General features: G+C 44.8%; 1 protein-coding gene across 1 annotated transcript; it reads left to right on the plus strand.

Moving 5' to 3' along the window:
* The first annotated feature begins 69,169 nt into the window (after positions 1–69,169).
* On the plus strand, positions 69,170–323,793 carry ARID3C (AT-rich interaction domain 3C). Its single transcript, XM_073683233.1, has 7 exons — positions 69,170–69,865; positions 205,981–206,053; positions 301,175–301,358; positions 301,711–301,955; positions 303,483–303,749; positions 316,984–317,073; positions 319,864–323,793. The coding sequence occupies exons 1-7, from the start codon at positions 69,293–69,295 to the stop codon at positions 320,010–320,012; spliced, it is 1,581 nt and encodes a 526-aa protein (XP_073539334.1). The 5' UTR covers positions 69,170–69,292; the 3' UTR covers positions 320,013–323,793.
* Positions 323,794–576,716: the final 252,923 nt, after the last annotated feature.

The following is a 576,716-nucleotide window of genomic DNA, read 5'->3' on the forward strand; positions in this document are numbered from 1 at the left end:
GATCCCTCAGTGTGTTATGACTCTATATAATTGATCGCTCTGCGTGTAATGACTCTATATAATAGATCCCTCTGTGTGTAATGACTCTGTATAATAGATCCCTCTGTGTGTAATGACTCTATATAATAGATCTCTCTGTGTGTAATGACTCTATATAATAGATCCCTCTGTGTGTAATGACTCTATATAATAGATCCCTCTGTGTGTGATGGCTCTATATAATAGATCACTCTGTGTGTAATGACTCTATATAATAGATCCCTCTGTATGTAATGACTGTATATAATAGATCCCTCTGTGTGTGATGACTCTATATAATAGATCGCTCTGCGTGTAATGACTCTATATAATAGATCCCTCTGTGTGTAATGACTCTATATAATAGATCGCTCTGCGTGTAATGACTATATAATAGATCTCTCTGTGTGTAATGACTCTATATAATAGATCCCTCTGTGTGTAATGACTCTATATAATAGATCCCTCTGTGTGTGATGGCTCTATATAATAGATCACTTTGTGTGTAATGACTCTATATAATAGATCCCTCTGTATGTAATGACTGTATATAATGGATCCCTCTGTGTGTGATGACTCTATATAATAGATCCCTCTGTGTGTAATGACTCTATATAATAGATCGCTCTGTGTGTAATGACTCTATATAATAGATCCCTCTGTGTGTAATGACTCTATATAATAGATCCCTCTGTGTGTAGTGACTCTATATAATAGATCCCTCTGTGTGTAATGACTCTATATAATAGATCCCTCTGTGTGTAATGACTCTATATAATAGATCCCTCTGTGTGTAATGACTCTATATAATAGATCCCTCTGTATGTAATGACTGTATATAATAGATCCCTCTGTGTGTAATGGCTCTTTATAATAGATCACTCTGTGTGTAATGACTCTATATAATAGATCCCTCTGTGTGTAATGACTCTATATAATAGATCCCTCTGTGTGTAATGACTCTATATAATAGATCCCTCTGTGTGTAATGACTCTATATAATAGATCCCTCTGTGTGTGATGACTCTATATAATAGATCCCTCTGCGTGTAATGACTCTATATAATAGATCCCTCTGTGTGTAATGACTCTATATAATAGATCCCTCTGTGTGTAATGACTCTATATAATAGATCCCTCTGTGTGTGATGGCTCTATATAATAGATCACTCTGTGTGTAATGACTCTATATAATAGATCCCTCTGTATGTAATGACTGTATATAATTGATCCCTCTGTGTGTGATGACTCTATATAATAGATCCCTCTGTGTGTAATGACTCTATATAATAGATCGCTCTGCGTGTAATGACTCTATATAATAGATCCCTCTGTGTGTAATGACTCTATATAATAGATCCCTCTGTGTGTAATGACTCTATATAATAGATCCCTCTGTGTGTAATGACTCTATATAATAGATCCCTCTGTGTGTAATGACTCTATATAATAGATCTCTCTGTATGTAATGACTGTATATAATAGATCCCTCTGTGTGTAATGGCTCTATATAATAGATCACTCTGTGTGTAATGACTCTATATAATAGATCCCTCTGTGTGTAATGACTCTATATAATAGATCCCTCTGTGTGTGATGACTCTATATAATAGATCCCTCTGTGTGTAATGACTCTATATAATAGATCCCTCTGTGTGTAATGACTCTATATAATAGATCCCTCTGTGTGTAATGACTCTATATAATAGATCGCTCTGCGTGTAATGACTCTATATAATAGATCTCTCTGTGTGTAATGACTCTATATAATAGATCCCTCTGCGTGTAATGACTCTATATAATAGATCCCTCTGTGTGTAATGACTCTATATAATAGATCCCTCTGTGTGTAATGACTCTATATAATAGATCCCTCTGCGTGTAATGACTCTATATAATAGATCCCTCAGTGTGTTATGACTCTATATAATTGATCGCTCTGCGTGTAATGACTCTATATAATAGATCCCTCTGTGTGTAATGACTCTGTATAATAGATCCCTCTGTGTGTAATGACTCTATATAATAGATCTCTCTGTGTGTAATGACTCTATATAATAGATCCCTCTGTGTGTAATGACTCTATATAATAGATCCCTCTGTGTGTGATGGCTCTATATAATAGATCACTCTGTGTGTAATGACTCTATATAATAGATCCCTCTGTATGTAATGACTGTATATAATAGATCCCTCTGTGTGTGATGACTCTATATAATAGATCGCTCTGCGTGTAATGACTCTATATAATAGATCCCTCTGTGTGTAATGACTCTATATAATAGATCGCTCTGCGTGTAATGACTATATAATAGATCTCTCTGTGTGTAATGACTCTATATAATAGATCCCTCTGTGTGTAATGACTCTATATAATAGATCCCTCTGTGTGTGATGGCTCTATATAATAGATCACTTTGTGTGTAATGACTCTATATATTAGATCCCTCTGTATGTAATGACTGTATATAATGGATCCCTCTGTGTGTGATGACTCTATATAATAGATCCCTCTGTGTGTAATGACTCTATATAATAGATCGCTCTGTGTGTAATGACTCTATATAATAGATCCCTCTGTGTGTAATGACTCTATATAATAGATCCCTCTGTGTGTAGTGACTCTATATAATAGATCCCTCTGTGTGTAATGACTCTATATAATAGATCCCTCTGTGTGTAATGACTCTATATAATAGATCCCTCTGTGTGTAATGACTCTATATAATAGATCCCTCTGTATGTAATGACTGTATATAATAGATCCCTCTGTGTGTAATGGCTCTTTATAATAGATCACTCTGTGTGTAATGACTCTATATAATAGATCCCTCTGTGTGTAATGACTCTATATAATAGATCCCTCTGTGTGTAATGACTCTATATAATAGATCCCTCTGTGTGTAATGACTCTATATAATAGATCCCTCTGTGTGTGATGACTCTATATAATAGATCCCTCTGCGTGTAATGACTCTATATAATAGATCCCTCTGTGTGTAATGACTCTATATAATAGATCCCTCTGTGTGTAATGACTCTATATAATAGATCCCTCTGTGTGTGATGGCTCTATATAATAGATCACTCTGTGTGTAATGACTCTATATAATAGATCCCTCTGTATGTAATGACTGTATATAATTGATCCCTCTGTGTGTGATGACTCTATATAATAGATCCCTCTGTGTGTAATGACTCTATATAATAGATCGCTCTGCGTGTAATGACTCTATATAATAGATCCCTCTGTGTGTAATGACTCTATATAATAGATCCCTCTGTGTGTAATGACTCTATATAATAGATCCCTCTGTGTGTAATGACTCTATATAATAGATCCCTCTGTGTGTAATGACTCTATATAATAGATCTCTCTGTATGTAATGACTGTATATAATAGATCCCTCTGTGTGTAATGGCTCTATATAATAGATCACTCTGTGTGTAATGACTCTATATAATAGATCCCTCTGTGTGTAATGACTCTATATAATAGATCCCTCTGTGTGTGATGACTCTATATAATAGATCCCTCTGTGTGTAATGACTCTATATAATAGATCCCTCTGTGTGTAATGACTCTATATAATAGATCCCTCTGTGTGTAATGACTCTATATAATAGATCGCTCTGCGTGTAATGACTCTATATAATAGATCTCTCTGTGTGTAATGACTCTATATAATAGATCCCTCTGCGTGTAATGACTCTATATAATAGATCCCTCTGTGTGTAATGACTCTATATAATAGATCCCTCTGTGTGTAATGACTCTATATAATAGATCCCTCTGCGTGTAATGACTCTATATAATAGATCCCTCAGTGTGTTATGACTCTATATAATTGATCGCTCTGCGTGTAATGACTCTATATAATAGATCCCTCTGTGTGTAATGACTCTGTATAATAGATCCCTCTGTGTGTAATGACTCTATATAATAGATCTCTCTGTGTGTAATGACTCTATATAATAGATCCCTCTGTGTGTAATGACTCTATATAATAGATCCCTCTGTGTGTGATGGCTCTATATAATAGATCACTCTGTGTGTAATGACTCTATATAATAGATCCCTCTGTATGTAATGACTGTATATAATAGATCCCTCTGTGTGTGATGACTCTATATAATAGATCGCTCTGCGTGTAATGACTCTATATAATAGATCCCTCTGTGTGTAATGACTCTATATAATAGATCGCTCTGCGTGTAATGACTATATAATAGATCTCTCTGTGTGTAATGACTCTATATAATAGATCCCTCTGTGTGTAATGACTCTATATAATAGATCCCTCTGTGTGTGATGGCTCTATATAATAGATCACTTTGTGTGTAATGACTCTATATATTAGATCCCTCTGTATGTAATGACTGTATATAATGGATCCCTCTGTGTGTGATGACTCTATATAATAGATCCCTCTGTGTGTAATGACTCTATATAATAGATCGCTCTGTGTGTAATGACTCTATATAATAGATCCCTCTGTGTGTAATGACTCTATATAATAGATCCCTCTGTGTGTAGTGACTCTATATAATAGATCCCTCTGTGTGTAATGACTCTATATAATAGATCCCTCTGTGTGTAATGACTCTATATAATAGATCCCTCTGTGTGTAATGACTCTATATAATAGATCCCTCTGTATGTAATGACTGTATATAATAGATCCCTCTGTGTGTAATGGCTCTTTATAATAGATCACTCTGTGTGTAATGACTCTATATAATAGATCCCTCTGTGTGTAATGACTCTATATAATAGATCCCTCTGTGTGTAATGACTCTATATAATAGATCCCTCTGTGTGTAATGACTCTATATAATAGATCCCTCTGTGTGTGATGACTCTATATAATAGATCCCTCTGCGTGTAATGACTCTATATAATAGATCCCTCTGTGTGTAATGACTCTATATAATAGATCCCTCTGTGTGTAATGACTCTATATAATAGATCCCTCTGTGTGTGATGGCTCTATATAATAGATCACTCTGTGTGTAATGACTCTATATAATAGATCCCTCTGTATGTAATGACTGTATATAATTGATCCCTCTGTGTGTGATGACTCTATATAATAGATCCCTCTGTGTGTAATGACTCTATATAATAGATCGCTCTGCGTGTAATGACTCTATATAATAGATCCCTCTGTGTGTAATGACTCTATATAATAGATCCCTCTGTGTGTAATGACTCTATATAATAGATCCCTCTGTGTGTAATGACTCTATATAATAGATCCCTCTGTGTGTAATGACTCTATATAATAGATCTCTCTGTATGTAATGACTGTATATAATAGATCCCTCTGTGTGTAATGGCTCTATATAATAGATCACTCTGTGTGTAATGACTCTATATAATAGATCCCTCTGTGTGTAATGACTCTATATAATAGATCCCTCTGTGTGTGATGACTCTATATAATAGATCCCTCTGTGTGTAATGACTCTATATAATAGATCCCTCTGTGTGTAATGACTCTATATAATAGATCCCTCTGTGTGTAATGACTCTATATAATAGATCCCTCTGTGTGTAATGACTCTATATAATAGATCCCTCTGCGTGTAATGACTCTATATAATAGATCCCTCTGTGTGTAATGACTCTATATAATAGATCCCTCTGTGTGTAATGACTATATAATAGATCCCTCTGTGTGTAATGACTCTATATAATAGATCCCTCTGTGTGTATTGACTCTATATAATAGATCCCTCTGCGTGTAATGACTCTATATAATAGATCCCTCTGTGTGTAATGACTCTATATAATAGATCCCTCTGTGTGTAATGACTCTATATAATAGATCACTCTGTGTGTAATGACTCTATATAATAGATCCCTCTGTGTGTATTGACTCTATATAATAGATCCCTCTGCGTGTAATGACTCTATATAATAGATCCCTCTGTGTGTAATGACTCTATATAATAGATCCCTCTGTGTGTAATGACTCTATATAATAGATCCCTCTGTGTGTAATGACTCTATATAATAGATCCCTCTGCGTGTAATGACTCTATATAATAGATCCCTCTGTGTGTAATGACTCTATATAATAGATCCCTCTGCGTGTAATGACTCTATATAATAGATCCCTCTGTGTGTAATGACTCTATATAATAGATCCCTCTGTGTGTAATGACTCTATATAATAGACCCCTCTGTGTGTAATGACTCTATATAATAGATCCCTCTGTGTGTAATGACTCTATATAATAGATCCCTCTGTGTGTAATGACTCTATATAATAGATCCATCTGCGTGTAATGACTCTATATAATAGATCCATCTGCGTGTAATGACTCTATATAATAGATCACTCTGTGTGTAATGACTCTATATAATAGATCCCTCTGCGTGTAATGACTCTATATAATAGATCCCTATGTGTGTAATGACTCTATATAATAGATCCCTCTGTGTGTAATGACTCTATATAATAGATCCCTCTGTGTGTAATGACTCTATATAATAGATCCCTCTGTGTGTAATGACTCTATATAATAGATCCCTCTGCGTGTAATGACTCTATATAATAGATCCCTCCGTGTGTAATGACTCTATATAATAGATCCCTCTGTGTGTAATGACTATATAATAGATCCCTCTGTGTGTAATGACTCTATATAATAGATCCCTCTGTGTGTATTGACTCTATATAATAGATCCCTCTGCGTGTAATGACTCTATATAATAGATCCCTCTGTGTGTAATGACTCTATATAATAGATCCCTCTGTGTGTAATGACTCTATATAATAGATCCCTCTGCGTGTAATGACTCTATATAATAGATCCCTCTGTGTGTAATGACTCTATATAATAGATCCCTCTGCGTGTAATGACTCTATATAATAGATCCCTCTGTGTGTAATGACTCTATATAATAGATCCCTCTGTGTGTAATGACTCTATATAATAGACCCCTCTGTGTGTAATGACTCTATATAATAGATCCCTCTGTGTGTAATGACTCTATATAATAGATCCCTCTGTGTGTAATGACTCTATATAATAGATCCATCTGCGTGTAATGACTCTATATAATAGATCCATCTGCGTGTAATGACTCTATATAATAGATCACTCTGTGTGTAATGACTCTATATAATAGATCCCTCTGCGTGTAATGACTCTATATAATAGATCCCTATGTGTGTAATGACTCTATATAATAGATCCCTCTGTGTGTAATGACTCTATATAATATGAGTTTCACTTTTTGTATTGAAGAACTGAAATAAATTAACTTTTTGATGATATTCTAATTTAGTGAGATGCACCTGTATATACATATGGGGTAATTACTACTCGTAGGTAATGATGCTGAAAACAAATCCCCTCCAGATCACACAAGCCTCTGATACTTCGTCATTGTCCCTCAGTGGTCCCTCCAGTCCCAGTATTCGATTCGTGCTGCCCTCGCTCGGTGTCCAGTCCAGTCCTCCATGGCAGCCGGTCTTCACTCCTGCACCCAATATTCTGGGCCCCTCTTGTGCTGACGAGACCCCTCGATATCATGGCATGGGTCAGACGCGCCCAGGTTGTTGGGCACAGAAGCGACGACCAGCGACTATTGTAAACCGGACCGGACGCCAGTAACGGGCAGCGTGAGTGGAACTATTCATCTCTACTCTTCACCACCTTCAAGATCTGAACTTGCTGTCAGTGAATGGAAAATACAGGTCAGGTTCTGACCGCTGAGGCCGCTATTACCGCCATCAACTGCCATCTCTCCGCTGCCCTGACAGCTCGTTACATCAGCGCTGACACATGTCAGTCTGGGGTCCAAACATCTCAGATGATTGTCCATACTGCATGCAGCAGCTGTGGGACGTACCGGATGGTGAGAAAGTGAAACGACAAGGACATTAGAAAGTTGCAGAACTTTTTATTGCACACTGATTAATCATGATATGACGGTCATGAGATTTCTGAGTACGATCAGTAAATTATTGTAGAGGTGGCGGACCGAGTAATGACCGATCCTCATTCTCCGTATCCAGTACAGTGCAGCGGAAAGGGGTTGATGTTCTCTGTGTGACCACTAGATGTCAGTACAACCCATTGCATGCACTGCTAGAGCCGCACACAAGAGGCTACTATACAGTCTACTCGGGGTGCATGCGATGACTCTGGGGGGTATGGATGTCTCTGGGGGGTATGGATGTCTCTGGGGGTGCATGCTATGTCTCTGGGGGTGCATGCAATGTCTGGGGGTGCATGCTATGTCTCTGGGGGTGCATGCAATGTCTCTGGGGTGCATGCGATGTCTCTGGGGGTGCATGCGATGTCTCTGGGGTGCATGCTATGTCTCTGGGGGTGCATGCAATGTCTCTGGGGTGCATGCGATGTCTCTGGGGTGCATGCTATGTCTGGGGGTGTATGTGATGTCTCTGGGGGTGCATGCAATGTCTGGGGGTGCATGCGATGTCTCTGGGGGTGCATGCAATGTCTCTGGGGTGCATGCAATGTCTCTGGGGTGCATGCTATATCTCTGGGGTGCATGCTATGTCTGGGGGTGTATGTGATGTCTCTGGGGGTGCATGCAATGTCTGGGGGTGCATGCAATGTCTCTGGGGGTGCATGCAATGTCTCTGGGGTGCATGCTATGTCTGTGGGTGCATGCTATGTCTCTGGGGGTACATGCGATGTCTCTGGGGGTGCATGCTATGTCTGGGGGTGCATGCGATGTCTCTGGGGGTGCATGCGTTGTCTCTGGGGGTGCATGCTATGTCTGGGGGTGCATGCGATGTCTCTGGGGGTGCATGCAATGTCTCTGGGGGTGCATGCGATGTCTCTGGGGGTACATGCTATGTCTGGGGGTGCATGCGATGTCTCTGGGTGTGCATGCTATGTCTCTGGGGGTGCATGCTATGTCTCTGGGGTGCATGTGATGTCTCTAGGGGTGCATGCAATGTCTCTGGGGGTGCATGTTATGTCTCTGGGGTGCATGTGATGTCTCTAGGGGTGCATGCAATGTCTCTGGGTGTGCATGCTATGTCTCTGGGGGTGCATGCTATGTCTCTGGGGTGCATGTGATGTCTCTAGGGGTGCATGCAATGTCTCTGGGTGTGCATGCTATGTCTCTGGGGGTGCATGTTATGTCTCTGGGGTGCATGTTATGTCTCTGGGGGTGCATGCAATGTCTCTGGTGTGCATGCAATGTCTCTGGGGGTGCATGTTATGTCTCTCGGGGTGCATGCGATGTCTCTAGGGTACATGCTGTGTCTCTGGGGGTGCATGCAATGTCTCTGGGGTGCATGCGATGTCTCTGGGGTGCATGCTATGTCTCTGGGGTGCATGCGATGTCTCTGGGGGTGCATGTTATGTCTCTGGAGGTGCATGCGATGTCTCTGGGGGTGCATGCAATGTCTCTGGGGTGCATGCTATGTCAATGGGGGTGCATTCTATGTCTCTGGGGTGCATGCGATGTCTCTGGGGTGCATGCTATGTCTCTGGGGTGCATGCGATGTCTCTGGGGGCGCATGCGATGTCTCTGGGGTGCATGCTATGTCTCTGGGGTGCATGCGATGTCTCTGGGGTACATGCTATGTCTCTGGGGGTGCATGCAATGTCTCTGGGGGTGCATGCAATGTCTCTGGGGATGCATGCGATGTGTCTGGGGTACATGCTATGTCTCTGGGGGTGCATGCAATGTCTCTGGAGGTGCATGCTATGTCTCTGGGGGTGCATGCAATGTCTCTGGGGATGCATGCGATGTGTCTGGGGTACATGCTTTGTCTCTGGGGGTGCATGCAATGTCTCTGGAGGTGCATGCTATGTCTCTGGGGGTGCATGCAATGTCTCTGGAGGTGCATGCTATGTCTCTGGGGGTGCATGCAATGTCTCTGGGGGTGCATGCTATGTCTCTGGGGGTGCATGCGATGTCTCTAGGGTGCATACTGTGTCTCTGGAGGTGCATGCTATGTCTCGGGGTACATGCAATGTCTCTGGGGGTGCATGCGATGTCTCTGGGGGTGCATGCAATGTCTGTGGGGTGCATGCTATGTCTCTGGGGGTGCATTCTATGTCTCTGGGTTGCATGCTATGTCTCTGGGGGTGCATGCGATGTCTCTGGGGTGCATGCTATGTCTGGGGGTGTATGTGATGTCTCTGGGGGTGCATGCAATGTCTGGGGGTGCATGCGATGTCTCTGGGGGTGCATGCAATGTCTCTGGGGTGCATGCGATGTCTCTGGGGTGCATGCTATATCTCTGGGGGTGCATGCAATGTCTCTGGGGTGCATGCGATGTCTCTGGGGTGCATGCTATGTCTGGGGGTGTATGTGATGTCTCTGGGGGTGCATGCAATGTCTGGGGGTGCATGCAATGTCTCTGGGGGTGCATGCAATGTCTCTGGGGTGCATGCTATGTCTGTGGGTGCATGCTATGTCTCTGGGGGTACATGCGATGTCTCTGGGGGTGCATGCTATGTCTGGGGGTGCATGTGATGTCTCTGGGGGTGCATGCGTTGTCTCTGGGGGTGCATGCTATGTCTGGGGGTGCATGCGATGTCTCTGGGGGTGCATGCAATGTCTCTGGGGTGCATGCAATGTCTCTGGGGGTGCATGCGATGTCTCTGGGGGTGCATGCTATGTCTGGGGGTGCATGCGATGTCTCTGGGGGTGCATGCTGTGTCTCTGGGGGTGCATGCTATGTCTCTGGGGGTGCATGCAATGTCTCTGGTGTGCATGCAATGTCTCTGGGGGTGCATGTTATGTCTCTGGAGGTGCATGCGATGTCTCTAGGGTACATGCTGTGTCTCTGGGGGTGCATACGATGTCTCTAGGGTACATGCTGTGTCTCTGGGGGTGCATGCAATGGCTCTGGGGTGCATGCGATGTCTCTGGGGGTGCATGCAATGTCTCTGGGGGTGCATGCTATGCCTGAGGGTGCATGCAATGTCTCTGGGGGTGCATGCTATGCCTGAGGGTGCATGCGATGGCTCTGGGGGTGCATGCGATGTCTCTAGGGTGCATGCTGTGTTTCTGGGGGTGCATGCAATGTCTCTGGGGTGCATGCTATGTCTCTGGGGGTGCATTCTATGTCTCTGGGGTGCATCCGATGTCTCTGGGGTGCATGCAATGTCTCTGGGGGTGCATGCTATGTCTGAGGGTGCATGCGATGTCTCTGGGGGTGCATGCAATGTCTCTGGGGTGCATGCAATGTCTCTGGGGGTGCATGCGATGTCTCTGGGGGTGCATGCTATGTCTCTGGGGTGCATGTGATGTCTCTAGGGGTGCATGCAATGTCTCTGGGGGTGCATGTTATGTCTCTGGGGGTGCATGCGATGTCTCTAGGGTGCATGCTGTGTTTCTGGGGGTGCATGCAATGTCTCTGGGGTGCATGCTATGTCAATGGGGGTGCATTCTATGTCTCTGGGGTGCATGCGATGTCTCTGGGGTGCATGCTATGTCTCTGGGGTGCATGCTATGTCTCTGGGGTGCATGCGATGTCTCTGGGGGTGCATGTTATGTCTCTGGAGGTGCATGCGATGTCTCTAGGGTGCATGCAATGTCTCTGGGGTGCATGCTATGTCAATGGGGGTGCATCCTATGTCTCTGGGGTGCATGCGATGTCTCTGGGGTGCATGCTATGTCTCTGGGGTGCATGCGATGTCTCTGGGGTACATGCTATGTCTCTGGGGGTGCATGCGATGTCTCTGGGGGCGCATGCGATGTCTCTGGGGTGCATGCTATGTCTCTGGGGTGCATGCGATGTCTCTGGGGTACATGCTATGTCTCTGGGGGTGCATGCAATGTCTCTGGGGGTGCATGCAATGTCTCTGGGGATGCATGCGATGTGTCTGGGGTACATGCTATGTCTCTGGGGGTGCATGCATTGTCTCTGGAGGTGCATGCTATGTCTCTGGGGGTGCATGCAATGTCTCTGGAGGTGCATGCTATGTCTCTGGGGGTGCATGCAATGTCTCTGGGGATGCATGCGATGTGTCTGGGGTACATGCTTTGTCTCTGGGGGTGCATGCAATGTCTCTGGAGGTGCATGCTATGTCTCTGGGGGTGCATGCAATGTCTCTGGAGATGCATGCTATGTCTCTGGGGGTGCATGCAATGTCTCTGGGGGTGCATGCTATGTCTCTGGGGGTGCATGCGATGTCTCTAGGGTGCATGCTGTGTCTCTGGAGGTGCATGCTATGTCTCGGGGTACATGCAATGTCTCTGGGGGTGCATGCGATGTCTCTGGGGGTGCATGCAATGTCTGTGGGGTGCATGCTATGTCTCTGGGGGTGCATTCTATGTCTCTGGGGTGCATGCTATGTCTCTGGGGGTGCATGCAATGTCTCTGGGGTGCATGCTATGTCTGGGGGTGTATGTGATGTCTCTGGGGGTGCATGCAATGTCTGGGGGTGCATGCGATGTCTCTGGGGGTGCATGCAATGTCTCTGGGGTGCATGCGATGTCTCTGGGGTGCATGCTATATCTCTGGGGGTGCATGCAATGTCTCTGGGGTGCATGCGATGTCTCTGGGGTGCATGCTATGTCTGGGGGTGTATGTGATGTCTCTGGGGGTGCATGCAATGTCTGGGGGTGCATGCAATGTCTCTGGGGGTGCATGCAATGTCTCTGGGGTGCATGCTATGTCTGTGGGTGCATGCTATGTCTCTGGGGGTACATGCGATGTCTCTGGGGGTGCATGCTATGTCTGGGGGTGCATGCAATGTCTCTGGGGGTGCATGCGTTGTCTCTGGGGGTGCATGCTATGTCTGGGGGTGCATGCGATGTCTCTGGGGGTGCATGCAATGTCTCTGGGGTGCATGCAATGTCTCTGGGGGTGCATGCGATGTCTCTGGGGGTGCATGCTATGTCTGGGGGTGCATGCGATGTCTCTGGGGGTGCATGCTGTGTCTCTGGGGGTGCATGCTATGTCTCTGGGGTGCATGTGATGTCTCTAGGGGTGCATGCAATGTCTCTGGGGGTGCATGTTATGTCTCTGGGGGTGCATGCAATGTCTCTGGTGTGCATGCAATGTCTCTGGGGGTGCATGTTATGTCTCTGGAGGTGCATGCGATGTCTCTAGGGTACATGCTGTGTCTCTGGGGGTGCATGCGATGTCTCTAGGGTACATGCTGTGTCTCTGGGGGTGCATGCAATGGCTCTGGGGTGCATGCGATGTTTCTGGGGGTGCATGCAATGTCTCTGGGGGTGCATGCTATGCCTGAGGGTGCATGCGATGTCTCTGGGGGTGCATGCAATGTCTCTGGGGGTGCATGCTATGCCTGAGGGTGCATGCGATGGCTCTGGGGGTGCATGCGATGTCTCTAGGGTGCATGCTGTGTTTCTGGGGGTGCATGCAATGTCTCTGGGGTGCATGCTATGTCTCTGGGGGTGCATTCTATGTCTCTGGGGTGCATACGATGTCTCTGGGGTGCATGATATGTCTCTGGGGTGCATGCGATGTCTCTGGGGTACATGCTATGTCTCTGGGGGCGCATGCGATGTCTCTGGGGTGCATGCGATGTCTCTAGGGTGCATGCTGTGTTTCTGGGGGTGCATGCAATGTCTCTGCGGTGCATGCTATGTCTCTGGGGGTGCATTCTATGTCTCTGGGGTGCATGCGATGTCTCTGGGGTGCATGATATGTCTCTGGGGTGCATGCGATGTCTCTGGGGTACATGCTATGTCTCTGGGGGCGCATGCGATGTCTCTGGGGTGCATGCTATGTCTCTGGGGTGCATGCGATGTCTCTGGGGTGCATGCTATGTCTCTGGGGTGCATGCGATGTCTCTGGGGTACATGCTATGTCTCTGGGGGTGCATGCAATGTCTCTGGGGGTGCATGCAATGTCCCTGGGGATGCATGCGATGTGTCTGGGGTACATGCTATGTCTCTGGGGGTGCATGCAATGTCTCTGGAGGTGCATGCTATGTCTCTGGGGGTGCATGCAATATCTCTGGAGGTGCATGCTATGTCTCTGGGGGTGCATGCAATGTCTCTGGGGATGCATGCGATGTGTCTGGGGTACATGCTTTGTCTCTGGGGGTGCATGCAATGTCTCTGGAGGTGCATGCTATGTCTCTGGGGGTGCATGCAATGTCTCTGGAGGTGTATGCTATGTCTCTGGGGGTGCATGCAATGTCTCTGGGGGTGCATGCTATGTCTCTGGGGGTGCATGCGATGTCTCTAGGGTGCATGCTGTGTCTCTGGAGGTGCATGCTATGTCTCTGGGGGTACATGCAATGTCTCTGGGGTGCATGCGATGTCTCTGGGGGTGCATGCGATGTCTGTGGGGTGCATGCTATGTCTCTGGGGTGCATTCTATGTCTCTGGGGTGCATGCTATGTCTCTGGGGGTGCATGCGATGTCTCTGGGGGCGCATGCGATGTCTCGGGGGTGCATACTATGTCTCTGGGGTGCATGCGATGTCTCTGGGGTAGATGCTATGTTTCTGGGGGTGCATGCAATGTCTCTGGGGTGCATGCGATGTCTCTGGGGTACATGCTATGTCTCTGGGGGTACATGCTATGTCTCTGGGGTGCATGCGATGTCTCTGGGGGTGCATGCAATGTCTCTGGGGGTGCATGCTATGTATTTGGGGGTGCATGCTATGTCTCTGGGGGTGCATGCAATGTCTGGGGTGCATGCAATGTCTCTGGGGGTGCATGCAATGTCTCTGGGGGTGCTCAATTTAATTAAACTGGAAGTAATAGGTGCAACATAATGTCTGATCAGAGCTATACTAATAATTATTATAACTTGGAGTTACACTGACACTCGGGGTACAGGATAGTTACACTGACACTCGGGGTACAGGATAGTGACACTGACACTCGGGGTACAGGATAATTACGCTGACACTCGGGGTACAGGATAATGACACTGACACTGGGGGTGCAGGATAATGACGCTCACACTCGGGGTACAGGATAATGACACTGACACTCGGGGTACAGGATAATGACGCTGACACTCGGGGTACAGGATAATGACGCTGACACTCGGGGTACAGGATAATGGTGCTGACACTCGGGGTACAGGATAATGACACTGACACTCGGGGTACAGGATAATGACACTGACACTCGAGGTACAGGAGAATGACACTGACATTGGGGGTGCAGGATAATGACGCTGACACTCGGGGTACAGGATAATGGTGCTGACACTCGGGGTACAGGATAATGACACTGACACTCGGGGTACAGGATAATGACACTGACACTCGAGGTACAGGATAATGACGCTGACACTCGGGGTACAGGATAATGACACTGACACTCAGGGTACAGGATATTGACACTCGGGGTGTGTGGTAATGACACTCGTGATACAGGATAATGACACTCGGGGTGTGGGGTAATGACTCTCGGGGTACAGGATAATGACATTGACACTTGGGGTACAGGATATTGACACTCGGGGTGTGTGGTAATGACACTCGGGGTACAGGATAATGACACTGACACTCAGGGTACAGGATAATGACACTGACACTTGGGGTACAGGATATTGACACTCGGGGTGTGTGGTAATGACACTCGTGATACAGGATAATGACACTCGGGGTGTGGGGTAATGACACTCGGTGTACAGTATAATGACATTTGGGGTACAGGATAATGACACTCGGGGTGCAGGATAATGGTCGCCTGATATCACTATATAAATGATTGCCTATGACTTAACCCTTTTGCTCCCGCCCCGGTGTCTGACACTGAGTCATGCGGCGGCGCTGTGGTGATGATAATAGGGGGTCGGGTAATGATAAGTGGCTGCTCCTGGGCCTGCAGGGTCATGTCTGGCTGTGTCCACTTTGGCGGAGAAGATAAAGAGATGAAACAGAATCCATAAAATCCCAGATGTTACTGGTGGGGGGGACAGGACAGGAATCCCCCCACCCCCAGGACTCTTCACAGCCCCCAATGTCTGGCTGCTGTTGCTGCCTCTATAAAGTCTTCATGAGGGTTAACCCTTCCTGCCCTGGACACCCGAGTCTGTCAGGGCTGCTGGTTTTCAGGATTTGGGAATTTTTTTTTAATTATTAATTTTTTTTTGGTCTTTTTTTACTGTAATGTTTTTAAGATGTTTTTCAAGGACCCCCCCATCCCATTAACAAGACGACATCCATCCTGAAGGATTCTTCTCCCTTTGTTGGATGTGTTCTGTTAGTGCCGGCCGCATGCTGTCGCCGTCTGACTTCTTGTAATGGCTATCGGCCGCCTGTCTGTGCTCACATCTCTATCCATCTGTCACTCTCCCGCCTCCACTGTCCGTCTGTCGCTCTCCCGGCTCTATCGTCCGTCTGTCGCTCTCCCGCCTTGCCATCCGTCCGTCGCTCTCCCGTCTCCCCCATCCGTTGCTCTCCCGGCTCGGCCATCCGTCGCTCTCCCAGCTCCGCCATCCGTCGCTCTCCCGGTTCAGCCGCCCGTCCGTCACTCTCCCGGCTCCGCCGTCCGTCACTCTCCCGGCTCCTCCGTCCGTCACTCTCCCGACTCCTCTGTCCGTACGTCACTCTCCCGGCTCCTCCATCCATCACTCTCCCGGCTCCTCCATCCGTAACTCTCCTGGCTCCCCCGTCCGTCCTTCGCTCTCTCTGCTTCTCCGTCCATCATTCTACCGACTCTGCCGTCTGTCACCCTCGGCTCCTCCATCCTTCACTCTCCCGGCTCCGACGTCCGTCGCTCTCCTGGCTCCTCCGTCCGTCAGTCTCCCGGCTCCACCGTCCGTCACTCTCCTTGCTCCTCTGTCCGTCACTCTCCCGGCTCCTCCATCCGTCACTCTCCCAACTCCTCCTTCCGTCACTCTCCCAGCTTCTCCGTCCATCACTCTCCCGGCTCCACTGTCCGTCAGTCTCCCAGCTCTACCGTCCATCACTCTCCTTGCTCGTCCGTTACTCTCCTGGCTCCGCCGTCTGTCCATCGCTCTCCCGGCTCCGCCATCCATCCCTTGCTCTCCCGGCTCCGCTGTCCATCGCTCTCCCACCTCCACTGTCCATCACTCTCCCGGCTCCCCCGTCTGTCACTCTCCAAGCTCTGCCGTCAGTCCGTCACTCTCCCGGCTCCCCCGTCCATCACTCTCCCGGCTCCTCCGCCATCTGTCACTTTCCCGGCTCCTCCGCCGTCCATCACTCTCCCGGCTCCTCCGTTGTCCGTCACTCTCCCAGCTCCTCCTCCGTCCGTCAATCTCCCGCCTCCTCGTCCGTCCGTCACTCTCACGGCTCCTCCTCCGTCCGTCACTCTCCCGGCTCCTCCGTCCGTCTGTCACTCTCCTGGCTCTGCCGTCCGTCAGTCTCCTGGCTCCACCGTCCGTCAGTCTCCTGGCTCCACCGTCCGTCACTCTCCCCGCTCCTTCGTCCGTCACTCCCCCGGCTCTGCCTTCTGTCACCCTCCCGGCTTCTCCATCTGTCACTCTCCCGGCTCCGCCATCTGTCACTCTCCCGGTTCCTCCGTCCGTCACTCTCCTGGCTCATCTGTCCATCACTCTCCCGGCTCCACTGTCCGTCAGTCTCCCAGCTCCACCGTCCGTCACTCTCCTTGCTCGTCCGCTACTCTCCCGGCTCCGCCGTCTGTCCATCGCTCTCCTGGCTCCGCCATCCGTCCGTTGCTCTCCCGGCTCTGCTGTCCGTCGCTCTCCCACCTCCGCTGTCCATCACTCTCCCGGCTCCCCCGTCTGTCACTCTCCAAGCTCTGCCGTCAGTCCGTCACTCTCCCGGCTCCCCCGTCCGTCACTCTCCCGGCTCCTCCGCCGTCCGTCACTCTCCCGGCTCCTCCTCCGTCCGTCACTCTCCCGGCTCCTCCTCCGTCCGTCACTCTCCCGGCTCCTCCTCCGTCCGTCACTCTCCCGGCTCCTCTATCCGTCACTCTCCCGGCTCCACCATCCGTCATTCTCCCCGCTCCTCCGTCCGTCACTCTCCCAGCTCCTCCATCCGTCCGTCACTCTACCGGCTCCTCCATCTGTCACTCTCCCGGCTCCACCGTCCGTCACTCTACCAGCTCCTCCATCCGTCCGTCACTCTCCCGGCTCCTCCATCCGTCAGTCTCCCGGCTCCACCGTCCGTCACTCTCCCGACTCCTCCGTCCGTCACTCTCCCGGCTCTGCCGTCCGTCAGTCTCCTGGCTTCACCGTCCGTCACTCTCCTCGCTCCTCCGTCCGTCACTCTCCCGGCTCCGCCATCTGTCAATCTCCCGGCTTCTCCATCCGTCCGTCACTCTCCCGGCTCCTCCACCCGTCAGACTCCCGGCTCCTCCGTCCGTCACTCTCCTGGCTCTGCCGTCCGTCACTCTCCTGGCTCCACCGTCCGTCACTCTCCCCGCTCCTCCGTCCGTCACTCTCCCGGCTCTGCCATCCGTCAATCTCCCGGCTCCTCCATCCGTCACTCTCCCGGCTCCGCTGTCCATCACTCTCCCGGCTGCTCCGTGCATCTGTCACTCTCTGTTTTCTCTGCTGAAATCATTGCTTTGTGCCTGGCGAGATCGGTGGCAGAGAATTGATGGCAGGAGCCGCACTCCCTGATGGCTTCTTGTTAGCGGGAAGCGGCTGTGCTCTCCTCTGTGCAGCCCCTCGTTCACACTGTCAGGGATCAGCGTCCGCTGCGTCACCCCAGTGTCAAATAACGACATGAGGATTAACCACGTAAACACTGGAGCAGGCGCCGGGCACGTGGCGGTAACTGAGGAGAGCAGATACAAGGTTGATCTGATACCATACTTACCACGGATGAGCTCCCCAGTAACCAGCTGATAACATGGACAACAACCCGTGTTACCACAGGAGGGCGCCACTGGGCATTCCACCAACTGACATAACTAACGAGACCCTGTGTAATATCGCAGCGATCACTGCAGCTGCCACTCCCAGTTATTAAAAGGGGATCCCGATTAGGGAGAGGGGGGAGTGACCTCGTGATAGTGACAGTAAACACACGACCTCAAAATCACAATCAGGGCTCAAGCAAACGTCCGTGTAAATCGGTCCAAGCATGGACAGCAAAGCACGGGCCACAAAGTATGGACCACAATGTACGGACCACGATGTACAGGCCACAATGCACGGACCACGATGTATGGACCACGATGTATGGGCCGCGATGTACGGACCACGATGTATGGACTATGATGTACGGGCCACAATGCACGGGCCGCGATGTATGGGCCGCGATGTACGGACCACGATGTACGGGCCACAACGCACGGGCCGCGATGTACAGGCCACAATGCACGGACCACGATGTATGGACTACGATGTATGGGCCACAATGCATGGACCACGATTCACGGACCACGATGTACGGACCACAATGCACGGGCCGCGATGTACGGGCCACGATGTATGGGCCACAATGCACGGGCCGCGATGTACGGGCCACGATGTATGGGCCACAATGCACGGACCACGATTCACGGACCACAATGTACGGACCACGATGCACGGGCTGCGATGTACGGACCACGATGTATGGGCCACAATGCACGGGCCGCGATGTACGGACCACGATGTATGGGCCACAATGCACGGGCCGCGATGTACGGGCCACGATGTATGGGCCACAATGCACGGACCACAATGCACGGACCACGATGCACGGACCACAATGTACGGACCACGATGCACGGGCCGCGATGTACGGACCACGATGTATGGGCCACAATGCACGGGCCGCGATGTAAGGACCAGGATGTACAGGCCACAACGAACGGGCCGCAATGTACAGGCCACAATGCACGGACCACGATGTATGGACTATGATATACGGGCCACTATGCACGTACCACAATGCACGGGCCGCGATGTACGGACCACGATGTACGGGCTACAATGCACGGACCACAATGCATGGGCCGCAAAGCACGGACCACGATGCATGAGCCACGATGAACAGACTACGATGCACGGACCGTGATGCACAGACCACAATGCACGGGCCACAATGGACAGACCATGATGTACGGACCTCGATGTACAGACCATGATGCACGGGCCACGAAGCACGGTGTGGTGCACGGATAGCAGTGCACGGGCCACGATGCATGGACCATGATGTACGGACCACGATGTATGGGTCACAATGCACAGACCACGATGTATGGACTACGATGTACGGGCCACAATGCATGGACCACGGTGCATGGGCCGCAGAGCAAGGGCCGCGATGTACGGGCCACAATGCACTGACCGCAAAGCACGGACCACGATGCACGGGCCACGATAAACAGACCACGATGCACGGACCGTGATGCACAGACCACAATGTACGGGCCACTATGCACAGACCACAATGCACGGGCCACAATGCACAGATCTTGATGCACGGACCTCGATGTACAGACCATGATGCACGGGCCACGAAGCACGGTGCGGTGCACGGACCACAATGCATGGGCCTCAATGCACGGACCACGATGTACGGACCACGATGTATGGGCCACAATGCACGGGCCGCGATGTACGGGCCACGATGTATGGGCCACAATGCACGGCCCACAATGCACGGACCACGATGCACGGACCACAATGTACGGACCACGATGCACGGGCCGCGATGTACGGACAACGATGTATGGGCCACAATGCACGGGCCGCGATGTACGGACCAGGATGTACAGGCCACAACGAACGGACCACGATGTATGGACTACGATATACTGGCCACTATGCACGGACCGCAAAGCATGGACCACGATGCATGGGCCACGATGAACAGAACACGATGCACGGACCGTGATGCACAGACCACAATGTAAGGGCCACTATGCACAGAGCACAATGCACAGATCTTGATGCACGGACCTCGATGTACAGACCATGATGCACGGGCCACGAAGCACGGTGCGGTGCATGGACCGCAATGCATGGGCCTCAATGCACAGGCCACGATGCACGGACCACGATGTATGGGCCACAATGCACGGACCACGATGCATGGGCCGCAGAGCAGGGCCCGCGATGTATGGGCCACAATGCACGGACCACAATGCACGGGCCATGATGAACGGACCACGATGGACAGGCCACGATGAACAGACCACGATGCACGGACCGTGATGCACAGACCACAGTGTACGGGCCACAATGCACAGACCTTGATGCATGGACCTCGATATACAGACCACGGGCCACGAAGCACGGTGCGGTGCATGGACCGCAATGCATGGGCTACAATGCACGGGACAGATGCACGGGCCACGGTGCATGGACCACAGTGCACAGACTGGCCAGCAGCTCTCCTGACCTGAGCGTGGCAGCCTCATAGAAATACATGCAGCTGCCATGCACCAGTTGTGAGGCCCGCGGCCAGTCCGTGCACTGTGGTCCTGCTTTCATAGATTCGGATGGACGTCTTAATGAGTCCTTGGTGTTAAATGGGTCGTCGACTTGGAAGGTTCCTCCAATAGTAAAATTAGGACTGGCTGCTGTGCTGCAGGGATCCCTAGTGATTGCCACTAATGTACTGAAAGTGTTCAATTCTACAGCGCCTCCACAGGGGAATGTAGGTATTACACATTGTCATAGAAATCAACAATAGACATGTTGAGTCGTCTAAAAAGCAAATAGAGAAGGTAGACCCCACTAATAATGCTGTAATAGGGGGTTTAATCATGGGGACAACCACTCAAATACTAATCATAATCTTTATATGGCACTGACATTGTCCATTGCACTTTTTGGGAGGTAAACACAGGGGCGAACATATCATTGGTTCCACTGCACAGGGGTCCGCATCAGCAAGCAGCCGCTCAGACAGAACTATTGTGCTGCCGGGGGCCCATATGTTCTTGCACAGGGGCCCCTTTCTGGGTAAACACATCCAGATCGGTCTGGCTCCGTCCACATTGGCGCCTGATATCGGCACAGGCATGGCGGCACCATTTCCAAGATAACAATAACCCCCCAAAATCTAAGGAGACCCCCAAAGTTTACAGCCAGCAGAAATGTCTGCATTTTTCCCTGATGGTTATGAAGTTTCTCCATCGATCACCATGTATTGATTATGACTTATTGCTGGGGATGATCCGCCCACAGCAGTGCAGGGGTTAATGCTGAGCCCTGTGACTACTACTCCCCCTGTCCCTGGTGGGCAGAACCCTGTGACTACTACCCCCATGTCCCTGGTGGCCAGAGCCCTGTGACTGCTACCCCCCCCTGTCCCTGGCGGCCAAAGCCCTCTGACTACTGCCCCCTCTGTCCCTGGCTGGCAGAGCCTTGTGACTACTACCCTCCCTGTCCCTGGCGGCCAAAGCCCTCTGACTACTACCCCCTCTGTCCCTGGCTGGCAGAGCCTTGTGACTACTACCCTCCCTGTCCCTGGTGGGCAGAACCCTGTGACTACCCCCCCCCCCCCGGTCCCTGGTGGCCAGAGCCCTGTGACTACTACCCCCCCTGTCCCTGGTGGCCAGAGCCCTGTGACTACTACCCCCCCCGGTCCCTGGTGGCCAGAGCCCTCTGACTACTACCCTCCCTGTCCCTGGTGGGCAGAGCCCTGTGACTACTACCCCCCCCCCGGTCCCTGGTGGCCAGAGCCCTGTGACTACTACCCCCCCTGTCCCTGGTGGCCAGAGCCCTGTGACTACTACCTCCCCCGGTCCCTGGTGGCCAGAGCCCTCTGACTACTACCCTCCCTGTCCCTGGTGGGCAGAGCCATGTGACTACTACCCTCCCTGTCCCTGGTGGGCAGAGCCCTGTGACTACTACCCCCCCCACCCCGGTCCCTGGTGGCCAGAGCCCTGTGACTACTACCCCCCCCCCCCCGGTCCCTGGTGGCCAGAGCCCTGTGACTACTACCCCCCCTGTCCCTGGCGGCCACAGCCCTGTGACTACTACCCCCCCTGTCCCTGGCGGCCAGAGCCCTGTGACTACTACCCCCCCTGTCCCTGGCGGCCAGAGCCCTGTGACTGCTACCCCCCCTGTCCCTGGCGGCCACAGCCCTGTGACTACTACCCCCCCTGTCCCTGGCGGCCACAGCCCTGTGACTACTACCCCCCCTGTCCCTGGCGGCCAGAGCCCTGTGACTACTACCCCCCCTGTCCCTGGCGGCCACAGCCCTGTGACTACTACCCCCCCTGTCCCTGGCGGCCACAGCCCTGTGACTACTACCCCCCCTGTCCCTGGCGGCCGGGGATGCTGCTGCAGCTCCTTCCCTCCCATCTATCACTCCCTGACATGTCGGTAGCGAATGGCGGGCGGGGGGCAGATCCCGGCTCAGCCGCGGCCGCACTTGTTGCAACAACAAAAAAGGCAAAAGGTGGCAATAAAATAATGATCCCGTGAGGAGAAAAGGGGCTGACACCAGAGAGGAGCAGCGTGCGGACAAGATACGGGACAGCCGGGACCGTGCGGACAAGATACGGGACAGCCGGGAAGGGACCGGACTGATAAGATATAACACCACCGGGGAGTCGGGATCCTGCAGCGGAGCCAGTGCTAACGGGACCGGGACACTGACGAATGCAGGACCGTGCACACAGGAGAGTGCAGCCACAGCAGAGCTACCGGCACCGGGACACAGGACCGTGCATAGATAAAACTGCTGCCGGCTCCAGGACAGAGCTACCGGCACCGGGACAGCCAGCACCGTGCAGCTAAGGGACTACCACCGGCTCCAGCACCACCGAGCAGGCTGACAGCCAGGACCGTGCACACAGCACCGTGCAGCCACAGCAGAGCTACCGGGACAGCCAGGACCGTGCAGCCAGCTCCGGGGCCGGTGACTTCCCGGGGCTGGCCGGGTTATTGCACAGCAGGGAGCAGCAGCAGCAGCAGTATGGTGGATAACACCAGTGTGGCCAGCAAGTCTGCTCTGGTGAGTGCCCTCCAGTGTCATCATCTGCCAGACCCTGTGGCTGTGTACCCCATATACACAGTACAGAGGCTGTGTATATGGGGTACAGTGTCAGTACAGGGGCTGTGTATATGAGGTACAGTGTCAGTACAGAGGCTGTGTATATGGGGTACAGTGTCAGTACAGAGGCTGTGTATATGGGGTACAGTGTCAGTACAGGGGCTGTGTATATGGGGTACAGTGTCAGTACTGTGGCTGTGTATATGGGGTACAGTGTCAGTACTGTGGCTGTGTATATGGGGTACAGTGTCAGTACTGGGGCTGTGTATATGGGGTACAGTGTCAGTACTGGGGCTGTGTATATGGGGTACAGTGTCAGTACTGTGGCTGTGTATATGGGGTACAGTGTCAGTACTGTGGCTGTGTATATGGGGTACAGTGTCAGTACTGGGGCTGTATATTCTGTGTCTGACCAGAGCTGCATCTTCTATTACCGGGTGTGGTATTTTCTAGCTTTAGTTTCTGGGGTCGGGGGTTATATTATAGTTTTTTAGGGTCATTTATTTTAGTAATTTATCATGTCAGTGCAGAGATCATCATCACTGTCCCCATTGGGGCTCACAATCTATATTCCCTATCAGTATGTCTTTGGAGTGTAGGAGGAAACCAGAGAACCCAGAGGAAACCCACACAAACACGGAGAGACCATACAAACTCCTTGTAGTTGTCCTCGGTGGGATTTGAACCCAGGACCCCAGCGCTGCAAAGCAACAGTGCTAACCACTGAGCCACCATACAGTGCTAGCCACTGAGCCACCTTGCTTCCCTATATACAGTAGAGTGCTAACCACTGAGCCACCATACAGTGCTAGCCACTGAGCCACAGTGATGCCCTAGGTGTGTATACTGGTCAAGGATTGAGTGTGGGGGGGCTGCCACATATGTCTGGGTCATATACTGGCCTCCTGTGTGCCAATAGAGGTCAGTGTACTATCCTAGGTTACATGTATATCGTATCGGTGAGGGGTCTCAGCTGGGTCCCTGGGTCCTGTGTCTGTACAGGAGTTACTAGTTCTGGGCCTAGTTTCAGGGTGCCATCCCTTCTTATGTCTGTACATGGAGCCCTGGGTGTTTCTGGTCCGGGGGGCTGAGGTTGTACATGGAGTCCTGTCCTGGGGGGCTGAGGTTGTACATGGAGTCCTGTCCTGGGGGGCTGAGGTTGTACATGGAGTCCTGTCCTGGGGGGCTGAGGTTGTACATGGAGTCCTGTCCTGGGGTGCTGAGGTTGTACATGGAGTCCTGTCCTGGGGGGCTGAGGTTGTACATGGAGTCCTGTCCTGGGGGGCTGAGGTTGTACATGGAGTCCTGTCCTGGGGGGCTGAGGTTGTACATGGAGTCCTGTCCTGGGGGCTGAGGTTGTACATGGAGTCCTGTCCTGGGGGCTGAGGTTGTACATGGAGTCCTGTCCTGGGGGGCTGAGGTTGTACATGGAGTCCTGTCCTGGGGGGCTGAGGTTGTACATGGAGTCCTGTCCTGGGGGGCTGAAGTTGTACATGGAGTCCTGTCCTGGGGGGCTGAGGTTGTACATGGAGTCCTGTCCTGGGGGCTGAGGTTGTACATGGAGCCCTGTCCTGGGGGGCTGAGGTTGTACATGGAGTCCTGTCCTGGGGGGCTGAGGTTGTACATGGAGTCCTGTCCTGGGGGGCTGAGGTTGTACATGGAGTCCTGTCCTGGGGGGCTGAGATTGTACATGGAGTCCTGTGTGTTTCTGGGGTGCTTTGTGCTGTATACGTGGTACTATGTATACTATACATTGGTCCGGGGTTTGGACTGCAGTCTGTGTGCACTTTATACCCCTTCTCTTATCTATTAATTCTTTATTGTCCCATTAAATAAATACTAAGGTGGTCAAAGATCATTATTCCGCGTGGCAAGCGTTATATGTGTTATTAAACATGGCTGCGCTGAGCCCCCACTCTGCACCTCCTCCCCCTGCGCTGTGCCCCCTCCCCCTGCGTTGCACCCCCGCCACACTGTGCGCCCTCCCCCTGCGCCGTGCCCCCCTGCTCTGCGCCCCCTCCCTCTGCCCTGTGACCCCCTGCGCTGCGCCCCCTCCCTCTGCCCTGTGACCCCCTGCGCTGCGCCCCCTCGCTCTGCGCCATGCCCTCCCCGCGCCGTGCCCCCCACCCCCTGTGCTGCGCCCCCTCCCTCTGCGCCTCCCCCCTGCGCTGCGCACCCTGCGCCGCCCCCCTGTGCTGTGCCCCCTCCCTCTGCGCCATGCCCCCCGCGCCGTGCCCCCCACCCCCTGCGCTGCGCCCCCTCCCTCTGCGTCGTGCCCCCCCCTGCGCCATGCCCCCTCCACCTGCACTGCGCCCCCACCCCCTGCGCCTTGTCCCTCCCCCTGCGCCATGCCACTCCGCTGCGCTGCGCCCCCTCCCTCTGCGCCATGCCCCCCCTGCGCCGTGCCGCCCCGCTGCGCCCCCTCCCCTTGTGCTGCACACGCCTGACACATACGTGACTCATGTACCACCGCTGTCTGGGAACATTTGCCTGAAGTTTATAGATTTCTAAAAAATACAATTTTAGATTCAGCGAAACTGGAAAATAAATAAATAAAATAACTTTAATTCACATTGAAAAGTCAGATCCAAGTTTCAGAAAAAAAGGACAATAAATTATTACAATGATTGGAAGGTAAATCCCCCAGTATCAGTGACTCTGTATAATCGGGGTTCTCCTCCACCTTTTTCCAGCCGTTCCCTTTCCTCCGCGGCTCGCGCCCCATTAACCCGTCTCTTTTTATTATTATGATGATGTCGTTCCATCAACTCTTTAATTTCAGTAAATTGTTTTAATGATTTTTTTTTTTTTCCTCCGCGTCAAATAATGTAAAATAGTGGAATTGAGCGGATCTCAGCGGGGAGGTGACCGCATTGATTTATCTGGTTGGGGATCGTCAGTTCTGCAGCCCAGACATTGTTTTCTAATTAAAATAATGAATTACACAGGATTAAGTCGCCAGCGCTGCGCCTGCTCCTCCGCTCACCTGTGCCCCGAAAAACGGAGAATTCCAAGGATTGAAATAATAGTGGCGGGTAACGGACGTAGCAGATCATTAACTTCATCCTCACCGTCCTGCGAAATCCTCGGAAAACTGCGCTGGCGGCTGCGGCCGTGGTGGGAGCGCGGCTGCGGCCGTGGTGGGAGCGCAGCTGGCCGTGGTGGGAGCGCAGCTGGGGCCGTGGTGGGAGCGCGGCTGCGGCCGTGGTGGGAGCGCAGCTGGCCGTGGTGGGAGCGCAGCTGGGGCCGTGGTGGGAGCGCGGCTGTGGCCGTGGTGGGAGCGCAGCTGGCCGTGGTGGGAGCGCAGCTGGGGCCGTGGTGGGAGCGCGGCTGCGGCCGTGGTGGGAGCGCAGCTGGCCGTGGTGGGAGCGCAGCTGGGGCCGTGGTGGGAGCGCGGCTGCGGCCGTGGTGGGAGCGCGGCTGCGGCCGTGGTGGGAGCGCAGCTGTGGCTGTGGTGGGAGCGCGGCTGCGGCCGTGGTGGGAGCGCGGCTGCGGCCGTGGTGGGAGCGCAGCTGCGGCCGTGGTGGGAGCGCGGCTGTGGCCGTGGTGGGAGCGCGGCTGTGGCCGTGGTGGGAGCGCGGCTGTGGCCGTGGTGGGAGCGCGGCTGCGGCCGTGGTGGGAGCGCGGCTGTGGCCGTGGTGGGAGCGCGGCTGTGGCCGTGGTGGGAGCGCGGCTGTGGCCGTGGTGGGAGCGCAGCTCCGCCTGTGTTTGCTCTGATAACGGCTCCCGGTGCTTGGACTCCAGGAGCATTCCTCGTTTCTGGCCACTTTCTGCACTTTCGGCTCCTAACCGGAGGCCGCATACACGGCTCACAAAGATAATTGTAATTGTAAAATGATTCCTTACGTCTTAATCTTTACATGAAGTCGAAGAAAATCACATTTCTGATAATATTTAGTGGCAGACAATATCCCTTATTATAAACAATGATCAATACATCATTATTAAATCTAATATTGTGAGGATGTTACATTATCTTCATTATTATTCCATTACCTGCTTATTCTTCTATTTATTAAACATTATAATTGTATTATATTTTAATATTGTTTTTGTTTTATTTATGTAGTAGATTATTTTCCTTTTTTCCTTTTTGCTCTTCTATTACATTATTTTTTATTATTTGTATAATTTCATTTTGTTTACTCTTTCATTTTTATTTGTTTATTATTTTTTACTATTATTTTGTTTTTTTTTTATTTCTATATTTTATTACATTATATTTATGTTTTTATATTTCAGATTTTTTTTTTTACTATTTTGTTTTACTCTTTTGAATTGATCATATTGTTTTGTGTATAATTATATTATTACATCAGTTTATTATCTGATGGCACACAGGTAGCAGGATACATCCTATTCAGGTTTACTGTCATATTCTCTGACCTTTATCATTTCAGCTATATACATGTATATACGTGTTCCTGATGGGGACGTGATAACATATCTCTTAGGATCTAAATGAAAAGATAATATTTTTCCTCCTTTATTTTCTGTCTATTTTATAGTCAGAATGATACATTGTATCCCATACTATATACCGTGTCGCTCTCCTCTTCCTATATGTGATACATTGTATCCCATACTATATACCGTGTCGTTCTCCTCTTCCTATATGTGATACATTGTATCCCATACTATATACCGTGTCGCTCTCCTCTTCTTATATGTGATACATTGTATCCCATACTATATACCATGTCGCTCCCCTCTTCCTATATGTGATACATTGTATCCCATACTATATACCGTGTCGCTCTCCTCTTCTTATATGTGATACATTGTATCCCATACTATATACCGTGTCGCTCCCCTCTTCCTATATGTGATACATTGTATCCCATACTATATACCGTGTCGCTCCCCTCTTCTTATATGTGATACATTGTATCCCATACTATATACCGTGTCGCTCCCCTCTTCCTATATGTGATACATTGTATCCCATACTATATACCGTGTCGCTCTCCTCTTCTTATATGTGATACATTGTATCCCATACTATATACCGTGTCGCTCCCCTCTTCCTATATGTGATACATTGTATCCCATACTATATACCGTGTCGCTCCCCTCTTCTTATATGTGATACATTGTATCCCATACTATATACCGTGTCGTTCTCCTCTTCCTATATGTGATACATTGTATCCCATACTATATACCATGTCACTCTCCTCTTCCTATATGTGATACATTGTATCCCATACTATATACCGTGTCTCTCTCTTCTTATATGAGATACATTGTATCCCATACTATATACCGTGTCTCTCTCCTCTTCTTATATGTGATACATTGTATCCCATACTATATACCGTGTCTCTCTCTTCTTATATGAGATACATTGTATCCCATACTATATACCGTGTCTCTCTCCTCTTCTTATATGTGATACATTGTATCCCATACTATATACCGTGTCTCTCTCCTCTTCTTATATGTGATACATTGTATCCCATACTATATACCGTGTCTCTCTCTTCTTATATGAGATACATTGTATCCCATACTATATACCATGTCGCTCTCCTCTTCCTATATGTGATACATTTTATCCCATACTATATACCATGTCTCTCTCCTCTTCTTATATGTGATACATTGTATCCCATACTATATACCATGTCTCTCTCCTCTTCCTATATGTGATACATTGTATCCCATACTATATACCGTGTCTCTCTCCTCTTCTTATATGTGATACATTGTATCCCATACTATATACCGTGTCTCTCTCTTCTTATATGAGATACATTTTATCCCATACTATATACCATGTCTCTCTCCTCTTCTTATATGTGATACATTGTATCCCATACTATATACCGTGTCTCTCTCCTCTTCTTATATGTGATACATTGTATCCCATACTATATACCGTGTCTCTCTCTTCTTATATGAGATACATTGTATCCCATACTATATACCGTGTCGCTCTCCTCTTCCTATATGTGATACATTTTATCCCATACTATATACCGTGTCTCTCTCCTCTTCTTATATGTGATACATTGTATCCCATACTATATACCATGTCTCTCTCCTCTTCCTATATGTGATACATTGTATCCCATACTATATACCGTGTCTCTCTCCTCTTCTTATATGTGATACATTGTATCCCATACTATATACCGTGTCTCTCTCCTCTTCTTATATGTGATACATTGTATCCCATACTATATACCATGTCGCTCTCCTCTTCTTATATGTGATACATTGTATCCCATACTATATACCGTGTCGCTCCCCTCTTCCTATATGTGATACATTGTATCCCATACTATATACCGTGTCGCTCCCCTCTTCCTATATGTGATACATTGTATCCCATACTATATACCGTGTCGCTCTCCTCTTCCTATATGTGATACATTGTATCCCATACTATATACCGTGTCGTTCTCCTCTTCCTATATGTGATACATTGTATCCCATACTATATACCGTGTCGCTCTCCTCTTCCTATATGTGATACATTGTATCCCATACTATATACCGTGTCGTTCTCCTCTTCCTATATGTGATACATTGTAACCCATACTATATACCGTGTCGCTCCCCTCTTCCTATATGTGATACATTGTATCCCATACTATATACCGGGTCTCTCTCCTCTTCCTATATGTGATACATTTTATCCCATACTATATACCGTGTCTCTCTCCTCTTCTTATATGTGATACATTGTATCCCATACTATATACCATGTCGCTCCCCTCTTCAGATATGTGATACATTGTATCTCATACTATATACCGTGTCGTTCTCCTCTTCCTATATGTGATACATTGTATCCCATACTATATACCGTGTCGCTCTCCTCTTCTTATATGTGATACATTGTATCCCATACTATATACCGTGTCGCTCTCCTCTTCCTATATGTGATACATTGTATCCCATAGTATATACCGTGTCACTCCCCTCTTCCTATATGTGATACATTGTATCCCATACTATATACCATGTCGCTCCCCTCTTCCTATATGTGATACATTGTATCCCATACTATATACCATGTCGCTCTCCTCTTCTTATATGTGATACATTGTATCCCATACTATATACCGTGTCGCTCTCCTCTTCCTATATGTGATACATTTTATCCCATACTATATACCGTGTCGCTCCCCTCTTCCTATATGTGATACATTTTATCCCATACTATATACCGTGTCGCTCTCCTCTTCTTATATGTGACACATTGTATCCCATACTATATACTGTGTCGCTCCCCTCTTCCTATATGTGATACATTGTATCCCATACTATATACCGTGTCGCTCCCCTCTTCCTTTATGTGATACATTGTATCCCATACTATATACCATGTCGCTCCCCTCTTCCTATATGTGATACATTGTATCCCATACTATATACCATGTCGCTCCCCTCTTCCTATATGTGATACATTGTATCCCATACTATATACCGTGTCGCTCTCCTCTTCCTATATGTGATACATTGTATCCCATGCTATATACCGTGTCGTTCTCCTCTTCCTATATGTGATACATTGTAACCCATGCTATATACCGTGTCGTTCTCCTCTTCCTATATGTGATACATTGTATCCCATACTATATACCGTGTCGCTCCCCTCTTCCTATATGTGATACATTGTATCCCATACTATATACCGTGTCGCTCCCCTCTTCCTATATGTGATACATTGTATCCCATACTATATACCGTGTCGCTCTCCTCTTCTTATATGTGATACATTGTATCCCATACTATATACCGTGTCGCTCCCCTCTTCCTATATGTGATACATTGTATCCCATACTATATACCGTGTCGCTCCCCTCTTCCTATATGTGATACATTGTATCCCATACTATATACCGTGTCGCTCTCCTCTTCCTATATGTGATACATTGTATCCCATACTATATACCGTGTCGTTCTCTTCCTATATGTGATACATTGTAACCCATACTATATACCGTGTCGCTCTCCTCTTCCTATATGTGATACATTGTATCCCATACTATATACCGTGTCGTTCTCCTCTTCCTATATGTGACACATTGTATCCCATACTATATACCGTGTCGCTCTCCTCTTCCTATATGTGATACATTGTATCCCATACTATATACCGTGTCGTTCTCCTCTTCCTATATGTGATACATTGTAACCCATACTATATACCGTGTCGCTCCCCTCTTCCTATATGTGATACATTGTATCCCATACTATATACCGGGTCTCTCTCCTCTTCCTATATGTGATACATTTTATCCCATACTATATACCGTGTCTCTCTCCTCTTCTTATATGTGATACATTGTATCCCATACTATATACCATGTCGCTCCCCTCTTCCTATATGTGATACATTGTATCCCATACTATATACCGTGTCGTTCTCCTCTTCCTATATGTGATACATTGTATCCCATACTATATACCGTGTCGCTCTCCTCTTCTTATATGTGATACATTGTATCCCATACTATATACCGTGTCGCTCTCCTCTTCCTATATGTGATACATTGTATCCCATAGTATATACCGTGTCACTCCCCTCTTCCTATATGTGATACATTGTATCCCATACTATATACCATGTCGCTCCCCTCTTCCTATATGTGATACATTGTATCCCATACTATATACCATGTCGCTCTCCTCTTCTTATATGTGATACATTGTATCCCATACTATATACCGTGTCGCTCTCCTCTTCCTATATGTGATACATTGTATCCCATACTATATACTGTGTCGCTCCCCTCTTCCTATATGTGATACATTTTATCCCATACTATATACCATGTCGCTCTCCTCTTCTTATATGTGACACATTGTATCCCATACTATATACTGTGTCGCTCCCCTCTTCCTATATGTGATACATTGTATCCCATACTATATACCGTGTCGTTCTCCTCTTCCTATATGTGACACATTGTATCCCATACTATATACCGTGTCGCTCTCCTCTTCCTATATGTGATACATTGTATCCCATACTATATACCGTGTCGTTCTCCTCTTCCTATATGTGATACATTGTAACCCATACTATATACCGTGTCGCTCCCCTCTTCCTATATGTGATACATTGTATCCCATACTATATACCGGGTCTCTCTCCTCTTCCTATATGTGATACATTTTATCCCATACTATATACCGTGTCTCTCTCCTCTTCTTATATGTGATACATTGTATCCCATACTATATACCATGTCGCTCCCCTCTTCCTATATGTGATACATTGTATCCCATACTATATACCGTGTCGTTCTCCTCTTCCTATATGTGATACATTGTATCCCATACTATATACCGTGTCGCTCTCCTCTTCTTATATGTGATACATTGTATCCCATACTATATACCGTGTCGCTCTCCTCTTCCTATATGTGATACATTGTATCCCATAGTATATACCGTGTCACTCCCCTCTTCCTATATGTGATACATTGTATCCCATACTATATACCATGTCGCTCCCCTCTTCCTATATGTGATACATTGTATCCCATACTATATACCATGTCGCTCTCCTCTTCTTATATGTGATACATTGTATCCCATACTATATACCGTGTCGCTCTCCTCTTCCTATATGTGATACATTGTATCCCATACTATATACTGTGTCGCTCCCCTCTTCCTATATGTGATACATTTTATCCCATACTATATACCATGTCGCTCTCCTCTTCTTATATGTGACACATTGTATCCCATACTATATACTGTGTCGCTCCCCTCTTCCTATATGTGATACATTGTATCCCATACTATATACCGTGTCGCTCCCCTCTTCCTTTATGTGATACATTGTATCCCATACTATATACCATGTCGCTCCCCTCTTCCTATATGTGATACATTGTATCCCATACTATATACCATGTCGCTCCCCTCTTCCTATATGTGATACATTGTATCCCATACTATACAGTGGTGGCCAAAAGTATTGGCACCCCTGCAATTCTATCAGATAATACTCAGTTTCTTCCTGAAAATGATTGCAATCACAAATTCTTTGGTCGTATTATCTTCATTTAATTTGCTTGCAAGGAAAAAACACAAAAGAGAATGAAGCAAAAATCAAATCATTGATCATTTCACATAAAACTCCAAAAGTGGGCCAGACAAAAGTATTGGCACCCTCAGCCTAATACTTGGTTGCACAACCTTTAGCTAAAATAACTGTGAACAATCGCTTCCGGTAACCATCAATGAGTTTCTTACAATGCTCTGCTGGAATTGTAGACCATTCTTCTTTGGCAAACTGCTCCAGGTCCCTGATATTTGAAGGATGCCTTCTCCAAACTGCCATTTTGAGATCTCTCCACAGGTGTACTATGGGATTCAGGTCTGGACTCATTGCTGGAGACCTTAGAAGTCTCCAGTGCTTTCTCTCAAACCATTTTATAGTGCTTTTGGATGTGTGTTTTGGGTCATTGTCCTGCTGGAAGACCCATGACCTCTGAGGGAGACCCAGCTTTCTCACACTGGGCCCTACATTATTCTGCAAAATTTGTTGGTAGTCTTCAGACTTCATAATGCCATGCACACGGTCAAGCAGTCCAGTGCCAGAGGCAGCAAAGCAACCCCAAAACATCAGGGAACCTCCGCCATGTTTGACTGTAGGGACCGTGTTCTTTTCTTTGAATGCCTCTTTTTTTTTCCTGTACACTCTATGTTGATGCTTTTTCCCAAAAAGCTCTACTTTTGTCTCATCTGACCAGAGAACATTCTTCCAAAACGTTTTAGGCTTTCTCAGGTAAGTTTTGGCAAACTGCAGCCTGGCTTTTTTATGTCTCGGGGTAAGAAGTGGGGTCTTCCTGGGTATCCTACCATACAGTCCCTTTTCATTCAGACGCCGACGGATAGTACGGGTTGACACTGTTGTACCCTCGGACTGCAGGGCAGCTTGAACTTGTTTGGATGTTAGTCGAGGTTCTTTATCCACCATCCGCACAATCTTGCATTGAAATCTCTCGTCAATTTTTCTTTTCCGTCCACATCTAGGGAGGTTAGCCACAGTGCCATGGGCTTTACACTTCATGATGACACTGCGCACGGAAGACACAGGAACATTCAGGTCTTTGGAGATGGACTTGTAGCCTTGAGATTGCTCATGCTTCCTCACAATTTGGTTTCTCAAGTCCTCAGACAGTTCTTTGGTCTTCTTTCTTTTCTCCATGCTCAATGTGGTACACACAAGGACACAGGACAGAGGTTGAGTCAACTTTAATCCATGTTAACTGGCTGCAAGTGTGATTTAGTTATTGCCAACACCTGTTAGGTGCCACAGGTAAGTTACAGGTGCTGTTAATTACACCAATTAGAGAAGCATCACATGATTTTTCAAACAGTGCCAATACTTTTGTCCACCCCCTTTTTTAGGTTTGGTGTGGAATTGTATCCAATTTGGCTTTAGGACAAATCTTTTTGTGTTTTTTTTATTGAAGACAAATTAAATGAAGATAATAATACCAAAGAATTTGTGATTGCAATCATTTTCAGGAAGAAACTGAGTATTATCTGACAGAATTGCAGGGGTGCCAATACTTTTGGCCACCACTGTATACCGTGTCGCTCCCCTCTTCCTATATGTGATACATTTTATCCCATACTATATACCGTGTCGCTCTCCTCTTCTTATATGTGATACATTGTATCCCATACTATATACCGTGTCGCTCCCCTCTTCCTATATGTGATACATTGTATCCCATACTATATACCGTGTCGCTCCCCTCTTCCTATATGTGATACATTGTATCCCATACTATATACCATGTCGCTCTCCTCTTCCTATATGTGATACATTGTATCCCATACTATATACCATGTCGCTCCCCTCTTCCTATATGTGATACATTGTATCCCATACTATATACCGTGTCGCTCTCCTCTTCCTATATGTGATACATTGTATCCCATACTATATACCATGTCGCTCCCCTCTTCCTATATGTGATACATTGTATCCCATACTATATACCGTGTCGTTCTCCTCTTCCTATATGTGATACATTTTATCCCATACTATATACCGTGTCGTTCTCCTCTTCCTATATGTGATACATTGTATCCCGTACTATATACCGTGTCGCTCCCCTCTTCCTATATGTGATACATTTTATCCCATACTATATACCATGTCGCTCTCCTCTTCTTATATGTGATACATTTTATCCCATACTATATACCATGTCGCTCTCCTCTTCTTATATGTGATACATTTTATCCCATACTATATACCGTGTCGCTCCCCTCTTCCTATATGTGATACATTTTATCCCATACTATATACCGTGTCGCTCTCCTCTTCTTATATGTGATACATTGAATCCCATACTATATACCATGTCGCTCTCCTCTTCTTATATCTGATACATTGTATCCCATACTATATACCGTGTCGCTCTCCTCTTCTTATATGTGATACATTGTATCCCATACTATATACCGTGTCGCTCTCCTCTTCCTATATGTGATACATTGTATCCCATACTATATACCATGTCGCTCCCCTCTTCCTATATGTGATACATTGTATCCCATACTATATACCATGTCGCTCTCCTCTTCCTATATGTGATACATTGTATCCCATACTATATACCGTGTCGCTCTCCTCTTCCTATATGTGATACATTGTATCCCATACTATATACCATGTCTCTCTCCTCTTCTTATATGTGATACATTTTATCCCATACTATATACCATGTCGCTCCCCTCTTCCTATATGTGATACATTGTATCCCATACTATATACCGTGTCGCTCTCCTCTTCCTATATGTGATACATTGTATCCCATACTATATACCGTGTCGCTCTCCTCTTCTTATATGTGATACATTGTATCCCATACTATATACCGTGTCGCTCCCCTCTTCCTATATGTGATACATTTTATCCCATACTATATACCGTGTCGCTCTCCTCTTCTTATATGTGATACATTGTATCCCATACTATATACCGTGTCGCTCCCCTCTTCCTATATGTGATACATTGTATCCCATACTATATACCATGTCGCTCTCCTCTTCTTATATGTGATACATTGTATCCCATACTATATACCGTGTCGCTCTCCTCTTCCTATATGTGATACATTGTATCCCATACCATATACCGTGTCGCTCTCCTCTTCCTATATGTGATACATTGTATCCCATACTATATACCGTGTCGCTCTCCTCTTATATGTGATAGATTGTATCCCATACTATATACCGTGTCGCTCCCCTCTTCCTATATGTGATACATTGTATCCCATACTATATACCGTGTCGCTCTCCTCTTCTTATATGTGATACATTGTATCCCATACTATATACCGTGTCGCTCCCCTCTTCCTATATGTGATACATTTTATCCCATACTATATACCGTGTCGCACTCCTCTTCCTATATGTGATACATTGTATCCCATACTATATACCGTGTCGCTCTCCTCTTCCTATATGTGATACATTTTATCCCATACTATATACCGTGTCTCTCTCCTCTTCCTATATGTGATACATTGTATCCCATACTATATACCGTGTCGCTCTCCTCTTCCTATATGTGATACATTTTATCCCATACTATATACCGTGTCGCTCCCCTCTTCCTATATGTGATACATTGTATCCCATACTATATACCGTGTCGCACTCCTCTTCCTATATGTGATACATTGTATCCCATACTATATACCGTGTCGCTCTCCTCTTCCTATATGTGATACATTTTATCCCATACTATATACCGTGTCTCTCTCCTCTTCTTATATGTGATACATTGTATTCCATACTATATACCGTGTCGCTCTCCTCTTCCTATATGTGATACATTTTATCCCATACTATATACCATGTCGCTCTCCTCTTCCTATATGTGATACATTGTATCCCATACTATATACCATGTCTCTCTCCTCTTCTATGTGATACATTTTATCCCATACTATATACCGTGTCGCTCTCCTCTTCTTATATGTGATACATTTTATCCCATACTATATACCGTGTCGCTCTCCTCTTCTTATATGTGATACATTGTATCCCATATTATATACCATGTCTCTCTCCTCTTCCTATATGTGATACATTGTATCCCATACTATATACCATGTCTCTCTCCTCTTCTTATATGTGATACATTGTATCCCATACTATATACCATGTCTCTCTCCTCTTCCTATATGTGATACATTTTATCCCATACTATACACCGTGTCTCTCTCCTCTTCTTATATGTGATACATTTTATCCCATACTATATACCGTGTCGCTCCCCTCTTCCTATATGTGATACATTGTATCCCATACTATATACCATGTCGCTCTCCTCTTCTTATATGTGATACATTGTATCCCATACTATATACCGTGTCGCTCCCCTCTTCCTATATGTGATACATTGTATCCCATACTATATACCGTGTCGCTCTCCTCTTCCTATATGTGATACATTGTATCCCATACTATATACCGTGTCGCTCCCCTCTTCCTATATGTGATACATTGTATCCCATACTATATACCGTGTCGCTCTCCTCTTCCTATATGTGATACATTTTATCCCATACTATATACCGTGTCGCTCTCCTCTTCCTATATGTGATACATTGTATCCCATACTATATACCGTGTCGCTCCCCTCTTCCTATATGTGATACATTGTATCCCATACTATATACCGTGTCGCTCTCCTCTTCCTATATGTGATACATTGTATCCCATACTATATACCGTGTCGCTCTCCTCTTCCTATATGTGATACATTTTATCCCATACTATATACCGTGTCGCTCTCCTCTTCTTATATGTGATACATTGTATCCCATACTATATACCATGTCTCTCTCCTCTTCTTATATGTGATACATTTTATCCCATACTATATACCATGTCTCTCTCCTCTTCTTATATGTGATACATTTTATCCCATACTATATACCGTGTCGCTCCCCTCTTCCTATATGTGATACATTGTATCCCATACTATATACCATGTCTCTCTCCTCTTCTATGTGATACATTTTATCCCATACTATTTACCATGTCGCTCCCCTCTTCCTTTATGTGATACATTGTATCCCATACTATATACCGTGTCGCTCTCCTCTTCCTATATGTGATACATTGTATCCCATACTATATACCGTGTCGCTCTCCTCTTCCTATATGTGATACATTTTATCCCATACTATATACCGTGTCTCTCTCCTCTTCTTATATGTGATACATTGTATTCCATACTATATACCGTGTCGCTCTCCTCTTCCTATATGTGATACATTTTATCCCATACTATATACCATGTCGCTCTCCTCTTCCTATATGTGATACATTGTATCCCATACTATATACCATGTCTCTCTCCTCTTCTATGTGATACATTTTATCCCATACTATTTACCATGTCGCTCCCCTCTTCCTTTATGTGATACATTGTATCCCATACTATATACCGTGTCGCTCTCCTCTTCTTATATGTGATACATTGTATCCCATACTATATACCGTGTCGCTCTCCTCTTCCTATATGTGATACATTTTATCCCATACTATATACCATGTCTCTCTCCTCTTCTTATATGTGATACATTTTATCCCATACTATATACCGTGTCGCTCTCCTCTTCTTATATGTGATACATTGTATCCCATACTATATACCATGTCTCTCTCCTCTTCCTATATGTGATACATTGTATCCCATACTATATACCATGTCTCTCTCCTCTTCCTATATGTGATTCATTGTATCCCATACTATATACCGTGTCGCTCCCCTCTTCCTATATGTGATACATTGTATCCCATACTATATACCGTGTCGCTCTCCTCTTCCTATATGTGATACATTGTATCCCATACTATATACCGTGTCGCTCTCCTCTTCCTATATGTGATACATTGTATCCCATACTATATACCGTGTCGCTCCCCTCTTCCTATATGTGATACATTTTATCCCATACTATATACCATGTCGCTCTCCTCTTCTTATATGTGATACATTGTATCCCATACTATATACCATGTCTCTCTCCTCTTCTTATATGTGATACATTTTATCCCATACTATATACCATGTCTCTCTCCTCTTCTTATATGTGATACATTTTATCCCATACTATATACCGTGTCGCTCCCCTCTTCCTATATGTGATACATTGTATCCCATACTATATACCATGTCGCTCTCCTCTTCTTATATGTGATACATTTTATCCCATACTATATACCATGTCTCTCTCCTCTTCTTATATGTGATACATTTTATCCCATACTATATACCGTGTCGCTCTCCTCTTCCTATATGTGATACATTGTATCCCATACTATATACCGTGTCGCTCTCCTCTTCTTATATGTGATACATTTTATCCCATACTATATACCGTGTCGCTCTCCTCTTCCTATATGTGATACATTGTATCCCATACTATATACCGTGTCGCTCTCCTCTTCCTATATGTGATACATTTTATCCCATACTATATACCGTGTCGCTCTCCTCTTCTTATATGTGATACATTGTATCCCATACTATATACCATGTCTCTCTCCTCTTCTTATATGTGATACATTTTATCCCATACTATATACCATGTCTCTCTCCTCTTCTTATATGTGATACATTTTATCCCATACTATATACCGTGTCGCTCCCCTCTTCCTATATGTGATACATTGTATCCCATACTATATACCGTGTCGCTCTCCTCTTCCTATATGTGATACATTTTATCCCATACTATATACCATGTCGCTCTCCTCTTCTTATATGTGATACATTTTATCCCATACTATATACCGTGTCGCTCCCCTCTTCCTATATGTGATACATTGTATCCCATACTATATACCGTGTCGCTCTCCTCTTCCTATATGTGATACATTTTATCCCATACTATATACCGTGTCGCTCTCCTCTTCTTATATGTGATACATTGTATCCCATACTATATACCATGTCTCTCTCCTCTTCTTATATGTGATACATTTTATCCCATACTATATACCATGTCGCTCTCCTCTTCCTATATGTGATACATTTTATCCCATACTATATACCATGTCGCTCTCCTCTTCCTATATGTGATACATTTTATCCCATACTATATACCATTTCGCTCTCCTCTTCTTATATGTGATACATTTTATCCCATACTATATACCGTGTCGCTCCCCTCTTCCTATATGTGATACATTGTATCCCATACTATATACCATGTCGCTCTCCTCTTCTTATATGTGATACATTTTATCCCATACTATATACCATGTCGCTCTCCTCTTCTTATATGTGATACATTGTATCCCATACTATATACCATGTCGCTCTCCTCTTCTTATATGTGATACATTTTATCCCATACTATATACCGTGTCGCTCCCCTCTTCCTATATGTGATACATTGTATCCCATACTATATACCATGTCGCTCTCCTCTTCTTATATGTGATACATTTTATCCCATACTATATACCATGTCGCTCTCCTATATCAGCTCTCCAGTAATTTACAGACTTGTTTCACCTCTAAGTCTCGTTACTTCAGACGGATCTCCATAGATCCACTACCTCTGGGAGCATTTTTGATCCAGTACCCGATAGTTTCCTTTTTCAGATAATCTCGAGAATTTGAGATTTAATCGGGAAGTTTTGTTTCCCTGTAAGACAAGATGTCTGACATCTCATTGTTACTGAAGGGTTAAAAAGGCAGAAATGAATGTAAATAATATAAAGAGACCTTAGAAGGCTCCTCCGGGGGTCACGATCCATTATATCTGACCAGCAGAGAAGCCTACGATAGTATGTCTGATCTGTGGGTGATTGCTGCCATCTTTCCCACCTTCATGACTTCTGTGGGTTGAGGAAAGTGACAGGACGCTGGAGACCAGAAAACAACCCCTTCTTTTCCCAGTGGGAGACATTTAGGGACAGTCATGAAGACCAGGCCGTAGACGGCACCCATGACAGCCCATCCATACAATCATCTGTGGGTCGTGACGCGCTCTTTTTAGCTGTCACAATGTCAGCTATTGTAGAAACCGAGACTATTTTTTTAGTATCCAGCTGCTGCTCATTTCTCTCCATTCATAGAAGTAATGGAGCAGTCGGGGTAGGTTGCCGGCCTCTAGATGATCTCATGGCTGTTCCTCTTCAGAACCATCATCTATGGTTTGTCGCCCATTGATGATTCTATGACAGTTCATTTATGAGCCATAAATCATAGTCCATACAAGATAGATGAATCCATGACTGTTCATCTTTATGGACATAATGTCTATCTATAGGTCATGTCCATAGATGATCCCATCATGATAGTTCTTCGTGGACACCATCTCATATATCATGGCATATAGATGATCTCATGACAGTTCCTCTTCATTGCCATCATCTATGGTTTTTGGCCCATAGACAATTCCACGACAGTTGATCTTTATGAACATAATTTATAGATTGAGGCCATAGATGATCCCATGAGAGTTCATTTTCATGGCGATCATCTATGAGCGATACCTCTGACCTTGTCTTCTCCACATTGGCCTCAGACCTTGTCTTCTCCACATTGGCCTCAGACCTTGTCTTCTCCACATTGGCCTCAGACCTTGTCTTCTCCATATTGGCCTCAGACCTTGTCTTCTCCACATTGGCCTCAGACCTTGTCTTCTCCACATTGGCCTCAGACCTTGTCTTCTCCACATTGGCCTCAGACCTTGTCTTCTCCACATTGGCCTCAGACCTTGTCTTCTCCACATTGGCCTCAGACCTTGTCTTCTCCACATTGGCCTCAGACCTTGTCTTCTCCACATTGGCCTCAGACCTTGTCTTCTCCACATTGGCCTCAGACCTTGTCTTCTCCACATTGGCCTCAGACCTTGTCTTCTCCACATTGGCCTCAGACCTTGTCTTCTCCACATTGGCCTCAGACCTTGTCTTCTCCACATTGGCCTCTGACCTTGTCTTCACCACATTGGATGCATATACTGCAGTGTCCTAGGTCTGGTGATATACAGTTGTGCTCAAAAGTTTACATACCCCAGCAGAATTTTTCCTTTCTTGGCCTTGTTTCAGAGAATATGAATGATAGCAAAAAAACTTTTTCTCCACTCATGGTTACTGGTTGGGTGAAGACATTTATTGTCAAACTACTGTGGTTTCTCTTTTTAAATCTTAATGACAACCAAAAACATCCAAATGACGCTGATCAAAAGTTCACATCCCCCAGTTCTTAATACCGTGTATTGCCCCCTCTTAACATCAATGACAGCTTGAAGTCTTTTGTGGTAGTTGTGGATGAGGTTCTTTATTTTCTCAGATGGTAAAGCTGCCCATTCTTCTTGGCAAAAAGCCTCCAGTTCCTGTAAATTCCTGGACTGTCTAGCATGAACTGCGCGCTTGAGATCTCCCCAGAGTGGCTCAATGATATTGAGGTCAGGAGACTGAGATGGCCACTCCAGAACCTTCACTTTGTTCTGCTGTAGCCAATGACAGGTCGACTTGGCCTTGTGTTTTGGTTCGTTGTCATGTTGGAACGTCCAAGTACGTCCCATGCGCAGCTTCCAGGCTGATGAGTGCAAATTTGCTGATAACGTGTTGCATTCATCTTTCCTTCAACTCTTACCAAGTTTCCTGTGCCTTTGTAGATCACACATCCCCAAAACATCAGCGATCCACCTCCGTGCTTTACTGTTGGAATGGTGTTCCTTTCATCATAGGCCTTGTTGACCTCTCTCCAAATGTAACGTTTATGGTTTTGGCCAAAAAGTTCAATTTTGGTCTCATCCCTCCAAATTACCTTGTTCCAGATATTTTGAGGCTTATCTCTGTGCTGTTTGGCGTCTTGTAGGCGAGATGCTTTGTGGCATTTGCGCAGTAATGGCTTTCTTCTGGCGACTCGACCATGCAGCCCATTCTTCTTCAAGTGCCTCCTTATTGTGCATCTTGAAACAGCCACACCGCTAGTTTTCAGGGAGTCCTGAATTTCAGCTGATGTTATTTGTGGGTTTTTCTTTGCATCCCGAACAATTTTCCTGGCAGTTGTGGCCGAAATTTTTGTTGGTCTACCTGACCATGGTTTGATTTATACAGAGCCCCTGATTTTCCATTTGTTAATCACAGTTGAACGCAGTTTGATTGTCATTAAGATGACAATTGACAATAAATGGCTTCACCAAACCAATAACCATGAGTGGAGAAAAAGTTTTTTGGTTATCATTCATATTCTCTGAAACAAGGCCAAGAAAGGAAAAATTCTGCCGGGGTATGTAAACTTTTGAGCAGAACTGTTTTGCTGCTTGTCACTTGGCTCAGCCATGTCGTAAACTCCATGAGGAGGAATTGGTGAAGTTCTGGAAGGGTGTATGTGTTCTTCTGCACAATGCATTCCTTGTCATTACCACCCAATATGGCGACCTCTGCAGCTGACTTTTTAGGCCATTGTCAGTATTTGGTCAGTATTTTACATCAGTATTTATAAGCTAAAATCAGGTGAGGAACAATCAGAGGAAAAGTATAATAGAATCACGTCACCACTTCTGTATCACTCACTCCCGTTTTTGGCTTCTAAATACTGACGTAAAATACTGACTAAATACTGAACGTGTGAACATTGCCTTAGAAGGTATTTGTTGCATTGTGGTCCTGTTGATAGAGGAGCCTTGATTAGTCGGATCAGGATGTTCTCCAGGAGGACGGGTATTTGGAGGAGAGCAGAAGTCTTCACCCCTCGCTGTTATTTATGGCTCTTCCCCGGCTTCTGCTGCTTTCTGTCTCAATGTTGAGTCTGGTAAGTGAAGAGTCAGACGTTGGAGAAGACTTTCCTTCCCTTCACGCCTCCTCTGATAAGTGGCGGCCGGGCCCTTCTGTTCAGGCACTCGATCACCAAGAAGAGATCATTTTCTTCTCTTCCGGGGGATAGTGAAGTCTTCATGAGCCATTAATGATTTGGTCTTCTTCTTCCCCGGTGACTTTATCTCAGCGCGGTGATCACTGGGCGATTGTCTGTAATTGTTATTAACTATAAGCGCTTTGTGTGAATGGACCTTTAACAATCTGTGATAACTCATCGCCATATACCCTATACAGAGGTGACGGAGGGGGTGCATCAGTGAGGGCCCCCCATCTATTACTCAGACCGAGGACGACCCTTGTGTCTGATGACTGCTGGGCAGGAGAACTGAGCAGACCCCACTCACAAGGGAACCAACTTAATTAATAGTGAGCACCTCTTTTAACACGGGAACTGGACTCACGGGCTAATCTGGACTTCCAAAGTGGCTGATAACAGAGAATATTAGATAGCTGGACAGAAGACCAAAGCTGTGACTTAGCCTGCACCGCTATCAGTACAGATCTTCATGAGCGTCACACGACTGCATGGAGTTGCTGGGACCCCCGATTCTGCAGGGACCCCCCATTCCGGCAGGGTCCTGCCGGGACTCGCTGTATGGTGCAGATAATAGGACTAGTATTAGACCCCAGAGCAGTGCGGGGCGATAGCTCTGTCCTAACACTTACTGCACTGTATCCAGACATGTGCACACATACAGCTGGAGTGGATACATTGTCACATCACCGCCCTTATTACATGAGTGACGGCTTTATTTTTGGTGCTGACAGTGAATGCAGCAGGTGATGGTCAGCAGCGTCTCCGCACCGGATGGTGAATGGCGGCCGCCCCTCCTCCGCCTCCTCCTCATTAGATCATTCAATTTGTTGATTACATTGTACAGAGACGTTTCCTCCTATAAATCAGGACGATTATTACATCTGTCGCCGGCCCCTCATATTACATCTTAATTCTCCAATCAATGAACAAATTCTTATTGTGACGAATGATCCACACCCGAAGGCCGGAGGCCGGGACTATGGAGGCTCCCGGGTGTAATACAGAGGCCGAGGTGTAATAGAGAGAGGCCGGGACTGTGGAGGCTCCCGGGTGTAATACAGAGGCCGAGGTGTAATAGAGAGAGGCTGGGACTGTGGAGGCTCCCGGGTGTAATACAGAGGCCGAGGTGTAATAGAGAGAGGCTGAGACTACAGAGGTTCCCGGGTGTAATACTGAGGCCGAGGTGTAATAGAGAGAGGCCGGGACTATGGAGGCTCCCGGATGTAATACAGAGGCCGAGGTGTAATAGAGAGAGGCCGGGACTATGGAGGCTCCCGGGTGTAATACAGAGGCCGAGGTGTAATAGAGAGAGGCCGGGACTGTGGAGGCTCCCGGTGGTAATGCAGAGGCCGAGGTGTAATAGAGAGAGGCCGGGACTATGGAGGCTCCCGGGTGTAATACAGAGGCCGAGGTGTAATAGAGAGAGGCTGAGACTACAGAGGCTCCCGGGTGTAATACAGAGGCCGAGGTGTAATAGAGAGAGGCTGAGACTACAGAGGCTCCCGGGTGTAATACAGAGGCCGAGGTGTAATAGAGAGAGGCCGGGACTATGGAGGCTCCCGGGTGTAATACCGAGGCCGAGGTGTAATAGAGATAGGCTGAGACTACAGAGGCTCCCGAGTGTAATACAAAGGCCGAGGTGTAATAGAGAGAGGCCGGGACTATGGAGGCTCCCGGATGTAATACAGAGGCCGAGGTGTAATAGAGAGAGGCTGAGACTACAGAGGCTCCCGGGTGTAATACAGAGGCCGAGGTGTAATAGAGAGAGGCTGAGACTACAGAGGCTCCCGGGTGTAATACTGAGGCCGAGGTGTAATAGAGAGAGGCCGGGACTATGGAGGCTCCCGGATGTAATACAGAGGCCGAGGTGTAATAGAGAGAGGCCGGGACTGTGGAGGCTCCCGGTGGTAATGCAGAGGCCGAGGTGTAATAGAGAGAGGCTGAGACTACAGAAGCTCCCGGGTGTAATACAGAGGCCGAGGTGTAATAGAGAGAGGCTGAGACTACAGAAGCTCCCGGGTGTAATACTGAGGCCGAGGTGTAATAGAGAGAGGCCGGGACTATGGAGGCTCCCGGATGTAATACAGAGGCCGAGGTGTAATAGAGAGAGGCCGGGACTGTGGAGGCTCCCGGTGGTAATGCAGAGGCTGAGGTGTAATAGAGAGAGGCTGAGACTACAGAGGCTCCCGGGTGTAATACATAGGCCGAGGTGTAATAGAGTGAGGCCGGGACTATGGAGGCTCCCGGGTGTAATACAAAGGTCGAGGTGTAATAGAGAGAGGCAGGGACTATGGAGGCTCCCGGGTGTAATACAGAGGCCGAGGTGTAATAGAGAGAGGCCGGGACTATGGAGGCTCCTGGGTGTAATACCGAGGCCGAGGTGTAATAGAGAGAGGCTGAGACTACAGAGGCTCCTGGGTGTAATACAAAGGCCGAGGTGTAATAGAGAGAGGCCGGGACTATGGAGGCTCCCGGATGTAATACAGAGGCCGAGGTGTAATAGAGAGAGGCAGGGACTATGGAGGCTCCCGGGTGTAATACAGAGGCCGAGGTGTAATAGAGAGAGGCTGAGACTACAGAGGCTCCCGGTTGTAATACAAAGGCCGAGGTGTAATAGAGCGAGGCCGGGACTATTGAGGCTCCCGGGTGTAATACAGAGGCCGAGGTGTAATAGAGAGAGGCAGGGACTATGGAGGCTCCCGGGTGTAATACAGAGGCCGAGGTGTAATAGAGCGAGGCCGGGACTATGGAGGCTCCCGGGTGTAATATAGAGGCCGAGGTGTAATAGAGAGAGGCAGGGACTATGGAGGCTCCCGGGTGTAATACAGAGGCCGAGGTGTAATAGAGAGAGGCCGGGACTATGGAGGCTCCCGGGTGTAATACCGAGGCCGAGGTGTAATAGAGAGAGGCAGGCTGAGACTACAGAGGCTCCCGGGTGTAATACAGAGGCCGAGGTGTAATAGAGAGAGGCCGGGACTATGGAGGCTCCCGGATGTAATACAGAGGCCGAGGTGTAATAGAGAGAGGCTGAGACTACAGAGGCTCCCGGGTGTAATACAGAGGCCGAGGTGTAATAGAGAGAGGCCGGGACTATGGAGGCTCCCGGGTGTAATACAGAGGCCGAGGTGTAATAGAGAGAGGCCGGGACTGTGGAGGCTCCCGGGTGTAATACAGAGGCCGAGGTGTAATAGAGAGAGGCTGGGACTGTGGAGGCTCCCGGGTGTAATACAGAGGCCGAGGTGTAATAGAAAGAGGCTGAGACTACAGAGGCTCCCGGGTGTAATACTGAGGCCGAGGTGTAATAGAGAGAGGCCGGGACTATGGAGGCTCCTGGGTGTAATACAGAGGCCGAGGTGTAATAGAGAGAGGCCGGGACTATGGAGGCTCCCGGATGTAATACAGAGGCCGAGGTGTAATAGAGAGAGGCTGAGACTACAGAGGCTCCCGGGTGTAATACAGAGGCCGAGGTGTAATAGAGAGAGGCCGGGACTGTGGAGGCTCCCGGATGTAATACAGAGGCCGAGGTGTAATAGAGAGAGGCCGGGACTATGGAGGCTCCCGGATGTAATACAGAGGCCGAGGTGTAATAGAGAGAGGCTGAGACTACAGAGGCTCCCGGGTGTAATACTGAGGCCGAGGTGTAATAGAGTAAGGCCGGGACTATGGAGGCTCCCGGGTGTAATACAGAGGCCGAGGTGTAATAGAGAGAGGCTGAGACTACAGAGGCTCCTGGGTGTAATACAAAGGCCGAGGTGTAATAGAGTGAGGCCGAGACTATGGAGGCTCCCGGGTGTAATACAGAGGCCGAGGTGTAATAGAGAGAGGCTGAGACTACGGAGGCTCCCGGGTGTAATACAGAGGCCGAGGTGTAATAGAGAGAGGCCGGGACTATGGAGGCTTCCGGGTGTAATACAGAGGCCGAGGTGTAATAGAGTGAGGCCGCGACTATGGAGGCTCCCGGATGTAATACAGAGGCCGAGGTGTAATAGAGAGAGGCTGAGACTACAGAGGCTCCCGGGTGTAATACTGAGGCCGAGGTGTAATAGAGTAAGGCCGGGACTATGGAGGCTCCCGGGTGTAATACAGAGGCCGAGGTGTAATAGAGAGAGGCTGAGACTACAGAGGCTCCTGGGTGTAATACAAAGGCCGAGGTGTAATAGAGTGAGGCCGGGACTATGGAGGCTCCCGGGTGTAATACAGAGGCCGAGGTGTAATAGAGTAAGGCCGGGACTATGGAGGCTCCCGGGTGTAATACAGAGGCCGAGGTGTAATAGAGTAAGGCCGGGACTATGGAGGCTCCCGGGTGTAATACAAAGGCCGAGGTGTAATAGAGTGAGGCCGGGACTATGGAGATTCCCGGATGTAATACAGAGGCCGAGGTGTAATAGAGAGAGGCTGAGACTACAGAGGCTCCCGGGTGTAATACATAGGCCGAGGTGTAATAGAGTGAGGCCGGGACTATGGAGGCTCCCGGGTGTAATACAAAGGCCGAGGTGCAATAGAGAGAGGCCGGGACTATGGAGGCTCCCGGGTGTAATACCGAGGCCGAGGTGTAATAGAGAGAGGCTGAGACTACAGAGGCTCCCGGGTGTAATACAAAGGCCGAGGTGTAATAGAGAGAGGCCGGGACTATGGAGGCTCCCGGATGTAATACAGAGGCCGAGGTGTAATAGAGAGAGGCAGGGACTATGGAGGCTCCCGGGTGTAATACAGAGGCCGAGGTGTAATAGAGAGAGGCTGAGACTACAGAGGCTCCCGGGTGTAATACAAAGGCCGAGGTGTAATAGAGCGAGGCTGGGACTATGGAGGCTCCCGGGTGTAATACAGAGGCCGAGGTGTAATAGAGAGAGGCAGGGACTATGGAGGCTCCCCGGTGTAATACAGAGGCCGAGGTGTAATAGAGCGAGGCCGGGACTATGGAGGCTCCCGGGTGTAATACAGAGGCCGAGGTGTAATAGAGAGAGGCAGGGACTATGGAGGCTCCCGGGTGTAATACAGAGGCCGAGGTGTAATAGAGAGAGGCCGGGACTATGGAGGCTCCCGGGTGTAATACAGAGGCCGAGGTGTAATAGAGAGAGGCTGAGACTACAGAGGCTCCCGGGTGTAATACAAAGGCCGAGGTGTAATAGAGAGAGGCCGGGACTATGGAGGCTCCCGGATGTAATACAGAGGCCGAGGTGTAATAGAGAGAGGCTGAGACTACAGAGGCTCCTGGGTGTAATACAGAGGCCGAGGTGTAATAGAGAGAGGCCGGGACTATGGAGGCTCCCGGGTGTAATACAGAGGCCGAGGTGTAATAGAGAGAGGCCGGGACTGTGGAGGCTCCTGGGTGTAATACAGAGGCCGAGGTGTAATAGAGAGAGGCCAGGACTGTGGAGGCTCCCGGGTGTAATACAGAGGCCGAGGTGTAATAGAAAGAGGCTGAGACTACAGAGGCTCCCGGGTGTAATACTGAGGCCGAGGTGTAATAGAGAGAGGCCGGGACTATGGAGGCTCCCGGGTGTAATACAGAGGCCGAGGTGTAATAGAGAGAGGCCGGGACTATGGAGGCTCCCGGATGTAATACAGAGGCCGAGGTGTAATAGAGAGAGGCCGGGACTGTGGAGGCTCCCGGTGGTAATGCAGAGGCCGAGGTGTAATAGAGAGAGGCCGGGACTATGGAGGCTCCCGGGTGTAATACCGAGGCCGAGGTGTAATAGAGAGAGGCTGAGACTACAGAGGCTCCCGGGATTAATACAAAGGCCGAGGTGTAATAGAGAGAGGCCGGGACTATGGAGGCTCCCGGATGTAATACAGAGGCCGAGGTGTAATAGAGAGAGGCTGAGACAACAGAGGCTCCCGGGTGTAATACAGAGGCCGAGGTGTAATAGAGAGAGGCTGAGACTACAGAGGCTCCCGGGTGTAATACAGAGGCCGAGGTGTAATAGAGAGAGGCCGGGACTATGGAGGCTCCCGGGTGTAATACAGAGGCCGAGGTGTAATAGAGAGAGGCCGGGACTATGGAGGCTCCCGGGTGTAATACCGAGGCCGAGGTGTAATAGAGAGAGGCTGAGACTACAGAGGCTCCCGGGTGTAATACAAAGGCCGAGGTGTAATAGATTAAGGCCGGGACTATGGAGGCTCCCGGGTGTAATACAGAGGCCGAGGTGTAATAGAGAGAGGCTGAGACTTCAGAGGCTCCTGGGTGTAATACAAAGGCCGAGGTGTAATAGAGTGAGGCCGAGACTATGGAGGCTCCCGGGTGTAATACAGAGGCCGAGGTGTAATAGAGAGAGGCTGAGACTACGGAGGCTCCCGAGTGTAATACAGAGGCCGAGGTGTAATAGAGAGAGGCCGGGACTATGGAGGCTTCCGGGTGTAATACAGAGGCCGAGGTGTAATAGAGTGAGGCCGCGACTATGGAGGCTCCCGGATGTAATACAGAGGCCGAGGTGTAATAGAGAGAGGCTGAGACTACAGAGGCTCCCGGGTGTAATACTGAGGCAGAGGTGTAATAGAGTAAGGCCGGGACTATGGAGGCTCCCGGGTGTAATACAGAGGCCGAGGTGTAATAGAGAGAGGCTGAGACTACAGAGGCTCCTGGGTGTAATACAAAGGCCGAGGTGTAATAGAGTGAGGCCGGGACTATGGAGGCTCCCGGGTGTAATACAGAGGCCGAGGTGTAATAGAGAGAGGCTGAGACTACAGAGGCTCCCGGGTGTAATACAAAGGCCGAGGTGTAATAGAGCGAGGCTGGGACTATGGAGGCTCCCGGGTGTAATACAGAGGCCGAGGTGTAATAGAGAGAGGCAGGGACTATGGAGGCTCCCCGGTGTAATACAGAGGCCGAGGTGTAATAGAGCGAGGCCGGGACTATGGAGGCTCCCGGGTGTAATACAGAGGCCGAGGTGTAATAGAGAGAGGCAGGGACTATGGAGGCTCCCGGGTGTAATACAGAGGCCGAGGTGTAATAGAGAGAGGCCGGGACTATGGAGGCTCCCGGGTGTAATACAGAGGCCGAGGTGTAATAGAGAGAGGCTGAGACTACAGAGGCTCCCGGGTGTAATACAAAGGCCGAGGTGTAATAGAGAGAGGCCGGGACTATGGAGGCTCCCGGATGTAATACAGAGGCCGAGGTGTAATAGAGAGAGGCTGAGACTACAGAGGCTCCTGGGTGTAATACAGAGGCCGAGGTGTAATAGAGAGAGGCCGGGACTATGGAGGCTCCCGGGTGTAATACAGAGGCCGAGGTGTAATAGAGAGAGGCCGGGACTGTGGAGGCTCCTGGGTGTAATACAGAGGCCGAGGTGTAATAGAGAGAGGCCAGGACTGTGGAGGCTCCCGGGTGTAATACAGAGGCCGAGGTGTAATAGAAAGAGGCTGAGACTACAGAGGCTCCCGGGTGTAATACTGAGGCCGAGGTGTAATAGAGAGAGGCCGGGACTATGGAGGCTCCCGGGTGTAATACAGAGGCCGAGGTGTAATAGAGAGAGGCCGGGACTATGGAGGCTCCCGGATGTAATACAGAGGCCGAGGTGTAATAGAGAGAGGCCGGGACTGTGGAGGCTCCCGGTGGTAATGCAGAGGCCGAGGTGTAATAGAGAGAGGCCGGGACTATGGAGGCTCCCGGGTGTAATACCGAGGCCGAGGTGTAATAGAGAGAGGCTGAGACTACAGAGGCTCCCGGGATTAATACAAAGGCCGAGGTGTAATAGAGAGAGGCCGGGACTATGGAGGCTCCCGGATGTAATACAGAGGCCGAGGTGTAATAGAGAGAGGCTGAGACAACAGAGGCTCCCGGGTGTAATACAGAGGCCGAGGTGTAATAGAGAGAGGCTGAGACTACAGAGGCTCCCGGGTGTAATACAGAGGCCGAGGTGTAATAGAGAGAGGCCGGGACTATGGAGGCTCCCGGGTGTAATACAGAGGCCGAGGTGTAATAGAGAGAGGCCGGGACTATGGAGGCTCCCGGGTGTAATACCGAGGCCGAGGTGTAATAGAGAGAGGCTGAGACTACAGAGGCTCCCGGGTGTAATACAAAGGCCGAGGTGTAATAGATTAAGGCCGGGACTATGGAGGCTCCCGGGTGTAATACAGAGGCCGAGGTGTAATAGAGAGAGGCTGAGACTTCAGAGGCTCCTGGGTGTAATACAAAGGCCGAGGTGTAATAGAGTGAGGCCGAGACTATGGAGGCTCCCGGGTGTAATACAGAGGCCGAGGTGTAATAGAGAGAGGCTGAGACTACGGAGGCTCCCGAGTGTAATACAGAGGCCGAGGTGTAATAGAGAGAGGCCGGGACTATGGAGGCTTCCGGGTGTAATACAGAGGCCGAGGTGTAATAGAGTGAGGCCGCGACTATGGAGGCTCCCGGATGTAATACAGAGGCCGAGGTGTAATAGAGAGAGGCTGAGACTACAGAGGCTCCCAGGTGTAATACTGAGGCAGAGGTGTAATAGAGTAAGGCCGGGACTATGGAGGCTCCCGGGTGTAATACAGAGGCCGAGGTGTAATAGAGAGAGGCTGAGACTACAGAGGCTCCTGGGTGTAATACAAAGGCCGAGGTGTAATAGAGTGAGGCCGGGACTATGGAGGCTCCCGGGTGTAATACAGAGGCCGAGGTGTAATAGAGAGAGGCTGAGACTACGGAGGCTCCCGGGTGTAATACAGAGGCCGAGGTGTAATAGAGAGAGGCCGGGACTATGGAGGCTCCCGGGTGTAATACAGAGGCCGAGGTGTAATAGAGAGAGGCCGGGACTATGGAGGTTCCCAGGTGTAATACAAAGGCCGAGGTGTAATAGAGAGAGGCTGAGACTACAGAGGCTCCCGGGTGTAATACAGAGGCCGAGGTGTAATAGAGAGAGGCTGAGACTACAGAGCCTCCCGGGTGTAATACAGAGGCCGAGGTGTAATAGAGAGAGGCTGAGACTACAGAGGCTCCCGGGTGTAATACAAAGACCGAGGTGTAATAGAGAGAGGCCGGGACTGTGGAGGTTCCCGGATGTAATACAGAGGCCGAGGTGTAATAGAGAGAGGCTGAGACTACAGAGGCTCCCGGGTGTAATACAAAGACCGAGGTGTAATAGAGAGAGGCCGGGACTATGGAGGTTCCCGGATGTAATACAGAGGCCGAGGTGTAATAGAGAGAGGCTGAGACTACAGTGGCTCCCGGGTGTAATACAGAGGCCGAGGTGTAATAGAGAGAGGCCGGGACTATGGAGGCTCCCGGGTGTAATACAGAGGCCGAGGTGTAATAGAAAGAGGCTGAGACTACAGAGGCTCCCTGGTGTAATACTGAGGCCGAGGTGTAATAGAGAGAGGCCGGGACTATGGAGGCTCCCGGGTGTAATACAGAGGCCGAGGTGTAATAGAGAGAGGCTGGGACTATGGAGGCTCCCGGGTGTAATACAGAGGCCGAGGTGTAATAGAGATAGGCCGGGACTGTGGAGGCTCCCGGTGGTAATGCAGAGGCCGAGGTGTAATAGAGAGAGGCTGAGACTACAGAGGCTCCCTGGTGTAATACAGAGGCCGAGGTGTAATAGAGATAGGCCGGGACTGTGGAGGCTCCCGGTGGTAATGCAGAGGCCGAGGTGTAATAGAGAGAGGCTGAGACTACAGAGGCTCCCGGGTGTAATACAGAGGCCGAGGTGTAATAGAGAGAGGCTGAGACTACAGAGGCTCCCGGGTGTAATACAGAGGCCGAGGTGTAATAGAGAGAGGCCGGGACTATGGAGGCTCCCGGGTGTAATACAGAGGCCGAGGTGTAATAGAGAGAGGCCGGGACTATGGAGGCTCCCGGGTGTAATACCGAGGCCGAGGTGTAATAGAGAGAGGCTGAGACTACAGAGGCTCCCGGGTGTAATACAAAGGCCGAGGTGTAATAGAGAGAGGCCGGGACTATGGAGGCTCCCGGATGTAATACAGAGGCCGAGGTGTAATAGAGAGAGGCTGAGACTACAGAGGCTCCCGGGTGTAATACAGAGGCCGAGGTGTAATAGAGAGAGGCCGGGACTGTGGAGGCTCCCGGATGTAATACAGAGGCCGAGGTGTAATAGAGGGAGGCCGGGACTATGGAGGCTCCCGGATGTAATACAGCGGCCGAGGTGTAATAGAGAGAGGCTGAGACTACAGAGGCTCCCGGGTGTAATACTGAGGCCGAGGTGTAATAGAGTAAGGCCGGGACTATGGAGGCTCACGGGTGTAATACAGAGGCCGAGGTGTAATAGAGAGAGGCTGAGACTACGGAGGCTCCCGGGTGTAATACAGAGGCCGAGGTGTAATAGAGAGAGGCTGGGACTATGGAGGCTTCCGGGTGTAATACAGAGGCCGAGGTGTAATAGAGTGAGGCTGCGACTATGGAGGCTCCCGGATGTAATACAGAGGCCGAGGTGTAATAGAGAGAGGCTGAGACTACAGAGGCTCCCGGGTGTAATACTGAGGCCGAGGTGTAATAGAGTAAGGCCGGGACTATGGAGGCTCCCGGGTGTAATACAGAGGCCGAGGTGTAATAGAGAGAGGCTGAGACTACAGAGGCTCCTGGGTGTAATACAAAGGCCGAGGTGTAATAGAGTGAGGCCGGGACTATGGAGGCTCCCGGGTGTAATACAGAGGCCGAGGTGTAATAGAGAGAGGCCGGGACTATGGAGGCTCCCGGGTGTAATACAGAGGCCGAGGTGTAATAGAGAGAGGCCGGGACTATGGAGGTTCCCGGGTGTAATACAAAGGCCGAGGTGTAATAGACAGAGGCTGAGACTACAGAGCCTCCCGGGTGTAATACAGAGGCCGAGGTGTAATAGAGAGAGGCTGAGACTACAGAGCCTCCCGGGTGTAATGCAAAGGCCGAGGTGTAATAGAGAGAGGCCGGGACTACAGAGGCTCCCGGGTGTAATACAGAGGCCGAGGTGTAATAGAGAGAGGCTGAGACTACAGAGGCTCCTGAGTGTAATACAAAGGCCGAGGTGTAATAGAGTGAGGCCGGGACTATGGAGGCTCCCGGGTGTAATACAGAGGCCGAGGTGTAATAGAGTGAGGCCGGGACTATGGAGGCTCCCGGGTGTAATACAGAGGCCGAGGTGTAATAGAGAGAGGCCGGGACTATGGAGGCTCCCGGATGTAATACAGAGGCCTAGGTGTAATAGAGTGAGGCCGGGACTACTGAGGCTCCCGGATGTAATACAGAGGCCGAGGTGTAACAGAGTGAGGCCGGGACTATGGAGGCTCCCGGATGTAATACAGAGGCCGAGGTGTGATAGAGAGAGGCTGAGACTACAGAGGCTCCCGGGTGTAATACTGAGGCCGAGGTGTAATAGAGTAATTCCGGGACTATGGAGGCTCCCGGGTGTAATACAGAGGCCGAGGTGTAATAGAGAGAGGCTGAGACTACAGAGGCTCCCGGGTGTAATACAAAGGCCGAGGTGTAATAGAGTGAGGCCGGGACTATGGAGGCTCCCGGATGTAATACAGAGGCCGAGGTGTAATAGAGTGAGGCCGGGACTATGGAGGCTCCCGGATGTAATACAGAGGCCGAGGTGTAATAAAGTGAGGCCAGTATTATGGAGTCTCCCGGGTGTAATAGAGGCTGAGGTGTAATAGAGAGAGGCTGGGACTATGGAGGCTCCCGGTGGTAATACAGAGGCTGAGGTGTAATAGAGTGAGACCAGGACTGTGGAGGCTCCCTGTGATAATACAGAGGCCGAGGTGTAGTAGAGAGAGGCTGAGACTACAGAGGCTTCCAGGTGTAATACCGAGACCGAGGTGTAATAGAGAGAGGCCGGGACTATGGAAGCTTCCGAGTTTAATAGAGAGCCAACAATGTGTAACAGAGAAATACAGATGTGTAATAGAGAGGGGTAAGGGCTGTGATACTGATGTGTAATAGAGAGGGGTAAGGGCAGTGATACTGATGTGTAGAGAGGGGTAAGGGCAGTGATACTGATGTGTAATAGAGAGGGGTAAGGACAGTGATACTGATGTGTAGAGAGGGGTAAGGACAGTGATACTGATGTGTAATAGAGAGGGGTAAGGACAGTGATACTGATGTGTAATAGAGAGGGGTAAGGGCAGTGATACTGATATGTAATAGAGAGGGGTAAGGGCAGTGATACTGATATGTAGAGAGGGGTAAGGGCAGTGATACTGATGTGTAATAGAGAGGGGTAAGGGCAGTGATACTGATGTGTAATAGAGAGGGGTAAGGGCAGTGATACTGATGTGTAATAGAGAGGGGTAAGGGCAGTGATACTGATGTGTAATAGAGAGGAGTAAGGGTAGTGATACTGATGTGTAATAGAGAGGGGTAAGGGCAGTAATACTGATGTGTAATAGAGAGGGGTAAGGGCAGTGATACTGATGTGTAATAGAGAGGGGTAAGGGCAGTGATACTGATGTGTAGTAGAGAGGGGTAAGGATAGTGATACTGATGTGTAATAGAGAGGGGTAAGGGCAGTGATACTGATGTGTAATAGAGAGGGGTAAGGGCAGTGATACTGATGTGTAATAGAGAGGGGTAAGGGCAGTGATACTGATGTGTAGAGAGGGGTAAGGGCAGTGATACTGATGTGTAATAGAGAGGGGTAAGGACAGTGATACTGATGTGTAATAGAGAGGGGTAAGGGCAGTGATACTGATATGTAATAGAGAGGGGTAAGGGCAGTGATACTGATATGTAGAGAGCTGTAAGGGCAGTGATACTGATGTGTAATAGAGAGGGGTAAGGGCAGTGATACTTATGTGTAATAGAGAGGGGTAAGGGCAGTGATGCTGATGTGTAATAGAGAGGGGTAAGGGCAGTGATACTGATGTGTAATAGAGAGGAGTAAGGGCAGTGATACTGATGTGTAATAGAGAGGGGTAAGGGCAGTGATACTGATGTGTAATAGAGAGGGGTAAGGGCAGTGATACTGATGTGTAATAGAGAGGGGTAAGGGCAGTGATACTGATGTGTAGTAGAGAGGGGTAAGGACAGTGATACTGATGTGTAATAGAGAGGGGTAAGGGCAGTGATACTGATGTGTAATAGAGAGGGGTAAGGGCAGTAATACTGATGTGTAATAGAGAGGGGTAAGGGCAGTGATACTGATGTGTAATAGAGAGGGGTAAGGACATTGATACTGATGTGTAGAGAGGGGTAAGGGCAGTGATACTGATGTGTAATAGAGAGGGGTAAGGGCAGTGATACTGATGTGTAATAGAGAGGGGTAAGGGCAGTGGTACTGATGTGTAGAGAGGGGTAAGGGCAGTGATACTGATGTGTAATAGAGAGGGGTAAGGGCAGTGATACTGATGTGTAGAGAGGGGTAAGGGCAGTGATACTGATGTGTAGAGAGGGGTAAGGACAGTGATACTGATGTGTAGAGAGGGGTAAGGGCAGTGATACTGATGTGTAATAGAGAGGGGTAAGGACATTGATACTGATGTGTAATAGAGAGTGGTAAGGGCAGTAATACTGATGTGTAATAGAGAGGGGTAAGGGCAGTGATACTGATGTGTAATAGAGAGGGGTAAGGGCAGTGATACTGATGTGTAATAGAGAGGGGTAAGGGCAGTGATACTGATGTGTAATAGAGAGGGGTAAGGACATTGATACTGATGTGTAGAGAGGGGTAAGGGCAGTAATACTGATGTGTAATAGAGAGGGGTAAGGACAGTGATACTGATGTGTAATAGAGAGGGGTAAGGGCAGTGATACTGATGTGTAATAGAGAGGGGTAAGGGCAGTGATACTGATGTGTAATAGAAAGGGGTAAGGGCAGTGATACTGATGTGTAATATAGAATGGTAAGGACATTGATACTGATGTGTAGAGAGGGGTAAGGACAGTGATACTGATGTGTAATAGAGAGGGGTAGGGGCAGTAATACTGATGTGTAATAGAGAGGGGTAAGGGCAGTAATACTGATGTGTAGAGAGGGGTAAGGACATTGATACTGATGTGTAGAGAGGGGTAAGGACATTGATACTGATGTGTAGAGAGGGGTAAGGACATTGATACTGATGTGTAATAGAGAGGGGTAAGGCAGTGATACTGATGTGTAATAGAGAGGGGTAAGGACAGTGATACTGATGTGTAATAGAGAGGGGTAAGGGCAATGATAATGATGTGTAATAGAGAGGGGTAAGGACATTGATACTGATGTGTAATAGAGAGGGGTAAGGACAGTGATACTGATGTGTAATAGAGAGGGGTAAGGGCAGTGATACTGATGTGTAGAGAGGGGTAAGGGCAGTGATACTGATGTGTAATAGAGAGGGGTAAGGACAGTGATACTGATGTGTAGTAGAGAGGGGTAAGGACATTGATACTGATGTGTAGAGAGGGGTAAGGGCAGTGATACTGATGTGTAATAGAGAGGGGTAAGGGCAGTGATACTGATGTGTAGAGAGGGGTGAGGGCAGTGATACTGATGTGTAATAGAGAGGGGTAAGGGCAGTGATACTGATGTGTAATCGAGAGGGGTAAGGGCAGTAATACTGATGTGTAATAGAGAGGGGTAAGGGCAGTGATACTGATGTGTAGTAGAAAGGGGTAAGGACATTGATACTGATGTGTAGAGAGGGGTAAGGACAGTGATACTGATGTGTAATAGAGAGGGGTAAGGACAGTGATACTGATGTGTAGAGAGGGGTGAGGGCAGTGATACTGTGTGTAATAGAGAGGGGTAAGGACAGTGATACTGATGTGTAATAGAGAGGGGTAAGGGCAGTAATACTGATGTGTAATAGAGAGGGGTAAGGGCAGTGATACTGATGTGTAGTAGAGAGGGGTAAGGACATTGATACTGATGTGTAGAGAGGGGTAAGGGCAGTGATACTGATGTGTAATAGAGAGGGGTAAGGACAGCGATACTGATGTGTAGAGAGGGGTAAGGACAGTGATACTGATGTGTAGAGAGGGGTGAGGGCAGTGATACTGTGTGTAATAGAGAGGGGTAAGGACAGTGATACTGATGTGTAATAGAGAGGGGTAAGGGCAGTGATACTGATGTGTAATAGAGAGGGGTAAGGGCAATAATACTGATGTGTAATAGAGAGGGGTAAGGGCAGTGATACTGATGTGTAATAGAGAGGGGTAAGGGCAGTGATACTGATTTGTAATAGAGAGGGGTAAGGGCAGTAATATTGATGTGTAATAGAGAGGGGTAAGGGCAGTGATACTGATGTGTAATAGAGAGGGGTAAGGGCAGTGATACTGATGTGTAATAGAGAGGGGTAAGGGCAGTGATACTGATGTGTAATAGAGAGGGGTAAGGACATCGATACTGATGTGTAATAGAGAGGGGTAAGGGCAGTGATACTGATGTGTAATAGAGAGGGGTAAGGACAGTGATACTGATGTGTAATAGAGAGGGGTAAGGGCTGTAATACTGATGTGTAATAGAGAGGGGTAAGGCAGTGATACTGATGTGTAATAGAGAGGGGTAAGGACAGTGATACTGATGTGTAATAGAGAGGGGTAAGGGCAGTAATAATGATGTGTAATAGAGACGGGTAAGGGCATTGATGCTGATGTGTAATAGAGAGGGGTAAGGGCAGTGATACTGATGTGTAATAGAGAGGGGTAAGGGCAGTGATACTGATGTGTAATAGAGAGGGGTAAGGGCAGTGATGCTGATGTGTAATAGAGAGGGGTAAGGGCAGTGATACTGATGTGTAATAGAGAGGGGTAAGGACAGTGATGCTGATGTGTAATAGAGAGGGGTAAGGGCAGTGATACTGATGTGTAATAGAGAGGGGTAAGGGCAGTGATACTGATGTGTAATAGAGAGGGGTAAGGACAGTGATACTGATGTGTAGAGAGTGGTAAGGGCAGTGATACTGATGTGTAATAGAGAGGGGTAAGGACAGTGATACTGATGTGTAATAGAGAGGGGTAAGGGCAGTGATACTGATGTGTAATAGAGAGGGGTAAGGGCAGTGATACTGATGTGTAATAGAGAGGGGTAAGGGCAGTGATACTGATGTGTAGAGAGTGGTAAGGGCAGTGATACTGATGTGTAATAGAGAGGGGTAAGGACAGTGATACTGATGTGTAATAGAGAGGGGTAAGGGCAGTGATACTGATGTGTAATAGAGAGGGGTAAGGGCAGTGATACTGATGTGTAATAGAGAGGGGTAAGGGCAGTGATACTGATGTGTAGAGAGTGGTAAGGGCAGTGATACTGATGTGTAATAGAGAGGGGTAATGACAGTGATACTGATGTGTAATAGAGAGGGGTAAGGGCAGTGATACTGATGTGTAATAGAGAGGGGTAAGGGCAGTGATACTGATGTGTAATAGAGAGGGGTAAGGACAGTGATACTGAGGGGTAAGGACAGTGATACTGATGTGTAATAGAGAGGGGTAAGGACAGTGATACTGATGTGTAATAGAGAGGGGTAAGGACATTAATACTGATGTGTAATAGAGAGGGGTAAGGGCAGTAATACTGATGTGTAGAGAGGGGTAAGGGCAGTGATACTGATGTGTAGAGAGGGGTAAAGACAGTGATACTGATGTGTAGAGAGGGGTAAGGACAGTGATACTGATGTGTAGAGAGGGGTAAGGGCAGTGATACTGATGTGTAATAGAGAGTGGTAAGGGCAGTGATACTGATGTGTAATAGAGAGGGGTATGGACAGTGATAGTGATGTGTAATAGAGAGGGGTAAGGACAGTGATACTGATGTGTAATAGAGATGGGTAAGGGCAGTAATACTGATGTGTAATAGAGAGGGGTAAGGACAGTGATACTGATGTGTAGAGAGGGGTAAGGACAGTGATACTGATGTGTAATAGAGAGGGGTAAGGACAGTGATACTGATGTGTAGAGAGTGGTAAGGACAGTGATACTGATGTGTAATAGAGAGGGGTAAGGACAGTGATACTGATGTGTAGAGAGGGGTAAGGGCAGTGATACTGATGTGTAGAGAGGGGTAAGGACAGTGATACTGATGTGTAGAGAGGGGTAAGGACAGTGATACTGATGTGTAGAGAGGGGTAAGGACAGTAATACTGATGTGTAATAGAGAGGGGTAAGGACAGTGATACTGATGTGTAATAGAGGGGGGTAAGGGCAGTGATACTGATGTGTAGAGAGGGGTAAGGGCAGTGATACTGATGTGTAGAGAGGGATAAGGACAGTGATACTGATGTGTAGAGAGGGGTAAGGACAGTGATACTGATGTGTAGAGAGGGGTAAGGACAGTGATACTGATGTGTAGAGAGGTGTAAGGACAGTGATACTGATGTGTAGAGAGGGGTAAGGACAGTAATACTGATGTGTAATAGAGAGGGGTAAGGACAGTGATACTGATGTGTAATAGAGGGGGGTAAGGGCAGTGATACTGATGTGTAGAGAGGGGTAAGGGCAGTGATACTGATGTGTAGAGAGGGGTAAGGACAGTGATACTGATGTGTAGAGAGGGGTAAGGACAGTGATACTGATGTGTAGAGAGGGGTAAGGACAGTAATACTGATGTGTAATAGAGAGGGGTAAGGACAGTGATACTGATGTGTAATAGAGGGGTAAGGACAGTAATACTGATGTGTAATAGAGGGGGGTAAGGGCAGTGATACTGATGTGTAGAGAGGGGTAAGGGCAGTGATACTGATGTGTAGAGAGGGGTAAGGACAGTGATACTGATGTGTAGAGAGGGGTAAGGACAGTAATACTGATGTGTAATAGAGAGGGGTAAGGACAGTGATACTGATGTGTAATAGAGGGGGGTAAGGGCAGTGATACTGATGTGTAGAGAGGGGTAAGGGCAGTGATACTGATGTGTAGAGAGGGGTAAGGACAGTGATACTGATGTGTAGCGAGGGGTAAGGGCAGTGATACTGATGTGTAATAGAGAGGGGTAAGGGCAGTGATACTGATGTGTAATAGAGAGGGGTAAGGACAGTGATACTGATGTGTAATAGAGAGGGGTAAGGACATTGATACTGATGTGTAATAGAGAGGGGTAAGGACATTGATACTGATGTGTAATAGAGAGGGGTAAGGGCAGTGATACTGATGTGTAATAGAGAGGGGTAAGGGCAGTGATACTGATGTGTAATAGAGAGGGGTAAGGGCAGTGATACTGATGTGTAATAGAGAGGGGTAAGGACAGTGATACTGATGTGTAGAGAGGGGTAAGGGCAGTGATACTGATGTGTAATAGAGAGGGGTAAGGACAGTGATACTGATGTGTAGAGAGGGGTAAGGGCGGGGATACTGATGTGTAATAGAGAGGGGTAAGGGCAGTGATACTGATGTGTAATAGAGAGGGGTAAGGACAGTGATACTGATGTGTAATAGAGAGAGGTAAGGACAGTGATACTGATGTGTAGAGAGGGGTAAGGGCAGTGATACTGATGTGTAATAGAGAGGGGTAAGGGCAGTGATACTGATGTGTAATAGAGAGGGGTAAGTGCAGTAATACTGATGTGTAATAGAGAGGGGTAAGGACTGTGATACTGATGTGTAATAGAGAGGGGTAAGGGCAGTGATACTGATGTGTAATAGAGAGGGGTAAGGACATTGATACTGATGTGTAATAGAGAGGGGTAAGGGCAGTGATACTGATGTGTAATAGAGAGGGGTAAGGACAGTGATACTGATGTGTAATAGAGAGGGGTAAGGACATTGATACTGATGTGTAATAGAGAGGGGTAAGGGCAGTGATACTGATGTGTAATAGAGAGGGGTAAGGACAGTGATACTGATGTGTAATAGAGAGGGGTAAGGACAGTGATACTGATGTGTAATAGAGAGGGGTAAGGGCAGTGATACTGATGTGTAATAGAGAGGGGTAAGGGCTGTGATACTGATGTGTAATAGAGAGGGGTAAGGGCAGTGATACTGATGTGTAATAGAGAGGGGTAAGGGCAGTGATACTGATGTGTAGTAGAGAGGGGTAAGGACAGTGATACTGATGTGTAATAGAGAGGGGTAAGGGCAGTGATACTGATGTGTAATAGAGAGGGGTAAGGGCAGTAATACTGATGTGTAATAGAGAGGGGTAAGGGCAGTGATACTGATGTGTAATAGAGAGGGGTAAGGGCAGTGATACTGATGTGTAATAGAGAGGGGTAAGGGCAGTAATACTGATGTGTAATAGAGAGGTGTAAGGGCAGTAATACTGATGTGTAATAGAGAGGGGTAAGGGCAGTGATACTGATGTGTAATAGAGAGGGGTAAGGGCAGTAATACTGATGTGTAATAGAGAGGGGTAAGGACAGTGATACTGATGTGTAATAGAGAGGGGTAAGGGGAGTAATACTGATGTGTAATAGAGAGGGGTAAGGGCAGTGATACTGATGTGTAATAGAGAGGGTTAAGGCAGTGATACTGATGTGTAATAGAGAGGGGTATGGGCAGTGATACTGATGTGTAGAGAGGGGTAAGGGCAGTGATACTGATGTGTAGAGAGGGGTAAGGGCAGTGATACTGATATGTAGAGAGGGGTAAGGGCAGTGATACTGATGTGTAGAGAGGGGTAAGGGCAGTGATACTGATGTGTAGAGAGGGGTAAGGGCAGTGATACTGATGTGTAATAGAGAGGGGTAAGGGCAGTGATACTGATGTGTAATAGAGAGGGGTAAGGACAGTGATACTGATGTGTAATAGAGAGGGGTAAGGGCAGTGATACTGATGTGTAGAGAGGGGTAAGGACAGTGATACTGATGTGTAATAGAGAGGGGTAAGGGCAGTGTTACTGATGTGTAGAGAGGGGTAAGGACAGTGATACTGATGTGTAATAGAGAGGGGTAAGGGCAGTGATACTGATGTGTAATAGAGAGGGGTAAGGGCAGTGATACTGATGTGTAATAGAGGGGGGTATGGGCAGTGATACTGATGTGTAGAGAGGGGTAAGGGCAGTGATACTGATGTGTAGAGAGGGGTAAGGGCAGTGATACTGATGTGTAGAGAGGGGTAAGGGCAGTGATACTGATGTGTAATAGAGAGGGGTAAGGGCAGTGATACTGATGTGTAATAGAGAGGGGTAAGGACAGTGATACTGATGTGTAATAGAGAGGGGTAAGGGCAGTGATACTGATGTGTAGAGAGGGGTAAGGACAGTGATACTGATGTGTAATAGAGAGGGGTAAGGGCAGTGTTACTGATGTGTAGAGAGGGGTAAGGGCAGTGATACTGATGTGTAGTAGAGAGGGGTAAGGACAGTGATACTGATGTGTAATAGAGAGGGGTAAGGGCAGTGATACTGATGTGTAATAGAGAGGGGTAAGGGCAGTAATACTGATGTGTAATAGAGAGGGGTAAGGGCAGTGATACTGATGTGTAATAGAGAGGGGTAAGGGCAGTGATACTGATGTGTAATAGAGAGGGGTAAGGGCAGTAATACTGATGTGTAATAGAGAGGGGTAAGGGCAGTAATACTGATGTGTAATAGAGAGGGGTAAGGGCAGTGATACTGATGTGTAATAGAGAGGGGTAAGGGCAGTAATACTGATGTGTAATAGAGAGGGGTAAGGACAGTGATACTGATGTGTAATAGAGAGTGGTAAGGGGAGTAATACTGATGTGTAATAGAGAGGGGTAAGGGCAGTGATACTGATGTGTAATAGAGAGGGTTAAGGGCAGTGATACTGATGTGTAATAGAGAGGGGTATGGGCAGTGATACTGATGTGTAGAGAGGGGTAAGGGCAGTGATACTGATGTGTAGAGAGGGGTAAGGGCAGTGATACTGATATGTAGAGAGGGGTAAGGGCAGTGATACTGATGTGTAGAGAGGGGTAAGGGCAGTGATACTGATGTGTAGAGAGGGGTAAGGGCAGTGATACTGATGTGTAATAGAGAGGGGTAAGGGCAGTGATACTGATGTGTAATAGAGAGGGGTAAGGACAGTGATACTGATGTGTAATAGAGAGGGGTAAGGGCAGTGATACTGATGTGTAGAGAGGGGTAAGGACAGTGATACTGATGTGTAATAGAGAGGGGTAAGGGCAGTGTTACTGATGTGTAGAGAGGGGTAAGGACAGTGATACTGATGTGTAATAGAGAGGGGTAAGGGCAGTGATACTGATGTGTAATAGAGAGGGGTAAGGGCAGTGATACTGATGTGTAATAGAGGGGGGTATGGGCAGTGATACTGATGTGTATAGAGGGGTAAGGGCAGTGATACTGATGTGTAGAGAGGGGTAAGGGCAGTGATACTGATGTGTAGAGAGGGGTAAGGGCAGTGATACTGATGTGTAATAGAGAGGGGTAATGGCAGTGATACTGATGTGTAATAGAGAGGGGTAAGGACAGTGATACTGATGTGTAATAGAGAGGGGTAAGGGCAGTGATACTGATGTGTAGAGAGGGGTAAGGACAGTGATACTGATGTGTAATAGAGAGGGGTAAGGGCAGTGTTACTGATGTGTAGAGAGGGGTAAGGGCAGTGATACTGATGTGTAATAGAGAGGGGTAAGGGCAGTGATACTGATGTGTAATAGAGGGGGGTATGGGCAGTGATACTGATGTGTAGAGAGGGGTAAGGGCAGTGATACTGATGTGTAGAGAGGGGTAAGGGCAGTGATACTGATGTGTAGAGAGGGGTAAGGGCAGTGATACTGATGTGTAATAGAGAGGGGTAAGGGCAGTGATACTGATGTGTAATAGAGAGGGGTAAGGACAGTGATACTGATGTGTAATAGAGAGGGGTAAGGGCAGTGATACTGATGTGTAGAGAGGGGTAAGGACAGTGATACTGATGTGTAATAGAGAGGGGTAAGGGCAGTGTTACTGATGTGTAGAGAGGGGTAAGGGCAGTGATACTGATGTGTAATAGAGAGGGGTAAGGGCAGTGATACTGATGTGTAATAGAGAGGGGTAAGGGCAGTGATACTGATGTGTAATAGAGAAGGGTAAGGACAGTGATACTGATGTGTAATAGAGAGGGGTAAGGGCAGTGATACTGATGTGTAATAGAGAGGGGTAAGGGCAGTGATACTGATGTGTAATAGAGAAGGGTAAGGGCAGTGTTACTGATGTGTAGAGAGGGGTAAGGACAGTGATACTGATGTGTAATAGAGAGGGGTATGGGCAGTGATACTGATGTGTAATAGAGAGGGGTAAGGGCAGTGATACTGATGTGTAATAGTGAAGGGTAAGGACAGTGATACTGATGTGTAATAGAGAGGGGTATGGGCAGTGATACTGATGTGTAATAGAGAGGGGTAAGGGCAGTGATACTGATGTGTAATAGTGAAGGGTAAGGACAGTGATACTGATGTGTAATAGAGAGGGGTAAGGGCAGTGATACTGATGTGTAATAGAGAGGGGTAAGGGCAGTGATACTGATGTGTAATAGAGAAGGGTAAGGGCAGTGTTACTGATGTGTAGAGAGGGGTAAGGGCAATAATACTGATGTGTAATAGAGAGGGGTAAGGGCAGTGATACTGATGTGTAATAGAGAGGGGTAAGGGCAGTGATACTGATTTGTAATAGAGAGGGGTAAGGGCAGTGATACTGATGTGTAATAGAGAGGGGTAAGGGCAGTAATATTGATGTGTAATAGAGAGGGGTAAGGGCAGTGATACTGATGTGTAACAGAGAGGGGTAAGGGCAGTGATACTGATGTGTAATAGAGAGGGGTAAGGGCAGTGATACTGATGTGTTGTATTTCATGTGTTTCTTACAATTATTTTGTATTAAGAATATTTTTGTTTTTCTCCTCCCCTCCCCCACTCCTCCCTTTGCCCCGCTTCAAATACAATTTTTCATCCTCTTTGCTCTCCTCGTCCTTGCACTGCTTCCTGTTTTCTCTTCTTCCTTTTTTCTCTACTAATCAATACTATTGTTCCTTATACTTCTGTTCCTGTGAGCTCCATTTCTTGAATCCCTGTTTGCTTGATCCCCCTGTCTCTGTGTGCTTAATTTTTTGTATCATTGCGTCCTCATACACTTCTGTGCCTGCGTGTCCATGACTTGTATCCCTGTTTACTTGGTACTTCTGTCCCTGTGTGCTCGAATACCTATATCCATGTTTGCTCGATTACTTATATCCACAATTGCTTGATCAATTCTGTCTCTGTGTACTCAATCACTTCTGTCCTTGTATGCTTGATCCATTCTGGTCTTGTTTGCTCGATCTCTTCTGTCACTGTGTGCTGGATCCCTTTGGCCATTTGTGCTCCTTTTATCACTGTATCCTTGATCACTTCCTTCACTGTTCCTGTCTGCTTGATCCCTTCTTTTCCTGTGCGCTTTATCATTCTGTCCCTGTGTGCTGTATTATTTCCTTCTTTGTGTGCTCGATCTCTTCTTTATCTTTATTCTTGATCTCTTCTGTCCCTTCATTCTCCATCTCTTCTGTCTCTGTGCTTGACCACTTCTCTCCCTGTCTGCTGTATTATTTCTCTCTGTTTGCTCCATCTCTTCTGTACCTGTGTTCTTGATCACTTCTGTCACTTTATTCTCGATCTCTTCTGTAACTTTATTGTCGATCTCTTTTGTCCCTGCGTGCTCTATTATTTTGTTTCTCTGTGTGCTTGATCGTTTCTGTATCTTTATTCTCGATCTCTTGTCCCTTTTATCTTGATCTCCTCTGTCCCTGTGCTTGACTACTTCTGTCCCTGTGTGCTCTCCCCCTTCTTTCCCTGGGCATTTGATCCGTTATATCTTTGTGTGTTTGATCACTTCTGTTCCTGTTCATTTGATTTCTTCTGTCGCTGTGTGCTGTATTATTTCTTTCTGTGTGCTCAATCTCTTCTGTATCTGTGTGCTTGATCACTTCTATACCTTTATTCTCGATCTCTTCTGTCTCTGTGTACTCTATTATTTCATTTCTCTGTGTGCTTGATCGCTTCTGTATCTTTATTCTCTATCGCTTCTGTCCTTTTATTCTCAATCTCTTGTCCCTTTATTCTCGATCTCTTCTGTCCCTGTGTGCTGTATTCTGTCTTTCTGTGTGTGCTTGATCTCTTCTGTATCACTATCTGTGTGCTTGATCGCTTCTGTCCCTTTATTCTCGATCTTTTCTGTAACTTTATTCTCGATCTCTTCTGTCCCTGTGTGCTGTATTCTATCTTTCTCTGTGTGCTTGATCTCTTCTGTATCACTATCTGTGTGCTTGATCGCTTCTGTCCCTTTATTCTCGATCTTTTCTGTAACTTTATTCTCGATCTCTTCTGTCCCTGTGCTTGAGCACTTCTGTCCCTGTGTGCTCTATTATTTCGTTTCTCTGTGTGCTTGATCTTTTCTATCTTTATTCTCTATCACTTCTGTCCTTTTATTCTCAATCTCTTGTCCCTTTATTCTCGATCTCCTCTGTCCCTGTGCTTGACCACTTCTGTCCCTGTGTGCACATCCTCCTTTTTTCCTCGTTCTTCCATTCTTTTGTGTTCCTACATTGGCGCTATTATGTATCTTGTCTTCTCTTATCGCTCCTTGGTTGTTATCATCGTATTTTATGTATCCATCTATTTGTTCTCTCCACTTTTTTCATTGTTCTCATGGTTCTATTCCCTTCCTTTTCCTCCTGCCTCCAGCCGGCAACATTCTCAACCCCGACATCTCTGCCCTCACTCCTTGTATCTACTTCATCCCACCACAGCTCACCTTTTCCCATTTCACGTCCTTCCCAGTCCTCCCAGTCTATTTCCTCAGGTGGCGGTATGAGGCTAGAGGCAGTGATGGAAAACCTTCAGCGCCAGCAAGCTGCTCGCTTGGCCTTAGAAGAAAAATTAAGGCAAGAAAAGGACAGAGAGCTTCGATGTTTGGTGGAGTCCCGAATCCAGCAACAGGCATTGGCCATACGACAGTATCAGGCGGCCGTGAGAGCTGCTGCGGCAGCGGCAACAGTGGTCACTTCACCTTCAAACTCAAACACGATCAGTACAACCACCACCAGTACAACAGCTACAACCTCGTCAGCGTCGCTGAACCGGCCAACACTGATATTTTCACGGGCACCAGTCCATAAACCAGAAGAGGAGGAGTCCAAACACAAGAGCGACGGTGAGGAAGCCGACTTTGAAGATGAAGATCTGGACGATGAGGATGGAGAGGAAGAAGATGAGGAAGATTTAGAAATGTCCTCAAACATGCAACGACCCGATTCACCAAGTAAAGTTTTGCAAAGGGTCGGTCACTCTCAGATGCCAAACACCAGTTCACAGTCTCAGACGTTATCCCCTAATGGACAATCGGGCCATCATGAATGGACATATGAGGAGCAGTTCAAACAGGTAAGACCCATTGTCCATGTGCCTCTAACATTAGGGCTTATTCTGCTGCCCCTTGGATTACCTGTCATTGGCCTAAGACCCCCACAACATACGAGTCTAATGACAGCTCTGCTGATGGCTTCTTATAGGTGTCTCCAATGCAATTCAAAACTATTAGCTGTAGAAGTCTGTGGGGTGATGGATCCAGGGGTATGTTGACCAATGATGATCTTGTCCTCGCCTCTTAGGTTTGAAGAAATGCTCTGGTGGTGTGACAAAGCCAAGCATTAGTGTCTGTGGCCAGTGAAAAGTCTGTGATGTTGAGCAGTTGGCGAGGGTGGGCTCCATGGTGGTCTTTGGCTTTCCTGGTGGCCATTAATGGTGGAGATATACTTTAGGGTCAGGTTTAACCGTGAATTGGAGGCTTTGTCACCCTCCTGGGTGGACTAGTAATGTCATTATCAATGTGCAAGAGCAAATATTAATCTATTGGTCTATATAAATGATGTGAAAATACCGAGAATAGAAGGTGGAGCATTACGAGGTATCACAGATTCCTTGCTTCTCTTGGGTTGTGTGGTGGTTGTTCTCACCGGAGCGTCCGTGACCCATAGACCCAACATAATAATCAGTGACTCCTGAACTGGCTTGTCACATGTTAGTCAATGGAATATGTCCACCCATGACTGTTACATCAACTACTATGGGGACAATGAGACGTTTTCAGTAGTCTAAAGAGACAAGATGTAACTCAACACCTTCAGGCCCAAGAGCCACTTCTCCTCCTCCTCAGGTCATTATTCACTTTTACAAACAAACTAATGGAGGAATCATGTTTCTTATTGAAGTCTATGGAAAAGGAATGGAAAGGAGCAGAGAGATTAATGGCAGCTTTCCAGTAAGTGTTTTATCTCACCGGCAGGATTTACATCTAAACTGCTCAGTGCTTCTGTATAATGTCCTCCATGCTGCTGCTGCTTCTGTTTGTGTGTTCATTAGAGACAGGACAGGAGGATTCGCTCATTACTCTGAGCACTGTTTACGGGTTGGCTTCACCCACTACATCAGAGATGCTGGAAATGTCAGATACTTGTTAAGGTGCATGTTCATCTGTGAATACGATGGTTACTGGTTTAATATTAGTAAAAAATGGGGTCACTGAATTCCCACATTACATTACTGATCCTGTACTGATCCTGAGTTACCTCCTGTATTATACTCCAGAGCTGCACTCACTATTCTGTTGGTGCAGTCACTGTGTACATACATTACATTACTGATCCTGAGTTACATCCTGTATTATACTCCAGAGCTGCACTCACTATTCTGCTGGTGCAGTCACTGTGTACATACATTACATTACTGATCCTGAGTTACATCCTGTATTATACTCCAGAGCTGCACTCACTATTCTGCTGGTGCAGTCACTGTGTACATACATTACATTACTGATCCTGAGTTACATCCTGTATTATACTCCAGAGCTGCACTCACTATTCTGCTGGTGCAGTCACTGTGTATATACATTACATTACTGATCCTGAGTTACCTCCTGTAGATCTTTTATTATAAAAATGAAAAACATAACAATAATAATAACAGAAACATAACAAAATTAATAACCAGAAAATAAACAATGTAATGAACTGGTCCAGCCGCTCCCTCTCTCCTCACACACATATTATACATATATACACAATAATAACTACCTACACCATGACATCTGGTCCGGTTACCAAACAAATAATAACAATATAATAAACAATAACCGACAAATTATATACAAACTAATATATACATTCTTTTTTTTTTTAAATAAATAAAATAAATGCTAACTATACAAATATATACAAGACAAAACAAAACCCCCCACACTCGAGCCCACCAGTCCCTCCCCGGCACTGACCTGAATGCTGGTCCTTCGCCTCATGCCTCAGTCCATGTCCAACGTCCATAGGACAGATCAGGCAGTGCCAGTTTTTCACCCAAATAACCAGTGTCCCACAAGATGAACCCACCTCCCCCCTTTTCCCACCACCCAACCTAACACCTCCACCCAAACCCATATATACAATATATACAGAAACAAACAATACAATAACCACAACTGACAAAGCCCAAGTTCAGCGCCTGCAGCCTTACATCACTGTCTACTGATCAAAAACAAAACAAAAATCTATGGTGTCAGCAGCAGCAGCCCACCACCAGGAGAGGAGATGACCAGACTAGGGCACACTAAAAGAAAAGCCCCTCCAGAGAAGAGCGGCCCTCCGTGTACCCAGTCTCTCATACTCCAGAGAACGCACCTTCCCCAGGTCACCGAGTATGGTCCTAAACACATCGTCCACTGGGAGGATTTTCCGCTGCGTCGATACTAAGCACTGTGCGTTCCACGTGTGATACCTAACCACTGCGCTAACTAGAAATAAGGTGCAGCGGTCCCGACCACCCAGGTCCCCGAATGCTCCATAGGCCCATTCCGCATAAGAGAGACCGGCCAGCCGGGGCCAGCCAATGGAGGCGCCCACCCTGTTGTACACCTCTGTGTTAAAGGGACAAAGAAGCAAGAAGTGGTCCATGCTTTCAAGCATGGTACCACAATGCTCCCGAGGACAGTTCCTGTCCTCAGAGCTCCTACACTTCAGATTGTCCCTCACACACAGTTTCCCATGGAAGCAGCGCCAAGCCAAGTCCCAAACCTTCGAGGGGATCCTGATAGAATTCAAAAGATGCAGACCCACCCCAAGATCCCGACTTGGGCAATCCCTGAGCGCCAGAGGCCTCTGAAAATGGGTCAACAGAACCCTTTTGTCAAGGAGCTTCCTTGGCAGAGTCCTGACCTCCCACATTCCCAGACCCCACCGGCGAATTACCTTCAGAACCACGGTAGCGTAAGCCGGGAGATGTCCATGCGGTGTGCGGAGATCCTTCACTTGCCCTCCTGTCTCCCATTCCTGGAAGAAAGGCTGAAACCATCCCTTACAGGAGAATACCCACGGAGGAGCCCTCTCTTTCCAGAGGTTTGCAATATTGATCTTAATGAAGGTATTCACAAGGAATACCACAGGGTTGACCATACCCAACCCTCCTAGTCTCCTCGTACGGTAAGTAACCTCCCTCTTGACCAGGTTCAGTCTATTCCCCCATAACAGTTGAAAGAACAAACTGTAGACCCGAGTCCAGAGAGGCTCTGGCAAGATGCACACACTGCCCAGATAGATCAGCAAAGGGAGCAGGTAAGTTTTGATCAGGTTTACCCTTTCCCTTAGGGTCAAAGACCAACCCTTCCATTGGTTCACCTTCTGAGTGGCGATCTCTAGCCTGCTGTCCCAATTTTGTTTGGGGTAATCCCCCTGACCAAATTCGATGCCAAGAACTTTTGCAGAGACTTTGGGTTCTGGAAGGGTGTCCGGGAGATCAAAACCAGGATCTCCTCCCAGCCAGAGACTCTCACACTTATCCCGGTTGATCTTAGACCCGGATGCCTCCAAGTAGCGATTTACCTCTGACATCAGCCATTCTGCCTCCCCATCAGAGGAAACAAAAACGGTGACGTCATCGGCATACGCCACCACTCTCAGAGTGGCTTCCGGTGCTGCCCGGTCCATCCCGATCCCAGCTAACGGTCCACGCTCCACCCTCCTAAGAAGTGGGTCAATCGAAAACGCGTACAGTAGCGGGCTCAAGGGACAACCCTGGCGAACACCACACCCAACCTCAAAAGAGCTGCCAATCCAACCGTTCACAAGCGGGAAACTCTCTGCCCCAGCGTACAAGGTCTTAAGCCAATCATCGAACCCCCCCGGCAGGCCATACCTCAGAAGGACAGACCAGAGGTACTCATGATTAACCCGATCAAACGCTTTTGCCTGGTCCAATGACAGCATGTACCCCTTCCAGTGGCCAGCCCTACCCTGCTCCACCGCCTCTCGGACACAGAGTACAGCACTAATTGTACTGCGGCCCGGAACAGAGCAATGCTGGGCCCCCGAAAGGAGCTGGGGTGCAAATTTCACCAGCCGATTAAACAGCACCTTTGCCAAAACCTTCCTGTCTGCATTGAGAAGCGCTATGGGACGCCAATTCTCAATGCAAGATGGGTCCTTACCCTTTGACAAGATGATCAGGGCAGACCTCCTCATTGACTTTGGCAGAGTGCCCGAGGAAAGACACTCATTGAAAACTTCAGTCAAGAGGGGAACCAAGGCGTCCTTAAAGGTCTTATAGAATTCAGATGTTAAGCCATCCGAACCGGGAGATTTCTTCAGGGCAAGCCCTTCAATCGCCAACTTAACTTCCTCTTCCCTGATCATCTCTGTCAAAACGCCAAGAGAGGGGTCTACCCCTGGTTCGGAGACGACTTCAGCCAGAAAAGCCGACATCTCATCCCAATCCAGATCCCTCTTCCCCAAGAGGTGCGAGTAGAAGGATCTGACGACCTCCAGGATCCCCGATCTGGATCTTTTCAGGGATCCCGCAGTGTCAACCAGTCCTGTAACAACTTTACTATTCACTGACATCTTGCAGTTTCTGTAAGGGTCGGGCGAGCGGTACTTCCCGTAATCCCTCTCAAAAACCAAAGATGCGTGTCTATCATACTGACACCTCATTAGCAAAGATTTCACTCTGGAGATCTCCTCGCGGCTACCTCCAGTTGAGACAAGATGCTCGAGTTTCCTCCTCAGGCCCTGATACAGGCGATACCTGTCCAGGCTCCTGAGGCTCGAGAGCTGGCGGAAGAATCTCGCCACCCTTTTCTTAAACATCTCCCACCACTCTGACTCACTACTACAAAGATCCAGTAAGGGTACCTGGCTCTGAAGAAAATCCTCAAAGCACTGTCTTATCTCCGCTTCTTCCAAGAGAGACGAATTGAGCCTCCAAAAGCCTCTTCCCATCCGGGGGGTCTCTGTAACATTCAGGGAAAACAAAATCATACAGTGATCGGAGAACTCCACCGCAACAACAGATACTGCTGAAGAGACGGCTTCCTCCTTTAAATAAAACCTGTCTATCCTGGACCTACAGTTACCTCTATGATAGGTGAACCCCTCGTGGCCTGCGGTGTGCCGGATGTGGACATCCACCAGGCGAGCCTCACTAGCTATACTATTAAGGGCGACGCTATCATAAGTCAGCTTGTCTCTGGAACCTCCTCTATCCCGGGGCCTCGTGACAGTATTGAAGTCCCCTCCAAAGACGACCTGCCGACTCGTAAAAAGGTAGGGCTTGATCCTCGTAAAGAGACACTTCCGGTCCCACTTAGATTGGGGACCATAAATGTTAATGAGCCGAAGCTCCTGTCCCTTCATGAGGACATCTAATATCAGGCACCTCCCCATTTCTAACTCAATAACCGGTCGGCATTCTACTGGTGCGGTAAAAAGGACCGCCACTCCGCTATACGGCTCGGCCGTAAGAGACCAATAGGAGGGCCCGAGTCTCCACTCCCTCTTAGCTATAAACACCTCTGCCATATTTGGCAGCCTGGTCTCTTGCAAAAAGAAAATGTCAGCTTCAACCCGGCTGAGAAAATCAAAGGCCGCAAATCTAGCCATATTTGACTTAATGCTGGCGACATTAATGGAAGCCAGCGTCAACGGAGTGGGTACCGCCATCATTGGTGATTGAGTTAGATGGCTTTCTTCTTCCCACTCCCCTTACCCTCTGCCTCAGAGGAGGAATCCTTCCCCCTCTTTAATGACACAGAGGTGTCCATTCCCACATTTTTACTTCTTTTCTCGTCCTCGTCTCCGGACTCTGGGCCAGTCCCTCCCCCCAAGGACCCTGCATCCCCAGGAGAAGGAGACTCGGCGCCCCCTGTAAGCTCCGCTGAAGCCGGAACCTCACCCTCGGCCTCCTCCTCAGAGGAAGAGATGTTATCAAGGGCTTGGAAACAGTTAGAAAGACCAACCAGAGGGGAGTCGGTTTTACCTTCCTTAGGTACCTTGGTCAGAGCGGGAGAAGATGTTTTATCTCCCTTCTTTTTCTTCTTTTTGGTGCCGAGCTTACGCTTGTTCTCTAGCCACCGCTTATTATCCTCATCCATACTTTCATAATGGGAGGATTCTGAAGCAGAGGCAGTTTCCTACCTGTGGATCCTCCTGACCTCCTCATCCAACTCATCATCCCTCGGGGCCTCAGCAGCAACACTGGCATCCAGGACAGGGGCTGCCCCGGTAGTCTGGGGCTCGCCCCGCTCCCTCTCCTGTCTGCGCTTGTCTAGACGCCTCAGCTGGGCAGGCGTCTTTTTATTGCTTTTCTTCCCTGGCCCCTCAGCTCCCCCACCCCTGCTAGTCCCCTCCCCAGCAGAATCGGCCTCACGGCTTACTCCCACCGGGGTCTCGACTGCATTAGCGAAGGAGCGAGGACAACGGCTGAATGGGTGACCTAACTCACCACACAGGTGGCACCTAATCTCCACACAAGAGGCGGCAAGATGGCCGACACCCCCACACAACGCACATTTCTGCACGGTGCAGTTTGCACTGAAGTGTGTGGGGTCGCCGCACCTGTGACAGAGCTTCGGTTGCCCCTGGTAGAAGACCAGGATACGATCCCTACCCAGGAAGGCAGACGATGGAATGTGGGCAACCGTACCACCTGAACGCTTAAGTTTTACCATAAACGTCCAGGCCCCTGACCAGATACCAAACTCGTTGCGGTTTTTCTTTGGCATCTCCACCACCTCTCCATACCGACCAAGCCACGTCATGATGTCATAGCAAGAAAGCGACTCGTTACGAGTCATCACGGTCACTTTCTTGATCTGGTTTTGGCGAGACATTGCCTGAACGGCAAAGTCTCGCCAGCCGGGCTCATTTTTTGCCAGCTCATAATTCGCCCAGAAGAGCTCAAGCCCCTCCGGCCGAACAAAGCTGATATCAAACTCAGGCGTGGAATAGGGATGTATCAAGGCGTAAATGTCAATCGCCTTGAAGCCCATCCTCAGCAGGAGCTCCACAACTTTAGACCTTGGAGGACATGCATCACTACCCCTCCACCGAAGACGGACCACATTCCTACGCACACTGCCTGGCCCGGCTGTTGGGAGGGACCACACTGTATCCCCCCCTTTTTGCTCTCGGAAGGCCCCGAGGCCATGCCTCTCTATCCAGAAGGATAGATCAACCACTCGACCCTCTACCATTAGTGATCTCTCCCCCTTCTTTAGAGCCTCCAGAAGGCGCCGTTGCAACATGCCGTCCCCAAAGCCCGGAGACAAGGAGGATGCCCTATTTGCCCCGGAGGTGACACTGGCATAACTCTGGACAGGTGTTGCCACCCCCGGGGGGGCAACCGGACCAGTGACCACATCAGCCCGAACAGCAACACCATTACCCACCTCCATCTCACCCTCCACCAAACCAGCAACCACACCACTAGACAATGAATTAGCCTCATTCACCCCCACCACCACATTCATTCCTGCTGGACCAGTAACAATGGCGGATGACATTTTGACCTCTGCATCAGGCACAAGGGGCTCAGTCACCTCCATAGAACTGGAGGCGACCTCACCCCCGGTCTTATGTGTGCCCTCCACATCATTGGTCGGTAATTTCCGCTGTTTGGCATTCGGAATAATGTGCCGCTGATCTTTAGATGTTGTTAGGCGCCGCTGATCTTTAGCATCAGGATCTTCCGGACCAGCGACGCCAACACAGAATAGCACTTTGGTGGGAGGACCGGAACGCTCAGCCCCAACTGCCCCCTCACACTGCCGCCGCTTCTCAACTAAGTGATCAGCGGCAACAGCATTTAGAGGCGCCGAGGCTACCGGAGCTGCCCCCGACACCGGTCTGCTTCCCCTCCCACTGAGGAGCGCACCACAGCATCGTGGCCTGATGGAACGCCCGCCGCCGGGCCGCCCTCACTGTCCAGCCTCTCGGCTGATGCACCTCCTGCTACGTCCCCACTACTACAAGCAGAGACGGAGCTCTGCGCCTCACTACCGCACTCTGTAATCTCCCCACGCCTTTGCACCGGATCCACAGCAGAACCCGGGCTGGGCTGGGCAACGGGGCTCATACAGCGAGCTGAGCCTGCCGCCGACTCATGGGGTACAGGGAGGGGGGCATATACGTATCTTACCGCCTCCTGCAGCTTTGGCTTGGTCTTCTTTGCCTTTTTGTGGCCCCCAGGTGCCTCTTCTGGTAGATCGTCACCAAGATGGAAGTTTTGGAGGCACACTGGGGACTCCAGGAGCTTAATCTCCGCCATTAGCGCCCCTCCCTGGCCGCTGCTGTCACTGTCCTCCCCAGAGCCGGCAGAACTGCGACCGGATGTCACTGTCATCTGTCCTGCAGGGAGCTCGCTGCACGTGGCCTCCGGGTGACTTTGCAGGCTGCCAGGTGGGGCTTCCTGCTGGTCATCATAACTCTCATCATCCACCTGGCTCTCAGGCTGCAGCCCCATCTGCCTTTGCTCTCTGGTATCAGCCATTTCTCAAAAGCGGTCTTCATTTATTAGTTTTTCTTTGAAATGACCACTCTGCTCCCTGATGTCAGCTTTCCTCAGTTCAGACTCCCGGGGTCCCTGCTGCGTCTACCCCCCCTCAGGGAGGTCGGCCTCACCTCCGTGAGCACTCAGCTTTCCTCCGGAAGGAGCGCCATCTTGCACGCCGCTGTCAGGCTTTTCCTCCATGCTGGAAGCCTTGCGGCTTCTGGGGATCTCCACAATCCCGGGGGGAGTAGGAGCCACATTGCTGCGACTCCTGGTGCAGCGTCTCACCCCCGAGTCCTCTGATGTGCAGGCCGGTTGCTGGTTTCTTCTGCCCCCCGCCGGCCTGGTTCGGGAAGCAGAAGCCTGGGACTTGGCTCCTTCACTCATCCCAGAAACCAGCTCTCCCTCAGGGAAAGAGAGAGAGTAGGTCCCCAGATGGAGAGGTGTTGGTTCTCAGAGATCAGGAGCTCACAGCAGGATCTGCAGCCACCACACCCGTAATCACCACACTGACTAGCAGCTGATCAGAGCTGCACCCAGTATGCTGCTGGTGGAGTCACTGTGTGCATACATTACATTACTGATCCTGAGTTACATTCTGTATTATACTCCAGAGCTGCACTCACTATTCTGCTGGTGCGGTCACTGTGTACATACATTACATTACTGATCCTGAGTTACATCCTGTATCATACCCCAGAGCTGCACTCACTATTCTGCTGGTGCAGTCACTGTATACATACATTACATTACTGATCCTGAGTTACATCCTGTATTATACTCCAGAGCTGCACTCACTATTCTGCTGGTGCAGTCACTGTGTACATACATTACATTACTGATCCTGTACTGATCCTGAGTTACATCTTGTATTATACTCCAGAGCTGCACTCACTATTCTGCTGGTGCAGTCACTGTGTACATACATTACATTACTGATCCTGAGTTACATCCTGTATTATACTCCAGAGCTGCACTCACTATTCTGCTGGTGCAGTCACTGTGTACATACATTACATTACTGATCCTGAGTTACATCCTGTATTATACTCCAGAGCTGCACTCACTATTCTGCTGGTGCAGTCACTGTGTACATACATTACATTACTGATCCTGAGTTACATCCTGTATTATACTCCAGAGCTGCACTCACTATTCTGCTGGTGCAGTCACTGTGTACATACATTACATTACTGATCCTGAGTTACATCCTGTATTATACTCCAGAGCTGCACTCACTATTCTGCTGGTGTAGTCACTGTGTACATACATTACATTACTGATCCTCAGTTACATCCTGTATTATACTCCAGAGCTGCACTCGCTATTCTGCTGGTGTAGTCACTGTGTACATACATTACATTACTGATCTTGAGTTACATCCTGTATTATACTCCAGAGCTGCACTCACTATTCTGCTGGTGCAGTCACTGTGTACATACATTACTGATCCTGAGTTACCTCCTGTATTATACTCCAGAGCTGCACTCACTATTCTGCTGGTGCAGTCACTGTGTACATACATTACATTACTGATCCTGAGTTACCTCCTGTATTATACTCCAGAGCTGCACTCACTATTCTGCTGGTGCAGTCACTGTGTACATACATTACATTACTGATCCTGAGTTACATCCTGTATTATACTCCAGAGCTGCACTCACTATTCTGCTGGTGCAGTCACTGTGTACATACATTACATTACTGATCCTGAGTTACATCCTGTATTATACTCCAGAGCTGCACTCACTATTCTGCTGGTTCAGTCACTGTGTACACACATTACATTACTGATCCTGAATTACATCCTGTATTATACTCCAGAGCTGCACTCACTATTCTGCTGGTGCAGTCACTGTGTACATACATTACATTACTGATCCCGAGTTACCTCCTGTATTATACTCCAGAGCTGCACTCACTATTCTGCTGGTGCAGTCACTGTGTACATACATTACATTACTGATCCTGAGTTACATCCTGTATTATACTCCAGAGCTGCACTCACTATTCTGCTGGTGCAGTCACTGTGTACATACATTACATTACTGATACTGAGTTACATCCTGTATTATACTCCAGAGTTGCACTCACTATTCTGCTGGTGCAGTCACTGTGTACATACATTACATTACTGATCCTGAGTTACATCCTGTATTATACTCCAGAGCTGCACTCACTATTCTGCTGGTGCAGTCACTGTGTACATACATTACATTACTGATCCTGAGTTACCTCCTGTATTATACTCCAGAGCTGCACTCACTATTCTGCTGGTGCAGTCACTGTGTACATACATTACATTACTGATCCTGAGTTACATCCTGTATTATACTCCAGAGCTGCACTCGCTATTCTGCTGGTGTAGTCACTGTGTACATACATTATAATAATAATAATAATAATAGTTTATTTTTATAGCGCTATCATATTCCGCAGCACATTACAAATTTTAGGGGGGACATATACAGACAATACAAAATAAGCATATCTCATATCGAAAGGAGTGAGGACCTTGCTCGCGAGCTTACAGTCTATGAGGAAATGGGGGAGACACAAAAGGTAAAAAGTACATATATTGTATAATGCAGCCTTGATTTACTAAATAGGATAAATAATAATACATGGACTGGTCGCCAGCCAGTATGTGTGCAGTCCTGACTGAGGCTATTATGTGCATGGTTGGTATGAACCCGAAGTTGAATTAGATTTTAATATGGGGGAAAACTGTGACGGACAGATAGTGTGTGGAGGCGATACTCCAGTCTAAAGAAATGTGTTTTTAGGGTTCGCTTGAAACTGTGGGTATTGGGAATGAATCGAACTGTCCTGGGTAGTGCATTCCAAAGAATTGGCGCAGCACGCGAGAAATCTTGGAGACGGGAGTGGGAAGTTCGGATTATGGAGGATTTTAGTTTCAAGTCATTTGCAGAACGGAGGGCACGGGTAGGGTGGTAGACTGAGACAAGGGAGGAGATGTAGGGGGGTACTGAAGCATGGAGCGCTTTGTGGGTAAGCGTGATAAGTTTAAATTGAACTCTATATTGGATAGGTAACCAATGCAATGACTGGCACAGGGAAGAGGCATCGGTGTAGCGGTTGGCGAGAAATATGATCCTGGCTGCTGCGTTCAGGACGGATTGGAGGGGGGAGAGTTTAGTAAGAGGGAGACCGATTAGTAGAGCGTTGCAGTAGTCGAGACGAGAATGAATCAGTGCGACAGTAAGAGTTTTTGCCGAGTCAAAGGTGAGAAAAGTCCTGATTCTTGAGATGTTTTTGAGGTGTAGATGACATGAACGAGCGAGTGATCTGATGTGAGGAGTGAAAGAAAGATCTAAATCAAAAATGACCCCAAGACAGCGGGCTTGTTGCTGGGGAGTAATGGTGGAGCCACAAAGGGAAATGGCAATATCGGGCACAGGTAGGTTAGTGGAGGGAGGAAAGACGAGGAGTTCAGTTTTTGACAGATTCAGTTTTAGGTAGAGGGAGGACATAATGTTAGACACAGCGGAAAGACAATCACTGGTCTTTTGTAGTAATGCAGGGGTGATGTCCGGAGCAGAGGTGTATAATTGGGTGTCATCAGCATAGAGATGGTACTGAAAACCGAATCTGCTGATTGTTTGTCCAATAGGAGCGGTGTATAAGGAGAAAAGAAGGGGGCCTAGGACTGATCCTTGAGGAACCCCGACAGTAAGAGGAAGTAGGGAGGAGGAGGAGCCGGCAAAAGACACAGAGAAGGAGCGGTCAGAGAGATAAGAGAGATAAGAGGAGAACCAGGAGAGAACCGTGTCCTTGAGGCCAATAGTGCGGAGCATAGTGAGGAGGAGCTGGTGATCCACAGTGTCGAATGCTGCAGAGAGATCCAGGAGAATCAGCAGGGAGCAGTGACCATTAGATTTAGCTGCTAGTAGATCATTAGAGACTTTAGTGAGGACAGTTTCAGTGGAATGTAAAGAGCGGAAACCAGATTGTAAAGGGTCAAGAAGAGAGTTATCTGAGAGATAGCGGATTAGGCGGGAATGGACCAGGCGTTCCAGGAGTTTAGAGATAAAGGGAAGATTGGAAACAGGTCTGTAGTTGGCCGTGCAGTTCTGGTCGAGGGATGGTTTTTTAAGTAATGGATGTATGCTGGCGTGTTTAAAAGAAGAGGGAAAGGTTGAAAATTTTAGTTAGGTGAGTGGTGACAGCTGGAGCAAGGGACTGAAGGAGATGTGAGGGAATAGGGTCGCTGGTGCAGGTGGTAGGGCGAGAAGATGCAAGGAGCCTGATCACTTCATCTTCCGTGACTGGTTCGAAGTCAGAAAATGAGCAAGATACAATGTGGCGGGGGAGAGCATGCAAAACGTTTGGGGATTGGGAGAAAATTTCCTGTCGGATATGGTCAATTTTTTCTTTGAAATAATTGACCAGATCGTCAGCGCTGAGGTCGGTGGTCGGGGCCTGTGCTGTTTGATTGAGGAGAGAATGAAACGTGTCAAAGAGTCGTTTAGGATTATTGGAAAGTGAGATGATGAGGTTGTTAAAGTAGGTTTGTTTGGAGAGGTGAAGGGCAGAGTTATATGTTTTCAGCATAAATTTATAATGGAGGAAATCTTCGGGCAGAATTGATTTTCTCCACAGCCGTTCAGCGCACCTGGAAAAGACGTGTTTGAAGACATTACATTGCTGATCCTGAGTTACATCCTGTATTATACTCCAGAGCTGCACTCACTATTCTGCTGGTGCAGTCACTGTGTACATACATTACATTGCTGATCCTGAGTTACCTCCTATATTATACTCCAGAGCTGCACTCACTATTCTGCTGGTGCAGTCACTGTGTACATACATTACATTGCTGATCCTGAGTTACCTCCTGTATTATACTCCAGAGCTGCACTCACTATTCTGCTGGTGCAGTCACTGTGTACATACATTACATTGCTGATCCTGAGTTACATCCTGTATTATACTCCAGAGCTGCACTCACTATTCTGCTGGTGCAGTCACTGTGTACATACATTACACTACTGATCCTGAGTTACATCCTGCATTATACCCCAGAGCTGCACTCACTATTCTGCTGGTGCAGTCACTGTGTACATACATTACATTACTGATCCTGAGTTACATCCTGCATTATACCCCAGAGCTGCACTCACTATTCTGCTGGTGCAGTCACTGTGTACATACATTACATTACTGATCCTGAGTTACCTCCTGTATTATACTCCAGAGCTGCACTCACTATTCTGCTGGTGCAGTCACTGTGTACATACATTACATTGCTGATCCTGAGTTACCTCCTATATTATACTCCAGAGCTGCACTCACTATTCTGCTGGTGCAGTCACTGTGTACATACATTACATTGCTGATCCTGAGTTACCTCCTGTATTATACTCCAGAGCTGCACTCACTATTCTGCTGGTGCAGTCACTGTGTACATACATTACATTGCTGATCCTGAGTTACATCCTGTATTATACTCCAGAGCTGCACTCACTATTCTGCTGGTGCAGTCACTGTGTACATACATTACACTACTGATCCTGAGTTACATCCTGCATTATACCCCAGAGCTGCACTCACTATTCTGCTGGTGCAGTCACTGTGTACATACATTACATTACTGATCCTGAGTTACCTCCTGTATTATACTCCAGAGCTGCACTCACTATTCTGCTGGTGCAGTCACTGTGTACATACATTACATTACTGATCCTGAGTTACATCCTGCATTATACCCCAGAGCTGCACTCACTATTCTGCTGATGTGTAGAGTGTTGTCTGATGGTGGTTATACACCTTCTCTGTTCTTCCACTGAATCTGTGTTCTTGTAGTAAAGTAAGTGCCCCCCTGTAGATGCCTTGCTGGCAGGTAGATGCTCCGGACAGTCTGTTACCTGTAATCCTATAATCTCTGCAGCGCCTCATCAGCCCCAGACCATTAGGAGGAATCAGAGTCATTAGAGGATGGGACTGTCCTCCACATTCCTGACCCTGCAGGGAAAGTATCATGTCCAGACTGCTCAGCTCTCAGAGGATACAATGGTAACAAATCCTCAGCTCTGATAAGTATTAGGTCAGTAATGAGTCTGAATGAAAGCAGTAGATAGATTGATTCAATCTATCGGACAGTCTGTCGGGCATCGCTGAGGAGGAGCAGGGTGAGCGGAAGGAAGCGAAGATCTCCTCCAGCCATTACCATCTTACTGACACATTGTATCTTATTTATCCCAAAACAGTAATGTACAAACAGCATGGTGTCAGATCCACTGACTGATATGGGGGGATTATCCACAGGGTGGGGGATGGGGCTCATCTCCTCACCTGACACCAGGACCCTCACAGTATACAGCCTTATCATGTGACACCACCCCCCTTCCCTCCACTGTATTTACCTAAGACCTGTTCACATTGTATACACCAGACCTGGACATCTGCTGATCATACTGTGTGAGGGAGCTGAGGGGGCATCATACTGTGTTTGGGGGCATCATTCTGTGTGGTGGCTGTTGATCCAGGTCCATCTATACTTATTCCATATACCTAGAGTGACTGCAGACTTGTAGCCCTTATGTGACTGCAGACTTGTAGCCCTTATGTGACTGCAGACTTGTAATCATTATGTGACTGCAGAATTGTAATCATTATGTGACTGCAGAATTGTAATCATTATGTGACTGCAAACTTGTAGCCGTTATGTGACTGCAGACTTGTTGCCCTTATGTGACTGCAGACTTGTAGCCCTTATGTGACTGCAGACTTGTAGCCCTTATGTGACTGCAGACTTGTAGCCCTTATGTGACTGTAGACTTGTAGCCCTTATGTGACTGCAGACTTGTAGTCCTTATGTGACTGCAGACTTGTAGCCCTTGTGTGACTACAGACTTGTAATCATTATGTGACTGCAGACTTGTAATCATTATGTGACTGCAAACTTGTAGCCGTTATGTGACTGCAGACTTGTTGCCCTTATGTGACTGCAGACTTGTAGCCCTTATGTGACTGCAGACTTGTAGGCCTTATGTGACTGCAGACTTGTAGCCCTTGTGTGACTGCAGACTTGTAATCAATATGTGACTGCAGACTTGTAGCCCTTGTGTGACTGCAGACTTGTAGCCCTTATGTGACTGCAGACTTGTAGCCCTTATGTGACTGCAGACTTGTAATCATTATGTGACTGCAGAATTGTAATCATTATGTGACTGCAGAATTGTAATCATTATGTGACTGCAAACTTGTAGCCGTTATGTGACTGCAGACTTGTTGCCCTTATGTGACTGCAGACTTGTAGCCCTTATGTGACTGCAGACTTGTAGCCCTTATGTGACTGCAGACTTGTAGCCCTTATGTGACTGTAGACTTGTAGCCCTTATGTGACTGCAGACTTGTAGTCCTTATGTGACTGCAGACTTGTAGCCCTTGTGTGACTACAGACTTGTAATCATTATGTGACTGCAGACTTGTAATCATTATGTGACTGCAAACTTGTAGCCGTTATGTGACTGCAGACTTGTTGCCCTTATGTGACTGCAGACTTGTAGCCCTTATGTGACTGCAGACTTGTAGGCCTTATGTGACTGCAGACTTGTAGCCCTTGTGTGACTGCAGACTTGTAATCAATATGTGACTGCAGACTTGTAGCCCTTGTGTGACTGCAGACTTGTAGCCCTTATGTGACTGCAGACTTGTAGCCCTTATGTGACTGCAGACTTGTAGCCCTTATGTGACTGCAGACTTGTAGCCCTTATGTGACTGCAGACTTGTAGCCCTTGTGTGACTGCAGACTTGTAATCAATATGTGACTGCAGACTTGTAGCCCTTGTGTGACTGCAGACTTGTAATCAATATGTGACTGTAGACTTGTTGCCCTTATGTGACTGCTGACATGTAGTCCTTATGTGACTGCAGACTTGTAGCCCTTATATGACTGCAGACTTGTAATCATTATGTGACTGCAGACTTGTGGCCCTTGTGTGACTGCAGACTTGTAGCCCTTATGTGACTGCAGACTTGTAGCCCTTATGTGACTGCAGACTTGTAGCCCTTATGTGACTGCAGACTTGTAGCCCTTGTGTGACTGCAGACTTGTAATCAATATGTGACTGCAGACTTGTAGCCCTTGTGTGACTGCAGACTTGTAATCAATATGTGACTGTAGACTTCTAGCCCTTATGTGACTGCTGACATGTAGTCCTTATGTGACTGCAGACTTGTAGCCCTTATATGACTGCAGACTTGTAATCATTATGTGACTGCAGACTTGTGGCCCTTGTGTGACTGCAGACTTGTAGCCCTTATGTGACTGCAGACTTGTAGCCCTTATGTGACTGCAGACTTGTAGCCCTTATGTGACTGCAGACTTGTAGCCCTTGTGTGACTGCAGACTTGTAATCAATATGTGACTGCAGACTTGTAGCCCTTGTGTGACTGCAGACTTGTAATCAATATGTGACTGTAGACTTCTAGCCCTTATGTGACTGCTGACATGTAGTCCTTATGTGACTGCAGACTTGTAGCCCTTATATGACTGCAGACTTGTAATCATTATGTGACTGCAGACTTGTTGCCCTTGTGTGACTGCAGACTTGTAGCCCTTATGTGACTGCAGACTTGTAGCCCTTATGTGACTGCAGACTTGTAGCCCTTATGTGACTGTAGACTTGTAGCCCTTATGTGACTGCAGACTTGTAGTCCTTATGTGACTGCAGACTTGTAGCCCTTGTGTGACTACAGACTTGTAATCATTATGTGACTGCAGACTTGTAATCATTATGTGACTGCAAACTTGTAGCCGTTATGTGACTGCAGACTTGTTGCCCTTATGTGACTGCAGACTTGTAGCCCTTATGTGACTGCAGACTTGTAGGCCTTATGTAACTGCAGACTTGTAGCCCTTGTGTGACTGCAGACTTGTAATCAATATGTGACTGCAGACTTGTAGCCCTTGTGTGACTGCAGACTTGTAGCCCTTATGTGACTGCAGACTTGTAGCCCTTATGTGACTGCAGACTTGTAGCCCTTATGTGACTGCAGACTTGTAGCCCTTATGTGACTGCAGACTTGTAGCCCTTGTGTGACTGCAGACTTGTAATCAATATGTGACTGCAGACTTGTAGCCCTTGTGTGACTGCAGACTTGTAATCAATATGTGACTGTAGACTTGTTGCCCTTATGTGACTGCTGACATGTAGTCCTTATGTGACTGCAGACTTGTAGCCCTTATATGACTGCAGACTTGTAATCATTATGTGACTGCAGACTTGTGGCCCTTGTGTGACTGCAGACTTGTAGCCCTTATGTGACTGCAGACTTGTAGCCCTTATGTGACTGCAGACTTGTAGCCCTTATGTGACTGCAGACTTGTAGCCCTTGTGTGACTGCAGACTTGTAATCAATATGTGACTGCAGACTTGTAGCCCTTGTGTGACTGCAGACTTGTAATCAATATGTGACTGTAGACTTCTAGCCCTTATGTGACTGCTGACATGTAGTCCTTATGTGACTGCAGACTTGTAGCCCTTATATGACTGCAGACTTGTAATCATTATGTGACTGCAGACTTGTTGCCCTTGTGTGACTGCAGACTTGTAGCCCTTATGTGACTGCAGACTTGTAGCCCTTATGTGACTGCAGACTTGTAGCCCTTATGTGACTGTAGACTTGTAGCCCTTATGTGACTGCAGACTTGTAGTCCTTATGTGACTGCAGACTTGTAGCCCTTGTGTGACTACAGACTTGTAATCATTATGTGACTGCAGACTTGTAATCATTATGTGACTGCAAACTTGTAGCCGTTATGTGACTGCAGACTTGTTGCCCTTATGTGACTGCAGACTTGTAGCCCTTATGTGACTGCAGACTTGTAGGCCTTATGTAACTGCAGACTTGTAGCCCTTGTGTGACTGCAGACTTGTAATCAATATGTGACTGCAGACTTGTAGCCCTTGTGTGACTGCAGACTTGTAGCCCTTATGTGACTGCAGACTTGTAGCCCTTATGTGACTGCAGACTTGTAGCCCTTATGTGACTGCAGACTTGTAGCCCTTATGTGACTGCAGACTTGTAGCCCTTGTGTGACTGCAGACTTGTAATCAATATGTGACTGCAGACTTGTAGCCCTTGTGTGACTGCAGACTTGTAATCAATATGTGACTGTAGACTTGTTGCCCTTATGTGACTGCTGACATGTAGTCCTTATGTGACTGCAGACTTGTAGCCCTTATATGACTGCAGACTTGTAATCATTATGTGACTGCAGACTTGTGGCCCTTGTGTGACTGCAGACTTGTAGCCCTTATGTGACTGCAGACTTGTAGCCCTTATGTGACTGCAGACTTGTAGCCCTTATGTGACTGCAGACTTGTAGCCCTTGTGTGACTGCAGACTTGTAATCAATATGTGACTGCAGACTTGTAGCCCTTGTGTGACTGCAGACTTGTAATCAATATGTGACTGTAGACTTCTAGCCCTTATGTGACTGCTGACATGTAGTCCTTATGTGACTGCAGACTTGTAGCCCTTATATGACTGCAGACTTGTAATCATTATGTGACTACAGACTTGTGGCCCTTGTGTGACTGCAGACTTGTAGCCCTTATGTGACTGCAGACTTGTAGCCCTTATGTGACTGCAGACTTGTAGCCCTTGTGTGACTGCAGACTTGTAGCCCTTGTGTGACTGCAGACTTGTAATCAATATGTGACTGCAGACTTGTAGCCCTTATGTGACTGCAGACTTGTAGCCCTTATGTGACTGCAGACTTGTAGCCCTTGTGTGACTGCAGACTTGTAGCCCTTATGTGACTGCAGACTTGTGAATCCTCACTTTGCATGCATGGCTCACTCTGAGGATTCTCCGGTGCCGGCAGCGGGCGGTCATGTGATCCTACTCACAGACTCCCTTTAAGTGATAAAAATGAATATATAATAATAATATTGAGCAGCATTAAGTCCGGCCTCCTTGACAGTCATGGTCTCTCATGAATTCCCCACCCCTGGCGTTCAGTATGGGCGGCCATATTCGGACCCCCTATTAGTCAGAGCCCTGATTGCTGTCCATACTGCGCAGTGACCTGTTCACACTATATGAGCCCCTCGTTGCTTATACGTTGTGCTGCCAGTGATCGCAGCGTCAGATCGCCGCCCGCCCGTCACACGTCTCGCACCATTTTGTTACTATCGTATGAAAAGTATTTGTGTCTTCGGGTAAAGCGAGTTTTCATGGCGGGGGAAATCCGCAAGGTGACACTGAGTGGTCAGACTGGAAACGGCGTCACAAGGAATCTGCACTTCCGATGATAAGAGGCTGCGAGCAGTGGAAGAACCGGTCTCGGGGCGGGATGGGGCGTGTGGGTCTCAGTGTGTGCTCCTGAATGGGGTGACCACGCACCTCTATTATACTCTTGTTATTACAGGTGTCTGCGTTATACGGGGGAGGGGATGTTCCGCAGACCGCCGCTGTTTGCGCAGCATGGCTATGATTCCAATAAATACATTTGGGTTATTGACATGTGACCTATAAATAGGAGCAACGAGGGCGGGGGAGGGGGACGGCGGGCACTACTATCACTAATTGTAGAGGGGCGAATCCCCACAGCCCGGAGATCATAGAGCGGCTGATATCAGTCACCTATAGAGGGGTCTCAGCACTGCAGATCATCCGGGGCACTAATCCCTTTGATCAGCATTACTGTCATCTCTTCTCCCCAACCTGACATGGCTGATAACAGGGAGCAACTGACTGCGTTCACTTTGTGCAAGTTCTTTCCCGGACATGGATGGGTTAATGGCGGCATTCTGGGTGGTATGGAAGGTCAGCACAGGTCATTGTTAGGGGCGTAGAGTGTTTACAAAACCTGTTCACAGGGCGAGAAAAAAAGTATGTCAGGTATGTGCATCCAGAATGTCTTCCTCGCCTGCCCCCACCTCCACCAGACAGACAATGGTCCCCCAAGAGCAGTGCGCTGGCTGCATCCCAAAAAACACAGAACCAGGCGCATCACAAGAATGTGTCCCAAAAATACAGGACCAGGTGCATCACAGGAATGTATCCGAAAAATACAGAACCAGGTGCATCACAAGAATGTGTCCCAAAAATACAGGACCAGGTGCATCACAGGAATGTATCCGAAAAATACAGAACCAGACGCATCACAAGAATGTATCCCAAAAATACAGAACCAGGCGCATCACAAGAATGTATCCCAAAAATACAGAACCAGACGCATCACAAGAATGTGTCCCAAAAATACAGAACCAGGCGCATCACAAAAATGTATCCCAAAAATACAGAACCAGGCGCATCACAAGAATGTGTCCCAAAAACACAGAACCAGGTGCATCACAAGAATGTATCCCAAAAATACAGAACCAGGCGCATCACAAGAATGTGTCCCAAAAATACAGGACCAGGTGCATCACAGGAATGTATCCGAAAAATACAGAACCAGGCGCATCACAAGAATGTATCCCAAAAATACAGAACCAGGCGCATCACAAGAATGTATCCCAAAAATACAGAACCAGACGCATCACAAGAATGTGTCCCAAAAATACAGAACCAGGCGCATCACAAAAATGTATCCCAAAAATACAGAACCAGGCGCATCACAAGAATGTGTCCCAAAAACACAGAACCAGGTGCATCACAAGAATGTATCCCAAAAATACAGAACCAGGCGCATCACAAGAGTGTATCCCAAAAACACAGAACCAGGCGCATCACAAGAATGTATCCCAAAAATACAGAACCAGGCGCATCACAAGAATGTATCCCAAAAATACAGAACCAGACGCATCACAAGAATGTATCCGAAAAATACAGAACCAGGCGCATCACAAGAATGTGTCCCAAAAATACAGAACCAGGCGCATCACAAGAATGTATCCCAAAAATACAGAGCCAGGCGCATCACAAGAATGTATCCCAAAAATACAGGACCAGGCGCATCACAGGAATGTATCCGAAAAATACAGAACCAGGCGCATCACAAGAATGTATCCCAAAAATACAGAACCAGGCGCATCACAAGACTGTATCCCAAAAATACAGAACTAGACGCATCACAAGAATGTATCCCAAAAATACAGAACCAGGCGCATCACAAGAATGTATCCCAAAAATACAGAACCAGGCGCATCACAAGAGTGTATCCCAAAAACACAGAACCAGGCGCATCACAAGAATGTATCCCAAAAATACAGAACCAGGCGCATCACAAGAATGTATCCCAAAAATACAGAACCAGGCGCATCACAAGAATGTATCCGAAAAATACAGAACCAGGTGCATCGCAAGAATGTGTCCCAAAAATACTGAACCAGGCGCATCACAAGAATGTATCCCAAAAATACAGAACCAGGCGCATCACAAGAATGTATCCCAAAAATACAGAACCAGGTGCATCACAAGAATGTGTCCCAAAAATACAGAACCAGGCGCATCACAAGAATGTATCCCAAAAATACAGAACCAGGCGCATCACAAGAGTGTATCCCAAAAATACAGAACCAGGCGCATCACAAGAGTGTATCCCAAAAATACAGAACCAGGCGCATCACAAGAATGTATCCGAAAAATACAGAACCAGGCGCATCACAAGAATGTATCCCAAAAATACAGAACCAGGCGCATCACAAGAATGTATCCGAAAAATACAGAACCAGGTGCATCACAAGAATGTGTCCCAAAAATACAGAACCAGGCGCATCACAAGAATGTATCCCAAAAATACAGAACCAGGCGCATCACAAGAATGTTTCCCAAAAATACAGAACCAGGCGCATCGCAAGAATTTAGAAAATACAGAACTGGACACACTAAAAGATAAGCTCACAATGTACCCCTCAAACACAGGACCGGACAGACGCCTCGAGCTCCCTGCACAATGTACCCTGAGAATATCACAGGGTTCAGTTCGCACCGAAAATACAGGACCTGGCAGGACTTTCCTCTGATGATATTTGACTTTAATCATTATATGAAAAAAATACATTTGCATCTAAAAGCAGAGCTGAGGGTTTGTTACAGTTGTATCCAGTGTAGACTCTACTGACACTGATCAGGGCAGGATGGGCACTGGGGCACCTGACTACTGTTGACAGGTGTCGCTCCTCAGTGATCTCTGTGGCCCTTGTGTCTCTGCCTAGTGATGTCTGTATCCCCTGTGTCCCCCTCCTCAGTGATGTCTGTTGCCCCCTCCTCAGTGATGCCTGTGGCCCCCTCCTCAGTGATGACTGTGGCCCCCTCCTCGGTGATGTCTGTGGCCCCCTCCCCGGTGATGCCTGTGGCCCCCTCCTCAGTGATGTCTGTGGCCCCCTCCTCGGTGATGTCTGTGGCCCCCTCCTCGGTGATGTCTGTGGCCCCCTCCCCGGTGATGTCTGTGGCCCCCTCCCCGGTGATGTCTGTGGCCCCCTCCCCGGTGATGTCTGTGGCCCCCTCCCCGGTGATGTCTGTGGCCCCCTCCCCAGTGATGTCTGTGGCCCCCTCCCCGGTGATGTCTGTGGCCCCCTCCCCGGTGATGTCTGTGGCCCCCTCCCCGGTGATGTCTGTGGCCCCCTCCTCGGTGATGTCTGTGGCCCCCTCCCCGGTGATGTCTGTGGTCCCCTCCCCTGTGATGTCTGTGGCCCCCTCCCCGGTGATGTCTGTGGCCCCCTCCCCGGTGATGTCTGTGGCCCCCTCCCCAGTGATGTCTGTGGCCCCCTCCCCAGTGATGTCTGTGGCCCCCTCCCCAGTGATGTCTGTGGCCCCCTCCTCGGTGATGTCTGTGGCCCCCTCCCCGGTGATGTCTGTGGCCCCCTCCCCTGTGATGTCTGTGACCCCCTCCCCGGTGGTGTCTGTGGCCCCCTCCTCGGTGATGTCTGTGGCCCCCTCCCCGGTGATGTCTGTGGCCCCCTCCCCGGTGATGTCTGTGGCCCCCTCCCCGGTGATGTCTGTGGCCCCCTCCCCGGTGATGTCTGTGGCCCCCTCCCCGGTGATGTCTGTGGCCCCCTCCCCGGTGGTGTCTGTGGCCCCCTCCCCGGTGATGTCTGTGGCCCCCTCCCCGGTGGTGTCTGTGGCCCCCTCCTCGGTGATGTCTGTGGCCCCCTCCCCGGTGATGTCTGTGGCCCCCTCCCCGGTGATGTCTGTGGCCCCCTCCCCGGTGATGTCTGTGGCCCCCTCCCCAGTGATGTCTGTGGCCCCCTCCTCAGTGATGTCTGTGGCCCCCTCCCCGGTGATGTCTGTGGCCCCCTCCCCAGTGATGTCTGTGGCCCCCTCCCCGGTGATGTCTGTGGCCCCCTCCTCGGTGATGTCTGTGGCCCCCTCCCCGGTGATGTCTGTGGCCCCCTCCCCGGTGATGTCTGTGGCCCCCTCCCCGGTGGTGTCTGTGGTCCCCTCCCCAGTGATGTCTGTGGCCCCCTCCCCGGTGATGTCTGTGGCCCTCTCCCCGGTGGTGTCTGTGGTCCCCTCCCCGGTGATGTCTGTGGTCCCCTCCCCAGTGATGTCTGTGGCCCCCTCCCCGGTGATGTCTGTGGCCCCCTCCCCGGTGATGTCTGTGACCCCCTCCCCGGTGATGTCTGTGGCCCCCTCCCCGGTGATGTCTGTGGCCCCCTCCCCGGTGATGTCTGTGGCCCCCTCCCCGGTGATGTCTGTGGCCCCCTCCCCGGTGATGTCTGTGGCCCCCTCCCCGGTGATGTCTGTGGCCCCCTCCTCAGTGATGTCTGTGGCCCCCTCCCCGGTGATGTATGTGGCCCCCTCCCCGGTGATGTCTGTGGCCCCCTCCTCGGTGATGTCTGTGGCCCCCTCCCCGGTGATGTCTGTGGCCCCCTCCTCAGTGATGTCTGTGGCCCCCTCCCCAGTGATGTCTGTGGCCCCCTCCTCGCTGTGCTGTCGGTAGTCGGTATGATCCTGCCTCTGCTTGCTGCTGGTGAATCTAGCACCCGGCTGCCATGTTTGCTGAGCAGTTTGTGTTGATCTGACAAGTATTTAGTCGCATTGAAGTGATTACAGAACTGCGGATTCCAGCCGCTGCCAGGACATGCTGGGAGTAGTAGTTCTATGGCTCCTGGTTGTTGGTGCCTAGTTCTGGGTAAATACATTTTCAGGTTTTTACAACGTTACAAGGGACTTTTATTTTGAAGTTCTCTGTTTGCTGCCAGTGAATGAAAATGTGCAAAACCGGAAAGAGAAGACGAAGATGGAAATAATAAGAGAACGGCCGGACGTTCTGGGGCCGAGTGAGAAATAATCCCAAAATAACCGAGAAGGTGAAAGAGATATAATATACAGACACACGGGGGGGTGCCGAAATAGATGTGGAGGAAGCAAGAAGCACCGAGATCCAAAGAATCGCTGAGATCCAAAGAATCACCGAGATCCAAAGAATCACTGAGAACCAAAAAATCACCGAGATCCAAAGAATCACCAAGATCCAAAGAATCACCGAGATCCAAAGAATCACCGAGAACCAAAGAATCACCAAGATCCAAAGAATTGCCGAGATCCAAAGAATCACCAAGATCCAAAGAATCACCGAGAACCAAAGAATCACCGAGATCCAAAGAATCGCCGAGATCCAAAGAATTGCCGAGATCCAAAGAATCACCAAGATCCAAAGAATCACCGAGAACCAAAGAAGCACCGAGATCCAAAGAGTCGCCGAGATCCAAAGAATCACCGAGATCCAAAGAGTCGCCGAGATCCAAAGAATCACCGAGATCCATAGAAGTACCGAGATCCAAAGAATCACCGAGATCCAAAGAATCGCTGAGATCCATAGAAGTACCAAGATCCGAAGAATCACTGAGAACCAAAGAATCACCGAGATCCAAAGAATCACCGAGATCCATAGAAGTACCAAGATCCGAAGAATCACTGAGAACCAAAGAATCACCGAGATCCAAAGAATCGCCGAGATCCAAAGAATCGCCGAGATCCAAAGAATCACCGAGATCCAAAGAATCACCAAGAACCAAAGAATCACTGAGATCCAAAGAATCGCCGAGATCCAAAGAATCGCCGAGATCCAAAGAATCACCCTAATCCAAAGAATCACCGATAACTAAAGAATCACTGAGATCCATAGAATCAGCGAGATCCGTAGAGTCGCCGAGATCCGTAGAGTCGCCGAGATCCGTAGAGTCGCCGAGATCCAATGAGTCGCCGATATCCAAAGAGTTGCCGAGATCCAAAGAATCGCCGAGATTCAAAGAATCGCCGAGATCCAAAGAATCATTGATATCCGAGATCCAAAGACTCACCGAGATCCATAGAATCACCGGAATCCATAGAATCACCGAGATCCAAAGAATCATTGAGATCCGAGATCCAAAGAATCACCGAGATCCATAGAATCACCGAGATCCAAAGGATCATTGAGATCCAAAATCCCAAAAATCACCGAGATCCATAGAATCACCGAATCCAAAGAATCACCGAGATCCATAGAATCACAGAGATCCGTAGAGTCGCCGAGATCTGTAGAGTCGCCGAGATCCAAAGAATCATTGATATCCGAGATCCAAAGAATCACCGAAATCCAAAGACTCACTGAGATCCATAGAATCACCGGAATCCAAAGAATCATTGAGATCCGAGATCCAAAGAATCACCGAGATCCAGAGAATCACTGAGATCCGTAGAGTTGCCGAGATCCGTAGAGTTGCCGAGATCCGTAGAGTTGCCGAGATCCAAAGAGTCGCCGAGATCCAAAGAATCATTGATATCCGAGATCCAAAGAATCACCGAGATCCATAGAATCACCGGAATCCATAGAATCACCGAGATCCAAAGAATCATTGAGATCCTTGATCCAAAGAATCACGGAGATCCATAGAATCACCGAGATCCAAAGGATCATTGAGATCCAAAATCCCAAAAATCACCGAGATCCATAGAATCACCGAGATCCAAAGAATCACTGAGATCCATAGAATCACAGAGATCCGTAGAGTCGCCGAGATCTGTAGAGTCGCCGAGATCCAAAGAATCATTGATATCCGAGATCCAAAGAATCACCGAAATCCAAAGACTTACTGAGATCCATAGAATCACCGGAATCCATAGAATCACCGAGATCCAAAGAATCATTGAGATCCGAGATCCAAAGAATCACCGAGATCCATAGAATCACCGAGATCCAAAGAATCACCGATATCCATAGAATCACAGAGATCCGTAGAGTCCCCGAGATCCATAGAATCACAGAGATCCGTAGAGTCCCCGAGATCCATAGAATCACAGAGATCCGTAGAGTCGCCGAGATCTGTAGAGTCGCCGAGATCCAAAGAATCGCCGAGATCCAATTAATAAACGAATCGATACATCGAGTGTAAATAAAGGAACAATAGCTGAAGGAATCCTCGAAAATATGAGGAGCTGAATGAATATGAATGAAAATAGTCACATTCAGAGGCAGAAATCCATCCTGACCTGTTACTTCTCACAGCTGAGGTGTCGTTACAGTTGTATCCAGTCTAGATAATCCTCTGTGAGCTGCACAGCTCCAGACTGACACATTGTAACTTCACACTGAAAGTTTGTGTCAATCAAGTGTCCTGGAAGTTTCTGATTCTCCAAGGTGGGGGGATATAATCAGTGCCGCCACGTTATGCCCCCCACCCCCACTGTGCAGCTTTATTACAGCACAGAAGCTGAGCTCATAAATACTGGGAGCTATAATAGTAAATGTGCGGATTATTATTGGTGACATCGCTGATTGATCCTGACATATGCAGGCGGGGGCTCCTCACTTCCTGCTCACAGGGACCCCCAGCTGACACATTCTACCAAATGGCTTCTCTCAGGGAGGATTTACTGTGTCAGCGCCTCTGAGACCCTCATAAAACGCAACTTCCTGCAGAACTATCTGTGTGCACCAAGGAGACAGACACCCCTCAGCTGCCATAGCAAGTGTTACATGGGACTGCAAGTGACAGCTACTACATTATCTGTACTCAGAGAGTTATCACTGTGTTATCTGTGGTGTTACATAGGACTGCAGGTGACATCTACTACATTATCTGTACTCAGAGAGTTATCACTGTGTTATCTGTGGTGTTACATAGGACTGCAGGTGACAACTACTACATTATCTGTACTCAGAGAGATATCACTGTGTTATCTGTGGTGTTACATAGGACTGCAGGTGACATCTACTACATTATCTGCACTCAGAGAGTTATCACTGTGTTATCTGTGGTGTTACATAGGACTGCAGGTGACATCTACTACATTATCTGTACTCAGAGAGTTATCACTGTCGTATCTGTGGTGTTACATAGGACTGCAGGTGACATCTACTACATTATCTGTACTAAGAGAGTTATCACTGTGTTATCTGTGGTGTTACATAGGACTGCAGGTGACATCTACTACATTATCTGTACTCAGAGAGTTATCACTGTGTTATCTTTGGTGTTACATAGGACTGCAGGTGACATCTACTACATTATCTGTACTCAGAGAGTTATCACTGTGTTATCTTTGGTGTTACATAGGACTGCAGGTGACATCTACTACATTATCTGTACTCAGAGAGATATCACTGTGTTATCTGTGGTGTTACATAGGACTGCAGGTGACATCTACTACATTATCTGTACTCAGAGAGTTATCACTGTCGTATCTGTGGTGTTACATAGGACTGCAGGTGACATCTACTACATTATCTGTACTCAGAGAGTTATCACTGTGTTATCTGTGGTGTTACATAGGACTGCAGGTGACATCTACTACATTATCTGTACTCAGAGTTATCACTGTGTTATCTGTGGTGTTACATGGGACTGCAGGAGAAATCTACTACATTATCTGTACACAGAGAGTTATCACTGTGTTATCTGTGGTGTTACATGGGACTGCAGGTGACATCTACTACATTATCTGTACTCAGAGAGTTATCACTGTGTTATCTGTGGTGTTACATAGGACTGCAGGTGACATCTACTACATTATCTGTACTCAGAGAGTTATCACTGTGTTATCTGTGGTGTTACATAGGACTGCAGGTGACATCTACTACATTATCTGTACTCAGAGAGTTATCACTGTGTTATCTGTGGTGTTACATAGGACTGCAGGTGACATCTACTACATTATCTGTACTCAGAGAGTTATCACTGTGTTATCTGTGGTGTTACATAGGACTGCAGGTGACATCTACTACATTATCTGTACTCAGAGTTATCACTGTGTTATCTGTGGTGTTACATAGGACTGCAGGTGACATTTACTACATTATCTGTACTCAGTGAGTTATCACTGTGTTATCTGTGGTGTTACATGGGACTGCAGGTGACATCTACTACATTATCTGTACTCAGAGAGTTATCACTGTGTTATCTGTGGTGTTACATGGGACTGCAGGTGACATCTACTACATTATCTGTACTCAGAGAGTTATCACTGTGTTATCTGTGGTGTTACATAGGACTGCTGGTGACATCTACATTATCTGTACTCAGAGATTTATCACTGTGTTATCTGTGGTGTTACATGGGACTGCAGGAGAAATCTACTACATTATCTGTGCTCAGAGAGTTATCACTGTGTTATCGGTGGTGTTACATAGGACTGCAGGTGACATCTACTACATTATCTGTGCTCAGAGAGTTATCACTGTGTTATCCGTGGTGTTACATAGGACTGCAGATGACATCTACTACATTATCTGTACTCAGAGAGTTATCACTGTGTTATCTGTTGTGTTACATAGGACTGCAGGTGACATCTACATTATCTGTACTCAGAGTTATCCCTGTGTTATCTGTGGTGTTACATGGGACTGCAGGAGAAATCTACTACATTGTCTGTACTCAGAGTTATCACTGTGTTATCTGTGGTGTTACATAGGACTGCAGGTGACACCTATTACATTATCTGTACTCAGAGAGTTATCACTGTGTTATCTGTGGTGTTACATAGGACTGCAGGTGACATCTACTACATTATCTGTACTCAGAGAGTTATCACTGTGTTATCTGTGGTGTTACATAGGACTGCAGGTGACATCTACTACATTATCTGTACTCAGAGAGTTATCACTGTGTTATCTGTGGTGTTACATAGGACTGCAGGTGACATCTACTACATTATCTGTACTCAGAGAGTTATCACTGTGTTATCTGTGGTGCTACATAGGACTGCAGGTGACATCTACTACATTATCTGTACTCAGAGAGTTATCACTGTGTTATCTGTGGTGTTACATAGGACTGCAGGTGACATCTACTACATTATCTGTACTCAGAGAGTTATCGCTGTGTTATCTGTGATGTTACATAGGACTGCAGGTGACATCTACTACATTATCTGTACTCAGAGAGTTATCGCTGTGTTATCTGTGATGTTACATAGGACTGCAGGTGACATCTACTACATTATCTGTACTCAGAGAGTTATCACTGTGTTATCTGTGGTGTTACATAGGACTGCAGGTGACATCTACTACATTATCTGTACTCAGAGAGTTATCACTGTGTTATCTGTGGTGTTACATAGGACTGCAGGTGACATCTACTACATTATCTGTACTCAGAGAGTTATCACTGTGTTATCTGTGGTGTTACATAGGACTGCAGGTGACATCTACTACATTATCTGTACTCAGAGTTATCACTGTGTTATCTGTGGTGTTACATAGGACTGCAGGTGACATTTACTACATTATCTGTACTCAGTGAGTTATCACTGTGTTATCTGTGGTGTTACATGGGACTGCAGGTGACATCTACTACATTATCTGTACTCAGAGAGTTATCACTGTGTTATCTGTGGTGTTACATGGGACTGCAGGTGACATCTACTACATTATCTGTACTCAGTGAGTTATCACTGTGTTATCTGTGGTGTTACATGGGACTGCAGGTGACATCTACTACATTATCTGTACTCAGAGAGTTATCACTGTGTTATCTGTGGTGTTACATAGGACTGCTGGTGACATCTACATTATCTGTACTCAGAGATTTATCACTGTGTTATCTGTGGTGTTACATGGGACTGCAGGAGAAATCTACTACATTATCTGTGCTCAGAGAGTTATCACTGTGTTATCGGTGGTGTTACATAGGACTGCAGGTGACATCTACTACATTATCTGTGCTCAGAGAGTTATCACTGTGTTATCCGTGGTGTTACATAGGACTGCAGATGACATCTACTACATTATCAGTACTCAGAGAGTTATCACTGTGTTATCTGTGGTGTTACATAGGACTGCAGGTGACATCTACTACATTATCTGTACTCAGAGAGTTATCACTGTGTTATCTGTTGTGTTACATAGGACTGCAGGTGACATCTACATTATCTGTACTCAGAGTTATCCCTGTGTTATCTGTGGTGTTACATGGGACTGCAGGAGAAATCTACTACATTGTCTGTACTCAGAGTTATCACTGTGTTATCTGTGGTGTTACATAGGACTGCAGGTGACACCTATTACATTATCTGTACTCAGAGAGTTATCACTGTGTTATCTGTGGTGTTACATAGGACTGCAGGTGACATCTACTACATTATCTGTACTCAGAGAGTTATCACTGTGTTATCTGTGGTGTTACATAGGACTGCAGGTGACATCTACTACATTATCTGTACTCAGAGTTATCACTGTGTTATCTGTGGTGTTACATAGGACTGCAGGTGACATCTACTACATTAACTGTACTCAGAGAGTTATCACTGTGTTATCTGTGGTGTTACATAGGACTGCAGGTGACATTTACTACATTATCTGTACTCAGAGAGTTATCACTGTGTTATCTGTGGTGTTACATGGGACTGCAGGTGACATCTGCAACATTATCTGTACTCAGAGAGTTATCACTGTGTTATCTGTGGTGTTACATGGGACTGCAGATGACATCTGCAACATTATCTGTACTCAGAGAGTTATCACTGTGTTATCTGTGGTGTTACATAGGACTGCAGGTGACATCTACTACATTATCTGTACTCAGAGAGTTATCACTGTGTTATCTGTGGTGTTACATAGGACTGCAGGTGACATCTACTACATTATCTGTACTCAGAGAGTTAGCACTGTGTTATCTGTGGTGTTACATAGGACTGCAGGTGACATCTACTACATTATCTGTACTCAGAGAGTTATCACTGTGTTATCTGTGGTGTTACATAGGACTGCAGGTGACATCTACTACATTATCTGTACTCAGAGAGTTAGCACTGTGTTATCTGTGGTGTTACATAGGACTGCAGGTGACATCTACTACATTATCTGTACTCAGAGAGTTATTACTGTGTTATCTGTGGTGTTACATAGGACTGCAGGTGACATCTACTACATTATCTGTACGATCTGTGGATTTCTTTGGTGACCTCTTCCCTCTGCTCAGTTGTGGGGGTTTTATTGGTGGTCCGTAGATACCATGTTCGGAGCTCCTGTGACGTTTTCTCCTTTTCGTGTAATTTCTTTTCATTTTTGAAATGCACATAGCGTGACGCTTCTCTTTTTTTCTTTTTCTTAAGACATTTGCACAAAATCCACAATATCAGAGTTTACTCAGATTAGGGAACTGGCAGCGTTTCGTCACCCGCTTTGAGCCAACTCATCTGACCGCTGGCCTGACGCAATCTCAGCGGTGGCCACAGGGGGGGTGAGGGGTGACACGTGTCCCAGCTATGGAGGACAAGGCGCAGCCACTCGTAGAACAAGGTCTATAGAGGTCTGTGGTTTGGGGGCTATTGATGGGGGCCGTCATGGAGAGTAGGGTGGGCAGCAGATGACTAAGCAGCAGAGGACGGAGCAGCAGATGACAGAGCAGCAGATGACGGAGCAGCAGGAGCGGAGCAGCAGAGGACGGAGCAGCAGAGGACGGAGCAGCAGATGACAGAGCAGCAGATGACGGAGCAGCAGGAGCGGAGCAGCAGATGACGGAGCAGCAGGAGCGGAGCAGCAGATGACGGAGCAGCAGAAGCGGAGCAGCAGATGATGGATCAGCAGATGACGGAGCAGCAGGAGCGGAGCAGCACATGACGGAGCAGCAGACGACGGAGCAGCAGAGGACGGAGCAGCAGAGGACGGAGCAGCAGATGATGGAGCAGCAGATGACGGAGCAGCAGGAGCGGAGCAGCAGATGACGGAGCAGCAGATGACGGAGCAGCGGAGGACGGAGCAGCAGAGTACGGAGCAGCAGACGACGGAGCAGCAGATGACGAAGCAGCAGATGACGGTGCAGCAGAGGACGGAGCAGCAGATGACGGAGCAGCAGATGACGGAGCAGCAGAGGACGGAGCAGCAGATGACGGAGCAGCAGGAGCGGAGGAGTTTCATATGTAGATACTTGGGCGTCTTTTTGGGCAGTGATTGGCTGCCTTCCGTGTAGATCCACCTACTGGACTCCTAAGCATAAGACCAGCAAGGATATAAATAAGTAAAACTATTTTTTTTCCCCCCATTTAAACTCTTCGTCTTCTCAGCTCGTCCTTCTCTGATTGTTTCCTAAGAAAAAAAGGTGTTAGAAGTTTCCAGAAATCCCGCTCTTCCTTCCCCAGCGCGGCCACCATCCTCCCGGTTTGGATCATTACATCTCTAGGTGGATTTGTCTTTGAAACAATGGCAGCCATTGGTCGTCATCCAGAAATGGAAAGTAATAACTAAGTATCAAAGAGAAAAAAGTGATGAATGATGTCATCCCATCCTCCTGTCCCTATTCTCCACTACCCATTGTCCAGTCCCCATCCTCAAGTCTTCATCCTCCAGTCCCCATTCTCTGGTCCCCATCCTCCAGTCCCTATTCTGCAATCCTTATCGTCCAGAACCCATTGTTCAGTCTCCATCCCATCGTCTAGTCCTCATCCTCCGGTCCCCATCCTCCGGTCCCCATCCTCCGGTCGCCATCCTCCGGTCCTCATCCTTCGGTCGCCATCCTCCGGTCCTCATCCTTCGGTCGCCATCCTCCGGTCCTCATCCTTCGGTCGCCATCCTCCGGTCCTCATCCTTCGGTCGCCATCCTCCGGTCCTCATCCTTCGGTCGCCATCCTCCGGTCCTCATCCTTCGGTCGCCATCCTCCAGTCCTCATCCTTCGGTCGCCATCCTCCAGTCCTCATCCTTCGGTCGCCATCCTCCAGGCACTATCCTCTGGTCCCAATGCTCCAGTCCTCATCCTCCAGTCGCCATCCTCCGCTCGCCATCCTCCAGTCCTCAGCCTTCGGTCACCATCCTCCAGCCCTCATCCTTCGGTCGCCATCCTCCAGTCCTCATCCTTCGGTCACCATCCTCCAGGCACTATCCTCTGGTCCCAATGCTCCAGTCCTCATCCTCCGGTCGCCATCCTCCGGTCGCCATCCTCCAGTCCTCATCCTTCGGTCGCCATCCTCCAGTCCTCATCCTTCGGTCGCCATCCTCCAGTCCTCATCCTTCGGTCGCCATCCTCCAGTCCTCATCCTTCGGTCGCCATCCTCCAGTCCTCATCCTTCGGTCGCCATCCTCCAGTCCTCATCCTTCGATCGCCATCCTCCAGTCCTCATCCTTCGGTCACCATCCTCCAGGCACTATCCTCTGGTCCCAATGCTCCAGTCCTCATCCTCCGGTCGCCATCCTCCGGTCGCCATCCTCCATTCCTCATCCTTCGGTCACCATCCTCCAGCCCTCGTCCTTCGGTCGCCATCCTCCAGTCCTCATCCTTCGGTCGCCATCCTCCAGGCACTATCCTCTGGTCCCAATGCTCCAGTCCTCATCCTCCAGTCGCCATCCTCCAGTCGCCATCCTCCAGTCCTCATCCTTCGGTCGCCATCCTCCAGGCACTATCCTCTGGTCCCAATGCTCCAGTCCTCATCCTCCGGTCGCCATCCTTTGGTCGCCATCCTCCAGTCCTCATCCTTCGGTCGCCATCCTCCAGTCCTCATCCTTTGGTCGCCATCCTCCAGTCCTCATCCTTTGGTCGCCATCCTCCAGTTCTCATCCTTCGGTCACCATCCTCCAGGCACTATCCTCTGGTCCCAATGCCACAGTCCTCATCCTCCGGTCGCCATCCTCCAGTCCTCATCCTCCGGTCGCCATCCTCCAGTCCTCATCCTTTGGTCGCCATCCTCCAGTCCTCATCCTTCGGTCGCCATCCTCCAGTCCTCATCCTTCGTTCGCCATCCTCCAGTTCTCACCCTTCGGTCACCATCCTCCAGGCACTATCCTTTGGTCCCTATGCTCCAGTCCTCATCCTCCGGTTGCCATCCTCCGGTCCCTAAGCTCCAGTCCCCATCCTCCAGTTCTCATTGTCCCGATCATTTGATCCCTCTCATTCCTTTCTGTTGACAAATGTGCAGCATGAAGGAAAGAGCTGATGTCACGGGGTGAAAATAAAGCCGAATTAATAACTTCATAGGACCCCAGGCTGTACTGTATATAGAGACTTATCCGGGACGTATGATACCCCGGTACATCATATCTGGTGCCCGGATGGTGTCCTGTCAGGAGCCCCCTCATGTGGCAGCATGGTGTCCTGTCAGGAGCCCCCTCCTCATGTGCTGCATGGTGTCCTGTTAGGAGCCCCCTCCTCATGTGGCAGCATGGTGTCCTGTCAGGAGCCCCCTCATATGGCAGCATGGTGTCCTGTCAGGAGCCCCCTCATGTGGCAGCATGGTGTCCTGTCAGGAGCCCCCTCCTCATGTGCTGCATGGTGTCCTGTTAGGAGCCCCCTCCTCATGTGCAGCAGGGTGTCCTGTCAGGAGCGCCCTTCTCATGTGCAGCTGGGTGTCCTGTCAGGAGCCCCCTCCTCATGTGCAGCAGGATGTCCTGTCAGGAGCCCCCTCCTCATGTGCAGCAGGGTGTTCTGTCGGGAGCCCCCTCCTCATGTGCAGCAGGGTGTCCTGTCAGGAGCCCCCTCCTCATGTGCAGCAGGGTGTCCTGTCAGGAGCCCCCTCCTCATGTGCAGTATGGTGTCCTGTCGGGAGCCCCCTCCTCATGTGCAGTATGGTGTCCTGTCGGGAGCCCCCTCCTCATGTGCAGCAGGGTGTTCTGTCAGGAGCCCCCTCCTCATGTGCAGCAGGGTGTCCTGTCAGGAGCCCCCTCCTCATGTGCAGCAGGATGTCCTGTCAGGAGCCCCCTCCTCATGTGCAGCAGGGTGTTCTGTCGGGAGCCCCCTCCTCATGTGCAGCAGGGTGTCCTGTCAGGAGCCCCCTCCTCATGTGCAGCAGGGTGTCCTGTCAGGAGCCCCCTCCTCATGTGCAGTATGGTGTCCTGTCGGGAGCCCCCTCCTCATGTGCAGCAGGGTGTCCTGTCGGGAGCCCCCTCCTCATGTGCAGCAGGGTGTCCTGTCGGGAGCCCCCTCCTCATGTGCAGCAGGGTGTCCTGTCGGGAGCCCCCTCCTCATGTGCAGCAGGGTGTCCTGTCGGGAGCCCCCTCCTCATGTGCAGCAGGGTGTCCTGTCAGGAGCCCCCTCCTCATGTGCAGTATGGTGTCCTGTCGGGAGCCCCCTCCTCATGTGCAGCAGGGTGTCCTGTCGGGAGCCCCCTCCTCATGTGCAGCAGGGTGTCCTGTCAGGAGCCCCCTCCTCATGTGCAGCAGGGTGTCCTGTCAGGAGCCCCCTCCTCATGTGCAGCAGGGTGTCCTGTCGGGAGCCCCCTCCTCATGTGGCACAATGTGAGGAATGTAACTGGTAGGGGAGAAGCATCAGCTGAACCATAAATAATTCCCCTCTTAGCAGAAAGGACGAGGCCAATAAATAGAGAAACCAGATGAACCGCATTCTCCCCCCACTCCCTATTAAATTAGATGTCACGCCGCCCCCTCCCTGCTGCCATTCTCCCTGTTAACCCCTTCATTATGGACGCTGACATCTGACCAGGTCACCCCCACTGCCAGTAATGGAGCCGCCATATTGGGTATCGCAGCCAATGGCGAGTGAGCAAATAAATGTGCGTCCTGGTGAGGAGGAGGCCGGCCTCCATTACTCGGTGGTTGATGCTGTTGCTCTCTGGTGTCAGACGTTGTGGGTCCTGATGATGAGGCCGGCCTCCATTACTCGGTGGTTGATGCTATTGCTCTCTGGTGTCAGATGTTGTGTGTCCTGATGAGGAGGAGGCCGGCCTCCATTACTCGGTGGTTGATGCTATTGCTCTCTGGTGTCAGACGTTGTGTGTCCTGGTGAGGAGGAGGCCGGCCTCCATTACTCGATGGTTGATGCTGTTGCTCTCTGGTGTCAGACGTTGTGTGTCCTGATGATGAGGCCGGCCTCTATTACTCGGTAGTTGATGCTGTTGCTCTCTGGTGTCTGACGTTGTGTGTCCTGATGATGAGGCCGGCCTCCATTACTCGGTGGTTGATGCTGTTGCTCTCTGGTGTCAGACGTTATGTGTCCTGATGATGAGGCCGGCCTCCATTACTCGGTGGTTGATGCTGTTGCTCTCTGGTGTCAGACGTTGTGTGTCCTGGTGAGGAGGAGGCCGGCCTCCATTACTCGGTTGTTGATGCTATTGCTCTCTGGTGTCAGATGTGTGTCCTGATGAGGAGGAGGCCGGCCTCCATTACTCGGTGGTTGATGCTATTGCTCTCTGGTGTCAGACGTTGTGTGTCCTGGTGAGGAGGAGGCCGGCCTCCATTACTTGGTGGTTGATGCTGTTGCTCTCTGGTGTCAGACGTTGTGTGTCCTGATGATGAGGCCGGCCTCCATTACTCGGTGGTTGATGCTGTTGCTCTCTGGTGTCAGACGTTGTGTGTCCTCATGAGGAGGAGGCCGGCCTCCATTACTCGGTGGTTGATGCTGTTGCTCTCTGGTGTCTGACGTTGTGTGTCCTGATGATGAGGCCGGCCTCCATTACTCGGTGGTTGATGCTGTTGCTCTCTGGTGTCAGACGTTGTGTGTCCTCATGAGGAGGAGGCCGGCCTCCATTACTCGGTGGTTGATGCTGTTGCTCTCTGGTGTCAGAGGTTGTGTGTCCTGGTGAGGAGGAGGCCGGCCTCCATTACTCGGTGGTTGATGCTGTTGCTCTCTGGTGTCAGACGTTGTGTGTCCTGGTGAGGAGGAGGCCGGCCTCCATTACTCGGTGGTTGATGCTGGTGTCTGACGTTGTGTGTCCTGATGATGAGGCCGGCCTCCATTACTCGGTGGTTGATGCTGTTGCTCTCTGGTGTCAGACGTTGTGTGTCCTGATGATGAGGCCGGCCTCCATTACTCGGTGGTTGATGCTGTTGCTCTCTGGTGTCTGATGTTGTGTGTCCTGATGATGAGGCCGGCCTCCATTACTCGGTGGTTGATGCTGTTGCTCTCTGGTGTCAGAGGTTGTGTGTCCTGGTGAGGAGGAGGCCGGCCTCCATTACTCGGTGGTTGATGCTGTTGCTCTCTGGTGTCAGACGTTGTGTGTCCTGGTGAGGAAGAGGCCGGCCTCCATTACTCGGTGGTTGATGCTGTTGCTCTCTGGTGTCTGACGTTGTGTGTCCTGATGATGAGGCCGGCCTCCATTACTCGGTGGTTGATGCTATTGCTCTCTGGTGTCAGATGTGTGTCCTGATGAGGAGGAGGCCGGCCTCCATTACTCGATGGTTGATGCTGTTGCTCTCTGGTGTCAGACGTTGTGTGTCCTGATGATGAGGCCGGCCTCTATTACTCGGTAGTTGATGCTGTTGCTCTCTGGTGTCTGACGTTGTGTGTCCTGATGATGAGGCCGGCCTCCATTACTCGGTGGTTGATGCTGTTGCTCTCTGGTGTCAGACGTTATGTGTCCTGATGATGAGGCCGGCCTCCATTACTCGGTGGTTGATGCTGTTGCTCTCTGGTGTCAGAGGTTGTGTGTCCTGGTGAGGAGGAGGCCGGCCTCCATTACTCGGTGGTTGATGCTATTGCTCTCTGGTGTCAGACGTTATGTGTCCTGGTGAGGAGGAGGCCGGCCTCCATTACTTGGTGGTTGATGCTGTTGCTCTCTGGTGTCAGACGTTATGTGTCCTGATGATGAGGCCGGCCTCCATTACTCGGTGGTTGATGCTATTGCTCTCTGGTGTCAGATGTGTGTCCTGATGAGGAGGAGGCCGGCCTCCATTACTCGGTGGTTGATGCTATTGCTCTCTGGCTTCAGACGTTGTGTGTCCTGGTGAGGAGGAGGCCGGCCTCCATTACTTGGTGGTTGATGCTGTTGCTCTCTGGTGTCAGACGTTGTGTGTCCTGATGATGAGGCCGGCCTCCATTACTCGGTGGTTGATGCTGTTGCTCTCTGGTGTCAGACGTTGTGTGTCCTGATGATGAGGCCGGCCTCCATTACTCGGTGGTTGATGCTGTTGCTCTCTGGTGTCTGACGTTATGTGTCCTGATGATGAGGCCGGCCTCCATTACTCGGTGGTTGATGCTATTGCTCTCTGGTGTCAGATGTGTGTCCTGATGAGGAGGAGGCCGGCCTCCATTACTCGGTCGTTGATGCTATTGCTCTCTGGCTTCAGACGTTGTGTGTCCTGGTGAGGAGGAGGCCGGCCTCCATTACTTGGTGGTTGATGCTGTTGCTCTCTGGTGTCAGACGTTGTGTGTCCTGATGATGAGGCCGGCCTCCATTACTCGGTGGTTGATGCTGTTGCTCTCTGGTGTCTGACGTTGTGTGTCCTGATGATGAGGCCGGCCTCCATTACTCGGTGGTTGATGCTATTGCTCTCTGGTGTCAGATGTGTGTCCTGATGAGGAGGAGGACGGCCTCCATTACTCGGTGGTTGATGCTGTTGCTCTCTGGTGTCAGACGTTGTGTGTCCTGATGATGAGGCCGGCCTCCATTACTCGGTGGTTGATGCTGTTGCTCTCTGGTGTCAGACGTTGTGTGTCCTGATGATGAGGCCGGCCTCCATTACTCGGTGGTTGATGCTGTTGCTCTCTGGTGTCTGACGTTGTGTGTCCTGATGATGAGGCCGGCCTCCATTACTCGGTGGTTGATGCTGTTGCTCTCTGGTGTCAGGCATCTCTGTTCTCATCATGGGAGGGGCCCTGAGTCAGGGGCCACACAGGGGCCCATCCCCTCCCGCCGCTCCCGGTCGCTGCGTCCCACATGTCTGGCCGAAGCCAAACGCAGACCCCAAATAGAGGAATCGAGCGGGGATATCCCACCGGCAGCCAGCCCGAGCCGCGACCCCCTGCATCTCCGGGACCCCCACACCTCACCAGAGCCGTCACCGGAGCCGCAGATTAGGCAAATACTGGACGTGGCGCCGCGATTTGCATCTCTGCACAAACTGCTGCATTAACCCCTCACAGTGCACAGCCGCGGCAGCCGCGGGGTTAATGGGCAGCAGCAGAAACCGAAACAATGTATCACAGCGTATCACAATGTATCACAATGTATCACAGCGTATCACAATGTATCACAATGTATCACAGCGTATCACAATGTATCACAGCGTATCACAATGTATCACAGCGTATCACAATGTATCACAGCGTATCCAAGCGTATCACAATGTATCACAATGTATCACAGTGTATCACAATGTATCACAATGTATCACAGCGTATCAAAATGTATCACAATGTATCACAGCGTATCACAATGTATCACAGCGTATTACAGCGTATCACAATGTATCACAGCGTATCCAAGCGTATCACAATGTATCACAGCGTATCACAATGTATCACAGCGTATCCAAGCGTATCACAATGTATCACAGCGTATCACAGCGTATCCAAGCGTATCACAATGTATCACAATATATCACAATGTATCACAGCGTATCACAATGTATCACAGCGTATCACAGCGTATCACAGCGTATCACAATGTATCACAGCGTATCACAGCGTATCACAATGTATCACAGTGTATCACAGCGTATCACAATGTATCACAGCGTATCACAATGTATCACAGCGTATCACAACGTATCACAGCGTATCACAATGTATCACATGGTATCACAATGTATCACAGCGTATCACAATGTATCAGTGTATCACAATGTATCACAGTGTATCACAATGTATCACAATGTATCACAGCGTATCACAGCGTATCACAGTGTATCACAGTGTATCACAGCGTATCACAGCGTATCACAATGTATCACAGCGTATCACAATGTATCACAGCGTATCACAGCGTATCACAGCGTATCACAATGTATCACAGCGTATCACAATGTATCACAGCGTATCACAATGTATCACAGCGTATCACAGCGTATCACAGCGTATCACAATGTATCACAGCGTATCACAATGTATCACAGCGTATCACAATGTATCACAGTGTATCTGGGTGCAGCTTCTGAATGAGGCATTGCATCCAATCTCTGTATCCAAGCTTTGGAAAAAAAATCTATTTTAACTGTAAAATTGCAGAACTAAAGTGACGCCTCCTATATCTAAGCTGGATGTGTGTGATACCGCCTGCTGAGCTGTGTATCTAATCCCATCCTGTGTGATACTCTCTGCTGAGCCGTGTATCTAATCCTATCCTGTGTGATACTCTCTGCTGAGCCGTGTATCTAATCCTATCCTGTGTGATACTGTCTGCTAAGCCGTGTATCTAATCCTATCCTGTGTGATACTGTCTGCTGAGCCGTGTATCTAATCCTATCCTGTGTGATACTGTCTGCTGAGCCGTGTATCTAATCCTATCCTGTGTGATACTGTCTGCTGAGCCATGTATCTAATCCTATCCTGTGTGATACTGTCTGCTGAGCCGTGTATCTAATCCTATCCTGTGTGATACTGTCTGCTGAGCCGTGTATCTAATCCTATCCTGTGTGATACCGTCTGCTGAGCCGTGTATCTAATCCTATCCTGTGTGATACTGTCTGCTGAGCCGTGTATCTAATCCTATCCTGTGTGATACTGTCTGCTGAGCCGTGTATCTAATCCTGTGTGATACTGTCTGCTGAGTCGTGTATCTAATCCTCTCCTGTGTGATACTGTCTGCTGAGCCGTGTATCTAATCCTATCCTGTGTGATACTGTCTGCTGAGCCGTGTATCTAATCCTATCCTGTGTGATACTGTCTGCTGAGCCGTGTAACTAATCCTCTCCTGTGTGATGCTGTCTGCTGAGCTGTGTATCTAATCCTATCCTGTGTGATACTGTCTGCTGAGCCGTGTATCTAATCCTATCCTGTGTGATACTGTCTGCTGAGCCGTGTATCTAATCCTATCCTGTGTGATACTGTCTGCTGAGCCGTGTATCTAATCCTATCCTGTGTGATACTGTCTGCTGAGCCGTGTATCTAATCCTATCCTGTGTGATACTGTCTGCTGAGCCGTGTATCTAATCCTATCCTGTGTGATACTGTCTGCTGAGCTGTGTATCTAATCCTATCCTGTGTGATACTGTCTGCTGAGCTGTGTATCTAATCCTATCCTGTGTGATACTGTCTGCTGAGCCGTGTATCTAATCCTATCCTGTGTTAAACTGTCTGCTGAGCCGTGTATCTAATCCTCTCCTGTGTGATACTGTCTGCTGAGCCTTGTATCTAATCCTCTCCTGTGCGATACTGTCTGCTGAGCCGTGTATCTAATCCTCTCCTGTGTGATACTGTCTGCTGAGCCGTGTATCTAATCCTATCCTGTGTGATACTGTCTGCTGAGCCGTGTATCTAATCCTATCCTGTGTGATACTGTCTGCTGAGCCGTGTATCTAATCCTATCCTGTGTGATACTGTCTGCTGAGCTGTGTATCTAATCCTATCCTGTGTGATACTGTCTGCTGAGCTGTGTATCTAATCCTATCCTGTGTGATACTGTCTGCTGAGCCGTGTATCTAATCCTATCCCGTGTGATACTGTCTGCTGAGCCGTGTATCTGATCCTATACCGTGTGATACTGTCTGCTGAGCCGTGTATCTAATCCTATCCTGTGTGATACTGTCTGCTGAGCCGTGTATCTAATCCTATCCTGTGTGATACTGTCTGCTGAGCCGTGTATCTAATCCTATCCTGTGTGATACTGTCTGCTGAGCCGTGTATCTAATCCTCTCCTCTGTGATACTGTTTTCTGAGCCGTGCATCTAATCCTATCCTGTGTGATACTGTCTGCTGAGCCGTGTATCTAATCCTATCCTGTGTGATACTGTCTGCTGAGCCGTGTATCTAATCCTATCCTGTGTGATACTGTCTGCTGAGCCGTGTATCTGATCCTATCCCGTGTGATACTGTCTGCTGAGCCGTGTATCTAATTCTGTCCTGTGTGATACTGTCTGCTGAGCCGTGTATCTAATCCTATCCTGTGTGATACTGTCTGCTGAGCCGTGTATCTAATCCTCTCCTGTGTGATTCCGTCTGCTGAGCTGTGTATCTAATCCTATCCTGTGTGATACTGTCTGCTGAGCCGTGTATCTAATCCTATCCTGTGTGATACTGTCTGCTGAGCCGTGTATCTAATCCTATCCTGTGTGATAAAGTCTGCTGAGCCGTGTATCTAATCCTCTCCTGTGTGATACTGTCTGCTGAGCCGTGTATCTAATCCTATCCTGTGTGATAGTCTGCTGAGCCGTGTATCTAATCCTCTCCTGTGTGATTCCGTCTGCTGAGCTGTGTATCTAATCCTCTCCTGTGTGATACTGTCTGCTGAGCTGTGTATCTAATCCTATCCTGTGTGATAAAGTCTGCTGAGCCGTGTATCTAATCCTATCCTGTGTGATACTGTCTGCTGAGCCTTGTATCTAATCCTATCCTGTGTGATACTGTCTGCTGAGCCGTGTATCTAATCCTATCCTGTGTGATACTGTCTGCTGAGCCGTGTATCTAATCCTATCCTCTGTGATACTGTCTGCTGAGCCTTGTATCTAATCTAATCCTGTGTGATACTGTCTGCTGAGCCGTGTATCTAATCCTATCCTGTGTGATACTGTCTGCTGAGCCGTGTATCTAATCCTATCCTGTGATACTGTCTGCTGAGCCGTGTATCTAATCCTATCCTTTGTGATACTGTCTGCTGAGCTTTGTATCTAATCTAATCCCGTGTGATACTGTCTGCTGAGCCGTGTATCTAATCCTATCCTGTGTGATACTGTCTGCTGAGCCGTGTATCTAATCCTATCCTCTGTGATACTGTCTGCTGAGCCTTGTATCTAATCTAATCCTGTGTGATACTGTCTGCTGAGCCGTGTATCTAATCCTATCCTGTGTGATACTGTCTGCTGAGCTGTGTATCTAATCCTATCCTGTGATACTGTCTGCTGAGCCGTGTATCTAATCCTATCCTTTGTGATACTGTCTGCTGAGCTTTGTATCTAATCTAATCCCGTGTGATACTGTCTGCTGAGCCGTGTATCTAATCCTATCCTGTGTGATACTGTCTGCTGAGCCGTGTATCTAATCCTATCCTGTGTGATACTGTCTGCTGAGCCGTGTATCTAATCCTCTCCTGTGTGATACTGTCTGCTGAGCCGTGTATCTAATCCTCTCCTGTGTGATACTGTCTGCTGAGCCGTGTATCTAATCCTCTCCTGTGTGATACTGTCTGCTGAGCCGTGTATCTAATCCTATCCTGTGTGATACTGTCTGCTGAGCCGTGTATCTAATCCTCTCCTGTGTGATACTATCTGCTGAGCTGTGTATCTAATCCTATCCTGTGTGATACTGTCTGCTGAGCCGTGTATCTAATCCTATCCTGTGTGATACTGTCTGCTGAGCTGTGTATCTAATCCTATCCTGTGTGATACTGTCTGCTGAGCCGTGTATCTAATCCTATCCTGTGTGATACTGTCTGCTGAGCCGTGTATCTAATCCTATCCTGTGTGATACTGTCTGCTGAGCCGTGTATCTAATCCTATCCTGTGTGATACTGTCTGCTGAGCTGTGTATCTAATCCTATCCTGTGTGATACTGTCTGCTGAGCTGTGTATCTCATCCTATCCTGTGTGATAGTGTCTGCTGAGCCGTGTATCTAATCCTGTCCTCTGTGATACTGTCTGCTGAGCCGTGTATCTAATCCTATCCTGTGTGATACTGTCTGCTGAGCCGTGTATCTAATCCTATCCTGTGTGATACTGTCTGCTGAGCCGTGTATCTAATCCTATCCTGTGTGATACTGTCTACTGAGCCGTGTATCTAATCCTATCCTGTGTGATACTGTCTGCTGAGCTGTGTATCTAATCCTATCCTGTGTGATACTGTCTGCTGAGCTGTGTATCTAATCCTATCCTGTGTGATACTGTCTGCTGAGCCGTGTATCTAATCCTATCCTGTGTGATACTGTCTGCTGAGCCGTGTATCTAATCCTATCCTGTGTGATACTGTCTGCTGAGCCGTGTATCTAATCCTCTCCTGTGTGATACTGTCTACTGAGCCGTGTATCTAATCCTATCCTGTGTGATACTGTCTGCTGAGCTGTGTATCTAATCCTATCCTGTGTGATACTGTCTGCTGAGCCGTGTATCTAATCCTATCATCTGTGATACTGTCTGCTGAGCTGTGTATCTAATCCTCTCCTGTGTGATACTGTCTGCTGAGCCGTGTATCTAATCCTATCCTGTGTGATACTATCTGCTGAGCCGTGTATCTAATCCTCTCCTGTGTGATACTGTCTGCTGAGCCGTGTATCTAATCCTATCATCTGTGATACTGTCTGCTGAGCTGTGTATCTAATCCTCTCCTGTGTGATACTGTCTGCTGAGCCGTGTATCTAATCCTATCCTGTGTGATACTATCTGCTGAGCCGTGTATCTAATCCTCTCCTGTGTGATACTGTCTGCTGAGCCGTGTATCTAATCCTATCATCTGTGATACTGTCTGCTGAGCTGTGTATCTAATCCTATCCTGTGTGATACTGTCTACTGAGCCGTGTATCTAATCCTATCCTGTGTGATACTGTCTGCTGAGCCGTGTATCTAATCCTATCCTGTGTGATACTGTCTGCTGAGCCGTGTATCTAATCCTATCCTGTGTGATACTGTCTGCTGAGCCGTGTATCTAATCCTATCCTGTGTGATACTGTCTACTGAGCCGTGTATCTAATCCTATCCTGTGTGATACTGTCTGCTGAGCCGTGTATCTAATCCTATCCTGTGTGATACTGTCTGCTGAGCTGTGTATCTAATCCTATCCTGTGTGATACTGTCTGCTGAGCCGTGTATCTAATCCTATCCTGTGTGATACTGTCTGCTGAGCCGTGTATCTAATCCTATCCTGTGTGATGTTGTCTGCTGAGCTGTGTATCTAATCCTATCCTGTGTGATACTGTCTGCTGAGCCGTGTATCTAATCCTCTCCTGTGTGATACTGTCTGCTGAGCCGTGTATCTAATCCCTCCTGTGTGATACTGTCTGCTGAGCTGTGTATCTAATCCCCTCCTGTGTGATACTGTCTGCTGAGCCGTGTATCTAATCCTATCCTGTGTGATACTGTCTGCTGAGCTGTGTATCTAATCCTCTCCTGTGTTCGCGGTTTCCTGGGTATCTGGGGGTCCTGCAGCCCTTGCAGTTTCCTCATGTTTGCGGACAGGTCAGGTGACCTCAGACTCCATTGTTTGCTGTCAGTTGCTGGATTTTCCTGTTTTTCCCCTCTGTGTCCTGCACTGTGTGTGGGGGGATCTGTGGTCTCTGCAGAGTCGCCTGAGAATCAACACCGACTCCATGGGGGGGGGGGGCAGCATCGGGGACCCCGAGTGTCAGGGTCATTATCCTCTACCCCCAGTGTCATTATCCTTTACTCCCAGTGTCATTATCCTGTGCCCCCAGTGTCAGTGTCATTATCCTGTACCCCCAGTGTCAGTGTCATTATCCTGTACCCCTAGTGTCATTATCCTGTACCCCCAGTGTCAGTGTCATTATCCTGTACCCCCAGTGTCAGTGTCATTATCCTGTACCCCCAGTGTCATTATCCTGTACCCCCAGTGTCAGTGTCATTATCCTGTACCCCCAGTGTCATTATCCTGTACCCCCAGTGTCAGTGTCATTATCCTGTACCCCCAGTGTCATTACCCTGTACCCCCAGTGTTAGTGTCATTATTCTGTACCCCCAGTGTCATTATCCTGTACCCCCAGTGTTAGTGTCATTATCCTGTACCCCCAGTGTTAGTGTCATTATCCTGTACCCCCAGTGTCATTATCCTGTACCCCCAGTGTCAGTGTCATTATCCTGTACCCCCAGTGTCATTATCCTGTACCCCCAGTGTCAGTGTCATTATCCTGTACCCCCAGTGTCATTATCCTGTACCCCCAGTGTCAGTGTCATTATCCTGTACCCCCAGTGTCATTACCCTGTACCCCCAGTGTTAGTGTCATTATCCTGTACCCCCAGTGTCATTACCCTGTACCCCCAGTGTTAGTGTCATTATCCTGTACCCCTAGTGTCATTATCCTGTACCCCCAGTGTCAGTGTCATTATCCTGTACCCCCAGTGTCAGTGTCATTATCCTGTACCCCCAGTGTCATTTTCCTGTACCCCCAGTGTTAGTGTCATTATCCTGTACCCCCAGTGTCATTATCCTGTACCCCCAGTGTCAGTGTCATTATCCTGTACCCCCAGTGTCATTATCCTGTACCCCCAGTGTCAGTGTCATTATCCTGTACCCCCAGTGTCATTACCCTGTACCCCCAGTGTTAGTGTCATTATCCTGTACCCCCAGTGTTAGTGTCATTATCCTGTACCCCCAGTGTCATTATCCTGTACCCCCAGTGTCAGTGTCATTATCCTGTACCCCCAGTGTCATTACCCTGTACCCCCAGTGTTAGTGTCATTATCCTGTACCCCCAGTGTTAGTGTCATTATCCTGTACCCCCAGTGTCATTATCCTGTACCCCCAGTGTCAGTGTCATTATCCTGTACCCCCAGTGTCAGTGTCATTATCCTGTACCCCCAGTGTCATTACCCTGTACCCCCAGTGTTAGTGTCATTATCCTGTACCCCCAGTGTCATTATCCTGTACCCCCAGTGTTAGTGTCATTATCCTGTACCCCCAGTGTCATTATCCTGTACCCCCAGTGTTAGTGTCATTATCCTGTACCCCCAGTGTTAGTGTCATTATCCTGTACCCCCAGTGTTAGTGTCATTATCCTGTACCCCCAGTGTCATTATCCTGTACCCCCAGTGTCAGTGTCATTATCCTGTACCCCCAGTGTCATTATCCTGTACCCCCAGTGTCAGTGTCATTATCCTGTACCCCCAGTGTCATTATCCTGTACCCCCAGTGTTAGTGTCATTATCCTGTACCCCCAGTGTCAGTGTCATTATCCTGTACCCCCAGTGTCATTATCCTGTACCCCCAGTGTCAGTGTCATTATCCTGTACCCCCAGTGTCAGTGTCATTATCCTGTACCCCCAGTGTCATTATCCTGTACCCCCAGTGTCAGTGTCATTATCCTGTACCCCCAGTGTCATTATCCTGTACCCCCAGTGTTAGTGTCATTATCCTGTACCCCCAGTGTCAGTGTCATTATCCTGTACCCCCAGTGTCATTATCCTGTACCCCCAGTGTCAGTGTCATTATCCTGTACCCCCAGTGTCATTACCCTGTACCCCCAGTGTTAGTGTCATTATCCTGTACCCCCAGTGTCATTATCCTGTACCCCCAGTGTTAGTGTCATTATCCTGTACCCCCAGTGTCATTATCCTGTACCCCCAGTGTTAGTGTCATTATCCTGTACCCCCAGTGTTAGTGTCATTATCCTGTACCCCCTGTGTCAGTCATTATCCTGTACCCCCAGTGACAGTGTCATTATCCTGTACCCCCAGTGTCATTATCCTGTACCCCCAGTGTCATTATCCTGTACCCCCAGTGTCAGTATCCTCTATGATGGGATATGGCAGCAGAATTGTGAGTGCAGCTCTGGGTGTGTGTGGAGGATGGGCTATGATCAGTATAAGGGGGCACATTCTGTAGATGTGCGGCCGCCCCCCCGGGCAGTGACTGATCGCGCAGTGACTGATCGCGCAGTGACTGATCGCGCAGTGACTGATCGCGCAGCACATACACAGACGGTGATGTGGCCGCTGGAGCCGGCAGCAGCTTATTAATGTGATTGACAGCGGACGTTTCTATCTATAGAGAATCATCTGAATATTTGCCTGCGCCGTGTTGACGCGTCCACTGCGGGTTTAACCCTGTTCTGCCCACTGGGTGCAGGGGGAATGGAGGGGGCACCGCACGGGGCTGTGTGCGCCCCCATATACAGAACGAGTCACAGGGCATTTATCATTCTATCTAATGACAGAGCTGTGCGGATCCGCCCGGAGATCTTTGCTCTGTATCTGTCACCTTTTGGCTTTGACGCTTTTCCAAAATATAAACGGAGCTTCGTAATAAAAAGTTTCTGTTATTATAATCTGCTCCTCATAGCTGCGGTTATATCCTGTCTACAGACCGACGAAGGTGCGCCACACTCATCAGGAGGGGGGCGCTGATGAGCACCAGCGGATGATAGTCCACAACAGTGTGTACTTCGGGTGTGGGGGTTGGGCTCCTTTATAAACCATATTGTCCCTACAGTATCTGGTATCCACATAGATCTGTCTATGGTGCAGCCCAATCTGCGTCACTCCGGTCTACGGTGCAGCCGATTTTGCGTCACTCCGGTCTCTACGGTGCAGCCCAATCTGCGTCACTCTGGTCTACGGTGCAGCCCAATCTGCGTCACTCCGGTCTCTACGGTGCAGCCCACTCTGCGTCACTCCGATCTATACGGTGCAGCCCACTCTGCGTCACTCCGATCTATACGGTGCAGCCCACTCTGCGTCACTCCGGTCTACGGTGCAGCCGATTCTGCGTCACTCCGGTCTACGGTGCAGCCCAATCTGCGTCACTCTGATCTATACGGTGCAGCCCACTCTGCGTCTCTCCAGTCTACGGTGCAGCCAATTCTGCGTCACTCCGGTCTACAGTGCGGATCACTCTCCCGTCAGTCCGGTCTGCGGTGTGATTCACTCTGCATCAGTCCGGTCTGCGGTGTGGTTCACTCTGCATCAGTCCGGTCTGTGGTGCGGTTCACTCTCCCGTCAGTCCGGTCTGCGGTGCGGTTCACTCTCCCATCAGTCCGGTCTGCAGTACGGTTCACTCTGCGTCAGTCCTGTCTACGGTGCGGTTCACTCTGCATCAGTCCGGTCTGCGGTGCGGTTCACTCTCTCGTCAGTCCGGTCTGCGGTGCGGTTCACTCTCCCATCAGTGCGGTTCACTCTCCCGTCAGTCCGGTCTGCGGTGCGGTTCACTCTCCCGTCAGTCCGGTCTGCGGTGCGGTTCACTCTCCCGTCAGTCCGGTCTGCGGTGCGGTTCACTCTCCCGTCAGTCCGGTCTGCGGTGCGGTTCACTCTGCCGTCAGTGCGGTTCACTCTCCCGTCAGTCCGGTCTGCGGTGCGGTTCACTCTCCTGTCAGTCCGGTCTGCGGTGCGGTTCACTCTCCCGTCAGTCCGGTCTGCGGTGCGGTTCACTCTCCCGTCAGTCCGGTCTGCGGTGCGGTTTACTCTCCCGTCAGTCCGGTCTGCGGTGCGGTTCACTCTCCCGTCAGTCCGGTCTGCGGTGCGGTTCACTCTCCCGTCTGTACGGTCTGCGGTGCGGTTCACTCTCCCGTCAGTCCGGTCTGCGGTGCGGTTCACTCTCCCGTCAGTCCGGTCTGCGGTGCGGTTCGCTCTCCCGTCAGTCCGGTCTGCGGTGCGGTTCGCTCTCCCGTCAGTCCGGTCTGCGGTGCGGTTCGCTCTCCCGTCAGTCCGGTCTGCGGTGCGGTTCGCTCTCCCGTCAGTCCGGTCTGCGGTGCGGTTCGCTCTCCCGTCAGTCCGGTCTGCGGTGCGGTTCGCTCTCCCGTCAGTCCGGTTTGCGGTGCGGTTCGCTCTCCCGTCAGTCCGGTCTGCGGTGCGGTTCCCTCTCCCGTCAGTCCGGTCTGCGGTGCGGTTCGCTCTCCCGTCAGTCCGGTCTGCGGTGCGGTTCGCTCTCCCGTCAGTCCGGTCTGCGGTGCGGGTCGCTCTCCCGTCAGTCCGGTCTGCGGTGCGGTTCGCTTTCCCGTCAGTCCGCCCTGTGGTGCGGTTTGCTCTCCCGTCAGTCCTGTCTAATGTGCAGTTCACCCTCCTCCTGTATGACACATGCCGTCCGGGCCTGTAGTGATCATCCGGTGGCCTCCTGCCTGCCGTGTGTACATGTCGTGTTGCTGGCAGAGATCGCGCCTGCTGGCAGCGCCGTCATCACACGGGTCCTGGCACTCGCTTCTTGTTGGCAGACGGAGGGAATTCCCTAGAATGAGTTGATTCGGTGCCAGATTTGCAAATCAGTTCCTGCATCCGATGCCAAAACCTTCACATGTGAGCGGAGCGCGGCCTCCGGGGCTTCTGCTTTCTAGGATGTCGCTGCCGTCGTCCTCGCAGATCACATCAGCAGCTTAGAGGGTTTTATAGATATTTTTGGACGTTCTGAGGTCTACGGTGCGGTTCACTCTCCACAGTCCGGTCTATGGTGCGGTTCACTCTCCACAGTCCGGTCTACGGTGCGGTTCACTCTCCACAGTCCGGTCTACGGTGCGGTTCACTCTCCATCAGTCCGGTCTATGGTGCGGTTCACTCTCCACAGTCTGGTCTACAGTGCTGTTCACTCTCCATCAGTCCGGTCTATGGTGCGGTTCACTCTCCATCAGTCCGGTCTATGGTACGGTTCACTCTCCACAGTCCGGTCTACAGTGCGGTTCACTCTCCATCAGTCCGGTCTATGGTACGGTTCACTCTCCACAGTCCGGTCTACAGTGCTGTTCACTCTCCACAGTCCGGTCTACAGTGCGGTTCACTCTCCATCAGTCCTGTCTATGCTGCGGTTCTCTCTCCATCAGTCTGGTCTATGGTACGGTTCACTCTCCATCAGTCCGGTCTATGGTACAGTTCACTCTCCACAGTCCGGTCTACAGTGCGGTTCACTCTCCATCAGTCAGGTCTATGGTGCGGTTCACTCTCCATCAGTCCGGTCTACGGTGCGGTTCACTCTCCATCAGTCCGGTCTATGGTGCGGTTCACTCTCCATCAGTCCGGTCTATGGTGCGGTTCAATCTCCACAGTCCGGTCTATGGTGCGGTTCACTCTCCACAGTCCGGTCTATGGTGCGGTTCACTCTCCACAGTCCGGTCTATGGTGCGGTTCACTCTCCACAGTCCGGTCTATGGTGCGGTTCACTCTCCACAGTCCGGTCTACAGTGCGGTTCACTCTCCACAGTCCGGTCTATGGTGCGGTTCACTCTCCACAGTCCGGTCTATGGTGCTTTTCACTCTCCACAGTCCGGTCTACAGTACGGTTCACTCTCCATCAGTCCGGTCTACAGTGCGGTTCACTCTCCACAGTCCGGTCTACGGTGCAGTTCACTCTCCACAGTCCGGTCTACGGTGCGGTTCACTCTCCATCAGTCTGGTCTGCGGTGCGGTTCACTCTCCATCAGTCCGGTCTATGGTGCGGTTCACTCTCCATCAGTCTGGTCTGCGGTGCGGTTCACTCTCCACAGTCCGGTCTACGGTGCGGTTCACTCTCCACAGTCCGGTCTATGGTGCGGTTCACTCTCCACAGTCCGGTCTATGGTGCGGTTCACTCTCCACAGTCCGGTCTACAGTGCGGTTCACTCTCCACAGTCCGGTCTATGGTGCGGTTCACTCTCCACAGTCCGGTCTATGGTGCGGTTCACTCTCCACAGTCCGGTCTATGGTGCGGTTCACTCTCCACAGTCCGGTCTATGGTGCGGTTCACTCTCCACAGTCCGGTCTATGGTGCGGTTCACTCTCCACAGTCCGGTCTACAGTGCGGTTCACTCTCCACAGTCCGGTCTACGGTGCGGTTCACTCTCCACAGTCCGGTCTACGGTGCGGTTCACTCTCCACAGTCCGGTCTACGGTGCGGTTCACTCTCCACAGTCCGGTCTACGGTGCGGTTCACTCTCCACAGTCCGGTCTACGGTGCGGTTCACTCTCCGGTCAGTCCGGTCTACGGTGCGGTTCACTCTCCACAGTCCGGTCTACGGTGCGGTTCACTCTCCATCAGTCCGGTCTACGGTGCGGTTCACTCTCCATCAGTCCGGTCTACGGTGCGGTTCACTCTCCGGTCAGTCCGGTCTACGGTGCGGTTCACTCTCCACAGTCCGGTCTATGGTGCGGTTCACTCTCCACAGTCCGGTCTGCGGTGCGGTTCACTCTCCGGTCAGTCCGGTCTGCGGTGCGGTTCGCTCTCCCGTCAGTCCGGTCTAATGTGCGGTTCGCTCTCCCGTCAGTCCGGTCTAATGTGCGGTTCGCTCTCCCGTCAGTCCGGTCTAATGTGCGGTTCGCTCTCCCGTCAGTCCGGTCTGCGGTGCGGTTCTCTCTCCCGTCAGTCCGGTCTGCGATGCGGTTCTCTTTCCCGTCAGTCCGGTCTGCGGAGCGGTTCGCTTTCCCGTCAGTCCGGTCTGTGGTGCGGTTCGCTTTCCCGTCAGTCCGGTCTGCGGTGCGGTTCACCTTCCTCCTGTATGGCACATGCCGTCCGGGCCTGTAGTGATCATCCGGTGGCCTCCTGCCTGCCGTGTGTACACGTCGTGTTGCTGGCAGAGATCGCGCCTGCAGGCAGCGCCGTCATCACACGGGTCCTGGCACTCGCTTCTTGTTGGCAGACGGAGGGAATTCCCTAGAATGAGTTGATTCGGTGCCAGATTTGCAAATGAGTTCCTGCATCCGATGCCAAAACCTTCACATGTGAGCGGAGCGCGGCCTCCGGGGCTTCTGCTTTCTAGGATGTCGCTGCCGTCGTCCTCGCAGATCACATCAGCAGCTTAGAGGGTTTATGCTCAGATTTGGACTTTCTGAGGTCTTAAAGAGACGGTCCCATCATTGTGAAGTCCAGCAAGTCTGTAAAAGGCTTAGTGTTTCAATTCCGCACCATTTTCTGCTACCTGCAAACAGATAGAATTCAGCTGCTTGGATTTCTAGCACATGCATTATTGTACCATGGAAATCCCTTAATAAAACTTCTTATTTCTGGAACCACTTCCTATTTTAAAAAAAAAGTAGTATTAAGTTTTGAGTTACCGTATATACTTGAGTATAAGCCGACCTGAGTATAAGCCGAGGCACCTCATTTTACCACAAAAAAATGGAAAAACGTATTGACTCGAGTATAAGCTGAGGGTGGAAAATGCAGCAGCTGCTGATAAATTTCCACATCTTGGTATATATGGCCCCCTCATCCCCAATCCTAGTATGTATGGCCCTCTCATCCCCAATCCTGGTATTCATGGCCCCCTCACCCCCAATCCTGGTATGCATGGCCCCCTAACCCCCAATCCTTTTATGCATGGCCCCCTCATCCCCAATCCTGGTATGCATGGCCCCCTCATTCCCAATCCTGGTATGCATGTTCCCTATCCTGGTAAGAATGGCCCCCATCCTTGTATGCACGGCCCCCCTCATCCCCAATCCTGGTATGTATGGCCCCCTCATCCCCAATCCTAGTATGCATGGCCCCCTCATCCCCAATCCTTGTATGCATGGCCCCCTCATCCCCAATCCTGGTATGCATGGCCCCCTCATCCCCAATCCTGGTAAGAATGGACCCCATCCTTGTATGCATGGCTCCCCTCATCCCCAATTCTGGTATGCATGCCCCCCCCCCCCTCATCCACTATCCTGGTATGTATGGCCCTCTCATCCCCAATCCTGGTATGCATGGCCCCCTCATCCTCAATCCTGGTATGTATGGCACCCCTCATCCCCAATCCTGGTATGCATGGCCCCTTCATCCCCAATCCTGGTATGCATGCTCCCCATCCTGGTAAGAATGGCCCCCATTCTTGTATGCATGACCCTCTCATCCTCAGTCCTGGTATGTATGCCCCCCCCTATCCTGGTATAAATGTCCCCCCCATCACTGCACACATAAAAAAAAATAAACACTTCTACTCACCTTCCTTCCGAGTATATATGGTAATCAGTAGAAGCTGTGTTGGTAATGGCAGATCCAGAGTAAATGGGACTCACCTCAACATTAAGCTCTATGTAGTAAGAAGTTTGTATCTACATAGAAAACATTAAAAAACGACCGTGGATCGGTCACTGGTGTTTGTGCAGATCCACTCTGTCTATTAAATTACAGTCTATGGAGACGACTGATCTTGTCCTGTGTCCACATGAATCTAGTTCCTGTGTGGACGGGGGACGCTCGGATGCAGCGTGCCTGTGTGGACGGGGGACGCTCGGATGCAGCGTGCCTGTGTGGACGGGGGACGCTCGGATGCAGCGTGCCTGTGTGGACGGGGGACGCTCGGATGCAGCGTGCCTGTGTGGACGGGGGACGCTCGGATGCAGCGTGCCTGTGTGGACTGGGGACGCTCGGATGCAGCGTGCCTGTGTGGACGGGGGACGCTCGGATGCAGCGTGCCTGTGTGGACGGGGGACGCTCGGATGCAGCGTGCCTGTGTGGACTGGGGACGCTCGGATGCAGCGTGCCTGCGTGGACGGGGGACGCTCGGATGCAGCGTGCCTGCGTGGACGGGGGGCGCTCGGATGCAGCGTGCCTGCGTGGACGGGGGACGCTCGGATGCAGCGTGCCTGTGTGGACGGGGGGCGCTCAGATGCAGCGTGCCTATGTGGACGGGGGACGCTCGGATGCAGCGTGCCTGTGTGGACCGGGGGCGCTCGGATGCAGCGTGCCTGTGTGGACGGGGGGCGCTCGGATGCAGCGTGCCTGCGTGGACGGGGGGCGCTCGGATGCAGCGTGCCTGCGTGGACGGGGGACGCTCGGATGCAGCGTGCCTGTGTGGATGGGGGGCGCTCAGATGCAGCGTGCCTATGTGGACGGGGGGCGCTCGGATGCAGCGTGCCTGTGTGGACCGGGGGCGCTCGGATGCAGCGTGCCTGTGTGGACGGGGGACACTTCTGCTTTACTTTCGTCCGTTTGCGTTAGTTTCAGTGTATTATCGTACAGAATACAATACCGTGGTGATCAGCCCACAACGGGTTAATCCTCGACTGCCGCATCCTCCCCGTGACGCCGGTGCAGAGCGCGGCTCCTCGTGGTTTAATGATCTGCAGGAATGAAGCGGATTTGCAGCATTCGCATTATCAGCATTTATTAAGCGAGGGGCCTATAAAATGATGTTAAATATTAAACACGGCGAGGGGGGGGGGGTAGGGAGCGGCTCCGTCCTGACACCTCACAGCCGCCAAAATGATGGCAAACCTCCGATCCAATCAAAAGGGGGGATGGCCGTCATCTCACGTGGTCCCGTCACTGCTCCCCGCAAGATTATTACTGTCCTGTAATACTCTGTGCTGCTGGGGGCTCTGCTCCTCAGTCTGTGACCTCCTATAGGATTAATACCCTGCTGTCCTGTAATACTCTGTGCTGCTGGGGGCTCTGCTCCTCAGTCTGTGACCTCCTATAGGATTAATACCCTGCTGTCCTGTAATACTCTGTGCTGCTGGGGGCTCTGCTCCTCAGTCTGTGACCTCCCATAGGATTAGTACCCTGCTGTCCTGTAATACTCTGTGCTGCTGGGGGCTCTGCTCCTCAGTCTGTGATCTCCCATAGGATTAATACCCTGCTGTCCTGTAATACTCTGTGCTGCTGGGGGCTCTGCTCCTCAGTCTGTAACCTCCCATAGGATTAGTACCCTGCTGTCCTGTAATACTCTGTGCTGCTGGGGGCTCTGCTCCTCAGTCTGTGATCTCCCATAGGATTAGTACCCTGCTGTCCTGTAATACTCTGTGCTGCTGGGGGCTCTGCTCCTCAGTCTGTGATCTCCTATAGGATTAATACCCTGCTGTCCTGTAATACTCTGTGCTGCTGGGGGCTCTGCTCCTCAGTCTGTGACCTCCTATAGGATTAATACCCTGCTGTCCTGTAATACTCTGTGCTGCTGGGGGCTCTGCTCCTCAGTCTGTGACCTCCTATAGGATTAATACCCTGCTGTCCTGTAATACTCTGTGCTGCTGGGGGCTCTGCTCCTCAGTCTGTGATCTCCCATAGGATTAGTACCCTGCTGTCCTGTAATACTCTGTGCTGCTGGGGGCTCTGCTCCTCAGTCTGTGACCTCCTATAGGATTAATACCCTGCTGTCCTGTAATACTCTGTGCTGCTGGGGGCTCTGCTCCTCAGTCTGTGACCTCCTATAGGATTAATACCCTGCTGTCCTGTAATACTCTGTGCTGCTGGGGGCTCTGCTCCTCAGTCTGTGATCTCCCATAGGATTAGTACCCTGCTGTCCTGTAATACTCTGTGCTGCTGGGGGCTCTGCTCCTCAGTCTGTGACCTCCCATAGGATTAATACCCTGCTGTCCTGTAATACTCTGTGCTGCTGGGGGCTCTGCTCCTCAGTCTGTGACCTCCCATAGGATTAGTACCCTGCTGTCCTGTAATACTCTGTGCTGCTGGGGGCCCCGCTCCTCAGTCTGTGATCTCCCATAGGATTAATACCCTGCTGTCCTGTAATACTCTGTGCTGCTGGGGGCCCCGCTCCTCAGTCTGTGATCTCCCATAGGATTAATACCCTGCTGTCCTGTAATACTCTGTGCTGCTGGGGGCCCCGCTCCTCAGTCTGTGACCTCCCATAGGATTAGTACCCTGCTGTCCTGTAATACTCTGTGCTGCTGGGGGCTCTGCTCCTCAGTCTGTGACCTCCCATAGGATTAGTACCCTGCTGTCCTGTAATACTCTGTGCTGCTGGGGGCCCCGCTCCTCAGTCTGTGACCTCCCATAGGATTAGTACCCTGCTGTCCTGTAATACTCTGTGCTGCTGGGGGCCCCGCTCCTCAGTCTGTGATCTCCCATAGGATTAGTACCCTGCTGTCCTGTAATACTCTGTGCTGCTGGGGGCCCCGCTCCTCAGTCTGTGATCTCCCATAGGATTAGTACCCTGCTGTCCTGTAATACTCTGTGCTGCTGGGGGCCCCGCTCCTCAGTCTGTGATCTCCCATAGGATTAATACCCTGCTGTCCTGTAATACTCTGTGCTGCTGGGGGCTCTGCTCCTCAGTCTGTGACCTCCCATAGGATTAATACCCTGCTGTCCTGTAATACTCTGTGCTGCTGGGGGCTCTGCTCCTCAGTCTGTGATCTCCCATAGGATTAATACCCTGCTGTCCTGTAATACTCTGTGCTGCTGGGGGCTCTGCTCCTCAGTCTGTGATCTCCCATAGGATTAATACCCTGCTGTCCTGTAATACTCTGTGCTGCTGGGGGCTCTGCTCCTCAGTCTGTGATCTCCCATAGGATTAATACCCTGCTGTCCTGTAATACTCTGTGCTGCTGAGGACTTGCAGTCGGTTCCCTGTCCCCGTTGTCTTTAGTCGGCGTCCTTCCTCGGGCGGCGCGGTCCCTCGATGGGTTAATAGCCGCATAATGTAAACATTAACTTATTAACCAGATTGGGTTCTGCAGCGGGCGCTCGGGTTTATGGGTGACTCTTACGGGAAAGGACGGAGGCTGCAAGGTCAAGTGATCGAAGTGACCCCGAGATCGCCGGACAAGGGTGTTAACTCTTCAGGTCCCGCCGGGTGCGACCATGGACGATCAGTGTGTGACAAACCGTTAAACTGCTGTCAGTGAATGGAGATTCCTGCCTTTTGCACTCCCAGCTTCTCTATGGACCTAATACAGCTGAGGGTTTGTTACAACTGCACCCAGTGAAGGGAATCTCTCTTTCCAAGGCTGAACCCCTGTCTTGCTCTAGTCCTGCTCTCATGGCTGATAGGTTTGTCACAATGTATCAGTGCAGACAAGTCTCTGGCACTGATACACTGTAACAAAGCAGACAGGGCATGTAGCCGTCTGTCAGGGGGCCTGTTACCTGGGGGTGCAGGGCGAGCAGGCAGCTACATATGAGGCCGCGCGGACTTTGCCCCCTGTGTACATTGTGTTCTCTATAATTCTAGGTCATGAGATTGGTGCAGTAAAGCCGCGCGTCATCTCATCGACTTTGTCCTCCTGTCCCTGCGGGATTGATTTAATATAAGAGTCCTCACATTTTATTGCCTGGCTCAGCGCCACCTCCCTGGTATGTGGAGGAGCTTTAACCCTGGTGCCCCAACGAGGCGTCACCTGACAGCGACTCTGCAGAGCAGTAACCAGGGAAAGTGGCGCTGACCGGTGTCTGACATGTGGCCACACTGCTCCGATGATCCGTAACTGTAAAGCTGCAGTCCAGTACTGCGGAACCGGGCGAGCAGCATAGCCGGGTACGGCCCGGGGTCCTGCGTAACTAATGGCCGTGCCCTGGGCTGTTACCAAACCAGAGAGGGGGAACTGTGCCCACTGAGAGGGAGAACTGTGCCCACTGAGAGGGAGAACTGTGCCCACTGAGAGGGAGAACTGTGCCCACTGAGAGGGGGGACTGTGCCCACTGGGAGGGGGGACTGTGCCCACTGGGAGGGGGGACGGCGCCCACAGAGCGGGGGAACTGTGCCCACTGAGAGGGGGAACTGTGCCCACTGAGAGGGGGAACTGTGCCCACTGAGAGGGAGAACTGTGCCCACTGGGAGGGGGGACGGCGCCCACAGAGCGGGGGAACTGTGCCCACTGAGAGGGAGAACTGTGCCCACTGAGAGGGAGAACTGTGCCCACTGAGAGGGAGAACTGTGCCCACTGAGAAGGGGAACTGTGCCCACTGAGAGGGGGAACTGCGCCCACTGAGAAGGAGAACTGTGCCCACTGGGAGGGGGGACAGCGCCCACAGAGGAGGGGACTGCACTCACAGATCTCATCTCATCAGGAATCTGCAACTTTCTGTGACAGTTTGTATCAATCCTCTGTTTTTAGGTGATAATGGACATTCACCCATCCTGAGAACAGGACTCTGCTGACCCCCATCTGAATGGATATGTGGCCGGACATGAGCCTCTCCACTACATTCTCTGTGGGTCTGCAAAGGGTTGTCCCATACCGCATGTCCGGCCACTGCTCCATTCACGTGGGTTCCAGATTATCCTCTGTGAGCTCTGTTCTGTCCTGATGGTTTGTTACACTGTATACAGTCAAGATTATCCTCTGTGAGCTCTCTCCAGTCCTGATGGTTTGTTACACTGTATACAGTCCAGATTATCCTCTGTGAGCTCTTTCCTGTTCTGATGGTTTGTTACACTGTATACAGTCCAGATTATCCTCTGTGAGCTCTGCTGTCCTGATGGTTTGTTACACTGTATACAGTCCAGATTATCCTCTGTGAGCTCTCTCCAGTCCTGATGGTTTGTTACACTGTATACAGTCCAGATTATCCTCTGTGAGCGCTCTCCTGTCCTGATGGTTTGTTACACTGTATACAGTCCAGATTATCCTCTGTGAGCTCTTTCCTGTCCTGATGGTTTGTTACACTGTATACAGTCCAGATTATCCTCTGTGAGCTCTTTCCTGTCCTGATGGTTTGTTACACTGTATACAGTCCAGATTATCCTCTGAGCGCTCTCCTGTTCTGGTTTGTTACACTGTATACAGTCCAGATTATCCTCTGTGAGCTCTCTCCTGTTCTGATGGTTTGTTACACTGTATACAGTCCAGATTATCCTCTGTGAGCTCTCTCCTGTCCTGACGGTTTGTTACACTGTATACAGTCCAGATTATCCTCTGTGAGCTCTCTCCTGTTCTGATGGCTTGTTACACTGTATACAGTCCAGATTATCCTCTGTGAGCTCTGTCCTGTTTTGATGGTTTGTTACACTGTATACAGTCCAGATTATCCTCTGTGAGCTCTCTCCTGTCCTGATGGTTTGTTACACTGTATACAGTCCAGATTATCCTCTGTGAGCTCTCCTGTCCTGATGGTTTGTTACACTGTATACAGTCCAGATTATCCTCTGTGAGCTCTCTCCTGTCCTGATGGTTTGTTACACTGTATACAGTCCAGATTATCCTCTGTGAGCTCTCTCCTGTCCTGATGGTTTGTTACACTGTATACAGTCCAGATTATCCTCTGTGAGCTCTCTCCAGTCCTGATGGTTTGTTACACTGTATACAGTCCAGATTATCCTCTGTGAGCTCTCTCCTGTCCTGATGGTTTGTTACACTGTATACAGTCCAGATTATCCTCTGTGAGCTCTCCTGTCCTGATGGTTTGTTACACTGTATACAGTCCAGATTATCCTCTGTGAGCCTCTCCTGTCCTGATGGTTTGTTACACTGTATACAGTCCAGATTATCCTCTGTGAGCTCTTTCCTGTCCTGATGGTTTTTTACACTGTATACAGTCCAGATTATCCTCTGTGAGAGCTCTCCTGTCCTGATGGTTTGTTACACTGTATACAGTCCAGATTATCCTCTGTGAGCCTCTCCTGTCCTGATGGTTTGTTACACTGTATACAGTCCAGATTATCCTCTGTGAGAGCTCTCCTGTCCTGATGGTTTGTTACACTGTATACAGTCCAGATTATCCTCTGTGAGCGCTCTCCTGTCCTGATGGTTTGTTACACTGTATACAGTCCAGATTATCCTCTGTGAGCTCTCCTGTCCTGATGATTTGTTACACTGTATACAGTCCAGATTATCCTCTGTGAGCGCTCTCCTGTCCTGATGGTTTGTTACACTGTATACAGTCCAGATTATCCTCTGTGAGCTCTCTCCTGTCCTGATGGTTTGTTACACTGTATACAGTCCATATTATCCTCTGTGAGCTCTGCTGTCCTGATGGTTTGTTACACTGTATACAGTCCATATTATCCTCTGTGAGCTCTGCTGTCCTGATGGTTTGTTACACTGTATACAGTCCAGATTATCCTCTGTGAGAGCTCTCCTGTCCTGATGGTTTGTTACACTGTATACAGTCCAGATTATCCTCTGTGAGCTCTTTCCTGTCCTGATGGTTTGTTACACTGTATACAGTCCAGATTATCCTCTGTGAGCTCTCCTGTCCTGATGATTTGTTACACTGTATACAGTCCAGATTATCCTCTGTGAGCGCTCTCCTGTCCTGATGGTTTGTTACACTGTATACAGTCCAGATTATCCTCTGTGAGCTCTCTCCTGTCCTGATGGTTTGTTACACTGTATACAGTCCATATTATCCTCTGTGAGCTCTGCTGTCCTGATGGTTTGTTACACTGTATACAGTCCAGATTATCCTCTGTGAGCTCTGCTGTCCTGATGGTTTGTTACACTGTATACAGTCCAGATTATCCTCTGTGAGCTCTCTCCAGTCCTGATGGTTTGTTACACTGTATACAGTCCAGATTATCCAGTGTGAGCGCTCTCCTGTCCTGATGGTTTGTTACACTGTATACCGTCCAGATTATCCTCTGTGAGCTCTTTCCTACCCTGATGGTTTGTTACACTGTATACAGTCCAGATTATCCTCTGTGAGCTCTTTCCTCTCCTGATGGTTTGTTACACTGTATACAGTCCAGATTATCCTCTGAGCGCTCTCCTGTTCTGGTTTGTTACACTGTATACAGTCCACATTATCCTCTGTGAGCCTCTCCTGTCCTGATGGTTTGTTACACTGTATACAGTCCAGATTATCCTCTGTGAGCTCTTTCCTGTCCTGATGGTTTTTTACACTGTATACAGTCCAGATTATCCTCTGTGAGAGCTCTCCTGTCCTGATGGTTTGTTACACTGTATACAGTCCAGATTATCCTCTGTGAGCTCTTTCCTGTCCTGATGGTTTGTTACACTGTATACAGTCCAGATTATCCTCTGTGAGCCTCTCCTGTCCTGATGGTTTGTTACACTGTATACAGTCCAGATTATCCTCTGTGAGAGCTCTCCTGTCCTGATGGTTTGTTACACTGTATAAAGTCCAGATTATCCTCTGTGAGCGCTCTCCTGTCCTGATGGTTTGTTACACTGTATACAGTCCAGATTATCCTCTGTGAGCTCTCCTGTCCTGATGGTTTGTTACACTGTATACAGTCCAGATTATCCTCTGTGAGCTCTTTCCTGTCCTGATGGTTTTTTACACTGTATACAGTCCAGATTATCCTCTGTGAGAGCTCTCCTGTCCTGATGGTTTGTTACACTGTATACAGTCCAGATTATCCTCTGTGAGCCTCTCCTGTCCTGATGGTTTGTTACACTGTATACAGTCCAGATTATCCTCTGTGAGAGCTCTCCTGTCCTGATGGTTTGTTACACTGTATACAGTCCAGATTATCCTCTGTGAGCGCTCTCCTGTCCTGATGGTTTGTTACACTGTATACAGTCCAGATTATCCTCTGTGAGCTCTCCTGTCCTGATGATTTGTTACACTGTATACAGTCCAGATTATCCTCTGTGAGCGCTCTCCTGTCCTGATGGTTTGTTACACTGTATACAGTCCAGATTATCCTCTGTGAGCTCTCTCCTGTCCTGATGGTTTGTTACACTGTATACAGTCCATATTATCCTCTGTGAGCTCTGCTGTCCTGATGGTTTGTTACACTGTATACAGTCCATATTATCCTCTGTGAGCTCTGCTGTCCTGATGGTTTGTTACACTGTATACAGTCCAGATTATCCTCTGTGAGAGCTCTCCTGTCCTGATGGTTTGTTACACTGTATACAGTCCAGATTATCCTCTGTGAGCTCTTTCCTGTCCTGATGGTTTGTTACACTGTATACAGTCCAGATTATCCTCTGTGAGCTCTCCTGTCCTGATGATTTGTTACACTGTATACAGTCCAGATTATCCTCTGTGAGCGCTCTCCTGTCCTGATGGTTTGTTACACTGTATACAGTCCAGATTATCCTCTGTGAGCTCTCTCCTGTCCTGATGGTTTGTTACACTGTATACAGTCCATATTATCCTCTGTGAGCTCTGCTGTCCTGATGGTTTGTTACACTGTATACAGTCCATATTATCCTCTGTGAGCTCTGCTGTCCTGATGGTTTGTTACACTGTATACAGTCCAGATTATCCTCTGTGAGCTCTGCTGTCCTGATGGTTTGTTACACTGTATACAGTCCAGATTATCCTCTGTGAGCTCTCTCCAGTCCTGATGGTTTGTTACACTGTATACAGTCCAGATTATCCAGTGTGAGCGCTCTCCTGTCCTGATGGTTTGTTACACTGTATACCGTCCAGATTATCCTCTGTGAGCTCTTTCCTACCCTGATGGTTTGTTACACTGTATACAGTCCAGATTATCCTCTGTGAGCTCTTTCCTCTCCTGATGGTTTGTTACACTGTATACAGTCCAGATTATCCTCTGAGCGCTCTCCTGTTCTGGTTTGTTACACTGTATACAGTCCACATTATCCTCTGTGAGCCTCTCCTGTCCTGATGGTTTGTTACACTGTATACAGTCCAGATTATCCTCTGTGAGCTCTTTCCTGTCCTGATGGTTTTTTACACTGTATACAGTCCAGATTATCCTCTGTGAGAGCTCTCCTGTCCTGATGGTTTGTTACACTGTATACAGTCCAGATTATCCTCTGTGAGCTCTTTCCTGTCCTGATGGTTTGTTACACTGTATACAGTCCAGATTATCCTCTGTGAGCCTCTCCTGTCCTGATGGTTTGTTACACTGTATACAGTCCAGATTATCCTCTGTGAGAGCTCTCCTGTCCTGATGGTTTGTTACACTGTATAAAGTCCAGATTATCCTCTGTGAGCGCTCTCCTGTCCTGATGGTTTGTTACACTGTATACAGTCCAGATTATCCTCTGTGAGCTCTCCTGTCCTGATGGTTTGTTACACTGTATACAGTCCAGATTATCCTCTGTGAGCTCTCCTGTCCTGATGGTTTGTTACACTGTATAAAGTCCAGATTATCCTCTGTGAGCGCTCTCCTGTCCTGATGGTTTGTTACACTGTATACAGTCCAGATTATCCTCTGTGAGCTCTCTCCTGTCCTGATGGTTTGTTACACTGTATACAGTCCAGATTATCCTCTGTGGGCTCTCTCCAGTCCTGATGGTTTGTTACACTGTATACAGTCCATATTATCCTCTGTGAGCTCTGTCCTGTTCTGATGGTTTGTTACACTGTATACAGTCCAGATTATCCTCTGTGAGCTCTGCTGTCCTGATGGTTTGTTACACTGTATACAGTCCAGATTATCCTCTGTGAGCGCTCTCCAGTCCTGATGGTTTGTTACACTGTATACAGTCCAGATTATCCTCTGTGAGCTCTCTCCAGTCCTGATGGTTTGTTACACTGTATACAGTCCAGATTATCCAGTGTGAGCGCTCTCCTGTCCTGATGGTTTGTTACACTGTATACAGTCCAGATTATCCTCTGTGAGCTCTTTCCTGTCCTGATGGTTTGTTACACTGTATACAGTCCAGATTATCCTCTGTGAGCTCTTTCCTGTCCTGATGGTTTGTTACACTGTATACAGTCCAGATTATCCTCTGAGCGCTCTCCTGTTCTGGTTTGTTACACTGTATACAGTCCAGATTATCCTCTGTGAGCTCTGTCCTGTTTTGATGGTTTGTTACACTGTATACAGTCCATATTATCCTCTGTGAGCGCTCTCCTGTCCTGATGGTTTGTTACACTGTATACAGTCCAGATTATCCTCTGTGAGCTCTCTCCTGTCCTGATGGTTTGTTACACTGTATACAGTCCAGATTATCCTCTGTGAGCTCTCCTGTCCTGATGGTTTGTTTCACTGTATACAGTCCAGATTATCCTCTGTGAGCTCTGTCCTGTCCTGATGGTTTGTTACACTGTATACAGTCCAGATTATCCTCTGTGAGCTCTTTCCTGTCCTGATGGTTTTTTACACTGTATACAGTCCAGATTATCCTCTGTGAGAGCTCTCCTGTCCTGATGGTTTGTTACACTGTATACAGTCCAGATTATCCTCTGTGAGCCTCTCCTGTCCTGATGGTTTGTTACACTGTATACAGTCCAGATTATCCTCTGTGAGCCTCTCCTGTCCTGATGGTTTGTTACACTGTATACAGTCCAGATTATCCTCTGTGAGCTCTCTCCAGTCCTGATGGTTTGTGACACTGTATACAGTCCAGATTATCCTCTGTGAGCTCTTTCCTGCCCTGATGGTTTGTTGCACTGTATACAGTCCAGATTATCCTCTGTGAGCTCTCCTGTTCTGGTTTGTTACACTGTATACAGTCCAGATTATCCTCTGTGAGCCTCTCCTGTCCTGATGGTTTGTTACACTGTATACAGTCCAGATTATCCTCTGTGAGCTCTTTCCTGTCCTGATGGTTTTTTACACTGTATACAGTCCAGATTATCCTCTGTGAGAGCTCTCCTGTCCTGATGGTTTGTTACACTGTATACAGTCCAGATTATCCTCTGTGAGCCTCTCCTATCCTGATGGTTTGTTACACTGTATACAGTCCAGATTATCCTCTGTGAGCCTCTCCTGTCCTGATGGTTTGTTACACTGTATAAAGTCCAGATTATCCTCTGTGAGCGCTCTCCTGTCCTGATGGTTTGTTACACTGTATACAGTCCAGATTATCCTCTGAGCGCTCTCCTGTTCTGGTTTGTTACACTGTATACAGTCCAGATTATCCTCTGTGAGCTCTCTCCTGTCCTGATGGTTTGTTACACTGTATACAGTCCAGATTATCCTCTGTGAGCTCTCTCCAGTCCTGATAGTTTGTTACACTGTATACAGTCCATATTATCCTCTGTGAGCTCTGTCCTGTTCTGATGGTTTGTTACACTGTATACAGTCCAGATTATCCTCTGTGAGCTCTGCTGTCCTGATGGTTTGTTACACTGTATACAGTCCAGATTATCCTCTGTGAGCTCTCTCCAGTCCTGATGGTTTGTTACACTGTATACAGTCCAGATTATCCTCTGTGAGCGCTCTCCTGTCCTGATGGTTTGTTACACTGTATACAGTCCAGATTATCCTCTGTGAGCTCTGTCCTGTTTTGATGGTTTGTTACACTGTATACAGTCCAGATTATCCTCTGTGAGCTCTCTCCTGTCCTGATGGTTTGTTACACTGTATACAGTCCAGATTATCCTCTGTGAGCTCTCCTGTCCTGATGGTTTGTTACACTGTATACAGTCCAGATTATCTTCTGTGAGCTCTCTCCTGTCCTGATGGTTTGTTACACTGTATACAGTCCATATTATCCTCTGTGAGCTCTCTCCAGTCCTGATGGTTTGTTACACTGTATACAGTCCAGATTATCCTCTGTGAGCCTCTCCTGTCCTGATGGTTTGTTACAATGTATACAGTCCAGATTATCCTCTGTGAGCGCTCTCCTGTGCTGATGGTTTGTTACACTGTATACAGTCCAGATTATCCTCTGTGAGCTCTCTCCTGTCCTGATGGTTTGTTACACTGTATACAGTCCAGATTATCCTCTGTGAGCCTCTCCTGTCCTGATGGTTTGTTACACTGTATACAGTCCAGATTATCCTCTGTGAGCGCTCTCCTGTGCTGATGGTTTGTTACACTGTATACAGTCCAGATTATCCTCTGTGAGCGCTCTCCTGTCCTGATGGTTTGTTACACTGTATACAGTCCAGATTATCCTCTGTGAGCCTCTCCTGTCCTGATGGTTTGTTACACTGTATACAGTTCAGATTATCCTCTGTGAGCCTCTCCTGTCCTGATGGTTTGTTACACTGTATACAGTCCAGATTATCCTCTGTGAGCTCTCTCCTGTTCTGATGGTTTGTTACACTGTATACAGTCCAGATTATCCTTTGTGAGCTCTTTCCTGTCCTGATGGTTTGTTACACTGTATACAGTCCAGATTATCCTCTGTGAGCGCTCTCCTGTCCTGATGGTTTGTTACACTGTATACAGTCCAGATTATCCTCTGTGAGCTCTCTCCTGTTCTGATGGTTTGTTACACTGTATACAGTCCAGATTATCCTCTGTGAGCTCTTTCCTGTCCTGATGGTTTGTTACACTGTATACAGTCCAGATTATCCTCTGTGAGCTCTTTCCTGTCCTGATGGTTTGTTACACTGTATACAGTCCAGATTATCCTCTGTGAGCTCTCTCCTATCCTGATGGTTTGTTACACTGTATACAGTCCAGATTATCCTCTGTGAGCTCTCTCCAGTCCTGATGGTTTGTTACACTGTATACAGTCCATATTATCCTCTGTGAGCTCTGCTGTCCTGATGGTTTGTTACACTGTATACAGTCCAGATTATCCTCTGTGAGCTCTCTCCAGTCCTGATGGTTTGTTACACTGTATACAGTCCAGATTATCCAGTGTGAGCGCTCTCCTGTCCTGTTGGTTTGTTACACTGTATACAGTCCAGATTATCCTCTGTGAGCTCTTTCCTGTCTTGATGGTTTGTTACACTGTATACAGTCCAGATTATCCTCTGTGAGCTCTTTCCTGTCCTGATGGTTTGTTACACTGTATACAGTCCAGATTATCCTCTGAGCGCTCTCCTGTTCTGGTTTGTTACACTGTATACAGTCCAGATTATCCTCTGTGAGCCTCTCCTGTCCTGATGGTTTGTTACACTGTATACAGTCCAGATTATCCTCTGTGAGCTCTGTCCTGTCCTGATGGTTTGTTACACTGTATAAAGTCCAGATTATCCTCTGTGAGCGCTTTCCTGTCCTGATGGTTTGTTACACTGTATACAGTCCAGATTATCCTCTGTGAGCTCTCCTGTCCTGATGATTTGTTACACTGTATACAGTCAAGATTATCCTCTGTGAGCTCTCTCCTGCCCTGATGGTTTGTTACACTGTATACAGTCCAGATTATCCTCTGTGAGCGCTCTCCTGTCCTGATGGTTTGTTACACTGTATACAGTCCAGATTATCCTCTGTGAGCCTCTCCTGCCCTGATGGTTTGTTACACTGTATACAGTCCAGATTATCCTCTGTGAGCGCTCTCCTGTCCTGATGGTTTGTTACACTGTATACAGTCCAGATTATCCTCTGTGAGCTCTCTCCTGTCCTGATGGTTTGTTACACTGTATACAGTCCATATTATCCTCTGTGAGCTCTGTCCTGTTCTGATGGTTTGTTACACTGTATACAGTCCAGATTATCCTCTGTGAGCTCTGCTGTCCTGATGGTTTGTTACACTGTATACAGTCTAGATTATCCTCTGTGAGCTCTTTCCTGTCCTGATGGTTTGTTACACTGTATACAGTCCAGATTATCCAGTGTGAGCGCTCTCCTGTCCTGATGGTTTGTTACACTGTATACAGTCCAGATTATCCTCTGTGAGCTCTTTCCTGTCCTGATGGTTTGTTACACTGTATACAGTCCAGATTATCCTCTGTGAGCTCTTTCCTGTCCTGATGGTTTGTTACACTGTATACAGTCCAGATTATCCTCTGAGCGCTCTCCTGTTCTGGTTTGTTACACTGTATACAGTCCACATTATCCTCTGTGAGCTCTCTCCTGTTCTGATGGTTTGTTACACTGTATACAGTCCAGATTATCCTCTGTGAGCTCTGTCCTGTTTTGATGGTTTGTTACACTGTATACAGTCCATATTATCCTCTGTGAGCTCTCTCCTGTCCTGATGGTTTGTTACACTGTATACAGTCCAGATTATCCTCTGAGTGCTCTCCTGTCCTGATGGTTTGTTACACTGTATACAGTCCAGATTTTCCTCTGTGAGCTCTTTCCTGTCCTGATGGTTTGTTACACTGTATACAGTCCAGATTATCCTCTGTGAGCTCTCTCCAGTCCTGATGGTTTGTTACACTGTATACAGTCCAGATTATCCTCTGTGAGCTCTCTCCTGTCCTGATGGTTTGTTACACTGTATACAGTCCAGATTATCCTCTGTGAGCCTCTCCTGTCCTGATGGTTTGTTACACTGTATACAGTCCAGATTATCCTCTGTGAGCTCTCTCCTGTTCTGATGGTTTGTTACACTGTATACAGTCCAGATTATCCTTTGTGAGCTCTTTCCTGTCCTGATGGTTTGTTACACTGTATACAGTCCAGATTATCCTCTGTGAGCTCTCTCCTGTCCTGATGGTTTGTTACACTGTATACAGTCCAGATTATCCTCTGTGAGCACTCTCCTGTCCTGATGGTTTGTTACACTGTATACAGTCCAGATTATCCTCTGTGAGCTCTCTCCTGTCCTGATGGTTTGTTACACTGTATACAGTCCAGATTATCCTCTGTGAGCACTCTCCTGTCCTGATGGTTTGTTACACTGTATACAGTCCAGATTATCCTCTGTGAGCTCTCTCCTGTTCTGATGGTTTGTTACACTGTATACAGTCCAGATTATCCTTTGTGAGCTCTTTCCTGTCCTGATGGTTTGTTACACTGTATACAGTCCAGATTATCCTTTGTGAGCGCTCTCCTGTCCTGATGGTTTGTTACACTGTATACAGTCCACATTATCCTCTGTGAGCTCTCTCCTGTCCTGATGGTTTGTTACACTGTATACAGTCCAGATTATCCTCTGTGAGCACTCTCCTGTCCTGATGGTTTGTTACACTGTATACAGTCCAGATTATCCTCTGTGAGCTCTCCTTTCCTGATGATTTGTTACACTGTATACAGTCCAGATTATCCTCTGTGAGCTCTCTCCTGTTCTGATGGTTTGTTACACTGTATACAGTCCAGATTATCCTCTGTGAGCTCTGTCCTGTTCTGTTGGTTTGTTACACTGTATACAGTCCAGATTATCCTCTGTGAGCTCTCTCCTGTCCTGATGGTTTGTTACATTGTATACAGTCCAGATTATCCTCTGTGAGCTCTCTCCAGTCCTGATGGTTTGTTACACTGTATACAGTCCAGATTATCCTCTGTGAGCTCTCTCCTGTCCTGATGGTTTGTTACACTGTATACAGTCCAGATTATCCTCTGTGAGCTCTCCTGTCCTGATGGTTTGTTACACTGTATACAGTTCAGATTATCCTCTGTGAGCTCTCTCCAGTCCTGATGGTTTGTTACACTGTATACAGTCCAGATTATCCTCTGTAAACTCTATTCTGATGGTTTGTTACACTGTATACAGTCCAGATTTTCCTCTGTGAGCGCTCTCCTGTTCTGATGGTTTGTTACACTGTATACAGTCCAGATTATCCTCTGTGAGCGCTCTCCTGTTCTGATGGTTTGTTACACTGTATACAGTCCAGATTATCCTCTGTGAGCTCTGTCCTGTCCTGATGGTTTGTTACACTGTATACAGTCCAGATTATCCTCTGTGAGCGCTCTCCTGTCCTGATGGTTTGTTACTCTGTATACAGTCCAGATTATCCTCTGTAAACTCTATTCTGATGGTTTGTTACACTGTATACAGTCCAGATTATCCTCTGTGAGCTCTCTCCTGTCCTGATGGTTTGTTACACTGTATACAGTCCAGATTATCCTCTGTAAGCTCTATTCTGATGGTTTGTTACACTGTATACAGTCCAGATTATCCTCTGTGAGCTCTCTCCTGTCCTGATGGTTTGTTACACTGTATACAGTCCAGATTATCCTCTGTGAGCTCTCTCCTGTCCTGATGGTTTGTTACACTGTATACAGTCCAGATTATTCTCTGTGAGCGCTCTCCTGTTCTGATGGTTTGTTACTCTGTATACAGTCCAGATTATCCTCTGTGAGCTCTCTCCTGTCCTGATGGTTTGTTACACTGTATACAGTCCAGATTATCCTCTGTGAGCTCTCCTGTGCTGATGGTTTGTTACACTGTGTACAGTCCAGATTATCCTCTGTGAGCTCTCTCCTGTCCTGATGGTTTGTTACACTGTATACAGTCCAGATTATCCTCTGTGAGCTCTTTCCTGTCCTGATGGTTTGTTACACTGTATACAGTCCAGATTATCCTCTGTGAGCGCTCTCCTGTCCTGATGGTTTGTTACACTGTATACAGTCCAGATTATCCTCTGTGAGCTCTCTCCTGTCCTGATGGTTTGTTACACTGTATACAGTCCAGATTATCCTCTGTGAGCTCTTTCCTGTCCTGAGGGTTTGTTACACTGTATACAGTCCAGATTATCCTCTGTGAGCTCTCTCCTGTTCTGATGGTTTGTTACACTGTATATAGTCCAGATTATCCTCTGTGATCTCTCTCCTGTCCTGATGGTTTGTTACGCTGTATACAGTCCAGATTATCCTCTGTGAGCTCTTTCCTGTCCTGATGGTTTGTTACACTGTATACAGTCCAGATTATCCTCTGTGATCTCTCTCCTGTCCTGATGGTTTGTTACGCTGTATACAGTCCAAATTATCCTCTGTGAGCTCTTTCCTGTCCTGATGGTTTGTTACACTGTATACAGTCCAGATTATCCTCTGTGAGCGCTCTCCTGTCCTGATGGTTTGTTACACTGTATATAGTCCAGATTCTCCTCTGTGAGCGCTCTCCTGCTCTGATGGTTTGTTACACTGTATACAGTCCAGATTATCCTCTGTGAGCTCTCTCCTGTCCTGATGGTTTGTTACACTGTATACAGTCCAGATTATCCTCTGTGAGCTCTCTCCTGTCGTGATGGTTTGTTACATTGTATACAGTCCAGATTATCCTCTGTGAGCGCTCTCCTGTCCTGACGGTTTGTTACACTGTATACAGTCCAGATTATCCTCTGTGAGCTCTCTCCTGTCCTGATGGTTTGTTACACTGTATACAGTCCAGATTATCCTCTGTGAGCGCTCTCCTGTCCTGATGGTTTGTTACACTGTATACAGTCCAGATTATCCTCTGTGAGCTCTCTCCTGTCCTGATGGTTTGTTACACTGTATACAGTCCAGATTATCCTCTGTGAGCGCTCTCCTGTCCTGATGGTTTGTTACACTGTATATAGTCCAGATTATCCTCTGTGAGCGCTCTCCTGCTCTGATGGTTTGTTACACTGTATACAGTCCAGATTATCCTCTTTGAGCTCTCTCCTGTCCTGATGGTTTGTTACACTGTATACAGTCCAGATTATCCTCTGTGAGCGCTCTCCTGTCCTGATGGTTTGTTACACTGTATACAGTCCAGATTATCCTCTGTGAGCGCTCTCCTGTCCTGATGGTTTGCTACACTGTATATAGTCCAGATTATCCTCTGTGAGCGCTCTCCTGCTCTGATGGTTTGTTACACTGTATACAGTCCAGAGTATCCTCTGTGAGCTCTCTCCTGTGCTGATGGTTTGTTACACTGAATACAGTCCAGATTATCCTCTGTGAGCTCTCTCCTGTCCTGATGGTTTGTTACACTGTATACAGTCCAGATTATCCTCTGTGAGCTCTCTCCTGTCCTGATGGGTTGTTACACTGTGTACAGTCCAAATTATCCTCTGTGAGCTCTCTCCTATCCTGATGGTTTGTTACATTGTATACAGTCCAGATTATCCTCTGTGAGATCTCTCCTATCCTGATGGTTTGTTACTCTGTATACAGTCCAGATTATCCTCTGTGACCTCTCTCCTGTCCTGATGGTTTGTTACACTGTATACAGTCCAGATTATCCTCTGTGAGCTCTCTCCTATCCTGATGGTTTGTTACACTGTATACAGTCCAGATTATTCTCTGTGAGCGCTCTCCTGTCCTGATGGGTTGTTACATTGTATACAGTCGAGATTATCCTCTGAGCTCTCTCCTATCCTGATGGTTTGTTACACTGTATACAGTCCAGATTATCCTCTGTGAGCTCTCTCCTGTCCTGATGGTTTGTTACACTGTGTACTGTCCAGATTATCCTCTGTGAGCGCTCTCCTGTCCTGATGGTTTGTTACACTGTATACAGTCCAGATTATCCTCTGTGAGCGCTCTCCTGTTCTGATGGTTTGTTACACTGTATACAGTCCAGATTATCCTCTGTGAGCTCTCTCCTGTTCTGATGGTTTGTTACACTGCATACAGTCCAGATTATCCTCTGTGAGCTCTCTCCTGTCCTGATGGTTTGTTACACTGTATACAGTCCAGATTATCCTCTGTGAGCTCTCTCCTGTCCTGATGGTTTGTTACACTGTATACAGTCCAGATTATCCTCTGTGAGCGCTCTCCTGTGCTGATGGTTTGTTACACTGAATACAGTCCAGATTATCCTCTGTGAGCTCTCTCCTGTTCTGATGGTTTGTTACACTGTATACAGTCCAGATTATCCTCTGTGAGCCTCTCCTGTCCTGATGGTTTGTTACACTGTATACAGTCCAGATTATCCTCTGTGAGCGCTCTCCTGTTCTGATGGTTTGTTACACTGTATACAGTCCAGATTATCCTCTGTGAGCTCTCTCCTGTTCTGATGGTTTTGTTACACTGTATACAGTCCAGATTATCCTCTGTGAGCTCTCTCCTGTTCTGATGGTTTGTTACACTGTATACAGTCCAGATTATCCTCTGTGAGCGCTCTCCTGTGCTGATGGTTTGTTACACTGAATACAGTCCAGATTATCCTCTGTGAGCCTCTCCTGTCCTGATGGTTTGTTACACTGTATACAGTCCAGATTATCCTCTGTGAGCGCTCTCCTGTGCTGATGGTTTGTTACACTGAATACAGTCCAGATTATCCTCTGTGAGCCTCTCCTGTCCTGATGGTTTGTTACACTGAATACAGTCCAGATTATCCTCTGTGAGCCTCTCCTGTTCTGATGGTTTGTTACACTGTATACAGTCCAGATTATCCTCTGTGAGCTCTCTCCTGTCCTGATGGTTTGTTACACTGTATACAGTCCAGATTATCCTCTGTGAGCCCTCTCCTGTTCTGATGGTTTGTTACACTGTATACAGTCCAGATTATCCTCTGTGAGCTCTTTCCTGTTCTGATGGTTTTATTACACTGTATACAGTCCAGATTATCCTCTGTGAGCTCTCTCCTGTTCTGATGGTTTGTTACACTGTATACAGTCCAGATTATCCTCTGTGAGCGCTCTCCTGTCCTGATGGTTTGTTACACTGTATACAGTCCAGATTATCCTCTGTGAGCTCTCTCCTGTCCTAATGGTTTGTTACACTGTATACAGTCCAGATTATCCTCTGTGAACTCTCTCCTGTTCTGATGGTTTGTTACACTGTATACAGTCCAGATTATCCTCTGTGAGCTCTCTCCTGTCCTGATGGTTTGTTACACTGTATACAGTCCAGATTATCCTCTGTGAGCTCTCTACTATCCTGATGGTTTGTTACATTGTATACAGTCCAGATTATCCTCTGTGAGCTCTCTCCTATCCTGATGGTTTGTTACACTGTATACAGTCCAGATTATCCTCTGTGAGCTCTCTCCTATCCTGATGGTTTGTTACACTGTATACAGTCCAGATTATCCTCTGTGAGCTCTCTCCTGTCCTGATGGTTTGTTACACTGTGTACAGTCCAGATTATCCTCTGTGAGTGCTCTCCTGTCCTGATGGTTTGTTACAGTGTATACAGTGCAGATTATCCTTTGTGAGCGCTCTCCTGTCCTGATGGTTTGTTACACTGTATACAGTCCAGATTATCCTCTGTGAGCTCCCTCCTGTCCTGATGATTTGTTACACTGTATACAGTCCAGATTATCCTCTGTGAGCGCTCTCCTGTCCTGATGGTTTGTTACACTGTATACAGTCCAGATTATCCTCTGTGAGCGCTCTCATGTTCTGATGGTTTGTTACACTGTATACAGTCCAGATTATCCTCTGTGAGCTCTCTCCTGTCCTGATGGTTTGTTACACTGTATACAGTCCAGATTATCCTCTGTGAGCGCTCTCCTGTGCTGATGGTTTGTTACACTGTATACAGTCCAGATTATCCTCTGTGAGCGCTCTCCTGCCCTGATGGTTTGTTACACTGTATACAGTCCAGATTATCCTCTGTGAGCGCTCTCCTGTCCTGATGGTTTGTTACACTGTATACAGTCCAGATTATCCTCTGTGAGCTCTCTCCTGCCCTGATGGTTTGTTACACTGTATACAGTCCAGATTATCCTCTTCGAGCCTCTCCTGTCCTGATGGTTTGTTACACTGTATACAGTCCAGATTATCCTCTGTGAGCGCTCTCCTGTTCTGATGGTCTGTTACACTGTATACAGTCCAGATTATCCTCTGTGAGCTCTCTCCTGTCCTGACGGTTTGTTACACTGTATACAGTCCAGATTATCCTCTGTGAGCGCTCTCCTGTCCTGATGGTTTGTTACACTGTATACAGTCCAGATTATCCTCTGTGAGCTCTCTCCTGTCCTGATGGTTTGTTACACTGTATACAGTCCAGATTATCCTCTGTGAGCTCTCCTGTCCTGATGGTTTGTTACATTGTATACAGTCCAGATTATCCTCTGTGAGCTCTCTCCTGTCCTGATGGTTTGTTACACTGTATACAGTCCAGAGTATCCTCTGTGAGCTCTCTCCTGTGCTGATGGTTTGTTACACTGAATACAGTCCAGATTATCCTCTGTGAGCTCTCTCCTGTCCTGATGGTTTGTTACACTGTATACAGTCCAGATTATCCTCTGTGAGCTCTCTCCTGTCCTGATGGGTTGTTACACTGTATACAGTCCAGATTATCCTCTGTGAGCTCTCTCCTGTCCTGATGGGTTGTTACACTCTATACAGTCCAGATTATCCTCTGTGAGCTCTCTCCTATCCTGATGGTTTGTTACACTGTATACAGTGCAGATTATCCTCTGTGAGCGCTCTCCTGTCCTGATGGGTTGTTACATTGTATACAGTCCAGATTATCCTCTGAGCTCTCTCCTATCCTGATGGTTTGTTACACTGTATACAGTCCAGATTATCCTCTGTGAGCTCTCTCCTGTCCTGATGGTTTGTTACACTGTGTACTGTCCAGATTATCCTCTGTGAGCGCTCTCCTGTTCTGATGGTTTGTTACACTGTATACAGTCCAGATTATCCTCTGTGAGCTCTCTCCTGTTCTGATGGTTTGTTACACTGCATACAGTCCAGATTATCCTCTGTGAGCTCTCTCCTGTCCTGATGGTTTGTTACACTGTATACAGTCCAGATTATCCTCTGTGAGCGCTCTCCTGTGCTGATGGTTTGTTACACTGAATACAGTCCAGATTATCCTCTGTGAGCCTCTCCTGTCCTGATGGTTTGTTACACTGTATACAGTCCAGATTATCCTCTGTGATCGCTTTCCTGTTCTGATGGTTTGTTACACTGTATACAGTCCAGATTATCCTCTGTGAGCGCTCTCCTGTCCTGATGGTTTGTTACACTGTATACAGTCCAGATTATCCTCTGTGAGCGCTCTCCTGTTCTGATGGTTTGTTACACTGTATACAGTCCAGATTATCCTCTGTGAGTTCTCTCCTGTTCTGATGGTTTTGTTACACTGTATACAGTCCAGATTATCCTCTGTGAGCTCTCTCCTGTTCTGATGGTTTGTTACACTGTATACAGTCCAGATTATCCTCTGTGAGCTCTCTCCTGTCCTGATGGTTTGTTACACTGTATACAGTCCAGATTATCCTCTGTGAGCGCTCTCCTGTTCTGATGGTTTGTTACACTGTATACAGTCCAGATTATCCTCTGTGAGTTCTCTCCTGTTCTGATGGTTTTGTTACACTGTATACAGTCCAGATTATCCTCTGTGAGCTCTCTCCTGTTCTGATGGTTTGTTACACTGTATACAGTCCAGATTATCCTCTGAGCGCTCTCCTGTCCTGATGGTTTGTTACACTGTATACAGTCCATATTGTCCTCTGTGAGCTCTCTCCTGTTCTGATGGTTTGTTACACTGTATACAGTCCAGATTATCCTCTGTGAGCTCTCTCCTGTCCTGATGGTTTGTTACACTGTATACAGTCCAGATTATCCTCTGTGAGCTCTCTACTATCCTGATGGTTTGTTACATTGTATACAGTCCAGATTATCCTCTGTGAGCTCTCTCCTATCCTGATGGTTTGTTACACTGTATACAGTCCAGATTATCCTCTGTGAGCTCTCTCCTATCCTGATGGTTTGTTACACTGTATACAGTCCAGATTATCCTCTGTGAGCTCTCTCCTGTCCTGATGGTTTGTTACACTGTGTACAGTCCAGATTATCCTCTGTGAGTGCTCTCCTGTCCTGATGGTTTGTTACAGTGTATACAGTGCAGATTATCCTTTGTGAGCGCTCTCCTGTCCTGATGGTTTGTTACACTGTATACAGTCCAGATTATCCTCTGTGAGCTCCCTCCTGTCCTGATGATTTGTTACACTGTATACAGTCCAGATTATCCTCTGTGAGCGCTCTCCTGTCCTGATGGTTTGTTACACTGTATACAGTCCAGATTATCCTCTGTGAGCGCTCTCCTGTTCTGATGGTTTGTTACACTGTATACAGTCCAGATTATCCTCTGTGAGCTCTGTCCTGTCCTGATGGTTTGTTACACTGTATACAGTCCAGATTATCCTCTGTGAGCTCTCTCCTGCCCTGATGGTTTGTTACACTGTATACAGTCCAGATTATCCTCTGTGAGCTCTCTCCTGTCCTGATGGTTTTTTACACTGTATACAGTCCAGATTATCCTCTGTGAGCTCTGTCCTGTTCTGATGGTTTGTTACACTGTATACAGTCCAGATTATCCTCTGTGAGCTCTCTCCTGTCCTGTTGGTTTGTTACACTGTATACAGTCCAGATTATCCTCTGTGAGCGCTCTCCTGCCCTGATGGTTTGTTACACTGTATACAGTCCAGATTATCCTCTGTGAGCGCTCTCCTGTCCTGATGGTTTGTTACACTGTATACAGTCCAGATTATCCTCTGTGAGCTCTCTCCTGCCCTGATGGTTTGTTACACTGTATACAGTCCAGATTATCCTCTTCGAGCCTCTCCTGTCCTGATGGTTTGTTACACTGTATACAGTCCAGATTATCCTCTGTGAGCGCTCTCCTGTTCTGATGGTCTGTTACACTGTATACAGTCCAGATTACCTCTGTGAGCTCTCTCCTGTCCTGATGGTTTGTTACACTGTATACAGTCCAGATTATCCTCTGTGAGCGCTCTCCTGTCCTGACGGTTTGTTACACTGTATACAGTCCAGATTATCCTCTGTGAGCTCTCTCCTGTGCTGATGGTTTGTTACACTGTATACAGTCCAGATTATCCTCTGTTAGCGCTCTCCTGTTCTGATGGTTTGTTACACTGTATACAGTCCAGATTATCCTCTGTGAGCTCTTTCCTGTCCTGATGATTTGTTACACTGTATACAGTCCAGATTATCCTCTGTGAGCTCTCTCCTGTCCTGATGGTTTGTTACACTGTATACAGTCCATATTATCCTCTGTGAGCGCTCTCCTGTTCTGATGGTCTGTTACACTGTATACAGTCCAGATTATCCTCTGTGAGCGCTCTCCTGTCTTGATGGTTTGTTACACTGTATACAGTCCAGATTATCCTCTGTGAGCTCTCTCCTGCCCTGATGGTTTGTTACACTGTATACAGTCCAGATTATCCTCTGTGAGCGCTCTCCTGTTCTGTTGGTTTGTTACACTGTATACAGTCCAGATTATCCTCTGTGAGCTCTCTCCTGTCCTGTTGGTTTGTTACACTGTATACAGACCATATTATCCTCTGTGAGCTCTCTCCTGTCTTGATGGTTTGTTACACTGTATACAGTCCAGATTATCCTCTGTGAGCTCTCTCCTGTCCTGATGGTTTGTTACACTGTATACAGTCCAGATTATCCTCTGTGAGCTCTCTCCTGTCCTGATGGGTTGTTACACTGTATACAGTCCAGATTATCCTCTGTGAGCTCTCTCCTGTCCTGATGGGTTGTTACACTCTATACAGTCCAGATTATCCTCTGTGAGCGCTCTCCTGTGCTGATGGTTTGTTACACTGAATACAGTCCAGATTATCCTCTGTGAGCCTCTCCTGTCCTGATGGTTTGTTACACTGTATACAGTCCAGATTATCCTCTGTGATCGCTTTCCTGTTCTGATGGTTTGTTACACTGTATACAGTCCAGATTATCCTCTGTGAGCTCTCTCCTGTCCTGATGGTTTGTTACACTGTATACAGTCCAGATTATCCTCTGTGAGCGCTCTCCTGTTCTGATGGTTTGTTACACTGTATACAGTCCAGATTATCCTCTGTGAGCTCTCTCCTGTTCTGATGGTTTTGTTACACTGTATACAGTCCAGATTATCCTCTGTGAGCTCTCTCCTGTTCTGATGGTTTGTTACACTGTATACAGTCCAGATTATCCTCTGTGAGCGCTCTCCTGTCCTGATGGTTTGTTACACTGTATACAGTCCAGATTATCCTCTGTGAGCTCTCTCCTGTTCTGATGGTTTGTTACACTGTATACAGTCCAGATTATCCTCTGTGAGCTCTCTCCTGTCCTGATGGTTTGTTACACTGTATACAGTCCAGATTATCCTCTGTGAGCTCTCTCCTGTTCTGATGGTTTGTTACACTGTATACAGTCCAGATTATCCTCTGTGAGCTCTCTCCTGTCCTGATGGTTTGTTACACTGTATACAGTCCAGATTATCCTCTGTGAGCTCTCTACTATCCTGATGGTTTGTTACATTGTATACAGTCCAGATTATCCTCTGTGAGCTCTCTCCTATCCTGATGGTTTGTTACACTGTATACAGTCCAGATTATCCTCTGTGAGCTCTCTCCTATCCTGATGGTTTGTTACACTGTATACAGTCCAGATTATCCTCTGTGAGCTCTCTCCTGTCCTGATGGTTTGTTACACTGTGTACAGTCCAGATTATCCTCTGTGAGTGCTCTCCTGTCCTGATGGTTTGTTACAGTGTATACAGTGCAGATTATCCTTTGTGAGCGCTCTCCTGTCCTGATGGTTTGTTACACTGTATACAGTCCAGATTATCCTCTGTGAGCTCCCTCCTGTCCTGATGATTTGTTACACTGTATACAGTCCAGATTATCCTCTGTGAGCGCTCTCCTGTCCTGATGGTTTGTTACACTGTATACAGTCCAGATTATCCTCTGTGAGCGCTCTCCTGTTCTGATGGTTTGTTACACTGTATACAGTCCAGATTATCCTCTGTGAGCGCTCTCCTGTTCTGATGGTTTGTTACACTGTATACAGTCCAGATTATCCTCTGTGAGCGCTCTCCTGTCCTGATGATTTGTTACACTGTATACAGTCCAGATTATCCTCTGTGAGCGCTCTCCTGTCCTGATGGTTTGTTACACTGTATACAGTCCAGATTATCCTCTGTGAGCGCTCTCCTGTTCTGATGGTTTGTTACACTGTATACAGTCCAGATTATCCTCTGTGAGCTCTGTCCTGTCCTGATGGTTTGTTACACTGTATACAGTCCAGATTATCCTCTGTGAGCTCTCTCCTGCCCTGATGGTTTGTTACACTGTATACAGTCCAGATTATCCTCTGTGAGCTCTCTCCTGTCCTGATGGTTTTTTACACTGTATACAGTCCAGATTATCCTCTGTGAGCTCTGTCCTGTTCTGATGGTTTGTTACACTGTATACAGTCCAGATTATCCTCTGTGAGCTCTCTCCTGTCCTGTTGGTTTGTTACACTGTATACAGTCCAGATTATCCTCTGTGAGCGCTCTCCTGCCCTGATGGTTTGTTACACTGTATACAGTCCAGATTATCCTCTGTGAGCGCTCTCCTGTCCTGATGGTTTGTTACACTGTATACAGTCCAGATTATCCTCTGTGAGCTCTCTCCTGCCCTGATGGTTTGTTACACTGTATACAGTCCAGATTATCCTCTTCGAGCCTCTCCTGTCCTGATGGTTTGTTACACTGTATACAGTCCAGATTATCCTCTGTGAGCGCTCTCCTGTTCTGATGGTCTGTTACACTGTATACAGTCCAGATTATCCTCTGTGAGCTCTCTCCTGTCCTGATGGTTTGTTACACTGTATACAGTCCAGATTATCCTCTGTGAGCGCTCTCCTGTCCTGACGGTTTGTTACACTGTATACAGTCCAGATTATCCTCTGTGAGCTCTCTCCTGTGCTGATGGTTTGTTACACTGTATACAGTCCAGATTATCCTCTGTTAGCGCTCTCCTGTTCTGATGGTTTGTTACACTGTATACAGTCCAGATTATCCTCTGTGAGCGCTCTCCTGTTCTGATGGTTTGTTACACTGTATACAGTCCAGATTATCCTCTGTGAGCTCTTTCCTGTCCTGATGATTTGTTACACTGTATACAGTCCAGATTATCCTCTGTGAGCTCTCTCCTGTCCTGATGGTTTGTTACACTGTATACAGTCCATATTATCCTCTGTGAGCGCTCTCCTGTTCTGATGGTCTGTTACACTGTATACAGTCCAGATTATCCTCTGTGAGCGCTCTCCTGTCTTGATGGTTTGTTACACTGTATACAGTCCAGATTATCCTCTGTGAGCTCTCTCCTGCCCTGATGGTTTGTTACACTGTATACAGTCCAGATTATCCTCTGTGAGCTCTCTCCTGTCCTGATGGTTTGTTACACTGTATACAGTCCAGATTATCCTCTGTGAGCGCTCTCCTGTTCTGTTGGTTTGTTACACTGTATACAGTCCAGATTATCCTCTGTGAGCTCTCTCCTGTCTTGATGGTTTGTTACACTGTATACAGTCCAGATTATCCTCTGTGAGCTCTGTCCTGTCCTGTTGGTTTGTTACACTGTATACAGACCATATTATCCTCTGTGAGCTCTCTCCTGTCTTGATGGTTTGTTACACTGTATACAGTCCAGATTATCCTCTGTGAGCTCTCTCCGCTCTGATGGTTTGTTACACTGTATACAGTCCAGATTATCCTCTGTGAGCTCTCTCCTGTCCTGATGGTTCGTTACACTGTATACAGTCCAGATTATCCTCTGTGAGCTCTCTCCTGTCCTGATGGTTTGTTACACTGTATACAGTCCAGATTATCCTCTGTGAGCTCTCTCCTATCCTGATGGTTTGTTACACTGTATACAGTCCAGATTATCCTCTGTGAGCTCTCTCCTGTCTTGATGGTTTGTTACACTGTATACAGTCCAGATTATCCGCTGCGGGCTCTCTCCTGTCCTGATGGTTTGTTACACTGTATACAGTCCAGATTATCCTATGTGAGCGCTCTCCTGTCCTGACGGTTTGTTACACTGTATACAGTCCAGATTATCCTCTGTGAGCGCTCTCCTGTTCTGATGGTTTGTTACACTGTATACAGTCCAGATTATCCTCTGTGAGCGCTCTCCTCTTCTGATGGTTTGTTACACTGTATACAGTCCAGATTATCCTCTGTGAGCTCTTTCCTGTCCTGATGATTTGTTACACTGTATACAGTCCAGATTATCCTCTGTGAGCTCTCTCCTGTCCTGATGGTTTGTTACACTGTATACAGTCCATATTATCCTCTGTGAGCGCTCTCCTGTTCTGATGGTCTGTTACACTGTATACAGTCCAGATTATCCTCTGTGAGCGCTCTCCTGTCTTGATGGTTTGTTACACTGTATACAGTCCAGATTATCCTCTGTGAGCTCTCTCCGCTCTGATGGTTTGTTACACTGTATACAGTCCAGATTATCCTCTGTGAGCTCTCTCCTGTCCTGATGGTTCGTTACACTGTATACAGTCCAGATTATCCTCTGTGAGCTCTCTCCTGTCCTGATGGTTTGTTACACTGTATACAGTCCAGATTATCCTCTGTGAGCCCTCTCCTGCCCTGATGGTTTGTTACACTGTATACAGTCCAGATTATCCTTTGTGAGCGCTCTCCTGTCCTGATGGTTTGTTACACTGTATACAGTCCAGATTATCCTCTGTGAGCTCTCTCCTGTCCTGTTGGTTTGTTACACTGTATACAATCCAGATTATCCTCTGTGAGCGCTCTCCTGCCCTGATGGTTTGTTACACTGTATACAGTCCAGATTATCCTCTGTGAGCGCTCTCCTGTCCTGATGGTTTGTTACACTGTATACAGTCCAGATTATCCTCTGTGAGCTCTCTCCTGCCCTGATGGTTTGTTACACTGTATACAGTCCAGATTATCCTCTTCGAGCCTCTCCTGTCCTGATGGTTTGTTACACTGTATACAGTCCAGATTATCCTCTGTGAGCGGTCTCCTGTTCTGATGGTCTGTTACACTGTATACAGTCCAGATTATCCTCTGTGAGCTCTCTCCTGTCCTGATGGTTTGTTACACTGTATACAGTCCAGATTATCCTCTGTGAGCGCTCTCCTGTCCTGACGGTTTGTTACACTGTATACAGTCCAGATTATCCTCTGTGAGCTCTCTCCTGTGCTGATGGTTTGTTACACTGTATACAGTCCAGATTATCCTCTGTGAGCGCTCTCCTGTTCTGATGGTTTGTTACACTGTATACAGTCCAGATTATCCTCTGTGAGCGCTCTCCTGTTCTGATGGTTTGTTACACTGTATACAGTCCAGATTATCCTCTGTGAGCTCTTTCCTGTCCTGATGATTTGTTACACTGTATACAGTCCAGATTATCCTCTGTGAGCTCTCTCCTGTCCTGATGGTTTGTTACACTGTATGCAGTCCAGATTATCCTCTGTGAGCGCTCTCCTGTTCTGATGGTCTGTTACACTGTATACAGTCCAGATTATCCTCTGTGAGCGCTCTCCTGTCTTGATGGTTTGTTACACTGTATACAGTCCAGATTATCCTCTGTGAGCTCTCCTGCCCTGATGGTTTGTTACACTGTATACAGTCCAGATTATCCTCTGTGAGCTCTCTCCTGCCCTGATGGTTTGTTACACTGTATACAGTCCAGATTATCCTCTGTGAGCGCTCTCCTGTCCTGATGGTTTGTTACACTGTATACAGTCCAGATTATCCTCTGTGAGCGCTCTCCTGTTCTGTTTGTTTGTTACACTGTATACAGTCCAGATTATCCTCTGTGAGCTCTCTCCTGTCCTGTTGGTTTGTTACACTGTATAGAGTCCATATTATCCTCTGTGAGCTCTCTCCTGTCTTGATGGTTTGTTACACTGTATACAGTCCAGATTATCCTCTGTGAGCTCTCTCCGCCCTGATGGTTTGTTACACTGTATACAGTCCAGATTATCCTCTGTGAGCTCTCTCCTGTCCTGATGGTTCGTTACACTGTATACAGTCCAGATTATCCTCTGTGAGCTCTCTCCTGTCCTGATGGTTTGTTACACTGTATACAGTCCAGATTATCCTCTGTGAGCTCTCTCCTATCCTGATGGTTTGTTACACTGTATACAGTCCAGATTATCCTCTGTGAGCTCTCTCCTGTCTTGATGGTTTGTTACACTGTATACAGTCCAGATTATCCTCTGCTTGCTCTCTCCTGTCCTGATGGTTTGTTACACTGTATACAGTCCAGATTATCCTCTGTGAGCGCTCTCCTGTCCTGACGGTTTGTTACACTGTATACAGTCCAGATTATCCTCTGTGAGCTCTCTCCTGTCCTGATGGTTTGTTACACTGTATACAGTCCAGATTATCCTCTGTGAGCGCTCTCCTGTCCTGACGGTTTGTTACACTGTATACAGTCCAGATTATCCTCTGTGAGCTCTCTCCTGTCCTGACGGTTTGTTACACTGTATACAGTCCAGATTATCCTCTGCTTGCTCTCTCCTGTCCTGATGGTTTGTTACACTGTATACAGTCCAGATTATCCTCTGTGAGCGCTCTCCTGTCCTGACGGTTTGTTACACTGTATACAGTCCAGAGTATCCTCTGTGAGCTCTCTCCTGCCCTGATGGTTTGTTACACTGTATACAGTCCAGATTATCCTCTGTGAGCGCTCTCCTGTTCTGATGGTTTTTTACACTGTATACAGTCCAGATTATCCTCTGTGAGCTCTTTCCTGTCCTGATGATTTGTTACACTGTATACAGTCCAGATTATCCTCTGTGAGCTCTCTCCTGTCCTGATGATTTGTTACACCGTATACAATCCAGATTATCCTCTGTGAGCGCTCTCCTGTTCTGATGGTCTGTTACACTGTATACTGTCCAGATTATCCTCTGTGAGCTCTCTCCTGCCCTGATGGTTTGTTACACTGTATACAGTCCAGATTATCCTCTGTGAGCTCTCTCCTGTCCTGATGGTTTGTTACACTGTATACAGTCCAGATTATCCTCTGTGAGCTCTCTCCTGTCCTGATGGTTTGTTACACTGTATACAGTCCAGATTATCCTCTGTGAGCACTCTCCTGTTCTGGTTTGTTACACTGTATACAGTCCAGATTATCCTCTGTGAGCTCTCTCCTGTCCTGATGGTTTGTTACACTGTATACAGTCCAGATTATCCTCTGTGAGCTCTCCTGACCTGATGGTTTGTTACACTGTATATAGTCCAGATTATCCTCTGTGAGCGCTCTCCTGTCCTGATGGTTTGTTACACTGTATACAGTCCAGATTATCCTCTGTGAGCTCTCTCCTGACCTGATGGTTTGTTACACTGTATACAGTCCAGATTATCCTCTGTGAGCTCTCTCCTGACCTGATGGTTTGTTACACTGTATACAGTCCAGATTATCCTCTGTGAGCTCTCTCCTGTCCTCATGGTTTGTTACACTGTATACAGTCCAGATTATCCTCTGTGAGCACTCTCCTGTTCTGGTTTGTTACACTGTATACAGTCCTGATTATCCTCTGTGAGCTCTCTCCTGTCCTGATGGTTTGTTACAGTGTATACAGTCCAGATTATCCTCTGTGAGCTCTCCTGACCTGATGGTTTGTTACACTGTATACAGTCCAGATTATCCTCTGTGAGCTCTCTCCTGTCCTGATGGTTTGTTACACTGTATACAGTCCAGATTACCCTCTTTGAGCGCTCTCCTGTCCTGATGGTTTGTTACACTGTATACAGTCCAGATTATCCTCTGTGAGCTCTCTCCTGTCCTGATGGTTTGTTACACTGTATACAGTCCAGATTACCCTCTTTGAGCTCTCTCCTGTTCTGATGGTCTGTTACACTGTATACAGTCCAGATTATCCTCTGTGTGCTCTCTCCTGTCTTGATGGTTTGTTACACTGTATACAGTCCAGATTATCCTCTGTGAGCTCTCTCCTGCCCTGATGGTTTGTTACACTGTATACAGTCCAGATTATCCTCTGTGAGCTCTCTCCTGTCCTGATGGTTTGTTACACTGTATACAGTCCAGATTATCCTCTGTGAGCTCTCTCCTGTCCTGATGGTTTATTACACTGTATACAGTCCAGATTATCCTCTGTGAGCTCTGTCCTGTTCTGATGGTTTGTTACACTGTATACAGTCCAGATTATCCTCTGTGAGCTCTCTCCTGTCCTGTTGGTTTGTTACACTGTATACAGTCCAGATTATCCTCTGTGAGCGCTCTCCTGCCCTGATGGTTTGTTACACTGTATACAGTCCAGATTATCCTCTGGGAGCGCTCTCCTGTCCTGATGGTTTGTTACACTGTATACAGTCCAGATTATCCTCTGTGAGCACTCTCCTGTTCTGATGGTTTGTTACACTGTATACAGTCCAGATTATCCTCTGTGAGCTCTCTCCTGTCCTGTTGGTTTGTTACACTGTATACAGTCCAGATTATCCTCTGTGAGCGCTCTCCTGCCCTGATGGTTTGTTACACTGTATACAGTCCAGATTGTCCTCTGTGAGCGCTCTCCTGCCCTGATGGTTTGTTACACTGTATACAGTCCAGATTATCCTCTTCGAGCCTCTCCTGTCCTGATGGTTTGTTACACTGTATACAGTCCAGATTATCCTCTGTGAGCGCTCTCCTGTTCTGATGGTCTGTTACACTGTATACAGTCCAGATTATCCTCTGTGAGCTCTCTCCTGTGCTGATGGTTTGTTACACTGTATACAGTCCAGATTATCCTCTGTGAGCGCTCTCCTGTTCTGATGGTTTGTTACACTGTATACAGTCCAGATTATCCTCTTCGAGCCTCTCCTGTCCTGATGGTTTGTTACACTGTATACAGTCCAGATTATCCTCTGTGAGCTCTCTCCTGTTCTGATGGTTTGTTACACTGTATACAGTCCAGATTATCCTCTGTGAGCTCTTTCCTGTCCTGATGATTTGTTACACTGTATACAGTCCAGATTATCCTCTGTGAGCTCTCTCCTGTTCTGATGGTTTGTTACACTGTATACAGTCCAGATTATCCTCTGTGAGCTCTCTCCTGTTCTGATGGTCTGTTACACTGTATACAGTCCAGATTATCCTCTGTGAGCTCTCTCCTGTGCTGATGGTTTGTTACACTGTATACAGTCCAGATTATCCTCTGTGAGCTCTCTCCTGTCTTGATGGTTTGTTACACTGTATACAGTCCAGATTATCCTCTGTGAGCTCACTCCTGTCCTGTTGGTTTGTTACACTGTATACAGTCCATATTATCCTCTGTGAGCTCTCTCCTGTCTTGATGGTTTGTTACACTGTATACAGTCCAGATTATCCTCTGTGAGCTCTCTCCTGCCCTGATGGTTTGTTACACTGTATACAGTCCAGATTATCCTCTGTGAGCTCTCTCCTGTCCTGATGGTTCGTTACACTGTATACAGTCCAGATTATCATCTGTGAGCTCTCTCCTGTTCTGATGGTTTGTTACACTGTATACAGTCCAGATTATCCTCTGTGAGCTCTCTCCTATCCTGATGGTTTGTTACACTGTATACAGTGCAGATTATCCTCTGTGAGCTCTCTCCTGTCTTGATGGTTTGTTACACTGTATACAGTCCAGATTATCCTCTGCGGGCTCTCTCCTGTCCTGATGGTTTGTTACACTGTATACAGTCCAGATTATCCTCTGTGAGCGCTCTCCTGTCCTGACGGTTTGTTACACTGTATACAGTCCAGATTATCCTCTGTGAGCGCTCTCCTGTTCTGATGGTTTGTTACACTGTATACAGTCCAGATTATCCTCTGTGAGCTCTCTCCTGTCTTGATGGTTTGTTACACTGCATACAGTCCAGAGTATCCTCTGTGAGCTCTCTCCTGCCCTGATGGTTTGTTACACTGTATACAGTCCAGATTATCCTCTGTGAGCGCTCTCCTGTTCTGATGGTTTGTTACACTGTATACAGTCCAGATTATCCTCTGTGAGCCTCTCCTGTCCTGATGGTTTGTTACACTGTATTCAGTCCAGATTATCCTCTGTGAGCTCTCTCCTGTTCTGTTGGTTTGTTACACTGTATACAGTCCAGATTATCCTCTGTGAGCTCTTTCCTGTCCTGATGATTTGTTACACCGTATACAATCCAGATTATCCTCTGTGAGCGCTCTCCTGTTCTGATGGTCTGTTACACTGTATACAGTCCAGATTATCCTCTGTGAGCTCTCTCCTGCCCTGATGGTTTGTTACACTGTATACAGTCCAGATTATCCTCTGTGAGCTCTCTCCTGTCCTGATGGTTTGTTACACTGTATACAGTCCAGATTATCCTCTGTGAGCTCTCTCCTGTCCTGTTGGTTTGTTACACTGTATACAGTCCATATTATCCTCTGTGAGCTCTCTCCTGTCTTGATGGTTTGTTACACTGTATACAGTCCAGATTATCCTCTGTGAGTTCTCTCCTGTCCTGATGGTTTGTTACACTGTATACAGTCCAGATTATCCTCTGTGAGCACTCTCCTGTTCTGGTTTGTTACACTGTATACAGTCCAGATTATCCTCTGTGAGCTCTCTCCTGTCCTGATGGTTTGTTACACTGTATACAGTCCAGATTATCCTCTGTGAGCTCTCTCCTGTCTTGATGGTTTGTTACACTGCATACAGTCCAGAGTATCCTCTGTGAGCTCTCTCCTGCCCTGATGGTTTGTTACACTGTATACAGTCCAGATTATCCTCTGTGAGCGCTCTTCTGACCTGATGGTTTGTTACACTGTATATAGTCCAGATTATTCTCTGTGAGCTCTCTCCTGTCCTGATGGTTTGTTACACTGTATACAGTCCAGATTATCCTCTGTGAGCTCTCTCCTGACCTGATGGTTTGTTACACTGTATACAGTCCAGATTATACTCTGTGAGCTCTCTCCTGTCCTGATAGTTTGTTACACTGTATACAGTCCAGATTATCCTCTGTGAGCTCTCTCCTGTCCTGATGGTTTGTTACACTGTATACAGTCCAGATTATCCTCTGTGAGCGCTCTCCTGTTCTGGTTTGTTACACTGTATAAGGTCCTGATTATCCTCTGTGAGCTCTCTCCTGTCCTGATGGTTTGTTACAGTGTATACAGTCCAGATTATCCTCTGTGAGCTCTCTCCTGTCCTGATGGTTTGTTACAGTGTATACAGTCCAGATTATCCTCTGTGAGCTCTCTCCTGTCCTGATGGTTTGTTATACTGTATACAGTCCAGATTATCCTCTGTGAGCGCTCTCCTGTTCTGATGGTTTGTTACACTGTATACAGTCCAGATTATCCTCTGTGAGCTCTCTCCTGTCCTGATGGTTTGTTACACTGTATACAGTCCAGATTATCCTCTGTGAGCCTCTCCTGTCCTGATGGTTTGTTACACTGTATACAGTCCAGATTATCCTCTGTGAGCTCTCTCCTGTCCTGATGGTTTGTTATACTGTATACAGTCCAGATTATCCTCTGTGAGCGCTCTCCTGTTCTGATGGTTTGTTACACTGTATACAGTCCAGATTTTCCTCTGTGAGCTCTCTCCTGTCCTGATGGTTTGTTACACTGTATACAGTCCAGATTATCCTCTGTGAGCCTCTCCTGTCCTGATGGTTTGTTACACTGTATACAGTCCAGATTATCCTCTGTGAGCTCTCTCCTGTCTTGATGGTTTGTTACACTGTATACAGTCCAGATTATCCTCTGTGAGCGCTCTCCTGTCCTGATGGTTTGTTACACTGTATACAGTCCAGATTATCCTCTGTGAGCTCTCTCCTGTTCTGATGGTTTGTTACAATGTATCATTCTCTAGTCTAGACAGGTTCCCCAGTGCCTGTGTGTTTGGATTGCCAGCTCTGTGGCCCAGCTTGGTAGATTTACGAGCAGGTGGTGACTGCACACAGCATCCTGTTAGGTTGTGATGAAGCCGTCAGTCAGTAATTGTGACTCATTCGTCCTCTAATTAACATATTTTTCTGCTGAGATTAAAGCTGATCTTTTTTTCTGTTCTTTTTAGCGGCCCCGCCCCTCGCCCATACTTTAAAGGCGACCTCTGAACCCTGGCTGCATCTTCAGGGTGCCATACTGCTGGGGTCAGAGGTTAATAAAGGAGGGGAGGAAGATGACAGAGCGCTGTGGCTGCTGCGCACACCTGTTTGTTTTCTCCAATGATTCTTCTTCATATACTTAACCCCTCAGCTGCTAGAACGCCCTGTGCCACGGGAGCCTAGGGGTTAACTCCGCTGACATTCCTTATTTTATAGAAAGTTATTGAAAATGGCCCAGGAGGCAGAGAGCCGGGGTGAAGGAATGTCAAAACCAGATGTGTAGAAATCAGCACCCCCCAGTACTGCTGCACCCTGCAGGGCGTCTGCTACAGTGTGTCATGTCCTGTGCCAGTCCTGGACTCCGCTGCCACCTCCGGGGCGCCGTTGTCACCTCCTGGGCCCTGCTGCCATCACATCCCGGGTCCTGCTGTTACATCCCGGGCCCCACGCTGTCATATTCCGGGCCCTGCTGCCACCTCCCGGGCCCCGCTGCCACCTCCCGGGCCCTGCTGCCACCTCCCGGGCCCCGCTGCCACCTCCCGGACCCCGCTGCCACCTCCCGGGCCCCGCTGCCACCTCCCGGGCCCCGCTGCCACCTCCCGGGCCCCGCTGCCACCTCCCGGGCCCCGCTGCCACCTCCCGGACGCCGCTGCCACCTCCCGGGCCCCGCTGCCACCTCCCGGACCCCGCTGCCACCTCCCGGGCCCCGCTGCCACCTCCCGGACGCCGCTGCCACCTCCCGGGCCCCGCTGCCACCTCCCGGGCGCCGCTGCCACCTCCCGGGCCCCGCTGCCACCTCCCTTGCCACGCTGCCACCTCCCGGGCCCCGCTGTCTGCCAGGACTCGGGTTTCACCCTTTGAGCGCTGGTGTGACGGTGACATGACTGCAGCATGTAATAGACCCGGTCATACAAGTCTCGTCCCCGGGGGCCACAGCGAGGTGAGAGGTCACCAGGAGACACGAAACGCTCAGGATCTCTTGTTTGCTGTCAGTGAATGGACACCGTCCTATGTTCCCCATGAGACCCCGTCCTGCTCTCACAGCTCATGGGCTCGTTATATGTCTCCAATCAGGAGGCACAGGATGGAGGGAGGTGCTGCAGCAGCTCACATAGGATTCTCCCCACTGATACATTGTTACAAACCATCAGCTGTGAAAAGCATGAAGTTATTAAGTAATCATTAACGGGGTGGGGGGGGGGATAGCTGCTGACTTCCACCGACCAGGGTACAAGTACTCTGGCAGCGAGACCACCACTAACCCTCTCACCAGATACAGAGTAACCATGAGGCCTGAGGGAAACAAAGTAACGATATCTCAGCTGTCAATAGTTCTGTATCACATGTCCAGTAAAGGTACATTGTAACAGATCCCCCCCCTGTGTGCAGACAGTGATGGTACATTGTAACAGATCCCCCCCCTGTGTGCAGACAGTGATGGTACATTGCAAAAGAGCCCCCCTGTGTGCAGACAGTGATGGTACATTGTAACAGAGCCCGCCCTGTGTGCAGACAGTGATGGTACATTGTAACAGAGCCCCCCTGTGTGCAGACAGTGATGGTACATTGTAACAGAGCCCCCCCTGTGTGCAGACAGTGATGGTACATTGTAACAGAGCCCCCCCGTGTGCAGACCGTGATGGTACATTGTAACAGAGCCCCCCCTGTGTGCAGACAGTGACGGTACATTGTAACAGAGCCCACCTGTGTGCAGACAGTGATGGTACATTGTAACAGAGCCCCCCTGTGTGCAGACAGTGATGGTACATTGTAACAGAGCCCCCCTGTGTGCAGACAGTGATGGTACATTGTAACAGAGCCCCCATGTGTGCAAACAGTGATGGTACATTGTAACAGAGCCCCCTTGTGTGCAGACAGTGATGATACATTGTAACAGAGCCCCCCTGTGTGCAGACAGTGATGCTACATTGTAACAGAGCCCCTCTGTGCACAGACAGAGATGGTACATTGTAACAGAGTCCCTCTGTGTGCAGACACTGATGGTACATTGTAACAGAGCCCCCCTGTGTGCAGGCAGAGATGGTACATTGTAACAGAGCCCCCCTGTGTGCAGACAGAGATGGTACATTGTAACAGAGCCCCCATGTGTGCAGACAGAGATGGTACATTGTAACAGAGCCCCCATGTGTGCAGACAGAGATGGTACATTGTAACAGAGCCCCCCTGTGTGCAGACAGTGATGGTACATTGTAACAGAGCCCCCATGTGTGCAGACTGTGATGGTACATTGTAATAGAGCCCCCATGTGTGCAGACAGAGATGGTACATTGTAACAGAGCCCCCCTGTGTGCAGACAGTGATGGTACATTGTAATAGAGCCCCCCTGTGTGAAGACAGGGATGGTACATTGTGACAGCCCAACCCCCCCAACCCCGTGTGCAGACAGTGATGGTACATTGTAACAGATCCCCCCCCCCCCTGTTTGCAGTCAGTGATGGTACATTGTAACAGAGCCCCCCTGTGTGCAGACAGAGATGGTACATTGTAACAGAGCCCCTCTGTGTGCAGACATTAATGGTACATTGTAACAGAGCCGCCCTGTGTGCAGACAGTGATGGTACATTGTAACAGAGCCCCCATGTGTGCAGACAGAGATGGTACATTGTAATAGAGCCCCCCTGTGTGAAGACAGAGATGGTACATTGTAACAGAGCCCCTCTGTGTGCAGACACTGATGGTACATTGTAACAGAGCCCCCCCTGTGTGCAGACAGTGATGGTACATTGTAATACAGCATCCATGTGTGCAGACAGAGATGGTACATTGTAACATAGCCCCCCTGTGTGCAGACAGAGATGGTACATTGTAATATAGCCCCCCTGTGTGCAGACAGTGATGGTACATTGTAATAGAGCCGCCCTGTGTGCAGACAGTGATGGTACATTGTAACAGAGCCCCCCTGTGTGCAGACAGAGATGGTTCATTGTAACAGAGCCCCTCTGTGTGCAGACAGTGATGGTACATTGTAACAGAGCCCCCATGTGTGCAGACAGAGATGGTACATTGTAATAGAGCCCCCCTGTGTGAAGACAGAGATGGTACATTGTAACAGAGCCCCTCTGTGTGCAGACAGTGATGATACATTGTAACAGAGCCCCCCCTGTGTGCAGACAGAGATGGTACATTGTAATAGAGCACCCCCTGTGTGCAGACAGTGATGGTACGTTGTAACAGAGCCCCCCTGTGTGCAGACAGAGATGGTACATTGTAACAGAGCCCCCCTGTGTGCAGACAGAGATGGTACATTGTAACAGAGCTCCTCTGTGTGCAGACAGTGATGGTACATTGTAACAGAGCCCCCCTGTGTGCAGACAGAGATGGTACATTGTAACATAGCCCCCCCTGTGTGCAGACAGAGATGGTACATTGTAACAGAGCCCTCCTTGTGTGCAGACAGTGATGGTACATTGTAACAGAGCCCCCCTGTGTGCAGACAGTGATGGTACATTGTAACAGAGCCCCCCTGTGTGCAGACAGTAATGGTACATTGTAACAGAGCCCCCCTGTGTGCAGACAGTGATGGTACATTGTAACAGAGCCCCCCTCTGTGCAGACAGTAATGGTACATTGTAACAGAGCCCCCCTGTGTGCAGACAGTGATGGTACATTGTAACAGAGCCCCCATGTGTGCAGACAGTGATGATACATTGTAACGAGCCCATCAGCTGTGAGATCTCATGCAGACAGGAATGTTCCTTGTCACTGACTGCGAGCAGAGATCTAGAGGACGGCAAGCTGTCATCTGCAGTGAATGCTGGCCATTGGTGTCCCCTCACATGGAGGTCTGCTCGCCCTGGGGGGCCATGTGTATAGTGTCACCCTGATGACTTCAGGGGCTTCTGCTGGTCCGCGGTATAAAATATTTAAGGTGCTGGAGTCTATGGAGGATGATTCACACGGTGCGCAGCTCATCTGCCCCAGGGGCCACTATCACATGGCAGGAGGCTCCCAAAAATCTACTACCCACCCCCAGAAGTCTTAAATAGCGGGGGTCCTACTGGTAATCCCTGCAGGTTAGTAGGAGACCCCCAGCTCCAGGACTGGCAGGACCCGCTGTATATACTACATCCAGTGTATAGCAGACAGTGGGCCTGACATCTGTCTCACCTGCCGGAAACTGTTGCCTGCCAATCACAATGATTAAATCGAGACATCCCGAAGACGTTCCCTGTGGTAGGTTAGAGGAAGGTTTACTTTGGGGCGACGAGAATATCTGCTGGTGTGAATGGCGACCAACCCAGCCGCATGGACAGCCTGTGCCAGGTCTTCTCTGCGTCTGTGATGATTTCTGCGTCTGTGCCGGTCTCTGCTTCTGTGCTGGTCTCTGCATCTGTGATGATTTCTGCTTCTGTGCTAATCTCTGCGTCTGTGCTGGTCTCTGCATCTGTGCTTACCTTTGCGTCTGTGCTGACCTTTTGCGCCTGTGCAGGTCTCTGCGCCTGTGCTGGTCTCTGCGCCTGTACTGGTCTCTGCGCCTGTACTTGTCTCTGCGCCTGTGCTGGTCTCTGCGCCTGTGCTGGTCTCTGCGTCTGTGCTGGTCTCTGCGTCTGTGCTGGTCTCTGCGTCTGTGCTGACCTCTGCGTCTGTGCTGACCTCTGCGTCTGTGCTGACCTCTGCGTCTGTGCTGACCTCTGCGTCTGTGCTGGTCTCTGCGTCTGTGCTGGAATCTGCGTCTGTGCTGGTCTCTGCGTCTGTACTGACCTTTGCGTCTGTGCTGGTCTCTGTGTCTGTGCCGGTCTCTGTGTCTGTGCCGGTCTCTGCGTCTGTGCCGGTCTCTGCGTCTGTGCCGGTCTCTGCGTCTGTGCCGGTCTCTGCGTCTGTGCCGGTCTCTGCGTCTGGGCCGGTCTTTGCGTCTGTGCCGACCTTTGCGTATGTGCTGGTCTCTGCGCCTATGCCGACCTCCTGCGTCTGTGCTTGCCGACCTCCTGCGTCTGTGCTTTCAAACCTCCTGCATATGTGCTTGCCGACCTCCTGCGTCTGTGCTTTCAAACCTCCTGCGTCTGTGCTTGCCGACCTCCTGCGTCTGTGCCGACCTCCTGCGTCTCTGCTGACCTCTGCGTCTGTCTGTGCCGATCTCTGCGTCTGTCTGTGCCGATCTCTGCGTCTGTCTGTGCCGGACTCTGCGTCTGTCTGTGCCGGACTCTGCGTCTGTGCTGGTCTCTGCGTCTGTACTGACCTTTGCGTCTGTGCTGGTCTCTGTGTCTGTGCCGGTCTCTGCGTCTGTGCCGGTCTCTGCGTCTGTGCCGGTCTCTGCGTCTGTGCCGGTCTTTGCGTCTGTGCCGACCTTTGCGTATGTGCTGGTCTCTGCGCCTATGCCGACCTCCTGCGTCCGTGCTTGCCGACCTCCTGCGTCTGTGCTTGCTGACCTCCTGCGTCTGTGCTTTCAAACCTCCTGCATATGTGCTTGCCGACCTCCTGCGTCTGTGCTTTCAAACCTCCTGCGTCTGTGCTTGCCGACCTCCTGCGTCTGTGCCGACCTCCTGCGTCTCTGCTGACCTCTGCGTCTGTCTGTGCCGATCTCTGCGTCTGTCTGTGCCGATCTCTGCGTCTGTCTGTGCCGGACTCTGCGTCTGTCTGTGCCGGTCTCTGCGTCTGTGCTGGTCTCTGCGTCTGTACTGACCTTTGCGTCTGTGCTGGTCTCTGTGTCTGTGCCGGTCTCTGCGTCTGTGCCGGTCTCTGCGTCTGTGCCGGTCTCTGCGTCTGTGCCGGTCTTTGCGTCTGTGCCGACCTTTGCGTATGTGCTGGTCTCTGCGCCTATGCCGACCTCCTGCGTCCGTGCTTGCCGACCTCCTGCGTCTGTGCTTGCCGACCTCCTGCGTCTGTGCTTTCAAACCTCCTGCATATGTGCTTGCCGACCTCCTGCGTCTGTGCTTTCAAACCTCCTGCGTCTGTGCTTGCCGACCTCCTGCGTCTGTGCCGACCTCCTGCGTCTCTGCTGACCTCTGCGTCTGTCTGTGCCGATCTCTGCGTCTGTCTGTGCCGATCTCTGCGTCTGTCTGTGCCGGACTCTGCGTCTGTCTGTGCCGGACTCTGCGTCTGTCTGTGCCGGTCTCTGCGTCTGTCTGTGCCGGTCTCTGCGTCTGTCTGTGCCGGTCTCTGCGTCTGTCTGTGCCGGTCTCTGCGTCTGTCTGTGCCGGTCTCTGCGTCTGTCTGTGCCGGTCTCTGCGTCTGTCTGTGCCGGTCTCTGCGTCTTTCTGTGCCGGTCTCTGCGTCTGTCTGTGCCGGTCTCTGCGTCTGTCTGTGCCGGTCTCTGAGTCTGTCTGTGCCGGTCTCTGAGTCTGTCTATGCCGGTCTCTGAGTCTGTCTATGCCGGTCTCTGCGTCTGTCTATGCCGGTCTCTGAGTCTGTCTGTGCCGGTCTCTGAATCTTTGCTGTTCTCTGCGCCTGTGCCGGTCTCTGCGTCTGTCTGTGCCGGTCTCTGCGTCTGTCTGTGCCGGTCTCTGCCTCTGTCTGTGCCGATCTCTGCGTCTGTCTGTGCCGGTCTCTGCGTCTGTCTGTGCCGGTCTCTGCGTCTGTCTGTGCCGGTCTCTGCGTCTGTCTGTGCCGGTCTCTGAGTCTGTCTGTGCCGGTCTCTTCATCTTTGCCGTTCTCTGCGCCTGTGCTGGGCTCTGCGTCTGTCTGTGCCGGTCTCTGCATCTGTGCCAGTCTCTGCATCTGTGCCGGTCTCTGCGTCTGTGCTGATCTCTGCATCTGTGCAGATCTCTGAGTCTGTCTGTGCCGGTCTCTGCATCTGTGCCGGTCTCTGCGCCTGTGCCGGTCTCTGCGTCTGTCTGTGCCGGTCTCTGCGTCTGTCTGTGCCGGTCTCTGAGTCTGTCTGTGCCGGTCTCTGCATCTTTGCCGTTCTCTGCGCCGGGCTCTGCGTCTGTGCTGATCTCTGCGTCTGTCTGTTCCGGTCTCTGCATCTGTGCCAGTCTCTGCATCTGTGCCGGTCTCTGCGTCTGTGCTGATCTCTGCGTCTGTGCAGATCTCTGAGTCTGTCTGTGCCGGTCTCTGCATCTGTGCCGGTCTCTGCATCTGTGCCGTTCTCTGCGTCTGTGCCGGTCTCTGCGTCTGTCTGTGCCGGTCTCTGAGTCTGTCTGTGCCGGTCTCTGCGTCTGTCTGTGCCGGTCTCTGCGTCTGTCTGTGCCGGTCTCTGCGTCTGTCTGTGCCGGTCTCTGCGTCTGTGCCGGTCTCTGCATCTGTGCCGGTCTCTGCGTCTGTCTGTGCCGGTCTCTGCGTCTGTCTGTGCCGGTCTCTGCGTCTGTCTGTGCCGGTCTCTGCGTCTGTCTGTGCCGGTCTCTGCGTCTGTCTGTGCCGGTCTCTGCGTCTGTCTGTGCCGGTCTCTGCGTCTGTCTGTGCCGGTCTCTGCGTCTGTCTGTGCCGGTCTCTGCGTCTGTCTGTGCCGATCTCTGCGTCTGTCTGTGCCGGTCTCTGCGTCTGTCTGTGCCGGTCTCTGCGCCTGTCTGTGCCGGTCTCTGCGCCTGTCTGTGCCGGTCTCTGCGTCTGTCTGTGCCGATCTCTGCGTCTGTCTGTGCCGGTCTCTGCGTCTGTCTGTGCCGTTCTCTGCGTCTGTGCCGGTCTCTGCGTCTGTCTGTGCCGGTCTCTGCGTCTGTCTGTGCCGGTCTCTGCGCCTGTCTGTGCCGGTCTCTGCGCCGGTCTCTGCGCCTGTCTCTGTGTCTGCCTGTGCCGGTCTCTGCGTCTGCCTGTGCCGGTCTCTGCGTCTGCCTGTGCCGGTCTCTGCGTCTGTCTGTGCCGGTCTCTGCGACTGTACCGATCTCATTGTCTGTGATGACGGCTCCTCAGCCATGCCCACATGGAGCCGCTCACATGGTAAACACTGGGGTGGCAGGTGCCGCTCTGCCACATAAGGAGGGGGGAGATAACAGACACAATGCCCCCTCCAGACCCATGGGACTATTCATCCTGAGCCTCCTGGTTCATGACCAGAATGCAGGATTTCCGGTCATGACAGACAGAGAAGCTCGCTGACACTGTATACATCTGTGCCTGACCCTCGCTATATGCGGCTCGGAGGTTGTCAGACATATATTGCTGTAAGGTTGTCAGCGGTGATGATGGGTGTGGTTGATGGAGGTGGTGATCCCGGTATGTCTGGAGCTGTGTGTGGCACATGGGTTCCTCACTTTCCCTCAGACCCGGCTGACAACTTCTGCTATAAATCCTAAATATGAGACCCACCATGTCAGACGAGAGCCCCCCAGCCCCTATTACCTTAACCCTCGCCTGGCCATGCACATAGCAAGATGTCTGCAATAAACTGCTGCTGCCCCAGAGACAATAATCCCAGATCAAAGGAAAGGTCCTCAAAGGGATCGCAACTACCTGCTCCATATAATCTCCATCTCCTCTATATAATCTCCATCATCTATATAATCTCCATCATCCCCTCTCTATAATCTCCACCATCCCCTCTATATAATTTCCATCATCTATATAATCTCCATCATCTCGTCTATATAATCTCCATCATCCCCTCTATATAATCTCCATCATCGCCTCTCTATAATCTCCACCATCCCCTCTATATAATTTCCATCATCTATATAATCTCCATCATCTCCTCTATATAATCTCATCATCCCCGCTCTATAATCTTCATCATCCCCTCCATATAATCTCCGTCATCTCCATATAATCTCCATCATCCCCTCTATATTATCTCATCATCCCCTCTCTATAATCTCATCATCCCCTCTCTATAATCTCCATCATCCCCTCCATATAATCTCCATCATCCCCTCTATATAATCTCCATCATCCCCTCTATATAATCTCCATCATCTCCTCCATATAATCTCCATCATCCCCTCTATATAATCTCCATCATCCCCTCTATATAATCTCCATCATCCCCTCTATATAATCTCCATCATCCCCTCTATATAATCTCCATCATCCCCTCTATATAATCTCCATCATCTCCTCTCTATAATCTCCATCATCCCCTCCATAAAATCTCCATCGTCTCCTCCATATAATCTCCATCATCCCCTCTATATAATCTCCATCATCCCCTCTATATAATCTCCATCATCTCCTCTCTATAATCTCCATCATCCCCTCTATATAATTTCCATCATTCCCTCTCTATAATCTCCATCATCCCGTCTCTATAATCTCCATCATCCCGTCTCTATAATCTCCATCATCCCCTCTCTATAATCTCCATCCTCTCCTCTCTATAATCTCATCATCTCCTCTCTATAATCTCCATCATCCCCTCTATATAATCTCCATCATCCCCTCTATATAATCTCCATCATCCCCTCTATATAATCTCCATCATCCCCTCTCTATAATCTCCATCATCCCCTCTCTATAATCTCCATCATCCCCTCTTTATAATCTCCATCATCCCCTCTTTATAATCTCCATCATCCCCTCTATATAATCTCCATCATCCCCTCTCTATAATCTCCATCATCCCGTCTCTATAATCTCCATCCTCTCCTCTATATAATCTCCATCATCCCCTCTATAATCTCATCATCTCCTCTCTATAATCTCCATCATCCCCTCTCTATAATCTCCATCATCCCCTCTATATAATCTCCATCATCCCCTCTCTATAATCTCCATCATCCCCTCTCTATAATCTCCATCATCCCGTCTCTATAATCTCCATCATCCCGTCTCTATAATCTCCATTATCCCGTCTCTATAATCTCCATCATCCCCTCTCTATAATCTCCATCCTCTCCTCTATATAATCTCCATCATCCCCTCTATAATCTCATCATCTCGTCTCTATAATCTCCATCATCTCTTCTATATAATCTCCATCATCTCCTCTATATAATCTCCATCATCTCCTGTTAATAATCTCATCATCTCCTCTCTATAGTCTCCATCTCCTCTATATAATCTCCATAATCCCCTCTATATAATCTCCATAATCCCCTCTATAATCTCCATCATCCCCTGTCTATAATCTCCATCATCCCCTCCATATAATCTCCATCATCCTCTCCATATAATCTCCATCATCTCTATATAATCTCATCATCTCCTCTATATAATCTCCATAATCTCCTCTATATAATCTCCATCATCTCGTCTATATAATCTCCATCATCTCGTCTATATAATCTCCATCATCCCCTCTCTATAATCTCCATCATCTCTCTATAATCTCCATTATCCCCTCTATATAATCTCCATCATCCCCTCTATATAATCTCCATCATCCTCTCTATAATCTCCATCATCCCCTCTATATAATCTCCATCCTCTCCTCTATATAATCTCCATCCTCTCCTCTATATAATCTCCATCATCTCCTGTTAATAATCTCATCATCTCCTCTATATAGTCTCCATCTCCTCTATATAATCTCCATAATCCCCTCTATATAATCTCCATAATCCCCTCTATAATCTCCATCATCCCCTCTCTATAATCTCCATCATCCCCTCCATATAATCTCCATCATCCTCTCCATATAATCTCCATCATCTCCTCTATATAATCTCATCATCTCCTCTATATAATCTCATCATCTCCTCTATATAATCTCCATCATCTCCTCTATATAATCTCCATCATCTCGTCTATATAATCTCCATCATCTCGTCTATATAATCTCCATCATCCCCTCTCTATAATCTCCATCATCTCTCTATAATCTCCATTATCCCCTCTATATAATCTCCATCATCCCCTCTATATAATCTCCATCATCCTCTCTATAATCTCCATCATCCCCTCTATATAATCTCCATCCTCTCCTCTATATAATCTCCATCCTCTCCTCTATATAATCTCCATCATCTCGTCTATATAATCTCCATAATCTCCTCCATATAATCTCCATCATCCCCTCTCTATAATCTCCATCCTCTCCTCTATATAATCTCCATCATCTATATAATCTCCATCATCTCCTCTATGTAATCTCATCATCCCCATCTCATCATCCCCTCTCTATAATCTCCATCATCCCCTCTCTATAATCTCCATCATCCCCTCTCTATAATCTCCATCATCCCCTCTCTATAATCTCCATCATCCCCTCTTTATAATCTCCATCATCTCCTCTCTATAATCTCCATCATCTCCTCTCTATAATCTCCATCATGCCATCTCTATAATCTCCATCATCCTCTCTATATAATCTCCATCCTCTCCTCTATATAAACTCCATCCTCTCCTCTATATAATCTCCATCATCCCCTCTCTATAATCTCATCATCTCGTCTCTATAATCTCCACCATCTCTATATAATCTCAATCCTCTCCTCTATATAATCTCCATCCTCTCCTCTATATAATCTCCATCATCCCCTCGCTATAATCTCCATCATCCCCTCTCTATAATCTCATCATCTCCTCTATATAATCTCCATCCTCTCCTCTATATAATCTCCATCCTCTCCTCTCCTCTATATAATCCATAATCTGTATATAATCTCCACAATCTCTATATAATCTCCATCTTCTCAATATAATCTCCATCATCTCCTGTATATAATCTTTTCTTCCCTTTTTGGTAATCTCTGAATAATCTGCTGTATTCATCATGATTACTGGGGTCTTGTGTCCCCCTCCTCTTGGATTATTAATCTATCCTTGTTGCTGCCACCCCCATTAATGTCTGGTCAGTAATCTCGCCTGTCCTGTGCACTTTTGTATTTTTCATGCTTCGTCTGCTGAAATATTTAGGGATGAATTGATCGGTGATTTCAGAAATTAGCAGGACGCGCAGTAATTGCCGGGCCGTCTGCGTCCGCCATCATGTAATATTAATGCTGTCATTAGGGTCTCCGGACGCCTCCTCTGCAGGAGCGGTGGGGTCTACAGATCTCCGCTGTGCGGCATCACGTCGGCGGGATTCTCATATGCCACACATGTCAAGCTCTGGCCCTCAAGGTGATTATAAATGACCCGCATACCCTATGTGGGGCAATTACAGGGTATGGAGGACTATGTGGGGCCATTATACTGTATGGAGGACTATGTGGGGCCATTATACTGTATGGAGGACTATGTGGGGCCATTATACTGTATGGAGGACTTTGTGAGGACCATTATACAGTATGGAGGACTATGTGGGGCCATTGTACTGTATGGAGGACTATGTGGGACCCATTATACTGTATGGAGGACTATGTGGGATCCATTATACTGTATGGAGGACTGTGTGAGGCCATTATACTGTATGGAGGAGTATGTGGGGCCATTATACTGTATGGAGCACTATGTGGGGCCATTACACTGTATGGAGGACTATATGGGGTCCATTATACTGTATGGAGGACTATGTGGGGCCCATTATACTGTATGGAGGACTATGTGGGGCCCATTATACTGTATGGAGGACTGTGGGGCCCATTATACTGTATGGAGGACTATGTGGGGCCCATTATACTGTATGGTGGACGATGTGGGGCCCATTATACTGTATGGAGGACTATGTGGGGCCCATTATACTGTATGGAGGACTATGTGGGGCTCATTATACTCTATGGAGGACTATATGGGGCCCATTATACTGTATGGAGGACTATGTGGGACCATTATACTGTATGGAGGACTATGTGGAGCCATTATATTCTATGGAGCACTATGTGGGGCCATTATACTGTATGGAGGACTATGTTGGATCATTATACTATATGGAGCACTATGTGGGGCCATTATTCTGTTTGGAGAACTAAGTGGGGCCATTATACTGTATGGAGGACTATGTGGGGCCCATTATACTGTATGGAGCACTATGTGGGGCCATTATTCTGTATGGAGAACTATGTGGGGCCATTATTCTGAATTGAGGACTATGTGGGGCCATTATGCTTTATGGAGGACTATGTGGGGCCCATTAAACTGTTTGGAACACTATGTGGGGCCATTATTCTGTATGGAGAACTATGTGGGGCCATTATTCTATATTGAGGACTATGTGGGACCATTATACTGTACGGAGGACTATGTGGGGCCATTTTACTTTATGGAGGACTATGTGGGACCATTATACTGTATGGAGGACTATGTGGGGCCATTATACTGTATGGAGGACTATGTGGGGCCCATTATACTGTATGGAGGACTATATAGAGCCATTATACTGTATGGAGAATTATGTGAGGCCCATTATATTGTATGGAGCACTATGTGACGCCCATTATTCTGTATGGAGGACTATGTAGGGCCATTATTCTGTATGTGGGACCATTATACTGTATGGAGGACTATGTGGTGCCATTATACTGTATGGAGGACTATGTGGGGCCCATAATACTGTATGGAGGACTATGTGAAGCGATTATACTGTATGGAGCACTATGTGCTGCGATTATACTGTATGGAGCACTATGTCGGGCCCATTATACTGTATGGAGCACTATGTCGGGCCATTATTTTGTATGGAGAACTATGTGGGGCTATTATACTGTATGGAGGACCATGTGGGGCCATTATACTGTATGGAGGACCATGTGGGGCCCATTATACTGTATGGAGGACCATGTGGGGCCCATTATACTGTATGGAGCACTATGTGGGGCCATTATTCTGTATGGAGAACTTAGTGGGGCCATTATTCTGTATTGAAGACTATGTGCGGCCATTATACTGTATGGAGGACTATGTGGGGCCCATTATACTGTATGGAGCACTATGTGGGGCCATTATTCTGTATGGAGAACTATGTGGGGCCATTATTCTGTATTGAGGACTATGTGGGCCCATTATACTGTATGGAGGACTATGTGGGGCCCATTATACTGTATGGAGGACTATGTGCTGCCATTATTCTGTATTAAGGACTATGTGGGGCCATTATACTGTATGGAGGACTATGTGGGCCCATTATACTGTATGGAGGACTATGTGGGGCCCATTATACTGTATGGAGCACTATGTGGGGCCATTATTCTGTATGGAGAACTATATGGGGCCATTATTCTGTATTGAGGACTATGTGGGCCCATTATACTGTATGGAGGACTATGTGGGGCCCATTATACTGTATGGAGCACTATGTGGGGCCATTTTTCTATATGTAGCACTATGTGGGGCCATTATTCTTTATGGAGGACTATGTGGGACCATTATACTGTATGGAGGACTATGTGGGGCCATTATACTGTATGCAAAACTATGTGGGGACATTATTCTGTATGGAGGACTATGTTGGGTCATTATTCTGTATGGAGAACTAAGTGGGGCCATTATTCTGTATTGAGGACTTTGTGGGGCCATTATACTGTTTGGAGGACTATGTGGGGCCATTATTCTGCATGGAGGACCATGTTGGGCCCATTATCCTGTATGGAGCACTATCTGGGGCCATTATTCTGTTTTGAGGTCTATGTGGGGCCATTATTCTATTTTGAGGACTATGTAGGGCCATTATACTGTATGGAGGACTATGTGGGCCCATTATACTGTATGGAGGACTATGTGGGGCCATTATACTGTATGGAGAACTATGTGGGGCCATTATTCTGTATGGAGCACTATGTGGGGCCATTATGCTGTATGGCTTACTATGTGGGGCCATTATACTGTATGGCGCACTATGTGGGGCCATTATACTGTATGGAGGACTTAGTGGGGCCTATTATACTGTATGGAGGACTATGTGGGGCCCATCATTATTCTGTATGGAGGACTATGTGGGGCTATTATACTTTATGGAGCACTATGTGGTGCCCATTATACTGTATGGAGGACTATTTGGGGCCATTATACTGTATGGAGGACTATGTGGGGCCATTATTCTGTATTGAGAACTATGTGGGGCCCATTATACTGTATTGAGAACTATGTGGGGCCCATTATACTGTATGGAGGACTATGTGGGGCCATTATACTGTATGGAGGACTATGTGGGGCCCATTGTACTGTATGGAGCACTATATGGGGCCATTGTTCTGTATGGAGGACTATGTGGGGCCATTGTTCTGTATGGAGGACTATGTGGGGCCATTATTCTGTATGGAGAACTATGTGGGGCACATTATTCTGTATGGAGAACTATGTGGGGCCATTATACTGTATGGAGGACTATGTGGGGCCCATTATACTGTATGGAGCACTATGTGGGGCCATTTTTCTGTAAGGAGAACAATGTGGGGCCATTATTCTGTATTGAGGACTATGTGGGGCCATTATACTGTATGTAGGACTGTGTGGGGCCCATTATACTGTATAGAGCACTATGTAGGGCCATTATTCTGTATGCAGAACTATGTGGGGCCATTTTTCTGTATTGAGGACTATGTGGGCCCATTATACTGTATGGAGGACTATGTGGGGCCCATTATACTGTATGGAGCACTATGTGGGGCCATTATTCTGTATGGAGCACTATGTGGGGCCATTATTCTGTATGGGGGACTATGTGGGACCATTATACTGTATGGAGCACTATGTGGGGCCATTTTACTCTATGGAGCACTATGTGGGGCCATTTTACTCTATGGAGGACTATGTGGTGCCATTATACTGTATGGAGGAATTTGTTGGGCCCATTATACTGTATGGAGGACTATGTGAAGCCATTATACTGTATGGAGCCCTATTTGGGGCCATTATACTGTATGGAGCACTATGTGGGGCCATTATACTGTATGGAGGACTATGTGGGGCCATTATACTGTATGGAGGACTATGTGGGGCTCATTATACTGTATGGAGGACTATATGGGGCCCATTATACTGTATGGAGGACTATGTGGGACCATTATACTGTATGGAGGACTATGTGGAGCCATTATATTCTATGGAGCACTATGTGGGGCCTTTATACTGTATGGAGGACTATGTTGGACCATTATACTATATGGAGCACTATGTGGGGCCATTATTCTGTTTGGAGAACTAAGTGGGGCCATTATACTGTATGGAGGACTATGTGGGGCCCATTATACTGTATGGAGCACTATGTGGGGCCATTATTCTGTATGGAGAACTATGTGGGGCCATTATTCTGTATTGAGGACTATGTGGGGCCATTATGCTTTATGGAGGACTATGTGGGGCCCATTAAACTGTTTGGAACACTATGTGGGGCCATTATTCTGTATGGAGAACTATGTGGGGCCATTATTCTGTATTGAGGACTATGTGGGACCATTATACTGTACGGAGGACTATGTGGGGCCATTTTACTGTATGGAGGACTATGTGGAGCCATACCGTATGAAGGACTATGTGGGACCATTATACTGTATGGAGGACTATGAGGGGCCATTATACTGTATGGAGGACTATGTGGGGCCCATTATACTGTATGGAGGACTATATAGAGCCATTATACTGTATGGAGAATTATGTGAGGCCCATTATATTGTATGGAGCACTATGTGACGCCCATTATTCTGTATGGAGGACTATGTGGGGCCATTATTCTGTATGTGGGACCATTATACTGTATGGAGGACTATGTGGTGCCATTATACTGTATGGAGGACTATGTGGGGCCCATTATACTGTATGGAGGACTATGTGAAGCGATTATACTGTATGGAGCACTATGTGCTGCGATTATACTGTATGGAGCACTATGTCGGGCCCATTATACTGTATGGAGCACTATGTCGGGCCATTATTCTGTATGGAGAACTATGTGGGGCTATTATACTGTATGGAGGACCATGTGGGGCCATTATACTGTATGGAGGACCATGTGGGGCACATTATACTGTATGGAGGACCATGTGGGGCCCATTATACTGTATGGAGCACTATATGGGGCCATTATTCTGTATGGAGAACTATGTGGGGCCATTATTCTGTATTGAGGACTATGTGGGCCCATTATACTGTATGGAGGACTATGTGGGGCCCATTATACTGTATGGAGCACTATGTGGGGCCATTATTCTGTATGGAGAACTATATGGGGCCATTATTCTGTATTGAGGACTATGTGGGCCCATTATACTGTATGGAGGACTATGTGGGGCCCTTTATACTGTATGGAGCACTATGTGGGGCCATTATTCTATATGTAGCACTATGTGGGGCCATTATTCTTTATGGAGGACTATGTGGGACCATTATACTGTATGGAGGACTATGTGGGGCCATTATACTGTATGCAGAACTATGTGGGGACATTATTCTGTATGGAGGACTAAGTTGGGTCATTATTCTGTATGGAGAACTAAGTGGGGCCATTATTCTGTATTGAGGACTTTGTGGGGCCATTATACTGTTTGGAGGACTATGTGTGGCCATTATTCTGCATGGAGGACCATGTTGGGCCCATTATCCTGTATGGAGCACTATCTGGGGCCATTATTCTGTTTTGAGGTCTATGTGGGGCCATTATTCTATTTTGAGGACTATGTAGGGCCATTATACTGTATGGAGGGCTATGTGGGGCCCATTATACTGTATGGAGGACTATATACAGCCATTATACTGTATGGAGAACTATGTGAGGCCCATTATACTGCATGGAGCACTATGTGGGGCCCATTATTCTGTATGGAGGACTTTGTGGGGCCATTATTCTGTATGGAGAACTATGTGGGGCCATTATTCTGTATGGAGGACTATGTGGGGCCCATTATACTGTATGGAGGACTATATAGAGCCATTATACTGTATGGAGAACTATGTGATGCCCATTATACTGTATGGAGGACTATGTGGGGCCCATTATTCTGTATGAAGGACTTTGTGGGGCCATTATTCTGTATGGAGGACTATGTGGGGCCATTATTCTGTATGGATGACTTTGTGGGGCCATTAATCTGTATGGAGGACTATGTGGGGCCATTATTCTGTATTGAGAACTATGTGGGGCCCATTATACTGTATGGAGGACCATGTGGGGCCCATTATCCTGTATGGAGCACTATCTGGCGCCATTATTCTGTATGGAGGACTATGTGGGGCCATTATTCTGTATGGAGGACTATGTGGGACCATTATACTGTGTGGGGGACTTTGTGGGGCAATTATTCTGTATTGAGGACTATGTGGGACCATTATACTGTATAGAGGACTATGTGGGACCATTATACTGTATAGAGGACTATGTGGGGCCATTATACTGTATGGAGGACTTTGTGGGGCCCATTGTACTGTATGGAGCACTATGTGGGGCCATTATTCTGTATGTAGGACTATGTGGGGCCATTATTCTGTATGGAGGACTATGTGGGGCCATTATACTGTATGAAGGACTATGTGGGGCCATTTTACTCAATGGAGCACTATGTGGGGCCATTATACAGTATGGAGCACTATGTGGGGCCATTGTGCTGTATGGAAGACTATGTGGTGCCATTATACTGTATGGAGGACTTTGGTGGGCCCATTATACCGTATGGAGGACTATGTGAAACCATTATACTGTATGGAGCACTTTGTGGGGCCATTATACTGTATGGAGCACTATGTGAGGCCATTATACTGTATGGAGGACTATGTGGGGCCATTATACTGTATGGAGGACTATGTGGAGCCCACTATATAGTATGGAGGACTATATGGGGCCCATTATACTGTATTGAGGACTATGTGGGACCATTATACTGTATGGAGGACTATTTGGAGCCATTATATTGTATGGAGCACTATGTGGGGCCATTATACTGTATGGAGGACTATGTGGGACCATTATACTGTATAGAGGACTATGTGGGGCCCATTATACTGTATGGAGCACTATGTGGGGCCCATTATACTGTATGGAGGCCCATTATACTGTATGGAGGACTATGTGGGCCCATTATACTGTATGGAGGACTATGTGGGGCCATTATACTGTATGGAGGACTATGTGGGGCCCATTTTACTGTATGGAGGACTATATGGGGCCCATTATACTGTATTCAGGACTATGTGGGACCATTATACTGTATGGAGGACTATGTGGAGCCATTATACTGTATGGAGCACTGTGTGGGGCCATTATACTGTATGGAGGACTATGTGGGGCCATTATACTGTATGGAGCACTATGTGGGGCCATTATTCTGTATGGAGAACTATGTGGGGCCATTATACTGTATAGAGGATTATGTGGGGCCGTTATTCTGTATGGAGAACTATGTGGGGCCATTATTCTGTATGGAGAACTATGTTGGGCCATTATACTGTGTGGAGTATTATGTGGGGCCATTATACTGTATAGAGCACTATGTAGGCCCATTATACTGTATGGAGCACTATGTGGGGCCATTATTCTGTATGGAGGACTATGTGCAGCCATTATACTGTATGGAGCACTATGTGGGGCCATTATACTGTATGGAGCGCTATGTGTAGCCATTATACTGTATGGAGCACTATGTGGGGCCATTATACTGTATGGAGCACTATGTGGGGCCATTATACTGTATGGAGCACTATGTGGTGCCATTATTCTGTATGGAGGACTATGTGAGGCCCATTATACTGTATGGAGGACTATGTGAAGCCATTATACTGTATGGAGCACTATGTGCGGCGATTATACTGTATGGAGCACTATGTGGGGCCATTGTACTGTATGGCGGACTATGTGGGGCCCATTATACTGTATGGAGGACTATGTGGGGCCCATTATACTGTATGGAGGACTATGTGGGCCCATTTTACTGTATGGAGGACTATGTGGGGCCATTATACTGTATGGAGGACTATGCGGGGCCCATTGTACTGTATGGAGGACTATATGGGGCCCATTATACTGTATGGAGGACTATGTGGGACCATTATACTGTATGGAGGACTATGTGGAGCAATTATACTGTATGGAGCACTGTGTGGGGCCATTATACTGTATGGAGGACTATGTGGGACCATTATACTGTATGGAGCACTATGTGGGGCCATTATTCTGTATGGAGAACTATGTGGGGCCATTATACTGTATAGAGGATTATGTGGGGCCATTATACTGTATGGAGCACTATGTGGGGCCCATTATACTGTATGGAGCACTATGTGTGGCCAGTATTCTGTATGGAGAACTATGTGGGGCCATTATTCTGTATTGAGGACTATGTGCGGCCATTATACTGTATGGAGGACTATGTGGGGCCCATTATACTGTATGGAGCACTATGTGGGGCCATTATTCTGTATGGAGAACTATGTGGGGCCATTATTCTGTATTGAGGACTTTGTTGGCCCATTATACTGTATGGAGGACTATTTGGGGCCCATTATTCTGTATGGAGCCCTATGTGGGGCCATTATTCTGTATGGAGCACTATGTGGGGCCATTATTCTGTATGGAGAACTATGTGGGGCCGTTATTCTGTATTGAGGACTATGTGGGCCCATTATACTGTATGGAGGACTAAGTGGGGCCCATTATTCTGTATGGAGGACTTTGTGGGGCAATTATTCTGTATGGAGGACTATGTGGGGCCATTATTCTGTATGGATGATTATGTGGGGCCATTAATCTGTATGGAGGACTATGTGGGGCCATTATTCTGTATTGAGAACTATGTGGGGCCCATTATACTGTATGGAGGACCACGTGGGGCCCATTGTCCTGTATGGAGCACTATCTGTGGCCATTATTCTGTATGGAGGACTATGTGGGGCCATTATTCTGTATGGAGGACTATGTGGGACCATTATACTGTATGGAGGACTATGTGGGGCCCATATATTGAATGGAGGACTATTTGGGGGCATTATACTGTGTGGAGGACTATGTGGGGCAATTATTCTGTATTGAGGACTATGTGGGACCATTATACTGTATGGAGGACTATGTGGGGCCATTATACTGTATGGAGGACTTTGTGGGGCCCATTGTACTGTATGGAGCACTATGTGGGGCCATTATTCTGTATGGAGCACTATGTGGGGCCATTATTCTATATGGAGGACTATGTGGGACCATTATACTGTATGAAGGACTATGTGGGGCCATTTTACTCAATGGAGCACTATGTGGGGCCATTATACATTATGGAGCACTATGTGGGGCCATTATGCTGTATGGAAAACTATGTGGTGCCATTATACTGTATGGAGGACTTTGTTGGGCCCATTATATCGTATGGAGCACTATGTGGGGCCCATTATACTGTATGGAGGACTATGTGGGCCCATTATACTGTATGGAGGACTATGTGGGCCCATTATACTGTATGGAGCACTATGTGGGGCCATTATACTGTATGGAGCACTATGTGGGGCCATTGTACTGTATGGAGCACTATGTGAGGCCATTATACTGTATGGAGGACTATGTGGGACCATTATACTGTATAGAGGACTATGTGGGGCCCATTATACTGTATGGAGCACTATGTGGGGCCCATTATACTGTATGGAGGACTATGTGGGCCCATTATACTGTATGGAGGACTATGTGGGCCCATTATACTGTATGGAGGACTATGTGGGGCCATTATACTGTATGGAGGACTATGTGGGGCCCATTTTACTGTATGGAGGACTATATGGGGCCCATTATACTGTATTCAGGACTATGTTGGACCATTATACTGTATGGAGGACTATGTGGAGCCATTATACTGTATGGAGCACTGTGTGGGGCCATTATACTGTATGGAGGACTATGTGGGACCATTATACTGTATGGAGCACTATGTGGGGCCATTATTCTGTATGGAGAACTATGTGGGGCCATTATACTGTATAGAGGATTATGTCGGGCCGTTATTCTGTATGGAGAACTATGTGGGGCCATTATTCTGTATGGAGAACTATGTGGGGCCCATTATACTGTGTGGAGGATTATGTGAGGCCATTATACTGTATAGAGCTCTATGTAGACCCATTATACTGTATGGAGCACTATGTGGGGCCATTATTCTGTATGGAGGACTATGTGCGGCCATTATACTGTATGGAGCACTATGTGGGGCCATTATACTGTATGGAGCGCTATGTGTAGCCATTATACTGTATGGAGCACTATGTGGGGCCATTATACTGTATGGAGCACTATGTGGGGCCATTATACTGTATGGAGCACTATGTGGTGCCATTATTCTGTATGGAGGACTATGTGGGGCCCATTATACTGTATGGAGGACTATGTGAAGCCATTATACTGTATGGAGCACTATGTGCGGCGATTATACTGTATGGAGCACTATGTGGGGCCATTGTACTGTATGGAGGACTATGTGGGGCCCATTATACTGTATGGAGGACTATGTGGGGCCCATTATACTGTATGGAGGACTATGTGGGCCCATTATACTGTATGGAGGACTATGTGGGGCCATTATACTGTATGGAGGACTATGCGGGGCCCATTATACTGTATGGAGGACTATATGGGGCCCATTATACTGTATGGAGGACTATGTGGGACTATTATACTGTATGGAGGACTATGTGGAGCAATTATACTGTATGGAGCACTGTGTGGGGCCATTATACTGTATGGAGGACTATGTGGGACCATTATACTGTATGGAGCACTATGTGGGGCCATTATTCTGTATGGAGAACTATGTGGGGCCATTATACTGTATAGAGGATTATGTGGGGCCATTATTCTGTATGGAGAACTATGTGGGGCCCATTATACTGTGTGGAGGATTATGTGGGGCCATTATACTGTATGGAGCACTATGTAGGCCCATTATACTGTATGGAGCACTATGTGGGGCCATTATTCTGTATGGAGGACTATGTGGGGCCATTATTCTGTATGGAGAACTATGTGGGGCCATTATTCTGTATGGAGAACTATGTGGGGCCATTATACTGTATGGAGGACCATGTGGGGCCCATTATACTGTATGGAGCACTATGTGTGGCCATTATTCTGTATGGAGAACTATGTGGGGCCATTATTCTGTATTGAGGACTATGTGCGGCCATTATACTGTATGGAGGACTATGTGGGGCCCATTATACTGTATGGAGCACTATGTGGGGCCATTATTCTGTATGGAGAACTATGTGGGGCCATTATTCTGTATTGAGGACTTTGTTGGCCCATTATACTGTATGGAGGACTATTTGGGGCCCATTATACTGTATGGAGCCCTATGTAGGGCCATTATTCTGTATGGAGCACTATGTGGGGCCATTATTCTGTATAGAGAACTATGTGGGGCCGTTATTCTGTATTGAGGACTATGTGGTCCCATTATACTGTATGGAGGACTATGTGGGGCCCATTATACTGTATGGAGGACTATATAGAGCCATTATACTGTATGGAGAACTATGTGAGGCCCATTATACTGTATGGAAGACTAAGTGGGGCCCATTATTCTGTATGGAGGACTTTGTGGGGCAATTATTCTGTATGGAGGACTATGTGGGGCCATTATTCTGTATGGATGATTATGTGGGGCCATTATTCTGTATGGAGGACTATGTGGGGCCATTATTCTGTATTGAGAACTATGTGGGGCCCATTATACTGTATGGAGGACCATGTGGGGCCCATTATCCTGTATGGAGCACTATCTGGGGCCATTATTCTGTATGGAGGACTATGTGGGGCCATTATTCTGTATGGAGAACTATGTGGGGCACATTATTCTGTATGGAGAACTATGTGGGGCCATTATACTGTATGGAGGACTATGTGGGGCCCATTATACTGTATGGAGCACTATGTGGGGCCATTTTTCTGTAAGGAGAACAATGTGGGGCCATTATTCTGTATTGAGGACTATGTGGGGCCATTATACTGTATGGAGGACTGTGTGGGGCCCATTATACTGTATAGAGCACTATGTAGGGCCATTATTCTGTATGCAGAACTATGTGGGGCCATTTTTCTGTATTGAGGACTATGTGGGCCCATTATACTGTATGGAGGACTATGTGGGGCCCATTATACTGTATGGAGCACTATGTGGGACCATTATTCTGTATGGAGCACTATGTGGGGCCATTATTCTGTATGGGGGACTATGTGGGACCATTATACTGTATGGAGCACTATGTGGGGCCATTTTACTCTATGGAGCACTATGTGGGGCCATTTTACTCTATGGAGGAATATGTGGGACCATTATACTGTATGGAGGACTATGTGGGGCCATTATATTGAATGGAGGACTATGTGGGGCCATTATACTGCGTGGAGGACTATGTGGGGCAATTATTCTGTATTGAGGACTATGTGGGACCATTATACTGTATGGAGGACTATGTGGGGCCATTATACTGTATGGAGCACTATGTGGGGCCATTATACTGTATGGAGCACTATGTGGGGCCATTATACTGTTTGGAGGACTATGTGGTGCCATTATTCTGTATGGAGGACTATGTGGAGCCCATTATATAGTATGGAGGACTATATTGGGCCCATTATACTGTATTGAGGACTATGTGGGACCATTATACTGTATGGAGGAATATGTGGAGCCATTATATTGTAAGGAGCACTATGTGGGGCCATTATACTGTATGGAGGACTATGTGGGACCATTATACTGTATGGAGGACTATGTGGGGCCCATTATACTGTATGGAGCACTATGTGGGGCCCATTATACTGTATGGAGGACTATGTGGGCCCATTATACTGTATGGAGGACTATGTGGGGCCATTATACTGTATGGAGGACTATGTGGGGCCCATTTTACTGTATGGAGGACTATATGGGGCCCATTATACTGTATTCAGGACTATGTGGGACCATTATACTGTATGGAGGACTATGTGGAGCCATTATACTGTATGGAGCACTGTGTGGGGCCATTATACTGTATGGAGGACTATGTGGGACCATTATACTGTATGGAGCACTATGTGGGGCCATTATTCTGTATGGAGAACTATGTGGGGCCATTATACTGTATAGAGGATTATGTGGGGCCGTTATTCTGTATGGAGAACTATGTGGGGCCAATTATACTGTGTGGAGGATTATGTGGGGCCATTATACTGTATGGAGCACTATGTGGGGCCATTATACTGTATGGAGCGCTATGTGGGGCCATTATACTATATGGAGAACTATGTGAGGCCCATTATACTGTATGGAAGACTAAGTGGGGCCCATTATTCTGTATGGAGGACTTTGTGGGGCAATTATTCTGTATGGAGGACTATGTGGGGCCATTATTCTGTATGGATGATTATGTGGGGCCATTAATCTGTATGGAGGACTATGTGGGGCCATTATTCTGTATTGAGAACTATGTGGGGCCCATTATACTGTATGGAGGACCATGTGGGGCCCATTATCCTGTATGGAGCACTATCTGGGGCCATTATTCTGTATGGAGGACTATGTGGGGCCATTATTCTGTATGGAGAACTATGTGGGGCACATTATTCTGTAAGGAGAACAATGTGGGGCCATTATTCTGTATTGAGGACTATGTGGGGCCATTATACTGTATGGAGGACTGTGTGGGGCCCATTATACTGTATAGAGCACTATGTAGGGCCATTATTCTGTATGCAGAACTATGTGGGGCCATTTTTCTGTATTGAGGACTATGTGGGCCCATTATACTATATGGAGGACTATGTGGGGCCCATTATACTGTATGGAGCACTATGTGGGGCCATTATTCTGTATGGAGCACTATGTGGGGCCATTATTCTGTATGGGGGACTATGTGGGACCATTATACTGTATGGAGCACTATGTGGGGCCATTTTACTCTATGGAGTACTATGTGGGGCCATTTTACTCTATGGAGGACTATGTGGGACCATTATACTGTATGGAGGACTATGTGGGGCCATTATATTGAATGGAGGACTATGTGGGGCCATTATACTGTGTGGAGGACTATGTGGGGCAATTATTCTGTATTGAGGACTATGTGGGGCCATTATACTGTATGGAGCACTATGTGGGGCCATTATACTGTATGGAGCACTATGTGGGGCCATTATACTGTTTGGAGGACTATGTGGTGCCATTATTCTGTATGGAGGACTATGTGGAGCCCATTATATAGTATGGAGGACTATATTGGGCCCATTATACTGTATTGAGGACTATGTGGGACCATTATACTGTATGGAGGACTATGTGGAGCCATTATATTGTAAAGAGCACTATGTGGGGCCATTATACTGTATGGAGGACTATGTGGGACCATTTTACTGTCTAAAGGACTATGTGGGGCCCATTATACTGTATGGAGCACTATGTGGGGCCCATTATACTGTATGGAGGACTATGTGGGCCCATTATACTGTATGGAGGACTATGTGGGGCCATTATACTGTATGGAGGACTATGTGGGGCCCATTTTACTGTATGGAGGACTATATGGGGCCCATTATACTGTATTCAGGACTATGTGGGACCATTATACTGTATGGAGGACTATGTGGAGCCATTATACTGTATGGAGCACTGTGTGGGGCCATTATACTGTATGGAGGACTATGTGGGACCATTATACTGTATGGAGCACTATGTGGGGCCATTATTCTGTATGGAGAACTATGTGGGGCCATTATACTGTATAGAGGATTATGTGGGGCCGTTATTCTGTATGGAGAACTATGTGGGGCCAATTATACTGTGTGGAGGATTATGTGGGGCCATTATACTGTATGGAGCACTATGTGGGGCCATTATACTGTATGGAGCGCTATGTGGGGCCATTATACTGTATGGAGAACTATGTGGGGCCATTATTCTGTATGGAGAATTGTGTGGGGCCCATTATACTGTGTGGAGGATTATGTGGGGCCATTATACTGTATGGAGCACTATGTGGGGCCATTATACTGTATGGAGCGCTATGTGGGGCCATTATACTGTATGGAGGACTATGAGGGGCCCATTATACTGTATGGAGGACTATGTGAAGCCATTATACTGTATGGAGCACTATGTGCGGCGATTATACTGTATGGAGCACTATGTGGGGCCATTATACTGTATGGAGGGCTATGTGGGGTCATTATACTGTATGGAGCACTATATGGGGCCATTATACTGTATGGAGGGCTATGTGGGGTCATTATACTGTATGGAGCACTATGTGGGGCCATTATACTGTATGGAGGGCTATGTGGGGCCATTATACTGTATGGAGGACTATGTGGGGTCCATTATACTGTATGGAGGACTGTGTGGGGCCATTATACTGTATGGAGGACTATGTGGGGCCCATTATACTGTATGGAGGACTATTTGGGGCCATTATGCTGTATGGAGGACTATGTGGGGCCCATTATACTGTATGGAGGACTATGTGGGCCCATTATAATGTATGGAGGACTATGTGGGGCCATTATACTGTATGGATGACTATGTGGGGCCATTATACTGTATGGAGCGCTATGTGGGGCCATTATACTGTATGGCGCACTATCTGGGACCAGTATCATACAGGGATAGGATTAGATACACTGCTCAGCAGACAGTATCACACAGGATAGGATTAGATACACGGCTCAGCAGACAGTATCACACAGGATAGGATTACATACATGGCTCAGCTGACAGTATCACACAGGATAGGATTAGATACACGGCTCAGCAGACAGTATCACACAGGATAGGATGAGATACACGGCTCAGCAGACAGTATCACACAGTATAGGATTAGATACACGGCTCAGCAGACAGTATCACACAGGATAGGATTAGATACACGGCTCAGCAGACAGTATCACACAGGATAGGATTAGATACACGGCTCAGCAGACAGTATCACACAGGATAGGATTAGATACACGGCTCAGCAGACAGTATCACACAGGATAGGATTAGATACACGGCTCAGCAGACAGTATCACACAGGATAGGATTAGATACACTGCTCAGCAGACAGTATCACACAGGATAGGATTAGATACACGGCTCAGCAGACAGTATCACACAGGATAGGATTAGATACACGGCTCAGCAGACAGTATCACACAGGATAGGATTAGATACACGGCTCAGCAGACAGTATCACACAGGAGAGGATTAGATACACTGCTCAGCAGACAGTATCACACAGGATAGGATTAGATACACGGCTCAGCAGACAGTATCACACAGGATAGGATTAGATACACGGCTCAGCAGACAGTATCACACAGGATAGGATTAGATACACGGCTCAGCAGACAGTATCACACAGGACAGGATTAGATACACGGCTCAGCAGACAGTATCACACAGGAGAGGATTAGATACACTGCTCAGCAGACAGTATCACACAGGACAGGATTAGATACACGGCTCAGCAGACAGTATCACACAGGACAGGATTAGATACACGGCTCAGCAGACAGTATCACACAGGATAGGATTAGATACACGGCTCAGCAGACAGTATCACACAGGATAGGATTAGATACACTGCTCAGCAGACAGTATCACACAGGATAGGATTAGATACACGGCTCAGCAGATAGTATCACACAGGATAGGATTAGATACACGGCTCAGCAGACAGTATCACACAGGACAGGATTAGATACACGGCTCAGCAGACAGTATCACACAGGACAGGATTAGATACACGGCTCAGCAGACAGTATCACACAGGACAGGATTAGATACACGGCTCAGCAGACAGTATCACACAGGATAGGATTAGATACACGGCTCAGCAGACAGTATCACACAGGACAGGATTAGATACACGGCTCAGCAGACAGTATCACACAGGACAGGATTAGATACACAGCTCAGCAGACAGTATCACACAGGATAGGATTAGATACACGGCTCAGCAGACAGTATCACACAGGACAGGATTAGATACACAGCTCAGCAGACAGTATCACACAGGATAGGATTAGATACACGGCTCAGCAGACAGTATCACACAGGACAGGATTAGATACACAGCTCAGCAGACAGTATCACACAGGAGAGGATTAGATACACAGCTCAGCAGACAGTATCACACAGGAGAGGATTAGATACACGGCTCAGCAGACAGTATCACACAGGAGAGGATTAGATACACGGCTCAGCAGACAGTATCACACAGGAGAGGATTAGATACACGGCTCAGCAGACAGTATCACACAGGATAGGATTAGATACACGGCTCAGCAGACAGTATCACACAGGATAGGATTAGATACACGGCTCAGCAGACAGTATCACACAGGATAGGATTAGATACACGGCTCAGCAGACAGTATCACACAGGATAGGATTAGATACACGGCTCAGCAGACAGTATCACACAGGATAGGATTAGATACACGGCTCAGCAGACAGTATCACACAGGATAGGATTAGATACACGGCTCAGCAGACAGTATCACACAGGACAGGATTAGATACACGGCTCAGCAGACAGTATCACACAGGACAGGATTAGATACACGGCTCAGCAGACAGTATCACACAGGATAGGATTAGATACACGGCTCAGCAGACAGTATCACACAGGATAGGATTAGATACACTGCTCAGCAGACAGTATCACACAGGATAGGATTAGATACACGGCTCAGCAGATAGTATCACACAGGATAGGATTAGATACACGGCTCAGCAGACAGTATCACACAGGACAGGATTAGATACACGGCTCAGCAGACAGTATCACACAGGACAGGATTAGATACACGGCTCAGCAGACAGTATCACACAGGACAGGATTAGATACACGGCTCAGCAGACAGTATCACACAGGATAGGATTAGATACACGGCTCAGCAGACAGTATCACACAGGACAGGATTAGATACACGGCTCAGCAGACAGTATCACACAGGACAGGATTAGATACACAGCTCAGCAGACAGTATCACACAGGATAGGATTAGATACACGGCTCAGCAGACAGTATCACACAGGACAGGATTAGATACACAGCTCAGCAGACAGTATCACACAGGATAGGATTAGATACACGGCTCAGCAGACAGTATCACACAGGACAGGATTAGATACACAGCTCAGCAGACAGTATCACACAGGAGAGGATTAGATACACAGCTCAGCAGACAGTATCACACAGGAGAGGATTAGATACACGGCTCAGCAGACAGTATCACACAGGAGAGGATTAGATACACGGCTCAGCAGACAGTATCACACAGGAGAGGATTAGATACACGGCTCAGCAGACAGTATCACACAGGATAGGATTAGATACACGGCTCAGCAGACAGTATCACACAGGATAGGATTAGATACACGGCTCAGCAGACAGTATCACACAGGATAGGATTAGATACACGGCTCAGCAGACAGTATCACACAGGATAGGATTAGATACACGGCTCAGCAGACAGAGTCACACAGGATAGGATGAGCTACAAGACGCGGTACTCCCTGCAGTCTAGGCAGAGAGGTGATTGGCTGCAGTGGTCAGTTGTCGGTGCAGGGACATGTGATTGGGGATTAGTTGGGGGTAAATTACTTTTCCATTATTTTGCACCATTTTTCTGTCTGTCCTTAATAATTCCGCTCCGGTGTTGTGTGCGGAGCGCGCGGTGGCCGTGGGCGGCGGTGCAGCCGGCGGTGCTGACACACTTCCCCATCTGCTGGTGATGGAGACCTGCCAGCTCTGTGGTTGTTGGATCTCCTCCATACGTCAGTGATAACAAGAGGGGGAAGCCCTCGCACGAGCCGGGCCTGGAGCCCATCCAAGGTTCACACAGAGGACATGCGAGTCCCGAGGCGGCTTCTCTCTTCCCTGATTGTCAGCTCCGCGATTACATAAACCGGTGTAACCCGCGGCGCCGGCAGCACAGGGACGGAGCATAGATACCGTCCACGCCGGGCCCAATGGGAATCACTGACGGCTCACCGCATAATCCTAGACAAGGAACCAGAGGATGAGATGGAAAGAAAAGACGTGTAGGGTGGGGATCTGATGGGGAGACCCCCTGCGGGCAGCACTGTCACAGTGACCCTATACATGGGTGTTTCCATCAGACCCCAACTTCTCGTGAGACCTCACATGTGCTGTTCCTTACCTCTACATCACTCTGAATAATTAATAACATGACATTTCCCAACAAGATGTTGTCAGGCCGTCACTTCTTGTCTCTTTGGCTGCTAAATAATGGAGGGTTAACCGTCTCAGTGCCAGGGACTTGCAGCCGTATATTTACGGTGATGGTTCACCCCCACATTGGGGCTATCAATACCAGAGTCCTAGGTATCTAGTGTCCCCGGTGGCTAAAGCTGAAGGTCCCTCATCCACCCCACACTGACCACTAAGGCCTGAGCATTAACATAAGTCTCCGTTATTATTTCACCATACGGTTCACGCTGCCTCCTAGCTGTAGAAATATGTTTCTGCAGCGTCAGGTACAACTAATGTCATTTTGGTTTGAGTTGAGCGAAACTCTAGAAATAACTCCTGAATCTTGGGACTCGATCTGGATAACAAAATTTTGCAATCTCAGCAATTGAGAAAAAAACAAACATTTTATGATTCAGAAAGCAACATCTGAATCTCAGGACTGAAGAAGAAACCTCTTAATCTCAGGACTTGGAAGGAAACATCCAACTCTCCGGAATTGAGAAAAACATATTAATGTTTGGACTTGAAAAGAAAAATCTGAATCTTAGGACTCGGAAAGAAACATCTGAATCTCAGGACTTGAGAAAAAAACATCTGAATCTCCAGGACTCAGAAAGAAACATCTGAATCTCGGGACTCAAAAAAACCTTCTGAATCTCAGGACTTGAGAAACAACATCTGAATCTTGGGACTTGAGAAAAAACTTCTGAATCTCAGGACTCGGAAAGAAACATCTGAATCTCTGGACTCAAAAAAAATCTTCTGAATCTCAGGACTTGAGAAAAAAACATCTGAATCTTAGGACTTGAGAAAAAACTTCTGAATCTCTGGACTCGGAAAGAAACATCTGAATCTCGGGACTCAAAAAAAAAACTTCTGAATCTCAGGACTTGAGAAACAACATGTGAATCTGCGGTCTTGAGAAAAGCATCTGAATTTCAGGATTCAGAAAGAAAGATCTGAATCTCCGGACTTGAGAAAAAAACATATGAGTCTCAGGACTTGAGAAAAGCATCTGAATTTCAGGACTTGGGAAGAAACATCTGAATCTTAGGACTTGGGGAGAAACATTTGAACCTCAGGACTTGGGAAGAAACATCTCAATCTCAGTACTTGGGAAGAAACATTTGAATCTTAGGACTTGGGAAGAAACATCTAAATCCTAGGACTTGGGGAGAAACATCTGAACCTCAGGACTTGGGAAGAAACATCTCAATCTCAGGACTTGGGAAGAAACATCTAAATCTTAGGACTTGGGGAGAAACATCTGAACCTCAGGACTTGGGAAGAAACATCTCAACCTCAGGACTTGGGAACAAACATCTCAATCTCAGGACTTGGGAAGAAACATCTAAATTTTAGGATGCTGAAATAAACATCTGAATCTTAGGACTAGGGAATTAACATCTGAATCTCAGGACTTGGGAAAGAACATGTGAATCTCAGAATATGAGAAGGAAAATCTGAATGTGAGAAATCAGGAAAAACACCTGAATCTCAAAACTTGAGAAGATTAGTCTAAATCACTAGAATCAAGACAAAACATCTGAATCTGAAAACCCGAGAAAAATATCTGAATCTCAGCACTGAAGAATATACAGGTGAATCACAAGATTCTAGAAAACATCTGAATCTCAAGACCTGACTCTCAGGATTTGAGAAGAAGCATCTAAATCTCAGGACTCGTGAAGTAACATCTGAATCTCAGGACTCATAAAGAAAGACCTGACTCTCAGGACTCCAGAAGAAACATCTAAATCTCATAACTCAACAAAAAATATCTGAATTTCAAGACTCAGAAAAAAAACAGCTGAATCTCAGGACTTGAGAAGAAACATCTGAATGTCAGGATTCGAAAAGAAACATCTGCATCTCTGGACTTGAGAATCTAAATTTCAGGAAACATTTACATCTGATGACTCAAGGAGAAATATCTGTATCTAAGGACTACCAACAAAACTTTTGAATTTACATAGTACTCAGATTTGAGAAAAAAAAAATCATTAAAATCTAAGGAATCAAAAAGAAACATCTGAAGCTCAGGACTAAAGAACTGATGACTAAATCTCAGGACTTGAGATGTGACATCTGAATCTCAAGATTTGAGGAGTAACAGCTGACTCTGGAAACTAGAGAAGAAATAACTGAATTTCACAACTTTGAGAGAAACATTTGAATCTTAGAAGTTGAGAAGAACCATCTAAATCTTAGGATTAGAAAATAAATATCTGAATTTCACAACTGGAGAAGAGAAGAAAGATCCAAATCTTCCTACTTGAAACAGAAACATCTGAATACTAGAACTTAAGAGGTGCCATCTTAATCGGTGGATCCGAAATGTAATACTTGAATCCAACAACACAACAAATGAGATCTTAATTTTAATGCTGAAAATCAAACATCAGATCTCAGAACTTGAGAGAAAAAAAAAAATAATTAAATCTTAGAATTTGAGAGGAAACATTTATATTTCAGGACTAGAGAAGTACCGTAACATTGCAGTTCAGGATTTCTGAAAAAAAAAAATCTTCTAAAATCTTATTACTTGAGAAGAAACATCTGAATCTCAGGACACAAGAAAAATATAAATTTGAAAATGGGAGAAAAAAAACATGAATTTCAGGACTAAAAAGTAATCTCTGATTCTCAGGACTTGAAAAGAAATAACTGAATCTCAGGACTCAAGAAGAAACAACTGAATCTCAGGGCTCCAGCATTTTACAGATACTGCCATCAGCTACTGTGTTCAGTATAACTTATGGAGTGAAAGGAAACCCGTAGGAAACCTACACAAACACAGTGAGAATATACAAGCTTAAAAAGAAACCGTAGGACTCAAACAAACATCTAAATCTCAAGAATCAAGAACTAACATTAGAATCTTATAACTTAAGAAGAATCCTTGGACTCAGAGAAATATCTGATTTACTGATTCAAGAAGTAACAGCTGAAACTCAAGATTCTGAAAAATATCTGAATCTCAAGACTAAAGAACAGATATCTGAATCTCGGTACTAAAAAAAAAAACATCTGAAATATAAGACTAGAAAAAAAACATCTGAATCTTTGAACTCAAAAAGTAACATATGAACCTCAGGACTTGAGAAGAAACGTCTGAATCTTAGGACTGGAGAAAAAAACGTCTGAATCTTAGGACTGGAGAAAAAAATGTCTGAATCCTAGGACTCGAGAAGAAACATCTGAAACCTAGGACTCGAGAAGAAACGTCTGAATCCTAGGACTCGAGAAGAAACGTCTGAATCCTAGGACTCGAGAAGAAATGTCTGAATCCTAGGACTCGAGAAGAAACTTCTGAAACCTAGGACTCGAGAAGAAACTTCTGAATCCTAGGACTCGAGAAGAAACGTCTGAATCCTAGGACTCGAGAAGAAACGTCTGAATCCTAGGACTCGAGAAGAAACGTCTGAATCCTAGGACTCGAGAAGAAACGTCTGAATCCTAGGACTCGAGAAGAAACGTCTGAATCCTAGGACTCGAGAAGAAACGTCTGAATCCTAGGACTCGAGAAGAAACGTCTGAATCCTAGGACTCGAGAAGAAACGTCTGAATCCTGGGACTCGAGAAGAAACGTCTGAATCCTGGAACTCGAGAAGAAACGTCTGAATCCTAGGACTCGAGAAGAAACGTCTGAATCCTAGGACTCGAGAAGAAACGTCTGAATCCTAGGACTCGAGAAGAAACGTCTGAATCCTAGGACTCGAGAAGAAACGTCTGAATCCTAGGACTCGAGAAGAAACGTCTGAATCCTAGGACTCGAGAAGAAACGTCTGAATCCTAGGACTCGAGAAGAAACGTCTGAATCCTAGGACTCGAGAAGAAACGTCTGAATCCTGGGACTCGAGAAGAAACGTCTGAATCCTGGGACTCGAGAAGAAACGTCTGAATCCTGGGACTCGAGAAGAAACGTCTGAATCCTGGGACTCGAGAAGAAACGTCTGAATCCTAGGACTCGAGAAGAAACGTCTGAATCCTAGGACTCGAGAAGAAACGTCTGAATCCTAGGACTCGAGAAGAAACGTCTGAATCCTAGGACTCGAGAAGAAACGTCTGAATCCTAGGACTCGAGAAGAAACGTCTGAATCCTAGGACTCGAGAAGAAACGTCTGAATCCTAGGACTCGAGAAGAAACGTCTGAATCCTAGGACTCGAGAAGAAACGTCTGAATCCTAGGACTCGAGAAGAAACGTCTGAATCCTAGGACTCGAGAAGAAACGTCTGAATCCTAGGACTCGAGAAGAAACGTCTGAATCCTAGGACTCGAGAAGAAACGTCTGAATCCTGGGACTCGAGAAGAAACGTCTGAATCCTGGGACTCGAGAAGAAACGTCTGAATCCTGGGACTCGAGAAGAAACGTCTGAATCCTGGGACTCGAGAAGAAACGTCTGAATCCTGGGACTCGAGAAGAAACGTCTGAATCCTAGGACTCGAGAAGAAACGTCTGAATCCTAGGACTCGAGAAGAAACGTCTGAATCCTAGGACTCGAGAAGAAACGTCTGAATCCTAGGACTCGAGAAGAAACGTCTGAATCCTAGGACTCGAGAAGAAACGTCTGAATCCTAGGACTCGAGAAGAAACGTCTGAATCCTAGGACTCGAGAAGAAACGTCTGAATCCTAGGACTCGAGAAGAAACGTCTGAATCCTAGGACTCGAGAAGAAACGTCTGAATCCTAGGACTCGAGAAGAAACGTCTGAATCCTAGGACTCGAGAAGAAACGTCTGAATCCTAGGACTCGAGAAGAAACATGTTAATCCTAGTAAGTAAACATCTCAATCCTAAAATGCAAGAAGAAACCTCTGAATCTCAGGACTCGAGAAGAAACGCTTGAATCTCTGGGCTTGAGAGTGCTCCTGTGTATGGAAGAGTCGGGGGAGGAAGCAAAGATCTGCCGAATGCCCATATTATTTCAGTAGAAGAGGGGGAGATAAGCGGCTACCAGATACTTCTATCTTCACATCAGAGGGAAACAAATGACAGGGAAAATTGTTTAGCTAATTGTTAGATTCCTCAATAACAGGCCTCATCCAGTGGTTTGTTGGTTCTTATACTTTGGCATTTGGGTAATGATGGCTCAGAGCCTAAAGTTCATGTCCAGCTGGAGCCATTACCTCCCAAACAAACCAGAGCAGAATCCCAGGTAGCAGGTGCACATGTAGCCTGCAGACTCAACACCTTAAAGGACCAGTCTTCTCTGATCTCACGTCCTGCACCTCTTATACATATGTTGAATTGACGGGATAGTTGTCATTGAGCCACTGTATGCTATCACTTACCCAGAAAACCTATAAACATTGCGGAGAAATGTCTTAAGTGAGGAAGAGGAGGAGAAGCAAAGAGGAAGGGGGGAGGGAGACACCAGGAAGGAATTTTAACAGCTGTCCCAACAAGGCTGAAAGGAGCCGGTTGTAAATAAGCTATTTTATTCCTGAAATGAGAGCTGTAAAATTGCATGAGGAGGGGGAGGAGGCGGCTGGAGAAGGGAAGTATTCATCACCAAGCCGTATAAAAACCATCAGGACTTGAGAAGATATAGAGGCCAGATCAATAAGAGGCTGCCACCCAACAACCAAGCAAACGCCTAGACACCAGTTGGGTGTCCTTTGCACTGCACAGTACACTAATACCATGCCTGTCACTGCCCTTGGTGCCTCCAGTTGGGTACAGTATCTTGTTAGCCGATAGATAGAAAAATATTCAACATTGAGAGTCCTCAATGAAAATTGCAGGCCTTCACTATGCCTGAAGAAGAGACCGGAGCTTTCACTATGACTGAAGAAGAGACCGGAGCTTTCACTATGACTGAAGAAGAGACCGGAGCTTTCACTATGACTGAAGAAGAGACTGGAGCTTTCACTATGACTGAAGAAGAGACTGGAGCTTTCACTATGACTGAAGAAGAGACTGGAGCTTTCACTATGACTAAAGAAGAGACTGGAGCTTTCACTATGACTGAAGAAGAGACTGGAGCTTTCACTATGACTGAACAAGAGACTGGAGCTTTCACTATGACTGAAGAGACTGGAGCTTTCACTATGACTGAAGAAGAGACCGGAGCTTTCACTATGCCTGAAGAAGAGACCGGAGCTTTCACTATGACTGAAGAAGAGACCGGAGCTTTCACTATGACTGAAGAAGAGACTGGAGCTTTCACTATGACTGAAGAAGAGACTGGAGCTTTCACTATGACTGAAGAAGAGACTGGAGCTTTGACTATGACTGAAGAGACTGGAGCTTTCACTATGACTGAAGAAGAGACTGGAGCTTTCACTATGACTGAAGAAGAGACTGGAGCTTTCACTATGACTGAAGAAGAGACTGGAGCTTTCACAATGACTGAAGAGACCGGAGCTTTCACTATGACTGAAGAAGAGACCGGAGCTTTCACTATGACTGAAGAAGAGACCGAAGCTTTCACTATGACTGAAGAAGAGACCGGAGCTTTCACTCTGACTGAAGAAGAGACCGGAGCTTTCACTATGACTGAAGAAGAGACCGGAGCTTTCACTATGACTGAAGAAAAGACCGGAGCTTTCACTATGACTGAAGAAGAGATCGGAGCTTTCACTATGACTGAAGAAGAGACCGGAGCTTTCACTGTGCCTGAAAAAGAGACCGGAGCTTTCACTGTGCCTGAAGAATAGACTGGAGCTTTCACTGTGCCTGAAGAAGAGACTGGAGCTTTTATTATGCCTGAAGAAGATACCCGAATTGAAAGTTTGCAATTTATTACCATCTTTTCTGTTCGCCAATAAAACGTATCCACCACTGAGGACAATCAGTGTCGGATATGTTTATATTTGGTCATGGAGTAAAGTTGGTGGATTGGAGACACAGTGAGGTAGCAGCATTTTCTTTCTGCTTTCCTCTGGGAATAATGGAGACCCCCATTGTTCTGAAGCACTTCCGACCTTCTATATATCACTGAATGAATAACGTGTGACTGACTATGCCCGTGCCTCAAAATAGTCCGCTCCACCAGCAGACCCCATACAGCACTCCCATTGTATGTATAGGAGGAGTGAAGTTTTGCTGACCAGTTGCTCGTGGACATCTGTGAGCCAGGCCCTGGAGATTCTCCTATCTCATCCAGTGCTACACTTGTCTCGTGTCCCCCCACCCCCGGCAGTGAGAGGGTTAAGCTCTCCTGCCAGTGGTCAGTCTTACTAAGCCTCCTTGAATTTCCTGTTCAGTGTCCATATCAATTTCTAAAGGAAATTACCATGCAAAGGCGGCTGTAGACGTCATGCGGCCTCCGGACAGGGCCATGGTGGATGCCTGCTTTCCATAATGGGCCGCACGATGTCTGCTCGGACCTGCACGCATGCCGCTGCGGTGAACACTCTCTGTAAACAGACAGGCAAATCAGGATGACCGATCCAATGACCAGAACCTTAGAAGTGGCTCTCATCATCCGGGAGGGCCCCCCATGGGTCAATGCCAGTTCACTAGTCCCTGGCAAAAAACGTAGCACCTCGTATAGATTCTAAACTGTGCACCCTGGAGTCATAGCTGTGCTCCAGTGCGAGGCAAGATTGTCAGCTCTTAAGCCAAGCTTGTCCATCTAGTTGTCTCTAATCATCGTCTAGCTCTGAAGATCAACCTTTTTCTATGTGGGATTCCTGTGACTTTCCAACCATCTCGCCCATAAGAGGCCAAGGAAGAAGGCGGCCATGGTGCCATGTCTGCCCCATAGTGAGCCCCATGTTCACTTCTATGGGGCTTCCATTACACATGTTCCCTGGTCCCACATTGTGTTGACGATGGTTGGGGCTCATCAACATGTAGATTATGTAGACCTCATTGTGCCGCCATATTTAGACCAGTCCCACATGGTCTTCTCCATGGCTGACTGTAATCACTGACTCTCCCCATCGGGAGTCCTGATCACTTGGCCTGCAGGGGTGTCACCATGTACCCCATTACTGATGTATATATCGCTGCTCTCCTGTGGGCGGATATTCTGGAGGATACGGATTCCTTTTTAATGTTGTTGAACCAGCAGATATTTGATTTGCAAATCCTAATAATTACCCTCGGGATCCGGGCTTTTCCTGCTTCTCCAATTTGACTGCATTCAAATGAATTCCATCCTAATCCCGTGCACCATCTGCAGCTTCGATCAAGTCGAAGACATTGTGGCCTTTTCACCAAGTTCCTCTTCCTTCCTGTAGGGGGAGCAATGCCAGATACTCTGTACACAGAACACGAGATAGTGGTTACTATGTGACTATCCTTTATGCATCTCTTTCCTCCAACCAAGAGTTAGTGGGTTTCTGTGCGGATATCCTCTTCGTACATTTCTTGTATCAAACTGGAAGTTAGTAGTGAAATGTGGCTATCCTCTCTATAGATTTATTTCATTGGACTGATAGTTACTGGGTTCTTTTCAGTCTATCCTCTCTGTACTCTCTCAGACTGGGAGTTAGTAGTGAAATGTGGCTATCCTCTCGATATATTTATTTCATTGGACTGATAGTTAATGGGTTCTTTTCAGTCTATCCTCTCTGTACTATCTCAGACTGGGAGTTAGTAGTGAAATGTGGCTATCCTCTCGATATATTTATTTCATTGGACTGAGAGTTACTGGGTTCTTTTCAGTCTATCCTCTCTGTACTCTCTCAGACTGGGAGTTAGTAGTGAAATGTGGCTATCCTCTCTATAGATTTATTTAACCGGACTGAGAGTTACTGGGTTATTTTGAGTCTATCCTCTCTGTACTCTCTCAAACTGGGAGTTAGTAGTGAAATGTGGCTATCCTCTCGGTATATTTGTTTCATTGGACTGATAGTTACTGGGTTCTTTTCAATCTATCCTCTCTGTACTCTCTCAGACTGGGAGTTAGTAGTGAAATGTGGCTATCCTCTCTATAGATTTATTTAACCGGACTGAGAGTTACTGGGTTATTTTGAGTCTATCCTCTCTGTAATTTCCACTCTGGGAGTTAATGTGTTTGTATGTGGCTATCCTCTCTGTACATTTCTCTACTCAGAGTGGAGGTTAATGGGTTTCTGTGAGGATATCCTATCTGTACATTTCTTGCTTCAGACTAGAACCTGGTGGGTTTCTGTCTGGCTATCCTCTGTATACATTTCTTTACACAGATTGTGAGCTAGTGGTTCCCTGTATGGCTATACTATCTTGTGAGGTTATCCTCTCTGTACATTTGTGGGTCTTCGTGAGACTAACCTTGCTGTACTTAGGTCCTTCACGTGGACAATTTATGTGCTCTTGATATGCTATCCTCCTTGTACATTTCTTTCCTCCTACTAGGAGTTAGTGAGTTACTGTAAAACTGTCATATTTGCACTTTCTTTTTTTTCAGACCGGAAGTTCATGGCTATCCTCTGCACATTTCTTTCCTTGGTCACTAGGAGTTAGTGAGTTACTGTGAGATTGCCCCAGTGTACATTCCTTTCTCAGGCTGAAAGTTCATGGCTATCCTCTTCACATTTCTTTCCTCATACTACTAGTTGGTGAGTTACTGTGAGTTTATCCTATCTACCTTTTCGTCTGTCGGGCTCAGTGTTCTTTTAGGATATCCTCCCTGTCAGGCTTTGAGTTCTCTTTGGCTATCCTCTCTGAACATTTCTTTTCTCGGTCTAGTAGTAGTGAATTGCTGCGAGTCTGTCCTATCTGTTCTTTCCTCTTTCAAGTTGGGAGTTTATGGCTATCCTCTTCACATTTCTTTTCTCAGGCTAGGAGTTAGTGAGTTACTGTGAGGCTATCCTTATCTGTTCTTTCCTTTTTCATGCTGTTAGTTTATGGCTATCTTCCCTGCACATTTCTTAGAGTTACTGAGTTTCGGTGAGGCTATCCTATCTGTCCTTTCCTTTTTCATGCTGGTGGTCTATGGCTATCCTCCTCACATTTCTTTCCTCAGGCTAGGAGTTAGTGAGTTACTGTGAGGCTATCCTTATCTGTTCTTTCCTTTTTCATGCTGGTGGTCTATGGCTATCCTCCCTGCACATTTCTTTCCTCAGGCTAGGAGTTAGTGAGTTTCGGTGAGGATATCCTATCTGTTCTTTCCTTTTTCATGCTGATGGTCTATGGCTATCCTCCTCACATTTCTTTCCTCAGGCTAGGAGTTAGTGAGTTTCGGTGAGGCTATCCTATCTGTCTTTTGTTGGTGAGTTTCAGTGAGGCTATCCTATCTGTCTTTTGTTAGTGAGTTTCGGTGAGGCTATCCTATCTGCCCTTTCCTTTTCATGCTGGTGGTCTATGGCTATCCTCCCTGCACATTTCTTTCCTCAGACTAGAAGTTAGTCAGTTACTGTGAGTCTATCCTATCTGTCCTTTCCTTTTTCATGCTGGTGGTCTATGGCTATCCTCCCTCCACATTTCTTTCCTCAGGCTAGGGGTTAGTGAGTTTCGGTGAGGCTATCCTATCTGTCTTTTGTTAGTGAGTTTCGGTGAGGCTATCCTATCTGCCCTTTCCTTTTCATGCTGTTAGATTATGGCTATCCTCCCTGCACATTTCTTTCCTCAGGCTAGGAGTTCCTGAGTTTCGGTGAGGCTATCCTATCTGCCCTTTCCTTTTCATGCTGGTGGTCTATGGCTATCCTCCCTGCACATTTCTTTCCTCAGGCTAGGAGTTAGTGAGTTTTCGGTGAGGCTATCCTTTCTGTACTTTCCTTTTTCATGGTGGTGGTCTATGGCTATCCTCCCTGCACATTTCTTTCCTCAGGCTAGCAGTTAGTGAGTTTCGGTGAGGCTATCCTATCTGTACTTTCCTTTTTCATGCTGGTGGTCTATGGCTATCCTCCCTGCACATTTCTTTCCTCAGGCTAGGAGTTAGTGAGTTTCGGTGAGGCTATCCTATCTGTACTTTCCTTTTTCATGCTGGTGGTCTATGGCTATCCTCCCTCCACATTTCTTTCCTCAGGCTAGGGGTTAGTGGGTTTCGGTGAGGCTATCCTATCTGTCTTTTGTTAGTGAGTTTCGGTGAGGCTATCCTATCTGTCTTTTGTTAGTGAGTTTCGGTGAGGCTATCCTATCTGCCCTTTCCTTTTCATGCTGTTAGATTATGGCTATCCTCCCTGCATATTTCTTTCCTCAGGCTAGGATTTAGTGAGTTACTGTGAGTCTATCCTATCTATCCTTTCCTTTTTCATGCTGGTGGTCTATGGCTATCCTCCCTGCACATTTCTTTCCTCAGGCTAAGGGTTAGTGAGTTTCGGTGAGGCTATCCTATCTGACTTTTGTTGGTGAGTTTCGTTGAGGCTATCCTATCTGTCCTTTCCTTTTCATGCTGTTAGATTATGGCTATCCTCCCTGCACATTTCTTTCCTCAGACTAGAAGTTAGTCAGTTACTGTGAGTCTATCCTGTCTGTCCTTTCCTTTTTGATGCTGGTGGTCTATGGCTATCCTCCCTCCACATTTCTTTCCTCAGGCTAGGGGTTAGTGGGTTTCGGTGAGGCTATCCTATCTGTCTTTTGTTAGTGAGTTTCGGTTAGGCCATCCTATCTGCCCTTTCCTTTTTCATGCTGTTAGATTATGGCTATCCTCCCTGCACATTTCTTTCCTCAGGCTAGGGGTTAGTGAGTTTCGGTGAGGCTATCCTATCTGTCTTTTGTTAGTGAGTTTCGGTGAGGCTATCCTATCTGTCCTTTCCTTTTCATGCAGTTAGATTATGGCTATCCTCCTTGCACATTTCTTTCCTCAGACTAGGAGTTAGTGAGTTTCGGTGAGGCTATCCTATCTGCCCTTTCCTTTTTCATGCTGTTAGATTATGGCTATCCTCCTTGCACATTTCTTTCCTCAGACTAGGAGTTAGTGAGTTTCGGTGAGGCTATCCTATCTGTCTTTTGTTAGTGAGTTTCGGTGAGGCTATCCTATCTGCCCTTTCCTTTTCATGCTGTTAGATTATGGCTATCCTCCTTGCACATTTCTTTCCTCAGACTAGGAGTTAGTGAGTTTCGGTGAGGCTATCCTATCTGTCCTTTCCTTTTCATGCTGTTAGATTATGGCTATCCTCCTTGCACATTTCTTTCCTCAGACTAGGAGTTAGTGAGTTTCGGTGAGGCTATCCTATCTGTCTTTTGTTAGTGAGTTTCGGTGAGGCTATCCTATCTGCCCTTTCCTTTTCATGCTGTTAGATTATGGCTATCCTCCTTGCACATTTCTTTCCTCAGACTAGGAGTTAGTGAGTTTCGGTGAGGATATCCTATCTGTCCTTTCCTTTTCATGCTGTTAGATTATGGCTATCCTCCTTGCACATTTCTTTCCTCAGACTAGGAGTTAGTGAGTTTCGGTGAGGCTATCCTATCTGTCTTTTGTTAGTGAGTTTCGGTGAGGCTATCCTATCTGTCCTTTCCTTTTCATGCTGTTAGATTATGGCTATCCTCCTTGCACATTTCTTTCCTCAGACTAGGAGTTAGTGAGTTTCGGTGAGGCTATCCTATCTGTCCTTTCCTTTTCATGCTGTTAGATTATGGCTATCCTCCTTGCACATTTCTTTCCTCAGACTAGGAGTTAGTGAGTTTCGGTGAGGCTATCCTATCTGTCTTTTGTTAGTGAGTTTCGGTGAGGCTATCCTATCTGCCCTTTCCTTTTCATGCTGTTAGATTATGGCTATCCTCCTTGCACATTTCTTTCCTCAGACTAGGAGTTAGTGAGTTTCGGTGAGGCTATCCTATCTGTCCTTTCCTTTTCATGCTGTTAGATTATGGCTATCCTCCTTGCACATTTCTTTCCTCAGACTAGGAGTTAGTGAGTTTCGGTGAGGCTATCCTATCTGTCTTTTGTTAGTGAGTTTCGGTGAGGCTATCCTATCTGCCCTTTCCTTTTCATGCTGTTAGATTATGGCTATCCTCCTTGCACATTTCTTTCCTCAGACTAGGAGTTAGTGAGTTTCGGTGAGGATATCCTATCTGTCCTTTCCTTTTCATGCTGTTAGATTATGGCTATCCTCCTTGCACATTTCTTTCCTCAGACTAGGAGTTAGTGAGTTTCGGTGAGGCTATCCTATCTGTCTTTTGTTAGTGAGTTTCGGTGAGGCTATCCTATCTGCCCTTTCCTTTTCATGCTGTTAGATTATGGCTATCCTCCTTGCACATTTCTTTCCTCAGACTAGGAGTTAGTGAGTTTCGGTGAGGCTATCCTATCTGTCCTTTCCTTTTCATGCTGTTAGCTAATGGCTATCCTCCCTCCACATTTCTTTCCTCAGACTAGAAGTTAGTCAGTTACTGTGAGTCTATCCTATCTGTCCTTTCCTTTTTCATGCTGGTGGTCTATGGCTATCCTCCCTCCACATTTCTTTCCTCAGGCTAGGAGTTAGTGAGTTTCGGTGAGGCTATCCTATCTGTCTTTTGTTAGTGAGCTTCGGTGAGGCTATCCTCCTTCTCAATAGTAATGACGTGGGGCGCTATTAAAGGAGACACCAGTTGTTATCATTATTGGCAAACCTTCATCCACAAAGTTCAGGTACAAATCCCAGGAATCCAGCAATCTCCTGTCGGAGTCGGCGGCTGATTGTGCCACTTGCCAGCCGCGGCCTCCCGGTCCCGGATCAGTTGTCCTTATTGATCCGTAGGTCTCAGTTATTGGAGAAATCGAAGGGCCTCTTGACCCAGCAATTATTGTTCTGGCAGCGGCTGCTCACTTATATAACCTCATTATGTTTGGGAAGTCGTCTTACCGGGGGCGTCAGGCCGGCGGGCCGATAATTACCGCCAGTCAGAGCTGCTTTATATGATCTGATAACGTTCCAGCCTCATTATTTGTGTTTTATCGCGGTCAGCGACCTGACAAGTTGGACGGTTCACTACTCTGGCGGTGGAGATGCTGCACTCACACCGCCATCGTGGAGGTGCAGGAGCAGGTGCTGCGCCCGCAGCGCTCAGGCTAACTCGACAGTCACTTACAGGGGGTCCAAAACTGCTGCAAATGGGCTGGTGCACAGTGCGGCCGAGGGTAAAACGGTGATGACAGAGGGTGCAGATCTCCACTATTAACCCCATTCATACTAAGCCCTTGAAGGGGCTCATTCCCGCCTCCCGGTCATGTGACATGTCAATCACAACTTTAAACAACCCGGACACCTTTAAGGGGCGATTTTATTGTTTTTTAAAATTTCGTTCAAAGCACAGATAAGAGTTCCAGACTCTCTCGTCAGAAGGAGCTTACTGACAGACGGTTACTTAACTCATTCTGCAAATAGAAGAGCAAATTTTTTAACTCGACCCAATTGCAAAAATATTTTTTAGCCTAAAATAAATCCATTTAAGTAAAAAAAAAAAAAAGTGCCCTGTTGTCTATCCCCTTTAAATCTGGGCTTATTGTATATTTAATGCTCTGATAATGGAATCGCTTCCGCGGCCGAGGACAATAAATAGGGGAGACTTCACGAGCTGCAGAACACAATACATTAGCCGAGCTGTCGATAGCAGGCGGCCGCGCTCCTCGGGGCTCCCCGAGCTGTCATGTCACGTCTTAACCACTTAATGACCACAGGCGCCGCCGCTATGTGCGGGAATCCTGCTGATCAGATCCAGCCGGGGGGGGGGGGGTGGGGGCTGCAGATGAAACTTACCCCACTAATATCCCCTTCTGAAATCACGGAGACTCCACCAAGACAATGGGTTAAAGGGCAACTCCACCCGAGCGACAGTGAAAGCTCCAGGAATCAGGAGCCAGGAGGAAAATGGTTGATTGAAGTCAGTCCTGTGACATTCTCTTCACATGGGAGACATTATGATCCCACGGTGACTGTCAGTGGCGCCCCCAGCAGTTTGGGCTGGGGATATCGGAAGCAGCACCTGCTTTATGGTCTTTGTGGGATGGTTGGAAAGGCTGGAGAGATTTCTGCACTTCGGCCATAGAGAAGCGGCTGTGATGGTGCCGCCGTCGACAGGTAGACTGGACAGACACACAGGTGACGTGGGGGCAGACTGCGAGAGCGGTCATAGTGGGTCCCTGACGTCACACCTGGGACCTGTACGCCTTACCAATCACCGGCCCGTACCCAGCTGAGCACACACTAAATGGCCGGAGACCCTCATCCTGCAGACGGGGTGGGAGGCCGCACCATCCCATGGTCAATTCTTAATAAAGGGGAACTCCACCCAGAGCGGAGGTCTGTAATGCCCCCACCGCTCCTTGCACACCAGTGTTATCTCCTCCGCTGTGCACTCACTTATCAGACCCATAACTGATGGAAGGGTAAGAAAGGAGCCGACACGGGTAACTCCGACCGACACATCGTGTCATGTGAGGTTTTAATGCTGAATCTCTGCGTTATCTTACAGTTGTACGAACTGGATGACGACCCGAAGAGGAAGGAATTCCTGGATGATCTGTTCAGCTTCATGCAGAAGAGAGGTGAGTGACAGCACGAGAAGTCACAGGTCACTGTGCACACATCACATGGCTGACCCCGTACTGATCCTGGACTATACCCCAGAGCTGCACTCACTATTCTGCTGGTGCAGTCACTGTGTACATACATTACATTACTGATCCTGAGTTACATCCTGTATTATACCCCAGAGCTGCACTCACTATTCTGCTGGTGCAGTCACTGTGTACATACATTACATTACTGATCCTGAGTTACATCCTGTATTATACCCTAGAGCTGCACTCACTATTCTGCTGGTGCAGTCACTGTGTACATACATTACATTACTGATCCTGAGTTACATACTGTATTATACTCCAGAGCTGCACTCACTATTCTGCTGGTGGAGTCACTGTGTACATACATTACTGATCCTGAGTTACCTCCTGTATTATACTCCAGAGCTGCACTCACTATTATGCTGGTGCAGTCACTGTGTACATACATTACATTACTGATCCTGAGTTATATCCAGTGTTATACTCCAGAGCTGCACTCACTATTCTGCTGGTGGAGTCACTGTGTACATACATTACTGATCCTGAGTTACATCCTGTATTATACTCCAGAGCTGCACTCACTATTCTGCTGGTGCAGTCACTGTGTACATACATTACATTACTGATCCTGAGTTACATCCTGTATTATACTCCAGAGCTGCACTCACTATTCTGCTGGTGCAGTCACTGTGTACATACATTACATTACTGATCCTGAGTTACCTCCTGTATTATACTCCAGAGCTGCACTCACTTTTCTGCTGGTGCAGTCACTGAGTACATACATTACATTACTGATCCTGAGAAATCTTTATGAAGATATATAAGATGTTGAGAATAGTGGGAGATTCCAGCTCTTGCGGCTGCAGAATTTCTCTTCTCACCCTGTAGCACCGGAGGCAGTGGTCATTATTGGGGTATTTGGTGGGATCACTATCACTGCTTAGTAGACATGTCCTCCCTTGTGCTTGAGGAGAAGAGTTGTACCTGTGCACAATGGCCCTGACGTCTGTCATCACGGTGCGCAGCGCCCGTCCTCCTCCTCGGCTGTTTGCACAGAGCAGAATCTGAGCTATTGTGTCTCATCTCTGTTGTCAGCAGTGATCTGCACACCTGCTGCACGCGCTGCACACCTCAGCCACCTCCTGTGTACACTGTCCGGATAGGAGCCCCTGTACTGCTCTAAGAGCGGCCCCTGCACTGTTCTAAGAGCGGCCCCTGCACTGCCCGAATAGGAGCCCCTGTACTGGCCGGAGAGGGGCCCCTGCACTGCTCTAAGAGCGGCCCCTGCACTGCCCGAATAGGAGCCCCTGCACTGGCCGGAGAGGTGCCCCTGCACTGTCCGGATAGCAGCCCCTGCAATGGCCTGAGAGGGGCCCTGCACTGCTCTAAGAACGGCCCCTGCACTGGCCTGAGAGGGGGCCCTGCACTGTCCGGATAGCAGCCTCTGCACTGCCCGAATAGGAGCCCCTGCACTGGCCGGAGAGGTGGCCCCTGCACTGTCCGGATAGCAGCCCCTGCAATGGCCTGAGAGGGGCCCTGCACTGCTCTAAGAACGGCCCCTGCACTGCCTGGATAGCAGCCCCTGTACTGGCCTGAGAGGGGCCCCTGCACTGTTCGGATAGGAGCCCCTCCACTGCCCGGATAGGAGCCCCTGCACTGTCCGGATAAGAGCCCCTGCACTGGCCTGAGAGGGGCCCTGCACTGCTCTAAGAACGGCCCCTGCACTGGCCTGAAAGGGGCCCCTGCATGCAGCTCAGCAGAGTACGGCCCATGGCGAGCGTCCACAAGTCAGCAGCTAGCACCACCTAGTTGTGAGACATGTGACCTAACAGCTCAGCTCCCACAATGCACTACTCCAGGCAGTCATAGCTGGCACGTGGGCATGGACCTTGGTGTCCTGGCAGTGCCCGCTGCTCACATACATGGAGAAAATCTAATCATGGAAAAAGTAATGAGCTAATTCCTATTGGAAGAAAGTAAATATACAGAATGGGGAGGGGGTCGTCCATGTGAGTTCACCAGGACTTGTGCCCCGCAGAGCGGAAACAGACGGGGAAACGAAGGGGGTCAGGTTACCCCTGCGCTCCCCGCTCCTTGTGGGCTTCTGTTCCAGCCCTTTGGCATTTTTTATTTAAAATAGAGGTTCTTTCTGCAGCGAGAGTGACACCTCGACCTGAACCCGGGAGCCGCCGGAAGCAGATCAGCTTTCATGTACGATGTGCAGCTACAGATATGTATTACTGTATACAGGGAGAATATCAGTGACTGCAACATATCACACTGACCGCACAATCCTAGAGACCATATATATATATACACTACCGTTCAAAAGTTTGGGGTCGTTTAGAAATTTCATTAGTTTTGAAAGAAAAGCACTTTTTTTTTCAATGAAGCTAACATTAAATGAATCAGAAATACCCTCTATACATTGTTAATGTGGTAAATGACTATTCTAGCTGCAAACGTCTTGTTTTTATTGCAGTATCTACATAGGTGTATAGAGGCCCATTTCCACCAACCACCACTCCAGTGTTTTAATGGTACATTGTGTTTGCTAACTGTGTAAGAAGCTAATGGATGGTTAGAAAACCCTAGAAAACCCTTGCACAAGTATGGTAGCTCAGCGGAAAACGGTTTGGCTGATTTGAGAAGCTATAAAATTGACCTTCCTTTGAGCTAGTTGAGAATCTGGAGCATTACATTTGTTTGTTCTATGAAACTCTCAAAATGGCCAGAAAAAGAGAACTTTCATGTGAAACTCGACAGTCTATTCTTGTTCTTAGAAATGAAGGCTATTCCATGCGAGAAATTGCCAAGAAACTGAAGATTTCCTACAACGGTGTGTACTACTCCCTTCAGAGGAGAGCACAAACAGGCTCTAACCAGAGAAGAAAGAGAAGTGGGAGCCGCGCTGCACAACTGAGCAACAACACAAGGACATTAGAGTCTCTAGTGTGAGAAATCGACGCCTCACAGCTCCTCAACTGGCAGCTTCATTAAATAGTACAGGCAAAACGCCAGTGTCAACGTCTACAGTGAAGAGGCGACTCCGGGATGCTGGCCTTCAGGGCAAAGAAAAAGCCATATCTGAGACTGGCTAATAAAAGGAAAAGATTAATATGGGCAAAAGACCACAGACATTGGACAGAGGAAGTTTGGAAACAAGTTTTATGGACAGACGAATCAAAGTTTGAGGTGTTTGGATCACAAAGAAGAACATTTGTGAGACGCAGAACAACTGAAAAGATGCTGGAAGAGTGCCTGATGCCATCTGTCAAGCATGGTGGAGGTAATGTCATGGTCTGGGGTTGCTTTGGTGCTGGTAAAGTGGGAGATTTGTACAAGGTAAATGGGATTTTGAGTAAGGAAGGCTATCACTCCATTTTGCTACGCCATGCCGTACCCTGTGGACAGCGCTTGATTGGAGCCAATTTCATCCTACAACAGGACAATAACCCAAAGCACACCTCCAAATTATACATGAACTATATAGGGAAGAAGCAGGCGGCTGGTATTCTATCTGTAATGGAGCGGCCAGCGCCGTCACCAGATCTCAACCCCATTGAGCTGTTGTGGGAGCAGCTTGACCGTATGGTACGAAAAAAGTGCCCATCAAGCCAATCCAACCTGTGGAGGGTCTTCAGGAAGCACGGGGGGGAAATGTCTCAAGATTACTTCAGCAAATAACCAGCTAGAAAAAGGTCTGCAATGCTGGAATTGCTGCAAAGGAGCATTCTGTGACCAAAGCAAAGTCTGGAGGGGAAAATTATTCTTTCTAATAAAAATCATTATTTTTAACCTTGTCAATGTCTGGACGATATTTTATAATCATTTTGCAACTCATTTGATAAATAAAAGTATAAAATTACGAGCTTTCATGGAAAACACAAAATTGTCTGGGTGACCCTAAACTTTTGAACGGTAGTGTGTGTGTGTGTATATATATACAGAACCAAGGCAGGAGCCATACGTAATACGCAAATTATAGCTACTATAATACTGCCCCTGTATACAAGAATATAATTGCTATAATACTGCCCCTATGTACAAGAATATAACTACTATAATACTGCCCCTATGTACAAGAATATAACCACTATAATACTGCCCCCTATGTACAAGAATATAACTGCTATAATACTGCCCCTATGTACAAGAATATAACTACTATAATACTGCTCCTATGTACAAGAATATAACTACTATAATACTGCCCCTATGTACAAGAATAGAACTACTATAATACTGCCCCTATGTACAAGAATATAACTACTATAATACTGTCCCCTATGTACAAGAATATAACTACTATAATACTGCTCCTATGTACAAGAATATAGCTACTATAATACTGCTCCTATGTGCAAGAATATAACTACTATAATACTGTCCCTATGTACAATAATATAACTACTATAATACTGCCCCCTATGTACAAGAATATAACTACTATAATACTGCCCGCTATGTACAAGAATATAACTACTATAATACTGCCCCCTATGTACAAGAATATAACTACTATAATACTGCCACTATGTACAAGAATATAACTACTATAATACTGCTCCTATGTACAACAATATAACTACTATAATACTGCCCCCTATGTACAAGAATATAACTACTATAATACTGCTCCTATGTACAAGAATATAACTACTATAATACTGCCCCTATGTACAAGAATATAACTACTATAATACTGCTCCCTATGTACAAGAATATAACTACTATAATACTGCTCCTATGTACAAGAATATAACTACTATAATACTGCCCCCTATGTACAAGAATATAACTACTATAATACTGCCCCCTATGTACAAGACTATAACTACTATAATACTGCTCCTATGTACAAGACTATAACTACTATAATACTGCTCCTATGTACAAGACTATAACTACTATAATACTGCTCCTATGTACAAGAATATAACTACTATAATACTGCCCCCTATGTACAAAAATATAACTACTATAATACTGCTCCTATGTACAAGAATATAACTACTATAATACTGTCCCTATGTACAAGAATATAACTACTATAATACTGCTCCTATGTACAAGAATATAGCTACTATAATACTGCTCCTATGTACAAGAATATAGCTACTATAATACTGCTCCTATGTACAAGAATATAACTAGTATAATACTGCTCCTATGTACAAGAATATAACTACTATAATACTGCACCTATGTACCAGAATATAACTACTATAATACTGCTCCTATGTACCAGAATATAACTACTATAATACTGCCCCCTATGTACCAGAATATAACTACTACAATACTGCCCCCTATGTACAAGAATATAACTAGTATAATACTGCTCCTATGTACAAGAATATAACTAGTATAATACTGCTCCTATGTACAAGAATATAACTACTATAATACTGCACCTATATATAAGAATATAACTACTATAATACTGCACCTATATATAAGAATATAACTACTATAATACTGCTCCTATGAACAAGAATATAACTACTATAATACTGCCCCCTATGTACAGGAATATAACTACTATAATACTGCTCCTATGTACAAGAATATAACTACTGTAGTACTGCCCCTATATATAAGAATATAACTACTATAATACTGCTCCTATGTACCAGAATATAACTACTATAATACTGCCCCCTATGTACAAGAATATAACTAGTATAATACTGCTCCTATGTACAAGAATATAACTAGTATAATACTGCTCCTATGTACAAGAATATAACTACTATAATACTGCTCCTATGTACAAGAATATAACTACTATAATACTGCCCCCTATGTACAAGAATATAACTACTATAATACTGCTCCCTATATACAAGAATATAACTACTATAATACTGCTCCTATGTACAAGAATATAACTACTATAATACTGCCCCCTATGTACAAGAATATAACTACTATAATACTGCTCCCTATATACAAGAATATAACTACTATAATACTGCTCCTATGTACAAGAATATAACTACTATAATACTGCCTCCTATGTACAAGAATATAACTAGTATATTACTGCTCCTATGTACAAGAATATAACTAGTATAATACTGCTCCTATGTACAAGAATATAACTACTATAATACTGCTCCTATGAACAAGAATATAACTACTATAATACTGCCCCTATGTAATAGAATATAACTACGATAATACTGCCCCTATGTACAAGAATATAACTACGATAATACTGCCCCTATGTACAAGAATATAACTACGATAATACTGCCCCTATGTACAAGAATATAACTACTATAATACTGCACCTATGTACAAGAATATAACTAGTATAATACTGCTCCTATGTACCAGAATATAACTACTATAATACTGCCCCCTATGTACAAGAATATAACTAGTATAATACTGCTCCTATGTACCAGAATATAACTACTATAATACTGCAACTATGTACAAGAATATAACTACGATAATACTGCCCCTATGTACAAGAATATAACTACTATAATACTGCTCCTATGTACAAGAATATAACTAGTATAATACTGCTCCTATGTACAAGAATATAACTACTATAATACTGCCCCTATGTACAAGAATATAACTAGTATAATACTGCTCCTATGTACCAGAATATAACTACTATAATACTGCCCCTTATGTACAAGAATATAACTACTATAATACTGCTCCTATGTACAAGAATATAACTACTATAATACTGCCCCTATGTACAAGAATAAAACTACTATAATACTGCCCCTATGTACAAGAATAAAACTACTATAATACTGCCCTAGGTACAAGAATATAACTACTATAATACTGCCCCTATGTACAAGAATATAACTGCTATAATACTGCTCCTATGTACAAGAATATAACTACTATAATACTGCTCCTATGTACAAGAATATAACTACTATAATACTGCTCCTATGTACAAGAATATAACTACTATAATACTGCTCCCTATGTACAAGAATATAACTACTATAATACTGCTCCCTATGTGCAAGAATATAACTACTATAATACTGCTCCTATGTACAAGAATATAACTACTGTAATACTGCTCCTATGTACAAGAATAAAACTACTATAATACTGCCCCTATGTACAAGAATATAACTACTATAATACTGCCCCTATGTACAAGAATATATCTAGTATAATACTGCTCCTATGTACAAGAATATAACTAGTATAATACTGCTCCTATGTACAAGAATATAACTAGTATAATACTGCACCTATGTACAAGAATATAACTAGTATAATACTGCACCTATGTACAAGAATATAACTAGTATAATACTGCACCTATGTACAAGAATATAACTAGTATAATACTGCACCTATGTACAAGAATATAACTACTATAATACTGCTCCTATGTACCAGTATATAACTACTATAATACTGCTCCTATGTACAAGAATATAACTACTATAATACTGCCCCCTATGTACATGAATATAACTACTATAATACTGCCCCCTATGTACATGAATATAACTACTATAATACTGCCCCCTATGTACAAGAATATAACTAGTATAATACTGCTCCTATGTACAAGAATATAACTAGTATAATACTGCTCCTATGTACAAGAATATAACTAGTATAATACTGCTCCTATGTACAAGAATATAACTACTATAATACTGCTCCTATGAACAAGAATATAACTACTATAATACTGCCCCCTATGTACAAGAATATAACTACTATAATACTGCCCCCTATGTACATGAATATAACTACTGTAATACTGCTCCTATGTACAAGAATATAACTACTATAATACTGCTCCTATGAACAAGAATATAACTAGTATAATACTGCCCCTATGTACAAGAATATAACTACTATAATACTGCTCCTATGTACAAGAATATAACTACGATAATACTGCCCCTATGTACAAGAATATAACTACTATAATACTGCCCCTATGTACAGGAATATAACTATTATAATACTGCCCCCTATGTACAAGAATATAACTACTATAATACTGCCCCTATGTACAAGAATATAACTACTATAATACTGCTCCCTATGTACAAGAATATAACTACTATAATACTGCCCCTATGTACAAGAATATAACTACTATAATACTGCTCCTATGTACAAGAATATAACTATTATAATACTGCCCCCTATATACAAGAATATAACTACTATAATACTGCTCCTATGTACAAGAATATAACTACTATAATACTGCTCCTATGTACAAGAATATAACTACTATAATACTGCTCCCTATGTACAAGAATATAACTACTATAATACTGCCCCTATGTACAAGAATATAACTACTATAATACTGCCCCCTATGTACAAGAATATAACTACTATAATACTGCTCCCTATGTACAAGAATATAACTACTATAATACTGCTCCCTATGCACAAGAATATAACTACTATAATACTGCTCCTATATACAAGAATATAACTACTATAATACTGCTCCCTATGTACAAGAATATAACTACTATAATACTGCTCCCTATGCACAAGAATATAACTACTATAATACGGCTCCCTATGTACAAGAATATAACTACTATAATACTGCTCCCTATGTACAGGAATATAACTACTATAATACTGCCCCCTATATACAAGAATAACTACTATAATACTGCTCCCTATGTACAGGAATATAACTACTATAATACTGCCCCCTATATACAAGAATAACTACTATAATACTGCTCCCTATGTACAGGAATATAACTATTATAATACTGCCCTCTATAGAGGTGAGTGTATTGCGGGCCGTGTCTCGGGCTCACAGTGGATTGGTTGAGGATGAGGATGTGATTATGTACGTTCTGCATTAATCCATTCTGTGATTCCTTCTTCTTTGCTGTTGACTCTTTCTTGATATATTTGCTAAGCAAACTGCCATGCAAAGATTCCCACGTCACCGGCTCAGACTCGTATCTGGACTCCTCCTGGAGGTGCACACATTTATTCAGACACGTATCACATTCCTGCTCCGCTCCATATACAGCGAGGAGCGGTAGAAATAATGTGCATTGCCACCAACTGCAGCCCTTCATGATGAGTAATATAATGGCTATCAGAATTAGGTCATGTTCACACTTGGCGTCATGGCAGCAGGCTTTTCTGCAAGAAACACACTGTGAATAAGACGTGAGCTTTTGATAAGTTTTTACCTGCACTTATTTACATTCATTTGAATAGGTGAAAAAGAATGAAAGAAAAAGACGCTGCAGAGCGAAAAATACGGAAGGAGAAAATAAGCAGCGCGCGTCGGGGACCCCTCGGAGCCTCGCTCATTCTGCTGCTGCTGCTGTGAAATGCTGCAGTTACTCCACGTGTGAACAGAACCTTGTTGAATGAACAGTTTTACATGGAAGAGTTAGATACACAGCTAATTCAGAAAGTATCACCCATGATGAGCTTAGATACAGCAGCTCAGCAGATATTATCACACAAAATCTCTCTTATTTAATTGTACTTCCCAAGCCAGATATGGTTACGTAGCAGGTGTAGCTTTGTTCGGGGCAGCTTGCGGTGTGAGTGGTGCGGTACGTTACACGCAGGCTTGTTTTCCAGTCTCGCTGGTTTCCAGAGAACTTCGTTGACTTTCGCAGACAAATATTTACTTATTTATGTCAAATACGGAAACAAATCCTTCTTTTTGTTTAAAAATACCCTCTAGCCGTTCACTGTGGGGGAGGGGCTGCGAGGTGTCACCCGTCACTCACCCCGGCCGCCCCCACCCAGAGGTGTCACCCGTCACTGATGGCTGCCTCCCCATATACAGTATGTGACCTGTGTCATTAAGAGACAAGTCTCTAGCTAGAATAATATGGTCATCATACATCTCAGCGCCACAGACACCACTATCCACTGTGACTATCCTAGTAATGGGGTATTGTGTCTGCACTGATAGGGGGCACTGTGACTATCCTAGTAATGGGGTATTGTGTCTGGCACTGATAGGGGGGGCAGTGTGACTATCCTTGTTATGGGGTATTGTGTCTGGCACTGATAGGGGGCACTGTGACTATCCTAGTAATGGGGTATTGTGTCTGCACTGATAGGGGGCACTGTGACTATCCTAGTAATGGGGTATTGTGTCTGCACTGATAGGGGGCACTGTGACTATCCTTGTTATGGGGTATTGTGTCTGGCACTGATAGGGGGGGCAGTGTGACTATCCTTGTTATGGGGTATTGTGTCTGGCACTGATAGGGGGCACTGTGACTATCCTAGTAATGGGGTATTGTGTCTGGCACTGATAGGGGGGGCACTGTGACTATCCTAGTAATGGGGTATTGTGTCTGCACTGATAGGGGGCACTGTGACTATCCTAGTAATGGGGTATTGTGTCTGCACTGATAGGGGGCACTGTGACTATCCTTGTTATGGGGTATTGTGTCTGGCACTGATAGCGGGGAGCACTGTGACTATTCTTGTTATCGGGTATTGTGTCTGGCACTGATAAGGGGGCACTGTGACTATCCTTGTTATAGGGTATTGTGTCTGGCACTGATAGGGGGCACTGTGACTATCCTAGTTATGGGGTATTGTGTCTGGCACTGATAGCAGGGAGCACTGTGACTATCCTTGTTATGGGGTATTGTGTCTGGCACTGATAGGGGGGCACTGTGACTGTCCTTGTTATGGGGTATTATGCCTGCACTGATAGTGGGGCACTGTGACTATCCGTGTCTGGCACTGTTACTGGGGCCCCTTATCTGCACTGCAGCATTATTGACCCTGCGGCTGATGAAGCCTTTAGTCTCGGGGTCCCGGGTTGGTCCCTTGGATCCTTTGGTACCTGCAGTCCGCACAGTGGCGCCCCCTATGTCGCCTGTGTCTGGAGTGAGCTGATATGACTGAGTCTTGTATGGTGAGAACCTACCACATTGCTGCTCCCCCGGACCCCCACCCACGCGGACCCTCACCCCGCACAGGCTGTACGCTGCCGGGGCCACATTTCCAGCTTTTTATTTCCCATTCTTTCCTTACAGGAAGGAGCCGGGAACGAGACGTCTCAGGAGAAAGTGTTTAATGCTTCAGCTCTGAGGGGGCAGATCTGCTGACGTGGCGGACCCCCGATGATGGGGGGCTGTAAATACAGGGCTCCGGTAATCCAGAGTCACCTGGTGCGCGGTGGATTATCAGATACTGAAATAACAAACATTCTGGATTATCAGAAATTATCAGATATTCTGGATTATGTTTCCTAAAACGTAACCCTTCTCCCCTTGTAAACCTCCCCATTACAATGCAGTTCTGCCGGATTATCAGATGTCGGATTAAAGGATTTCCCCTTTACGTAATGGCGGCCGGTTAACCCCTTCACCCTCGATGATGATCCAATGATCCGGGCTCTTTACATGTATCGATCGGGATTCATTTGCACATTTTTGTAACAAGCTGCAGGTGAATAATGAGGAGGACACGGCAGTCGATAAATGTTTTAACCTGCGACCTCCGGCCCCCCCCTCCCCCGGTCCCCAGTGTCTCCCCTCCCCCGCCCAACATTGCCAAGAACAATTAGGCTCTTCCTGAGATGCATGCCCGCTGCGGAGAGCCCATTCATTACACATGCCGGTGGCGGGATTAATGAGCCAGCAGCTCAATATCTGTATAAATCCGGCCAGAGGTTAATGTTCTGCTAATTAACAGAAAAATGGGAGTTCTGCCCATTATCGGAAGCTGCGCTGTCCCTGCAGTGTGGTCCGGCGGCCAGGGGGGGCGCTACTTACTGCAAAGTGTATATACAAATGATCGGAGTAATGTAATGTCACCAGCCCAGGGTCCGCCTCACCTAAGGTGTGCAAACTTATACACAAACTTCTGCATTACTGGTATTAACTTCTACTCCAGTCACATCCAAAGCTGTGCTGACGTCTCTGCTGCTAGTACTTGTGCTCACCGGGCAGACACATTTGTGTGTAACAATTTTCTTCAAGGCGCTGCCCTCTAGAAATGGAGCCAGCAGAATAGTGAATGCAGCTTTGCATGTGACTTTAGTGTAAGATATCAAACAAGTCCCCCACTAGGGGGAGCTCCCTGTATACAGAGATACATGATAAGATCCTGTCTGCAGCCACCACTAGGGGGAGCTCCCTGTATACAGAGGTACATGATAACATCCTGTCTGCAGCCACCACTAGGGGGAGCTCCCTGTATACAGAGATACATGATAAGATCCTGTCTGCAGCCACCACTAGGGGGAGCTCCCTGTATACAGAGGTACATGATAAGATCCTGTCTGCAGCCACCACTAGGGGGAGCTCCCTGTATACAGAGATACATGATAAGATCCTGTCTGCAGCCACCACTAGGGGGAGCTCCCTGTATACAGAGATACATGATAAGATCCTGTCTGCCACCACCACTAGGGGGAGCTCCCTGTATACAGAGATACATGATAAGATCCTGTCTGCAGCCACCACTAGGGGGAGCTCCCTGTATACAGAGATACATGATAAGATCCTGTCTACAGCTACCACTAGGGGGAGCTCCCTGTATACAGAGATACATGATAAGATTCTGTCTGCAGCCACCACTAGGGGGAGCTCCCTGTATACAGAGATACATGATAAGATCCTGTCTGCAGTCACCACTATATGGAGCTCCCTGTATACAGAGATACATGATAAGATTCTGTCTACAGCCACCACTAGGGGGCGCTCCCTGTATACAGAGATACATGATAAGATTCTGTCTGCAGTCACCACTAGGGGGAGCTCCCTGTATACAGAGATACATGATAAGACCCTGTCTGCAGTCACCACTAGGCGGAGCTCCCTGTATACAGAAATACATGATAAGATCCTGTCTGCAGCCACCACTAGGGGGAGCTCCCTGTATACAGAGATACATGATAAGATACTGTCTGCAGCCACCACTAGGGGGAGCTCCCTGTATACAGAGATACATGATAAGATCCTGTCTACAGCCACCACTAGGGGGAGCTCCCTGTATACAGAGATACATGATAAGATTCTGTCTACAGCCACCACTAGGGGGAGCTCCCTATATACAGAGATACATGATAAGATCCTGTCTACAGCCACCACTAGGGGGAGCTCCCTGTATACAGAGATACATGATATGATCCTGTCTGCAGTCTCCACTAGGGGGAGCTCCCTGTATACAGAGATACATGATAAGATTCTGTCTACAGCCACCACTAGGGGGAGCTCCCTGTATACAGAGATACATGATAAGATCCTGTCTACAGCCACCACTAGGGGGAGCTCCCTGTATACAGAGATACATGATAAGATCCTGTCTGCAGCCACCACTAGGGGGAGCTCCCTGTATACAGAGATACATGATAAGATCCTGTCTGCAGTCACCACTGGGGGGGGGGGGGGCTCTCTGTATACAGAGATACATGATAAGATTCTGTCTGCAGCCACCACTAGGGGGAGCTCCTTGTATACAGAGATACATGATATGATCCTGTCTGCAGCCACCACTAGGGGGAGCTCCCTGTATAAAGACATACATGATATGATCCTGTCTGCAGTCACCACTAGGGGGAGCTCCCTGTATACAGAGATACATGATAAGATTCTGGCTACAGCCACCACTAGGGGGAGCTTCCCATATACAGAGATACATGATAAGATCCTGTCTGCAGCCACCTCTAGGGGGAGCTCCCTGTATAAAGAGATACATGATAAAATCCTGCCTGCAGCCACCACTAGGGGGAGCTCCCTGTATACAGAGATACATGATAAGATTCTGTCTGCAGCCACCACTAGGGGGAGCTCCCTGTATACAGAGATACATGATAAAATCCTGTCTGCAGCCACCACTAGGGGGAGCTCCCTGTATACAGAGATACATGATAAAATCCTGTCTGCAGCCACCACTAGGGGGAGCTCCCTGTATACAGAGATACCGGATAAGATCCTGTCTGCAGTCACCACTAGGGGGAGCTCCCTGTATACAGAGATACATGATAAAATCCTGTCTGCAGCCACCACTAGGGGGAGCTCCCTGTATACAGAGATACATGATAAAATCCTGTCTGCAGCCACCACTAGGGGGAGCTCCCTGTATACAGAGATACATGATAAAATCCTGTCTGCAGCCACCACTAGGGGGAGCTCCCTGTATACAGAGATACATGATAAAATCCTGTCTGCAGCCACCACTAGGGGGAGCTCCCTGTATACAGAGATACATGATAAGATCCTGTCTGCAGTCACCACTAGGTGGAGCTCCCTGTATACAGAGATACATGATAAAATCCTGTCTGCAGCCACCACTAGAGGGAGCTCCCTGTATACAGAGATATATGATAAGATTCTGTCTGCAGTCACCACTAGGGGGAGCTCACTGTATACAGAGATACCGGATAAGATCCTGTCTGCAGTCACCACTAGGGGGAGCTCCCTGTATACAGAGATACATGATAAGAGACTGTCTGCAGCCACCACTAGGGGGAGCTCCCTGTATACAGAGATACATGACAAGATTCTGTCTGCAGCCACCACAAGGGGGAGCTCCCTGTATACAGAGATACATGATAAGATTCTGTCTGCAGCCACCACTAGAGGGAGCTCCCTGTATACAGAGATTCATGATAAGATTCTGTCTGCAGCCACCACTAGGGGGAGCTCCCTGTATACAGAGATACACGATAAGATCCTGTCTGCAGCCACCACTAGGGGGAGCTTCCTGTATACAGAGATACATGATAACATCCTGTCTGCAGACACCACTAGGGGGATCTCCCTGTATACAGAGAAACATGATAAGATCCTGTCTGTAGCCACCACTAGAGGGAGCTCCCTGTGTATAGAGATACATGATAATATTCTGTCTGCAGCCACCTCTAGGGGGAGCTCCCTGTATACAGAGATACATGATAAGATTCTGTCTGTAGCCACCACTAGGGGGAGCTCCCTGTATACATACAGAGATACATGATAAGATCCTGTCTGCAGCCACCACTAGGGGGAGCTCCCTGTATACAGAGATACATGATAAGATCCTGTCTGCAGTCACCACTAGGGGGAGCTCCCTGTATACAGAGATACATGATAAGATCCTGTCTGCAGCCACCACTAGGGGGAGCTCCCTGTATACAGAGATACATGATAAGATCCTGTCTGCAGTCACCACTAGGGGGAGCTCCCTGTATACAGAGATACATGATAAGATCCTGTCTGCAGCCACCACTAGGGGGAGCTCCCTGTATACAGAGATACATGATAAGATCCTGTCTGCAGTCACCACTAGGGGGAGCTCCCTGTATACAGAGATACATGATAAGATTTTGTCTGCAGCCACCACTAGGGGGAGCTCCCTGTATACAGAGATACATGATAAGATTTTGTCTGCTGCCACCACTATGGGGAGCTCCCTGTATACAGAGATACATAATAAGATCCTGTCTGCAGCCACCACTAGGGGGAGCTCCCTGTATACAAAGTTACATAAGTGGTGTTTGACCACAGATATTCCCACATCCCAGCTCTTATACAGTCCGTCACCCAGCTTTCCTTGGCTCCTGATCAGCATACCCGCCTGCATCTGTCGTCACTTCGCCGCTTCCTTAGTGTGATTATTACCCGTCTCCCGCGCCACTAATGAAGTAACTGTCAGCACAGATTTCCCCGTCTCCAGCGACAATTCACGTTGCATCTCCAGTAAAATCAATCCTTCATTGATTTCCATTGTGTTTTCTTATTTGTTTTCTTCTCTGGCCCAAATCTGCGCTCAGCAGCCGCCGCCGCGTGCAGAGTATAAGCTAATGGCTGGAGAAGTAGGGCAGGCGGGATGCGGAGCGTGTACCTTGCGCCAGCCCCACCCAAGGGAACATTTATATAATAAGTCAGATTATTGAGTGCCGCTCTCCCAGCCGTCCCTTACATAGGACTGCGCCCCGCTGTTACTTCAGGTTCTATTACTTTTCAGAGTCGTTTTGCTGTCAGTGATTGGCCTCATTCATTGCTTGCACCCTGAAAACTCCTCCTGACCTTGTCCTGCTCTGTTACAGTGTATCAGTGTAGACAATCCTCTGCAAGGTGCACAGAGCAGCACAGAGTCATACCACACTGCAACAAAGTTTCAGCTGTGTCAGCGAAACTAGATCCCCAGAGGTTTTCAGCCTATAGCTATGAACAAGATATTTTTTTCCTGTTCACTGACGGCAAGCAGAGATGTAAGGTCCGGAGATGCCAGGTCCGGAGATGCCAGGTCCGGAGATGCCAGGTCCGGAGATGCCAGGTCCGGAGATGCCAGGTCCGGAGATGCCAGGTCCGTAGATGCCAGGTCCGGAGTTGCCAGGTCCGGAGATGCCAGGTCCGGAGATGCAAGTGATCGGCTGCAGGCGCTGACACCTTTTGGGCCGTTGTGAACAGAACAGTAAAATAATCCTGTGCAACCAGATCTCTCATTATTACATTGGTTGTCTCTCATACTGACACGTTTCAGACTCTCCCAGTCCTCTGTAGCATCCAGAGAATCTGCCTGGTGTGTGAGGAGGGCGTTATGTCATTGTACTGCTAGAAATTAGAGATTCAGGAGCCTAGGAAAGATGGGTGACGACTCTTAAGTGTAATAAGGGCGGCCACTAAGCTTTTACACGGCTGAATAGAAGGGACGACTTATCTGGTGACTTTCATATCTGTCAACCACGCGTTTCAGGAATGTATTGTGTGACCCATACTAAACTGCTTCGATCTGCAACTATGGCTCCTCTGCTTTCTTAAAACTATGACTCCCATCATACTCTGACGAATTGCAATGCAGCTTCTCTGCCGAACCCTTCATTTCAGTTTTAGTTTCGGGATCTAATGCGTTTCAGGAATGTGTTGTGCCGACTACAGTATTCAGTAATGTAGTTCTCCAGCTGTTGCACTGACAGACTGCAGTATGGCTTCATAGCTAAACCCTTCAGTTCAGCTCTAAGTTCATGACTAATGCGTTTCACTAACATGTTACGTCTCCCATATTAATCAGCTGTGGCCTGAAACTTGTGATTTTTAAGTTGTATGAAACCTACAACTCCCACCCTGCAGTTTAGTTTTTCAACAAAATGTCTCAGTTTAGCTTTCACATCAGCATCCAACACGTTTTAGGAATGCTTTGTCTTATATAATATGCAACAATGTATCTCTCCAGCTGCTGTGACACTAACTCTCATAATGCGCTGATGGACTGCGTTATAGTTTTTTAGCCAAACCCATGAATTAACATTCAATAATTTCAAACCATTGTGTTTCAAGAATGTGATTGGAGCCCTAAAGTATTTAACAATGCTTCATAAGCTATTATGAAACTATAACTCCTATTATGCCCTGACAGACAGAGGAACAGCTTCTCCGCTAAACTCATTGGTTCAACGCGTTTCAGGACTGTGTTCTGTTGCTCATAGTATAAAGCTGCTATCTACAACCTAACAAACTACAACTCCGGTTATACCCTGACATCTGCAGCATAGCTCCTCAGTAAAACCCCTCTGTTCAGCTTGCACACCAGCATCCAACGCGTTTCGGGAATATGTTGTCATTCATAGTAAATGCTGAGATCTACAGCCTCCGGCTCTCCAGCTTCTTAGAAACTACAACTCCCAGAATGTCCTCTCAGCCTCCATTTGATGGCACCCAGGTTCGGTACAACCCTCGGCGGGGCCGGAGGACGCGGCCGCAGTGACTGGGTTAATGTGTCGGGACTCCAAGATTCATGGAGCTGTTGTGATCACTTCATTATCTCTCTCTCCAGAGCTAATTAACTCAATCTCCATTCACGCACAGCAGATAAGGGCACTAATTAAACCGCGCAGCCTAATTTTCCTGCTTCTGTCTCAGCTCCACTTTCCTCACAGAAAATAAATCACATCTGGTCCCCCCTCGCCCGCGGGGCTGACAGTCAATGGATGGATGCAGCCGCAGGAGATAGCCGGCTCGGCTGCCTGATAGCATCGATCGGCTCCGCACTTTCTCCATGACTTCAAGTTCTCTTCTCCAAGTCTCCCAGAAGGAGGTGACGACGGCCGATGGCCCAGAGTTGTCATGGGCCGTAATAGAGCAATGCCCATCATAGTGGTGGTGCTATGGAGAAGACAACCCTGGGTGCAATGTGACAGCAGCAGGTCCAAGGGCAGCTACACAGAGGCTGAGGGCAAGTGACAGCAGCAGGTACAGGGGCAGCTACACGAAGGCTGAGGGCAAGTGACAGCAGCGGGTACAGGATCAGCTACACGGAGGCAGAGAGCAAGTGACAGCAGCAGGTACAGGGGCAGCAACACGAAGGCTGAGGGCAAGTGACAGCAGCAGGTACAGGGGCAGCTACACGGAGGCAGAGAGCAAGTGACAGCAGCAGGTACAGGGGCAGCTACACGAAGGCTGAGGGCAAGTGACAGCAGCAGGTACAAAGGCAGCTACACGGAGGCTGAGGGCAAGTGACAGCAGCAGGTACAGGGGCAGCTACACAGAGGCTGAGGGCAAGTGACAGCAGCAGGTACAGGGGCAGCTACACGGAGGCTGAGGGCAAGTGACAGCAGCGGGTACAGGGGCAGCTACACAGAGGCTGAGGGCAAGTGACAGGGGCAGGTACAGGGGCAGCTACACAGAGGCTGAGGGCAAGTGACAGCAGCCGGTACAGGGGCTGCTATACGAAGGCTGAGGGCAAGTGACAGTAGCAGGTACAGGGGCAGCTACACGTAGGCTGAGGGCAAGTGACAGCAGCAGGTACAGGGGCAGCTACACGGAGGCTGAGGGCAAGTGACAGCAGCGGGTACAGGGGCAGCTACACAGAGGCTGAGTGCAAGTGACAGCAGCAGGTACAGGGGCAGCTACATGAAGGCTGAGGGCAAGTGACAGCAGCAGGTACAGGGGCAGCTGCACGAAGGCTGAGGGCAAGTGACAGCAGCGGGTACAGGGGCAGCTACACAGAGGCTAAGGGCAAGTGACAGGGGCAGCTATACGAAGGCTGAGGGCAAGTGACAGCAGCAGGTACAGGGGCAGCACGGAGGCAGAGGGCAAGTGACAGCAGCAGGTACAGGGGCCGCTACACAGAGGCTGAGGGCAAGTGACAGGGGCAGCTATACGAAGGCTGAGGGCAAGTGACAGCAGCGGGTACAGGATCAGCTACATGGAGGCAGAGGGCAAGTGACAGCAGCCGGTACAGGGGCAGCTACACGGAGGCAGAGGGCAAGTGACAGCAGCAGGTACAGGGGCAGCTACACGGAGGCAGAGGGCAAGTGACAGCAGCAGGTACAGGGGCAGCTACACGGAGGCAGAGGGCAAGTGACAGCAGCAGGTACAGGGGCAGCTACACGGAGGCTGAGGGCAAGTGACAGCAGCAGGTACAGGGGCAGCTACACGGAGGCTGAAGGCAAGTGACAGGGGCAGCTATTCGAAGGCTGAGGGCAAGTGACAGCAGCAGGTACAGGGGCAGCTACACGAAGGCTGAGGGCAAGTGACAGCAGCGGGTACAGGATCAGCTACATGGAGGCAGAGGGCAAGTGACAGCGGCGGGTACAGGGGTAGCTGCACGAAGGCTGAGGGCAAGTGACAGCGGCAGGTACAGGGGCAGCTACACGTAGGCAGAGGGCAAGTGACAGCAGCAGGTACAGGGGCCGCTACACAGAGGCAGAGGGCAAGTGACAGGGGCAGCTACACGGAGGCAGAGGGCCCAGAGTTGTCATGGGCCGTAATAGAGCAATGCCCATCATAGTGGTGGTGCCATGGAGAAGACAACCCTGGGTGCAATGTGACAGCAGCAGGTACAGGGGCAGCTACATGGAGGCTGAGGGCAAGTGACAGCAGCAGGTACAGGGGCAGCTACATGAAGGCTGAGAGCAAGTGACAGCAGCTGGTACAGGGGCAGCTACACGGAGGCTGAGGGCAATTGACAGCAGCAGGTACAGGGGCAACTACACGGAGGCTGAAGGCAAGTGACAGGGGCAGCTATTCGAAGGCTGAGGGCAAGTGACAGCAGCAGGTACAGGGGCAGCTACACGAAGGCTGAGGGCAAGTGACAGCAGCGGGTACAGGATCAGCTACATGGAGGCAGAGGGCAAGTGACAGCGGCGGGTACAGGGGTAGCTGCACGAAGGCTGAGGGCAAGTGACAGCGGCAGGTACAGGGGCAGCTACACGTAGGCAGAGGGCAAGTGACAGCAGCAGGTACAGGGGCCGCTACACAGAGGCAGAGGGCAAGTGACAGGGGCAGCTACACGGAGGCAGAGGGCCCAGAGTTGTCATGGGCCGTAATAGAGCAATGCCCATCATAGTGTTGGTGCCATGGAGAAGACAACCCTGGGTGCAATGTGACAGCAGCAGGTACAGGGGCAGCTACATGGAGGCTGAGAGCAAGTGACAGCAGCTGGTACAGGGGCAGCTACACGGAGGCTGAGGGCAAGTGACAGCAGCAGGTACAGGGGCAGCTACACGGAGGCTGAAGGCAAGTGACAGGGGCAGCTATTCGAAGGCTGAGGGCAAGTGACTGCAGCAGGTACAGGGGCAGCTACACGAAGGCTGAGGGCAAGTGACAGCAGCGGGTACAGGGGCAGCTACACGAAGGCTGAGGGCAAGTGACAGCAGCGGGTACAGGGGCAGCTACACGGAGGCCGAGGGCAAGTGACAGCGGCGGGTACAAGGGCAGCTACATGGAGGCTGAGGGCAAGTGACTGCGGCGGGTACAGGGGCAGCTACACGGAGGCCGAGGGCAAGTGACAGCAGTAGGTACAGGGGCAGCTATACGGAGGCCGAGGGCAAGTGACAGCAGCAGGTACAGGGGCAGCTACATGGAGGCCGAGGACAAGTGACAGCGGCGGGTACAGGAGTCAGCTACACGAAGGCTGAGGGCAAGTGACAGCAGCAGGTACAGGGGCAGCTACACGAAGGCTGAGGGCAAGTGACAGCAGTGGGTACAGGAGCAGCTACATGGAGGCAGAGGGCAAGTGACAGCGGCGGGTACAGGGGCAGCTACACGTAGGCAGATGGCAAGTGACAGCAGCAGGTACAGGGGCCGCTACACAGAGCAGAGGGCAAGTGACAGGCAGCTACAAGGAGGCAGAGGGCAAGTGACAGGCTTCTACACGGAGGCAGAGGACAAGTGACGGCAGCAGGTACAGGGGCAGCTACACGGAGGGAGAGTGCAAGTGACAACGGCAGGTACAGGGGCAGCTACACGGAGGCAGAGAGCAAGTGACAGCGGCAGGTACAGGGGCAGCTACACGGAGGCAGAGAGCAAGTGACAGCGGCAGGTACAGGGGCAGCTACACAGAGGCTGAGGGCAAGTGACAGCAGCAGGTACAGGGGCAGCTACACGGAGGCTGAGGGCAAGTGACAGCAGCAGGTACAAAGGCAGCTACACGGAGGCTGAGGGCAAGTGACAGCAGCAGGTACAGGGGCAGCTACACAGAGGCTGAGGGCAAGTGACAGCAGCAGGTACAGGGGCAGCTACACGGAGGCTGAGGGCAAGTGACAGCAGCGGGTACAGGGGCAGCTACACAGAGGCTGAGGGCAAGTGACAGGGGCAGGTACAGGGGCAGCTACACAGAGGCTGAGGGCAAGTGACAGCAGCCGGTACAGGGGCTGCTATACGAAGGCTGAGGGCAAGTGACAGTAGCAGGTACAGGGGCAGCTACACGTAGGCTGAGGGCAAGTGACAGCAGCAGGTACAGGGGCAGCTACACGGAGGCTGAGGGCAAGTGACAGCAGCGGGTACAGGGGCAGCTACACAGAGGCTGAGTGCAAGTGACAGCAGCAGGTACAGGGGCAGCTACATGAAGGCTGAGGGCAAGTGACAGCAGCAGGTACAGGGGCAGCTGCACGAAGGCTGAGGGCAAGTGACAGCAGCGGGTACAGGGGCAGCTACACAGAGGCTAAGGGCAAGTGACAGGGGCAGCTATACGAAGGCTGAGGGCAAGTGACAGCAGCAGGTACAGGGGCAGCACGGAGGCAGAGGGCAAGTGACAGCAGCAGGTACAGGGGCCGCTACACAGAGGCTGAGGGCAAGTGACAGGGGCAGCTATACGAAGGCTGAGGGCAAGTGACAGCAGCGGGTACAGGATCAGCTACATGGAGGCAGAGGGCAAGTGACAGCAGCCGGTACAGGGGCAGCTACACGGAGGCAGAGGGCAAGTGACAGCAGCAGGTACAGGGGCAGCTACACGGAGGCAGAGGGCAAGTGACAGCAGCAGGTACAGGGGCAGCTACACGGAGGCAGAGGGCAAGTGACAGCAGCAGGTACAGGGGCAGCTACACGGAGGCTGAGGGCAAGTGACAGCAGCAGGTACAGGGGCAGCTACACGGAGGCTGAAGGCAAGTGACAGGGGCAGCTATTCGAAGGCTGAGGGCAAGTGACAGCAGCAGGTACAGGGGCAGCTACACGAAGGCTGAGGGCAAGTGACAGCAGCGGGTACAGGATCAGCTACATGGAGGCAGAGGGCAAGTGACAGCGGCAGGTACAGGGGTAGCTGCACGAAGGCTGAGGGCAAGTGACAGCGGCAGGTACAGGGGCAGCTACACGTAGGCAGAGGGCAAGTGACAGCAGCAGGTACAGGGGCCGCTACACAGAGGCAGAGGGCAAGTGACAGGGGCAGCTACACGGAGGCAGAGGGCCCAGAGTTGTCATGGGCCGTAATAGAGCAATGCCCATCATAGTGGTGGTGCCATGGAGAAGACAACCCTGAGTGCAATGTGACAGCAGCAGGTACAGGGGCAGCTACATGGAGGCTGAGGGCAAGTGACAGCAGCAGGTACAGGGGCAGCTACATGAAGGCTGAGAGCAAGTGACAGCAGCTGGTACAGGGGCAGCTACACGGAGGCTGAGGGCAAGTGACAGCAGCAGGTACAGGGGCAGCTACACGGAGGCTGAAGGCAAGTGACAGGGGCAGCTATTCGAAGGCTGAGGGCAAGTGACAGCAGCAGGTACAGGGGCACCTACACGAAGGCTGAGGGCAAGTGACAGCAGCGGGTACAGGATCAGCTACATGGAGGCAGAGGGCAAGTGACAGCGGCGGGTACAGGGGTAGCTGCACGAAGGCTGAGGGCAAGTGACAGCGGCAGGTACAGGGGCAGCTACACGTAGGCAGAGGGCAAGTGACAGCAGCAGGTACAGGGGCCGCTACACAGAGGCAGAGGGCAAGTGACAGGGGCAGCTACACGGAGGCAGAGGGCCCAGAGTTGTCATGGGCCGTAATAGAGCAATGCCCATCATAGTGTTGGTGCCATGGAGAAGACAACCCTGGGTGCAATGTGACAGCAGCAGGTACAGGGGCAGCTACATGGAGGCTGAGGGCAAGTGACAGCAGCAGGTACAGGGGCAGCTACATGAAGGCTGAGAGCAAGTGACAGCAGCTGGTACAGGGGCAGCTACACGGAGGCTGAGGGCAAGTGACAGCAGCAGGTACAGGGGCAGCTACACGGAGGCTGAAGGCAAGTGACAGGGGCAGCTATTCGAAGGCTGAGGGCAAGTGACAGCAGCAGGTACAGGGGCAGCTACACGAAGGCTGAGGGCAAGTGACAGCAGCGGGTACAGGGGCAGCTACACGAAGGCTGAGGGCAAGTGACAGCAGCGGGTACAGGGGCAGCTACACGGAGGCCGAGGGCAAGTGACAGCGGCGGGTACAAGGGCAGCTACATGGAGGCCGAGGGCAAGTGACTGCGGCGGGTACAGGGGCAGCTACACGGAGGCCGAGGGCAAGTGACAGCAGTAGGTACAGGGGCAGCTATACGGAGGCCGGGGACAAGTGACAGCAGCAGGTACAGGGGCAGCTACATGGAGGCCGAGGGCAAGTGACAGCGGCGGGTACAGGAGTCAGCTACACGAAGGCTGAGGGCAAGTGACAGCAGCAGGTACAGGGGCAGCTACACGAAGGCTGAGGGCAAGTGACAGCAGTGGGTACAGGAGCAGCTACATGGAGGCAGAGGGCAAGTGACAGCGGCGGGTACAGGGGCAGCTACACGTAGGCAGATGGCAAGTGACAGCAGCAGGTACAGGGGCCGCTACACAGAGCAGAGGGCAAGTGACAGGCAGCTACAAGGAGGCAGAGGGCAAGTGACAGGCTTCTACACGGAGGCAGAGGACAAGTGACGGCAGCAGGTACAGGGGCAGCTACACGGAGGGAGAGTGCAAGTGACAACGGCAGGTACAGGGGCAGCTACACGGAGGCAGAGAGCAAGTGACAGCGGCAGGTACAGGGGCAGCTACACGGAGGCAGAGAGCAAGTGACAGCGGCAGGTACAGGGGCAGCTACGCGGAAGCAGAGAGCAAGTGACAGCGACAGGTACAGGGGCAGCTACGCGGAAGCATTGCGCTGCAGCTGTCACACGGAGGATCAGTGAAACTGCTATAAAACACCCGAGGACATCCATAATCCTGTCATTACGAAGTACTAATCACTATATATATTCATACTGTATATATATTGATCACAAGACCTGCTGTATACCAGGAACACCCCACAAGACCTGCCGTATACCGGAGATACCCCAGAAGACCTGCCATATACCGGGAACACCCCATAAGACCCGCCGTATACCGGGAACACCCCATAAGACCTGCCGTATACCGGGCACACCCCACAACACCTGCCGTATACCGGGAACACCCCACAAGACCTTCCATATACCGGGAACACCCCATAAGACCCGCCGTATACCGGGAACACCCCACAAGACCTGCTGTATACAGGGAACACCCCACAAGACCTGCCGAATACCGGGAACACCCCACAAGACCTGCTGTATACAGGGAACACCCCACAAGACCTGCCGAATACCGGGAACACGTAACAGGACCCGCCGTATACCGGGAACACCCCACAAGACCTGCTGTATAACGGTAACACCCCACAAGACCTGTCGTATACCGAGAACACCCCACAAGACCTGCTGTATAACGGTAACAACCCAAAAGACCTGCCGTATACCGAGAACACCCCACAAGACCTGCCGTATACCGGGAACACCCCACAAGACCTGCCGTATACCGGGAACACCCCACAAGACCTGCCGTATACCGGGAACACCCCACAAGACCTGCCGTATACCGGGAACACCCCACAAGACCTGCGGTATACTGGGAACACCCCACAAGACTTGCTGTCTTTGAGATGCTTTGATGCAGGTAAACTTGCCTGTTGTGCTACTTTCGGCACCCCCACCACAAGCTGCTTGGGGTGGGTTTTGCCAGCACGTGGCACCGCAGCTTGTGAACATGGCCTTAGTAGAATGGCCGTGCAGTGTATATTGTGCAACGCTCTTACGTGTTGCTTGTTGCTCCCGCCATGAGACCAGGAAGACGGTAACTGGTGTGGAGGGGCTTTATTTGCTGATATTGATCCTGGCCTTGCGCCCCTGTATCACATCATTGCCGGTCAGACATTGACATTTTATAGTTGTCTGTGATCTGGATGAGTGTCCACGGCTCGGCCCAGCCTGAGGGGGCTTCCTGTGAGACCCGTCTAGTCAGCAGCTGTAACATGAAGAGCGAGTGATGGAAAATGCTGTAAATGAGATAAGTGAGGCCATCACTGCAGAATGTGGCACAGAGGAGAGCGGCCGGGGAACTGTCGGGTTTTATCCCCTTCCCGTATACGCGGCCGCCATATGACATGTTGGTGAACAGTATCTCTTTGTCCTAATGTACGAAACCTGATATTGGTCAGAAATTCATGTCCAGGCTTCATGCCCCATAAAACCAGGGGGAGGAGGAGGGTAAAATAGCAAGTCCCTGCAAACCCATAAAGGGGCCCATCATCGGCTGGAGAATCTGTGTTATCTGGCACAGCCAGGATCTCAGGCCCATGTGAAGTGATCATGCCATCTTACGTGTACGTGTGACCAGCGCATGAGGATGAGGAGCGTAGGAAGGCACGGCATGGTGGCGGGAGGATGGGATGTGTGAACGGCAACCTACAATACCGGATGACCAAATATCAGAGGACTATTCCCCCCATGAGGTAGAAAAGACTAAACCACGCAGGGAATACATGATGGCTCCATGAATGGTAGAGATCATTAACATGTTCCTTCTCTGATGAGAACATAGTAGAAATAGTGCAGAATGAGAATCTACCAACACTACTTACATCACTACCACCACTATTTATAAAAATCACCACCATCACTACAGCCAACACTACCATCACTACAGCCAACACTACCATCACTACAGCCAACACAACCATCACTACAGCCAACACTACCGACCCTACTGCCAACACTACCATCACTACTGCCAACACTACCATCACTACTGCCAACACTACCATCACTACAGCTAACACTACCATCACTACTGCCAACACTACCATCACTACAGCCAACACTACCATCACTACTGCCAACACTACCATCACTACAGCCAACACTGCCATCACTACAGGCAACACTGCCATCACTACAGGCAACACTGCCATCACAACAGGGACCACTACCATCACTACTGTCAACACTGCCATCACTATTGCCAACACTGCCATCCCTACTGCCAAAACTACCATCCCTACTGCAACACTACCATCACTACTGCCAATACTACCATCACTACAGCCAACACTGCCATCACTACAGCCAACACTGCCATCACTACAGCCAACACTGCCATCACTACAGCCAACACTACCATCTCTACAGCCAACACTACCTTCCCTACTGCCAACACTACCGTCCCTACTGCCAACACTACCATCACTACTGCCAACACTACCATCACTACTGGAAACACTGCCATCACTACTGCCAACACTGCCATCACTACACCCACCACTGCCATCACTACCGGCAACACTGCCATCACTACTGGCAACACTACCGACAACACTGCCATCGCTACTGCCAACACTACCATCGCTACTGGCAACACTGCCATCACTACAGCCAACACTACCATCACTACTGCCAACACTACCATCACTACTGGCAACACTGCCATCACTACAGCCAACACTGCCATCACTACTGCCAACACTACTACCAACACTACCATCACTACTACCAACACTACCATGACTACAGCCAATACTACCATCACTACAGCCAACATTGCCACCCCTACTATCACCACTTCCAACACTACAGCCAATACTACCATCACTACAGCCAACACTACCATCACCACTGCCAACACTAGTATCACCACTGGCAACACTGCCATCAAACAGCCAATACTACCATCACTGCAGCCAACACTACCATCACTACTACCAACACTACCATGACTACAGCCAAAACTGCCATCACTACTACCAACACTGCCATCACTACCATCACCACTGCCAACACTACCATGACTACAGCCAACATTACCATCACTACTGCCAACACTTCCACCACTACAGGCTACACTGCCATCACTACCATCACCACTGCCATCACTACTGCCCACACTACCATCACCACTGCCAACACTACCATCACCACTGGCAACACTGCCATCACTACAGCCAACACTACCATCACTACTACCAACACTACAGACAACACTACCATGACTACAGCCAACACTGCCATCACCACCATCACTACAGCCAACACTGCCATCACTACTGCCAACACCGTCATCACTACCATCACCACTGGTAACACTGCCACCACTAGAGCCAACACTGCCATCACTACCATCACCACTGCCAACACTACCATCACCACTGGCAACACTGCCATCACTACAGCCAACACTACCATGACTACAGCCAACACTGCCATCACTACTGCCAACACTGCCATCATTACCATCACCACTGGCAACACTGCCATCACTATTGGCAACACTGCCGTCACTATTGGCAACACTGCCGTCACTACTTCCAACACTGCCATCACCACTGCCAACATTACTGTCACTACAGCCAACACTACCATCACCACTGCCATCACTACCATCACCACTGCCATCACTACCATCACCACTGCCAACACTAGCATCACTACTACCAACACTACAGCCAACACTGCCATCACTACAGCCAACACTCCCATCACTACCATCACCACTGCCAACACTACCATCACCACTGCCAACACTACCATCACCACTGCCAACACTACCATCACTACAGCCACCACTGCCATCACTACCATCACTACAGCCACCACTGCCATCACTACAGCCAACACTACAATCACTACTGCCAACACTTCCGTCACTACTGCCAACACTGCCATCACTACTGCCAACACTGCCATCACTACCATCACCATTACCATCAATAGAGCCAACACTAACATCACTACAGCCAACACTACCATCACTACCATCACCACTGCCATCACTACAGGCAACACTGCTGTCACTACAGCCACCACTGCCGTCACTACTGCCAACACTACCGACCCTACTGCCAACACTACCATCACTGCTGCCAACACTACCATCACTACTGCCAACACTACCATCACTACAGCCAACACTACCATCACTACAGCCAACACTACCATCACTACCATCACTACTGCCAACACTACCATCACTACAGCCAACACTACCATTACTACTGCCAACACTACCATCACTACAGCCAACACTACCATCACTACTGCCACCCTCATCAGAGCTCATTGAACTCCCAGAGTTCTTAGTTGTGAAACACTGGAACAGACAGGAAATGAAAACTACAGAACTGTCTACAATGTATCAGGAGTGTATGAGATGGCGGCTGGTGCAGGGGAATGGCCGCTGGTCAGTGATCATCTTCATGTCACCATAAACCATTGGATCAGCGATAAAGAAGTGAGATGTGACTGATCGCACGATCGCTGGGAACATTTATCCGATACTGGAGGGGCCCGGTCTGTGTTCAGTAGTGAAAGTGTTAATTGTCGGGATGGATGAAGCCATCACTGGACCCGTCCTACGATCTGCAGTCGCTTCCTGTTTGCTCTCCATTTCTGGGAAGATGGCAGCTGTAAAATGAGTGTCCATTGCTGAGCTCATCCTCCATGATCCGGGATGGGCAGCCGCTCAGTGATACATTCCTGTAACCCCCGGGGTGCTGTACAACTGCAGACGGCTGCACTGCGAACAGATGGTGCACAGATCAGGGGCTGCCACGTAGAGCGGACTACCTGGAGGTCCAGTACTGAGGCCCAGAGCGTATGGCAGAACCGCCACACACAATACAGCACGGTACCGGGAGACAGAGCTGATCCAACAGACCCAATACAGTACCTACAGCCCGGTACCGGGAGACAGAGCAGAACCGCCACACCCAATACAGCACCTACAGCCCGGTACCGGGAGACAGAGCAGAGCCGACAGACCCAATACAGCACCTACAGCCCGGTACCAGGAGACAGAGCAGAACCCCCACACCCAATACAGTACCTACAGCCCGGTACCGGGAGACAGAGCAGAACCGCCACACCCAATACAACACCTACAGCCCGGTACCGGGAGACAGAGCAGAGCCGACAGACCCAATACAGCACCTACAGCCCGGTACCAGGAGACAGAGCAGAACCCCCACACACAATACAGCACCTACAGCCCGCTACCGGGAGACAGAGCAGAACTGCCACAACCAATACAGCACCTACAGCCCGGTAGCGGGAGACAGAGCAGAACTGCCACAACCAATACAGCACCTACAGCCCGGTACCGGGAGACAGAGCAGAACCGCCACACCCAATACAGCACCTACAGCCCGGTACCGGGAGACAGAGCAGAACCGCCACACCCAATACAGCACCTACAGCCCGGTACCGGGAGACAGAGCAGAACCGCCACACCCAATACAGCACCTACAGCCCGGTACCGGGAGACAGAGCAAAACTGCCACAACCAATACAGCACCTACAGCTCGGTACCGGGAGACAGAGCAGAACTGCCACAACCAATACAGCACCTACAACCCGGTACCGGGAGACAGAGCAGAACTGCCACAACCAATACAGCACCTACAGCCCGGTACCGGGAGACAGAGGTGAACCGCCACACCCAATACAGCACCTACAGCCCGGGACCGGGAGACAGAGCAGAACCGCCACACCCAATACAGCACCTACAGCCCGGTACCGGGAGACAGAGCAGAACCGCCACACCCAATACAGCACCTACAGCCCGGTACCGGGAGACAGAGCAGAACCGCCACACCCAATACAGCACCTACAGCCCGCTACCGGGAGACAGAGCAGAACCGCCACACCCAATACAGCACCTACAGCCCGGTACCGGGAGACAGAGCAGAACCGCCACACCCAATACAGCACCTACAGCCCGCTACCGGGAGACAGAGCAGAACCGCCACACCCAATACAGCACCTACAGCTCTGTACCGGGAGACAGAGCAGAACCGCCACACCCAATACAGCACCTACAGCCCGGTACCGGGAGACAGAGCAGAACCGCCACACCCAATACAGCACCTACAGCCCGGTACCGGGAGACAGAGCAGAACCCCCACACACAATGCAGCACCTACTGCCCGGTACCGGGAGACAGAGCAGAACCGCCACACCCAATACAGCACCTACAGCTCTGTACCGGGAGACAGAGCAGAACCGCCACACCCAATACAGCACCTACAGCCCGGTACCAGGAGACAGAGCAAAACCTCCACATCCAATACAGCACCTACAGCCCGGTACCGGGAGACAGAGCAGAACTGCCACAACCAATACAGCACCTACAGCTCGGTACCGGGAGACAGAGCAGAACCGCCACACCCAATACAGCACCTACAGCCCGGTACCGGGAGACAGAGCAGAACCGCCACACCCAATACAGCACCTACAGCCCGCTACCGGGAGACAGAGCAGAACCGCCACACCCAATACAGCACCTACAGCTCTGTACCGGGAGACAGAGCAGAACAGCCACACCCAATACAGCACCTACAGCCCGGTACCGGGAGACAGAGCAGATCCGCCACACCCAATACAGCACCTACAGCCCGGTACCGGGAGACAGAGCAGAGCCGACAGACCCAATACATCACCTACAGCCCGGTACCGGGAGACAGAGCACAACCGCCACACCCAATACAGCACCTACTGCCCGGTACCAGGAGACAGAGCAGAACCGCCACACCCAATACAGCACCTACAGCCCGGTACCGGGAGTCAGAGCAGAACCGCCACACCCAATACAGCACCTACAGCCTGATACCGGGAGACAGAGCAGAACCGCCACACACAATACAGCACCTACAGCCCGGTACCGGGAGACAGAGCAGAACCGCCACACCCAATACAGCACCTACAGCCCGGTACCGGGAGACAGAGCAGAACCGCCACACCCAATACAGCACCTACAGCCCGGTAACGAGAGACAGAGCAGAGCCAACAGACCCAATACAGCACCTACAGCCCGGTACCGGGAGACTGAGCAGAACCGCCACACCCAATACAGCACCTACAGCCCGGTACCTGGAGACAGAGCAGAGCCACCACACCCAATACAGCACCTAGAGCCCTATACCGGGAGACTGAGCAGAACCGCCACACCCAATACAGAACCTACAGCCCGGTACCGGGAGACAGAGCCGAGCCACCACACCCAATACAGCACCTGCAGCCCGGTACCGGGAGTCAGAGCAGAACCGCCACACCCAATACAGCACCTACAGCTCGGTACCGGGAGACAGAGCAGAACCGCCACACCCAATACAGCACCTACAGCTCGGTACCGGGAGACAGAGCAGAACCGCCACACCCAATACAGCACCTACAGCCCGGTACCAGGAGACAGAGCAGAACCGCCACACCCAATACAGCACCTACAGCCCGGTACCGGGAGACAGATCAGAACCGCCACACCCAATACAGCACCTACAGCCCGGTACCGGGAGACAGAGCAGAACCGCCACACCCAATACAGCACCTACAGCCCGGTACCGGGAGACAGAGCAGAACCGCCACACCCAATACAGCACCTACAGCCAGGTAACGGGAGACAGAGCAGAACCACCACACCCAATACAGAAGCTACAGCCCGGTACCGAGAGACAGAGGTGAACCGCCACACCCAATACAGCACCTACAGCCCGGGACCGGGAGACAGAGCAGAACCGCCACACCCAATACAGCACCTACAGCCCGGTACCGGGAGACAGAGCAGAACCGCCACACCCAATACAGCACCTACAGCCCGGTACCGGGAGACAGAGCAGAACCGCCACACCCAATACAGCACCTACAGCTCTGTACCGGGAGAAAGAGCAGAACCGCCACACCCAATACAGCACCTACAGCCCGGTACCAGGAGACAGAGCAGAACTGCCACACCCAATACAGCACCTACAGCCCGGTAACGGGAGACAGAGCAGAACCACCACACCCAATACAGCACCTACAGCCCGGTACCGGGAGACAGAGCAGAACCGCCACACCCAATACAACACCTACAGCCCTGTAACGGGAGACAGAGCAGAGCCAACAGACCCAATACAGCACCTACAGCCCGGTACCGGGAGACTGAGCAGAACCGCCACACCCAATACAGAACCTACAGCCCTATACCGGGAGACAGAGCAGAGCCAATAGACCCAATACAGCACCTACAGGCCGGTACCGGGAGACAGAACAGAACCGCCACACCCAATACAGAATCTACAGCCCGGTACCGGGAGACAGAGGTGAACCGCCACACCCAATACAGCACCTACAGCCCGGTACCGGGAGACAGAGCAGACCCGCCACACCCAATACAGCACCTACAGCCCGGTACTGGGAGACAGAACAGAACCGCCTCACCCAATATAGCACCTACAGCTCGGTACCGGGAGACAGAGCAGAACCGCCACACCCAATATAGCACATACAGCTCGGTACCGGGAGACAGAGCAGAACCGCCACACCCAATACAGCACCTACAGCTCGGTACCGGGAGACAGAGCAGAACCGCCACACCCAATACAGCACCTACAGCCCGGTACCGGGAGACAGAACAGAACCGCCACACCCAATATAGCACCTACAGCTCGGTACCGGGAGACAGAGCAGAACCGCCACACCCAATACAGCACCTACAGCCCGGGACCGGGAGACAGAGCAGAACTGCCACAACCAATACAGCACCTACAGCACGGTACCGGGAGACAGAGCAGAACCGACAGACCGTCCACAGCACCTACAGCCCGGTACCAGGAGACAGAGCAGAACCGCCACACCCAATACAGAACCTACAGCCCGGTACCTGGAGACAGAGCAGAACCGCCACACCCAATACAGCACCTACAGCCCGGGACCGGGAGACAGAGCAGAACCGACAGACCGTCCACAGCACCTACAGCCCGGTACCGGGAGACAGAGCAGAACCGCCACACCCAATACAGCACCTACAGCCCGCTACCGGGAGACAGAGCAGAACCGCCACACCCAATACAGCACCTACAGCTCGGTACCTGGAGACAGAGCAGAACCGCCACACCCAATACAGCACCTACAGCCCGGTACCGGGAGACAGAGCAGAGCCGACAGACCCAATACAGCACCTACAGCCCGGTACCAGGAGACAGAGCAGAACCCCCACACCCAATACAGTACCTACAGCCCGGTACCGGGAGACAGAGCAGAACCGCCACACCCAATACAGCACCTACAGCCCGGTACTGGGAGACAGAGCAGAACCGCCACACCCAATACAGCACCTACAGCCCGGTACCGGGAGACAGAGCAGAACCGACAGACCGTCCACAGCACCTACAGCCCGGTACCGGGAGACAGAGCAGAACCGACAGACTGTCCACAGCACCTACAGCCCGGTACCTGGAGACAGAGCAGAACCACCACACCCAATACAGCACCTACAGCCCGCTACCGGGAGACAGAGCAGAACCGCCACACCCAATACAGCACCTACAGCCCGGTACCGGGAGACAGAGCAGAACCGCCACACCCAATACAGCACCTACAGCCCGGTACCGGGAGACAGAGCAGAACCGCCACACCCAATACAGCACCTACAGCCCGGTACCGGGAGACAGAGCAGAGCCGACGGACCGTCCACAGCACCTACAGCCCGGTACCGGGAGACAGAGCAGAACCGCCACCCCCAATACAGCACCTACAGCCCGGTACCGGGAGACAGAGCAGAACCGCCACACCCAATACAGCACCTACAGCCCGGTACCGGGAGACAGAGCAGAGCCGACGGACCGTCCACAGCACCTACAGCCCGGTACCGGGAGACAGAGCAGAACCGCCACCCCCAATACAGCACCTACAGCCCGGTACCCGGAGACAGAGCAGAACCGCCACACACAATACAGCACCTACAGCCCGGTACCGGGAGACATTGCTCTGGTACTTTGTACATTTTCAGGTGTCCCGCAATTACATGGGTCAGAACCAGTACCGACCTTCACCTACTGTGGTCCCAATGTTACAGCAGTAAAGATAATAGCGCAGGGCTGGACCAGAACCATCACTGTCGTCTACACCCTGCATCACCTTCCTGGAACCTTCCCTTCCAGGATGATGGGAGTGCTGATCCCTCCTGGGATTTCTTCACTCGGATTCATTGATTCTTTTGCTTGTAAATTGACCACAAATCACAAACAGAAAGTGAAGATTAGAAGGTTATAATGTGCCGTGTATCTAATCCTTTGTGATACTGTCTGCTGAGCAGTGTATCTAATCCTGTGTGATACTGTCTGCTGAGCCGTGTATCTAATCCTGTGTGATACTGTCTGCTGAGCCGTGTATCTAATCCTGTGTGATACTGTCTGCTGAGCCGTGTATCTAATCCTATCATGTGTGATACTATCTGCTGAGCCGTGTATCTAATCCTATCCTGTGTGATACTGTCTGCTGAGCCGTGTATCTAATCCTATCCTGTGTGATACTGTCTGCTGAGCCATGTATCTAATCCTATCCTGTGTGATGTTGTCTGCTGAGCCGTGTATCTAATCCTATCCTGTGTGATACTGTCTGCTGAGCCGTGTATCTAATCCTATCCTGTGTGATACTGTCTGCTGAGCCGTGTATCTAATCCTATCCTGTGTGATGCTGTCTGCTGAGCTGTGTATCTAATCCTATCCTGTGTGATACTGTCTGCTGAGCCGTGTATCTAATCCTATCCTGTGTGATGCTGTCTTCTGAGCCGTGTATCTAATCCTATCCTGTGTGATACTGTCTGCTGAGCCGTGTATCTAATCCTATCCTGTGTGATACTGTCTGCTGAGCCGTGTATCTAATCCTATCCTGTGTGACACTGTCTGCTGAGCCGTGTATCTAATCCTATCCTGTGTGATACTGTCTGCTGAGCCGTGTATCTAATCCTCTCCTGTGTGATACTGTCTGCTGAGCCGTGTATCTAATACTATCCTGTGTGATACTGTCTGCTGAGCCGTGTATCTAATCCTCTCCTGTGTGATACTGTCTGCTGAGCCGTGTATCTAATCCTATCCTGTGTGATGCTGTCTGCTGAGCCGTGTATCTAATCCTATCCCGTGTGATACTGTCTGCTGAGCCGTGTATCTAATCCTATCCTGTGTGATACTGTCTGCTGAGCCGTGTATCTAATCCTATCCTGTGTGATACTGTCTGCTGAGCCCTGTATCTAATCCTATCCTGTGTGATACTGTCTGCTGAGCCGTGTATCTAATCCTATCCTGTGTGATACTGTCTGCTGAGCCGTGTATCTAATCCTATCCTGTGTGATACTGTCTGCTGAGCCATGTATCTAATCCTATCCTGTGTGATGTTGTCTGCTGAGCCGTGTATCTAATCCTATCCTGTGTGATACTGTCTGCTGAGCTGTGTATCTAATCATATCCTGTGTGATACTGTCTGCTGAGCCGTGTATCTAATCCTATCCTGTATGATACTGTCTGCTGAGCCGTGTATCTAATCCTATCCTGTGTGATGTTGTCTGCTGAGCCGTGTATCTAATCCTATCCTGTGTGATACTGTCTGCTGAGCCGTGTATCTAATCCTATCCTGTGTGATACTGTCTGCTGAGCCGTGTATCTAATCCTATCCTGTGTGATACTGTGTGCTGAGCTGTGTATCTAATCCTATCCTGTGTGATACTGTCTGCTGAGCTGTGTATCTAATCCTATCCTGTGTGATACTGTCTGCTGAGCTGTGTATCTAATCCTATCCTGTGTGATACTGTCTGCTGAGCCGTGTATCTAATCCTATCCTGTGTGATACTGTCTGCTGAGCCGTGTATCTAATCCTATCCTGTGTGATACTGTCTGCTGAGCTGTGTATCTAATCCTATCCTGTGTGATACTGTCTGCTGAGCTGTGTATCTAATCCTATCCTGTGTGATACTGTCTGCTGAGCCTTGTATCTAATCCTATCCTGTGTGATACTGTCTACTGAGCCGTGTATCTAATCCTATCCTGTGTGATACTGTCTGCTGAGCCGTGTATCTAATCCTATCCTGTGTGATACTGTCTGCTGAGCCGTGTATCTAATCCTATCCTGTGTGATACTGTCTGCTGAGCCGTGTATCTAATCCTATCCTGTGTGATGCTGTCTGCTGAGCCGTGTATCTAATCCTATCCTGTGTGATACTGTCTGCTGAGCCGTGTATCTAATCCTGTGTGATACTGTCTGCTGAGCCGTGTATCTAATCCTGTGTGATACTGTCTGCTGAGCCGTGTATCTAATCCTATCCTGTGTGATACTGTCTGCTGAGCCGTGTATCTAATCCTATCCTGTGTGATACTGTCTGCTGAGCCGTGTATCTAATCCTGTGTGATACTGTCTGCTGAGCCGTGTATCTAATCCTGTGTGATACTGTCTGCTGAGCCGTGTATCTAATCCTATCCTGTGTGATACTGTCTGCTGAGCCGTGTATCTAATCCTATCCTGTGTGATACTGTCTGCTGAGCCGTGTATCTAATCCTATCCTGTGTGATACTGTCTGCTGAGCCGTGTATCTAATCCTATCCTGTGTGATACTGTCTGCTGAGCCGTGTATCTAATCCTGTGTGATACTGTCTGCTGAGCCATGTATCTAATCCTGTGTGATACTGTCTGCTGAGCCGTGTATCTAATCCTATCCTGTGTGATACTGTCTGCTGAGCCGTGTATCTAATCCTATCCTGTGTGATACTGTCTGCTGAGCCGTGTATCTAATCCTATCCTGTGAGATACTGTCTGCTGAGCCGTGTATCTAATCCTATCCTGTGTGATACTGTCTGCTGAGCCGTGTATCTAATCCTATCCTGTGTGATACTGTCTGCTGAGCCGTGTATCTAATCCTATCCTGTGTGATACTGTCTGCTGAGCCGTGTATCTAATCCTATCCTGTGTGATACTGTCTGCTGAGCTGTGTATCTAATCCTATCCTGTGTGATACTGTCTGCTGAGCCGGGTATCTAATCCTATCCTGTGTGATACTGTCTGCTGAGCCGCGTATCTAATCCTATCCTGTGTGATACTGTCTGCTGAGCCGTGTATCTAATCCTATCCTGTGTGATACTGTCTGCTGAGCCGTGTATCTAATCCTATCCTGTGTGATACTGTCTGCTGAGCCGTGTATCTAATCCTATCCTGTGTGATACTGTCTGCTGAGCCGTGTATCTAATCCTATCCTGTGTGATACTGTCTGCTGAGCCGTGTATCTAATCCTATCCTGTGTGATACTGTCTGCTGAGCTGTGTATCTAATCCTATCATGTGTGATACTGTCTGCTGAGCCGTGTATCTAATCCTATCCTGTGTGATACTGTCTGCTGAGCCGTGTATCTAATCCTATCCTGTGTGATGCTGTCTGCTGAGCCGTGTATCTAATCCTATCCTGTGTGATACTGTCTGCTGAGCCGTGTATCTAATCCTGTGTGATACTGTCTGCTGAGCCGTGTATCTAATCCTGTGTGATACTGTCTGCTGAGCCGTGTATCTAATCCTATCCTGTGTGATACTGTCTGCTGAGCCGTGTATCTAATCCTATCCTGTGTGATACTGTCTGCTGAGCCGTGTATCTAATCCTGTGTGATACTGTCTGCTGAGCCGTGTATCTAATCCTGTGTGATACCGTCTGCTGAGCCGTGTATCTAATCCTATCCTGTGTGATACTGTCTGCTGAGCCGTGTATCTAATCCTATCCTGTGTGATACTGTCTGCTGAGCCGTGTATCTAATCCTATCCTGTGTGATACTGTCTGCTGAGCCGTGTATCTAATCCTATCCTGTGTGATACTGTCTGCTGAGCCGTGTATCTAATCCTGTGTGATACTGTCTGCTGAGCCGTGTATCTAATCCTGTGTGATACTGTCTGCTGAGCCGTGTATCTAATCCTATCCTGTGTGATACTGTCTGCTGAGCCGTGTATCTAATCCTATCCTGTGTGATACTGTCTGCTGAGCTGTGTATCTAATCCTATCCTGTGTGATACTGTCTGCTGAGCCGTGTATCTAATCCTATCCTGTGTGATACTGTCTGCTGAGCCGTGTATCTAATCCTATCCTGTGTGATACTGTCTGCTGAGCCGTGTATCTAATCCTATCCTGTGTGATACTGTCTGCTGAGCCGTGTATCTAATCCTATCCTGTGTGATACTGTCTGCTGAGCTGTGTATCTAATCCTATCCTGTGTGATACTGTCTGCTGAGCCGGGTATCTAATCCTATCCTGTGTGATACTGTCTGCTGAGCCGCGTATCTAATCCTATCCTGTGTGATACTGTCTGCTGAGCCGTGTATCTAATCCTATCCTGTGTGATACTGTCTGCTGAGCCGTGTATCTAATCCTATCCTGTGTGATACTGTCTGCTGAGCCGTGTATCTAATCCTATCCTGTGTGATACTGTCTGCTGAGCCGTGTATCTAATCCTATCCTGTGTGATACTGTCTGCTGAGCCGTGTATCTAATCCTATCCTGTGTGATACTGTCTGCTGAGCTGTGTATCTAATCCTATCATGTGTGATACTGTCTGCTGAGCCGTGTATCTAATCCTATCCTGTGTGATACTGTCTGCTGAGCCATGTATCTAATCCTCTCCTGTGTGATACTGCCTGCTGAGCTGTGTATCTAATCCTATCCTGTGTGATACTGTCTACTGAGCCGTGTATCTAATCCTATCCTGTGTGATACTGTCTGCTGAGCCGTGTATCTAATCCTATCCTGTGTGATACCGTCTGCTGAGCTGTGTATCTAATCCTATCCTGTGTGATACTGTCTGCTGAGCCGTGTATCTAATCCTTTCCTGTGTGATACTGTCTGCTGAGCTGTGTATCTAATCTTATCCTGTGTGATACTGTCTGCTGAGCCGTGTATCTAATCCTATCCTGTGTGATACTGTCTGCTGAGCTGTGTATCTAATCCTATCCTGTGTGATACTGTCTGCTGAGCCGTGTATCTAATCCTATCCTGTGTGATACTGTCTGCTGAGCCGTGTATCTAATCCTATCCTGTGTGATACTGTCTGCTGAGCCGTGTATCTAATCCTATCCTGTGTGATACTGTCTGCTGAGCCGTGTATCTAATCCTATCCTGTGTGATACTGTCTGCTGAGCTGTGTATCTAATCCTATGCTGTGTGATACTGTCTGCTGAGCCGTGTATCTAATCCTATCCTGTGTGATACTGTCTGCTGAGCTGTGTATCTAATCCTATCCTGTGTGATACTGTCTGCTGAGCCGTGTATCTAATCCTATCCTGTGTGATACTGTCAGCTGAGCTGTGTATCTAATCATATCCTGTACGATACTGTCTGCTGAGCCGTGTATCTAATCCTCTCCTGTGTGATACTGTCTGCTGAGCCGTGTATCTAATCTTATCCTGTGTGATACTGTCTGCTGAGCCCTGTATCTAATCCTATCCTGTGTGATACTGTCTGCTGAGCTGTGTATCTAATCCTCTCCTGTGTGATACTGTCTGCTGAGCCGTGTATCTAATCATATCCTGTATGATACTGTCTGCTGAGCCGTGTATCTAATCCTATCCTGTGTGATACTGTCTGCTGAGCCGTGTATCTAATCCTCTCCTGTGTGATACTGTCTGCTGAGCCGTGTATCTAATCCTATCCTGTGTGATACTGTCTGCTGAGCAGTGTATCTAATCCTATGCTGTGTGATACTGTCTGCTGAGCCGTGTATCTAATCCTATCCTGTGTGATACTGTCTGCTGAGCTGTGTATCTAATCCTATCCTGTGTGATACTGTCTGCTGAGCCGTGTATCTAATCCTATCCTGTGTGATACTGTCTGCTGAGCTGTGTATCTAATCTTATCCTGTGTGATACTGTCTGCTGAGCTGTGTATCTAATCCTATCCTGTGTGATACTGTCTTCTGTGCCCTGTATCTAATCCTCTCCTGTGTGATGCTGTCTGCTGAGCCGTGTATCTAATCCTATCCTGTGTGATACTGTCTGCTGAGCCGTGTATCTAATCCTATCCTGTGTGATACTGTCTGCTGAGCCGTGTATCTAATCCTATCCTGTGTGATACTGTCTGCTGAGCCGTGTATCTAATCCTATCCTGTGTGATACTGTCTACTGAGCCGTGTATCTAATCCTATCCTGTGTGATACTGTCTGCTGAGCCGTGTATCTAATCCTATCCTGTGTGATACTGTCTGCTGAGCCGTGTATCTAATCCTATCATCTGTGATACTGTCTGCTGAGCCGTGTATCTAATCCTATCCTGTGTGATACCGTCTGCTGAGCCGTGTATCTAATCTTATCCTGTGTGATACTGTCTGCTGAGCCCTGTATCTAATCCTATCCTGTGTGATGCTGTCTGCTGAGCCGTGTATCTAATCCTATCCTGTGTGATACTGTCTTCTGAGCCCTGTATCTAATCCTCTCCTGTGTGATGCTGTCTGCTGAGCCGTGTATCTAATCCTATCCTGTGTGATACTGTCTGCTGAGCCCTGTATCTAATCCTATCCTGTGTGATGCTGTCTGCTGAGCTGTGTATCTAATCCTATCCTGTGTGATACTGTCTGCTGAGCTGTGTATCTAATCCTCTCCTGTGTGATACTGTCTGCTGAGCCGTGTATCTAATCCTATCCTGTGTGATACTGTCTACTGAGCCGTGTATCTAATCCTATCCTGTGTGATACTGTCTGCTGAGCTGTGTATCTAATCCTCTCCTGTGTGATACTGTCTGCTGAGCCGTGTATCTAATCATATCCTGTATGATACTGTCTGCTGAGCCGTGTATCTAATCATATCCTGTATGATACTGTCTGCTGAGCCGTGTATCTAATCCTATCCTGTGTGATACTGTCTGCTGAGCCGTGTATCTAATCCTCTCCTGTGTGATACTGTCTGCTGAGCCGTGTATCTAATCCTGTCCTGTGTGATACTGTCTGCTGAGCGTGTATCTAATCCTATCCTGTGTGATACTGTCTGCTGAGCCGTGTATCTAATCCTCTCCTGTGTGATACTGTCTGCTGAGCTGTGTATCTAATCCTATCCTGTGTGATACTGTCTGCTGAGCCGTGTATCTAATCCTCTCCTGTGTGATGCTGTCTGCTGAGCCGTGTATCTAATCCTATCCTGTGTGATACTGTCTGCTGAGCCGTGTATCTAATCCTATCCTGTGTGATGCTGTCTGCTGAGCCGTGTATCTAATCCTATCCTGTGTGATGCTGTCTGCTGAGCCGTGTATCTAATCCTATCCTGTGTGATACTGTCTGCTGAGCCGTGTATCTAATCCTATCCTGTGTGATACTGTCTGCTGAGCCGTGTATCTAATCCTATCCTGTGTGATACTGTCTGCTGAGCCGTGTATCTAATCCTATCCTGTGTGATACTGTCTGCTGAGCCGTGTATCTAATCCTATCCTGTGTGATACTGTCTTCTGAGCCGTGTATCTAATCATATCCTGTATGATACTGTCTGCTGAGCTGTGTATCTAATCCTCTCCTGTGTGATACTGTCTGCTGAGCTGTGTATCTAATCCTCTCCTGTGTGATACTGTCTGCTGAGCTGTGTATCTAATCCTCTCCTGTGTGATACTGTCTGCTGAGCCGTGTATCTAATCCTCTCCTGTGTGATACTGTCTGCTGAGCTGTGTATCTAATCCTCTCCTGTGTGATACTGTCTTCTGAGCCCTGTATCTAATCCTCTCCTGTGTGATGCTGTCTGCTGAGCCGTGTATCTAATCCTATCCTGTGTGATACTGTCTGCTGAGCCGTGTATCTAATCCTATCCTGTGTGATACTGTCTGCTGAGCCGTGTATCTAATCCTATCCTGTGTGATACTGTCTACTGAGCCGTGTATCTAATCCTCTCCTGTGTGATACTGTCTGCTGAGCCGTGTATCTAATCCTATCCTGTGTGATACCGTCTGCTGAGCCGTGTATCTAATCTTATCCTGTGTGATACTGTCTGTTGAGCCCTGTATCTAATCCTATCCTGTGTGATACTGTCTGCTGAGCCGTGTATCTAATCCTATCCTGTGTGATACCGTCTGCTGAGCCGTGTATCTAATCCTCTCCTGTGTGATACTGTCTGCTGAGCTGTGTATCTAATCCTATCCTGTGTGATACTGTCTGCTGAGCTGTGTATCTAATCCTCTCCTGTGTGATACTGTCTGCTGAGCTGTGTATCTAATCCTCTCCTGTGTGATACTGTCTGCTGAGCTGTGTATCTAATCCTATCCTGTGTGATACTGTCTGCTGAGCCATGTATCTAATCCTATCCTGTGTGATACTGTCTTCTGAGCCCTGTATCTAATCCTCTCCTGTGTGATGCTGTCTGCTGAGCCGTGTATCTAATCCTATCCTGTGTGATACTGTCTGCTGAGCCGTGTATCTAATCCTATCCTGTGTGATACTGTCTGCTGAGCCGTGTATCTAATCCTATCCTGTGTGATACTGTCTACTGAGCCGTGTATCTAATCCTCTCCTGTGTGATACTGTCTGCTGAGCCGTGTATCTAATCCTATCCTGTGTGATACCGTCTGCTGAGCCGTGTATCTAATCTTATCCTGTGTGATGCTGTCTGCTGAGCCGTGTATCTAATCCTATCCTGTGTGATACTGTCTGCTGAGCCGTGTATCTAATCCTATCCTGTGTGATGCTGACTGCTGAGCCGTGTATCTCATCCTATCCTGTGTGATACTGTCTGCTGAGCCGTGTATCTAATCCTATCCTGTGTGATACTGTCTGCTGAGCCGTGTATCTAATCCTCTCCTGTGTGATGCTGTCTGCTGAGCCGTGTATCTAATCCTATCCTGTGTGATACTGTCTGCTGAGCCGTGTATCTAATCCTATCCTGTGTGATACTGTCTGCTGAGCCGTGTATCTAATCCTATCCTGTGTGATGCTGTCTGCTGAGCCGTGTATCTAATCCTATCCTGTGTGATACTGTCTGCTGAGCCGTGTATCTAATCCTGTGTGATACTGTCTGCTGAGCCGTGTATCTAATCCTGTGTGATACTGTCTGCTGAGCCGTGTATCTAATCCTATCTTGTGTGATACTGTCTGCTGAGCCCTGTATCTAATCCTATCCTGTGTGATGCTGACTGCTGAGCCGTGTATCTCATCCTATCCTGTGTGATACTGTCTGCTGAGCCGTGTATCTAATCCTATCCTGTGTGATACTGTCTGCTGAGCCGTGTATCTAATCCTCTCCTGTGTGATGCTGTCTGCTGAGCCGTGTATCTAATCCTATCCTGTGTGATACTGTCTGCTGAGCCGTGTATCTAATCCTATCCTGTGTGATACTGTCTGCTGAGCCGTGTATCTAATCCTATCCTGTGTGATGCTGTCTGCTGAGCCGTGTATCTAATCCTATCCTGTGTGATACTGTCTGCTGAGCCGTGTATCTAATCCTGTGTGATACTGTCTGCTGAGCCGTGTATCTAATCCTGTGTGATACTGTCTGCTGAGCCGTGTATCTAATCCTATCTTGTGTGATACTGTCTGCTGAGCCGTGTATCTAATCCTATCCCGTGTGATGCTGTCTGCTGAGCCGTGTATCTAATCCTATCCTGTGTGATACTGTCTGCTGAGCCGTGTATCTAATCCTATCCTGTGTGATACTGTCTGCTGAGCTGTGTATCTAATCCTATCCTGTGTGATACTCTCTGCTGAGCCGTGTATCTAATCCTATCCTGTGTGATACTGTCTGCTGAGCTGTGTATCTAATCCTGTCCTGTGTGATACTCTCTGCTGAGCCGTGTATCTAATCCTATCCTGTGTGATACTGTCTGCTGTGCCGTGTATCTAATCCTCTCCTGTGTGATACTGTCTGCTGAGCTGTGTATCTAATCCTATCCTGTGTGATACTGTCTGCTGAGCCGTGTATCTAATCCTATCCTGTGTGATGCTGTCTGCTGAGCCGTGTATCTAATCCTATCCTGTGTGATACTGTCTGCTGAGCCGTGTATCTAATCTTATCCTGTGTGATACTGTCTGCTGAGCTGTGTATCTAATCCTGTGTGATGCTGTCTGCTGAGCTGTGTATCTAATCCTGTGTGATACTGTCTGCTGTGCCGTGTATCTAATCCTATCCTGTGTGATGCTGTCTGCTGAGCCGTGTATCTAATCCTATCCTGTGTGATACTGTCTGCTGAGCCGTGTATCTAATCCTATCCTGTATGATACTGTCTGCTGAGCCGTGTATCTAATCCTATCCTGTGTGATACTGTCTGCTGAGCCGTGTATCTAATCCTCTCCTGTGTGATACTGTCTGCTGAGTCGTGTATCTAATCCTGTCCTGTGTGATACTGTCTGCTGAGCGTGTATCTAATCCTATCCTGTGTGATACTGTCTGCTGAGCCGTGTATCTAATCCTCTCCTGTGTGATACTGTCTGCTGAGCTGTGTATCTAATCCTATCCTGTGTGATACTGTCTGCTGAGCCGTGTATCTAATCCTCTCCTGTGTGATGCTGTCTGCTGAGCCGTGTATCTAATCCTCTCCTGTGTGATACTGTCTGCTGAGCTGTGTATCTAATCCTATCCTGTGTGATACTGTCTGCTGAGCCGTGTATCTAATCCTCTCCTGTGTGATGCTGTCTGCTGAGCCGTGTATCTAATCCTATCCTGTGTGATACTGTCTGCTGAGCCGTGTATCTAATCCTATCCTGTGTGATGCTGTCTGCTGAGCCGTGTATCTAATCCTATCCTGTGTGATGCTGTCTGCTGAGCCGTGTATCTAATCCTATCCTGTGTGATACTGTCTGCTGAGCCGTGTATCTAATCCTATCCTGTGTGATACTGTCTGCTGAGCCGTGTATCTAATCCTATCCTGTGTGATACTGTCTGCTGAGCCGTGTATCTAATCCTATCCTGTGTGATACTGTCTGCTGAGCCGTGTATCTAATCATATCCTGTATGATACTGTCTGCTGAGCTGTGTATCTAATCCTCTCCTGTGTGATACTGTCTGCTGAGCTGTGTATCTAATCCTCTCCTGTGTGATACTGTCTGCTGAGCTGTGTATCTAATCCTCTCCTGTGTGATACTGTCTGCTGAGCTGTGTATCTAATCCTCTCCTGTGTGATACTGTCTGCTGAGCCGTGTATCTAATCCTCTCCTGTGTGATACTGTCTGCTGAGCTGTGTATCTAATCCTATCCTGTGTGATACTGTCTGCTGAGCCATGTATCTAATCCTATCCTGTGTGATACTGTCTTCTGAGCCCTGTATCTAATCCTCTCCTGTGTGATGCTGTCTGCTGAGCCGTGTATCTAATCCTATCCTGTGTGATACTGTCTGCTGAGCCGTGTATCTAATCCTATCCTGTGTGATACTGTCTGCTGAGCCGTGTATCTAATCCTATCCTGTGTGATACTGTCTACTGAGCCGTGTATCTAATCCTCTCCTGTGTGATACTGTCTGCTGAGCCGTGTATCTAATCCTATCCTGTGTGATACCGTCTGCTGAGCCGTGTATCTAATCTTATCCTGTGTGATACTGTCTGCTGAGCCCTGTATCTAATCCTATCCTGTGTGATGCTGTCTGCTGAGCCGTGTATCTAATCCTATCCTGTGTGATACTGTCTTCTGAGCCCTGTATCTAATCCTCTCCTGTGTGATGCTGTCTGCTGAGCCTTGTATCTAATCCTATCCTGTGTGATGCTGACTGCTGAGCCGTGTATCTCATCCTATCCTGTGTGATACTGTCTGCTGAGCCCTGTATCTAATCCTATCCTGTGTGATGCTGACTGCTGAGCCGTGTATCTCATCCTATCCTGTGTGATACTGTCTGCTGAGCCGTGTATCTAATCCTATCCTGTGTGATACTGTCTGCTGAGCCGTGTATCTAATCCTCTCCTGTGTGATGCTGTCTGCTGAGCCGTGTATCTAATCCTATCCTGTGTGATACTGTCTGCTGAGCCGTGTATCTAATCCTATCCTGTGTGATACTGTCTGCTGAGCCGTGTATCTAATCCTATCCTGTGTGATGCTGTCTGCTGAGCCGTGTATCTAATCCTATCCTGTGTGATACTGTCTGCTGAGCCGTGTATCTAATCCTGTGTGATACTGTCTGCTGAGCCGTGTATCTAATCCTATCTTGTGTGATACTGTCTGCTGAGCCGTGTATCTAATCCTATCCCGTGTGATGCTGTCTGCTGAGCCGTGTATCTAATCCTATCCTGTGTGATACTGTCTGCTGAGCCGTGTATCTAATCCTATCCTGTGTGATACTGTCTGCTGAGCCGTGTATCTAATCCTATCCTGTATGATACTGTCTGCTGAGCCGTGTATCTAATCCTATCCTGTGTGATACTGTCTGCTGAGCCGTGTATCTAATCCTCTCCTGTGTGATACTGTCTGCTGAGCCGTGTATCTAATCCTGTCCTGTGTGATACTGTCTGCTGAGCGTGTATCTAATCCTATCCTGTGTGATACTGTCTGCTGAGCCGTGTATCTAATCCTCTCCTGTGTGATACTGTCTGCTGAGCTGTGTATCTAATCCTATCCTGTGTGATACTGTCTGCTGAGCCGTGTATCTAATCCTCTCCTGTGTGATGCTGTCTGCTGAGCCGTGTATCTAATCCTCTCCTGTGTGATACTGTCTGCTGAGCTGTGTATCTAATCCTATCCTGTGTGATACTGTCTGCTGAGCCGTGTATCTAATCCTCTCCTGTGTGATGCTGTCTGCTGAGCCGTGTATCTAATCCTATCCTGTGTGATACTGTCTGCTGAGCCGTGTATCTAATCCTATCCTGTGTGATGCTGTCTGCTGAGCCGTGTATCTAATCCTATCCTGTGTGATGCTGTCTGCTGAGCCGTGTATCTAATCCTATCCTGTGTGATACTGTCTGCTGAGCCGTGTATCTAATCCTATCCTGTGTGATACTGTCTGCTGAGCCGTGTATCTAATCCTATCCTGTGTGATACTGTCTGCTGAGCCGTGTATCTAATCCTATCCTGTGTGATACTGTCTGCTGAGCCGTGTATCTAATCCTATCCTGTGTGATACTGTCTTCTGAGCCGTGTATCTAATCATATCCTGTATGATACTGTCTGCTGAGCTGTGTATCTAATCCTCTCCTGTGTGATACTGTCTGCTGAGCTGTGTATCTAATCCTCTCCTGTGTGATACTGTCTGCTGAGCTGTGTATCTAATCCTCTCCTGTGTGATACTGTCTGCTGAGCTGTGTATCTAATCCTCTCCTGTGTGATACTGTCTGCTGAGCCGTGTATCTAATCCTCTCCTGTGTGATACTGTCTGCTGAGCTGTGTATCTAATCCTATCCTGTGTGATACTGTCTGCTGAGCCATGTATCTAATCCTATCCTGTGTGATACTGTCTTCTGAGCCCTGTATCTAATCCTCTCCTGTGTGATGCTGTCTGCTGAGCCGTGTATCTAATCCTATCCTGTGTGATACTGTCTGCTGAGCCGTGTATCTAATCCTATCCTGTGTGATACTGTCTGCTGAGCCGTGTATCTAATCCTATCCTGTGTGATACTGTCTACTGAGCCGTGTATCTAATCCTCTCCTGTGTGATACTGTCTGCTGAGCCGTGTATCTAATCCTATCCTGTGTGATACCGTCTGCTGAGCCGTGTATCTAATCTTATCCTGTGTGATACTGTCTGCTGAGCCCTGTATCTAATCCTATCCTGTGTGATGCTGTCTGCTGAGCCGTGTATCTAATCCTATCCTGTGTGATACTGTCTTCTGAGCCCTGTATCTAATCCTCTCCTGTGTGATGCTGTCTGCTGAGCCTTGTATCTAATCCTATCCTGTGTGATACTGTCTGCTGAGCCCTGTATCTAATCCTATCCTGTGTGATGCTGACTGCTGAGCCGTGTATCTCATCCTATCCTGTGTGATACTGTCTGCTGAGCCGTGTATCTAATCCTATCCTGTGTGATACTGTCTGCTGAGCCGTGTATCTAATCCTCTCCTGTGTGATGCTGTCTGCTGAGCCGTGTATCTAATCCTATCCTGTGTGATACTGTCTGCTGAGCCGTGTATCTAATCCTATCCTGTGTGATACTGTCTGCTGAGCCGTGTATCTAATCCTATCCTGTGTGATGCTGTCTGCTGAGCCGTGTATCTAATCCTATCCTGTGTGATACTGTCTGCTGAGCCGTGTATCTAATCCTGTGTGATACTGTCTGCTGAGCCGTGTATCTAATCCTATCTTGTGTGATACTGTCTGCTGAGCCGTGTATCTAATCCTATCCCGTGTGATGCTGTCTGCTGAGCCGTGTATCTAATCCTATCCTGTGTGATACTGTCTGCTGAGCCGTGTATCTAATCCTATCCTGTGTGATACTGTCTGCTGAGCTGTGTATCTAATCCTATCCTGTGTGATACTCTCTGCTGAGCCGTGTATCTAATCCTATCCTGTGTGATACTGTCTGCTGTGCCGTGTATCTAATCCTATCCTGTGTGATGCTGTCTGCTGAGCCGTGTATCTAATCCTATCCTGTGTGATACTGTCTGCTGAGCCGTGTATCTAATCCTATCCTGTATGATACTGTCTGCTGAGCCGTGTATCTAATCCTATCCTGTGTGATACTGTCTGCTGAGCCGTGTATCTAATCCTATCCTGTATGATACTGTCTGCTGAGCTGTGTATCTAATCCTGTGTGATACTGTCTGCTGTGCCGTGTATCTAATCCTATCCTGTGTGATGCTGTCTGCTGAGCCGTGTATCTAATCCTATCCTGTGTGATGCTGTCTGCTGAGCCGTGTATCTAATCCTATCCTGTGTGATACTGTCTGCTGAGCCGTGTATCTAATCCTATCCTGTGTGATACTGTCTGCTGAGCCGTGTATCTAATCCTATCCTGTGTGATACTGTCTGCTGAGCCGTGTATCTAATCCTATCCTGTGTGATACTGTCTGCTGAGCCGTGTATCTAATCCTATCCTGTGTGATACTGTCTGCTGAGCTGTGTATCTAATCCTATCCTATGTGATACTGTCTTCTGAGCCGTGTATCTAATCATATCCTGTATGATACTGTCTGCTGAGCTGTGTATCTAATCCTCTCCTGTGTGATACTGTCTGCTGAGCTGTGTATCTAATCCTCTCCTGTGTGATACTGTCTGCTGAGCTGTGTATCTAATCCTCTCCTGTGTGATACTGTCTGCTGAGCTGTGTATCTAATCCTCTCCTGTGTGATACTGTCTGCTGAGCCGTGTATCTAATCCTCTCCTGTGTGATACTGTCTGCTGAGCTGTGTATCTAATCCTATCCTGTGTGATACTGTCTGCTGAGCCGTGTATCTAATCCTCTCCTGTGTGATACTGTCTGCTGAGCTGTGTATCTAATCCTATCCTGTGTGATACTGTCTGCTGAGCCATGTATCTAATCCTATCCTGTGTGATAATGTCTGCTGAGCCTTGTATCTAATCCTATCCTGTGTGATGCTGTCTGCTGAGCCGTGTATCTAATCCTATCCTGTGTGATACTGTCTGCTGAGCCGTGTATCTAATCCTATCCTGTGTGATACTGTCTGCTGAGCCGTGTATCTAATCCTATCCTGTGTGATACTGTCTACTGAGCCGTGTATCTAATCCTCTCCTGTGTGATACTGTCTGCTGAGCCGTGTATCTAATCCTATCCTGTGTGATACTGTCTGCTGAGCCGTGTATCTAATCCTATCCTGTGTGATACTGTCTGCTGAGCCGTGTATCTAATCCTATCCTGTGTGATACTGTCTGCTGAGCCGTGTATCTAATCCTATCCTGTGTGATACTGTCTGCTGAGCCGTGTATCTAATCCTATGCTGTGTGATACTGTCTGCTGAGCCGTGTATCTAATCCTATCCTGTGTGATACCGTCTGCTGAGCCGTGTATCTAATCTTATCCTGTGTGATACTGTCTGCTGAGCCCTGTATCTAATCCTCTCCTGTGTGATACTGTCTGCTGAGCCGTGTATCTAATCCTATCCTGTGTGATACTGTCTACTGAGCCGTGTATCTAATCCTCTCCTGTGTGATACTGTCTGCTGAGCCGTGTATCTAATCCTATCCTGTGTGATACTGTCTGCTGAGCCGTGTATCTAATCCTATCCTGTGTGATACTGTCTGCTGAGCCGTGTATCTAATCCTATCCTGTGTGATACTGTCTGCTGAGCCGTGTATCTAATCCTATCCTGTGTGATACTGTCTACTGAGCCGTGTATCTAATCCTCTCCTGTGTGATACTGTCTGCTGAGCCGTGTATCTAATCCTATCCTGTGTGATACCGTCTGCTGAGCCGTGTATCTAATCTTATCCTGTGTGATACTGTCTGCTGAGCCCTGTATCTAATCCTATCCTGTGTGATGCTGTCTGCTGAGCCGTGTATCTAATCCTATCCTGTGTGATACTGTCTTCTGAGCCCTGTATCTAATCCTCTCCTGTGTGATGCTGTCTGCTGAGCCTTGTATCTAATCCTATCCTGTGTGATACTGTCTGCTGAGCCCTGTATCTAATCCTATCCTGTGTGATGCTGACTGCTGAGCCGTGTATCTCATCCTATCCTGTGTGATACTGTCTGCTGAGCCGTGTATCTAATCCTATCCTGTGTGATACTGTCTGCTGAGCCGTGTATCTAATCCTCTCCTGTGTGATGCTGTCTGCTGAGCCGTGTATCTAATCCTATCCTGTGTGATACTGTCTGCTGAGCCGTGTATCTAATCCTATCCTGTGTGATACTGTCTGCTGAGCCGTGTATCTAATCCTATCCTGTGTGATGCTGTCTGCTGAGCCGTGTATCTAATCCTATCCTGTGTGATACTGTCTGCTGAGACGTGTATCTAATCCTGTGTGATACTGTCTGCTGAGCCGTGTATCTAATCCTATCTTGTGTGATACTGTCTGCTGAGCCGTGTATCTAATCCTATCCCGTGTGATGCTGTCTGCTGAGCCGTGTATCTAATCCTATCCTGTGTGATACTGTCTGCTGAGCCGTGTATCTAATCCTATCCTGTGTGATACTGTCTGCTGAGCTGTGTATCTAATCCTATCCTGTGTGATACTCTCTGCTGAGCCGTGTATCTAATCCTATCCTGTGTGATACTGTCTGCTGTGCCGTGTATCTAATCCTATCCTGTGTGATGCTGTCTGCTGAGCCGTGTATCTAATCCTATCCTGTGTGATACTGTCTGCTGAGCCGTGTATCTAATCCTATCCTGTATGATACTGTCTGCTGAGCCGTGTATCTAATCCTATCCTGTGTGATACTGTCTGCTGAGCCGTGTATCTAATCCTATCCTGTATGATACTGTCTGCTGAGCTGTGTATCTAATCCTGTGTGATACTGTCTGCTGTGCCGTGTATCTAATCCTATCCTGTGTGATGCTGTCTGCTGAGCCGTGTATCTAATCCTATCCTGTGTGATGCTGTCTGCTGAGCCGTGTATCTAATCCTATCCTGTGTGATACTGTCTGCTGAGCCGTGTATCTAATCCTATCCTGTGTGATACTGTCTGCTGAGCCGTGTATCTAATCCTATCCTGTGTGATACTGTCTGCTGAGCCGTGTATCTAATCCTATCCTGTGTGATACTGTCTGCTGAGCCGTGTATCTAATCCTATCCTGTGTGATACTGTCTGCTGAGCTGTGTATCTAATCCTATCCTATGTGATACTGTCTTCTGAGCCGTGTATCTAATCATATCCTGTATGATACTGTCTGCTGAGCTGTGTATCTAATCCTCTCCTGTGTGATACTGTCTGCTGAGCTGTGTATCTAATCCTCTCCTGTGTGATACTGTCTGCTGAGCTGTGTATCTAATCCTCTCCTGTGTGATACTGTCTGCTGAGCTGTGTATCTAATCCTCTCCTGTGTGATACTGTCTGCTGAGCCGTGTATCTAATCCTCTCCTGTGTGATACTGTCTGCTGAGCTGTGTATCTAATCCTATCCTGTGTGATACTGTCTGCTGAGCCGTGTATCTAATCCTCTCCTGTGTGATACTGTCTGCTGAGCTGTGTATCTAATCCTATCCTGTGTGATACTGTCTGCTGAGCCATGTATCTAATCCTATCCTGTGTGATAATGTCTGCTGAGCCTTGTATCTAATCCTATCCTGTGTGATGCTGTCTGCTGAGCCGTGTATCTAATCCTATCCTGTGTGATACTGTCTGCTGAGCCGTGTATCTAATCCTATCCTGTGTGATACTGTCTGCTGAGCCGTGTATCTAATCCTATCCTGTGTGATACTGTCTACTGAGCCGTGTATCTAATCCTCTCCTGTGTGATACTGTCTGCTGAGCCGTGTATCTAATCCTATCCTGTGTGATACTGTCTGCTGAGCCGTGTATCTAATCCTATCCTGTGTGATACTGTCTGCTGAGCCGTGTATCTAATCCTATCCTGTGTGATACTGTCTGCTGAGCCGTGTATCTAATCCTATCCTGTGTGATACTGTCTGCTGAGCCGTGTATCTAATCCTATGCTGTGTGATACTGTCTGCTGAGCCGTGTATCTAATCCTATCCTGTGTGATACCGTCTGCTGAGCCGTGTATCTAATCTTATCCTGTGTGATACTGTCTGCTGAGCCCTGTATCTAATCCTCTCCTGTGTGATACTGTCTGCTGAGCCGTGTATCTAATCCTATCCTGTGTGATGCTGTCTGCTGAGCCGTGTATCTAATCCTATCCTGTGTGATACTGTCTTCTGAGCCCTGTATCTAATCCTCTCCTGTGTGATACTGTCTGCTGAGCCGTGTATCTAATCCTATCCTGTGTGATACTGTCTGCTGAGCCTTGTATCTAATCCTATCCTGTGTGATACTGTCTGCTGAGCCCTGTATCTAATCCTATCCTGTGTGATGCTGACTGCTGAGCCGTGTATCTCATCCTATCCTGTGTGATACTGTCTGCTGAGCCGTGTATCTAATCCTATCCTGTGTGATACTGTCTGCTGAGCCGTGTATCTAATCCTCTCCTGTGTGATGCTGTCTGCTGAGCCGTGTATCTAATCCTATCCTGTGTGATACTGTCTGCTGAGCCGTGTATCTAATCCTATCCTGTGTGATACTGTCTGCTGAGCCGTGTATCTAATCCTATCCTGTGTGATGCTGTCTGCTGAGCCGTGTATCTAATCCTATCCTGTGTGATACTGTCTGCTGAGCCGTGTATCTAATCCTATCCTGTATGATACTGTCTGCTGAGCTGTGTATCTAATCCTGTGTGATACTGTCTGCTGAGCTGTGTATCTAATCCTGTGTGATACCATCTGCTGAGCTGTGTACAATGGTGTGAAAAGTCTTTGCCCCCTTGGTGATTTCTTATTCTTTTGCATGTTTGTGACTTAAATGTTTCAGATCACAAAACAAATGTAAATATTAGAGAAAGACAAGAAACCACAGAATGCAGGTTATAAAGGAAGTTCTTTATTATTAAGAGAAAAAAGAAATCCAAACCTACAGGGCCCTGTGTGAGAAAGTGATTGCCCCCAAAACCTAATAACAGGTTGGGCCCTTAGCAGCAACAACTGCAATCAAGCGTTTGTGATAACTGGCAATGAGTCTTTACAACGCTCTGGAGGAATTTTGGCCGCTCATCTTTGCAAAATTGTTGTAAATCAGCCACATTGCAGGGTGTCAGACCATGAATCGCCTTTTTAAGGTCCGGCCATAACATCTCAATCAGATTAAGGTCAAGACTTTGACTAGGCCACTCCAAAGTCTTCATTTTGTTTTTCTTAAGCCATTCGGAGGTGGACTTGCTGGCGTGTTTTGGATCATTGTCCTGCTGCATAACCCAAGTGCTCTTCAGCTTGAAGTCACCAACAGATCGCCAGACATTCTCCTTCAGGATTTTTCATGGTTCCATTTACCACAGCAAGTTTTCCAGGTCCTGAAGCAGCAAAACAGCCCCAGACAATCACACTACCACCACTATATTTTACAGTTGGTATGATGTTTCTTTTCTGAAATGCTGTGTTACTTTTATGCCAGATGTAATGGGACATACACCTTCCAAAAAGTTAAACTTTTGTCTCGTCAGTCCACAGAATATTCTCCCTAAAGTCTTGGCTATCATCAAGATGTTTTCTGGCAAAACTGAGACGAGCCTTTATGGTCTTTTTGCTCAGCAGTGGTTTCTTTCTTATGGTGGAGTCATGAACACTGACCTTAACTGAGGCAAATGAGGCCTGCAGTTCTTTGGATGTTGTTGTGGGGTCATTCTTGGGGTAATTTTGGTCAGCTAGTTACTCCTGGGAAGGTTCACCACTGTTCCATGTTTTCGCCATTTGTGGATAATGGCTCTCAGTGTGGATCGCTGGAGTCCCAAAGCTTTTGAAATGGCTTTATTACCTTTCCTAGACTGATAGTTCTCAATTACTTTGTTTTTCATTTGTTCCTGAATTTCTTTGGATCTCAGCATGATGTCTAGCTTTTGAGGATCTTTTGGTCTACTTCACTTTGTCAGACAGGTCCTATTTAAGTGATTTCTTGATTGAGAACAGGTGTGGCAGTAATCAGGCCTGTGTGTGGCTAGGGAAATTGTACTCAGCTTCCCAAAGATCTGATAAACCAAAGTTAATTTATGTTTTAAGGGGGGGGGGGGCAATCACTATTACACAGGGCCCTGTAGGTTTGGATTTATTTTTCCCTTAACGACCGCCGATGAGCATTAAAACGGTGGCCGCTAAGGGGCTTGATTCCCTCACGGTGATCAGGAATAAGGCTGTAGCGCCTCCCAGAGCTTGAAAATCTCTGGGGTTTCAGCTACCAGGGCTGAGACCCTGGAAAACATGATCAGGGCTGGATTTTCCAATTCCTGATTACATGATCGCTGTTATTGAATGAATAATGGCGATCAGGTAAAATAAAAAAGTGTGCCCGCTGTTATAATCATTTCTCTCTTTTCTGACATGATATAGATGTCAGAGGAGAAATAATCCCTCGAGCCCCCCGGTACCTCTGCCATCCTCGGGCCTTCCTGATATGTCTACCGGCCCTCCGCGTCATCTTCTGAAAAATAAATGGCGGGTGCATGCGCAGTGCGCCCACTGAGATCTGCCAGCCGATACCCAGCAACAGCAGATCATTTTTTCTATTGGTTCCTTTTGATCACTGTGATAAACCATATCACAGTGATCAGAAGCCAATAATTAGTTAATCAAATCCCCCTTTGTCATCCCCTTAGGCATATAAAAATTATAAAATAATATAATAGTAATTTTTTTCATTCTTTGCAGTTAGGGTTGGGGTTAGGATTGTGTTAGGGTTAAGGTTGTGTTTGGGTTGTGTTACGGTTGGAGTTAGGGTTGGGGTTGTGTTAGGGTTAAGGTTGTGTTACGGTTGGGGTTGGGGTTAGGGTTGTGGTAGGGTTAAGGTTGTGTTACGGTTGGGGTTAGGGTTGGGGTAGGGTTGTGTTATGGTTAGGGTTGGGGTTGGAGTTGGGGTTGGAGTTGGGGTTGGAGTTAGGGTTGGGGTTAGTGTTGGGGTTCGGTTTGTGTTAGGGTTACGGTTGGGATTAAGGTTGTGTTAGGGTTAGGGTTGTGTTACGGTTGGGGTTGGGGTTAGGGTTGTGGTAGGGTTAAGGATGTGTTACGGTTGGGGTTAGGGTTGGGGTAGGGTTGTGTTAGGGATAGTGTGTGGCTTAGGGTTGGAGTTAGGCTTTGGCTTGTGCTAGGGTTGGGGTTAGGGTTGTGTTATGGTTAGGGTTGGGGTTGGAGTTGGGGTTGGAGTTGGGGTTGGAGATAGGGTTGGGGTTAGGGTTGGGGTTAGTGTTGGGGTTCGGTTTGTGTTAGGGTTACGGTTGGGGTTAAGGTTGTGTTAGTGTTGGGCTTAGGGTTGGAGTTAGGGTTACGGTTGGGCTTAGGGTTGAGGTTAGGATTAGGGTTTTTTCAAAAGTAAAAAAAAAAAATTGATGACAATATGACGACCAGTGTTGAGTGCAAGTGGTCGATAATCGAGTTTGCATTGGGTGCTCGGGTATGCACTGAGTATCGCGGGTGCTCGAGTGAGATGCTTGATTCTCCACCCTACATGTTTCGCAGCTGTTAGACACCCCCAAAAAAATGTGAGGATTGCCCGTGTATGGCAGGCAATCCCTGCATGTTTTTTTTGCTATCTAACAGCTGCGAAACATATGGGGCGGAGACTCGAGTATCTGACTCGAGCACCCGCGATACTCAGTGCATACCCGAGCACCCTAGGCAAACTCGAGTAGCGAGCACTTGCACTCAACACTAATGACGATCTAATGTTATCAAATGTGTTGTACCATTGGGTTAAAAAAATGCTCACTATACCCCTGGATAAAATCCTTGAGAGCGGTGTAATTTCCAAAAAGTGGGTCCCTTGTGGGGGATTTCCACTGTTTACTCACAACAGGGGCTCTCCAAACCCAACATGGCGTCCGCTCTTGATTCCTCCTTCCCTTCCGAGCCCTGCCGCGCGCACAAACGATGGTTTTCCCCAACAAATGGGGTATCGGCGTACTCAGGAGAAATTGCACAACAAATTTTGGGGTCCATTGTACATTTACCCCTGTGAAAATAGAAAAATGTGGGTCTAAAATAAAAATTTTTGTGAAAAAAAAGTAAAATGTTAATTTTTTTTCTTCCACATTCCAAAAATTCCTGTGAAGCACCTGAAGGGTTAATAAACTTCTTGAATGTGGTTTTGAGCACCTTGAGGGGTGCAGTTTTTAGAATGGTGTCACTTTTGGGGTATTTTCTGTCATAAAGGCCCCTCAAAGTGACTTCAAATGTGATGTGGTCCCTAAAAAAAAATTTTTTGTAAATATTGTTGGAAAAATGAGAAATCGCTGGTCAACTTTAACCCCTTCTAACTTCCTAATAAAAAAAAATTATGTTCCAAAAATTGAAGCGTTCCAGAGTTATTACCTCATAATGTGACAGTGGTCAGAATTGTAAAAAAATTGGCCCGGTCATTAACGTGCAAAATTGGCTCCGTCACTAAGGGGTTAATAATAAAGGAAGGGGGCAAAGACTTTTCACACCATTGTATGCAATCCTGTGTGACACTGACTGCTGTATCTCAGCCTATGATGTGTGGTACCTCCTTCTGTATCTCAGCCTATGATGTGTGGTACCTCCTTCTGTATCTCAGCCTATGATGTGTGGTACCTCCTGCTGTATCTCATCCTGTGATGTGTGGTACCTCCTGCTGTATCTCAGCCTATGATGTGTGGTACCTCCTGCTGTATCTCATCCTGTGATGTGTGGTACCTCCTGCTGTATCTCATCCTGTGATGTGTGGTACCTCCTGCTGTACCTCATCCTGTGATGTGTGGTACCTCCTGCTGTATCTCATCCTGTGATGTGTGGTACCTCCTGCTGTATCTCATCCTGTGATGTGTGGTACCTCCTGCTGTATCTCATCCTGTGATGTGTGGTACCTCCTGCTGTATCTCATCCTGTGATGTGTGGTACCTCCTGCTGTATCTCATCCTGTGATGTGTGGTACCTCCTGCTGTATCTCAGCCTGTGATGTGTGGTTCCTCCTGCTGTATCTCATCCTGTGATGTGTGGTACCTCCTGCTGTATCTCATCCTGTGATGTGTGGTACCTCCTGCTGTATCTCATCCTGTGATGTGTGGTACCTCCTGCTGTACCTCATCCTGTGATGTGTGGTACCTCCTGCTGTATCTCATCCTGTGATGTGTGGTACCTCCTGCTGTATCTCATCCTGTGATGTGTGGTACCTCCTGCTGTATCTCATCCTGTGATGTGTGGTACCTCCTGCTGTATCTCATCCTGTGATGTGTGGTACCTCCTGCTGTATCTCATCCTGTGATGTGTGGTACCTCCTGCTATATCTCATCCTGTGATGTGTGGTACCTCCTGCTGTATCTCATCCTGTGATGTGTGGTACCTCCTGCTGTATCTCATCCTGTGATGTGTGGTACCTCCTGCTGTATCTCATCCTGTGATGTGTAGTACCTCCTGCTGTATCTCATCCTGTGATGTGTGGTACCTCCTGCTGTATCTCATCCTGTGATGTGTGGTACCTCCTGCTGTACCTTATCCTGTGATGTGTGGTACCTCCTGCTGTATCTCATCCTGTGATGTGTGGTACCTCCTGCTATATCTCATCCTGTGATGTGTGGTACCTCCTGCTGTACCTCATCCTGTGATGTGTGGTACCTCCTGCTGTATCTCATCCTGTGATGTATGGTACCTCCTGCTGTATCTCATCCTGTGATGTGTGGTACCTCCTGCTGTATCTCATCCTTTGATGTGTGGTACCTCCTGCTGTACCTCATCCTGTGATGTGTGGTACCTCCTGCTGTATCTCATCCTGTGATGTGTGGTACCTCCTGCTGTATCTCATCCTGTGATGTGTGGTACCTCCTGCTGTATCTCAGCCTATAGTGTGTGGTACCTCCTGCTGTATCTCATCCTGTGATGTGTGGTACCTCCTGCTGTATCTCATCCTGTGATGTATGGTACCTCCTGCTGTATCTCATCCTGTGATGTGTGGTACCTCCTGCTGTATCTCATCCTGTGATGTGTGGTACCTCCTGCTGTATCTCATCCTGTGATGTGTGGTACCTCCTGCTGTATCTCATCCTGTGATGTGTGGTACCTCCTGCTGTATCTCATCCTGTGATGTATGGTACCTCCTGCTGTATCTCATCCTGTGATGTGTGGTACCTCCTGCTGTATCTCATCCTGTGATGTGTGGTACCTCCTGCTGTATCTCATCCTGTGATGTGTGGTACCTCCTGCTGTATCTCATCCTGTGATGTGTGGTACCTCCTGCTGTATCTCATCCTGTGATGTGTGGTACCTCCTGCTGTACCTCATCCTGTGATGTGTGGTACCTCCTGCTGTACCTTATCCTGTGATGTGTGGTACCTCCTGCTGTATCTCATCCTGTGATGTGTGGTACCTCCTGCTGTATCTCATCCTGTGATGTGTGGTACCTCCTGCTATATCTCATCCTGTGATGTGTGGTACCTCCTGCTGTATCTCATCCTGTGATGTGTGGTACCTCCTGCTGTATCTCATCCTGTGATGTGTGGTACCTCCTGCTATATCTCATCCTGTGATGTGTGGTACCTCCTGCTGTATCTCATCCTGTGATGTGTGGTACCTCCTGCTGTATCTCATCCTGTGATGTGTTGTACCTCCTGCTGTATCTCATCCTGTGATGTGTGGTACCTCCTGCTGTATCTCAGCCTATAGTGTGTGGTACCTCCTGCTGTATCTCATCCTGTGATGTGTGGTACCTCCTGCTGTATCTCATCCTGTGATGTATGGTACCTCCAGCTGTATCTCATCCTGTGATGTGTGGTACCTCCTGCTGTACCTTATCCTGTGATGTGTGGTACCTCCTGCTGTATCTCATCCTGTGATGTGTGGTACCTCCTGCTGTATCTCATCCTGTGATGTGTGGTAACTCCTGCTGTATCTCATCCTGTGATGTGTGGTACCTCCTGCTGTATCTCATCCTGTGATGTGTTGTACCTCCTGCTGTATCTCATCCTGTGATGTGTGGTACCTCCTGCTGTATCTCAGCCTATGGTGTGTGGTACCTCCTGCTGTATCTCATCCTGTGATGTGTGGTACCTCCTGCTGTATCTCATCCTGTGATGTATGGTACCTCCTGCTGTATCTCATCCTGTGATGTGTGGTACCTCCTGCTGTACCTCATCCTGTGATGTGTGGTACCTCCTGCTGTACCTTATCCTGTGATGTGTGGTACCTCCTGCTGTATCTCATCCTGTGATGTGTGGTACCTCCTGCTGTATCTCATCCTGTGATGTGTGGTACCTCCTGCTGTACCTCATCCTGTGATGTGTGGTACCTCCTGCTATATCTCATCCTGTGATGTGTGGTACCTCCTGCTGTACCTTATCCTGTGATGTGTGGTACCTCCTGCTGTATCTCAACCTATGATGTGTCGTACCTCCTGCTGTATCTCATCTTGTGATGCGTGGTACCTCCTGCTGTATCTCAGCCTATGATGTGTGGTTCCTCCTGCTGTACCTCATCCTGTGATGTGTGGTGCCTCCTGCTGTATCTCATCCTGTGATGTGTGGTACCTCCTGCTGTACCTCATCCTGTGATATGTGGTACCTCCTGCTGTATCTCATCCTGTGATGTGTGGAACCTCCTGCTGTATCTCAGCCTGTGATGTGTGGTACCTCCTGCTGAACCTCATCCTGTGATGTGTGGTACATCCTGCTGTATCTCATCCTGTGATGTGTGGTACCTCCTGCTGTACCTTATCCTGTGATGTGTGGTACCTCCTGCTGTACCTCATCCTGTGATATGTGGTACCTCCTGCTGTATCTCATCCTGTGATGTGTGGTACCTCCTGCTGTATCTCAGCCTATGGTGTGTGGTACCTCCTGCTGAACCTCATCCTGTGATGTGTGGTACCTCCTGCTGTATCTCATCCTCTGATGTGTGGTACCTCCTGCTGTATCTCAGCCTATGATGTGTGGTACCTCCTGCTGTATCTCATCCTGTGATGTGTGGTACCTCCTGCTGTATCTCATCCTGTGATGTGTGGTACCTCCTGCTGTATCTCATCCTGTGATGTGTGGTACCTCCTGCTGTACCTCATCCTGTGATGTGTTGTACTTCCTGCTGTATCTCATCCTGTGATGTGTGGTACCTCCTGCTATATCTCATCCTGTGATGTGTGGTATCTCCTGCTGTATCTCATCCTGTGATGTGTGGTACCTCCTGCTGTATCTCATCCTGTGATGTGTGGTACCTCCTGCTGTACCTCATCCTGTGATGTGTTGTACCTCCTGCTGTATCTCATCCTGTGATGTGTTGTACTTCCTGCTGTATCTCATCCTGTGATGTGTGGTACCTCCTGCTGTATCTCAGCCTATGATGTGTGGTACCTCCTGCTGTATCTCATCCTGTGATGTGTGGTACCTCCTGCTGTATCTCATCCTGTGATGTGTGGTACCTCCTGCTGTATCTCAGCCTATGATGTGTGGTACCTCCTGCTGTATCTCATCCTGTGATGTGTGGTACCTCCTGCTGTATCTCATCCTGTGATGTGTGGTACCTCCTGCTGTATCTCATCCTGTGATGTGTGGTACCTCCTGCTGTACCTCATCCTGTGATGTGTGGTACCTCCTGCTGTATCTCATCCTGTGATGTGTGGTACCTCCTGCTGTATCTCATCCTGTGATGTGTGGTACCTCCTGCTGTATCTCATCCTGTGATGTGTGGTACCTCCTGCTGTATCTCATCCTGTGATGTGTGGTACCTCCTGCTGTACCTTATCCTGTGATGTGTGGTACCTCCTGCTGTATCTCATTCTGTGATGTGTGGTACCTCCTGCTGTATCTCAGCCTATGGTGTGTGGTACCTCCTGCTGTATCTCATCCTGTGATGTGTGGTACCTCCTGCTGTATCTCATCCTGTGATGTGTGGTACCTCCTGCTGTATCTCATCCTGTGATGTGTGGTACCTCCTGCTGTATCTCAGCCTATGGTGTGTGGTACCTCCTGCTGTATCTCATCCTGTGATGTGTGGTACCTCCTGCTGTATCTCATCCTGTGATGTATGGTACCTCCTGCTGTACCTTATCCTGTGATGTGTGGTACCTCCTGCTGTATCTCATCCTGTGATGTGTGGTACCTCCTGCTGTATCTCATCCTGTGATGTGTGGTACCTCCTGCTGTATCTCATCCTGTGATGTGTTGTACCTCCTGCTGTATCTCATCCTGTGATGTGTGGTACCTCCTGCTATATCTCGTCCTGTGATGTGTGGTACCTCCTGCTGTATCTCAGCCTATGGTGTGTGGTACCTCCTACTGTATCTCATCCTGTGATGTGTGGTACCTTCTGCTGTATCTCATCCTGTGATGTGTGGTACCTCCTGCTGTACCTCATCCTGTGATGTGTGGTACCTCCTGCTGTATCTCATCTTGTGATGTATGGTACCTCCTGCTGTATCTCATCCTGTGATGTGTGGTACCTCCTGCTGTACCTCATCCTGTGATGTGTGGTACCTCCTGCTGTACCTTATCCTGTGATGTGTGGTACCTCCTGCTGTATCTCAGCCTATGATGTGTGGTACCTCCTGCTGTACCTCATCCTGTGATGTGTGGTACCTCCTGCTGTATCTCATCCTGTGATGTGTGGTACCTCCTGCTGTACCTCATCCTGTGATGTGTGGTACCTCCTGCTGTATCTCATCCTGTGATGTGTGGTACCTCCTGCTGTACCTCATCCTGTGATGTGTGGTACCTCCTGCTGTATCTCATCCTGTGATGTGTGGTACCTCCTGCTGTACCTTATCCTGTGATGTGTGGTACCTCCTGCTGTATCTCAGCCTATGATGTGTGGTACCTCCTGCTGTACCTTATCCTGTGATGTGTGGTACCTCCTGCTGTATCTCAACCTATGATGTGTCGTACCTCCTGCTGTATCTCATCTTGTGATGTGTGGTACCTCCTGCTGTATCTCAGGCTATGATGTGTGGTTCCTCCTGCTGTACCTCATCCTGTGATGTGTGGTACCTCCTGCTGTATCTCATCCTGTGATGTGTGGTACCTCCTGCTGTACCTCATCCTGTGATATGTGGTACCTCCTGCTGTATCTCATCCTGTGATGTGTGGTACCTCCTGCTGTATCTCAGCCTGTGATGTGTGGTACCTCCTGCTGAACCTCATCCTGTGATGTGTGGTACCTCCTGCTGTATCTCATCCTGTGATGTGTGGTACCTCCTGCTGTACCTTATCCTGTGATGTGCGGTACCTCCTGCTGTATCTCAGCCTATGGTGTGTGGTACCTCCTGCTGTATCTCATCCTGTGATGTGTGGTACCTCCTGATGTATCTCATCTTGTGATGTGTGGGACCTCCTGCTGTTTCTCAGCCTATGATGTGTGGTTCCTCCTGCTGTACCTCATCCTGTGATGTGTGGTACCTCCTGCTGTATCTCATCCTGTGATGTGTGGTACCTCCTGCTGTGCCTCATCCTGTGATATGTGGTACCTCCTGCTGTATCTCATCCTGTGATGTGTGGTACCTCCTGCTGTATCTCAGCCTGTGATGTATGGTATCTCCTGCTGAACCTCATCCTGTGATGTGTGGTACCTCCTGCTGTATCTCATCCTGTGATGTGTGGTACCTCCTGCTGTATCTCATCCTGTGATGTGTGGTACCTCCTGCTGTACCTTATCCTGTGATGTGTGGTACCTCCTGCTGTATCTCAGCCTATGGTGTGTGGTACCTCCTGCTGTACCTCATCCTGTGATGTATGGTACCTCCTGCTGTATCTCAGCCTATGGTGTGTGGTACCTCCTGCTGTATCTCATCCTGTGATGTGTGGTACCTCCTGCTGTATCTCATCCTGTGATGTGTGGTACCTCCTGCTGTATCTCAGCCTATGGTGTGTGGTACCTCCTGCTGTATCTCATCCTGTGATATGTGGTACCTCCTGCTGTATCTCATCCTGTGATGTGTGGTACCTCCTGCTGTATCTCAGCCTATGGTGTGTGGTACCTCCTGCTGAACCTCATCCTGTGATGTGTGGTACCTCCTGCTGTATCTCATCCTGTGATGTGTGGTACCTCCTGCTGTACCTCATCCTGTGATGTGTGGTACCTCCTGCTGTATCTCATCCTGTGATGTGTGGTACCTCCTGCTGTATCTCAGCCTATGGTGTGTGGTACCTCCTGCTGTACCTCATCCTGTGATGTGTGGTACCTCCTGCTGTATCTCATCCTGTGATGTGTGGTACCTCCTGCTGTATCTCAGCCTATGGTGTGTGGTACCTCCTGCTGTACCTCATCCTGTGATGTGTGGTACCTCCTGCTGTATCTCATCCTGTGATGTGTGGTACCTCCTGCTGTACCTTATCCTGTGATGAGTGGTACCTCCTGCTGTATCTCATCCTGTGATGTGTGGTACCTCCTGCTGAACCTCATCCTGTGATGTGTGGTACCTCCTGCTGTATCTCATCCTGTGATGTGTGGTACCTCCTGCTGTATCTCAGCCTATGGTGTGTGGTACCTCCTGCTGTACCTCATCCTGTGATGTGTGGTACCTCCTGCTGTATCTCATCCTGTGATGTGTGGTACCTCGTGCTGTACCTTATCCTGTGATGTGTGGTACCTCCTGCTGTATCTCATCCTGTGATGTGTGGTACCTCCTGCTGTACCTCATCCTGTGATGTGTGGTACCTCCTGCTGTATCTCAGCCTATTGTGTGTGGTACCTCCTGCTGTACCTTATCCTGTGATGTGTGGTACCTCCTGCTGTATCTCATCCTGTGATGTGTGGTACCTCCTGCTGTACCTCATCCTGTGATGTGTGGTACCTCCTGCTGTACCTTATCCTGTGATGTGTGGTACCTCCTGCTGTATCTCATCCTGTGATGTGTGGTACCTCCTGCTGTACCTTATCCTGTGATGTGTGGTACCTCCTGCTGTATCTCATCCTGTGATGTGTGGTACCTCCTGCTGTATCTCAGCCTATGGTGTGTGGTACCTCCTGCTGTATCTCATCCTGTGATGTGTGGTACCTCCTGCTGTACCTCATCCTGTGATGTGTGGTACCTCCTGCTGTACCTTATCCTGTGATGTGTGGTACCTCCTGCTGTATCTCAGCCTATGGTGTGTGGTACCTCCTGCTGTATCTCATCCTGTGATGTGTGGTACCTCCTGCTGTATCTCATCCTGTGATGTGTGGTACCTCTTGCTGTATCTCATCCTGTGATGTGTGGTACCTCCTGCTGTATCTCATCCTGTGATGTGTGGTACCTCCTGCTGTACCTCTTCCTGTGATGTGTGGTACCTCCTGCTGTACCTCATCCTGTGATGTGTGGTACCTCCTGCTGTATCTCAGCCTATGGTGTGTGGTACCTCCTGCTGTATCTCATCCTGTGATGTGTGGTACCTCCTGCTGTATCTCAGCCTATGGTATGTGGTACCTCCTGCTGTATCTCATCCTGTGATGTGTGGTACCTCCTGCTGTATCTCATCCTGTGATGTGTGGTACCTCCTGCTGTACCTCATCCTGTGATGTGTGGTACCTCCTGCTGTACCTTATCCTGTGATGTGTGGTACCTCCTGCTGTATCTCATCCTGTGATGTGTGGTACCTCCTGCTGTACCTTATCCTGTGATGTGTGGTACCTCCTGCTGTATCTCATCCTGTGATGTGTGGTACCTCCTGCTGTACCTTATCCTGTGATGTGTGGTACCTCCTGCTGTATCTCATCCTGTGATGTGTGGTACCTCCTGCTGTATCTCATCCTGTGATGTGTGGTACCTCCTGCTGTACCTCATCCTGTGATGTGTGGTACCTCCTGCTGTATCTCAGCCTATGGTGTGTGGTACCTCCTGCTGTATCTCATCCTGTGATGTGTGGTACCTCCTGCTGTATCTCAGCCTATGGTGTGTGGTACCTCCTGCTGTATCTCATCCTGTGATGTGTGGTACCTCCTACTGTATCTCATCCTGTGATGTGTGGTACCTCCTGCTGTATCTCATCCTGTGATGTGTGGTACCTCCTGCTGTATCTCATCCTGTGATGTGTGGTACCTCCTGCTGTATCTCATCCTGTGATGTGTGGTACCTCATGCTGTACCTTATCCTGTGATGTGTGGTACCTCCTGCTGTATCTCATCCTGTGATGTGTGGTACCTCCTGCTGTATCTCATCCTGTGATGTGTGGTACCTCCTGCTGTATCTCATCCTGTGATGTGTGGTACCTCCTGCTGTACCTTATCCTGTGATGTGTGGTACCTCCTGCTGTATCTCATCCTGTGATGTGTGGTACCTCCTGCTGTATCTCAGCCTATGGTGTGTGGTACCTCCTGCTGTATCTCATCCTGTGATGTGTGGTACCTCCTGCTGTATCTCATCCTGTGATGTGTGGTACCTCCTGCTGTATCTCATCCTGTGATGTGTGGTACCTCCTGCTGTACCTCATCCTGTGATGTGTGGTACCTCCTGCTGTACCTCATCCTGTGATGTGTGGTACCTCTTGCTGTATCTCAGCCTATGATGTGTGGTACCTCCTGCTGTATCTCATCCTGTGATGTGTGGTACCTCCTGCTGTACCTCATCCTGTGATGTGTGGTACCTCCTGCTGTACCTCATCCTGTGATGTGTGGTACCTCTTGCTGTATCTCAGCCTATGATGTGTGGTACCTCCTGCTGTATCTCATCCTGTGATGTGTGGTACCTCCTGCTGTACCTCATCCTGTGATGTGTGGTACCTCCTGCTGTATCTCATCCTGTGATGTGTGGTACCTCCTGCTGTATCTCAGCCTATGGTGTGTGGTACCTCCTGCTGTATCTCATCCTGTGATGTGTGGTACCTCCTGCTGTATCTCATCCTGTGATGTGTGGTACCTCCTGCTGTATCTCATCCTGTGATGTGTGGTACCTCCTGCTGTATCTCATCCTGTGATGTGTGGTACCTCCTGCTGTACCTTATCCTGTGATGTGTGGTACCTCCTGCTGTATCTCATCCTGTGATGTGTGGTACCTCCTGCTGTATCTCATCCTGTGATGTGTGGTACCTCCTGCTGTATCTCATCCTGTGATGTGTGGTACCTCCTGCTGTACCTTATCCTGTGATGTGTGGTACCTCCTGCTGTATCTCATCCTGTGATGTGTGGTACCTCCTGCTGTATCTCATCCTGTGAAGTGTGGTACCTCCTGCTGTATCTCATCCTGTGATGTGTGGTACCTCCTGCTGTATCTCATCCTGTGATGTGTGGTACCTCCTGCTGTACCTCATGCTGTGATGTGTGGTACCTCCTGCTGTATCTCAGCCTATGGTGTGTGGTACCTCCTGCTGTATCTCATCCTGTGATGTGTGGTACCTCCTGCTGTATCTCATCCTGTGATGTGTGGTACCTCCTGCTGTACCTCATCCTGTGATGTGTGGTACCTCCTGCTGTACCTCATCCTGTGATGTGTGGTACCTCTTGCTGTATCTCAGCCTATGATGTGTGGTACCTCCTGCTGTATCTCATCCTGTGATGTGTGGTACCTCCTGCTGTACCTCATCCTGTGATGTGTGGTACCTCCTGCTGTATCTCATCCTGTGATGTGTGGTACCTCCTGCTGTATCTCAGCCTATGGTGTGTGGTACCTCCTGCTGTATCTCATCCTGTGATGTGTGGTACCTCCTGCTGTATCTCAGCCTATGGTGTGTGGTACCTCCTGCTGTATCTCATCCTGTGATGTGTGGTACCTCCTGCTGTACCTTATCCTGTGATGTGTGGTACCTCCTGCTGTATCTCATCCTGTGATGTGTGGTACCTCCTGCTGTATCTCATCCTGTGATGTGTGGTACCTCCTGCTGTACCTTATCCTGTGATGTGTGGTACCTCCTGCTGTATCTCATCCTGTGATGTGTGGTACCTCCTGCTGTATCTCATCCTGTGAAGTGTGGTACCTCCTGCTGTATCTCATCCTGTGATGTGTGGTACCTCCTGCTGTATCTCATCCTGTGATGTGTGGTACCTCCTGCTGTATCTCATCCTGTGATGTGTGGTACCTCCTGCTGTACCTCATCCTGTGATGTGTGGTACCTCCTGCTGTATCTCAGCCTATGGTGTGTGGTACCTCCTGCTGTATCTCATCCTGTGATGTGTGGTACCTCCTGCTGTATCTCATCCTGGTCTGGAGTACCACCAGTAGCCGCACAGGGATGCTTTGGTGGTCGCACATCTATAAATCTCACATTACCAGGTTGAGGCCGGTAATAGTAATAGGATCCGAGCTCCGTGTCCCCCAGAAGCCGCACAGCCCCCAATACAGACTGACAGGTGTCAGAGGTTACCAGTCCGGGCCACAACCCCCGACCCACCATCATCAATCTCCACTGACACTGGTCCCAGCTCTTCTCGGCTCCTGGACGGGGGTGGGGTGGGAGGTGCGCTCTCGCCCCATACTGGGCATCATGTCATATATGGGGCAAGGGCCGCTGTGTCCTCATCCCTCACCAGGGGCAGCCGTCAGCGCCAGGAAATACCCATTATATGTAGGGGGATACATGAGCCACCCAAAAAATACATAGTGACCCCCTGAAAGACATAGGAGCCCCCCAAAAAGATAGCAACGTCCTGAAAGACATAGTTGCCCCCACCCAAAAAAAGACAGTGACTCCCCGAAAGACATAGCTACCCCCTCAAAAGACCTGGCAACCCCCCGAAATACATAGTTACTGCCTGAAAGACATAGCGAACCCCCCCCCCGAAAAATATAGCGACCTTCCGAAAGACATAGCAACCCCCCCAAAGGACATACCTACCTCTGAAACACATTGCTTCCCCCCAAAAGATATAGCGACCCCCAAAAAAACATAGTGACCCCCAAAAGACATAGCGACCCCCAAAACACATAGTGAATCCCCTAAAGACATAGCGACCTCCTAAAGACATAGCGACCCCCCCAAAGACATAGCTACCCCTGAAAGACGTGATGACCCCTGAAAGACATATCTACCCCCCAAAAAAGACATAACGACCCCTCCTAAAACATAGCTACCCCTGAAAGACATAGCGACCCTCCTACCCTCATAAAGGCATAGCTGCCCCCGAAAGACATAGCGACCCCCCCAAAAGGAATAGTGACCCCCCCCAAAAGACATAGCAACCTCCTGAAAGGCATAGCTGTGCCCAAAAAAGACATAGTGACTCCTGAAAGACATACCTGACCCCCCAAAAGACATAGTGGCCCGTCAAAAGACATGGAAACCCCCCCAAATACATAGCGACCCCCCCAAAAGGTATAGCAATCCCCCAAAAGGCATAGCTATCCCCCCAAAAGATATAGCTACTCCCCGAAAGGCATAGCGACCCTCAAAAGGCATAGTGACCCCCCCAAAATGCATAGTGACTCCCCCCAAAAGACATAGCGACTCCCTTGAAATACATAATGACCCCCCGAAAAATATAGCAACCCTTCGAAGGACATTGCTTCCACACTAAAGACATAGCTACCCCCCGAAAGACATAGCCGTGTTATAATGATGGGGGGAGTCGTGCTATAATGATGGGGGGGAGTCGCGTTATAATGATGGGGGAGTCGCGTTATAATGATGGGGGAGTCGCATTATAATGATGGGGGAGTCGCGTTATAATGATGGGGGGAGTCGTGCTATAATGATGGGGGGAGTCGCGTTATAATGATGGGGGAGTCGCGTTATAATGATGGGGGGGAGTCGCGTTATAATGATGGGGGGAGTCGCGTTATAATGATGGGGGGAGTCGCGTTATAATGATGGGGGAGAGTCGCGTTATGATGGGGGAGTCGCGTTATAATGATGGGGGGAGGCGCGTTATAATGATGGGGGAGACGCGTTCTAATGATGGGGGAGTCGCGTTATAATGATGGGGGGAGTCGCGTCATAATGATGGGGGGGTCGCATTATAATGATGGGGGAGTCGCGTTATAATGATGGGGGAGTCGCGTTATAATGATGGGGGGAGTCGCGTTATAATGATGGGGGGAGTCGCGTTATAATGATGGGGGAGTCGCGTTATAATGATGGGGGGAGTCGCGTTATAATGATGGGGGAGTCGCGTTATAATGATTGGGGGAGTCGCGTTATAATGATGGGGGAGTCGCGTTATAATGATGGGGGGAGTCGCGTCATAATGATGGGGGGGGAGTCGCGTTATAATGATGGGAGTCGCGTTATAATGATGGGGGAGTCGTGTTATAATGATGGGGGGGAGTCGCGTTATAATGATGGGGGGAGTCGCGTCATAATGATGGGGGGGAGTCGCGTTATAATGATGGGGGAGTCGCGTTATAATGATGGGGGGAGTCGTGTCATAATGATGGGGGGAGTCGCGTTATAATGATGGGGGGAGTCGCGTTATAATGATGGGGGGAGTCGCGTTATAATGATGGGGGGGAGTCGCGTTATAATGATGGGGGGAGTCGCGTTATAATGATGGGGGAGTCGCATTATAATGATGGGGGAGTGTCATTATAATGATGGGGGAGTCGCGTTATAATGATGGGGGAGTCGCATTATAATGATGGGGGAGTCACGTTATAATGATGGGGGAGTCGCATTATAATGATGGGGGAGTCGCGTTATAATGATGGGGGAGTCGCGTTATAATGATGGGGGGAGTCGCGTTATAATGATGGGGGAGTCGCGTTATAATGATGGGGGAGTCGCGTTATAATGATGGGGGGGAGTCGCGTTATAATGATGCGGGGGGAGTCGCGTTATAATGATGGGGGAGTCGTGTTATAATGTTGGGTGAGTCGCGTTATAATGATGGGGAAGTCGCGTTATAATGATGGGTGAGTCGCGTTATAATGATGGGGAGTCGCGTTATAATGATGGGGGAGTCGCGTTATAATGATGGGGGAGAGTCGCGTTATAATGATGGGGGGAGTCGCGTTATAATGATGGGGGAGTCGTGTTATAATGATGTGGGGGGAGTCGCGTTATAATGATGCGGGGGGAGTCGCGTTATAATGATGGGGGAGTCGCGTTATAATGATGGGGGGAGTCGCGTTATAATGATGGGGGAGTGGTGTTATAATGATGCGGGGGGAGTCGCGTTATAATGATGCGGGGGGAGTCGCGTTATAATGATGGGGGGAGTCGCATTATAATGATGGGGGAGTCGCATTATAATGATGGGGGAGTCGCGTTATAATGATGGGGGAGTCGCGTTATAATGATGGGGGAGTCGCATTATAATGATGGGGGAGTCGCGTTATAATGATGGGGGAGAGTCGCGTTATAATGCTGGGGGAGTCGCATTATAATGATGGGGGGAGGAGCGTTATAATGATGGGGGGAGACGCGTTCTAATGATGGGGGAGTCGCGTTATAATGATGGGGGAGTCGCGTCATAATGATGGGGGGGTCGCATTATAATGATGGGGGGAGTCGCGTTATAATGATGGGGGAGTCGCGTTATAATGATGGGGGGAGTCGCGTTATAATGATGGGGGGAGTCGCGTTATAATGATGGGGGAGTCGCGTTATAATGATGGGGGGAGTCGCGTTATAATGATGGGGGGAGTCGCGTTATAATGATGGGGGAGTCGCGTTATAATGATGGGGGGAGTCGCGTTATAATGATGGGGGAGTCGTGTTATAATGATGGGGGGAGTCGCGTTATAATGATGGGGGAGTCGTGTTATAATGATGGGGGGGAGTCGCGTTATAATGATGGGGGGAGTCGCGTCATAATGATGGGGGGGAGTCGCGTTATAATGATGGGGGGAGTCGCGTTATAATGATGGGGGGAGTCGTGTCATAATGATGGGGGGAGTCGCGTTATAATGATGGGGGGAGTCGTGTCATAATGATGGGGGGAGTCGCGTTATAATGATGGGGGGAGTCGCGTTATAATGATGGGGGGAGTCGCGTTATAATGATGGGGGGGAGTCGCGTTATAATGATGGGGGGAGTCGCGTTATAATGATGGGGGGAGTCGCATTATAATGATGGGGGAGTGTCATTATAATGATGGGGGAGTCGCGTTATAATGATGGGGGAGTCGCATTATAATGATGGGGGAGTCGCGTTATAATGATGGGGGAGTCGCATTATAATGATGGGGGAGTCGCATTATAATGATGGGGGAGTCGCGTTATAATGATGGGGGAGTCGCGTTATAATGATGGGGGGAGTCGCGTTATAATGATGGGGGAGTCGCGTTATAATGATGGGGGAGTCGCGTTATAATGATGGGGGGGAGTCGCGTTATAATGATGCGGGGGGAGTCGCGTTATAATGATGGGGGAGTCGTGTTATAATGTTGGGTGAGTCGCGTTATAATGATGGGGAAGTCGCGTTATAATGATGGGTGAGTCGCGTTATAATGATGGGGAGTCGCGTTATAATGATGGGGGAGTCGCGTTATAATGATGGGGGAGAGTCGCGTTATAATGATGGGGGGAGTCGCGTTATAATGATGGGGGAGTCGTGTTATAATGATGTGGGGGGAGTCGCGTTATAATGATGCGGGGGGAGTCGCGTTATAATGATGGGGGGAGTCGCGTTATAATGATGGGGGGAGTCGCGTTATAATGATGGGGGAGTGGTGTTATAATGATGCGGGGGGAGTCGCGTTATAATGATGCGGGGGGAGTCGCGTTATAATGATGGGGGGAGTCGCATTATAATGATGGGGGAGTCGCATTATAATGATGGGGGAGTCGCGTTATAATGATGGGGGAGTCGCGTTATAATGATGGGGGAGTCGCATTATAATGATGGGGGAGTCGCGTTATAATGATGGGGGAGAGTCGCGTTATAATGCTGGGGGAGTCGCATTATAATGATGGGGGGAGGAGCGTTATAATGATGGGGGGAGACGCGTTCTAATGATGGGGGAGTCGCGTTATAATGATGGGGGGAGTCGCGTCATAATGATGGGGGGGTCGCATTATAATGATGGGGGGAGTCGCGTTATAATGATGGGGGAGTCGCGTTATAATGATGGGGGGAGTCGCGTTATAATGATGGGGGGAGTCGCGTTATAATGATGGGGGAGTCGCGTTATAATGATGGGGGGAGTCGCGTTATAATGATGGGGGGAGTCGCGTTATAATGATGGGGGAGTCGCGTTATAATGATGGGGGGAGTCGCGTTATAATGATGGGGGGGAGTCGCGTTATAATGATGGGGGAGTCGCGTTATAATGATGGGGGGAGTCGCGTTATAATGATGGGGGGGAGTCGCGTTATAATGATGGGCGAGTCGCATTATAATGATGGGGGAGTCGCGTTATAATGATGGGGGAGTCGCGTTATAATGATGGGGGGAGTCGCGTTATAATGATGGGGGAGTCGCGTTATAATGATGGGGGAGTCGTGTTATAATGATGGGGGGGAGTCGCGTTATAATGATGCGGGGGGAGTCGCGTTATAATGATGGGGGAGTCGTGTTATAATGATGGGGGGGTCGCGTTATAATGATGGGGGATTCGCGTTATAATGATGGGTGAGTCGCGTTATAATGATGGGGGAGTCGCGTTATAATGATGGGGGAGTCGCGTTATAATGATGGGGGAGTCGCGTTATAATGATGGGGGGAGTCGCGTTATAATGATAGGGGAGTCGCGTTATAATGATTGGGGGAGTCGTGTTATAATGATGGGGGAGTCGCGTTATAATGATGGGGGAGTCGCATTATAATGATGGGGGGGAGTCGCGTTATAATGATGGGGGGAGTCGCGTTATAATGATGGGGGAGTCGCGTTATAATGATGGGGAGAGTCGCGTTATAATGATGGGGGGGAGTCGCGTTATAATGATGGGGGAGAGTCGCGTTATAATGATGGGGGGAGTCGTGTTATAATGATGGGGGAGTCGCGTTATAATGATGGGGGGGAGTCGCGTTATAATGATGGGGGAGAGTTGCGTTATAATGATGGGGGGAGTCGTGTTATAATGATGGGGGAGTCGCATTATAATGATGGGGGAGTCGCATTATAATGATGGGGGAGTCGCGTTATAATGATGGGGGAGTCGCATTATAATGATGGGGGGAGTCGTGTTATAATGATGGGGGAGTCGCGTTATAATGATGGGGGAGTCGCATTATAATGATGGGGGGAGTCGTGTTATAATGATGGGGGAGTCGCGTTATAATGATGGGGGAGTCGCATTATAATGATGGGGGAGTCGCGTTATAATGATGGGGAGTAGCATTATAATGATGGGGGAGTCGCGTTATAATGATGGGGGGAGTCGTGTTATAATGATGGGGGAGTCGCATTATAATGATGGGGGAGTCGTGTTATAATGATGGGGGAGTCGCGTTATAATGATGGGGGAGTTGCGTTATAATGATGGGGGAGTGTCATAATGATGGGGGAGTCGCGTTATAATGATGGGGGAGTCGCGTTATAATGATGGGGGAGTCGTGTTATAATGATGGGGGAGTCGCATTATAATGATGGGGGAGTCGTGTTATAATGATGGGGGAGTCGCGTTATAATGATGGGGGAGTGTCATTATAATGATGGGGGAGTCGCGTTATAATGATGGGGGAGTCGCGTTATAATGATGGGGGAGTCGCGTTATAATGATGGGGGAGTCGCGTTATAATGATGGGGGAGTCGTGTTATAATGATGGGGGGAGTCGCGTTATAATGATGGGGAGAGTCGTGTTATAATGATGGGGGAGTCGCATTATAATGATGGGGGAGTCGTGTTATAATGATGGGGGAGTCGCGTTATAATGATGGGGGAGTCGCGTTATAATGATGGGGGAGTGTCATTATAATGATGGGGGAGTCGCGTTATAATGATGGGGGAGTCGCGTTATAATGATGGGGGAGTCGCGTTATAATGATGGGGGAGTGTCATTATAATGATGGGGGAGTCGCGTTATAATGATGGGGGAGTCGCGTTATAATGATGGGGGAGTCGCGTTATAATGATGGGGGAGTGTCATTATAATGATGGGGGAGTCGCGTTATAATGATGGGGGAGTCGCGTTATAATGATGGGGGAGTCGCGTTATAATGATGGGGGAGTGTCATTATAATGATGGGGGAGTCGCGTTATAATGATGGGGGAGTCGCGTTATAATGATGGGGGAGTCGCGTTATAATGATGGGGGAGTCGCGTTATGATGGGGGAGTCGCGTTATAATGATGGGGGAGTCACGTTATTAATCATTATGGTCTCGGTGATTTCGGGGGCTGATTTCTGGCTGATAACGTCCGTGCCGCCCGATGTCCGGACCACTTGCTGTCAGTGAATGGGAACGTTTCTCCTGTTTCGTTGCGATCTGGACGGAGCAGCAGTGCCAGTCTCCCCTGTCCCAATAGTTCGTTACAATGTATCAGCGCAGAGTCCGGGATCGGTGCAGCTGTCACCCTGTAATGGATGGCAGCGCTAGTTCCGGCTGTTGCGCGTCCAACCAATTACCGTCTTCTCCATTCGTCAGCAGGACAGGAATATTAGGCGCGGTGAGCAATGGCCTCCTGCAGCAAAAGTGGTTTCTTCAGCGCTCACCTAATTGTTATAAATGAGCGGCTGCGGAGCACGGAGCCGAAAGCATCACTGCGGAGGAGAGCGGAGCCCAGAGCGGGTACTGACACCGGCCAAATGGCAGTCAGCAGGGCGTACACCCTCCCTGTCCCAAGAGCTTACACTCCATCACCCCAGGGGATCTGAAATATGTATTGGCGAGAAAAGTTTAAAACGTATCTCCTCTTTCTACCATCGTTTCACCTTTATCCTACTGATTGTATCGACTTTCATTATGTCAGAACTCCTAGTACCCTGCCGAGAATAACATGATGGAATGTCTCCCACCACTAGGGGGAGCTCCCTGTATACAGAGATACATGATAACATTCTGTCTGCAGTCACCACTAGGGGGAGCTCCCTGTATACAGAGATACATGATAAGATTCTGTCTGCAGCCACCACTAGGGGGGGCTCCCTGTATACAGAGATACATGATAAGATTCTGTCTGCAGCCCCCACTAGGGGGAGCTCCCTGTATACAGAGATACATGATAACATTCTGTCTGCAGTCACCACTAGGGGGAGCTCCCTGTATACAGAGATACATGATAAGATTCTGTCTGCAGTCACCACTAGGGGGGGCTCCCTGTATACAGAGATACATGATAAGATTCTGTCTGCAGACACCACTAGGGGGAGCTCCCTGTATACAGAGATACATGATAAAATCCTGTCTGCAGCCACCACTGGGGGAGCTCCCTGTATACAGAGATACATGATAAGAACCTGTCTGCAGTCACCACTAGGGGGAGCTCCCTGTATACAGAGATACATGATAAGATTCTATCTGCAGCCACCACTAGGGGGAGCTCCCTGTATACAGAGATACATGATAAGAACCTGTCTGCAGTCACCACTAGGGGGAGCTCCCTGTATACAGAGAAACATGACAAGATTCTGTCTGCAGTCACCACTAGGGGGAGCTGCCTGTATACAGAAATACATTATAAGATTCTGTCTGCAGTCACCACTAGGGGGAGCTCCCTGTATACAGAGATACATGATAAGATCCTGTGTGCAGCCACCACTAGGGGGAGCTTTGATACTGAGGCCTCACGGAAGCCCCTCACCTAGGTAACCGGCCACTCTGGGGACTGCTGAGGTGGCTGGCAGACCTGCACTATAGAAGTAACAATCCTTTGGTTCTTGAGAACATAAATTGCTTCTTTTTATCTTTGATTTAATTTTGCACTTTGCAATTTTAACTGTTTACATACTTGATACGTTCCCTTTAAATCAAGGTATAGAGAAAACTTCTGTAACTTTCTGAGAGTTTGTGTCTCGGTGTGGAGTTCTACGTTTCCTGCCCATGAATGGAAACATCTTTGTTGCTTCGTCCTTCTCACACAGCTGAGGGTTTGTTACAGTTGTATAACCAGCCCTCCCTGCACAGATGTGGCTCCTGTTCTGACAGTTTGTTACAATGTATCAGTGCAGGGAGCCTGTACCAGTTGGCAGTTGGGGGTGTCCGGGATGTAACTGTAGCCGGTGTGGGGGCTGTGAGAGATCCCGATCCCGGCTGATAAATCCCCTCATTAATCAGTTTACAGCCCATTGTGAGCAGACAATGGCCGCCCGCTATAATAGGAGCTTTGTGGAGATTTGTGGCCCGGGTGCAGCGCCTCATCACTCACCTCTATGAGACAGCAGCCATTGTCTGCCGCTAGGACTGCCACTTCCTCCTGCACCCCGGATTCACAGTCTGCAGTGCCCCGGGTCACCCAGGTCGAGGCGGCACAATGGCCGGGCCGGGGGTCAGCGCATGTCATCGTGTTGGCTACAAAGAGGCTGCATTGTAAAGTGGGACCCCGAGACCCCAAATCACTCCGTCATCCCTGATTGACAGAGCGTAGACTGCGACCGATCATTGCAGGACCCTCGTAGCATCACTGAGCGGAGGAGTCATTTCTAGGGGCCCGACAACCTCTGAGGGAGACGGCGTGTTAGGGGGGCTTACCGGATGGATGCTATCAGGACTGTCTGACAACCTGCGTGTACATGGAATGGCGGTGTGTAGGTTGTCACCCAGCTTTCCCATAATCCAGAAATATCTCCGTTCTTAATTACTTTTTGGTATTATTTTTGCAGTTAGTGCCGCGGTGTCAGGAGAGAAACTTCATGCGGAGGGAAGTGTGGGCGCATCCATCATGTGCGGGCGCAGGACGGGGCGCAGGACGGGGATGGATGCCTCATCAATACTCAGATACCTTCATTCTCCTCCCGCCGCTCCCAATCTTTATCGTATCACAGTCTGCGCCTCGTCCTCTTCTTCTCACCGCGTCGCCATCTATAAATCACATCCACAATGGAAATCAATATATGGACGAGCGGGGGAGGGGCGGGAGGTACAAGGTAATCTTTACCGGATAACAGGCGAGAATCACTGACGAGGAGGAGGACGCGGGTTCTGCCCCGACTGTCGCTGGAGTTACTTAGTTGTGGACTTTGTCGTTACTTGGTGCCGCAGTTTGCAGATCTGCTGTTCGTGGCGCTGGTAAAGTCGGAGTCCTTCCTATATCGCCGTACGGGGGGTCCCCCAGCCCCCCAGATCAGATATAACGAAGATGTCGCAGATGTCGTCAGCCGCGGCCGATGATCTGGGTGTGGGGCAGGATGTGCCCCCAGGAAACGGACCCACCAAAGGCCGACTCTTCTGGGAAGTGTCAGCGGATTGTGGTGGGAGCATTGTCACTGCGACGGACCCTCTGCGACGTCTGCGGCCCCCGGGCAAAACTGCAGATTACTGTCCTGAGGCTGACTGTATCACACGTCTTAGACCACACATAATGTGATTGGATACACGGCTCAGCCGTTAGTATCACACAGGAGAGGATTAGATACACGGCTCAGCAGACAGTATCACACAGGATAGGATTAGATACACGGCTCAGCAGACAGTATCACACAGGATAGGATTAGATACACGGCTCAGCAGACAGTATCACACAGGATAGGATTAGATACACAGCTCAGCAGACAGTATCACACAGGATAGGATTAGATACACGGCTCAGCAGACAGTATCACACAGGATAGGATTAGATACACGGCTCAGCAGACAGTATCACACAGGATAGGATTAGATACACAGCTCAGCAGACAGTATCACACAGGATAGGATTAGATACACAGCTCAGCAGACAGTATCACACAGGATAGGATTAGATACACGGCTCAGCAGACAGTATGACACAGGATAGGATTAGATACACGGCTCAGCAGACAGTATCACACAGGAGAGGATTAGATACACGGCTCAGCAGACAGTATCACACAGGATAGGATTAGATACACAGCTCAGCAGACAGTATCACACAGGATAGGATTAGATACACGGCTCAGCAGACAGTATCACACAGGATAGGATTAGATGCACGGCTCAGCAGACAGTATCACACAGGATAGGATTAGATACACGGCTCAGCAGAGGGTATCAAACAGGATAGGATTAGATACACTGCTCAGCAGACAGTATCACACAGGATAGGATTAGATACACTGCTCAGCAGACAGTATCACACAGGAGAGGATTAGATACACGGCTCAGCAGAGGGTATCAAACAGGATAGGATTAGATACACTGCTCAGCAGACAGTATCACACAGGATAGGATTAGATACACGGCTCAGCAGACAGTATCACACAGGATAGGATTAGATACACTGCTCAGCAGACAGTATTACACAGGATAGGATTAGATACACGGCTCAGCAGACAGTATCACACAGGAGAGGATTAGATACACGGCTCAGCAGACAGTATCACACAGGATAGGATTAGATACACGGCTCAGCAGACAGTATCACACAGGAGAGGATTAGATACACGGCTCAGCAGACAGTATCACAGATGATAGGATTAGATACACGGCTCAGCAGACAGTATCACACAGGATAGGATTAGATACACGGCTCAGCAGACAGTATCACACAGGATAGGATTAGATACACGGCTCAGCAGACAGTATCACACAGGATAGGATTAGATACACGGCTCAGCAGACAGTATCACACAGGATAGGATTAGATACATGGCTCAGAAGACAGTATCACACAGGAGAGGATTAGATACACAGCTCAGCAGACAGTATCACACAGGATAGGATTAGATACACGGCTCAGCAGACGGTATCACACAAGAGAGGATTAGATACACGGCTCAGCAGACAGTATCACACAGGATAGGATTAGATACACGGCTCAGCAAACAGTATCACACAGGATAGGATTAGATACACGGCTCAGCACACAGTATCACACAGGATAGGATTAGATACACGGCTCAGCAGACAGTATCACACAGGATAGGATTAGATACACGGCTCAGCAGACAGTATCACACAGGATTAGATACACGGCTCAGCAGACAGTATCACACAGGATAGGATTAGATACACAGCTCAGCAGACAGTATCACACAGGATAGGATTAGATACACGGCTCAGCAGGCAGTATCACACAGGAGAGGATTAGATACACAGCTCAGCAGACAGTATCACACAGGATAGGATTAGATACACGGCTCAGCAGACAGTATCACACCGGAGAGGATTAGATACACGGCTCAGCAGACAGTATCACACAGGAGAGGATTAGATACACGGCTCAGCAGACAGTATCACACAGGAGAGGATTAGATACACAGCTCAGCAGACAGTATCACACAGGATAGGATTAGATACACGGCTCAGCAGACAGTATCACACCGGAGAGGATTAGATACACGGCTCAGCAGACAGTATCACACAGGAGAGGATTAGATACACGGCTCAGCAGACAGTATCACACAGGATAGGATTAGATACACGGCTCAGCAGACAGTATCACACAGGAGAGGATTAGATACACGGCTCAGCAGACAGTATCACACAGGATAGGATTAGATACACGGCTCAGCAGACAGTATCACACAGGAGAGGATTAGATACACAGCTCAGCAGACAGTATCACACAGGATAGGATTAGATACACGGCTCAGCAGACAGTATCACACAGGAGAGGATTAGATACACGGCTCAGCAGACAGTATCACACAGGATAGGATTAGATACACGGCTCAGCAGACAGTATCACACAGGAGAGGATTAGATACACGGCTCAGCAGACAGTATCACACAGGATAGGATTAGATACACGGCTCAGCAGACAGTATCACACAGGAGAGGATTAGATACACGGCTCAGCAGACAGTATCACAGATGATAGGATTAGATACACGGCTCAGCAGACAGTATCACACAGGAGAGGATTAGATACACGGCTCAGCAGATAGTATCACACAGGATAGGATTAGATACACGGCTCAGCAGACAGTATCACACAGAATAGGATTAGATACACAGCTCAGCAGACAGTATCACACAGGACAGGATTAGATACATAGCTCAGCAGACAGCATCACACAGGATAGGATTAGATACACGGCTCAGCAGACAGTATCACACAGGATAGGATTAGATACACGGCTCAGCAGACAGTATCACACAGGATAGGATTAGATACACAGCTCAGCAGACAGTATCACACAGGATAGGATTAGATACACGACTCAGCAGACAGTATCACACAGGATAGGATTAGATACACGGCTCAGCAGACAGTATCACACAGGATAGGATTAGATACACGGCTCAGCAGACAGTATCACACAGGAGAGTATTAGATACACAGCTCAGCAGACAGTATCACACAGGATAGGATTAGATACACGACTCAGCAGACAGTATCACACAGGATAGGATTAGATACACGGCTCAGCAGACAGTATCACACAGGATAGGATTAGATACACGGCTCAGCAGACAGTATCACACAGGAGAGGATTAGATACACGGCTCAGCAGACAGTATCACACAGGAGAGGATTAGATACACAACTCAGCAGACAGTATCACACAGGAGAGGATTAGATACACGACTCAGCAGACAGTATCACACAGGATAGGATTAGATACACGGCTCAGCAGACAGTATCACACAGGAGAGGATTAGATACACGGCTCAGCAGACAGTATCACACAGGAGAGGATTAGATACACAGCTCAGCAGACAGTATCACACAGGAGAGGATTAGATACACGGCTCAGCAGACAGTATCACACAGGAGAGGATTAGATACACGGCTCAGCAGACAGTATCACACAGGATAGGATTAGATACACGGCTCAGCAGACAGTATCACACAGGAGAGGATTAGATACACGGCTCAGCAGACGGTATCACACAGGATAGGATTAGATACACGGCTCAGCAGACAGTATCACACAGGATAGGATTAGATACACGGCTCAGCAGACAGTATCACACAGGATAGGATTAGATACACGGCTCAGCAGACAGTATCACACAGGAGAGGATTAGATACACGGCTCAGCAGACAGTATCACACAGGATAGGATTAGATACACGGCTCAGCAGACAGTATCACACAGGAGAGGATTAGATACACGGCTCAGCAGACAGTATCACACAGGATAGGATTAGATACACAGCTCAGCAGACAGTATCACACAGGATAGGATTAGATACACAGCTCAGCAGACAGTATCACACAGGATAGGATTAGATACACGGCTCAGCAGACAGTATCACACAGGAGAGGATTAGATACACGGCTCAGCAGACAGTATCACACAGGATAGGATTAGATACACAGCTCAGCAGACAGTATCACACAGGATAGGATTAGATACACAGCTCAGCAGACAGTATCACACAGGATAGGATTAGATACACGGCTCAGCAGACAGTATCACACAGGAGAGGATTAGATACATGGCTCAGCAGACAGTATCACAGATGATAGGATTAGATACACGGCTCAGCAGACAGTATCACACAGGAGAGGATTAGATACACGGCTCAGCAGATAGTATCACACAGGAGAGGATTAGATACATGGCTCAGCAGACAGTATCACACAGGATAGGATTAGATACACGGCTCAGCAGACAGTATCACACAGGATAGGATTAGATACACGGCTCAGCAGACAGTATCACACAGGATAGGATTAGATACACGGCTCAGCAGACAGTATCACACAGGAGAGGATTAGATACATGGCTCAGCAGACAGTATCACAGATGATAGGATTAGATACACGGCTCAGCAGACAGTATCACACAGGAGAGGATTAGATACACGGCTCAGCAGATAGTATCACACAGGATAGGATTAGATACACGACTCAGCAGACAGTATCACACAGGAGAGGATTAGATACACAGCTCAGCAGACAGTATCACAGATGATAGGATTAGATACACGGCTCAGCAGACAGTATCAAACAGGAGAGGATTAGATACACGGCTCAGCAGATAGTATCACACAAGATAGGATTAGATACACGGCTCAGCAGACAGTATGACACAGGATAGGATTAGATACACGGCTCAGCAGACAGTATCACACAGGAGAGGATTAGATACACGGCTCAGCAGATAGTATCACACAGGATAGGATTAGATACACGGCTCAGCAGACAGTATCACACAGGAGAGGATTAGATACACAGCTCAGCAGACAGTATCACACAGGATAGGATTAGATACACAGCTCAGCAGACAGTATCACACAGGAGAGGATTAGATACATGGCTCAACAGACAGTATCACACAGGATAGGATTAGATACACAGCTCAGCAGACAGTATCACACAGGATAGGATTAGATACACGGCTCAGCAGACAGTATCACACAGGATAGGATTAGATACACAGCTCAGCAGACAGTTTCGCACAGGATAGGATTAGATACACGGCTCAGCAGACAGTATCACACAGGAGAGGATTAGATAAACGGCTCAGCAGACAGTATCACACAGGAGAGGATTAGATACACAGCTCAGCAGACAGTATCACACAGGATAGGATTAGATACACGGCTCAGCAGACAGTATCACACAGGAGAGGATTAGATACATGGCTCAGCAGACAGTATCACAGATGATAGGATTAGATACACGGCTCAGCAGACAGTATCACACAGGAGAGGATTAGATACACGGCTCAGCAGATAGTATCACACAGGATAGGATTAGATACACGGCTCAGCAGACAGTATCACACAGGAGAGGATTAGATACACAGCTCAGCAGACAGTATCACAGATGATAGGATTAGATACACGGCTCAGCAGACAGTATCACACAGGAGAGGATTAGATACACGGCTCAGCAGATAGAATCACACAAGATAGGATCAGATACACGGCTCAGCAGACAGTATCACACAGGATAGGATTAGATACACGGCTCAGCAGACAGTATCACACAGGAGAGGATTAGATACACGGCTCAGCAGACAGTATCACAGATGATAGGATTAGATACACGGCTCAGCAGACAGTATCACACAGGAGAGGATTAGATACACGGCTCAGCAGACAGTATCACACAGGATAGGATTAGATACACGGCTCAGCAGACAGTATCACACAGGATAGGATTAGATACACGGCTCAGCAGACAGTATCACACAGGAGAGGATTAGATACACGGCTCAGCAGACAGTATCACACAGGATAGGATTAGATACACGGCTCAGCAGACAGTATCATACAGGATAGGATTAGATACACGGCTCAGCAGACAGTATCACACAGGAGAGGATTAGATACACGGCTCAGCAGACAGTATCACACAGGATAGGATTAGATACACGGCTCAGCAGACAGTATCACACAGGAGAGGATTAGATACACGGCTCAGCAGACAGTATCACACAGGAGAGGATTAGATACACGGCTCAGCAGACAGTATCACACAGGATAGGATTAGATACACGGCTCAGCAGACAGTATCACACAGGAGAGGATTAGATACACAGCTCAGCAGACAGTATCATACAGGATAGGATTAGATACACGGCTCAGCAGACAGTATCACACAGGATAGGATTAGATACACGGCTCAGCAGACAGTATCACACAGGAGAGGATTAGATACACAGCTCAGCAGACAGTATCACACAGGATAGGATTAGATACACAGCTCAGCAGACAGTATCACACAGGAGAGGATTAGATACACAGCTCAGCAGACAGTATCACACAGGAGAGGATTAGATACACAGCTCAGCAGACAGTATCACACAGGAGAGGATTAGATACACGGCTCAGCAGACAGTATCACACAGGAGAGGATTAGATACACGGCTCAGCAGACAGTATCACACAGGATAGGATTAGATACACGGCTCAGCAGACAGTATCACACAGGAGAGGATTAGATACACGGCTCAGCAGACAGTATCACACAGGATAGGATTAGATACACGGCTCAGCAGACAGTATCACACAGGATAGGATTAGATAGAGGGCTCAGCAGACAGTATCACACAGGATAGGATTAGATACACAGCTCAGCAGACAGTATCACACAGGATAGGATTAGATACACGGCTCAGCAGACAGTATCACACAGGAGAGGATTAGATACACGGCTCAGCAGACAGTATCACACAGGAGAGAATTAGATACACAGCTCAGCAGACAGTATCACACAGGATAGGATTAGATACACGGCTCAGCAGATAGTATCACACAGGATAGGATTAGATACACGGCTCAGCAGACAGTATCACACAGGAGAGGATTAGATACACAGCTCAGCAGACAGTATCACACAGGAGAGGATTAGATACACGGCTCAGCAGACAGTATCACACAGGATAGGATTAGTTACACGGCTCAGCAGACAGTATCACACAGGAGTGGATTAGATACACGGCTCAGCAGACAGTATCACACAGGATAGGATTAGATACACGGCTCAGCAGACAGTATCACACAGGAGAGGATTAGATACACGGCTCAGCAGACAGTATCACACAGGATAGGATTAGATACACGGCTCAGCAGACAGTATCACACAGGAGAGGATTAGATACACGGCTCAGCAGACAGTATCACACAGGATAGGATTAGATACATGGCTCAGCAGACAGTATCACACAGGAGAGGATTAGATACACGGCTCAGCAGACAGTATCACACAGGATAGGATTAGATACACAGCTCAGCAGACAGTATCACACAGGATAGGATTAGATACACAGCTCAGCAGACAGTATCACACAGGATAGGATTAGATACACGGCTCAGCAGACAGTATCACACAGGAGAGGATTAGATACATGGCTCAGCAGACAGTATCACACAGGATAGGATTAGATACACGGCTCAGCAGACAGTATCACACAGGAGAGGATTAGATACACGGCTCAGCAGACAGTATCACACAGGATAGGATTAGATATACGGCTCAGCAGACAGTATCACACAGGAGAAGATTAGATACATGGCTCAGCTGACAGTATCACACAGGAGAGGATTAGATACACGGCTCAGCAGACAGTATCACACAAGAGAGGATTAGATACACGGCTCAGCAGACAGTATCACACAGGATAGGATTAGATACACAGCTCAGCAGACAGTATCACACAGGATAGGATTAGATACACGGCTCAGCAGACAGTATCACACAGGAGAGGATTAGATACACGCTCAGCAGACAGTATCACCCAGGAGAGGATTAGATACACGGCTCAGTAGACAGTATCACACAGGATAGGATTAGATACACAGCTCAGCAGACAGTATCACACAGGAGAGGATTAGATACACGGCTCAGCAGACAGTATCACACAGGATAGGATTAGATACACGGCTCAGCAGACAGTATCACACAGGAGAGGATTAGATACACGGCTCAGCAGACAGTATCACACAGGATAGGATTAGATACACAGCTCAGCAGACAGTATCACACAGGATAGGATTAGATACACGGCTCAGCAGACAGTATCACACGGGATAGGATTAGATACACGGCTCAGCAGACAGTATCACACAGGATAGGATTAGATACACGGCTCAGCAGACAGTATCACACAGGATAGGATTAGATACACGGCTCAGCAGACAGTTTCACACAGGAGAGGATTAGATACACGGCTCAGCAGACAGTATCACACAGGAGAGGATTAGATACACGGCTCAGCAGACAGTATCACACAGGAGAGGATTAGATACACGGCTCAGCAGACAGTATCACACAGGATAGGATTAGATACACAGCTTAGCAGACAGTTTCACACAGGAGAGGATTAGATACACGGCTCAGCAGACAGTATCACACAGGATAGGATTAGATACACGGCTCAGCAGACAGTATCGCACAGGAGAAGATTAGATACATGGCTCAGCTGACAGTATCACACAGGAGAGGATTAGATACACGGCTCAGCAGACAGTATCACACAAGAGAGGATTAGATACACGGCTCAGCAGACAGTATCACACAGGAGAAGATTAGATACACGGCTCAGCAGACAGTATCACACAGGAGAGGATTAGATACACAGCTCAGCAGACAGTATCACACAGGATAGGATTAGATACACGGCTCAGCAGACAGTATCACACCGGAGAGGATTAGATACACGGCTCAGCAGACAGTATCACACAGGAGAGGATTAGATACACGGCTCAGCAGACAGTATCACACAGGAGAGGATTAGATACACGGCTCAGCAGACAGTATCACACAGGATAGGATTAGATACACTGCTCAGCAGACAGTATCACACAGGAGAGGATTAGATACACAGCTCAGCAGACAGTATCACACAGGATAGGATTAGATACACGGCTCAGCAGACAGTATCACACAGGATAGGATTAGATACACGGCTCAGCAGACAGTATCACACAGGAGAGGATTAGATACACGGCTCAGCAGACAGTATCACACAGGATAGGATTAGATACACGGCTCAGCAGACAGTATCACACAGGAGAGGATTAGATACACGGCTCAGCAGACAGTATCACAGATGATAGGATTAGATACACGGCTCAGCAGACAGTATCACACAGGAGAGGATTAGATACACGGCTCAGCAGATAGTATCACACAGGATAGGATTAGATACACGGCTCAGCAGACAGTATCACACAGAATAGGATTAGATACACAGCTCAGCAGACAGTATCACACAGGACAGGATTAGATACATAGCTCAGCAGACAGCATCACACAGGATAGGATTAGATACACGGCTCAGCAGACAGTATCACACAGGAGAGGATTAGATACACGGCTCAGCAGACAGTATCACACAGGATAGGATTAGATACACGGCTCAGCAGACAGTATCACACAGGATAGGATTAGATACACGACTCAGCAGACAGTATCACACAGGATAGGATTAGATACACGGCTCAGCAGACAGTATCACACAGGATAGGATTAGATACACGGCTCAGCAGACAGTATCACACAGGAGAGTATTAGATACACAGCTCAGCAGACAGTATCACACAGGATAGGATTAGATACACGACTCAGCAGACAGTATCACACAGGATAGGATTAGATACACGGCTCAGCAGACAGTATCACACAGGAGAGGATTAGATACACGGCTCAGCAGACAGTATCACACAGGAGAGGATTAGATACACAACTCAGCAGACAGTATCACACAGGAGAGGATTAGATACACGACTCAGCAGACAGTATCACACAGGATAGGATTAGATACACGGCTCAGCAGACAGTATCACACAGGAGAGGATTAGATACACGGCTCAGCAGACAGTATCACACAGGAGAGGATTAGATACACAGCTCAGCAGACAGTATCACACAGGAGAGGATTAGATACACGGCTCAGCAGACAGTATCACACAGGAGAGGATTAGATACACGGCTCAGCAGACAGTATCACACAGGATAGGATTAGATACACGGCTCAGTAGACAGTATCACACAGGAGAGGATTAGATACACGGCTCAGCAGACGGTATCACACAGGATAGGATTAGATACACGGCTCAGCAGACAGTATCACACAGGATAGGATTAGATACACGGCTCAGCAGACAGTATCACACAGGATAGGATTAGATACACGGCTCAGCAGACAGTATCACACAGGATAGGATTAGATACACGGCTCAGCAGACAGTATCACACAGGAGAGGATCAGATACACGGCTCAGCAGACAGTATCACACAGGATAGGATTAGATACACGGCTCAGCAGACAGTATCATACAGGATAGGATTAGATACACGGCTCAGCAGACAGTATCACACAGGAGAGGATTAGATACACGGCTCAGCAGACAGTATCACACAGGATAGGATTAGATACACGGCTCAGCAGACAGTATCACACAGGAGAGGATTAGATACACGGCTCAGCAGACAGTATCACACAGGAGAGGATTAGATACACGGCTCAGCAGACAGTATCACACAGGATAGGATTAGATACACGGCTCAGCAGACAGTATCACACAGGAGAGGATTAGATACACAGCTCAGCAGACAGTATCACACAGGAGAGGATTAGATACACGGCTCAGCAGACAGTATCACACAGGAGAGGATTAGATACACGGCTCAGCAGACAGTATCACACAGGATAGGATTAGATACACGGCTCAGCAGACAGTATCACACAGGAGAGGATTAGATACACGGCTCAGCAGACAGTATCACACAGGATAGGATTAGATACACGGCTCAGCAGACAGTATCACACAGGATAGGATTAGATACAGGGCTCAGCAGACAGTATCACACAGGATAGGATTAGATACACAGCTCAGCAGACAGTATCACACAGGATAGGATTAGATACACGGCTCAGCAGACAGTATCACACAGGAGAGGATTAGATACACGGCTCAGCAGACAGTATCACACAGGAGAGAATTAGATACACAGCTCAGCAGACAGTATCATACAGGATAGGATTAGATACACGGCTCAGCAGACAGTATCACACAGGAGAGGATTAGATACACAGCTCAGCAGACAGTATCACACAGGAGAGGATTAGATACACGGCTCAGCAGACAGTATCACACAGGATAGGATTAGATACACGGCTCAGCAGACAGTATCACACAGGAGTGGATTAGATACACGGCTCAGCAGACAGTATCACACAGGATAGGATTAGATACACGGCTCAGCAGACAGTATCACACAGGAGAGGATTAGATACACGGCTCAGCAGACAGTATCACACAGGATAGGATTAGATACACGGCTCAGCAGACAGTATCACACAGGAGAGGATTAGATACACGGCTCAGCAGACAGTATCACACAGGATAGGATTAGATACACAGCTCAGCAGACAGTATCACACAGGATAGGATTAGATACACAGCTCAGCAGACAGTATCACACAGGATAGGATTAGATACACGGCTCAGCAGACAGTATCACACAGGAGAGGATTAGATACATGGCTCAGCAGACAGTATCACACAGGATAGGATTAGATACACGGCTCAGCAGACAGTATCACACAGGAGAGGATTAGATACACAGCTCAGCAGACAGTATCACACAGGATAGGATTAGATACACGGCTCAGCAGACAGTATCACACAGGAGAGGATTAGATACACGGCTCAGCAGACAGTATTACACAGGATAGGATTAGATATACGGCTCAGCAGACAGTATCACACAGGAGAGGATTAGATACACAGCTCAGCAGACAGTATCACACAGGATAGGATTAGATACACGGCTCAGCAGACAGTATCACACAGGAGAAGATTAGATACATGGCTCAGCTGACAGTATCACACAGGAGAGGATTAGATACACAGCTCAGCAGACAGTATCACACAAGAGAGGATTAGATACACGGCTCAGCAGACAGTATCACACAGGAGAGGATTAGATACACGGCTCAGCAGACAGTATCACACAGGATAGGATTACATATATGGCTCAGCAGACAGTATCACACAGGAGAAGATTAGATACATGGCTCAGCAGACAGTATCACACAGGAGAGGATTAGATACACGGCTCAGCAGACAGTATCACACAAGAGAGGATTAGATACACGGCTCAGCAGACAGTATCACACAGGATAGGATTAGATACACAGCTCAGCAGACAGTATCACACAGGATAGGATTAGATACACGGCTCAGCAGACAGTATCACACAGGAGAGGATTAGATACACGCTCAGCAGACAGTATCACCCAGGAGAGGATTAGATACACGGCTCAGCAGACAGTATCACACAGGATAGGATTAGATACACAGCTCAGCAGACAGTATCACACAGGAGAGGATTAGATACACGGCTCAGCAGACAGTATCACACAGGATAGGATTAGATACACGGCTCAGCAGACAGTATCACACAGGAGAGGATTAGATACACGGCTCAGCAGACAGTATCACACAGGATAGGATTAGATACACAGCTCAGCAGACAGTATCACACAGGAGAGGATTAGATACACGGCTCAGCAGACAGTATCACACAGGATAGGATTAGATACACAGCTCAGCAGACAGTTTCACACAGGAGAGGATTAGATACACGGCTCAGCAGACAGTATCACACAGGATAGGATTAGATACACGGCTCAGCAGACAGTATCACACAGGAGAGGATTAGATACACGGCTCAGCAGACAGTATCACACAGGAGAGGATTAGATACACGGCTCAGCAGACAGTATCACACAGGTTAGGATTAGATACACAGCTCAGCAGACAGTTTCACACAGGAGAGGATTAGATACACGGCTCAGCAGACAGTATCACACAGGAAAGGATTAGATACACGGCTCAGCAGACAGTATCACACAGGAGAAGATTAGATACATGGCTCAGCTGACAGTATCACACAGGAGAGGATTAGATACACGGCTCAGCAGACAGTATCACACAGGAGAGGATTAGATACACGGCTCAGCAGACAGTATCACACAGGAGAAGATTAGATACATGGCTCAGCAGACAGTATCACAGATGATAGGATTAGATACACGGCTCAGCAGACATTATCACACAGGATAGGATTAGATACACGGCTCAGCAGACAGTATCACACAGGATTAGATTAGATACACGGCTCAGCAGACAGTATTACACAGGAGAGGATTAGATACACGGCTCAGCAGATAGTATCACACAGGATAGGATTAGATACACGGCTCAGCAGACAGTATCACACAGGAGAGGATTAGATACACAGCTCAGCAGACAGTATCACAGATGATAGGATTAGATACACGGCTCAGCAGACAGTATCACACAAGAGAGGATTAGATACACGGCTCAGCAGACGGTATCACACAGGAGAAGATTAGATACATGGCTCAGCAGACAGTATCACAGATGATAGGATTAGATACACGGCTCAGCAGACAGTATCACACAGGATAGGATTAGATACACGGCTCAGCAGACAGTATCACACAGGAGAAGATTAGATACATGGCTCAGCAGACAGTATCACAGATGATAGGATTAGATACACGGCTCAGCAGACAGTATCACACAGGAGAGGATTAGATACACGGCTCAGCAGACAGTATCACACAGGATAGGATTAGATACACGTCTCAGCAGACAATATCACACAGGATTAGATTAGATACACGGCTCAGCAGACAGTATTACACAGGAGAGGATTAGATACACGGCTCAGCAGATAGTATCACACAGGATAGGATTAGATACACGGCTCAGCAGACAGTATCACACAGGAGAGGATTAGATACACAGCTCAGCAGACAGTATCACAGATGATAGGATTAGATACACGGCTCAGCAGACAGTATCACACATGAGAGGATTAGATACACGGCTCAGCAGATAGTATCACACAAGATAGGATTAGATACACGGCTCAGCAGACAGTATCACACAGGATAGGATTAGATACACGGCTCAGCAGACAGTACCACACAGGAGAGGATTAGATACACGGCTCAGCAGACAGTATCACAGATGATAGGATTAGATACACGGCTCAGCAGACAGTATCACACAGGATAGGATTAGATACTTGGCTCAGCAGACAGTATCACACAGGATAGGATTAGATACACGGCTCAGCAGACAGTATCACACAGGATAGGATTAGATACACGGCTCAGCAGACAGTATCACACAGGATAGGATTAGATACACGGCTCGGCAGACAGTATCACACATGATGAGATTATATACAGTGCCTTGGAAAAAGTTTTCATACCCCGTGACTTTTTCCACATTTTTTTTACGTTACACCCACAGACACAAATGTATTTTATTGGGATTTTATGTGACACCAACACAAAGCAACAAGTATTTGTGACGTGTAAAGGAAATGATATGAGGTTTTCTAATTATCATAAAAATATAAATCTGAACATTGTGTGGAGCATTAGTATTCAGCCCCCTGTAGTCTGATCCCCCAAAATATAATCTCTAGTAACCAGTCACCTCCAAAAGTCACATCATTAGTATATTGTGTCCCCCTGGGTGTGATCTCTTCTCAGTATAACTACAGCTGGTCTGTGAAGACCTCAGAGGTTTGTGTGAGAACATTAGAGATCAAATAGCATCATGAGAATCAAGGAGCCCACCAGACAGGTCAGGGATAAAGTTGAAAACCACGGAGCACACCAGACAAGTCAGGGATAAAGCTGAAAACCAAGAAGCCCATCAGACATGTCAGGGATAAAGCTGAAAACCAAGGAGTCCACCAAACAGGTCAACGATAAAGCTGAACACCTAGGAGCGCACCAGACAGTCAGGGTTAAAGCTATGGAGAAGAGGAAAGCGTAACAAGTGAAGAATGAATGTATAATTTCCTTTACACGTCACACATACTTGCTAGTTTGTGTTGGTATCACAGAAAATCCCAATAATATACATTTAAATTTGTGGATGTAACAGAAAAAATGTGGGAAAGGTCACTGGGTATGAAGACTTTTTCACATATGATGGGATTAAATACATGATGAGGTTAGATACACAATGGGATTAGATAGATACATGATGGGATTAGATACATGATAGGTCACTTTCTCTTATCTGATCTTGTAGGGGCAGTGTAGTATCCTGTGGTTCTGAGCCGTCGACCGGACCGTCCTCAGTGCCCATGGACAATGCCGTCCACAGTGCCCATGGACAGCGCCGTCCCCAGTGCCCATGGACAACGCCGTCCCCAGTGCCCATGGACAGCCCCGTCCCCAGTGCCCATGGACAGCGCCGTCCCCAGTGCCCATGGACAGCGCCGTGCCCATGGACAGCGCCGTCCACAGTGCCCATGGACAGCGCCGTCCCCAGTGCCCATGGACAATGCCGTCCACAGTGCCCATGGACAGCGCCGTCCCCAGTGCCCATGAACAACGCCGTCCCCAGTGCCCATGGACAGCGCCGTCCCCAGTGCCCATGGACAGCGCCGTCCCCAGTGCCCATGGACAGCGCCGTCCTCAGTGCCCATGGACAACGCCGTCCTCAGTGCCCATGGACAACGCCGTCCTCAGTGCCCATGGACAACGCCGTCCTCAGTGCCCATGGACAACGCCGTGCCCATGGACAGCGCCGTCCCCAGTGCCCATGGACAACGCTGTCCCCAGTGCCCATGGACAGCGCCGTCCCCAGTGCCCATTGACAGCGCCGTCCCCAGTGCCCATGGACAGCGCCGTCCTCAGTGCCCATGGACAGCGCCGTCCTCAGTGCCTATGGACAGCGCCATCCCCAGTCCCTATGGACAGGGGTATCCTCAGTGCCCATGGACAGCGCCATCCTCAGTGCCCATGGACAGCGCCGTCCTCAGTGCCCATGGACAGCGCCGTCCCCAGTGCCCATGGACAGCGCCGTCCCCAGTGCCCATGGACAGCGTTGTCCTCAGTGCCCATGGACAACGCCGTCCCCAGTGCCCATGGACAGCGCCGTCCCCAGTGCCCATGGACAACGCCGTCCCCAGTGCCCATGGACAGCGCCGTCCCCAGTGCCCATGGACAGCGCCGTCCTCAGTGCCCATGGACAGCGCCGTCCTCAGTGCCCATGGACAGCGCTGTCCTCAGTGCCCATGGACAACGCCGTCCTCAGTGCCCATGAACAGCGCCGTCCCCAGTGCCCATGGACAGCGCCGTCCTCAGTGCCCATGGACAACGCCGTCCTCAGTGCCCATGGACAGCGCTGTCCCCAGTCCCCATGGACAGGGCTGTCCTCAGTGCCCATGGACAGCGCCGTCCCCATGAACAGCGCCGTCCTCAGTGCCCATGGACAGCGCCGTCCTCAGTGCCCATGTACAGCGCCGTCCTCAGTGCCCATGGACAGCGCCGTCCTCCGTGCCCATCACGCTCCTCCTTTTACATCGCTGCCTCCTGTTTGTCTGTTCCCCACCCGGCAGCAGAGATCAGATCAGCGGTTACAGGAGCGATTGTGCCCCGTTATTGTCCTCTGGTATCGGCCCGGAGGGGTTCACCCTGTAGATCTGCCCTCGGCATTGATCGCCCTCCTCATAGATCCACTCAGGAGAGGCGCAGGTTATACCGCAGGTCAGACACTTCATTAACACCCTACAGAGATGAGAATCTGTGCGGAGATGATCAGCACAAGCCGCCGCCAGGAGAGCGGAGAGCAGCGGCCATCACTGCGGGCGCCGCTCGTCTCCTATCACCCGCCGACTGAATGACTGACATTCATTCTATTAGAAGGGTTTCTTGAAAATCCGTCATTCTGCCAAAATGGTCACAAATGGCGCTGTCTGCAGGTCACTGACTGCTGCATGGACCGACGTGATGGTAAAATATTCCCTTTCACTCAGGAGATAAAAGAAGCCCCCGAGGCTGTATAATGGGGGTCCGCGTCTGGTTACTGACTCCTGGGTGACAACCAGGGCTCCTGATGGGTTCATGTGGTTGTCACCTGGAGTCAGGGGTGGAGAGCGGACAGACTACAAGAATCCGATTACTAAACCTGAAGACGAGGAGTCGTGTGATCCAGGCTGGTGGCGAGGGTCTCAGATATTGGGGGCTTCCCGTCTGCTGTAGTAATCAGATGGAGGTCCCCTGTAATGTAACGCTGTCGGTTTTCTCCTGCCCTCATTAATCTCTCCCTTTCTGGTTTCGCTCGCAGGGACGCCGGTGAATCGCATCCCCATCATGGCGAAACAAGTCCTGGACCTGTACACGCTGTACAGACTGGTGACGGAGAAGGGCGGCCTGGTGGAAGTCATCAACAAGAAGATCTGGCGGGAGATCACCAAGGGCCTGAGCCTCCCCACGTCCATCACCAGCGCGGCCTTCACGCTGAGAACACAGTGAGTCGCCCCAAGAGCTGACAATCCACCTCTCACGACATGATTGTAGTCAGGCCCGCGCTCCCCCTGGAGCTGCGCTCCCCCAGGAGCTGCGCTCACAGACCCGCACACATTCCACCTGCACTGATACATTGTCACGACCAGAGCTGCGCCTCCGCAGTGTCTCCACTGATCCATTATTGACAGCAAGAGGTTGTGAAATGGAGAAGGATTAGAAAACATAAAAAGAATTTAGCCTTTTCGTTGGCCGGTGATGGAGGTAGTTTGTCGGGGTCTTCTCTGGTGGATGATGGTGGGTGTAGTCCTGGATGTCCCCGTACAGATACTGATACTCTCCCCTCCTTCTGCTTAGATACATGAAGTACCTGTATCCCTACGAATGTGAGAAGCGGGGTCTCAGCTCCCCCGGAGAACTGCAGGCCGCCATCGACAGCAACCGGAGAGAGGGACGGAGACAAAGCTTCGGCTCAGGGCTCTTCACCTACTCACCAGTGGGCACCCCGAATGTCCTGAGCTCCCCAAAAATGAACATGGCCGCACTGGCAGTGCCGTCCCACAACGGACCACAAATCAGCCAGATGCCAATCATAAAGAAAGGTGGGTGACAGCCGCCATCCCAGCCTTGTCCCCAGCACTATCCTATTGGCCATATGTCCCCTTCGCAGTTGTCCTATTGCCCATGTGTCCTCCTGGCAGTCGTCCTGTTGCCCATGTGTTCTCCTGGCAGTCGTCCTGTTGCCCATGTGTCCTCCTGGCAGTCGTCCTGTTGCCCATGTGTTCTCCTGGCAGTCGTCCTGTTGCCCATGTGTCCTCCTGGCAGTCGTCCTGTTGCCCATGTGTCCCCCTGATAGTCGTCCTGTTCCCCATGTGTTCCCCTGTTAATTGTCTTGTTGCCCATGTGTCCTCCTGGCAGTCTTCCTGTTGCCCATGTGTCCTCCTGGCAGTCGTCATGTTGCACATGTGTCCTCCTGGCAGTCGTCCTGTTGCCCACTTTTCCTCCTGGCAGTCGTCCTGTTGTTCACGTGTCCCCCTGGCAGTCGTCCTGTTGCCCACTTGTCCTCCTGGCAGTCGTCCTGTTGTTCACCTGTCCCCATGGCAGTCGTCCTGTTGTTCACGTGTCTCCATGGCAGTCGTCCTGTTGCCCCTGTGTCTTCCTGGCAGTCGTTCTGTTGCCCCTGTGGTGTCCTGGCAGTCGTCCTGTTGCCCCTGTGTCTTCCTGGCAGTCGTCCTGTTGCCCCTGTGTCCTCCTGGCAGTCGTCCTGTTGCCCATGTGTCCCCCTGGCAGTCGTCCTGTTGCCCCAGTGTCCTCCTGGTAGTCATCCTGTTGCCCATGTATCCTCCTGGCAGTCGTCCTGTTGCCCCTGTGTCTTCCTGGCAGTCGTCCTGTTGCCCCTGTGTCCTCCTGGTAGTCATCCTGTTGCACATGTGTCCTCCTGGCAGTCGTCCTGTTGCACACGTGTCATCCTGGCAGTCGTCTTGTTGCCCATGTGTCCTCCTGGCAGTCGTCCTGTTGCCCATGTGTCCCCCTGGCAGTCGTCCTGTTGCCCCTGTGTCCTCCTGGTAGTCATCCTGTTGCCCATGTATCCTCCTGGCAGTCGTCCTGTTGCCCATGTGTCCCCCTAGCAGTTGTCCTGTTGCCCATGTGTCCTCCTGGCAGTCGTCCTGTTGCCCCTGTGTCTTCCTGGCAGTCGTCCTGTTGCCCCTGTGTCCTCCTGGCAGTCGTCCTGTTGCCCATGTGTCCCCCTGGCAGTCGTCCTGTTGCCCCTGTGTCCTCCTGGCAGTCGTCCTGTTGCCCATGTGTCCCCCTGGCAGTCGTCCTGTTGCCCCTGTGTCCTCCTGGTAGTCATCCTGTTGCACATGTGTCCTCCTGGCAGTCGTCCTGTTGCACACGTGTCATCCTGGCAGTCGTCTTGTTGCCCATGTGTCCTCCTGGCAGTCTTGTTGCCCATGTGTTCCCCTGGCAGTCGTCTTGTTGCCCATGTGTCTTCCTGGCAGTTGTCTTGTTGCCCATGTGCCCCCCTGGCAATCGTCAGTTGTCCATATCCCGGCTGCTCTGCAGGTTGTTGTAGTCCCCATGTCACTTGCTCTGCCTGATCTTACTGGTGGATGTCCCCCTGATTGCAGAGGACGGGCTGCACCCAGCGGCCCCCCCGCACCGGATCAGCATCCCCGTCACTCTGCCCGGTCACCATGCAGCGGCGCAGGCTGTACACGTCATGCAGGCCGCAGCTCTGGAGCAACTCCGGGAGAAGCTGGAATCTGGGGAACCACCCGAGAAGAAGATGGCGATGATGGCAGAGGAGCAGCAGAGGCTAATGCAGCACGCGCTACAGCACAACCTGCTGGCGATGGCGGCACAGATGCCCATGAAGATCAAGATCAACAACCGAGGTACGGACACCATATGTGTGTGGGAGCATCCTGTAGTGCGGTGTCCCATAGAAAAGAAACTAAAGGCTTCCTAACTAATCTGTTGGGGTGTACTCAATTTTTCTGAGCACTGTATGTCTACTATGCCACAATCACACACATCACACATAAGTCTACCATTCCAGGCTCAGGACATACATACACCCCATAATCACACATATCACAGGTACCATAATCACACATATCACAGACGCACACACCCCGGCACCATAATCACAGACGCACACCCCCCAGCACCATAATCACACATATCACAGGTACCATAATCACACATATCACAGACGCACACACCCCGGCACCATAATCACTGGCGCACACAACCCGGCACCATAATCAATGGCGCACACAACCCGGCACCATAATCACACATATCACCGGTACCATAATCACACATATCACAGGTACCATAATCACACATATCACAGACGCACACACCCCGGCACCATAATCACAGACGCACACACCCCGGCACCATAATCACAGACGCACACCCCCCAGCACCATAATCACACATATCACAGGTACCATAATCACACATATCACAGACGCACACACCCCAGCACCATAATCACAGATGCACACCCCCCAGCACCATAATCACACATATCACAGGTACCATAATCACACATATCACAGACGCACACACCCCGGCACCATAATCACTGGCGCACACAACCCGGCACCATAATCACTGGCGCACACAACCCGGCACCATAATCACACATATCACCGGTACCATAATCACACATATCAGAGGTACCATAATCACACATATCACAGACGCACACACCCCGGCACCATAATCACAGACGCACACCCCCCAGCACCATAATCACACATATCACAGGTACCATAATCACACATATCACAGACGCACACACCCCGGCACCATAATCACTGGCGCACACAACCCGGCACCATAATCACAGGCGCACACCCCCCAGCACCATAATCACACATATCACAGACGCACACACCCCGGCACCATAATCACTGGCGCACACCCCCCAGCACCATAATCACTGGCGCACACAACCCGGCACCATAATCACTGGCGCACACAACCCGGCACCATAATCACACATATCACCGGTACCATAATCACACATATCACAGGTACCATAATCACACATATCACAGACGCACACACCCCGGCACCATAATCACAGACGCACACAACCCGGCACCATAATCACACATATCACAAGAGCGCACCCCCAGCACTATAATCACACATCACAGGTGAACACCCCAGCACTATACTCACACATCACAGGCACACACCCCCGTCACCATAATCACACATATCACAAGAGCGCACCCCCAGCACTATAATCACACATCACAGGAGAACACTTCGGCAGCATAATCACACATCACAGGCGCAGACCCTATGACCATAATCACACATATCACAGGTACACCCCCCGGCACTATAATCACACATATCACAGGTGCACACCCCGGCACTATAATCACACATATCACAGGCGCACACCCCAGCACTATAATCACACATATCACAGGCGCACACCCCAGCACTATAATCACACATCACAGGAGAACACTTCGGCAGCATAATCACACATCACAGGCGCAGACCCTATGACCATAATCACACATATCACAGGTACACCCCCCGGCACTATAATCACACATATCACAGGTGCACACCCCGGCACTATAATCACACATATCACAGGTGCACACCCCGGCACTATAATCACACATATCACAGGTGCACACCCCGGCACTATAATCACACATATCACAGGCGCACACCCCAGCACTATAATCACACATATCACAGGCGCACACCCCAGCACTATAATCACACATCACAGGCGCACACCCCGGCACTATAATCACACATATCACAGGTGCACACCCCAGGCACCATAATCACACATATCACAGGCGCACACCCCAGCACTATAATCACACATATCACAGGCGCACACCCCAGCACTATAATCACACATATCACAGGTGCACACCCCAGCACTATAATCACACATATCACAGGCGCACACCCCGGCACCATAATCACACATATCACAGGTGCACACCTCGGCACTATAATCACACATATCACAGGCGCACACCCCGGCACTATAATCACACATATCACAGGCGCACACCCCAGGCACCATAATCACACATATCACAGGCGCACACCCCAGCACTATAATCACACATATCACAGGCGCACAACCCAGCACTATAATCACACATATCACAGGTGCACACCCCAGCACTATAATCACACATATCACAGGCGCACACCCCGGCACCATAATCACACATATCACAGGCGCACACCCCAGCACTATAATCACACATATCACAGGCGCACACCCCGGCACTATAATCACACATATCACAGGCGCACACCCCAGGCACCATAATCACACATATCACAGGTGCACACCCCAGCACTATAATCACACATATCACAGGCGCACACCCCAGCACTATAATCACACATATCACAGGTGCACACCCCGGCACTATAATCACACATATCACAGGCGCACACCCCGGCACCATAATCACACATATCACAGGCGCACACCCCAGGCACCATAATCACACATATCACAGGCGCACACCCCGGCACTATAATCACACATATCACAGGCGCACACCCCAGCACCATAATCACACATATCACAGGCGCACACCCCGGCACTATAATCACACATATCACAGGCGCACACCCCAGGCACCATAATCACACATATCACAGGCGCACACCCCGGCACTATAATCACACATATCACAGGCGCACACCCCAGCACCATAATCACACATATCACAGGCGCACACCCCAGCACCATAATCACACATATCACAGGCGCACACCCCGGCACCATAATCACACATATCACAGGCGCACACCCCAGCACTATAATCACACATATCACAGGCGCACACCCCAGGCACCATAATCACACATATCACAGGCGCACACCCCAGCACTATAATCACACATATCACAGGCGCACACCCCAGCACCATAATCACACATATCACAGGCGCACACCCCGGCACCATAATCACACATATCACAGGCGCACACCCCAGGCACCATAATCACACATATCACAGGTGCACACCCCGGCACTATAATCACACATATCACAGGCGCACACCCCAGCACTATAATCACACATATCACAGGCGCACACCCTGGCACCATAATCACACATATCACAGGCGCACACCCCGGCACCATAATCACACATATCACAGGCGCACACTCCGGCACTATAATCACACATATCACAGGCGCACACTCCGGCACTATAATCACACATATCACAGGCGCACACCCCGGCACTATAATCACACATATCACAGGCGCACACCCCAGCACTATAATCACACATATCACAGGCGCACACCCCGGCACTATAATCACACATATCACAGGCGCACACCCCAGCACTATAATCACACATATCACAGGTGCACACCCCAGCACTATAATCACACATATCACAGGTGCACACCCCAGCACTATAATCACACATATCACAGGCGCACACCCCGGCACCATAATCACACATATCACAGGCGCACACCCCGGCACCATAATCACACATATCACAGGCGCACACCCCAGGCACCATAATCACACATATCACAGGTGCACACCCCGGCACTATAATCACACATCACAGGCGCACACCCCAGCACTATAATCACACATATCACAGGCGCACACCCCAGCACTATAATCACACATATCACAGGCGCACACCCCAGCACTATAATCACACATATCACAGGCGCACACCCCAGCACTATAATCACACATATCACAGGTGCACACCCCAGCACTATAATCACACATATCACAGGTGCACACCCCGGCACTATAATCACACATATCACAGGTGCACACTCCGGCACCATAATCACACATATCACAGGTGCACACCCCGGCACCATAATCACACATATCACAGGCGCACACCCCGGCACTATAATCACACATATCACAGGCGCACACCCCAGCACTATAATCACACATATCACAGGTGCACACCCCAGCACTATAATCACACATATCACAGGTGCACACCCCGGCACTATAATCACACATATCACAGGTGCACACCCCGGCACCATAATCACACATATCACAGGCGCACACCCCAGCACTATAATCACACATATCACAGGTGCACACCCCAGCACTATAATCACACATATCACAGGTGCACACCCCGGCACTATAATCACACATATCACAGGTGCACACTCCGGCACCATAATCACACATATCACAGGTGCACACCCCGGCACCATAATCACACATATCACAGGCGCACACCCCGGCACCATAATCACACATATCACAGGCGCACACCCCAGCACTATAATCACACATATCACAGGCGCACACCCCGGCACCATAATCACACATATCACAGGCGCACACCCCGGCACCATAATCACACATATCACAGGCGCACACCCCAGCACTATAATCACACATATCACAGGCGCACACCCCGGCACCATAATCACACATATCACAGGCGCACACCCCGGCACCATAATCACAGATATCACAGGCGCACACCCCGGCACCATAATCACACATATCACAGGCGCACACCCCGGCACTATAATCACACATATCACAGGCGCACACTCCGGCACCATAATCACACATATCACAGGCGCACACTCCGGCACCATAATCACACATATCACAGGCGCACACCCCGGCACCATAATCACACATATCACAGGCGCACACCCCGGCACCATAATCACACATATCACAGGCGCACACTCCGGCACCATAATCACACATATCACAGGCGCACACCCCAGCACTATAATCACACATATCACAGGCGCACACCCCGGCACCATAATCACAGGCGCACACCCCAGGCACCATAATCACACATATCACAGGCGCACACCCCAGCACTATAATCACACATATCACAGGCGCACACCCCAGCACTATAATCACACATATCACAGGCGCACACCCCAGCACTATAATCACACATATCACAGGCGCACACCCCAGCACCATAATCACACATATCACAGGCGCACACCCCAGGCACCATAATCACACATATCACAGGCGCACACCCCAGCACCATAATCACACATATCACAGGCGCACACCCCAGCACTATAATCACACATATCACAGGCGCACACCCCAGCACCATAATCACACATATCACAGGCGCACACCCCAGGCACCATAATCACACATATCACAGGCGCACACCCCAGCACCATAATCACACATATCACAGGCGCACACCCCAGCACCATAATCACACATATCACAGGCGCACACCCCAGCACTATAATCACACATATCACAGGCGCACACCCCAGGCACTATAATCACACATATCACAGGCGCACACCCCAGGCACCATAATCACACATATCACAGGCGCACACCCCAGCACTATAATCACACATATCACAGGCGCACACCCCAGCACTATAATCACACATATCACAGGCGCACACCCCAGCACTATAATCACACATATCACAGGCGCACACCCCAGCACTATAATCACACATATCACAGGTGCACACCCCAGCACTATAATCACACATATCACAGGCGCACACCCCAGCACTATAATCACACATATCACAGGCGCCCAGCACCATAATCACACATATCACAGGTGCACACCCCGGCACTATAATCACACATATCACAGGCGCACACCCCAGGCACCATAATCACACATATCACAGGCGCACACCCCGGCACCATAATCACACATATCACAGGCGCACACCCCAGGCACCATAATCACACATATCACAGGCGCACACCCCGGCACCATAATCACACATATCACAGGCGCACACCCCAGGCACCATAATCACACATATCACAGGCGCACACCCCAGCACTATAATCACACATATCACAGGCGCCCAGCACCATAATCACACATATCACAGGTGCACACCCCGGCACTATAATCACACATATCACAGGCGCACACCCCAGGCACCATAATCACACATATCACAGGCGCACACCCCAGGCACTATAATCACACATATCACAGGCGCACACCCCAGCACTATAATCACACATATCACAGGCGCACACCCCAGCACTATAATCACACATATCACAGGCGCACACCCCAGGCACCATAATCACACATATCACAGGCGCACCCCCCGGCACCATAATCGCACATATCACAGGCGCACACCCCGGCACCATAATCACACATATCACAGGCGCACACCCCAGGCACCATAATCGCACATATCACAGGCGCACACCCCAGGCACCATAATCACACATATCACAGGTGCACACCCCAGCACTATAATCACACATATCACAGGCGTACACCCCAGGCACCATAATCACACATATCACAGGCGCACACCCCAGGCACCATAATCGCACATATCACAGGCGCACACCCCAGGCACCATAATCACACATATCACAGGTGCACACCCCAGCACTATAATCACACATATCACAGGCGTACACCCCAGGCACCATAATCACACATATCACAGGCGCACACCCCAGGCACCATAATCGCACATATCACAGGCGCACACCCCAGGCACCATAATCACACATATCACAGGCGCACACCCCAGGCACCATAATCACACATATCACAGGTGCACACCCCAGCACTATAATCACACATATCACAGGCGTACACCCCAGGCACCATAATCACACATATCACAGGCGCACACCCTAGGCACCATAATCACACATATCACAGGCGCACACCCCGGCACCATAATCACACATATCACAGGCGCACACCCCAGGCACCATAATCACACATATCACAGGCGCACACCCCAGCACTATAATCACACATATCACAGGCGCACACCCCAGCACTATAATCACACATATCACAGGCGCACACCCCAGCACTATAATCACACATATCACAGGCGCACACCCCAGCACCATAATCACACATATCACAGGCGCACACCCCAGGCACCATAATCACACATATCACAGGCACACACCCCAGCACCATAATCACACATATCACAGGCGCACACCCCAGCACTATAATCACACATATCACAGGCACACACCCCAGGCACCATAATCACACATATCACAGGCGCACACCCCAGCACTATAATCACACATATCACAGGCGCACACCCCGGCACTATAATCACACATATCACAGGCGCACACCCCAGCACTATAATCACACATATCACAGGCGCACACCCCGGCACTCTAATCACACATATCACAGGCGCACACCCCAGCACTATAATCACACATATCACAGGCGCACACCCCGGCACCATAATCACACATATCACAGGTGCACACCCCGGCACTATAATCACACATATCACAGGCGCACACCCCGGCACTATAATCACACATATCACAGGCGCACACCCCAGCACTATAATCACACATATCACAGGTGCACACCCCAGCACTATAATCACACATATCACAGGCGCACACCCCGGCACTATAATCACACATATCACAGGCGCACACCCCGGCACTATAATCACACATATCACAGGCGCACACCCCAGGCACCATAATCACACATATCACAGGTGCACACCCCAGGCACTATAATCACACATATCACAGGCGCACACCCCGGCACTATAATCACACATATCACAGGCGCACACCCCAGCACTATAATCACACATATCACAGGTGCACACCCCGGCACTATAATCACACATATCACAGGCGCACACCCCGGCACTATAATCACACATATCACAGGCGCACACCCCGGCACTATAATCACACATATCACAGGCGCACACCCCAGGCACCATAATCACACATATCACAGGTGCACACCCCGGCACTATAATCACACATATCACAGGCGCACACCCCGGCACTATAATCACACATATCACAGGCGCACACCCCGGCACTATAATCACACATATCACAGGCGCACACCCCAGGCACCATAATCACACATATCACAGGTGCACACCCCGGCACTATAATCACACATATCACAGGCGCACACCCCGGCACTATAATCACACATATCACAGGCGCACACCCCAGCACTATAATCACACAAATCACAGGCGCACACCCCGGCACCATAATCACACATATCACAGGCGCACACCCCAGCACTATAATCACACAAATCACAGGCGCACACCCCAGCACTATAATCACACATATCACAGGCGCACACCCCGGCACCATAATCACACATATCACAGGTGCACACCCCGGCACTATAATCACACATATCACAGGCGCACACCCCAGGCACCATAATCACACATATCACAGGCGCACACCCCAGCACTATAATCACACATATCACAGGCGCACACCCCAGCACCATAATCACACATATCACAGGCGCACACCCCAGCACCATAATCACACATATCACAGGCGCACACCCCAGCACTATAATCACACATATCACAGGTGCACACCCCGGCACCATAATCACACATATCACAGGCGCACACCCCGGCACCATAATCACACATATCACAGGCGCACACCCCAGGCACCATAATCACACATATCACAGGCGCACACCCCGGCACTATAATCACACATATCACAGGCGCACACCCCGGCACTATAATCACACATATCACAGGTGCACACCCCGGCACTATAATCACACATATCACAGGTGCTCACCCCAGCACTATAATCACACATATCACAGGCGCACACCCCGGCACTATAATCACACATATCACAGGTGCACACCCCAGCACTATAATCACACATATCACAGGCGCACACCCCGGCACCATAGTCACACATATCACAGGCGCACACCCCAGCACTATAATCACACATATCACAGGCGCACACCCCAGGCACCATAATCACACATATCACAGGCGCACACCCCGGCACCATAATCACACATATCACAGGCGCACACCCCAGCACTATAATCACACATATCACAGGCGCACACCCCAGGCACTATAATCACACATATCACAGGCGCACACCCCGGCACTATAATCACACATATCACAGGCGCACACCCCAGGCACCATAATCACACATATCACAGGCGCACACCCCGGCACCATAATCACACATATCACAGGCGCACACCCCGGCACTATAATCACACATATCACAGGCGCACACCCCAGCACTATAATCACACAAATCACAGGCGCACACCCCAGCACTATAATCACACAAATCACAGGCGCACACCCCAGGCACCATAATCACACATATCACAGGCGCACACCCCAGCACTATAATCACACATATCACAGGCGCACACCCCGGCACTATAATCACACATATCACAGGCGCACACCCCGGCACTATAATCACACATATCACAGGCGCACACCCCGGCACTATAATCACACATATCACAGGTGCACACCCCGGCACTATAATCACACATATCACAGGTGCTCACCCCAGCACTATAATCACACATATCACAGGCGCACACCCCGGCACTATAATCACACATATCACAGGTGCACACCCCAGCACTATAATCACACATATCACAGGCGCACACCCCGGCACCATAGTCACACATATCACAGGCGCACACCCCAGCACTATAATCACACATATCACAGGCGCACACCCCAGGCACCATAATCACACATATCACAGGCGCACACCCCGGCACCATAATCACACATATCACAGGCGCACACCCCAGCACTATAATCACACATATCACAGGCGCACACCCCAGGCACTATAATCACACATATCACAGGCGCACACCCCGGCACTATAATCACACATATCACAGGCGCACACCCCAGGCACCATAATCACACATATCACAGGCGCACACCCCGGCACCATAATCACACATATCACAGGCGCACACCCCAGCACTATAATCACACATATCACAGGCGCACACCCCAGCACTATAATCACACATATCACAGGCGCACACCCCAGGCACCATAATCACACATATCACAGGCACACACCCCGGCACCATAATCACACATATCACAGGCGCACACCCCAGGCACCATAATCACACATATCACAGGCGCACACCCCAGGCACCATAATCACACATATCACAGGCGCACACCCCGGCACTATAATCACACATATCACAGGCGCACACCCCAGGCACCATAATCACACATATCACAGGCGCACACCCCGGCACCATAATCACACATATCACAGGCGCACACCCCGGCACTATAATCACACATATCACAGGCGCACACCCCAGGCACCATAATCACACATATCACAGGCGCACACCCCAGGCACCATAATCACACATATCACAGGCGCACACCCCGGCACTATAATCACACATATCACAGGCGCACACCCCAGGCACTATAATCACACATATCACAGGCGCACACTCCAGGCACCATAATCACACATATCACAGGTGCACACCCCAGCACTATAATCACACATATCACAGGCGCACACCCCAGGCACCATAATCACACATATCACAGGTGCACACCCCAGCACTATAATCACACATATCACAGGCGCACACCCCAGGCACCATAATCACACATATCACAGGCGCACACCCCGGCACCATAATCACACATATCACAGGCGCACACCCCAGCACTATAATCACACATATCAGAGGCGCACACCCCAGGCACCATAATCACACATATCACAGGCGCACACCCCGGCACCATAATCACACATATCACAGGCGCACACCCCAGCACTATAATCACACATATCACAGGCGCACACCCCAGGCACTATAATCACACATATCACAGGCGCACACCCCGGCACTATAATCACACATATCACAGGCGCACACCCCAGGCACCATAATCACACATATCACAGGCGCACACCCCGGCACCATAATCACACATATCACAGGCGCACACCCCGGCACTATAATCACACATATCACAGGCGCACACCCCAGCACTATAATCACACATATCACAGGCGCACACCCCAGGCACCATAATCACACATATCACAGGCGCACACCCCGGCACCATAATCACACATATCACAGGCGCACACCCCAGCACTATAATCACACATATCACAGGCGCACACCCCAGGCACCATAATCACACATATCACAGGCGCACACCCCGGCACCATAATCACACATATCACAGGCGCACACCCCAGGCACCATAATCACACATATCACAGGCGCACACCCCAGGCACCATAATCACACATATCACAGGCGCACACCCCGGCACTATAATCACACATATCACAGGCGCACACCCCAGGCACCATAATCACACATATCACAGGCGCACACCCCGGCACCATAATCACACATATCACAGGCGCACACCCCGGCACTATAATCACACATATCACAGGCGCACACCCCAGGCACCATAATCACACATATCACAGGCGCACACCCCAGGCACCATAATCACACATATCACAGGCGCACACCCCGGCACTATAATCACACATATCACAGGCGCACACCCCAGGCACTATAATCACACATATCACAGGCGCACACCCCAGGCACCATAATCACACATATCACAGGTGCACACCCCAGCACTATAATCACACATATCACAGGCGCACACCCCAGGCACCATAATCACACATATCACAGGCGCACACCCCGGCACCATAATCACACATATCACAGGCGCACACCCCAGGCACCATAATCACACATATCACAGGCGCACACCCCAGGCACCATAATCACACATATCACAGGCGCACACCCCAGCACTATAATCACACATATCACAGGCGCACACCCCGGCACTATAATCACACATATCACAGGCGCACACCCCAGCACTATAATCACACATATCACAGGCGCACACCCCGGCACTATAATCACACATATCACAGGCGCACACCCCAGGCACCATAATCACACATATCACAGGCGCACACCCCGGCACCATAATCACACATATCACAGGCGCACACCCCAGGCACCATAATCACACATATCACAGGCGCACACCCCAGGCACCATAATCACACATATCACAGGCGCACACCCCAGCACTATAATCACACATATCACAGGCGCACACCCCAGGCACCATAATCACACATATCACAGGCGCACACCCCAGGCACCATAATCACACATATCACAGGCGCACACCCCGGCACTATAATCACACATATCACAGGCGCACACCCCAGGCACTATAATCACACATATCACAGGCGCACACCCCGGCACCATAATCACACATATCACAGGCGCACACCCCGGCACTATAATCACACATATCACAGGCGCACACCCCAGCACTATAATCACACATATCACAGGCGCACACCCCGGCACTATAATCACACATATCACAGGCGCACACCCCAGCAGTATAATCACACATATCACAGGCGCACACCCCGGCACTATAATCACACATATCACAGGCGCACACCCCGGCACCATAATCACACATATCACAGGCGCACACCCCAGGCACTATAATCACACATATCACAGGCGCACACCCCGGCACTATAATCACACATATCACAGGCGCACACCCCGGCACTATAATCACACATATCACAGGCGCACACCCCGGCACTATAATCACACATATCACAGGCGCACACCCCGGCACTATAATCACACATATCACAGGCGCACACCCCAGCACTATAATCACACATATCACAGGTGCACACCCCGGCACTATAATCACACATATCACAGGTGCACACCCCAGCACTATAATCACACATATCACAGGCGCACACCCCGGCACTATAATCACACATATCACAGGCGCACACCCCAGCACTATAATCACACATATCACAGGCGCACACCCCAGCACTATAATCACACATATCACAGGCGCACACCCCGGCACCATAATCACACATATCACAGGCGCACAGCCCAGCACTATAATCACACATATCACAGGCGCACACCCCGGCACCATAATCACACATATCACAGGCGCACACCCCGGCACCATAATCACACATATCACAGGCGCACACCCCAGCACTATAATCACACATATCACAGGCGCACACCCCAGCACTATAATCACACATATCACAGGCGCACACCCCGGCACTATAATCACACATATCACAGGCGCACACCCCGGCATCCTTCCTTGCTGAGTTCTGTCTCACTTCTCTTGTGTTTTCCGCCAGACGACAGACAAGAGACAGCGATGAACCTGTCTGCCTCCACCATTAGCAGCATCAACATGTCGATGGAAATAAATGGAGTTGTATACGCAGGTAAGCAGCCGCCTCACCGGTCGCTTTCAGGAAATCCAATAAGTTCCAGCGAGTGCCGGAGCGAGCGATAAAATCCATTGTAATGAACACAAGGAGCGGGTGTCTGGATAGCCAGTTCCTTAACCCATGGGAAGTCGCGACAGACCACCGAGACTAACACGTTGGTCTCCAAACTACAACTCCCAGCATGCAGAGAGCCATAAGCTGGAAACCACCGCACTAACACATCCAGCAGCTGTAGAGCCGCCTCTGGACACTGAGCCGTCCCATTGCCGTTCATAGACCTCGACATTAATTCTGCACTGGCTGCAAATAAGTCAATGCAATGACTGGCTGATAAAGAGTTAATGCTCTGTGCATAGATCCTCTCCAGCCTCCTATATACAGTACAGACCAAAAGTTTGGACACACCTTCTCATTTAAAGATTTTTCTGTATTTTCATGACTATGAACATTGTACATTCACACTGAAGGCATCAAAACTATGAATTACCACATGTGGAATTATATACTTAACAAAAAAGTGTGAAACAACTGAAAATATGTCTTATATTCTAGGTTCTTCAAAGTAGCCACCTTTTGCTTTGATGACTGCTTTGCACACTCTTGGCATTCTCTTGATGAGCTTCAAGAGGTAGTCACCGGAAATGGTTTTCACTTCACAGGTGTGCCCTGTCAGGTTTAATAAGTGGGATTTCTTGCCTTATAAATGGGGTTGGGACCATCAGTTGTGTTGTGCAGAAGTCTGGTGGATACACAGCTGATAGTCCTACTGAATAGACTGTTAGAATTTGTATTATGGCAAGAAAAAAGCAGCTAAGTAAAGAAAAACGAGTGGCCATCATTACTTTAAGAAATGAAGGTCAGTCAGTCTGAAAAATTGGGCAAACTTTGAAAGTGTCCCCAAGTGCAGTTGCAAAAACCATCAAGCGCTACAAAGAAACTGGCTCACATGAGGACCGCCCCAGGAAAGGAAGACCAAGAGTCACCTCTGCTTCTGAGGATAAGTTTATCCGAGTCACCAGCCTCAGAAATCGCAGGTTAACAGCAGCTCAGATTAGAGACCAGGTCAATGCCACACAGAGTTCTAGTAGCAGACACATCTCTACAACAACTGTTAAGAGGAGACTTTGTGCAGCCGGCCTTCATGGTAAAATAGCTGCTAGGAAACCACTGCTAAGGACAGGCAACAAGCAGAAGAGACTTGTTTGGGCTAAAGAACACAAGGAATGGACATTAGACCAGTGGAAATCTGTGCTTTGGTCTGATGAGTCCAAATTTGAGATCTTTGGTTCCAACCACCGTGTCTTTGTGCGACGCAGAAAAGGTGAACGGATGGACTCTACATGCCTGGTTCCCACCGTGAAGCATGGAGGAGGAGGTGTGATGGTGTGGGGGTGCTTTGCTGGTGACACTGTTGAGGATTTATTCAAAATTGAAGGCATACTGAACCAGCATGGCTACCACAGCATCTTGCAGCGGCATGCTATTCCATCCGGTTTGCGTTTAGTTGGACCATCATTTATTTTTCAACAGGACAATGACCCCAAACACACCTCCAGGCTGTGTAAGGGCTATTTGACCAAGAAGGAGAGTGATGGGGGGCTACGCCAGATGACCTGGCCTCCACAGTCACCAGACCTGAACCCAATCGAGATGGTTTGGGGTGAGCTGGACCGCAGAGTGAAGGCAAAAGGGCCAACAAGTGCTAAGCATCTCTGGGAACTCCTTCAAGATTGTTGGAAGACCATTTCCGGTGACTACCTCTTGGAGCTCATCAAGAGAATGCCAAGAGTGTGCAAAGCAGTCATCAAAGCAAAAGGTGGCTACTTTGAAGAACCTAGAATATAAGACATATTTTCAGTTGTTTCACACTTTTTTGTTAAGTATATAATTCCACATGTGTTAATTCATAGTTTTGATGCCTTCAGTGTGAATGTACAATTTTCATAGTCATGAAAATACAGAAAAATCTTTAAATGAGAAGGTGTGGTGTGTCCAAACTTTTGGCCTGTACTGTATATGGGATCGGATCACAGCTTTGATTGATGCAGTCCCATGTAACCAGTGCATAAATCTACAGTCCTGGGCATACATCCTCCTCGCGTTCGCTCCCGTCCTGTAATATCGGATCGGAGATCCTTCGGCCTTTGTAAAGTTTCATGAGGAGTGATGGATCCGATACCAATCTCCAATTATTATTCATTTTGATGCAATATTTCTTTTATTTCTAATTTTTTAATTAAATTAGCACATTTTTTTCCTCCGGTTAGGTTTTGTTTATATCCTTTCCATTTGAAGCTACAATTTTGCATTTTTTTTGCCACAAATGTTATGCCTTTTTTTGTAACGGGAGTTGGGTGGGGTATTTTTAATTAGTAAATGTGGGAGAAATTAGACTGATCCATTTTATTTTTTTGTTCATTTTTTATTTGTACTTTATAAATCACTTTATAATCGTGTTCTTGCCTGTTGGGTAGTGTTTGTGGTGCCGTGCTCACGTTACGAGCTGATCCGTACATACACAGCGGGTACACGGCTCCACCGCAGATGAGGCCATGAGTGATCCTCAATATTCCTTTTGGGTCATCCTGCCCCGCGGACCCCTCGCCTAACGTGGCAGAGATACGTCCCCTCTCACGTGTGACCCATCCAGAACACAGCAATGTAACAGTAGCCTTATTGTCCTCCCCCAACATAAGCAGTATGGGCTGGAGTGCATGCCTTATGTTATGGGGGCAGTTCTGTCCTTTGCCCACGTTACAGGTGTTTCTTTACTTCTGCCCTCAGGTGTGTTATTTGCCCACAGGGCAACGTCGACTCCAGGGTCAAGTACGAGCTCCTTCAAAAACAATGAGCTCTCCAGTCCATCGACGGCACAGCTCCCTCCACAGTCATCTTCATCACAAGGACACACTCCACCCAGTTCTTCCCCGTGAGTTCACGGAGACCCTCAGCCAGAGCCCCTCAGACACACATCTCACATCCTCATCCAAGGAGGGTGGGCTTCTCCGGAGGTGAGGAGGACTCTTTGTGCAGGTGAATGACGCAGAGCAACCAGTTGTGAAGCAGAACGATGCTGCTTGACTTCTGCTTCTACCCTACAATCTGGAGGTCTCCAGTCATCAGCAGATCTTGGTTCAGTCCATCACTTGCTTCAACCACCCTACCTCTAACCGATCCTCCCGGAGTACGTCATACCAAAGATTGAGCCAGGTGCACTTACCTCTGTACAGTAACCCAGATACCCGTCGTGTCCCTCCTGCCACCAGAGAGCGCCTCCTTCTTCTGGGCATGGGGCATTGGCGTCGTTGCTTTACAACAGGTCACATCCAGCAATCAGACAATGGAAGCGATGAACTCGTAACGTCTATAGCTTTTACCAAAGATATCAAAGAGTTAATTTATTCAGTGCTAACACTTGGCGTAGAGTAGACACGAGTGTTTTTTTTTTTTTTTATTGTTATTTTTAATCTGTGTTTGTGGAATTATCGTCCTCCGAGCCGCCGCCTCTGATTTACTATGAAACCTTCCAGTGGAGAACTCGCGTGACAGCCATGAAGATGAAGTCACACCGAGAAAACATTGGAGACAACCAAAGATCCAGCGCAGCCTTCTCAGAGACTAAAAGAGGGTTTGTGCAGAGACCCTCAACTCAACGGGATGGGAGGTCCACTGCAGTTATTATCAATGTGACCTCTAAAGTACCACGGAGGTATACTGTGGAGAACTGTAATGCCCCACCTCAAGTCACCCTCCCGCAGAGCCTTCATGTATTAGGGGGTTGGTGCCAGTATAAAGTGGAGGACGGGGGATAGGAGAGGAAATTTGTTTTCACTGTATGCTTTAGTTCTATACTCTGGATCCAGGTGCTGTGGCAATGGCGACAAACCTGCAATTTATACGTTTTGGAATTCTTGCGTTCTACAAGGATAGGATGTAATGTATTTCACAGAATGACAAGGTCCGAACACATGGGGAAGGTCTGAATCCAAAATGTCTGATCCGTGTTCCATTGACTGCAGATATTGGTGAACATACATCACATGGTCAGTGCAATCCACCAAAAATTATCTAGACTGGTACACAATAGAAAGCTGTAAAAGTGACCAGTCCTTGGAGACTACAAAGCTGAAACTGTTAAAAAGACGAGCCCTTAGACTCTGTGAGGCCCCATGTAAAGACAAGTTCTTAGACTGAGACCCATCTGTCGAAAAGACCAATCCATAGACTCTACGAGATCCGTCTGTAGAAAAAAAGCAATCAATATACTCTACGAGACCCATGTGCAAGGAAGGCCAGTCCTTACACTGTATGAGACCCAACTGTAGTAAACACCAATCTATAGATTATGAAAAACAGTCCTACCACTGTAAGAAGCCCAGATAGAAAAGACCAATCCATAGACTCTATGAGATCCATCAGTAGAAAAGACCAATCAATAGACTCTACGAGACCAAACTGTAGAAAAGACCAATCAATAGACTCTACGAGACCAAACTGTAGGACAGAACAATCCATAGACTCCTAGACCCATGTGCAATGAAGGCCAGTCCTTACACTGTATTAGACCCAACTGTAGTAAACACCAATCTATAGATTATGAAAAACAGTCCTACCACTGTAAGAAACCCAGATAGAAAAGACCAATCCATAGACTCTACAAGATCCATCTGTAGAAAAGACCAATCAATAGACTCTACGAGACCAAACTGTAGAACAGACCAATCCATAAACTCTGAGACCCATGTGCAATGAAGGCCAGTCCTTACACTGTATGAGACCCAACTGTATTAAACACCAGTCAATAGATTATGAAAAACAGTCCTATCACTAAGAAACCCAATGGTAGAAAAAAAATAGTACTTAGACTCCACGAGACCGAACTGTAGAAAAGATCAATCCACAGACTCTATGACACCAAACTGTAGAAAAGACCAATCCATAGATTCTATGACACACATCTGTAGAAAAGACCAATCCATAGACTCCACGAGACCGAACTGTAGAAAAGACAAATCCATAGACTCTATGAGACCCATCTGTAGAATGAGACCAATCCATAGATGTTACGAGAACAAACTGTAGAAAAGACCAATCTATAGAATCTACGAGACCCATGTGCAAGGAAGGCCAGTCCTTACACTGTATGAGACCCAACTGTAGTAAACACCAATCTATAGATTATGAAAAACAGTCCTACCACTGTAAGAAGCCCAGATAGAAAAGACCAATCCATAGACTCTATGAGATCCATCAGTAGAAAAGACCAATCAATAGACTCTACGAGACCAAACTGTAGAAAAGACCAATCAATAGACTCTACGAGACCAAACTGTAGGACAGAACAATCCATAGACTCCTAGACCCATGTGCAATGAAGGCCAGTCCTTACACTGTATTAGACCCAACTGTAGTAAACACCAATCTATAGATTATGAAAAACAGTCCTACCACTGTAAGAAACCCAGATAGAAAAGACCAATCCATAGACTCTACAAGATCCATCTGTAGAAAAGACCAATCAATAGACTCTACGAGACCAAACTGTAGAACAGACCAATCCATAAACTCTGAGACCCATGTGCAATGAAGGCCAGTCCTTACACTGTATGAGACCCAACTGTATTAAACACCAGTCAATAGATTATGAAAAACAGTCCTATCACTAAGAAACCCAATGGTAGAAAAAAAATAGTACTTAGACTCCACGAGACCGAACTGTAGAAAAGATCAATCCACAGACTCTATGACACCAAACTGTAGAAAAGACCAATCCATAGATTCTATGACACACATCTGTAGAAAAGACCAATCCATAGACTCCACGAGACCGAACTGTAGAAAAGACAAATCCATAGACTCTATGAGACCCATCTGTAGAATGAGACCAATCCATAGATGTTACGAGAACAAACTGTAGAAAAGACCAATCTATAGAATCTACGAGACCCATGTGCAAGGAAGGCCAGTCCTTACACTGTATGAGACCCAACTGTAGTAAACACCAATCTATAGATTATGAAAAACAGTCCTACCACTGTAAGAAGCCCAGATAGAAAAGACCAATCCATAGACTCTATGAGATCCATCAGTAGAAAAGACCAATCAATAGACTCTACGAGACCAAACTGTAGAAAAGACCAATCAATAGACTCTACGAGACCAAACTGTAGGACAGAACAATCCATAGACTCCTAGACCCATGTGCAATGAAGGCCAGTCCTTACACTGTATTAGACCCAACTGTAGTAAACACCAATCTATAGATTATGAAAAACAGTCCTACCACTGTAAGAAACCCAGATAGAAAAGACCAATCCATAGACTCTACAAGATCCATCTGTAGAAAAGACCAATCAATAGACTCTACGAGACCAAACTGTAGAACAGACCAATCCATAAACTCTGAGACCCATGTGCAATGAAGGCCAGTCCTTACACTGTATGAGACCCAACTGTATTAAACACCAGTCAATAGATTATGAAAAACAGTCCTATCACTAAGAAACCCAATGGTAGAAAAAAAATAGTACTTAGACTCCACGAGACCGAACTGTAGAAAAGATCAATCCACAGACTCTATGACACCAAACTGTAGAAAAGACCAATCCATAGATTCTATGACACACATCTGTAGAAAAGACCAATCCATAGACTCCACGAGACCGAACTGTAGAAAAGACAAATCCATAGACTCTATGAGACCCATCTGTAGAATGAGACCAATCCATAGATGTTACGAGAACAAACTGTAGAAAAGACCAATCTATAGAATCTACGAGACCCATGTGCGAGGAAGGTCAGTCCTTACACTGTATGCGACCCAACTGTATTAAACACCAGTCAACAGATTATGAAAAACAGTCGTATCACTCTAAGAAACCCAATGGTAGAAAAAAACAGTGCTTAGACTCTACGAGACTGAACTGTAGAAAAGACCAATCCACAGACTCTACGAGACCGAACTGTAGAAGAGACTAATCCATAGACTCTACGAGACCGAACTGTAGAAGAGACTAATCCATAGACTCTATGAGACCCATCTGTAGAAAAGACCAATCCATAGACTCTACGAGACCGAACTGTAGAAGAGACTAATCCATGGACTCTACGAGACCCATCTGTAGAAAAGACCAATCCATAGACTCTACGAGACCGAACTGTAGAAGAGACTAATCCATAGACTCTACGAGACCCATCTGTAGAAAAGACCAATCCATAGACTCTACGAGACCGAACTGTAGAAAAGACCAATCCATGGACTCTACAAGACCGAACTGTAGAAAAGACCAATCCATGGACTCTATGAGACTGAACTGTAGAAAAGTCCAATCCATAGTCTGTTCGAGACCCATCTGTAGAAAAGACAAGCTCATAAACTCAGTGAGGCCCCATGTAAAGACAAGTTCTTTGACTCTATGAGACTCATCTGTAAAAAAGACCAATCCATAGACTTTACGAGACCCATGTGCAAGGAAGACCAGTTCTTACACTGTATGAGACCCAACTGTATTAAACACCACTCTATAGACTGAGACACAATGAAGGAAAAACAGTCCTATCACTCCAAGAAACCCAATGGTAGAAAAGACCAGTTTTAGACTCTACAAGGCCCATGTTCAATGAAGACCAGTCTCTAGACTCTAGAAGACCCAACTGTAGTAAAGGCCAGTCTGTAGACTCTGAGATATAAGTGTAAGGAAGATTACGTCTAGGGAAGAGCAGACTGTGAGCTGACCACCTTGATGTCACTACAATCTGCGACTGATCTAATGATGACAGTGATAAAATATATCTATGAGCCATGTGGGATATTTTGCCCCTACCCTCATTCCTTCTCCTCGGAGATGAGACAGTAGAGTATTCTGTCAGCCGCTCCTTGTTCTTGCTGTCATAGATATGAAACGCACGTTCGACCACTTGGGGTTTATGGAGAGGACAACTGACGCCCAAACTACTTTTTAAAGTGGAAAAGTAAATTTACTTTCCAAGATCTGGCCGTACATGATAGATACCAATGTGCAAATTGTGGAAAAATTGTGTAGCCTTTGTCTACAGCCGCCCGTCAGATTCCGGGTCTCGTACTGGAACTGCATAGGGGACACAAACTGGTTCTCCATTTCCAGAAGCCCCATATGAATGACACAATGGTGACGGACTGCCGCAGCCTCGGAGGTGAGCGGAGGCAACAGGCGGGAGCCCTTCCGGCCGTCTTGTTGCATCTTGACCTTTCTCCTGCTCAAGTCCTAATCAAAGAGGTCGCCTCATACCATCAGATTAAGGGATTCTGCGTTTGCATTGAGCGCCCTATTTTTAATGTCATCTAAATCATCCCTTTAGTACAATTGCTCCATGTAGACCCCCCGAGCCCTGAGCCCCCGACCTGCCTCGTGGCCACTGACCTTTTCACGGCTCTGTAAAGAGAAAATCAATGCATGTGTCAGCCTGTGCTCTCTTAATCACTGGTGATACAGAGCGGTCTGTGATAATGCTGCTTCTCGCCAGCACTTTATCCGGCACGGCCTCCCGCTGCGCCTCGCGCCTCTGTGCAGTGCAGTAATTGTCATGTATCTGATGGGAGTGATAGTACCAGCCGTGCAGCTCATCTCCCTCCTATTCATTTACTTAACAAAATAGTCACAATTTTTGCAATTTGTTAAAAGGTTTGTCCAAAGCAGCCACTAGGTAGATCTCTGAGCTGGATCTGATCGTAAGGGGTCTTGATTGAGTTGTCATTTGGGTGGGGGATTGAGTGAAGCATGACCATTAAATGATCCGAAATAAGAGAAGCTGTGTACCTGGGGCTGATTGGGGGTCTCCCTCTCTAGGGGCCAGTTTCATGCTTGCTTCATACTTCCTATCATTGCCATCGACTAATCGGGCCGTGGATCGTTCTCTGGACAGACGGGGCTCTGCTTCTCCTTTGACATATTTACCTCCTGGCTGTATCGGTGTCCTAACATCGTGACCATCATCCGACATGCAGACCCCCGTCCCCCACACCCTTTTATTGCATTCTCATTTTATTCGGAGCATATCTGAGAATCTTATCTTCATGCCACCAGTCCACAACCACCATTCATCCCCATCAACCCGGGAGGGCTTTGTCGGAGGCGTTGTGCCCGCTGGGGTAGTGACGTCATCTGCCTGTCCTGCCTCCTTATCATTTTACATTCGCCGTGGACTGAGTCACTGGATTTCTGTAACTTTTATCTAAATACCAAAGAAGGGAATATTGGAGACGACGTCTACCTCATTCTTATATATTTATATGATGTTCTATCGGGATAGGAAGGTGTCAATGTGACGTTACGGCAGAGGCCGAGGCACAGCGATGACTCCTATCCTGCCCTTCCGATCCCTGTTCTCTCCATATCGATCAGAGGACTTGTAGGCCATCCATTGTCATCGAGGAAGACACAAGAGTTTACAACCATGGAGCCAGCCTGCCGCCGGGATGCACTGTCTTCTCATGGTCTTGTTGGACCTGTTGATGGACGACGTTCCAGATACTGGTTACGTCGGTGGCGGCTTGCATTGGTTGGAGTTGGCACAGGCTTTGTGACTGGGACTTACTGGCTTCTCTATCATCTCACCAAAGCCACGGTACCCCGACCTCTCATGGACTCATACGTTCTGGACACTCATGAATGAGCCGTGTCTCTCGTATCCGGGCGGTGGTGGCACCCGCGTTTTACAATGAAGTATATGGGCTTTATTTCTAGCCTCTCTATCAAAGATCCGCCATGTGCACATTTCATGTCCCAGACAAGGTAGCGGGCAGAGACTTCAGGACTGCTGTGTAATTATTGTTTTTTATGCTTTTTTTTTCTACTTCAGCCGTTTTACTCCTTTTCCTTTTTTGCTGTTTGGCTTGTAGCATTTAGTCTCTATCTAGAAGGCTCCTCTCAGCAGCTTTGCAGGTTCTGACCACGTTTCATTTACCTCGATTTACAGACATATTCTTGGTGGAGGAGCCATTAATTGTCACCAATTTATAGACTCTTCCAAGCAAGCGATCTGGTCACTATCCTCATTGATTGACCCTCATAACAGTGATGGTTCTGCACTACGGCACAAAACTTATTTTAGGCTTTGGTCACACCCAGAGCAGCATTCATAATTCTGGAACAAATTGCACACCCTGCTGCATCAGTGTCTATGTAGTGAGCGTGCTCTGCAGTAGTGCATGGTGGAAGATGTAGTGTTCACACCAGGCACCAGACTGCAGTGCATTATGGGAGCCTCGCTGAGTTGTCAGCCCGGTGCAATATTCCTGCATTGGTCAGGACCTGCAATGTGGATCTGAGCTTCAGTTTTCCTTCGTCTGCCTACATCTTTTTCTTTGATCCAGTATATTAGGTGAATGCTGGATTGTGGTGCTCAGGGGAATAGAGAAACCAAAAAAAAAAAATATGACAATAAATGATGAAATATTCCTTGTGTCGCGGTGTCGTCTTTATCTGGAAATCCTCCAGATCTGTAAGATTCAGAAATTCTGACCCTGAGGATCCCATAGATGTAACACTGTGGGCAGACATTGAGGCAGCGAGACACCAACATCACAAGGATATGTAGGGTGGACGGTAGGGAAAGAAAAGCGACGACCACAAAAGAAATGTGCTCCGGGCAGGTGTCGGATCTCATCCCCCACTTCACGCACAAATACTCAACGACAGTCACGAGAACCAAGCCACAAACCAGCCGGAAGGATCAAATACACAATAAAAAGCCAGAGAAGATTCCTGGAGCAAAGAAGAAATCTGCAAAACTAAATGATGGTAAATCTGCACCAACGTCACATCACAAAGCAGCGGATATAGCGAGGAGTATAGAGAGGAGTATAGCGAGGACTGCGGACTATAGTGATGAGTGCGGAGTATAGCGAGAAGTATAGTGAGGACTGCGGAGTATAGTGATGAGTGCGGAGTATAGCGAGGAGTATAGTGAGGACTGCAGACTATAACGATGAGTGCGGAGTATAGCGAGGAGTATAGTGAGGACTGCAGACTATAACGATGAGTGCAGAGTATAGTGAGGACTGCGGAGTATAGTGATGAGTGCGGAGTATAGCGAGAAGTATAGTGAGGACTGCGGAGTATAGTGATGAGTGCGGAGTATAGCGAAGAGTATAGCGAGGAGTATAGAGAGGAGTATAGCGAGGACTGCGGACTATAGCGATGAGTGCGGAGTATAGCGAGGAGTATAGTGAGGACTGCGGACTATAGCGATGAGTGCGGAGTATAGCGAGGAGTATAGTGAGGACTGCGGACTATAGCGATGAGTGCGGAGTATAGCGAGGAGTATAGTGAGGACTGCAGACTATAGTGATGAGTGCGGAGTATAGCGAGGAATATAGTGAGGACTGTGGACTATAGCGATGAGTGCGGAGTATAGCGAGGAGTATAGTGAGGACTGCGGACTATAGCGATGAGTGCGGAGTATAGCGAGGAGTATAGTGAGGACTGCGGACTATAGTGATGAGTGCGGAGTATAGCGAGGAGTATAGCGAGGACTGCAGACTATAGTGATGAGTGCGGAGTATAGCGAGGAGTATAGTGAGGACTGCGGACTATAGTGATGAGTGCGGAGTATAGGGAGGAGTATAGTGAGGACTGCGGACTATAGCGATGAGTGCGGAGTACAGCGAGGAGTATAGTGAGGACTGCGGACTATAGCGATGAGTGCGGAGTATAGCGAGGAGTATAGTGAGGACTGCGGACTATAGTGATGAGTGCGGAGTATAGCGAGGAGTATAGTGAGGACTGCGGACTATAGCGATGAGTGCGGAGTACAGCGAGGAGTATAGTGAGGACTGCGGACTATAGCGATGAGTGCGGAGTATAGCGAGGAGTATAGTGAGGACTGCGGACTATAGCGATGAGTGCGGAGTATAGCGAGGAGTATAGTGAGGACTGCGGACTATAGCGATGAGTGCGGAGTATAGCGAGGAGTATAGCGAGGACTGCGGACTATAGTGATGAGTGCGGAGTATAGCGAGGAGTATAGTGAGGACTGTGGACTATAGCGATGAGTGCGGAGTATAGCGAGGAGTATAGTGAGGACTGCGGACTATAGCGATGAGTGCGGAGTATAGCGAGGAGTATAGTGAGGACTGCGGACTATAGCGATGAGTGCGGAGTATAGCGAGGAGTATAGCGAGGACTGCGGACTATAGTGATGAGTGCGGAGTATAGCGAGGAGTATAGTGAGGACTGCGGACTATAGCGATGAGTGCGGAGTATAGCGAGGAGTATAGTGAGGACTGCGGACTATAGCGATGAGTGCAGAGTATAGCGAGAAGTATAGTGAGGACTGCGGACTATAGTGATGAGTGCGGAGTATAGCGAGGAGTGAAGTGAGGACTGCAGACTATAGTGATGAGTGCGGAGTATAGCGAGGAGTATAGTGAGGACTGCAGACTATAGTGATGAGTGCGGAGTATAGCGAGGAGTATAGTGAGGAGTATAGCGATGAGTGCGGAGTATAGCGAGGAGTATAGTGAGGACTGCGGACTGTAGCGATGAGTGCGGAGTATAGCGAGGAGTATAGTGAGGACTGCGGACTATAGCGATGAGTGCGGAGTATAGCGAGGAGTATAGTGAGGACTGCGGACTATAGTGATGAGTGCGGAGTATAGCGAGGAGTATAGTGAGGACTGCGGACTATAGTGATGAGTGCGGAGTATAGCGAGGAGTATAGTGAGGACTGCGGACTATAGCGATGAGTGCGGAGTACAGCGAGGAGTATAGTGAGGACTGCGGACTATAGCGATGAGTGCGGAGTATAGCGAGGAGTATAGTGAGGACTGCGGACTATAGCGATGAGTGCGGAGTATAGCGAGGAGTATAGTGAGGACTGCGGACTATAGCGATGAGTGCGGAGTATAGCGAGGAGTATAGCGAGGACTGCGGACTATAGTGATGAGTGCGGAGTATAGCGAGGAGTATAGTGAGGACTGTGGACTATAGCGATGAGTGCGGAGTATAGCGAGGAGTATAGTGAGGACTGCGGACTATAGCGATGAGTGCGGAGTATAGCGAGGAGTATAGTGAGGACTGCGGACTATAGCGATGAGTGCGGAGTATAGCGAGGAGTATAGCGAGGACTGCGGACTATAGTGATGAGTGCGGAGTATAGCGAGGAGTATAGTGAGGACTGCGGACTATAGCGATGAGTGCGGAGTATAGCGAGGAGTATAGTGAGGACTGCGGACTATAGCGATGAGTGCAGAGTATAGCGAGAAGTATAGTGAGGACTGCGGACTATAGTGATGAGTGCGGAGTATAGCGAGGAGTGAAGTGAGGACTGCAGACTATAGTGATGAGTGCGGAGTATAGCGAGGAGTATAGTGAGGACTGCAGACTATAGTGATGAGTGCGGAGTATAGCGAGGAGTATAGTGAGGAGTATAGCGATGAGTGCGGAGTATAGCGAGGAGTATAGTGAGGACTGCGGACTGTAGCGATGAGTGCGGAGTATAGCGAGGAGTATAGTGAGGACTGCGGACTATAGTTATGAGTGCGGAGTATAGCGAGGAGTATAGGGAGGACTGCGGACTATAGTGATGAGTGCGGAGTATAGCGAGGAGTATAGTGAGGACTGCAGACTATAGCGATGAGTGCGGAGTATAGCGAGGAGTATAGTGAGGACTGCGGACTATGGCGATGAGTGCAGAGTATAGCGAGGAGTATAGTGAGGACTGCAGACTATGGCGATGAGTGCAGAGTATAGCGAGGAGTATAGTGAGGACTGCAGACTGTAGGGATGAGTGCGGAGTATAGCGAGGAGTATAGTGAGGATTGCGGAGTATAGCGAGGAGTATAGTGAGGACTGCGCACTATAGCGATGAGTGCGGAGTATAGCGAGGAGTATAGTGAGGACTGCGGACTATAGTGATGAGTGCGGAGTATAGCGAGGAGTATATTGAGGACTGCGGACTATGGCGATGAGTGCGGAATATAGCGAGGAGTATAGTGAGGACTGCGGACTGTAGCGATGAGTGCGGAGTATAGCGAGGAGTATAGTGAGGATTGCGGAGTATAGCGAAGAGTATAGTGAGGACTGCGGACTATGGCGATGAGTACGGAGTATAGCGAGGAGTATAGTGAGGACTGCAGACTATGGCGATGAGTACTGAGTATAGCGAGGAGTATAGTGAGGACTGCGGACTATAGCGATGAGTGCGGAGTATAGCGAGGAGTATAGTGAGGACTGCGGACTGTAGCGATGAGTGCGGAGTATAGTTAGGAGTATAGTGAGGACTGCAGACTATGGCGATGAGTACGGAGTATAGCGAGGAGTATAGTGAGGATTGCGGAGTATAGCGATGAGTGCGGAGTATAGGGAGGACTGCGGACTATGGCGATGAGTGCGGAGTATAGCGAGGAGTATAGTGAGGACTGCTTACTATAGCGATGAGTGCGGAGTATAGAGAGGAGTATAGTGAGGAGTGCGGAGTATGGCGATGAGTGCGGAGTATAGCGAGGACTGCGGAGTATAGTGAGGACTGCGGACTATGGCGATGAGTGCGGAGTATAGCGAGGAGTATAGCGAGGACTGTGGACTATAGTGATGAGTGCGGAGTATAGTGAGGACTGCGGACTATGGCGATGAGTGCGGAATATAGCGAGGAGTATAGTGAGGACTGCGGACTATAGCGATGAGTGCGGAGTATAGCGAGGAGTATAGTGAGGACTGCGGACTATAGCGATGAGTGCGGAGTATAGCGAGGAGTATAGTGAGGACTGCGGACTATAGCGATGAGTGCGGAGTATAGCGAGGAGTAAAGTGAGGACTGCGGACTATAGCGATGAGTGCGGAGTATAGCGAGGAGTATAGTGAGGACTGCGGACTATAGCGATGAGTGCGGAGTATAGCGAGGAGTATAGTGAGGACTGCGGACTATAGCGATGAGTGCGGAGTATAGCGAGGAGTATAGTGAGGACTGCGGACTATAGCGATGAGTGCGGAGTAGAGCGAGGAGTATAGTGAGGACTGCGGACTATAGCGATGAGTGCGAAGTATAGCGAGGAGTATAGTGAGGACTGCTTACTATATCGATGAGTGCAGAGTATAGCGAGGAGTATAGTGAGGACTGCAGACTATAGTGATGAGTGTGGAGTATAGCGACGAGTATAGTGAGGACTGCAGACTATAGCGATGAGTGCAGAGTATAGCGAGAAGTATAGTGAGGACTGCAGACTATGGCGATGAGTGCAGAGTATAGTGAGGAGTTTAGTGAGGACTGCGGACTATAGCGATGAGTGCGGAGTATAACGAGGAGTATAGTGAGGACTGCGGACTATAGCGATGAGTGCGGAGTATAGCGAGGAGTATAGTGAGGACTGCGGACTATGGCGATGAGTGCGGAGTATAGCGAGGAGTATAGTGAGGACTGCTTACTATAGCGATGAGTGCGGAGTATAGCGAGCAGTATAGTGAGGACTGCGGACTATGGCGATGAGTGCGGAGTATAGCGAGCAGTATAGGGAGGACTGCGAACTATAGCGAGGAGTATAGTGAGGACTGTGGACTATAGCGATGAGTGCGGAGTAGAGCGAGGAGTATAGTGAGGACTGCGGACTGTAGCGATGAGTGCGGAGTATAGCGAGGAGTATAGTGAGGACTGCGGACTATAGCGATGAGTGCGGAGTATAGCGAGGAGTATAGTGAGAACTGCGGACTGTAGCGATGAGTGCGGAGTATAGCGAGGAGTATAGTGAGGACTGCGGACTATAGCGATGAGTGCGGAGTATAGCGAGGAGTATAGTGAGGACTGCGGACTATAGCGAGATGAGTGCGGAGTATAGATAGGAGTATAGGGAGGACTGCGGACTATGGCGATGAGTGCGGAGTATAGCGAGGAGTATAGTGAGGACTGTGGACTATAGCGATGAGTGCAGAGTATAGTGAGGAATATAGTGAAGACTGCGGACTATAGCGATGAGTGCGAAGTATAGCGAGGAGTATAGTGAGGACTGCTTACTATATCGATGAGTGCAGAGTATAGTGAGGACTGCAGACTATGGCGATGAGTGCAGAGTATAGTGAGGAGTATAGTGAGGACTGCAGACTATAGTGATGAGTGCGGAGTATAGCGAGGAGTATAGTGAGGACTGCAGACTATAGCGATGAGTGCAGAGTATAGTGAGGAGTATAGTGAGGACTGCGGACTATAGCGATGAGTGCGGAGTATAACGAGGAGTATAGTGAGGACTGCTTACTATAGCGATGAGTGCGGAGTATAGCGAGGAGTATAGTGAGGACTGCTTACTATAGCGATGAGTGCGGAGTATAGCGAGGAGTATAGTGAGGACTGCGGACTATGGCGATGAGTGCGGAGTATAGCGAGGAGTATAGTGAGGACTGCGGACTATAGCGATGAGTGCAGAGTATAGCGAGGAGTATAGTGAGGACTGTGGACTATAGCGATGAGTGCGGAGTAGAGCGAGGAGTATAGTGAGGACTGCGGACTGTAGCGATGAGTGCGGAGTATAGCGAGGAGTATAGTGAGGACTGCGGAGTATAGCGAGGAGTATAGTGAGAACTGCGGACTGTAGCGATGAGTGCGGAGTATAGCGAGGAGTATAGTGAGGACTGCGGACTATAGCGATGAGTGCGGAGTATAGCGAGGAGTATAGTGAGGACTGGGGACTATGGCGATGAGTGCGGAGTATAGCGAGGAGTATAGTGAGCACTGCGGACTATAGCGATGAGTGCGGAGTATAGATAGGAGTATAGGGAGGACTGCGGACTATGGCGATGAGTGCGGAGTATAGCGAGGAGTATAGTGAGGACTGCGGACTATAGCGATGAATGCGGAGTATAGCGAGGAGTATAGTGAGGACTGCGGACTATAGCGATGAGTGCGGAGTATAGCGAGGAGTATAGTGAGGACTGGGGACTATGGCGATGAGTGCGGAGTATAGCGAGGAGTATAGTGAGGACTGCGGACTATGGCGATGAGTGCGGAGTATAGCGAGGAGTATAGTGAGGACTGCGGACTATGGCGATGAGTGCGGAGTATAGCGAGGAGTATAGTGAGGACTGCGGACTATAGTGATGAGTGCGGAGTATAGGGAGGACTGCGGACTATAGCGATGAGTGCGGAGTATAGCGAGGAGTATAGTGAGGACTGCGGACTATAGTGATGAGTGCGGAGTATAGTGAGGACTGCGGACTATGGCGATGAGTGCGGAGTAAAGCGAGGAGTATAGTGAGGACTGCGGACTATAGCGATGAGTGCGGAGTATAGCGAGGAGTATAGTGAGGACTACAGACTATAGTGATGAGTGCAGAGTATAGCGAGGAGTATAGTGAGGACTGGGGACTATGGCGATGAGTGCGGAGTATAGCGAGGAGTATAGTGAGGACTGGGGACTATAGCGATGAGTGCGGATTATGGCGATGAGTGCGGAGTATAGCGAGGAGTATAGTGAGGACTGCGGACTATAGTGATGAGTGCGGAGTATAGGGAGGACTGCGGACTATAGCTATGAGTGCGGAGTATAGCGAGGAGTATAGTGAGGACTGCGGACTATAGCGATGAGTGCGGAGTATAGCGAGGAGTATAGTGAGGACTGCGGACTATAGCGATGAGTGCGGAGTATAGCGAGGAGTATAGTGAGGACTGCGGACTATAGCGATGAGTGCGGAGTATAACGAGGAGTATAGTGAGGACTGCGGACTATAGCGATGAGTGCGGAGTATAGCGAGGAGTATAGTGAGGACTGCAGACTATAGCGATGAGTGCAGAGTATAGTGAGGAGTATAGTGAGGACTGCGGACTATGGCGATGAGTGCAGAGTATAGTGAGGAGTTTAGTGAGGACTGCAGACTATAGCGATGAGTGCGGAGTATAACGAGGAGTATAGTGAGGACTGCGGACTATAGCGATGAGTGCGGAGTATAGCGAGGAGTATAGTGAGGACTGCGGACTATGGCGATGAGTGCGGAGTATAACGAGGAGTATAGTGAGGACTGCTTACTATAGCGATGAGTGCGGAGTATAGCGAGGAGTATAGTGAGGACTGCGGACTATGGCGATGAGTGCGGAGTATAGCGAGGAGTATAGGGAGGACTGCGGACTATAGCGATGAGTGCAGAGTTTAGCGAGGAGTATAGTGAGGACTGTGGACTATAGCGATGAGTGCGGAGTAGAGCGAGGAGTATAGTGAGGACTGCGGACTGTAGCGATGAGTGCGGAGTATAGCAAGGAGTATAGTGAGGACTGCGGACTATAGCGATGAGTGCGGAGTATAGCGAGGAGTATAGTGAGAACTGCGGACTGTAGCGATGAGTGCGGAGTATAGCGAGGAGTATAGTGAGGACTGCGGACTATAGCGATGAGTGCGGAGTATAGCGAGGAGTCTAGTGAGGACTGGGGACTATGGCGATGAGTGCGGAGTATAGCGAGGAGTATAGTGAGCACTGCGGACTATAGCGATGAGTGCGGAATATAGATAGGAGTATAGGGAGGACTGCGGACTATGGCGATGAGTGCGGAGTATAGCGAGGAGTATAGTGAGGACTGCGGACTATAGCGATGAATGCGGAGTATAGCGAGGAGTATAGTGAGGACTGCGGACTATAGCGATGAGTGCGGAGTATAGCGAGGAGTATAGTGAGGACTGGGGACTATGGCGATGAGTGCGGAGTATAGCGAGGAGTATAGTGAGGACTGTGGACTATAGCGATGAGTGCGGAGTATAGCGAGGAGTGTAGTGAGGACTGCTTACTATAGTGATGAGTGCGGAGTATAGCGAGGAGTATAGTGAGGACTGCGGACTATGGCGATGAGTGCGGAGTATAGCGAGGAGTATAGTGAGGACTGCGGACTATGGCGATGAGTGCGGAGTATAGCGAGGAGTATAGTGAGGACTGCGGACTATAGCGATGAGTGCGGAGTATAGCGAGGAGTATAGTGAGGACTACAGACTATAGTGATGAGTGCAGAGTATAGCGAGGAGTATAGTGAGGACTGGGGACTATGGCGATGAGTGCGGAGTATAGCGAGGAGTATAGTGAGGACTGGGGACTATAGCGATGAGTGCGGATTATGGCGATGAGTGCGGAGTATAGCGAGGAGTATAGTGAGGACTGGGAACTATAGTGATGAGTGCGGAGTATAGGGAGGAGTATAGTGAGGAGTATAGTGAGGACTGCGGACTATAGCGATGAATGCGGAGTATAGCGAGGAGTATAGTGAGGACTGCGGACTATAGCGATGAATGCGGAGTATAGCGAGGAGTATAGTGAGGACTGCGGACTATAGCGATGAGTGCGGAGTATAGCGAGGAGTATAGTGAGGACTGGGGACTATGGCGATGAGTGCGGAGTATAGCGAGGAGTATAGTGAGGACTGTGGACTATAGCGATGAGTGCGGAGTATAGCGAGGAGTGTAGTGAGGACTGCTTACTATAGTGATGAGTGCGGAGTATAGCGAGGAGTATAGTGAGGACTGCGGACTATGGCGATGAGTGCGGAGTATAGCGAGGAGTATAGTGAGGACTGCGGACTATGGCGATGAGTGCGGAGTATAGCGAGGAGTATAGTGAGGACTGCGGACTATAGCGATGAGTGCGGAGTATAGCGAGGAGTATAGTGAGGACTACAGACTATAGTGATGAGTGCGGAGTATAGCGAGGAGTATAGTGAGGACTGGGGACTATAGCGATGAGTGCGGATTATGGCGATGAGTGCGGAGTATAGCGAGGAGTATAGTGAGGACTGGGGACTATAGCGATGAGTGCGGATTATGGCGATGAGTGCGGAGTATAGCGAGGAGTATAGTGAGGACTGCGGACTATAGTGATGAGTGCGGAGTATAGGGAGGACTGCGGACTATAGCGATGAGTGCGGAGTATAGCGAGGAGTATAGTGAGGACTGCAGACTATGGCGATGAGTGCGGAGTATAGCGAGGAGTATAGTGAGGACTACAGACTATAGTGATGAGTGCAGAGTATAGCGAGGAGTATAGTGAGGGCTGGGGACTATGGCGATGAGTGCGGAGTATAGCGAGGAGTATAGTGAGGATTGCGGAGTATAGCGAGGAGTATAGTGAGGACTGCGGACTCTAGCGATGAGTGCGGAGTATAGCGAGGAGTATAGTGAGGACTGCAGATTATGGCGATGAGTGCGGAGTATAGCGAGGAGTATAGTGAGGACTGCTTACTATAGCGATGAGTGCGGAGTATAGCGAGGAGTATAGTGAGGACTGCGGACTATAGCGATGAGTGCGGAGTATAGCGAGGAGTATAGTGAGGATTGCGGACTATAGCGATGAGTGCGGAGTATAGCGAGGAGTACAGGGAGGACTGCGGACTATAGCGATGAGCGCGGATTATAGCGAGGAGAATAGGGAGGACTGCGGACTATAGCGATGAGCGCGGAGTATAGCGAGGAGTATAGGGAGGTCTGCGGACTATAGCGATGAGTGCAGAGTATAGCAAGGAGTATAGTGAGGACTGCGTAGTATAGCGATGAGTGCGGAGTATAGTGAGGACTGCGGACTATAGCGATGAGTGCGGAGTATAGCTAGGAGTATAGGGAGGACTGCGGACTATGACGATGAGTGCGGAGTATAGCGAGGAGTATAGTGAGGACTGCGGACTATAGCGATTAGTGCAGAGTATAGCGAGGAGTATAGTGAGGACTGCGGACTATGGCGATGAGTGCGGAGTATAGCGAGGAGTATAGTGAGGACTGCTTACTATAGCGATGAGTGCGGAGTATAGCGAGGAGTATAGTGAGGACTGCGGACTATGGCGATGAGTGCGGAGTATAGCGAGGAGTATAGGGAGGACTGCGGACTATAGCGATGAGTGCAGAGTATAGCGAGGCGTATAGTGAGGACTGTGGACTATAGCAATGAGTGCGGAGTAGAGCGAGGAGTATAGTGAGGACTGCGGACTGTTGCGATGAGTGCGGAGTATAGCGAGGAGTATAGTGAGGACTGCGGACTATAGCGATGAGTGCGGAGTATAGCGAGGAGTATAGTGAGGACTGCAGACTGTAGCGATGAGTGCGGAGTATAGCGAGGAGTATAGTGAGGACTGCGGACTATAGCGATGAGTGCTGAGTATAGCGAGGAGTATAGTGAGGACTGGGGACTATGGCGATGAGTGCGGAGTATAGCGAGGAGTATAGTGAGCACTGCGGACTATAGCGATGAGTGCGGAGTATAGATAGGAGTATAGGGAGGACTGCGGACTATGGCGATGAGTGCGGAGTATAGCGAGGAGTATAGTGAGGACTGCGGACTATAGCGATGAATGCGGAGTATAGCGAGGGGTATAGTGAGGACTGCGGACTATAGCGATGAGTGTGGAGTATAGCGAGGAGTATAGTGAGGACTGGGGACTATGGCGATGAGTGCGGAGTATAGCGAGGAGTATAGTGAGGACTGTGGACTATAGCGATGAGTGCGGAGTATAGCGAGGAGTGTAGTGAGGACTGCTTACTATAGTGATGAGTGCGGAGTATAGCGAGGAGTATAGTGAGGACTGCGGACTATGGCGATGAGTGCGGAGTATAGCGAGGAGTATAGTGAGGACTGCGGACTATGGCGATGAGTGCGGAGTATAGCGAGGAGTATAGTGAGGACTGCGGACTATAGCGATGAGTGCGGAGTATAGCGAGGAGTATAGTGAGGACTACAGACTATAGTGATGAGTGCAGAGTATAGCGAGGAGTATAGTGAGGACTGGGGACTATGGCGATGAGTGCGGAGTATAGCGAGGAGTATAGTGAGGACTGGGGACTATAGCAATGAGTGCGGATTATGGCGATGAGTGCGGAGTATAGCGAGGAGTATAGGGAGGTCTGCGGACTATAGCGATGAGTGCAGAGTATAGCAAGGAGTATAGTGAGGACTGCGGAGTATAACGATGAGTGCGGAGTATAGGGAGGACTGCGGACTATGGCGATGAGTGCGGAGTATAGCGAGGAGTATAGTGAGGACTGCGGACTATAGCGATTAGTGCAGAGTATAGCGAGGAGTATAGTGAGGACTGCGGACTTTGACGATGAGTGCGGAGTATAGCGAGGAGTATAGTGAGGACTCCTTACTATAGCGATGAGTGCGGAGTATAGCGAGGAGTATAGTGAGGACTGCGGACTATGGCGATGAGTGCGGAGTATAGCGAGGAGTATAGGGAGGACTGCGGACTATAGCGATGAGTGCGGAGTATAGCGAGGAGTATAGTGAGGACTGCAGACTATGGCGATGAGTGCGGAGTATAGCGAGGAGTACAGTGAGGACTACAGACTATAGTGATGAGTGCAGAGTATAGCGAGGAGTATAATGAGGACTGGGGACTATGGCGATGAGTGCGGAGTATAGCGAGGAGTATAGTGAGGATTGCGGAGTATAGCGAGGAGTATAGTGAGGACTGCGGACTCTAGCGATGAGTGCGGAGTATAGCGAGGAGTATAGTGAGGACTGCAGACTATGTCGATGAGTGCGGAGTATAGCGAGAAGTATAGTGAGGACTGCTTACTATAGCGATGAGTGCGGAGTATAGCGAGGAGTATAGTGAGGACTGCGGACTATAGCGATGAGTGCGGAGTATAGCGAGGAGTATAGTGAGGATTGCGGACTATAGCGATGAGTGCGGAGTATAGCGAGGAGTATAGGGAGGACTGCGGACTATAGCGATGAGCGCGGAGTATAGCGAGGAGTATAGGGAGGACTGCGGACTATAGCGATGAGCGCGGAGTATAGCGAGGAGTATAGGGAGGTCTGCGGACTATAGCGATGAATGCAGAGTATAGCAAGGAGTATAGTGAGGACTGCGGAGTATAACGATGAGTGCGGAGTATAGGGAGGACTGCGGACTATGGCGATGAGTGCGGAGTATAGCGAGGAGTATAGTGAGGACTGCGGACTATAGCGATTAGTGCAGAGTATAGCGAGGAGTATAGTGAGGACTGCGGACTATGGCGATGAGTGCGGAGTATAGCGAGGAGTATAGTGAGGACTCCTTACTATAGCGATGAGTGCGGAGTATAGCGAGGAGTATAGTGAGGACTGCGGACTATGGCGATGAGTGCGGAGTATAGCGAGGAGTATAGGGAGGACTGCGGACTATAGCGATGAGTGCAGAGTATAGCGAGGAGTATAGTGAGGACTGTGGACTATAGCGATGAGTGCGGAGTAGAGCGAGGAATATAGTGAGGACTGCGGACTGTAGCGATGAGTGCGGAGTATAGCGAGGAGTATAGTGAGGACTGCGGACTATAGCGATGAGTGCGGAGTATAGCGAGGAGTATAGTGAGGACTGCAGACTGTAGCGATGAGTGCGGAGTATAGCGAGGAGTATAGTGAGGACTGCGGACTATAGCGATGAGTGCGGAGTATAGCGAGGAGTATAGTGAGCACTGCGGACTATAGCGATGAGTGCGGAGTATAGATAGGAGTATAGGGAGGACTGCGGACTATGGCGATGAGTGCGGAGTATAGCGAGGAGTATAGTGAGGACTGCGGACTATAGCGATGAATGCGGAGTATAGCGAGGAGTATAGTGAGGACTGCGGACTATAGCGATGAGTGCGGAGTATAGTGAGGAGTATAGTGAGGACTGCGGACTATGGTGATGAGTGCGGAGTATAGCGAGGAGTATAGTGAGGACTGTGGACTATAGCGATGAGTGCGGAGTATAGCGAGGAGTGTAGTGAGGACTGCTTACTATAGTGATGAGTGCGGAGTATAGCGAGGAGTATAGTGAGGACTGCGGACTATGGCGATGAGTGCGGAGTATAGCGAGGAGTTTAGTGAGGACTGCGGACTATGGCAATGAGTGTGGAGTATAGCGAGGAGTATAGTGAGGACTGCGGACTATGGCAATGAGTGCAGAGTATAGCGAGGAGTATAGTGAGGACTGGGGACTATGGCGATGAGTGCGGAGTATAGCGAGGAGTATAGTGAGGACTGGGGACTATAGCGATGAGTGCGGATTATGGCGATGAGTGCGGAGTATAGCGAGGAGTATAGTGAGGACTGCGGACTATAGTGATGAGTGCGGAGTATAGGGAGGACTGCGGACTATAGCGATGAGTGCGCAGTATAGCGAGGAGTATAGTGAGGACTGCAGACTATGGCGATGAGTGCGGAGTATAGCGAGGAGTATAGTGAGGACTACAGACTATAGTGATGAGTGCAGAGTATAGCGAGGAGTATAGTGAGGACTGGGGACTATGGCGATGAGTGCGGAGTATAGCGAGGAGTATAGTGAGGATTGCGGAGTATAGCGAGGAGTATAGTGAGGACTGCGGACTCTAGCGATGAGTGCGGAGTATAGCGAGGAGTATAGTGAGGACTGCAGACTATGGCGATGAGTGCGGAGTATAGCGAGGAGTATAGTGAGGACTGCTTACTATAGCGATGAGCGCGGAGTATAGCGAGGAGTATAGTGAGGACTGCGGACTATAGCGATGAGTGAGGAGTATAGCGAGGAGTATAGGGAGGACTGCGGACTATAGCGATGAGCGCGGAGTATAGCGAGGAGTATAGGGAGGTCTGCGGACTATAGCGATGAGTGCAGAGTATAGCAAGGAGTATAGTGAGGACTGCGGAGTATAGCGATGAGTGCGGAGTATAGTGAGGACTGCGGACTATAGCGATGAGTGCGGAGTATAGCTAGGAGTATAGGGAGGACTGCGGACTATGGCGATGAGTGCGGAGTATAGCGAGGAGTATAGTGAGGACTGCGGACTATAGCGATTAGTGCAGAGTATAGCGAGGAGTATAGTGAGGACTGCGGACTATAGCGATGAGTGCGGAGTATAGCGAGGAGTATATTGAGGACTGCGAACTATAGCGATGAGTGCGGAGTATAGCGAGGAGTATAGTGAGGACTGGGGACTATGGCGATGAGTGCGGAGTATAGCGAGGAGTATAGTGAGGACTGCAGACTATAGCGATGAGTGCGGAGTATAGCGAGGAGTATAGTGAGGACTGCTTACTATAGCGATGAGTGCGGAGTATAGCGAGGAGTATAGTGAGGACTGGGGACTATGGCGATGAGTGCGGAGTATAGCGAGGAGTATAGTGAGGACTGCTTACTATAGCGATGAGTGCGGAGTACAGCGAGGAGTATAGTGAGGACTGCGGACTATAGCGATGAGTGCGGAGTATAGCGAGGAGTATAGGGAGGACTGCGGACTATAGCGATGAGCGCGGAGTATAGCGAGGAGTATAGGGAGGACTGCGGACTATAGCGATGAGCGCGGAGTATAGCGAGGAGTATAGGGAGGTCTGCGGACTATAGCGATGAGTGCAGAGTATAGCAAGGAGTATAGTGAGGACTGCGGAGTATAGCGATGAGTGCGGAGTATAGTGAGGACTGCGGACTATAGCGATGAGTGCGGAGTATAGCTAGGAGTATAGGGAGGACTGCGGACTATGGCGATGAGTGCGGAGTATAGCGAGGAGTATAGTGAGGACTGCGGACTATAGCGATTAGTGCAGAGTATAGCGAGGAGTATAGTGAGGACTGCGGACTATAGCGATGAGTGCGGAGTATAGTGAGGAGTATATTGAGGACTGCGAACTATAGCGATGAGTGCGGAGTATAGCGAGGAGTATAGTGAGGACTGGGGACTATGGCGATGAGTGCGGAGTATAGCGAGGAGTATAGTGAGGACTGCAGAATATAGCGATGAGTGCGGAGTATAGCGAGGAGTATAGTGAGGACTGCTTACTATAGCGATGAGTGCGGAGTATAGCGAGGAGTATAGTGAGGACTGGGGACTATGGTGATGAGTGCAGAGTATAGCGAGGAGTATAGTGAGGACTGCTTACTATAGCGATGAGTGCGGAGTACAGCGAGGAGTATAATGAGGACTGCGGACTATAGCGATGAGTGCGGACTATAGCGAGGAGTATAGTGAGGACTACTTACTATAGCGATGAGTGCGGAGTATAGCGAGGAGTATAGTGAGGACTGGGGACTATGGCGATGAGTGCGGAGTATAGCGAGGAGTATAGTGAGGACTGCGGACTATAGCGATGAGTGCGGAGTATAGCGAGGAGTATAGTGAGGACTGCTTACTATAGCGATGAGTGCGGAGTACAGCGAGGAGTATAGTGAGGACTGCGGACTATAGCGATGAGTGCGGAGTATAGCGAGGAGTATAGTGAGGACTACTTACTATAGCGATGAGTTCGGAGTATAGCGAGGAGTATAGTGAGGACTGCGGACTATAGCGATGAGTGCGGAGTATAGCGAGGAGTATAGTGAGGACTGCTTACTATAGCGATGAGTGCGGAGTATAACGAGGAGTATAGGGAGGACTGCGGACTATAGCGATGAGTGCGGAGTATAGCGAGGAGTATAGTGAGGACTGCGGACTATGGCGATGAGTGCGGAGTATAGCGAGGAGTATAGTGAGGACTGCGGACTATAGCGATGAGTGCGGAGTATAGCGAGGAGTATAGTGAGGACTGCGGGCTATGGCGATGAGTGCAGAGTATAGCGATTAGTATAGTGAGGACTGCGGACTATGGCGATGAGTGCGGAGTATAGCGAGGAGTATAGGGAGGACTGCGGACTATAGCGATGAGTGCGGAGTATAGCGAGGAGTATAGTGAGGACTGCGGACTATAGCGATGAGTGCGGAGTATAGCGAGGAGTATAGTGAGGACTGCGGGCTATGGCGATGAGTGCAGAGTATAGCGATTAGTATAGTGAGGACTGCGGACTATGGCGATGAGTGCGGAGTATAGCGAGGAGTATAGTGAGGACTGCGGACTATAGCGATGAGTGCGGAGTATAGCGAGGAGTATAGTGAGGACTGCGGACTATAGCGATGAGTGCGGAGTATAGCGAGGAGTATAGTGAGGACTGCGGACTATGGCGATGAGTGCGGAGTATAGCGATTAGTATAGTGAGGACTGCGGACTATGGCGATGAGTGCGGAGTATAGCGAGGAGTATAGGGAGGACTGCGGACTATAGCGATGAGTGCGGAGTATAGCGATTAGTATAGTGAGGACTGCGGACTATGGCAATGAGTGCGGAGTATAGCGATGAGTGCGGAGTATAGCGATTAGTATAGTGAGGACTGCGGACTATGGCGATGAGTGCGGAGTATAGCGAGGAGTATAGTGAGGACTGCGGACTATAGCGATGAGTGCGGAGTATAGCGAGGAGTATAGTGAGGACTGCGGACTATGGCGATGAGTGCGGAGTATAGCGAGGAGTATAGTGAGGACTGCTTACTATAGCGATGAGTGCGGAGTACAGCGAGGAGTATAATGAGGACTGCGGACTATAGCGATGAGTGCGGACTATAGCGAGGAGTATAGTGAGGACTACTTACTATAGCGATGAGTGCGGAGTATAGCGAGGAGTATAGTGAGGACTGGGGACTATGGCGATGAGTGCGGAGTATAGCGAGGAGTATAGTGAGGACTGCGGACTATAGCGATGAGTGCGGAGTATAGCGAGGAGTATAGTGAGGACTGCTTACTATAGCGATGAGTGCGGAGTATAGCGAGGAGTATAGTGAGGACTGCGGACTATAGCGATGAGTGCGGAGTATAGCGAGGAGTATAGTGAGGACTACTTACTATAGCGATGAGTGCGGAGTATAGCGAGGAGTATAGTGAGGACTGCGGACTATAGCGATGAGTGCGGAGTATAGCGAGGAGTATAGTGAGGACTGCTTACCATAGCGATGAGTGCGGAGTATAGCGAGGAGTATAGGGAGGACTGCGGACTATGGCGATGAGTGCGGAGTATAGCGAGGAGTATAGTGAGGACTGCGGACTATAGCGATGAGTGCGGAGTATAGCGAGGAGTATAGTGAGGACTGCGGGCTATGGCGATGAGTGCAGAGTATAGCGATTAGTATAGTGAGGACTGCGGACTATGGCGATGAGTGCGGAGTATAGCGATTAGTATAGTGAGGACTGCGGACTATAGCGATGAGTGCGGAGTATAGCGATTAGTATAGTGAGGACTGCGGACTATGGCGATGAGTGCGGAGTATAGCGATTAGTATAGTGAGGACTGCGGACTATGGCGATGAGTGCGGAGTATAGCGATTAGTATAGTGAGGACTGCGGACTATGGCGATGAGTGCGGAGTATAGCGATTAGTATAGTGAGGACTGCGGACTATGGCGATGAGTGCGGAGTATAGCGATTAGTATAGTGAGGACTGCGGACTATGGCGATGAGTGCGGAGTATAGCGAGGAGTATAGGGAGGACTGCGGACTATAGCGATGAGTGCGGAGTATAGCGATTAGTATAGTGAGGACTGCGGACTATGGCAATGAGTGCGGAGTATAGCGATGAGTATAGTGAGGACTGTGGACTATAGCGATGAGTGCGGAGTATAGCGAGGAGTATAGTGAGGACTGCGGACTATAGTGATGAGTGCGGAGTATAGGGAGGACTGCGGACTATAGCGATGAGTGCGGAGTATAGCGAGGAGTATAGTGAGGACTGCTTACTATAGCGATGAGTGCGGAGTATAGCGAGGAGTATAGGGAGGACTGCGGACTATGGCGATGAGTGCGGAGTATAGCGAGGAGTATAGTGAGGACTGCGGACTATAGCGATGAGTGCGGAGTATAGCGAGGAGTATAGTGAGGACTGCGGGCTATGGCGATGAGTGCAGAGTATAGCGATTAGTATAGTGAGGACTGCGGACTATGGCGATGAGTGCGGAGTATAGCGATTAGTATAGTGAGGACTGCGGACTATAGCGATGAGTGCGGAGTATAGCGATTAGTATAGTGAGGACTGCGGACTATGGCGATGAGTGCGGAGTATAGCGATTAGTATAGTGAGGACTGCGGACTATGGCGATGAGTGCGGAGTATAGCGATTAGTATAGTGAGGACTGCGGACTATGGCGATGAGTGCGGAGTATAGCATTAGTATAGTGAGGACTGCGGACTATGGCGATGAGTGCGGAGTATAGCGATTAGTATAGTGAGGACTGCGGACTATGGCGATGAGTGCGGAGTATAGCGAGGAGTATAGGGAGGACTGCGGACTATAGCGATGAGTGCGGAGTATAGCGATTAGTATAGTGAGGACTGCGGACTATGGCGATGAGTGCGGAGTATAGCGATGAGTATAGTGAGGACTGTGGACTATAGCGATGAGTGCGGAGTATAGCATTAGTATAGTGAGGACTGCGGACTATGGCAATGAGTGCGGAGTATAGCGATGAGTATAGTGAGGACTGTGGACTATAGCGATGAGTGCGGAGTATAGCGAGGAGTATAGTGAGGACTGCGGACTATAGTGATGAGTGCGGAGTATAGGGAGGACTGCGGACTATAGCGATGAGTGCGGAGTATAGCGAGGAGTATAGTGAGGACTGCAGACTATGGCGATGAGTGCGGAGTATAGCGAGGAGTATAGTGAGGACTACAGACTATAGTGATGAGTGCAGAGTATAGCGAGGAGTATAGTGAGGACTGGGGACTATGGCGATGAGTGCGGAGTATAGCGAGAAGTATAGTGAGGATTGCGGAGTATAGCGAGGAGTATAGTGAGGACTGCGGACTCTAGCGATGAGTGCGGAGTTTAGCGAGGAGTATAGTGAGGACTGCAGACTATGGCGATGAGTGCGGAGTATAGCGAGGAGTATAGGGAGGACTGCGGACTATAGCGATGAGTGCGGAGTATAGCGAGGAGTATAGTGAGGATTGCGGACTATAGCGATGAGTGCGGAGTATAGCGAGGAGTATAGGGAGGACTGCGGACTATAGCGATGAGCGCGGAGTATAGCGAGGAGTATAGGGAGGACTGCGGACTATAGCGATGAGCGCGGAGTATAGCGAGGAGTATAGGGAGGTCTGCGGACTATAGCGATGAGTGCAGAGTATAGCAAGGAGTATAGTGAGGACTGCGGAGTTTAGCCATGAGTGCGGAGTATAGTGAGGACTGCGGACTATAGCGATGAGTGCGGAGTATAGCTAGGAGTATAGGGAGGACTGCGGACTATGGCGATGAGTGCGGAGTATAGCGAGGAGTATAGGGAGGACTGCGGACTATGGCGATGAGTGCGGAGTATAGCGAGGAGTATAGTGAGGACTGCGGACTATAGCGATGAGTGCGGAGTATAGCGAGGAGTATAGTGAGGACTGCGGACTATAGCGATTAGTGCAGAGTATAGCGAGGAGTATAGTGAGGACTGCGGACTATAGCGATGAGTGCGGAGTATAGCGAGGAGTATATTGAGGACTGCGAACTATAGCGATGAGTGCGGAGTATAGCGAGGAGTATAGTGAGGACTGGGGACTATGGCGATGAGTGCGGAGTATATCGAGGAGTATAGTGAGGACTGCAGACTATAGCGATGAGTGCGGAGTATAGCGAGGAGTATAGTGAGGACTGCTTACTATAGCGATGAGTGCGGAGTATAGCGAGGAGTATAGTGAGGACTGGGGACTATGGCGATGAGTGCGGAGTATAGCGAGGAGTATAGTGAGGACTGCGGACTATAGCGATGAGTGCGGAGTACAGCGAGGAGTATAATGAGGACTGCGGACTATAGCGATTAGTGCGGACTATAGCGAGGAGTATAGTGAGGACTACTTACTATAGCGATGAGTGCGGAGTATAGCGAGGAGTATAGTGAGGACTGGGGACTATGGCGATGAGTGCGGAGTATAGCGAGGAGTATAGTGAGGACTGCGGACTATAGCGATGAGTGCGGAGTATAGCGAGGAGTATAGTGAGGACTGCTTACTATAGCGATGAGTGCGGAGTATAGCGAGGAGTATAGCGAGGACTGCGGACTATGGCGATGAGTGCGGAGTATAGCGAGGAGTATAGTGAGGACTGCGGACTATAGCGATGAGTGCGGAGTATAGCGAGGAGTATAGTGAGGACTGCGGGCTATGGCGATGAGTGCAGAGTATAGCGATTAGTATAGTGAGGACTGCGGACTATGGCGATGAGTGCGGAGTATAGCGATTAGTATAGTGAGGACTGCGGACTATGGCGATGAGTGCGGAGTATAGCGAGGAGTATAGGGAGGACTGCGGACTATAGCGATGAGTGCGGAGTATAGCGATTAGTATAGTGAGGACTGCGGACTATGGCAATGAGTGCGGAGTATAGCGATGAGTATAGTGAGGACTGTGGACTATAGCGATGAGTGCGGAGTATAGCGAGGAGTATAGTGAGGACTGCGGACTATGGTGATGAGTGCGGAGTATAGCGATGAGTGCAGAGCATAGCGAGGAGTATATTGAGGACTGCGGACTATGGCGATGAGTGCGGAGTATAGCGCGGAGTATAGTGAGGACTGCGGACTATGGTGATGAGTGCGGAGTATAGTGATGAGTGCAGAGTATAGCGAGGAGTATAGTGAGGACTGCGGACTATGGCGATGAGTCCGGAGTATAGCGCGGAGTATAGTGAAGACTACGGACTATGGCGATCAGTGCGGAGTATAGCGCGGAGTATAGTGAGGACTGCGGACTATAGCGATGAGTGCGGAGTATAGCGAGGAGTATAGTGAGGACTGCGGACTATGGTGATGAGTGCGGAGTATAGCGATGAGTGCAGAGCATGGCGAGGAGTATATTGAGGACTGCGGACTATGGCGATGAGTGCGGAGTATAGCGTGGAGTATAGTGAGGACTGCGGACTATGGTGATGAGTGCGGAGTATAGTGATGAGTGCAGAGTATAGCGAGGAGTATAGTGAGGACTGCGGACTATGGCGATGAGTGCGGAGTATAGCGCGGAGTATAGTGAGGACTGCGGACTATGGCGATGAGTGCGGAGTATAGCGATGAGTATAGTGAGGACTGCCGACTATGGCGATGAGTGCGGAGTATAGCGATGAGTATAGTGAGGACTGCGGACTATAGCGATGAGTGCGGAGTATAGCGATGAGTATAGTGAGGACTGCGGACTATGGTGATGAGTGCAGAGTATAGCGATGAGTATAGTGAGGACTGCGGACTATGGCGATGAGTGCGGAGTATAGCGCGGAGTATAGTGAGGACTGCGGACTATGGCGATCAGTGCGGAGTATAGCGAGGAGTATAGTGAGGACTGCGGAATATAGCGATGAGTGCAGAGTATAGCGAGGAGTATAGTGAGGACTGCGGACTATAGCGATGAGTGCGGAGTATAGCGAGGAGTATAGTGAGGACTGCGGACTATGGCGATGAGTGCGGAGTATAGCGAGGAGTATAGTGAGGACTGCAGACTATAGCGATGAGTGCGGAGTATAGCGAGGAGTATAGTGAGGACTGCAGACTATAGTGATGAGTGCGGAGTATAGCGCGGAGTATAGTGAGGACTGCGGACTATGGCGATGAGTGCGGAGTATAGCGAGAAGTATAGTGAGGACTGCAGACTATAGCGATGAGTGCGGAGTATAGCGAGGAGTATATTGAGGACTGCGGACTATGGCGATGAGTGCGGAGTATAGTGAGGACTACAGACTATAGCGATGAGTGCGCAGTATAGCGCGGAGTATAGTGAGGACTGCGAACTATAGCGATGAGTGCAGAGTATAGCGAGGAGTATATTGAGGACTGCGGACTATAGCGATGAGTGCGGAGTATAGCGAGGAGTATAGTGAGGACTGGGGACTATGGCGAAGAGTGCGGAGTATAGCGAGGAGTATAGTGAGGACTGCAGACTATAGCGATGAGTGCGGAGTATAGCGAGGAGTATAGTGAGGACTGCTTACTATAGCGATGAGTGCGGAGTATAGCGAGGAGTATAGTGAGGACTGGGGACTATGGCGATGAGTGCGGAGTATAGCGAGGAGTATAGTGAGGACTGCTTACTATAGCGATGAGTGCGGAGTACAGCGAGGAGTATAGTGAGGACTGCGGACTATAGCGATGAGTGCGGAGTATAGCGAGGAGTATAGGGAGGACTGCGGACTATAGCGATGAGCGCGGAGTATAGCGAGGAGTATAGGGAGGACTGCGGACTATAGCGATGAGCGCGGAGTATAGCGAGGAGTATAGGGAAGTCTGCGGACTATAGCGATGAGTGCAGAGTATAGCAAGGAGTATAGTGAGGACTGCGGAGTATAGCGATGAGTGCGGAATATAGTGAGGACTGCGGACTATAGCGATGAGTGCGGAGTATAGCTAGGAGTATAGGGAGGACTGCGGACTATGGCGATGAGTGCGGAGTATAGCGAGGAGTATAGTGAGGACTGCGGACTATAGCGATTAGTGCAGAGTATAGCGAGGAGTATAGTGAGGACTGCGGACTATAGCGATGAGTGCGGAGTATAGCGAGGAGTATATTGAGGACTGCGAACTATAGCGATGAGTGCGGAGTATAGCGAGGAGTATAGTGAGGACTGGGGACTATGGCGATGAGTGCGGAGTATAGCGAGGAGTATAGTGAGGACTGCAGAATATAGCGATGAGTGCGGAGTATAGCGAGGAGTATAGTGAGGACTGCTTACTATAGCGATGAGTGCGTAGTATAGCGAGGAGTATAGTGAGGACTGGGGACTATGGCGATGAGTGCGGAGTATAGCGAGGAGTATAGTGAGGACTGCTTACTATAGCGATGAGTGCGGAGTACAGCGAGGAGTATAATGAGGACTGCGGACTATAGCGATGTGTGCGGACTATAGCGAGGAGTATAGTGAGGACTACTTACTATAGCGATGAGTGCGGAGTATAGCGAGGAGTATAGTGAGGACTGGGGACTATGGCGATGAGTGCGGAGTATAGCGAGGAGTATAGTGAGGACTGCAGACTATAGCGATGAGTGCGGAGTATAGCGAGGAGTATAGTGAGGACTGCTTACTATAGCGATGAGTGCGGAGTACAGCGAGGAGTATAGTGAGGACTGCGGACTATAGCGATGAGTGCGGAGTATAGCGAGGAGTATAGTGAGGACTACTTACTATAGCGATGAGTGCGGAGTATAGCGAGGAGTATAGTGAGGACTGCGGACTATAGCGATGAGTGCGGAGTATAGCGAGGAGTATAGTGAGGACTGCTTACTATAGCGATGAGTGCGGAGTATAACGAGGAGTATAGGGAGGACTGCGGACTATAGCGATGAGTGCGGAGTATAGCGAGGAGTATAGTGAGGACTGCGGACTATGGCGATGAGTGCGGAGTATAGCGAGGAGTATAGTGAGGACTGCGGACTATAGCGATGAGTGCGGAGTATAGCGAGGAGTATAGTGAGGACTGCGGGCTATGGCGATGAGTGCAGAGTATAGCGATTAGTATAGTGAGGACTGCGGACTCTGGCGATGAGTGCGGAGTATAGCGATTAGTATAGTGAGGACTGCGGACTATGGCGATGAGTGCGGAGTATAGCGAGGAGTATAGGGAGGACTGCGGACTATAGCGATGAGTGCGGAGTATAGCGATGAGTGCGGAGTATAGCGATTAGTATAGTGAGGACTGCGAACTATGGCGATGAGTGCGGAGTATAGCGATGAGTGCGGAGTATAGCGATTAGTATAGTGAGGACTGCGGACTATGGCGATGAGTGCGGAGTATAGCGAGGAGTATAGTGAGGACTGCGGACTATAGCGATGAGTGCGGAGTATAGCGAGGAGTATAGTGAGGACTGCGGACTATGGCGATGAGTGCGGAGTATAGCGAGGAGTATAGTGAGGACTGCTTACTATAGCGATGAGTGCGGAGTACAGCGAGGAGTATAATGAGGACTGCGGACTATAGCGATGAGTGCGGACTATAGCGAGGAGTATAGTGAGGACTACTTACTATAGCGATGAGTGCGGAGTATAGCGAGGAGTATAGTGAGGACTGGGGACTATGGCGATGAGTGCGGAGTATAGCGAGGAGTATAGTGAGGACTGCGGACTATAGCGATGAGTGCGGAGTATAGCGAGGAGTATAGTGAGGACTGCTTACTATAGCGATGAGTGCGGAGTATAGCGAGGAGTATAGTGAGGACTGCGGACTATAGCGATGAGTGCGGAGTATAGCGAGGAGTATAGTGAGGACTGCTTACTATAGCGATGAGCGCGGAGTATAGCGAGGAGTATAGTGAGGACTGCGGACTATAGCGATGAGTGCGGAGTATAGCGAGGAGTATAGTGAGGACTGCTTACTATAGCAATGAGTGCGGAGTATAGCGAGGAGTATAGTGAGGACTGCGGACTATAGCGATGAGTGCGGAGTATAGCGAGGAGTATAGTGAGGACTACTTACTATAGCGATGAGCGCGGAGTATAGCGAGGAGTATAGTGAGGACTGCGGACTATAGCGATGAGTGCGGAGTATAGCGAGGAGTATAGTGAGGACTGCTTACTATAGCGATGAGTGCGGAGTATAGCGAGGAGTATAGGGAGGACTGCGGACTATGGCGATGAGTGCGGAGTATAGCGAGGAGTATAGTGAGGACTGCGGACTATAGCGATGAGTGCGGAGTATAGCGAGGAGTATAGTGAGGACTGCGGGCTATGGCGATGAGTGCAGAGTATAGCGATTAGTATAGTGAGGACTGCGGACTATGGCGATGAGTGCGGAGTATAGCGATTAGTATAGTGAGGACTGCGGACAATAGCGATGAGTGCGGAGTATAGCGATTAGTATAGTGAGGACTGCGGACTATGGCGATGAGTGCGGAGTATAGCGATTAGTATAGTGAGGACTGCGGACTATGGCAATGAGTGCGGAGTATAGCGATTAGTATAGTGAGGACTGCGGACTATGGCGATGAGTGCGGAGTATAGCGATTAGTATAGTGAGGACTGCGGACTATGGCGATGAGTGCGGAGTATAGCGATTAGTATAGTGAGGACTGCGGACTATGGCGATGAGTGCGGAGTATAGCGAGGAGTATAGGGAGGACTGCGGACTATAGCGATGAGTGCGGAGTATAGCGATTAGTATAGTGAGGACTGCGGACTATGGCAATGAGTGCGGAGTATAGCGATGAGTATAGTGAGGACTGTGGACTATAGCGATGAGTGCAGAGTATAGCGAGGAGTATAGTGAGGACTGCGGACTATAGTGATGAGTGCGGAGTATAGGGAGGACTGCGGACTATAGCGATGAGTGCGGAGTATAGCGAGGAGTATAGTGAGGACTGCAGACTATGGCGATGAGTGCGGAGTATAGCGAGGAGTATAGTGAGGACTACAGACTATAGTGATGAGTGCAGAGTATAGCGAGGAGTATAGTGAGGACTGGGGACTATGGCGATGAGTGCGGAGTATAGCGAGGAGTATATTGAGGACTGCGAACTATAGCGATGAGTGCGGAGTATAGCGAGGAGTATAGTGAGGACTGGGGACTATGCCGATGAGTGCGGAGTATATCGAGGAGTATAGTGAGGACTGCAGACTATAGCGATGAGTGCGGAGTATAGCGAGGAGTATAGTGAGGACTGCTTACTATAGCGATGAGTGCGGAGTATAGCGAGGAGTATAGTGAGGACTGGGGACTATGGCGATGAGTGCGGAGTATAGCGAGGAGTATAGTGAGGACTGCGGACTATAGCGATGAGTGCGGAGTATAGCGAGGAGTATAGTGAGGACTGCTTACTATAGCGATGAGTGCGGAGTACAGCGAGGAGTATAATGAGGACTGCGGACTATAGCGATGAGTGCGGACTATAGCGAGGAGTATAGTGAGGACTACTTACTATAGCGATGAGTGCGGAGTATAGCGAGGAGTATAGTGAGGACTGGGGACTATGGCGATGAGTGCGGAGTATAGCGAGGAGTATAGTGAGGACTGCGGACTATAGCGATGAGTGCGGAGTATAGCGAGGAGTATAGTGAGGACTGCTTACTATAGCGATGAGTGCGGAGTACAGCGACGAGTATAGTGAGGACTGCGGACTATAGCGATGAGTGCGGAGTATAGCGAGGAGTATAGTGAGGACTACTTACTATAGCGATGAGTGCGGAGTATAGCGAGGAGTATAGTGAGGACTGGGGACTATGGCGATGAGTGCGGAGTATAGCGAGGAGTATAGTGAGGACTGCGGACTATAGCGATGAGTGCGGAGTATAGCGAGGAGTATAGTGAGGACTGCTTACTATAGCGATGAGTGCGGAGTATAGCGAGGAGTATAGGGAGGACTGCGGACTATGGCGATGAGTGCGGAGTATAGCGAGGAGTATAGTGAGGACTGCGGACTATAGCGATGAGTGCGGAGTATAGCGAGGAGTATAGTGAGGACTGCGGGCTATGGCGATGAGTGCAGAGTATAGCGATTAGTATAGTGAGGACTGCGGACTATGGCGATGAGTGCGGAGTATAGTGAGGAGTATAGGGAGGACTGCGGACTATAGCGATGAGTGCGGAGTATAGCGATTAGTATAGTGAGGACTGCGGACTATGGCAATGAGTGCGGAGTATAGCGATGAGTATAGTGAGGACTGTGGACTATAGCGATGAGTGCGGAGTATAGCGAGGAGTATAGTGAGGACTGCGGACTATAGCGATGAGTGCAGAGTATAGCGAGGAGTATAGGGAGGACTGCGGACTATGGCGATGAGTGCGGAGTATAGCGATGAGTGCAGAGCATAGCGAGGAGTATATTGAGGACTGCGGACTATGGCGATGAGTGCGGAGTATAGCGCGGAGTATAGTGAGGACTGCGGACTATGGTGATGAGTGCGGAGTATAGTGATGAGTGCAGAGTATAGCGAGGAGTATAGTGAGGACTGCGGACTATGGCGATGAGTCCGGAGTATAGCGCGGAGTATAGTGAAGACTGCGGACTATGGCGATCAGTGCGGAGTATAGCGCGGAGTATAGTGAGGACTGCGGACTATAGCGATGAGTGCGGAGTATAGCGAGGAGTATAGTGAGGACTGCGGACTATGGTGATGAGTGCGGAGTATAGCGATGAGTGCAGAGCATAGCGAGGAGTATATTGAGGACTGCGGACTATGGCGATGAGTGCGGAGTATAGCGCGGAGTATAGTGAGGACTGCGGACTATGGTGATGAGTGCGGAGTATAGTGATGAGTGCAGAGTATAGCGAGGAGTATAGTGAGGACTGCGGACTATGGCGATGAGTGCGGAGTATAGCGCGGAGTATAGTGAGGACTGCGGACTATGGCGATGAGTGCGGAGTATAGCGATGAGTATAGTGAGGACTGCCGACTATGGCGATGAGTGCGGAGTATAGCGATGAGTATAGTGAGGACTGCGGACTATAGCGATGAGTGCGGAGTATAGCGATGAGTATAGTGAGGACTGCGGACTATGGTGATGAGTGCAGAGTATAGCGATGAGTATAGTGAGGACTGCGGACTATGGCGATGAGTGCGGAGTATAGCGCGGAGTATAGTGAGGACTGCGGACTATGGCGATCAGTGCGGAGTATAGCGAGGAGTATAGTGAGGACTGCGGAATATAGCGATGAGTGCAGAGTATAGCGAGGAGTATAGTGAGGACTGCGGACTATAGCGATGAGTGCGGAGTATAGCAAGGAGTATAGTGAGGACTGCGGACTATGGCGATGAGTGCGGAGTATAGCGAGGAGTATAGTGAGGACTGCAGACTATAGCGATGAGTGCGGAGTATAGCGAGGAGTATAGTGAGGACTGCAGACTATAGTGATGAGTGCGGAGTATAGCGCGGAGTATAGTGAGGACTGCGGACTATGGCGATGAGTGCGGAGTATAGCGAGAAGTATAGTGAGGACTGCAGACTATAGCGATGAGTGCGGAGTATAGCGAGGAGTATATTGAGGACTGCGGACTATGGCGATGAGTGCGGAGTATAGTGAGGACTGCAGACTATAGCGATGAGTGCGGAGTATAGCGCGGAGTATAGTGAGGACTGCGAACTATAGCGATGAGTGCAGAGTATAGCGAGGAGTATATTGAGGACTGCGGACTATAGCGATGAGTGCGGAGTATAGCGAGGAGTATAGTGAGGACTGGGGACTATGGCGAAGAGTGCGGAGTATAGCGAGGAGTATAGTGAGGACTGCAGACTATAGCGATGAGTGCGGAGTATAGCGAGGAGTATAGTGAGGACTGCTTACTATAGCGATGAGTGCGGAGTATAGCGAGGAGTATAGTGAGGACTGGGGACTATGGCGATGAGTGCGGAGTATAGCGAGGAGTATAGTGAGGACTGTGGACTATAGCGATGAGTGCGGAGTATAGCGAGGAGTATAGTGAGGACTGCTTACTATAGCGATGAGTGCGGAGTACAGCGAGGAGTATAATGAGGACTGCGGACTATAGCGATGAGTGCGGACTATAGCGAGGAGTATAGTGAGGACTACTTACTATAGCGATGAGTGCGGAGTATAGCGAGGAGTATAGTGAGGACTGGGGACTATGGCGATGAGTGCGGAGTATAGCGAGGAGTATAGTGAGGACTGCGGACTATAGCGATGAGTGCGGAGTATAGCGAGGAGTATAGTGAGGACTGCTTACTATAGCGATGAGTGCGGAGTACAGCGAGGAGTATAGTGAGGACTGCGGACTATAGCGATGAGTGCGGAGTATAGCGAGGAGTATAGTGAGGACTACTTACTATAGCGATGAGTGCGGAGTATAGCGAGGAGTATAGTGAGGACTGGGGACTATGGCGATGAGTGCGGAGTATAGCGAGGAGTATAGTGAGGACTGCAGACTATAGCGATGAGTGCGGAGTATAGCGAGGAGTATAGTGAGGACTGCTTACTATAGCGATGAGTGCGGAGTATAGCGAGGAGTATAGGGAGGAATGCGGACTATGGCGATGAGTGCGGAGTATAGCGAGGAGTATAGTGAGGACTGCAGACTATAGCGATGAGTTCGGAGTATAGCGAGGAGTATAGTGAGGACTGCGGACTATGGCGATGAGTGCGGAGTATAGCGAGGAGTATAGTGAGGACTGCGGACTATAGCGATGAGTGCGGAGTATAGCGAGGAGTATAGTGAGGACTGCGGACTATGGCGATGAGTGCAGAGTATAGCGATTAGTATAGTGAGGACTGCGGACTATGGCGATGAGTGCGGAGTATAGCGATTAGTATAGTGAGGACTGCGGACTATGGCAATGAGTGCGGAGTATAGCGAGGAGTATAGGGAGGACTGCGGACTATGGCGATGAGTGCGGAGTATAGCGATTAGTATAGTGAGGACTGCGGACTATAGCGATGAGTGCGGAGTATAGCGAGGAGTATAGTGAGGACTGCGGACTATGGTGATGAGTGCGGAGTATAGCGATGAGTGCAGAGTATAGCGAGGAGTATAGTGAGGACTGCGGACTATGGCGATGAGTCCGGAGTATAGCGCGGAGTATAGTGAGGACTGCGGACTATGGCGATCAGTGCGGAGTATAGCGCGGAGTATAGTGAGGACTGCGGACTATAGCGATGAGTGCGGAGTATAGCGAGGAGTATAGTGAGGACTGCGGACTATGGTGATGAGTGCGGAGTATAGCGATGAGTGCAGAGCATAGCGAGGAGTATATTGAGGACTGCGGACTATGGCGATGAATGCGGAGTATAGCGATGAGTGCAGAGCATAGCGAGGAGTATAGTGAGGACTGCGGACTATAGCGATGAGTGCGGAGTATTGCGCGGAGTATAGTGAGGACTGCGGACTATGGTGATGAGTGCGGAGTATAGTGATGAGTGCAGAGTATAGCGAGGAGTATAGTGAGGACTGCGGACTATGGCGATGAGTGCGGAGTATAGCGAGGAGTATAGTGAGGACTGCGGACTATGGTGATGAGTGCGGAGTATAGCGATGAGTGCAGAGCATAGCGAGGAGTATATTGAGGACTGCGGACTATGGCGATGAGTGCGGAGTATAGCGCGGAGTATAGTGAGGACTGCGGACTATGGTGATGAGTGCGGAGTATAGTGATGAGTGCAGAGTATAGCGAGGAGTATAGTGAGGACTGCGGACTATGGCGATGAGTGCGGAGTATAGCGCGGAGTATAGTGAGGACTGCGGACTATGGCGATGAGTGCGGAGTATAGCGATGAGTATAGTGAGGACTGCCGACTATGGCGATGAGTGCGGAGTATAGCGATGAGTATAGTGAGGACTGCGGACTATAGCGATGAGTGCGGAGTATAGCGATGAGTATAGTGAGGACTGCGGACTATGGTGATGAGTGCAGAGTATAGCGATGAGTATAGTGAGGACTGCGGACTATGGCGATGAGTGCGGAGTATAGCGCGGAGTATAATGAGGACTGCGGACTATGGCGATCAGTGCGGAGTATAGCGAGGAGTATAGTGAGGACTGCGGAATATAGCGATGAGTGCAGAGTATAGCGAGGAGTATAGTGAGGACTGCGGACTATAGCGATGAGTGCGGAGTATAGCGAGGAGTATAGTGAGGACTGCGGACTATGGCGATGAGTGCGGAGTATAGCGAGGAGTATAGTGAGGACTGCAGACTATAGCGATGAGTGCGGAGTATAGCGAGGAGTATAGTGAGGACTGCAGACTATAGTGATGAGTGCGGAGTATAGCGCGGAGTATAGTGAGGACTGCGGACTATGGCGATGAGTGCGGAGTATAGCGAGAAGTATAGTGAGGACTGCAGACTATAGCGATGAGTGCGGAGTATAGCGAGGAGTATATTGAGGACTGCGGACTATGGCGATGAGTGCGGAGTATAGTGAGGACTGCAGACTATAGCGATGAGTGCGGAGTATAGCGCGGAGTATAGTGAGGACTGCGAACTATAGCGATGAGTGCAGAGTATAGCGAGGAGTATATTGAGGACTGCGGACTATAGCGATGAGTGCGGAGTATAGCGAGGAGTATAGTGAGGACTGGGGACTATGGCGAAGAGTGCGGAGTATAGCGAGGAGTATAGTGAGGACTGCAGACTATAGCGATGAGTGCGGAGTATAGCGAGGAGTATAGTGAGGACTGCTTACTATAGCGATGAGTGCGGAGTATAGCGAGGAGTATAGTGAGGACTGGGGACTATGGCGATGAGTGCGGAGTATAGCGAGGAGTATAGTGAGGACTGTGGACTATAGCGATGAGTGCGGAGTATAGCGAGGAGTATAGTGAGGACTGCTTACTATAGCGATGAGTGCGGAGTACAGCGAGGAGTATAATGAGGACTGCGGACTATAGCGATGAGTGCGGACTATAGCGAGGAGTATAGTGAGGACTACTTACTATAGCGATGAGTGCGGAGTATAGCGAGGAGTATAGTGAGGACTGGGGACTATGGCGATGAGTGCGGAGTATAGCGAGGAGTATAGTGAGGACTGCGGACTATAGCGATGAGTGCGGAGTATAGCGAGGAGTATAGTGAGGACTGCTTACTATAGCGATGAGTGCGGAGTACAGCGAGGAGTATAGTGAGGACTGCGGACTATAGCGATGAGTGCGGAGTATAGCGAGGAGTATAGTGAGGACTACTTACTATAGCGATGAGTGCGGAGTATAGCGAGGAGTATAGTGAGGACTGGGGACTATGGCGATGAGTGCGGAGTATAGCGAGGAGTATAGTGAGGACTGCAGACTATAGCGATGAGTGCGGAGTATAGCGAGGAGTATAGTGAGGACTGCTTACTATAGCGATGAGTGCGGAGTATAGCGAGGAGTATAGGGAGGACTGCGGACTATGGCGATGAGTGCGGAGTATAGCGAGGAGTATAGTGAGGACTGCAGACTATAGCGATGAGTTCGGAGTATAGCGAGGAGTATAGTGAGGACTGCGGACTATGGCGATGAGTGCGGAGTATAGCGAGGAGTATAGTGAGGACTGCGGACTATAGCGATGAGTGCGGAGTATAGCGAGGAGTATAGTGAGGACTGCGGACTATGGCGATGAGTGCAGAGTATAGCGATTAGTATAGTGAGGACTGCGGACTATGGCGATGAGTGCGGAGTATAGCGATTAGTATAGTGAGGACTGCGGACTATGGCAATGAGTGCGGAGTATAGCGAGGAGTATAGGGAGGACTGCGGACTATGGCGATGAGTGCGGAGTATAGCGATTAGTATAGTGAGGACTGCGGACTATAGCGATGAGTGCGGAGTATAGCGAGGAGTATAGTGAGGACTGCGGACTATGGTGATGAGTGCGGAGTATAGCGATGAGTGCAGAGTATAGCGAGGAGTATAGTGAGGACTGCGGACTATGGCGATGAGTCCGGAGTATAGCGCGGAGTATAGTGAGGACTGCGGACTATGGCGATCAGTGCGGAGTATAGCGCGGAGTATAGTGAGGACTGCGGACTATAGCGATGAGTGCGGAGTATAGCGAGGAGTATAGTGAGGACTGCGGACTATGGTGATGAGTGCGGAGTATAGCGATGAGTGCAGAGCATAGCGAGGAGTATATTGAGGACTGCGGACTATGGCGATGAATGCGGAGTATAGCGATGAGTGCAGAGCATAGCGAGGAGTATAGTGAGGACTGCGGACTATAGCGATGAGTGCGGAGTATTGCGCGGAGTATAGTGAGGACTGCGGACTATGGTGATGAGTGCGTAGTATAGTGATGAATGCAGAGTATAGCGAGGAGTATAGTGAGGACTGCGGACTATGGCGATGAGTGCGGAGTATAGCGCGGAGTATAGTGAGGACTGCGGACTATGGCGATGAGTGCGGAGTATAGCGATGAGTATAGTGAGGACTGCGGACTATGGCGATTAGTGCGGAGTATAGCGATGAGTATAGTGAGGACTGCGGACTATGGTGATGAGTGCGGAGTATAGCGATGAGTCCAGAGTATAGCGAGGAGTATATTGAGGACTGCGGGCTATGGCGATGAGTGCGGAGTATAGCGCGGAGTATAGTGAGGACTGCGGACTATGGTGATGAGTGCGGAGTATAGCGCGGAGTATAGTGAGGACTGCGGACTATGGCGATGAGTGCGGAGTATAGCGCGGAGTATAATGAGGACTGCGGACTATGGTGATGAGTGCGGACTATAGCGATGAGTGCAGAGTATAGCGAGGAGTATAGTGAGGACTGCGGACTATAGCGATAAGTGAGGAGTATAGCGAGGAGTATAGTGAGGACTGCGGACTATAGCGATGAGTGCAGAGTATAGTGAGGAGTATAGTGAGGACCTCGGACTATAGCGATGAGTGCAGAGTATAGCGAGGAGTATAGTGAGGACTGCGGACTATAGCGATGAGTGCAGAGTATAGCGAGGAGTATAGTGAGGACTGCGGACGATAGCGATGAGTGCGGAGTATAGCGAGGAGTATAGTGAGGACTGCGGACTATGGCGATGAGTGCGGAGTATAGCGAGGAGTATAGTGAGGACTGCAGACTATGGCGATGAGTGCGGAGTATAGCGAGGAGTATAGTGAGGACTGCGGACTATAGCGATGAGTGCGGAGTATACCGAGGAGTATAGTGAGGACTGCAGACTATAGCGATGAGTGCGGAGTATGGCGATGAGTGCGGAGTATAGCGAGGAGTATAGTGAGGACTGCGGACTATAGCGATGAGTGCGGAGTATAGCGAGGAGTATAGTGAGGATTGCGGACTATAGCGATGAGTGCAGAGTATAGCGAGGAGTATAGTGAGGATTGCGGACTATAGCGATGAGTGCGGAGTATAGCGAGGAGTATAGTGAGGACTGCGGACTATAGCGATGAGTGCGGAGTATAGCGAGGAGTATAGTGAGGATTGCGGACTATAGCGATGAGTGCAGAGTATAGCGAGGAGTATAGTGAGGACTGCGGTCTATAGCAATGAGTGCAGAGTATAGCGAGGAGTATAGTGAGGACTGCGGACTATAGCGATGAGTGCAGAGTATAGCGAGGAGTATAGTGAGGACTGCGGACTATAGCGATGAGTGCAGAGTATAGCGAGGAGTATATTGAGGACTGCGGACTATAGCGATGAGTGCGGAGTATAGCGAGGAGTATAGTGAGGACTGCGGACTATGGCGATGAGTGCAGAGTATAGCGAGGACTGCGGACTATAGCAATGAGTGCGGAGTATAGCGAGGAGTATAGTGAGGACTGTGGACTATGGCGATGAGTGCGGAGTATAGGGAGGACTGCGGACTATAACGATGAGTGCGGAGTATAGCGAGGAGTATAGTGAGGACTGCGGACTATAGCGATGAGTGCAGAGTATAGCGAGGAGTATAGTGAGGACTGCGGACTATAGCGATGAGTGCGGAGTATAGCGAGGAGTATAGTGAGGACTGTTGACTATAGCGATGAGTGCGGAGTATAGCGAGGAGTATAGTGAGGACTGCTTACTATAGCGATGAGTGCGGAGTACAGCGAGGAGTATAATGAGGACTGCGGACTATAGCGATGAGTGCGGACTATATCGAGGAGTATAGTGAGGACTACTTACTATAGCGATGAGTGCGGAGTATAGCGAGGAGTATAGTGAGGACTGGGGACTATGGCGATGAGTGCGGAGTATAGCGAGGAGTATAGTGAGGACTGCGGACTATAGCGATGAGTGCGGAGTATAGCGAGGAGTATAGTGAGGACTGCTTACTATAGCGATGAGTGCGGAGTACAGCGAGGAGTATAGTGAGGACTGCGGACTATAGCGATGAGTGCGGAGTATAGCGAGGAGTATAGTGAGGACTACTTACTATAGCGATGAGTGCGGAGTATAGCGAGGAGTATAGTGAGGACTGGGGACTATGGCGATGAGTGCGGAGTATAGCGAGGAGTATAGTGAGGACTGCAGACTATAGCGATGAGTGCGGAGTATAGCGAGGAGTATAGTGAGGACTGCTTACTATAGCGATGAGTGCGGAGTATAGCGAGGAGTATAGTGAGGACTGCGGACTATGGCGATGAGTGCGGAGTATAGCGAGGAGTATAGTGTGGACTGCAGACTATAGCGATGAGTACGGAGTATAGCGAGGAGTATAGTGAGGACTGCGGACTATAGCGATGAGTGCGGAGTATAGCGAGGAGTATAGTGAGGACTGCGGACTATAGCGATGAGTGCGGAGTATAGCGAGGAGTATAGTGAGGACTGCGGGCTATGGCGATGAGTGCAGAGTATAGCGATTAGTATAGTGAGGACTGCGGACTATGGCGATGAGTGCGGAGTATAGCGATTAGTATAGTGAGGACTGCGGACTATGGCAATGAGTGCGGAGTATAGCGAGGAGTATAGGGAGGACTGCGGACTATGGCGATGAGTGCGGAGTATAGCGATTAGTATAGTGAGGACTGCGGACTATGGCAATGAGTGCGGAGTATATCGATGAGTATAGTGAGGACTGCGGACTATAGCGATGAGTGCGGAGTATAGCGAGGAGTATAGTGAGGACTGCGGACTATGGTGATGAGTGCGGAGTATAGCGATGAGTGCAGAGTATAGCGAGGAGTATAGTGAGGACTGCGGACTATGGCGATGAGTCCGGAGTATAGCGCGGAGTATAGTGAGGACTGCGGACTATGGCGATCAGTGCGGAGTATAGCGCGGAGTATAGTGAGGACTGCGGACTATAGCGATGAGTGCGGAGTATAGCGAGGAGTATAGTGAGGACTGCGGACTATGGTGATGAGTGCGGAGTATAGCGATGAGTGCAGAGCATAGCGAGGAGTATATTGAGGACTGCGGACTATGGCGATGAATGCGGAGTATAGCGCGGAGTATAGTGAGGACTGCGGACTATGGTGATGAGTGCGGAGTATAGTGATGAATGCAGAGTATATCGAGGAGTATAGTGAGGACTGCGGACTATGGCGATGAGTGCGGAGTATAGCGCGGAGTATAGTGAGGACTGCGGACTATGGCGATGAGTGCGGAGTATAGCGATGAGTATAGTGAGGACTGCGGACTATGGCGATTAGTGCGGAGTATAGCGATGAGTATAGTGAGGACTGCGGACTATAGCGATGAGTGCGGAGTATAGCGATGAGTATAGTGAGGACTGCGGACTATGGTGATGAGTGCGGAGTATAGCGATGAGTGCAGAGTATAGCGAGGAGTATATTGAGGACTGCGGGCTATGGCGATGAGTGCGGAGTATAGCGCGGAGTATAGTGAGGACTGCGGACTATGGTGATGAGTGCGGAGTATAGCGATGAGTATAGTGAGGACTGCGGACTATGGCGATGAGTGCGGAGTATAGCGCGGAGTATAGTGAGGACTGCGGACTATGGTGATGAGTGCGGACTATAGCGATGAGTGCGGAGTATAGCGGGGAGTATAGTGAGGACTGCGGAGTATAGCGATGAGTGCAGAGTATAGCGAGGAGTATAGTGAGGACTGCGGACTATAGCGATAAGTGAGGAGCATAGTGAGGAGTATAGTGAGGACTGCGGACTATAGCGATGAGTGCAGAGTATAGCGAGGAGTATAGAGAGGACTTCGGACTATAGCGATGAGTGCAGAGTATAGCGAGGAGTATAGTGAGGACTGCGGACTATAGCGATGAGTGCAGAGTATAGCGAGGAGTATAGTGAGGACTGCGGACGATAGCGATGAGTGCGGAGTATAGCGAGGAGTATAGTGAGGACTGCGGACTATGGCGATGAGTGCGGAGTATAGCGAGGAGTATAGTGAGGACTGCAGACTATGGCGATGAGTGCGGAGTATAGCGCGGAGTATAGTGAGGACTGCGGACTATGGCGATGAGTGCGGAGTATAGCGAGGAGTATAGTGAGGACTGCAGACTATAGCGATGAGTGCGGAGTATAGGGAGGAGTATAGTGAGGACTGCAGACTATGGCGATGAGTGCGGAGTATAGCGAGGAGTATAGTGAGGACTGCGGACTATAGCGATGAGTGCGGAGTATAGCGAGGAGTATAGTGAGGACTGCAGACTATAGCGATGAGTGCGGAGTGTGGCGATGAGTGCGGAGTATAGCGAGGAGTATAGTGAGGACTGCGGACTATAGCGATGAGTGCGGAGTATAGCGAGGAGTATAGTGAGGATTGCGGACTATAGCGATGAGTGAGGAGTATAGCAAGGAGTATAGTGAGGACTGCGGACTATAGCGATGAGTGCAGAGTATAGCGAGGAGTATAGTGAGGACTGCGGTCTATAGCAATGAGTGCAGAGTATAGCGAGGAGTATAGTGAGGACTGCGGACTATAGCGATGAGTGCAGAGTATAGCGAGGAGTATAGTGAGGACTGCGGACTATAGCGATGAGTGCAGAGTATAGCGAGGAGTATATTGAGGACTGCGGACTATAGCGATGAGTGCGGAGTATAGCGAGGAGTATAGTGAGGACTGCGGACTATGGCGATGAGTGCAGAGTATAGCGAGGACTGCGGACTATAGCAATGAGTGCGGAGTATAGCGAGGAGTATAGTGAGGACTGCGGACTATGGCGATGAGTGCGGAGTATAGGGAGGACTGCGGACTATAACGATGAGTGCGGAGTATAGCGAGGAGTATAGTGAGGACTGCGGACTATAGCGATGAGTGCAGAGTATAGCGAGGAGTATAGTGAGGACTGCGGACTATAGCGATGAGTGCAGAGTATATCGAGGAGTATATTGAGGACTGCGGACTATAGCGATGAGTGCGGAGTATAGGGAGGACTGCGGACTATAGCGATGAGTGTGGAGTATAGCGAGGAGTATAGTGAGGACTGCGGACTATGGCGATGAGTGCAGAGTATAGGGAGGACTGCGGACTATAGCGATGAGTGCGGAGTATAGCGAGGAGTATAGTGAGGACTGCGGACTATAGCGATGAGTGCGGAGTATAGCGAGGAGTATATTGAGGACTGCGGACTATGGCGATGAGTGCGGAGTATAGGGAGGACTGCGGACTATAGCGATGAGTGCGGAGTATAGCGAGGAGTATAGTGAGGACTGCGGACTATGGCGATGAGTGCGGAGTATAATGAGGACTGCGGACTATAGCGATGAGTGCGGAGTATATCGAGGAGTATAGTGAGTACTGCGGACTATAGCGATGAGTGCGGAGTATTGCGAGGAGTATAGTGAGGACTGCGGACTATAGCGATGAGTGCGGAGTATAGGGAGGACTGCGGACTATAGCGATGAGTGTGGAGTATAGCGAGAAGTATAGTGAGGACTGCGGACTATAGCGATGAGTGCGGAGTATAGGGAGGACTGCGGACTATAGCGATGAGTGTGGAGTATAGCGAGGAGTATAGTGAGGACTGCGGACTATGGCGATGAGTGCGGAGTATAGGGAGGACGGCGGACTATAGCGATGAGTGTGGAGTATAGCGAGGAGTATAGTGAGGACTGCGGACTATGGCGATGAGTGCGGAGTATAGGGAGGACTGCGGACTATAGCGATGAGTGCGGAGTATATCGAGGAGTATAGTGAGTACTGCGGACTATAGCGATGAGTGCGGAGTATAGCGAGGAGTATAGTGAGGACTGCGGACTATAGCGATGAGTGCGGAGTATAGCAAGGAGTATAGGGAGGACTGCTTACTATAGCGATGAGTGCGGAGCATAGCGAGGAGTATAGGGAGGATTGCGGACTATAGCGATGAGTGCGCAGTATAGCGAGGAGTATAGTGAGGACTGCGGACTATGGCGATGAGTGCGGAGTATAGCGCGGAGTATAGTGAGGACTGCAGACTATGGCGATGAGTGCGGAGTATAGCGAAGAGTATAGTGAGGACTGCAGACTATAGCGATGAGTGCGGAGTATAGCGAGGAGTATAGTGAGGACTGCAGACTATAGCGATGAGTGCGGAGTATGGCGATGAGTGCGGAGTATAGCGAGGAGTATATTGAGGACTGCGGACTATGGCAATGAGTGCGGAGTATAGCGAGGAGTATAGTGAGGACTGCGGACTATAGCGATGAGTGCGGAGTATAGGGAGGACTGCGGACTATAGCGATGAGTGTGGAGTATAGCGAGAAGTATAGTGAGGACTGCGGACTATAGCGATGAGTGCGGAGTATAGGGAGGACTGCGGACTATAGCGATGAGTGTGGAGTATAGCGAGGAGTATAGTGAGGACTGCGGACTATGGCGATGAGTGCGGAGTATAGGGAGGACTGCGGACTATAGCGATGAGTGTGTAGTATAGCGAGGAGTATAGTGAAGACTGCGGACTATGGCGATGAGTGCGGAGTATAGGGAGGACTGCGGACTATAGCGATGAGTGCGGAGTATATCGAGGAGTATAGTGAGTACTGCAGACTATAGCGATGAGTGCGGAGTATAGCGAGGAGTATAGTGAGGACTGCGGACTATAGCGATGAGTGCGGAGTATAGCAAGGAGTATAGGGAGGACTGCTTACTATAGCGATGAGTGCGGAGCATAGCGAGGAGTATAGGGAGGATTGCGGACTATAGCGATGAGTGCGCAGTATAGCGAGGAGTATAGTGAGGACTGCGGACTATGGCGATGAGTGCGGAGTATAGCGCGGAGTATAGTGAGGACTGCAGACTATGGCGATTAGTGCGGAGTATAGCGAAGAGTATAGTGAGGACTGCAGACTATAGCGATGAGTGCGGAGTATAGCGAGGAGTATAGTGAGGACTGCATACTATAGCGATGAGTGCGGAGTATGGCGATGAGTGCGGAGTATAGCGAGGAGTATATTGAGGACTGCGGACTATGGCAATGAGTGCGGAGTATAGCGAGGAGTATAGTGAGGACTGCGGACTATAGCGATGAGTGCGGAGTATAGCGAGGAGTACAGTGAGGACTGCAGACTATAGCGATGAGTGCAGAGTATAGCGAGGAGTATAGTGAGGACTGCGGACTATAGCGATGAGTGCAGAGTATAGTGAGGAGTATAGTGAGGACTGCGGACTATAGCGATGAGTGCAGAGTATAGCGAGGAGTATAGTGAGGACTGCGGACTATAGCGATGAGTGCGGAGTATAGCGAGGAGTATAGTGAGGACTGCGGACTATAGCGATGAGTGCAGAGTATAGCGAGGAGTATAGTGAGGACTGCGGACTATAGCGATGAGTGCAGAGTATAGCGAGGAGTATATCGAGGACTGCGGACTATGGCGATGAGTGCAGAGTATAGGGAGGACTGCGGACTATAGCGATGAGTGCGGAGTATAGCGAGGAGTATAGTGAGGACTGCGGACTATAGCGATGAGTGCAGAGTATAGCGAGGAGTATAGTGAGGACTGCGGACTATAGCGATGAGTGCAGAGTATAGCGAGGAGTATATCGAGGACTGCGGACTATGGCGATGAGTGCAGAGTATAGGGAGGACTGCGGACTATAGCGATGAGTGCGGAGTATAGCGAGGAGTATAGTGAGGACTGCGGACTATGGCGATGAGTGCGGAGTATAGCGAGGACTGCGGACTATAGCAATGAGTGCGGAGTATAGCGAGGAGTATAGTGAGGACTGCGGACTATAGCGATGAGTGCGGAGTATAGCGAGGAGTATATTGAGGACTGCGGACTATGGCGATGAGTGCGGAGTATAGGGAGAACTGCGGACTATAGCGATGAGTGCGGAGTATAGCGAGGAGTATAGTGAGGACTGCGGACTATGGCGATGAGTGCGGAGTATAGCGAGGAGTATAGTGAGGACTGCGGACTATAGCGATGTGTGCGGAGTATAGCGAGGAGTATAGTGAGGACTGCGGACTATAGCGATGAGTGCGGAGTATAGGGAGGACTGCGGACTATAGCGATGAGTGCAGAGTATATCGAGGAGTATAGTGAGGACTGCGGACTATAGCGATGAGTGCGGAGTATAGGGAGGACTGCGGACTATAGAAATGAGTGCGGAGTACAGCGAGGAGTATAGTGAGGACTGCGGACTGTGGCGATGAGTGCGGAGTATAGCGAGGACTGCGGACTATAGCGATGAGTGCGGAGTATAGCGAGGAGTATATTGAGGACTGCGGACTATGGCGATGAGTGCGGAGTATAGGGAGGACTGCGGACTATAGCGATGAGTGTGGAGTATAGCGAGGAGTATAGTGAGGACTGCAGACTATGGTGATGAGTGCGGAGTATAGGGAGGACTGCGGACTATAGCGATGAGTGCGGAGTATAGCGAGGAGTATAGTGAGGACTGCGGACTATAGCGATGAGTGCGGAGTATAGGGAGGACTGCGGACTATAGCGATGAGTGCAGAGTATAGCGAGGAGTATATTGAGGACTGCGGACTATGGCGATGAGTGCGGAGTATAGGGAGGACTGCGGACTATAGCGATGAGTGCGGAGTAGAGCGAGGAGTATAGTGAGGACTGCGGACTATGGCGATGAGTGCGGAGTATAGCTAGGACTGCGGACTATAGCGATGAGTGCGGAGTATAGCGAGGAGTATAGTGAGGACTGCGTACTATAGCGATGAGTGCGGAGTATAGCGAGGAGTATATTGAGGACTGCGGACTATGGCGATGAGTGCGGAGTATAGGGAGGACTGCGGACTATAGCGATGAGTGCGGAGTATAGGGAGGAGTATAGTGAGGACTGCGGACTATAGCGATGAGTGCGGAGTATAGGGAGGAGTATAGTGAGGACTGCGGACTATAGCGATGAGTGCGGAGTATATGGAGGACTGCAGACTATAGCGATGAGTGCGGAGTATAGCGAGGCGTATAGTGAGGATTGCGGACTATAGCGATGAGTGCGGAGTATAGCAAGGAGTATAGGGAGGACTGCGGGCTATAGCGATGAGTGCGGAGTATAGCGAGGAGTATAGTGAGGATTGCGGACTATAGCGATGAGTGCAGAGTATAGCGAGGAGTATAGTGAGGACTGTGGACTATAGCGATGAGTGCGGAGTATAGCGAGGAGTTTAGTGAGGACTGCAGACTATAGCGATGAGTGCGGAGTATAGCGAGGAGTATAGTGAGGACTGCGGACTATAGCGATGAGTGCGGAGTATAGCGAGGAGTATAGTGAGGACTGCGAACTATAGCGATGAGTGCGGAGTATAGCGAGGAGTATAATGAGGACTGCGGACTATGGCGATGAGTGCAGAGTATAGCGAGGAGTATAGTGAGGACTGCTGACTATAGCGATGAGTGCAGAGTATAGCGAGGAGTATAGTGAGGACTGCGGACTATAGCGATGAGTGCAGAGTATAGCGAGGAGTATAGTGAGGACTGCGGACTATAGCGATGAGTGCGGAGTATAGTGAGGAGTATAGTGAGGACTGCGGACTATAGCGATGAGTGCGGAGTATAGCGAGGAGTATAGTGAGGACTGATTACTATGGCGATGAGTGTGGAGTATAGCGAGGAGTATAGTGAGGACTGCGGACTATGGTGATGAGTGCAGAGTATAGCGAGGAGAATAGCGAGGACTGCGGACTATAGCGATGAGTGCGGAGCATAGTGAGGATTGCGGACTATAGTGATGAGTGTGGAGTATAGCGAGGAGTATAGTGAGGACTGCGGACTATAGCGATGAGTGCGTAGTATAGCGAGGAGTGTAGTGAGGACTGCGGACTATGGCGATGAGTGCGGAGTATAGCGAGGAGTATAGCGAGGACTATAGCGATGAGTGCAGAGTATAGCGAGGAGTGCGGAGTATAGTGAGGAGTGCGGAGTATAGCGAGGAGTGCGGAGTATAGTGAGGAGTGCGGAGTATAGTGAGGAGTGCGGAGTATGGCGAGGAGTGCAGAGTATGGCGAGGAGTGCAGAGTATGGCGAGGAGTGCAGAGTATAGTGAGGAGTGCAGAGTATGGTGAGGAGTGCAGAGTATGGCGAGGAGTGCAGAGTATGGCGAGGAGTGCGGAGTATGGTGAGGAGTGCGGAGTATGGCGAGGAGTGCGGAGTATGGCGATGAGTGCGGAGTATAGTGAGGAGTGCGGAGTATGGCGAGGAGTGCGGAGTATGGTGAGGAGTGCGGAGTATAGTGAGGAGTGCGGAGTATGGCGAGGAGTGCGGAGTATGGCGAGGAGTGCGGAGTATGGTGAGGAGTGCGGAGTATAGTGAGGAGTGCGGAGTATGGCGAGGAGTGCGGAGTATAGTGAGGAGTGCGGAGTATGGCGAGGAGTGCGGAGTATAGTGAGGAGTGCAGAGTATAGTGAGGAGTGCGGAGTATAGTGAGGAGTGCGGAGTATGGCGATGAGTGCAGAGTATAGTGAGGAGTGTGGAGTATAGTGAGGAGTGCGGAGTATGGCGAGGAGTGCGGAGTATGGCGAGGAGTGCGGAGTATAGTGAGGAGTGCGGAGTATAGTGATGAGTGCGGAGTATAGTGAGGAGTGCGGAGTATGGCGATGAGTGCGGAGTATAGTGAGGAGTGTGGAGTATGTCGAGGAGTGCGGAGTATAGCGAGGAGTGCGGAGTATAGTGAGGAGTGCGGAGTATGGCGAGGAGTGCGGAGTATGGTGAGGAGTGTGGAGTATGGCGAGGAGTGCGGAGTATGGTGAGGAGTGCGGAGTATGGTGAGGAGTGCGGAGTTTGGCGATGAGTGCGGAGTATATTGAGGAGTGCGGAGTATAGTGAGGAGTGCGGAGTATGGCGAGGAGTGCGGAGTATAGTGAGGAGTGTGGAGTATGGCGAGGAGTGTGGAGTATGGTGAGGAATGCGGAGTTTGGCGATGAGTGCGGAGTATATTGAGGAGTGCGGAGTATAGTGAGGAGTGCGGAGTATAGTGAGGAGTGTGGAGTATGGCGAGGAGTGCGGATTATAGTGAGGAGTGCGGAGTATGGCGATGAGTGTGGAGTCTGGCGAGGAGTGCGGAGCATGGCGAGGAGTGCGGAGTATAGTGAAGAGTGTGGAGTATAGTGAGGAGTGCCGAGTATAGTGAGGAGTGTGGAGTATAGTGAGGAGTGCGGAGTATGGCGAGGAGTGCGGAGTATAGTGAGGAGTGCGGAGTATGGCGAGGAGTGCGGAGTATAGTGAGGAGTGCGGAGTATGGCGAGGAGTGCGGAGTATGGCGAGGAGTGCGGAGTATAGTGAGGAGTGCGGAGTATAGTGAGGAGTGCGGAGTATAGTGAGGAGTGCGGAGTATGGCGAGGAGTGCGGAGTATAGTGAGGAGTGCGGTGTATGGCGAGGAGTTAAGAGTATGGCGAGGAGTGCGGAGTATAGTGAGGAGTGCGGAGTATAGTGAGTAGTGCGGAGTATAGTGAGGAGTGTGGAGTATAGTAAGGAGTGCGGAGTATGGCGAGAAGTGCGGAGTATAGTGAGGAGTGCGGAGTATAATGAGGAGTATAGTGAGGAGTATAGTGAGGAGTGCGGAGTATAGTGAGGAGTGTGGAGTATAGTGATGAGTGCGGAGTATAGTGAGGAGTGCAGAGTGTAGCGAGGAGTGTGGAGTATAGTGAGGAGTGCGGAGTATGGCGAGGAGTGCTTAGTGTAGCGAGGAGTGTGGAGTATAGTGAGGAGTGCGGAGTATGGCGAGGAGTGCGGCGTATTGTGAGGAGTGCGGAGTATAGTGAGGAGTGCAGAGTATGGCGATGAGTGCGGAGTATAGTGAGGAGTGTGGAGTATGGCGAGGAGTGCGGAGTATGGCAAGGAGTGCGGCGTATAGTGAGGAGTGCGGAGTATAGTGAGGAGTGCGGAGTATGGCGAGGAGTGCGGCGTATAGTGAGGAGTGCGGAGTATAGTGAGGAGTGCGGAGTATAGTGAGGAGTATAGTGAGGACTGCGGACTATAGCGATGAGTGCGGAGTATAGGGAGGAGTATAGTGAGGACTGCGGACTATAGCGATGAGTGTGGAGTATAGCGAGGAGTATAGTGAGGACTGCGGACTATAGCGATGAGTGCGGAGTATATGGAGGACTGCAGACTATAGCGATGAGTGCGGAGTATAGCGAGGCGTATAGTGAGGATTGCGGACTATAGCGATGAGTGCGGAGTATAGCAAGGAGTATAGGGAGGACTGCGGGCTATAGCGATGAGTGCGGAGTATAGCGAGGAGTATAGTGAGGATTGCGGACTATAGCGATGAGTGCAGAGTATAGCGAGGAGTATAGTGAGGACTGTGGACTATAGCGATGAGTGCGGAGTATAGCGAGGAGTTTAGTGAGGACTGCAGACTATAGCGATGAGTGCGGAGTATAGCGAGGAGTATAGTGAGGACTGCGGACTATAGCGATGAGTAAGGAGTATAGCGAGGAGTATAGTGAGGACTGCGGACTATAGCGATGAGTGCGGAGTATAGCGAGGAGTATAATGAGGACTGCGGACTATGGCGATGAGTGCAGAGTATAGCGAGGAGTATAGTGAGGACTGCGGACTATAGCGATGAGTGCAGAGTATAGCGAGGAGTATAGTGAGGACTGCGGACTATAGCGATGAGTGCAGAGTATAGCGAGGAGTATAGTGAGGACTGCGGACTATAGCGATGAGTGCGGAGTATAGCGAGGAGTTTAGTGAGGACTGCGGACTATAGCGATGAGTGCGGAGTATATCGAGGAGTATAGTGAGGACTGCGGACTATAGCGATGAGTGCGGAGTATAGTGAGGAGTATAGTGAGGACTGCAGACTATAGCGATGAGTGCGGAGTATAGCGAGGAGTATAGTGAGGACTGATTACTATGGCGATGAGTGTGGAGTATAGCGAGGAGAATAGTGAGGACTGCGGACTATGGTGATGAGTGCAGAGTATAGCGAGGAGAATAGCGAGGACTGCGGACTATAGCGATGAGTGCGGAGCATAGTGAGGACTGCGGACTATAGTGATGAGTGTGGAGTATAGCGAGGAGTATAGTGAGGACTGCGGACTATAGCGATGAGTGCGGAGTATAGCGAGGAGTGTAATGAGGACTGCGGACTATGGCGATGAGTGCGGAGTATAGCGAGGAGTATAGCGAGGACTATAGCGATGAGTGCAGAGTATAGCGAGGAGTGCGGAGTATAGTGAGGAGTGCGGAGTATAGCGAGGAGTGCGGAGTATAGTGAGGAGTGCGGAGTATAGTGAGGAGTGCGGAGTATGGCGAGGAGTGCAGAGTATGGCGAGGAGTGCAGAGTATGGCGAGGAGTGCAGAGTATAGTGAGGAGTGCAGAGTATGGTGAGGAGTGCAGAGTATGGCGAGGAGTGCAGAGTATGGCGAGGAGTGCGGAGTATGGTGAGGAGTGCGGAGTATGGCGAGGAGTGCGGAGTATGGCGATGAGTGCGGAGTATAGTGAGGAGTGCGGAGTATGGCGAGGAGTGCGGAGTATGGTGAGGAGTGCGGAGTATAGTGAGGAGTGCGGAGTATAGCGAGGAGTGCGGAGTATGGCGAGGAGTGCGGAGTATGGTGAGGAGTGCGGAGTATAGTGAGGAGTGCGGAGTATGGCGAGGAGTGCGGAGTATAGTGAGGAGTGCGGAGTATGGCGAGGAGTGCGGAGTATAGTGAGGAGTGCAGAGTATAGTGAGGAGTGCGGAGTATAGTGAGGAGTGCGGAGTATGGCGATGAGTGCAGAGTATAGTGAGGAGTGTGGAGTATAGTGAGGAGTGCGGAGTATGGCGAGGAGTGCGGAGTATGGCGAGGAGTGCGGAGTATAGTGAGGAGTGCGGAGTATAGTGATGAGTGCGGAGTATAGTGAGGAGTGCGGAGTATGGCGATGAGTGCGGAGTATAGTGAGGAGTGTGGAGTATGTCGAGGAGTGCGGAGTATAGCGAGGAGTGCAGAGTATAGTGAGGAGTGCGGAGTATGGCGAGGAGTGCGGAGTATGGTGAGGAGTGTGGAGTATGGCGAGGAGTGCGGAGTATGGTGAGGAGTGCGGAGTATGGTGAGGAGTGCGGAGTTTGGCGATGAGTGCGGAGTATATTGAGGAGTGCGGAGTATAGTGAGGAGTGCGGAGTATGGCGAGGAGTGCGGAGTATAGTGAGGAGTGTGGAGTATGGCGAGGAGTGTGGAGTATGGTGAGGAATGCGGAGTTTGGCGATGAGTGCGGAGTATATTGAGGAGTGCGGAGTATAGTGAGGAGTGCGGAGTATAGTGAGGAGTGTGGAGTATGGCGATGAGTGCGGATTATAGTGAGGAGTGCGGAGTATGGCGATGAGTGTGGAGTATGGCGAGGAGTGCGGAGCATGGCGAGGAGTGCGGAGTATAGTGAAGAGTGTGGAGTATAGTGAGGAGTGCCGAGTATAGTGAGGAGTGTGGAGTATAGTGAGGAGTGCGGAGTATGGCGAGGAGTGCGGAGTATAGTGAGGAGTGCGGAGTATGGCGAGGAGTGCGGAGTATGGTGAGGAGTGTGGAGTATGGCGAGGAGTGCGGAGTATGGTGAGGAGTGCGGAGTATGGTGAGGAGTGCGGAGTTTGGCGATGAGTGCGGAGTATATTGAGGAGTGCGGAGTATAGTGAGGAGTGCGGAGTATGGCGAGGAGTGCGGAGTATAGTGAGGAGTGTGGAGTATGGCGAGGAGTGTGGAGTATGGTGAGGAATGCGGAGTTTGGCGATGAGTGCGGAGTATATTGAGGAGTGCGGAGTATAGTGAGGAGTGCGGAGTATAGTGAGGAGTGTGGAGTATGGCGATGAGTGCGGATTATAGTGAGGAGTGCGGAGTATGGCGATGAGTGTGGAGTATGGCGAGGAGTGCGGAGCATGGCGAGGAGTGCGGAGTATAGTGAAGAGTGTGGAGTATAGTGAGGAGTGCCGAGTATAGTGAGGAGTGTGGAGTATAGTGAGGAGTGCGGAGTATGGCGAGGAGTGCGGAGTATAGTGAGGAGTGCGGAGTATGGCGAGGAGTGCGGAGTATAGTGAGGAGTGCGGAGTATGGCGAGGAGTGCGTAGTATGGCGAGGAGTGCGGAGTATAGTGAGGAGTGCGGAGTATAGTGAGGAGTGCGGAGTATAGTGAGGAGTGCGGAGTATGGCGAGGAGTGCGGAGTATGGCGAGGAGTGCGGAGTATAGTGAGGAGTGCGGTGTATGGCGAGGAGTTAAGAGTATGGCGAGGAGTGCGGAGTATAGTGAGGAGTGCGGAGTATAGTGAGTAGTGCGGAGTATAGTGAGGAGTGTGGAGTATAGTGAGGAGTGCGGAGTATAGTGAGGAGTGTGGAGTATAGTAAGGAGTGCGGAGTATGGCGAGAAGTGCGGAGTATAGTGAGGAGTGCGGAGTATAGTGAGGAGTATAGTGAGGAGTATAGTGAGGAGTGCGGAGTATAGTGAGGAGTGTGGAGTATAGTGAGGAGTGCGGAGTATAGTGAGGAGTGCAGAGTGTAGCGAGGAGTGTGGAGTATAGTGAGGAGTGCGGAGTATGGCGAGGAGTGCTTAGTGTAGCGAGGAGTGTGGAGTATAGTGAGGAGTGCGGAGTATGGCGAGGAGTGCGGCGTATTGTGAGGAGTGCGGAGTATAGTGAGGAGTGCGGAGTATGGCGATGAGTGCGGAGTATAGTGAGGAGTGCGGAGTATGGCGAGGAGTGCGGAGTATGGCAAGGAGTGCGGCGTATAGTGAGGAGTGCGGAGTATAGTGAGGAGTGCGGAGTATGGCGAGGAGTGCGGCGTATAGTGAGGAGTGCGGAGTATAGTGAGGAGTGCGGAGTATAGTGAGGAGTGCGGAGTATGGCGAGGAGTGCGGACTATAGTGATGAGTGCGGAGTATAGCGAGGAGTATAGTGAGGACTGCGGACTATAGTGATGAGTGCGGAGTATAGCGAGGAGTATAGTGAGGACTGCGGACTATAGTGATGAGTGCGGAGTATAGCGAGGAGTATAGTGAGGACTGCGGACTATAGTGATGAGTGCGGAGTATAGTGAGGAGTGTGGAGTATGGGGAGGAGTGCGGAGTATAGTGAGGAGTGCGGAGTATAGTGAGGAGTGCGGAGTATGGCGTGGAGTGCGGAGTATGGGGAGGCGTGCGGAGTATAGTGAGGAGCGCGGAGTATGGCGAGGAGTGTGGAGTATGGCGATGTGTGCGGAGTATAGCGAGGAGTGCGGAGTATGGCGATGTGTGCAGAGTGTAGCTTTTCCAGCACTTTTTCTCTTACATTTTCGGAGGGTTGAGGATTTGGATGAATCGTGTAGATTGCAGTTAGCCGCACTTTTGGCGGCAGATTTATTCCTCCTCTTCTTTTTTGGGACATTTAATTATGATGTCACATGTCAGCGCTGAACTGTGATAATGATGGGCGTTGTGGTGTCTGAGCAGTGACAATGAGGGAGGTTGTGGTTCCTTGTTATCGCTGTCTCAGCTGAACATCTTGATGATGAGAGTGATGACCCCCCTCCCCCGTAGCCAGTAACACTGCATAACCCTGTAATCCGCAGCTAATTTCTGGCAGCCACTCGATAGCAGGCCTTGTATTGATGAGGACGGGCTGTGATTAAGGCTCCGCTCAATAGAGAGCTCTCTGGCTGATAACTGCGGCCATTGAGCGCAGCCTGGGGGTCGATATCTGTTTATAAGGATATGATTAGGATGCTGCCAGATACTCAGGGGCTCCGCAGCCACTCGCCACCCTCGTGTCATTCCTAGACTGAGCCTTCAGCACAGGGCGCACCGCCAGAAAGACCGCTGCTCCGGAGAGTGGATGGAGTACCGTCCTCTCCTCTGCCGGGCGTTATAGTACCCCAAGATATGAGAACCGGTTACTTATCACATAGCTACTCTGCAGGCAATGATACACCCAATAATACTCCTCTGCAGGCAATAATACACCCAATAATACTACTCTGCAGGCAATGATACACCCAATAATACTACTCTGCAGGCAATGATACACCCAATAATACTCCTCTGCAGGCAATGATACACCCAATAATACTCCTCTGCAGGCAATGATAAACCCAATAATACTCCTCTGCAGGCAATGATAAACCCAATAATACTCCTCTGCAGGCAATGATACACCCAATAATACTCCTCTGCAGGCAATGATACACCCAATAATACTCCTCTGCAGGCAATGATACACCCAATAATACTCCTCTGCAGGCAATGATACACCCAATAATACTCCTCTGCAGGCAATGATACACCCAATAATACTCCTCTGCAGGCAATAATACACCCAATAATACTACTCTGCAGGCAATGATACACCCAATAATACTCCTCTGCAGGCAATGATACACCCAATAATACTCCTCTGCAGGCAATGATACACCCAATAATACTCCTCTGCAGGCAATGATAAACCCAATAATACTCCTCTGCAGACAATAATACACCCAATAATACTCCTCTGCAGGCAATGATAAACCCAATAATACTCCTCTGCAGGCAATGATAAACCCAATAATACTCCTCTGCAGGCAATGATAAACCCAATAATACTCCTCTGCAGGCAATGATACACCCAATAATACTCCTCTGCAGGCAATGATAAACCCAATAATACTCCTCTGCAGGCAATGATAAACCCAATAATACTCCTCTATAGACAATGATAAACCCAATAATACTCCTCTGCAGACAATGATAAACCAAATAATACTCCTCTGCAGGCAATGATAAACCCAATAATACTCCTCTATAGACAATGATAAACCCAATAATACTCCTCTGCAGACAATGATAAACCAAATAATACTCCTCTGCAGGCAATGATACACCCAATAATACTCCTCTGCAGGCAATGATAAACCCAATAATACTCCTCTGCAGGCAATGATAAACCCAATAATACTCCTCTATAGACAATGATAAACCCAATAATACTCCTCTGCAGACAATGATAAACCAAATAATACTCCTCTGCAGACAATGATAAACCCAATAATACTCCTCTGCAGGCAATGATAAACCCAATAATACTCCTCTATAGACAATGATAAACCCAATAATACTCCTCTGCAGACAATGATAAACCAAATAATACTGCTCTGCAGGCAATAATACACCCAATAATACTCATCTGCAGGCAATGATAAACCCAATAATACTCCTCTGCAGGCAATGATACACCCAATAATACTCCTCTGCAGGCAATGATACACCCAATAATACTCACCTGCAGGCAATGATAAACCCAATAATACTCCTCTGCAGGCAATGATAAACCCAATAATACTCCTCTGCAGGCAATGATACACCCAATAATACTCCTCTGCAGGCAATGATACACCCAATAATACTCCTCTGCAGGCAATAATACACCCAATAATACTCCTCTATAGACAATGATTCTCCCAGTAATACTCCTCTATAGATAATGATTCTCCCAGTAATACTCCTCTATAGACAATGACACTCCCAGTAATACTCCTCTATAGACAATGATTCTCCCAGTAATACTCCTCTATAGACAATGATACTCCCAGTAATACTCCTCTATAGACAATGATTCTCCCAGTAATACTCCTCTATAGACAATGATTCTCCCAGTAATACTCCTCTATAGACAATGATTCTCCCAGTAATACTCCTCTATAGACAATGATACTCCCAGTAATACTCCTCTATAGACAATGATACTCCCAGTAATACTCCTCTATAGACAATGATACTCCCAGTAATACTCCTCTATAGACAATGATTCTCCCAGTAATACTCCTCTATAGACAATGATACTCCCAGTAATACTCCTCTATAGACAATGATACTCCCAGTAATACTCCTCTATAGACAATGATACTCCCAGTAATACTCCTCTATAGATAATGATTCTCCCAGTAATACTCCTCTATAGACAATGATACTCCCAGTAATACTCCTCTATAGACAATGATACTCCCAGTAATACTCCTCTATAGATAATGATTCTCCCAGTAATACTCCTCTATAGACAATGATACTCCCAGTAATACTCCTCTATAGACAATGATGCTCCCAGTAATACTCCTCTATAGACAATGATGCTCCCAGTAATACTCCTCTATAGACAATGATACTCCCATTAATACTCCTCTATAGACAATGATACTCCCATTAATACTCCTCTATAGACAATGATTCTCCCAGTAATACTCATCTATAGACAATGATACTCCCAGTAATACTCCTCTATAGACAATGATTCTCCCAGTAATACTCCTCTATAGACAATGATACTCCCAGTAATACTCCTCTATAGACAATGATACTCCCAGTAATACTCCTCTATAGACAATGATACTCCCAGTAATACTCCTCTATAGACAATGATTCTCCCAGTAATACTCCTCTATAGACAATGATACTCCCAGTAATACTCCTCTATAGACAATGATATTCCCAGTAATACTCCTCTATAGACAATGATACTCCCAGTAATACTCCTCTATAGACAATGATACTCCCAGTAATACTCCTCTATAGATAATGATACTCCCAGTAATACTCCTCTATAGACAATGATACTCCCAGTAATACTCCTCTATAGACAATGATATTCCCAGTAATACTCCTCTATAGACAATGATACTCCCAGTAATACTCCTCTATAGACAATGATACTCCCAGTAATACTCCTCTATAGATAATGATACTCCCAGTAATACTCCTCTATAGACAATGACGCTCCCAGTAATATTCCTCTATAGACAATGACACTCCCAGTAATACTCCTCTATAGATAATGATACTCCCAGTAATACTCCTCTATAGACAATGACGCTCCCAGTAATATTCCTCTATAGACAATGATACTCCCAGTAATACTCCTCTATAGACAATGATTCTCCCAGTAATACTCCTCTATAGACAATGATACTCTCAGTAATACTCCTCTATAGACAATGATACTCCCAGTAATACTCCTCTATAGACAATGATTCTCCCAGTAATACTCCTCTATAGACAATCATACTCCCAGTAATACTCCTCTATAGATAATGATACTCCCAGTAATACTCCTCTATAGACAATGATACTCCCAGTAATACTCCTCTATAGACAATGATTCTCCCAGTAATACTCCTCTATAGACAATGATGCTCCCAGTAATACTCCTCTATAGACAATGATACTCCCAGTAATACTCCTCTATAGATAATGATACTCCCAGTAATACTCCTCTATAGACAATGATTCTCCCAGTAATACTCCTCTATAGATAATGATTCTCCCAGTAATACTCCTCTATAGACAATGATACTCCCAGTAATACTCCTCTATAGACAATGATAATCCCATTAATACTCCTCTATAGACAATGATACTCCCAGTAATACTCCTCTATAGACAATGATGCTCCCAGTAATACTCCTCTATAGACAATGATACTCCCAGTAATACTCCTCTATAGACAATGATTCTCCCAGTAATACTCCTCTATAGACAATGATGCTCCCAGTAATACTCCTCTATAGACAATGATAATCCCATTAATACTCCTCTATAGACAATGATTCTCCCAGTAATACTCCTCTATAGACAATGATGCTCCCAGTAATACTCCTCTATAGACAATGATACTCCCAGTAATACTCCTCTATAGACAATGATTCTCCCAGTAATACTCCTCTATAGACAATGATGCTCCCAGTAATACTCCTCTATAGATAATGATACTCCCAGTAATACTCCTCTATAGACAATGATACTCCCATTAATACTCCTCTATAGACAATGATTCTCCCAGTAATACTCCTCTATAGACAATGATACTCCCAGTAATACTCCTCTATAGACAATGATACTCCCAGTAATACTCCTCTATAGACAATGATACTCCCAGTAATACTCCTCTATAGACAATGATTCTCCCAGTAATACTCCTCTATAGACAATGATACTCCCAGTAATACTCCTCTATAGACAATGATACTCCCAGTAATACTCCTCTATAGACAATGATACTCCCAGTAATACTCCTCTATAGACAATGATTCTCCCAGTAATACTCCTCTATAGACAATGATGCTCCCAGTAATACTCCTCTATAGACAATGATACTCCCAGTAATATTCCTCTATAGACAATGATTCTCCCAGTAATACTCATCTATAGATAATGATTCTCCCAGAAATACTCCTCTATAGACAATGATATTCCCAGTAATACTCCTCTATAGACAATGATACTCCCAGTAATACTCCTCTATAGACAATGATACTCCCAGTAATACTCCTCTATAGATAATGATTCTCCCAGAAATACTCCTCTATAGACAATGATATTCCCAGTAATACTCTTCTATAGACAATGATACTCCCAGTAATAGTCCTCTATAGACAATGATACTCCCAGTAATACTCCTCTATAGACAATGATACTCCCAGTAATACTCCTCTATAGACAATGATGCTCCCAGTAATACTCCTCTATAGACAATGATACTCCCAGTAATACTCTTCTATAGACAATGATACTCCCAGTAATAGTCCTCTATAGACAATGATGCTCCCAGTAATACTCCTCTATAGACAATGATACTCCCAGTAATACTCCTCTATAGATAATGATACTCCCAGTAATACTCCTCTATAGACAATGATACTCCCAGTAATATTCCTCTATAGACAATGATACTCCCAGTAATACTACTCTATAGATAATGATGCTCCCAGTAATACTCCTCTATAGACAATGATACGCCCAGTAATACTCCTCTATAGACAATGATACTCCCAGTAATACTCCTCTATAGATAATGATACTCCCAGTAATACCCCTCTATAGACAATGATAATCCCAGTAATACTCTTCTATAGACAATGATACTCCCAGTAATACTCCTCTATAGACAATGATACTCCCAGTAATACTCCTCTATAGACAATGATACTCCCAGTAATACTCCTCTATAGACAATGATACTCCCAGTAATACTCCTCTATAGACAATGATGCTCCCAGTAATACTCCTCTATAGACAATGATACTCCCAGTAATACTCCTCTATAGACAATGATAATCCCAGTAATACTCTTCTATAGACAATGATGCTCCCAGTAATACTCCTCTATAGACAATGATACTCCCAGTAATACTCCTCTATAGACAATGATAATCCCAGTAATACTCTTCTATAGACAATGATGCTCCCAGTAATACTCCTCTATAGACAATGATACTCCCAGTAATACTCCTCTATAGACAATGATAATCCCAGTAATACTCTTCTATAGACAATGATACTCCCAGTAATACTCCTCTATAGACAATGATACTCCCAGTAATACTCCTCTATAGACAATGATACTCCCAGTAATACTCCTCTATAGACAATGATACTCCCAGTAATACTCCTCTATAGACAATGATACTCCCAGTAATACTCCTCTATAGACAATGATACTCCCAGTAATACTCCTCTATAGACAATGATGCTCCCAGTAATACTCCTCTATAGACAATGATACTCCCAGTAATACTCCTCTATAGACAATGATAATCCCAGTAATACTCCTCTATAGACAATGATACTCCCAGTAATACTCCTCTATAGATAATGATACTCCCAGTAATACTCCTCTATAGACAATGATACTCCCAGTAATACTCCTCTATAGACAATGATACTCCCAGTAATACTCCTCTATAGACAATGATACTCCCAGTAATACTCCTCTATAGACAATGATACTCCCAGTAATACTCCTCTATAGACAATGATACTCCCAGTAATACTCCTCTATAGACAATGATACTCCCAGTAATACTCCTCTATAGATAATGATACTCCCAGTAATACTCCTCTATAGACAATGATACTCCCAGTAATACTCCTCTATAGATAATGATGCTCCCAGTAATACACCTCTATAGACAATGATACTCCCAGTAATACACCTCTATAGACAATGATACTCCCAGTAATGCTCCTCTATAGACAATGATACTCCCAGTAATACTCCTCTATAGACAATGATAGTCACAGTAATACTCCTCTATAGATAATGATGCTCCCAGTAATACTCCTCTGTAGACAATGATGCTCCCAGTAATACTCCTCTATAGATAATGATACGCCCAGTAATACTCCTCTATAGACAATGATTCTCCCAGTAATACTCCTCTATAGACAATGATAGTCACAGTAATACTCCTCTATAGATAATGATGCTCCCAGTAATACTCCTCTATAGACAATGATACTCCCAGTAATACTCCTCTATAGATAATGATACGCCCAGTAATACTCCTCTATAGACAATGATAGTCACAGTAATACTCCTCTATAGACAATGATGCTCCCAGTAATACTCCTCTATAGATAATGATACGCCCAGTAATACTCCTCTATAGACAATGATACTCCCAGTAATACTCCTCTATAGACAATGATAGTCACAGTAATACTCCTCTATAGATAATGATGCTCCCAGTAATACTCCTCTATAGACAATGATGCTCCCAGTAATACTCCTCTATAGACAATGATACTCCCAGTAATACTCCACTATAGACAATGATACTCTCAGTAATACTCCACTATAAACAATGATACTCCCAGTAATACTCCTCTATAGACAATGATACTCCCAGTAATACTCCTCTATAGATAATGATACTCCCAGTAATACTCCACTATAAACAATGATACTCCCAGTAATACTCCTCTATAGACAATGATACTCCCAGTAATACTCCACTATAGACAATGATACTCCCAGTAATACTCCACTATAAACAATGATACTCCCAGTAATACTCCTCTATAGACAATGATAAGCCCAGTAATACTCCTCTATAGACAATGATAAGCCCAGTAATACTCCTCTATAGACAATGATGCTCCCAGTAATACTCATCTATAGAAAATGATTCTCCCAGTAATACTCCTCTATAGACAATGATTCTCCCAGTAATACTCCTCTATAGACAATGATACTCCCAGTAATACTCCTCTATAGATAATGATGCTCCCAGTAATACTCCTCTATAGATAATGATTCTCCCAGTAATACTCCTCTATAGACAATGATACTCCCAGTAATACTCCTCTATAGACAATGATACTCCCAGTAATACTCCTCTATAGACAATGATTCTCCCAGTAATACTCCTCTATAGACAATGATACTCCCAGTAATACTCCTCTGTAGACAATGATACTCCCAGTAATACTCCTCTATAGATAATGATTCTCCCAGTAATAGTCCTCTATAGACAATGATACTCCCAGTAATACTCCTCTATAGACAATGATACTCCCAGTAATACTCCTCTATAGATAATGATACGCCCAGTAATACTCCTCTATAGACAATGATAGTCACAGTAATACTCCTCTATAGACAATGATGCTCCCAGTAATACTCCTCTATAGATAATGATACGCCCAGTAATACTCCTCTATAGACAATGATACTCCCAGTAATACTCCTCTATAGACAATGATAGTCACAGTAATACTCCTCTATAGATAATGATGCTCCCAGTAATACTCCTCTATAGACCATGATGCTCCCAGTAATACTCCTCTATAGACAATGATACTCCCAGTAATACTCCACTATAGACAATGATACTCTCAGTAATACTCCTCTATAGACAATGATACTCCCAGTAATACTCCACTATAGACAATGATACTCTCAGTAATACTCCACTATAAACAATGATACTCCCAGTAATACTCCTCTATAGACAATGATACTCCCAGTAATACTCCTCTATAGATAATGATACTCCCAGTAATACTCCTCTATAGACAATGATACTCCCAGTAATACTCCACTATAAACAATGATACTCCCAGTAATACTCCACTATAGACAATGATACTCCCAGTAATACTCCACTATAAACAATGATACTCCCAGTAATACTCCTCTATAGACAATGATAAGCCCAGTAATACTCCTCTATAGACAATGATAAGCCCAGTAATACTCCTCTATAGACAATGATGCTCCCAGTAATACTCATCTATAGAAAATGATTCTCCCAGTAATACTCCTCTATAGACAATGATTCTCCCAGTAATACTCCTCTATAGACAATGATACTCCCAGTAATACTCCTCTATAGATAATGATGCTCCCAGTAATACTCCTCTATAGATAATGATTCTCCCAGTAATACTCCTCTATAGACAATGATACTCCCAGTAATACTCCTCTATAGATAATGATTCTCCCAGTAATAGTCCTCTATAGACAATGATACTCCCAGTAATACTCCTCTATAGACAATGATTCTCCCAGTAATACTCCTCTATAGACAATGATTCTCCCAGTAATACTCCTCTATAGACAATGATACTCCCAGTAATACTCCTCTATAGATAATGATGCTCCCAGTAATACTCCTCTATAGATAATGATTCTCCCAGTAATACTCCTCTATAGACAATGATACTCCCAGTAATACTCCTCTATAGACAATGATTCTCCCAGTAATACTCCTCTATAGACAAAGATACTCCCAGTAATACTCCTCTATAGACAATGATTCTCCCAGTAATACTCCTCTATAGACAATGATACTCCCAGTAATACTCCTCTATAGATAATGATGCTCCCAGTAATACTCCTCTATAGACAATGATACTCCCAGTAATATTCCTCTATAGACAATGATACTCCCAGTAATACTCCTCTATAGACAATGATACTCCCAGTAATACTCTTCTATAGACAATGATACTCCCAGTAATAGTCCTCTATAGACAATGATACTCCCAGTAATACTCCTCTATAGATAATGATGCTCCCAGTAATACTCCTCTATAGACAATGATACTCCCAGTAATACTCTTCTATAGACAATGATACTCCCAGTAATAGTCCTCTATAGACAATGATACTCCCAGTAATACTCCTCTATAGACAATGATACTCCCAGTAATACTCCTCTATAGACAATGATACTCCCAGTAATACTCCTCTATAGACAATGATACTCCCAGTAATACTCCTCTATAGACAATGATGCTCCCAGTAATACTCCTCTATAGACAATGATACTCCCAGTAATACTCTTCTATAGACAATGATACTCCCAGTAATAGTCCTCTATAGACAATGATGCTCCCAGTAATACTCCTCTATAGACAATGATACTCCCAGTAATACTCCTCTATAGACAATGATACTCCCAGTAATACTCCTCTATAGACAATGATGCTCCCAGTAATACTCCTTTATAGACAATGATACTCCCAGTAATACTCCTCTATAGACAATGATACTCCCAGTAATACTCCTCTATAGACAATGATGCTCCCAGTAATACTCCTCTATAGACAATGATACTCCCAGTAATACTCTTCTATAGACAATGATACTCCCAGTAATAGTCCTCTATAGACAATGATGCTCCCAGTAATACTCCTCTATAGACAATGATACTCCCAGTAATACTCCTCTATAGACAATGATACTCCCAGTAATACTCCTCTATAGATAATGATACTCCCAGTAATACTCCTCTATAGACAATGATACTCCCAGTAATATTCCTCTATAGACAATGATACTCCCAGTAATACTCCTCTATAGACAATGATACTCCCAGTAATACTCCTCTATAGATAATGATACTCCCAGTAATACTCCTCTATAGATAATGATGCTCCCAGTAATACTCCTCTATAGACAATGATACTCCCAGTAATACTCCTCTATAGATAATGATACTCCCAGTAATACTCCTCTATAGACAATGATACTCCCAGTAATACTCCTCTATAGACAATGATACTCCCAGTAATACTCCTCTATAGACAATGATACTCCCAGTAATACTCCTCTATAGACAATGATACTCCCAGTAATACTCCTCTATAGACAATGATACTCCCAGTAATACTCCTCTATAGACAATGATATTCCCAGTAATACTCCTCTATAGACAATGATACTCCCAGTAATACTCCTCTATAGATAATGATACTCCCAGTAATACTCCTCTATAGACAATGATACTCCCAGTAATACTCCTCTATAGACAATGATACTCCCAGTAATACTCCTCTATAGATAATGATACTCCCAGTAATACTCCTCTATAGACAATGATACTCCCAGTAATACTCCTCTATAGACAATGATACTCCCAGTAATACTCCTCTATAGACAATGATATTCCCAGTAATACTCCTCTATAGACAATGATACTCCCAGTAATACTCCTCTATAGACAATGATACTCCCAGTAATGCTCCTCTATAGACAATGATACTCCCAGTAATACTCCTCTATAGATAATGATACTCCCAGTAATACTCCTCTATAGACAATGATACTCCCAGTAATACTCCTCTATAGACAATGATACTCCCAGTAATACTCCTCTATAGATAATGATACTCCCAGTAATACTCCTCTATAGACAATGATACTCCCAGTAATACTCCTCTATAGACAATGATACTCCCAGTAATACTCCTCTATAGACAATGATATTCCCAGTAATACTCCTCTATAGACAATGATACTCCCAGTAATACTCCTCTATAGACAATGATACTCCCAGTAATGCTCCTCTATAGACAATGATACTCCCAGTAATACTCCTCTATAGACAATGATACTCCCAGTAATACTCCTCTATAGACAATGATAGTCACAGTAATACTCCTCTATAGATAATGATGCTCCCAGTAATACTCCTCTATAGACAATGATGCTCCCAGTAATACTCCTCTATAGACAATGATAAGCCCAGTAATACTCCTCTATAGACAATGATACTCCCAGTAATACTCCTCTATAGACAATGATACTCTCAGTAATACTCCTCTATAGACAATGATACTCCCAGTAATACTCTACTATAGACAATGATACTCCCAGTAATACTCCACTATAAACAATGATACTCCCAGTAATACTCCTCTATAGACAATGATAAGCCCAGTAATACTCCTCTATAGACAATGATAAGCCCAGTAATACTCCTCTATAGACAATGATGCTCCCAGTAATACTCCTCTATAGACAATGATACTCCCAGTAATACTCCTCTATAGACAATGATACTCCCAGTAATACTCCTCTATAGACAATGATACTCCCAGTAATACTCCACTATAGACAATGATACTCTCAGTAATACTCCTCTATAGACAATGATACTCCCAGTAATACTCCTCTATAGACAATGATACTCCCATTAATACTCCACTATAGACAATGATACTTCCAGTAATACTCCTCTATAGACAATGATACTACCAGTAATACTCCTCTATAAACAATGATACTCCCAGTAATACTCCACTATAGACAATGATACTCTCAGTAATACTCCTCTATAGACAATGATGCTCCCAGTAATACTCCTCTATAGACAATGATACTCCCAGTAATACTCCTCTATAGATAGTGATACTCCCAGTAATACTCCACTATAGACAATGATACTCTCAGTAATACTCCTCTATAGATAATGATTCTCCCAGTAATACTCCTCTATAGACAATGATACTCCCAGTAATACTCCTCTATAGACAATGATACTCCCAGTAATACTCCTCTATAGACAATGATACTCCCAGTAATACTCCTCTATAGACAATGATGCTCCCAGTAATACTCCTCTATAGACAATGATACTCCCAGTAATACTCCTCTATAGACAATGATTCTCCCAGTAATACTCCTCTATAGACAATGATTCTCCCAGTAATACTCCTCTATAGACAATGATTCTCCCAGTAATACTCCTCTATAGACAATGATGCTCCCAGTAATATTCCTCTATAGACAATGATGCTCCCAGTAATACTCCTCTATAGACAATGATTCTCCCAGTAATACTCCTCTATAGACAATGATACTCCCAGTAATACTCCTCTATACACAATGATTCTCCCAGTAATACTCCTCTATAGACAATGATACTCCCAGTAATACTCCTCTATAGACAATGATACTCCCAGTAATACTCCTCTATAGACAATGATGCTCCCAGTAATACTCCTCTATAGATAATGATACTCCCAGTAATACTCCTCTATAGATAATGATGCTCCCAGTAATACTCCTCTATAGATAATGATACTCCCAGTAATACTCCTCTATAGACAATGATACTCCCAGTAATACTCCTCTATAGACAATGATTCTCCCAGTAATACTCCTCTATAGATAATGATACTCCCAGTAATACTCCTCTATAGATAATGATGCTCCCAGTAATACTCCTCTATAGATAATGATACTCCCAGTAATACTCCTCTATAGACAATGATACTCCCAGTAATACTCCTCTATAGATAAGGATGCTCCCAGTAATACTCCTCTATAGACAATGATACTCCCAGTAATACTCCTCTATAGACAATGATTCTCCCAGTAATACTCCTCTATAGATAATGATACTCCCAGTAATACTCCTATATAGACAATGATACTCCCAGTAATACTCCTCTATAGACAATGATTCTCCCAGTAATACTCCTCTATAGATAATGATACTCCCAGTAATACTCCTCTATAGATAATGATACTCCCAGTAATACTCCTCTATAGACAATGATACTCCCAGTAATTCTCCTCTATAGACAATGATACTCCCAGTAATACTCCTCTATAGACAATGATTCTCCCAGTAATACTCCTCTATAGATAATGATACTCCCAGTAATACTCCTCTATAGATAATGATACTCCCAGTAATACTCCTCTATAGACAATGATACTCCCAGTAATTCTCCTCTATAGACAATGATACTCGCAGTAATATTCCTCTATAGATAATGATACTCCCAGTAATACTCCTCTATAGACAATGATACTCCCAGTAATGCTCCTCTATAGACAATGATACTCCCAGTAATACTCCTCTATAGACAATGATACTCCCAGTAATTCTCCTCTATAGACAATGATACTCCCAGTAATATTCCTCTATAGATAATGATACTCCCAGTAATACTCCTCTATAGACAATGATACTCCCAGTAATACTCCTCTATAGATAATGATACTCCCAGTAATACTCCTCTATAGATAATGATACTCCCAGTAATACTCCTCTATAGACAATGATACTCCCAGTAATGCTCCTCTATAGACAATGATACTCCCAGTAATACTCCTCTATAGACAATGATACTCCCAGTAATACTCCTCTATAGACAATGATGCTCCCAGTAATACTCCTCTATAGACAATGATACTCCCAGTAATACTCCTCTATAGATAATGATACTCCCAGTAATACTCCTCTATAGACATTGATGCTCCCAGTAATACTCCTCTATACACAATGATACTCCCAGTAATACTCCTCTATAGACAATGATACTCCCAGTAATACTCCTCTATAGATAATGATACTCCCAGTAATACTCCTCTATAGACAATGATTCTCCCAGTAATAGTCCTCTATAGACAATGATAAGCCCAGTAATACTCCTCTATAGACAATGATACTCCCAGTAATACTCCTCTATAGACAATGATGCTCCCAGTAATACTCCTCTATAGACAATGATACTCCCAGTAATAGTCCTCTATAGACAATGATACTCCCAGTAATACTCCTCTATAGATAATGATACTCCCAGTAATACTCCTCTATAGACAATGATTCTCCCAGTAATACTCCTCTATAGACAATGATAAGCCCAGTAATACTCCTCTATAGACAATGATACTCCCAGTAATACTCCTCTATAGACAATGATTCTCCCAGTAATACTCCTCTATAGATAATGATACTCCCAGTAATACTCCTCTATAGACAATGATACTCCCAGTAATACTCCTCTATAGACAATGATGCTCCCAGTAATACTCCTCTATAGACAATGATGCTCCCAGTAATACTCCTCTATAGACATTGATGCTCCCAGTAATACTCCTCTATACACAATGATACTCCCAGTAATACTCCTCTATAGACAATGATACTCCCAGTAATACTCCTCTATAGATAATGATACTCCCAGTAATACTCCTCTATAGACAATGATTCTCCCAGTAATACTCCTCTATAGACAATGATAAGCCCAGTAATACTCCTCTATAGACAATGATGCTCCCAGTAATACTCCTCTATTGACAATGATACTCCCAGTAATACTCCTCTATAGACAATGATACTCCCAGTAATACTCCTCTATAGACAATGATGCTCCCAGTAATACTCCTCTATTGACAATGATACTCCCAGTAATACTCCTCTATAGACAATGATACTCCCAGTAATACTCCTCTATAGACAATGATACTCCCAGTAATACTCCTCTATAGACAATGATACTCCCAGTAATATTCCTCTATAGACAATGATACTCCCAGTAATACTCCTCTATAGACAATGATACTCCCAGTAATACTTCTCTATAGACAATGATACTCCCAGTAATACTCCTCTATAGACAATGATACTCCCAGTAATACTCCTCTATAGACAATGATACTCCCAGTAATACTCCTGTATAGACAATGATGCTCCCAGTAATACTCCTCTATAGACAATGATTCTCCCACTAATACTCCTCTATAGACAATGATACTCCCAGTAATACTCATCTATAGACAATGATACTCCCAGTAATACTCCTCTATAGACAATGATACTCCCAGTAATACTCCTGTATAGACAATGATGCTCCCAGTAATACTCCTCTATAGACAATGATACTCCCAGTAATACTCCTCTATAGACAATGATACTCCCAGTAATACTCCTCTATAGACAATGATACTCCCAGTAATACTCCTCTATAGACAATGATACTCCCAGTAATACTCCTGTATAGACAATGATGCTCCCAGTAATACTCCTCTATAGACAATGATACTCCCAGTAATACTCCTCTATAGACAATGATACTCCCAGTAATACTCCTGTATAGACAATGATGCTCCCAGTAATACTCCTCTATAGACAATGATACTCCCAGTAATACTCATCTATAGACAATGATACTCCCAGTAATACTCCTCTATAGACAATGATACTCCCAGTAATACTCCTGTATAGACAATGATGCTCCCAGTAATACTCCTCTATAGACAATGATGCTCCCAGTAATACTCCTCTATAGACAATGATACTCCCAGTAATACTCCTGTATAGACAATGATACTCCCAGTAATACTCCTGTATAGACAATGATGCTCCCAGTAATACTCCTCTATAGACAATGATACTCCCAGTAATACTCCTGTATAGACAATGATGCTCCCAGTAATACTCCTCTATAGACAATGATTCTCCCACTAATACTCCTCTATAGACAATGATACTCCCAGTAATACTCATCTATAGACAATGATGCTCCCAGTAATACTCCTCTAAAGACAATGATACTCCCAGTAATACTCCTCTATAGACAATGATTCTCCCAGTAATACTCCTCTAAAGACAATGATGCTCCCAGTAATACTCCTCTATAGACAATGATACTCCCAGTAATATTCCTCTATAGACAATGATGCTCCCAGTAATACTCCTCTATAGACAATGATTCTCCCAGTAATACTCCTCTATAGATAATGATACTTCCAGTAATACTCCTCTATAGACAATGATGCTCCCAGTAATACTCCTCTATAGACAATGATATTCCCAGTAATATTCCTCTATAGACAATGATGCTCCCAGTAATACTCCTCTATAGACAATGTTTCTCCCAGTAATACTCCTCTATAGACAATGATACTCCCAGTAATACTCCTCTATAGACAATGATACTCCCAGTAATACTCCTCTATAGACAATGTTTCTCCCAGTAATACTCCTCTATAGACAATGATTCTCCCAGTAATACTCCTCTATAGACAATGATGCTCCCAGTAATACTCCTCTATAGACAATGATTCTCCCAGTAATACTCCTCTATAGACAATGATACTCCCAGTAACACACCTCTATAGACAATGATGCTCCCAGTAATACTCCTCTATAGACAATGATGCTCCCAGTAATACTCCTCTATAGACAATGATTCTCCCAGTAATACTCCTCTATAGATAATGATACTTCCAGTAATACTCCTCTATAGATAATGATGCTCCCAGTAATACTCCTCTATAGACAATGATTCTCCCAGTAATACACCTCTATAGACAATGATGCTCCCAGTAATACTCCTCTATAGACAATGATGCTCCCAGTAATACTCCTCTATAGACAATGATGCTCCCAGTAATACTCCTCTATAGACAATGATGCTCCCAGTAATACTCCTCTATAGACAATGATGCTCCCAGTAATACTCCTCTAAGGACAATGATACTCCCAGTAATACTCCTCTAAAGACAATGATACTCCCAGTAATACTCCTCTATAGACAATGATTCTCCCAGTAATACTCCTCTATAGACAATGATTCTCCCAGTAATACTCCTCTATAGACAATGATGCTCCCAGTAATACTCCTCTATAGACAATGATGCTCCCAGTAATACTCCTCTATAGACAATGATACTCCCAGTAATACTCCTCTATAGACAATGATTCTCCCAGTAATACTCCTCTAAAGACAATGATGCTCCCAGTAATACTCCTCTATAGACAATGATTCTCCCAGTAATACTCCTCTATAGATAATGATACTCCCAGTAATACTCCTCTATAGACAATGATACTCCCAGTAATACTCCTCTATAGACAATGATTCTCCCAGTAATACTCCTCTAAAGACAATGATGCTTCCAGTAATACTCCTCTATAGATAATGATACTCCCAGTAATACTCCTCTATAGACAATGATACTCCCAGTAATACTCCTCTATAGACAATGATTCTCCCAGTAATACTCCTCTATAGATAATGATACTCCCAGTAATACTCCTCTATAGACAATGATACTCCCAGTAATACTCCTCTATAGACAATGATTCTCCCAGTAATACTCCTCTAAAGACAATGATTCTCCCAGTAATACTCCTCTATAGACAATGATACTCCCAGTAATACTCCTCTATAGACAATGATACTCCCAGTAATACTCCTCTATAGACAATGATTCTCCCAGTAATACTCCTCTAAAGACAATGATGCTTCCAGTAATACTCCTCTATAGACAATGATACTCCCAGTAATACTCCTCTATAGACAATGATTCTCCCAGTAATACTCCTCTAAAGACAATGATGCTCCCAGTAATACTCCTCTATAGACAATGATTCTCCCAGTAATACTCCTCTATAGATAATGATACTCCCAGTAACACTCCTCTATAGACAATGATTCTCCCAGTAATACTCCTCTATAGACAATGATGCTCCCAGTAATACTCCTCTATAGACAATGATTCTCCCAGTAATACTCCTCTAAAGACAATGATGCTTCCAGTAATACTCCTCTATAGACTATGATACTCCCAGTAATACTCCTCTATAGACAATGATACTCCCAGTAATACTCCTCTATAGACAATGATTCTCCCAGTAATACTCCTCTATAGACAATGATGCTCCCAGTAATACTCCTCTATAGACAATGATTCTCCCAGTAATACTCCTCTATAGATAATGATACTCCCAGTAATACTCCTCTATAGACAATGATACTCCCAGTAATACTCCTCTATAGACAATGATTCTCCCAGTAATACTCCTCTATAGACAATGATGCTCCCAGTAATACTCCTCTATAGACAATGATACTTCCAGTAATACTCCTCTATAGACAATGATTCTCCCAGTAATACTCCTCTATAGACAATGATACTCCCAGTAATACTCCTCTATAGACAATGATACTCCCAGTAATACTCCTCTATAGACAATGATACTCCCAGTAATACTCCTCTATAGACAATGATACTCCCAGTAATACTCCTCTATAGACAATGATTCTCCCAGTAATACTCCTCTATAGACAATGATACTCCCAGTAATACTCCTCTATAGACAATGATTCTCCCAGTAATACTCCTCTATAGACAATGATACTCCCAGTAATACTCCTCTATAGACAATGATACTCCCAGTAATACTCCTCTATAGATAATGATACTTCCAGTAATACTCCTCTATAGACAATGATGCTCCCAGTAATACTCCTCTATAGACAATAATTCTCCCAGTAATACTCCTCTATAGACAATGATTCTCCCAGTAATACTCCTCTATAGACAATGATACTCCCAGTAATACTTCTCTATAGACAATGATACCCCCAGTAATACTCCTCTATAGACAATGATGCTCCCAGTAATACTCCTCTATAGACAATGATTCTCCCAGTAATACTTCTCTATAGACAATCATACTCCCAGTAATACTCCTCTATAGATAATGATACTCCCAGTAATACTCCTCTATAGACAATGATTCTCCCAGTAATACTTCTCTATAGACAATCATACTCCCAGTAATTCTCCTCTATAGATAATGATACTTCCAGTAATACTTCTCTATAGACAATCATACTCCCAGTAATACTCCTCTATAGACAATGATTCTCCCAGTAATACTTCTCTATAGACAATCATACTCCCAGTAATACTCCTCTATAGACAATGATTCTCCCAGTAATACTTCTCTATAGACAATCATGCTCCCAGTAATACTCCTCTATAGACAATGATACTCCCAGTAATACTTCTCTATAGACAATCATGCTCCCAGTAATACTCCTCTATAGACAATGATTCTCCCAGTAATACTTCTCTATAGACAATCATGCTCCCAGTAATACTCCTCTATAGACAATGATTCTCCCAGTAATACTTCTCTATAGACAATCATACTCCCAGTAATACTCCTCTATAGATAATGATACTCCCAGTAATACTCCTCTATAGACAATGATGCTCCCAGTAATACTCCTCTATAGACAATGATGCTCCCAGTAATACTCCTCTATAGACAATGATACTCCCAGAAATACTCCTCTATAGACAATGATGCTCCCAGTAATACTCCTCTATAGACAATGATGCTCCCAGTAATACTCCTCTATAGACAATGATGCTCCCAGTAATACTCCTCTATAGACAATGATGCTCCCAGTAATACTCCTCTATAAACAATGATACTCCCAGTAAGACTCCTCTATAGACAATGATTCTCCCAGTAATACTCCTCTATAGACAATGATACTCCCAGTAATACTCCTCTATAGACAATGATACTCCCAGAAATACTCCTCTATAGACAATGATGCTCCCAGTAATACTCCTCTATAGACAATGATGCTCCCAGTAATACTCCTCTATAGATAATGATACTCCCAGTAATACTCCTCTATAGACAATGATGCTCCCAGTAATACTCCTCTATAGACAATGATGCTCCCAGTAATACTCCTCTATAGACAATGATACTCCCAGAAATACTCCTCTATAGACAATGATGCTCCCAGTAATACTCCTCTATAGACAATGATGCTCCCAGTAATACTCCTCTATAGACAATGATACTCCCAGTAATACTCCTCTATAGACAATGATGCTCCCAGTAATACTCCTCTATAGACAATGATACTCCCAGTAATACTCCTCTATAGACAATGATTCTCCCAGTAATACTCCTCTATAGACAATGATTCTCCCAGTAATAGTCCTCTATAGACAATGATTCTCCCTGTTATACTCCTCTATAGACAATGATACTGCCAGTAATACTCCTCTATAGACAATGATACTCCCAGTAATACTCCTCTATAGACAATGATACTCCCAGTAATACACCTCTATAGACAATGATACTCCCAGCTATACTCCTCTATAGACAATGATACTCCCAGTAATACTCCTCTATAGACAATCATACTCCCAGTAATACTCCTCTATAGACAATGATACTCCCAGTAATACTCCTCTATAGACAATCATACTCCCAGTAATACTCCTCTATAGACAATGATACTCCCAGTAATACTCCTCTATAGACAATGATACTCCCAGTAATACTCCTCTATAGACAATGATACTCCCAGTAATACTCCTCTATAGACAATGATACTCCCAGTAATACTCCTCTATAGACAATGATACTCCCAGTAATGCTCCTCTATAGACAATCATACTCCCAGTAATACTCCTCTATAGACAATGATACTCCCAGTAATACTCCTCTATAGACAATGATACTCCCAGTAATACTCCTCTATAGACAATGATACTCCCAGTAATACTCCTCTATAGACAGTGATACTCCCAGTAATACTCCTCTATAGACAATGATACTCCCAGTAATATTCCTCTATAGATAATGATACTCCCAGTAATACTCCTCTATAGACAGTGATACTCCCAGTAATACTCCTCTATAGACAATGATACTCCCAGTAATACTCCTCTACAGACAATGATTCTCCCAGTAATACTCCTGTATAGACAATGATACTTCCAGTAATACTCCTCTATAGATAATGATACTCCCAGTAATACTCCTCTATAGATAATGATACTCCCAGTAATACTCCTCTATAGACAATGATACTCCCAGTAATACTCCTCTATAGACAGTGATACTCCCAGTAATACTCCTCTATAGACAATGATACTCCCAGTAATACTCCTCTATAGACAATGATACTCCCAGTAATACTCCTGTATAGACAATGATACTTCCAGTAATACTCCTCTATATATAATGATACTCCCAGTAATACTCCTCTATAGATAATGATACTACCAGTAATACTCCTCTATAGACAATGATTCTCCCAGTAATACTCCTGTATAGACAATGATACTTCCAGTAATACTGCTCTATAGATAATGATACTCCCAGTAATACTCCTCTATAGACAGTGATACTCACAGTAATACTCCTCTATAGACAATGATGCTCCCAGTAATACTCCTCTATAGATAATGATACTCCCAGTAATACTCCTCTATAGATAATGATACTCCCAGTAATACTCCTCTATAGACAATGATACTCCCAGTAATACTCCTCTATAGACAATGATACTCCCAGTAATACTCCTCTATAGACAATGATACTCCCAGTAATACTCCTCTATAGACAATGATTCTCCCAGTAATACTCCTCTATAGACAATGATTCTCCCAGTAATACTCCTCTATAGACAATGATGCTCACAGTAATACTCCTCTATAGATAATGATACTCCCAGTAATACTCCTCTATAGACAATGATACTCCCAGTAATACTCCTCTATAGATAATGATACTCCCAGTAATAGTCCTCTATAGATAATGATACTCCCAGTAATATTCCTCTATAGACAATGATGCTCCCAGTAATACTCCTCTATAGACAATGATGCTCCCAGTAATACTCCTCTATAGACAATGATACTACCAGTGATATTCCTCTATAGACAATGATACTCCCAGTAATACTCCTCTATAGACAATGATGCTCCCAGTAATACTCCTGTATAGACAATGATACTTCCAGTAATACTCCTCTATAGATAATGATACTCCCAGTAATAGTCCTCTATAGATAATGATACTCCCAGTAATATTCCTCTATAGACAATGATACTCCCAGTAATACTCCTCTATAGACAATGATGCTCCCAGTAATACTCCTCTATAGACAATGATACTCCCAGTAATACTCCTCTATAGACAATGATACTCCCAGTAATAGTCCTCTATAGACAATGATACTCCCAGTAATACTCCTCTATAGACAATGATACTCCCAGTAATAGTCCTCTATAGACAATGATACTCCCAGTAATGCTACTCTATAGACAATTATACTCCCAGTAATACTCCTGTATAGACAATGATGCTCCCAGTAATACTCCTCTATAGACAGTGATACTCCCAGTAATACTCCTCTATAGACAATTATACTCCCAGTAATACTCCTCTATAGACAATGATACTTCCAGTAATACTCCTCTATAGACAGTGATACTCCCAGCAATACTCCTCTATAGACAATGATACTCCCAGTAATAGTCCTCTATAGACAATGATACTCCCAGTAATACTCCTCTATAGACAATGATACTCCCAGTAATACTCCTCTATAGACAATGATACTCCCAGTAATACTCCTCTATAGACAATGATACTCCCAGTAATACTCCTCTATAGACAATGATACTCCCAGTAATACTCCTGTATAGACAATGATGCTCCCAGTAATACTCGTCTATAGATAATGATACTCCCAGTAATAGTCCTCTATAGATAATGATACTCCCAGTAATACTCCTCTATAGACAATGATACTCCCAGTAATACTCCTGTATAGACAATGATACTCCCAGTAATACTCCTCTATAGACAATGATGCTCCCAGTAATACTCCTCTATAGATAATGATACTCCCAGTAATACTCCTCTATAGACAATGATACTCCCAGTAATACTCCTGTATAGACAATGATACTCCCAGTAATACTCCTGTATAGACAATGATACTCCCAGTAATACTCCTCTATAGACAATGATACTCCCAGTAATACTCCTGTATAGACAATGATACTCCCAGTAATACTCCTCTATAGACAATGATGCTCCCAGTAATACTCCTCTATAGACAATGATACTCCCAGTAATACTCCTCTATAGATAATGATGCTCCCAGTAATACTCCTGTATAGACAATGATGCTCCCAGTAATACTCCTCTATAGATAATGATACTCCCAGTAATAGTCCTCTATAGATAATGATACTCCCAGTAATATTCCTCTATAGACAATGATACTCCCAGTAATACTCCTCTATAGATAATGATACTCCCAGTAATAGTCCTCTATAGATAATGATACTCCCAGTAATATTCCTCTATAGACAATGATACTCCCAGTAATACTCCTCTATAGACAATGATGCTCCCAGTAATACTCCTCTATAGACAATGATACTCCCAGTAATACTCCTGTATAGACAATGATACTTCCAGTAATACTCCTCTATAGACAATGATACTCCCAGTAATACTCCTCTATAGACAATGATACTCCCAGTAATACACCTCTATAGACAATGATACTCCCAGCAATACTCCTCTATAGACAATGATACTCCCAGTAATACTCCTCTATAGACAATCATACTCCCAGTAATACTCCTCTATAGACAATGATACTCCCATTAATATTCCTCTATAGCTAATGATACTCCCAGTAATACTCCTCTATAGACAATGATACTCCCAGTAATACTCCTCTATAGACAATGATACTCCCAGTAATACTCCTCTATAGACAATGATTCTCCCAGTAATACTCCTCTATAGACAATGATACTCCCAGTAATACTCCTCTATAGACAATGATTCTCCCAGTAATACTCCTGTATAGACAATGATACTTCCAGTAATACTCCTCTATAGATAATGATACTCCCAGTAATACTCCTCTATAGACAGTGATACTCCCAGTAATACTCCTCTATAGACAATGATACTCCCAGTAATACTCCTCTACAGACAATGATTCTCCCAGTAATACTCCTCTATAGATAATGATACTCCCAGTAATACTCCTCTATAGACAATGATACTCCCAGTAATACTCCTCTATAGACAGTGATACTCCCAGTAATACTCCTCTATAGACAATGATACTCCCAGTAATACTCCTCTATAGACAATGATACTCCCAGTAATACTCCTGTATAGACAATGATACTTCCAGTAATACTCCTCTATAGATAATGATACTCCCAGTAATACTCCTCTATAGACAATGATACTCCCAGTAATACTCCTCTATAGATAATGATACTCCCAGTAATACTCCTCTATAGACAATGATTCTCCCAGTAATACTCCTGTATAGACAATGATACTTCCAGTAATACTCCTCTATAGATAATGATACTCCCAGTAATACTCCTCTATAGACAGTGATACTCCCAGTAATACTCCTCTATAGACAATGATACTCCCAGTAATACTCTTCTACAGACAATGATGCTCCCAGTAATACTCCTCTATAGATAATGATACTCCCAGTAATACTCCTCTATAGATAATGATACTCCCAGTAATACTCCTCTATAGACAATGATACTCCCAGTAATACTCCTCTATAGACAATGATACTCCCAGTAATACTCCTCTATAGACAATGATACTCCCAGTAATACTCCTCTATAGATAATGATACTCCCAGTAATACTCCTCTATAGACAATGATACTCCCAGTAATACTCCTGTATAGATAATGATACTCCCAGTAATACTCCTCTATAGATAATGATACTCCCAGTAATACTCCTCTATAGACAATGATACTCCCAGTAATACTCCTCTATAGACAATGATATTCCCAGTAATACTCCTCTATAGACAATGATTCTCCCAGTAATACTCCTCTATAGACAATGATACTCCCAGTAATACTCCTCTATAGATAATGATACTCCCAGTAATACTCCTGTATAGACAATGATGCTCCCAGTAATACTCCTCTATAGATAATGATACTCCCAGTAATACTCCTCTATAGATAATGATACTCCCAGTAATACTCCTCTATAGATAATGATACTCCCAGTAATACTCCTGTATAGACAATGATGCTCCCAGTAATACTCCTCTATAGATAATGATGCTCCCAGTAATACTCCTGTATAGACAATGATGCTCACAGTAATACTCCTCTATAGATAATGATACTCCCAGTAATACTCCTCTATAGATAATGATACTCCCGGTAATACTCCTCTATAGACAATGATACTCCCAGTAATACTCCTCTATAGATAATGATACTCCCAGTAATAGTCCTCTATAGATAATGATACTCCCAGTAATATTCCTCTATAGACAATGATGCTCCCAGTAATACTCCTCTATAGACAATGATGCTCCCAGTAATACTCCTCTATAGACAATGATACTACCAGTAATATTCCTCTATAGACAATGATACTCCCAGTAATACTCCTCTATAGATAATGATACTCCCAGTAATAGTCCTCTATAGATAATGATACTCCCAGTAATATTCCTCTATAGACAATGATACTCCCAGTAATACTCCTCTATAGACAATGATGCTCCCAGTAATACTCCTCTATAGACAATGATACTCCCAGTAATACTCCTGTATAGACAAAGATACTTCCAGTAATACTCCTCTATAGACAGTGATACTCCCAGTAATACTCCTCTATAGACAATGATTCTCCCAGTAATACTCCTCTATAGACAATGATTCTCCCAGTAATACTCCTCTATAGACAATGATTCTCCCAGTAATACTCCTCTATAGACAATGATACTCCCAGTAATACTCCTGTATAGACAATGATACTCCCAGTAATAGTCCTCTATAGACAATGATACTCCCAGTAATACTCCTCTATAGACAATGATACTCCCAGTAATAGTCCTCTATAGACAATGATACTCCCAGTAATGCTACTCTATAGACAATTATACTCCCAGTAATACTCCTGTATAGACAATGATGCTCCCAGTAATACTCCTCTATAGACAGTGATACTCCCAGTAATACTCCTCTATAGACAATTATACTCCCAGTAATACTCCTGTATAGACAATGATACTTCCAGTAATACTCCTCTATAGACAGTGATACTCCCAGTAATACTCCTCTATAGACAATGATACTCCCAGTAATAGTCCTCTATAGACAATGATACTCCCAGTAATACTCCTCTATAGACAATGATACTCCCAGTAATACTCCTCTATAGACAATGATACTCCCAGTAATACTCCTGTATAGACAATGATGCTCCCAGTAATACTCCTCTATAGATAATGATACTCCCAGTAATAGTCCTCTATAGATAATGATACTCCCAGTAATACTCCTCTATAGACAATGATACTCCCAGTAATACTCCTGTATAGACAATGATACTCCCAGTAATACTCCTCTATAGACAATGATGCTCCCAGTAATACTCCTCTATAGATAATGATACTCCCAGTAATACTCCTCTATAGACAATGATACTCCCAGTAATACTCCTGTATAGACAATGATACTCCCAGTAATACTCCTGTATAGACAATGATACTCCCAGTAATACTCCTCTATAGACAATGATACTCCCAGTAATACTCCTGTATAGACAATGATACTCCCAGTAATACTCCTCTATAGACAATGATGCTCCCAGTAATACTCCTCTATAGACAATGATACTCCCAGTAATACTCCTCTATAGATAATGATGCTCCCAGTAATACTCCTGTATAGACAATGATGCTCCCAGTAATACTCCTCTATAGATAATGATACTCCCAGTAATAGTCCTCTATAGATAATGATACTCCCAGTAATATTCCTCTATAGACAATGATACTCCCAGTAATACTCCTCTATAGATATTGATACTCCCAGTAATAGTCCTCTATAGATAATGATACTCCCAGTAATATTCCTCTATAGACAATGATACTCCCAGTAATACTCCTCTATAGACAATGATGCTCCCAGTAATACTCCTCTATAGACAATGATACTCCCAGTAATACTCCTGTATAGACAATGATACTTCCAGTAATACTCCTCTATAGACAATGATACTCCCAGTAATACTCCTATATAGACAATGATACTCCCAGTAATACACCTCTATAGACAATGATACTCCCAGCAATACTCCTCTATAGACAATGATACTCCCAGTAATACTCCTCTATAGACAATCATACTCCCAGTAATACTCCTCTATAGACAATGATACTCCCATTAATATTCCTCTATAGCTAATGATACTCCCAGTAATACTCCTCTATAGACAATCATACTCCCAGTAATACTCCTCTATAGACAATGATACTCCCAGTAATACTCCTCTATAGACAATGATACTCCCAGTAATACTCCTCTATAGACAATGATACTCCCAGTAATACTCCTCTATAGACAATGATTCTCCCAGTAATACTCCTCTATAGACAATGATACTTCCAGTAATACTCCTCTATAGACAATGACACTTCCAGTAATACTCCTCTATAGACAATGATACTCCCAGTAATACTCCTCTATAGACAATGATTCTCCCAGTAATACTCCTCTATAGACAATGATACTTCCAGTAATACTCCTCTATAGACAATGATACTCCCATTAATATTCCTCTATAGCTAATGATACTCCCAGTAATACTCCTCTATAGACAATGATACTCCCAGTAATACTCCTCTATAGACAATGATACTCCCAGTAATACTCCTCTATAGACAATGATACTCCCAGTAATACTCCTCTATAGACAATGATTCTCCCAGTAATACTCCTCTATAGACAATGATACTTCCAGTAATACTCCTGTATAGACAATGATACTTCCAGTAATACTCCTCTATAGATAATGATACTCCCAGTAATACTCCTCTATAGACAGTGATACTCCCAGTAATACTCCTCTATAGACAATGATACTCCCAGTAATACTCCTCTACAGACAATGATTCTCCCAGTAATACTCCTCTATAGATAATGATACTCCCAGTAATACTCCTCTATAGACAATGATACTCCCAGTAATACTCCTCTATAGACAGTGATACTCCCAGTAATACTCCTCTATAGACAATGATACTCCCAGTAATACTCCTCTATAGACAATGATACTCCCAGTAATACTCCTGTATAGACAATGATACTTCCAGTAATACTCCTCTATAGATAATGATACTCCCAGTAATACTCCTCTATAGACAATGATACTCCCAGTAATACTCCTCTATAGATAATGATACTCCCAGTAATACTCCTCTATAGACAATGATTCTCCCAGTAATACTCCTGTATAGACAATGATACTCCCAGTAATACTCCTCTATAGACAATGATACTCCCAGTAATACTCCTCTATAGACAATGATACTCCCAGTAATACTCCTCTATAGACAATGATTCTCCCAGTAATACTCCTCTATAGACAATGATACTCCCAGTAATACTCCTCTATAGATAATGATACTCCCAGTAATACTCCTGTATAGACAATGATGCTCCCAGTAATACTCCTCTATAGACAATGATTCTCCCAGTAATACTCCTCTATAGATAATGATACTCCCAGTAATACTCCTGTATAGACAATGATGCTCCCAGTAATACTCCTCTATAGATAATGATACTCCCAGTAATACTCCTCTATAGATAATGATACTCCCAGTAATACTCCTCTATAGATAATGATACTCCCAGTAATACTCCTGTATAGACAATGATGCTCCCAGTAATACTCCTGTATAGACAATGATGCTCACAGTAATACTCCTCTATAGATAATGATACTCCCGGTAATACTCCTCTATAGACAGTGATACTCCCAGTAATACTCCTCTATAGATAATGATACTCCCAGTAATAGTCCTCTATAGATAATGATACTCCCAGTAATATTCCTCTATAGACAATGATGCTCCCAGTAATACTCCTCTATAGACAATGATGCTCCCAGTAATACTCCTCTATAGACAATGATACTACCAGTAATATTCCTCTATAGACAATGATACTCCCAGTAATACTCCTCTATAGATAATGATTCTCCCAGTAATACTCCTCTATAGATAATGATACTCCCAGTAATATTCCTCTATAGACAATGATACTCCCAGTAATACTCCTCTATAGATAATGATACTCCCAGTAATAGTCCTCTATAGATAATGATACTCCCAGTAATATTCCTCTATAGACAATGATACTCCCAGTAATACTCCTCTATAGACAATGATGCTCCCAGTAATACTCCTCTATAGGCAATGATACTCCCAGTAATACTCCTCTATAGACAATGATACTCCCAGTAATACTCCTGTATAGACAATGTTACTTCCAGTAATACTCCTCTATAGACAGTGATACTCCCAGTAATACTCCTCTATAGACATTGATACTCCCAGTAATACTCCTCTATAGACAATGATACTCCCAGTAATACTCCTGTATAGACAATGATACTTCCAGTAATACTCCTCTATAGACAGTGATACTCCCAGTAATACTCCTCTATAGACAATGATACTCCCAGTAATAGTCCTCTATAGACAATGATACTCCCAGTAATACTCCTCTATAGACAATGATACTCCCAGTAATAGTCCTCTATAGACAATGATACTCCCAGTAATGCTACTCTATAGACAATTATACTCCCAGTAATACTCCTCTATAGACAATGATACTCCCAGTAATGCTCCTCTATAGACAATTATACTCCCAGTAATACTCCTGTATAGACAATGATACTCCCAGTAATACTCCTCTATAGACAATTATACTCCCAGTAATACTCCTCTATAGACAATGATACTCCCAGTAATACTCCTCTATAGACAATTATACTCCCAGTAATACTCCTCTATAGACAGTGATACTCCCAGTAATTCTCCTCTATAGACAATTATACTCCCAGTAATACTCCTGTATAGACAATGATACTTCCAGTAATACTCCTCTATAGACAGTGATACTCCCAGTAATACTCCTCTATAGACAATGATACTCCCAGTAATAGTCCTCTGTAGACAATGATACTCCCAGTAATGCTACTCTATAGACAATTATACTCCCAGTAATACTCCTGTATAGAAAATGATACTCCCAGTAATACTCCTCTATAGACAATGATACTCCCAGTAATACTCCTCTATAGACAATGATTCTCCCAGTAATACTCCTCTATAGCCAATGATACTCCCAGTAATACTCCTCTATAGATAATGATACTCCCAGTAATAGTCCTCCATAGATAATGATACTCCCAGTAATACTCCTCTATAGACAATGATACTCCCAGTAATACTCCTGTATAGACAATGATACTCCCAGTAATACTCCTCTATAGACAATGATGCTCCCAGTAATACTCCTCTATAGACATTGATACTCTCAGTAATACTCCTGTATAGACAATGATGCTCCCAGTAATACTCCTGTATAGACAATGATACTCCCAGTAATACTCCTCTATAGACAATGATGCTCCCAGTAATACTCCTCTATAGACAATGATACTCCCAGTAATACTCCTGTATAGACAATGATGCTCCCAGTAATACTCCTGTATAGACAATGATGCTCCCAGTAATACTCCTCTATAGACAATGATACTCCCAGTAATACTCCTGTATAGACAATGATGCTCCCAGTAATACTCCTCTATAGATAATGATACTCCCAGTAATAGTCCTCCATAGATAATGATACTCCCAGTAATACTCCTCTATAGACAATGATACTCCCAGTAATACTCCTGTATAGACAATGATGCTCCCAGTAATACTCCTCTATAGACAATGATACTCCCAGTAATACTCCTCTATAGACAATGATACTCCCAGTAATACTCGTCTATAGATAATGATACTCCCAGTAATAGTCCTCTATAGATAATGATACTCCCAGTAATACTCCTCTATAGACAATGATACTCCCAGTAATACTCCTCTATAGACAATGATACTCCCAGTAATACTCCTCTATAGACAATGATGCTCCCAGTAATACTCCTCTATAGATAATGATACTCCCAGTAATACTCCTCTATAGATAATGATACTCCCAGTAATACTCCTCTATAGACAATGATTCTCCCTGTTATACTCCTCTATAGACAATGATACTCCCAGTAATACTCCTCTTTAGACAATGATACTCCCAGTAATACACCTCTATAGACAATGATACTCCCAGCAATACTCCTCTATAGACAATGATCCTCCCAGTAATACTCCTCTATAGACAATGATACTCCCAGTAATACTCCTCTATAGATAATGATACTCCCAGTAATAGTCCTCCATAGATAATGATACTCCCAGTAATACTCCTCTATAGACAATGATACTCCCAGTAATACTCCTGTATAGACAATGATGCTCCCAGTAATACTCCTCTATAGACAATGATACTCCCAGTAATACTCCTCTATAGACAATGATACTCCCAGTAATACTCCTCTATAGACAATGATACTCCCAGTAATACTCCTGTATAGACAATGATGCTCCCAGTAATACTCGTCTATAGACAATGATACTCCCAGTAATGCTCCTCTATAGATAATGATACTCCCAGTAATACTCCTCTATAGACAATGATACTCCCAGTAATACTCCTCTATAGACAATGATACTCCCAGTAATACTCCTCTATAGACAATGATGCTCCCAGTAATACTCCTCTATAGATAATGATACTCCCAGTAATACTCCTCTATAGATAATGATACTCCCAGTAATACTCCTCTATAGACAATGAAGCTCCCAGTAATACTCCTCTATAGACAATGAAACTCCCAGTAATACTCCTCTATAGATAATGATGCTCCCAGTAATACTCCTGTATAGACAATGATGCTCCCAGTAATACTCCTCTATAGATAATGATACTCCCAGTAATAGTCCTCTATAGATAATGATACTCCCAGTAATACTCCTCTATAGACAATGATACTCCCAGTAATACTCCTCTATAGATAATGATACTCCCAGTAATAGTCCTCTATAGATAATGATACTCCCAGTAATATTCCTCTATAGACAATGATGCTCCCAGTAATACTCCTGTATAGACAATGATACTTCCAGTAATACTCCTCTATAGACAGTGATACTCCCAGTAATACTCCTCTATAGACAATGATTCTCCCAGTAATACTCCTGTATAGACAATGATGCTCCCAGTAATACTCCTCTATAGACAGTGATACTCCCCGTAATACTCCTCTATAAACAATTATACTCCCAGTAATACTCCTGTATAGACAATGATACTTCCAGTAATACTCCTCTATAGACAGTGATACTCCCCGTAATACTCCTCTATAGACAATTATACTCCCAGTAATACTCCTGTATAGACAATGATACTTCCAGTAATACTCCTCTATAGACAGTGATACTCACAGTAATACTCCTCTACAGACAATTATACTCCCAGTAATACTCCTGTATAGACAATGATGCTCCCAGTAATACTCCTCTATAGACAATGATTCTCCCAGTAATACTCCTGTATAGACAATGATGCTCCCAGTAATACTCCTCTATAGACAATGATACTCCCAGTAATACTCCTGTATAGACAATGATACTCCCAGTAATACTCCTCTATAGATAATGATACTCCCAGTAATAGTCCTCCATAGATAATGATACTCCCAGTAATACTCCTCTATAGACAATGATACTCCCAGTAATACTCCTGTATAGACAATGATGCTCCCAGTAATACTCCTCTATAGACAATGATACTCCCAGTAATACTCCTCTATAGACAATGATACTCCCAGTAATGCTCCTCTATAGACAATGATACTCCCAGTAATACTCCTCTATAGATAATGATACTCCCAGTAATAGTCCTCTATAGATAATGATACTCCCAGTAATACTCCTCTATACACAATGATACTCCCAGTAATACTCCTGTATAGACAATGATACTCCCAGTAATACTCCTCTATAGACAGTGATACTCCCAGTAATACTCCTCTATAGACATTGATACTCCCAGTAATACTCCTCTATAGACAATGATACTCCCAGTAATACTCCTGTATAGACAATGATACTCCCAGTAATACTCCTCTATAGACAGTGATACTCCCAGTAATACTCCTCTATAGACAGTGATACTCCCAGTAATACTCCTCTATAGACAATGATACTCCCAGTAATAGTCCTCTATAGACAATGATACTCCCAGTAATACTCCTCTATAGACAATGATACTCCCAGTAATAGTCCTCTATAGACAATGATACTCCCAGTAATGCTACTCTATAGACAATTATACTCCCAGTAATACTCCTCTATAGACAATGATACTCCCAGTAATACTCCTCTATAGACAATTATACTCCCAGTAATACTCCTGTATAGACAATGATACTCCCAGTAATACTCCTCTATAGACAATTATACTCCCAGTAATACTCCTCTATAGACAATGATACTCCCAGTAATACTCCTCTATAGACAATTATACTCCCAGTAATACTCCTCTATAGACAGTGATACTCCCAGTAATACTCCTCTATAGACAATTATACTCCCAGTAATACTCCTGTATAGACAATGATACTTCCAGTAATACTCCTCTATAGACAGTGATACTCCCAGTAATACTCCTCTATAGACAATGATACTCCCAGTAATAGTCCTCTGTAGACAATGATACTCCCAGTAATGCTACTCTATAGACAATTATACTCCCAGTAATACTCCTGTATAGAAAATGATACTCCCAGTAATACTCCTCTATAGACAATGATACTCCCAGTAATACTCCTCTATAGACAATGATTCTCCCAGTAATACTCCTCTATAGCCAATGATACTCCCAGTAATACTCCTCTATAGATAATGATACTCCCAGTAATAGTCCTCCATAGATAATGATACTCCCAGTAATACTCCTCTATAGACAATGATACTCCCAGTAATACTCCTCTATAGACAATGATGCTCCCAGTAATACTCCTCTATAGACATTGATACTCCCAGTAATACTCCTGTATAGACAATGATGCTCCCAGTAATACTCCTGTATAGACAATGATACTCCCAGTAATACTCCTCTATAGACAATGATGCTCCCAGTAATACTCCTCTATAGACAATGATACTCCCAGTAATACTCCTGTATAGACAATGATGCTCCCAGTAATACTCCTGTATAGACAATGATGCTCCCAGTAATACTCCTCTATAGACAATGATACTCCCAGTAATACTCCTGTATAGACAATGATGCTCCCAGTAATACTCCTCTATAGATAATGATACTCCCAGTAATAGTCCTCCATAGATAATGATACTCCCAGTAATACTCCTCTATAGACAATGATACCTCCCAGTAATACTCCTGTATAGACAATGATGCTCCCAGTAATACTCCTCTATAGACAATGATACTCCCAGTAATACTCCTCTATAGACAATGATACTCCCAGTAATACTCGTCTATAGATAATGATACTCCCAGTAATAGTCCTCTATAGATAATGATACTCCCAGTAATACTCCTCTATAGACAATGATACTCCCAGTAATACTCCTCTATAGACAATGATACTCCCAGTAATACTCCTCTATAGACAATGATGCTCCCAGTAATACTCCTCTATAGATAATGATACTCCCAGTAATACTCCTCTATAGACAATGATTCTCCCTGTTATACTCCTCTATAGACAATGATACTCCCAGTAATACTCCTCTTTAGACAATGATACTCCCAGTAATACACCTCTATAGACAATGATACTCCCAGCAATACTCCTCTATAGACAATGATGCTCCCAGTAATACTCCTCTATAGACAATGATACTCCCAGTAATACTCCTGTATAGATAATGATGCTCCCAGTAATACTCCTGTATAGACAATGATGCTCCCAGTAATACTCCTCTATAGACAATGATACTCCCAGTAATACTCCTGTATAGACAATGATGCTCCCAGTAATACTCCTCTATAGATAATGATACTCCCAGTAATAGTCCTCCATAGATAATGATACTCCCAGTAATACTCCTCTATAGACAATGATACCTCCCAGTAATACTCCTGTATAGACAATGATGCTCCCAGTAATACTCCTCTATAGACAATGATACTCCCAGTAATACTCCTCTATAGACAATGATACTCCCAGTAATACTCGTCTATAGATAATGATACTCCCAGTAATAGTCCTCTATAGATAATGATACTCCCAGTAATACTCCTCTATAGACAATGATACTCCCAGTAATACTCCTCTATAGACAATGATACTCCCAGTAATACTCCTCTATAGACAATGATGCTCCCAGTAATACTCCTCTATAGATAATGATACTCCCAGTAATACTCCTCTATAGACAATGATTCTCCCTGTTATACTCCTCTATAGACAATGATACTCCCAGTAATACTCCTCTTTAGACAATGATACTCCCAGTAATACACCTCTATAGACAATGATACTCCCAGCAATACTCCTCTATAGACAATGATCCTCCCAGTAATACTCCTCTATAGACAATGATACTCCCAGTAATACTCCTCTATAGATAATGATACTCCCAGTAATACTCCTCTATAGACAATGATACTCCCAGTAATACTCCTGTATAGACAATGATGCTCCCAGTAATACTCCTCTATAGACAATGATACTCCCAGTAATACTCCTCTATAGACAATGATACTCCCAGTAATACTCCTCTATAGACAATGATACTCCCAGTAATACTCCTGTATAGACAATGATGCTCCCAGTAATACTCGTCTATAGACAATGATACTCCCAGTAATGCTCCTCTATAGATAATGATACTCCCAGTAATACTCCTCTATAGACAATGATACTCCCAGTAATACTCCTCTATAGACAATGATGCTCCCAGTAATACTCCTCTATAGATAATGATACTCCCAGTAATACTCCTCTATAGATAATGATACTCCCAGTAATACTCCTCTATAGACAATGATGCTCCCAGTAATACTCCTCTATAGACAATGAAACTCCCAGTAATACTCCTCTATAGATAATGATGCTCCCAGTAATACTCCTGTATAGACAATGATGCTCCCAGTAATACTCCTCTATAGATAATGATACTCCCAGTAATAGTCCTCTATAGATAATGATACTCCCAGTAATACTCCTCTATAGACAATGATACTCCCAGTAATACTCCTCTATAGATAATGATACTCCCAGTAATAGTCCTCTATAGATAATGATACTCCCAGTAATATTCCTCTATAGACAATGATACTCCCAGTAATACTCCTCTATAGACAATGATGCTCCCAGTAATACTCCTGTATAGACAATGATACTTCCAGTAATACTCCTCTATAGACAGTGATACTCCCAGTAATACTCCTCTATAGACAATGATTCTCCCAGTAATACTCCTGTATAGACAATGATGCTCCCAGTAATACTCCTCTATAGACAGTGATACTCCCCGTAATACTCCTCTATAAACAATTATACTCCCAGTAATACTCCTGTATAGACAATGATACTTCCAGTAATACTCCTCTATAGACAGTGATACTCCCCGTAATACTCCTCTATAGACAATTATACTCCCAGTAATACTCCTGTATAGACAATGATACTTCCAGTAATACTCCTCTATAGACAATGATTCTCCCAGTAATACTCCTCTATAGACAATTATACTCCCAGTAATACTCCTGTATAGACAATGATGCTCCCAGTAATACTCCTCTATAGACAATGATTCTCCCAGTAATACTCCTGTATAGACAATGATGCTCCCAGTAATACTCCTCTATAGACAATGATACTCCCAGTAATACTCCTGTATAGACAATGATACTCCCAGTAATACTCCTCTATAGATAATGATACTCCCAGTAATAGTCCTCCATAGATAATGATACTCCCAGTAATACTCCTCTATAGACAATGATACTCCCAGTAATACTCCTCTATAGACAATGATACCCCCAGTAATGCTCCTCTATAGACAATGATACTCCCAGTAATACTCCTCTATAGACAATGATGCTCCCAGTAATACTCCTCTATAGACAATGATACTCCCAGTAATACTCCTCTATAGACAATGATACTCCCAGTAATGCTCCTCTATAGACAATGATACTCCCAGTAATACTCCTCTATAGATAATGATACTCCCAGTAATAGTCCTCTATAGATAATGATACTCCCAGTAATACTCCTCTATACACAATGATACTCCCAGTAATACTCCTGTATAGACAATGATACTCCCAGTAATACTCCTCTATAGACAATGATGCTCCCAGTAATACTCCTCTATAGATAATGATACTCCCAGTAATACTCCTCTATACACAATGATTCTCCCAGTAATACTCCTGTATAGACAATGATACTCCCAGTAATACTCCTCTATAGACAATGATGCTCCCAGTAATACTCCTCTATAGATAATGATACTCCCAGTAATACTCCTCTATAGACAATGATGCTCCCAGTAATACTCCTCTATAGACAATGATTCTCCCAGTAATACTCCTCTATAGACAGTGATACTCCCAGTAATACTCCTCTATAGACAATGATTCTCCCAGTAATACTCCTCTATAGACAATGATACTCCCAGTAATACTCCTCTATAGACAATGATGCTCCCAGTAATACTCCTCTATAGACAATGATACTCCCAGTAATAATCCTCTATAGACAATGATACTCCCAGTAATACTCCTGTATAGACAATGATGCTCCCAGTAATACTCGTCTATAGATAATGATTCTCCCAGTAATACTCCTCTATAGACAATGATACTCCCAGTAATACTCCTGTATAGACAATGATACTCCCAGTAATACTCCTCTATAGACAATGATGCTCCCAGTAATACTCCTCTATAGATAATGATACTCCCAGTAATACTCCTGTATAGATAATGATACTCCCAGTAATACTCCTCTATAGACAATGATGCTCCCAGTAATACTCCTCTATAGACAATGATTCTCCCAGTAATACTCCTCTATAGACAATGATACTCCCAGTAATACTCCTCTATAGACAGTGATACTCCCAGTAATACTCCTCTATAGATAATGATACTCCCAGTAATACTCCTGTATAGATAATGATACTCCCAGTAATACTCCTCTATAGACAGTGATACTCCCAGTAATACTCCTCTATAGATAATGATACTCCCAGTAATACTCCTCTATAGACAATGATGCTCCCAGTAATACTCCTCTATAGACAATGATACTCCCAGTAATACTCCTCTATAGACAGTGATACTCCCAGTAATACTCCTCTATAGATAATGATACTCCCAGTAATACTCCTGTATAGATAATGATACTCCCAGTAATACTCCTCTATAGACAATGATGCTCCCAGTAATAATCCTCTATAGACAATGATTCTCCCAGTAATACTCCTCTATAGACAATGATTCTCCCAGTAATACTCCTCTATAGATAATGATACTCCCAGTAATACTCCTCTATAGACAATGATACTCTCAGTAATACTCCTCTATAGACAATGATACTCCCAGTAATACTCCTCTATAGACAATGATACTCCCAGTAATACTCCTCTATAGACAATGATACTCCCAGTAATACTCCTCTATAGACAATGATACTCCCAGTAATACTCCTCTATAGACAATGATACTCCCAGTAATACTCCTGTATAGACAATGATGCTCCCAGTAATACTCGTCTATAGATAATGATACTCCCAGTAATACTCCTCTATAGACTATGATACTCCCAGTAATACTCCTGTATAGACAATGATACTCCCAGTAATACTCCTGTATAGACAATGATGCTCCCAGTAATACTCGTCTATAGATAATGATACTCCCAGTAATACTCCTCTATAGACAATGATACTCCCAGTAATACTCCTGTATAGACAATGATACTCCCAGTAATACTCCTCTATAGACAATGATGCTCCCAGTAATACTCCTCTATAGATAATGATACTCCCAGTAATACTCCTGTATAGATAATGATACTCCCAGTAATACTCCTCTATAGACAATGATGCTCCCAGTAATACTCCTCTATAGACAATGATTCTCCCAGTAATACTCCTCTATAGACAGTGATACTCCCAGTAATAATCCTCTATAGACAATGATTCTCCCAGTAATACTCCTCTATAGACAATGATTCTCCCAGTAATACTCCTCTATAGATAATGATACTCCCAGTAATACTCCTCTATAGACAATGATACTCCCAGTAATACTCCTCTATAGACAATGATACTCCCAGTAATACTCCTCTATAGACAATGATACTCCCAGTAATACTCCTCTATAGACAATGATACTCCCAGTAATACTCATCTATAGACAATGATACTCCCAGTAATACTCCTCTATAGACAATGATACTCTCAGCAATACACCTCTATAGACAATGATACTCCCAGTAATACTCCTGTATAGACAATGATACTCCCAGTAATACTCCTATATAGACAATGATACTCCCACTAATACTCCTATATAGACAATGATACTCCCAGCAATACTCCTCTATAGACAATGATACTCCCAGTAATACTCCTATATAGACAATGATTCTCCCAGTAATACTCCTCTATAGACAATGATGCTCCCAGTAATACTCCTCTATAGACAATGATGCTCCCAGTAATACTCCTCTATAGATAATGATACTTCCAGTAATACTCCTCTATAGACAATGATTCTCCCAGTAATACTCCTCTATAGACAATGATTCTCCCAGTAATACTCCTCTATAGACAATGATTCTCCCTGTTATACTCCTCTATAGACAATGATACTCCCAGTAATACTCCTCTATAGACAATGATACTCCCAGTAATACTCCTCTATAGACAATGATACTCCCAGTAATACTCCTATATAGACAATGATACTCCCAGTAATACTCCTCTATAGACAATGATTCTCCCAGTAATACTCCTCTATAGACAATGATACTCCCAGTAATACTCCTCTATAGACAATGATACTCCCAGTAATACTCCTCTATAGACAATGATACTCCCAGTAATACTCCTCTATAGACAATGATTCTCCCAGTAATACTCCTCTATAGACAATGATACTCCCAGTAATACTCCTCTATAGACAATGATACTCCCAGTAATACTCCTCTATAGACAATGATACTCCCAGTAATACTCCTCTATAGACAATGATTCTCCCTGTTATACTCCTCTATAGACAATGATGCTCCCAGTAATACTCCTCTATAGATAATGATACTTCCAGTAATACTCCTCTATAGACAATGATTCTCCCAGTAATACTCCTCTATAGACAATGATTCTCCCAGTAATACTCCTCTATAGACAATGATTCTCCCTGTTATACTCCTCTATAGACAATGATACTCCCAGTAATACTCCTCTATAGACAATGATACTCCCAGTAATACACCTCTATAGACAATGATACTCCCAGCAATACTCCTCTATAGACAATGATACTCCCAGTAATACTCCTCTATAGACAATCATACTCCCAGTAATACACCTCTATAGACAATGATACTCCCAGTAATACTCCTCTATAGACAATGATACTCCCAGTAATACTCCTCTATAGACAATGATACTCCCAGTAATACTCCTCTATAGACAATGATACTCCCAGTAATACTCCTCTATAGACAATGATACTCCCAGTAATAGTCCTCTATAGATAATGATACTCCCAGTAATATTCCTCTATAGACAATGATACTCCCAGTAATACTCCTCTATAGACAATGATACTCCCAGTAATAGTCCTCTATAGATAATGATACTCCCAGTAATATTCCTCTATAGACAATGATACTCCCAGTAATACTCCTCTATAGATAATGATACTCCCAGTAATACTCCTCTATAGATAATGATACTCCCAGTAATACTCCTCTATAGACAATGATACTCCCAGTAATACTCCTCTATAGACAATGATATTCCCAGTAATACTCCTCTATAGACAATGATTCTCCCAGTAATACTCCTCTATAGACAATGATACTCCCAGTAATACTCCTCTATAGACAATGATACTCCCAGTAATAGTCCTCTATAGATAATGATACTCCCAGTAATATTCCTCTATAGACAATGATACTCCCAGTAATACTCCTCTATAGACAATGATACTCCCAGTAATAGTCCTCTATAGATAATGATACTCCCAGTAATATTCCTCTATAGACAATGATACTCCCAGTAATACTCCTCTATAGATAATGATGCTCCCAGTAATACTCCTCTATAGATAATGATACTCCCAGTAATACTCCTGTATAGACAATGATGCTCCCAGTAATACTCCTCTATAGATAATGATACTCCCAGTAATACTCCTCTATAGATAATGATACTCCCAGTAATACTCCTCTACAGATAATGATACTCCCAGTAATAGTCCTCTATAGATAATGATACTCCCAGTAATATTCCTCTATAGACAATGATGCTCCCAGTAATACTCCTCTATAGACAATGATGCTCCCAGTAATACTCCTCTATAGACAATGATACTACCAGTAATATTCCTCTATAGATAATGATACTCCCGGTAATACTCCTCTATAGACAATGATACTCCCAGTAATACTCCTCTATAGATAATGATACTCCCAGTAATAGTCCTCTATAGATAATGATACTCCCAGTAATATTCCTCTATAGACAATGATGCTCCCAGTAATACTCCTCTATAGACAATGATGCTCCCAGTAATACTCCTCTATAGATAATGATACTTCCAGTAATACTCCTCTATAGACAATGATTCTCCCAGTAATACTCCTCTATAGACAATGATTCTCCCAGTAATACTCCTCTATAGACAATGATTCTCCCTGTTATACTCCTCTATAGACAATGATACTCCCAGCAATACTCCTCTATAGACAATGATACTCCCAGTAATACTCCTCTATAGACAATCATACTCCCAGTAATACACCTCTATAGACAATGATACTCCCAGTAATACTCCTCTATAGACAATGATACTCCCAGTAATACTCCTCTATAGACAATGATACTCCCAGTAATACTCCTCTATAGACAATGATACTCCCAGTAATACTCCTCTATAGACAATGATACTCCGAGTAATAGTCCTCTATAGATAATGATACTCCCAGTAATATTCCTCTATAGACAATGATACTCCCAGTAATACTCCTCTATAGACAATGATACTCCCAGTAATAGTCCTCTATAGATAATGATACTCCCAGTAATATTCCTCTATAGACAATGATACTCCCAGTAATACTCCTCTATAGATAATGATACTCCCAGTAATACTCCTCTATAGATAATGATACTCCCAGTAATACTCCTCTATAGACAATGATACTCCCAGTAATACTCCTCTATAGACAATGATATTCCCAGTAATACTCCTCTATAGACAATGATTCTCCCAGTAATACTCCTCTATAGACAATGATACTCCCAGTAATACTCCTCTATAGATAATGATACTCCCAGTAATACTCCTGTATAGACAATGATGCTCCCAGTAATACTCCTCTATAGATAATGATACTCCCAGTAATACTCCTCTATAGATAATGATACTCCCAGTAATACTCCTCTATAGATAATGATACTCCCAGTAATAGTCCTCTATAGATAATGATACTCCCAGTAATATTCCTCTATAGACAATGATGCTCCCAGTAATACTCCTGTATAGACAATGATGCTCCCAGTAATACTCCTGTATAGACAATGATGCTCACAGTAATACTCCTCTATAGATAATGATACTCCCGGTAATACTCCTCTATAGACAATGATACTCCCAGTAATACTCCTCTATAGACAATGATTCTCCCAGTAATAGTCCTCTATAGATAATGATACTCCCAGTAATATTCCTCTATAGACAATGATGCTCCCAGTAATACTCCTCTATAGACAATGATACTACCAGTAATATTCCTCTATAGACAATGATACTCCCAGTAATACTCCTCTATAGATAATGATACTCCCAGTAATAGTCCTCTATAGATAATGATACTCCCAGTAATATTCCTCTATAGACAATGATACTCCCAGTAATACTCCTCTATAGACAATGATGCTCCCAGTAATACTCCTCTATAGACAATGATACTCCCAGTAATACTCCTGTATAGACAAAGATACTTCCAGTAATACTCCTCTATAGACAATGATACTCCCAGTAATAGTCCTCTATAGACAATGATACTCCCAGTAATAGTCCTCTATAGATAATGATACTCCCAGTAATATTCCTCTATAGACAATGATGCTCCCAGTAATACTCCTCTATAGACAATGATGCTCCCAGTAATACTCCTCTATAGACAATGATACTACCAGTAATATTCCTCTATAGACAATGATACTCCCAGTAATACTCCTCTATAGATAATGATACTCCCAGTAATAGTCCTCTATAGATAATGATACTCCCAGTAATATTCCTCTATAGACAATGATACTCCCAGTAATACTCCTCTATAGACAATGATGCTCCCAGTAATACTCCTCTATAGACAATGATACTCCCAGTAATACTCCTGTATAGACAAAGATACTTCCAGTAATACTCCTCTATAGACAATGATGCTCCCAGTAATACTCCTCTATAGACAATGATACTCCCAGTAATACTCCTGTATAGACAAAGATACTCCCAGTAATACTCCTCTATAGACAATGATACTCCCAGTAATAGTCCTCTATAGACAATGATACTCCCAGTAATACTCCTCTATAGACAATGATACTCCCAGTAATAGTCCTCTGTAGACAATGATACTCCCAGTAATGCTACTCTATAGACAATGATGCTCCCAGTAATACTCCTCTATAGACAGTGATACTCCCAGTAATACTCCTCTATAGACAATTATACTCCCAGTAATACTCCTGTATAGACAATGATACTTCCAGTAATACTCCTCTATAGACAGTGATACTCCCAGTAATACTCCTCTATAGACAATGATACTCCCAGTAATAGTCCTCTATAGACAATGATACTCCCAGTAATACTCCTCTATAGACAATGATACTCCCAGTAATACTCCTCTATAGACAATGATACTCCCAGTAATACTCCTCTATAGACAATGATACTCCCAGTAATACTCCTCTATAGACAATGATACTCCCAGTAATACTCCTGTATAGACAATGATGCTCCCAGTAATACTCGTCTATAGATAATGATACTCCCAGTAATAGTCCTCTATAGATAATGATACTCCCAGTAATACTCCTCTATAGACAATGATACTCCCAGTAATACTCCTGTATAGACAATGATACTCCCAGTAATACTCCTCTATAGACAATGATGCTCCCAGTAATACTCCTCTATAGATAATGATACTCCCAGTAATACTCCTCTATAGACAATGATACTCCCAGTAATACTCCTGTATAGACAATGATACTCCCAGTAATACTCCTGTATAGACAATGATACTCCCAGTAATACTCCTCTATAGACAATGATACTCCCAGTAATACTCCTGTATAGACAATGATACTCCCAGTAATACTCCTCTATAGACAATGATGCTCCCAGTAATACTCCTCTATAGACAATGATACTCCCAGTAATACTCCTCTATAGATAATGATGCTCCTAGTAATACTCCTGTATAGACAATGATGCTCCCAGTAATACTCCTCTATAGATAATGATACTCCCAGTAATAGTCCTCTATAGATAATGATACTCCCAGTAATATTCCTCTATAGACAATGATACTCCCAGTAATACTCCTCTATAGATAATGATACTCCCAGTAATAGTCCTCTATAGATAATGATACTCCCAGTAATATTCCTCTATAGACAATGATACTCCCAGTAATACTCCTCTATAGACAATGATGCTCCCAGTAATACTCCTCTATAGACAATGATACTCCCAGTAATACTCCTGTATAGACAATGATACTTCCAGTAATACTCCTCTATAGACAATGATACTCCCAGTAATACTCCTCTATAGACAATGATACTCCCAGTAATACACCTCTATAGACAATGATACTCCCAGCAATACTCCTCTATAGACAATGATACTCCCAGTAATACTCCTCTATAGACAATCATACTCCCAGTAATACTCCTCTATAGACAATGATACTCCCATTAATATTCCTCTATAGCTAATGATACTCCCAGTAATACTCCTCTATAGACAATCATACTCCCAGTAATACTCCTCTATAGACAATGATACTCCCAGTAATACTCCTCTATAGACAATGATACTCCCAGTAATACTCCTCTATAGACAATGATACTCCCAGTAATACTCCTCTATAGACAATGATTCTCCCAGTAATACTCCTCTATAGACAATGATACTTCCAGTAATACTCCTCTATAGACAATGACACTTCCAGTAATACTCCTCTATAGACAATGATACTCCCAGTAATACTCCTCTATAGATAATGATACTCCCAGTAATACTCCTGTATAGACAATGATGCTCCCAGTAATACTCCTGTATAGACAATGATGCTCACAGTAATACTCCTCTATAGATAATGATACTCCCGGTAATACTCCTCTATAGACAATGATACTCCCAGTAATACTCCTCTATAGATAATGATACTCCCAGTAATAGTCCTCTATAGATAATGATACTCCCAGTAATATTCCTCTATAGACAATGATGCTCCCAGTAATACTCCTCTATAGACAATGATGCTCCCAGTAATACTCCTCTATAGACAATGATACTACCAGTAATATTCCTCTATAGACAATGATACTCCCAGTAATACTCCTCTATAGATAATGATACTCCCAGTAATAGTCCTCTATAGATAATGATACTCCCAGTAATATTCCTCTATAGACAATGATACTCCCAGTAATACTCCTCTATAGACAATGATGCTCCCAGTAATACTCCTCTATAGACAATGATACTCCCAGTAATACTCCTGTATAGACAAAGATACTTCCAGTAATACTCCTCTATAGACAGTGATACTCCCAGTAATACTCCTCTATAGACAATGATACTCCCAGTAATAGTCCTCTATAGACAATGATACTCCCAGTAATACTCCTCTATAGACAATGATACTCCCAGTAATAGTCCTCTATAGACAATGATACTCCCAGTAATGCTACTCTATAGACAATTATACTCCCAGTAATACTCCTGTATAGACAATGATGCTCCCAGTAATACTCCTCTATAGACAGTGATACTCCCAGTAATACTCCTCTATAGACAATTATACTCCCAGTAATACTCCTGTATAGACAATGATACTTCCAGTAATACTCCTCTATAGACAGTGATACTCCCAGTAATACTCCTCTATAGACAATGATACTCCCAGTAATAGTCCTCTATAGACAATGATACTCCCAGTAATACTCCTCTATAGACAATGATACTCCCAGTAATACTCCTCTATAGACAATGATACTCCCAGTAATACTCCTCTATAGACAATGATACTCCCAGTAATACTCCTCTATAGACAATGATACTCCCAGTAATACTCCTGTATAGACAATGATGCTCCCAGTAATACTCGTCTATAGATAATGATACTCCCAGTAATAGTCCTCTATAGATAATGATACTCCCAGTAATACTCCTCTATAGACAATGATACTCCCAGTAATACTCCTGTATAGACAATGATACTCCCAGTAATACTCCTCTATAGACAATGATGCTCCCAGTAATACTCCTCTATAGATAATGATACTCCCAGTAATACTCCTCTATAGACAATGATACTCCCAGTAATACTCCTGTATAGACAATGATACTCCCAGTAATACTCCTGTATAGACAATGATACTCCCAGTAATACTCCTCTATAGACAATGATACTCCCAGTAATACTCCTGTATAGACAATGATACTCCCAGTAATACTCCTCTATAGACAATGATGCTCCCAGTAATACTCCTCTATAGACAATGATACTCCCAGTAATACTCCTCTATAGATAATGATGCTCCTAGTAATACTCCTGTATAGACAATGATGCTCCCAGTAATACTCCTCTATAGATAATGATACTCCCAGTAATAGTCCTCTATAGATAATGATACTCCCAGTAATATTCCTCTATAGACAATGATACTCCCAGTAATACTCCTCTATAGATAATGATACTCCCAGTAATAGTCCTCTATAGATAATGATACTCCCAGTAATATTCCTCTATAGACAATGATACTCCCAGTAATACTCCTCTATAGACAATGATGCTCCCAGTAATACTCCTCTATAGACAATGATACTCCCAGTAATACTCCTGTATAGACAATGATACTTCCAGTAATACTCCTCTATAGACAATGATACTCCCAGTAATACTCCTCTATAGACAATGATACTCCCAGTAATACACCTCTATAGACAATGATACTCCCAGCAATACTCCTCTATAGACAATGATACTCCCAGTAATACTCCTCTATAGACAATCATACTCCCAGTAATACTCCTCTATAGACAATGATACTCCCATTAATATTCCTCTATAGCTAATGATACTCCCAGTAATACTCCTCTATAGACAATCATACTCCCAGTAATACTCCTCTATAGACAATGATACTCCCAGTAATACTCCTCTATAGACAATGATACTCCCAGTAATACTCCTCTATAGACAATGATACTCCCAGTAATACTCCTCTATAGACAATGATTCTCCCAGTAATACTCCTCTATAGACAATGATACTTCCAGTAATACTCCTCTATAGACAATGACACTTCCAGTAATACTCCTCTATAGACAATGATACTCCCAGTAATACTCCTCTATAGACAATGATTCTCCCAGTAATACTCCTCTATAGACAATGATACTTCCAGTAATACTCCTCTATAGACAATGATACTCCCATTAATATTCCTCTATAGCTAATGATACTCCCAGTAATACTCCTCTATAGACAATCATACTCCCAGTAATACTCCTCTATAGACAATGATACTCCCAGTAATACTCCTCTATAGACAATGATACTCCCAGTAATACTCCTCTATAGACAATGATACTCCCAGTAATACTCCTCTATAGACAATGATTCTCCCAGTAATACTCCTCTATAGACAATGATACTTCCAGTAATACTCCTGTATAGACAATGATACTTCCAGTAATACTCCTCTATAGATAATGATACTCCCAGTAATACTCCTCTATAGACAGTGATACTCCCAGTAATACTCCTCTATAGACAATGATACTCCCAGTAATACTCCTCTACAGACAATGATTCTCCCAGTAATACTCCTCTATAGATAATGATACTCCCAGTAATACTCCTCTATAGACAATGATACTCCCAGTAATACTCCTCTATAGACAGTGATACTCCCAGTAATACTCCTCTATAGACAATGATACTCCCAGTAATACTCCTCTATAGACAATGATACTCCCAGTAATACTCCTGTATAGACAATGATACTTCCAGTAATACTCCTCTATAGATAATGATACTCCCAGTAATACTCCTCTATAGACAATGATACTCCCAGTAATACTCCTCTATAGATAATGATACTCCCAGTAATACTCCTCTATAGACAATGATTCTCCCAGTAATACTCCTGTATAGACAATGATACTTCCAGTAATACTCCTCTATAGATAATGATACTCCCAGTAATACTCCTCTATAGACAGTGATACTCCCAGTAATACTCCTCTATAGACAATGATACTCCCAGTAATACTCTTCTACAGACAATGATGCTCCCAGTAATACTCCTCTATAGATAATGATACTCCCAGTAATACTCCTTTATAGACAATGATACTCCCAGTAATACTCCTCTATAGACAATGATACTCCCAGTAATACTCCTCTATAGACAATGATACTCCCAGTAATACTCCTCTATAGACAATGATTCTCCCAGTAATACTCCTCTATAGACAATGATACTCCCAGTAATACTCCTCTATAGATAATGATACTCCCAGTAATACTCCTGTATAGACAATGATGCTCCCAGTAATACTCCTCTATAGACAATGATTCTCCCAGTAATACTCCTCTATAGATAATGATACTCCCAGTAAAACTCCTGTATAGACAATGATGCTCCCAGTAATACTCCTCTATAGATAATGATACTCCCAGTAATACTCCTCTATAGATAATGATACTCCCAGTAATACTCCTCTATAGATAATGATACTCCCAGTAATACTCCTGTATAGACAATGATGCTCCCAGTAATACTCCTGTATAGACAATGATGCTCACAGTAATACTCCTCTATAGATAATGATACTCCCGGTAATACTCCTCTATAGACAATGATACTCCCAGTAATACTCCTCTATAGATAATGATACTCCCAGTAATAGTCCTCTATAGATAATGATACTCCCAGTAATATTCCTCTATAGACAATGATGCTCCCAGTAATACTCCTCTATAGACAATGATGCTCCCAGTAATACTCCTCTATAGACAATGATACTACCAGTAATATTCCTCTATAGACAATGATACTCCCAGTAATACTCCTCTATAGATAATGATACTCCCAGTAATAGTCCTCTATAGATAATGATACTCCCAGTAATATTCCTCTATAGACAATGATACTCCCAGTAATACTCCTCTATAGACAATGATGCTCCCAGTAATACTCCTCTATAGACAATGATACTCCCAGTAATACTCCTCTATAGACAATGATACTCCCAGTAATACTCCTGTATAGACAATGATACTTCCAGTAATACTCCACTATAGACAATGATACTCCCAGTAATAGTCCTCTATAGACAATGATACTCCCAGTAATACTCCTCTATAGACAGTGATACTCCCAGTAATACTCCTCTATAGACAATGATACTCCCAGTAATAGTCCTCTATAGACAATGATACTCCCAGTAATACTCCTCTATAGACAATGATACTCCCAGTAATAGTCCTCTATAGACAATGATACTCCCAGTAATGCTACTCTATAGACAATTATACTCCCAGTAATACTCCTGTATAGACAATGATACTCCCAGTAATACTCCTCTATAGACAATTATACTCCCAGTAATACTCCTGTATAGACAATGATACTCCCAGTAATACTCCTCTATAGACAATTATACTCCCAGTAATACTCCTGTATAGACAATGATACTCCCAGTAATACTCCTGTATAGACAATGATACTCCCAGTAATACTCCTCTATAGACAGTGATACTCCCAGTAATACTCCTCTATAGACAATTATACTCCCAGTAATACTCCTGTATAGACAATGATACTTCCAGTAATACTCCTCTATAGACAGTGATACTCCCAGTAATACTCCTCTATAGACAATGATACTCCCAGTAATAGTCCTCTGTAGACAATGATACTCCCAGTAATGCTACTCTATAGACAATTATACTCCCAGTAATACTCCTGTATAGAAAATGATGCTCCCAGTAATACTCCTCTATAGACAATGATTCTCCCAGTAATACTCCTCTATAGCCAATGATACTCCCAGTAATACTCCTCTATAGATAATGATACTCCCAGTAATAGTCCTCCATAGATAATGATACTCCCAGTAATACTCCTCTATAGACAATGATACTCCCAGTAATACTCCTGTATAGACAATGATACTCCCAGTAATACTCCTCTATAGACAATGATGCTCCCAGTAATACTCCTCTATAGACATTGATACTCCCAGTAATACTCCTGTATAGACAATGATGCTCCCAGTAATACTCCTGTATAGACAATGATACTCCCAGTAATACTCCTCTATAGACAATGATGCTCCCAGTAATACTCCTCTATAGACAATGATACTCCCAGTAATACTCCTGTATAGACAATGATGCTCCCAGTAATACTCCTGTATAGACAATGATGCTCCCAGTAATACTCCTCTATAGACAATGATACTCCCAGTAATACTCCTGTATAGACAATGATGCTCCCAGTAATACTCCTCTATAGATAATGATACTCCCAGTAATAGTCCTCCATAGATAATGATACTCCCAGTAATACTCCTCTATAGACAATGATACTCCCAGTAATACTCCTGTATAGACAATGATGCTCCCAGTAATACTCCTCTATAGACAATGATACTCCCAGTAATACTCCTCTATAGACAATGATACTCCCAGTAATACTCCTCTATAGACAATGATACTCCCAGTAATACTCCTGTATAGACAATGATGCTCCCAGTAATACTCGTCTATAGATAATGATACTCCCAGTAATAGTCCTCTATAGATAATGATACTCCCAGTAATACTCCTCTATAGACAATGATACTCCCAGTAATACTCCTCTATAGACAATGATACTCCCAGTAATACTCCTCTATAGACAATGATGCTCCCAGTAATACTCCTCTATAGATAATGATACTCCCAGTAATACTCCTCTATAGACAATGATTCTCCCTGTTATACTCCTCTATAGACAATGATACTCCCAGTAATACTCCTCTATAGACAATGATACTCCCAGTAATACACCTCTATAGACAATGATACTCCCAGCAATACTCCTCTATAGACAATGATCCTCCCAGTAATACTCCTCTATAGACAATGATACTCCCAGTAATACTCCTCTATAGATAATGATACTCCCAGTAATAGTCCTCCATAGATAATGATACTCCCAGTAATACTCCTCTATAGACAATGATACTCCCAGTAATACTCCTGTATAGACAATGATGCTCCCAGTAATACTCCTCTATAGACAATGATACTCCCAGTAATACTCCTCTATAGACAATGATACTCCCAGTAATACTCCTCTATAGACAATGATACTCCCAGTAATACTCCTGTATAGACAATGATGCTCCCAGTAATACTCGTCTATAGACAATGATACTCCCAGTAATGCTCCTCTATAGATAATGATACTCCCAGTAATACTCCTCTATAGACAATGATACTCCCAGTAATACTCCTCTATAGACAATGATACTCCCAGTAATACTCCTCTATAGACAATGATGCTCCCAGTAATACTCCTCTATAGATAATGATACTCCCAGTAATACTCCTCTATAGATAATGATACTCCCAGTAATACTCCTCTATAGACAATGATGCTCCCAGTAATACTCCTCTATAGACAATGAAACTCCCAGTAATACTCCTCTATAGATAATGATGCTCCCAGTAATACTCCTGTATAGACAATGATGCTCCCAGTAATACTCCTCTATAGATAATGATACTCCCAGTAATAGTCCTCTATAGATAATGATACTCCCAGTAATACTCCTCTATAGACAATGATACTCCCAGTAATACTCCTCTATAGAAAATGATACTCCCAGTAATAGTCCTCTATAGATAATGATACTCCCAGTAATATTCCTCTATAGACAATGATACTCCCAGTAATACTCCTCTATAGACAATGATGCTCCCAGTAATACTCCTGTATAGACAATGATACTTCCAGTAATACTCCTCTATAGACAGTGATACTCCCAGTAATACTCCTCTATAGACAATGATTCTCCCAGTAATACTCCTGTATAGACAATGATGCTCCCAGTAATACTCCTCTATAGACAGTGATACTCCCCGTAATACTCCTCTATAAACAATTATACTCCCAGTAATACTCCTGTATAGACAATGATACTTCCAGTAATACTCCTCTATAGACAGTGATACTCCCAGTAATACTCCTCTATAGACAATTATACTCCCAGTAATACTCCTGTATAGACAATGATGCTCCCAGTAATACTCCTCTATAGACAATGATTCTCCCAGTAATACTCCTGTATAGACAATGATGCTCCCAGTAATACTCCTCTATAGACAATGATACTCCCAGTAATACTCCTGTATAGACAATGATGCTCCCAGTAATACTCCTCTATAGATAATGATACTCCCAGTAATAGTCCTCCATAGATAATGATACTCCCAGTAATACTCCTCTATAGACAATGATACTCCCAGTAATACTCCTGTATAGACAATGATGCTCCCAGTAATACTCCTCTATAGACAATGATACTCCCAGTAATACTCCTCTATAGACAATGATACTCCCAGTAATGCTCCTCTATAGACAATGATACTCCCAGTAATACTCCTCTATAGATAATGATACTCCCAGTAATAGTCCTCTATAGATAATGATACTCCCAGTAATACTCCTCTATACACAATGATACTCCCAGTAATACTCCTGTATAGACAATGATACTCCCAGTAATACTCCTCTATAGACAATGATGCTCCCAGTAATACTCCTCTATAGATAATGATACTCCCAGTAATACTCCTCTATAGATAATGATACTCCCAGTAATACTCCTCTATAGACAATGATGCTCCCAGTAATACTCCTCTATAGACAATGATTCTCCCAGTAATACTCCTCTATAGATAATGATACTCCCAGTAATACTCCTCTATAGACAATGATGCTCCCAGTAATACTCCTCTATAGACAATGATTCTCCCAGTAATACTCCTCTATAGATAATGATACTCCCAGTAATACTCCTCTATAGACAATGATTCTCCCAGTAATACTCCTCTATAGACAATGATACTCCCAGTAATACTCCTCTATAGACAATGATACTCCCAGTAATAATCCTCTATAGACAATGATACTCCCAGTAATACTCCTGTATAGACAATGATGCTCCCAGTAATACTCGTCTATAGATAATGATTCTCCCAGTAATACTCCTCTATAGACAATGATACTCCCAGTAATACTCCTGTATAGACAATGATACTCCCAGTAATACTCCTCTATAGACAATGATGCTCCCAGTAATACTCCTCTATAGATAATGATACTCCCAGTAATACTCCTGTATAGATAATGATACTCCCAGTAATACTCCTCTATAGACAATGATGCTCCCAGTAATACTCCTCTATAGACAATGATTCTCCCAGTAATACTCCTCTATAGACAGTGATACTCCCAGTAATACTCCTCTATAGACAGTGATACTCCCAGTAATACTCCTCTATAGATAATGATACTCCCAGTAATACTCCTGTATAGATAATGATACTCCCAGTAATACTCCTCTATAGACAATGATGCTCCCAGTAATAATCCTCTATAGACAATGATTCTCCCAGTAATACTCCTCTATAGACAATGATTCTCCCAGTAATACTCCTCTATAGATAATGATACTCCCAGTAATACTCCTCTATAGACAATGATACTCCCAGTAATACTCCTCTATAGACAATGATACTCCCAGTAATACTCCTCTATAGACAATGATACTCCCAGTAATACTCCTCTATAGACAATGATACTCCCAGTAATACTCCTCTATAGACAATGATACTCCCAGTAATACTCCTGTATAGACAATGATACTCCCAGTAATACTCCTGTATAGACAATGATGCTCCCAGTAATACTCGTCTATAGATAATGATACTCCCAGTAATACTCCTCTATAGACAATGATACTCCCAGTAATACTCCTGTATAGACAATGATACTCCCAGTAATACTCCTCTATAGACAATGATGCTCCCAGTAATACTCCTCTATAGATAATGATACTCCCAGTAATACTCCTGTATAGATAATGATACTCCCAGTAATACTCCTCTATAGACAATGATGCTCCCAGTAATACTCCTCTATAGACAATGATTCTCCCAGTAATACTCCTCTATAGACAGTGATACTCCCAGTAATAATCCTCTATAGACAATGATTCTCCCAGTAATACTCCTCTATAGACAATGATTCTCCCAGTAATACTCCTCTATAGATAATGATACTCCCAGTAATACTCCTCTATAGACAATGATACTCCCAGTAATACTCCTCTATAGACAATGATACTCCCAGTAATACTCCTCTATAGACAATGATACTCCCAGTAATACTCCTCTATAGACAATGATACTCCCAGTAATACTCCTCTATAGACAATGATACTCCCAGTAATACTCCTCTATAGACAATGATACTCTCAGCAATACACCTCTATAGACAATGATACTCCCAGTAATACTCCTCTATAGACAATGATACTCCCAGTAATACTCCTATATAGACAATGATACTCCCACTAATACTCCTATATAGACAATGATACTCCCAGCAATACTCCTCTATAGACAATGATACTCCCAGTAATACTCCTATATAGACAATGATTCTCCCAGTAATACTCCTCTATAGACAATGATGCTCCCAGTAATACTCCTCTATAGACAATGATACTCCCAGTAATACTCCTCTATAGATAATGATACTTCCAGTAATACTCCTCTATAGACAATGATTCTCCCAGTAATACTCCTCTATAGACAATGATTCTCCCAGTAATACTCCTCTATAGACAATGATTCTCCCTGTTATACTCCTCTATAGACAATGATACTCCCAGTAATACTCCTCTATAGACAATGATACTCCCAGTAATACTCCTCTATAGACAATGATACTCCCAGTAATACTCCTATATAGACAATGATACTCCCAGTAATACTCCTCTATAGACAATGATTCTCCCAGTAATACTCCTCTATAGACAATGATACTCCCAGTAATACTCCTCTATAGACAATGATACTCCCAGTAATACTCCTCTATAGACAATGATACTCCCAGTAATACTCCTCTATAGACAATGATACTCCCAGTAATACTCCTCTATAGACAATGATTCTCCCAGTAATACTCCTCTATAGACAATGATACTCCCAGTAATACTCCTCTATAGACAATGATACTCCCAGTAATACTCCTCTATAGACAATGATACTCCCAGTAATACTCCTCTATAGACAATGATTCTCCCTGTTATACTCCTCTATAGACAATGATGCTCCCAGTAATACTCCTCTATAGATAATGATACTTCCAGTAATACTCCTCTATAGACAATGATTCTCCCAGTAATACTCCTCTATAGACAATGATTCTCCCAGTAATACTCCTCTATAGACAATGATTCTCCCTGTTATACTCCTCTATAGACAATGATACTCCCAGTAATACTCCTCTATAGACAATGATACTCCCAGTAATACACCTCTATAGACAATGATACTCCCAGCAATACTCCTCTATAGACAATGATACTCCCAGTAATACTCCTCTATAGACAATCATACTCCCAGTAATACACCTCTATAGACAATGATACTCCCAGTAATACTCCTCTATAGACAATGATACTCCCAGTAATACTCCTCTATAGACAATGGTACTCCCAGTAATACTCCTCTATAGACAATGATTCTCCCAGTAATACTCCTGTATAGACAATGATACTTCCAGTAATACTCCTCTATAGATAATGATACTCCCAGTAATACTCCTCTATAGACAATGATACTTCCAGCAATACTCCTCTATAGACAATGATACTCCCAGTAATACTCCTCTATAGATAATGATACTCCCAGTAATACTCCTCTATAGACAATGATACTTCCAGCAATACTCCTCTATAGACAATGATACTCCCAGCAATACTCCTCTATAGACAATGATGCTCCCAGTAATACTCCTCTATAGACAATTATACTCCCAGTAATACACCTCTATAGACAATGATACTCCCAGTAATACTCCTCTATAGACAATGATACTCCCAGTAATACTCCTCTATAGACAATGATACTCCCAGTAATACTCCTCTATAGACAATGATTCTCCCAGTAATACTCCTCTATAGACAATGATACTCCCAGTAATACTCCTGTATAGACAATGATACTTCCAGTAATACTCCTCTATAGATAATGATACTCCCAGTAATACTCCTCTATAGACAATCATACTCCCAGTAATACACCTCTATAGACAATGATACTCCCAGTAATACTCCTCTATAGACAATGATACTCCCAGTAATACTCCTCTATAGACAATGATTCTCCCAGTAATACTCCTCTATAGACAATGATTCTCCCAGTAATACTCCACTATAGACAATGATACTCCCAGTAATACTCCTGTATAGACAATGATACTTCCAGTAATACTCCTCTATAGATAATGATACTCCCAGTAATACTCCTCTATAGACAGTGATACTCCCAGTAATACTCCTCTATAGACAATGATACTCCCAGTAATACTCCTCTATAGACAATGATTCTCCCAGTAATACTCCTGTATAGACAATGATACTCCCAGTAATACTCCTCTATAGATAATGATATTCCCAGTAATACTCCTCTATAGACAATGATTCTCCCAGTAATACTCCTGTATAGACAATGATGCTCACAGTAATACTCCTCTATAGATAATGATACTCCCAGTAATACTCCTCTATAGACAATGATACTCCCAGTAATACTCCTCTATAGATAATGATACTCCCAGTAATATTCCTCTATAGACAATGATGCTCCCAGTAATACTCCTCTATAGACAATGATGCTCCCAGTAATACTCCTCTATAGATAATGATACTCCCAGTAATAGTCCTCTATAGATAATGATACTCCCAGTAATAGTCCTCTATAGATAATGATACTCCCAGTAATATTCCTCTATAGACAATGATGCTCCCAGTAATACTCCTGTATAGACAATGATACTTCCAGTAATACTCCTCTATAGATAATGATATTCCCAGTAATACTCCTCTATAGACAATGATTCTCCCAGTAATACTCCTGTATAGACAATGATGCTCACAGTAATACTCCTCTATAGATAATGATACTCCCAGTAATACTCCTCTATAGACAATGATACTCCCAGTAATACTCCTCTATAGATAATGATACTCCCAGTAATAGTCCTCTATAGATAATGATACTCCCAGTAATATTCCTCTATAGACAATGATGCTCCCAGTAATACTCCTCTATAGACAATGATGCTCCCAGTAATACTCCTCTATAGATAATGATACTCCCAGTAATAGTCCTCTATAGATAATGATACTCCCAGTAATATTCCTCTATAGACAATGATACTCCCAGTAATACTCCTCTATAGACAATGATGCTCCCAGTAATACTCCTCTATAGACAATGATACTCCCAGTAATACTCCTGTATAGACAATGATACTTCCAGTAATACTCCTCTATAGACAGTGATACTCCCAGTAATACTCCTCTATAGACAATGATACTCCCAGTAATACTCCACTATAGACAATGATACCCCCAGTAATACTCCTCTATAGACAATGATACTCCCAGTAATACTCCTCTATAGACAATGATACCCCCAGTAATACTCCTCTATAGACAATGATACTCCCAGTAATACTCCTCTATAGACAATGATACTCCCAGTAATACTCCTCTATAGACAATGATACTCCCAGTAATACTCCTCTATAGACAATGATACTCCCAGTAATACTCCTCTATAGACAATGATACTCCCAGTAATACTCCTCTATAGACAATGATACTCCCAGTAATGCTACTCTATAGACAATTATACTCCCAGTAATACTCCTGTATAGACAATGATGCTCCCAGTAATACTCCTCTATAGACAGTGATACTCCCAGTAATACTCCTCTTTAGACAATTATACTCCCAGTAATACTCCTGTATAGACAATGATACTTCCAGTAATACTCCTCTATAGACAATGATACTCCCAGTAATGCTACTCTATAGACAATTATACTCCCAGTAATACTCCTGTATAGACAATGATGCTCCCAGTAATACTCCTCTATAGACAATGATTCTCCCAGTAATACTCCTGTATAGACAATGATGCTCCCAGTAATACTCCTCTATAGACAATGATACTCCCAGTAATAGTCCTCCATAGATAATGATACTCCCAGTAATACTCCTCTATAGACAATGATACTCCCAGTAATACTCCTGTATAGACAATGATGCTCCCAGTAATACTCCTCTATAGACAATGATACTCCCAGTAATACTCCTCTATAGACAATGATACTCCCAGTAATACTCCTGTATAGACAATGATGCTCCCAGTAATACTCGTCTATAGATAATGATACTCCCAGTAATAGTCCTCTATAGATAATGATACTCCCAGTAATACTCCTCTATAGACAATGATACTCCCAGTAATACTCCTGTATAGACAATGATACTCCCAGTAATACTCCTCTATAGACAATGATACTCCCAGTAATACTCCTCTATAGACAATGATACTCCCAGTAATACTCCTCTATAGATAATGATACTCCCAGTAATACTCCTCTATAGATAATGATACTCCCAGTAATACTCCTCTATAGACAATGATACTCCCAGTAATACTCCTCTATAGACAATGATTCTCCCAGTAATACTCCTGTATAGACAATGATACTTCCAGTAATACTCCTCTATAGACAGTGATACTCCCAGTAATACTCCTCTATAGACAATGATACTCCCAGTAATAGTCCTCTATAGACAATGATACTCCCAGTAATGCTCCTCTATAGAAAATTATACTCCCAGTAATACTCCTCTATAGACAATGATGCTCCCAGTAATACTCCTCTATAGACAATGATACTCCCAGTAATACTCCTCTATAGATAATGATACTCCCAGTAATACTCCTCTATAGACAATGATACTCCCAGTAATACTCCTCTATAGACAATGATGCTCCCAGTAATACTCCTCTATAGACAATGATTCTCCCAGTAATACTCCTCTATAGACAGTGATACTCTCAGTAATACTCCTCTATAGACAATGATACTCCCAGTAATACTCCTCTATAGATAATGATACTCCCAGTAATACTCCTCTATAGATAATGATGCTCCCAGTAATACTCCTCTATAGACAATGATTCTCCCAGTAATACTCCTCTATAGACAGTGATACTCTCAGTAATACTCCTCTATAGACAATGATGCTCCCAGTAATAATCCTCTATAGACAATGATTCTCCCAGTAATACTCCTCTATAGACAATGATGCTCCCAGTAATAATCCTCTATAGACAATGATTCTCCCAGTAATACTCCTCTATAGACAATGATTCTCCCAGTAATACTCCTCTATAGATAATGATACTCCCAGTAATACTCCTCTATAGACAATGATACTCCCAGTAATACTCCTCTATAGACAATGATACTCCCAGTAATACTCCTCTATAGACAATGATACTCCCAGTAATACTCCTCTATAGACAATGATACTCCCAGTAATACTCCTCTATAGACAATGATACTCCCAGTAATACTCCTCTATAGACAATGATTCTCCCAGTAATACTCCTCTATAGACAATGATACTCCCAGTAATACTCCTATATAGACAATGATACTCCCAGTAATACTCCTATATAGACAATGATACTCCCAGCAATACTCATCTATAGACAATGACACTCCCAGTAATACTCCTCTATAGACAATGATACTCCCAGTAATACTCCTATATAGACAATGATACTCCCAGTAATACTCCTCTATAGACAATGATGCTCCCAGTAATACTCCTCTATAGACAATGATACTCCCAGTAATACTCCTCTATAGACAATGATACTCCCAGTAATACTCCTCTATAGACAATGATTCTCCCAGTAATACTCCTCTATAGACAATGATACTCCCAGTAATACTCCTCTATAGATAATGATACTTCCAGTAATACTCCTCTATAGACAATGATGCTCCCAGTAATACTCCTCTATAGACAATGATACTCCCAGTAATACTCCTCTATAGACAATGATACTCCCAGTAATACTCCTCTATAGACAATGATACTCCCAGTAATACTCCTCTATAGACAATGATTCTCCCAGTAATACTCCTCTATAGACAATGATACTCCCAGCAATACTCATCTATAGACAATGACACTCCCAGTAATACTCCTATATAGACAATGATACTCCCAGTAATACTCCTCTATAGACAATGATGCTCCCAGTAATACTCCTCTATAGATAATGATACTCCCAGTAATACTCCTCTATAGATAATGATACTCCCAGTAATACTCCTCTATAGACAATGATTCTCCCAGTAATACTCCTCTATAGACAATGATACTCCCAGTAATACTCCTCTATAGACAATGATACTCCCAGTAATACTCCTATATAGACAATGATACTCCCAGTAATACTCCTCTATAGACAATGATGCTCCCAGTAATACTCCTCTATAGATAATGATACTCCCAGTAATACTCCTCTATAGACAATGATACTCCCAGTAATACTCCTCTATAGACAATGATTCTCCCAGTAATACTCCTCTATAGACAATGATACTCCCAGTAATACTCCTCTATAGATAATGATACTTCCAGTAATACTCCTCTATAGATAATGATACTCCCAGTAATACTCCTCTATAGACAATGATGCTCCCAGTAATACTCCTCTATAGACAATGATACTCCCAGTAATACTCCTCTATAGACAATGATACTCCCAGTAATACTCCTCTATAGACAATGATACTCCCAGTAATACTCCTCTATAGACAATGATGCTCCCAGTAATACTCCTCTATAGACAATGATTCTCCCAGTAATACTCCTCTATAGACAATGATACTCCCAGCAATACTCATCTATAGACAATGATTCTCCCAGTAATACTCCTCTATAGACAATGATACTCCCAGTAATACTCCTCTATAGACAATGATACTCCCAGTAATACTCCTATATAGACAATGATACTCCCAGTAATACTCCTCTATAGACAATGATGCTCGCAGTAATACTCCTCTATAGACAATGATACTCCCAGTAATACTCCTCTATAGACAATGATACTCCCAGTAATACTCCTCTATAGACAATGATTCTCCCAGTAATACTCCTCTATAGACAATGATACTCCCAGTAATACTCCTCTATAGATAATGATACTTCCAGTAATACTCCTCTATAGACAATGATTCTCCCAGTAATACTCCTCTATAGACAATGATGCTCCCAGTAATACTCCTCTATAGACAATGATACTCCCAGTAATACTCCTCTATAGACAATGATGCTCCCAGTAATACTCCTCTATAGATAATGATACTTCCAGTAATACTCCTCTATAAACAATGATTCTCCCAGTAATACTCCTCTATAGACAATGTTGCTCCCAGTAATACTCCTCTTTAGACAATGATACTCCCAGTAATACTCCTCTATAGACAATGATGCTCCCAGTAATACTCCTCTATAGACAATGATGCTCCCAGTAATACTCCTCTATAGACAATGATACTCCCAGTAATACTCCTCTATAGACAATGATTTTCCCAGTAATACTCCTCTATAGATAATGATTCTCCCAGTAATACTCATCTATAGACAATGATTCTCCCAGTAATACTCATCTATAGACAATGATACTCCCAGTAATACTCCTCTATAGACAATTATGCTCCCAGTAATACTCCTCTATAGATAATGATACTCCCAGTAATACTCATCTATAGACAATGATTCTCCCAGTAATACTCCTCTATAGACAATGATTCTCCCAGTAATACTCCTCTATAGACAATTATGCTCCCAGTAATACTCCTCTATAGATAATGATACTCCCAGTAATACTCCTCTATAGACAATGATTCTCCCAGTAATTCTCCTCTATAGACAATGATACTCCCAGTAATACTCCTCTATAGACAATGATACTCTCAGTAATTCTCCTCTATAGACAATGATACTCCCAGTAATACTCCTCTATAGACAATGATGCTTCCAGTAATACTCCTCTATAGACAATGATGCTCCCAGTAATACTCCTCTATAGACAATGATTCTCCCAGTAATACTCCTCTATAGATAATGATGCTCCCAGTAATACTCCTCTATAGACAATGATACTCCCAGTAATACTCCTCTATAGACAATGATACCCCCAGTAATACACCTCTATAGACAAGGATACTCCCAGTAATACTCCTCTATAGACAATGATGCTCCCAGTAATACTCCTCTATTGATAATGATACTCCCAGTAATACTCCTCTATAGATAATGATACTCCCAGTAATACTCCTCTATAGACAATGATGCTCCCAGTAATACTCCTCTATAGACAATGATTCTCCCAGTAATACTCCTCTATAGACAATGATACTCCCAGTAATACTCCTCTATAGACAATGATTCTCCCAGTAATTCTCCTCTATAGACAATGATGCTCCCAGTAATACTCCTCTATAGACAATGATTCTCCCAGTAATTCTCCTCTATAGACAATGATACTCCCAGTAATACTCCTCTATAGACAATGATGCTCCCAGTAATACTCCTCTATAGACAATGATTCTCCCAGTAATTCTCCTCTATAGACAATGATATTCCCAGTAATTCTCCTCTATAGATAATGATACTCCCAGTAATACTCCTCTATCGACAATGATACTCCCAGTAATACTCCTCTATAGATAATGATACTCCCAGTAATACTCCTCTATAGATAATGATACTTCCAGTAATACTCCTCTATAGACAATGATATTCCCAGTAATTCTCCTCTATAGACAATGATACTCCCAGTAATACTCCTCTATAGACAATGATACTCCCAGTAATACTCCTCTATAGACAATGATATTCCCAGTAATTCTCCTCTATAGATAATGATGCTCCCAGTAATACTCCTCTATAGATAATGATATTCCCAGTAATACTCCTCTATAGACAATGATACTCCCAGTAATACTCCTCTATAGACAATGATACTCCCAGTAATTCTCCTCTATAGACAATGATACTCCCAGTAATACTCCTCTATAGACAATGATACTCCCAGTAATACTCCTCTATAGACAATGATATTCCCAGTAATTCTCCTCTATAGATAATGATGCTCCCAGTAATACTCCTCTATAGATAATGATATTCCCAGTAATACTCCTCTATAGACAATGATATTCCCAGTAATTCTCCTCTATCGACAATGATACTCCCAGTAATACTCCTCTATAGACAATGATATTCCCAGTAATTCTCCTCTATAGACAATGATACTCCCAGTAATACTCCTCTATAGACAATGATATTCCCAGTAATTCTCCTCTATAGACAATGATACTCCCAGTAATACTCCTCTATAGACAATGATACTCCCAGTAATACTCCTCTATAGACAATGATACTCCCAGTAATACTCCTCTATAGACAATGATATTCCCAGTAATTCTCCTCTATAGATAATGATGCTCCCAGTAATATTCCTCTATCGACAATGATACTCCCAGTAATACTCCTCTATAGACAATGATACTCCCAGTAATACTCCTCTATAGACAATGATACTCCCAGTAATACTCCTCTATAGACAATGATACTCCCAGTAATACTCCTCTATAGACAATGATACTCCCAGTAATACTCCTCTATAGACAATGATATTCCCAGTAATTCTCCTCTATAGACAATGATACTCCCAGTAATTCTCCTCTATAGATAATGATACTCCCAGTAATACTCCTCTATAGACAATGATACTCCCAGTAATACTCCTCTATAGACAATTATATTCCCAGTAATTCTCCTCTATAGATAATGATGCTCCCAGTAATATTCCTCTATCGACAATGATACTCCCAGTAATACTCCTCTATAGACAATGATGCTCCCAGTAATACTCCTCTATAGATAATGATACTCCCAGTAATACTCCTCTATAGACAATGATACTCCCAGTAATACTCCTCTATAGACAATGATACTCCCAGTAATTCTCCTCTATAGACAATGATACTCCCAGTAATTCTCCTCTATAGACAATGATATTCCCAGTAATTCTCCTCTATAGATAATGATGCTCCCAGTAATACTCCTCTATCGACAATGATACTCCCAGTAATACTCCTCTATAGACAATGATATTCCCAGTAATTCTCCTCTATAGACAATGATACTCCCAGTAATTCTCCTCTATAGACAATGATACTCCCAGTAATACTCCTCTATAGACAATGATACTCTCAGTAATTCTCCTCTATAGACAATGATTCTCCCAGTAATACTCCTCTATAGATAATGATACTCCCAGTAATACTCCTCTATAGACAATGATATTCCCAGTAATTCTCCTCTATAGACAATGATACTCCCAGTAATTCTCCTCTATAGACAATGATACTCCCAGTAATTCTCCTCTATAGACAATGATACTCCCAGTAATACTCCTCTATAGATAATGATATTCCCAGTAATTCTCCTCTATAGACAATGATACTCCCAGTAATTCTCCTCTATAGACAATGATACTCCCAGTAATTCTCCTCTATAGACAATGATACTCCCAGTAATACTCCTCTATAGACAATGATATTCCCAGTAATTCTCCTCTATAGACAATGATACTCCCAGTAATACTCCTCTATAGACAATGATACTCCCAGTAATACTCCTCTATAGACAATGATACTCCCAGTAATTCTCCTCTATAGACAATGATACTCCCAGTAATACTCCTCTATAGACAATGATATTCCCAGTAATTCTCCTCTATAGACAATGATACTCCCAGTAATTCTCCTCTATAGACAATGATACTCCCAGTAATACTCCTCTATAGACAATGATATTCCCAGTAATTCTCCTCTATAGACAATGATACTCCCAGTAATTCTCCTCTATAGACAATGATACTCCCAGTAATACTCCTCTATAGACAATGATACTCCCAGTAATACTCCTCTATAGACAATGATACTCCCAGTAATTCTCCTCTATAGACAATGATACTCCCAGTAATACTCCTCTATAGACAATGATATTCCCAGTAATTCTCCTCTATAGACAATGATACTCCCAGTAATACTCCTCTATAGACAATGATACTCCCAGTAATACTCCTCTATAGACAATGATATTCCCAGTAATTCTCCTCTATAGACAATGATACTCCCAGTAATACTCCTCTATAGACAATGATACTCCCAGTAATACTCCTCTATAGACAATGATACTCCCAGTAATACTCCTTTATAGACAATGATACTCCCAGTAATACTCCTCTATAGACAATGATACTCCCAGTAATACTCCTCTATAGACAATGATACTCCCAGTAATACTCCTTTATAGACAATGATACTCCCAGTAATACTCCTCTATAGACAATGATACTCCCAGTAATACTCCTCTATAGACAATGATACTCCCAGTAATACTCCTCTATAGACAATGATACTCCCAGTAATACTCCTCTATAGACAATGATATTCCCAGTAATTCTCCTCTATAGACAATGATACTCCCAGTAATACTCCTCTATAGACAATGATATTCCCAGTAATTCTCCTCTATAGACAATGATACTCCCAGTAATACTCCTCTATAGACAATGATACTCCCAGTAATTCTCCTCTATAGACAATGATATTCCCAGTAATACTCCTCTATAGACAATGATATTCCCAGTAATACTCCTCTATAGATAATGATATTCCCAGTAATTCTCCTCTATAGACAATGATATTCCCAGTAATTATCCTCTATAGACAATGATATTCCCAGTAATACTCCTCTATAGACAATGATACTCCCAGTAATTCTCCTCTATAGACAATGATACTCCCAGTAATACTCCTATATAGACAATGATATTCCCAGTAATTCTCCTCTATAGACAATGATACTCCCAGTAATTCTCCTCTATAGACAATGATACTCCCAGTAATTCTCCTCTATAGACAATGATACTCCCAGTAATTCTCCTCTATAGACAATGATATTCCCAGTAATACTCCTCTATAGACAATGATATTCCCAGTAATTCTCCTCTATAGACAATGATACTCCCAGTAATTCTCCTCTATAGACAATGATACTCCCAGTAATTCTCCTCTATAGACAATGATATTCCCAGTAATTCTCCTCTATAGACAATGATACTCCCAGTAATTCTCCTCTATAGACAATGATACTCCCAGTAATTCTCCTCTATAGACAATGATATTCCCAGTAATACTCCTCTATAGACAATGATATTCCCAGTAATTCTCCTCTATAGACAATGATACTCCCAGTAATTCTCCTCTATAGACAATGATACTCCCAGTAATTCTCCTCTATAGACAATGATATTCCCAGTAATTCTCCTCTATAGACAATGATATTCCCAGTAATACTCCTCTATAGACAATGATATTCCCAGTAATTCTCCTCTATAGACAATGATACTCCCAGTAATACTCCTCTATAGACAATGATACTCCCAGTAATTCTCCTCTATAGACAATGATATTCCCAGTAATACTCCTCTATAGACAATGATATTCCCAGTAATTCTCCTCTATAGACAATGATACTCCCAGTAATACTCCTCTATAGACAATGATACTCCCAGTAATTCTCCTCTATAGACAATGATACTCCCAGTTATTCTCCTCTATAGATAATGATATTCCCAGTAATACTCCTCTATCGACAATGATACTCCCAGTAATACTCCTCTATAGACAATGATACTCCCAGTTATTCTCCTCTATAGATAATGATATTCCCAGTAATTCTCCTCTATAGACAATGATACTCCCAGTAATTCTCCTCTATAGATAATGATATTCCCAGTAATACTCCTCTATCGACAATGATACTCCCAGTAATACTCCTCTATAGACAATGATACTCCCAGTTATTCTCCTCTATAGATAATGATATTCCCAGTAATACTCCTCTATCGACAATGATACTCCCAGTAATACTCCTCTATAGACAATGATACTCCCAGTTATTCTCCTCTATAGATAATGATATTCCCAGTAATACTCCTCTATCGACAATGATATTCCCAGTAATACTCCTCTATAGACAATGATACTCCCAGTAATTCTCCTCTATAGACAATGATACTCCCAGTTATTCTCCTCTATAGATAATGATACTCCCAGTTATTCTCCTCTATAGATAATGATACTCCCAGTTATTCTCCTCTATAGACAATGATACTCCCAGTTATTCTCCTCTATAGATAATGATATTCCCAGTAATTCTCCTCTATAGACAATGATACTCCCAGTAATACTCCTGTATAGACAATGATACTTCCAGTAATACTCCTCTATCGATAATGATACTCCCAGTAATACTCCTCTATAGACAATGATACTCCCAGTAATTCTCCTCTATAGACAATGATACTCCCAGTAATACTCCTCTATAGACAATGATATTCCCAGTAATTCTCCTCTATCGACAATGATACTCCCAGTAATACTCCTCTATACACAATGATTCTCCCAGTAATACTCCTCTATAGACAGTGATACTCCCAGTAATACTCCTCTATAGACAATGATACTCCCAGTAATACTCCTCTATAGACAATGATACTCCCAGTAATACTCCTCTATAGACAATGATGCTCCCACTAATACTCCTCTATAGATAATGATACTTCCAGTAATACTCCTCTATAGACAATGATACTCCCAGTAATACTCCTCTATAGACAATGATGCTCCCACTAATACTCCTCTATAGATAATGATACTTCCAGTAATACTCCTCTATAGACAATGATACTCCCAGTAATACTCCTCTATAGACAATGATACTCCCAGTAATACTCCTCTATAGATAATGATACTCCCAGTAATACTCCTCTATAGACAATGATGCTCCCAGTAATACTCCTCTATAGACAATGATACTCCCAGTAATACTCCTCTATAGACAATGATGCTCCCAGTAATACTCCTCTATAGACAATGATGCTCCCAGTAATACTCCTCTATAGATAATGATGCTCCCAGTAATACTCCTCTATAGACAATGATACTCCCAGTAATACTCCTCTATAGATAATGATGCTCCCAGTAATACTCCTCTATAGATAATGATACTCCCAGTAATACTCCTCTATAGATAATGATGCTCCCAGTAATACTCCTCTATAGACAATGATTCTCCCAGTAATACTCCTCTATAGACAATGATATTCCCAGTAATTCTCCTCTATCGACAATGATACTCCCAGTAATACTCCTCTATACACAATGATTCTCCCAGTAATACTCCTCTATAGACAATGATGCTCCCAGTAATACTCCTCTATAGACAATGATACTCCCAGTAATACTCCTCTATAGACAATGATGCTCCCAGTAATACTCCTCTATAGACAATGATACTCCCAGTAATACTCCTCTATAGACAATGATGCTCCCACTAATACTCCTCTATAGATAATGATACTTCCAGTAATACTCCTCTATAGACAATGATACTCCCAGTAATACTCCTCTATAGACAATGATGCTCCCACTAATACTCCTCTATAGATAATGATACTTCCAGTAATACTCCTCTATAGACAATGATACTCCCAGTAATACTCCTCTATAGACAATGATGCTCCCAGTAATACTCCTCTATAGACAATGATACTCCCAGTAATACTCCTCTATAGATAATGATACTCCCAGTAATACTCCTCTATAGACAATGATGCTCCCAGTAATACTCCTCTATAGACAATGATACTCCCAGTAATACTCCTCTATAGACAATGATGCTCCCAGTAATACTCCTCTATAGACAATGATGCTCCCAGTAATACTCCTCTATAGATAATGATGCTCCCAGTAATACTCCTCTATAGACAATGATACTCCCAGTAATACTCCTCTATAGATAATGATGCTCCCAGTAATACTCCTCTATAGATAATGATACTCCCAGTAATACTCCTCTATAGATAATGATGCTCCCAGTAATACTCCTCTATAGACAATGATTCTCCCAGTAATACTCCTCTATAGACAATGATTCTCCCAGTAATACTCCTCTATAGACAATGATTCTCCCAGTAATACTCCTCTATAGACAATGATGCTCCCAGTAATACTCCTCTATAGACAATGATACTCCCAGTAATACTCCTCTATAGACAATGATGCTCCCAGTAATACTCCTCTATAGACAATGATGCTCCCAGTAATACTCCTCTATAGACAATGGTACTCCCAGTAATACTCCTCTATAGACAATGATTCTCCCAGTAATACTCCTCTATAGATAATGATGCTCCCAGTAATACTCCTCTATAGACAATGATACTCCCAGTAATACTCCTCTATAGATAATGATGCTCCCAGTAATACTCCTCTATAGATAATGATACTCCCAGTAATACTCCTCTATAGATAATGATGCTCCCAGTAATACTCCTCTATAGACAGTGATTCTCCCAGTAATACTCCTCTATAGACAATGATTCTCCCAGTAATACTCCTCTATAGACAATGATTCTCCCAGTAATACTCCTCTATAGACAATGATTCTCCCAGTAATACTCCTCTATAGACAATGATTCTCCCAGTAATACTCCTCTATAGACAATGATTCTCCCAGTAATACTCCTCTATAGACAATGATACTCCCAGTAATACTCCTCTATAGACAATGATATTCCCAGTAATTCTCCTCTATCGACAATGATACTCCCAGTAATACTCCTCTATACACAATGATTCTCCCAGTAATACTCCTCTATAGACAGTGATACTCCCAGTAATACTCCTCTATAGACAATGATACTCCCAGTAATACTCCTCTATAGACAATGATACTCCCAGTAATACTCCTCTATAGACAATGATGCTCCCACTAATACTCCTCTATAGATAATGATACTTCCAGTAATACTCCTCTATAGACAATGATACTCCCAGTAATACTCCTCTATAGACAATGATGCTCCCACTAATACTCCTCTATAGATAATGATACTTCCAGTAATACTCCTCTATAGACAATGATACTCCCAGTAATACTCCTCTATAGACAATGATACTCCCAGTAATACTCCTCTATAGATAATGATACTCCCAGTAATACTCCTCTATAGACAATGATGCTCCCAGTAATACTCCTCTATAGACAATGATACTCCCAGTAATACTCCTCTATAGACAATGATGCTCCCAGTAATACTCCTCTATAGACAATGATTCTCCCAGTAATACTCCTCTATAGACAATGATTCTCCCAGTAATACTCCTCTATAGACAATGATTCTCCCAGTAATACTCCTCTATAGACAATGATGCTCCCAGTAATACTCCTCTATAGACAATGATACTCCCAGTAATACTCCTCTATAGACAATGATGCTCCCAGTAATACTCCTCTATAGACAATGATGCTCCCAGTAATACTCCTCTATAGACAATGGTACTCCCAGTAATACTCCTCTATAGACAATGATTCTCCCAGTAATACTCCTCTATAGATAATGATGCTCCCAGTAATACTCCTCTATAGACAATGATACTCCCAGTAATACTCCTCTATAGATAATGATGCTCCCAGTAATACTCCTCTATAGATAATGATACTCCCAGTAATACTCCTCTATAGATAATGATGCTCCCAGTAATACTCCTCTATAGACAGTGATTCTCCCAGTAATACTCCTCTATAGACAATGATTCTCCCAGTAATACTCCTCTATAGACAATGATTCTCCCAGTAATACTCCTCTATAGACAATGATTCTCCCAGTAATACTCCTCTATAGACAATGATTCTCCCAGTAATACTCCTCTATAGACAATGATTCTCCCAGTAATACTCCTCTATAGACAATGATACTCCCAGTAATACTCCTCTATAGACAATGATATTCCCAGTAATTCTCCTCTATCGACAATGATACTCCCAGTAATACTCCTCTATACACAATGATTCTCCCAGTAATACTCCTCTATAGACAGTGATACTCCCAGTAATACTCCTCTATAGACAATGATACTCCCAGTAATACTCCTCTATAGACAATGATACTCCCAGTAATACTCCTCTATAGACAATGATGCTCCCACTAATACTCCTCTATAGATAATGATACTTCCAGTAATACTCCTCTATAGACAATGATACTCCCAGTAATACTCCTCTATAGACAATGATGCTCCCACTAATACTCCTCTATAGATAATGATACTTCCAGTAATACTCCTCTATAGACAATGATACTCCCAGTAATACTCCTCTATAGACAATGATACTCCCAGTAATACTCCTCTATAGATAATGATACTCCCAGTAATACTCCTCTATAGACAATGATGCTCCCAGTAATACTCCTCTATAGACAATGATACTCCCAGTAATACTCCTCTATAGACAATGATGCTCCCAGTAATACTCCTCTATAGACAATGATGCTCCCAGTAATACTCCTCTATAGATAATGATGCTCCCAGTAATACTCCTCTATAGACAATGATACTCCCAGTAATACTCCTCTATAGATAATGATGCTCCCAGTAATACTCCTCTATAGATAATGATACTCCCAGTAATACTCCTCTATAGATAATGATGCTCCCAGTAATACTCCTCTATAGACAATGATTCTCCCAGTAATACTCCTCTATAGACAATGATTCTCCCAGTAATACTCCTCTATAGACAATGATTCTCCCAGTAATACTCCTCTATAGACAATGTTGCTCCCAGTAATACTCCTCTATAGACAATGATACTCCCAGTAATACTCCTCTATAGACAATGATGCTCCCAGTAATACTCCTCTATAGACAATGATGCTCCCAGTAATACTCCTCTATAGACAATGATATTCCCAGTAATTCTCCTCTATAGACAATGATACTCCCAGTAATACTCCTCTATAGACAATGATACTCCCAGTAATTCTCCTCTATAGACAATGATACTCCCAGTTATTCTCCTCTATAGATAATGATATTCCCAGTAATACTCCTCTATCGACAATGATACTCCCAGTAATACTCCTCTATAGACAATGATACTCCCAGTTATTCTCCTCTATAGATAATGATATTCCCAGTAATTCTCCTCTATAGACAATGATACTCCCAGTAATTCTCCTCTATAGATAATGATATTCCCAGTAATACTCCTCTATCGACAATGATACTCCCAGTAATACTCCTCTATAGACAATGATACTCCCAGTTATTCTCCTCTATAGATAATGATATTCCCAGTAATACTCCTCTATCGACAATGATACTCCCAGTAATACTCCTCTATAGACAATGATACTCCCAGTTATTCTCCTCTATAGATAATGATATTCCCAGTAATACTCCTCTATCGACAATGATATTCCCAGTAATACTCCTCTATAGACAATGATACTCCCAGTAATTCTCCTCTATAGACAATGATACTCCCAGTTATTCTCCTCTATAGATAATGATATTCCCAGTAATTCTCCTCTATAGACAATGATACTCCCAGTAATACTCCTGTATAGACAATGATACTTCCAGTAATACTCCTCTATCGACAATGATACTCCCAGTAATACTCCTCTATAGACAATGATACTCCCAGTAATTCTCCTCTATAGACAATGATACTCCCAGTAATACTCCTCTATAGACAATGATATTCCCAGTAATTCTCCTCTATCGACAATGATACTCCCAGTAATACTCCTCTATACACAATGATTCTCCCAGTAATACTCCTCTATAGACAGTGATACTCCCAGTAATACTCCTCTATAGACAATGATACTCCCAGTAATACTCCTCTATAGACAATGATACTCCCAGTAATACTCCTCTATAGACAATGATGCTCCCACTAATACTCCTCTATAGATAATGATACTTCCAGTAATACTCCTCTATAGACAATGATACTCCCAGTAATACTCCTCTATAGACAATGATGCTCCCACTAATACTCCTCTATAGATAATGATACTTCCAGTAATACTCCTCTATAGACAATGATACTCCCAGTAATACTCCTCTATAGACAATGATACTCCCAGTAATACTCCTCTATAGATAATGATACTCCCAGTAATACTCCTCTATAGACAATGATGCTCCCAGTAATACTCCTCTATAGACAATGATGCTCCCAGTAATACTCCTCTATAGATAATGATGCTCCCAGTAATACTCCTCTATAGACAATGATACTCCCAGTAATACTCCTCTATAGATAATGATGCTCCCAGTAATACTCCTCTATAGATAATGATACTCCCAGTAATACTCCTCTATAGATAATGATGCTCCCAGTAATACTCCTCTATAGACAATGATTCTCCCAGTAATACTCCTCTATAGACAATGATATTCCCAGTAATTCTCCTCTATCGACAATGATACTCCCAGTAATACTCCTCTATACACAATGATTCTCCCAGTAATACTCCTCTATAGACAATGATGCTCCCAGTAATACTCCTCTATAGACAATGATACTCCCAGTAATACTCCTCTATAGACAATGATGCTCCCAGTAATACTCCTCTATAGACAATGATACTCCCAGTAATACTCCTCTATAGACAATGATGCTCCCACTAATACTCCTCTATAGATAATGATACTTCCAGTAATACTCCTCTATAGACAATGATACTCCCAGTAATACTCCTCTATAGACAATGATGCTCCCACTAATACTCCTCTATAGATAATGATACTTCCAGTAATACTCCTCTATAGACAATGATACTCCCAGTAATACTCCTCTATAGACAATGATGCTCCCAGTAATACTCCTCTATAGACAATGATACTCCCAGTAATACTCCTCTATAGATAATGATACTCCCAGTAATACTCCTCTATAGACAATGATGCTCCCAGTAATACTCCTCTATAGACAATGATACTCCCAGTAATACTCCTCTATAGACAATGATGCTCCCAGTAATACTCCTCTATAGACAATGATGCTCCCAGTAATACTCCTCTATAGATAATGATGCTCCCAGTAATACTCCTCTATAGACAATGATACTCCCAGTAATACTCCTCTATAGATAATGATGCTCCCAGTAATACTCCTCTATAGATAATGATACTCCCAGTAATACTCCTCTATAGATAATGATGCTCCCAGTAATACTCCTCTATAGACAATGATTCTCCCAGTAATACTCCTCTATAGACAATGATTCTCCCAGTAATACTCCTCTATAGACAATGATTCTCCCAGTAATACTCCTCTATAGACAATGATGCTCCCAGTAATACTCCTCTATAGACAATGATACTCCCAGTAATACTCCTCTATAGACAATGATGCTCCCAGTAATACTCCTCTATAGACAATGATGCTCCCAGTAATACTCCTCTATAGACAATGGTACTCCCAGTAATACTCCTCTATAGACAATGATTCTCCCAGTAATACTCCTCTATAGATAATGATGCTCCCAGTAATACTCCTCTATAGACAATGATACTCCCAGTAATACTCCTCTATAGATAATGATGCTCCCAGTAATACTCCTCTATAGATAATGATACTCCCAGTAATACTCCTCTATAGATAATGATGCTCCCAGTAATACTCCTCTATAGACAGTGATTCTCCCAGTAATACTCCTCTATAGACAATGATTCTCCCAGTAATACTCCTCTATAGACAATGATTCTCCCAGTAATACTCCTCTATAGACAATGATTCTCCCAGTAATACTCCTCTATAGACAATGATTCTCCCAGTAATACTCCTCTATAGATAATGATACTCCCAGTAATACTCCTCTATAGATAATGATACTCCCAGTAATACTCCTCTATAGACAATGATACTCCCAGTAATACTCCTCTATAGACAATGATGCTCCCAGTAATACTCCTCTATAGATAATGATACTCCCAGTAATACTCCTCTATAGATAATGATGCTCCCAGTAATACTCCTCTATAGACAATGATACTCCCAGTAATACTCCTCTATAGACAATGATACTCCCAGTAATACTCCTCTATAGACAATGATACTCCCAGTAATACTCCTCTATAGACAATGATGCTCCCAGTAATACTCCTCTATAGACAATGGTACTCCCAGTAATACTCCTCTATAGACAATGATACTCCCAGTAATACTCCTCTATAGATAATGATGCTCCCAGTAATACTCCTCTATAGACAATGATACTCCCAGTAATACTCCTCTATAGACAATGATACTCCCAGTAATACTCCTCTATAGACAATGATACTCCCAGTAATACTCCTCTATAGACAATGATGCTCCCAGTAATACTCCTCTATAGACAATGGTACTCCCAGTAATACTCCTCTATAGACAATGATACTCCCAGTAATACTCCTCTATAGATAATGATGCTCCCAGTAATACTCCTCTATAGACAATGATACTCCCAGTAATACACCTCTATAGACAATGATACTCCCAGTAATACTCCTCTATAGACAATTATGCTCCCAGTAATACTCCTCTATAGATCATGATACTCCCAGTAATACTCCTCTATAGATAATGATACTCCCAGTAATACTCCTCTATAGACAATTATACTCCCAGTAATACTCCTCTATAGACAATGATGCTCCCAGTAATACTCCTCTATAGACAATGATGCTCCCAGTAATGCTCCTCTATAGACAATGATGCTCCCAGTAATACTCCTCTATAGATAATGATACTCCCAGTAATACTCCTCTATAGATAATGATGCTCCCAGTAATACTCCTCTATAGACAATGATACTCCCAGTAATACTCCTCTATAGACAATGATACTCCCAGTAATACTCCTCTATAGACAATGATACTCCCAGTAATACTCCTCTATAGACAATGATACCCCCAGTAATACACCTCTATAGACAATGATACTCCCAGTAATACTCCTCTATAGACAATGATGCTCCCAGTAATACTCCTCTATAGATAATGATACTCCCAGTAATACTCCGCTATAGATAATGATTCTCCCAGTAATACTCCTCTATAGACAATTATACTCCCAGTAATACTCCTCTATAGACAATGATGCTCCCAGTAATACTCCTCTATAGACAATAATGCTCCCAGTAATACTCCTCTATAGATAATGATACTTCCAGTAATACTCCTCTATAGACAATGATATTCCCAGTAATTCTCCTCTATAGACAATGATACTCCCAGTAATACTCCTCTATAGACAATGATACTCCCAGTAATTCTCCTCTATAGACAATGATACTCCCAGTAATTCTCCTCTATAGACAATGATACTCCCAGTAATACTCCTCTATAGACAATGATATTCCCAGTAATTCTCCTCTATAGACAATGATACTCCCAGTAATACTCCTCTATAGATAATGATGCTCCCAGTAATACTCCTCTATCGACAATGATACTCCCAGTAATACTCCTCTATACACAATGATTCTCCCACTAATACTCCTCTATAGACAGTGATACTCCCAGTAATACTCCTCTATAGACAATGATGCTCCCAGTAATACTCCTCTATAGACAATGATACTCCCAGTAATACTCCTCTATAGACAATGAATCTCCCACTAATACTCCTCTATAGATAATGATACTCCCAGTAATACTCCTCTATAGACAATGATACTCCCAGTAATACTCCTCTATAGACAATGATACTCCCAGTAATACTCCTCTATAGACAATGATGCTCCCAGTAATACTCCTCTATAGACAATGATACTCCCAGTAATACTCCTCTATAGACAATGATACTCCCAGTAATACTCCTCTATAGACAATGATGCTCCCAGTAATACTCCTCTATAGACAATGATGCTCCCAGTAATACTCCTCTATAGATAATGATGCTCCCAGTAATACTCCTCTATAGACAATGATTCTCCCAGTAATACTCCTCTATAGATAAGGATGCTCCCAGTAATACTCCTCTATAGACAATGATACTCCCAGTAATACTCCTCTATAGACAATGATACTCCCAGTAATACTCCTCTATAGACAATGATACTCCCAGTAATACTCCTCTATAGACAATGATACTCCCAGTAATACTCCTCTATAGACAATGATACTCCCAGTAATACTCCTCTATAGACAATGATGCTCCCAGTAATACTCCTCTATAGACAATGATACTCCCAGTAATACTCCTCTATAGACAATGATACTCCCAGTAATACTCCTCTATAGACAATGATGCTCCCAGTAATACTCCTCTATAGACAAAGATGCTCCCAGTAATACTCCTCTATAGATAATGATGCTCCCAGTAATACTCCTCTATAGACAATGATTCTCCCAGTAATACTCCTCTATAGATAATGATTCTCCCAGTAATACTCCTCTATAGACAATGATACTCCCAGTAATACTCCTCTATAGACAATGATACTCCCAGTAATACTCCTCTATAGACAATGATACTCCCAGTAATACTCCTCTATAGACAATGATACTCCCAGTAATACTCCTCTATAGATAAGGATGCTCCCAGTAATACTCCTCTATAGACAATGATACTCCCAGTAATACTCCTCTATAGACAATGATGCTCCCAGTAATACTCCTCTATAGACAATGATACTCCCAGTAATACTCCTCTATAGACAATGATACTCCCAGTAATACTCCTCTATAGATAATGATACTCCCAGTAATACTCCTCTATAGACAATGATACTCCCAGTAATACTCCTCTATAGATAAGGATGCTCCCAGTAATACTCCTCTATAGACAATGATACTCCCAGTAATACTCCTCTATAGATAATGATACTCCCAGTAATATTCCTCTATAGACAATGATGCTCCCAGTAATACTCCTCTATAGACAATGATACTACCAGTAATATTCCTCTATAGACAATGATACTCCCAGTAATACTCCTCTATAGATAATGATACTCCCAGTAATAGTCCTCTATAGATAATGATACTCCCAGTAATATTCCTCTATAGACAATGATACTCCCAGTAATACTCCTCTATAGACAATGATGCTCCCAGTAATACTCCTCTATAGACAATGATACTCCCAGTAATACTCCTGTATAGACAATTATACTCCCAGTAATGCTACTCTATAGACAATTATACTCCCAGTAATACTCCTGTATAGACAATGATGCTCCCAGTAATACTCCTCTATAGGCAGTGATACTCCCAGTAATACTCCTCTATAGACAGTGATACTCCCAGTAATACTCCTCTATAGACAATGATACTCCCAGTAATAGTCCTCTATAGACAATGATACTCCCAGTAATACTCCTCTATAGACAATGATACTCCCAGTAATAGTCCTCTATAGACAATGATACTCCCAGTAATGCTACTCTATAGACAATTATACTCCCAGTAATACTCCTGTATAGACAATGATGCTCCCAGTAATACTCCTCTATAGGCAGTGATACTCCCAGTAATACTCCTCTATAGACAATTATTCTCCCAGTAATACTCCTGTATAGACAATGATACTTCCAGTAATACTCCTCTATAGACAGTGATACTCCCAGTAATACTCCTCTATAGACAATGATACTCCCAGTAATAGTCCTCTATAGACAATGATACTCCCAGTAATACTCCTCTATAGACAATGATACTCCCAGTAATACTCCTGTATAGACAATGATGCTCCCAGTAATACTCCTCTATAGACAATGATACTCCCAGTAATACTCCTCTATAGACAATGATACTCCCAGTAATACTCCTCTATAGACAATGATACTCCCAGTAATACTCCTGTATAGACAATGATACTCCCAGTAATACTCCTCTATAGACAATGATGCTCCCAGTAATACTCCTCTATAGATAATGATACTCCCAGTAATACTCCTCTATAGACAATGATGCTCCCAGTAATACTCCTCTATAGACAATGATACTCCCAGTAATACTCCTCTATAGATAATGATGCTCCCAGTAATACTCCTGTATAGACAATGATGCTCCCAGTAATACTCCTCTATAGATAATGATACTCCCAGTAATAGTCCTCTATAGATAATGATACTCCCAGTAATATTCCTCTATAGACAATGATACTCCCAGTAATACTCCTCTATAGATAATGATACTCCCAGTAATAGTCCTCTATAGATAATGATACTCCCAGTAATATTCCTCTATAGACAATGATACTCCCAGTAATACTCCTCTATAGACAATGATGCTCCCAGTAATACTCCTCTATAGACAATGATACTCCCAGTAATACTCCTGTATAGACAATGATACTTCCAGTAATACTCCTCTATAGACAATGATACTCCCAGTAATACTCCTCTATAGACAATGATTCTCCCAGTAATACTCCTCTATAGACAATGATACTCCCAGCAATACTCCTCTATAGACAATGATACTCCCAGTAATACTCCTCTATAGACAATGATACTCCCAGTAATACACCTCTATAGACAATGATACTCCCAGTAATACTCCTCTATAGACAATGATACTCCCAGTAATACACCTCTATAGACAATGATACTCCCAGCAATACTCCTCTATAGACAATGATACTCCCAGTAATACTCCTCTATAGACAATCATACTCCCAGTAATACTCCTCTATAGACAATGATACTCCCATTAATATTCCTCTATAGCTAATGATACTCCCAGTAATACTCCTCTATAGACAATCATACTCCCAGTAATACTCCTCTATAGACAATGATACTCCCAGTAATACTCCTCTATAGACAATGATACTCCCAGTAATACTCCTCTATAGACAATGATACTCCCAGTAATACTCCTCTATAGACAATGATTCTCCCAGTAATACTCCTGTATAGACAATGATACTTCCAGTAATACTCCTCTATAGATAATGATACTCCCAGTAATACTCCTCTATAGACAGTGATACTCCCAGTAATACTCCTCTATAGACAATGATACTCCCAGTAATACTCCTCTACAGACAATGATTCTCCCAGTAATACTCCTCTATAGACAATGATACTTCCAGTAATACTCCTCTATAGATAATGATACTCCCAGTAATACTCCTCTATAGACAATGATACTCCCAGTAATACTCCTCTATAGACAGTGATACTCCCAGTAATACTCCTCTATAGACAATGATACTCCCAGTAATACTCCTCTATAGACAATGATTCTCCCAGTAATACTCCTGTATAGACAATGATACTCCCAGTAATACTCCTCTATAGATAATGATACTCTCAGTAATACTCCTCTATAGACAATGATACTCCCAGTAATACTCCTCTATAGATAATGATACTCCCAGTAATACTCCTCTATAGACAATGATTCTCCCAGTAATACTCCTGTATAGACAATGATACTCCCAGTAATACTCCTCTATAGACAATGATACTCCCAGTAATACTCCTCTATAGATAATGATACTCTCAGTAATACTCCTCTATAGACAATGATACTCCCAGTAATACTCCTCTATAGATAATGATACTCCCAGTAATACTCCTCTATAGACAATGATTCTCCCAGTAATACTCCTGTATAGACAATGATACTCTCAGTAATACTCCTCTATAGACAATGATACTCCCAGTAATACTCCTCTATAGATAATGATACTCCCAGTAATACTCCTCTATAGACAATGATTCTCCCAGTAAAACTCCTCTATAGACAGTGATACTCCCAGTAATACTCCTCTATAGACAATGATACTCCCAGTAATACTCCTCTATAGACAATGATACTCCCAGTAATACTCCTCTATAGACAATGATACTCCCAGTAATACTCCTCTATAGATAATGATACTCCCAGTAATACTCCTCTATAGATAATGATACTCCCAGTAATACTCCTCTATAGATAATGATACTCCCAGTAATACTCTTCTACAGACAATGATGCTCCCAGTAATACTCCTCTATAGATAATGATACTCCCAGTAATACTCCTCTATAGATAATGATACTCCCAGTAATACTCCTCTATAGACAATGATACTCCCAGTAATACTCCTCTATAGACAATGATACTCCCAGTAATACTCCTCTATAGACAATGATACTCCCAGTAATACTCCTCTATAGACAATGATTCTCCCAGTAATACTCCTGTATAGACAATGATGCTCCCAGTAATACTCCTCTATAGACAATGATTCTCCCAGTAATACTCCTGTATAGACAATGATGCTCACAGTAATACTCCTCTATAGATAATGATACTCCCGGTAATACTCCTCTATAGACAATGATACTCCCAGTAATACTCCTCTATAGATAATGATACTCCCAGTAATAGTCCTCTATAGATAATGATACTCCCAGTAATATTCCTCTATAGACAATGATGCTCCCAGTAATACTCCTCTATAGACAATGATGCTCCCAGTAATACTCCTCTATAGACAATGATACTACCAGTAATATTCCTCTATAGACAATGATACTCCCAGTAATACTCCTCTATAGATAATGATACTCCCAGTAATAGTCCTCTATAGATAATGATACTCCCAGTAATATTCCTCTATAGACAATGATACTCCCAGTAATACTCCTCTATAGACAATGATGCTCCCAGTAATACTCCTCTATAGACAATGATACTCCCAGTAATACTCCTGTATAGACAATGATACTTCCAGTAATACTCCTCTATAGACAGTGATACTCCCAGTAATACTCCTCTATAGACAATGATACTCCCAGTAATAGTCCTCTATAGACAATGATACTCCCAGTAATACTCCTCTATAGACAATGATACTCCCAGTAATAGTCCTCTATAGACAATGATACTCCCAGTAATGCTACTCTATAGACAATTATACTCCCAGTAATACTCCTGTATAGACAATGATACTCCCAGTAATGCTACTCTATAGACAATTATACTCCCAGTAATACTCCTCTATAGACAATTATACTCCCAGTAATACTCCTGTATAGACAATGATACTTCCAGTAATACTCCTCTATAGACAGTGATACTCCCAGTAATACTCCTCTATAGACAATGATACTCCCAGTAATAGTCCTCTGTAGACAATGATACTCCCAGTAATGCTACTCTATAGACAATTATACTCCCAGTAATACTCCTGTATAGACAATGATGCTCCCAGTAATACTCCTCTATAGACAATGATTCTCCCAGTAATACTCCTCTATAGATAATGATACTCCCAGTAATAGTCCTCCATAGATAATGATACTCCCAGTAATACTCCTCTATAGACAATGATACTCCCAGTAATACTCCTGTATAGACAATGATACTCCCAGTAATACTCCTCTATAGACAATGATGCTCCCAGTAATACTCCTCTATAGATAATGATACTCCCAGTAATACTCCTGTATAGACAATGATGCTCCCAGTAATACTCCTGTATAGACAATGATGCTCCCAGTAATACTCCTCTATAGACAATGATACTCCCAGTAATACTCCTGTATAGACAATGATGCTCCCAGTAATACTCCTCTATAGACAATGATACTCCCAGTAATAGTCCTCCATAGATAATGATACTCCCAGTAATACTCCTCTATAGACAATGATACTCCCAGTAATACTCCTGTATAGACAATGATGCTCCCAGTAATACTCCTCTATAGACAATGATACTCCCAGTAATACTCCTCTATAGACAATGATACTCCCAGTAATACTCCTCTATAGACAATGATACTCCCAGTAATACTCCTGTATAGACAATGATGCTCCCAGTAATACTCGTCTATAGATAATGATACTCCCAGTAATAGTCCTCTATAGATAATGATACTCCCAGTAATACTCCTCTATAGACAATGATACTCCCAGTAATACTCCTCTATAGACAATGATACTCCCAGTAATACTCCTCTATAGACAATGATTCTCCCAGTAATACTCCTCTATAGATAATGATGCTCCCAGTAATACTCCTCTATAGACAATGATACTCCCAGTAATACTCCTCTATAGACAATGATACTCCCAGTAATACTCCTCTATAGACAATGATTCTCCCAGTAATACTCCTCTATAGATAATGATGCTCCCAGTAATACTCCTGTATAGACAATGATACTCCCAGTAATACTCCTCTATAGATAATGATACTCCCAGTAATACTCCTCTATAGATAATGATACTCCCAGTAATACTCCTCTATAGACAATGATGCTCCCAGTAATACTCCTCTATAGACAATGATACTCCCAGTAATACTCCTCTATAGATAATGATGCTCCCAGTAATACTCCTCTATAGATAATGATACTCCCAGTAATAGTCCTCTATAGATAATGATACTCCCAGTAATAGTCCTCTATAGACAATGATACTCCCAGTAATACTCCTCTATAGACAATGATACTTCCAGTAATACTCCTCTATAGACAATGATACTCCCAGTAATACTCCTCTATAGATAATAATACTCCCAGTAATAGTCCTCTATAGATAATGATACTCCCAGTAATATTCCTCTATAGACAATGATACTCCCAGTAATACTCCTCTATAGACAATGATGCTCCCAGTAATACTCCTGTATAGACAATGATACTTCCAGTAATACTCCTCTATAGACAGTGATACTCCCAGTAATACTCCTCTATAGACAATGATTCTCCCAGTAATACTCCTGTATAGACAATGATGCTCCCAGTAATACTCCTCTATAGACAGTGATACTCCCCGTAATACTCCTCTATAGACAATTATACTCCCAGTAATACTCCTGTATACACAATGATACTTCCAGTAATACTCCTCTATAGACAGTGATACTCCCAGTAATACTCCTCTATAGACAATGATACTCCCAGTAATACTCCTCTATAGACAATGATACTCCCAGTAATACTCCTGTATAGACAATGATGCTCCCAGTAATACTCCTCTATAGACAATGATTCTCCCAGTAATACTCCTGTATAGACAATGATGCTCCCAGTAATAGTCCTCTATAGACAATGATACTCCCAGTAATACTCCTCTATAGACAATGATACTTCCAGTAATACTCCTCTATAGACAATGATACTCCCAGTAATACTCCTCTATAGATAATGATACTCCCAGTAATAGTCCTCTATAGATAATGATACTCCCAGTAATATTCCTCTATAGACAATGATACTCCCAGTAATACTCCTCTATAGACAATGATGCTCCCAGTAATACTCCTGTATAGACAATGATACTTCCAGTAATACTCCTCTATAGACAGTGATACTCCCAGTAATACTCCTCTATAGACAATGATTCTCCCAGTAATACTCCTGTATAGACAATGATGCTCCCAGTAATACTCCTCTATAGACAGTGATACTCCCCGTAATACTCCTCTATAGACAATTATACTCCCAGTAATACTCCTGTATAGACAATGATACTTCCAGTAATACTCCTCTATAGACAGTGATACTCCCAGTAATACTCCTCTATAGACAATGATACTCCCAGTAATGCTACTCTATAGACAATTATACTCCCAGTAATACTCCTGTATAGACAATGATGCTCCCAGTAATACTCCTCTATAGACAATGATTCTCCCAGTAATACTCCTGTATAGACAATGATGCTCCCAGTAATACTCCTCTATAGACAATGATACTCCCAGTAATACTCCTGTATAGACAATGATGCTCCCAGTAATACTCCTCTATAGACAATGATACTCCCAGTAATACTCCTCTATAGACAATGATACTCCCAGTAATACTCCTGTATAGACAATGATGCTCCCAGTAATACTCGTCTATAGATAATGATACTCCCAGTAATAGTCCTCTATAGATAATGATACTCCCAGTAATACTCCTCTATACGCAATGATACTCCCAGTAATACTCCTGTATAGACAATGATACTCCCAGTAATACTCCTCTATAGACAATGATGCTCCCAGTAATACTCCTCTATAGATAATGATACTCCCAGTAATACTCCTCTATAGATAATGATACTCCCAGTAATACTCCTCTATAGACAATGATGCTCCCAGTAATACTCCTCTATAGACAATGATTCTCCCAGTAATACTCCTCTATAGACAGTGATACTCCCAGTAATACTCCTCTATAGACAATGATTCTCCCAGTAATACTCCTCTATAGACAATGATACTCCCAGTAATACTCCTCTATAGACAATGATACTCCCAGTAATACTCCTCTATAGACAATGATACTCCCAGTAATACTCCTGTATAGACAATGATGCTCCCAGTAATACTCGTCTATAGATAATGATACTCCCAGTAATACTCCTCTATAGACAATGATACTCCCAGTAATACTCCTGTATAGACAATGATACTCCCAGTAATACTCCTCTATAGACAATGATGCTCCCAGTAATACTCCTCTATAGATAATGATACTCCCAGTAATACTCCTCTATAGATAATGATACTCCCAGTAATACTCCTCTATAGACAATGATACTCCCAGTAATACTCCTCTATAGACAATGATGCTCCCAGTAATACTCCTCTATAGACAATGATGCTCCCAGTAATACTCCTCTATAGACAATGATGCTCCCAGTAATAATCTTCTATAGACAATGATTCTCCCAGTAATACTCCACTATAGATAATGATACTCCCAGTAATACTCCTCTATAGACAATGATACTCCCAGTAATACTCCTCTATAGACAATGATACTCCCAGTAATACTCCTCTATAGACAATGATACTCCCAGTAATACTCCTCTATAGACAATGATACTCCCAGTAATACTCCTCTATAGACAATGATACTCCCAGTAATACTCCTCTATAGACAATGATACTCCCAGTAATACTCCTGTATAGACAATGATGCTCCCAGTAATTCTCGTCTATAGATAATGATACTCCCAGTAATACTCCTCTATAGACTATGATACTCCCAGTAATACTCCTGTATAGACAATGATACTCCCAGTAATACTCCTGTATAGACAATGATGCTCCCAGTAATACTCGTCTATAGATAATGATACTCCCAGTAATACTCCTCTATAGACAATGATACTCCCAGTAATACTCCTGTATAGACAATGATACTCCCAGTAATACTCCTCTATAGACAATGATGCTCCCACTAATACTCCTCTATAGATAATGATACTCCCAGTAATACTCCTGTATAGATAATGATACTCCCAGTAATACTCCTCTATAGACAATGATGCTCCCAGTAATACTCCTCTATAGACAATGATTCTCCCAGTAATACTCCTCTATAGACAATGATACTCCCAGTAATACTCCTCTATAGACAATGATACTCCCAGTAATACTCCTCTATAGACAATGATACTCCCAGTAATACTCCTCTATAGACAATGATACTCCCAGTAATACTCCTCTATAGACAATGATACTCCCAGTAATACTCCTCTATAGACAATGATACTCCCAGTAATACTCCTATATAGACAATGATACTCCCAGCAATACTCATCTATAGACAATGATGCTCCCAGTAATACTCCTCTATAGACAATGATACTCCCAGTAATACTCCTATATAGACAATGATTCTCCCAGTAATACTCCTCTATAGACAATGATGCTCCCAGTAATACTCCTCTATAGACAATGGTACTCCCAGTAATACTCCTCTATAGACAATGATTCTCCCAGTAATACTCCTCTATAGACAATGATTCTCCCAGTAATACTCCTCTATAGACAATGATTCTCCCTGTTATACTCCTCTATAGACAATGATACTCCCAGTAATACTCCTCTATAGACAATGATACTCCCAGTAATACACCTCTATAGACAATGATACTCCCAGCAATACTCCTCTATAGACAATGATACTCCCAGTAATACTCCTCTATAGACAATGATACTCCCAGTAATACACCTCTATAGACAATGATACTCCCAGTAATACTCCTCTATAGACAATGGTACTCCCAGTAATACTCCTCTATAGACAATGATACTCCCAGTAATACTCCTCTATAGACAATGGTACTCCCAGTAATACTCCTCTATAGACAATTATTCTCCCAGTAATACTCCTGTATAGACAATGATACTTCCAGTAATACTCCTCTATAGATAATGATACTCCCAGTAATACTCCTCTATAGACAATGATACTTCCAGCAATACTCCTCTATAGACAATGATACTCCCAGTAATACTCCTCTATAGATAATGATACTCCCAGTAATACTCCTCTATAGACAATGATACTTCCAGTAATACTCCTCTATAGACAATCATACTCCCAGTAATACACCTCTATAGACAATGATACTTCCAGTAATACTCCTCTATAGACAATGATACTTCCAGTAATACTCCTCTATAGATAATGATACTCCCAGTAATTCTCCTCTATAGACAATGATACTCCCAGTAATACTCCTCTATAGATAATGATACTCCCAGTAATTCTCCTCTATAGACAATGATACTCCCAGTAATACTCCTCTATAGACAATCATACTCCCAGTAATACACCTCTATAGACAATGATACTCCCAGTAATACTCCTCTATAGACAATGATACTCCCAGTAATACTCCTCTATAGACAATGATTCTCCCAGTAATACTCCTGTATAGACAATGATACTTCCAGTAATACTCCTCTATAGATAATGATACTCCCAGTAATACTCCTCTATAGACAGTGATACTCCCAGTAATACTCCTCTATAGACAATGATACTCCCAGTAATACTCCTCTATAGACAATGATTCTCCCAGTAATACTCCTGTATAGACAATGATACTTCCAGTAATACTCCTCTATAGATAATGATATTCCCAGTAATACTCCTCTATAGACAATGATTCTCCCAGTAATACTCCTGTATAGACAATGATGCTCACAGTAATACTCCTCTATAGATAATGATACTCCCAGTAATACTCCTCTATAGACAATGATACTCCCAGTAATACTCCTCTATAGATAATGATACTCCCAGTAATAGTCCTCTATAGATAATGATACTCCCAGTAATATTCCTCTATAGACAATGATGCTCCCAGTAATACTCCTCTATAGACAATGATGCTCCCAGTAATACTCCTCTATAGATAATGATACTCCCAGTAATAGTCCTCTATAGATAATGATACTCCCAGTAATATTCCTCTATAGACAATGATACTCCCAGTAATACTCCTCTATAGACAATGATGCTCCCAGTAATACTCCTCTATAGACAATGATACTCCCAGTAATATTCCTCTATAGACAATGATACTCCCAGTAATACTCCTCTATAGACAATGATGCTCCCAGTAATACTCCTCTATAGACAATGATACTTCCAGTAATACTCTTCTATAGACAGTGATACTCCCAGTAATAGTCCTCTATAGATAATGATACTCCCAGTAATATTCCTCTATAGACAATGATACTCCCAGTAATACTCCTCTATAGACAATGATGCTCCCAGTAATACTCCTCTATAGACAATGATACTTCCAGTAATACTCCTCTATAGACAATGATACTCCCAGTAATAGTCCTCTATAGATAATGATACTCCCAGTAATATTCCTCTATAGACAATGATACTCCCAGTAATACTCCTCTATAGACAATGATGCTCCCAGTAATACTCCTCTATAGACAATGATACTTCCAGTAATACTCTTCTATAGACAGTGATACTCCCAGTAATACTCCTCTATAGACAATGATACTCCCAGTAATAGTCCTCTATAGACAATGATACTCCCAGTAATACTCCTCTATAGACAATGATACTCCCAGTAATACTCCTCTATAGACAATGATACTCCCAGTAATGCTACTCTATAGACAATTATACTCCCAGTAATACTCCTGTATAGACAATGATGCTCCCAGTAATACTCCTCTATAGACAGTGATACTCCCAGTAATACTCCTCTTTAGACAATTATACTCCCAGTAATACTCCTGTATAGACAATGATACTTCCAGTAATACTCCTCTATAGACAATTATACTCCCAGTAATACTCCTGTATAGACAATGATGCTCCCAGTAATACTCCTCTATAGACAATGATTCTCCCAGTAATACTCCTGTATAGACAATGATGCTCCCAGTAATACTCCTCTATAGACAATGATACTCCCAGTAATACTCCTCTATAGACAATGATGCTCCCAGTAATACTCCTCTATAGACAATGATACTTCCAGTAATACTCCTCTATAGACAGTGATACTCCCAGTAATACTCCTCTATAGACAATGATACTCCCAGTAATAGTCCTCTATAGACAATGATACTCCCAGTAATACTCCTCTATAGACAATGATACTCCCAGTAATACTCCTCTATAGACAATGATACTCCCAGTAATGCTACTCTATAGACAATTATACTCCCAGTAATACTCCTGTATAGACAATGATGCTCCCAGTAATACTCCTCTATAGACAGTGATACTCCCAGTAATACTCCTCTTTAGACAATTATACTCCCAGTAATACTCCTGTATAGACAATGATACTTCCAGTAATACTCCTCTATAGACAATTATACTCCCAGTAATACTCCTGTATAGACAATGATGCTCCCAGTAATACTCCTCTATAGACAATGATTCTCCCAGTAATACTCCTGTATAGACAATGATGCTCCCAGTAATACTCCTCTATAGACAATGATACTCCCAGTAATACTCCTGTATAGACAATGATGCTCCCAGTAATACTCCTCTATAGATAATGATACTCCCAGTAATACTCCTCTATAGACAATGATACTCCCAGTAATACTCCTGTATAGACAATGATGCTCCCAGTAATACTCCTCTATAGACAATGATACTCCCAGTAATACTCCTCTATAGACAATGATACTCCCAGTAATACTCCTCTATAGACAATGATACTCCCAGTAATACTCCTCTATAGATAATGATACTCCCAGTAATACTCCTGTATAGACAATGATGCTCCCAGTAATACTCGTCTATAGATAATGATACTCCCAGTAATAGTCCTCTATAGATAATGATACTCCCAGTAATACTCCTCTATAGACAATGATACTCCCAGTAATGCTCCTGTATAGACAATGATACTCCCAGTAATACTCCTCTATAGACAATGATGCTCCCAGTAATACTCCTCTATAGATAATGATACTCCCAGTAATACTCCTCTATAGATAATGATACTCCCAGTAATACTCCTCTATAGACAATGATACTCCCAGTAATACTCCTCTATAGACAATGATTCTCCCAGTAATACTCCTGTATAGACAATGATACTTCCAGTAATACTCCTCTATAGACAGTGATACTCCCAGTAATACTCCTCTATAGACAATGATACTCCCAGTAATAGTCCTCTATAGACAATGATACTCCCAGTAATACTCCTCTATAGACAATGATGCTCCCAGTAATACTCCTCTATAGACAATGATTCTCCCAGTAATACTCCTCTATAGACAATGATACTCCCAGTAATACTCCTCTATAGACAGTGATACTCTCAGTAATACTCCTCTATAGACAATGATGCTCCCAGTAATAATCCTCTATAGACAATGATTCTCCCAGTAATACTCCTCTATAGACAATGATACTCCCAGTAATACTCCTCTATATATAATGATACTCCCAGTAATACTCCTCTATAGATAATGATGCTCCCAGTAATACTCCTCTATAGACAATGATACTCCCAGTAATACTCCTCTATAGACAGTGATACTCTCAGTAATACTCCTCTATAGACAATGATGCTCCCAGTAATAATCCTCTATAGACAATGATTCTCCCAGTAATACTCCTCTATAGACAATGATGCTCCCAGTAATAATCCTCTATAGACAATGATTCTCCCAGTAATACTCCTCTATAGACAATGATTCTCCCAGTAATACTCCTCTATAGATAATGATACTCCCAGTAATACTCCTCTATAGACAATGATACTCCCAGTAATACTCCTCTATAGACAATGATACTCCCAGTAATACTCCTCTATAGACAATGATACTCCCAGTAATACTCCTCTATAGACAATGATACTCCCAGTAATACTCCTCTATAGACAATGATTCTCCCAGTAATACTCCTCTATAGACAATGATTCTCCCAGTAATACTCCTCTATAGACAATGATGCTCCCAGTAATACTCCTATATAGACAATGATACTCCCAGTAATACTCCTATATAGACAATGATACTCCCAGCAATACTCATCTATAGACAATGATACTCCCAGTAATACTCCTCTATAGACAATGATTCTCCCAGTAATACTCCTCTATAGACAATGATTCTCCCAGTAATACTCCTCTATAGACAATGATACTCCCAGTAATACTCCTATATAGACAATGATACTCCCAGTAATACTCCTATATAGACAATGATACTCCCAGCAATACTCATCTATAGACAATGACACTCCCAGTAATACTCCTCTATAGACAATGATACTCCCAGTAATACTCCTATATAGACAATGATACTCCCAGTAATACTCCTCTATAGACAATGATGCTCCCAGTAATACTCCTCTATAGACAATGATACTCCCAGTAATACTCCTCTATAGACAATGATACTCCCAGTAATACTCCTCTATAGACAATGATTCTCCCAGTAATACTCCTCTATAGACAATGATGCTCCCAGTAATACTCCTCTATAGATAATGATACTTCCAGTAATACTCCTCTATAGACAATGATTCTCCCAGTAATACTCCTCTATAGACAATGATGCTCCCAGTAATACTCCTATATAGATAATGATACTTCCAGTAATACTCCTCTATAGACAATGATACTCCCAGTAATACTCCTCTATAGACAATGATACTCCCAGTAATACTCCTCTATAGACAATGATGCTCCCAGTAATACTCCTCTATAGATAATGATACTTCCAGTAATACTCCTCTATAGACAATGATTCTCCCAGTAATACTCCTCTATAGACAATGTTGCTCCCAGTAATACTCCTCTATAGACAATGATGCTCCCAGTAATACTCCTCTATAGACAATGATGCTCCCAGTAATACTCCTCTATAGACAATGATGCTCCCAGTAATACTCCTCTATAGACAATGATACTCCCAGTAATACTCCTCTATAGACAATGATGCTCCCAGTAATACTCCTCTATAGACAATGATGCTCCCAGTAATACTCCTCTATAGACAATGATGCTCCCAGTAATACTCCTCTATAGATAATGATACTTCCAGTAATACTCCTCTTTAGACAATGATACTCCCAGTAATACTCCTCTATAGACAATGATGCTCCCAGTAATACTCCTCTATAGACAATGATGCTCCCAGTAATACTCCTCTATAGACAATGATACTCCCAGTAATACTCCTCTATAGACAATGATTTTCCCAGTAATACTCCTCTATAGATAATGATTCTCCCAGTAATACTCATCTATAGACAATGATTCTCCCAGTAATACTCATCTATAGACAATGATACTCCCAGTAATACTCATCTATAGACAATGATTCTCCCAGTAATACTCCTCTATAGACAATGATTCTCCCAGTAATACTCCTCTATAGACAATTATGCTCCCAGTAATACTCCTCTATAGATAATGATACTCCCAATAATACTCCTCTATAGACAATGATTCTCCCAGTAATTCTCCTCTATAGACAATGATACTCCCAGTAATACTCCTCTATAGACAATGATACTCTCAGTAATACTCCTCTATAGACAATGATGCTCCCAGTAATACTCCTCTATAGACAATGATGCTCCCAGTAATACTCCTCTATAGACAATGATTCTCCCAGTAATACTCCTCTATAGATAATGATGCTCCCAGTAATACTCCTCTATAGACAATGATACTCCCAGTAATACTCCTCTATAGACAATGATACCCCCAGTAATACACCTCTATAGACAATGATACTCCCAGTAATACTCCTCTATAGACAATGATGCTCCCAGTAATACTCCTCTATTGATAATGATACTCCCAGTAATACTCCTCTATAGACAATGATACTCCCAGTAATACTCCTCTATAGACAATTATACTCCCAGTATTACTCCTCTATAGACAATGATGCTCCCAGTAATACTCCTCTATAGACAATGATTCTCCCAGTAATTCTCCTCTATAGACAATGATACTCCCAGTAATTCTCCTCTATAGACAATGATATTCCCAGTAATTCTCCTATATAGATAATGATACTCCCAGTAATACTCCTCTATCGACAATGATACTCCCAGTAATACTCCTCTATAGATAATGATACTCCCAGTAATACTCCTCTATAGATAATGATACTTCCAGTAATACTCCTCTATAGACAATGATATTCCCAGTAATTCTCCTCTATAGACAATGATACTCCCAGTAATACTCCTCTATAGACAATGATACTCCCAGTAATACTCCTCTATAGATAATGATACTCCCAGTAATACTCCTCTATAGACAATGATATTCCCAGTAATTCTCCTCTATAGATAATGATGCTCCCAGTAATACTCCTCTATAGATAATGATACTCCCAGTAATACTCCTCTATAGATAATGATACTCCCAGTAATACTCCTCTATAGACAATGATATTCCCAGTAATTCTCCTCTATCGACAATGATACTCCCAGTAATACTCCTCTATAGACAATGATATTCCCAGTAATTCTCCTCTATAGACAATGATATTCCCAGTAATTCTCCTATATAGATAATGATACTCCCAGTAATACTCCTCTATCGACAATGATACTCCCAGTAATACTCCTCTATAGACAATGATATTCCCAGTAATTCTCCTCTATAGACAATGATACTCCCAGTAATACTCCTCTATAGACAATGATATTCCCAGTAATTCTCCTATATAGATAATGATACTCCCAGTAATACTCCTCTATCGACAATGATACTCCCAGTAATTCTCCTCTATAGACAATGATATTCCCAGTAATTCTCCTATATAGACAATGATATTCCCAGTAATTCTCCTCTATAGACAATGATTCTCCCAGTAATACTCCTCTATAGACAATGATACTCCCAGTAATACTCCTCTATAGACAATGATATTCCCAGTAATTCTCCTCTATAGATAATGATGCTCCCAGTAATACTCCTCTATAGATAATGATACTCCCAGTAATACTCCTCTATAGATAATGATACTCCCAGTAATACTCCTCTATAGATAATGATACTCCCAGTAATACTCCTCTATAGATAATGATACTCCCAGTAATACTCCTCTATAGATAATGATACTCCCAGTAATACTCCTCTATAGACAATGATATTCCCAGTAATTCTCCTCTATCGACAATGATTCTCCCAGTAATACTCCTCTATAGACAATGATACTCCCAGTAATACTCCTCTATAGACAATGATAATCCCAGTAATTCTCCTCTATAGATAATGATACTCCCAGTAATACTCCTCTATAGATAATGATACTCCCAGTAATACTCCTCTATAGACAATGATATTCCCAGTAATTCTCCTCTATAGATAATGATACTCCCAGTAATACTCCTCTATAGACAATGATACTCCCAGTAATACTCCTCTATAGACAATGATATTCCCAGTAATTCTCCTCTATAGACAATGATACTCCCAGTAATACTCCTCTATAGACAATGATACTCCCAGTAATACTCCTCTATAGACAATGATACTCCCAGTAATTCTCCTCTATAGATAATGATACTCCCATTAATACTCCTCTATAGACAATGATACTCCCAGTAATACTCCTCTATAGACAATGATACTCCCAGTAATACTCCTCTATAGACAATGATACTCCCAGTAATACTCCTCTATAGACAATGATATTCCCAGTAATTCTCCTCTATAGATAATGATGCTCCCAGTAATACTCCTCTATCGACAATGATACTCCCAGTAATACTCCTCTATAGACAATGATATTCCCAGTAATTCTCCTCTATAGACAATGATACTCCCAGTAATACTCCTCTATAGACAATGATACTCTCAGTAATTCTCCTCTATAGACAATGATACTCCCAGTAATACTCCTCTATAGACAATGATACTCCCAGTAATACTCCTCTATAGACAATGATATTCCCAGTAATACTCCTCTATAGACAATGATATTCCCAGTAATTCTCCTCTATAGATAATGATGCTCCCAGTAATACTCCTCTATAGACAATGATACTCTCAGTAATACTCCTCTATAGACAATGATACTCCCAGTAATACTCCTCTATAGACAATGATACTCCCAGTAATACTCCTCTATAGACAATGATATTCCCAGTAATTCTCCTCTATAGATAATGATGCTCCCAGTAATACTCCTCTATAGACAATGATACTCTCAGTAATACTCCTCTATAGACAATGATACTCCCAGTAATACTCCTCTATAGACAATGATATTCCCAGTAATTCTCCTCTATAGATAATGATGCTCCCAGTAATACTCCTCTATCGACAATGATACTCCCAGTAATACTCCTCTATAGACAATGATATTCCCAGTAATTCTCCTCTATAGATAATGATGCTCCCAGTAATACTCCTCTATCGACAATGATACTCCCAGTAATACTCCTCTATAGACAATGATATTCCCAGTAATTCTCCTCTATAGACAATGATACTCCCAGTAATACTCCTCTATCGACAATGATGCTCCCAGTAATACTCCTCTATAGATAATGATACTCCCAGTAATACTCCTCTATAGACAATGATACTCCCAGTAATACTCCTCTATAGACAATGATACTCTCAGTAATTCTCCTCTATAGACAATGATTCTCCCAGTAATACTCCTCTATAGATAATGATACTCCCAGTAATACTCCTCTATAGACAATGATATTCCCAGTAATTCTCCTCTATAGACAATGATACTCCCAGTAATTCTCCTCTATAGACAATGATACTCCCAGTAATTCTCCTCTATAGACAATGATACTCCCAGTAATACTCCTCTATAGATAATGATATTCCCAGTAATACTCCTCTATAGACAATGATATTCCCAGTAATTCTCCTCTATAGACAATGATACTCCCAGTAATATTCCTCTATAGACAATGATATTCCCAGTAATACTCCTCTATAGACAATGATATTCCCAGTAATTCTCCTCTATAGACAATGATACTCCCAGTAATACTCCTCTATAGACAATGATACTCCCAGTAATTCTCCTCTATAGACAATGATATTCCCAGTAATACTCCTCTATAGACAATGATATTCCCAGTAATTCTCCTCTATAGACAATGATACTCCCAGTAATATTCCTCTATAGACAATGATACTCCCAGTAATTCTCCTCTATAGACAATGATATTCCCAGTAATACTCCTCTATAGACAATGATATTCCCAGTAATTCTCCTCTATAGACAATGATACTCCCAGTAATACTCCTCTATAGACAATGATACTCCCAGTAATTCTCCTCTATAGACAATGATATTCCCAGTAATACTCCTCTATAGACAATGATATTCCCAGTAATTCTCCTCTATAGACAATGATATTCCCAGTAATACTCCTCTATAGACAATGATACTCCCAGTAATTCTCCTCTATAGACAATGATACTCCCAGTTATTCTCCTCTATAGATAATGATATTCCCAGTAATACTCCTCTATCGACAATGATACTCCCAGTAATACTCCTCTATAGACAATGATACTCCCAGTTATTCTCCTCTATAGACAATGATTCTCCCAGTAATACTCCTCTATAGACAATGATATTCCCAGTAATACTCCTCTATAGACAATGATATTCCCAGTAATTCTCCTCTATAGACAATGATACTCCCAGTAATACTCCTCTATAGACAATGATACTCCCAGTAATTCTCCTCTATAGACAATGATATTCCCAGTAATACTCCTCTATAGACAATGATATTCCCAGTAATTCTCCTCTATAGACAATGATACTCCCAGTAATACTCCTCTATAGACAATGATACTCCCAGTAATTCTCCTCTATAGACAATGATACTCCCAGTTATTCTCCTCTATAGATAATGATATTCCCAGTAATACTCCTCTATCGACAATGATACTCCCAGTAATACTCCTCTATAGACAATGATACTCCCAGTTATTCTCCTCTATAGATAATGATATTCCCAGTAATTCTCCTCTATAGACAATGATACTCCCACTTATTCTCCTCTATAGATAATGATATTCCCAGTAATACTCCTCTATAGACAATGATACTCCCAGTAATTCTCCTCTATAGACAATGATACTCCCAGTTATTCTCCTCTATAGATAATGATATTCCCAGTAATACTCCTCTATCGACAATGATACTCCCAGTAATACTCCTCTATAGATAATGATATTCCCAGTAATTCTCCTCTATAGACAATGATACTCCCAGTTATTCTCCTCTATAGATAATGATATTCCCAGTAATTCTCCTCTATAGACAATGATACTCCCAGTAATACTCCTGTATAGACAATGATACTTCCAGTAATACTCCTCTATCGACAATGATACTCCCAGTAATACTCCTCTATAGACAATGATACTCCCAGTAATTCTCCTCTATAGACAATGATACTCCCAGTAATACTCCTCTATAGACAATGATATTCCCAGTAATTCTCCTCTATCGACAATGATACTCCCAGTAATACTCCTCTATACACAATGATTCTCCCACTAATACTCCTCTATAGACAATGATACTCCCAGTAATACTCCTCTATAGACAATGATGCTCCCACTAATACTCCTCTATAGATAATGATACTTCCAGTAATACTCCTCTATAGACAATGATACTCCCAGTAATACTCCTCTATAGACAATGATGCTCCCAGTAATACTCCTCTATAGACAATGATACTCCCAGTAATACTCCTCTATAGATAATGATACTCCCAGTAATACTCCTCTATAGACAATGATGCTCCCAGTAATACTCCTCTATAGACAATGATACTCCCAGTAATACTCCTCTATAGACAATGATGCTCCCAGTAATACTCCTCTATAGACAATGATGCTCCCAGTAATACTCCTTTATAGATAATGATGCTCCCAGTAATACTCCTCTATAGACAATGATACTCCCAGTAATACTCCTCTATAGATAATGATGCTCCCAGTAATACTCCTCTATAGATAATGATACTCCCAGTAATACTCCTCTATAGATAATGATGCTCCCAGTAATACTCCTCTATAGACAATGATTCTCCCAGTAATACTCCTCTATAGACAATGATACTCCCAGTAATACTCCTCTATAGATAATGATGCTCCCAGTAATACTCCTCTATAGATAATGATACTCCCAGTAATACTCCTCTATAGATAATGATGCTCCCAGTAATACTCCTCTATAGACAATGATTCTCCCAGTAATACTCCTCTATAGACAATGATGCTCCCAGTAATACTCCTCTATAGACAATGATACTCCCAGTAATACTCCTCTATAGACAATGATGCTCCCAGTAATACTCCTCTATAGACAATGATGCTCCCAGTAATACTCCTCTATAGACAATGATACTCCCAGTAATACTCCTCTATAGACAATGATACTCCCAGTAATACTCCTCTATAGATAATGATGCTCCCAGTGATACTCCTCTATAGACAATGATACTCCCAGTAATACTCCTCTATAGATAATGATGCTCCCAGTAATACTCCTCTATAGATAATGATACTCCCAGTAATACTCCTCTATAGATAATGATGCTCCCAGTAATACTCCTCTATAGACAATGATTCTCCCAGTAATACTCCTCTATAGACAATGATTCTCCCAGTAATACTCCTCTATAGACAATGATTCTCCCAGTAATACTCCTCTATAGACAATGATGCTCCCAGTAATACTCCTCTATAGATAATGATACTCCCAGTAATACTCCTCTATAGATAATGATGCTCCCAGTAATACTCCTCTATAGACAATGGTACTCCCAGTAATACTCCTCTATAGACAATGATGCTCCCAGTAATACTCCTCTATAGACAATGATACTCCCAGTATTACTCCTCTATAGACAATTATACTCCCAGTAATACTCCTCTATAGACAATTATGCTCCCAGTAATACTCCTCTATAGATCATGATACTCCCAGTAATACTCCTCTATAGATAATGATGCTCCCAGTAATACTCCTCTATAGATAATGATACTCCCAGTAATACTCCTCTATAGATAATGATGCTCCCAGTAATACTCCTCTATAGACAATGATACTCCCAGTAATACTCCTCTATAGACAATGATACTCCCAGTAATACTCCTCTATAGACAATGATACTCCCAGTAATACTCCTCTATAGACAATGATGCTCCCAGTAATACTCCTCTATAGACAATGGTACTCCCAGTAATACTCCTCTATAGACAATGATACTCCCAGTAATACTCCTCTATAGATAATGATGCTCCCAGTAATACTCCTCTATAGACAATGATACTCCCAGTAATACTCCTCTATAGACAATGATACCCCCAGTAATACACCTCTATAGACAATGATACTCCCAGTAATACTCCTCTATAGACAATGATGCTCCCAGTAATACTCCTCTATAGATAATGATACTCCCAGTAATACTCCGCTATAGATAATGATACTCCCAGTAATACTCCTCTATAGACAATTATACTCCCAGTAATACTCCTCTATAGACAATGATGCTCCCAGTAATACTCCTCTATAGACAATGATGCTCCCAGTAATACTCCTCTATAGATAATGATACTTCCAGTAATACTCCTCTATAGACAATGATATTCCCAGTAATTCTCCTCTATAGACAATGATACTCCCAGTAATACTCCTCTATAGACAATGATACTCCCAGTAATTCTCCTCTATAGACAATGATACTCCCAGTAATTCTCCTCTATAGACAATGATACTCCCAGTAATACTCCTCTATAGACAATGATATTCCCAGTAATTCTCCTCTATAGACAATGATACTCCCAGTAATACTCCTCTATAGATAATGATGCTCCCAGTAATACTCCTCTATCGACAATGATACTCCCAGTAATACTCCTCTATACACAATGATTCTCCCAGTAATACTCCTCTATAGACAATGATACTCCCAGTAATACTCCTCTATACACAATGATTCTCCCACTAATACTCCTCTATAGACAGTGATACTCCCAGTAATACTCCTCTATAGACAATGATGCTCCCAGTAATACTCCTCTATAGACAATGATACTCCCAGTAATACTCCTCTATAGACAATGAATCTCCCACTAATACTCCTCTATAGATAATGATACTCCCAGTAATACTCCTCTATAGACAATGATACTCCCAGTAATACTCCTCTATAGACAATGATACTCCCAGTAATACTCCTCTATAGACAATGATGCTCCCAGTAATACTCCTCTATAGACAATGATACTCCCAGTAATACTCCTCTATAGACAATGATACTCCCAGTAATACTCCTCTATAGACAATGATGCTCCCAGTAATACTCCTCTATAGACAATGATGCTCCCAGTAATACTCCTCTATAGATAATGATGCTCCCAGTAATACTCCTCTATAGACAATGATTCTCCCAGTAATACTCCTCTATAGATAAGGATGCTCCCAGTAATACTCCTCTATAGACAATGATACTCCCAGTAATACTCCTCTATAGACAATGATACTCCCAGTAATACTCCTCTATAGACAATGATACTCCCAGTAATACTCCTCTATAGACAATGATACTCCCAGTAATACTCCTCTATAGACAATGATGCTCCCAGTAATACTCCTCTATAGACAATGATACTCCCAGTAATACTCCTCTATAGACAATGATACTCCCAGTAATACTCCTCTATAGACAATGATGCTCCCAGTAATACTCCTCTATAGACAATGATGCTCCCAGTAATACTCCTCTATAGATAATGATGCTCCCAGTAATACTCCTCTATAGACAATGATTCTCCCAGTAATACTCCTCTATAGATAATGATTCTCCCAGTAATACTCCTCTATAGACAATGATACTCCCAGTAATACTCCTCTATAGACAATGATACTCCCAGTAATACTCCTCTATAGACAATGATACTCCCAGTAATACTCCTCTATAGACAATGATACTCCCAGTAATACTCCTCTATAGATAATGATACTCCCAGTAATACTCCTCTATAGACAATGATACTCCCAGTAATACTCCTCTATAGATAATGATACTCCCAGTAATACTCCTCTATAGACAATGATACTCCCAGTAATACTCCTCTATAGATAAGGATGCTCCCAGTAATACTCCTCTATAGACAATGATACTCCCAGTAATACTCCTCTATAGATAATGATACTCCCAGTAATACTCCTCTATAGACAATGATGCTCCCAGTAATACTCCTCTATAGACAATGATACTCCCAGTAATACTCCTCTATAGACAATGATACTCCCAGTAATACTCCTCTATAGACAATTATACTCCCAGTAATACTCCTCTATAGATAAGGATGCTCCCAGTAATACTCCTCTATAGACAATGATTCTCCCAGTAATACTCCTCTATAGATAATGATGCTCCCAGTAATACTCCTCTATAGACAATGATACTCCCAGTAATACTCCTCTATACACAATGATACTCCCAGTAATACTCCTCTATAGACAATGATGCTCCCAGTAATTCTCCTCTATAGACAATGATACTCCCAGTAATACTCCTCTATAGACAATGATACTCCCAGTAATACTCCTCTATAGACAATGATACTCCCAGTAATACTCCTCTATACACAATGATTCTCCCAGTAATACTCCTCTATAGACAATGATACTCCCAGTAATACTCCTCTATAGACAATGATACTCCCAGTAATACTCCTCTATAGACAATGATGCTCCCAGTAATATTCATCTATAGACAATGATACTCCCAGTAATACTCCTCTATAGACAATGATACTCCCAGTAATACTCCTCTATAGACAATGATACTCCCAGTAATACTCCTCTATAGACAATGATACTCCCAGTAATACTCCTCTATAGACAATGATACTCCCAGTAATACTCCTCTATAGACAATGATACTCCCAGTAATACTCCTCTATAGACAATGATACTCCCAGTAATACTCCTCTATAGACAATGATACTCTCAGCAATACACCTCTATAGACAATGATACTCCCAGCAATACTCATCTATAGACAATGATACTCCCAGTAATACTCCTATATAGACAATGATACTCCCAGTAATACTCCTCTATAGACAATGATACTCCCAGTAATACTCCTCTATAGACAATGATACTCCCAGTAATACTCCTCTATAGACAATGATTCTCCCAGTAATACTCCTCTATAGACAATGATACTCCCAGTAATACTCCTCTATAGACAATGATTCTCCCAGTAATACTCCTCTATAGACAATGATTCTCCAAGTAATACTCCTCTATAGACAATGATGCTCCCAGTAATACTCCTCTATAGACAATGTTGCTCCCAGTAATACTCCTCTATAGACAATGATACTCCCAGTAATACTCCTCTATAGACAATGATTTTCCCAGTAATACTCCTCTATAGATAATGATACTTCCAGTAATACTCCTCTATAGACAATGATACTCCCAGTAATACTCCTCTATAGATAATGATACTCCCAGTAATACTCCTCTATAGATAATGATACTTCCAGTAATACTCCTCTATAGACAATGATACTTCCAGTAATACTCCTCTATAGACAATGATACTCCCAGTAATACTCCTCTATAGACAATGTTGCTCCCAGTAATACTCCTCTATAGACAATGATGCTCCCAGTAATACTCCTCTATAGACAATGATACTCCCAGTAATACTCCTCTATAGATAATGATACTCCCAGTAATACTCCTCTATAGATAATGATGCTCCCAGTAATACTCCTCTATAGACAATGATACTCCCAGTAATACTCCTCTATAGATAATGATACTCCCAGTAATACTCCTCTATAGATAATGATGCTCCCAGTAATACTCCTCTATAGACAATGTTGCTCCCAGTAATACTCCTCTATAGACAATGATGCTCCCAGTAATACTCCTCTATAGACAATGATACTCCCAGTAATACTCCTCTATAGACAATGATTTTCCCAGTAATACTCCTCTATAGATAATGATACTCCCAGTAATACTCATCTATAGACAATGATACTCCCAGTAATACTCCTCTATAGACAATGATACTCCCAGTAATACTCCTCTATAGACAATGATACTCCCAGTAATACTCCTCTATAGACAATGATACTCCCAGTAATTCTCCTCTATAGACAATGATATTCCCAGTAATTCTCCTCTATAGATAATGATGCTCCCAGTAATACTCCTCTATCGACAATGATACTCCCAGTAATACTCCTCTATCGACAATGATACTCCCAGTAATACTCCTCTATAGACAATGATATTCCCAGTAATTCTCCTCTATAGACAATGATACTCCCAGTAATACTCATCTATAGACAATGATACTCCCAGTAATACTCCTCTATCGACAATGATACTCCCAGTAATACTCCTCTATAGACAATGATATTCCCAGTAATTCTCCTCTATAGACAATGATACTCCCAGTAATTCTCCTCTATAGACAATGATACTCCCAGTAATACTCCTCTATAGACAATGATACTCTCAGTAATTCTCCTCTATAGACAATGATTCTCCCAGTAATACTCCTCTATAGATAATGATACTCCCAGTAATACTCCTCTATAGACAATGATATTCCCAGTAATTCTCCTCTATAGACAATGATACTCCCAGTAATTCTCCTCTATAGACAATGATACTCCCAGTAATTCTCCTCTATAGACAATGATACTCCCAGTAATACTCCTCTATCGACAATGATACTCCCAGTAATACTCCTCTATAGACAATGATATTCCCAGTAATACTCCTCTATAGACAATTATATTCCCAGTTATTCTCCTCTATAGATAATGATGCTCCCAGTAATTCTCCTCTATAGACAATGATACTCCCAGTAATTCTCCTCTATAGATAATGATATTCCCAGTAATACTCCTCTATCGACAATGATACTCCCAGTAATACTCCTCTATAGACAATGATACTCCCAGTAATTCTCCTCTATAGACAATGATACTCCCAGTAATACTCCTCTATAGACAATGATATTCCCAGTAATTCTCCTCTATAGACAATGATACTCCCAGTAATACTCCTCTATAGATAATGATGCTCCCAGTAATACTCCTCTATCGACAATGATACTCCCAGTAATACTCCTCTATACACAATGATTCTCCCAGTAATACTCCTCTATAGACAGTGATACTCCCAGTAATACTCCTCTATAGACAATGATGCTCCCAGTAATACTCCTCTATAGACAATGATACTCCCAGTAATACTCCTCTATAGACAATGATGCTCCCACTAATACTCCTCTATAGATAATGATACTTCCAGTAATACTCCTCTATAGACAATGATACTCCCAGTAATACTCCTCTATAGACAATGATACTCCCAGTAATACTCCTCTATAGACAATGATGCTCCCAGTAATACTCCTCTATAGACAATGATGCTCCCAGTAATACTCCTCTATAGACAATGATGCTCCTAGTAATACTCCTCTATAGACAATGGTACTCCCAGTAATACTCCTCTATAGACAATGATTCTCCCAGTAATACTCCTCTATAGATAATGATGCTCCCAGTAATACTCCTCTATAGACAATGATACTCCCAGTAATACTCCTCTATAGATAATGATGCTCCCAGTAATACTCCTCTATAGACAATGATACTCCCAGTAATACTCCTCTATAGACAATGATGCTCCCAGTAATACTCCTCTATAGATAATGATGCTCCCAGTAATACTCCTCTATAGACAATGATTCTCCCAGTAATACTCCTCTATAGACAATGATTCTCCCAGTAATACTCCTCTATAGACAATGATTCTCCCAGTAATACTCCTCTATAGACAATGATACTCCCAGTAATACTCCTCTGTAGACAATGATGCTCCCAGTAATACTCCTCTATAGACAATGGTACTCCCAGTAATACTCCTCTATAGACAATGATACTCCCAGTAATACTCCTCTATAGATAATGATGCTCCCAGTAATACTCCTCTATAGACAATGATACTCCCAGTAATACTCCTCTATAGACAATGATACCCCCAGTAATACACCTCTATAGACAATGATACTCCCAGTAATACTCCTCTATAGACAATGATGCTCCCAGTAATACTCCTCTATAGATAATGATACTCCCAGTAATACTCCTCTATAGATAATGATACTCCCAGTAATACTCCTCTATAGACAATGATACTCCCAGTAATACTCCTCTATAGACAATGATGCTCCCAGTAATACTCCTCTATAGACAATGATGCTCCCAGTAATACTCCTCTATAGACAATGATGCTCCCAGTAATACTCCTCTATAGATAATGATACTCCCAGTAATACTCCTCTATAGATAATGATGCTCCCAGTAATACTCCTCTATAGACAATGATACTCCCAGTAATACTCCTCTATAGACAATGATACTCCCAGTAATACTCCTCTATAGACAATGATACTCCCAGTAATACTCCTCTATAGACAATGATGCTCCCAGTAATACTCCTCTATAGACAATGGTACTCCCAGTAATACTCCTCTATAGACAATGATACTCCCAGTAATACTCCTCTATAGATAATGATGCTCCCAGTAATACTCCTCTATAGACAATGATACTCCCAGTAATACTCCTCTATTGACAATTATACTCCCAGTAATACTCCTCTATAGACAATGATTCTCCCAGTAATACTCCTCTATAGACAATGATACTCCCAGTAATACTCCTCTATAGACAATGATTCTCCCAGTAATACTCCTCTATAGACAATGATACTCCCAGTAATACTCCTCTATAGACAATGATACTCCCAGTAATACTCCTCTATAGACAATGATTCTCCCAGTAATACTCCTCTATAGACAATGATACTCCCAGTAATACTCCTCTATAGACAATGATGCTCCCAGTAATACTCCTCTATAGACAATGGTACTCCCAGTAATACTCCTCTATAGACAATGATACTCCCAGTAATACTCCTCTATAGATAATGATGCTCCCAGTAATACTCCTCTATAGACAATGATACTCCCAGTAATACTCCACTATAGATAATGATACTCCCAGTAATACTCCTCTATAGACAATGATTCTCCCAGTAATGCTCCTCTATAGACAATGATACTCCCAGTAATACTCCTCTATAGACAATGATGCTCCCAGTAATACTCCTCTATATATAATGATACTCCCAGTAATACTCCGCTATAGATAATGATACTCCCAGTAATACTCCTCTATAGACAATTATACTCCCAGTAATACTCCTCTATAGACAATGATGCTCCCAGTAATACTCCTCTATAGACAATGATGCTCCCAGTAATACTCCTCTATAGATAATGATACTTCCAGTAATACTCCTCTATAGACAATGATATTCCCAGTAATTCTCCTCTATAGACAATGATACTCCCAGTAATACTCCTCTATAGACAATGATACTCCCAGTAATTCTCCTCTATAGACAATGATACTCCCAGTAATTCTCCTCTATAGACAATGATACTCCCAGTAATACTCCTCTATAGACAATGATATTCCCAGTAATTCTCCTCTATAGACAATGATACTCCCAGTAATACTCCTCTATAGATAATGATGCTCCCAGTAATACTCCTCTATCGACAATGATACTCCCAGTAATACTCCTCTATACACAATGATTCTCCCAGTAATACTCCTCTATAGACAATGATACTCCCAGTAATACTCCTCTATACACAATGATTCTCCCACTAATACTCCTCTATAGACAGTGATACTCCCAGTAATACTCCTCTATAGACAATGATGCTCCCAGTAATACTCCTCTATAGACAATGATACTCCCAGTAATGCTCCTCTATAGACAATGAATCTCCCACTAATACTCCTCTATAGATAATGATACTTCCAGTAATACTCCTCTATAGACAATGATGCTCCCAGTAATACTCCTCTATAGACAATGATACTCCCAGTAATACTCCTCTATAGATAAGGATGCTCCCAGTAATACTCCTCTATAGACAATGATGCTCCCAGTAATACTCCTCTATAGACAATGATACTCCCAGTAATACTCCTCTATAGACAATGATACTCCCAGTAATACTCCTCTATAGACAATGATACTCCCAGTAATACTCCTCTATAGACAATGATACTCTCAGTAATACTCCTCTATAGACAATGATACTCCCAGTAATACTCCTCTATACACAATGATTCTCCCACTAATACTCCTCTATAGACAGTGATACTCCCAGTAATACTCCTCTATAGACAATGATGCTCCCAGTAATACTCCTCTATAGACAATGATACTCCCAGTAATGCTCCTCTATAGACAATGAATCTCCCACTAATACTCCTCTATAGATAATGATACTTCCAGTAATACTCCTCTATAGACAATGATGCTCCCAGTAATACTCCTCTATAGACAATGATACTCCCAGTAATACTCCTCTATAGACAATGATGCTCCCAGTAATACTCCTCTATAGACAATGATGCTCCCAGTAATACTCCTCTATAGACAATGATACTCCCAGTAATACTCCTCTATAGACAATGATACTCCCAGTAATACTCCTCTATAGACAATGATACTCCCAGTAATACTCCTCTATAGACAATGATACTCTCAGTAATACTCCTCTATAGACAATGATACTCCCAGTAATACTCCTCTATAGACAATGATACTCCCAGTAATACTCCTCTATAGACAATGATACTCCCAGTAATACTCCTCTATAGACAATGATACTCCCAGTAATACTCCTCTATAGATAAGGATGCTCCCAGTAATACTCCTCTATAGACAATGATACTCCCAGTAATACTCCTCTATAGACAATGATTCTCCCAGTAATACTCCTCTATAGATAATGATACTCCCAGTAATACTCCTCTATAGATAATGATGCTCCCAGTAATACTCCTCTATAGACAATGATTCTCCCAGTAATACTCCTCTATAGACAATGATACTCCCAGTAATACTCCTCTATAGACAATGATACTCCCAGTAATACTCCTCTATAGACAATGATACTCCCAGTAATACTCCTCTATAGATAAGGATGCTCCCAGTAATACTCCTCTATAGACAATGATACTCCCAGTAATACTCCTCTATAGACAATGATACTCCCAGTAATACTCCTCTATAGATAAGGATGCTCCCAGTAATACTCCTCTATAGACAATGATACTCCCAGTAATACTCCTCTATAGACAATGATGCTCCCAGTAATACTCCTCTATAGACAATGATACTCCCAGTAATACTCCTCTATAGACAATGATACTCCCAGTAATACTCCTCTATAGATAATGATACTCCCAGTAATACTCCTCTATAGACAATGATACTCCCAGTAATACTCCTCTATACACAATGATACTCCCAGTAATACTCCTCTATACACAATGATTCTCCCAGTAATACTCCTCTATAGACAATGATACTCCCAGTAATACTCCTCTATAGACAATGATTCTCCCAGTAATACTCCTCTATAGACAATGATGCTCCCAGTAATACTCCTCTATAGAAAATGATTCTCCCAGTAATACTCATCTATAGATAATGATACTCCCAGTAATACTCCTCTATAGACAATGATACTCCCAGTAATACTCCTCTATAGACAATGATTCTCCCAGTAATACTCCTCTATAGATAATGATACTCCCAGTAATACTCCTCTATAGACAATGATGCTCCCAGTAATATTCATCTATAGACAATGATACTCCCAGTAATACTCCTCTATAGACAATTATACTCCCAGTAATACTCCTCTATAGACAATGATACTCCCAGTAATACTCCTCTATAGACAATGATAAGCCCAGTAATACTCCTCTATAGACAATGATACTCCCAGTAATACTCCTCTATAGACAATGATTCTCCCAGTAATACTCCTCTATAGATAATGATACTCCCAGTAATACTCCTCTATAGATAATGATACTCCCAGTAATACTCCTCTATAGACAATGATTCTCCCAGTAATACTCCTCTATAGACAATGATACTCCCAGTAATACTCCTCTATAGACAATGATACTCCCAGTAATACTCCTCTATAGACAATGATACTCCCAGTAATACTCCTCTATAGATAAGGATGCTCCCAGTAATACTCCTCTATAGACAATGATACTCCCAGTAATACTCCTCTATAGACAATGATACTCCCAGTAATACTCCTCTATAGATAAGGATGCTCCCAGTAATACTCCTCTATAGACAATGATACTCCCAGTAATACTCCTCTATAGATAATGATACTCCCAGTAATACTCCTCTATAGACAATGATGCTCCCAGTAATACTCCTCTATAGACAATGATACTCCCAGTAATACTCCTCTATAGACAATGATACTCCCAGTAATACTCCTCTATAGATAATGATACTCCCAGTAATACTCCTCTATAGACAATGATACTCCCAGTAATACTCCTCTATACACAATGATACTCCCAGTAATACTCCTCTATACACAATGATTCTCCCAGTAATACTCCTCTATAGACAATGATACTCCCAGTAATACTCCTCTATAGACAATGATTCTCCCAGTAATACTCCTCTATAGACAATGATGCTCCCAGTAATACTCCTCTATAGAAAATGATTCTCCCAGTAATACTCATCTATAGATAATGATACTCCCAGTAATACTCCTCTATAGACAATGATACTCCCAGTAATACTCCTCTATAGACAATGATGCTCCCAGTAATACTCCTCTATAGAAAATGATTCTCCCAGTAATACTCATCTATAGATAATGATTCTCCCAGTAATACTCCTCTATGGACAATGATTCTCCCAGTAATACTCCTCTATAGACAATGATTCTCCCAGTAATACTCCTCTATAGATAATGATACTCCCAGTAATACTCCTCTATAGACAATGATAAGCCCAGTAATACTCCTCTATAGACAATGATACTCCCAGTAATACTCCTCTATAGACAATGATTCTCCCAGTAATACTCCTCTATAGACAATGATACTCCCAGTAATACTCCTCTATAGACAATGATTTTCCCAGTAATACTCCTCTATAGATAATGATACTCCCAGTAATACTCCTCTATAGACAATGATTCTCCCAGTAATACTCCTCTATAGACAATGATACTCCCAGTAATACTCCTCTATAGACAATGATACTCCCAGTAATACTCCTCTATAGACAATGATACTCCCAGTAATACTCCTCTATACACAATGATACTCCCAGTAATACTCCTCTATAGACAATGATACTCCCAGTAATACTCCTCTATAGACAATGATACTCCCAGTAATACTCCTCTATAGACAATGATACTCCCAGTAATACTCCTCTATACACAATGATACTCCCAGTAATACACCTCTATAGATATTGATGCTCCCAGTAATACTCCTCTATAGACAATTATTCTCCCAGTAATACTCCTCTATAGACAATGATACTCCCAGTAATACTCCTCTATAGATAATGATGCTCCCAGTAATACTCCTCTATAGACAATGATACTCCCAGTAATACTCCTCTATAGACAATTATTCTCCCAGTAATACTCCTCTATAGATAATGATGCTCCCAGTAATACTCCTCTATAGACAATGATACTCCCAGTAATACTCCTCTATAGACAATGATAATCCCAGTAATACTCCTCTATACACAATGATTCTCCCAGTAATACTCCTCTATAGACAATGATAATCCCAGTAATACTCCTCTATAGATAATGATTCTCCCAGTAATACTCATCTATAGATAATGATTCTCCCAGTAATATTCATCTATAGACAATGATACTCCCAGTAATACTCCTCTATAGACAATGATTCTCCCAGTAATACTCCTCTATAGACAATGATTCTCCCAGTAATACTCCTCTATAGACGATGATGCTCCCAGTAATATTCATCTATAGACAATGATACTCCCAGTAATATTCATCTATAGACAATGATACTCCCAGTAATACTCATCTATAGACAATGATGCTCCCAGTAATACTCCTCTATAGACAATGATACTCCCAGTAATACTCCTCTATAGACAATGATACTCCCAGTAATACTCCTCTATAGACAATGATACTCCCAGTAATACTCCTCTATAGACAATGATACTCCCAGTAATACTCCTCTATAGACAATGATACTCCCAGTAATACTCCTCTATAGACAATGATACTCCCAGTAATACTCGTCTATAGACAATGATACTCCCAGTAATACTCCTCTATAGACAATGATACTCCCAGTAATACTCCTCTATAGACAATGATACTCCCAGCAATACTCATCTATAGACAATGATACTCCCAGTAATACTCCTCTATAGACAATGATACTCCCAGTAATACTCCTCTATAGACAATGATACTCCCAGTAATACTCGTCTATAGACAATGATACTCCCAGTAATACTCCTCTATAGACAATGATACTCCCAGTAATACTCCTCTATAGACAATGATACTCCCAGTAATACTCCTCTATAGACAATGATACTCCCAGTAATACTCCTCTATAGACAATGATACTCCCAGTAATACTCCTCTATAGACAATGATACTCCCAGTAATACTCCTCTATAGACAATGATACTCTCAGCAATACACCTCTATAGACAATGATACTCCCAGCAATACTCATCTATAGACAATGATTCTCCCAGTAATACTCCTCTATAGACAATGATTCTCCCAGTAATACTCCTCTATAGACAATGATTCTCCCAGTAATACTCCTCTATAGACAATGATGCTCCCAGTAATACTCCTCTATAGACAATGTTGCTCCCAGTAATACTCCTCTTTAGACAATGATACTCCCAGTAATACTCCTCTATAGACAATGATACTCCCAGTAATACTCCTCTATAGACAATGATTTTCCCAGTAATACTCCTCTATAGACAATGATACTCCCAGTAATACTCCTCTATAGACAATGATACTCCCAGCAATACTCATCTATAGACAATGATACTCCCAGTAATACTCCTCTATAGACAATGATACTCTCAGCAATACACCTCTATAGACAATGATACTCCCAGCAATACTCCTCTATAGACAATGATACTCCCAGTAATACTCCTCTATAGACAATGATACTCCCAGTAATACTCCTCTATAGACAATGATACTCCCAGTAATACTCCTCTATAGACAATGATACTCCCAGTAATACTCCGCTATAGACAATGATACTCCCAGTAATACTCCTCTATAGATAATGATACTCCCAGTAATACTCCTCTATAGATAATGATACTTCCAGTAATACTCCTCTATAGACAATGATTCTCCCAGTAATACTCCTCTATAGACAATGATGCTCCCAGTAATACTCCTCTATAGACAATGTTGCTCCCAGTAATACTCCTCTATAGACAATGATTTTCCCAGTAATACTCCTCTATAGATAATGATACTCCCAGTAATACTCATCTATAGACAATGATACTCCCAGTAATACTCCTCTATAGACAATGATACTCCCAGTAATACTCCTCTATAGACAATGATACTCCCAGTAATACTCCTCTATAGACAATGATACTCCCAGTAATACTCATCTATAGACAATGATACTCCCAGTAATACTCCTCTATAGACAATGATACTCCCAGTAATACTCCTATATAGACAATGATACTCCCAGTAATACTCCTCTATAGACAATGATACTCCCAGTAATACTCCTCTATAGACAATGATAAGCCCAGTAATACTCATCTATAGACAATGTTGCTCCCAGTAATACTCCTCTATAGACAATGATACTCCCAGTAATATTCCTCTATAGACAATGATGCTCCCAGTAATACTCCTCTATAGACAATGTTGCTCCCAGTAATACTCCTCTATAGACAATGATTCTCCCAGTAATACTCCTCTATAGACAATGATACTCCCAGTAATACTCCTCTATAGACAATGATTCTCCCAGTAATACTCCTCTATAGACAATGATGCTCCCAGTAATACTCCTCTATAGACAATGTTGCTCCCAGTAATACTCCTCTTTAGACAATGATACTCCCAGTAATACTCCTCTATAGACAATGATGCTCCCAGTAATACTCCTCTATAGACAATGATGCTCCCAGTAATACTCCTCTATAGACAATGTTGCTCCCAGTAATACTCCTCTATAGACAATGATACTCCCAGTAATACTCCTCTATAGATAATGATTCTCCCAGTAATACTCATCTATAGACAATGATTCTCCCAGTAATACTCATCTATAGACAATGATACTCCCAGTAATACTCATCTATAGACAATGATACTCCCAGTAATACTCCTCTATAGACAATGATACTCCCAGTAATACTCCTCTATAGACAATGATACTCCCAGTAATACTCCTCTATAGACAATGATGCTCCCAGTAATATTCATCTATAGACAATGATACTCCCAGTAATACTCATCTATAGACAATGATGCTCCCAGTAATACTCCTCTATAGACAATGATTCTCCCAGTAATACTCCTCTATAGACAATTATACTCCCAGTAATACTCCTCTATAGACAATGATACTCCCAGTAATACTCCTCTATAGACAATGATACTCCCAGTAATACTCCTCTATAGACAATGATACTCCCAGTAATACTCCTCTATAGACAATGATACTCCCAGTAATACTCCTCTATAGAAAATGATACTCCCAGTAATACTCCTCTATAGACAATGATACTCCCAGTAATACTCCTCTATAGACAATGATACTCCCAGCAATACTCATCTATAGACAATGATACTCCCAGTAATACTCCTCTATAGACAATGATACTCCCAGTAATACTCCTCTATAGACAATGATACTCCCAGTAATACTCCTCTATAGACAATGATACTCCCAGTAATACTCCTCTATAGACAATGATACTCTCAGCAATACACCTCTATAGACAATGATACTCCCAGCAATACTCATCTATAGACAATGATACTCCCAGTAATACTCCTATATAGACAATGATACTCCCAGTAATACTCCTCTATAGACAATGATACTCCCAGTAATACTCCTCTATAGACAATGATACTCCCAGTAATACTCCTCTATAGACAATGATTCTCCCAGTAATACTCCTCTATAGACAATGATACTCCCAGTAATACTCCTCTATAGACAATGATTCTCCCAGTAATACTCCTATATAGACAATGATACTCCCAGTAATACTCCTCTTTAGACAATGATACTCCCAGTAATACTCCTCAATAGACAATGATACTCCCAGTAATACTCCTCTATAGACAATGATTTTCCCAGTAATACTCCTCTATAGATAATGATACTCCCAGTAATACTCCGCTATAGACAATGATACTCCCAGTAATACTCCTCTATAGACAATGATTCTCCCAGTAATACTCCTCTATAGATAATGATACTCCCAGTAATACTCCTCTATAGATAATGATACTTCCAGTAATACTCCTCTATAGACAATGATTCTCCCAGTAATACTCCTCTATAGACAATGATTCTCCCAGTAATACTCTTCTATAGACAATGATGCTCCCAGTAATACTCCTCTATAGACAATGATTTTCCCAGTAATACTCCTCTATAGACAATGTTGCTCCCAGTAATACTCCTCTATAGACAATGATTTTCCCAGTAATACTCCTCTATAGATAATGATACTCCCAGTAATACTCCTCTATAGACAATGATACTCCCAGTAATACTCCTCTATAGACAATGATACTCCCAGTAATACTCATCTATAGACAATGATACTCCCAGTAATACTCCTCTATAGACAATGATACTCCCAGTAATACTCCTATATAGACAATGATACTCCCAGTAATACTCCTCTATAGACAATGATACTCCCAGTAATACTCCTCTATAGACAATGATACTCCCAGTAATACTCCTCTATAGACAATGATAAGCCCAGTAATACTCATCTATAGACAATGTTGCTCCCAGTAATACTCCTCTATAGACAATGATACTCCCAGTAATACTCCTCTATAGACAATGATGCTCCCAGTAATACTCCTCTATAGACAATGTTGCTCCCAGTAATACTCCTCTATAGACAATGATTCTCCCAGTAATACTCCTCTATAGACAATGATACTCCCAGTAATACTCCTCTATAGACAATGATTCTCCCAGTAATACTCCTCTATAGACAATGATTCTCCCAGTAATACTCCTCTATAGACAATGATGCTCCCAGTAATACTCCTCTATAGACAATGTTGCTCCCAGTAATACTCCTCTTTAGACAATGATACTCCCAGTAATACTCCTCTATAGACAATGATACTCCCAGTAATACTCCTCTATAGACAATGATGCTCCCAGTAATACTCCTCTATAGACAATGATACTCCCAGTAATACTCCTCTATAGATAATGATTCTCCCAGTAATACTCATCTATAGACAATGATTCTCCCAGTAATACTCATCTATAGACAATGATACTCCCAGTAATACTCATCTATAGACAATGATTCTCCCAGTAATACTCCTCTATAGACAATGATTTTCCCAGTAATACTCCTCTATAGACAATGATTCTCCCAGTAATACTCATCTATAGATAATGATACTCCCAGTAATACTCCTCTATAGACAATGTTGCTCCCAGTAATACTCCTCTATAGACAATGATGCTCCCAGTAATACTCCTCTATAGACAATGTTGCTCCCAGTAATACTCCTCTTTAGACAATGATACTCCCAGTAATACTCCTCTATAGACAATGATGCTCCCAGTAATACTCCTCTATAGACAATGATTTTCCCAGTAATACTCCTCTATAGATAATGATTCTCCCAGTAATACTCATCTATAGACAATGATTCTCCCAGTAATACTCATCTATAGACAATGATACTCCCAGTAATACTCATCTATAGACAATGATTCTCCCAGTAATACTCCTCTATAGACAATGATTTTCCCAGTAATACTCCTCTATAGACAATGATTCTCCCAGTAATACTAATCTATAGACAATGATACTCCCAGTAATACTCATCTATAGACAATTATGCTCCCAGTAATACTCCTCTATAGACAATGATACTCCCAGTAATACTCCTCTATAGACAATTATGCTCCCAGTAATACTCCTGTATAGATAATGATACTCCCAATAATACTCCTCTATAGATAATGATACTCCCAGTAATACTCCTCTATAGACAATGATACTCCCAGTAATACTCCTCTATAGACAATGATACTCCCAGTAATACTCCTCTATAGACAATGATACTCCCAGTAATACTCCTCTATAGACAATGATACTCCCAGTAATACTCCTCTATAGACAATGATACTCCCAGCAATACTCATCTATAGACAATGATACTCCCAGTAATACTCCTCTATAGACAATGATACTCTCAGCAATACACCTCTATAGACAATGATACTCCCAGCAATACTCATCTATAGACAAAGATACTCCCAGTAATACTCCTCTATAGACAATGATACTCCCAGTAATACTCCTCTATAGACAATGATACTCCCAGTAATACTCCTCTATAGACAATGATACTCCCAGTAATACTCCTCTATAGACAATGATACTCCCAGTAATACTCCTCTATAGACAATGATACTCTCAGCAATACACCTCTATAGACAATGATACTCCCAGCAATACTCATCTATAGACAATGATACTCCCAGTAATACTCCTATATAGACAATGATACTCCCAGTAATACTCCTCTATAGACAATGATACTCCCAGTAATACTCCTCTATAGACAATGATACTCCCAGTAATACTCCTCTATAGACAATGATTCTCCCAGTAATACTCCTCTATAGACAATGATACTCCCAGTAATACTCCTCTATAGACAATGATTCTCCCAGTAATACTCCTCTATAGACAATGATTCTCCCAGTAATACTCCTCTATAGACAATGATGCTCCCAGTAATACTCCTCTATAGACAATGATACTCCCAGTAATACTCCGCTATAGACAATGATACTCCCAGTAATACTCCTCTATAGACAATGATTCTCCCAGTAATACTCCTCTATAGATAATGATACTCCCAGTAATACTCCTCTATAGATAATGATACTTCCAGTAATACTCCTCTATAGACAATGATTCTCCCAGTAATACTCCTCTATAGACAATGATTCTCCCAGTAATACTCTTCTCTAGACAATGATGCTCCCAGTAATACTCCTCTATAGACAATGATTTTCCCAGTAATACTCCTCTATAGACAATGTTGCTCCCAGTAATACTCCTCTATAGACAATGATTTTCCCAGTAATACTCCTCTATAGATAATGATACTCCCAGTAATACTCATCTATAGACAATGATACTCCCAGTAATACTCCTCTATAGACAATGATACTCCCAGTAATACTCCTCTATAGACAATGATACTCCCAGTAATACTCCTCTATAGACAATGATACTCCCAGTAATACTCATCTATAGACAATGATACTCCCAGTAATACTCCTCTATAGACAATGATACTCCCAGTAATACTCCTATATAGACAATGATACTCCCAGTAATACTCCTCTATAGACAATGATACTCCCAGTAATACTCCTCTATAGACAATGATACTCCCAGTAATACTCCTCTATAGACAATGATGCTCCCAGTAATACTCCTCTATAGACAATGTTGCTCCCAGTAATACTCCTCTATAGACAATGATTCTCCCAGTAATACTCCTCTATAGACAATGATACTCCCAGTAATACTCCTCTATAGACAATGATTCTCCCAGTAATACTCCTCTATAGACAATGATTCTCCCAGTAATACTCCTCTATAGACAATGATGCTCCCAGTAATACTCCTCTATAGACAATGTTGCTCCCAGTAATACTCCTCTTTAGACAATGATACTCCCAGTAATACTCCTCTATAGACAATGATGCTCCCAGTAATACTCCTCTATAGACAATGATGCTCCCAGTAATACTCCTCTATAGACAATGTTGCTCCCAGTAATACTCCTCTTTAGACAATGATACTCCCAGTAATACTCCTCTATAGACAATGATGCTCCCAGTAATACTCCTCTATAGACAATGATACTCCCAGTAATACTCCTCTATAGATAATGATTCTCCCAGTAATACTCATCTATAGACAATGATTCTCCCAGTAATACTCATCTATAGACAATGATACTCCCAGTAATACTCATCTATAGACAATGATTCTCCCAGTAATACTCCTCTATAGACAATGATTTTCCCAGTAATACTCCTCTATAGACAATGATTCTCCCAGTAATACTCATCTATAGATAATGATACTCCCAGTAATACTCCTCTATAGACAATGTTGCTCCCAGTAATACTCCTCTATAGACAATGTTGCTCCCAGTAATACTCCTCTTTAGACAATGATACTCCCAGTAATACTCCTCTATAGACAATGATGCTCCCAGTAATACTCCTCTATAGACAATGATTTTCCCAGTAATACTCATCTATAGACAATGATTCTCCCAGTAATACTCATCTATAGACAATGATACTCCCAGTAATACTCCTCTATAGATAATGATTCTCCCAGTAATACTCATCTATAGACAATGATTCTCCCAGTAATACTCATCTATAGACAATGATACTCCCAGTAATACTCATCTATAGACAATGATTCTCCCAGTAATACTCCTCTATAGACAATGATTTTCCCAGTAATACTCCTCTATAGACAATGATTCTCCCAGTAATACTCATCTATAGACAATGATACTCCCAGTAATACTCATCTATAGACAATTATGCTCCCAGTAATACTCCTCTATAGACAATGATACTCCCAGTAATACTCCTCTATAGACAATTATGCTCCCAGTAATACTCCTGTATAGATAATGATACTCCCAGTAATACTCCTCTATAGATAATGATACTCCCAGTAATACTCCTCTATAGACAATTATACTCCCAGTAATACTCCTCTATAGACAATGATTCTCCCAGTAATACTCCTCTATAGACAATGATACTCCCAGTAATACTCCACTATAGACAATGATTCTCCCAGTAATACTCCTCTATAGACAATGATTCTCCCAGTAATACTCCACTATAGACAATGATTCTCCCAGTAATACTCCTCTATAGACAATGATACTCCCAGTAATACTCCTCTATAGATAATGATACTCCCAGTAATACTCCTCTATAGACAATGATACTCCCAGTAATACTCCTCTATAGATAATGATACTCCCAGTAATACTCCTCTATAGACAATGATTCTCCCAGTAATTCTTCTCTATAGACAATGATACTCCCAGTAATACTCCTCTATAGACAATGATGCTCCCAGTAATACTCCTCTATAGACAATGATACTCCCAGTAATACTCCTCTATAGACAATGATTCTCCCAGTAATACTCCTCTATAGACAATGATACCCCCAGTAATACACCTCTATAGACAATGATACTCCCAGTAATACTCCTCTGTAGACAATGATGCTCCCAGTAATACTCCTCTATAGATAATGATACTCCCAGTAATACTCCTCTATAGATAATGATACTCCCAGTAATACTCCTCTATAGACAATTATACTCCCAGTAATACTCCTCTATAGACAATGATGCTCCCAGTAATACTCCTCTATAGATAATGATTCTCCCAGTAATACTCCTCTATAGACAATGATACTCCCAGTAATACTTCTCTATAGACAATGATACTCCCAGTAATACTCCTCTGTAGACAATGATGCTCCCAGTAATACTCCTCTATAGATAATGATACTCCCAGTAATACTCCTCTATAGATAATGATACTCCCAGTAATACTCCTCTATAGACAATGATACTCCCAGTAATACTCCTCTATAGACAATTATACTCCCAGTAATACTCCTCTGTAGACAATGATGCTCCCAGTAATACTCCTCTATAGATAATGATACTCCCAGTAATACTCCTCTATAGACAATTATACTCCCAGTAATACTCCTCTGTAGACAATGATGCTCCCAGTAATACTCCTCTATAGATAATGATACTCCCAGTAATACTCCTCTATAGACAATGATACTCCCAGTAATACTCCTCTATAGACAATTATACTCCCAGTAATACTCCTCTGTAGACAATGATGCTCCCAGTAATACTCCTCTATAGATAATGATACTCCCAGTAATACTCCTCTATAGATAATGATACTCCCAGTAATACTCCTCTATAGACAATTATACTCCCAGTAATACTCCTCTATAGACAATGATACTCCCAGTAATACTCCTCTATAGATAATGATACTCCCAGTAATACTCCTCTATAGACAATGATACTCCCAGTAATACTCCTCTATAGACAATGATACTCCCAGTAATACTCCTCTATAGACAATTATACTCCCAGTAATACTCCTCTGTAGACAATGATGCTCCCAGTAATACTCCTCTATAGATAATGATACTCCCAGTAATACTCCTCTATAGATAATGATACTCCCAGTAATACTCCTCTATAGACAATTATACTCCCAGTAATACTCCTCTATAGACAATGATACTCCCAGTAATACTCCTCTATAGATAATGATACTCCCAGTAATACTCCTCTATAGACAATTATACTCCCAGTAATACTCCTCTATAGACAATGATGCTCCCAGTAATACTCATCTATAGATAATGATTCTCCCAGTAATACTCCTCTATGGACAATGATACTCCCAGTAATACTCCTCTACAGACAATGATTCTCCCAGTAATACTCCTCTATAGACAATGATGCTCCCAGTAATATTCATCTATAGACAATGATACTCCCAGTAATACTCCTCTATAGACAATGATACTCCCAGTAATACTCCTCTATAGACAATGATACTCCCAGTAATACTCCTCTATAGACAATGATACTCCCAGTAATACTCCTCTATAGACAATGATACTCCCAGTAATACTCCTCTATAGACAATGATACTCTCAGAAATACACCTCTATAGACAATGATACTCCCAGCAATACTCATCTATAGACAATGATACTCCCAGTAATACTCCTCTATAGACAATGATACTCCCAGTAATACTCCTCTATAGACAATGATACTCCCAGTAATACTCCTGTATAGATAATGATACTCCCAGTAATACTCCTCTATAGACAATTATACTCCCAGTAATACTCCTCTATAGACAATGATACTCCCAGTAATACTCCTCTATAGATAATGATACTCCCAGTAATACTCCTCTATAGACAATTATACTCCCAGTAATACTCCTCTATAGACAATGATGCTCCCAGTAATACTCATCTATAGATAATGATTCTCCCAGTAATACTCCTCTATGGACAATGATACTCCCAGTAATACTCCTCTACAGACAATGATTCTCCCAGTAATACTCCTCTATAGACAATGATGCTCCCAGTAATATTCATCTATAGACAATGATACTCCCAGTAATTCTCCTCTATAGACAATGATACTCCCAGTAATACACCTCTATAGACAATGATACTCCCAGTAATATTCCTCTATAGACAATGATACTTCCAGTAATACTCCTCTATAGACAATGATACTCTCAGCAATACACCTCTATAGACAATGATACTCCCAGCAATACTCATCTATAGACAATGATACTCCCAGTAATACTGCTATATAGACAATGATACTCCCAGTAATACTCCTCTATAGACAATGATACTCCCAGTAATACTCCTCTATAGACAATGATACTCCCAGTAATACTCCTCTATAGACAATGATTCTCCCAGTAATACTCCTCTATAGACAATGATACTCCCAGTAATACTCCTCTATAGACAATGATACTCCCAGTAATACTCCTCTATAGACAATGATTCTCCCAGTAATACTCCTCTATAGACAATGATTCTCCCAGTAATACTCCTCTATAGACAATGATTCTCGCAGTAATACTCCTCTATAGACAATGATGCTCCCAGTAATACTCCTCTATAGACAATGTTGCTCCCAGTAATACTCCTCTTTAGACAATGATACTCCCAGTAATACTCCTCTATAGACAATGATACTCCCAGTAATACTCCTCTATAGACAATGATTTTCCCAGTAATACTCCTCTATAGATAATGATACTCCCAGTAATACTCCTCTATAGACAATGATACTCCCAGTAATACTCCTCTATAGATAATGATACTCCCAGTAATACTCCTCTATAGATAATGATACTCCCAGTAATATTCCTCTATAGACAATGATTCTCCCAGTAATACTCCTCTATAGACAATGATACTCCCAGTAATACTCCTCTATAGATAATGATACTCCCAGTAATATTCCTCTATAGACAATTGTACTCCCAGTAATACTCCTCTATAGACAATGATACTCCCAGTAATACTCCTCTATAGACAATGATACTCCCAGTAATACTCCTCTATAGACAATGATACTCCCAGTAATACTCCTCTATAGACAATGATACTCCCAGTAATACTCCTCTATAGACAATGATACTCCCAGTAATATTCCTCTATAGACAATGATACTTCCAGTAATACTCCTCTATAGACAATGATACTCTCAGCAATACACCTCTATAGACAATGATACTCCCAGCAATACTCATCTATAGACAATGATACTCCCAGTAATACTCCTCTATAGACAATGATTCTCCCAGTAATACTCCTCTATAGACAATGATACTCCCAGTAATACTCCTCTATAGATAATGATACTCCCAGTAATATTCCTCTATAGACAATTATACTCCCAGTAATACTCCTCTATAGACAATGATACTCCCAGCAATACTCATCTATAGACAATGATACTCCCAGTAATACTCCTCTATAGACAATGATACTCCCAGTAATACTCCTCTATAGACAATGATACTCCCAGTAATACTCCTCTATAGACAATGATACTCCCAGTAATACTCCTCTATAGACAATGATACTCCCAGTAATATTCCTCTATAGACAATGATACTTCCAGTAATACTCCTCTATAGACAATGATACTCTCAGCAATACACCTCTATAGACAATGATACTCCCAGCAATACTCATCTATAGACAATGATACTCCCAGTAATACTGCTATATAGACAATGATACTCCCAGTAATACTCCTCTATAGACAATGATACTCCCAGTAATACTCCTCTATAGACAATGATACTCCCAGTAATACTCCTCTATAGACAATGATTCTCCCAGTAATACTCCTCTATAGACAATGATACTCCCAGTAATACTCCTCTATAGACAATGATACTCCCAGTAATACTCCTCTATAGACAATGATTCTCCCAGTAATACTCCTCTATAGACAATGATTCTCCCAGTAATACTCCTCTATAGACAATGATTCTCGCAGTAATACTCCTCTATAGACAATGATGCTCCCAGTAATACTCCTCTATAGACAATGTTGCTCCCAGTAATACTCCTCTTTAGACAATGATACTCCCAGTAATACTCCTCTATAGACAATGATACTCCCAGTAATACTCCTCTATAGACAATGATTTTCCCAGTAATACTCCTCTATAGATAATGATACTCCCAGTAATACTCCTCTATAGACAATGATACTCCCAGTAATACTCCTCTATAGATAATGATACTCCCAGTAATACTCCTCTATAGATAATGATACTTCCAGTAATACTCCTCTATAGACAATGATTCTCCCAGTAATACTCCTCTATAGACAATGATTCTCCCAGTAATACTCCTCTATAGACAATGATGCTCCCAGTAATACTCCTCTATAGACAATGTTGCTCCCAGTAATACTCCTCTATAGACAATGATGCTCCCAGTAATACTCCTCTATAGACAATGATACTCCCAGTAATACTCCTCTATAGACAATGATTTTCCCAGTAATACTCCTCTATAGATAATGATACTCCCAGTAATACTCATCTATAGACAATGATACTCCCAGTAATACTCCTCTATAGACAATGATACTCCCAGTAATACTCCTCTATAGACAATGATACTCCCAGTAATACTCATCTATAGACAATGATACTCCCAGTAATACTCCTCTATAGACAATGATACTCCCAGTAATACTCCTATATAGACAATGATACTCCCAGTAATACTCCTCTATAGACAATGATACTCCCAGTAATACTCCTCTATAGACAATGATACTCCCAGTAATACTCCTCTATAGACAATGATTCTCCCAGTAATACTCCTCTATAGACAATGATACTCCCAGTAATACTCCTCTATAGACAATGATTCTCCCAGTAATACTCCTCTATAGACAATGATTCTCCCAGTAATACTCCTCTATAGACAATGATTCTCCCAGTAATACTCCTCTATAGACAATGTTGCTCCCAGTAATACTCCTCTTTAGACAATGATACTCCCAGTAATACTCCTGTATAGACAATGATACTCCCAGTAATACTCCTCTATAGACAATGATGCTCCCAGTAATACTCCTCTATAGACAATGATGCTCCCAGTAATACTCCTGTATAGACAATGATACTCCCAGTAATACTCCTCTATAGACAATGATACTCCCAGTAATACTCCTCTATAGACAATGATACTCCCAGTAATACTCCTCTATAGACAATGATACTCCCAGTAATACTCCTCTATAGACAATGATACTCCCAGTAATACTCATCTATAGACAATGATACTCCCAGTAATACTCCTCTATAGACAATGATACTCCCAGTAATACTCCTATATAGACAATGATACTCCCAGTAATACTCCTCTATAGACAATGATACTCCCAGTAATACTCCTCTATAGACAATGATACTCCCAGTAATACTCCTCTATAGACAATGATTCTCCCAGTAATACTCCTCTATAGACAATGATACTACCAGTAATACTCCTCTATAGACAATGATTCTCCCAGTAATACTCCTCTATAGACAATGATTCTCCCAGTAATACTCCTCTATAGACAATGATTCTCCCAGTAATACTCCTCTATAGACAATGTTGCTCCCAGTAATACTCCTCTTTAGACAATGATACTCCCAGTAATACTCCTGTATAGACAATGATACTCCCAGTAATACTCCTCTATAGACAATGATGCTCCCAGTAATACTCCTCTATAGACAATGATTCTCCCAGTAATACTCCTCTATAGACAATGATTCTCCCAGTAATACTCCTCTATAGACAATGTTGCTCCCAGTAATACTCCTCTATAGACAATGTTGCTCCCAGTAATACTCCTCTTTAGACAATGATACTCCCAGTAATACTCCTCTATAGACAATGATGCTCCCAGTAATACTCCTCTATAGACAATGATACTCCCAGTAATACTCCTCTATAGATAATGATTCTCCCAGTAATACTCATCTATAGACAATGATTCTCCCAGTAATACTCATCTATAGACAATGATACTCCCAGTAATACTCATCTATAGACAATGATTCTCCCAGTAATACTCCTCTATAGACAATGATTTTCCCAGTAATACTCCTCTATAGACAATGATTCTCCCAGTAATACTCATCTATAGATAATGATACTCCCAGTAATACTCCTCTATAGACAATGTTGCTCCCAGTAATACTCCTCTATAGACAATGATGCTCCCAGTAATACTCCTCTATAGACAATGTTGCTCCCAGTAATACTCCTCTATAGACAATGATACTCCCAGTAATACTCCTCTATAGACAATGATGCTCCCAGTAATACTCCTCTATAGACAATGATACTCCCAGTAATACTCCTCTATAGACAATGATACTCCCAGTAATACTCCTCTATAGACAATGATGCTCCCAGTAATACTCCTCTATAGACAATGATACTCCCAGTAATACTCCTCTATACACAATGATTTTCCCAGTAATACTCCTCTATAGATAATGATTCTCCCAGTAATACTCATCTATAGACAATGATTCTCCCAGTAATACTCATCTATAGACAATGATACTCCCAGTAATACTCATCTATAGACAATGATTCTCCCAGTAATACTCCTCTATAGACAATGATTTTCCCAGTAATACTCCTCTATAGACAATGATTCTCCCAGTAATACTCATCTATAGACAATGATACTCCCAGTAATACTCATCTATAGACAATTATGCTCCCAGTAATACTCCTCTATAGACAATGATACTCCCAGTAATACTCCTCTATAGACAATTATGCTCCCAGTAATACTCCTCTATAGACAATGATTTTCCCAGTAATACTCCTCTATAGACAATGATTCTCCCAGTAATACTCATCTATAGACAATGATACTCCCAGTAATACTCATCTATAGACAATTATGCTCCCAGTAATACTCCTCTATAGACAATGATACTCCCAGTAATACTCCTCTATAGACAATTATGCTCCCAGTAATACTCCTCTATAGACAATGATTCTCCCAGTAATGCTCCTCTATAGATAATGATACTCCCAGTAATGCTCCTCTATAGACAATGATTCTCCCAGTAATGCTCCTCTATAGATAATGATACTCCCAGTAATACTCCTCTATAGATAATGATTCTCCCAGTAATGCTCCTCTATAGATAATGATACTCCCAGTAATACTCCTCTATAGACAATGATTCTCCCAGTAATACTCCTCTATAGACAATGATACTCCCAGTAATACTCCTCTATAGATAATGATACTCCCAGTAATACTCCTCTATAGACAATGATGCTCCCAGTAATTCTTCTCTATAGACAATGATTCTCCCAGTAATACTCCTCTATAGATAATGATACTCCCAGTAATACTCCTCTATAGACAATGATTCTCCCAGTAATACTCCTCTATAGACAATGATACTCCCAGTAATACTCCTCTATAGATAATGATATTCCCAGTAATACTCCTCTATAGACAATGATGCTCCCAGTAATACTCCTCTATAGACAATGATTCTCCCAGTAATACTCCTCTATAGATAATGATACTCCCAGTAATACTCCTCTATAGACAATGATTCTCCCAGTAATACTCCTCTATAGACAATGATACTCCCAGTAATACTCCTCTATAGATAATGATACTCCCAGTAATACTCCTCTATAGACAATGATGCTCCCAGTAATACTCCTCTATAGACAATGATACTCCCAGTAATACTCCTCTATAGACAATGATTCTCCCAGTAATACTCCTCTATAGACAATGATACTCTCAGTAATACTCCTCTATAGACAATGATGCTCCCAGTAATACTCCTCTATAGACAATGGTACTCACAGTAATACTCCTCTATAGACAATGATTCTCCCAGTAATACTCCTCTATAGATAATGATACTCCCAGTAATACTCCTCTATAGACAATGATTCTCCCAGTAATACTCCTCTATAGACAATGATACTCCCAGTAATACTCCTCTATAGACAATGATACCCCCAGTAATACACCTCTATAGACAATGATACTCCCAGTAATACTCCTCTGTAGACAATGATGCTCCCAGTAATACTCCTCTATAGATAATGATACTCCCAGTAATACTCCTCTATAGATAATGATACTCCCAGTAATACTCCTCTATAGACAATTATACTCCCAGTAATACTCCTCTATAGACAATGATGCTCCCAGTAATATTCCTCTATAGACAATGATGCTCCCAGTAATATTCCTCTATAGACAATGATGCTCCCAGTAATACTCCTCTATAGACAATGATGCTCCCAGTAATATTCCTCTATAGACAATGATGCTCCCAGTAATACTCCTCTATAGATAATGATACTCCCAGTAATACTCCTCTATAGATAATGATACTCCCAGTAATACTCCTCTATAGACAATTATACTCCCAGTAATACTCCTCTATAGACAATGATACTCCCAGTAATACTCCTCTATAGACAATGGTACTCCCAGTAATACTCCTCTATAGACAATGATTCTCCCAGTAATACTCCTCTATAGATAATGATGCTCCCAGTAATACTCCTCTATAGACAATGATACTCCCAGTAATACTCCTCTATAGACAATGATACCCCCAGTAATACACCTCTATAGACAATGATACTCCCAGTAATACTCCTCTATAGACAATGATGCTCCCAGTAATACTCCTCTATAGATAATGATACTCCCAGTAATACTCCTCTATAGATAATGATACTCCCAGTAATACTCCTCTATAGACAATTATACTCCCAGTAATACTCCTCTATAGACAATGATGCTCCCAGTAATACTCCTCTATAGATAATGATGCTCCCAGTAATATTCCTCTATAGACAATGATGCTCCCAGTAACATTCCTCTATAGACAATGATGCTCCCAGTAATACTCCTCTATAGACAATGATGCTCCCAGTAATACTCCTCTATAGACAATGATACTCCCAGTAATACTCCTCTATAGATAATGATACTCCCAGTAATACTCCTCTATAGACAATTATACTCCCAGTAATACTCCTCTATAGACAATGATACTCCCAGTAATACTCCTCTATAGACAATGGTACTCCCAGTAATACTCATCTATAGACAATGATACTCCCAGTAATACTCCTCTATAGACAATTATACTCCCAGTAATACTCCTCTATAGACAATGATACTCCCAGTAATACTCCTCTATAGACAATGGTACTCCCAGTAATACTCCTCTATAGACAATGATGCTCCCAGTAATACTCCTCTATAGACAATGATACTCCCAGTAATACTCCTCTATAGATAATGATACTCCCAGTAATACTCCTCTATAGACAATTATACTCCCAGTAATACTCCTCTATAGACAATGGTACTCCCAGTAATACTCCTCTATAGACAATGATACTCCCAGTAATACTCCTCTATAGACAATGGTACTCCCAGTAATACTCCTCTATAGATAATGATGCTCCCAGTAATACTCCTCTATAGACAATGATACTCCCAGTAATACTCCTCTATAGACAATGATACCCCCAGTAATACACCTCTATAGACAATGATACTCCCAGTAATACTCCTCTATAGATAATGATACTCCCAGTAATACTCCTCTATAGATAATGATACTCCCAGTAATACTCCTCTATAGACAATGATACTCCCAGTAATACTCCTCTATAGACAATGATACTCCCAGTAATACTCCTCTATAGAAAATGATACTCCCAGTAATACTCCTCTATAGATAATGATGCTCCCAGTAATACTCCTCTATAGACAATGATACTCCCAGTAATACTCCTCTATAGACAATGATTTTCCCAGTAATACTCCTCTATAGATAATGATACTCCCAGTAATACTCATCTATAGACAATGATACTCCCAGTAATACTCCTCTATAGACAATGATACTCCCAGTAATACTCCTCTATAGACAATGATACTCCCAGTAATACTCCTCTATAGACAATGATACTCCCAGTAATACTCATCTATAGACAATGATACTCCCAGTAATACTCCTCTATAGACAATGATACTCCCAGTAATACTCCTATATAGACAATGATACTCCCAGTAATACTCCTCTATAGACAATGATACTCCCAGTAATACTCCTCTATAGACAATGATACTCCCAGTAATACTCCTCTATAGACAATGATTCTCCCAGTAATACTCCTCTATAGACAATGATACTCCCAGTAATACTCCTCTATAGACAATGATTCTCCCAGTAATACTCCTCTATAGACAATGATTCTCCCAGTAATACTCCTCTATAGACAATGATGCTCCCAGTTATACTCCTCTATAGACAATGTTGCTCCCAGTAATACTCCTCTATAGACAATGATTCTCCCAGTAATACTCCTCTATAGACAATGATTCTCCCACTAATACTCCTCTATAGACAATGATGCTCCCAGTAATACTCCTCTATAGACAATGTTGCTCCCAGTAATACTCCTCTTTAGACAATGATATTCCCAGTAATACTCCTCTATAGACAATGATGCTCCCAGTAATACTTCTCTTTAGACAATGATACTCCCAGTAATACTCCTCTATAGACAATGATGCTCCCAGTAATACTCCTCTATAGACAATGATGCTCCCAGTAATACTCCTCTATAGACAATGTTGCTCCCAGTAATACTCCTCTTTAGACAATGATACTCCCAGTAATACTCCTCTATAGACAATGATGCTCCCAGTAATACTCCTCTATAGACAATGATACTCCCAGTAATACTCCTCTATAGATAATGATTCTCCCAGTAATACTCATCTATACACAATGATTCTCCCAGTAATACTCATCTATAGACAATGATACTCCCAGTAATACTCATCTATAGACAATGATTCTCCCAGTAATACTCATCTATAGACAATGATTTTCCCAGTAATACTCCTCTATAGACAATGATTCTCCCAGTAATACTCATCTATAGATAATGATACTCCCAGTAATACTCCTCTATAGACAATGTTGCTCCCAGTAATACTCCTCTTTAGACAATGATACTCCCAGTAATACTCCTCTATAGACAATGATGCTCCCAGTAATACTCCTCTATAGACAATGATACTCCCAGTAATACTCCTCTATAGATAATGATTCTCCCAGTAATACTCCTCTATAGACAATGATGCTCCCAGTAATACTCCTCTATAGACAATGTTGCTCCCAGTAATACTCCTCTTTAGACAATGATACTCCCAGTAATACTCCTCTATAGACAATGATGCTCCCAGTAATACTCCTCTATAGACAATGATACTCCCAATAATACTCCTCTATAGACAATGATTCTCCCAGTAATACTCATCTATAGACAATGATTCTCCCAGTAATACTCATCTATAGACAATGATACTCCCAGTAATACTCATCTATAGACAATGATTCTCCCAGTAATACTCCTCTATAGACAATGATTTTCCCAGTAATACTCCTCTATAGACAATGATACTCCCAGTAATACTCCTCTATAGACAATGATGCTCCCAGTAATACTCATCTATAGATAATGATACTCCCAGTAATACTCCTCTATAGACAATGATACTCCCAGTAATAGTCCTCTATAGACAATGATTCTCCCAGTAATACTCATCTATAGATAATGATACTCCCAGTAATACTCCTCTATAGACAATGTTGCTCCCAGTAATACTCCTCTATAGACAATGATGCTCCCAGTAATACTCCTCTATAGACAATGATTCTCCCAGTAATACTCATCGATAGATAATGATACTCCCAGTAATACTCCTCTATAGACAATGTTGCTCCCAGTAATACTCCTCTATAGACAATGTTGCTCCCAGTAATACTCCTCTATACACAATGATTTTCCCAGTAATACTCCTCTATAGATAATGATTCTCCCAGTAATACTCATCTATAGACAATGATTCTCCCAGTAATACTCATCTATAGACAATGATACTCCCAGTAATACTCATCTATAGACAATGATTCTCCCAGTAATACTCCTCTATAGACAATGATTTTCCCAGTAATACTCCTCTATAGACAATGATTCTCCCAGTAATACTCATCTATAGACAATGATACTCCCAGTAATACTCATCTATAGACAATTATGCTCCCAGTAATACTCCTCTATAGACAATGATACTCCCAGTAATACTCCTCTATAGACAATTATGCTCCCAGTAATACTCCTCTATAGACAATGATACTCCCAGTAATGCTCCTCTATAGACAATGATACTCCCAGTAATACTCCTCTATAGACAATTATGCTCCCAGTAATACTCCTCTATAGACAATTATGCTCCCAGTAATACTCCTCTATAGATAATGATACTCCCAGTAATACTCCTCTATAGACAATGATTCTCCCAGTAATACTCCTCTATAGACAATGATACTCCCAGTAATACTCCTCTATAGATAATGATACTCCCAGTAATACTCCTCTATAGACAATGATTCTCCCAGTAATTCTTCTCTATAGACAATGATACTCCCAGTAATACTCCTCTATAGACAATGATTCCCCCAGTAATACTCCTCTATAGACAATGATACTCCCAGTAATACTCCTCTATAGACAATGATGCTCCCAGTAATACTCCTCTATAGACAATGATACTCCCAGTAATACTCCTCTATAGATAATGATACTCCCAGTAATACTCCTCTATAGACAATGATACTCTCAGTAATACTCCTCTATAGACAATGATACTCCCAGTAATACTCCTCTATAGACAATGATACTCCCAGTAATACTCCTCTATAGATAATGATACTCCCAGTAATACTCCTCTATAGACAATGATTCTCCCAGTAATACTCCTCTATAGATAATGATACTCCCAGTAATACTCCTCTATAGACAATGATTCTCCCAGTAATACTCCTCTATAGACAATGATACTCCCAGTAATACTCCTCTATAGATAATGATACTCCCAGTAATACTCCTCTATAGACAATGATACTCCCAGTAATACTCCTCTATAGACAATGATGCTCCCAGTAATACTCCTCTATAGACAATGATACTCCCAGTAATACTCCTCTATAGACAATGATTCTCCCAGTAATACTCCTCTATAGACAATGATACTCTCAGTAATACTCCTCTATAGACAATGATGCTCCCAGTAATACTCCTCTATAGACAATGGTACTCCCAGTAATACTCCTCTATAGACAATGATTCTCCCAGTAATACTCCTCTATAGATAATGATGCTCCCAGTAATACTCCTCTATAGACAATGATACTCCCAGTAATACTCCTCTATAGACAATGATACCCCCAGTAATACACCTCTATAGACAATGATACTCCCAGTAATACTCCTCTGTAGACAATGATGCTCCCAGTAATACTCCTCTATAGATAATGATACTCCCAGTAATACTCCTCTATAGACAATGATACCCCCAGTAATACTCCTCTATAGACAATGATACTCCCAGTAATACTCCTCTGTAGACAATGATTCTCCCAGTAATACTCCTCTATAGACAATGATACTCCCAGTAATACTCCTCTATAGACAATGATACCCCCAGTAATACACCTCTATAGACAATGATACTCCCAGTAATACTCCTCTATAGATAATGATACTCCCAGTAATACACCTCTATAGACAATGATACTCCCAGTAATACTCCTCTGTAGACAATGATGCTCCCAGTAATACTCCTCTATAGATAATGATACTCCCAGTAATACTCCTCTATAGACAATGATACTCCCAGTAATACTCCTCTGTAGACAATGATTCTCCCAGTAATACTCCTCTATAGACAATTATACTCCCAGTAATACTCCTCTATAGACAATGATGCTCCCAGTAATATTCCTCTATAGACAATGATGCTCCCAGTAATACTCCTCTATAGACAATGATGCTCCCAGTAATACTCCTCTATAGATAATGATACTCCCAGTAATACTCCTCTATAGACAATGATACTCCCAGTAATATTCCTCTATAGACAATGATGCTCCCAGTAATACTCCTCTATAGACAATGATGCTCCCAGTAATACTCCTCTATAGACAATGATGCTCCCAGTAATATTCCTCTATAGACAATGATACTCCCAGTAATACTCCTCTATAGACAATGATGCTCCCAGTAATACTCCTCTATAGACAATGATGCTCCCAGTAATATTCCTCTATAGACAATGATGCTCCCAGTAATACTCCTCTATAGACAATGATGCTCCCAGTAATATTCCTCTATAGACAATGATGCTCCCAGTAATACTCCTCTATAGACAATGATGCTCCCAGTAATACTCCTCTATAGACAATGATGCTCCCAGTAATACTCCTCTATAGATAATGATACTCCCAGTAATACTCCTCTATAGATAATGATACTCCCAGTAATACTCCTCTATAGACAATTATACTCCCAGTAATACTCCTCTATAGACAATGATACTCCCAGTAATACTCCTCTATAGACAATGGTACTCCCAGTAATACTCCTCTATAGACAATGATTCTCCCAGTAATACTCCTCTATAGATAATGATGCTCCCAGTAATACTCCTCTATAGACAATGATACTCCCAGTAATACTCCTCTATAGACAATGATACCCCCAGTAATACACCTCTATAGACAATGATACTCCCAGTAATACTCCTCTATAGACAATGATGCTCCCAGTAATACTCCTCTATAGATAATGATACTCCCAGTAATACTCCTCTATAGATAATGATACTCCCAGTAATACTCCTCTATAGACAATTATACTCCCAGTAATACTCCTCTATAGACAATGATGCTCCCAGTAATACTCCTCTATAGATAATGATGCTCCCAGTAATATTCCTCTATAGACAATGATGCTCCCAGTAACATTCCTCTATAGACAATGATGCTCCCAGTAATACTCCTCTATAGACAATGATTCTCCCAGTAATACTCCTCTATAGACAATGATACTCCCAGTAATACTCCTCTATAGACAATGATACTCCCAGTAATACTCCTCTATAGATAATGATACTCCCAGTAATACTCCTCTATAGACAATTATACTCCCAGTAATACTCCTCTATAGACAATGATACTCCCAGTAATACTCCTCTATAGACAATGGTACTCCCAGTAATACTCCTCTATAGACAATGATACTCCCAGTAATACTCCTCTATAGACAATTATACTCCCAGTAATACTCCTCTATAGACAATGATACTCCCAGTAATACTCCTCTATAGACAATGGTACTCCCAGTAATACTCCTCTATAGATAATGATGCTCCCAGTAATACTCCTCTATAGACAATGATACTCCCAGTAATACTCCTCTATAGACAATGATACCCCCAGTAATACACCTCTATAGACAATGATACTCCCAGTAATACTCCTCTATAGATAATGATACTCCCAGTAATACTCCTCTATAGACAATGATACTCCCAGTAATACTCCTCTATAGACAATGATATTCCCAGTAATTCTCCTCTATAGACAATGATACTCCCAGTAATACTCCTCTATAGACAATGATATTCCCAGTAATACTCCTCTATAGACAATGATACTCCCAGTAATACTCCTCTATAGATAATGATACTCCCAGTAATACTCCTCTATAGACAATGATACTCCCAGTAATACTCCTCTATAGATAATGATACTCCCAGTAATACTCCTCTATAGACAATTATACTCCCAGTAATACTCCTCTATAGATAATGATACTTCCAGTAATACTCCTCTATAGACAATGATACTCTCAGTAATTCTCCTCTATAGACAATGATTCTCCCAGTAATACTCCTCTATAGACAATGATACTTCCAGTAATACTCCTCTATAGACAATGATACTCTCAGTAATTCTCCTCTATAGACAATGATACTCCCAGTAATACTCCTCTATAGACAATGATATTCCCAGTAATTCTCCTCTATAGACAATGATACTCCCAGTAATACTCCTCTATAGACAATGATATTCCCAGTAATTCTCCTCTATAGACAATGATACTCCCAGTAATACTCCTCTATAGACAATGATATTCCCAGTAATACTCCTCTATAGACAATGATACTCCCAGTAATACTCCTCTATAGACAATGATATTCCCAGTAATGCTCTTCTATAGACAATGATGCTCCCAGTAATACTCCTCTATAGACAATGATACTCCCAGTAATACTCCTCTATAGACAATGATATTCCCAGTAATTCTCCTCTATAGACAATGATGCTCCCAGTAATACTCCTCTATAGATAATGATACTCCCAGTAATACTCCTCTATAGACAATGATATTCCCAGTAATTCTCCTCTATAGACAATGATGCTCCCAGTAATACTCCTCTATAGATAATGATATTCCCAGTAATACTCCTCTATAGACAATGATACTCCCAGTAATACTCCTCTATAGACAATGATACTCCCAGTAATACTCCTCTATAGACAATGATATTCCCAGTAATTCTCCTCTATAGACAATGATACTCCCAGTAATACTCCTCTATAGACAATGATACTCCCAGTAATACTCCTCTATAGACAATGATACTCCCAGTAATACTCCTCTATAGACAATGATACTCCCAGTAATACTCCTCTATAGACAGTGATACTCCCAGTAATACTCCTCTATAGACAATGATACTCCCAGTAATACTCCTCTATAGATAATGATACTCCCAGTAATTCTCCTCTATAGACAATGATACTCCCAGTAATACTCCTCTATAGATAATGATGCTCCCAGTAATACTCCTCTATAGACAATGATACTCCCAGTAATACTCCTCTATAGATAATGATACTCCCAGTAATTCTCCTCTATAGACAATGATACTCCCAGTAATACTCCTCTATAGACAATGATTCTCCCAGTAATACTCCTCTATAGACAATGATACTCCCAGTAATACTCCTCTATAGACAATGATACTCCCAGTAATACTCCTCTATAGACAATGATACTCCCAGTAATACTCCTCTATAGATAATGATACTCCCAGTAATTCTCCTCTATAGACAATGATACTCCCAGTAATACTCCTCTATAGACAATGATTCTCCCAGTAATACTCCTCTATAGACAATGATACTCCCAGTAATACTCCTCTATAGACAATGATACTCCCAGTAATACTCCTCTATAGACAATGATACTCCCAGTAATACTCCTCTATAGACAATGATACTCCCAGTAATACTCCTCTATAGACAATGATACTCCCAGTAATACTCCTCTATAGACAATGATACTCCCAGTAATACTCCTCTATAGACAATGATACTCCCAGTAATACTCCTCTATAGACAATGATACTCCCAGTAATACTCCTCTATAGACAATGATACTCCCAGTAATACTCCTCTATAGACAATGATACTCCCAGTAATACTCCTCTATAGACAATGATTCTCCCAGTAATACTCCTCTATAGACAATGATACTCCCAGTAATACTCCTCTATAGACAATGATACTCCCAGTAATACTCCTCTATAGACAATGATTCTCCCAGTAATACTCCTCTATAGACAATGATACTCCCAGTAATACTCCTCTATAGACAATGATACTCCCAGTAATACTCCTCTATAGACAATGATACTCCCAGTAATTCTCCTCTATAGACAATGATACTCCCAGTAATACTCCTCTATAGACAATGATTCTCCCAGTAATACTCCTCTATAGACAATGATACTCCCAGTAATACTCCTCTATAGACAATGATTCTCCCAGTAATACTCCTCTATAGACAATGATACTCCCAGTAATTCTCCTCTATAGACAATGAAACTCCCAGTAATTCTCCTCTATAGACAATGATATTCCCAGTAATTCTCCTCTATAGACAATGATACTCCCAGTAATACTCCTCTATAGACAATGATATTCCCAGTAATTCTCCTCTATAGACAATGATACTCCCAGTAATACTCCACTATAGACAATGATATTCCCAGTAATTCTCCTCTATAGACAATGATACTCCCAGTAATTCTCCTCTATAGACAATGATATTCCCAGTAATTCTCCTCTATAGACAATGATTCTCCCAGTAATACTCCTCTATAGACAATGATATTCCCAGTAATTCTCCTCTATAGACAATGATACTCCCAGTAATTCTCCTCTATAGACAATGATATTCCCAGTAATTCTCCTCTATAGACAATGATACTCCCAGTAATACTCCTCTATAGACAATGATATTCCCAGTAATTCTCCTCTATAGACAATGATACTCCCAGTAATACTCCTCTATCGACAATGATACTCCCAGTAATACTCCTCTATACACAATGATTCTCCCAGTAATACTCCTCTATAGACAATGATACTCCCAGTAATACTCCTCTATACACAATGATTCTCCCACTAATACTCCTCTATAGACAGTGATACTCCCAGTAATACTCCTCTATAGACAATGATGCTCCCAGTAATACTCCTGTATAGACAATGATTCTCCCAGTAATACTCCTCTATAGACAATGATACTCCCAGTAATACTCCTCTATAGACAATGATACTCCCAGTAATACTCCTGTATAGACAATGATTCTCCCAGTAATACTCCTCTATAGACAATGATACTCCCAGTAATACTCCTCTATAGACAATGATGCTCCCAGTAATACTCCTCTATAGACAATGATGCTCCCAGTAATACTCCTCTATAGACAATGATGCTCCCAGTAATACTCCTCTATAGACAATGATTCTCCCAGTAATACTCCTCTATAGACAATGGTACTCCCAGTAATACTCCTCTATAGACAATGGTACTCCCAGTAATACTCCTCTATAGGCAATGATGCTCCCAGTAATACTCCTCTATAGACAATGATGCTCCCAGTAATACTCCTCTATAGACAATGGTACTCCCAGTAATACTCATCTATAGACAATGATGCTCCCAGTAATACTCCTCTATAGACAATGGTACTCCCAGTAATACTCCTCTATAGGCAATGATGCTCCCAGTAATACTCCTCTATAGACAATGATACTCCCAGTAATACTCCTCTATAGACAATGATTCTCCCAGTAATACTCCTCTATAGACAATGGTACTCCCAGTAATACTCATCTATAGACAATGATGCTCCCAGTAATACTCCTCTATAGACAATGGTACTCCCAGTAATACTCCTCTATAGACAATGGTACTCCCAGTAATACTCCTCTATAGGCAATGATGCTCCCAGTAATACTCCTCTATAGACAATGATACTCCCAGTAATACTCCTCTATAGACAATGATTCTCCCAGTAATACTCCTCTATAGACAACGGTACTCCCAGTAATACTCCTCTATAGACAATGGTACTCCCAGTAATACTCCTCTATAGACAATGATTCTCCCAGTAATACTCCTCTATAGATAATGATGCTCCCAGTAATACTCCTCTATAGACAATGATGCTCCCAGTAATACTCCTCTATAGACAATGGTACTCCCAGTAATACTCCTCTATAGACAATGATTCTCCCAGTAATACTCCTCTATAGATAATGATTCTCCCAGTAATACTCCTCTATAGACAATGGTACTCCCAGTAATACTCCTCTATAGACAATGGTACTCCCAGTAATACTCCTCTATAGACAATGATACTCCCAGTAATACTCCTCTATAGACAATGATACTCCCAGTAATACTCCTCTATAGACAATGATGCTCCCAGTAATACTCCTCTATAGACAATTATACTCCCAGTAATACTCCTCTATAGACAATGATGCTCCCAGTAATACTCCTCTATAGACAATGATACTCTCAGTAATTCTCCTCTATAGACAATGATTCTCCCAGTAATACTCCTCTATAGACAATGATACTCCCAGTAATTCTCCTCTATAGACAATGATACTCCCAGTAATACTCCTCTATAGACAATGATACTCCCAGTAATACTCCTCTATAGACAATGATACTCCCAGTAATACTCCTCTATAGACAATGATACTCCCAGTAATACTCCTCTATAGATAATGATGCTCCCAGTAATACTCCTCTATAGACAATGATACTCCCAGTAATACTCCTCTATAGACAATGATACTCCCAGTAATACTCCTCTATACACAATGATTCTCCCAGTAATACTCCTCTATAGACAATGATACTCCCAGTAATACTCCTATATCGACAATGATACTCCCAGTAATACTCCTCTATACACAATGATTCTCCCAGTAATACTCCTCTATAGACAATGATACTCCCAGTAATACTCCTCTATGCACAATGATTCTCCCACTAATACTCCTCTATAGACAATGATGCTCCCAGTAATACTCCTCTATAGACAATGAATCTCCCACTAATACTCCTCTATAGATAATGATACTCCCAGTAATACTCCTCTATAGATAATGATACTTCCAGTAATACTCCTCTATAGACAATGATACTCCCAGTAATACTCCTCTATAGACAATGATTCTCCCAGTAATACTCCTCTATAGATAATGATACTCCCAGTAATACTCCTCTATAGACAATGATACTCCCAGTAATACTCCTCTATAGACAATGATACTCCCAGTAATACTCCTCTATAGATAATGATGCTCCCAGTAATACTCCTCTATAGACAATGATACTCCCAGTAATACTCCTCTATAGATAATGATGCTCCCAGTAATACTCCTCTATAGACAATGATGCTCCCAGTAATACTCCTCTATAGACAATGATACTCCCAGTAATACTCCTCTATAGACAATGATACTCCCAGTAATACTCCTCTATAGACAATGATACTCCCAGTAATACTCCTCTATAGATAAGGATGCTCCCAGTAATACTCCTCTATAGATAATGATGCTCCCAGTAATACTCCTCTATAGACAATGATACTCCCAGTAATACTCCTCTATAGATAATGATGCTCCCAGTAATACTCCTCTATAGACAATGATACTCCCAGTAATACTCCTCTATAGACAATGATTCTCCCAGTAATACTCCTCTATAGATAAGGATGCTCCCAGTAATACTCCTCTATAGACAATGATACTCCCAGTAATACTCCTCTATAGACAATGATACTCCCAGTAATACTCCTCTATAGATAAGGATGCTCCCAGTAATACTCCTCTATAGACAATGATACTCCCAGTAATACTCCTCTATAGATATTGATGCTCCCAGTAATACTCCTCTATAGACAATTATTCTCCCAGTAATACTCCTCTATAGACAATGATACTCCCAGTAATGCTCCTCTATAGATAATGATGCTCCCAGTAATACTCCTCTATAGACAATGATACTCCCAGTAATACTCCTCTATACACAATGATTCTCCCAGTAATACTCCTCTATAGACAATGATACTCCCAGTAATACTCCTCTATACACAATGATTCTCCCAGTAATACTCCTCTATAGACAATGATACTCCCAGTAATACTCCTCTATAGACAATGATACTCCCAGTAATACTCCTCTATAGACAATGATACTCCCAGTAATACTCCTCTATAGATATTGATGCTCCCAGTAATACTCCTCTATAGACAATTATTCTCCCAGTAATACTCCTCTATAGACAATGATACTCCCAGTAATACTCCTCTATAGACAATGATACTCCCAGTAATACTCCTCTATACACAATGATTCTCCCAGTAATACTCCTCTATAGATAATGATTCTCCCAGTAATACTCATCTATAGATAATGATTCTCCCAGTAATACTCCTCTATGGACAATGATACTCCCAGTAATACTCCTCTATAGACAATGATTCTCCCAGTAATACTCCTCTATAGATAATGATACTCCCAGTAATACTCCTCTATAGACAATGATACTCCCAGTAATACTCCTCTATAGACAATTATACTCCCAGTAATACTCCTCTATAGACAATGATACTCCCAGTAATACTCCTCTATAGACAATTATACTCCCAGTAATACTCCTCTATAGACAATGATACTCCCAGTAATACTCCTCTATAGACAATTATACTCCCAGTAATACTCCTCTATAGACAATGATACTCCCAGTAATACTCCTCTATAGACAATGATGCTCCCAGTAATACTCCTCTATAGACAATTATACTCCCAGTAATACTCCTCTATAGACAATGATACTCCCAGTAATACTCCTCTATAGACAATGATACTCCCAGTAATACTCCTCTATAGACAATGATGCTCCCAGTAATATTCATCTATAGACAATGATACTCCCAGTAATACTCCTCTATAGACAATGATTCTCCCAGTAATTCTCCTCTATAGACAATGATGCTCCCAGTAATACTCCTCTATAGACAATGATGCTCCCAGTAATATTCATCTATAGGCAATGATACTCCCAGTAATACTCCTCTATAGACAATGATACTCCCAGTAATACTCCTCTATAGACAATGATTCTCCCAGTAATACTCCTCTATAGACAATGATGCTCCCAGTAATACTCCTCTATAGACAATGATTCTCCCAGTAATACTCCTCTATAGACAATGATACTCCCAGTAATATTCCTCTATAGACAATGATGCTCCCAGTAATACTCCTCTATAGACAATGATACTCCCAGTAATACTCCTCTATAGGCAATGATACTCCCAGTAATACTCCTCTATAGACAATTATACTCCCAGTAATACTCCTCTATAGACAATGATACTCCCAGTAATACTCCTCTATAGACAATGATACTCCCAGTAATACTCCTCTATAGACAATTATACTCCCAGTAATACTCCTCTATAGACAATGATACTCCCAGTAATACTCCTCTATAGACAATGATACTCCCAGTAATATTCCTCTATAGACAATGATGCTCCCAGTAATACTCCTCTATAGACAATGATACTCCTAGTAATACTCCTCTATAGGCAATGATACTCCCAGTAATACTCCTCTATAGACAATGATACTCCCAGTAATACTCCTCTATAGACAATGATACTCCCAGTAATACTCCTCTATAGACAATGATGCTCCCAGTAATATTCATCTATAGACAATGATTCTCCCAGTAATACTCCTCTATAGACAATGATGCTCCCAGTAATACTCCTCTATAGACAATGATGCTCCCAGTAATATTCATCTATAGACAATGATTCTCCCAGTAATACTCCTCTATAGACAATGATACTCCCAGTAATATTCCTCTATAGACAATGATGCTCCCAGTAATATTCATCTATAGACAATGATTCTCCCAGTAATACTCCTCTATAGACAATGATGCTCCCAGTAATACTCCTCTATAGACAATTATACTCCCAGTAATACTCCTCTATAGACAATGATACTCCCAGTAATACTCCTCTATAGACAATGATACTCCCAGTAATACTCCTCTATAGACAATGATGCTCCCAGTAATATTCATCTATAGACAATGATACTCCCAGTAATACTCCTCTATAGACAATGATTCTCCCAGTAATACTCCTCTATAGACAATGATGCTCCCAGTAATACTCCTCTATAGACAATGATGCTCCCAGTAATATTCATCTATAGGCAATGATACTCCCAGTAATACTCCTCTATAGACAATGATACTCCCAGTAATACTCCTCTATAGACAATGATTCTCCCAGTAATACTCCTCTATAGACAATGATGCTCCCAGTAATACTCCTCTATAGACAATGATTCTCCCAGTAATACTCCTCTATAGACAATGATACTCCCAGTAATATTCCTCTATAGACAATGATGCTCCCAGTAATACTCCTCTATAGACAATGATACTCCCAGTAATACTCCTCTATAGGCAATGATACTCCCAGTAATACTCCTCTATAGACAATGATACTCCCAGTAATACTCCTCTATAGACAATGATACTCCCAGTAATACTCCTCTATAGACAATGATACTCCCAGTAATACTCCTCTATAGACAATTATACTCCCAGTAATACTCCTCTATAGACAATGATACTCCCAGTAATACTCCTCTATAGACAATGATACTCCCAGTAATACTCCTCTATAGACAATGATACTCCCAGTAATATTCCTCTATAGACAATGATGCTCTCAGTAATACTCCTCTATAGACAATGATACTCCCAGTAATACTCCTCTATAGACAATGATACTCCCAGTAATACTCCTCTATAGACAATGATACTCCCAGTAATACTCCTCTATAGACAATGATACTCCCAGTAATACTCCTCTATAGACAATGATTCTCCCAGTAATATTCATCTATAGACAATGATTCTCCCAGTAATACTCCTCTATAGACAATGATGCTCCCAGTAATATTCCTCTATAGACAATGATGCTCCCAGTAATATTCCTCTATAGACAATGATGCTCCCAGTAATACTCCTCTATAGACAATGATGCTCCCAGTAATATTCATCTATAGACAATGATTCTCCCAGTAATACTCCTCTATAGACAATGATACTCCCAGTAATATTCCTCTATAGACAATGATGCTCCCAGTAATATTCATCTATAGACAATGATTCTCCCAGTAATACTCCTCTATAGACAATGATGCTCCCAGTAATACTCCTCTATAGACAATGATACTCCCAGTAATACTCCTCTATAGATAATGATGCTCCCAGTAATACTCCTCTATAGACAATGATACTCCCAGTAATACTCCTCTATAGACAATGATACTCCCAGTAATACTCCTCTATAGATAATGATGCTCCCAGTAATACTCCTCTATAGACAATGATACTCCCAGTAATACTCCTCTATAGATAATGATGCTCCCAGTAATACTCCTCTATAGACAATGATGCTCCCAGTAATACTCCTCTATAGACAATGATACTCCCAGTAATACTCCTCTATAGACAATGATACTCCCAGTAATACTCCTCTATAGACAATGATACTCCCAGTAATACTCCTCTATAGATAAGGATGCTCCCAGTAATACTCCTCTATAGATAATGATGCTCCCAGTAATACTCCTCTATAGACAATGATACTCCCAGTAATACTCCTCTATAGATAATGATGCTCCCAGTAATACTCCTCTATAGACAATGATACTCCCAGTAATACTCCTCTATAGACAATGATTCTCCCAGTAATACTCCTCTATAGATAAGGATGCTCCCAGTAATACTCCTCTATAGACAATGATACTCCCAGTAATACTCCTCTATAGACAATGATACTCCCAGTAATACTCCTCTATAGACAATGATACTCCCAGTAATACTCCTCTATAGATAATGATGCTCCCAGTAATACTCCTCTATAGACAATGATACTCCCAGTAATACTCCTCTATAGACAATGATACTCCCAGTAATACTCCTCTATAGATATTGATGCTCCCAGTAATACTCCTCTATAGACAATGATACTCCCAGTAATACTCCTCTATAGACAATTATTCTCCCAGTAATACTCCTCTATAGACAATGATACTCCCAGTAATGCTCCTCTATAGATAATGATGCTCCCAGTAATACTCCTCTATAGACAATGATACTCCCAGTAATACTCCTCTATACACAATGATTCTCCCAGTAATACTCCTCTATAGACAATGATACTCCCAGTAATACTCCTCTATACACAATGATTCTCCCAGTAATACTCCTCTATAGACAATGATACTCCCAGTAATACTCCTCTATAGACAATGATACTCCCAGTAATACTCCTCTATAGACAATGATACTCCCAGTAATACTCCTCTATAGATATTGATGCTCCCAGTAATACTCCTCTATAGACAATTATTCTCCCAGTAATACTCCTCTATAGACAATGATACTCCCAGTAATACTCCTCTATAGACAATGATACTCCCAGTAATACTCCTCTATACACAATGATTCTCCCAGTAATACTCCTCTATAGATAATGATTCTCCCAGTAATACTCATCTATAGATAATGATTCTCCCAGTAATACTCCTCTATGGACAATGATACTCCCAGTAATACTCCTCTATAGACAATGATTCTCCCAGTAATACTCCTCTATAGATAATGATACTCCCAGTAATACTCCTCTATAGACAATGATGCTCCCAGTAATATTCATCTATAGACAATGATACTCCCAGTAATACTCCTCTATAGACAATTATACTCCCAGTAATACTCCTCTATAGACAATGATACTCCCAGTAATACTCCTCTATAGACAATGATACTCCCAGTAATATTCCTCTATAGACAATGATGCTCCCAGTAATACTCCTCTATAGACAATGATACTCCCAGTAATACTCCTCTATAGGCAATGATACTCCCAGTAATACTCCTCTATAGACAATGATGCTCCCAGTAATACTCCTCTATAGACAATGATACTCCCAGTAATACTCCTCTATAGACAATGATACTCCCAGTAATACTCCTCTATAGACAATGATACTCCCAGTAATACTCCTCTATAGACAATGATTCTCCCAGTAATATTCATCTATAGACAATGATTCTCCCAGTAATACTCCTCTATAGACAATGATGCTCCCAGTAATATTCCTCTATAGACAATGATGCTCCCAGTAATATTCATCTATAGACAATGATTCTCCCAGTAATACTCCTCTATAGACAATGATGCTCCCAGTAATACTCCTCTATAGACAATGATACTCCCAGTAATACTCCTCTATAGATAATGATGCTCCCAGTAATACTCCTCTATAGACAATGATACTCCCAGTAATACTCCTCTATAGACAATGATACTCCCAGTAATACTCCCCTATAGATAATGATGCTCCCAGTAATACTCCTCTATAGACAATGATACTCCCAGTAATACTCCTCTATAGATAATGATGCTCCCAGTAATACTCCTCTATAGACAATGATGCTCCCAGTAATACTCCTCTATAGACAATGATACTCCCAGTAATACTCCTCTATAGACAATGATACTCCCAGTAATACTCCTCTATAGACAATGATACTCCCAGTAATACTCCTCTATAGATAAGGATGCTCCCAGTAATACTCCTCTATAGATAATGATGCTCCCAGTAATACTCCTCTATAGACAATGATACTCCCAGTAATACTCCTCTATAGATAATGATGCTCCCAGTAATACTCCTCTATAGACAATGATACTCCCAGTAATACTCCTCTATAGACAATGATTCTCCCAGTAATACTCCTCTATAGATAAGGATGCTCCCAGTAATACTCCTCTATAGACAATGATACTCCCAGTAATACTCCTCTATAGACAATGATACTCCCAGTAATACTCCTCTATAGATAAGGATGCTCCCAGTAATACTCCTCTATAGACAATGATACTCCCAGTAATACTCCTCTATAGATATTGATGCTCCCAGTAATACTCCTCTATAGACAATTATTCTCCCAGTAATACTCCTCTATAGACAATGATACTCCCAGTAATGCTCCTCTATAGATAATGATGCTCCCAGTAATACTCCTCTATAGACAATGATACTCCCAGTAATACTCCTCTATACACAATGATTCTCCCAGTAATACTCCTCTATAGACAATGATACTCCCAGTAATACTCCTCTATACACAATGATTCTCCCAGTAATACTCCTCTATAGACAATGATACTCCCAGTAATACTCCTCTATAGACAATGATACTCCCAGTAATACTCCTCTATAGACAATGATACTCCCAGTAATACTCCTCTATAGATATTGATGCTCCCAGTAATACTCCTCTATAGACAATTATTCTCCCAGTAATACTCCTCTATAGACAATGATACTCCCAGTAATACTCCTCTATAGACAATGATACTCCCAGTAATACTCCTCTATACACAATGATTCTCCCAGTAATACTCCTCTATAGATAATGATTCTCCCAGTAATACTCATCTATAGATAATGATTCTCCCAGTAATACTCCTCTATGGACAATGATACTCCCAGTAATACTCCTCTATAGACAATGATTCTCCCAGTAATACTCCTCTATAGATAATGATACTCCCAGTAATACTCCTCTATAGACAATGATGCTCCCAGTAATATTCATCTATAGACAATGATACTCCCAGTAATACTCCTCTATAGACAATGATGCTCCCAGTAATACTCCTCTATAGACAATTATACTCCCAGTAATACTCCTCTATAGACAATGATACTCCCAGTAATACTCCTCTATAGACAATGATACTCCCAGTAATACTCCTCTATAGACAATGATGCTCCCAGTAATATTCATCTATAGACAATGATACTCCCAGTAATACTCCTCTATAGACAATGATTCTCCCAGTAATACTCCTCTATAGACAATGATGCTCCCAGTAATACTCCTCTATAGACAATGATGCTCCCAGTAATATTCATCTATAGGCAATGATACTCCCAGTAATACTCCTCTATAGACAATGATACTCCCAGTAATACTCCTCTATAGACAATGATGCTCCCAGTAATACTCCTCTATAGACAATGATTCTCCCAGTAATACTCCTCTATAGACAATGATACTCCCAGTAATATTCCTCTATAGACAATGATGCTCCCAGTAATACTCCTCTATAGACAATGATACTCCCAGTAATACTCCTCTATAGGCAATGATACTCCCAGTAATACTCCTCTATAGACAATGATACTCCCAGTAATACTCCTCTATAGACAATGATACTCCCAGTAATACTCCTCTATAGACAATGATACTCCCAGTAATACTCCTCTATAGACAATTATACTCCCAGTAATACTCCTCTATAGACAATGATACTCCCAGTAATACTCCTCTATAGACAATGATACTCCCAGTAATATTCCTCTATAGACAATGATGCTCCCAGTAATACTCCTCTATAGACAATGATACTCCCAGTAATACTCCTCTATAGGCAATGATACTCCCAGTAATACTCCTCTATAGCCAATGATACTCCCAGTAATACTCCTCTATAGACAATGATTCTCCCAGTAATACTCCTCTATAGACAATGATGCTCCCAGTAGTACTCCTCTATAGACAATGATGCTCCCAGTAATATTCATCTATAGACAATGATTCTCCCAGTAATACTCCTCTATAGACAATGATACTCCCAGTAATATTCCTCTATAGACAATGATACTCCCAGTAATACTCCTCTATAGACAATGATTCTCCCAGTAATACTCCTCTATAGACAATGATACTCCCAGTAATACTCCTCTATAGACAATGATTCTCCCAGTAATACTCCTCTATAGACAATGATGCTCCCAGTAATACTCCTCTATAGACAATTATACTCCCAGTAATACTCCTCTATAGACAATGATACTCCCAGTAATACTCCTCTATAGACAATGATACTCCCAGTAATACTCCTCTATAGACAATGATGCTCCCAGTAATATTCATCTATAGACAATGATACTCCCAGTAATACTCCTCTATAGACAATGATTCTCCCAGTAATACTCCTCTATAGACAATGATGCTCCCAGTAATACTCCTCTATAGACAATGATGCTCCCAGTAATATTCATCTATAGGCAATGATACTCCCAGTAATACTCCTCTATAGACAATGATACTCCCAGTAATACTCCTCTATAGACAATGATTCTCCCAGTAATACTCCTCTATAGACAATGATGCTCCCAGTAATACTCCTCTATAGACAATGATTCTCCCAGTAATACTCCTCTATAGACAATGATACTCCCAGTAATATTCCTCTATAGACAATGATGCTCCCAGTAATACTCCTCTATAGACAATGATACTCCCAGTAATACTCCTCTATAGGCAATGATACTCCCAGTAATACTCCTCTATAGACAATGATACTCCCAGTAATACTCCTCTATAGACAATGATACTCCCAGTAATACTCCTCTATAGACAATGATACTCCCAGTAATACTCCTCTATAGACAATTATACTCCCAGTAATACTCCTCTATAGACAATGATACTCCCAGTAATACTCCTCTATAGACAATGATACTCCCAGTAATATTCCTCTATAGACAATGATGCTCCCAGTAATACTCCTCTATAGACAATGATACTCCCAGTAATACTCCTCTATAGGCAATGATACTCCCAGTAATACTCCTCTATAGACAATGATACTCCCAGTAATACTCCTCTATAGACAATGATACTCCCAGTAATACTCCTCTATAGACAATGATACTCCCAGTAATACTCCTCTATAGACAATGATACTCCCAGTAATACTCCTCTATAGGCAATGATACTCCCAGTAATACTCCTCTATAGACAATGATACTCCCAGTAATACTCCTCTATAGACAATGATACTCCCAGTAATACTCCTCTATAGACAATGATACTCCCAGTAATACTCCTCTATAGACAATGATACTCCCAGTAATACTCCTCTATAGACAATGATTCTCCCAGTAATATTCATCTATAGACAATGATTCTCCCAGTAATACTCCTCTATAGACAATGATGCTCCCAGTAATATTCATCTATAGACAATGATTCTCCCAGTAATACTCCTCTATAGACAATGATGCTCCCAGTAATACTCCTCTATAGACAATGATGCTCCCAGTAATATTCATCTATAGACAATGATTCTCCCAGTAATACTCCTCTATAGACAATGATACTCCCAGTAATATTCCTCTATAGACAATGATGCTCCCAGTAATATTCATCTATAGACAATGATTCTCCCAGTAATACTCCTCTATAGACAATGATGCTCCCAGTAATACTCCTCTATAGACAATGATACTCCCAGTAATACTCCTCTATAGATAATGATACTCCCAGTAATACTCCTCTATAGACAATGATACTCCCAGTAATACTCCTCTATAGATAATGATGCTCCCAGTAATACTCCTCTATAGACAATGATGCTCCCAGTAATATTCATCTATAGACAATGATTTTCCCAGTAATACTCCTCTATAGACAATGATACTCCCAGTAATACTCCTCTATAGACAATGATACTCCCAGTAATATTCATCTATAGACAATGATTTTCCCAGTAATACTCCTCTATAGACAATGATACTCCCAGTAATACTCCTCTATAGACAATGATACTCCCAGTAATACTCCTCTATAGACAATGATACTCCCAGTAATACTCCTCTATAGACAATGATGCTCCCAGTAATACTCCTCTATAGACAATGATACTCCCAGTAATACTCCTCTATAGATAATGATTCTCCCAGTAATACTCCTCTATAGACAATGATTCTCCCAGTAATACTCCTCTATAGACAATGATGCTCCCAGTAATACTCCTCTATAGACAGTGATACTCCCAGTAATACTCCTCTATAGACAATTATACTCCCAGTAATACTCCTCTATAGATAATGATACTCCCTGTAATACTCCTCTATAGACAATGATACTTCCAGTAATACTCCTCTATAGACAATGATACTCCCAGTAATACTCCTCTATAGACAATGATACTCCCTGTAATACTCCTCTATAGACAATGATACTCCCAGTAATACTCCTCTATAGACAATGATACTTCCAGTAATACTCCTCTATAGACAATGATACTCCCAGTAATACTCCTCTATAGACAATGATACTTCCAGTAATACTCCTCTATAGACAATGATACTCCCAGTAATACTCCTCTATAGACAATGATACTCCCAGTAATACTCCTCTATAGATAATGATTCTCCCAGTAATACTCCTCTATAGACAATGATTCTCCCAGTAATACTCCTCTATAGACAATGATGCTCCCAGTAATACTCCTCTATAGACAGTGATACTCCCAGTAATACTCCTCTATAGACAATTATACTCCCAGTAATACTCCTCTATAGATAATGATACTCCCAGTAATATTCATCTATAGACAATGATTCTCCCAGTAATACTCCTCTATAGACAATGATACCCCCAGTAATACTCCTCTATAGACAATGATACTCCCAGTAATACTCCTCTATAGACAATGATTCTCCCAGTAATACTCCTCTATAGACAATGATTCTCCCAGTAATACTCCTCTATAGACAATGATGCTCCCAGTAATACTCCTCTATAGACAATGATGCTCCCAGTAATACTCCTCTATAGACAATTATACTCCCAGTAATACTCCTCTATAGATAATGATACTCCCAGTAATATTCATCTATAGACAATGATTCTCCCAGTAATACTCCTCTATAGACAATGATACCCCCAGTAATACTCCTCTATAGACAATGATACTCCCAGTAATACTCCTCTATAGACAATGATACTCCCAGTAATACTCCTCTATAGACAATGATACTCCCAGTAATACTCCTCTATAGACAATGATACTCCCAGTAATACTCCTCTATAGACAATGATACTCCCAGTAATACTCCTCTATAGACAATGATACTCCCAGTAATACTCCTCTATAGACAACGATACCCCCAGTAATACTCCTCTATAGACAATGATACTCCCAGTAATACTCCTCTATAGACAATGATACTCCCAGTAATACTCCTCTATAGACAATGATACTCCCAGTAATACTCCTCTATAGACAATGATACTCCCAGTAATACTCCTCTATAGACAATGATACTCCCAGTAATACTCCTCTATAGACAATGATACTCCCAGTAATACTCCTCTATAGATAATGATTCTCCCAGTAATAGTCCTCTATAGACAATGATACTCCCAGTAATACTCCTCTATAGACAATGATAATCCCAGTAATACTCCTCTATAGACAATGATAATCCCAGTAATACTCCTCTATAGACAATGATACTCCCAGTAATACTCCTCTATAGACAATGATACTCCCAATAATACTCCTCTATAGACAATGATACTCCCAGTAATACTCCTCTATAGACAATGATACTCCCAGTAATACTCCTCTATAGACAATGATGCTCCCAGTAATACTCCTATATAGACAATGATACTCCCAGTAATACTCCTCTATAGACAATGATGCTCCCAGTAATACTCCTATATAGACAATGATACTCCCAGTAATACTCCTCTATAGACAATGATACCCCCAGTAATACTCCTCTATAGACAATGATACTCCCAGTAATACTCCTCTATAGATAATGATTCTCCCAGTAATAGTCCTCTATAGACAATGATACTCCCAGTAATACTCCTCTATAGACAATGATAATCCCAGTAATACTCCTCTATAGACAATGATAATCCCAGTAATACTCCTCTATAGACAATGATACTCCCAGTAATACTCCTCTATAGACAATGATACTCCCAATAATACTCCTCTATAGACAATGATACTCCCAGTAATACTCCTCTATAGACAATGATTCTCCCAGTAATACTCCTCTATAGACAATGATACTCCCAGTAATACTCCTCTATAGACAATGATACTCCCAGTAATACTCCTCTATAGATAATGATACTCCCAGTAATACTCCTCTATAGACAATGATACTCCCAGTAATACTCCTCTATAGATAATGATACTCCCAGTAATACTCCTCTATAGATAATGATACTCCCAGTAATACTCCTCTATAGACAATGATACTCCCAGTAATAATCCTCTATAGACAATGATTCTCCCAGTAATACTCCTCTATAGACAATGATACTCCCAGTAATACTCCTCTATAGACAATGATGCTCCCAGTAATACTCCTATATAGACAATGATACTCCCAGTAATACTCCTCTATAGACAATGATACCCCCAGTAATACTCCTCTATAGACAATGATACTCCCAGTAATACTCCTCTATAGATAATGATTCTCCCAGTAATATTCCTCTATAGACAATGATAATCCCAGTAATACTCCTCTATAGACAATGATAATCCCAGTAATACTCCTCTATAGACAATGATACTCCCAGTAATACTCCTCTATAGACAATGATAATCCCAGTAATACTCCTCTATAGACAATGATAATCCCAGTAATACTCCTCTATAGACAATGATACTCCCAGTAATACTCCTCTATAGACAATGATACTCCCAATAATACTCCTCTATACACAATGATTCTCCCAGTAATACTCCTCTATAGACAATGATTCTCCCAGTAATACTCCTCTATAGACAATGATACTGCCAGTAATACTCCTCTATAGACAATGATTCTCCCAGTAATACTCCTCTATAGACAATGATACTGCCAGTAATACTCCTCTATAGACAATGATTCTCCCAGTAATACTCCTCTATAGACAATGATACTCCCAGTAATACTCCTCTATAGACAATGATTCTCCCAGTAATACTCCTCTATAGACAATGATTCTCCCAGTAATACTCCTCCATAGACAATGATTCTCCCAGTAATACTCCTCTATAGACAATGATTCTCCCAGTAATACTCCTCTATAGACAATGATTCTCCCAGTAATACTCCTCTATAGACAATGATACTCCCAGTAATACTCCTCTATATACAATGATACTCCCAGTAATACTCCTCTATAGACAATGATACTCCCAGTAATACTCCTCTATAGACAATGATTCTCCCAGTAATACTCCTCTATAGACAATGATTCTCCCAGTAATACTCCTCTATAGACAATGATTCTCCCAGTAATACTCCTCTATAGACAATGATTCTCCCAGTAATACTCCTCCATAGACAATGATTCTCCCAGTAATACTCCTCTATAGACAATGATTCTCCCAGTAATACTCCTCCATAGACAATGATTCTCCCAGTAATACTCCTCTATAGACAATGATGCTCCCAGTAATACTCCTCTATAGACAATGATACTCCCAGTAATACTCCTCTATAGACAATGATTCTCCCAGTAATACTCCTCTATAGATAATGATTCTCCCAGTAATACTCCTCTATAGACAATGATTCTCCCAGTAATACTCCTCTATAGACAATGATACTCCCAGTAATACTCCTCTATAGACAATGATTCTCCCAGTAATACTCCTCTATAGACAATGATACTCCCAGTAATACTCCTCTATAGACAATGATTCTCCCAGTAATACTCCTCTATAGATAATGATTCTCCCAGTAATACTCCTCTATAGACAATGATTCTCCCAGTAATACTCCTCTATAGACAATGATGCTCCCAGTAATACTCCTCTATAGACAATGATACTCCCAGTAATACTCCTCTATAGACAATGATGCTCCCAGTAATACTCCTCTATAGATAATGATTCTCCCAGTAATACTCCTCTATAGACAATGATTCTCCCAGTAATACTCCTCTATAGATAATGATTCTCCCAGTAATACTCCTCTATAGACAATGATTCTCCCAGTAATACTCCTCTATAGACAATGATACTCCCAGTAATACTCCTCTATAGACAATGATTCTCCCAGTAATACTCCTCTATAGACAATGATACTCCCAGTAATACTCCTCTATAGACAATGATTCTCCCAGTAATACTCCTCTATAGATAATGATTCTCCCAGTAATACTCCTCTATAGATAATGATTCTCCCAGTAATACTCCTCTATAGACAATGATTCTCCCAGTAATACTCCTCTATAGACAATGATTCTCCCAGTAATACTCCTCCATAGACAATGATTCTCCCAGTAATACTCCTCTATAGACAATGATGCTCCCAGTAATACTCCTCCATAGACAATGATTCTCCCAGTAATACTCCTCTATAGACAATGATTCTCCCAGTAATACTCCTCCATAGACAATGATTCTCCCAGTAATACTCCTCTATATACAATGATACTCCCAGTAATACTCCTCTATAGACAATGATTCTCCCAGTAATACTCCTCTATAGACAATGATTCTCCCAGTAATACTCCTCCATAGACAATGATTCTCCCAGTAATACTCCTCTATATACAATGATACTCCCAGTAATACTCCTCTATAGACAATGATTCTCCCAGTAATACTCCTCTATAGACAATGATTCTCCCAGTAATACTCCTCTATAGACAATGATTCTCCCAGTAATACTCCTCCATAGACAATGATTCTCCCAGTAATACTCCTCTATAGACAATGATACTCCCAGTAATACTCCTCCATAGACAATGATTCTCCCAGTAATACTCCTCTATATACAATGATTCTCCCAGTAATACTCCTCTATAGACAATGATTCTCCCAGTAATACTCCTCCATAGACAATGATTCTCCCAGTAATACTCCTCCATAGACAATGATTCTCCCAGTAATACTCCTCTATAGATAATGATTCTCCCAGTAATACTCCTCTATATACAATGATTCTCCCAGTAATACTCCTCCATAGACAATGATTCTCCCAGTAATACTCCTCCATAGACAATGATTCTCCCAGTAATACTCCTCCATAGACAATGATTCTCCCAGTAATACTCCTCCATAGACAATGATTCTCCCAGTAATACTCCTCCATAGACAATGATTCTGCCAGTAATACTCCTCTATAGATAATGATTCTCCCAGTAATACTCCTCTATAGACAATGATTCTCCCAGTAATACTCCTCCATAGACAATGATTCTCCCAGTAATACTCCTCTATAGACAATGATTCTCCCAGTAATACTCCTCCATAGACAATGATTCTCCCAGTAATACTCCTCCATAGACAATGATTCTCCCAGTAATACTCCTCCATAGACAATGATTCTCCCAGTAATACTCCTCTATAGATAATGATTCTCCCAGTAATACTCCTCTATAGACAATGATTCTCCCAGTAATACTCCTCCATAGACAATGATTCTCCCAGTAATACTCCTCTATAGACAATGATTCTCCCAGTAATACTCCTCTATAGACAATGATACTCCCAGTAATACTCCTCTATAGACAATGATTCTCCCAGTAATACTCCTCTATAGACAATGATACTCCCAGTAATACTCCTCCATAGACAATGATTCTCCCAGTAATACTCCTCCATAGACAATGATTCTCCCAGTAATACTCCTCCATAGACAATGATTCTCCCAGTAATACTCCTCTATAGATAATGATGCTCCCAGTAATACTCCTCTATAGACAATGATACTCCCAGTAATACTCCTCCATAGACAATGATTCTCCCAGTAATACTCCTCTATATACAATGATTCTCCCAGTAATACTCCTCTATAGACAATGATTCTCCCAGTAATACTCCTCCATAGACAATGATTCTCCCAGTAATACTCCTCCATAGACAATGATTCTCCCAGTAATACTCCACTATAGACAATGATACTCCCAGTAATACTCCTCTATAGACAATGATTCTCCCAGTAATACTCCTCCATAGACAATGATTCTCCCAGTAATACTCCTCTATAGACAATGATACTCCCAGTAATACTCCTCCATAGACAATGATTCTCCCAGTAATACTCCTCCATAGACAATGATTCTCCCAGTAATACTCCTCTATAGACAATGATTCTCCCAGTAATACTCCTCTATAGACAATGATTCTCCCAGTAATACTCCTCCATAGACAATGATTCTCCCAGTAATACTCCTCTATAGACAATGATTCTCCCAGTAATACTCCTCTATAGACAATGATTCTCCCAGTAATACTCCTCTATAGACAATGATTCTCCCAGTAATACTCCTCCATAGACAATGATTCTCCCAGTAATACTCCTCCATAGACAATGATTCTCCCAGTAATACTCCTCTATAGACAATGATTCTCCCAGTAATACTCCTCTATAGACAATGATTCTCCCAGTAATACTCCTCCATAGACAATGATTCTCCCAGTAATACTCCTCTATAGATAATGATGCTCCCAGTAATACTCCTCTATGTACAATGATACTCCCAGTAATACTCCTCTATAGACAATGATTCTCCCAGTAATACTCCTCCATAGACAATGATTCTCCCAGTAATACTCCTCTATAGACAATGATTCTCCCAGTAATACTCCTCCATAGACAACGATTCTCCCAGTAATACTCCTCCATAGACAATGATTCTCCCAGTAATACTCCTCTATAGACAATGATACTCCCAGTAATACTCCTCTATATACAATGATACTTCCAGTAATACTCCTCTATAGACAATGATTCTCCCAGTAATACTCCTCCATAGACAATGATTCTCCCAGAAATACTCCTCTATAGACAATGATACTCCCAGTAATACTCCTCTATAGACAATGATTCTCCCAGTAATACTCCTCTATAGACAATGATACTCCCAGTAATACTCCTCTATAGACAATGATTCTCCCAGTAATACTCCTCCATAGACAATGATTCTCCCAGTAATACTCCTCTATAGACAATGATATTCCCAGTAATACTCCTCTATAGACAATGATATTCCCAGTAATACTCCTCTATAGACAATGATACTCCCAGTAATACTCCTCTATAGACAATGATACTCCCAGTAATACTCCTCTATAGACAATGATTCTCCCAGTAATGCTCCTCTATAGCCAATGATTCTCCCAGTAATACTCCTCTATAGATAATGATTCTCCCAGTAATACTCCTCTATAGACAATGATACTCCCAGTAATACTCCTCTATAGACAATGATTCTCCCAGTAATACTCCTCTATAGACAATGATTCTCCCAGTAATACTCCTCTATAGACAATGATACTCCCAGTAATACTCCTCTATAGACAATGATACTCCCAGTAATACTCCTCTATAGACAATGATTCTCCCAGTAATACTCCTCTATAGACAATGATGCTCCCAGTAATACTCCTCTATAGACAATGATTCTCCCAGTAATACTCCTCTATAGACAATGATTCTCCCAGTAATATTCCTCTATAGACAATGATTCTCCCAGTAATACTCCTCTATAGACAATGATTCTCCCAGTAATATTCCTCTATAGACAATGATTCTCCCAGTAATACTCCTCTATAGACAATGATTCTCCCAGTAATACTCCTCTATAGACAATGATTCTCCCAGTAATATTCCTCTATAGACAATGATTCTCCCAGTAATACTCCTCTATAGACAGTGATTCTCCCAGTAATATTCCTCTTTAGACAATGATTCTCCCAGTAATACTCCTCTATAGACAATGATACTCCCAGTAATACTCCTCTATAGACAATGATGCTCCCAGTAATACTCCTCTATAGACAATGATTCTCCCAGTAATACTCCTCCATAGACAATGATTCTCCCAGTAATACTCCTCTATAGACAATGATACTCCCAGTAATACTCCTCTATAGACAATGATGCTCCCAGTAATACTCCTCTATAGACAATGATTCTCCCAGTAATACTCCTCTATAGACAATGATTCTCCCAGTAATACTCCTCTATAGACAGTGATTCTCCCAGTAATACTCCTCTATAGACAATGATTCTCCCAGTAATACTCCTCCATAGACAATGATTCTCCCAGTAATACTCCTCTATAGACAATGATGCTCCCAGTAATACTCCTCTATAGACAATGATTCTCCCAGTAATACTCCTCTATAGACAATGATTCTCCCAGTAATACTCCTCTATAGACAATGATTCTCCCAGTAATACTCCTCTTTAGACAATGATTCTCCCAGTAATACTCCTCTATAGACAATGATGCTCCCAGTAATACTCCTCTATAGACAATGATTCTCCCAGTAATACTCCTCTATAGACAATGATTCTCCCAGTAATATTCCTCTATAGACAATGATTCTCCCAGTAATACTCCTCTTTAGACAATGATTCTCCCAGTAATACTCCTCTATAGACAGTGATTCTCCCAGTAATATTCCTCTTTAGACAATGATTCTCCCAGTAATACTCCTCTATAGACAGTGATTCTCCCAGTAATATTCCTCTTTAGACAATGATTCTCCCAGTAATACTCCTCTATAGACAATGATACTCCCAGTAATACTCCTCTATAGACAATGATGCTCCCAGTAATACTCCTCTATAGACAATGATTCTCCCAGTAATACTCCTCTATAGACAATGATACTCCCAGTAATACTCCTCTATAGACAATGATGCTCCCAGTAATACTCCTCTATAGACAATGATTCTCCCAGTAATACTCCTCCATAGACAATGATTCTCCCAGTAATACTCCTCTATAGACAATGATACTCCCAGTAATACTCCTCTATAGACAATGATGCTCCCAGTAATACTCCTCTATAGACAATGATTCTCCCAGTAATACTCCTCTATAGACAATGATTCTCCCAGTAATACTCCTCTATAGACAGTGATTCTCCCAGTAATACTCCTCTATAGACAATGATTCTCCCAGTAATACTCCTCCATAGACAATGATTCTCCCAGTAATACTCCTCTATAGACAATGATACTCCCAGTAATACTCCTCTATAGACAATGATGCTCCCAGTAATACTCCTCTATAGACAATGATTCTCCCAGTAATATTCCTCTATAGACAATGATGCTCCCAGTAATACTCCTCTATAGACAATGATTCTCCCAGTAATATTCCTCTATAGACAATGATGCTCCCAGTAATACTCCTCTATAGACAATGATTCTCCCAGTAATATTCCTCTATAGACAATGATACTCCCAGTAATACTCCTCTATAGACAATGATTCTCCCAGTAATACTCCTCTATAGACAATGATGCTCCCAGTAATACTCCTCTATAGATAATGATTCTCCCAGTAATACTCCTCTATAGACAATGATGCTCCCAGTAATACTCCTCTATAGATAATGATTCTCCCAGTAATACTCCTCTATAGACAATGATGCTCCCAGTAATACTCCTCCATAGACAATGATTCTCCCAGTAATACTCCTCTATAGACAATGATGCTCCCAGTAATACTCCTCTATAGATAATGATTCTCCCAGTAATACTCCTCTATAGACAATGATGCTCCCAGTAATACTCCTCTATAGACAATGATACGCCCAGTAATACTCCTCTATAGACAATGATACTCCCAGTAATACTCCTCTATAGATAATGATTCTCCCAGTAATACTCCTCTATAGACAATGATTCTCCCAGTAATACTCCTCTATAGACAATGATACGCCCAGTAATACTCCTCTATAGACAATGATACTCCCAGTAATACTCCTCTATAGATAATGATTCTCCCAGTAATACTCCTCTATAGACAATGATTCTCCCAGTAATACTCCTCTATAGACAATGATTCTCCCAGTAATACTCCTCTATAGACAATGATTCTCCCAGTAATACTCCTCTATAGATAATGATACTCCCAGTAATACTCCTGTATAGACAATGATACTCCCAGTAATACTCCTCTATAGACAATGATACTCCCAGTAATACTCCTGTATAGACAATGATACTCCCAGTAATACTCCTCTATAGACAATGATTCTCCCAGTAATACTCCTCTAAAGACAATGATGCTCCCAGTAATACTCCTCTATAGACAATGATACTCCCAGTAATATTCCTCTATAGACAATGATGCTCCCAGTAATACTCCTCTATAGACAATGATTCTCCCAGTAATACTCCTCTATAGATAATGATACTTCCAGTAATACTCCTCTATAGACAATGATGCTCCCAGTAATACTCCTCTATAGACAATGATATTCCCAGTAATATTCCTCTATAGACAATGATGCTCCCAGTAATACTCCTCTATAGACAATGATGCTCCCAGTAATACTCCTCTATAGACAATGATGCTCCCAGTAATACTCCTCTATAGACAATGATACTCCCAGTAATACTCCTCTATAGACAATGTTTCTCCCAGTAATACTCCTCTATAGACAATGATTCTCCCAGTAATACTCCTCTATAGACAATGATGCTCCCAGTAATACTCCTCTATAGACAATGATTCTCCCAGTAATACTCCTCTATAGACAATGATACTCCCAGTAATACTCCTCTATAGACAATGATGCTCCCAGTAATACTCCTCTATAGACAATGATGCTCCCAGTAATACTCCTCTATAGACAATGATGCTCCCAGTAATACTCCTCTATAGACAATGATTCTCCCAGTAATACTCCTCTATAGATAATGATACTTCCAGTAATACTCCTCTATAGATAATTATGCTCCCAGTAATACTCCTCTATAGACAATGATGCTCCCAGTAATACTCCTCTATAGACAATGATTCTCCCAGTAATACACCTCTATAGACAATGATGCTCCCAGTAATACTCCTCTATAGACAATGATGCTCCCAGTAATACTCCTCTATAGACAATGATGCTCCCAGTAATACTCCTCTATAGACAATGATGCTCCCAGTAATACTCCTCTATAGACAATGATGCTCCCAGTAATACTCCTCTAAGGACAATGATACTCCCAGTAATACTCCTCTAAAGACAATGATACTCCCAGTAATACTCCTCTATAGACAATGATTCTCCCAGTAATACTCCTCTAAAGACAATGATGCTCCCAGTAATACTCCTCTATAGACAATGATTCTCCCAGTAATACTCCTCTATAGACAATGATACTCCCAGTAATACTCCTCTATAGACAATGATTCTCCCAGTAATACTCCTCTAAAGACAATGATGCTTCCAGTAATACTCCTCTATAGACTATGATACTCCCAGTAATACTCCTCTATAGACAATGATACTCCCAGTAATACTCCTCTATAGACAATGATTCTCCCAGTAATACTCCTCTATAGACAATGATGCTCCCAGTAATACTCCTCTATAGACAATGATTCTCCCAGTAATACTCCTCTATAGATAATGATACTCCCAGTAATACTCCTCTATAGACAATGATACTCCCAGTAATACTCCTCTATAGACAATGATTCTCCCAGTAATACTCCTCTATAGACAATGATGCTCCCAGTAATACTCCTCTATAGACAATGATACTTCCAGTAATACTCCTCTATAGACAATGATTCTCCCAGTAATACTCCTCTATAGACAATGATACTCCCAGTAATACTCCTCTATAGACAATGATACTCCCAGTAATACTCCTCTATAGACAATGATACTCCCAGTAATACTCCTCTATAGACAATGATACTCCCAGTAATACTCCTCTATAGACAATGATACTCCCAGTAATACTCCTCTATAGACAATGATACTCCCAGTAATACTCCTCTATAGACAATGATACTTCCAGTAATACTCCTCTATAGACAATGATTCTCCCAGTAATACTCCTCTATAGACAATGATACTCCCAGTAATACTCCTCTATAGACAATGATACTCCCAGTAATACTCCTCTATAGATAATGATACTCCCAGTAATACTCCTCTATAGACAATGATACTCCCAGTAATACTCCTCTATAGACAATGATTCTCCCAGTAATACTCCTCTATAGACAATGATGCTCCCAGTAATACTCCTCTATAGACAATGATACTTCCAGTAATACTCCTCTATAGACAATGATTCTCCCAGTAATACTCCTCTATAGACAATGATACTCCCAGTAATACTCCTCTATAGACAATGATTCTCCCAGTAATACTCCTCTATAGACAATGATACTCCCAGTAATACTCCTCTATAGACAATGATTCTCCCAGTAATACTCCTCTATAGACAATGATACTCCCAGTAATACTCCTCTATAGATAATGATACTTCCAGTAATACACCTCTATAGACAATGATAATCCCAGTAATACTCCTCTATAGACAATGATGCTCCCAGTAATACTCCTCTATAGACAATAATTCTCCCAGTAATACTCCTCTATAGACAATGATTCTCCCAGTAATACTCCTCTATAGACAATGATACTCCCAGTAATACTTCTCTATAGACAATCATACTCCCAGTAATACTCCTCTATAGATAATGATACTTCCAGTAATACTTCTCTATAGACAATCATACTCCCAGTAATACTCCTCTATAGACAATGATTCTCCCAGTAATACTTCTCTATAGACAATCATACTCCCAGTAATACTCCTCTATAGACAATGATTCTCCCAGTAATACTTCTCTATAGACAATCATGCTCCCAGTAATACTCCTCTATAGACAATGATACTCCCAGTAATACTCCTCTATAGACAATGATTCTCCCAGTAATACTTCTCTATAGACAATCATACTCCCAGTAATACTCCTCTATAGATAATGATACTCCCAGTAATACTCCTCTATAGACAATGATGCTCCCAGTAATACTCCTCTATAGACAATGATGCTCCCAGTAATACTCCTCTATAGACAATGATACTCCCAGAAATACTCCTCTATAGACAATGATGCTCCCAGTAATACTCCTCTATAGACAATGATGCTCCCAGTAATACTCCTCTATAGACAATGATGCTCCCAGTAATACTCCTCTATAGACAATGATGCTCCCAGTAATACTCCTCTATAGACAATGATACTCCCAGTAATACTCCTCTATAGACAATGATTCTCCCAGTAATACTCCTCTATAGACAATGATACTCCCAGTAATACTCCTCTATAGACAATGATACTCCCAGAAATACTCCTCTATAGACAATGATGCTCCCAGTAATACTCCTCTATAGACAATGATGCTCCCAGTAATACTCCTCTATAGATAATGATACTCCCAGTAATACTCCTCTATAGACAATGATGCTCCCAGTAATACTCCTCTATAGACAATGATGCTCCCAGTAATACTCCTCTATAGACAATGATACTCCCAGTAATACTCCTCTATAGACAATGATGCTCCCAGTAATACTCCTCTATAGACAATGATACTCCCAGTAATACTCCTCTATAGACAATGATGCTCCCAGTAATACTTCTCTATAGACAATGATACTCCCAGTAATACTCCTCTATAGACAATGATTCTCCCAGTAATACTCCTCTATAGACAATGATTCTCCCAGTAATACTCCTCTATAGACAATGATACCCCCAGTAATACTCCTCTATAGACAATGATACTCCCAGTAATACTCCTCTATAGACAATGATACTCCCAGTAATACTCCTCTGTAGACAATTATACTCCCAGTAATACTCCTCTATAGACAATGATACTCCCAGTAATACTCCTCTATAGACAATGATACTCCCAGTAATACTCCTCTATAGACAATGATTCTCCCAGTAATACTCCTCTATAGACAATGATTCTCCCAGTAATACTCCTCTATAGACAATGATACCCCCAGTAATACTCCTCTATAGACAATGATACTCCCAGTAATACTCCTCTATAGACAATGATACTCCCAGTAATACTCCTCTATAGACAATGATACTCCCAGTAATACTCCTCTATAGACAATGATTCTCCCTGTTATACTCCTCTATAGACAATGATACTGCCAGTAATACTCCTCTATAGACAATGATACTCCCAGTAATACTCCTCTATAGACAATGATACTCCCAGTAATACACCTCTATAGACAATGATACTCCCAGCAATACTCCTCTATAGACAATGATACTCCCAGTAATACTCCTCTATAGACAATCATACTCCCAGTAATACTCCTCTATAGACAATGATACTCCCAGTAATACTCCTCTATAGACAATGATACTCCCAGTAATACTCCTCTATAGACAATGATACTCCCAGTAATACTCCTCTATAGACAGTGATACTCCCAGTAATACTCCTCTATAGACAATGATACTCCCAGTAATATTCCTCTATAGATAATGATACTCCCAGTAATACTCCTCTATAGACAGTGATACTCCCAGTAATACTCCTCTATAGACAATGATACTCCCAGTAATACTCCTCTACAGACAATGATTCTCCCAGTAATACTCCTGTATAGACAATGATACTTCCAGTAATACTCCTCTATAGATAATGATACTCCCAGTAATACTCCTCTATAGATAATGATACTCCCAGTAATACTCCTCTATAGACAATGATACTCCCAGTAATACTCCTCTATAGACAATGATGCTCCCAGTAATACTCCTCTATAGATAATGATACTCCCAGTAATACTCCTCTATAGATAATGATACTCCCAGTAATACTCCTCTATAGACAATGATACTCCCAGTAATACTCCTCTATAGACAGTGATACTCCCAGTAATACTCCTCTATAGACAATGATACTCCCAGTAATACTCCTCTATAGACAATGATACTCCCAGTAATACTCCTCTATATATAATGATACTCCCAGTAATACTCCTCTATAGATAATGATACTACCAGTAATACTCCTCTATAGACAATGATTCTCCCAGTAATACTCCTGTATAGACAATGATACTTCCAGTAATACTGCTCTATAGATAATGATACTCCCAGTAATACTCCTCTATAGACAGTGATACTCACAGTAATACTCCTCTATAGACAATGATACTCCCAGTAATACTCCTCTACAGACAATGATGCTCCCAGTAATACTCCTCTATAGATAATGATACTCCCAGTAATACTCCTCTATAGATAATGATACTCCCAGTAATACTCCTCTATAGACAATGATACTCCCAGTAATACTCCTCTATAGACAATGATACTCCCAGTAATACTGCTCTATAGACAATGATACTCCCAGTAATACTCCTCTATAGACAATGATTCTCCCAGTAATACTCCTCTATAGACAATGATTCTCCCAGTAATACTCCTGTATAGACAATGATGCTCACAGTAATACTCCTCTATAGATAATGATACTCCCAGTAATACTCCTCTATAGATAATGATACTCCCAGTAATAGTCCTCTATAGATAATGATACTCCCAGTAATATTCCTCTATAGACAATGATGCTCCCAGTAATACTCCTCTATAGACAATGATACTACCAGTAATATTCCTCTATAGACAATGATACTCCCAGTAATACTCCTCTATAGATAATGATACTCCCAGTAATAGTCCTCTATAGATAATGATACTCCCAGTAATATTCCTCTATAGACAATGATACTCCCAGTAATACTCCTCTATAGACAATGATGCTCCCAGTAATACTCCTCTATAGACAATGATACTCCCAGTAATACTCCTGTATAGACAATGATACTTCCAGTAATACTCCTCTATAGACAGTGATACTCCCAGTAATACTCCTCTATAGACAATGATACTCCCAGTAATAGTCCTCTATAGACAATGATACTCCCAGTAATACTCCTCTATAGACAATGATACTCCCAGTAATAGTCCTCTATAGACAATGATACTCCCAGTAATAGTCCTCTATAGACAATGATACTCCCAGTAATAGTCCTCTATAGACAATGATACTCCCAGTAATACTCCTCTATAGACAATGATACTCCCAGTAATAGTCCTCTATAGACAATGATACTCCCAGTAATACTCCTCTATAGACAATGATACTCCCAGTAATGCTACTCTATAGACAATTATACTCCCAGTAATACTCCTGTATAGACAATGATGCTCCCAGTAATACTCCTCTATAGACAGTGATACTCCCAGTAATACTCCTCTATAGACAATTATACTCCCAGTAATACTCCTGTATAGACAATGATACTTCCAGTAATACTCCTCTATAGACAGTGATACTCCCAGTAATACTCCTCTATAGACAATGATACTCCCAGTAATACTCCTCTATAGATAATGATTCTCCCAGTAATACTCCTCTATAGACAATGATTCTCCCAGTAATACTCCTCTATAGACAATGATTCTCCCAGTAATACTCCTCTATAGACAATGATACTCCCAGTAATACTCCTCTATAGACAATGATTCTCCCAGTAATACTCCTCTATAGACAATGATGCTCCCAGTAATACTCCTCTATAGACAATGATGCTCCCAGTAATACTCCTCTATAGATAATGATACTCCCAGTAATACTCCTCTATAGACAATGATACTCCCAGTAATAGTCCTCTATAGACAATGATACTCCCAGTAATACTCCTCTATAGACAATGATACTCCCAGTAATAGTCCTCTATAGACAATGATACTCCCAGTAATAGTCCTCTATAGACAATGATACTCCCAGTAATAGTCCTCTATAGACAATGATACTCCCAGTAATACTCCTCTATAGACAATGATACTCCCAGTAATAGTCCTCTATAGACAATGATACTCCCAGTAATACTCCTCTATAGACAATGATACTCCCAGTAATGCTACTCTATAGACAATTATACTCCCAGTAATACTCCTCTATAGACAATGATACTCCCAGTAATACTCCTCTATAGACAGTGATACTCCCAGTAATACTCCTCTATAGACAATTATACTCCCAGTAATACTCCTGTATAGACAATGATACTTCCAGTAATACTCCTCTATAGACAGTGATACTCCCAGTAATACTCCTCTATAGACAATTATACTCCCAGTAATACTCCTGTATAGACAATGATACTTCCAGTAATACTCCTCTATAGACAGTGATACTCCCAGTAATACTCCTCTATAGACAATGATACTCCCAGTAATACTCCTCTATAGATAATGATTCTCCCAGTAATACTCCTCTATAGACAATGATTCTCCCAGTAATACTCCTCTATAGACAATGATTCTCCCAGTAATACTCCTCTATAGACAATGATACTCCCAGTAATACTCCTCTATAGATAATGATACTCCCAGTAATACTCCTCTATAGATAATGATACTCCCAGTAATACTCCTCTATAGACAATGATTCTCCCAGTAATACTCCTCTATAGACAATGATGCTCCCAGTAATACTCCTCTATAGACAATGATACTCCCAGTAATACTCCTCTATAGATAATGATACTCCCAGTAATACTCCTCTATAGATAATGATACTCCCAGTAATACTCCTCTATAGATAATGATATTCCCAGTAATTCTCCTCTATAGACAATGATACTCCCAGTAATACTCCTCTATAGATAATGATATTCCCAGTAATTCTCCTCTATAGACAATGATACTCCCAGTAATACTCCTCTATAGACAATGATTCTCCCAGTAATACTCCTCTATAGATAATGATACTCCCAGTAATACTCCTCTATAGACAATGATACTCCCAGTAATACTCCTCTATAGACAATGATTCTCCCAGTAATTCTCCTCTATAGACAATGATGCTCCCAGTAATTCTCCTCTATAGACAATGATGCTCCCAGTAATACTCCTCTATAGACAATGATTCTCCCAGTAATACTCCTCTATAGACAATGATTCTCCCAGTAATACTCCTCTATAGACAATGATACTCCCAGTAATACTCCTCTATAGACAATGATACTCCCAGTAATACTCCTCTATAGACAATGATACTCCCAGTAATACTCCTCTATAGACAATGATTCTCCCAGTAATACTCCTCTATAGACAATGATTCTCCCAGTAATTCTCCTCTATAGACAATGATTCTCCCAGTAATACTCCTCTATAGACAATGATTCTCCCAGTAATACTCCTCTATAGACAATGATTCTCCCAGTAATGCTCCTCTATAGACAATGACACTCCCAGTAATACTCCTCTATAGACAATGATTCTCCCAGTAATACTCCTCTATAGACAATGATACTCCCAGTAATACTCCTCTATAGACAATGATTCTCCCAGTAATTCTCCTCTATAGACAATGATACTCCCAGTAATACTCCTCTATAGACAATGATACTCCCAGTAATAATCCTCTATAGACAATGATGCTCCCAGTAATACTCCTTTATAGATAATGATGCTCCCAGTAATGCTCCTCTATAGACAATGATTCTCCCAGTAATACTCCTCTATAGACAATGATACTCCCAGTAATACTCCTCTATAGACAATGATTCTCCCAGTAATGCTCCTCTATAGACAATGATTCTCCCAGTAATACTCCTCTATAGACAATGATACTCCCAGTAATACTCCTCTATAGATAATGATGCTCCCAGTAATGCTCCTCTATAGACAATGATTCTCCCAGTAATACTCCTCTATAGACAATGATACTCCCAGTAATACTCCTCTATAGACAATGATGCTCCCAGTAATACACCTCTATAGACAATGATACTCCCAGTAATACTCCTTTATAGACAATGATACTCCCAGTAATACTCCTCTATAGACAATGATTCTCTCAGTAATACTCCTCTATAGACAATGATTCTCCCAGTAATACTCCTTTATAGACAATGATACTCCCCGTAATACTCCACTATAGACAATGATACTCCCAATAATACTCCTCTATAGACAATGATTCTCCCAGTAATACTCCACTATAGACAATGATTCTCCCAGTAATACTCCACTATAGACAATGATTCTCCCAGTAATACTCCTCTATAGACAATGATTCTCTCAGTAATACTGCTCTATAGACAATGATACTCCCAGTAATACTACTCTATAGACAATGATTCTCCCAGTAATACTCCACTATAGACAATGATTCTCCCAGTAATACTCCTCTATAGACAATTATTCTCCCAGTAATACTCCACTATAGACAATGATTCTCCCAGTAATACTCCTCTATAGACAATGATACTCCCAGTAATACTGCTCTATAGACAATGATACTCCCAGTAATACTCCTCTATAGACAATGATTCTCCCAGTAATACTCCTCTATAGACAATGATACTCCCAGTAATACTCCTCTATAGACAATGATTCTCCCAGTAATACTCCTCTATAGATAATGATGCTCCCAGTAATGCTCCTCTATAGATAATGATACTCCCAGTAATTCTCCTCTATAGACAATGATACTCCCAGTAATACTCCTCTATAGACAATGATACTCCCAGTAATACTCCTCTATAGACAATGATTCTCCCAGTAATACTCCTCTATAGACAATGATACTCCCAGTAATACTCCTCTATAGACAATGATACCCCCAGTAATACACCTCAATAGACAATGATACTCCCAGTAATACTCCTCTATAGATAATGATACTCCCAGTAATTCTCCTCTATAGACAATGATACTCCCAGTAATACTCCTCTATAGACAATGATACTCCCAGTAATACTCCTCTATAGACAATGATTCTCCCAGTAATACTCCTCTATAGACAATGATACTCCCAGTAATACTCCTCTATAGACAATGATACCCCCAGTAATACTCCTCTATAGATAATGATACTCCCAGTAATTCTCCTCTATAGACAATGATACTCCCAGTAATACTCCTCTATAGATAATGATACTCCCAGTAATTCTCCTCTATAGACAATGATACTCCCAGTAATACTCGTCTATAGACAATGATTCTCCCAGTAATACTCCTCTATAGACAATGATACTCCCAGTAATACTCCACTATAGACAATGATACTCCCAGTAATACTCCACTATAGACAATGATTCTCCCTGTAATACTCCTCTATAGACAATGATTCTCCCAGTAATACTCCACTATAGACAATGATTCTCCCAGTAATACTCCACTATAGACAATGATTCTCCCTGTAATACTCCTCTATAGACAATGATACTCCCAGTAATACTCCTCTATAGACAATGATACTTCCAGTAATACTCCACTATAGACAATGATTCTCCCAGTAATACTACTCTATAGACAATGATTCTCCCAGTAATACTCCACTATAGACAATGATTCTCCCAGTAATACTCCTCTATAGACAATGATTCTCCCAGTAATACTCCTCTATAGACAATGATTCTCCCAGTAATTCTCCTCTATAGACAATGATACTCCCAGTAATACTCCTCTATAGACATTGATTCTCCCAGTAATACTCCTCTATAGATAATGATGCTCCCAGTAATGCTCCTCTATAGATAATGATGCTCCCAGTAATGCTCCTCTATAGATAATGATATTCCCAGTAATTCTCCTCTATAGACAATGATACTCCCAGTAATACTCCTCTATAGACAATGATACTCCCAGTAATACTCCTCTATAGACAATGATACTCCCAGTAATACTCCTCTATAGACAATGATGCTCCCAGTAATACTCCTCTATAGACAATGATACTCCCAGTAATACTCCTCTATAGACAATGATTCTCCCAGTAATACTCCTCTATAGACAATGATACTCCCAGTAATTCTCCTCTATAGACAATGATATTCCCAGTAATACTCCTCTATAGACAATGATACTCCCAGTAATTCTCCTCTATAGACAATGATGCTCCCAGTAATACTCCTCTATAGACAATGATATTCCCAGTAATACTCCTCTATAGACAATGATTCTCCCAGTAATACTCCTCTATAGACAATGATATTCCCAGTAATACTCCTCTATAGACAATGATACTCCCAGTAATTCTCCTCTATAGACAATGATATTCCCAGTAATACTCCTCTATAGACAATGATTCTCCCAGTAATACTCCTCTATAGACAATGATATTCCCAGTAATACTCCTCTATAGACAATGATACTCCCAGTAATTCTCCTCTATAGACAATGATGCTCCCAGTAATACTCCTCTATAGACAATGATACTCCCAGTAATACTCCTCTATAGACAATGATTCTCCCAGTAATACTCCTCTATAGACAATGATACTCCCAGTAATTCTCCTCTATAGACAATGATACTCCCAGTAATACTCCTCTATAGACAATGATTCTCCCAGTAATACTCCTCTATAGACAATGATACTCCCAGTAATACTCCTCTATAGACAATGATTCTCCCAGTAATACTCCTCTATAGACAATGATTCTCCCAGTAATTCTCCTCTATAGACAATGATGCTCCCAGTAATTCTCCTCTATAGACAATGATACTCCCAGTAATACTCCTCTATAGACAATGATTCTCCCAGTAATACTCCTCTATAGACAATGATACTCCCAGTAATTCTCCTCTATAGACAATGATTCTCCCAGTAATACACCTCTATAGACAATGATACTCCCAGTAATACTCCTCTATAGACAATGATACTCCCAGTAATACTCCTCTATAGATAATGATGCTCCCAGTAATACTCCTCTATAGACAATGATTCTCCCAGTAATACTCCTCTATAGACAATGATACTCCCAGTAATACTCCTCTATAGACAATGATACTCCCAGTAATACTCCTCTATAGACAATGATTCTCCCAGTAATACACCTCTATAGACAATGATACTCCCAGTAATACTCCTATATAGACAATGATTCTCCCAGTAATACTCCTCTATAGACAATGATACTCCCAGTAATACTCCTCTATAGACAATGATACTCCCAGTAATACTCCTCTATAGACAATGATACTCCCAGTAATACTCCTCTATAGACAATGATTCTCCCAGTAATACACCTCTATAGACAATGATACTCCCAGTAATACTCCTATATAGACAATGATTCTCCCAGTAATACTCCTCTATAGATAATGATGCTCCCAGTAATACTCCTCTATAGACAATGATTCTCCCAGTAATACTCCTCTATAGACAATGATACTCCCAGTAATACTCCTCTATAGACAATGATACCCCCAGTAATACACCTCAATAGACAATGATTCTCCCAGTAATACACCTCTATAGACAATGATACTCCCAGTAATACTCCTATATACACAATGATTCTCCCAGTAATACTCCTCTATAGATAATGATGCTCCCAGTAATACTCCTCTATAGACAATGATTCTCCCAGTAATACTCCTCTATAGATAATGATACTCCCAGTAATACTCCTTTATAGACAATGATACTCCCAGTAATACTCCTCTATAGACAATGATACTCCCCGTAATACTCCACTATAGACAATGATACTCCCAATAATACTCCTCTATAGACAATGATACTCCCAGTAATACTACTCTATAGACAATGATTCTCCCAGTAATACTCCACTATAGACAATGATTCTCCCAGTAATACTCCACTATACACAATGATTCTCCCAGTAATACTCCTCTATAGTCAATGATTCTCCCAGTAATACTCCACTATAGACAATGATTCTCCCAGTAATACTACTCTATAGACAATGATACTCCCAGTAATACTCCTCTATAGACAATGATTCTCCCAGTAATAATCCTCTATAGACAATGATTCTCCCAGTAATACTCCTCTATAGACAATGATACTCCCAGTAATACTCCTCTATAGACAATGATACTCCCAGTAATACTCCTCTATAGACAATGATACTCCCAGTAATACTCCTCTATAGACAATGATTCTCCCAGTAATACTCCACTATAGACAATGATACTCCCAGTAATACTCCTCTATAGACAATGATTCTCCCAGTAATACTCCACTATAGACAATGATTCTCCCAGTAATACTCCTCTATAGACAATGATACTCCCAGTAATACTCCTCTATAGACAATGATACTCCCAGTAATACTCCTCTATAGACAATGATTCTCCCAGTAATACTCCTCTATAGACAATGATACTCCCAGTAATACTCCTCTATAGACAATGATACTCCCAGTAATACTCCTCTATAGATAATGATACTCCCAGTAATACTCCTTTATAGACAATGATACTCCCAGTAATACTCCTCTATAGACAATGATACTCCCCGTAATACTCCACTATAGACAATGATACTCCCAATAATACTCCTCTATAGACAATGATTCTCCCAGTAATACTACTCTATAGACAATGATTCTCCCAGTAATACTCCTCTATAGACAATGATTCTCCCAGTAATACTCCACTATAGACAATGATTCTCCCAGTAATACTCCACTATAGACAATGATTCTCCCAGTAATACTCCTCTATAGACAATGATTCTCCCAGTAATACTCCACTATAAACAATGATTCTCCCAGTAATACTACTCTATAGACAATGATACTCCCAGTAATACTCCTCTATAGACAATGATTCTCCCAGTAATACTCCTCTATAGACAATGATACTCCCAGTAATACTGCTCTATAGACAATGATACTCCCAGTAATACTCCTCTATAGACAATGATTCTCCCAGTAATACTCCACTATAGACAATGATTCTCCCAGTAATACTCCTCTATAGACAATTATTCTCCCAGTAATACTCCACTATAGACAATGATTCTCCCAGTAATACGCCTCTATAGACAATGATACTCCCAGTAATTCTCCTCTATAGACAATGATACTCCCAGTAATACTCCTCTATAGACAATGATACTCCCAGTAATACTCCTCTATAGACAATGATTCTCCCAGTAATACTCCTCTATAGACAATGATTCTCCCAGTAATACTCCTCTATAGACAATGATACTCCCAGTAATACTCCTCTATAGACAATGATTCTCCCAGTAATACACCTATATAGACAATGATACTCCCAGTAATACTCCTCTATAGACAATGATTCTCCCAGTAATAGTCCTCTATAGATAATGATGCTCCCAGTAATACTCCTCTATAGATAATGATGCTCCCAGTAATGCTCCTCTATAGACAATGATTCTCCCAGTAATACTCCTCTATAGACAATGATACTCCCAGTAATACTCCTATATAGACAATGATTCTCCCAGTAATACTCCTCTATAGATAATGATGCTCCCAGTAATACTCCTCTATAGATAATGATGCTCCCAGTAATACTCCTCTATAGACAATGATTCTCCCAGTAATACTCCTCTATAGACAATGATACTCCCAGTAATACTCCTCTATAGACAATGATACTCCCAGTAATACTCCTCTATAGACAATGATACTCCCAGTAATACTCCTCTATAGACAATGATACTCCCAGTAATACTCCTCTATAGACAATGATGCTCCCAGTAATACTCCTCTATAGACAATGATACTCCCAGTAATACTCATCTATAGACAATGATACTCCCAGTAATACTCCTCTATAGACAATGATACTCCCAGTAATACTCCTCTATAGACAATGATGCTCCCAGTAATACTCCTCTATAGACAATGATACTCCCAGTAATACTCCTCTATAGACAATGATGCTCCCAGTAATACTCCTCTATAGACAATGATACTCCCAGTAATACTCCTCTATAGACAATGATACCCCCAGTAATACACCTCAATAGACAATGATACTCCCAGTAATACTCCTCTATAGATAATGATACTCCCCGTAATACTCCACTATTGACAATGATACTCCCAATAATACTCCTCTATAGACAATGATTCTCCCAGTAATACTACTCTATAGACAATGATTCTCCCAGTAATACTCCACTATAGACAATGATTCTCCCAGTAATACTCCACTATAGACAATGATTCTCCCAGTAATACTCCTCTATAGACAATGATTCTCTCAGTAATACTCCTCTATAGACAATGATACTTCCAGTAATACTCCACTATAGACAATGATTCTCCCAGTAATACTACTCTATAGACAATGATTCTCCCAGTAATACTCCACTATAGACAATGATTCTCCCAGTAATACTCCTCTATAGACAATGATTCTCCCAGTAATACTCCTCTATAGACAATGATACTCCCAGTAATACTCCTCTATAGACAATGATTCTCCCAGTAATTCTCCTCTATAGACAATGATTCTCCCAGTAATACTCCTCTATAGACAATGATTCTCCCAGTAATACTCCTCTATAGACAATGATTCTCCCAGTAATACTCCTCTATAGACAATGATTCTCCCAGTAATACTCCTCTATAGACAATGATTCTCCCAGTAATACTCCTCTATAGACAATGATACTCCCAGTAATACTCCTCTATAGACAATGATACTCCCAGTAATACTCCTCTATAGACAATGATTCTCCCAGTAATACTCCTCTATAGACAATGATTCTCCCAGTAATACTCCTCTATAGATAATGATATTCCCAGTAATTCTCCTCTATAGACAATGATACTCCCAGTAATACTCCTCTATAGACAATGATACTCCCAGTAATACTCCTCTATAGACAATGATTCTCCCAGTAATACTCCTCTATAGATAATGATACTCCCAGTAATACTCCTCTATAGACAATGATACTCCCAGTAATACTCCTCTATAGACAATGATTCTCTCAGTAATTCTCCTCTATAGACAATGATGCTCCCAGTAATACTCCTCTATAGACAATGATGCTCCCAGTAATACTCCTCTATAGACAATGATACTCCCAGTAATACTCCTCTATAGACAATGATACTCCCAGTAATACTCCTCTATAGACAATGATACTCCCAGTAATACTCCTCTATAGACAATGATTCTCCCAGTAATTCTCCTCTATAGACAATGATACTCCCAGTAATACTCCTCTATAGATAATGATGCTCCCAGTAATGCTCCTCTATAGACAATGATTCTCCCAGTAATACTCCTCTATAGACAATGATACTTCCAGTAATACTCCTCTATAGACAATGATGCTCCCAGTAATACTCCTCTATAGACAATGATTCTCCCAGTAATACTCCTCTATAGACAATGATACTCCCAGTAATACTCCTCTATAGACAATGATACCCCCAGTAATAATCCTCTATAGACAATGATACTCCCAGTAATACTCCTCTATAGGCAATGATACCCCCAGTAATACTCCTCTATAGATAATGATGCTCCCAGTAATGCTCCTCTATAGACAATGATTCTCCCAGTAATACTCCTCTATAGACAATGATACTCCCAGTAATACTCCTCTATAGACAATGATTCTCCCAGTAATGCTCCTCTATAGACAATGATACTCCCAGTAATACTCCTCTATAGACAATGATACTCCCAGTAATACTCCTCTATAGATAATGATGCTCCCAGTAATGCTCCTCTATAGACAATGATTCTCCCAGTAATACTCCTCTATAGACAATGATGCTCCCAGTAATACACCTCTATAGACAATGATACTCCCAGTAATACTCCACTATAGACAATGATACTCCCCGTAATACTCCACTATAGACAATGATACTCCCAATAATACTCCTCTATAGACAATGATTCTCCCAGTAATACTCCTCTATAGACAATGATTCTCCCAGTAATACTCCTCTATAGACAATGATTCTCTCAGTAATACTGCTCTATAGACAATGATACTCCCAGTAATACTACTCTATAGACAATGATTCTCCCAGTAATACTCCACTATAGACAATGATTCTCCCAGTAATACTCCTCTATAGACAATTATTCTCCCAGTAATACTCCACTATAGACAATGATTCTCTCAGTAATACTCCTCTATAGACAATGATACTCCCAGTAATTCTCCTCTATAGACAATGATACTCCCAGTAATACTCCTCTATAGACAATGATACTCCCAGTAATACTCCTCTATAGACAATGATACTCCCAGTAATTCTCCTCTATAGACAATGATACTCCCAGTAATACTCCTCTATAGACAATGATTCTCCCAGTAATACTCCTCTATAGACAATGATACTCCCAGTAATTCTCCTCTATAGACAATGATACTCCCAGTAATACTCCTCTATAGACAATGATACTCCCAGTAATACTCCTCTATAGACAATGATACTCCCAGTAATACTCCTCTATAGACAATGATACTCCCAGTAATACTCCTCTATAGACAATGATACTCCCAGTAATTCTCCTCTATAGACAATGATACTCCCAGTAATACTCCTCTATAGACAATGATACTCCCAGTAATTCTCCTCTATAGACAATGATACTCCCAGTAATACTCCTCTATAGACAATGATTCTCCCAGTAATACTCCTCTATAGACAATGATACTCCCAGTAATACTGCTCTATAGACAATGATACTCCCAGTAATACTCCTCTATAGACAATGATTCTCCCAGTAATACTCCTCTATAGACAATGATTCTCCCAGTAATACTCCTCTATAGATAATGATGCTCCCAGTAATGCTCCTCTATAGATAATGATACTCCCAGTAATTCTCCTCTATAGACAATGATACTCCCAGTAATACTCCTCTATAGACAATGATTCTCCCAGTAATACTCCTCTATAGATAATGATGCTCCCAGTAATACTCCTCTATAGATAATGATGCTCCCAGTAATACTCCTCTATAGACAATGATACTCCCAGTAATACTCCTATATAGACAATGATTCTCCCAGTAATACTCCTCTATAGATAATGATGCTCCCAGTAATACTCCTCTATAGATAATGATGCTCCCAGTAATACTCCTCTATAGACAATGATTCTCCCAGTAATATTCCTCTATAGACAATGATTCTCCCAGTAATACTCCTCTATAGATAATGATGCTCCCAGTAATGCTCCTCTATAGATAATGATGCTCCCAGTAATGCTCCTCTATAGATAATGATATTCCCAGTAATTCTCCTCTATAGACAATGATACTCCCAGTAATACTCCTCTATAGACAATGATACTCCCAGTAATACTCCTCTATAGACAATGATACTCCCAGTAATTCTCCTCTATAGACAATGATGCTCCCAGTAATACTCCTCTATAGACAATGATACTCCCAGTAATACTCCTCTATAGACAATGATTCTCCCAGTAATACTCCTCTATAGACAATGATACTCCCAGTAATTCTCCTCTATAGACAATGATACTCCCAGTAATACTCCTCTATAGACAATGATTCTCCCAGTAATACTCCTCTATAGACAATGATACTCCCAGTAATTCTCCTCTATAGACAATGATGCTCCCAGTAATTCTCCTCTATAGACAATGATACTCCCAGTAATACTCCTCTATAGACAATGATTCTCCCAGTAATACTCCTCTATAGACAATGATACTCCCAGTAATTCTCCTCTATAGACAATGATGCTCCCAGTAATACTCCTCTATAGACAATGATTCTCCCAGTAATACTCCTCTATAGACAATGATACTCCCAGTAATTCTCCTCTATAGACAATGATGCTCCCAGTAATACTCCTCTATAGACAATGATTCTCCCAGTAATACTCCTCTATAGACAATGATACTCCCAGTAATACTCCTCTATAGACAATGATTCTCCCAGTATTTCTCCTCTATAGACAATGATACTCCCAGTAATTCTCCTCTATAGACAATGATACTCCCAGTAATACTGCTCTATAGACAATGATACTCCCAGTAATACTCCTCTATAGACAATGATACTCCCAGTAATACTCCTCTATAGACAATGATTCTCCAGGTAATACACCTCTATAGACAATGATACTCCCAGTAATACTCCTCTATAGACAATGATACTCCCAGTAATACTCCTCTATAGATAATGATGCTCCCAGTAATACTCCTCTATAGACAATGATTCTCCCAGTAATACTCCTCTATAGACAATGATACTCCCAGTAATACTCCTCTATAGACAATGATACTCCCAGTAATACTCCTCTATAGACAATGATTCTCCCAGTAATACACCTCTATAGACAATGATACTCCCAGTAATACTCCTATATAGACAATGATTCTCCCAGTAATACTCCTCTATAGACAATGATACTCCCAGTAATACTCCTCTATAGACAATGATACTCCCAGTAATACTCCTCTATAGACAATGATACTCCCAGTAATACTCCTCTATAGACAATGATTCTCCCAGTAATACACCTCTATAGACAATGATACTCCCAGTAATACTCCTATATAGACAATGATTCTCCCAGTAATACTCCTCTATAGATAATGATGCTCCCAGTAATACTCCTCTATAGACAATGATTCTCCCAGTAATACTCCTCTATAGACAATGATACTCCCAGTAATACTCCTCTATAGACAATGATACCCCCAGTAATACACCTCAATAGACAATGATTCTCCCAGTAATACACCTCTATAGACAATGATACTCCCAGTAATACTCCTATATACACAATGATTCTCCCAGTAATACTCCTCTATAGATAATGATGCTCCCAGTAATACTCCTCTATAGACAATGATTCTCCCAGTAATACTCCTCTATAGATAATGATACTCCCAGTAATACTCCTTTATAGACAATGATACTCCCAGTAATACTCCTCTATAGACAATGATACTCCCCGTAATACTCCACTATAGACAATGATACTCCCAATAATACTCCTCTATAGACAATGATACTCCCAGTAATACTACTCTATAGACAATGATTCTCCCAGTAATACTCCACTATAGACAATGATTCTCCCAGTAATACTCCACTATACACAATGATTCTCCCAGTAATGCTACTCTATAGACAATGATACTCCCAGTAATACTCCTCTATAGACAATGATTCTCCCAGTAATACTCCTCTATAGACAATGATACTCCCAGTAATTCTCCTCTATAGACAATGATACTCCCAGTAATACTCCTCTATAGACAATGATACTCCCAGTAATACTACTCTATAGACAATGATTCTCCCAGTAATACTCCACTATAGACAATGATTCTCCCAGTAATACTCCTCTATAGACAATTATTCTCCCAGTAATACTCCTCTATAGACAATGATACTCCCAGTAATACTCCACTATAGACAATGATTCTCCCAGTAATACTCCTCTATAGACAATGATACTCCCAGTAATACTCCTCTATAGACAATTATTCTCCCAGTAATACTCCTCTATAGACAATGATTCTCCCAGTAATACTCCACTATAGACAATGATTCTCCCAGTAATACTCCTCTATAGACAATTATTCTCCCAGTAATACTCCTCTATAGACAATTATTCTCCCAGTAATACTCCTCTATAGACAATGATTCTCCCAGTAATACTCCACTATAGACAATGATTCTCCCAGTAATACTCCACTATAGACAATGATTCTCCCAGTAATACTCCTCTATAGACAATTATTCTCCCAGTAATACTCCTCTATAGACAATGATTCTCCCAGTAATACTCCACTATAGACAATGATTCTCCCAGTAATACTCCTCTATAGACAATTATTCTCCCAGTAATACTCCTCTATAGACAATGATACTCCCAGTAATACTCCACTATAGACAATGATTCTCCCAGTAATACTCCTCTATAGACAATGATTCTCCCAGTAATACTCCTCTATAGACAATGATTCTCCCAGTAATACTCCTCTATAGACAATGATTCTCCCAGTAATACTCCTCTATAGACAATGATACTCCCAGTAATACTCCTCTATAGACAATGATACTCCCAGTAATACTCCTCTATAGACAATGATACTCCCAGTAATACTCCTCTATAGACAATGATTCTCCCAGTAATACTCCACTATAGACAATGATACTCCCAGTAATACTCCTCTATAGACAATGATTCTCCCAGTAATACTCCACTATAGACAATGATTCTCCCAGTAATACTCCTCTATAGACAATGATACTCCCAGTAATACTCCTCTATAGACAATGATACTCCCAGTAATACTCCTCTATAGACAATGATTCTCCCAGTAATACTCCTCTATAGACAATGATACTCCCAGTAATACTCCTCTATAGACAATGATACTCCCAGTAATACTCCTCTATAGATAATGATACTCCCAGTAATACTCCTTTATAGACAATGATACTCCCAGTAATACTCCTCTATAGACAATGATACTCCCCGTAATACTCCACTATAGACAATGATACTCCCAATAATACTCCTCTATAGACAATGATTCTCCCAGTAATACTACTCTATAGACAATGATTCTCCCAGTAATACTCCACTATAGACAATGATTCTCCCAGTAATACTCCACTATAGACAATGATTCTCCCAGTAATACTCCTCTATAGACAATGATTCTCCCAGTAATACTCCACTATAAACAATGATTCTCCCAGTAATACTACTCTATAGACAATGATACTCCCAGTAATACTCCTCTATAGACAATGATTCTCCCAGTAATACTCCTCTATAGACAATGATACTCCCAGTAATACTGCTCTATAGACAATGATACTCCCAGTAATACTCCTCTATAGACAATGATTCTCCCAGTAATACTCCACTATAGACAATGATTCTCCCAGTAATACTCCTCTATAGACAATTATTCTCCCAGTAATACTCCACTATAGACAATGATTCTCCCAGTAATACGCCTCTATAGACAATGATACTCCCAGTAATTCTCCTCTATAGACAATGATACTCCCAGTAATACTCCTCTATAGACAATGATACTCCCAGTAATACTCCTCTATAGACAATGATTCTCCCAGTAATACTCCTCTATAGACAATGATTCTCCCAGTAATACTCCTCTATAGACAATGATACTCCCAGTAATACTCCTCTATAGACAATGATTCTCCCAGTAATACACCTATATAGACAATGATACTCCCAGTAATACTCCTCTATAGACAATGATTCTCCCAGTAATAGTCCTCTATAGATAATGATGCTCCCAGTAATACTCCTCTATAGATAATGATGCTCCCAGTAATGCTCCTCTATAGACAATGATTCTCCCAGTAATACTCCTCTATAGACAATGATACTCCCAGTAATACTCCTATATAGACAATGATTCTCCCAGTAATACTCCTCTATAGATAATGATGCTCCCAGTAATACTCCTCTATAGACAATGATTCTCCCAGTAATACTCCTCTATAGACAATGATACTCCCAGTAATACTCCTCTATAGACAATGATACTCCCAGTAATACTCCTCTATAGACAATGATACTCCCAGTAATACTCCTCTATAGACAATGATACCCCCAGTAATACACCTCAATAGACAATGATACTCCCAGTAATACTCCTCTATAGATAATGATACTCCCAGTAATACTCCTCTATAGACAATGATACTCCCCGTAATACTCCACTATTGACAATGATACTCCCAATAATACTCCTCTATAGACAATGATTCTCCCAGTAATACTACTCTATAGACAATGATTCTCCCAGTAATACTCCACTATAGACAATGATTCTCCCAGTAATACTCCACTATAGACAATGATTCTCCCAGTAATACTACTCTATAGACAATGATTCTCCCAGTAATACTCCACTATAGACAATGATTCTCCCAGTAATACTCCTCTATAGACAATGATTCTCCCAGTAATACTCCTCTATAGACAATGATACTCCCAGTAATACTCCTCTATAGACAATGATTCTCCCAGTAATACTCCTCTATAGACAATGATTCTCCCAGTAATACTCCTCTATAGACAATGATACTCCCAGTAATACTCCTCTATAGACAATGATTCTCCCAGTAATACTCCTCTATAGACAATGATTCTCCCAGTAATACTCCTCTATAGACAATGATTCTCCCAGTAATTCTCCTCTATAGACAATGATTCTCCCAGTAATACTCCTCTATAGACAATGATTCTCCCAGTAATACTCCTCTATAGACAATGATTCTCCCAGTAATACTCCTCTATAGACAATGATTCTCCCAGTAATACTCCTCTATGGATAATGATATTCCCAGTAATTCTCCTCTATAGACAATGATACTCCCAGTAATACTCCTCTATAGACAATGATACTCCCAGTAATACTCCTCTATAGACAATGATTCTCCCAGTAATACTCCTCTATAGACAATGATTCTCCCAGTAATTCTCCTCTATAGACAATGATGCTCCCAGTAATACTCCTCTATAGACAATGATACTCCCAGTAATACTCCTCTATAGACAATGATACTCCCAGTAATACTCCTCTATAGACAATGATACTCCCAGTAATACTCCTCTATAGACAATGATACTCCCAGTAATACTCCTCTATAGACAATGATTCTCCCAGTAATACTCCTCTATAGACAATGATTCTCCCAGTAATTCTCCTCTATAGACAATGATACTCCCAGTAATACTCCTCTATAGATAATGATGCTCCCAGTAATGCTCCTCTATAGACAATGATTCTCCCAGTAATACTCCTCTATAGACAATGATGCTCCCAGTAATACTCCTCTATAGACAATGATTCTCCCAGTAATACTCCTCTATAGACAATGATACTCCCAGTAATACTCCTCTATAGACAATGATACCCCCAGTAATAATCCTCTATAGACAATGATACTCCCAGTAATACTCCTCTATAGGCAATGATACCCCCAGTAATACTCCTCTATAGATAATGAAGCTCCCAGTAATGCTCCTCTATAGACAATGATACTCCCAGTAATACTCCTCTATAGACAATGATTCTCCCAGTAATGCTCCTCTATAGACAATGATACTCCCAGTAATGCTCCTCTATAGACAATGATTCTCCCAGTAATACTCCTCTATAGACAATGATGCTCCCAGTAATACACCTCTATAGACAATGATACTCCCAGTAATACTCCACTATAGACAATGATACTCCCCGTAATACTCCACTATAGACAATGATACTCCCCGTAATACTCCACTATAGACAATGATACTCCCAATAATACTCCTCTATAGACAATGATTCTCCCAGTAATACTCCTCTATAGACAATGATTCTCCCAGTAATACTCCTCTATAGACAATGATTCTCCCAGTAATACTCCACTATAGACAATGATTCTCCCAGTAATACTCCTCTATAGACAATGATTCTCCCAGTAATACTCCACTATAGACAATGATTCTCCCAGTAATACTCCTCTATAGACAATGATTCTCTCAGTAATACTGCTCTATAGACAATGATACTCCCAGTAATACTACTCTATAGACAATGATTCTCCCAGTAATACTACTCTATAGACAATGATTCTCCCAGTAATACTCCACTATAGACAATGATTCTCCCAGTAATACTCCTCTATAGACAATTATTCTCCCAGTAATACTCCACTATATACAATGATACTCCCAGTAATTCTCCTCTATAGACAATGATACTCCCAGTAATACTCCTCTATAGACAATGATACTCCCAGTAATTCTCCTCTATAGACAATGATGCTCCCAGTAATACTCCTCTATAGACAATGATTCTCCCAGTAATACTCCTCTATAGACAATGATACTCCCAGTAATTCTCCTCTATAGACAATGATTCTCCCAGTAATACTCCTCTATAGATAATGATGCTCCCAGTAATACTCCTCTATAGATAATGATGCTCCCAGTAATACTCCTCTATAGACAATGATACTCCCAGTAATACTCCTATATAGACAATGATTCTCCCAGTAATACTCCTCTATAGATAATGATGCTCCCAGTAATACTCCTCTATAGATAATGATGCTCCCAGTAATACTCCTCTATAGACAATGATTCTCCCAGTAATATTCCTCTATAGACAATGATACTCCCAGTAATACTCCTCTATAGACAATGATACCCCCAGTAATACACCTCAATAGATAATGATGCTCCCAGTAATACTCCTCTATAGACAATCATTCTCCCAGTAATATTCCTCTATAGACAATGATACTCCCAGTAATTCTCCTCTATAGATAATGATACTCCCAGTAATACTCCTCTATAGACAATGATACTCCCCGTAATACTCCACTATTGACAATGATACTCCCAATAATACTCCTCTATAGACAATGATTCTCCCAGTAATACTACTCTATAGACAATGATTCTCCCAGTAATACTCCACTATAGACAATGATTCTCCCAGTAATACTCCACTATAGACAATGATTCTCCCAGTAATACTCCTCTATAGACAATGATTCTCTCAGTAATACTCCTCTATAGACAATGATACTTCCAGTAATACTCCACTATAGACAATGATTCTCCCAGTAATACTACTCTATAGACAATGATTCTCCCAGTAATACTCCACTATAGACAATGATTCTCCCAGTAATACTCCTCTATAGACAATGATTCTCCCAGTAATACTCCTCTATAGACAATGATACTCCCAGTAATACTCCTCTATAGACAATGATTCTCCCAGTAATACTCCTCTATAGACAATGATTCTCCCAGTAATACTCCTGTATAGACAATGATACTCCCAGTAATACTCCTCTATAGACAATGATGCTCCCAGTAATACTCCTCTATAGACAATGATTCTCCCAGTAATACTCCTCTATAGACAATGATGCTCCCAGTAATACTCCTCTATAGACAATGATGCTCCCAGTAATACTCCTCTATAGACAATGATTCTCCCAGTAATACTCCTCTATAGACAATGATTCTCCCAGTAATACTCCTCTATAGACAATGATGCTCCCAGTAATACTCCTCTATAGACAATGATTCTCCCAGTAATACTCCTCTATAGACAATGATTCTCCCAGTAATACTCCTCTATAGACAATGATTCTCCCAGTAATTCTCCTCTATAGACAATGATGCTCCCAGTAATACTCCTCTATAGACAATGATTCTCCCAGTAATACTCCTCTATAGACAATGATACTCCCAGTAATACTCCTCTATAGACAATGATTCTCCCAGTAATACTCCTCTATAGACAATGATTCTCCCAGTAATACTCCTCTATAGACAATGATACTCCCAGTAATACTCCTCTATAGACAATGATACTCCCAGTAATACTCCTCTATAGACAATGATTCTCCCAGTAATACTCCTCTATAGACAATGATACTCCCAGTAATACTCCTCTATAGACAATGATTCTCCCAGTAATACTCCTCTATAGACAATGATACTCCCAGTAATACTCCTCTATAGACAATGATTCTCCCAGTAATTCTCCTCTATAGACAATGATGCTCCCAGTAATACTCCTCTATAGACAATGATTCTCCCAGTAATACTCCTCTATAGACAATGATTCTCCCAGTAATACTCCTCTATAGATAATGATATTCCCAGTAATTCTCCTCTATAGACAATGATACTCCCAGTAATACTCCTCTATAGACAATGATACTCCCAGTAATACTCCTCTATAGACAATGATACTCCCAGTAATACTCCTCTATAGACAATGATTCTCCCAGTAATTCTCCTCTATAGACAATGATGCTCCCAGTAATACTCCTCTATAGACAATGATTCTCCCAGTAATACTCCTCTATAGACAATGATTCTCCCAGTAATACTCCTCTATAGACAATGATACTCCCAGTAATACTCCTCTATAGACAATGATACTCCCAGTAATACTCCTCTATAGACAATGATACTCCCAGTAATACTCCTCTATAGACAATGATTCTCCCAGTAATACTCCTCTATAGACAATGATTCTCCCAGTAATTCTCCTCTATAGACAATGATACTCCCAGTAATACTCCTCTATAGATAATGATGCTCCCAGTAATGCTCCTCTATAGACAATGATTCTCCCAGTAATACTCCTCTATAGACAATGATGCTCCCAGTAATACTCCTCTATAGACAATGATTCTCCCAGTAATACTCCTCTATAGACAATGATACTCCCAGTAATACTCCTCTATAGACAATGATACCCCCAGTAATAATCCTCTATAGACAATGATACTCCCAGTAATACTCCTCTATAGGCAATGATACCCCCAGTAATACTCCTCTATAGATAATGATGCTCCCAGTAATGCTCCTCTATAGACAATGATTCTCCCAGTAATACTCCTCTATAGACAATGATACTCCCAGTAATACTCCTCTATAGACAATGATTCTCCCAGTAATGCTCCTCTATAGACAATGATACTCCCAGTAATACTCCTCTATAGATAATGATGCTCCCAGTAATGCTCCTCTATAGACAATGATACTCCCAGTAATACTCCTCTATAGACAATGATGCTCCCAGTAATACACCTCTATAGACAATGATACTCCCAGTAATACTCCTCTATAGACAATGATGCTCCCAGTAATACACCTCTATAGACAATGATACTCCCAGTAATACTCCTCTATAGACAATGATGCTCCCCGTAATACTCCACTATAGACAATGATACTCCCAATAATACTCCTCTATAGACAATGATTCTCCCAGTAATACTCCTCTATAGACAATGATTCTCCCAGTAATACTCCACTATAGACAATGATTCTCCCAGTAATACTCCACTATAGACAATGATTCTCCCAGTAATACTCCTCTATAGACAATGATTCTCTCAGTAATACTGCTCTATAGACAATGATACTCCCAGTAATACTACTCTATAGACAATGATTCTCCCAGTAATACTCCACTATAGACAATGATTCTCCCAGTAATACTCCTCTATAGACAATTATTCTCCCAGTAATACTCCACTATAGACAATGATTCTCCCAGTAATACTCCTCTATAGACAATGATTCTCCCAGTAATACTCCTCTATAGACAATGATTCTCCCAGTAATACTCCTCTATAGACAATGATTCTCCCAGTAATACACCTCTATAGACAATGATACTCCCAGTAATACTCCTATATAGACAATGATTCTCCCAGTAATACTCCTCTATAGATAATGATGCTCCCAGTAATGCTCCTCTATAGATAATGATACTCCCAGTAATTCTCCTCTATAGACAATGATACTCCCAGTAATACTCCTCTATAGACAATGATACTCCCAGTAATACTCCTCTATAGACAATGATTCTCCCAGTAATACACCTCTATAGACAATGATACTCCCAGTAATACTCCTATATAGACAATGATTCTCCCAGTAATACTCCTCTATAGATAATGATGCTCCCAGTAATGCTCCTCTATAGACAATGATACTCCCAGTAATACTCCTATATAGACAATGATTCTCCCAGTAATACTCCTCTATAGATAATGATGCTCCCAGTAATGCTCCTCTATAGACAATGATTCTCCCAGTAATACTCCTCTATAGACAATGATACTCCCAGTAATACTCCTCTATAGATAATGATACTCCCAGTAATACTCCTCTATAGACAATGATACTCCCAGTAATACTCCTCTATAGATAATGATACTCCCAGTAATACTCCTCTATAGACAATGATACTCCCCGTAATACTCCACTATAGACAATGATACTCCCAATAATACTCCTCTATAGACAATGATTCTCCCAGTAATACTCCTCTATAGACAATGATACTCCCAGTAATACTCCTCTATAGACAATGATTCTCCCAGTAATACTCCACTATAGACAATGATTCTCCCAGTAATACTCCACTATAGACAATGATTCTCCCAGTAATACTCCTCTATAGACAATGATTCTCCCAGTAATACTCCACTATAGACAATGATTCTCCCAGTAATACTCCACTATAGACAATGATTCTCCCAGTAATACTCCTCTATAGACAATGATTCTCCCAGTAATACTCCACTATAAACAATGATTCTCCCAGTAATACTACTCTATAGACAATGATACTCCCAGTAATACTCCTCTATAGACAATGATTCTCCCAGTAATACTCCTCTATAGACAATGATACTCCCAGTAATACTGCTCTATAGACAATGATACTCCCAGTAATACTCCTCTATAGACAATGATTCTCCCAGTAATACTCCACTATAGACAATGATTCTCCCAGTAATACTCCTCTATAGACAATGATACTCCCAGTAATTCTCCTCTATAGACAATGATACTCCCAGTAATACTCCTCTATAGACAATGATACTCCCAGTAATACTCCTCTATAGACAATGATTCTCCCAGTAATACTCCTCTATAGACAATGATTCTCCCAGTAATACTCCTCTATAGACAATGATACTCCCAGTAATACTCCTCTATAGACAATGATTCTCCCAGTAATACACCTATATAGACAATGATACTCCCAGTAATACTCCTCTATAGACAATGATTCTCCCAGTAATAGTCCTCTATAGATAATGATGCTCCCAGTAATACTCCTCTATAGATAATGATGCTCCCAGTAATGCTCCTCTATAGACAATGATTCTCCCAGTAATACTCCTCTATAGACAATGATACTCCCAGTAATACTCCTATATAGACAATGATTCTCCCAGTAATACTCCTCTATAGATAATGATGCTCCCAGTAATACTCCTCTATAGATAATGATGCTCCCAGTAATACTCCTCTATAGACAATGATTCTCCCAGTAATACTCCTCTATAGACAATGATACTCCCAGTAATACTCCTCTATAGACAATGATACTCCCAGTAATACTCCTCTATAGACAATGATACTCCCAGTAATACTCCTCTATAGACAATGATACTCCCAGTAATACTCCTCTATAGACAATGATACTCCCAGTAATACTACTCTATAGACAATGATTCTCCCAGTAATACTCCACTATAGACAATGATTCTCCCAGTAATACTCCACTATTGACAATGATACTCCCAATAATACTCCTCTATAGACAATGATTCTCCCAGTAATACTACTCTATAGACAATGATTCTCCCAGTAATACTCCACTATAGACAATGATTCTCCCAGTAATACTCCACTATAGACAATGATTCTCCCAGTAATACTCCTCTATAGACAATGATTCTCTCAGTAATACTCCTCTATAGACAATGATTCTCCCAGTAATACTACTCTATAGACAATGATTCTCCCAGTAATACTCCACTATAGACAATGATTCTCCCAGTAATACTCCACTATAGACAATGATTCTCCCAGTAATACTCCTCTATAGACAATGATTCTCCCAGTAATACTCCACTATAGACAATGATTCTCCCAGTAATACTCCTCTATAGACAATGATACTTCCAGTAATACTCCACTATAGACAATGATTCTCCCAGTAATACTCCTCTATAGACAATGATACTCCCAGTAATACTCCTCTATAGACAATGATTCTCCCAGTAATACTCCTCTATAGACAATGATTCTCCCAGTAATACTCCTCTATAGACAATGATACTCCCAGTAATACTCCTCTATAGACAATGATTCTCCCAGTAATACTCCTCTATAGACAATGATTCTCCCAGTAATACTCCTCTATAGACAATGACACTCCCAGTAATACTCCTCTATAGACAATGATTCTCCCAGTAATACTCCTCTATAGACAATGATTCTCCCAGTAATACTCCTCTATAGACAATGATTCTCCCAGTAATACTCCTCTATAGACAATGATACTCCCAGTAATACTCCTCTATAGACAATGATTCTCCCAGTAATTCTCCTCTATAGACAATGATTCTCCCAGTAATTCTCCTCTATAGACAATGATACTCCCAGTAATACTCCTCTATAGACAATGATACTCCCAGTAATACTCCACTATAGACAATGATTCTCCCAGTAATACTCCTCTATAGACAATGATACTCCCAGTAATACTCCTCTATAGACAATGATACTCCCAGTAATTCTCCTCTATAGACAATGATTCTCCCAGTAATACTCCTCTATAGATAATGATACTCCCAGTAATACTCCTCTATAGACAATGATACTCCCAGTAATACTCCTCTATAGACAATGATACTCCCAGTAATACTCCTCTATAGACAATGATTCTCCCAGTAATACTCCTCTATAGACAATGATGCTCCCAGTAATACTCCTCTATAGACAATGATGCTCCCAGTAATACTCCTCTATAGACAATGATACTCCCAGTAATACTCCTCTATAGACAATGATACTCCCAGTAATACTCCTCTATAGACAATGATACTCCCAGTAATACTCCTCTATAGACAATGATTCTCCCAGTAATACTCCTCTATAGACAATGATTCTCCCAGTAATTCTCCTCTATAGACAATGATACTCCCAGTAATACTCCTCTATAGACAATGATACTCCCAGTAATACTCCTCTATAGATAATGATGCTCCCAGTAATGCTCCTCTATAGACAATGATTCTCCCAGTAATACTCCTCTATAGACAATGATGCTCCCAGTAATACTCCTCTATAGACAATGATTCTCCCAGTAATACTCCTCTATAGACAATGATACTCCCAGTAATACTCCTCTATAGACAATGATACCCCCAGTAATAATCCTCTATAGACAATGATACTCCCAGTAATACTCCTCTATAGGCAATGATACCCCCAGTAATACTCCTCTATAGATAATGATGCTCCCAGTAATGCTCCTCTATAGACAATGATTCTCCCAGTAATACTCCTCTATAGACAATGATACTCCCAGTAATACTCCTCTATAGACAATGATTCTCCCAGTAATGCTCCTCTATAGACAATGATACTCCCAGTAATACTCCTCTATAGATAATGATGCTCCCAGTAATGCTCCTCTATAGACAATGATTCTCCCAGTAATACTCCTCTATAGACAATGATTCTCCCAGTAATACTCCTCTATAGACAATGATGCTCCCAGTAATACACCTCTATAGACAATGATTCTCCCAGTAATACTGCACTATAGACAATGATTCTCCCAGTAATACTCCACTATAGACAATGATTCTCCCAGTAATACTCCTCTATAGACAATGATTCTCTCAGTAATACTCCTCTATAGACAATGATTCTCCCAGTAATACTCCTCTATAGACAATGATGCTCCCAGTAATGCTCCTCTATAGACAATGATTCTCCCAGTAATACTCCTCTATAGACAATGATACTCCCAGTAATACTCCTCTATAGACAATGATGCTCCCAGTAATACACCTCTATAGACAATGATTCTCCCAGTAATACTCCACTATAGACAATGATTCTCCCAGTAATACTCCACTATAGACAATGATTCTCCCAGTAATACTCCTCTATAGACAATGATTCTCCCAGTAATACTCCACTATAGACAATGATTCTCCCAGTAATACTCCTCTATAGACAATGATTCTCTCAGTAATACTGCTCTATAGACAATGATACTCCCAGTAATACTACTCTATAGACAATGATTCTCCCAGTAATACTCCACTATAGACAATGATTCTCCCAGTAATACTCCTCTATAGACAATTATTCTCCCAGTAATACTCCACTATAGACAATGATTCTCCCAGTAATACTCCTCTATAGACAATGATACTCCCAGTAATTCTCCTCTATAGACAATGATTCTCCCAGTAATACTCCTCTATAGACAATGATACTCCCAGTAATTCTCCTCTATAGACAATGATTCTCCCAGTAATACTCCTCTATAGACAATGATACTCCCAGTAATACTCCTCTATAGACAATGATTCTCCCAGTAATACTCCTCTATAGACAATGATTCTCCCAGTAATACTCCTCTATAGATAATGATGCTCCCAGTAATGCTCCTCTATAGATAATGATACTCCCAGTAATTCTCCTCTATAGACAATGATACTCCCAGTAATACTCCTCTATAGATAATGATGCTCCCAGTAATACTCCTCTATAGACAATGATTCTCCCAGTAATACTCCTCTATAGACAATGATACTCCCAGTAATACTCCTCTATAGATAATGATGCTCCCAGTAATACTCCTCTATAGATAATGATGCTCCCAGTAATGCTCCTCTATAGACAATGATTCTCCCAGTAATACTCCTCTATAGACAATGATACTCCCAGTAATACTCCTATATAGACAATGATTCTCCCAGTAATACTCCTCTATAGACAATGATTCTCCCAGTAATACTCCTCTATAGACAATGATTCTCCCAGTAATACTCCTCTATAGATAATGATGCTCCCAGTAATACTCCTCTATAGATAATGATGCTCCCAGTAATACTCCTCTATAGACAATGATTCTCCCAGTAATATTCCTCTATAGACAATGATACTCCCAGTAATACTCCTCTATAGACAATGATACCCCCAGTAATACACCTCAATAGACAATGATACTCCCAGTAATACTCCTCTATAGATAATGATACTCCCAGTAATACTCCTCTATAGACAATGATACTCCCCGTAATACTCCACTATTGACAATGATACTCCCAATAATACTCCTCTATAGACAATGATTCTCCCAGTAATACTACTCTATAGACAATGATTCTCCCAGTAATACTCCACTATAGACAATGATTCTCCCAGTAATACTCCACTATAGACAATGATTCTCCCAGTAATACTCCTCTATAGACAATGATTCTCTCAGTAATACTCCTCTATAGACAATGATACTTCCAGTAATACTCCACTATAGACAATGATTCTCCCAGTAATACTACTCTATAGACAATGATTCTCCCAGTAATACTCCACTATAGACAATGATTCTCCCAGTAATACTCCTCTATAGACAATGATTCTCCCAGTAATACTCCTCTATAGACAATGATTCTCCCAGTAATACTCCTCTATAGACAATGATTCTCCCAGTAATTCTCCTCTATAGACAATGATTCTCCCAGTAATACTCCTCTATAGACAATGATACTCCCAGTAATACTCCTCTATAGACAATGATTCTCCCAGTAATACTCCTCTATAGACAATGATTCTCCCAGTAATACTCCTCTATAGACAATGATTCTCCCAGTAATACTCCTCTATAGACAATGATTCTCCCAGTAATTCTCCTCTATAGACAATGATGCTCCCAGTAATACTCCTCTATAGACAATGATTCTCCCAGTAATACTCGTCTATAGACAATGATTCTCCCAGTAATACTCCTCTATAGATAATGATATTCCCAGTAATTCTCCTCTATAGACAATGATACTCCCAGTAATACTCCTCTATAGACAATGATACTCCCAGTAATACTCCTCTATAGATAATGATACCCCCAGTAATACTCCTCTATAGACAATGATTCTCCCAGTAATACTCCTCTATAGATAATGATACTCCCAGTAATACTCCTCTATAGACAATGATACTCCCAGTAATACTCCTCTATAGACAATGATTCTCCCAGTAATTCTCCTCTATAGACAATGATGCTCCCAGTAATACTCCTCTATAGACAATGATTCTCCCAGTAATACTCCTCTATAGACAATGATTCTCCCAGTAATACTCCTCTATAGACAATGATACTCCCAGTAATACTCCTCTATAGACAATGATACTCCCAGTAATACTCCTCTATAGACAATGATTCTCCCAGTAATACTCCTCTATAGACAATGATTCTCCCAGTAATTCTCCTCTATAGACAATGATACTCCCAGTAATACTCCTCTATAGATAATGATGCTCCCAGTAATGCTCCTCTATAGACAATGATTCTTCCAGTAATACTCCTCTATAGACAATGATACTCCCAGTAATACTCCTCTATAGACAATGATGCTCCCAGTAATACTCCTCTATAGACAATGATTCTCCCAGTAATACTCCTCTATAGACAATGATACTCCCAGTAATACTCCTCTATAGACAATGATACCCCCAATAATAATCCTCTATAGACAATGATACTCCCAGTAATACTCCTCTATAGGCAATGATACCCCCAGTAATACTCCTCTATAGATAATGATGCTCCCAGTAATGCTCCTCTATAGACAATGATTCTCCCAGTAATACTCCTCTATAGACAATGATACTCCCAGTAATTCTCCTCTATAGACAATGATTCTCCCAGTAATGCTCCTCTATAGACAATGATACTCCCAGTAATACTCCTCTATAGATAATGATGCTCCCAGTAATGCTCCTCTATAGACAATGATACTCCCAGTAATACTCCTCTATAGACAATGATACTCCCAGTAATACTCCTCTATAGACAATGATGCTCCCAGTAATACACCTCTATAGACAATGATACTCCCAGTAATACTCCTTTATAGACAATGATACTCCCAGTAATACTCCTCTATAGACAATGATACTCCCCGTAATACTCCACTATAGACAATGATACTCCCAATAATACTCCTCTATAGACAATGATTCTCCCAGTAATACTCCTCTATAGACAATGATTCTCCCAGTAATACTCCACTATAGACAATGATTCTCCCAGTAATACTCCACTATAGACAATGATTCTCCCAGTAATACTCCTCTATAGACAATGATTCTCTCAGTAATACTGCTCTATAGACAATGATACTCCCAGTAATACTACTCTATAGACAATGATTCTCCCAGTAATACTCCACTATAGACAATGATTCTCCCAGTAATACTCCTCTATAGACAATTATTCTCCCAGTAATACTCCACTATAGACAATGATTCTCCCAGTAATACTCCTCTATAGACAATGATACTCCCAGTAATTCTCCTCTATAGACAATGATACTCCCAGTAATACTGCTCTATAGACAATGATACTCCCAGTAATACTCCTCTATAGACAATGATTCTCCCAGTAATACTCCTCTATAGACAATGATTCTCCCAGTAATACACCTCTATAGACAATGATACTCCCAGTAATACTCCTATATAGACAATGATTCTCCCAGTAATACTCCTCTATAGATAATGATACTCCCAGTAATACTCCTCTATAGACAATGATTCTCCCAGTAATACTCCTCTATAGATAATGATGCTCCCAGTAATGCTCCTCTATAGATAATGATACTCCCAGTAATACTCCTCTATAGACAATGATACTCCCAGTAATACTCCTATATAGACAATGATTCTCCCAGTAATACTCCTCTATAGATAATGATGCTCCCAGTAATGCTCCTCTATAGACAATGATACTCCCAGTAATACTCCTCTATAGACAATGATACTCCCAGTAATACTCCTATATAGACAATGATTCTCCCAGTAATACTCCTCTATAGATAATGATGCTCCCAGTAATGCTCCTCTATAGATAATGATACTCCCAGTAATACTCCTCTATAGACAATGATACTCCCAGTAATACTCCTATATAGACAATGATTCTCCCAGTAATACTCCTCTATAGATAATGATGCTCCCAGTAATGCTCCTCTATAGACAATGATACTCCCAGTAATACACCTCTATAGACAATGATACTCCCAGTAATACTCCTATATAGACAATGATTCTCCCAGTAATACTCCTCTATAGATAATGATGCTCCCAGTAATACTCCTCTATAGACAATGATTCTCCCAGTAATACTCCTCTATAGACAATGATACTCCCAGTAATACTCCTCTATAGATAATGATGCTCCCAGTAATACTCCTCTATAGACAATGATTCTCCCAGTAATACTCCTCTATAGACAATGATTCTCCCAGTAATACTCCACTATAAACAATGATTCTCCCAGTAATACTCCTCTATAGATAATGATGCTCCCAGTAATACTCCTCTATAGACAATGATTCTCCCAGTAATACACCTCTATAGACAATGATACTCCCAGTAATACTCCTATATAGACAATGATTCTCCCAGTAATACTCCTCTATAGATAATGATGCTCCCAGTAATACTCCTCTATAGACAATGATTCTCCCAGTAATACTCCTCTATAGACAATGATACTCCCAGTAATACTCCTCTATAGACAATGATGCTCCCAGTAATACTCCTCTATAGACAATGATTCTCCCAGTAATACTCCTCTATAGACAATGATTCTCCCAGTAATACTCCACTATAAACAATGATTCTCCCAGTAATACTACTCTATAGACAATGATACTCCCAGTAATACTCCTCTATAGACAATGATTCTCCCAGTAATACTCCTCTATAGACAATGATACTCCCAGTAATACTCCTCTATAGATAATGATGCTCCCAGTAATACTCCTCTATAGACAATGATTCTCCCAGTAATACTCCTCTATAGACAATGATTCTCCCAGTAATACTCCACTATAAACAATGATTCTCCCAGTAATACTACTCTATAGACAATGATACTCCCAGTAATACTGCTCTATAGACAATGATACTCCCAGTAATACTACTCTATAGACAATGATTCTCCCAGTAATACTCCACTATAGACAATGATTCTCCCAGTAATACTCCTCTATAGACAATTATTCTCCCAGTAATACGCCTCTATAGACAATGATACTCCCAGTAATTCTCCTCTATAGACAATGATACTCCCAGTAATACTGCTCTATAGACAATGATACTCCCAGTAATACTCCTCTATAGACAATGATTCTCCCAGTAATACTCCTCTATAGACAATGATACTCCCAGTAATACTCCTCTATAGACAATGATTCTCCCAGTAATACTCCTCTATAGACAATGATTCTCCCAGTAATACTCCTCTATAGACAATGATTCTCCCAGTAATACTCCTCTATAGACAATGATTCTCCCAGTAATACACCTATATAGACAATGAAACTCCCAGTAATACTCCTATATAGACAATGATTCTCCCAGTAATACTCCTCTATAGATAATGATTCTCCCAGTAATACTCCTCTATAGATAATGATGCTCCCAGTAATACTCCTCTATAGATAATGATGCTCCCAGTAAAGCTCCTCTATAGACAATGATTCTCCCAGTAATACTCCTCTATAGACAATGATACTCCCAGTAATACTCCTATATAGACAATGATTCTCCCAGTAATACTCCTCTATAGATAATGATGCTCCCAGTAATACTCCTCTATAGATAATGATGCTCCCAGTAATACTCCTCTATAGACAATGATTCTCCCAGTAATACTCCTCTATAGACAATGATACTCCCAGTAATACTCCTCTATAGACAATGATACTCCCAGTAATACTCCTCTATAGACAATGATACTCCCAGTAATACTCCTCTATAGACAATGATACCCCCAGTAATACACCTCAATAGACAATGATACTCCCAGTAATACTCCTCTATAGATAATGATACTCCCAGTAATACTCCTCTATAGACAATGATACTCCCCGTAATACTCCACTATTGACAATGATACTCCCAATAATACTCCTCTATAGACAATGATTCTCCCAGTAATACTACTCTATAGACAATGATTCTCCCAGTAATACTCCACTATAGACAATGATTCTCCCAGTAATACTCCACTATAGACAATGATTCTCCCAGTAATACTCCTCTATAGACAATGATTCTCTCAGTAATACTCCTCTATAGACAATGATACTTCCAGT

Source organism: Phyllobates terribilis, unplaced genomic scaffold (assembly GCF_046119375.1).
Source record: "Phyllobates terribilis strain yellow unplaced genomic scaffold, ASM4611937v1 Scaffold_1__5_contigs__length_1240528914, whole genome shotgun sequence".
Classification (NCBI taxonomy): Eukaryota; Metazoa; Chordata; class Amphibia; order Anura; family Dendrobatidae; genus Phyllobates; species Phyllobates terribilis.

Bases quoted from the DNA above. Each gene is read 5' to 3' on its own strand.
- ARID3C (XM_073683233.1), top strand. From the start codon at position 69,293: ATGAGGCTAGAGGCAGTGATGGAAAACCTTCAGCGCCAGCAAGCTGCT. The intron at 303,750-316,983 runs GTACGGACACCA...GTTTTCCGCCAG, and splicing joins GATCAAGATCAACAACCGAG to ACGACAGACAAGAGACAGCG. The intron at 317,074-319,863 runs GTAAGCAGCCGC...TTCTGCCCTCAG, and splicing joins AAATGGAGTTGTATACGCAG to GTGTGTTATTTGCCCACAGG.